The sequence below is a fragment of the Drosophila elegans genome, unplaced genomic scaffold, assembly GCF_018152505.1.
Source record: "Drosophila elegans isolate 14027-0461.03 unplaced genomic scaffold, ASM1815250v1 contig_814, whole genome shotgun sequence".
In the NCBI taxonomy this organism is placed as follows: Eukaryota; Metazoa; Arthropoda; class Insecta; order Diptera; family Drosophilidae; genus Drosophila; species Drosophila elegans.
Genome location: NW_024546167.1, coordinates 13,015,300 through 13,570,536, shown reverse-complemented (window position 1 = coordinate 13,570,536; position 555,237 = coordinate 13,015,300). Strand labels below are relative to the sequence as shown.

General features: G+C 40.5%; 70 protein-coding genes, 2 long non-coding RNA genes and 1 other non-coding gene across 126 annotated transcripts; 38 read left to right on the top strand and 35 right to left on the bottom strand.

Annotated features, from left to right (window-relative positions):
• Positions 1-6,220: 6,220 nt before the first annotated feature.
• Positions 6,221-8,906, bottom strand: LOC108138625 (ankyrin repeat domain-containing protein 11). The gene has a single exon (XM_017260913.2). It carries the CDS (start codon positions 8,826-8,828, stop codon positions 6,297-6,299), a length of 2,532 nt encoding a protein of 843 aa, XP_017116402.1. The 5' UTR covers positions 8,829-8,906; the 3' UTR covers positions 6,221-6,296.
• A 40,828-nt stretch (positions 8,907-49,734) lies between these two features.
• On the bottom strand, positions 49,735-51,601 carry LOC108138675. 3 transcript variants are annotated; one of them, XM_017261020.2, is made up of 5 exons: positions 51,503-51,601; positions 51,303-51,442; positions 50,629-51,083; positions 50,070-50,357; positions 49,735-49,973 (listed from the first exon to the last, which is right to left on the bottom strand). In XM_017261020.2, exons 2-5 carry the CDS (start codon positions 51,413-51,415, stop codon positions 49,822-49,824), a joined length of 1,008 nt encoding a protein of 335 aa, XP_017116509.1. In that variant the 5' UTR covers positions 51,416-51,442; positions 51,503-51,601; the 3' UTR covers positions 49,735-49,821. The 3 variants fall into 3 exon arrangements, with proteins under 3 accessions (XP_017116509.1, XP_017116510.1, XP_017116508.1); XM_017261021.2 differs by having other exon boundaries at positions 51,303-51,424; positions 51,503-51,576; XM_017261019.2 differs by having other exon boundaries at positions 51,303-51,595.
• A 306-nt stretch (positions 51,602-51,907) lies between these two features.
• LOC108138687 lies at positions 51,908-53,256 on the top strand. Its single transcript, XM_017261034.2, has 4 exons — positions 51,908-52,131; positions 52,192-52,646; positions 52,709-52,996; positions 53,059-53,256. The coding sequence occupies exons 1-4, from the start codon at positions 52,019-52,021 to the stop codon at positions 53,196-53,198; spliced, it is 996 nt and encodes a 331-aa protein (XP_017116523.1). The 5' UTR covers positions 51,908-52,018; the 3' UTR covers positions 53,199-53,256.
• A 42,218-nt stretch (positions 53,257-95,474) lies between these two features.
• Positions 95,475-108,492, bottom strand: LOC108138883 (tyrosine-protein kinase Dnt). The gene is made up of 4 exons (XM_017261414.2): positions 107,965-108,492; positions 96,706-97,873; positions 96,173-96,469; positions 95,475-96,091 (listed from the first exon to the last, which is right to left on the bottom strand). Exons 1-4 carry the CDS (start codon positions 108,134-108,136, stop codon positions 95,980-95,982), a joined length of 1,749 nt encoding a protein of 582 aa, XP_017116903.1. The 5' UTR covers positions 108,137-108,492; the 3' UTR covers positions 95,475-95,979.
• A 1,233-nt stretch (positions 108,493-109,725) lies between these two features.
• On the top strand, positions 109,726-113,072 carry LOC108138885. 3 transcript variants are annotated; one of them, XM_017261417.2, is made up of 3 exons: positions 109,726-109,928; positions 110,513-111,662; positions 112,172-113,072. In XM_017261417.2, exons 1-2 carry the CDS (start codon positions 109,755-109,757, stop codon positions 110,885-110,887), a joined length of 549 nt encoding a protein of 182 aa, XP_017116906.1. In that variant the 5' UTR covers positions 109,726-109,754; the 3' UTR covers positions 110,888-111,662; positions 112,172-113,072. The 3 variants fall into 3 exon arrangements, with proteins under 3 accessions (XP_017116906.1, XP_017116905.1, XP_041566192.1); XM_017261416.2 differs by lacking the exon at positions 109,726-109,928 and having other exon boundaries at positions 111,503-111,662; XM_041710258.1 differs by lacking the exons at positions 109,726-109,928; positions 110,513-111,662 and adding an exon at positions 111,747-111,825.
• A 77-nt stretch (positions 113,073-113,149) lies between these two features.
• On the top strand, positions 113,150-114,544 carry LOC108138707. Its single transcript, XM_017261057.2, has 4 exons — positions 113,150-113,465; positions 113,527-113,591; positions 113,645-113,704; positions 113,957-114,544. The coding sequence occupies exons 1-4, from the start codon at positions 113,300-113,302 to the stop codon at positions 114,338-114,340; spliced, it is 675 nt and encodes a 224-aa protein (XP_017116546.2). The 5' UTR covers positions 113,150-113,299; the 3' UTR covers positions 114,341-114,544.
• Positions 114,545-120,802: 6,258 nt separating this feature from the next.
• Positions 120,803-122,429, top strand: LOC108138696 (parkin coregulated gene protein homolog). The gene is made up of 4 exons (XM_017261041.2): positions 120,803-121,062; positions 121,214-121,284; positions 121,347-121,726; positions 122,007-122,429. Exons 1-4 carry the CDS (start codon positions 120,976-120,978, stop codon positions 122,261-122,263), a joined length of 795 nt encoding a protein of 264 aa, XP_017116530.1. The 5' UTR covers positions 120,803-120,975; the 3' UTR covers positions 122,264-122,429.
• Positions 122,430-131,806: 9,377 nt separating this feature from the next.
• On the top strand, positions 131,807-134,489 carry LOC108138931 (probable GH family 25 lysozyme 3). Its single transcript, XM_017261503.1, has 4 exons — positions 131,807-131,993; positions 133,013-133,306; positions 133,420-133,557; positions 133,920-134,489. The coding sequence occupies exons 1-4, from the start codon at positions 131,909-131,911 to the stop codon at positions 134,396-134,398; spliced, it is 996 nt and encodes a 331-aa protein (XP_017116992.1). The 5' UTR covers positions 131,807-131,908; the 3' UTR covers positions 134,399-134,489.
• Positions 134,490-134,854: 365 nt separating this feature from the next.
• On the bottom strand, positions 134,855-138,053 carry LOC108138930 (uncharacterized transmembrane protein DDB_G0289901). 2 transcript variants are annotated; one of them, XM_017261500.2, is made up of 5 exons: positions 137,935-138,053; positions 137,263-137,275; positions 137,152-137,178; positions 135,265-136,750; positions 134,855-135,128 (listed from the first exon to the last, which is right to left on the bottom strand). In XM_017261500.2, the coding sequence occupies exons 1-5, from the start codon at positions 137,981-137,983 to the stop codon at positions 134,976-134,978; spliced, it is 1,728 nt and encodes a 575-aa protein (XP_017116989.1). In that variant the 5' UTR covers positions 137,984-138,053; the 3' UTR covers positions 134,855-134,975. The 2 variants fall into 2 exon arrangements, with proteins under 2 accessions (XP_017116989.1, XP_017116990.1); XM_017261501.2 differs by lacking the exon at positions 137,152-137,178.
• Positions 138,054-139,242: 1,189 nt separating this feature from the next.
• Positions 139,243-142,685, bottom strand: LOC108139027 (keratin, type II cytoskeletal 1). 3 transcript variants are annotated; one of them, XM_017261633.2, is made up of 6 exons: positions 142,573-142,685; positions 141,058-141,166; positions 140,501-140,780; positions 140,330-140,404; positions 140,042-140,240; positions 139,243-139,588 (listed from the first exon to the last, which is right to left on the bottom strand). In XM_017261633.2, exons 2-6 carry the CDS (start codon positions 141,116-141,118, stop codon positions 139,364-139,366), a joined length of 840 nt encoding a protein of 279 aa, XP_017117122.1. In that variant the 5' UTR covers positions 141,119-141,166; positions 142,573-142,685; the 3' UTR covers positions 139,243-139,363. The 3 variants fall into 3 exon arrangements, with proteins under 3 accessions (XP_017117122.1, XP_017117121.1, XP_017117125.1); XM_017261632.2 differs by having other exon boundaries at positions 142,550-142,683; XM_017261636.2 differs by lacking the exon at positions 140,330-140,404 and having other exon boundaries at positions 142,550-142,682.
• Positions 142,686-143,137: 452 nt separating this feature from the next.
• Positions 143,138-152,733, bottom strand: LOC108138985 (peroxisomal acyl-coenzyme A oxidase 3). 4 transcript variants are annotated; one of them, XM_017261570.2, is made up of 6 exons: positions 152,578-152,733; positions 146,146-146,300; positions 145,093-146,016; positions 144,599-144,724; positions 144,199-144,544; positions 143,138-143,978 (listed from the first exon to the last, which is right to left on the bottom strand). In XM_017261570.2, exons 2-6 carry the CDS (start codon positions 146,278-146,280, stop codon positions 143,428-143,430), a joined length of 2,082 nt encoding a protein of 693 aa, XP_017117059.1. In that variant the 5' UTR covers positions 146,281-146,300; positions 152,578-152,733; the 3' UTR covers positions 143,138-143,427. The 4 variants fall into 4 exon arrangements, with proteins under 4 accessions (XP_017117059.1, XP_017117060.1, XP_017117061.1 ...); XM_017261571.2 differs by having other exon boundaries at positions 152,582-152,733; XM_017261572.2 differs by lacking the exon at positions 152,578-152,733 and adding an exon at positions 152,439-152,520.
• LOC108138987 lies at positions 146,504-148,720 on the top strand. The gene is made up of 4 exons (XM_017261573.2): positions 146,504-146,618; positions 146,909-147,760; positions 147,883-148,078; positions 148,137-148,720. The coding sequence occupies exons 2-4, from the start codon at positions 146,974-146,976 to the stop codon at positions 148,627-148,629; spliced, it is 1,476 nt and encodes a 491-aa protein (XP_017117062.1). The 5' UTR covers positions 146,504-146,618; positions 146,909-146,973; the 3' UTR covers positions 148,630-148,720.
• Positions 152,734-153,898: 1,165 nt separating the features above from the next.
• LOC108138776 (leupaxin) lies at positions 153,899-180,292 on the bottom strand. Of its 7 annotated transcripts, XM_017261237.2 has the most exons (9): positions 177,147-177,235; positions 173,809-173,926; positions 164,156-164,328; positions 163,896-164,091; positions 163,273-163,414; positions 163,111-163,202; positions 162,893-163,038; positions 157,484-158,173; positions 153,899-154,471 (listed from the first exon to the last, which is right to left on the bottom strand). In XM_017261237.2, exons 2-9 carry the CDS (start codon positions 173,891-173,893, stop codon positions 154,205-154,207), a joined length of 1,791 nt encoding a protein of 596 aa, XP_017116726.1. In that variant the 5' UTR covers positions 173,894-173,926; positions 177,147-177,235; the 3' UTR covers positions 153,899-154,204. The 7 variants fall into 7 exon arrangements, with proteins under 7 accessions (XP_017116726.1, XP_017116729.1, XP_017116725.1 ...); XM_017261240.2 differs by lacking the exons at positions 173,809-173,926; positions 177,147-177,235 and adding an exon at positions 180,159-180,292; XM_017261236.2 differs by lacking the exon at positions 177,147-177,235 and having other exon boundaries at positions 173,809-173,986.
• On the top strand, positions 170,743-171,468 carry LOC108138778 (C-type lectin 37Da). The gene is made up of 2 exons (XM_017261245.2): positions 170,743-170,855; positions 170,926-171,468. The coding sequence occupies exons 1-2, from the start codon at positions 170,765-170,767 to the stop codon at positions 171,393-171,395; spliced, it is 561 nt and encodes a 186-aa protein (XP_017116734.1). The 5' UTR covers positions 170,743-170,764; the 3' UTR covers positions 171,396-171,468.
• Positions 171,684-172,451, top strand: LOC108138779 (C-type lectin 37Da). Its single transcript, XM_017261246.2, has 2 exons — positions 171,684-171,791; positions 171,871-172,451. Exons 1-2 carry the CDS (start codon positions 171,701-171,703, stop codon positions 172,338-172,340), a joined length of 561 nt encoding a protein of 186 aa, XP_017116735.1. The 5' UTR covers positions 171,684-171,700; the 3' UTR covers positions 172,341-172,451.
• Positions 172,555-173,596, top strand: LOC108138780 (C-type lectin 37Db). Of its 3 annotated transcripts, none has more exons than XM_017261251.2 (3): positions 172,555-172,704; positions 172,998-173,068; positions 173,130-173,596. In XM_017261251.2, the coding sequence occupies exons 2-3, from the start codon at positions 173,002-173,004 to the stop codon at positions 173,501-173,503; spliced, it is 441 nt and encodes a 146-aa protein (XP_017116740.1). In that variant the 5' UTR covers positions 172,555-172,704; positions 172,998-173,001; the 3' UTR covers positions 173,504-173,596. The 3 variants fall into 3 exon arrangements, with proteins under 3 accessions (XP_017116740.1, XP_017116739.1, XP_017116737.1); XM_017261250.2 differs by having other exon boundaries at positions 172,978-173,068; XM_017261248.2 differs by having other exon boundaries at positions 172,978-173,077.
• Positions 178,066-184,309, top strand: LOC108138777. Of its 2 annotated transcripts, none has more exons than XM_017261244.2 (2): positions 178,066-178,154; positions 183,397-184,309. In XM_017261244.2, exon 2 carries the CDS (start codon positions 183,403-183,405, stop codon positions 184,123-184,125), a length of 723 nt encoding a protein of 240 aa, XP_017116733.1. In that variant the 5' UTR covers positions 178,066-178,154; positions 183,397-183,402; the 3' UTR covers positions 184,126-184,309. The 2 variants fall into 2 exon arrangements, with proteins under 2 accessions (XP_017116733.1, XP_017116732.1); XM_017261243.2 differs by lacking the exon at positions 178,066-178,154 and adding an exon at positions 180,569-180,651.
• LOC108138775 (alkaline phosphatase) lies at positions 178,072-183,364 on the top strand. The gene is made up of 2 exons (XM_017261234.2): positions 178,072-178,154; positions 181,116-183,364. Exon 2 carries the CDS (start codon positions 181,155-181,157, stop codon positions 182,958-182,960), a length of 1,806 nt encoding a protein of 601 aa, XP_017116723.1. The 5' UTR covers positions 178,072-178,154; positions 181,116-181,154; the 3' UTR covers positions 182,961-183,364.
• Positions 184,310-184,667: 358 nt separating the features above from the next.
• Positions 184,668-186,500, top strand: LOC108139060 (RNA-splicing ligase RtcB homolog). Its single transcript, XM_017261681.2, has 2 exons — positions 184,668-186,063; positions 186,191-186,500. Exons 1-2 carry the CDS (start codon positions 184,771-184,773, stop codon positions 186,416-186,418), a joined length of 1,521 nt encoding a protein of 506 aa, XP_017117170.1. The 5' UTR covers positions 184,668-184,770; the 3' UTR covers positions 186,419-186,500.
• A 569-nt stretch (positions 186,501-187,069) lies between these two features.
• Positions 187,070-191,248, top strand: LOC108138864 (ras-related protein Rab-9B). The gene is made up of 3 exons (XM_017261388.2): positions 187,070-187,550; positions 189,482-189,676; positions 190,226-191,248. Exons 1-3 carry the CDS (start codon positions 187,359-187,361, stop codon positions 190,598-190,600), a joined length of 762 nt encoding a protein of 253 aa, XP_017116877.1. The 5' UTR covers positions 187,070-187,358; the 3' UTR covers positions 190,601-191,248.
• Positions 191,247-198,381, bottom strand: LOC108138862 (alpha-tocopherol transfer protein-like). 2 transcript variants are annotated; one of them, XM_017261387.2, is made up of 6 exons: positions 195,017-195,144; positions 194,186-194,330; positions 193,822-194,001; positions 192,654-192,748; positions 192,437-192,590; positions 191,247-192,020 (listed from the first exon to the last, which is right to left on the bottom strand). In XM_017261387.2, the coding sequence occupies exons 2-6, from the start codon at positions 194,187-194,189 to the stop codon at positions 191,533-191,535; spliced, it is 921 nt and encodes a 306-aa protein (XP_017116876.1). In that variant the 5' UTR covers positions 194,190-194,330; positions 195,017-195,144; the 3' UTR covers positions 191,247-191,532. The 2 variants fall into 2 exon arrangements, with proteins under 2 accessions (XP_017116876.1, XP_041566426.1); XM_041710492.1 differs by lacking the exons at positions 194,186-194,330; positions 195,017-195,144 and adding an exon at positions 198,290-198,381.
• Positions 198,382-200,011: 1,630 nt separating this feature from the next.
• LOC108138861 (heparin sulfate O-sulfotransferase) lies at positions 200,012-202,012 on the bottom strand. The gene is made up of 5 exons (XM_017261385.2): positions 201,700-202,012; positions 201,317-201,638; positions 201,121-201,259; positions 200,842-201,062; positions 200,012-200,751 (listed from the first exon to the last, which is right to left on the bottom strand). The coding sequence occupies exons 1-5, from the start codon at positions 201,824-201,826 to the stop codon at positions 200,508-200,510; spliced, it is 1,053 nt and encodes a 350-aa protein (XP_017116874.1). The 5' UTR covers positions 201,827-202,012; the 3' UTR covers positions 200,012-200,507.
• A 386-nt stretch (positions 202,013-202,398) lies between these two features.
• On the top strand, positions 202,399-204,667 carry LOC108139032 (ran GTPase-activating protein). Its single transcript, XM_017261641.2, has 5 exons — positions 202,399-202,644; positions 202,706-203,387; positions 203,453-203,954; positions 204,021-204,197; positions 204,258-204,667. The coding sequence occupies exons 1-5, from the start codon at positions 202,539-202,541 to the stop codon at positions 204,585-204,587; spliced, it is 1,797 nt and encodes a 598-aa protein (XP_017117130.1). The 5' UTR covers positions 202,399-202,538; the 3' UTR covers positions 204,588-204,667.
• Positions 204,668-204,922: 255 nt separating this feature from the next.
• LOC108138946 (DNA topoisomerase 2) lies at positions 204,923-211,151 on the bottom strand. The gene is made up of 5 exons (XM_017261525.2): positions 210,906-211,151; positions 209,321-209,908; positions 208,835-209,258; positions 205,755-208,771; positions 204,923-205,644 (listed from the first exon to the last, which is right to left on the bottom strand). The coding sequence occupies exons 2-5, from the start codon at positions 209,882-209,884 to the stop codon at positions 205,288-205,290; spliced, it is 4,362 nt and encodes a 1,453-aa protein (XP_017117014.1). The 5' UTR covers positions 209,885-209,908; positions 210,906-211,151; the 3' UTR covers positions 204,923-205,287.
• A 1,555-nt stretch (positions 211,152-212,706) lies between these two features.
• Positions 212,707-216,148, top strand: LOC108138643 (alpha-tocopherol transfer protein). 2 transcript variants are annotated; one of them, XM_017260983.2, is made up of 6 exons: positions 212,707-212,830; positions 214,578-214,737; positions 214,805-214,899; positions 215,258-215,602; positions 215,676-215,854; positions 215,917-216,148. In XM_017260983.2, the coding sequence occupies exons 2-6, from the start codon at positions 214,602-214,604 to the stop codon at positions 216,032-216,034; spliced, it is 873 nt and encodes a 290-aa protein (XP_017116472.1). In that variant the 5' UTR covers positions 212,707-212,830; positions 214,578-214,601; the 3' UTR covers positions 216,035-216,148. The 2 variants fall into 2 exon arrangements, with proteins under 2 accessions (XP_017116472.1, XP_017116471.1); XM_017260982.2 differs by lacking the exon at positions 212,707-212,830 and adding an exon at positions 214,235-214,345.
• Positions 216,149-223,979: 7,831 nt separating this feature from the next.
• LOC108139046 (transcription factor Maf) lies at positions 223,980-227,695 on the top strand. The gene has a single exon (XM_017261663.2). The coding sequence runs from the start codon at positions 224,479-224,481 to the stop codon at positions 226,054-226,056; it is 1,578 nt and encodes a 525-aa protein (XP_017117152.1). The 5' UTR covers positions 223,980-224,478; the 3' UTR covers positions 226,057-227,695.
• Positions 227,696-235,108: 7,413 nt separating this feature from the next.
• LOC108138650 (collagen alpha-1(I) chain-like) lies at positions 235,109-236,097 on the bottom strand. Its single transcript, XM_017260989.1, has 2 exons — positions 235,992-236,097; positions 235,109-235,826 (listed from the first exon to the last, which is right to left on the bottom strand). The coding sequence occupies exons 1-2, from the start codon at positions 236,046-236,048 to the stop codon at positions 235,293-235,295; spliced, it is 591 nt and encodes a 196-aa protein (XP_017116478.1). The 5' UTR covers positions 236,049-236,097; the 3' UTR covers positions 235,109-235,292.
• A 9,242-nt stretch (positions 236,098-245,339) lies between these two features.
• Positions 245,340-247,258, bottom strand: LOC108138636 (nucleoside diphosphate-linked moiety X motif 19). Of its 2 annotated transcripts, XM_017260974.2 has the most exons (6): positions 247,056-247,256; positions 246,751-246,995; positions 246,423-246,680; positions 246,096-246,177; positions 245,833-246,040; positions 245,340-245,772 (listed from the first exon to the last, which is right to left on the bottom strand). In XM_017260974.2, the coding sequence occupies exons 1-6, from the start codon at positions 247,143-247,145 to the stop codon at positions 245,570-245,572; spliced, it is 1,086 nt and encodes a 361-aa protein (XP_017116463.1). In that variant the 5' UTR covers positions 247,146-247,256; the 3' UTR covers positions 245,340-245,569. The 2 variants fall into 2 exon arrangements, with proteins under 2 accessions (XP_017116463.1, XP_041566496.1); XM_041710562.1 differs by lacking the exon at positions 245,340-245,772 and having other exon boundaries at positions 245,946-246,040; positions 246,100-246,177; positions 247,056-247,258.
• Positions 247,259-247,547: 289 nt separating this feature from the next.
• On the top strand, positions 247,548-249,008 carry LOC108138662. Its single transcript, XM_017261003.2, has one exon. The coding sequence runs from the start codon at positions 247,597-247,599 to the stop codon at positions 248,893-248,895; it is 1,299 nt and encodes a 432-aa protein (XP_017116492.1). The 5' UTR covers positions 247,548-247,596; the 3' UTR covers positions 248,896-249,008.
• Positions 249,009-250,653: 1,645 nt separating this feature from the next.
• Positions 250,654-251,805, top strand: LOC108138945. Its single transcript, XM_017261524.2, has 2 exons — positions 250,654-251,513; positions 251,574-251,805. The coding sequence occupies exons 1-2, from the start codon at positions 250,660-250,662 to the stop codon at positions 251,674-251,676; spliced, it is 957 nt and encodes a 318-aa protein (XP_017117013.1). The 5' UTR covers positions 250,654-250,659; the 3' UTR covers positions 251,677-251,805.
• Positions 251,806-251,889: 84 nt separating this feature from the next.
• LOC108138944 (nucleoside diphosphate-linked moiety X motif 19) lies at positions 251,890-253,880 on the bottom strand. Its single transcript, XM_017261523.2, has 5 exons — positions 253,771-253,880; positions 253,172-253,358; positions 252,900-253,114; positions 252,494-252,836; positions 251,890-252,373 (listed from the first exon to the last, which is right to left on the bottom strand). The coding sequence occupies exons 2-5, from the start codon at positions 253,265-253,267 to the stop codon at positions 251,969-251,971; spliced, it is 1,059 nt and encodes a 352-aa protein (XP_017117012.1). The 5' UTR covers positions 253,268-253,358; positions 253,771-253,880; the 3' UTR covers positions 251,890-251,968.
• On the top strand, positions 253,556-254,834 carry LOC108138943 (nucleoside diphosphate-linked moiety X motif 19). The gene is made up of 2 exons (XM_017261522.2): positions 253,556-253,724; positions 253,783-254,834. The coding sequence occupies exons 1-2, from the start codon at positions 253,632-253,634 to the stop codon at positions 254,776-254,778; spliced, it is 1,089 nt and encodes a 362-aa protein (XP_017117011.1). The 5' UTR covers positions 253,556-253,631; the 3' UTR covers positions 254,779-254,834.
• Positions 254,650-256,100, bottom strand: LOC108138942 (cytoplasmic tRNA 2-thiolation protein 2). Of its 2 annotated transcripts, XM_017261521.2 has the most exons (2): positions 254,840-256,100; positions 254,650-254,763 (listed from the first exon to the last, which is right to left on the bottom strand). In XM_017261521.2, exons 1-2 carry the CDS (start codon positions 256,041-256,043, stop codon positions 254,753-254,755), a joined length of 1,215 nt encoding a protein of 404 aa, XP_017117010.1. In that variant the 5' UTR covers positions 256,044-256,100; the 3' UTR covers positions 254,650-254,752. The 2 variants fall into 2 exon arrangements, with proteins under 2 accessions (XP_017117010.1, XP_017117009.1); XM_017261520.2 differs by lacking the exon at positions 254,650-254,763 and having other exon boundaries at positions 254,794-256,100.
• Positions 256,101-256,604: 504 nt separating this feature from the next.
• On the top strand, positions 256,605-261,363 carry LOC108138910 (zinc finger protein swm). Of its 2 annotated transcripts, none has more exons than XM_017261465.2 (6): positions 256,605-256,725; positions 257,044-257,320; positions 257,387-257,852; positions 257,912-260,221; positions 260,318-260,446; positions 260,513-261,363. In XM_017261465.2, exons 2-6 carry the CDS (start codon positions 257,262-257,264, stop codon positions 260,735-260,737), a joined length of 3,189 nt encoding a protein of 1,062 aa, XP_017116954.1. In that variant the 5' UTR covers positions 256,605-256,725; positions 257,044-257,261; the 3' UTR covers positions 260,738-261,363. The 2 variants fall into 2 exon arrangements, with proteins under 2 accessions (XP_017116954.1, XP_017116953.1); XM_017261464.2 differs by having other exon boundaries at positions 257,909-260,221.
• Positions 261,364-261,588: 225 nt separating this feature from the next.
• On the top strand, positions 261,589-265,873 carry LOC108138825 (DNA topoisomerase 3-alpha). The gene is made up of 5 exons (XM_017261327.1): positions 261,589-261,783; positions 261,845-262,478; positions 262,539-263,000; positions 263,065-265,380; positions 265,439-265,873. Exons 1-5 carry the CDS (start codon positions 261,628-261,630, stop codon positions 265,609-265,611), a joined length of 3,741 nt encoding a protein of 1,246 aa, XP_017116816.1. The 5' UTR covers positions 261,589-261,627; the 3' UTR covers positions 265,612-265,873.
• A 43-nt stretch (positions 265,874-265,916) lies between these two features.
• LOC108138824 (rho guanine nucleotide exchange factor 18) lies at positions 265,917-272,185 on the bottom strand. Of its 2 annotated transcripts, none has more exons than XM_017261325.1 (3): positions 271,805-272,185; positions 270,934-271,707; positions 265,917-270,018 (listed from the first exon to the last, which is right to left on the bottom strand). In XM_017261325.1, exons 2-3 carry the CDS (start codon positions 271,634-271,636, stop codon positions 266,756-266,758), a joined length of 3,966 nt encoding a protein of 1,321 aa, XP_017116814.1. In that variant the 5' UTR covers positions 271,637-271,707; positions 271,805-272,185; the 3' UTR covers positions 265,917-266,755. The 2 variants fall into 2 exon arrangements, with proteins under 2 accessions (XP_017116814.1, XP_017116815.1); XM_017261326.1 differs by having other exon boundaries at positions 270,934-271,703.
• Positions 272,186-272,466: 281 nt separating this feature from the next.
• On the bottom strand, positions 272,467-281,951 carry LOC108138909 (protein lev-9). Of its 2 annotated transcripts, XM_017261461.2 has the most exons (16): positions 281,670-281,951; positions 280,961-281,260; positions 280,118-280,297; positions 279,859-280,050; positions 279,619-279,795; positions 278,769-278,951; positions 277,608-278,404; positions 277,345-277,552; positions 275,943-276,958; positions 275,410-275,517; positions 275,030-275,349; positions 274,830-274,975; positions 274,545-274,659; positions 274,250-274,368; positions 274,033-274,192; positions 272,467-273,641 (listed from the first exon to the last, which is right to left on the bottom strand). In XM_017261461.2, the coding sequence occupies exons 1-16, from the start codon at positions 281,719-281,721 to the stop codon at positions 272,681-272,683; spliced, it is 5,034 nt and encodes a 1,677-aa protein (XP_017116950.1). In that variant the 5' UTR covers positions 281,722-281,951; the 3' UTR covers positions 272,467-272,680. The 2 variants fall into 2 exon arrangements, with proteins under 2 accessions (XP_017116950.1, XP_017116952.1); XM_017261463.2 differs by lacking the exons at positions 272,467-273,641; positions 274,033-274,192; positions 274,250-274,368; ... (6 more) ...; positions 277,608-278,404; positions 278,769-278,951 and adding an exon at positions 279,129-279,547 and having other exon boundaries at positions 281,670-281,941.
• An 890-nt stretch (positions 281,952-282,841) lies between these two features.
• Positions 282,842-291,134, top strand: LOC108138904. The gene is made up of 10 exons (XM_017261455.2): positions 282,842-283,235; positions 284,679-284,799; positions 284,862-285,061; positions 285,743-287,009; positions 287,569-287,674; positions 287,740-288,572; positions 288,961-289,696; positions 290,038-290,228; positions 290,289-290,764; positions 290,827-291,134. Exons 2-10 carry the CDS (start codon positions 284,729-284,731, stop codon positions 291,045-291,047), a joined length of 4,101 nt encoding a protein of 1,366 aa, XP_017116944.1. The 5' UTR covers positions 282,842-283,235; positions 284,679-284,728; the 3' UTR covers positions 291,048-291,134.
• A 103-nt stretch (positions 291,135-291,237) lies between these two features.
• LOC108138905 (dolichol-phosphate mannosyltransferase subunit 1) lies at positions 291,238-292,162 on the bottom strand. Its single transcript, XM_017261456.2, has 3 exons — positions 292,000-292,162; positions 291,731-291,941; positions 291,238-291,672 (listed from the first exon to the last, which is right to left on the bottom strand). The coding sequence occupies exons 1-3, from the start codon at positions 292,101-292,103 to the stop codon at positions 291,262-291,264; spliced, it is 726 nt and encodes a 241-aa protein (XP_017116945.1). The 5' UTR covers positions 292,104-292,162; the 3' UTR covers positions 291,238-291,261.
• Positions 292,163-292,546: 384 nt separating this feature from the next.
• On the top strand, positions 292,547-299,691 carry LOC108138938 (centrosomal protein of 104 kDa). Of its 2 annotated transcripts, none has more exons than XM_017261516.2 (8): positions 292,547-292,704; positions 294,784-294,951; positions 295,250-296,339; positions 297,074-297,188; positions 297,509-298,524; positions 298,875-299,020; positions 299,079-299,180; positions 299,243-299,691. In XM_017261516.2, the coding sequence occupies exons 1-8, from the start codon at positions 292,665-292,667 to the stop codon at positions 299,383-299,385; spliced, it is 2,820 nt and encodes a 939-aa protein (XP_017117005.1). In that variant the 5' UTR covers positions 292,547-292,664; the 3' UTR covers positions 299,386-299,691. The 2 variants fall into 2 exon arrangements, with proteins under 2 accessions (XP_017117005.1, XP_017117003.1); XM_017261514.2 differs by having other exon boundaries at positions 297,050-297,188.
• Positions 292,722-294,313, bottom strand: LOC108138939. The gene is made up of 3 exons (XM_017261517.2): positions 293,973-294,313; positions 293,655-293,847; positions 292,722-293,587 (listed from the first exon to the last, which is right to left on the bottom strand). Exons 1-3 carry the CDS (start codon positions 294,135-294,137, stop codon positions 293,259-293,261), a joined length of 687 nt encoding a protein of 228 aa, XP_017117006.1. The 5' UTR covers positions 294,138-294,313; the 3' UTR covers positions 292,722-293,258.
• A 585-nt stretch (positions 299,692-300,276) lies between the features above and the next one.
• LOC108139007 (ethanolaminephosphotransferase 1) lies at positions 300,277-304,275 on the top strand. Its single transcript, XM_017261606.2, has 5 exons — positions 300,277-300,660; positions 300,995-301,063; positions 301,136-301,758; positions 301,819-301,999; positions 303,029-304,275. Exons 1-5 carry the CDS (start codon positions 300,583-300,585, stop codon positions 303,362-303,364), a joined length of 1,287 nt encoding a protein of 428 aa, XP_017117095.1. The 5' UTR covers positions 300,277-300,582; the 3' UTR covers positions 303,365-304,275.
• LOC108139008 lies at positions 302,185-302,976 on the top strand. The gene has a single exon (XM_017261607.2). The coding sequence runs from the start codon at positions 302,431-302,433 to the stop codon at positions 302,869-302,871; it is 441 nt and encodes a 146-aa protein (XP_017117096.1). The 5' UTR covers positions 302,185-302,430; the 3' UTR covers positions 302,872-302,976.
• Positions 304,276-306,262: 1,987 nt separating the features above from the next.
• Positions 306,263-307,638, top strand: LOC108138644. Its single transcript, XM_017260984.2, has one exon. It carries the CDS (start codon positions 306,343-306,345, stop codon positions 307,513-307,515), a length of 1,173 nt encoding a protein of 390 aa, XP_017116473.1. The 5' UTR covers positions 306,263-306,342; the 3' UTR covers positions 307,516-307,638.
• Positions 307,639-309,007: 1,369 nt separating this feature from the next.
• On the top strand, positions 309,008-309,694 carry LOC108138733. Its single transcript, XM_017261112.1, has 3 exons — positions 309,008-309,335; positions 309,396-309,573; positions 309,640-309,694. Exons 1-3 carry the CDS (start codon positions 309,035-309,037, stop codon positions 309,692-309,694), a joined length of 534 nt encoding a protein of 177 aa, XP_017116601.1. The 5' UTR covers positions 309,008-309,034.
• A 485-nt stretch (positions 309,695-310,179) lies between these two features.
• Positions 310,180-313,306, top strand: LOC108138922 (protein ref(2)P). Its single transcript, XM_017261489.2, has 3 exons — positions 310,180-310,677; positions 311,333-312,862; positions 312,920-313,306. The coding sequence occupies exons 1-3, from the start codon at positions 310,497-310,499 to the stop codon at positions 313,063-313,065; spliced, it is 1,857 nt and encodes a 618-aa protein (XP_017116978.1). The 5' UTR covers positions 310,180-310,496; the 3' UTR covers positions 313,066-313,306.
• LOC108138923 lies at positions 313,304-315,046 on the bottom strand. Its single transcript, XM_017261490.2, has 3 exons — positions 314,743-315,046; positions 313,992-314,214; positions 313,304-313,930 (listed from the first exon to the last, which is right to left on the bottom strand). Exons 1-3 carry the CDS (start codon positions 314,914-314,916, stop codon positions 313,599-313,601), a joined length of 729 nt encoding a protein of 242 aa, XP_017116979.1. The 5' UTR covers positions 314,917-315,046; the 3' UTR covers positions 313,304-313,598.
• A 2,008-nt stretch (positions 315,047-317,054) lies between these two features.
• On the top strand, positions 317,055-325,398 carry LOC108138858 (alpha-2-macroglobulin). 2 transcript variants are annotated; one of them, XM_041710609.1, is made up of 8 exons: positions 317,055-317,193; positions 318,238-318,307; positions 319,935-320,669; positions 320,731-321,157; positions 321,228-321,568; positions 321,843-322,396; positions 322,892-325,032; positions 325,096-325,398. In XM_041710609.1, the coding sequence occupies exons 2-8, from the start codon at positions 318,282-318,284 to the stop codon at positions 325,333-325,335; spliced, it is 4,464 nt and encodes a 1,487-aa protein (XP_041566543.1). In that variant the 5' UTR covers positions 317,055-317,193; positions 318,238-318,281; the 3' UTR covers positions 325,336-325,398. The 2 variants fall into 2 exon arrangements, with proteins under 2 accessions (XP_041566543.1, XP_017116867.1); XM_017261378.2 differs by lacking the exon at positions 317,055-317,193 and having other exon boundaries at positions 318,070-318,307.
• Positions 325,399-326,323: 925 nt separating this feature from the next.
• On the bottom strand, positions 326,324-326,922 carry LOC121467891. The gene is made up of 2 exons (XM_041710610.1): positions 326,705-326,922; positions 326,324-326,636 (listed from the first exon to the last, which is right to left on the bottom strand). Exons 1-2 carry the CDS (start codon positions 326,882-326,884, stop codon positions 326,409-326,411), a joined length of 408 nt encoding a protein of 135 aa, XP_041566544.1. The 5' UTR covers positions 326,885-326,922; the 3' UTR covers positions 326,324-326,408.
• Positions 326,923-328,193: 1,271 nt separating this feature from the next.
• On the top strand, positions 328,194-329,114 carry LOC108138680 (C-type lectin 37Db-like). The gene has a single exon (XM_017261027.2). It carries the CDS (start codon positions 328,242-328,244, stop codon positions 328,929-328,931), a length of 690 nt encoding a protein of 229 aa, XP_017116516.1. The 5' UTR covers positions 328,194-328,241; the 3' UTR covers positions 328,932-329,114.
• Positions 329,115-330,242: 1,128 nt separating this feature from the next.
• Positions 330,243-331,250, top strand: LOC108138708. Its single transcript, XM_017261058.2, has one exon. The coding sequence runs from the start codon at positions 330,470-330,472 to the stop codon at positions 331,136-331,138; it is 669 nt and encodes a 222-aa protein (XP_017116547.1). The 5' UTR covers positions 330,243-330,469; the 3' UTR covers positions 331,139-331,250.
• Positions 331,251-332,159: 909 nt separating this feature from the next.
• On the top strand, positions 332,160-333,972 carry LOC108138665 (cytochrome b561 domain-containing protein 2). The gene is made up of 3 exons (XM_017261006.2): positions 332,160-332,747; positions 332,808-333,000; positions 333,594-333,972. The coding sequence occupies exons 1-3, from the start codon at positions 332,442-332,444 to the stop codon at positions 333,902-333,904; spliced, it is 810 nt and encodes a 269-aa protein (XP_017116495.1). The 5' UTR covers positions 332,160-332,441; the 3' UTR covers positions 333,905-333,972.
• A 567-nt stretch (positions 333,973-334,539) lies between these two features.
• Positions 334,540-344,451, bottom strand: LOC108138963 (protein spitz). 4 transcript variants are annotated; one of them, XM_017261545.2, is made up of 3 exons: positions 344,331-344,451; positions 338,443-338,636; positions 334,540-335,885 (listed from the first exon to the last, which is right to left on the bottom strand). In XM_017261545.2, exon 3 carries the CDS (start codon positions 335,642-335,644, stop codon positions 334,934-334,936), a length of 711 nt encoding a protein of 236 aa, XP_017117034.1. In that variant the 5' UTR covers positions 335,645-335,885; positions 338,443-338,636; positions 344,331-344,451; the 3' UTR covers positions 334,540-334,933. The 4 variants fall into 4 exon arrangements, with proteins under 4 accessions (XP_017117034.1, XP_017117033.1, XP_017117036.1 ...); XM_017261544.2 differs by lacking the exon at positions 344,331-344,451 and adding an exon at positions 339,338-339,437; XM_017261547.2 differs by lacking the exon at positions 338,443-338,636.
• Positions 344,452-344,978: 527 nt separating this feature from the next.
• Positions 344,979-346,399, top strand: LOC108139010. Its single transcript, XM_017261610.2, has 2 exons — positions 344,979-345,249; positions 345,305-346,399. Exons 1-2 carry the CDS (start codon positions 345,073-345,075, stop codon positions 346,280-346,282), a joined length of 1,155 nt encoding a protein of 384 aa, XP_017117099.1. The 5' UTR covers positions 344,979-345,072; the 3' UTR covers positions 346,283-346,399.
• Positions 346,400-346,549: 150 nt separating this feature from the next.
• LOC108139011 (probable phosphomevalonate kinase) lies at positions 346,550-348,242 on the bottom strand. Of its 2 annotated transcripts, XM_017261613.2 has the most exons (3): positions 348,225-348,242; positions 347,943-348,147; positions 346,550-347,260 (listed from the first exon to the last, which is right to left on the bottom strand). In XM_017261613.2, the coding sequence occupies exons 2-3, from the start codon at positions 348,014-348,016 to the stop codon at positions 346,765-346,767; spliced, it is 570 nt and encodes a 189-aa protein (XP_017117102.1). In that variant the 5' UTR covers positions 348,017-348,147; positions 348,225-348,242; the 3' UTR covers positions 346,550-346,764. The 2 variants fall into 2 exon arrangements, with proteins under 2 accessions (XP_017117102.1, XP_017117101.1); XM_017261612.2 differs by lacking the exon at positions 348,225-348,242 and having other exon boundaries at positions 347,943-348,218.
• Positions 348,243-348,531: 289 nt separating this feature from the next.
• Positions 348,532-350,675, bottom strand: LOC108139047 (E3 ubiquitin-protein ligase Hakai). The gene is made up of 3 exons (XM_017261665.2): positions 350,215-350,675; positions 349,330-349,829; positions 348,532-349,263 (listed from the first exon to the last, which is right to left on the bottom strand). The coding sequence occupies exons 1-3, from the start codon at positions 350,570-350,572 to the stop codon at positions 348,751-348,753; spliced, it is 1,371 nt and encodes a 456-aa protein (XP_017117154.1). The 5' UTR covers positions 350,573-350,675; the 3' UTR covers positions 348,532-348,750.
• A 492-nt stretch (positions 350,676-351,167) lies between these two features.
• On the bottom strand, positions 351,168-352,200 carry LOC108138667 (proliferating cell nuclear antigen 2). Of its 2 annotated transcripts, none has more exons than XM_017261009.2 (2): positions 352,024-352,200; positions 351,168-351,951 (listed from the first exon to the last, which is right to left on the bottom strand). In XM_017261009.2, the coding sequence occupies exons 1-2, from the start codon at positions 352,129-352,131 to the stop codon at positions 351,292-351,294; spliced, it is 768 nt and encodes a 255-aa protein (XP_017116498.1). In that variant the 5' UTR covers positions 352,132-352,200; the 3' UTR covers positions 351,168-351,291. The 2 variants fall into 2 exon arrangements, with proteins under 2 accessions (XP_017116498.1, XP_017116499.1); XM_017261010.2 differs by having other exon boundaries at positions 351,168-351,973; positions 352,024-352,104.
• Positions 352,201-352,486: 286 nt separating this feature from the next.
• On the top strand, positions 352,487-354,635 carry LOC108138624 (zinc finger protein weckle; the record flags this gene model as incomplete). Its single annotated transcript, XM_017260912.2, has 3 exons — positions 352,487-352,813; positions 352,881-354,166; positions 354,223-354,635. Coding segments are annotated over 3 exons (1,839 nt in total), but the record flags the coding sequence as incomplete, so codon positions are not given.
• A 400-nt stretch (positions 354,636-355,035) lies between these two features.
• LOC108138722 (tyrosine-protein phosphatase Lar) lies at positions 355,036-479,573 on the top strand. Of its 14 annotated transcripts, none has more exons than XM_017261076.2 (22): positions 355,036-355,490; positions 371,100-371,174; positions 381,847-382,127; positions 414,250-414,291; positions 415,342-415,473; positions 415,541-415,702; positions 444,967-445,146; positions 456,576-456,812; positions 456,870-457,016; positions 457,450-457,725; positions 457,991-458,014; positions 461,473-461,573; positions 462,770-462,962; positions 464,150-464,300; positions 464,380-464,516; positions 466,729-467,025; positions 472,184-472,192; positions 473,136-473,275; positions 473,613-476,954; positions 477,584-477,694; positions 477,760-478,065; positions 478,137-479,573. In XM_017261076.2, the coding sequence occupies exons 3-22, from the start codon at positions 382,031-382,033 to the stop codon at positions 478,203-478,205; spliced, it is 6,153 nt and encodes a 2,050-aa protein (XP_017116565.1). In that variant the 5' UTR covers positions 355,036-355,490; positions 371,100-371,174; positions 381,847-382,030; the 3' UTR covers positions 478,206-479,573. The 14 variants fall into 14 exon arrangements, with proteins under 14 accessions (XP_017116565.1, XP_041566155.1, XP_017116566.1 ...); XM_041710221.1 differs by lacking the exon at positions 355,036-355,490 and adding an exon at positions 355,618-355,850; XM_017261077.2 differs by lacking the exon at positions 355,036-355,490 and adding an exon at positions 355,618-355,869.
• On the bottom strand, positions 370,916-375,967 carry LOC108138725. The gene is made up of 3 exons (XR_001774141.2): positions 375,235-375,967; positions 374,112-374,186; positions 370,916-371,004 (listed from the first exon to the last, which is right to left on the bottom strand). It is a non-coding gene; the product is annotated as an uncharacterized LOC108138725 (long non-coding RNA).
• On the bottom strand, positions 418,434-420,737 carry LOC121467838. Of its 3 annotated transcripts, none has more exons than XR_005977867.1 (4): positions 420,608-420,737; positions 420,245-420,272; positions 419,596-420,142; positions 418,434-419,495 (listed from the first exon to the last, which is right to left on the bottom strand). It is a non-coding gene; the product is annotated as an uncharacterized LOC121467838 (long non-coding RNA). The 3 variants fall into 3 exon arrangements; XR_005977866.1 differs by having other exon boundaries at positions 420,245-420,266; XR_005977865.1 differs by lacking the exon at positions 419,596-420,142 and having other exon boundaries at positions 420,245-420,266.
• Positions 454,885-457,477, bottom strand: LOC108138724 (protein screw). Of its 2 annotated transcripts, XM_041710222.1 has the most exons (2): positions 457,415-457,477; positions 454,885-456,030 (listed from the first exon to the last, which is right to left on the bottom strand). In XM_041710222.1, exons 1-2 carry the CDS (start codon positions 457,423-457,425, stop codon positions 454,896-454,898), a joined length of 1,146 nt encoding a protein of 381 aa, XP_041566156.1. In that variant the 5' UTR covers positions 457,426-457,477; the 3' UTR covers positions 454,885-454,895. The 2 variants fall into 2 exon arrangements, with proteins under 2 accessions (XP_041566156.1, XP_017116579.1); XM_017261090.2 differs by lacking the exon at positions 457,415-457,477 and having other exon boundaries at positions 454,885-456,101.
• A 707-nt stretch (positions 479,574-480,280) lies between the features above and the next one.
• On the bottom strand, positions 480,281-483,921 carry LOC108138723. The gene is made up of 7 exons (XM_017261089.2): positions 483,764-483,921; positions 483,496-483,617; positions 482,816-483,034; positions 482,276-482,759; positions 481,423-482,214; positions 480,926-481,350; positions 480,281-480,866 (listed from the first exon to the last, which is right to left on the bottom strand). Exons 1-7 carry the CDS (start codon positions 483,864-483,866, stop codon positions 480,534-480,536), a joined length of 2,478 nt encoding a protein of 825 aa, XP_017116578.1. The 5' UTR covers positions 483,867-483,921; the 3' UTR covers positions 480,281-480,533.
• Positions 483,922-484,003: 82 nt separating this feature from the next.
• On the top strand, positions 484,004-485,170 carry LOC108138798 (transcriptional activator hap3). The gene is made up of 3 exons (XM_017261277.2): positions 484,004-484,166; positions 484,235-484,542; positions 484,602-485,170. Exons 1-3 carry the CDS (start codon positions 484,094-484,096, stop codon positions 484,689-484,691), a joined length of 471 nt encoding a protein of 156 aa, XP_017116766.1. The 5' UTR covers positions 484,004-484,093; the 3' UTR covers positions 484,692-485,170.
• A 664-nt stretch (positions 485,171-485,834) lies between these two features.
• LOC108138796 lies at positions 485,835-502,174 on the bottom strand. 2 transcript variants are annotated; one of them, XM_017261275.2, is made up of 8 exons: positions 501,148-502,174; positions 499,417-499,562; positions 499,029-499,358; positions 498,700-498,967; positions 496,998-498,098; positions 493,866-496,381; positions 487,294-493,315; positions 485,835-486,671 (listed from the first exon to the last, which is right to left on the bottom strand). In XM_017261275.2, the coding sequence occupies exons 1-8, from the start codon at positions 501,812-501,814 to the stop codon at positions 486,241-486,243; spliced, it is 11,481 nt and encodes a 3,826-aa protein (XP_017116764.1). In that variant the 5' UTR covers positions 501,815-502,174; the 3' UTR covers positions 485,835-486,240. The 2 variants fall into 2 exon arrangements, with proteins under 2 accessions (XP_017116764.1, XP_017116765.1); XM_017261276.2 differs by lacking the exon at positions 501,148-502,174 and adding an exon at positions 500,124-500,227.
• Positions 502,175-502,634: 460 nt separating this feature from the next.
• Positions 502,635-504,040, bottom strand: LOC108138995 (GTP-binding protein 10 homolog). Its single transcript, XM_017261584.2, has 3 exons — positions 503,938-504,040; positions 503,349-503,871; positions 502,635-503,290 (listed from the first exon to the last, which is right to left on the bottom strand). The coding sequence occupies exons 1-3, from the start codon at positions 503,977-503,979 to the stop codon at positions 502,704-502,706; spliced, it is 1,152 nt and encodes a 383-aa protein (XP_017117073.1). The 5' UTR covers positions 503,980-504,040; the 3' UTR covers positions 502,635-502,703.
• Positions 504,041-504,303: 263 nt separating this feature from the next.
• Positions 504,304-506,516, top strand: LOC108138994 (tRNA-dihydrouridine(47) synthase [NAD(P)(+)]-like). The gene is made up of 4 exons (XM_017261583.2): positions 504,304-504,412; positions 504,470-504,617; positions 504,673-504,973; positions 505,040-506,516. Exons 1-4 carry the CDS (start codon positions 504,381-504,383, stop codon positions 506,392-506,394), a joined length of 1,836 nt encoding a protein of 611 aa, XP_017117072.1. The 5' UTR covers positions 504,304-504,380; the 3' UTR covers positions 506,395-506,516.
• A 208-nt stretch (positions 506,517-506,724) lies between these two features.
• Positions 506,725-506,920, bottom strand: LOC121467900. Its single transcript, XR_005977925.1, has one exon. It is a non-coding gene; the product is annotated as a U2 spliceosomal RNA (small nuclear RNA).
• A 137-nt stretch (positions 506,921-507,057) lies between these two features.
• LOC108139073 (fructose-1,6-bisphosphatase 1) lies at positions 507,058-509,456 on the bottom strand. 2 transcript variants are annotated; one of them, XM_017261696.2, is made up of 4 exons: positions 509,388-509,456; positions 508,747-508,810; positions 507,952-508,295; positions 507,058-507,779 (listed from the first exon to the last, which is right to left on the bottom strand). In XM_017261696.2, the coding sequence occupies exons 2-4, from the start codon at positions 508,766-508,768 to the stop codon at positions 507,114-507,116; spliced, it is 1,032 nt and encodes a 343-aa protein (XP_017117185.1). In that variant the 5' UTR covers positions 508,769-508,810; positions 509,388-509,456; the 3' UTR covers positions 507,058-507,113. The 2 variants fall into 2 exon arrangements, with proteins under 2 accessions (XP_017117185.1, XP_017117186.1); XM_017261697.2 differs by lacking the exon at positions 508,747-508,810 and having other exon boundaries at positions 509,388-509,455.
• A 1,790-nt stretch (positions 509,457-511,246) lies between these two features.
• LOC108138659 (brain-specific homeobox protein) lies at positions 511,247-515,127 on the bottom strand. Its single transcript, XM_017260999.1, has 4 exons — positions 514,547-515,127; positions 513,609-513,877; positions 512,764-513,066; positions 511,247-512,050 (listed from the first exon to the last, which is right to left on the bottom strand). Exons 1-4 carry the CDS (start codon positions 514,999-515,001, stop codon positions 511,776-511,778), a joined length of 1,302 nt encoding a protein of 433 aa, XP_017116488.1. The 5' UTR covers positions 515,002-515,127; the 3' UTR covers positions 511,247-511,775.
• A 6,976-nt stretch (positions 515,128-522,103) lies between these two features.
• Positions 522,104-539,765, bottom strand: LOC108138813 (GTPase-activating protein CdGAPr). Of its 2 annotated transcripts, XM_017261309.2 has the most exons (8): positions 539,607-539,765; positions 539,161-539,230; positions 529,629-530,040; positions 528,287-529,560; positions 526,003-527,673; positions 525,631-525,940; positions 522,995-524,964; positions 522,104-522,928 (listed from the first exon to the last, which is right to left on the bottom strand). In XM_017261309.2, exons 3-8 carry the CDS (start codon positions 529,998-530,000, stop codon positions 522,850-522,852), a joined length of 5,676 nt encoding a protein of 1,891 aa, XP_017116798.1. In that variant the 5' UTR covers positions 530,001-530,040; positions 539,161-539,230; positions 539,607-539,765; the 3' UTR covers positions 522,104-522,849. The 2 variants fall into 2 exon arrangements, with proteins under 2 accessions (XP_017116798.1, XP_017116796.1); XM_017261307.2 differs by lacking the exon at positions 539,161-539,230 and having other exon boundaries at positions 539,607-539,764.
• A 235-nt stretch (positions 539,766-540,000) lies between these two features.
• LOC108138732 (RNA-binding motif protein, X-linked 2) lies at positions 540,001-540,676 on the top strand. The gene is made up of 2 exons (XM_017261111.1): positions 540,001-540,291; positions 540,347-540,676. Exons 1-2 carry the CDS (start codon positions 540,067-540,069, stop codon positions 540,587-540,589), a joined length of 468 nt encoding a protein of 155 aa, XP_017116600.1. The 5' UTR covers positions 540,001-540,066; the 3' UTR covers positions 540,590-540,676.
• Positions 540,677-540,790: 114 nt separating this feature from the next.
• LOC108138731 (RNA-directed DNA methylation 4) lies at positions 540,791-544,177 on the bottom strand. 2 transcript variants are annotated; one of them, XM_017261109.2, is made up of 4 exons: positions 543,892-544,092; positions 542,566-543,038; positions 541,214-541,392; positions 540,791-541,157 (listed from the first exon to the last, which is right to left on the bottom strand). In XM_017261109.2, exons 1-4 carry the CDS (start codon positions 544,084-544,086, stop codon positions 540,910-540,912), a joined length of 1,095 nt encoding a protein of 364 aa, XP_017116598.1. In that variant the 5' UTR covers positions 544,087-544,092; the 3' UTR covers positions 540,791-540,909. The 2 variants fall into 2 exon arrangements, with proteins under 2 accessions (XP_017116598.1, XP_017116597.1); XM_017261108.2 differs by lacking the exons at positions 540,791-541,157; positions 541,214-541,392 and adding an exon at positions 541,473-542,292 and having other exon boundaries at positions 543,892-544,177.
• Positions 544,178-555,237: the final 11,060 nt, after the last annotated feature.

Below are 555,237 nucleotides of genomic sequence, written 5' to 3'. Positions count from 1 at the left end.
TGTAAGCTTCTTAAGAATAATTCATTCAACGTTTGTGTCAAAAAAGTCGTACATACTCTTGAAGTGATTTTCTAGCGTGCTTATATTTTTTAGTTCAATATATTATTAATTAATATTTTAGAACTATTAAGAAATTTGTTTGAATAACTTAACTACTTTAAATCAATTTACAAACTTGTTAGATTATGAGTGCATAAACGTTTTATAATCTCTTATGATTTATTGATATATATTGATTTTTTCTTGTTTAAAAAAGATGCTAGAGAAACAGACAGATTTAAGAAATTGTATTTTTTATTTAAGATCACGTTTTAAAGCTTAGTGCATGCCTAGGCATAGGCATTTTTGCATGCGGCGCATGGCTGCATTTTTTGGGCTTACCATGGGAGTTGGAACACGATGAGTTGTGGTGAACTGGGGGAGAAGGACGAGACTGCAATGCATGTAGGCGAGAGTTGCTGACTCCGAGTGCCTAGGAGTCTGAGGAGGAGCATGAGGTTCAGGCCGAGTCGACGGCATGATAAACGTGCTGCCAATAAATTACACTGCGTCAAGGCAAGGGCTCCTGCTTCCTGGATTCTGGATTCTGGATCCTGGATCCCGGCTCCTGTTTTCTGGCTCCTGGCGGAGAGGAGCATCGGAACCGGAGTTGCTGCACATTTTTGCTGCCGTACTATTTAAAATTTACTACAATTTTCTTTTGGCTTTCACGTGCGCACCCCGCTCATACGGTAAACAATTTGAATGCTTTGGCAGGCAGGACACGTAGACGAGGAGCAGCCAGGATGCTTCAGCAGGCGAACCACTGACTGGGGATGTCTCTTTTCCCCCAGAAACTATCTCGGCGATGGCGATTGCAGAGTGACACGAACGAGCTGGGGATCGCTTTGATTAGCTGGCTTTACTCACGACTACCCCAATAAAGTTATCAAAAATATTACTTCAAATGTCTCTACTCTATCAAAAGGGACATATTTCATTATTTATGCATTACATTTTCAAAAATTAACATTTCTATTTGTTTCTGCCACATGAACTTTTCTACATATTAAAAGATATATAAAACGTGATTAATTTATTAACGAATTAACTAGCAATACTCAGATAATAAATCAAAGGCACTAAAATGTAAACAGCTGAGTTCAGAAAGAATGAAAACATAAGAAAATCTAAAGCCATTTAAATTTCTTGATATTATTTAATAATTTTTGACAAAACATTTAATATTCTAAACAAGTGAGGCACTTGTTACACTTTCATCAACAACACTAAAACAACCTTTCGAAGGAGTACATAAAGAAATATTGAGCTTCGACCCTTTCCAAAGCAGTGATTGATTGCAGAACAAGACTAATCAAGGACGAATGAATATTTTAAAAATCCCTTTCACGCTCCCTTTTTAATATTGATAGCTCAACAGTTTCCCACGTTGTCTGGCTCTAATCGGAGCGTGCTGGGTTCCTGGAACCCCGGAGCCCTCATCTCTGCCCACAGAAGCTTAAGCTGGTTCCTTAGTTGGGGAGTCGGCAGCCCCTTCCTCTCCTGCCGATCCCCTCAAGTGCAGCAACAGGACAATCGTAGCGTAAAAAGTTTGCTCTTTGTTCCCGTAACCCTAACTATGCTTACTCAATCCGCTGCCCCACCATCGTTTGCAGCCATTTGCAATGCAAACACTGTTGGGAAAAAGGGGAAGCAGGACCTCTTTTCTCCTACACATAGATGCTGGGCACGCATCTAACGTTGTGTAATATGCTCTGCGATTTATGTTTGCACTAAGCCGAAGGACACGGGGATGGGGGGCAGCCATTCGCATACTGTGCAAGACCCAAAACCAGAACTGAAAGAACATAAATTGAAATGTTCTTAGCAGAAAAAATATTGAAATCATATTTGGGGCAAGTGTAGGGGCACGGAACAGACACACTTGACTTTAGACTGCGAACTCCGTGTTGGGTGGAATCCGGCTTCAAGTGGTCCAACCTCCCCTCACACAAACATCACACAACTCACAAATGACAAACATCGTGAGGACTTCAGTAAAAAGAATGAGGCATGTGAAAATGCGACTACGAAATACCGTTTAGGTAAGTATTTATCTCCCTTTAAAAAATAATAGTTTTAGACACAATGATTAATTATTTATTTAACTAAATTATAATTACAATTAATAATACATTCAACAATTTAACATGTAGTGAAGTTTATAACACTTTTAACCATAAGGTAAGATTATATTATTGAAAGACTATAGATTAAAAAATTTAAAAAAGAACACAAATATAGTAAAAAATAGTTTTAAAATTGATTAAAGGGTATAACCACACAAACATTGAAAATCACATTGAGAATTACCTTTTTTTAACTAGCAGAAGGATTAACAAGATATGCGCATATACCCTAAAGCAACTTCTAATGGATGTAAAAAGAAAATATGAAAGGAAATTCGAAAAAATGCGAACAGAAGATTCCTTTTTTTTCGTTTACACTACCAGAAGGACTTTGCAAGTAAAAACGGCGAAAGCAGGAACTTAAATCCAATAAAGCGTTGACTTCCAGAACAATGGAGTTTAATAGACGAATCAAGACACGCCTTTGAGTACAAAAGTACAAGAAGTCAATTCAATTGTCTGTCAGCCGCATATAAAATCGTTTTATGTATATTTTAGCTACTTTTATTTCTACACTCTACGCTCCACTTTATGGCTAAATACAATTTTTATGTTCTGGCCATTTTTGAAGAGTCAACTGCGGCATCTAAGGAGCAGCACTGGCATGATGCGACACGCGGCCAATAAAAAGCCAAAACATTTGCCGAAAATTGGGCACCTTGCTGGGGGAGGTTTGGTGGTAGGGAGTGTCAACTGTACGAGTTTTCTTTCATTCCTCCCTCTTTCTTGGACCCCTCACCTGTTTGTGCGAGGATATAAAATGGTTTTATGTGTGGGCCTGGGCCCAATTTAATGCTAATCGCCATCGTCATACGTTGCAAGCGCTCGTAAAAGGCACTTCAACTTCATTCTTATTATTAGCGCTATTTAAGAGAGTAAACTGCGGGAAAAGTTTGTGAGGAAATCTCGAGGGAAAACCCATTTAAATAAAATAAAATTAGCTGTAAGCAATTTTCAGTTTTATTGTTGATTTAAAATTATATTGTATATGTCCATTGGTAACAAAGTAAAACAATTACGTTTTTTTTATATAAAAATGTCCATAAAGAACCGCAAAGGTGCAAACAAGTCGTTTTTCAAAATTATTTAAAAAAGGTTTTTTATGATAAAAAGGAAATAAATTAAATTTCAGTGTTTTATAATTACACTATTTCTTGAGAGCAATTATGTGCTGAATTAATGAGATTTTAACAACACTTAATAAATATTGAACCAATGCTCTAGCTTTGCAATTGCGTTTTGATAAGACCAAACTACCTACACCAATTATTTGGTAAGCTTAAATCAAAACCCCGGAATTATGAGCACACAAATAAACAAGGTTTGAATTTCATAATTGCATTAACATTAATGTGCAGATTGCCGCAAACAATACAAGCCATAGATCCAAGTATCTTTACTAACTGAAATTTGCTCCTGGGCCCGAACAATAGGAAATTGGTTAAGTTAGGTGGGTGGAAAAGCCAGGACTTAAGGCGGAGGGCAGGTAAGCATGGGAATTAGTGTTCATTAATTAAGCAAACATAAATAAATACATATATTGTGCATACGAAAATGTGCAGTAGTTTAATCAGACAAGAGGCTTGAACGGAAATATGGGGGGTGGCCACGTGGCGTATGCGTAATCCTGTTTATTGGTTATCTTCTACCATTTCGCAATGCGTTTTATCATTCAAACTGCACCAACAAATTTTCTATTGTCAACATAAATTAGGATTTAAGCATATAACTACTGATTGTGTGAAGTAGTTTCGTGGGGCCAATTAGGCTTTTGTTTGGCCATCTTCATTTTCATGAAAGCGACTCACATTCAAGAAGGTAAATGCATATTTATTTGCTTATTATTGAAGATGGCTTATTGGATTCGAGAATTAATACCACACTTATGTAGATTCTAAGCTTTTTGACTGGGCAGCTACACTTGTGTTAAAATACAGAAGGTGGACTTATATTGTGCATTATAAAATCAAAATCAAATAATTTGTGTGTGCTTAATACTGATTGTAACAGAAAATATATTAGTATATGAGGATCTTGTAAATATTTTTCATTTAATTACGCAGGTTTGATATGTAATTAAAATACTTTCCATACAAAAATTAATTGGCATTACCTCAAACAATTGATATATATGAAGTTAGCAAAATTTTACCCTAAGAGTGCTACTAGCAATCTCTTTACAAGTGTGTGATATGGGGCAATCTTTGCCAATCTTAAAGCTGATATTTATTCACCGACGACAGCCAAGGAGGATGTACTAATTGCACAGCATGTAATACCCTCTTCTTGGAGCCACTCCCTAAACTTATCAATATGCATGACGAACATTTTGACAAGATTTTTAGGGCTCGTCATTTGCATGTTACATACTTAATTGTTTTCCCATTACAGGCAGCCTAGTGACTGCCAGAGCTTCATTAGCACCAGAGCACATGAGGTTCACCCCCTCCCATCCCCTCCCCTCTTGACTTTACCACCGCTGGAAGTCAGAACGATTAATGTCAACTTGCTTAATAGCATTCCTTTTGCCATGCCTCATCACGAAAAGCGGCTCACCGAACTTAAAGCCTTCTCCCCCACTTTTCCCTGTTCCCCACGAGATGGAAAATTACCCTCGCCCCCCCCGCCACATCCCTTTTTGGGCCAAACTGCAGGCTCAACATGTCATGTCACTTTTGCGGATGGGCGGGAAGCTGCGGTTGTTCGCGTGATGAATTACACACTCGCCGAAGGACACGATGATGAAGTGCCTGTCATTCGAAGGCTGAAAGAATGCCCAACTGTCCGTCCGTCCGACCTTCCTTCCTTCCGCCCATCTGTCCGTCCAGCAGTCTGTCAGTCCACCAGTCTGTCAGCTTGTCAGTTCGTCAAGCCACGCTTGGCAGCTGCTCGTATTGTTGTAAGTCATTTGCATAGAGCGTCTTCCGCATAATTTATCGACACTTGAGCAAAACTTTAATTACTCTCCATGCCTGAGGAGCGAAACATTTTTTGCCTAGTAATGTGCCTGGGGGTAATAATTTTTGAGGGGTGGGGAGGGAAGATTTCCACCATGTGAATTTTCGCATATGGGGGGAATTCTACAAAAGCCTGTGTTCTTTGTCTGCGAAATTCAATGCGTGTTTCCAGCATATCCTTTGGCCATACATAGCACACATATTGCAACGGATTTGGTACGAGGTTTCGGGTAGTTTTTGTAAGCTGACTGTGGACTTTTCCCCCCCAACTCTCCCTGCTGCTGACTCCCACCTAATGGCCTTTAATTGAGCGCTGGGAAAACGTTCAAGTGTTTGCGGCTGTTGAAAATTTTTTGGGAAATTCGATATTGAAAATAAAGTGGCTGTAATGCCCGACTTGGCCAGATTCAGCCAAGCCTCGGGTATTGCTTGAGGATTTTGTGTTTTTGTGTTTGAGTTTGCCGCTCAGGATTTGTGTGCAGAGTGGCAGAATGTGTATTGTGTCATAAGTGTTTTGTACTTGCAGAATTATGGCTGAGTGGTAAATTGCCTGGGCTAATATTGCGGCTTGGGAAGTTAGTCATTTGAAATTGTTCAAACATTTCTTTTCGATAAGATCATAAATAGATATTTTGATTGGATTACTGTATATTAAAAAGGAATCTCTTAAAAAAGCAGGCTTCGTATTAATTGTAATATTTTAAATATAAATGGAAAATGTTTTGAAATTAAAATAGAAATATGTGTTTATCATTTTTTTTAATTTGCAATAATAAATGAAATAAGTGAATTTTTTCATCTTTTTCTTATTCTTAAAAGCTTTTCTTGGATTTCAATTTTATAAACTCATAATTCTAAGCTAAGAACCCTGATTAAAAGTTGGGATAAAAATCAAAATAAAAAGAAAAATAGCTTTTTAAATTAATTTATGTAAACATTTTTAAAATAATTACATTTTTTTTAATGTTTTGAATAATCGAAAATAGCTTCTTTTGAAATATACATAAATAACACTTATTAATTATTTTCGTATATTTAGAGATTATCACTGAAACTTGTTCAAAGTGTATGATTTTAATGACTCATAAAAAAAAATACATACAACACATATTGTCGGTCCAAAAAAAAAAATAACCTGAAACAAGAAAAAAGAAATTCTCTCCGATTTAGTTTATGGCAATATGCAATCGCAGATCCGCTGGCAGACGCGCCTGCGCAGATTTTCGACGCACTGTAGCGGCCCGGCGTAATCCTGTTGATCCTTGGCGCCGGAGAGCAGCTTCTGCAGCTCCTGTACGGCTCCAAGGCAGTCGCAGTGCTCGGCGAGACGGGGATTGCGGCACAGGAAGTTGTCGCAGCAGATGGGATCGCATTTGTGGGGGGGTGCTCGGTACTCCTCCTCGCGACATCGATTCCGCATATATTCCCGGTGGCACATTTGGCGGTAGTAGGCACGTTGTTGGCGTCTCTGCTCCTGCCGCCTCATGTCCCGCATGAAGGGAGCCTCCGGTTCATCGCGGCGATCCAGGAAGCGGCAGATCCCACACTCGCAACCCGGCGGCGGACACGGTTTGCAGGACTTCCTGCGCTTGCCCGTATCCTCTTTGTTGCACTTATACCTTTTCTTGCGTTTGGGTGGTACGATTAATTGGTCTTTCGGTTCCCCAGGCACTAACGTTTCCAAGTATCCTGCTGGAACATCGGTTTCACCTGTGGGACTTTCATTACTGGGATTTTGGGGCTCGTTCGGCCACGGCAAATTTGGAACCGTACTGGGCCTTCCTTTCTCGGACTTTCTTGGCGGTTTAAGATTTTTGTTTTTCTTTTTATCCGATTTATCCTTTTTGCCTTTGTCTTTATCTTTATCTTCATATAGCTCCTCGTCTTTATCCTTTTCTTCACCTTTGTCTTTGTCGTTTTCATGATGTTTCTCTTCCTCTTTCCCTCTTTCTTTGTCTTTGTTTTTTTCTTTGCCTTTCTTTTTCTCCTTGTCTTTCTCTATGTATTTGTCTTTATCTTCCTCTTTGACTTTATCTTTGTCTTTATTTTTGTCTTTATCTTTGTCTTTATCTTTGTCTTTGTCTTTGTCTTTGTCTTTGTCTTTGTCTTTGTCCTTCTCTTTCTCTTTTTCTTTTTCTTTATCTGTATCTGTATCTTTATCCTTATCCTTATCCTTATCTTTATCCTTATCCTTATCCTTATCCTTATCCTTATCCTTATCCTTATCCTTATCCTTATCCTTATCCTTATCCTTATCCTTATCCTTATCCTTATCTTTATCTTTATCCTTATCCTTATCCTTATCCTTATCCTTATCCTTATCCTTATCCTTATCCTTATCCTTATCCTTATCCTTATCCTTATCCTTATCCTTATCCTTATCCTTATCCTTATCCTTATCCTTATCCTTATCCTTATCCTTATCCTTATCCTTATCCTTTTCTTTATCATTGTCTTCGCCTTCATCTGTATCCTTATCTTTATTTTTGTCTTCATCTGTAACTTTATCTTTATTTATGTCTTTAGTTTTATCCTTATCTTTTTTTGTGTCTTTTTTGTCCTTGTCTTCGTCACCATCTTTATTATTGCGATCTCCTTTATCCTTTCCGTCGCCTGTTCCATCGTCTCCATCATCAGTGATTTTATCGCCATTTCCATTTCCGGTTTCGGTAATATCTTCGCCATTCGGTTTACCATCTTCACCGGAAGGTGGTCCGTGCTTTAAACCATCATCATTATCTCCATGTCCATCACCACCTCCATGATTGTCCTTTTCCTTTGGTTTCTTGGGCTTGCAACAATCCTCGTAGATCTTGAACAACGGATCAGGCGAAGGTTTTGGTTCAAAGCACTTTAAAAACCTCTTGTGCAACTCATCGTAGTCCTTGGGCTCGGGGCTCTTCTGCTCCTTTTGTTCCTGCAGCCATTCCCTGAATTCTCTGTTTAATGGACGTGGATCCAGTTTGTATTTGTCCCATTCATACTGAGTGCAAACATTTTTAGCTTCGCCACAGTCCATGGGACAATACCAGTGGCGACGACGCAAACCATGTGGTTTCTTTTTGGGCTTAGGTTCCGTTTTGAGGGCTTGATTTCTGGAGATCACTTCCTCCATCCGGCGCTTCATTCCAAAGGGATCATGTGGATCGGAAGGATCATTACAATAAAATGTCTCCAAAGCTTTTCGCGGATCCAGCTGCAGTTGAACATGGGGCATCTGCTGCAGCTCCGATTGCAAGGCCTGGCGATTGAGAACGAAGGGTTCGCCAATCTGAGGTCTTGGGATAATATTTGGATCTGGCGGTTGTATATTTTTGGGGCGGTGCCGCCGGGAGACGCCACCGCTGACCTTGGCCAGGCAGGACGAAATCAGCCGGTTGAACACCACCGATTCGGGCTGGTGGGTGGGCGAGCCGACGCCATAGAAGCCCAACGTGTCCTTGTGCGGAATCTGCTGCCAAGCGAGCAGCACGTTGTCCTTGACCATGTCGAAGGCTCGCCCACGGCCATCAGCCTCGATGGAGCTGGCCAACCAGCCATTGGCCCTGTCCTTGTTGGGGTCGCAATGTGAATCCATCGTTCGGACCAAGGGATATGCGTCCATCGTTTGGAAGCGACCGCGCCTGGTGCCTTCGCAGGGTATGGAAATGGAGTTTTGGATGCATGGCGGTGGATGATGCCGCCGCAACGTTCTCCTGCTCATTTCCGATTAGATCGGAAAGGACCACTCTTAATTTTTTTTCACTTTTCAATTTTGTTCTGTTTTACATCTGTGTGGCAAACGGCCAGAGTTCTGTGGAAATGAGAGCTAAAGCTAAGACTAACCGATGACCCCATCTGCGCGAGGATTATTGGATGCAAATTTAAGCAAGACAATCCAAAAGTTATGTAGGGAACTGGGAGTTGTGGTGATTTCTTAGACAATGCAAAAATATATTATTTATTTAAATAATTAAAAATACAAATGTGTTTAAGAATTTTTTTGCTAATGGAACCGTAAGATTGGCCATTTTAAAATGTCATTGCTTTAACCTTTTTTTCCTTTGTAACAATGTCAGTCGACATAAAAAATGGTATACAAAATTTAATTTAATAGGCATGAACAGTATTTTTCATTTCGTTAGTGTTTTATCAAAGTGTGTACACATATAAAATTGAGTCAAACAGCAGTTAAATTTGTGTTTCTGAATTTCCTTTTGTTGTATGGAACTTGGCATATGTTAAATAAAGCTTCTGAAATATGGCAAAAATCAAGAAATTGAAACCTAATCGGTGTCAGTTTTAAAACACGTTCAACAACGTTCAGAGGATGTAATGCTCTAGCCTTTCGTCCATCCAAATGAACTTCAATTAAAGTTAGCACACTTTAGTCTGCTGTCCCAGATTCAGGCCACAATGCTCCCCCAATCGAGCCATGTTTAGCCATACAATTTCCTGCCCATTGCCACATAAATTCGCACACGAAAGAGCCTGACAAGGCTGTGCTATTTATGGAGCAGTTCCTGTTCGGCCAAAAAAGGGAAAAATACTAGAGGAACAAAAAGCCAAAGTCAGCTGCTTTTAGTGCTGGTGGTTGGATGTGAGCGAAGTACATACACCGAGGGGCATAAATCCAAAATTGTCTTTTGTCGCATAAATATTTTACTTGGGCCTTTAGAGCGTCCTTTCGAACGGAGAAGCATCAGCAGTAGCAGCAGCAGAAGCCAGGACATAGACAATGGGACAAGCTGGCTGGAATAGGACATGAAACGACATTATTTCTTATTATTAGAACAGCGCAAATAAATGAGACTCGGAAGGCAGAAGGATGTCCCCCCGATGGCACTTTGTTTGCCCTGCCAGCACCGCAATTCCCACATGTCTGTCTTCATAAATGCTTTATCTCCGGCCAGCACACACACGGAGGCTCAGTGTGTGGGCTTTTGTAATTATGTGCATATAATAAAGTTGACCTAAATAAAAAAATAAGCGCCGACTTTAGCGCGTTAAATAAAGGCCAATGCCTGAATATACGCACAGCCCACAGAGGATAATAAAATGGGGATATTGCCATAAGTACAATAGTCATATTGTGTTGATGTTGTTCCTGGCCGGGCAGTTCATTAAATGATAAGCCATCGACATTTTGGCCAAACAATTGGGGGATCAGGCGATGCAATTTCAGGCCAGTCGAGAAACAATCACTGGTAATTGGGGGATTTCAAGGGGGCGCGTGCTGAAGAGCAACATGTAAATAATCATAATTGATGAAGGAGTTGAGTGAGTTGAGGAATTTACGTTCAATTTATGCCTGCGTATATCTGCAAAGAGACATGTTCCCTTGGTAAATTTATTGCTCAATATTTTAGACCACCGCATTCTCGTGCGGCAAAAATAAATTCATAAATTCAGCATAAAATGGCAGAGTTCGCATATGCTCACTGTGCGCTCGCGAATTGGATTCTTTTTGTGCTGAATCTGCTTCGGCGTTATCCATTAAATGCGATGAATCAACTGTTGGCCACCATAAACAATCTTTGACTCAGTTGCCGGCTTTCCTTGGCCCGCCGCTGCTCATAAAACGTCAGACGGCGGATGGCAAGCGGAAATTTATGCTCGCCATTTTGCCGAGGACATGTTTGTATTCTATGTGCCAGGCGTATGCGTGTGCGTATATTTGACTTCCTGTTGATGTGCAAGATGGTCGACAAAAGAGTGTCGGCCACAGAAATGCCGGGAAGGTTCACAAGCTGCTTAATTTTAAATTTATTCCCAAAATAATACGCTGAAAACTGAATTTAAATCAATTTTACATAACACATAAAAATAAACAAAATCGTTTCCTCATTTAAGAAATATTTCGAAGAATATTCCAAGCAATAACAGAAAAAAGAAAAAAAAATCAAGGAACTATAAGCAACATTTCCTTACATTTGATCAATTTTTCAATTTCATCATTCCAATAGGATTTTTCCTTAGCTCTAAAACGCGCCAATGCACTTTTTTGGTGACATGCTATTTGCATTTTAGTACAATATCTGGTCTTCTTTTCGAGTGCAGTCAAATCTCTTTGTCGATGCACATTTCACAAAAATGTGGCCAATAAAAATGGCAACTGCTGGTGGGGAACATCAAAGTCAGGGATGACAAAAAACAAAACCTGAATCAGATGAAGAAAATATTACGAAAAAAGCGTAAGACAGAAGAAGACAAGATAATTGATTGTTTGATTCAATCGCAAAGTCAAATGCTTTTTTTTCGAAGCTGGTACGAAATGGTTTTTGGATGATTGCGTAAGCGACAAAGGGAACGCATCGAGCATTGTAAATTGGTTACAAATTCTGATTAGAAGCGCCAGCAAAACAGACAGAGGTAAAACAAGGCCAAAAAGGAATAAATACTGGAAAGAAGACAAATTGGGCGTCACTTGCCCGGTGGGTGTGGCAGTTGTACAAATTGAATTGTATTCGGTTCGAGGGCATTGATAAGACAAAGCAATCAGTCAGCCAGTCAGTCAGTCAGTCAGGAAGTTTGAAAACTGGCCAAAAGTAAAGGCAAAATTGGAAGTGAGTGTGCAAAACAAATGTTGGCAGCCATCGAAGGATGATATAATTGGTAAAGTGATCGATTAGATGTGTGAAATGAATTATTTGATATGGCCAAAAATGAGATTGAAGATCATTTGCAGTCTAAATTGACTTATGCCAATAAAAAATCTTTGCTGTAATCTATTTATCAATTCAAATTATTACCAAAAATCATTTTAAGTACTGAAATGTTTTACGAAAAATGTGTTTAGGTATAAGTGTATTAATACAACACATTTTAAATCAAGCCAACCCAGCTTTTAACATTTGATCTAATAAATAATAGTTGTTTAATGCACTTGCAAGTGCAACTTAACTCACTTTTCCGCACGATTGAGCAGCACAATTCATTCACACAATTTGGTCCATCCCCAAACATTTCTTCTGGACGCCCCGAAAGCAATTCGAACTGAAACCGCATTTGCATTACATTTCATCATTTTGCCAATTTTGAGTTCTCAATCAATTTGCCGCAAAAAGTATCCGTTCATTCGCATTTTGCATTTGCCAATTACAGTATAGCTGATTGGATTGTTGCCAATCTTTTTCCGATTGTTTTTCCTCATTTTTTCCGCATCACATGCATGTGCGATGTGTATGTAAAGTGTCTGTTCAGTCCTTCGACGGCATTCCAGGGCAACTCAATTAAATCGAGCTGCAATCATATTCACCTGCATCCGTTTCCGCTTCATGCCCCACATTGTTCCAGCTCCCCACGGCTGCCGGAGAATGTATCTTTAAAATTCGAATTCATATTACAGATTACAAATTCGCAGCATGTTTGTCATTCCACCGTTGCTGCCAATTTTCGGTTGTTTTATTTATTTTTTCTGAATATCCCCCGTCCGTGGTGATTTCGTTTTTTTTTTTTTTTGTTCCAGCCCGGCCATTTTTAATTGCGTGGCATTGTTGCTGGTTTTGTTGGCTGTTCTTTATATACATATAGATTTCGTTCCGCCGACAGACTGATGTTTGTGTACGGAGCGGAGCGCTGTCCTTTATTTGATTTCAGTTTCATTTCGAAAATTTGTAATGCGCCTCGTGTAGCGACGGGTCCTGTTCCGTGCCTGTTCCGCTGTCTGCCCGCCGAAGGATAATGAAACTATGCGCTTGTCGCCATTCCGTTTGTTCTGCCCGCCCACCCAGCCTCCCACTGCGAAAACGCTCCAAAGTACGTTCTCCACTTGAACAGCCCAGCATGGACATGTGATTGGCACCAGGCGGATGCCTCTTAAATCCGGGGCCCACTGTACGTGGTTTTCGCTTTTCGCTTTCGGCCACGCTGTCATCATCATCAGGAGCTGACAGAGCAGCTGGTTTGGGTTTTAGTCGGGTGCCAGTCCCATTCTCAGTTCCAGTCCCAGTTCCAGTCCCAGTACCCATCACTGCTGCGCTCCGTCTGTGGCATTTCAATTTCAATTTTAATGCCAGCCACAAAAAGGCGCAAATAAAACGTACGAAATCATTATTTCTCACTATTTGCTCAAGGTGCACCACTGCCAGCAGGGAACTTTTCGGGGATTCGAAGGTTGAGCATGTATCAAGGGATTATCAAAAAATCGAGAGAAATTCGCTTCACCGAGTTCCACATTACAGGAACATAAGCTTGTAAGTGGTTTTTGGAGCAGAGCATGTCTGTTTGTTAAAAGTTGGCTTTTAAAATTAAAATGAACGCAGACATAAAATGGGTTTTTAAACATTTAAAACATTTTGGTTAACCTAAGCCTAAATAACATATCAAACAAATACGCCTCTTAACATTTAAAAAAAAAAGAACGATACAAATTTGTGAATAAATACATATTCTTTTCCTACCCCCTTAAGAAACAAAAAAAAAAAAATTTTTTGTGAAAAAGCTGAAAAAAAAAAGAAACACCAAACCTTCCAGCCATTGATTTGTGAGCATTAAGTTATTATTGTTGATGACAACGATATTTTTGCATTTCCAGCAATAAAAAAATAAATTATTACTATCATAATTACCAAAACTTAAAAATTAATAGTTTTATTAGTAAATGTTTTCCATTGCTATTGATTGCCCAAAACCAATTTAATATTTATGAAGCTAAAATGTTTGGATACGCTTCATGAAATGATGCCGGGCCTCATTTATAAAAATGTCACAACAAATTGTCTTTCTAAAGATGGGGGAAAATTGGTGAGAACATCCACAGGGGGGCGGTACATTGGTCGGAAAATGAAATTCAATGGAGCATACGGCAGTGATCGAGCGATTCGAGTGATCTCAAGCTGTGACTCCGTTGAAAACTTGAAAGGGGGAATATTATTTGTTTATTTAATGAGGCAAGGTATAAGGAAATTATATGGATTATTTCAAATGTGATTTACAGAGATGCAATAGTTTTATCAAACTTTTTATTTTGGGAAAACGTTAAGTGCCATTTAAAAACATCGCGCATACGAGGCGTTGAACTCAAAACATTTTTGACATTCGCACAACTGACAATTCGATTAAGTTTGGCATAATTGTTCCTGTGAGTGGTTCAATTATCAGAATATTAAATCGGTTTTTATCGTTGGCCAACTATCAGCGTATTAAAATGTCAATTAAGTTGAACATTTCTTCCTGTTCCTGTTCTACCCACCAAACCCGTCGCTCAGTTTCCTGTTTGCCTTCAGGTGCACTTGAATTAATGCGCAACATTTAGTGGGTGATTTATTTGTTTGGTTTCGATTTTTATTTGATTTTCCGAATCGACCTGTTTGTTATTTGCTAAAGAACTTTCAGTTGTTCTTGTTTAGCGGCAGAAAATGAATACAAATTTAATGACATTTGCACCATGACACTAAATTTTATCTCGACGAAATATCAAATAATATGTTCTACATTGAAACTGATTCAAATTTTGTCATGCGACGTGTGATTAAATCTCCGTGATGTGAATAAAAAATAAATATCATTTTGCGAAAATCAACAGCCATTGTGACTGACCGCAAAATCAATTTCAATTGTCAACAAAGTCAAAACAGGATGAAAACCATACAAAAAGCAGCAGAGAAAAAAGAGGATAACAAGAAACCAAGCCGAGCAGGAAAAATCATAATATAACTTTTAGCAACATGCCAGGACAACAATAAGAAAGGAACTTTGCCGTCGGCAGTCGAACAACGCCAGGAGTAGAAAAAAATAAATTCCAGAAAAACTTTGCCACTCTTTTTGCGACTTAAGAATCAGCTAGCTGAGCACTGGCCAAGGACTCGCAGGCGATTGGGATTGGGGTTGGGATTGAGATTGGGATTGGGGCAGGATGGCCAGGACAGGTTGGCCAGGAATTGCTGGCTGGGATTGGGGCAGTGCGTGCCCTAAAGTTTTTGCGGTTTTTTGTCCAGACAGCAATGCAGACGGAAATGGAGATGGAGATGTAGACGTAGACAAAGTCGTGCCGGGCAACTAATGAAGCCGTTCTCGGGCAAACTTTAAAGCCAGCTTAGGAATCTCCAATTTCCACACTTTAATTCCATGAAATTCGCTTAGTTATTTTTGTAGCAGGAAGGATATCCATTAGCTACGAACGATTTACAAATGATTAAATATCTAAAGCTAATGGTTATAAACTATTGATTAACCTCATATGAAAGTTAAAACTCGCTTTTTGAATAAGCAATCAAATCACACAAGAACATCTGTATTTGCTTTTTGAATTTTCTGCTGTGATTGCTTTAACTAATTTAATTTTATCTCGTGATTTAATTAAAATTGGAATGAATATCAAATATTTGTGAAATTTAATTAATTTGTATGCAAACAAATGTGACACACTTTTTGCTACTTTAACTGAGCGTATATTGAAATGATTAAATATTAAATATTATACATTGAGAGGAGAAATCATTCATTAATTCAATCATAGGAAATATGGTTTTAAAAATATATTTTTCTTAACTATTCAAAAATTATTATTCTGCTGCTTTTGTTCAAATATTCTGCGCTTTTGCTAGACAAACTTTAAAATCTATAAAATCAAGTGCATTTATTTTGCATACTCTGCTGGCAAGGCTTTCAAAAGTTGTACACTTAAAATAAAATACAAAACTGCTTGTGTGTGTGAATCAGACGAAAATTGTGACCCAAACATCCGGTGCAAAATATTTATTTGTGCAACAGGAAGAAAGTTGAAAAACACGGCAGGGCGGAGACTGGAGACTGGAGACTGGAGCAGGCGGAGGTTTTCTACAGCGGAAATTGATTTCGCTTTGAGCGCAGAATAAGGAGCAGTACTGGCACCTACCCAAAAAGGGCCAAAGGACACAACGCACATTTCCTGCGACAAATTTGCCAGGCGAAAAGGTTGCGGACAAAGTGGAAGTGGAGAGGACACAAGGGGGCTGCTTTTAAACGAACTTTGACTTCTTGTTTGGTACGCAATTTATGGGTCTATCGAGTTTGCTACTATTCCGTTGCCTCCCCTCCCTTCGTGTGCCTGCAGAAAGTTAACTAAAAGCGCACATAAACAAGGCTTTGCCTTCAATTTTTAATAGCCTCACATTGTATTTACTTCTCGATCAATAAATCGATATGTCATAAGCATTTGCGGACAAAATGAACCTGCTAAGTGAATACAAAAAAATTGGCTAGAGCAAAATTCACGTACTATTTTGCAATCGTCGGACGGCATTTCATTCGATATTAAAATTTATGCGCAGGTCAAGTCCACACATTCCCATGAAACCCATGTCCTGCTGCCAGGACATGCCGTTGCTGCTGCTGTTGCTGCTGTTTTTGCTGTCCAAATATTTATATTCATTGTGTCAGAGTGTTAAAGCGATAAAATGCAGTGTAAATACAAAGCAGCTAACCCAATTCACCCGCACTCCCGCTCCCGCTCACTCCCCGCATCCTTTGAGGTCCTTCTGGTCCTTTTGTATGATTAGTTTCGGGGGCGCTGCCACGCCTACGGGTTTTGGGTCTCGGGCTGTTGACCACAGCAACCATTCGAATTATTCATGCATTTAATTTTTGTGTAATTTGCAGCAGAATTTCGGGTAACTAGCAAAGCAAAGCCAACGAAACCGAAATGTTTCGTCCTTACAAGGATTTCATCCTGGATGTGGCCCAATCTGTGTTTTTTGGGCGGTGGTCCCGGCTCGGATTTGTGGGCGGTGTGGATGATTTGGGTGGAATTGGCCAGTGAAAGTGTTTGTGGGTCTGACCAAAGGCTGCAAATGCTTTGCCTTCTGTGGCAAATGTTCGAGATGGAAGTGTGCTTTTCCACGCATACAGCATCTGTGGAAATCCAGACCAATATTAATAGAAATTCCATTAGATGTGGTTACAGAGGCATTCAGGTATTCAAATATTGTCCTTGTATATAATGTGAAATATGTTTGGTTTTACAAGGCAATTTGGTGCATTAATTTACTACGGTCACTAACTTTTCTTTTACTACTAAATTAACTTTAAGTTTTTGTTTTTGGCAGATGATCATTTGAGTTATATAAGCTTGACTGTATTTATCTATACCAATAAACAGAAAACACAAAAATACGGCCCCTTATCTGTTGCTTTTGTATACAAAAATTTCATTGTTTATTTAAAAACTTACATATTCATTTATTCATGAAAACTGTGTTTTTTCTTCACAGCATTTGTATGTATGGCCGCAACTGTTATTTTTAATATTTGCCTTTTTGACGTGGTGAATTTTACAAATTTTTTTGTCCACTGCACAGCTATTAAATTAAATGAATAATTTACAAGTTATTGTCAATTGGCTTTTTAAATCCTTTTTTTTCAAACTAGCACGTTTTTTTGCGCCCACCCTTCAAATTAACCATAAGAAAGCTTAATTTGTGTTGTGTTTCGTGACTTTGCTTAAATACCTCCCTCCCTCTGTTCAAATCAACCAACCCACGACTAATCAGTGGGACAACAACAGCAAATAGCTTAATTTGTAAGCCTTTCGATGGAATGACAGCTACGTGCAGGTGAACTAATTAAACCAACCACGACCACGATTAAAGTAGCAAAAGTCCCACAACCGGGAAAAGGGCGACGGGGAAGAGTGAATGTAAACCAAATCCGAATCAGGGTGAGAATCAGAAACCAGATCCAAAACCAACCAGGCTGCCAAAGCTCTTCTCACATTAATTATTTTTGCATCACAAATATTGCGTTCTCAATAGAGACGACCAGAGTTTGCAGCAGTTATGATAATTTACCATGGCCAGAATTACCACCTCAGCAAGACCGCTACACTTAGAAAAATAACAATAGAGTAACTCAACAAATACCATGATCATTATTATAAAATGTCATTAATATATAGAAAATATTGTCCATATTTTGAATTAAAGTTTAACATCTAAATGTAAGATTTTTAGATTTCGAAGTGTGCTTGCTTCTTGGATTCAGTTTCAATTAGAATTTAAACTATAAAAATTTCTGTAAATATCAGAAAATTTCCTCTGTGCATCAGTTTTAGCAGAAAGCTTGTGACTGGGTAACTAAGAGCAGTAAGTACCTGCTGCCGGTACTACAAGTAATTTCCTTAATGATGTTGCACCGCTGTGGCATTATCTTGTTTGTAGCCCTGGTCGCCCATTCTCGGATGATAATTTATGCAAAATATATGTGAGTGGAGACCGAAATATCCCCTCGCCCTCCACAGATCCCCTTGCCACGTTGGCTACCTCATGTGCATGATATGCATAAAGTTTCGCCCGTTCCATCTTCGTCTGAGAGTTGCATGCCAACTTTTGCCAGCCCGCCCAGCTCACCTGAGTTGATGTTTTGGCCCGGCCAGATAGGGGGCTCTAGCCCGGCTTGTTCCTGGTGTCTGTGTGGTCCAATTTACACGATTTCACTTTGGCAACTCCCCAGCAGCAGAAGCAGCAGCAGCAGCAGCACCGGCATCGTTGATTCCAATGCCTCAAACGGCAAACCCCCCGTATTTATGGTTAGCTAGTTGGTATGTTCTCCGCACTGTGAATTAACTAATGACCAAGTTTGCAGCATGGACAGGTAACCGAGAAGCTATCTTTGGCCTGGTATTCTGCACCTGACCATCCGCTTTCCATCACGAGTAATTAATTTGCTAAATACACAGCTGATGTTTGAAAAATTAGCACATACGCCGGGGGTATATTTATCCAATCGTCAATGATCTTCTTCAACTATGTTGTTTCTTCAATGTGAGAGCTATTTTTGAGTTCTGGAAGTTTTGCTTAACAACATTTCAGTAAAAACTTAAAAATTAATACATGTGTATATGCCCCTTTAAAAATTAGATAAAGGTAATAAAATTGATGGATTGGAAAAAGATTCTTTAATATTATTTTATTTTTATTAATAAAAAAAAGATGGTTAATAACCAATCAAGCCTATATTTAGGATATTTTTAATGACTTGATTGTACATGTTGTTGGCTTGTAACAGAAATTATCAACTATTAAATTCAAATTTTGTTTTTACAAATTGTTACATTACATTTTTTGGCTTTCCTTGGTTTCATTGTCCTTAGTGCCAGGCGCATTACCCAAACTCCTGGCTCTCAAGCACTCAGTCCTCTCACGCATCCATTATCGCTGAGCACTTTACAAGTGTTTAACGTCTAATTAAGTGGCTGCCGTGGCAGTGGATGTTGTAGTTGTAGTCGCAGTTGCAGTTGCAGTAGAAGTGCAAGTAGTTGTAACTGGCGCCGAAGTTTGTTTGCCATGGCACTTTGGCCGAGCAGCTTGAGCAGCGCGTTTTTAATTAAGTTTTTGACACTTGCATTTGGCGCCTCTGCATCGGGGATAGTGACGGGGGGGGGGCGTGGCATCGCCCTGCCTTTAATGGGATCGAAACTTGGGATCTGGAGTGCTTTTATTCCTAATGCAGTTTGAAGCGATTGAAGGCGAGTGTTGAAGAACTGTTCAGATTAGCTGAATGATACGCAATTAGAGGATGTTTTAATAAGAGCTTTGGCTAAATTTATTGATAGGATTCTAAGTGACAGGAACTAATCCTGGGGAATGATAAGTTGAGATGGAAAATATCTCTTAACCAAATTAAAATAATAGAAAACAATATAAAAGGCAAAGGTAGTTTTACGTAAAAAGCTTTTAAAAACATAGACATAAGTGCCTGTGGTTCTGAGCAGTCTCTACTAAATTAAATTGTTTTTCCTTTTATACAAAATTCGATTTAAGTTTTTGTTTTTCTCCCACAAAAGCACTTGCCTTTTGCTCTTTGATCAACACCTTTGACTTTGCCACCAAACTCTTCACTGCACTCCACCTCGCAGCTCTTAACCCACATCGACCCTGTAAAGGATGCACAAAGTCACGACGAACTTTTCTGAATTTCATCCTTTGTGCTTGCTGCTCGGCCTTTGACAATTTTCGCTTTTGGTGTTTTTACAAGTTGCATAAAATAAATTAAAAACTGCTTTTGCCTGGATTTGCATGTTTGCCATTCGCTCGCAAATGAGCGAAAGTCAGCCGAAAACTCTCCACCGAGCTCCTTGGGAATTACCTTTGATGTGCAGTTGGCAGGATAACCTCGGGGGAGGAGTTGGCACCTCCTTGGCATATTTCATAAATATAAACACGGACGACAGGTGATGGGATGGCTGTGTGCCTCTGACATCAGAGGCGTCAAACTGACGTGAAAGGGGGTTAGAAAGGGAAGGGTGGGGTACTTCTGCCTGTGTCAACAAAGGGTTAAAATATGCGGCCGTAGCCTTGTCCGGGGCTTGCCTGTCATTGCATTTAATTTCCGGCAGCCGGATGATGGTAATGGCAACGCCATCGACACATCCCCAACAGAAACCGAGACGCAGGCGCCCAAAATTGAAATTCCTTGGGCTTGAAAACTGGGTCACAATTGTCGAAAAACGAGCCGAGAAAGACCAAGACCAAAACCATCCTCGCCTTGGTATTTATGTGACATTTTTATAGCGAACATTTGCTCCTCCGTAGGACCCCGACTTCCCAAAAACTCGCCCTATAGAATATCAATGGGCGAGTGGGGATAGGAATTCTCCAGCCATCGATTCCCCATTCTCCGCTTTCCTCTCGGGGGGCCTTGGCATCTCCCTGACATTTTTATGTTTTATTGTTCGAGTTTGTCTTTCATTCTTTCGCTTCGTTTCGTTTCGTTTCGGGTCTCAGCGACTCTGAAAATATTTGAATATTAAAGTGATTTAGTGGCCAGCTGAAAAATGGTGAAAAATCATTGGAAAGGTGAAAATACAAGCTCTCTTATAGCTCCCCAAAAGAATAACACGCTCCGTCTCGCACCATGTAATCCATAAAACGTTTTAATTAATGACAACAATATGTGGCGTTGCAGCGGCAACATTTAAAGATCCGACCCCTGACATTGGATGGGGCAAGGAATTGACATTCGTCTGCGATTTAGGTGTCTCCGCTTCGCTTTTTCTTTACTCCACTCCAAAATTATTCGAACGGAACATGAAACGGGCGTTCACTGTTTGTCGGTGTGGCTTTTGTCGTTCGCCTCGCAGTCGTTTATAATGTCAATGAGTTATGTTCAACATTGCGTGGGTGTTGAAATGGTAAACCGAATTGAGCATAAACTGGAAGACTTCTTCATGCACACGACACTTCCGCGATTGAGTCAATTAGGTTGTAAAAGAAAATTAAAGCACATGTGTTCTGTGCTTTGTGCGAAGATTTAAAGAAGAAGTAGTCCACCAAGGAAGTTATTTGTGTAAGCCACACTAGAACATTTTCAATAACAAATTTAAAATTCCATTCAAATAAAAGGATTAAAGCTTAAAAATATTTTCAAATTAAAAGAATACAAATTTCATCAAAGTTCGAAACTTCAGCCATGGTTTAATTCAAACAAAACTGAAATCTGATTCTGTGCTGTATTTTGTTTATCGGCTTACTCAAAAGCAAACAATTTTGTTGTTTATTTCAATTTTGAGCCATTTGCCCAGCATCCAAATGAAAGGCGTGACAAATTGACATATCGATTTGCATGTTTCGCATACCTAACCATCCCTGACCCAAGGATTCACCCAGCTAGTTCCTCCTCCACTGTGTTGAGATGACAGGCCGAGTGAGAAGGGTTGCGAATCCAATGCCACAATCCATGGAGTTCCTTTCAGTTGCAAGGCGATCAATTTCAATCAATCAACTTCTACTGGGCTGCCCTCACATCAAAGTCTGAGCGAACGGTGGGTGGAGAGTGGCCACTTAGGCATCGCAATCCCTCAATTCATATTCCGCACTGTGTACGGCTAAGTGTGCCAGATCTGGGCAAAGTTTACACAAATAATTTGTGTTTATTTTAACGGCTACGGGGCGACGCTTCTGGCCCAACGAGCCCATCCACCCATCTGGCCCAAAGTCCTTCCTCGGCTCCTATTTCACAAGCTGTGAAAGCAGCTGTGCCGTTTCTCACGCGGCACTTAAATGAGGACTTCCCGAATCGGGAACTCGGGGACTCGAGGACCAAGGACTCCTGATTATGCAAAGGAACGTGGCGCGCATCAGGCCATAGAGTGCTCGGAGAGCTGCTCTTGTAATGCGGCCACGCGGCGTATGCGTAATGGCAGAGTTAAAGCCTTAAATCAGAGTACCGGGGGAATCGGAGATTTTGCTCACTGTCCACGAACTTTGCGCACCACTCGAGTGGGCAGTCAATTAGCAGGATTCGGGCATGGCCGAGTGGCAAACATAATTTTGCCTCTAACCGCAGGCGAAAACGGCCAAATCGAATGGAATGTAATGGATGTCGGCTGGATGTCCCGGCAACGTATCCAATGGTCGGCTTGCGGCTAGCAACCACCCACTGACCAGCCACAGAAACCATATCGAGCACTCTGCCCCCAAGGATCTGAGCGTCCTTGCTCCGCTCATCGATATCAAGTTATTAACGGCTAATGAAAAGATAGCGAGTACAGCCGCGGGTGGGACAAAAAAAGTTATCAGCGGCTCAAGTGGCAACTTAATTTGCTAAACAATTTCCGCTTGCATGAGTCGCCCTCGATAAATAGGTCGCCCGTTGAAGTACCCTGCCAATATAAATACTTTGTGAACTAGAAAGACTGAATAGGGCTTTGGCTTTGATTGCACAAATACGACTTAGAAGCTGCAAAAACCATATTAAAAAGCAGATAATTAACAAGTAATAAAATGCAGTATCAAATATAAAATGTAACTGACTTAAAAATAACTAATTAATCATACAAAAAAGTTATTTGATATTTAATAAATTTATATTTACAAGACAATAATTACTAAATTAAACATCTCTATCCTAGATAGATATAAGGGTTTCGAAAGTGTATTTTTAATAACATTAATAATATCAAACAGCTAAAAGTGATAATGGCTAGACATTGAATCACTACTGAAAGGAATTGATTGCAAAAGCCCATGCAAATGATGGATTTTAAGATGCCACAGAGCAGATTTATCATCGTAGAGTATCTGCCAGTTAGTGCCAGTGACATAAGTTGCCTAGCAGCCGCTGAAATCAGCTTCCGGCCACCCAACTTCCATCCAGCCATTACCATACCTCCTCCGTCTCCCGGGAAAAATCCCCAGTAGTAGTTCTTTCTCCTCGCTGTCATCAGCGCCGACTTTCGGCGCTTTTCTGCTCGTTTTGTCACGGGATTTAAATGCAAATTTCTGTCGACATCGACGCACTAAATGCGACTTGCAAATTAATGAAATGAACCTTTAACTTGAGTTTAACTTGGCGCCATTTTAGCCGGCGAGATAAGGCGCCACCAGCAGCAGCAGCTTTAGCAAAAACAACAACAACAACTACAACAACAACAATAGTAACATGGCCAGGCTAAGAAGGCTAACAGCAATTGGGGCATAAACAGCAGCAACAGCAACAGCAACAGCAACAGCAACAATTTTGAACTGTGAAAATGGCGCCCAAGTTTAAACAAAGTTGATTATGCATGCATTAGGTTTCCCCAACAAAAGTACAGAAAATTTGGCAACGCTCATTTCGTAGCCACGCCCCCAGCCACGCCCACGCCCACAAGAACACCCACCCCTCCCCAAAGCACCGCAGAATTTTGACTTTTGCATTTTGTTGCGCAATTTCAGGGCGAAAGTTCAAGTTGTCTGTTCTGGGGGGTATGCTGCTGGCTTGTTTCTGCGGCACAGAGCTTTGGATGATGGTGAGGATGGTCCCCGTAGTATATAGGGCAAAGGAATGTGGGGGGCACTCTGGTAAGTTTCCGGTCTAATATTCGTTAGCCCCTGATATATAAGCAGGCGAAAATGTTTTATGGTCATGAAGTGCGAAAGTGGAAAATATGAAAAACATTTTGAATGGCATAAGTTATGGCCAATGGCCATTGGTTATGGCCATTTGCTTAAAATGTTTAGCATTCAGCAAGTTTAGTATTCGGACAAAGATGGACAGACCGAGCTCAAGGAATAACTTATTGCGGGAAAGCGCTTTCGAACGGATTTATGAAAGTGGATTGCATAATACACATCTAATTGGAAAGGAAAGCCAAAAAAGGGAATACTAATGTATTCTTTCGATTGGGTGTGAGGTCCCTTTAGCATAATAAAAGGAAATGGAATGTAATAATAATACCCAAGTAATGGTTTTTAGTAGGAGATAAGGAAATATATTAAAGAAAAAGACAATAAGGTAGATAAGAAATCTTATTTTTTCGACTTTTTTGTTGATAAGGCTAAGCATTTAAACATCTATTTAACATTTTAAACAAAAACATCTTATATTTATATGTATGTATGTATTTTATTCAACATAATTGTAAAGTGTTAGGCTTAAATAATTTGTCTTTAAAATTCAAATGCGTGAGTCATAGCCAAGATCAAATTCATTAGATTGTACAGCTCAATCCGCCTGACCTAATAAAACAGAATTAAAAGCGATTGTTGAAAAGCCCCTCAATCTCCTCACTAAGCCGGCAGAGTTAATTGTGTCCTTCTTGCGGCGGCAACTCAACTTAATCGAGGGCATAGCTTCTGGCAAGTGTTCCGCCAACTAAGCTTTGCTCCTGGCCATCTCTGGCTCTATTAGCAGCCTCAATTTAGAATGCTGCCAGCGGGAAATAATTGCTTTGGCACACGCGCGGCCTCCCACGCCCACAAAATCCCACCCTGCCCCCTTCCCATTCTCCCTTCACCCCACCAAACCACAGCCACCCACTCGACCTCGCCCACATTGTGACCCGAAAAAGTTGCTCCACTGCCAAATATATAAATGGCGAAGCATTTAAAATTTGCGCAACTTTTGCGCTCCGATGCTTTAACTTTTGACACCTACGATGGGCAAATAGCCCGACCTCGAAAAGCGGAATCCCAGACCGGAACTGATGGCAGCCCTCGGGCCGAGAGGTCGTCCTTCCCCCTCGGCCCCCTTAGCACACCCCCCAGGAAGCAATGAATTCATTCATTTGTTTACTCGTTCAAGTGGCAACTTCATTTTGTAAACACTTTCGTTTACATACAACTTTTGGCCCTACAAAAAAAAAAACAAGAAAGAAAGCAAACTTCGGCAAGCCGAAGTTCATATACCCTTGCAGCTATTGCAAGAATTTAACATTTTTGAAAACATTAAAATTATGATTTACTGCGTATATGTTTAAAAACATTGAAGCTATGATGATTAGCAACTCAATTATTTGATAGTTATTTTATATATTTTTATTATTTCTATCCGATTTTGATAAAATTTAAACCATAATTCTGAAATATTTAACCATTGCTATATGTCGAAGAACTGAACAAAAAATTAAAAAACAAAAAAGTTATAATTTTTTTCATTTATTTTTCCGATTGTTCCTATGGGAGCTATATGCTATAGTCGTCCGATTTTGATATAATTTAAACCGTAAATCGGAAATATTTTACCATTACTAAATGTCGAAGGGCTAAACAAAAAATTAGAAAACAGAAAAGTTATAATTTTTTTCATTTATTTTTCCGATTGTTCCTATGGGAGCTATATGCTATAGTCGTCCGATTATGATGAAATTTAAACCGTAAATCAGAAATATTTAACCATTACTAAACGTCGAAGAACTAAACAAAAAATTAAAAAACAGCAAAGTTATAATTTTTTTTCATTTATTTTTCCGATTGTTCCTATGGGAGCTATATGCTATAGTCGTCCGATCCGGCTCGTTCCGACTTATATACTACCTGCAATAGAAAGACAACTTTTGGGAAAGTTTCATGCAGATAGCTTTAAAACTGAGAGACTAGTTTGCATATAAACGGACGGACAGACGGACAGACGGACAGACGGACGGACAGACGGACGGACAGACGGACATGGCTAGATCGACTCTACTAGTGATGCTGATCAAGAATATATATACTTTATAGGGTCGGAGATGTCTCCTTCACTGCGTTGCAAACTTCTGACTGAAATTATAATACCCTCTGCAAGGGTATAAAAAAACTCAGCGAAATAAAACCTGCAACCGACGAAAGGGATGGCTATGGCACCAAAAAAGGGGTGTTGCTGGGTGGAGCTGGTGTAACGGGGTTGGGGTTGTGTAAGGCAGCCCACAAGTTACATATCCCTTAACACACAAAGTCGACCGTCGACCACTGCCACGATGAAGAGGGCTGCAGGGGGCTCTAGGACCCACAACTCACATCCAGAGCGTCGACTTCGACGATGCACAGTGTCCTGCGAGAGAAAACCAAAAACTGTTGATAAGTTATCCTGGGTTTTATTTTATGAAAGCCCCTAGTGAATTATACACCTTACATTTATTTAGTTCAAGTAAGTTCGATTGAGAACTAAGAGTACTGGAAAAATAGTTTAATAATTAATCTTTAAGATATTTTTCATTTTCAACTTACAATCAATAGTAATCCATGTCAATTAAGTACTTCAGAGTTATCACTCTTATCATTAAAACATTTAGGTGTGTCAAGGACCGCTAGTGCATTATAGAAAATTAGTATTCAATTGATTGAATGGGTACTTCGTTAACCAAGTCAAGTGTTCTTAAGACGTGTTGAAAAAAATGTAATGGGTAAATAAAGAGCCATTAGCAAATGCTAAAAATAACAACAAAGCTAAATAAGACTTGTCGCTCAAGTTTTATACTCATTTCAATTTAAATATAAGAGCACTCAAGAAATGATTAAAACACTGAATATGAACTAAATATTTTGAATCAAAAAGTACAAACGAAATTCAGAGCTTAGAAATTTAAGCGAATTGAGGTCAAGTCGCAGCGCAGTTCTCTACTAAAATAATCTCTTAATATGTACTTTATTTCGATAATATTCTGCCACAGTGCGCCACCGAAATTCGTTGCTTTCTGCGGTTCTCCATCTACTTTGCTATTCAGCCCCAAAACTCAAACTCAACCCCTTGGGTTCCTTGTAGGTGCGTGGCGTTTCACAGCTTCGCTCGGCAGCTTTTGGGGAAAGTTTTGTGTTTTACTTTTAGTTTGTGGCTTTCCTGGTTTTATCTTCAACTTAATAAAATGCCGTCAACAGTTTTAAATGCAAATGTGGCAGCTGCAACGCGTGCGCACGCATTTTGGCATGCCAGGCTCTATCTCTATCTCTATTTCTATTTCTATCTCTACTTTCCCACTTAGTGCAAATGATTATGCGCTTTGCTCGCCACGAGTCTTTAAGGAGCACAGAAGTCGCAGTCCTGCAACTTGGCTCGCCGGGAATGTGTCCCCAAGGCGACTTTAAGAAATTTTATCAATTTCCCTCAGCAAGTTTAGCTGTGCAGCTCGCAAAGTTTCAGAAGTGTGTCTCAAAGTTGGGGGACAGAAATAGTTTGGGGCCGGCTACGCGTCTCTTACCCCTAATATATGTTCTTAGTTAAGCATTAGTTGTTGCTCCTGTCATTGTTTGCTCGTTTCGGTTGCCGGAAGGTCAAGCCCAGGCTTTTAGCTGGCTCCTTGGCGGAATGTTCCCGGAATGCCCTTTTATTCTCCGGCTGCATGGGAATTAGAGAAATGTTCACAGTTTGTGCCAGTTAATGAGCTGGAAATGTAAACTTTCAAATGTTTTAACTGTTGCGCTGCGAATGTTTTCAAACTTTCAGGGCATCTCGGATTAGGTTGAATGGTGAGCAGCAGAAACTTTAATGAGATTGCCGGATAAATCCCGGTTGTGTGGAAAATTTCTGTACTCAGTTGCACAGCAAAATAACAGTGCAGATTAAAATGTAAGCTCAGAAAAGTCTATACTATAAACTGTTTGTGTTTGAAATATGAATTCGGCAGATTTGTTCAGAGCAAAGGCAGACTTAGCAGAAATATATGAACAATGGACATGGAACAAAATTGCAATTAAATTTAAGCTATTTAAACTAAAGGAGTTGGATTAAATAGAAGAATAATCCAAGAACTCTACACAACTAACATTAAAGTAACAAACTAATATACTCAAACAAAACTATTCATAGAATAATAAAACATTCAGCATTAACGTTAGAAAAATGTAGAATCAATGTTACTCATCAACCTACATTTCAATAAAATAATAGATTTCATTCCCACTCCATCCCGAATAATGAAATACAAAGAGGGGCAATCATGTTGGCTTCATTTGGCTAAACAATCCAATTATATTTCGAGAGCCAGAAAAACAACAACAGAAATTCCTTAAAAGTGTCAAAGCAATCAACAAAAAAAAAATTCTGAAAAAGTTTATGGAAACTTTTATGACACGTACACACACCAAAACGAAGGACGCAGCCAGGGTCACAATGGGGCGAAGCCCACTCGGAACAAGCACTTCTAATTAGTGGGGGGAGTGGCAACAAGAAGCGCACAAATTTATGGTAATAATTCAACAAACAAGAACACAAGCCTAGCTCACTGCAGGGCCAGCAAAAAAACAGAAGAGAAAGGCAAGAGACAGGACGGAGAAATTATTTAAATATAAACAATAACAAGGAAAAACAGTACGAAATACGTTCGCATATAAAGTAATTAAAAAGTTTCCTCAACATTTATGGCATTCGTATATTTATTTAAATCTCTTTCGGGGGCGTCAAAAAGAGAACAACAAACAGAACTTCAGAACTCAGCTCGAGAGTGAAATTCAATTATGAGAAAAGATTTTTATGTTTTTTTTCCCTCTTGTTTACTTTTTTCTCCCATGTAAGGGTGGGTTAATTTCGGTAGATAAGGTTAATCAAGAACGCCCGGTTTTAAGCTTAATTGGCAGCCACCAAAGAGAAGATAATCCTGGACTATAAAAGTAACGTAAAAGAGAACAAAAGTCATATATGAAGAGCTGCGGAATAGCGAATTAGGTCACCTGCCTTTGTGCATAATTATAGGGACCATGTGGCGTATGCTTAATCTGGCTAAAAGTGCACTTAAAAATCATTCACGTTCGCATTTGCATCTGCATTAGCCCTTCTCCTGCACATTTACCCCTCTTTACCCACTTTGTTGCCAACTAACGAATCTATATAACAAAAGAGGAACACAGCAAAAATAATAGCAGAAAACCCAACAAAGGCATACGGAAAAACTACGACTTAAACTAAAATATTGCACATAAAAAGCGGAACTGTGTTAGTCGTGCAAAAATCTCTTAACTGGGCAGGGAAACATGGAACGAAAAATAGAAATGCTAAAAACAATGAGTCAAATTTGTTCTGAAAACGAGCTAAAAACGAGCTAAAAGCAGCATTTCCGCTTGGCTTGACTTCCACTGCTCCACGGCTTCACTGCTGCTCTGCGATGACGAGGATGCTGATGATGATGATGATGATGCTCGGTCTGGAGCTCGGACTGCTCTGCTCTGGTTTGGTCTGGTCTGGTCTGCTCCATTGTGGGCCGACAATTGCCAACTGCAAGTAACTCAAACAATGGGGGCGCCAAAGAATGGCAAAAGCACGGCAGAAGCCAGCTGCTTGTTGCATTTAAAAGCCCCGCCAAATGGGGTTTACTTTATGGATAATAAGTTAATTCGCTTGTAAATAACTTGGTCAAAGAGTTTGGCCAGCTTGCAAGTTGAAAGCGTACACAAGTAGGCTGCGGATGAGCGAAAGTGCTTTCAGGTGAGGTGCATTGTTTTGGGGGATACTTTGGATTAGCATTTAGAGGGAGAAAATGTTTGATGTTAGAGAGGACAGACCCAAAAATTTTAAGATGAGTTACCCTTCAGTTACGTTTTGGAGTAAATTAAATTTGGTTAAGGACAAGATAGAAATCATTATGGTTTTGAAATCACTTTATATTGTGTCTAATGGTATGCAAAATATCATTGTTTTTTTTAATGAACCAGAATGAATAATGAACATTGTTGCATACAAAAAGGGGCAACCCAAAAATGGCCCCTTCACCAATATAATGTCAATTCTTAACATTAACAATTTACCAAAATGAACCACTCAAATGGCATCACAGCCACATCAAAACCCATTTTTCGCCAAATCAGAACGAAACGAGAGAACCGATTTGCATTTCAAATGAAACTGGCCATAGAACCATTTTGCAGTGGGAATTGCATTCAAGGCGGGTGGTGTGAAATTGCACCGCAACCAAGACTCTTACTCTCATTAAGCCCGTAAAAAGCCTTGCCTTTGATATCCGAACCCTTTTTTCTTTCCCCTCGCTCTGCGTCTGCATAACTAATGAATGCAGCTGGTCCACCGGCACCAGTCGCCTTCTAATTTGTATCCCAAAAGCATAATTCGAAATTTAAATTGCAGCAGCGTTAATGCAATTGCCCGAGTGCTTAGTTGAAAGCAAACCCAGCAGCAGCATCATCAGCCCCAAATTCCATTCTACGAATTTTCAATTCAAAATTTCGCATAATTTTACCAAATGTTTATTTATGAAATTTTGTCGCGACAAACAAAATGATTGCTGAAGCCCCAGCCGGCAATGTTATCGCACCATTTTTGGCTATTAACGCTTAGAATCAGAGTGTCGGAGGTGTTTTAGCTGAAAGCAAATGCAAATGAACCAACTGTTTAAATATCAGATGGTAATTTCTGCCCAATTCTCCCAACCAAGTTTGCTGTTGGCTAATTCAATTCCAACGAAATGTATTTTCGAAAATTTTTTTTTTGTCGAACTAAGAGCGGTTGAATCGTTTTAAAGTCAAAATACTTGTTGCTAATTAATTGAGTTATTTTCACAGCCAATTTTAATGCTGCAAACTCTGCATAAAAATTAATGCGTTTATATATATGCATGCGTTAAACGAAAAACGTTATATATTTGATCAAAAAATGTCAATTAAATGACACTTTAATATTAAATTCATAAATGGCACCATATCGTATGCGTTCGTGTGCGTGTGCCTTTGCATGTGTTTGTGGCATACATTGCCACATAAATTATTTAACATAAAATGGGGACGAGATGAAAGTTTTGCAATTTGCATGCCACGCCTTCCCTCATACACACACCACACACCACCAGCCGCCGCCCACAGTTCTATAGATGCGCATAAATATAATGAAATTAAATTAAATGCATACGTTGCGCATACGCCACGTTAACTGTTGCTCCTCGGAGCAACGGAGAGTTGGTAGTAAACGTGTTAACGACCTCCCTGGCAAAAAGTTCCTGCCTGCTTGCCTTTTTGCCTTTGCCTTTGCTTTTGCCTTCTCGCATTTTTGGTTGCGTTGCAATTTCATAAAAATTAAATAGAAACACATTTCTGCGGCCAAAGGGAGTTGAGGATGTTGAACGGAAACGGGCGAAGCTGGGCGTAAGTCTGTAGCATGGGCGTGGCTGCAGCGTAGCTGCTCGCCGCCTGCCCGAAATTATGTACTTAATAACAGCTTCAACAACTTTGCTTTATGCGATGGCATTTATGAAAATGCAAAACCCCTTTTCAGCTGCTCTTTGTGCCGAGGCACTTGAAAAGTGCCAGTTTTCCATTGCACCCACGTGAGCCGTAGTCGGAGCCTTAGTCGGAGTCGGAGTTGGAGTCGTAGCCGTAGCTTCTCCATTTTTCACGGGGGGCTAGAGCGGAATAAGTTTAATGCATTGTGCCGCGTCGTTGAACGTGGGGGACCTGGTGGCATAGTGCTGCATCACGTGGGGAGCTTAACCTGCTCGTTATTGAAATTTAAGTGGCTCACTTGGCAGAAAGTTCTGGCCATAAATTTAATCAATTCAAATACGGACCTTATTTTAAAATGGAAAATTGTATATTGGCAATTGTATAGCCTTGAAATTCATTCCGGTAAAGTTAAACCATTATATTCCATAGTTTTGATTAAAAAACTGCAATTTAAACTCATATTTTCGAGGTCGCCGATTTTAGTATTTTTTATAAGGGGTTCATCATTTTTTTCGAAATTTTATCCAACCCAAAATTTTTGAGCTGTGAATGCCAATTTGTTGGAAATTTTATGACGAATTCAACGATGTATGGCATTCCAACATTAAACCATTATATTCCATAGTTTTGATCAAAAAACTGAAATTTAAACTCATTTTTTGGAGGTCGCCAATTTTAGCATTTTTTATAAGGGGTACCATCATCATTTTTTTCGAAATTTGATCCAACCCAAAATTTTTGAGCTGTGAATGCCAATTTGTTGGAAATTTTATGACGAATTCAACGATGTATGGCATTCCAACATTAAACCATTATATTCCATAGTTTTGATTAAAAAACTGCAATTTAAACTCATATTTTCGTGGTCGCCGATTTTAGTATTTTTTTATAAGGGGTACCATCATCATTTTTTTCGAAATTTGATCCAACCCAAAATTTTTGAGCTGTGAATGCCAATTTGTTGGAAATTTTATGACGAATTCAACGATGTATGGCATTCCAACATTAAACCATTATATTCCATAGTTTTGATCAAAAAACTGAAATTTAAACTCATTTTTTGGAGGTCGCCAATTTTAGCATTTTTTATAAGGGGTACCATCATCATTTTTTTCGAAATTTGACCCAACCCAAAATTTTTGAGCTGTGAATGCCAGTTTGTTGGAAATTTTATGACGAATTCAACGATGTATGGCATTCCAACATTAAACCATTATATTCCATAGTTTTGATCAAAAAACTGAAATTTAAACTCATTTTTTGGAGGTCGCCAATTTTAGCATTTTTTATAAGGGGTACCATCATCATTTTTTTCGAAATTTGATCCAACCCAAAATTTTTGAGCTGTGAATGCCAATTTGTTGGAAATTTTATGACGAATTCAACGATGTATGGCATGCCAACATTAAACCATTATATTCCATAGTTTTGATCAAAAAACTGAAATTTAAACTCATTTTTTGGAGGTCGCCAATTTTAGCATTTTTTATAAGGGGTACCATCATCATTTTTATCGAAAATTTACCGAAAACAAAATTTTTGAGCTGTGAATGCCAGTTTGTTGGAAATTTTATGACGAGTTCAACGATGTATGGCATTCCAACATTAAACCATTATATTCCATAGTTTTGATCAAAAAACTGAAATTTAAACTCATTTTTTGGAGGTCGACAATTTTAGCATTTTTTATAAGGGGTACCATCATCATTTTTTTCGAAATTTGATCCAACCCAAAATTTTTGAGCTGTGAATGCCAATTTGTTGGAAATTTTATGACGAATTCAACGATGTATGGCATTCCAACATTAAACCATTATATTCCATAGTTTTGATCAAAAAACTGAAATTTAAACTCATTTTTTGGAGGTCGCCAATTTTAGCATTTTTTATAAGGGGTACCATCATCATTTTTTTCGAAATTTGATCCAACCCAAAATTTTTGAGCTGTGAATGCCAGTTTGTTGGAAATTTTATGAAGAGTTCAACGAGATATGACACTCTAACATTGAACTAGTATTTTCCATAGTTTTGATCAAAAAAGGCATTGTATTTCCTGTAAATTTGATATTTAACCAAACCTTAGATCCTTTGTCTAGTCGAACCAAAAGTAAGTCTTAAGTAATTATAAATTAATTATTACAGCTGGAAGGTAACAAGTTTTTGAATAACTCATACCCCTTAAAATAAACTAAAGATAATTGAATTTCAGCAATAAAATGAATTAACAAATCATTAGCTCAGTCCTTTTGGCAGACACTCCTTTATTAATGCGCTGACTTCAACAGGGAATAGTTATTCGGAATTTCTCCGGTTCTTGTATAATTAATATGAAATTACATTCTCAGTCAACATTCCGGCATGCATGTATAGTATGTATGGCCTCTAATGAGTTCAAAAGCCAAATGCTGTGAGTCGAGCCCAAAGGCCTGTTGAGCAGCCTGCCTGCAAAGAATCCCCACATATGAAGACATTCATTTGCATTAATTGATGTCAAATTGTTTCGCCTGAATGCCAAGAACTCGATTGCGCAGACCCAAACTCCCATTCAGTGGAAAATGCGATTCGGCCCAGGCATTTAAGCCAAATGGCAGACCATGGTCAATTGTTCGGGACAAAAGGCGAATCGGGGGCATTTCCTTTCCCCTCCCCCCCTTTCAAATTCGCTCACGTCCCGAAGCTCAATGGGCCGCAAACTCATTGGAAATTATTTGTACGTCAAATGGCCATCCATTCGATTCCTCATCTGCTGGATCTGGATGCTAATGCCAGATGTTTGCCACATTAACTCGATTGGCCGACGTCCAAGGCCCAATTGTCGGACGCATAATTACCAGGCGATGAACGTGAGTCCTGGGCCATGGAAACTAAACTAAAGACGAGACAATTTGCTCGAGGTTAACCCCTGAATGTCTTCATTTCCACAGCCCTTCCACAACCCTTCTTTTTGTGGCTCTCGATAGACGGAGGGCATGGGAGTGGGAGTGGGACAATCCAACGATTTCCTGCGGACTTCCGGCAGACAAATCCAGAGTTTGGTTCGTTGGCTGGGTTTTTCATGCTTGTTTCTGCCCAAAGTTTTTCGCATAGAACCCCATCCATCCATCCATCTATCCATCTATCTATCCATCTAGTGTCTGTGTGGAATTTTCTTGTTTACGAGCAAATAGTTGTTGTTATTTTAAGTTTTATTTTGTTGTTCCATGGGGCTCTCGAGCAGCCATAAACTTTGAGGCCCTCTCCTCGCACCAAAAGCGGAAATTAAGTTTTCAGTTGCTTCGTCTTGAACCCGCTTGTCGACTCGACTTCTTAGCCAGGGCGATAAGTGCGATTTTTGACGATTTCGTATCGTCCTGATGAAGGAACGAAACCAGGGCCAGGGCAAAACAACTCCTTCTCCTGACCATTTCTTGTGGCATTTATTGTGCAAACAACGCGGCAAAGAGGAAAAAGTTGTGGCCTGCTTGAGACATCAACTTGGTCATTCTCCATGCAGCTCCGATTGAGCTGCCACATCAAGTCCAAGTCCGAGTCCGAGTCCTGCTCCTGCGGCTTTTCTTTCTGCCAGAACATCTTTGTGTAACTTTAATGAGTCGAGCGCACTGCGACTGAACTTGAAACTAACTTTGAAGTCAGCAACTACTCAGTGGCAACAGTAAACACAATTTGTAGTAGAGTTGTAGCGGCAAACTGCTCTCTTGCCGACTTTTGAGCTGCCAACTGGCCAAAAGGCCTTTCACTGGCCAGTGGCTTGGCTCTTAATTAATCAGAGGAAATCAGAGCACAAAGGTGTGCGTGTACTCAACTGGAGTTGAATCTGATGAGCAGGAAGATAAAAATGCAGAATGAATGGCTTGCAAACCTGCACTGAGTGTTTTGCGATTCCCAGTTTAAAGGGCTTACAACATTTTCAACAAAAGTGTACAAGAATTTAAGATGCCCGAACCTGCTGGAATTATTATATTAAATTTTATATATTTTTTTTGTCATGGTTTTGTTAGGCGAACTTAAATATAAATCCTCACAAATATAAATCTTGTATAAAATATAAGTAAATAAATTTAGTAGAATTAATTAACAATGATCTGACCTTGTCTGTAAATATTTACTTTAAGAGCCAAATAGAAACTAAAGAATCATCCTGTTTTTATTTTGTCTCTTTAAGCTTTACTCATTCTTATAAAGTTTTGTCTCAACATCCTTAACTCATCGTCCAAGGGCCTTTAATATACGATGAGAGTACTTCCTTCGTTTTGATTGTTGGCCATTTACATTTGCTTAATGTGGCTCGAATGCTGAATGGCGGCGCTAATGGAGTTACCAATGAGAATGCCAAATGAAGACCTTATCGCTTTGTGCGGAGGGTCGATGGTCGAGGGGCCAGCATCTGTCCATTAAAACGATGCCGGCGATGGGCCATTAATTACGCCATGCTCCGGTGGTCAGGGGAATCGGAGCCACCAGATCCGCCAGATCCTGGTTTTCCAGCACCCCCAGTTTGGTGGACCTGTTTCGGACGGAACAGGGGGCACTACAAATTGGCCTCCCGGCTGTGGCGGCATTCCCATGTCTGCAATTGCATTAAATGCGCAAATATTTTTCCGTTTTCCAGCTGCCGATTTTTATTCAATTTAACAATTTTATTTGATTTGGCCGCCGTCGCCTTTTTTGCATTTGTTTCAGCTGATACGGTTCTTTTTTTTTTGGTGCCACCATCGCGTCAGCAGTTTGTGTGATTTTCGGTGGAAATTGGGTATAGGGTTTTGGGTTTTTGGCAGAGACTGTTGGAACCGGCAAACGTTGTCAATGGCTACACGCGTGAACAAGAATTCGGCAGCTGATTTGTTGATAGACAGAATCTCCCCACTGTCACTGACGTCGCCGTCAGCCAGTCCTCCCACAAGCATCCAACCACCCAACCACCCAGCGCCCATTGTCAGCGCCATTTACACGCTTCAGTGGGCTCGGGAAAAGCAAGCCTAGAAAAGGGAAACTTTCACACAAAGCGGAAAATTCTATCTGCCAACGGGTCTGAGCATGCAAAAAGCAATGCGAACAGGAAACTAAATGCAGGACTACCGCCATGGACATGTGAATATTGGGTACAAGAACAGAGGAGAAGCGTACAAATTGGTTACGAAGATATTATACCTACTTCTCAAACGAAAAATAGTTATTTCACCAAAAAATTACATTTTTAACGGCCAATTTTTCGATTTCATTTTTTGTTTTTCTTAATATAATTCTTTACTAAATTTTAACTGCTTTTAGGTGTACTTTCAAATTAAAATCACAAACTTTTATTTAATTTAATAAAAGAAATACATATACATATTGAAAAAATACATTTTTTATTTATTTCTTAGCAATTAATTTAAATTTTACATAATCTTGCTCTGAAACTAACGATAAAACCAATATACTTTTCGAATTGAGGGAATCAAACAAAAAAAATGAACGCGGGCCGTGTAGATGGCAGGCAAATCGTCGTTCGTTACGTATTTTATGATATTTTTCTTTGGTTCGCAGACAGATAGACTGACATACAGACCGCCGAATAGAAGAAGTGATTTTATTTTGCTGACTGTCGTCGTAACTGAAATTGCCTACTGCTAACTGCGGATGCTACTGTCGACGGCAGAAGTAAAATGTGGATGCCGCAAGCCCAGTGGGAAATTTGATGAAGCTGAAGGAAATTGTTGGAAGAAGAAAGTCACAGAGATTTTTTCACAACTTATATGTATTAACCTATGCATTAGCTTGGCCGTTTTTCAAAGATTTTAACTATCCTCTAGAGGAAAATAAATTAAGATCTTAATTAAATTGGCTAGCGATCTCCATTAGGCCTCTTATTTGCAAGGCTCAATGTTTTTCTTGTTCCTTTGTTTCTATTTACTGTTATTGACAAAACCACAAAGAAAACTTAAGGCAAATAATAATATTAGTTTGGCATAAAACCTAGCAACAACTCAGAGATAAAAAAGGGGCAGGAAATATAATTTATGTTTTTTCAATTTCTTAAGCTGGTCTGCATATCTGCCAAGATGCCAGGTCCGGAAACTCGGTGAGCCCAAGGACAAAAAGGGAATCGAGGGGTCCATATATATAACTATGTCGCTTTTTGCGTCAGCGCAAATTCAATTTGTTTTGGGCATATCAAAATGTTTTTCGTAGGGCTTTGCAGGGTTTTTGGTTATGTTTTTTTTTTCGACGCTGGGCTTATTTGGTTGTGGGCTCGGGGTTTTTTCCTGGTTGTGGTGTCCGTGTCCTAAACGGTCGAATTCAAATTGAATTTATTCGCAGCGAATTTTCATCGCACGCAAAGCAAAATGTGCAGCCAGCAGGACATGCCATACACCATCCGTAGCCGAAAATGCTACGAAAATAATTCGGTTTGATTTTATTTGCATTGCTTTGATGGTTTTAAGCGGTGCACCGAAAGTTTTTGCATCTGTCCATTTGAATTAAATCATCAGTTGGTGTAGCGACAGGATTGTTACGTTTGTGCAGAATTTATAATGCGCCTAATGTTGGGAAAATTTCAAATTTTCAGCACGAGCAGTTACATTTGATTGTACCTGTATTTTGCGACTATTGAAATAATTAGATTAAAGCCCCTGATAGTTTTAAAAGCTTGTAAATAACGACCATAAACTGTTCTTAACAAAACAAGAAACATGAATATGTATTTCAAATTGCTTAATTTTTTCCAGGCTTAGTTCTTTAAGAGTTTTATTTATCAAAAAATGCATGTCTTTGGAGAAGTTGTCCCTAATTAAACGAGCACGCACTTAAATATTTTTTTAGCCGACATCTCGTAAACACTTCATCCATCAGTCAGGCACACATATCATATTTCAGAATAGAAAACCCCATGCAGTTTGGAACCCCTTCGCCGGGTGAACAGGCTTTGGCTCATGTCTTTATGGGCCATGAAAACAGACAGGAACATCTGCTGCTTCGCTCTAGGAGGAGAGCTGTAAAAACCTATTAGGAGTCTAAAAATTATTTACGATTTGCCGCCGCGTAATTTACGAGTCTGTCGAACCGGACCAGAAATGAACTCGCAACCGCTTCACGAACGTTTTATGGTGCGGCGTTCAAAGTTAAACTACGCTCTCAAAAAAGACGCGGCTAATTGAAATATATTTTTATACGTTTATGTGCCGCAAGCACGTTCGCCGCTCAAGGATCAACGGCAAGGACACTGAGCATGGGGATGGGGGCTTCGGGTAATGTGTCACCAGAGGGTGACTAACGTTGAAAGTCCTCGCACTTGGGCTTGTTATTTTTTGTTACCTCACCATATGGCAGTTGAGTTTTACGATATTACGGCAACCCATTTGGCCACCCCCTTCGCTTCGCAAAAAAGTTGTCCTCTAATTTATGCGTCTCGTCCTTGCCCAATTTGTGAGGAAAAGAGGAAAGGCAACATCTCAAGTTTCTGCAAGTTTTTACTGCCCTGAAAGGGCTTCATTAACAGGATGCGCGTCGAAAAAGGACCTGTTTGGGGAAAAAAGATGGACGAGCTGGCAAGGAAAAACTAGCGTTTCCTCTAGCTCCCCTGCATGTGAGCAACGACCCAATTTTATGATTAGTTGGACTGTCTTGCGGAGAAGTCTCGACCGTCATTTATTTCGAAAACCTTTTTGCATATTTTGCCATTTTGGTAGCAGTCTGAATTTTACATTTCGAGTGTCCCTAGCCGTGACGAGGGCCATTAATCAAATCTACGTCCATTTTATGATGCATTTTTAATTCAATTTAGCTGGACTCGAAATCTGGGATGGGTGCGGACTGCGAAGGATCCCCAGCTAATGGCTTCACAATGCGGCGCTGGAGGCGTGGCACTTAATCGAATTTACCATGTTGTTGACGCGAGCGAAAGTCCGCCGCGCTTTTACTTACTTTCTGTCAATATTTGATTTGGCCTTTCTCACATTTACAGAGGCGCCAGCGGCAACAGCAATTAAAGTTCGGACCGAGAACGGCAGGGAGACTGCCTTTTGACGGCTCCCGTGATGGATTTTCAATGGAGCAGTAGGACAAACAGTTTCTCCTCCGCAGTTGTTGCCCCAGGTAAACTCAATTTTCACTCCAATTTCTCACAATTTGAGTGCGAAAAGAAAACAGTCATTTAATTTTAATTCCAATCGTTTTATAATACCATGGGGATATATAAGATAAAACCAAACACAAAGTGTCCCCAGCAGCTCATTTGCCTGAGTTACACATGAGCCCGTTCCACGGAGCGCAGACAAATCTGATTTTTCAGCCAAAACTCAATTTATTTTGGTAATAAGACAGCATAATGAGGGTCATTTGACATAAATGATGGTGCCCCAAAAAAGGCACCAGGGGTCTGAAGTTGGTGGGAATGTGTTTGAGAGTCCTTTAAGTTTCCTGTATTTGTTAGCTTAGATTGACAAATTTTTCATGCAGCCACCCAAATCAATTTTCGCAGTATGGAAAGGTCACTGATATTAATGGAAAAGTGGCGTTTATTTATTTATTTTGGTTTCCGATATTGTATAAGGTGCTTAAATTGGATTAGCATCGTTTTTAAAGAATTAAATTAAATAAATTAAATTATACAACGCTAAGGGAAAGATTTTCATCCACCTCCTGGTGATTATTGATTTTTAAATACAACTCAGTCCACTTAAAGTTCGTAAAGTTAATGTTTGCCCTCCAAATATAATCAGCTACTTGAACAGATGTGCACTGAAGCAAACGACCTCCCCAATCAGTCCATTTCGACTGAGAGGCCCTTTCTTCTTCTTTTGCTGCCGTAAAATATTACGCATACGCCACGCCCGCATGCCACGCCCAATCGTAGACAACGTCTATCATACCATTCGCCAATTTTCGTTCAAATAAAATCAGCGAAAAGGACGAAAAGAGGAGCCATTTTGTGGGTGGCCCGAAAGGAGGGTACAAAGAACAGCGGGCGAGAATTTCAACATCAATGGAAAATGCGCAATAAAAAGCGTCTATAAAAATCGGCTATGCCCACACAATATTGCAATACGGATGCCCATAGACTACGTGGACCGTCATCGGGATCTGATACTCACCGTGGCCACGGATGATTTCATCGGGGAGAACAAAAAAACATGAGCCGTAAATGGCGCACTTCGTTTAATTTTTAATTCCGTTCGGCATTATCCTTGATTTATTTTATGGACGCTATCGTCAACGGTGTATATTCAACAATTATGATCCCGGGCAGTGGGTGCATTGGGCAAAAAATCACAGCAGCTGAGGCAAAAACTGAAAAGAAACAGGATAAAAAAATCGCACGTGTGTAATGAAAAGCCAACGCTTCAATCCCTGCTGCAGGCCATGGGGATCGTTAGCCATTTTCATTTTTTTCTCCTTGTTTTTCGCCGGCTGTTGCCTTTTGTATTTGCTTATAGCGCATTTGTGGCCATGTCTGATTAACTGTAAATTCAATTTTTGCCAACCGAATCCCTCCTTAATCGAAACGATTCGATTGGCAATTCACTATTACATTCCCTGGCACTGAGCTTTAATTTATATTTTTATTTAATAAATTAACCAACTGATATTGTGAGGAAAATTAAAAGCAGACCAGCAGTAGTCGAAATTGGTAATATCATAAGTAAATTTGCGCAACAAATTAACGCCAAATATTTATACATTGAATTCTGAATTTACCAAACTGCCACTGGCTATGGCCACTGATTGGCTCGGTTTTCTTTCTGAGCTGTAATTTCATTAAGCGGAAAAAATAATACGGGTAAAGCGTTGGTTAAATTAATTGAAAGTAAGCACTTTTTTTTTTAATTTTAAAAGCAGCAGGCTCTTTAAGCTTTTTCCCTAACTTTGCCATCGTAAAAACCACCAACTTAAGAGTTTCTAGCATCGTTAGTAGAAAACTTGCATAATTTCTTGGCGAAAAACTTTCACTGGCGCCGGCAATTTACCGTCAATTTACAAAATTCGATAAATTGGATGGCGTCACCTCAGTAGGGCAGCATCCTCAACTTCAACTCACTCCTGTTCAAATTGCCCCTTATCGATCCCAATTGCCGCAGGAAAGGGCCGCCAAGGTGAGCCCATGAAATTTCTGACTCGATAAGCGGCATGAAAAGCGAAGTGCCAAAGGATGGGGGAAAATTAAAATTTCCTCGCGTCGCCCCAGGATTCTTTGAAGTTCTGGCGAGGAATAGATAAGGCACACAAAGGATGCTGCTGCTGCTGTTGCTGCTGCCAACAATCCATTCGCCCTGATAACACAGCAACCGCAAATTCACAGCCCGGCAAAAAGGCGGAAAGCCGGAGAATGTCTTTTGTATGCGCAGTTGCATTTTAAAATTGTTCAATCATAATTAATGCAAGTTTGCAATTAAAAGCATTGCATTCAAATTATGTTGATGATGATGGCCGCCTGGCATGGTGCATGTGGTCGGGGGCGGCACATAACCGGACGCAGTCCATGCAAACGAGCCAGCTGTGAACAGAAGAGACATTCAGGGACCAGTGGCGTGGTAAAAAAGGACTCACGAGTGGGAAATCCTTGTATGCAGCAAATAAACCTATTATTTAAAGAAAAAATCAACAAATATTATAAGCAAAAGTTTAAAAAGGAAATATCCAATCTTTTTAAATGTTTCTCCATCGGAAAATAATGTAAAAGTTTGTGATATACAAATATTTGTATACATACATAAATGCACATTTGTTTTTGCAATGTGTAAAATATATTATTATATTTTATTATTATATTTAATAAGAATCAATTGACAAGATATTATTATTTATCACTAAAATAAGACATACCAATCACATTATTTTTAGTTATTTTTAAAAACTTTGTGCCACAAAGTTCTACAAATAAATTCAAAAGACAAAGCAATAAATTTAAAAATGTTGTATCTAAATCACATGCTTTTTTTAATCCCCAACACTTACATCAAACGTATTTTTATTATTTTTTAAGTGGATACTCCTTGAGAAATGTGTGTGTCTATACAAATATAAATTAATTATGACAGGCAATTAAAGCTCTGACAAAGTAATTCCAATTAAAAGGGAATAAATAAAATTGAAAATTTGTTTCCCAACTTGCAGAATTCTCCAGGACTCACCGCCTCTGGACTGTTGCATTATTGGCCGTGCGGTCGGATGCTGCGCCTTTTGTTCGCCTCTCTATATAGCATAGTATAGCCACTACGACGAGCCACTAGAGCAACAACAGGAACCACTACAACAACTGTATTGCATTTGCAGGAGCAATATGAGCCGACAGCATTTCCTTTTTATGATGGCCGCATTTTAATTGAAACTGTTTTTGCAAATTTATGAAGCGCATAACTTTAAATGGCACTAAAGTTAATTTCAATGCGGCTGCCTCAGACAAAAGGTCCGGCTACATATACACTGATATACGTGCAAGGGCGGTGGCTGGGGAAAGTGGGCGTGGCTGTGGCTTTCTCCCTTGAAATGAACAGAACGAGAAGTGTACTTACTGGCCGACAAAAGCTTAATGTTATGCATCAGAGGGCAGGAGACACGAAACCATGAGAAGTGCGTAGAAGGGCTCAATTCTGAGGTTGTGGCTTCGAAACGGTGTCAATATGCAATCAGAGTTCAGTGACCCAATCAGGGGCATTTGAGTAGTGAAAATAAATTGCCTGTAAGTGTCAGTGATCAGTGGTTCCAAAATGAATTAAAGGACTTAACAACTGCTGCATAATGGTACACAGCGGTGCGACAGGCACAATAATGAACAATATATAATGAGTGCCGACTATTATTGCGGCAAAAATTAATGAATTTAAATGCAATTTTTATCGATGTAAAATTCATAATTACGCTGCCATTGTCAATGCACTTATTGCCTTACTTCACAGCATGTCCGACAACACGACAACAACTACAAATTTATCAACAAATTATTTATGAAGTGTTTACAAAGTGCGGGGTGGGGGGTGGCTGTTTGGCTGGATGGCTGGATGGCTGGAAGGCTGCATGGATGGATAAATGGATGGGCTGGTCCGCTTCCTGTTGCCCAAACCACCTTCCACTCAATTAGCAATCCCATTTAAGCTCACTGACCCAGAAGAGCGAAATGCAACTGACAGTTGATAAGCAATATACACATAACATATATATATATATATATATAGCTATAGCTATCCCCATCGACTCCGCTTATCGCGCACAGCCGCAGCAAATTGGCCTAAATGATAGCGCTTGTTGCCGGGAAACAGAAATCAATTCGAAATATTGAAAATTTCAAATGCCGCTCCATCAGCCGCAGAGGCACTTAGTCCGATCCACACAAATTTATAGCATCCGCCTACTGTGCCAAGCCCCCCGTCTAATTACCGTAATGAGTTTTGCGATTTGTGTATTTGCGGAATTTTCTTTTTTGTTCGCCAAACTGGGGGAACTGCAGAACTTATGTTCATGGTTCCAAATTTGAAATTTATGAGCCAACGCCAGTAAACTTTTTGCCCACCATCTACCAGCTGCCAAAGAAGAGTGGAGTCGGCTTCAGCCTCACAACTTTTACTTAATGGGAAAGTGAATATTAAAGTGGCGCCTGATGAGTAGACCTACGGTATCAGGGTTTGCTTCGTTTTAAAGTTTAGTTTTTTCGTGCTTACAAAATGTATACGTTATACTAATTTAAAACGTCAGTATACAATATTCTTTTTGAAAAAAAATATTAAAGTTATATATTTTTCTTTTTGTTCGGTATAAAATATACACCTTAAATACTTATAAATTGAAATGGCAAGCAATAAGAATATAAAGGGTAAACAAAAGCTCGTCAGCGCTCTCAAATCGAATCCTATTTTAATTAATCTCCTCTTAAGTTTGATTTACAGAGTGACTTGGCAACTTCAGACATTTCAACAGAGCCCTGCTCATGGGCAATTACAAGGGAAAGCCACAGCCAGTGGCAGAGCTACTTAATGGCCTCCGGCCCTTCGTCGTCCAAACTATTTTCCAATTATGCACAGCTTCCGCCGCTGGACACACACCTTTGTCAAGGCCCCAATTTCGCCGCCCTCTGGCTTATCGCAGTGCCCACATCAAAGTCGTGGGGTCTGCGGTCTGTCTAAAGTGTCAGCAGGATATCATCTCCAGCAGCGGTGGCTCCTCAAGTGCCATGGTATTGGAATCGGGATTGGGATTGGGCGTGTGGATGGGTGGTTGGTCGTAGCGACATGGAAGGGGCTTATAATGTGTGTCGATAATATTGACAGGGTGTAACTTTGATTGCCACGCCCACTCGCCCAATCAAGAGTGCCTGTGGAAGCTGTCGTGTGACTAATTGCCGCTTAACGACCAATCTGTCCAAGAAGTTTTGATCTGTGGCTGGACATTTGAGCAATTTGCAAGCACATAATAATTGCTATCAGTTCTGAGTACTCATTTTTGATGAGATAAAAGACCTCGAAAGAATCAATATTTTACTAGATTGCTGAAGTTTAACTAAATAGTAATTGCCAGTTTAGTTTGGCGGGACTTTACCATAAAACTGAAATTTGGAAATGCTATGGAAAAATCCTGGCATTTAAGCTTGCATGTTAAGTTAACATTGTTAAAACCAACTTGAGAACAACGCGCCTTAAAGCAACCTTCGTTGCTGGCCCGCCCTGCTCCAAGTGGGATTAGGACTTGTTGTCTGCGGACCCCCAGTGCATTTTGCTGGGAATAAAATGCACAGACACCAAATTAATTTCCTGTGGCTAGCCCCAGTGGGGAAAGGCCACAATGGTCGGACAACACTGCGTATGTGTAATGCGTCTCTTGTTGCTCGCTCACCTAGGCCATGGTGAACAAAATACAGCAGTGGCGTAATTAAATTCACCCATTGTTGGATCTTGGAGATAGAGCACTGGCCGTAGTCCGGGCTGAGCCGAACTAAGCCGATTGGGTGGTGGCCGTCTCAGGCGACTGCAACATGGCGTATACACTACGAGTAACTAAAATAATAGCATTAGTCCGCCGCAGTAGCTGATTTTTATGCAACATTTTAATTAACTGCAAAGTCGTTGCCAAGATAAGGTCACTACGATAATAAGGTCTTGCCTTCAGCAGGTTTTTCCATTAGCCACGAAAGTGGTTCAACCCGCCATTATGCAATCTATGCCAGCAATTGACAAACTTATTAAAAGTTTATCTTTATTCCACTGTTGGCAATACATCAATACATCATCCGAAACATGGTTCATTTGCCTGGTCGAAAAGAAAACTGCGAAAAGTCACAGAACATTAACTTGAACTATGACAAACTTTTGACTTTGACAAAGATGCCAGCAACCGAAAATCCACCCGGCATCGCATCATCTTTCTTGGGGAAGGACCTGAACCGAGCAGAGCAGAGCTGTTCCGCAGGCGAGACTTTGCCAGCCAAAGTTTTTCAAAGCTATTTTTGACTGCGGTCAACTAAACACACACAAAGTAGACGCACCCAAAAGGGCCAGGGGTGGGCAAACCCCAAACAAAACTGTCGCCAAAGACGAACTTCATCTTGATGCGGTCGGATTCAATTAGATGTTGCCAGACCGAAACAAAAGGAAACCTTAACCGAGACCAAGGCTCGATTCACATTTTAAAGTTATTCTTGGGCGGCAGGAAGATTGCGACTGAAGAAAAACCCACGAATACCCTTGTATGTTTATCGTGACAGTTGAGTTAATAAAAAAAAGTTTGAGATTAAGGCCGACCTGTGAAATGTTACTTAAATAATACTTTTGTTATATACTTAAGATTAGTTAATGCAATTAGACTTTAAAGTAATTGTCACTATAATAAACTTAAAGATAATACCTTCGAACTAAACATACCTTTGCATAAACAAATATTATGTATATTTATATTTTTTCATAATTATTTTAAATTTTAAATGTGCTTAAAATTACAATTTACATATAGCAGCATATGTAAAAAAGTAAATTGTAAAAATTTATTATATAAGTTAAAGATCTGTTTCAAAATTGTAAAAATCAATTGCAATTAACAGTATATGTTTAAAAGAAAATTTAAAATATATTTTCAAACTTTCTTCTTAAGATATATCTAACTTTTATGAAAATAGACTTTTTGTTAGTATTTATTTACCCAAGCTAGAGTATATCGCAGCACGTAGTTCATAAAAGTCAAGTCCACGTAGTTTGATTAGAAGGCGTTTCTAGCTCTGTGAACCGGGACGGCTGACTTAGACATCGGTCAGTTTAGTGTAGGAAGAAGGAAAAAACGCCCAAATTACATCCTGGGCTGTGTGACGACGGCTACTGTGCATTTTACATTTTGCATTTTGCATTTTGCCCATTTGCATTTGCGTGGCCGGTGCGGTGCCATGAAAACTGGCCGGAGGCGACGTCATCGTCATCGACATCGACATCGACTTCGCCTTCGTGGCGCAATATTAAAGATGCATGGCTTGAAATATTCAATCAAGTTGGCGGAGGGCGGAGGGGTTTGTGGCGGGGGCGGATATAGAGCCACCAAATTGGCAGCGCCATCGTCGGTGTGTTGATTTATGCAACATTGACGTTGACGCTGCAAAGTCACATTTGGTTGTTGGTCGAAAGCTGTTTTGGGCCGGGCTCTAACTCTCCTAGTCGGGTTGGGCTTGGTCCGGTCTGCTTTGGTCTGGGTTTGGGCCACATAAGCAAATATTTTGTGGCTACCATGCTTGCTGCTATATTGTGTATGGCGCATACACACATGTGTCTATACGTCCTGCAGGCATTCAATTATATTGCCTGTTGTATGTTGTATGTTGTTTGTGGACTCGCTCACAGGAGCCCAAGTCGAATGGCTATTTCCAGTCTCGCGCCACAAGGAGAAGGATTGGACCTGGATTCAAAGACTTCCCCAATGTCACTATGTGCCTATGTGTGTGCCAGTTAATTTGTTATTCAAATTTGTGTGTTATATATTGTTATTACAATGAAAATTGTTGCTGCCCATGTTGGACTGGTCAGGAGTTTAGTTCACTTGTTCTGGCCTACGGGCAGAGCAAAGGTTGCACCGACTTGGCGTCCAGGGTCAATAGTTTCGGTTGGTATTGCGGTGGCCCCTCTTTTATGATCATCGGTTTGATGGTTTACGAACTGAATTATTTATTATCTTAAACTAGCCTTTCTATTATTAAGGTGACTTTTGATCTGGTAGAATACTCGTGTCTTAAATTATCTTCGGAATAGTCTGAATTGTTCATAAACTTAATGTTTGATATAGTTGGTTTTGGCGACCTTTCCAAAGTATATTAATTGTTAGCCGGCTCGAGGTCAGGACGTTGAAAAAAAACACAAAATTATTTCAATTTTGGTAATTCGTCAATATATTTCGGTTGCTCTTTATGTTTGATGTTAGCTTTATCAAATGTTCAGAATATGGTTTTATAAGGTTTTGTTTATTCTTAATATCGTTTAAAACATTTTAACGAACATTGCTTATTTCTGTAATTTTTGTGCAAATATTTTTATTTTTATTTTGTCAGAATTATTATTAGCAAGATTATTATATTTTACTCTTTTTATTTTCATTGTAAATTTAGTATCAGCAAAAAACTATTATGTTTACATATAATTTACCCATAATTTTATTTTTGACATTGTTTGCAGATTACTAAGTTATTTCCATGTGGTTTTCAATGATTTGTTTGAAAATAATTTTTCCATCGCATTAATCTTTGAATAATCTCCAAAAAAAAGCTTATCTTAATTTATTTGTCATGCATTAACGCAACAATTGAATCCATTAATTAGCTCCTCGGTCAAGTGGGGCCCCGGTTCCCCATTGTCCCATTCAATCACTTTGACACCTGGGTAAAAAACCCGACCCGTGGGGAAACCCTAGAAAAGTTTAAGGGCCAACAACTATCAAGGATTAAGGCTTAACCGTCTGGTCAAGCGTCTGGCGGGTTTCTCCTTCTCCGGATCTGATTCATAGGGTTTGGTATTGGGTCTGTTGGTTGTCTAGTCCGGTAGACCCCGGGGGGAATAGGAATATGCGACGGCTAAGCGGATTAATTCGCTGACGTGCTGCTCAATGGGGAAACGGGTAAGGCAAATTGAAAAATAGAAAATAGAAAGAAATAGGAACGAGCAACGTGCAACGAAATCCAATCATAATTATAGAGTCCAACGCCTCGAGTCGATGAAATTTACACAACAAAAGGTGGCCGCGACATTTTCAGCTGTCAGCATTAATTAAAATGTTTCCATACATCAACTGCGGCCGAGTTCTTACACCTTTTCGGTGCCCCAATCGAAAGACCAGCCAGAGCGGAAATGTCTTTGGAGAACGGGTATCCGAAACACGACTAGAAGCATAAAGATGTCAAAGACCCATGGAGTTGGGGCCCAAGAAATATCTTCCAGATCGCATGTTTCTGGAAAACTTACAATTTATTTCTGGCCGCAGGGCATTTATCAATCCGATAATTTGTGGTGTTGAGTTTTTGCCCCTTAAATTGTGCTTGTTAATATTTGCAACTCACAACATTATTTTAAAAGCTATTAAAAGTACTTTTACGTTTTTGTAGTTTGTATTTTATTAAAACGCTGCTAAAAAAAACCTGTGGTATAAATATTTGTATACATTTTCACATAATTGATTTAAACAGAAGCCGACTGCATTCGGGCATTAAAGTTGCATTTCTGCCAAAGTGTTAAACCGAAGCTCTTCTTGTGCATTCGTTCACAGAGTGGAGGTCGTTGTGTCAAGAGTTGGACAGGTTAAACGACGAGTCGAGACTCCTGTCAATAAATAATTGAAAATCAGAGCCGTCGGCAGAATCGTTGACCAGTGTTTTTTTGTCAACGTCCCTTTTCGGTGGTAATTAAAAAAGTTTTTACCAACTGAAAAATAGAAAGAAATTGCCAATTGATCAGGGCGTTCTCTTTTTTTATTTTTTTTAGACCGGCTAATTGTCATGCAGCCAAGAGAGTACGTGGAACATTTTCCCGGGCTGACGTAATTAAAAAGCCGTCAAGCGAAGTTGCCGCAGTTAGCGCTAAATGTCCAATTGATGCACAGACTCTGGTGCTTAAGCACTTCTCTCTCATCCCGCCGGCAGTTCTCTAATTAAATAAGCCAGTGTCACATTTGTCTTGAGTGTCCGACAATTTGGTGACTTATGACGACTGCAGAGCCAGGACGGATCCACTTTTGGACCCTGCACGCGGCATTGAGCAAGATTTATGAGGTAAAAGCAATTAGAAAGTGGCATTAACAACCGAATGCAGAGCGTAGACCAATTAATAACTGCTACAAGCTGCAGAAGCAGCATTACCAAACAAAAACTAACAAAAATATAATTCTTAATTTAATTTTAAATGTTTTTAAATATTTTTATTGGTATTAATAACTGTTTAAGCTTTCGTTTAAATACTTTGAATTTGTTTCACAGGACTAGCAGAAGGTTACATCTCTAACTTCTTCCAATTTTACTGCAGCATCGGAAGATTCGACCTCCTTCAGAACACCAGTCAATATCTCAACTTCGTTTTTAATGGAATCCAACAGTTTTACCAAGTCACCGCGAGCAGAAGACGAAGGTATATCTATGGAAAATAAACCAAATTAGCATAAATCATTGATAAAAAAACTTAGAAATACAAATTAATTTTTTAAGTAAATCAAATAGTTTTGGTACCCACCTCGACGACGACAAAGAATGCGGTGAAGGTTGGTAATTGCATCTATTGTACGCTCCTTGTCCATATAAGAGTTGTTTATTGTATCCTTGGTGCTCGCCAGGATCTTCTCCCACCTGAGACACTGAACCCTGGACTCGTTGTAGGATCGTTCAAGCCTGGCTAGATCATTTTTGAGACCCAAAACAGTCAGAGCCGCTTCGTTGGTTATCTGTACCATACGCTGCCGCATACTCTCAATCTCGAGCAGTTTTTGATGCTCCAGCTTGTTGATCTCCACTTGGGCCAGCACTATATCGAAAATAGTTTAGAGGCATATGATTACATATTGTAAAATTATAATTTATAATTAAAATTTGCTAGTTCATGTTTAAATAATAGAAACCTTTTTGCGTGTAGAATATATATTAATAACCTAAAAGACCTGTCTTTTTCTTTAAAGTGCCAAATAATACCCCTTGTTATTTAAAAATTAATTTTTTGTAATTAAGAAGCGACCTCTTAATTGTTATTAATTACGAATTCTGAGCATTAAGTCTTTAATTCTAGAAATATAGCTTACTGAGTGCATCACAGCGGTCTATGCAGTCCTTGGGGGACACAAATATGCTGGATATCTTCACCACCTCGTCGAGCACCTTCTCGTAGGGCTGGAACTCTTGGACGGTGGCCTTGAGAGCCTCACGAAAGGCCTTCAGCTCGCCTATCTCCTTCTTAAAGCTCTCAATGCCCTCGCCGAGTTCCTCGTGGTAGAGCATCTCCCCTCGGGCGGTCTTCTCGGCCGCTCGCTTCTTATCCGCGCAGTCCTTGATAAAGCTGTTCACCTCGATGAAGCGCCGCCTCAGCCGCTCCTGGATCTTGTACATGTGCCGCACCCTGGTGGAGTTCACCTTCGACTGCCGCTTGGCGCTGGTCAGCATCTCTTCTTGCAACTTGAGCATGGCCTCATGTTCGCGAAGATTGTTTACGAAAATCAACTCGATAGAATCGCCCGCGGAGTCCGAGTTGGGCGGTATGCTAAATAAAAAAGATTTTGGAACTATTTAACATGCTTTAAGCTAAGAAGGAACCTGAGGTAAAACTACCATTTAAGCCATAATTATATAAAACACTTAAGAGAATTATTCCAATTAATTAAATCAGTCAGCAATTAAGAAATCTTTAAATTGTCTATTGGACGATGACCATATTTTCGCTTAAAAACTTTTCTGTCAGTACACGAAAAAAGTTACTCACACAAAGAATTTGTTCTGCTGCTTCGAACAGATGTAGTCACCCACCGCATCCTCCGGCCGCAGGTCCAGATTTCCCAGGACATCGAGCTTTTTGGTGGGCTTCACACGTGGCATCTTGGATCCCTTGACCGGAAACAAAAACTTGGATTGTAAGTCTGGCTTAGTTTTTTTTCTTTTTGGTTTTTTTTTTGCTTTGGTTACCGCGGAACTTCGGAGTGTGCTTTTTGTAGCTGTGTGTGCTTTGTGTTTACTTTTCGTATTGGGTTATTGTTTTGTAATAAAAATTAACAAGACCTACTTGGAACATGATTTTTATTTGGGTGACATAAAAGAAACAATGGTTGCCTGGAGATTTTCTGGTATCCGTGGCAATGGTTTTTATAAGTAGGGGAAAATCAGAAGAAATATTTTTATTTGTTGCTAGGGTAACTGTTTTTAATCAGTTTTTAACTTAAATTTTAGTCTCAATTAGCAAGTTATGTGTGGTAATTAGTTAAGCAATAGTTGAAGCTTTTTTCATTTTTATTTGATATTTTCTTTTTGAAAGCGATCTTTTATTCTTAGAAAAAAATGTAAAAACATTAAATCATTTACTTTGCTGCTGCTCTCAGACATCCAGTTTAACTCTGAATCAATTCGACACAACATTGCCTAACATATACTCATAAATATTTACCCAGAAATATTTTAAAAAGATTTATTTAATAAAAAACAAAGATGCCGCGACGCAAGCCAACCATAAAGACCGATGTGATCGGCGACTTGGACCTCAACCCAGAGGTGGCCATCGATGACTATCGCGTCTCCCGCCAGCAGGATCAGTTTTTCGTGTAAGTGAAGATTTCAAAGGTCATAAAATCAGTCAAAATGATTAAATCGGTATGCAACAGGAAGCCGCCCAATTGGGATTCGGCTGGGGACACCATCGAAATGCTGTACATAGCCAATCTGCGGGAGCACGATGCCATGAAGGAGGTGCAGAGCACGCTGCTGAAGGATGCCAAACGCCAGACGGCCTTGAATGTGCAGCGCATCCGTAAGATGTACAAAATCCAGGAGCGCCTGCGCAAACGCTTCGTCGAAGTGAATGGTTTTATCAAGGACTGTGCGGACAAGAGGCGCAGTGCCGACAAGTCCATTCGCGAGGAGTCCGCGCTCCACGAGGAGGTCATCAGGGAGATAGAAGGCTTCAAGACCGCCATTGCCGAGCTGGGTACTTTTCGCACCGCCCTCAAGGCCACAGTGGCCCAATTTCAGCCCTACGAGAGGGTTCTGGAGGAGGTGGTCAAGGTGTCCGATATCTTTGTCTCGCCCAAGGACTGCATCGACCGCTGCGATGCTTTGAGTGGGTTTCCCATATATTTTCGTTTGATTTTTATAGGCCTACTAATGTCCTTCTATTTGCAGTGCTCGCCCAGGTGGAGATCAATCAACTGGAGAGTCAGAAGCTCAACGAAATCGAGGAGATGCGCCAACGTATGGTCCAGGTCACCAGCGAGGCGGCTCTAACTGTTCTGGGCCTCAAAAACGATCTGGCCCGGCTGGACCGATCCTATGTCAGTTCGCGAGCCACTTGCCTGAAGTGGGAGAAGATATTGAGCACCTGCAAGGACACCACCTCGAACTACAATCTCGACAAGGAGCGTATGTTCGACGGCATCCAGGTCCTGTACCGTCTACTTTGCAAGCGACGCGGTGAGTCCTAAAAAATCCTATCATTCCATTTATACTCGATCTTTGAACCCCTGTTTCCACAGACATTGTGCCCAGCTTTCACAGCTATGAGATCGATCACATCCTGAGCTTCGTCATGCGCGAAATCAGTCTGTTGTCGTCGGTACTCCAGGAACTGGAGGCCACCAAAGGCGATAAAGTCGAGGCAGGACGATTGTGCTAACTGAAATTGAGATAATTTTTGTAGGAATTTATGAATAAAATGTTTTAGATGCCTTTAATCATGAACTAAGGTTTCTGTGGAAAATTTAAAATTATTGGCTTATGTTTATAAAAACTTCTTGTACACCTTTTCTTAAATTATAAACTTATTTTAAACGTGCCCTTTTGTAATCATAACTTTTAATTAACTAGAAAAATCTGAAATATTAAAAGTTCTAAGAGCATTTAAAACACCTTAAGCTTGCCAGCGACTAAAACGGGTTATGAAACTCAAACCTCAAAACGGAATAATAAAAGAATAAAATGTACGACTTGATTTATGGGCTCCAAGTCGTGTGGATTTTTATCAGGAGTCCAGGAGTACCCACAATCGCTTTGGGTGGCTTCATGGCCAACAACTTTAATGGGCTCAAGCACCTTCTGCTTTATGGCTGCCATAACAATTGTCTAACCCTAAAACCTTGCCAACCACCCAACCAAAAAAAAAAAATAAGAAAACCCACAACATTCGGATGAGCTTTGTTGTTGCCTAAGCCCAAAAGAAAATCAAATGAAATTCGATAAAAAGGAAATGCATTTGAAGGCAGAGATACTGGGCTGCGGATGGGGCTGGGAAACTTTCAAGTGGCACTCGAACTTCAAATCAGGGGGGGGAACAAACCGATGGGCAGGAAAATAAAGTTGGCAAATCGAATCTGCGACATCTTTCCATTCAATTGCCAATTGGATTCTATGGCCCAGGGATAATCTAACTTAAGCACAGATAATTCTTTTATGCGAACATTTTGATTTCTGTCCTCGCATTTACAACAACGTTGGTCGAATGGAACTAGCAACTAATTTTGTACCAAAGAACCGTTGCCACGCCCCCACCCCCGCCCCCATGTACGCCCACACCGGATACGAAGCGAAGGCGTGGCACTTGTCTCTTATTCAATTTGCTTTATTTGATTTGCGATTTTTGCTGATATCAGCTGGAAAAGAAACTCCCGAGAGGACAGTCGCAGCTAGACCTAGGCTAAAAATCAAATCAAATGGAAAGCAAAATAAAATGCAGGGACATTTATTTCGAGCCAAAACAAAAAACAAAAAAAGTGGAAAAGATGTAGCAAAAGAAATCAAACTAGTTGGCTGAAATAAACATTTGGTTTATTTAAATGGACCGTATGGTCGTCCCACAAGTTGTCTTGGCCCCCGGCGGTTTTTTATATTTGGGACTCGGCATTTGAGGACCTCCAGCCTCATCGATAGCAATTACATTAAATTGTTCAGCGGAACGTCTGCCTCTTAGGCAAATCGTGTAAGCACTTAAGGTTTCTTGCCTGCCATTTAAATAATTGAAAAATGAATGCCGCTCTCCTTTTGGCTTGAGTTATTGTAGTGATTTGACATTAAAATGAATGTTTTAGGGAAATCAGCAGCTATCTCCGGATTTATTCATCCGAGCTCCCATTTCATTGTGTCCTGTCCGTATGAACAATAAAGCCTAATGGCATTCTCAGCTAATCCCTTAATTGCATTACAATTAACTGTCTGCGAATTAAATAATATTGCCAGCAATGCGGTGTAGGTGAATCGAGGCAACGTAAATTGCGTGGGTGGTTTGAAACGTGTTGGTGTTTAAGTAGAGCTTTGTAATTGATGCAAACAGTTTCTGACCCTAATTCCTTTGAACTTTCAAAATAATTTTCGGGGATCAGAATGTCAGAACATTATGTTAGCTAGAATTTTCGAAATTAAATGTGTGAAAGATTTTTTATGTGTAAAATTGTGCAAACATTATTGATTCAATTACGACAAATTGTATTATTTAAGCACATTATCCCCAAATTTCTATATCTATTTGTTTTATTTTTTAACTATTTAAGCAGCTTTAAATATTATATAATTTATTAAAAATTTTAAATTGGTTAAGAAAACTCGAAATGCAAATAAAATATAATAATCAAAATTAATAAACTTCAATACAAACATAATGATTATTTTTATAACTATTTAAGTATTGGAAAACTATTTTTCAATATTACCAAAATAAATATTATCATTCAAAGAATGCAAGAGCATTTAGGTTATAAATATTCTGTAAACACAGAGGACATCCATCAGTCAACAGTTCTATCTATCTATTCAAACGTAGAACTACCTTTCCACCTCCGCAATTATCCTTTTCGAAAGTTCTGCAGCATCTTGGCGCTTTTGCTGCCATTTGCTTTTTTCCCGCTTACTAGACGAAACACTTAATTTAACTTTACAAGTTCTTAATGTGACGGCCAGACAGAAAAGTTGGGACACAAGGCGGCGAGAAGGGACGGCCACTTGTATGGGACACTGGCGACAAATAGCAATTAGAGAAACAATGCCTGGCAAAACGACTGCAAAGCCAAAGGGAAGCAGACAAAATAGGCGCAATTAAAGGACATCTTAAAGTCGGTTTAAAGTTGGCATATCCGTGCGGTAAGTGCAATAAATGTCAAGCGATTACCCGGACAACAAAGGCAGGCTCGGCAATCAGAAGAGCAGCCAGCAACCAGAAGCCAGCAGCTTGATTAATACTATAACACATGATTTATTATGCCTGTCAATCGGCGGAGGGGAAGTCCCATTATGAAAGCTCGCTTCAGAGATTGAAATCGGAATCGTTCCCGGAGTTGGATTTGCTGGTGGAGTCGTCTCGAGCGACGGGGCCTGTGATAAGATGGCAAATCGGCTTATGCCCTGGCACAACAACAATCGGCATCATCAATTCACTTGGCGACATTAATATCCTCTCGACAAAGGGACGGATCCCAAAGCTGTCGTCTGACATTTGTGACACCTGCATTGATTTGTCTTCCTTTTTTGTACCCCGTTGCTATGCAATCCAAGGGTATGATGATTTAGCAACACCTTATTTATACCATCCATTCATGTATGCATTTTCTACTTTTTAATGAACGAAAATAAAACGTTTATCATACCCCATCGGAAACTTTTTTTTAAACATTTGGACCAAATTTTGTAAAAAATAACTGCTTATGTTTGTTTTGGTAAAAAATATGTCAATTCTGTTAAAGCAAATATATTTTAAATTTATCTTAAGATGTATTTACTTGCAACAAATTTAATTAAATCTTGTTCAATTTAAATGTTTTGTAATGAACTAAGATTTAACTATTTTTTTAAACTAATCTTATTGAAGTTCATCTTTTTTAGAGGGTGTATTTGATTCGAATTTCTCCCCCCGCAGGCCTTTTTCTGTCATTGGACTTTGTGGGCGGAGATGAATACCACCTGCCGCCCCCAACTCGCTTGACTAAGTACCTTTCATGTCATACAAATGCCTTTTTTATGCGCTAATGTTGCTGCGGCTTCTGTTAACTTAAAGTTACCGGAACACCACCCCCTCAATGGGAGCCATTAGGAGCGGGTTCTAATGGCCCGACGACAAGGAGCTGCAATTAGAGCACACTCGAGCTGGGAAGTCAACTACCCGAACGAGATGAGGCCGAAGGACTTTTCCTACCTCGCATAGTTGATAATTTATTCATTTGCCGGCTGGAACGACAACATTTATGGACCTCTGTGTTTGCCGAAAGTTAACCACACACACATGCCGAGACGAGGCTACGGCTACATAGCAACCCTTGATGGCTTCATTAGAGTCCCGCTGGCTGAGATGGCGAAACAACCAACCCCGCGTGGATAACAAATCGAATGGTATTGAAGATTTTTAATTTCATTTGATTGGGCGTCAAAATCAACGGCTTAAATAGTTGTGCAAAATATGTGTTAAACATCTGCGGCATTGTTCCTTAAGTCCCTAGTCGAACCCCATTGTTATCAGACCCTCGCATAAGCCTCAATAATTTTCCAGCCCATTGTTCGATTTTAAAGACTCTCCGGCACAACTGCTGGGAAAATTGAAAACGGATGCCGAATTGGAATTGTAAATTTTACACTTATCCAAGCGGCATTTGTTCGCTTTTTATTGAGCCGAATTGTGTGTGCTCCGCATATGTCCATGTGTGATTCTGATTGTGTGCCCTCTGCTCCTTGATTACAATTTGCATAAAAATATCGTTCAGATTGAGGGCCACGAGAATTATGTTGCACATTTATGGGCCCCGCCGAATCAAGCCTTTAAGGAAGCGAACTCTTGTCTTTTATCGCTTTCCTTTTGTTATCCGGACGGAAGAGTTGGGGTCCACAAGGTAGTCTCCTCGAAAGGGTTTAGGATGGATGACAGCAGAAATTTATTACGCCTAATGATTGTCAGATGTGGGTTAGACTGTTCCGACCAACAGTTTTAGGGTGGAAAAAGTGTCAACTGCGAATCAAGTTTGGGGGTAAGCCAGTGAAATCGTTTTACTTACAACGAATGAAATGTTGCATATCTTATTCATATTCTTTACTTTATACAAAATAAGATGTGCAATTTGATGATTAGCATACAGACGTTGACGCCTGATTGTTTCTGGCTTTAAAGTAATGCTTAAAATTAAATAGTAGTAATAATAATAATCAAAAAAATAATAATTTGAAGTAATATTAATTTGGTCAAATTGTTTTGAAATGCTTTGTTAGTTAAGATAATGTAATTATTATTACTGGTAATACTTGTACCCAAAGAACATTATTTAAAGTTTTCGAAAGAGTACAGCTCGTAAGTTATCACTTTAATTTATAACCAAACACTTAAGTTCCCTCAGCAAAATTATTTAAGGTTTATTTCTTACCCAGCTAAAAATACCTGTTCATCCTGCTTCCATTTACTTTGAGTCTAGGCCACAATCTTCCTAGACAGGCGCCACTGCAAAACCCAGAGCTCCCCGGCTGCCCACCCCCCCAAACAATCCTGCCACCATCTTTCGTGGCGTGTAAATATTTATAAATATTGACAGCTTAAAGTGAAGTTTATAAGTGACACGAGGCAGACAGAGCACCCCTCCGCAAGCAGGAAAAAGGAAGCTTTTTAGGTAACATCAACAACAACACTTGTGGTCAAACTTAAAAGCCTCTTTGATGGTTTTGCTCCTCCGGTTTCGATTCCTGGGGTTTGGGTAATGAAGTTCGCCACTCGAGGCTGTCAGAAGTGCGTGCGATAGGGATGGATGGGCGGATAGATAGAGGGTCGGTGACTTGGTGAAAATATTGACAAAGCAATTTGCCTGTCAGACAATTAAGTGCTTAATTGTATGAATGTGTGGCCCGTGGAGGGGGCTAGATATATGTATGTATATATAGATATATATAGTATGTAACGAGGGGTGGCAGGGTCTCAAGACCGGAAGTTGCTTAGGTTTAAATCTGGCACACCCCCACCATCCTCTGGATGATAAACCAATCCAAAGTGACGTGGGATTTATGAGACAGATTCTGTTCTATCTCCAGACAAGTGAAGCAATAATCACAGAGCCATAAATCTCGAGTGCCCTCAGTGGCAAAACGAGTGCCAGCAGAGGCGGTAATTTTTAATATAATTCAGCCAGATATGGCCGGAATGTCGAGCGAACGACCGACCGACCGACCCTTCCTGACACTTTGTCACAAAGCGAAACAACGTCGAGTGCTATGCAAAAATACTCGGTATATATCAAGTGTATTATGGCAGGCGGGGACAGGATGAGGATCAGGATTCGGATTTGAGCCACTGGAAGTGTCAGGGCTCAAGGACCAAGATTTGCATACAACCCGAGTCGGAGATGGAGAAATTTGTACTGGCAGATAAGCAAAGTGCGGCAGTGAAAGTGGGCAGTTCACAGTACACACTGTACAGAGTGCACTCAGTTTAACTGGCCCTAAGTGGACTGCATCGCGTGGCCAGATAGCTGCATTAGAAGCCATCAGAACGCCATTCAACTGGGGCCCCAGAAAAGTGTAATCAAGTCGAAAGACTTACAAAAAAGTAAGCAAACTGGGTCAGGCAAATAAAAAGTGAGCCGAGCTGAGCTGAGCAGAGGCATCCTCGCATGTGAGCCAAGCATTCACGGAGCTCTTTCATTCAACTTTCCTCTTCGCTTTACAAATTGTCGCCATTTACCGATGTTGAGCACCCAAAGGTCCTTCGCAGAAAGTCAACCTGGATAAATATGCTCTCACATTTACATCTGCTCGATTCAACTACCTGGTGATTTATGTTCTGCAATTGACATGAGATTTTTCGGTTGTCAGTTCGCCAGTTCGTCAGCAAGCTCCCTCTTTAAGTCAGGTATCTTTAAGGTAAGCCAAGCCAACGCTCTAACCCACATAGCTCAGACCACAGAAACCACAAGCAATGCATAGACCAGGGCATTCCAAAAACTTAATTACCGCCTGGTCAGCAGCTACTTATTGGGGGAGTTGAATATAGTAAGTGGCGGAACTGGGGATTCGTAGACATGATTGGCCCCTTCACACCTCATAAAGAGCCACTCACACTGGCACTGGCAAGTGACCACAATAATAAACGCAATTTTAGCAGAAATCCAATTATGTGCCGAGCCATATGAGCCGAGACGTCTCCTAACGAAAGTTTGCCATCGGGCGAAACTAGAAATTGATCAAAACTTTTACATAATGAAGTGGCAATGCCCTCATAAACTAATGAAAATCGTAAGTATCCAAGGTATAAGAATACGAAACAGCAATTTATTTCCAATTCTGCTGGAGCTTATAATCAAAGTAAAAGCTTTTAATATTGTAACTTCAAACTCTTAAGTTATGAAATCATTTTATGTAAATGTGTATATTAAAATAAGTCATGCCAATTTTCAGATTTCAATTGCAGAAAAGGCTTACCTGGTTTTAAAACATACTGCTATGCCAGTTCCCAAAAAATGATTACTAAGAAACCATAAGAAAAATATCATATCAAATATGCATTTATAAATATTTATATCTGAAATATACATTTATTAAAAGAGAATTCTTCTTATATTGCCATCTATTTTTCTAATCTGCTGCAATTTTAATTATAATCATTTAATTTTTTGACTTTCTTTTGCATCACAGTAGTCAATCCCAAAAACTATCACGAGCTGAAAAGGTGAGAAAAAATCACTTGGAAATTAAAGATATTGCTTAAGAAAATCCAGGAACTCCTTCGTAGAGTATCCTATCTACGACCGGTCAACAATTTCCCCCAGTCCCCGAAGCAACAGCGTCATTGATGTAGACTCCGATGGCAATGACGATGAGTATTATAACCACGATAGTGAGTGGATAGTTTGGCCACTCTCCTCGACTGTCTGGCATTTATTGCGTTCTCCGATAAAAATTGCAATTATTTAGCCAAAACGTTCGGAGTGTAAGCAGGAGTGTAAGTAAGTCGAAGACTTTCGAAGGAGGCTGACTTGGCAGAGTGGACAACATGACAAAGTCGTCTGTAATTTATTTCCACTTGGCCTGTGTTTACTTAGCCCCGGCCAAAGAGATGGACTGGAGAGGAGGGGCTCAGCAGAGCAAACAGGCAGGCAGCAGGAGCAGCAATTTCGGGATTGTCATTGATGTGGCCGGAGGACATGGATGGATGATCGGACTCGGTTTGAGATGTGACATCCATGTGGGCGTCCCCTGGAACTGCGCCTAATGAAGTGCATGCAAATCTCTTGATGTGAGCACCGGCGCCTTATAATGAGTCCAAGCTTGTGGCTGAAAGGTGTGGCATCTGGGCCCAAGTTTCAATGCAGCCCAGCTCACTTCGGTTGTTCGAAGAGTGCAGTGCTGAGTGTTCAACTTTGCCACTTCAAAAGTAACCAACAGGCTGATTTACTCTTCCCCTCCTATTTCCAACCAGTATTTTTGCATATACACTAAGGAAAAAGTATTAAGATCATTTAACAAACCAATTTTTTAATTGCAGATATTTAGAGACTAAGCCTGCAAGACTTTAAGGATATACCACTTCAGAATGGGACAGAATTTTTAAATGCAGATTTTTAGAGACTAAATCTACAAAACTTTAAAGATATACATCATCGAAATCGGATGTCTATAAGAAAAGTTATGGAAGTATCACTGCAGCCTTTTGGCCACTATTCTGCAAAGTCATTTTTCAGAAATTTAGAAAGGTAATTTTTCCGAAATAACAAAATAAGTTTTTAATGCAGATTTTAGGAGCACTAAGCCACAAGACTTTTAAGACATATTAGTTAGAAATCGGATGCCTAAAAGAAAAGTTATAGAATTAATACTGTAGGTTTGTGGTCACTTCTCTGGAAATATATTTTTCGGAATATGATTAAGAAGTTATATCGTAAAAATAACATTTCAAAATTTCAAAACAAATTTTAAATGCAGATTGTTAGAGACTAAAGCCAAAAGTCTTTGAAGATATACCTCTTCGATATCGGATGCCTGAAAGAAAAGTTATAGACTTAGAACTGCAGGTTTTTGGTCACTTTTCTGCAAAGACGAGTTTTTCTGAGATTTAGAAAGGGGTTATATCATAAAAATGACAAAAAATCTGCCCGAAATTACAAACCAATTTTTAAACGCAGAGTTTTAGAGAATTAAGCCACAAGACTTTTAAGATATGCCACTTCTGGATCGGATGCTTGAAAGAAAAGTTATAGAATTAACAAGTACGTTTTCGGTCCCTTTCTGGAATGATATTTTTCGGAAATTAATTAAGGAGTTATATCATAAAAATAACAACAAAAATTTTTTAAAACAAAATTCAAATGCAAATTTTTAGAGACTTAAGCCACAAGAGTTTAAAGATATACAACTTTGAAATCGGATGCGTGAAAGAAAAGTTATGAATTTAGAACTGTAGGCTTTTGGTCACTTTTCTGCAAAGAAGAGTTTTTCGGAGATTTAGAAAGGGGTTATATCATAAAAATGACAAAAAATCTGCCCGAAATTACAAACCAATTTTTAAACGCAGAGTTTTAGAGAATTAAGCCACAAGACTTTTAAGATATGCCACTTCTGGATCGGATGCTTGAAAGAAAAGTTATAGAATTAACAAGTACGTTTTTGGTCCCTTTCTGGAATGATATTTTTCGGAAATTAATTAAGGAGTTATATCATAAAAATAACAACAAAAAATTTTTAAAACAAAATTCAAATGCAAATTTTTAGAGGCTTAAGCCACAAGAGTTTAAAGATATACAACTTTGAAATCGGATGCGTGAAAGAAAAGTTATGAATTTAGAGCTGTAGGCTTTTGGTCACTTTTCTGCAAAGAAGAGTTTTTCTGAGATTTAGAAAGGGGTTATATCATAAAAATGACAAAAAATCTGCCCGAAATTACAAACCTATTTTTAAACGCAGATTTTTAGAGAATTAAGCCACAAGACTTTAAAGATATGCCACTTCTGGATCGGATGCTTGAAAGAAAAGTTATAGAATTAACAAGTACGTTTTTGGTCCCTTTCTGGAATGATATTTTTCGGAAATTAATTAAGGAGTTATATCATAAAAATAACAACAAAAATTTTTTAAAACAAAATTCAAATGCAAATTTTTAGAGGCTTAAGCCACAAGAGTTTAAAGATATACAACTTTGAAATCGGATGCGTGAAAGAAAAGTTATGAATTTAGAACTGTAGGTTTTTGTTCACTTTTCTGCAAAGAAGAGTTTTTCGGAGATTTAGAAAGGGGTTACATTATAAAAATTGCTGAAAATCGACCCGAAACTACAAACCAAGCTTTAAACGCAGATTTTTAGATAATTAAGCCACAAGACTTTTAAGATATGCCACTTCTGCGTCGGATGTTTGAAAGAAAAGTTATAGAATTAACAAGTACGTTTTTGGTCCCTTTCTGGAATGATATTTTTCGGATATTAATTAAGGAGTTATATCATAAAAATAACAACAAAAATTTTTTAAAACAAAATTTAAATGCAAATTTTTAGAGGCTTGAGCCACAAGAGTTTAAAGATATACAACTTTAAAATCGGATGCGTGAAAGAAAAGTTATGGATTTAGAACTGCAAGTTTTTGGTCACTTTTCTGCAAAGACGAGTTTTTCGGAATTTAAGAAAGGGGTTACATCATAAAAATTTTTTTAAAAAAATCGACCTAAAATTACAAACCATTTTTTAAATGCAGATTTGTAGAGACTAACGCCACCAGACTTTAAAGATATACATCTTCGGAATCGGATGTCTATAAGAAAAGTTATGGAATTATCACTGCAGCCTTTGGCCACTTTTAAAAATAATAAGTTTACTTTTTAACTCTTAATTCATTAATTTGTTATGTTCAAACAAAACTAAGATTCAATTTAGTTTTATCCATATGAAAAAACAGATATGATATCTACCTGAAATTTACACCACAGTATTCTAAACTTTCTTAAGCTAATTTTGTTGAAGTGCATTTGGCTTTGCCAATGTGCTGGCGTTTGCCGTTTTGATGTTGATAAATGATGTTGCATTTTCATTTACGAAATTTGTTGCCAAAGAAAAGTCACTGATTGACTAACACGATGAGGAGCCGTAGATCTGGGGAGCTGAAGGCAGACAAGTGACTGCTTGTCAGCAAAGCGTTTAGTGGCAAGATACACACTGCCGGGGCAGAGTCAGCTCGAGATCTTCGGTGGCTGGCGAATCAATTATGCCACAGACACCAGTTGCAGTTGCAGTTCTCCCAGCCCACAAAAAGCAACTTCTGCAGCAGAGACAAAGGCAAGCAAATCGGGTGGCAGGGTTCTCCTGGTGGCAGCTGCTAATGCAAAAAGTTTTCCAACTCCTGATGCCTGAATGCAGTTTGGATGGGGATTGGTTGGTGTGGCGCCGTCTTTGGCTAAGTAAACACAGGTGAGCTGGGCGAATCTCCTTGAAAAGTCTGTTTATGGTAGTTGGTCATGATTGAATCCCTCTAAAGTGGGTGGAGCAGGAGTGCCGCACCTGATCTTGCATAGTTTGCCTACTTTAAAAGCAAATAATTGACTTTAGAATCGATAAGATTAAACTTTGGGAATGGTTACGCATAATTGAATTGATTATGCAAGATAAAATACCTTAATAAATTTAAAAGTTGGCACAATTTTGTTTCTACTACTATGTTAAATTGTATTTATCCATTAAAATAAGGTACATAAATGTTAAATTAAAAGCCATCGATTGCTTCTAATCCAAACCAATTTATTTTCAACTCAAGTTTTCAAATCACAGAGTGTATATTGTCTGATTGCAAATATTGGGTCGAAGACTCCTTAATTAAGGAGACAAAACACGGGTTAGCTAACAAGTACCATCCAGAGTATTGAGTATCCTTTATTCGAAGTCTCCTGAACGGCGATGTTTGTTTGTCGTTGTCTTCCAACGACAAGTGCCTGATATCCAAGCCAAAGGTGTTTGCAGAGAGTAGCCTAATGAAGTGACAGAAAAGGGACCGAACCGAACTCATTGAAATTGAAAAACTCATTAAAAGCCGGCAAATAGGTAAGCAGGGGGTGGGGGGAGGGGGAGGGTTAAGGGCAAAGGGCAAATCCTGGCCCAGGACTAAATAAATGTTAAAACGCAGCGAAGAAGTGTTAAAATATTCACCAACTTTGTAACTCTTTTTAACGAGCAATGCGTTGGCGGGGAGTGGGCGTGGCAACTAAAATAAACACATTTAAAGCGAAACTTTATGCACAGCCAAACTCATTTGCATGTTAAATATTTCACCCACCCGAAAATGGGCGGAAGTTGGGCGGATGGAAAGCCCAGTAGTAACCGGAAAATTGTCTCGGAACTTCACACTTTAAAGTGGTGGCGACGAAGCAATTGGAAAAAATGCCCGGAAAACGTGAATGCTTTACGAAAATTTTAATTAAAATTCGCCAAGACGAAAGCGAGTGCGTAACATAGCTGGCGCACGGGGGGCGTGGCGGCCAACGCCCCTTCCTAAAAGTGGGCGTCTGTGGAAATTTCAATTAAATGCGCACATGCCAAAAAAGGGCAACTGAACCAAGACCAAAACAAATTGGAAGGTCGTTTTTAGGGGCCAATGTTTTAGATACTCTTTCGAACCAAACGATTTTTTGGAATTTGAGAAAAGAGCCATACCATTACAAATAAAGCCCCTACAATTATAAATAAGTCTCTGATAATATCATGTAATCAATCACCTGAGCACCTGTCGTCATTCTTATAGAATTATTTTCCGTGTAAGGGTTTATTTATGGTAATAAATATTCAATCAAAAGGATTTACTTAAATTTGCATCACCCCTCTCCTAGGGCATCATCATTTGAACTGGAATGGCGGAACTTCGGTTCCAGTAAGCGATATAGATAAACACTTGAGCATGGCAAAAAGGATTTGGGGATTCGACTTGGGTGTCTAAGCTGCTTTCGCGCGAGGGCGTGGCATGAAATGGAAATCAGGCAGCGCTTTAAGCCATCGCCACACTTGGCTAGGGTGGACTTGGATCCACTTCCTCTAAAAGGGGATCAGATGGCATTGGCATGGGCGGGTTAAAAGGGGGTCTTGAGGGGCCAGATAGGGGCGTCAGCCAAGAACTGGCTGCAATGCAAGTCAACTGTCTACTTTGCGTGTGCCCAAGACAACTGACGGTGTCGCGTTGAGGGCGTTGTCAACAGAGATGTTCATTTGGCCGTTTTTGTTCCACATTCAATTTGATTTTAAGATTCTGATTAATTTAAATTCTGATTACATTATTATTTATTCAAATTAGGTGCTTAAATAACTTTTTATCTTATCTTAATAGGTGTTTTACCAAGCAAACATTTTAGATTTTCCCGACTGTACAAAATTATGGACAAGCAGATAACGTTACACAATTATAGGTAATTTATATCGGAGACATACAATTACGCTCATTTAATCTGAAACCAATAAATAACTAGTGTTTACATACAAATGTTTAAATTATAAAATAAAAATCCTTTTGTAAAGAAATATATTATTTCTGAAATTTTATCTGATGGCTTAGTAGTTTTTGATTATGTGGATTTTCAAAAATAAAACAGGATTTTTATACATAATTTTAATTGTGTTTGAAAAATAACTTGGGGCTCAATAATGCTTAGATTTGGCCTAAGACTTAAGGCGCTTTTTATTTTAATTATTCCAGATTTTGTCAATTTCTTGCTTGGGGCATTTTTTAAGCTTTTCCAGATTTCCTGGCATCTCTGCTCGTCAGGGCCTTGACTTTTGAATGCTGACTCTGACTGGCACTGCGAATGGAACTGCGGCAGCTGGCAGTCAAGCAGTCGAGGCGGCCACTTGACAATGCTCGAGTGTTCCGCTGGCGTGTTTAAGATTAAAGCGTTGCGCCTTGCAACAAAAGTTGCAGTGACAATGGGCGACTACGACTGCGACGACGGTTACAAGTGGGCCCCAGGCCCCAGGCCCCGTGCCCGGTACCCAAGTCCGGATCCGGGTCCGGGTCCGGGTCCGGAAAACGAATCCGCCACCCCCATGCAGTCCCTCGAAGGAAAGTGCTTGAAAAAGAATGGCAGGCGGAATTGCAATGTCAGTGTCTCCAGCGAGCGGGCGAAAAGAGCTGCACAATGTTGCGACGATGCCCCTGATGAGGGGGTGTTTAGTGGGTGGTTCGTTGGGTAAGTGCGTGGCCTTGTCCTTGCTCATCCAGCTGGCGATGAGGGGAAGGCCCCATAGCCGTAACCAACCGGGAAATGTTAGACATAAGTCATTTAAGATAGTGGCTAAGGATTTGATCGCACTACTGGTGCTGATTTTATACTATTCAGAATCTATTCGTGAACAAGTTATTATGCAAATCTAACGACCAATTCATATTTAACAATTTAATTTATATTTTTTTTATTAAAATATCTTACGTTTAACTTACTAAGTCTTAAATAAAACTAACATACACTGTGATTTTGTAAAAGCCCGTTTTTTTAAGTTTTTTCAGGACCATATACTGATTTGTATTTCTATTTTAAAACATCAAAAACATTTAGTTGATTTTATAGGCGCTGATGCAAATTTTTTACTTAATAATTCATAATCATAACTCTTAGTTTTATGAACCCTAATCTAACTAATATAACATTTAATTATTGTTTCGTAAGATGCTTAGCGAAGTTAGTGTACAAATCAAACAAAAACCAGAGATTTTATGCTTTATAAAATTCCCTAATTCGTTATTTAGTGTCATGTTTATGTTTTTGTTTCTAAAAACATCTCGTGTGTATATCGTCACTTCCCAATCACTTCTATAATTTGGGGCCACATCTTTGGCACGTTTCGATTCATTAGATTCGTGACATTTGTCGTTTGATTTCACCCGAGCAATAACTTCTTCCAAATTCCCCTCTCTGGGATCCACTGAATACACACTCATTCAAGCATTCATTCACCATTCACACGTATGCCTTACCCCGGCCATCTCCATCCATCGTTTTTGGATTGCAATGAAAACGCATTGTGGTCGAAATTGTTAACAAAATGTCAAACGGAAACGACGATGCCGCCGATGACAACAGCGGTAACCAACACATAAGCAACAGCAACACCAGCAACAGCAGCAACATCAAGCTGCAATATCGACTGCACTGCCCAATAAAACTTCAATAGTCAGCAAAGCCAACGAGTGATTTTTACGCAGTCCGAAGAGTGAGGGAAAATCTGGGGAAAATCAGGGGGAAACTCCAGGAAAAGGGGTTAATGTGGGCGCGGGGGGTTGGGGCGGCTACAAGCCGACTGATTGTGCGGTTGTTGTTACAATTGCCGGCGTTCTTGTTGCTGTTGCTGTTGTTGCAGCTCGCACGTGATGAGTGCAATAATGTAGGCGGGGGGTGGGGGCGTGGTCGGGACCTGTGGGCATGACCGGAGGTTGGGAAATAGGAAGAGGGAAGGGGGAAAAGTCGTCGGTGATTTGGCAATCAAAGTGATTAGCGAGGAAGTCATGGGGCTGGGGCGCAACGATGATGGCAAATGCAGTGAAGGGTAACCAGTTTGGTTGGCTTACCGGGAATAATACGTTCTGGGGAATTTTGAGTAAAAGTGATTGGATATAAAAATAAATTGAATACATAGGACCCAAACGAAGTTCCTCGAAGTAACAAGGCAAGGTTAAACTTGAAAGCATCAATCTTTTTAAGAGTCGATATTTTGCAGTCCAAAACATAATTATAATTTGTATACAAAAAAAGTTATTACTGAAAATATTTAGATTGCAGGTAGTCATAAATATTTCATGTGTTGAAAATTTTTAAAATAAATAATGCACTGTAAAAACATTAACATATATTAAAGATATTTAAAATAGAATGCTAATTTGTAATGTTTTTTTTAATTTATTTGCTTTTTTCCCTATGTAAAAATTATTATTTTGACGTCAAGACTGAAGATTATAGATTTATGTGGTAAAATATATATTTTTTTCAATTCCCAGTAATTTTCAAAACTCTAACCAATTTAAGGTAGTCACAGTGCCCCTTTCCTGTGATCCACTGCTCATATCTAATCCACTCGAAACCACCAACTGATTTAGCTGTGCGACACCTTTACACCGTCTGCATTCGTGGCTTATTTCAGGGCAATAGTGTACGAATACGAGTTATTTGTTGGCATTGCCGTTGTGTTGCTGTTGCAGTGCTCTTAATTTCGGGTTTCAGTGAACAGGGCACGTATCTGCCGCTGCGATGTAATTATGGAGCGCACATGTGTTTGCCTGATTAGGCGATAGGTGGGCGTGGCCGCGATTTGTATGCAGCCCCTAAAGTTTCAGCTGGAAAGGGGGATTTGTATTTTTTGGTGTTGTTTGGCTGCGTGACCGGGAGTTGAGTCGACATTTGACTTACAATTAAATGCGAATATATACAACTGATTATCGAATTTGTCGCGAATTTGTGGGTTCAGTGTTGGTGTTTCCCCACCCCAAAAGGTGAGAAAACTGCAATTGTTGCGGTCAGGTGCTAAAAGTGCTGTTAACTTCACGTCTGAGGTATGCAGTTGAATGGTACAATTGAAATTAATGAGGGGCTATAATATCAAAGGAAGAGCGAATAATAGATGCTGAAATGAAAGTTGCATTTAACTTAATTAATTGAATTAGTATGTGGAATAAATTAAGCGAGTTTACGGTTTCCAACAATAGTTCAAATTAGAACAATTAAATTACAGCACCATTTGATAAAAACAAGAGAATAAAAATCTACAAAATGTAATCAGGTTAGCTTAAATGGTAAATGGTTATTTTTTTTAAATATTTTTTACAATGCCCCGGAAAAAAATTTTCTAAATTATAAAAATATGTAGATAACCGTGTTTAATTGCGGTGCATCCACATAATATCAGTTAATATTCCTAAAGTCATATTTAAACTGACCAATTGATTCAATGCTTTAAATGCGGTGCTCAAGAAAGTTAATTTTTTCATATATTTTTCTATAAAATGTATCTGTATTTGTATATGTACTTGCCACAAGGAACTTTTTCAATCTGATGTTTAAAGGGATAATCTGGATTATTATTTCAAACTTACTGACTTGGCCGACATCCTGCTCCTTCGATCCGTGATGCGTGTCGTCCCCAGTGTCAAACTCATTTACAACTACAGACTACCTGACTCAACATCCAACTTAAGTCCCCTGTTCTCCACACTCCCCTTAGCCCATCAAGAACACAATTTGTGTATGCTGCTCAACTAACGAGATGGGAGGTATGCTTTTCAGCCCTTCCCCCTGCGAAATGCAAACCAATTTGCGGCAACTGACTCGGTTGCCATCGTGACACATGCCGTGGACATGAGCTCTGCCTCCCCACGAACACTTAAAAAAGTGTTGTTAGGCCATAATTGGCAGAAAATAAAGCAAAAAGGGATATTGCTATTTTATTTTGTCAAGTCAACTTCCACACTATTCAAAATATAGTATATAGTTATAAATAAAATAAAATACGGATTTTCTAGTGTTATGTATATTATTGTCCCCAACTAATAGAAGATAATAATGAGAGTAAGATTAATAAATTAATAAGCATACAAAAATAACATTTTTCGTAAAAAGCTGGTATCTTGAAGGCCATTTTAAGTTTTGTACTGTTCATTTAGTGCTGTTGTTTTTTAAGTTTAAAAACTTGAAAAAGCACTAAACTTTAAAATCAATTTTCAATTAACTTAATACTATATTTCTTTATTTACCTATGCGTTTTTTTTTACAGAATTTTCAAGGCATTATTATACAACATTGTTTTTCCTGCACATCTTATCATTTATGTTGTATGATTTATGTTTTGTAAGCTTTTCTTCAAGGGCTTATCTCTTTTAACCGATTAAAATTTGTTGAGTGTACTTTTCGCGACTCCCGACTCTCGGCCTCCGACTCGAATGATGTATTGCTTCCGAATATGATGACGAGGCGCGTTAAGGAGGAAAGGGGCAAGGGCTCCCGGGCGGGAGGGCAGAAAAATCTGGGCTGAAATCTGGCTGCGTTGGGGAAAACGGCGACCAGCAGTCGCCGCCGCTGACGTCAGTCGTGTCACGGGCCACGCTCGAAATTTATTGCCACAGTTGTTAAGTACGAAATGCGTCGTAATTAGTTGCAACTTGAGTTATTTGTGCAACAATGCAGGCGAAGGGGAGCGACAGGGTAGGCGGCGGCAGAAGCCCTAATGAGGCTCTCCCCATTCGCACATTAGACACGTACGTCTCTGTTTCGCCTTCGCTTACATTTTAAAATGCATAAATTTGAGTTTGCCATAAATTTCATGGTCCGTCGTCTCGTCTTGGCCATTTGCGGCATGCCCAATGAGCGAACTGCAGAACGACAATGCCCAATCGCAGACTTAAGCCCGTCCTTCCGCGATTTATCAGGAAATTGTTTATTATATTGTAGGGGTGAGGGGAGAAAGAGCTTTTTTTTATGTGCACCCCATCAACGAGAAAAACGCATGGTTTATGGCACTGAATCACCACCCCCCCCTTTCGGGCGTGGGAAAGTACCATACCCATGGCCATTGCAATTGCAAACTGCCAGCGATGGCTATGATTCTGATTTATGCTGCAGATTGGCGCGATATAAACGTGCCAGCAATGGGACAAGATGGAAAGTGGAGTCTGGTCATGGGGTGACGATGGCCTCAGAATCGGAATGTTGGACAATGATGAACTCCCTAGCACACTCTTCAGTCATTGGATGTTTCTAGTAAATCCACATGTACGGAACTCCATTAAAATAACCATTTTAAATTGGGTGTTTTATTAGAGAATAACCACACAGTAAATATATAATTTCTGTTCGATAATTCAATACAAAAAAAAAGGTTAAACTCATAATTACCAATTTTTTTACAATTGTTATAAAAACTTGAAATCAAAACACACCATGTGCTTACATACAGAAACTTGTTGTCGGCTTATAATTAATTGAAAAACTTGACAACTGCGACACACTTGTTTAAATTTGCTTATTTAATATTATATTTGCGTTTTTTTATTTGAAAATGCTTTTATTAAATTCCCAGAATATGTATTTTATAAAATGCTTACTTTTAGTATTGTTTAATAAATTAATAATTTATAATAGTGCTCAAGTTACCATTACAAAGTTTTTCCAGGGGAAAACATTTCACAAAAATTGGAAAAAAAACATAAATACAAGAAACTCTTTTCTGGCGTCTGTATCCCAGATATCTGTAATTTGATCTCCCGCTTCGAGTGCCAGCTAATGTTTACTGAACTCCCCACCGGGAGGGACCAAAATAGAGCAGTTGGACCCACCCATCCGGATACTCCCACGCCAAACGCCCCCGGATCTGAGCCTGCTGCTGCTGTGTGTGGGCCACCCATGAACCCGCCAAGTATTTGTCATAAATGATTTCCACCTCGCAGCGAAAACACAACAACGGACGGACGGACGGACGGACTTGCATGCGGATCCCGTTTCCACAGACATCCTTGTGCGACACGGAGGAGTCTGTTCCAATTATCCCCCGCTCGAATATCAAATTAAGTGCCCAATGCTATGACAGTTTTAATGTCTTTAGCACCATAAAAGCCGTGCAGCCATAAAAGGGGTGGAGTAGCATGCCGCAGAGCAGGGAAAAAACTCATAAAGAGGAAAACACAGACATTTGTATAAACAGATTTAACGGAATGACGGGTGGGGGGCCACTAAAAACTGAAACTAACCACAACAATTGGGGAAATCCAACGCCATAACCCCGGAATTTATCTATGTCGGGAGACAAAAGATGACACGGAAATTCCTTTAAAATATTAAATTTTTACTTCTCCACGGGTGGGAAATAATTGTTCATAAATAGGCAAAAAATGCGGTTGGGAACTCTCAGCCAAAACCCAGAGGGATTCTGGAAGGGGCTGCAAAGGCATCTCCAACAGCTGCTGGTAATTAATGTCTGGCCGCGTTCAATGCACTGGATAATCACGCGGCTGGGGCCACAACTCTTTCCCCAAAATCTCGGCAAATAAATCTCCGCCGAGGGTGAAACGGAGTTATTCCTCCTTAGACTCAATATAAATGATAGTCCTGGTTCGCAGGAGCTGCGATTTGTCGGCTTTTGGATGCGAGTCTGCGAAAGGATTCTGCTTCCTCTAAAGGAGAAACTTTAATTGACTCAAGTCAAAATATTAGAAAGAAAGATAAAGCTTTGGGGATTGTGTTTGTCCAGCTGGGTAACCTCCTTGGGGTTGAATTAGATTTGAAAAATGTTCATTGAAGAAAAAAGGGCTTTCTTCAATCTAAAATAAAATAAAATTGCTTATGTTAGACAGGCTAAAGACAATTAAAATTTTCATGTAGACTTCTTGATTACACAGTAGTGAAAACGTACAAATAATTTAAAAGAATTGCATTTAAAAAAAATTAAAAAAATAGAAAATGTTTATAAGTTGCATATCTCACACGAACCGCACTTCTAAACTGAGTTAACTTCATTGCGTATTTGCTATATTTAGCCACTAGTCAAAGCATAATCCTTCGTGGGTGCACACAACAAGGCCTCCGGCCCCCCAGCAAACAAAATCCCCACATTTTTGCCCACAGATGCAATGACGATGTTGTGTCCGCTTTAACTAAGTTCTTTGTCAATTTTACGGCCAGGGTCCATCCATTCCATTGGGCATTATGTGTTTCAGGGGCGGGGATTCGGGGGTCGGGGAAACCGCTCTCTATTCGCACTAAAGCCGCGATACAATAAACCAACCGTCCCACCAGACACGCATATTGAGCAATCAAAGCCAACTGTGGCCCAGCCTCAGATTCAGCGTATGCAGTGAAAAAATATATAACTTCAAGATATATGAAATATCTTAAACATATAAAAAGAAAATTCAATATAACGTTTTCCATTTTTTTTTTCCTTTTGATAACATGGTATAGTTTTAGAAGATATCATTTTATATTAGTTGTATGTATAGGAATGAAGCAATAGTTATTAAAATAAAAAGTAGATAAATGGACTCTTGTTATTTGTTTTAATTAATTTACTTTTGTTTGTTATTTGGAATAAAGGAAAATAAATATTTTGAAGTACTTTAAGTCAAAATAGTTGTTTTAAGTGTACTTCAGGCCGGGTGTCCCCGATACTTCGCTTTGACCAGCTTCTCTTCCGGCTCCACCACGTTCCTCTTCTAATTGCATGTAGTGGGTTCGTTTGCATTGTCGCTTCTCGTACGCTCCATCAGCTCCTACTGCCCCGCCCCTTTCATTCTTCCGCCCCCTTTTATCCCAGCTCTCTCGTGTTTCACGCTTTTGAGTTGTTTTACATTTTTAATTGAATTTTCGCCATAGTTTGCATTCTTTTGCGGCACTTGATGCTCTTATAGTTGCAGCTCCAGCTGCTTTACCCAAACCAATCTCTTTTTGGCTTAACGCTTTTTCCATTAGAATTTACACTTATTCATTAGTTGCACCATGCAACAGCTGCAGCGATGTATAATAAAATTTGATTTCATTATTCGAGACAATTCATTAGGCCAGCCAGATACGCTTTAATTGAGTTTGGAGCGCAGTTGCAAAAAATCGTCATTGCGAATGGCGAATATTGTTTTCTAGGGGATACCTAAAATGACTATAACAGTTGACTGCACACACAGATTCTTATTGAATCCTTAATTACATAAAAAATCAATTTTACATAAACAACTTTTTTGATGTTAATCATAAACTCTTTCTGCAGTTTAAAATATTGTTTTTTACATTGTTTTTCTTTCTACTCCAAAAAAATATTTAATTGTTGTGTTTTAAATGTTTACGATTTTGCTTTTTTCCAAAGCCATTTTTGATTTCAAAATATTTTGTTCTCTATAAAACACAGCTACAATTTAGTTAATAATTGTTTTGTTGTAAGCGTTTTACTATTTTTATTTAACATTTGGTTAAAAAGTGAAAAATATATAAAGCTGGCTTGCAAATATTTGTAGGTATGTTTTACAATGGGGCTAAAAAAGTTCAATGATACTTGTCTCGTATATAAATGGAGTTTTTGATTTCAAACGATGTAAAGTGAAACATTTTTTATTGTAAATATTTTATTGCGTAATTACAGTTACCTCCCCCAGGCATTTCCGTTTACATCCTTCCACGTTCCGGAGGCGCAGATGTTGCCCAGCCATTGGGTCACTACACCCTGGGATCCTTCATCCTGTCACCTACTTAACATACAAACGGAAGATTCCCATTTTTCCCATCATAAAATTCTTGTTTGTTGCCTGTCCCGTGGGGTCAAGAAATGGAAATGAGGAAAACACAAGAGGAAAACGGGTCTTGCTTTTTTTAACGGCCACTTTAAAATGAATTCCTACTCGGGTACTTAGGTATTCGAAAATATGTGGCCCATAAAAACATAAACAGAACATAACCGAAAAGTTGTACAGAAATGGCACAAGTGAAATGCGAGTTGATGAGTCCTGCCCCAAAAAAGGGAACGCAGTGCACATCTGCATATTATTAATGACCGGTAATTACCTAGGCGGAGTCTGAGGTGGAGACTCCTCGATTTAGAGGTTTGTGTTTTGGGGGGTTCCTTCTCATGCGCCCCATGCAATTTCCCGGCTAATGACTGGCCATCCCAACCAGAAAGTACTGAGTACTGAGAAAACCCAAGGATACCCAAGGGGAAGTGAAGAAAGTACAAAATCTGGCCCCAAAAAAGTTTCCGCTTGCCGAGTGATTCATGTGTTTATAAACTGCTCACTTCTCCGTATTCTCTCACCCACAAAAAATAGCTAGCAAAATAAATAAAAACTTCAACATATATAAATTAAAATAAACAAATTAAGAATAGTTCTTCGACTGCAAGTCGCTGACGTTTTTATGGTACAATTAAAGTGCGTGTTCGAAAAACCTCGCTGGTGAAAATAACGTGAAACGAATTCCCTTCTCGTTGCAGCTGATGAAAAATACCACAAAAAAATCCCCCATCCCGTCCATTTTATTCAGTTCAACCCATTTGCTTGTAAATGCGAGGAGACTCCGGCGCTCCGCAAGTTTCACGTTTAAAAATAATATTGATCTTCATTGGAATGAAGTGTTAATAAAATATTTTTCTTTAGCCCTCGGCTGCGGAAGAACGCCCTTCGATTCTTTTTATAATGAAATTTTCATAGTTCCTTTATAAAAAGTGGAAAGAGATACAAAAACAAAAAGGGAAAATAATTTTTTCGTTCAATTATCATGACGGTTTTACGATGCTTTAATGTTGAAATTATGTCCCGCATCGGGCAGTTGGGGATGTCGGTCATAAAAAAATTATAGTTTATATATGTCCGATGATTATATGATGACGTTGTCCCCAAGTAGCGCTGACATGTTTAAATTCAGTCAAGATTTACAATTTACAAGACAATGTATAGACAAGCTAATTTTACGACCATGAGGGATAGTTATTTCATACAAAATGTTTTTATGGAAGGTTCATTACCCTTTTCCTATAACATTAAATTGTTAAATGCCATAATAAGCGAAGTGTTTTGGAATACTAAATATTGTAGAAGTACATTTACACACTAATACTTTGAAATTAAAATTGAAAGAAAGATTATTGTATTGTAATGACTTTTTGAATGTAGCATTAATGATTATTTCTTATTAGAATACAATTTAAAGGCAGGTTAAGTACATATTTTAAATTAATGTTTTTCAATGTTTTGTCTTGATTATATGACATTACCTGATTAAAATCTATAGATGCTAGATAAAAGAAAATGTTATCGTAGCAGTGAAATTAATTATGCAGAAAGGGAAATCAACAGGCGACATGGAAAATAGAAAGCGATTTGAGATAAGATAAGGATTGGATCGCGTCATACTGGCAGGTGCATGTGGTTGCAACACACGCTTCTGATCCCAGCTAATGCTGGGCTCAACTGTAACACTTTAGGGAAACCTGAGACCATAAAGCCCTCATATCGCTTTTCATCTCACCTAAACAAGCCATAAACCAAATGACAAACGATGCCACATAAATTTTCCAACTACCCGCCGCCCGACTTTTCAGGGAAACTTATCAAAACATTTAGATAGAATAAACGCCTGACAATAAAAAAAGCGACAAGATGAAGAGAGGAAAGCTCCAAATAGGAATACACAGAGATAATCAAGCGGCACGATAAACAACGGCGATAAAAAATGAATGCGGAACAACTTTCTTAATGAGCTGCCAAAGGCGGTCAGTCCTCCATCCAATTCCACCCAAATCGAACTACTCGACGGGGCCCAAGCTGGAATGAAAAACTAAATCAAATTTGAATAAGAAATGGGCCCCTGTGAGAAGTCGTTTTGATTGGATGACAACAACCCGGGGCACTGTGATCAAGTGATTTCGGCTTTTGGGGAATGAAACCCCCCTCGCCATCCCCAAATAACTCCTAATCTTCGATGATCTGTAGGCGGCTGCTGTGCGGCCATAAAACGTTTACCCCGAGGTCTCAAGAGGGGTGGTGGAGTGCAGTCCAAACTGGGTCGATTGGATAAAGAAATCGTAATTAATTAAATTTATGCGACATGTTTACAGTTTTCTCATTGCCTGGCCCTGCACAAATTTACATAATTTTCCATGCCCTCTCTGTGGGACCAGAATCAAAGTCAAATGTTGCGCCTATTTGTGGGTCGTAAAACGAACTAGTTCGCTTTGATTTAAAATGTTAACAATGGATTTGATGGGAATACACTTCAGAATGGGATTAGCTGGTTAATACTATTGGTATCTAACTTGAAATTGATGCTTTAATTAAGTATGATGTTCAAAGGGCAGGAGTTCTAAACTAAAGCACATTCTTTTTACAGTCTCGATTAACGAGACCTAAATGTGTTAAATAATGTCCTTCCTTTTTGGCTTTAAATATGGAAAAAGTTGATTGAAGAATTAAATTTTATGTTTGACGTGTGATATTTTAATTAGGAATTTATGCACAAAAACACTTATACATTTTTTAAAGCCAGACAATTTGTAATAGAATTCATTGCAAAAACGTACTTGAAATGCATATTTACTGATAATTATACTCTCCTGTCAGACAGACACATTTTTTATTACATATTTAACATATTTAGTAAAACACAAAAACAGGGCTAAAATACCTGAAGCATTTTGGGAAACCTCCTCTCCCATTTCATTTTACCACAAGTGTTTATTTAACCCTCAAGCCAAAACTTTTTTTGCTACTCGCTTTACACACGATATTTGGGGTTTCTACTCACAGCCATCAATTACTTTAAATTTGACAAGAGTCGCCTTCATAATTCAGTAAGCCAAAAAGGGCCCCAAGTCAGTGGAATGCATCAATTCAGCGACCGCTGGATGTATTGCTCTGCAGGTAGCCAAAATCCCGAGCCCCAACCAATCCAATCCAGTCCAGACCAGTCCAGTCAGTCGGGCAAAAAGCCATTGGGCGGCTCCAGCCTGAATTATTAATTCCTTCGGTCCGCTTGGCCGTCTGCACTGCAGGTGATTTTGCTAACAAGACCGCTGTGGATTCCGATGGGGTCATCGATGATGCGAGTTCGGACTGGGGCAACGCACAAAGGGGAAAAACAAATACGATGGGGGCAATAAATTCCCATTTAAAGGTGGCTTTCTTCGATACCGACGCTGGCTGATTAGAATGCTCATGAGTTATGGAATGGGATGGGGTTTGAAATTCGAAAATATATGTATAAATGTATATATATGGAAGGAAGAGGTTGCTTGTATTATTAAAGCTTAAATTAAAGAGTTTCATTAATACAATACAATATGACTGTGTTATATTTCATATATTACTCAAAATTCGAATTCTGTTGAATGATTGAAGCTTAAACTTAAGGCTTTTGTTAATCCAATATATATATAATCTCCATATCTCAATATACAAATACTTAATTATATGTTCACCTTGAAGTTATTTCCGTCACTTCCTTATATAGAGTTCTCAACTTCTTTTAATCGGCAATTAAGATTTCCTTTGTGATCATAGGTCACGCCTCTTTTCAGGCCCTCAAGTGCCAGCTGAATGGAAAACGGTGACTGGTGATTTTTCACACATCTGCCGAGGGTTTACTGTAGATCCCACCCTATATACCCCGGCTCCCGCTCCCATTCCGTCAAATCAAGAGATGTGACAAATGAACTGTCAAAATAATGCCAGCGACGAAAGGGAATGACGACACATATGTTGGCACTGTTTCGGGAGGAGTCTTGGCTGGATCTGTCTGTGAATATGGGACTGGGACTGAATAAAAGACTGCATCTGGGTGCGGCTTGATCTCGTTTTGGTGGCCCAACTATCAAGTGCTGACAGCTGACTAAGCCGCAGGCAGCAGACAGTTTTATCGTCCTTTCCTGTCGGTAATTTGTAAGAGCAACAAATGAGCAGGCCCCACTTTGTATTCCGACTACGAGATTAAAAACAAATACATTTCTGCAATTGATAAATTATATAATGTATGTAGCTACAAACAAAGATTTATAAATAATTTTTTTTATTATTTAACAAAATAAAGGAAAACTGAATTTGAAAAATAATGTTACAAACTTTTATACAGAAGCCAATTTATTTGTATTTAAATGATTATTCAATTAACTAAAATACAAAATAATTTTGTTGACCCCAAGCGATATTCATAGAACACTTTGTTAATTAAAAAAAAGAACGAGAACTGTATTCACAACATCATGGCAAGAACATTTTTACAGAAGCTCATTTTTTCCTTGTTACTGATGGCAACCGATTATGGAATTAACTCGAGCGGTTTATAAAACACTTAATAAGGTGCTTCCTGGCTAAGTGAAAATCACTGGGTGCAGAGCTCCAGATTGGGATCGCTTAATCGATAGCCCAAGTACAAGCTCGTTAAGAACACGAAGCAAACAAAGATCAACTGGCGGACAGTCAAAACAAGAACCCAGATGGAAATCGGGATGAAGATGGAGTTGGAGTTGCAGATGGAGATGGAGATGGAGCTGGGCTTGGAGGTGAGGCTGGAGTTGGAACCAAAGACGGAGTGAAAGACTAACGATGCCCGATGTTTATCGCGCCTTCGGCCAAGTCGAGAAGTCGGCCAGACAAGGTGCGGAGAGAAAGGGTTCATTATGGCCGGTCTTTATGGCCAGAACCCTCGGCAGGCAGGGCACGTACGATTGCGAACAACGGCCACAGCGACCCGAGACCCTAGAAAGGGTCTTCAGAACTCACTTCACTCCCCGCTGCGAGCTGTTATTTATCGTGTTTTATTTTTTGTTGTTATGCTGCAAAGCCAGATTGCCCTGTTGTGATAATAATGCAAGACATTGGCCGAGCCAGAGAGCAATCAATTAAAAGGGCAGCCCTTCACCTTCACATAGCAAAAAGTTATTTGGAAGCGTTGCTATCCATGCGGTAATAAAGCAATTCTTAGGAGAGCAAACGCAGCGATTTCGGGTCAGAGATTACGATTTGTGTGCGTTCTCCTTATCTCCAGGTTGCATGTAGGCCAGGCTGAGGTCCTCAGCTCGACTGCTGATAAGAGTTTGGACGAAATGCCGTGATTTATGGCCAGGTGCGACAATCATTGTCCCGAATCACGTATCGATAGCTGCCTTCTTTCAATACATCTGGAGCATTGAAAAAAATTGAATTTGAAGTCTTTTTTTTTAGTTAAAAAAAAGGTTTTAAATCGTTAGCATCACATTCAAAAATGAGTATTTCTTTGCTACTTCAAAAGTATTTATATACAAATATGTAACACAATTGGTGAAATGATCGATTTCTCTATTTTTTGCGTGTAATTTATATATCTTAAATTTTATCAAAACAAAAATTTAAAATTAATGGATTTTTAACTTGAAATTTAAACGTTTGTTCAAGGGTGAAGGGTCTTTAACGCAATGTAACTGAATGTAATAGAAAGTTGACAACATTATATTAAAATGTAACCATTTTTCATTCTTTGAATATTGTTTTATTTTTATCAAATCAGGTTTTACTTCCTCAACGACAAAGGCCGCTCGCGTAATTATGCAAATTACCTTTGGACGGTTTATCATAAACGCGTAGAGTTGACATTAATCATTTAAACGGTTTTTGGTTAAATGTGAGAATCTTTTCGAAAATTGTCTTTACGGTGGTGGTGACTGGCGCCAACTGACAGTTTTTTCTTTGATTTGATTTATTGTCGTGTGTGTGTTTATGTGGAAAATATTGTAGAAATGATTTATAATCCCTATCTGGGCATGCTGATCGTGTAAGGGTCATGAGATAGCCTAGGGAGATATCCAGTAAAAAAACAGTAAAGAAGGAAAGGGAACCCAGGTAGTTAGACCACTTCCATATGCCGTTTAACCCGAGAAAACCTTTCGAAAAACTAGTAAAAATAGTAAGGCTGTATATATCTGCATCCCACAAACTTTCACGGCATACGCCCCAAAGGCTCGAACGTGGAGCATATTTCTCTCTTTCTCTGTGGCCTGCGATTATCAATTAAATGGGCTATGGGCTATGGGCGGGGGTGAATGTGTGTCAAAGTTCAGGCATTGGAAACGTGCAGGCCGCAAAAATCCACAGGCCAACAAGGACCATGGTGGGCTTCGTGGGGAAGGGGGAAGGGGCCCGACTAGCTAAGGTCGGCACCCACACTCCCCAGACGCCCCTCCACCGCTACCCGATGACAAGTACTGTGAGTTATGGCCCTGGCAAGCAAATAATTGCGAAATTACATTTCCCTCGCCTTCTTCCGACGGCCATTTGTGACTTGCATTGAACTTTACACTAAGCTACAAAACAAATTATTAAAAAAAAAATGTTTTAGAAAGAGGGTTAACCAATATATCAGCATAACTAGTCAAGATTATTATTTTTTAAAGTAAAGGCATACTGAATGTGAAGTATGAAAAATCAGTTTTTTTCAAAAGCATGTACAAAATTGTAAGACTTTTGATCAAATAAATGCAAAATAAATTTAAATTGGCTAGGCTCATGTTTTTTATGGCACTTTAAAAACATTTCATTTAATTTTGTTTTTTGCCTGAAAGATGTAGAATTTTGTTACTGAAATGTTTCTAAAAACAATCATCGATCCTTGGTTGACCAGTGTCATTCCTTGGGTCGTCTTTTTGGTCAGTTCGATATGAAAATGCCTACAAATTGTTGCTGCCATTGTTGCCGAATGGACAGTCAACTAACCAGCCGGCAATCATCTGTTGGGCGGAGGAAAAGTCGAAGGCAGGATGGCATGCCTTCAACATAAATTTCCATTAGATTGCAGCAAGTTGCATGTGGCATGAAAGTTTCGCCGCAGCCACAGGAAATATCTTTCGCCAGCCGCAAATAATTCTCCACGTTTGCGTTCGCACTTTGACATCTGGCTCGGCTCGGGTCGAGTTGTTTGAGGCCGGGGAAATGTGGGGGAGTGCCTGGAATTGGGGGTCTTCGGGGTCTGCGATGCACTCTCTGGGGGGATATTATAATATTTGTCTCTTTGTTGACATTAAAATGCAATTTATGCAGCGTCATTATTATCAAACTTTGAGTTGTGCCTGGGATGGCAAGTCGGAGTGTGTGTGGGCAGAACCTGGACCCGGCACTCATGTCCTGTGCCTGCACCCACACTTAAAAAAATGTATTTGCCATTTTAAATTAAATTAATTAAATATTTCTGTTTAGAATTTTAGTTTTCGTTTGAAGTTAGTTTAAAATTATTTCCTTTTATTTTCCTATTCCTTACTTATATTTAATCTTTCCAAAATGACTCCCATGAAAATCTTGTTAAAGTATACTTAACAAAAATGACTCAAGTAACTAAAATAATTTTTAACATAATTATACATATGTGCCTAAAATTATTTCTAATTTTTGGCTAAAATTCGAAATTAAATTTGATTTATAAGGAAAAAGGTATACAACTTTTTTCAGTGTAAAACTGAAAATGCAACTTTGTGCATTTTTATGCGGCAGTTATTCGACTTTATCGTGTGTGCTGACACGAAACATTTTTGCATTTTACTTAATGCCCGTTTAAAGCGAGAGGTTTCCCCGAAAGATGTGCAGTATGTGTCCGTGTATCCGAGATGCATTCCTTGAAGACAACCTCCAGCTGCTAACCGCAAAGCCGTGTTCTGCGTCGCAAAGGACCCGAATTTATAGTATTCCTGGGCGTGGCCCCGACACTGATTGCCTCTCAGCGGGACTGACAGCCCGAAAATTGAAAAATATACACAATACACACAATACACACACTGAAGATTCGAAAAATATATGGAAAGGGGCGTGCCTGTCAGCCCGAAGAAAAAATGTCACGCTGCCTTTATGAAAGGTCACGACTGGGAAATGGGAAGTGGGAAATTGGTTTGTTTTCCACTCAGGTAGAATCGAATGCGGGCGAGGACACTGAGCCGCCAAGGTGATTAGGTCAAGACATAGTGTTTGTCTCTGCGAAGCGTGAAAATTGGATTAGGCAGGGCTTAATTGAGGTCAAGCGGTGGGTTAAGTGGAAAATTGAGTACTCAAAATGGATCAAGTTGGTAAACGGCTTTGCCGCAGTGACAATCAAAACTTTTAATGCAACTCTGCAGGAAAAATTGTTGAATGAATATACAAAAAAAAAATTGTGAAACAGCCGGCAATCGCAGTTGATTAAGGCAAGGCAGAACAACAACTGCAATTGCCCAACACCGCAAACAATAAATTCAGCACACAGAATGGGAAGCCCCAACAACTAAGCGCCGCAAAAGTTTAGCCAACAATAATTTCGAGTTAACTTTGACACTTGCAACTGCAACTGCAACTGGAACTGAAACTGAAACTGGAAGTGGAAGTGGAACTGGGCTTCGACCGAGAAGACCTCCTGCCAGGAGGCTGGCTTACTGCAAATGCAGTTGTCATAATTTTGCATTTCCCCCACCAGACGACGCCGACTACTGCCCAACAATTTGTCCGATCTCCAGACGGCCTGCTGTGACTTCTGCCAAAGTTGTGTGTTTGGGTCTTTTGTGTTTTTCGCAGGCGGCGGTGCCGAGGAGGGGAGGGGGTGAAGAACAAGCTTATTGTCGGGTGACAGGACAACAGAACCACTATTCTCCGGTCGACGGCACCGTAGGTGCCAATGCACAGGGGTCTGCCATCGGACATCTTGCCTGTAGGTGCCGCAACTGCACAGAGAAAATTGTAATACTTCCATTATAGCTTTCAAAATTTAGGTCAAGCCTCGAAGGCCAATTTCAACCTTTCGTTTCCATTTGATTTAAAATTTTAAACCTTAAAATCGTTTTGATAAAAATAACATTTGACAGCTCAAAACAAAGTAGGCTTTTTACTTTTCACCAAAAAAAAAAAAACATACTTTCTAAGGTCAAATCTTCAAGAATAGTTATTTAAACTACATTGAAATGTTTATGTTAATTGCTGGAATAACAACTAGAAGAAGTTCAAATTGTAATGACAACTATTGATATTTTATCAGCTTTGAAATGATGTGAATTTTTCTCTGAGTGCGAATGCAGATGCTGTGTCCACTTTTCAGCTAAGCCTTGAGCTCATTACGTGTCGGCTTATGTGGACCCAATAAAAGTGGGTCAAATCATAGCGTGACTGGCAGCCACTAAATGGCCAAGCAGGCCCAAAACCGGGAGTTGGGAGCTGAGAGATGTTGGGTGCATCGCGACCCCCAGTGGGGACATAAATCCTTACGCTGCAGTTGAAAAACAATTTTCCCCGGGTATGCTAAACATCTGTCCGCGGGGGGAAAGTTGGCCAAGGGGATGGGTGAAAACAGGGACACGTTTAAGCTGACAAACGATGCCCGAGCGTCTGTCCAGACTCAGACTCAGACTCAGATTCGGAATCAGATTCATACTCGTATCCAGAGACGCCAGCGTTGCTCGTGATGATGAGGATGATGATGAGTCGGCCCCAACTGCAGTGTCATGTCTGCTGGGGCGGGGCTGCCGGGGGGCGTGGCATGTCACTGGGCGTACACCGTCCAAAACACTGTACGAAAACAGTCTATGGGTTTAAGAAAATAAGAAAAAAACCGAAACTATATACCGAAAGGTTAGGAAATTGTAAGAAATAAAACATATTTGAAATTTTATTTAAGACCAGAAAGTATTTATAATTTTTTTTCCAGTGCCTATTTATAACCGCCTTGTCAGAAATGACTTGGCATATTTTCAGCTTAAGACAACTTATTTTGTTTACCCCATGATTATGAACCACGGATATAGGTAAAAATTATCATTTTATAATTTTAAGTATTTATTATTTAGGCTAGAACTTGAAAACAAAATGATATGCTTTTTGCGTTTAGAATTTTTGTAATTACTTATTTTATTCAAACAACAAGAACTGGAATTTAAAGCAGTAGATTGAGTAGTTGCAACTAAGCATTCTTTGGGGTATCTTAAAGTCCACTTACTGGATTACAACGTTGTCTCTGCCATTTTTTTTGTGTGTCGCCCATAGCTCGAGGTTGCTGGCGGGCAGCAACTGCGACATGTTGCTGGTGCTGATGCAGCAACTACGAGCAACTGCAGCAGGCGGAGAAGCTGCAACAGCAGCCACGGCAGCAAAATGCAAACAAGTATGTCAAAAATCTGCATGTCTGCCACCACTTGCTGTCCGCCGCCCCGCCAGCAAATGCAACGGGTGGTGGGGGAGGGGGGTGCGCGGCAAGGGGGCAAGGGGACAGCGACAACGGGCGACACGAAATCGCCTTTTTAATTTATTGCACAAGTGCTTTAAAAGCCACGGCAGCAACAACCCACGGCTCCTCCCACTCCCGTTTGGGCTCCATTTCGATGCCGCTGGCCTTAAGCAGCAGGAGGTAAAAAAAAATATGACTCGCTTGGTTATTAAATTACAACAACGGGGCTGCGACTCACACTGCGACTCACACTGAGAGACACCAAAAATGATTCGAAAGAAAAATGAAGATGAAGGAGTTACGAGGAGGATGAGGAGCAGGAGGCAGCCAAGATTTCATGTCTCCTCATTTCCACTGAAATTATTTGCATAAGTAACGCGATACGCGGCGCAAACAAGCAGCCTCTAAATACTCAAAGACCGGATGGGATGCCTCCCAAACACGATCGTTTGGGCCCAAAATGCCAACGAGGCAATGCGTCATGCACGCAGCTTGCTGTTTACTCTCCCAAGGAGGAGGATCTCTGCCAGGAGGCGGATCGCTTGTTCAACTTTTTAAGGAGGTGCCGACAAGCCCACGCAATCCATCGTCTTTGAGGTGCTTAAGTAGTCGCCAGTGCTGACCCCTTGTGAGGTCCTAATCAGGGTTCGGTTCGAGCGAAGACCAAACAAAAGACCCAGATTAAAATCGGCCGAGGGATTGCTTGTGAATGGCAGCATTTAAAAAGCCATTCAATGCAAAAGCACCTCAGGCAAGTACTTATCATATTTATGAGAAAATCACATTTAAATAGCAAAATATGCTTAAGGGGATTATGCCCAAAGGCAATTAAAATTCTGTTGAAATTTAGCTTAATGTAGAAAAGAATAGTTTTTGAGTTAACGTTAAAGACTTAAATGGTTTTCTTTGCCAATTTGCTGCATCTACTCACCATTAAGATAGCCTACTCGAAACTAATCAAATGCAGAATGCTTTTATTTAGCTCCATTCAATGGACTGAAACTGACTCAATTGGTCAGTGGCATCAACGTGCATTTTCCGCCCATAGTTCACCCATATTTGCGCACCCTCTATTCAAGGCTTTTCAATGTTGCCGGATAAACACGGAACAAAATTGTTTTCCTGCATTTCAATTTAAGCTGCAATTGCCGTGGCTGTGTTTGCAACAATTTGCTCTAGATTTTAATCGGCTGCGGAAATGTCTCTGGCGAGTTATCATAATTAAAAATCACCAAGTTCACCCACCCAAAAAGCTTCTCGCGTCAGCCGGACAGTGTCACGAACTGCAAAAACTATGCGCATAATTTCAGCCTCCCTATGTAAATGGGCGTCTATATATGTGGCCATACTATATAGCCTTACAGTATACTCTATGTGGCCCGCATGGCGAGGCCGAGCGGATTTCTGGCCCAAACTGACAGCAAACTGACAGAAATTGATTAAAAAGGAGAGAGAAGGCGCAGAATAGAAGAAGTTTCGTGGGGTTTTGCAGTTGGCAGTAGGCAGAAGGCAGTAGGCAGCACAGACGACGAACGGAATACCAAATTGAAGAGTTGCCGCACATAGATTTCCCCATTTTCCAGCTCTCTGTGTGGGACTTTCCTCAATGCAAATGAAGCAGCAGCAACGTGGGTAGCACATCCAGAGTAGACAAATAAAAAAAAAACTTTTGCATGACCAAATATAAGATTTACATTTATGCCCGCCTTGACTTTGATTTGATTTAAGTTCAGTATGTGCGCTGGCACTAAGGGAAAAACAACACTTGGGAATAGGTTAACTAAAGTTCTTAGAGGCGACTAATTTCCTAAGTAGAAAACTACATTAAAAGAAAACTTTAAATGCCATTGAATGGCTACCCATTCGTTCATTTACCAAAAATGCAATCGGGCCGTTCGCAATTTTTGGCAAAAATTTATTTCAACAAATTTATTAGTATATATATAGATATATATTATTTTGAAATAAATTGGCACTTTTGTTCAAGGATACGCTTGTTTATCATTTTAATGGATACATTTTTAGTAGCTATCAGTATCTTTTCAATAAAACCATAAGTTTTAACACATTTTAAATATATTTTAGCGGGAATTTTTCATTCAATACAAAAAAAAAAACAAAAAAATGCACATCGAGATTTTACGCATAGTGTAATAGTGTGTGACATTACAAAATCGCCTTGACCCCCTCCGATTTGTGCCCATCTCGCAATGCGACTGAGAACCCAATCGAAGCCAAGTGTTGAGCGTTGTCAACTAATTTGCATGCAAATGCCAACGCGTTGCACCTGCAACATGAACATGGGCATTAGCATAAGGCCATTCAGGAGACGATAGAATAGAGAGGATTGGGCGTTCGATGCGATTCGATTCAATTCGATTCGAGAATCATGCAATCAGAGGCAAATGCTAATCAATAGGCCACACGAGTGCCAATGATTATTTTGCCATAAAACTCAGTTAGTTCTCGTGATTTCTGGGATTGCAAATTCCGAAATTTCAATAGCATTTTGGGGTGGTCCGCCTGACCCGAACGGGCCTTCTTGGTCCTGGGCTTGGGCCAAGTTTGCATACGGAATTAGTTTGCCATGTTTGGCTGCCTGTGTGCTCCTCGAAATGGGTGGCCTGGCTTGGCCAAAGCTTATGCTAAATAAGCCACAGCCAAAGCCACGCCCCGCCGCCGCCCACTTCTTGGAGCAGCTGCATCGGGGATGAAAACGCATGCGGATGAGAAAAAGAAAAACTTTACAACCATAAAGGAAAACTAGCTGAAGACTTCAACTACAAACTCCTGTCATTTTTTTTTAATGCTAGTTATTTTTTCTATTTATTTTATTTCCGTTGGCAGTGCAGCAAATTTTTACAGTACCTTTCCTATATATACTACCCACTATATCTCCTTTATCCTACTCTTTTTTTTTAATATGTTCAGCAAACTTGGGCAAATTTTATTCCCCCTTAGACAATTTTCCACGCTGCCATAAAGACTCAAAAGTTTGTGCAATGTGCGCGGTTTATTTCCGCTGCAAAATACCTTGGATTTGCTGCTGTCCCGAGGAAAGGGGGCGGCGAGGGCCAAGGGGGCGTGGTAGGTCGGCGGTCGGAAAGTGGCTGGCTGGTCGTGTGGACCGCATCTGTTGACGTCTGATGTTGTCGGCCGCTTTTGTCAACACTTTCGCCGTTGATGGCTGACAGTTGTATATGGCATTATACGCTAGATACAGTGCGTTTCATTACTAAAAAAAAAAATGATTTGCGAAATAGAGAGGAAAACTAAAAATGTATTTTAAAATATTAAATAATACGAAATTCGCTGAATAAAACAAAAATGTGAATTAAATGTTAAGACCATACATAAATTATTATAATAATACTATGTTATAATTGTTAGAGACAATTGCTTGTTCAGGAAAATAACATGAAAAGACTTTGCCATATATTGTGTAAACTAAAATCTTGGTAAAAAGAAACAAATTATAATATCCTTTTAATGAATTTTTAGTATCTGTTTCTCAGGTTCTGCGTTTTAAAAATTTTCTTTATTTTTATTTCTAGGGGCTTGCGATTCCGTCCACCTTATAATTTTGCAACGCACTGTACTCATAAATATAAAAGTAAGAATTTGTGCTCAAAACAGGATGGAAGGATCTGTGGCTTGGAGTATTCTTTTTCAGCTATTTTTTCTGCACCCAGCTAATACTGTTGAGATGCGAAGTCAAAGATGTTTCAAGTTACTGAGTTGACAAATAAGATGCTTTGGCGGCAAGCTGGTTATGATTTAAATAGAATACTTTATTGTCGTAGATTATTTAGTTGTGTGTCTAGCGAAGTGAAAAATAAGATAAGTGGGTAATATAACAATAATAGCAGGTATATATACAAATGTAATACCAATAATAAAATATTTTTTGAAACTTTAAATACAAAATTTTTCGTTTTAGTCATGAGAAAAAAAGTTTTTAAACAACTTGTATAAATTGTAGCTCTGAAATATCTTCAATTTTGTTTAATATTCTTTTTACTCAACCATTACTCACTTGAAAACGATCATTTCGTTTAAATACTCATGTGAAGAACTTCTTTGTTTTATCCTTTAATTAATTAGACTAATTTAACAACACTCTCTAATACATAATTAATTGAGAATTTTCACCTTCCTATTTTGGCAGGCCTTCGAAAACCTTTCCAGTTGTTAAACTCTTCAACACATTTTAGAAATCTCCTCTTGGATGGATAAGTGGGTATGTCAGATGGGTTTTTCCATATTCCCATTAATTTATCAAATCGAACAAATGAAAAGTTGGTCGTTCCAGCCAGGGATCTGATAATAATAATCAACATTAATCAGTTGGCTTGAAGAGGTTCCGTCCGGGAGATTATCGGTAAATGAATTGCGTCTAAGCTGGGGTCTCTGTCAACGGGAGCTGCATCATTATCATCATTTTCATCATCATCATCATCAGACTTGATTATGGCTAACGATTTTTTCGAGGCTCGTCTGGGCTTGTTTACCTTTTGGGCCTAATTGATTACGCCCAGAACCCACGGCTTCCCTAAATCGAATCGAAGGGGTAACCCTTTAACCCTTTTGCTGATGGTAGCGATAAACGATGGTCCTTAATTCTCTAGAGAAAATATCAACTCGTTCCCCAGCTCCCCTGTGATTATTTGAGCTGCGATTTGAATCGCTTTCTATTGGCATTCGATGTTTTCTGCCCCTTACCTATTTCATATTTTGTATTTCCATATTTATTTAAATTCTAATATGGAGAGAAAATATTCAATGCGTATTTCTATTTGCTTAGGGAATTAGTTTTGTCTCCGTCGTATTTTCTTTCAAGATTATCATCGAAGTCTATTTATGCGAACGGAGTTAGAGGAATTGGATTTTGTTTTGAACTAGGGTGGAAATTGTCAACTCAATTGCTTTTCGGACTTATTTCGGTTTTGTTGATTCAGTCAGCATCCGTGGCTCAGTTGAAGCCCAGCCAATGGTCCGATCCGAGCTGAACTGCCACTACCCGTCTAATTCCTATAAACGGTTGCACTCATCCACGGCTTGACCCACTGAGCAGCCCAAAACAAACACATAAATCACCAGAGAGACAAAGCAAAGAAAATAAACCAGAGAAAAAACCAGAACTCAAGCCAAAATTTAAAAGCAATCTGGGATACGAAATCCTCCTCTGTGTGTGTGTCCATTTTGTGTGTGTGTGTGGCCTTTGGCCAATTTTCTTATTAAAAACAACAGAGAGCCGAAAAATGTTTACCAAACACAATTCCAGCAAATCCTCAGTGTCCCCGGCCACAGGACTCTCCTCATCCTGTCCCAAAAAACTGTAAATAGAGAGCGGCGGGCAGTGAAAGTGCGGACAAACGGACAAACGGATAAACGTACAAATGTACAAACGGATAGCAAGGACACCAAATCCCTGGCACCACATGCTGAGAGTCCCTAACTCCAACCCTAAATCCGGATGAGGCTGCAGCCGAGTCGGAGCGGAGTCCATCCGAAACGAGGAAAACGAGAGCTAAGGCCATTAAAACGAGCCCCGGAGTGGAACTAGAAAAATGGCAACCTGGAACAGTTTTTACCCATTTCATTGTTTGTTTTATACCCCGCACAGTTGAGGGGTATAGTATGTTATGTGTGCAGTCAAAAACATGGCTGGCAATATATTTAAAACAGCATGTTTACACAACTTTGATTTGTGTTTGGTCTCTATCGATAATTGATGGCTGGCAAATAACAAAAGGTTTTTAAAATAATAATAACGAAGCAAATGCGAAGTACATATTTGCAATTGTTGTGAAATGAACTTTTAACACAATTGATTGTGGTAAAATCCAAACTTTAAAATTTAAGTGCATCAATTTCGCATCTCATTTTTAAGCCAAAGCCCAATTTCTTTCCACGTGTTTCCAAGTTATTTGGTTACTCAAACCATGACTTTCACTTTGGGCTGCCTTCATTTAATTCTGGACATATAAACATTTGGACAAGGATTGATTAGTGGCCGCTCTCCTGGCTGAGGCAGTCCAAATTGCCGTCCGCCCCAAATCGAAATCTTTAATCGAAACTTTAATACACCGACTTGGGCCGCCACTTGCCGCCCTGCGCAAACAACAACTAACAGCACAAACATCAATCAAGCCTCGAGTTTGGTCTCCTCTTTCTTTTTTTTTTGTTCCTGGGCGCTTGTATTTTTGTCAACTTCTTTTCGGGGAAGTGTGGGAGGACATCGTCTTGAGCATTCGCATTTCTTTGGCATCTGCACACAACCCACTTCCTCCGACTCCGGCTCCGGCTCTCACTTCCACTTACCTCACGGCTCCGGCACCCACATGATTTACTACAACATTTCCTGTGGCCGCTTGCCGTGCCACCAATCCCCTGCTCCTTTTTCTGGTAGCTGCCATGTTTGACTTGATTTCGTCTAAATTGAGTTCAGTATCAACAGAAAATACTTCCGTTTCCTATGCTCTTCCCTTTGCTGTTGTGTACCTTTGCCTGATTTTCCAGCAGCAGTGCACAGAGAAAAATTTGTAGTCATTTAATCTCTTTGAACTCCTTTCTTAGTAAATTCAACATTGCAACGAAATTAAATATTTATCTAAAATATCTATTATTTTCCTTTTTCTTTAGGTAGTTTTTAAAGTTCAATTTTGTTCATATAACCATCTGTATTTAATATATAACATTTTATATCATTTTAAAGACAACATTAAACAATTTTCAAGACAAGAAAAAATTAGTCTTTGAATAACCCTCAGAAGAAAAAAAGTTACAACATCTTTTCTAAAACTTACCATAAAATAAATTAATCCCATTTTTTTCGGTGCAGCAGTAACACAGGGAAAAAATTAACTTTCTACTAGAAACTTTCTCTCGTAGTTTTCGGTGTCGTTGGGTGTTTACCTTGGCAGCAACTCGTCTTCGTCTTCGTCTTCGTCTGTGTCCTGAATTCTGCGTCCTGGCTGCAGGGTCCTGTATCCTGGCACCTTTCTCAACGTCGAGGTGTTTGCCTTATTTTGAATGTTTTTTATGTTCAATTTGTTTCAATTTAATGTTGTTCTTGCCAAGGGATCAGGCTCGGTGCCAGTGCCTGGCTGCATTGCACTTTACATGATTCGGCAATGTGTGTGCACCTCATATGATAAATGGCATTAAAGGATTTGCGTGAATAACTCAGTTAGGACTTACATCTTTCTATCTGTCAAATAGTTGGCAAAGACTTTGCTACCCAAACAAAATGTGCAATCGAATATGTTTCTATTGAATGAAGTTAGAAATTGTGTTTTCTTAGTATGGATTACCAAGAAAATTTGAAATATGTCCTTTAAGAAATGCTTAGACGACTGAAAGTGGCATGAGTAACAGAATATTCTTGATAGTAGACATTAAAAGGGTATTTGTTGTTTCTTATTTCATATAAACAATGAGGCAGTAAATGTAAATGACATACACAATTTTATCACTATTTCTCTCGACACTTTTCAGCTCTGAGTCCCCCCACTGTTACCTGCTGTCTTCCAATTAAAACCAATTCAAAAATGTTTTGGTTTTTTATTTATTTTTCTGTTTGTTCGATTCTATGGAATTGCGGCGCCAATGAACTAAATGGGCCAACTCGTTTACTCATAACAACAATTTTACTTGTTAGCAATTGGTTTGTAAAAATATGGGAAACTCAATGGGAATTTTCTCCTATGGACTTCGTTATTGGTCTTTTGACCAAAACCCAAATTTATGCGTCTACTTCCAATGAAACATTAAAATTCCATTAGCGGAAGCGAGGCACATAAATTTGTACCCCTACTCCCCTAAAAAACAGCGGGGGAATTGGATTTCCCCAAACGAATGCCAGCTTATCAACAAATGCGCAGAAATTATGCATTTTGTTTAGCTTTAATTGCAGCTCAGTGTATTTATTTAGTGCTCCAGCCATCGAGGGGGGAGTCCAGCAGCGATAATCGAAAATAATTTATAGAAAATAAATATTTCCTCACAATGGGCCGCCCTAGACGATGAGAAACTTGAACTTCCATTTTCCTCGCAGATCGTTTTTTATAAGGGGTACTTTAGGAATTCTAGAGTTTATTGGGATTTTGAAGTAACTCGTTAATTTTCATTGAATATGATCAAACTTCAATAAAATAGTAGACAAAATAAGTAACCTAAGCTGATATTGGTTGTTTTGCGATAACTGAGACCTGTAAGCTTAATTATGAAAAGTGGGTATCTTCCCGTCGAAGCCATCGACTTTAGCTGGTTTTTCTCCCAACAATTTTCCTCGCATTGCCCCATTGTTGATGTTTATTTAAGTTGTCATTAGAATGGTGCAAAGCAACGGCAGCACCACTGGCAATCCGTGGCAGTTTGGCCATATAAACTTTTTAAATTATCACCGACGCGCAGTCGGGTAGCGAGTGCGGGTGGTAGGGTTACCTCCTATGGGTTGGGATGGAAAATGGGGGGGAAATAGGGGGAGCGGCTGCCACTTGAGTCAGACATGGATGTACATGGAAATCGCATGGCCATGTGAAATGGAAATGGTGGCACCACCAGTCAGTCACCCCCCTTTCCCGACTGTTTTGTATCCCCTTTTCAGCTTCCCGGGAAATGTTCGAAAAGTACATCGGCATTGATGAGGTGGGGCTGGGTTGGGAACAGTCCCTCTTCGCTGAATGAAATCAATGTTGGTGGGACTTGTCTTGCTATGGCGCCCCAACAGAAGCCGGAAATGCAAGTCAGTATTTTGCTTATCGTCTGGGTAGCTTGTTTAAAGGGCGAAAAAGAATGATGGGAGGAAGAGCAGAATTTAGCACGGACAGGGATCGGAAATGATCGCTTTAAGACCTTAGAGCTACTGCTATGATGAATAAAATAACATTTTATTAACTTTTACTAATGCTATGAATTTGAAATAGAATTTTCGGATCATTATAGAGCTGGTAGGAACAACTTTTAACTAAATTTTTGATTTATAAAATACATAAGTAATTAAATCCATTTTTCTCAGAGTAAGTTAAATATGAGCTTGACAAAACATAAAAACCCTAATAAATGGCGTAATAAAAATAAAATTTTTAATTTTAATAAATAGTAATATTAGCGAGCTAATAAAGGTTAATTTTGTGCCAGAGACAACAGTGTTTAAATGGCTTGTGTATTTACTTAGTGACCGTAAGTGCTGTTTTCTGAGAGCCATCCACATAAAATAGTTAACTAGTTGACCAACGACTCCGATGCGAACGTCTTCACCTGTCGTCAAACAACTTGGCCACCCGCAGTTTGCTTTGGTCCCTCGACTGCAGTTCGACATGCCACATTATCAACTAATAAGTATAAACAAACTATGCGCTTAAGTACACTGTTTGCGTTTCGTGGGGCTCGTATTCGTAATGCCCTGTTGTTCCGTTCGGGGAATATATATTAGCAACAATGACGGCAAGCCAAACAACAATAGCAACGGCAATAGCAACAGCAATAGCAACAGTAATAGCAACAGCAACAGCAACAGGCAGCAGCAGCAAGTTTAAAGCCGCTTAAGGCCATAACCAGGAATGCCAAGGCAAACGGAGCAGGTCAAGTCGCACAAACACGAGGATTACCACCAGGAGGCGGCAGCAGGTGCTAAGGATAAAGGAAGTTGATGCTGGTAACACAATGGCCAAAACGCCAAAGCAAAAGCAAAAGGCGATTCTGTCAAAATATTTACGATATGTCGTCGTAGTCGTTTCTCTTGGCAATGGCTTCCAAAGTGTAGGGAAGACCCACGCCCACGAACACAAACACAAATACAAACACAATAGCCGAAGGACGCAGGACGCAGGACACGTGTAGCACATGCTATTTGTGGGCCAGCACCAGGATATATATTTCCGAGCTCATCTACGCTGCCAAGGACACTCCCAAACACACACACACACACACCCACACACAGAGATAGCAAGGTGGAGAGGCGCAAAAAAAAATTGATTCATCTTCCAGGGTCTCTGAGAAAATTCTTTTTATCCCTACTTCTCACTTGAACCCAAAAACATTGTCATGTAAAATTAAAATTTATGGCTAATTTGTGTGCGTGAACGTAACTTTGTTGCCTGTCCTTTTCCTTCGGTGCTCTCGAGTAGGAAAGCCGTAAATTTCCTTCATTTGCCTGGCCGATTTTCACCGGAAAAGTGTGTGGGAGACAGTCCCTAACCCTAAGCCCCGACCTCAAGTTCCAAGGGCGAGGAGGGCGTGACTTGTGCTGGAAAAGAACCCTTCAGAAAACGGTGATAAAACCTTAACGACGAAACCATAAAATCGGATAAAAACAAATTGGTAATTTCTGGAATTGTTTTGGCATATACATATGAGTGTATATATACGTGTATATATTTGTATATCATGTTTTAATCTCTCATATAAACGGTAAAGTGTCAAAAATGCTTAACATACAACATGTATTATATGCATCATAAATATGTATGTGTAATCTTATGCGTTTAACTAACCCTATTGATAAATATCACTATATTTGATTTCGGCTTTCGTTTTAGCTAGTTTTGATGGATTGAGAGAAGAGAACTGTGCAAACTGAACTATTTCATCTATGTGGTGAGAGTCAAATGTGTATCGTAGAGTAATCTTAGAGATAAGTACTTAAAGAGCTGAATATGTTAACTATATGTACAGATGAAGGGCCTGCCTGGGCAAGGCTAAACATTCGATTTGGCAAATCTCGTTATAAGATAGTAAAGTAGGCTACAGGACTTTGTTTAACTAAGGTTAAATCGCTGGGTCTCTTCAAAAGAGCCGATCGCCTCTCGCCCCTCGGATGATTCGATGTCCTAGACATAGCGCGTGATTTGTGAATAGAATTCCGAAAGACAAGACTGCAACTGGGCAAAGGTCGGTCGCTCGCCAGGTAAAAGGGCCCAACAATAGGCCATGATCGTAAACCTTTAATGAGAAGACAAAAGAACGACCATTGAATTAGTAAGACAGCCGGTTAAGATCTCTATCAATAATTCGAATACTCACAGTTCATCGGGGCAGTTGAAGGGCTGCGCCAGCCGATAGCCGTCCTTCAGATAGTGCTCCATCTCGAAGGGATCCACCTCGGCATAGGGTTGCTTAGCTGAAGTGCACAGCTCCCACATCAGCACCCCAAAAGCCCACGAGTCGCTGGCCTCGGAGAACTGTTTGTGCTGCAGTGCCTCCAGGGACATCCACTTCACAGGCCTATTCTCGCTGTCCCCCAGGCAGTTGTAGTCCGAGGGGAACAGGTCCCTGGACAGGGAGCTATCAGACAGCTTCACCCGCAGCTGATCGTCAATGCTGAAAGGGAAAATCGGTTAGATAATGATTAGATTTTTATGATTTATTTACTTATTTGTTTTTTAATTGATTCTAAGCTTGAAGTAATGATTAGAATACAATGCTAGTTTCAACAATTTAATTATTTGTCTAAACAAAAATATATCTCTAATATTTGTTAATAATTTCTTTATCATTAAAAACCTACTAAATACTTAACCAAATCAATTCATATTTAATAATTTCACTTTACTTACACACAGTTCCTGGTGGCAATATCCTTGTGCACCACACCGTGGCTGTGCAGATGATCCAAGGCCATGGACAGTTGCGAGGCCATCATGACAATTTGAATGGTGGTCACTGTGCGAGCACAGGCCGGATCCAGCAGGAACAGCTTCAGATTGCGGGTATTATTCAGGGCGGGATAGAGGACAAATGGAGTGGTGTGATCCTCGATGGAAACGCCCAGAACCGAGAGAATTCCGGGATGTGAGGCACCGTACAGCAGCATGCCCTCCTGGAGAAGCAGCAGCACCTGCATTTGACTGGCATGCTGAGCCACCGTTTTGACCAGCACATCCTGGTTGTCGTTGTAGGTGCCGCGATAAACCCTCCCAAAGGTTCCCTCCTGCAGAAGACTGGAGAGTCGTACGCGGCAGCGCTCTACGGTCAACTCGGAAATACGGCGATGCAGCTCCTCCGGATGCTGCTGCTCCACGGATACGGGAACTTTGCGAGGCAGCGAGGAACCATGAATTGGGGCTATAATCGATGGCGTCATATAGGCCGCCGAACCCATGGAAGACTGGCAAGGCGGATGGGTGTTCAGTCGCTGGAAACTCGACGTCCTCATGGGCTGTCCGCCGTGCTGATGATGCTGCCTCTTGTTGGCTGCTCCCTTGACACAGTAGGCTATCATCAGAAGCAGGCACACGGAGCCCATGGCCACGGATACACCCACCACCAGGGTGATCAGTCCGGTGGGTGGCAGCATCACCGTCTCCAGCAGCTGGGGATCGTCCACATCCTCCTCCGTCCATCCCTCGGCACTGTCACTCACCAGGCAGATCTTCTTGCGCCGAAACACCAGGTGAGTCACATTGTTAAGTGATCGATTCAGCACCACTTCCAGACTAACAGTCACGTCCACCTCCGCTGCCTTCAGTCCGCTGCACTTGAGGGCAATGGCCCAGGTTTGGATGCTGGTGGGGATCTCTCCACTGTGTGACACATTGATCGCCGGCCGGGGCAGCACTTCCTGATCGGAGCTGACCACATTGATGCTGTAGGGCAGGCCACGCCCCGCCAGCGACTGCCAGGTAAAACTAATGTCCTTAACATTTGCCGGTACGGGAACAATAAAGTTCAGGGCGTAGTTATTTATGTGACCCTCGCGAACGTAGTACACCTCAGCAGAGACACCTGGGAAATATAAAAAATATATTAAATAAATATCATTCAGAAAGTTTAAACAATAACAGTGATTAGGTATTATCATGATATATTTGAAATTGGGTGTATTATTTGTAAACTTCTCAAAGTAGTCGACTTAAATTAAAATATTACAGAAATAAATATAATATTTACTCCTCTATAAACTGAGCACGTGTACTTTCTATATACTTCCCAAGAACATTCCCATCACCCATGCTAGTTGATAAAACAAACTCATCCACTACTTTGCATGTAAATCTCTCTGAATGCACTCAGAGCAATGAGTTTTCCTAGAGGCTTGTTTGCTCAGCCCGATCCATCCGCAGACAGTCGCCGACAACAACATTTTATATAAATAAACACGGGCAAATGCTCGAGTTAAGGGAATTCCCTGGAAACTATTTTCGAGATTATCATCAGTTGTATCTGTATCTACGGGGCCCGCTTGGAAATCGATGTAGAACAACACAGCACGAACTGGATTTAGGGAGAAACGGCAATGGAACAGCGATCTGAGGTTGGCAAAACAAGAACAGGGTAAAGACAAACAAACTGAGCCATGTCCGAGATTTGTTCCCTTTACTTCGATTGCCTGTCTGGCTGATTGCGGTTTGACCCAGGTCGATTCGAGTTAATGAAGCATGTTCGGTAGTGTTTTTTTTTATTTACTTATTTTTTTTGTTTTTCCCTTTTTTTCAGAGATGACTGGCCGCGATTGCCAACTCATTTGGTTTGTTATGACGTCTTATGCTAATGATAATGATGCAAGCAGGTAGTTTATACTTCTCATTGTACGTCCCAACACCAAGATTTTCCTGGACCACACAAATCGAAATTTAAGTAAGTCACACTGATCAACAATGACGTGCAGTCGGTGCCCAATTTTCAGCTGCCACTTTGGGTGCACCACCAAGTGCATTCAACTTTCCCCCAAATAAAAATCGTACGAGAACGAGAAGCGGCGGCAGCCTTTGGCAAACTGTGGCCCAGGAAATAATTTACGAAAATCGCTGGAACACCCGAGGAACGTGGGGCGCACTTCCTTTGACAACTGGCAATAACAATAAAAATCAGCGAGCTTGTAGGTAGACAGAGAGGCCCAGACATCGCCCTAGACGAGTAAGTAGATATGGTCGAAGGCGAAGCCAATGACGAAGGCAGACCCGGCAAATGGCTCAACTGGGTGGCGTATAAATTGTGTCAGACATGCGGGTATATATATGCACTCTTCAAAATAAAATTACTAGCTGAAAAACTACAATTATTTTAAGTCATTCGTTATAGCATTTTATTTGAACGATAGTTAGATTTAATCGCTGTCAAGAATACTTCTTCTAAAATATTATTTTTGTAAACATATCCCTAAGTAAAAATAGTTTAAAATCTATATAGACTATATTCGTTGTAAAAATGTCATATTAAACTATAAAAAGTCAGTGTCTGTTTTATAGCTAGTTATGTTTACTCTAGCAGTTTTACACTTTTCCCTCAGTGCATATACACTTGGGCCTTGCTGACTTTTCTCCCCAATGGGCCCGCCTTGGCGACTTCCTCTGCAATGTGCAACATGTTGCACGTTGCTGTTGCTGAGTTGCTGCGGCAACGACAAATTCCTCGGCAGCATTTTAAAAATAGCGCCCATGACTTAATCAAATGCAACGCGTCCTGTCCCCGTCGCAATTTGCCTCCAGGCAGCTTTTCAGCCTCAGACACGCTTCCATTGACCCTTTTCACCGGGGCCGAAAGATGTTGTCCCGGCCAAGAGTCGTCAGTTGGGCCCAAAGTTCACAGGTTCATGTGAAAGTTGCCGCTCTATTGCATTTTCATAAGGTGCAAGGGACTGGGATCTGGGATCTGGGATGGGTACTGAGATGGGATTGTCGAGGGCCGCGTCTTGAAGTGGATTCGTTGTCGTCTACCTCATGTCACGAGCAAATGTCACTTGCATGCGCCCAACGCGGGTCGGCTCTTGAACTTTTTTAACCTTTTTGTGCTCGTACTATTCGCCATGTTCATAACTGGCTGGTTTATCCAATGCACTGAGAGAAAATCGCATAGGTTTAACGCATATCTACAATGTGGAGTATTTTTAATTTCTTAATAAACATTTTCTGTCATTCCTATAGCAATAATAGAATATTAATTCTTTTACAAAACAATAAAATATAAAATCAACCTTTTTATAAATTTTGTAATTTTTTAAAAATAAAAGTCTTTATTATCAGTTACGTTATTTAATTAATTAAATTGTCTTTAGCTTTGTGCATATCTATCTTGTTTTAGTGCGAACGTGAGATTATGAAAATTATATATAAATTTCTTAGAATACGATTCTTGATATGCTGCGTTATATTTAATTAATTGAGGATATCTTCACTATAGAATTTCATCGACTGGATGGTGATATCGATGCTATTTTTTCACCGTGTGGGCGTGCCTGCGATGTGGAGCTGCAAAAGTAGTGGTGGTAGCGGCGGCGTCGAGAGTCTCCCCATATCGTATGTCGAATTTTTCGGAGCGTGCAGTCATGATGCTGTCGTTGCTAGTATTTTTTGCAACTTTTTAATAGCTTGCTACTGCTCAGAGTCACAGTCGTTACACACAGTTGTTACACCGCTGCCAAGGAGCGGATGGGGCATCCACATAGAACTGCCGAAACGACTGGCCGGAGACACTCGTACACCAAGCTAAAAAATAAAAAAAACAACCGAAAAAACGGAAAAAATGTCTACGGTACGGTTTCCATTTTCATGTAATTAGCGTTGCAATTCGTGAAGTGCTTTCCGCTGTGCCGATTTCCTATGCTGATTTTTCCCAACCCAAAACAAAGACCAGCAAAAAATTAGAGTTTTCACTGAGGTCACTCCTTGGGGTCAGCGGTTTGGCAGTGGCCATCTCATAACTTGGACTCTTTTTTGGGCAGGGAGTGGTGGATGGGTGTGGGAAACCATCTGAGGGGGGTTTTTCAAAAGGCCAAAGACTGGAAGTATTTGTTTTGCAAATTAACTTTTTGTGGTTAACGATGCCATTTTTAGTAATGCAAAATGGGGTTTTTATTCGAGTTCAATGAGGTTTTCCGTTTACTTGTTGCAATATAAAAGTAGCACTCAGAAATCGATTGGTTAATTATTTAAATTACATTGTCTGGTAAGTTTTACCGCTCAATTTAGGGTTTCATATAATTCCCAAACATAAAGAAATAGGAATTTAAATTAAACTTAACACCCCTACCTTTAATTTTCTTTATAAACTTCGAAATTGGGTATTTCGAATGATAAATTGAGGGCATTTCGAATAAAGATCCCTGATGTTTATAAATGAACCGTAAGTGATGGGTAATTTATGAAAACTAGTGCCATAGCAACACCTTCGATTTGCTGTCGTGTTCCTTCATCAACTCCAAGGCTTCGGGCTTCGGCTTCTTTAGCCATTATCTCCATTTGACAAATATCCCAGGCTCAGCTTGTGACTACAAGCAATTTTGCTTAAGCAAACAGACTGGTACGTGGGGCAGATGGACAACCCTCTGCCGAGGTCTTTGGGCATCACTGGCGTCTTTTATCTTGTCCAATCCTCCCAGGCAAACAAAATTGCAATAGATGATAAATGATGGCACAGCGACTCCATCTGCACCGTAACCGCATTGAACCTTTGCAGCCTCCGACTCTGCGCAACCCCATCCAGCCCCATCCATCCAGTCGGCCAAGCCAATATTGCGGGCTTCGGTTTCCCCCTTGTCTAATGGGTAATATGTCACTTTGGCTGCATTGGCTTGAAATCTGCTCCGGGTCTTTTGTGCAGTTTGTGGCCAAATCGAAAAATAAATGAAACAAATGATCGGCGCCTGCCGGGAACCGCCTTCAACGAACCCACCCCCCCTTAAGTACACCCCACCCCCAAGGCCCCAACAACCTCCACCCCCTGGCTTATCACGCACAACAATCTCGCTTACAAGCTCTGGGCACCACCCCCAAAAACGAACGCCCACCACATGTCAACATTTAACATGTTTTTGAGCCATGTCTCCAAACGGCACACCACCTCCTCCTGGAAACCCACCTCCCCCTACCCATCCCCCACCCACTCGCATCCGTATCTTTGTGTGAATCGTTTCTTAGTTGCCTCACGTCGTTATGATAAATGATGCTGCTCCTTTGGTTTGCCTAATATTTTTTTTCCTACTTGGTTGCTTGCCTTTTTTCGGGCCGCGGGCTAAACGTTCGTTCTCGTTTCTCATTTTCGGCTTTTGATTGTAACAAATTTGTGCCAGCAAAATTAGCCATCTCTTTAGGGCAAAATCTCTGCCAAGTCGAAACGATTTGGCACAGTTAACGCGTAGATTTCGTTTTCCCTTTTCGGCTTCTCTCCAAAAATTAGCTCAAATTAATCATTCAAATTACAAGAGTTGACGTTTTTTAAGCCACTTGGCCAGCTGACAAAAAAATTTAAAACGGCTTTGACCGGACGGCTTATTGTAATATCCAGAATCAATAGTAATTAACCTTAATCGTTATTCATTTTTTGTCAGTTTTCTGTTGTCTTGCGAGTGTTGAGTTGTGAGGAAAGAGGACAGCCTCCTAAAAGTATATATATATATAAATGATGCGGGTCAAGAGTGATGATGCTTGAAGATAATAGAGCTTCGAGTGGCTGCAGCTGCCAAGCTATAAAGTTTCGGTAAGACAAAGTTTTTGAAAAATACAATAGTATATAAGAGGAATATAAATGACACAAGACAATATGCACTAAACAGTGTCAAACGGAGAAGTACAATACTCTCAAAGCAGAATACAAATTTACTTTAAATATTTTAACTTTCTGCAGCTTTAGGGCGCATGAATCAGATAAAAATCTCTGGAGATTCGCATCTTGCAGATGCCACACTATCTGCCAGTTAGCAAAGCCATCTATACTAATACTTCAGAGCGTATCACGAGTTTTCCCATTGTGGGAATGTCAGTAAAATCGTGTTAGCAGCACATAATGCATCTCACGGATTGCCGTACTATGCCTAGTTAGCGATGCATCTAGATGGTGCCGGCACACAACTGCCAACTGCTTGTTTTTATAGACATTCCGCTCCACCGCCCACTCCGATGGGTATTATTCGCCATCCCTTCGATACTTTCCATGTAACTTTCTGCAACGGAAAACTCCCACAGCGCATAACCCAAATAAACACCGAACAACTCAATAAACACAGTGCAGCGACAACAAAAGACCAGATGCACGCACTGCATCTGCATCTTTGCAGTTGCCCAAAGCTGCCACGCCCCTTTTCGCAGCGCCCACATGTCACAGTGACATGGAAACAAACTCGATTGCTGCGTTAACTACACACAGAGAAAACGAGTAGAGTTTTAAAAAGAGTTGAAAACTAACGAAATGTGCTGCTTAAAAATACTTTTTATTCAAACCTATGAATTTAATAACTAACCAAAGAGAAATCCTCCAATTAAAAATTAGTTAACTCTTAATGATTCTCCTAAAGAATAAATTGGTTTAATTTGATTCTCTTTATTTTTAGTTTAACTGATAAAAGAAAAGCACAGATAACCTTTTGACCCCCTTTTTAATTGTTTTCTCTCGGTGCAGAGACAAAAGACGCGCTTCATTGATGGCGCTTGTTGTTGTTTAAAGTAAATATGATTATTCGTTTTTTGCCATACTATGCTTGCATATTGAACATGCATGTATGCACACATTGTAAAGGGAGCACAAGCCGGGCAAACAATGGCTGATATTTATTATTGACATTCGCCCCACACCCCTCGACGTAGCCCTGCATTTGGCAGCCCCCGGCGGGGTTATCGGAGTTGTCAGTTGCCAGTGATAACCACAGTTGCAGTCGGAGTCAGCCCCTCAGTAAGCCTTTGACGAGCATCGATCCCCACTGGCACTCCAGTCAGCGTTTATTTGCCGCCAAAGTATTGCAGTCGCTTTTATTGCCTGCAATCGGTTTATGCGATTTTCATTTGTTTAAATGCCGTTTTTTGTCCATAGTTTCGATGGTAATGGAAATGGCTTTAAGTCCGGGCTTAGCCAAGTTTATGGCGGTTTAAAGTCACCAGACATATGAACCCATAAAATAAGTATGCAAATGGCCCTGAGCCTCCCATCTGGCGATGTCTGTGCTGTAGTCCACAAACCGCGCCTAATCAAATCGCAGTTCCCAATGTCAAACACGTCGCCGGGTAATGCGACACTCTGCTATCAAAAAATCGTAATGAAATCGGAGAATTGAGATCTTGTTTGGTTTTGGGGGGACTTTATGACCCGCCAAGTGCCCATCAATTCGAAATCGATAGCCCTACGAGGCCGCACGATCTTTGATCGCATTAAAAATAGATTGAAAATAAAATCGAAATATTGATCCCAATGCCCAGACACGATCTTTTGGGACTGGCCCATAAGTCACGTACGAACAGATATATATCTGTGATGATCGTGGACCAAGGAAAGTTGGTGCGGAAGTGATCACAGAACAACGTGATAAACTGAGGGCGAATTCGATAATAAATTTAATAAAGGCAGAGATTCGTTTTACACTGGTAGATAAAAATCAGGTGAGAACCTGATTGGACGATTGTTAAATATGGCTTTGAAAGTAATATGCAAACGATTAGTTTTGTTATGGTTTAAAAAAGATATTACATGCATGACCGATAAATTAGACACAGATTAGGTCCACTTGAAGTTTATTTTACGATCAGAATCTTTAACTAGCTCAGATGTCTTAAAATTTATTGAAAAGGCCTTTCACTCAAATCAAAAATCGCTGCATTTAAACTATATAAAAATTAATGGTCAGTTACGAAACTAAATACATTTCAAACTTTAAGATGTGTTGCTCTGGATCAAGATCTTTCCGGTTAACACAGTTTATTGTCCCCTTTCGCGATCACTAATTGAACAGATAAGATCTGCAGACGGAGACAGCTGTGTCAACTCCTTCGGATAGCACTTTTTACGATCTGTCAGGTGAGCTGTTAATGCTAGCACATCGTATAGCAAAAACTGGCACGACCTGGTCCATAAACTTTCCCCTCCCTCACCATTTTTTGCTTTCGCGAGGGGGACAGCTTCATTAGCTAATGGCCACTTCATTATGTGTGGCTGGAGAGCCCAGCGAAAGGCGAGACTGGACAATAAATTGCCAAACACCAATTAAAATATAGATCATGCCTGCTGATCATATCCAGCAAGTAGCTAGCTAACGCAAAACCGTTAGCAGAGGGGAGCGTTGGGGTGTTGGGACGGAGGGTATAATGTCTGTGAGGATCGGTGGCGTTTCTCGGAAGGCTTTTAGCACGACCAGATGAAAACGGCCTGCTCGTTCACAATTATCGGCTGGCGAGATCTTGGAAAGGCAGCCAAGAACAAGCCATAAACCGGAGAAGCGCACAAATGTCTCTACTTGGGGGGGGGAACAAAACACCACGACGAGATACTCGTACAAAAATATATGTGTAAGAAAAAACAAGCCGGCAGGAGAAGTAAACGAGATACATGCCTGGCTTGTTACCGCCATCCGACAGATACAACAGCTTTAGCTTCGGTTAGGTGCTAAAAGTTGCCACAGTAGCGCGTCGTGTGTATCTTCGATACTCGTACCTTGGCAGCTTGTTTGCGTTGTAAGCCGCTTAGCCGCGGCTCACTTCAAATAACAAAAGCCATCAATATGTTTCCCGATACCTAGGCAAATATGAAAATATTTAAATTGGCCTAAACAAAAGCCAAACACGCTTCGGCCCGCGAGCTCTCAATTCATTTAGCACAGTTGGTGGTAAATTTAACACATCCATCGTTGCGTTTTCCCCGATATTTCGAGTGTCTTCGACTTCATAGCGGCTAATTTATGGCCCAAAGCGGCTGCCAATCGATCATTTGCGAGGGGGCGTGTCGATTTTAGCACATTCTTCGGTTCAAGAGTGTGAAAATCGTGCCGAAGCCGTTGGCAAAGCCTCTAATCTCTGCTTTTCCCATTTCAGTTTTAATTGCCGCTTCATTAGCAGGCAAAAAGAAACAGTAAAATTAAATCAAAGCACCCAAAAATGGTGGCCATAAAAAGCTGGAAAAATTCCGAATCGTCAATAAAATGCCATAAAACGTACAGAAAGAGGGAAAACTACGAAAACTGTAGCAGGGAGGCAATAAAATTAAATTTAAATAATGTACTTTTGGCTATTTAAAATGTAGCGCGTGTCACAGCAGCGAAAAAAGTCGTTAAACTTTTTTGGGTGCTCCTCATCATTGTGATGGGTTATTTCTGTGGAATATGATTGGAATCGAAATGGGAATAAAGTTGGAAAACGTATGATGGGATGATTTGATCGTGAGCCCAGCCCATTCTGTCTGGATCGTATTTCATATGACTGTCAGATGCCAGGGACTTTATGACTCAAACTTTTTAGCATTGAACTTTGCCGGGACCCCTGCGGGGATGATAAAAAATAAAAAAGGAGCTGAACTGAAATGTGATCATCGACCAGCTATAAATTACGCGTAAATGCAAATGAAATTTATTTAAGCCGCCAACTTTGGCTAAAGACCGCGCCAGCAACTCCTCACCACCTAAACCCCTTTTTTCCGCACACAAATCAAATGCAAATTATGCAGCTTAATTGATTTATGGCCCACGGAGTGAGGAGTACAAAGCATTTGCGCATTTCTTTATGGCCGTATATATCCTACGCAAGTCTGCGAAACTTTTCGACTTTGTCTTAATTACCCCATAGCTAAATGTGTGTGTACAATTTGCAACGTTTTACTGGGGGAAGTGCAGCCCACAAGACTTCAGGCATATTCTGCATACTTGATTTCACGCCCCCGAAATCGCAAATCCGAAATGCATACGCAAAATTATGCGCATCGTCATCGTCGTCAGCGAATCGGCTCCCACACATGGTTAGAAAAAGATAAAGAAAACTTCGATTTAACAAGGCGCGTTGCATGCCAAAGTTTGGAGCTGCAGAAAACTCAACTAAAGTGGGCAGACTTGTCATGCTAAATACTGCCAAAAATACAGTGAGCCCTCCGAGTAGCAAAGGAATTGGCGCACAGTGGGATGTTACACTTTTGCATTTCAACTTTTATCTTATAGATTGGAATTTTTCATGAAATTCCAATAGTTGTTACAGGGTTAAAAAAAAAAGTTTAGTTCAAGATATTGTTTGTCTGTAATTTAATAAACGTTACTGGTATCGATTAACTGCAGTTAATCTCGAAGTCTCTATATGTCGAAGAATTCAGACTCACAGGGAATTTGAAACTTTTGTTTTGACTGTGCACTTGTGTAGCTTGTAGAATATATACAATATATGGAATGCACCCCACTGTGCATTCTTCCGCCCCTCACAGCTGATGCCCCGCCCACTTGCGCCCCCCCATGCTCCTCTTCGTGTTCTCTCTGCTCCTTCTCGCAGTCACGTTTGCGTTGTTGTTTTTTTGCCTCTGCTGTTGTCTCCTTTGCGTTGTCATCTCGTTTGCATGTTCCTCCCGCTCTTTCTCTTTCTACCTCTTCTCATCCCCATTTTTTGTTTTTGGGAGCCAAGGAATTTCAGTTCCAAGAAATATTCAAAAATATTCCCCACCATGCAGATAAATTGAATGCAGCATGTAGATTTTCAGACTTTGCTGTTGTCTTTATTTTTTGGCGTGTCTGCTGCTTCCTCTTCTTCATCTTCTTTTTTTTGTTTTTTGGTTTTTTACGAAGCGTAAAATTTCCTAACGAAGCAAACGAAAGTTGGTTGTTTTTGTTGTGGGCGGTTTGTTTGTTTGTTTTACTGTTTAACAACACCTGCGGCATGCGCAAGAAAGAGAGAGAGAGAGTGCGGGTGGGAGCCAAGAAGAGAGGCGATAGAGCGAGGGCATCTAAATTAAGCCAAAAGCAAACAAATAAACATAATTTCTTAAAGGAAGTGCGCTTTTTTCAATGAAATGAAAACTTAAAGCTGTCTTTTTAATTAGTTTGCACAAATTATTCATATTTTGTTTATTTTAAAGAGAAACCGAGAAAGTCAGTTAATTGGAGAGAAATCAATAACAAAAGGGCGCAACACAAATTATTGGTAACTCACCTAGTAAACGCATCACTTCCACGGGATTTAGGAAAACATTCAAATGTCCCGCCACTTCGCTGCCCGAGCGCAGTTGCAGTGCTGCCAGCGTCAGCAGAGATAGCAACCACATTTTCCGGCTCATTTTCCCGACATTTTTTGCGGTTTGATGGCATTTAATTGCGGACTCCATTGGATTTTTTGTAATTTTCGCCAATCTTTTGCACTTTTACCACTCACAGCAATTCGTAAACAATCTTATGGCGAACGACCAGCACAAAAGCAAGTAGAAAATTGAGGGTGGGAGAGAGAGAAGGCGCGAGTGCGACGGCGTCGTTTTAGCACCAAAAAAAGAGCGAAAACATTGTTTTACAGTTAAAATTACAACCAAATCGGTATTAGTTTCAGCACATTGTTTACTAATTTGCGTACTTTTATTTCTTAGAGTGGTTTTCACGCTTTTCTTTCAGATTTTCACTGGTTTTCACAACGGAGCGACGCACGTATTTCTTCGCGGCATGGAATTTTTTTTCGAACAGAGAGACTTGCGAAGAGGCATAGATATATAGCCTGTCGAACATTTTCTCTGCCCGCGTCGCTCGACGGCGACGTTCGATTCAAACAAGTATTGCAACTAGCTGCAATACAAGACCGTTGTTTACAATACTTAAACCGGTTTTGGCCTCACGTTTTTCTTGTTAATTTTATTTTGAAAGATTTAAAATAAAATGTTACTTAAGCGAACTATATCTCAATCGGCCAATATAATTGTTCTAACCATTTAATTAACTAAAAACATATAGTAAATTTTTCCCTTTTACCTTATTTAAAAGCTTATATAGAGAACCACGTAAAGACCAGTATTTTTTGTATTAAATAATTTTAAAGTAATTTAATTTAAAGAGATAAATTACCAACATTCGAAATCGTAAATTTATCATTTATCTGTGGATGCTCGAGCCGACGATTTGCAACTAATTGTTCGAAGCGAGTTCGATGTATGATGCTCGCTCTCTCTCAATCATCGGCTTAACCGAATGAGCAGATCAAAGCAAAATGCTAGAAGGGCAATACACCACCTGGCGGCGGTTGCGTGCAAACAGGCGCAGCATACACACACGAAATGTTCAAAGAGAAAGAAATTTCGATAATTTGGATCAGGGGAAAATTCTGTATAACAAAATTGGGGGCGGAAAAAAAATGGAAAAAAATACGTTGCATGTGAATATGTTCGATGTGGATCCCAAACTAAGTTGCAAGGAGGATTTGCCCCATTAGCATAGTGATATCTAAGGAATGTATCACACATACCCACAGACAGGACAATTTAGGTCCAGAAGATCCCTATTTGTACAGAAGCTTTTACAACTTGAACTTTAACGATGTGCATAGTATTTTAAAAAGTTATTTTTAGTTTTATTGCAATTATTTATGTAATCAGCATTTAAAATTTTTATACTTATTAAGAATTATTACTTGTTATAATATTCAAAGTAATTAAAAGCCTTGAGGATCCCAAAACAGGATGTGATTAGTAGCCCAATCCAAAGCGGAAATAATTTTTAAAATTTTCTGATACATTATTTTTTAAACCGAATTTCATACTGTTTGTAAAAAACAATAAGTGTGACTGATAATTTGGAACCTGTAGAGCTTTTATTGGTCGTGATCTTGAACTAGTTCAGCGAATGGCCTTATCAGCGAAGCAAAAAAGCCAAAACAAGCGCTTTACTGATAACACCCCGCTCACAACGATAGCGCATGGCGATAACGCCGTGATTTTAAACTGCCGGCAGTTTTATTTCAGCACAATGCCGAATCGCCCGAAGCGGAAGAGAGATCGCTGCAATTTAGTTCAGTATATCCTGGCATTTTCCCTATGCCTCATTTTTCTGCCAATTCCAGTCGACGGAATGCGATGCCGGATTCCGTACGAAAGAGTCCGGGAAAACTACTGCTACTTTGTAACCAACGAAGAACCGCTGGTGAGTCAATAATGCAGCTAATAACCGACACAGAGCTCAAATAAACAACAGTGTAATATTATACAAAATATGTGTACATATGTATATTTTATAAATCAATGTTTTGTTTCTTAAACAATAATTCGAACTCTGTTATGTCTCTAGAGTTGAGTTTAAACTCATTCTGTTAACTAACAGCAGTTGTTTCGTTACAGAGCATTTCACAGGGGTGTTCTGAATTTCATTTTCGACCGTTTTACTTAACTTGATTAGAGTTTTGATCAGCAATATGGATTTATCATCTATAACGAATTTGTATACAAATTTTGCTAGTTAGTTAAATTATTTTTAAATATTTAAAAAAATAGAATTCTCAAATTGAACCGAAAGTGAAAACAGAAAAGGCCAATAAGTGCATAGATATATGCGTATATGTATTCCAAACAAACTGTATTTTAAGTGCATAATTAATTTTAAATGCAGATTAACTACTTCACTAAAATGTAAAATTTTAAAAGCTGACAAGTTATTTAGCGGTTACGAAGTAAATGTAAATACATAACAATTTGTACCATGAGACTATATCCCTCCACTCTGATCCCCAGCACACATCGTTCCACAACTTTTGCTACCAGGACAAGCGCACCTCGCGGGTCTGCCTGGATAGTGACGAGGAGATGCGGTTCCTGGCCCAGCACCTCTACGAGATGGGCTTCCCGAATGGGACCCAGTTCTGGAGTGCCGGCCACCGGTGGCCAGGGGACAACCGCTTCTACTGGAACTACTTCGGAAGAGCCCGCCCACTGGTCTACACGAACTGGGCGCCGGACGAGCCCACTCCCGAAATGGGCCGCAATTGCCTGATCCTCACACTGCAAGGAGGCGAACTGTTGATGAGCAGTGAATCCTGCTATAAGCAAGCTGTCGACATCTGTGAACAGACGCTGAATGGCACCGATTCGCATTCCATTATGCACTGATCGCCAGATATTCCTCAACATGTCTACAAATGTACCTACATACTATATCTCGAATTTTTCTGTTTTTTTATTTTCAAAAAGAGGTTCTAAAATAATATAAAAATATATATTGTAATTCGAAAGGGTAACCTTAATACTTAAGCTGGTGGATATTGTGTTACTGATATCGCAGCTAGCCGCACTGACTGCGGTGGTGGCTTTCGACTTACTTTTCGAAATGCAATAAACTTTTCATTAGAACACAACTTGACAATTGTTATCAATAAGGGGTTGTTAACTCGTAACTGTGCACCAACGTTAGAGATTGCAATAAAAAAAAATTGATAACGTTACACATACCCTTGCAGTCATTCCGAATAATAATAATAATAAATAAATAAATGTATAAACTCTCATAATGATGCCAATCAAAAATATATATAATATATATTACAGGTTCCGAAACGTCTCCTTTACTTAAATTCTGACCAAATTCTAATACCCTCTGCAAGGGAATTAAAAAATAAAGTACTGTACAAATAATATATAAGTTTTTATATGTACATATCAACTGCGGTTGCAATCACTTTTTGTAGCCGATAATTCAGAGTACTGGTCATTGTAAACATCAGTTTTGCGAGGCACTTTAGTAGGTTTTGCGTTGCCATCTGAACAACATTTTAAAATGCGAAGAGAATTATTTTTCGCTCTTTTTGTGTGGGCTTATGGTTGTCGAAGTGAGCCTTTGTTCGATCGGATCGGCAATGGCTATTACTATATCGGCAATGAAAAGACTGTGAGTTACGATCAAAACAGAAATTAGTCTAATTATGTGGTTTACGTAAAAGCGAAAAAAAAAATAATTAAAATTTATTATTTATATAAGAATAGCCCTTGGAATTGCAAAACTACTTTTATTTTCCGAAATAATGTGTTCAGTTGCTTATCAGTTAAATAAGGTAAAGGTTAATATTTCTAAAAACAAACATATCTGTCAATTGTAAAAATATTTCAATAAACTAATTGTAAAAGCTCCTAAACAAAAAACTATTTCACTCTTATCAGAGTTTTGTTCGTTTTATACAATATTAAATTTTAAAAAGTTTCAATAAATTACGTAATCTTCTCAGAATATTATATAAACTTAGCTGACTCTTGAGTTATTGTTATTTAGATTATTCCATATTGACTCGATATTTATTTCTAGTTCATCGCGAATTTATTAATTTTAAATTACAAATAAATATACACTTCAGGGGACTTTTGCTCAAAGTAAATAAAATATTTCTTTGAAATTCACTTCAGGCGGGTCATTACTTTGACTGGTTCATCGCGAGACAGGATTGCTGGCGCAGAACGTCAACACTGGTGTCCTTGGAGACGAGGGAGGAGCTGAGGAGCCTGGAGCAATATATCGTGTCGAGGGGCTTTCCCGATGGCAGCACTTTCGCCACCTCGGGCCATAGTTTCAACAGCGCGATACCCTATTCGTGGGAGGGAGTGGATGAGCCGCTGACCTTCACCAATTGGCTGCCTGGCACTCGACAAGAGGAGGTGAGAAGCTATCTCAGTCTGGAACTGGCCAATTCCTCGCTGTACATGCGACCAGCTTTCGGCCACGACGACTACTATATCTGCGAATACAAACTTTCCATTGGGGTACTTTGGCTTTCCCTGGAACCCAAGACCAGAGGTATCATAGTCGTAGTTATGTTTATTTTAAGCTTCTGGATATTATGGCTTATCTACAAATGGAAAGTGCCTAATTTCTCAGGGCAACAAGCAGCGGATAAGGTTAAACTCATGTCGCTAAGTGTTTAACTCAATGTGAAACAAATCAAATTGGAAATCAAACAATTAAAAATTATCTAATTAATACCAAAGTAGAACTACAACTGTTCAATGAAATTTTAAAATTGAAATTTTAGTTAAATGTTTTTTCTAAAATTAAAAGATATCACATTTTGATATCAAATAAGTACAACAATTTGTGTGATATAAATTAATTTTTATAATATATAAAAACCATTTTAATGGTTAAAATAATAAAAAAAACAGAAAAGTAACTTAATCCAGAAGGACGAAGTTTACACGCCCTTATAAAAAAATTTAATTAAATTAAATTGGTGTTTAAATATATTCCATTGTATTTTCCTAGCTATGAAGTATTTGTTATGGATCAAATAAAAAGAAAGATAAAAAAGAATATTTTTATTTATATTTATAAATTTACAAAAATAAACATCATAATTTATTAAAAACTGTTTTTCTCAGATTTTTATATAAACATTAAGTTGGTTTCTATGGCAGCAATACAATCTGTATACTTTAGACTTTAGGAAAAGTCTGTTAGTACAATACCAAGTAATTTTTCAAACTGAATACCCGGGTAAGTCGCCAAATGTTTAGTCTTAAATTTCTTCTTAGAAATTTATGTTTCCCTTCGAGCCTATAAATCAAGAAAACAGCAGTCGTGAAGCTTTAGTTCCTCGAGAGCCACTGGTGAAAATGACCACGCTGGACAAATCCTTCGTGGGTCTAACGGGCCTACTGCTCCTCACGGCCGGATACATTTATATCTTTAAGGACAGCTGGCAACGTGAGCTTGAAAGGAGTTTTTTCCAAAACTAAAGATAATTTGTATGCACCCAATAAATTAGCTCTCTGCTCTAAACCTTTTGTGAAGATTGGAGAACGCTGTTACTTCTTTTCCTCCAACAAGGCGGTATGTAAGAAATGAGATTTAAGTGCCTTGCTTTTTTCATACTTTCGTTGCAGCCCTCCTATGAATACTACAGAATGGTCTATAAGGATCGTGAACTCAGCGTTCCTGTAATAGTAAGTAAATTCACAGAAATAACAAAAACAAATTAGATTTACTTGTAATTAAAAATTATGTTTTAAATTTAATAAGAAAATGTTATAACACAAATGCTAACAGCTTTTGTTTGGTTTTTAAGTACTTAATCAAGGCCAGTAAATGTTTAACTACATATGATTTCACAAAATTTTAAATTCTCCAAACGTTTTTGTTATTTAATGTTCTCTGTGTGCAGTATTTATCGGTTTTTATTGTGGGACCCATTTCAGATGGACTGGATGCACGCGAACTTCGCATGTGAGATGATTGACCCGCAGTCTCGGCTGGTGACTGTTCGCAGTTTTCAGGAAATGCGACTCATATCCGACTTTATGCGATATGGGGCCCACGCCCAGACCCATTCAATTTTCTGGAGCGGTGGACATCGGGGAAGATTGTCGGATCCGAAGGATGTCGATCATGGAACCTTGGTCGACTTCTACTGGCACCAAGATCCCCATCCGATGAACTTCACCAATTTTGTGGCCACGGAGCCACCGCCTCGCAAGTTTGCGAATGGCTTCTGTGTCTATTTGGAGTTTACGGGGGAGGAGCTGGTGATGGGTGTCGAAAAATGTGACAGAAGAATAGCATTTGTCTGCGAACTGAACTGATAGTTAGAATTATACATTTTTAAAATTTATCCTCTCTTTTAAAATTACTTCTCTTCCATGCTCTTTTAGAGTTAAACTTTTAAAAGCATTAAAACAATAAAAAAAAAATTATCAAATTCATAGGTAAAGTTCTGTTTTGAGTTACGAACAGAATATATAGGTCTAGGTCAAATGCATTTTAAAAATAAACTGAAAGCTGATTAATTATTTGTTGTTTGGTTACTCATAGAAGTTGTTTTTTTGTATATTAATAGCTTTTTTCCGTTTCCTTTTTTTTTTATTTTTTTCATAAAAATTATTCATTTTTTATCTGTATTTTATTGAACTCTGCATTGTTTACTTGTTGTTCAACATAAAACATACATACTTAAGATGATTACACGTTACGTCTAGATTCAAAGATTAACACTCATGAAAGAACAAAGAACTATTATATATTGCTATTAGCACATTCCATTTTTATTTATAGTTATTATATAAGCAAACAAGATTATAAAGCGAAGCGAAGATCAGTGTCCACTTAATGACTGTTTTATAAAATAGTTAAATATTAAACAGATAAGAACGCACTTTTTTATTTTGAATGAGTAAGGTTGTTTTTGTAAGTCAGTACATTTAAATATATATTATTTTTTGAAATAGTATTAATACAAGTACTAGTACTAGCACTTACTGATAAGGCACCTGCTGCAATAAATTCCCGTAGGCACTTTGCTTGCTTAAACTTGTTTCCGCTGTTCGAGGCAATATAAACCGTAATCAAACAAGTACTTAATTTAATAACTCAACATTGCGCCACGGCTCATTCCCCGCAGCCATGAAAGTGTCTGCAGTTTTTGGCATGTACATGTAATACAAATAAATTTCGACTAAACGCTTTCAAACAGTCACAGACAATGCGTCGTCGCGTCGTCTGGAGGTGGAAAAGGAACACGGAAGGGGAAGGGGAAGGGGGTTTCCCAGACCGGAAGTGACGACAGCACAACAGCAATGGCTGCGCTGCTGCCATCCAGCTGCAAAATGGCAACATTCTGGCCAGAATGGCTGCGGCAATTAACTCAAATTGATAATGACAACGGAAAAGTTGTAGTAGGCAACCTGAAGTGTCGGGATTTTGGTCGGAGTGTGGGCGTTGCTTTATGGGCGGGGCAAATCGGTGACGTGATTTCATTTAGAGTGCATCCCAAACGGCGACACATTTCGACACGTCCTTTGACAACGCCCTTTGGCATAATTAAAACGAAATAATTTTCGACAAGTTTGGTTTGCCTCTACTTCGTTTTTTTTTTTGCTTGCCCTTAACTTGGCTTACTCATCGACTCGAGGCACGTAGATTGAGTCTGTCATATGGCAATAGACAGTGCTCCTGAGGCTCCTCATCAGGATGCTAGAATAACACTTACAAAAAAAGTACAACTTATAATATAATCATTGCCAGAAATGTTAAAAATCATTAACTTAAAGCTGGCGACAAAAAGTTTAAGTTGAATGTTTAATTCAAATTCAAAATGAAAGTAAAAACTTTTTGTTGAATAAAAATCTTTAATACAATAATTAAAATAATTTATGATTATGATAATTACCTTAAGGTTAATTTGTAATAAGTTCAAATTAAAAGTAATTTGATTAAATATGCTTACAAGTTAAAAGAAAATTTAAGTCTTTTTGAAAATACTAATTAAATCATCAATTTAAACATGTTTAGCTAAATTCGCTAAACGCAATTTATAAAGAGAATTGCAAAAATTATTCAAGACAAGAAGAACAATGTTAGGATTTTCTATATATTTTATTAAAACTCTTTTTTTTCAGTGAAGTTCAACTCTCTCCCCGGTAACGTTCATGTTGGAATTTTTATTTAATTTGCTTCTGCTGTCGTGGGGTTTTAGCCTCTCCAACTTTGTTGTTTTCGGAGTTTGCTGCATTGTTTGAAATTAATTTCACTTGTCGTACATTGAACCATCAGAAGGGCGGCCCAAAGTCCCCGATACGCATTTCTCCCACCGAAGTCCCTGTCTTTGCCAAACGATGTGTGCGTGCCGTTGTCAATGCCGCTTAGCACTGCATAAGTTTAAGGACATTCCAGGAGGATGGGGGATAAATGCCGGATTGGCATTGGCGGAGCAGCGAAGTTGGCAAGTCAAACTCTGTTGAGGATGGCTGAAATGCTGGCTCGAACGCACTGCAATCGGTTGCCAAATCAACGCGCTAATCATGTTGGCAGCTGGCAGCAATAGCAATGCATTTTCCAGCTAACTGACGGACGGAGTGATGTCAACAGTTCGTCCCCATCCTTCCTAGTCCTGTGGTCTCTACTTTTTCTGGCCAGCCTCAGGCTCTGCGAGTCCTGGCTTCCCATTTTTTTTTTGTTTCCAGCCAGGCGGTTTCGAGTTCGGGTTTGGGTTCGGGTTCGGGCCAGCTGACAGCAACAGCTAACTTATGGGGCCCAGGCAGAGAGTCAAATGCACAGAGCCAGTGGCCATATCCACGTCCCGGAATCCATCCGCGCTTCTTGTCATTAATCACTGACAATAATGAACTTCCGCCGCTTCCAGAATGCAGGGCGACTTCTGTTGATCTGGGCGAATGCACTCGGAAAACATTTTCCTCATTATTTTGGGGGGTGTTCTTAAACCAAAAGCTGTTAGTATATGGGTGCTTCCATTGCAACCCAACAATCCGCCATATTTATTTTATTTTTAACGAACAATGCAAAGCTGATATTTACTTATTTTATAAAACGTGTAGTTTTTCACCTTAAATTAAATGAAATAAATTATTTATTTAATAGAAATGGAATTCTCAAGGTATACATAAAACTGGGAAATTAGAAATTTGTATATTTTTCTTTCACAAGTTGTGGATTAATTTTGACATATAATATATATATTGTTTCCTTTATCATACTAAACTAAATAGTAAAACACTTTACATATAAATTATTTTTCAATTTGTTAACATAAACCAATTACTTGAATATTTATTTAGGATATACATTTGTATTGTTTTAGCTTAAGATATATATATATACTTTTTTGCAAGTGCATTGTTGTCATTAGCGCAATGTTGCAGAATTTATCGTGTGACTTGTGAGAGATAGGATGGGGCCGAAAGTCTAACCCAGTCCGGTCTAGACACTCCGGACTGACCTCTCACTCGGTTCGCAGGCTTGTTTGTTTTTGTATCTCCATTTCTTGTGATTTTTATCGCTTCGATTTACGACTCATAAAAATGTTAGAGTACAGAGCGCGACTTTTATCTGTCTGCATGGGATGTGGATGTGGATTTGGATGTGGATGTGAATGTGCTGGAACTATAGTAGAATCTCTGACCCTTTGCCTTCGGTGGTGGCCATTTTTATGCTTGACTGCTCTTGTGACCCGGCCTGCAGTCAGCAGTCAGCAGTTAGATGCTCATATGGACCCCGTCTCAAAGTTGTTGATTTTTATGGGATTTTGGCGATGCAGAAATAATTCTTAGGCTGCCAGAAGCGCAATTGAGCCAAATAAACACAGTGAAAGGCATTATAAGTTGGAATTGGAATTGAAGTTTGAACTCTGAATGGTTGCAAAAGAAAAGAAATGGCAGACAAATACTTTAAGTACCAAAACACTGTTTTAATGTGTAGCTGCTTTGCTGAAATATACAATTTCCCCAGTTATTGACTGTTTTTCTTTATATTTTGTCGGTATATTTTTCAGTTACTGCAGTGAGCTTAAATAGAAAACTATTTATTGTTCATTTTCTTGTTGTACTACATTTTATAAGCACCTTTAATATACCCATTATTTTTGCTATACCCTAATCCTTTTTAGTTTTCCCATTTTATCGCTGATCTCCTTTCGATGCAATTTATTCGCCACTTGAAGCGAGTTAGCAGCAATTTTGCTACCAATCTGAAGTACCAACATCCTGCATTTGACAGTTATTAGATTAACACCTAACGGCCAGCGGGAAGGAGCTGTAGCTGAAGCTCTTTATTCCTGACACGAGACAGACAACGGATACTCGATTACTCTCCCTGTCGTTCTGACCAGGCCATGTTGCACGAAATTGGACAAACAATAAAGCGCTCAAAATGTATGCGAACATAAAATCTCGGCCGGACCGTAGGAGTATAGCAGTATAGACGGTAGATCGGGCCAAAACAAAAGGCTAAAACCCTGTTGGCCATGTTCGGGATGGAGGGCATGGGATGGGCATGGCTGAAAACAGCATACAGGCGATGTCAATTTCAGACAAACAAGCCAACGAAAGTAGATATATGTGAGCGCGTGCATATTGATATATGGCCAGGATATTGATATATATGTATATGGCTTATATGACATTCAAGATGGGCTTGGGCACCACTCCCCTCTCCCCTCTCCACTCCCCCCTCCACTCCCTTCTGCGCTCCCCCCAATTGTCCATTTTCGAGCAGCACATAAAAAGTGGGAGTGAGTGCCAGTTGAAAGCTGTCAGTGGCTGTTTAGATTTACGTGCCGCACTGCAGCCATGTCAGCTGAATGGCCATCGCCACCCACAAGTCCCCCCCATTTCCCCCACCCAGAATTGCACTTTGTAACAATGCAAAAACAACCAGACAGGTCCACCCCCTCAACCCCTTCAAAGCACACACACACACACACACACACACACACACACACCCTCTCTGATGCCCGTTGTCATCGCTCTGACTTTTTGTTAATGAAAGTGTCAGCTAGGCAAACGTACCCCAAACCCACGGACTCACCTAACCGACGGTTCACCTCACCTAAAACCCCTTTTAAAAACCCCCCGGCCTTTTGTCCACTTTGTGTGCCCCATAGCTCTGCGTGAAATACTTCCCATTTTGGGTCCAATAAATTATGATCCGGCTGATTTGCGTTGTGGCCATTGTAAAGGCCCTCGCTTCCAGTGCGAATTTGCGAGCTGTCGTCTGGCCAACGGTGTCTTTTGTTTCGATTTTCCATTCAGTGGTCGCCTAATGGGTAAAATTTATTAATTATTTAGCAATTGATAAATTGCCTACTTTGCGGCTGATCAGCGGATATCGTATGAAATCGAACTGAGAGGGGAAGTTCAACAAAGCCTGGCTAAGGAACAGATTTTCATTGCATTTTGAGTTATTTTAGGATAAATTAAACTAGTCAAACTCTTGCCATTCAAAGCAATCAAAAAACGATTTAATTTTGCATCCTAACCTAACCTAAGTAACCTGAGGTTACTGATCTTTTTCTGACACTTATTGGGAGCTCTGATTATAAGCGCATTAAAACCTTTCACCACCTATATTTTAATTATATTTTTTATATTTTTCAAAAGATACTTATGACTTCTAGGGGAAATTTAGAAAATGAAAGTTCGACGTACTTTTTACAATATTTTGAAATTAAACTAAATTAAAAAATATATATTTAAAGCTAAAAATAGTGTTGTCTCTATGTTGCTACTTACAAAACTAAATAAAATAGTTATAGTTAGTCAGTTATTTTTGAAAATTTGTCAAGAAGACTTCTTTGAAAGATTTTCAGGGGAGTAATATACTAGTGCCGCGTTTATTAAGATGCATTCTATTTGATAATCCCCAACTATTTCCTCACATTTGCTAATTCCTCCCGTTGGACCCATCATAATTCCATGGAGAAATGCTAAGCAATTAGCGAGGAAGTCGGAGGCCTGTCCTTATGCTCCATAATCCTAAATGCCTTTAACTCAATTTACATGCCAGAAAGCGACAGAAGCTAAGCCAAGGCAAATCTAGGCAAAGTTGGGGTGGAGTGAAAAGGGATCTCGACATTATTAAAACGGATAAATCGCGACGTGCAACGATGTGTTGGGCGAAAGTGAAAAGCTGTGCGTGGGTAATTAAAAACAGGAGCTGCAAAAGCCAAAGACGGAAAGCTGGAGAACAGAGTCGGATAAGGACAGTCAAGTAATTCGCATGTCGGATTTTAATTAATTCAGGGCACCAGCAACAAGGAGCGCGATGGAGATAGGTCGACTTGGGTATCTGGGTCCCGTTTTTCCACCGTTTTAAGTAGGTTACTGCCGTGGGGTTGGGGGGTTTTAAAACTGGAAGTGGGGGCTCCACTGTAGACGCCTTAATTGGCGGGCGTTACAAAATATTTACCGTAACATTTACCGCTCAAAAAGTGGAGGTTGGTTGGGAAATGGGAAATGGGAAAAGATGATAAAGTGCGCAAATGTTTGCACTTTCCCTTTATGACTATTTAGAGATGCCAAACACTTTTAGGTGTGAAAGTGCGAGGGGTGACGGCACCCCAAAATTATTCGGTTTCACGGATGGGGGGCGTCTGTTGACGTCTTGATAAGAATGTCTATAAATATTTACCAACATATACGTGTAATTTATTTACACTTTATTTCTTTCTTTTTTTTTTACAATTTGGCTATGAGCAAACTGGGTCCGTACTGTCAGCCCACTTTCGATTTTCCAAAATTGGTATATGCTTTGATTGGCATTTTTATCCAGTAGCCCATTCAAAAAACATCCGTGAATATTTTCTACAACAATATCAAAAAATCTAGTCTACGAGACATATTTACCATTGAATGCTTCGAAGCTTGGGCACACATATTAGTTTTCTACCTTTATTTTCCAGTTGTAAGTGGTTTTAGTTCTACTGACTATGTGTTCCAAAACCAATGAACGTGCTACGCGACTCCATGAACCGGGAAGGGTTTGCCGGGAACTACTGTATCTCAGATCAAAGGTGGTAAGTTAATAATTACAATAATATATATATAACTTTTGATCGAAATATTAAGGTTTGACATAGTCCCTTCATATATAAAGTTATTACACAATTAATCTTTTTTTAAAAAATATTTAAAATATATATTGAGGTTTATTTATCTAATTTTCAGCCCGTACGAGAAGTCCCTGCCTTTACCTTTCAGGCACTGCAGCCCAACACGGTGGTAAAGCCACCTCCAAAGTAAATTGAAATAACCTACAGAATTAAGTGAAAAATTATTAATTTCAACCTTTGATCCACAGGATTGACATTTTCAAACGGAAGCCCGTGAAGGAGACCGTCTTCAAAATCTATTTCAATCGCGGGGACATTCCGTGCGTGATGTCCGGCCGGAGCAGCAAACAGGATCCCACCAAGGAGCGACCGGTGAAGTGGCACTGTGTGCCGGAGAATCTCGACTACTGCTACTACTTGCCCATCTTCGTGGACGGACTGGCGGACATGGACTACGACACTCGGTTGCTGGCCGTCAATGGGGCCATCGATCTCATCATGAGGGCCCCCAAAAAGGTGCTCCCAGTGCTCCCCAAGTTGATCCTGCCACTGAAAAGGGCCTTTCAGACCCGAGACAAGCGGATTATCATCTCCGCCCTTCAAGTCATTCAGCTGATGGTCCGATTGGGTGAGTGATTAGACTTCTTAGTCTTAGGATCTAAGTTGTTAATCATAAGATTAAGATTATTGCATGAAAACTCTGTGTGGTTAAGAATTTTAATATGAATTTCTGTACTCTGGAACAACTTTAACTATAGTTATTTAAGTACCCATAATTTTTTCTTTTAAATGGCAGAAGAAAGCATTTTCGAGTTTTAGTGTATGGTGTTCACTCAGTTAGAAAAATTATATTTGGCATGACTGATAATTAGGATAAAAACCACTAAATATTTTAATCAAATCCTCAGGTCCCTGTGTGGGTCAGGCTCTGGTGCCCTTTTACCGCCAATTGCTGGCCGTTTGCAACCTTTACAAGAACATCAACGTGAATCTGGGCGAGGGAATCGATCCGGATCGTAACTGTCGCATCGGTGACGTCATCGAGGACACCCTAAAGTTGCTGGAGTACTGCGGAGGTCCCAATGCCTTCATCAACATCAAGTACATGGTTCCCACCTACGAGAGCAGCGTCTTCCCCAGATGCGAAGCTCCTGTGCCCCGATAATCCTGTGATTTCCGCTTTCCAGTTCGCCATTCTTCAGTTAACGTTTCAGTTAACGAACATTCGCGATAGAGTTTAAGCTGCTAAATTGAAGTTTGTGAACCTTCAAATCGGGGATAAGTAAAAGCCAAATTTTTGCACTAATTTGGCATGGTAAACAGTTGAAAAACCATTCATTTTTATGACTACATATTATTTTTTTTTATTTGCTACATTTAAAAAGTTTAAACGCTATTTCTGCTTAACTAATTTCACCAAGTGTAAAAAAACATGAAGTGCAATATTGATTGATGTTCATGTTCTCATTTATTTCTCATACATTTATTTATCAAAACGTTATTACTGGCCATTCACAACTATGACTATGATTTTTCCTACAACTTGTCTTTTTTAGTAAATTGAGAAATTTTTCATTAAAAGGAATGTAGTAGAGAATTTATATGTTGAGAATAACGAAGACACATAGGATATTCAATTTATGGGCATGTTCTCAATTTTACCCCCCAATTCCCAACTTAAACTTTCATGTAAATGTTTCCACCTTAACTATATTTCCGTGTAGGCCTTTTTGCCTAAAGGAATTGTCTTGTTCGATTGCACTTACCCCGTACTTGTGTCAACGACTTGCCACCCCAAACCCCCAGGAATGCCGCCATCTGTTAGACAGTCAAGTGATAAATGCCTAATTAATTTTTAATTTTCGAAAACGCAGAAAAAACGTTCGGGGGAAAGACAAACAAAAGCAGACGCTGCAATATATATTTTTATGTTTTCTGTTTCTGGCCAATAGAAGAGACCGTGCCATAAATAAAAAGCTCATTACAATAAATCATAAAGTGAAAATTGTTCAATTCGCTCTGGCTCTTTTAATGGAATTACCGTGTAGCGAGTGTCGAGTGTCTGGGATGGCAGTATTTGTCTAAGGATGCATGTTTGGGAGAGGGTGGAATCGCTATACTATACTATCCTGTCTGGGTCTGTCCTCCTCCTCCTCCTCCTTCTCCGAATACCCTTATCTCTGGCTTAAATCAACCGAACACTTTTGACTTTTGAGCGCCACTCCACGCGGCTCTGTGGAAAATCGAAGGATGGGCTCACTCTAAATTTAATTTACCTAAATTGCTTGGGGTGGATGTGGTTTCCAGACCTCCGCCATCGCGCTCACTTGCCATTTCGAAATTGCTCATTGCGCTTTTCGGCGTAATTAAGGACGACCCTCCAGAAATTTTCAAAAACAAATCTTGTTATCAACGGGCACCAACACGAAACAGTTGCTCCTGTTCAGTTTCTGGCCAAGCTGTTGGTCACTACGCCTACACTCGGCACATTTAACTGTCTTAATTCATCCGAATTGGCCAACACGGTGAGATTTTTTGTTTCTTTAAAATATTGTTTGAAATACATTTAAAAACAAACTGAAATATTGCTCTATTTTATATTTTTATTAATTTACAAATTTAATATAAATTTACGTCATATATGGTTATGTCTATTTAAAAGCAAAGTTTTATCTTAAGAAATAGCAATTTTTGATGAGACTTAAAAAAATTTTACTAAGAATGAATCTTACTGATCTGAATTCTAAAACGTTAGTAGTAGTAGTAGTCTATTACTTAATATTAATAATTGAAATTGTATTGATTTTAGCCCTGAGAGAATATCGATATTTTAAATTTTGTATTAATTTAATATTTATATATTTTAACCTTAAAAAAATGTAATAAATCTAAAAATTCAAAAAACAAAATGCAAAAATCACCAAACCATACCATTTAAGTCAAAATAAAGGTAAAACATGCAATCACTCATAAACAAACCCTAAAAATGGTAATCAGAAAATATTGTTTGGACTTTAACCAAATAAGTTGACTCGACGTGCCTAAAATCTTAATCGTTTGGTAATAATTGGGTATTCCCAGAAGAACGATATTGTTATTTTTCGAGTGTAGTCTGGAATGGGATGGTGGTTTGGATGGCCTCTGACCTGCTGACAGGGTTTGGGACCCCCACCTCGGCTCGTTGGGCGGTTGGCTGGTTGGCTGGTTGATTGTGGTGCGTAGATAAAAACCTGCCAAGTGTTGCAACTCAATTTGCCCCCCAAGCCAGGCCAAACCAAACCACACCCCATCTGGAAGTCAACCCTCGTTGGGCTAACTTCGCATCGTTCCAGCACACAAGTTCTTAATTCACTTTTTGGTGGCGCGTGTTTTTTTTTTTTTTGGCCCGCTTGAATCTATTTCTGAATTCCTTTTTTTCAATCTCCTGTTGACGGTAAATCAAACAGTCCCCCTGGGTGCAGCGTCACTTGACGACCCACCCGTTTGGCTAAATTGCATTTACTTGCTGCGAGTTTTCCATTTCATTGTGATGCTGCCGGATTCAAAATGCTGTTAAAACGTTTTGACATTTTATACGCACATCTCGAAGAGTATTTTTTATTGCGTCGGAAGATTTGAGACTTGTCTCCTTAATGACAGGGGTTGAAGTGGCCAAAAAGGGTTCACAACAGGGCGTCAAAACTTTGATTTAGATGCTAAATCCTCTCAAAAGATTATATTCGGAATTGGAATTTAATGAGATGCCTAACCTTGTTTAAAAATTGAGAGGAAAATCGCTTTATTGATCTGTAGACTATGAAAACATTTTATATTTTAATTCCAATTTTCGGATTATATCGAGCACTACTAGATTTTGAATAACTAAATAATAATAATAATAAAGTTTATTAAAAGTACTACAATGTATTGATGGATTGACTGTTAGAATTCGCTGTTTTTCTCTAGTATAATCTCCCTTAAACTGCTAGCCTCCCTGCAATTGAGCTACCGCCCCTTGGCACCTTATCCAAATGTGATATCAATTTTTGGTGAGCTTCCGGAATATTCCCTCCTCGATGCCGTCGATTCGCCCACTCTCTCGGCTTCTCCAATGCCCAGAAGGGCTTTTCCATCACACCCAAACTGGCGTAGAGGGAGCAGTAGTCACATGCAGGACTTCCCCATTAAGTCCTGCCCATGTCGACGGGTGTATATGCTGTGGCCGGTGGGTTGGAAATTGCTTTAATACCCCGGAAATTGCAGGAGAGTTGCATAAATTGACACGCAACGCCCCGTGGGCGCAATCCCATCCAATCCAGTGTAATGAGGGTTTCAGACTCTTCCCCACTCTGCCCCCAATATTTATCGATTGGGGTTGAGACGAGAATCCCCACTTTTAGTTCCAAGTATTGAAAACAAAGTAAAGCCCAGTGAGTAACTGCCATGTAAATCACTAATTAAACTGAGATCATCACTCATCATTAGACAATTAAAGATGCCTTATAATGCCGAACCTTCTTGATCTGCAAATGGCACTTGCTGTTGCCCAACTTGTCAACTTTCACAGTTCAGTTTAATTCAGTGCCAGGGCGAAGACCACTAGGCTGTCCAGAAAATCTGAAGTGAATAAGTGAAATCACTTATATAATAGTTCTTATCAAGTATAAGAAGCGGTTTTGTTTGACTTTAGCGTTCCGTCTCTCACATTTTGGGGGGACTGCTTATGTATGTCCACAGAACGCGTTTTTGTGATCGAGGCTTTTTGGCCAGACACAAAGAGCCATTGTGGACCCTGAGCCCCGCCAATCCGTTTGTCCATTTGTGCAATCCGCACTTAGCCGGTCACGACCAGACATAAAGAGTCTGAATCTGGCGTATCGGGCGCAGATGGTCGCATTTTCACGAGCAACGTGCGTTTCGTGGAAGCTGCCCGGAAGCGAATCGAAATTATCACCAATTTGCAGTCATCGAAATCCAATTATGGGGCGTGTGTGAGTCCGGGTCCAGATCCGTTTGTAACCCGAAAAAGTGGAGGTCCAGGAATCCTCGAATCCTCTGCAGCCAAGTGTGCCATATGCTGGCTGCGAGATACCCAAAAGTGCAGCGCAAATCGGAATAGAAATGGGTGCAGCAACACTGTACAACAAAAAATAGGGAAAATAAGTAGATAGAGCATCGGGTAAAACTGTCTGCCATCTATGATGAATTATAATGCTATTATAACTCGCAAAAATTTTAGGATATATGTAACATATAATAGTACAAATAAATATTTTAAAGTCTTAGTTTATAAACAAGATGTATATATTTTGTTTGAGAATGGAATAATTTTATTTGCATGGCCCATAATAAAAAAAAATAATATTTCTAGTTCACATATTATTGCTTGACTACAATATATATTATATACACTCCGGATACATTGTGTTTTCCTTTGAGTTGTTTTTAAATACTTTATAATATAAAAGGTTCCAATTAAAGCTGAGAAACAACTTAATTATTAAGAAAATAAAATTAATTTAATGTAAAAATTATGAAGGTCTTAGAACTACGTCTGTACTTTGTTGCCAAGTGTAATCGGATTAGGCTGGCTGCAGATTCCTGGTCATTTGGAGGGAAGCACAACAAAAAAACATAATTTGCGAGAATTGTCACACGACACGGTCGGGGCACTTTGTACTGACTTATTTGCAATTTGCGAAATGGAAGTGGTAGCAAAAGAGGATGAAGGTCACAGGGCGTGGGGTTGGGGTTGGTGTTGGTGGTACTGTTGTTATGGCCAAGTGGAATTTGGCAGACGGGACACTAAATCATGCATGTCAAGTCGAGTAGTTGTGCCGCTTGCAGCTCTATCGAACTCATCATAATCGCCAATGCGAATATGCATCATTATCGACTGCATTTTCCCTGGGGACGGGAGTTGACATTCCCCCCCCCCCAAAATAACACACCCTCCTAAGTTTTTCGCTTAGTTCCGGCATGCGACAGATGCATCAGACGTGCAGACTTCCGGGGTCTGAGTTCTGGGGTTTGTGGCTCAACCGCAAGAGGGTCTTCAAAGTGCCACCCTATTGCGCCGCCCCCTCTTTCCCTGTCACTGCTCATTGTCAGCTAAGTGTTGGGGAGGGGGTGGCCTTGGGGGTGGAGAGTGGGTGGAGTGGGTGGAGCGGACGGTCAACAAGCCACAACGGTAGCGACAGCCCTCGGAACAGCACCGAACATTTCCATTTTCAAGGGCCTTAAAACAACTTTTTTGCACTCAAGCAACCTGCCAGATTACGTCGATGTGGGAAGATGGCCATAAAAAATCCTTGCATGCACAGTGGGTCACGACTCTGAAAAAATGTCAATTTCTTGGAGTAGTTTTTGAATTAATTTTTTTTTAATTGTAATTGATTATTCTTTATACGTATTTGATTCATAAGCTTTGTACCATCCTTACCCCTTTAAATCGTAAATTACTGGTGCTTAAAAGTTGAAAAATTGTTACACATATACATCACTAATTTTCCTGTTATATTTTTATGTTTTTTTTTTAATTTAAGGTTAACCACTGTGGTTGCCATTCACCGATAGAGCACCACCGCATCAGCAGCACCAGGAGAATCGGGAGCAGCGGCGGCGGTGGCGACACAACAAAGGACACATAGATGATAAGACGATGGCAAAGGCAGAGGCAGCCGGCTTCCGTTGCTTCCGCTGCATCTACACTTAGGATAAAAAAGTACTCAAAAAAATAAAAAATTTAACAAAATATATCAAATAACATAATAAATGAATACTCTTAAATTTTACTATGAGAAAGATTTGTATTAAATAAAAGTGGAATGTTTTAAATATAAATAAGGTAAATGACAGATAAATTTATTTAGAACTTTTAAATTTAAAAAAATTTTCCAAGTGCATGGAAATGTTGTGAGTTAGGGGAAGGAGGCTGATAGTGAAGAGGGGGTGGAAAATGATTTCCACTTCGGCCAAAGGCAGCCGACACCCGCCAACAATAAAAGCAAATTCAATGCGTTTTGTGATAATTTCGCACTACACGAGAAACGATAAACCCAGGCAGCCAGAGAAAGGAAAACCAGACGAAGGGGAAAGAGCAAATGCTAAAGCCGTAAACGAGCAAATAATAAAAATTTTATATACAGCCAAAAGAGAAAAAAATAATAATAATAATACTGCGCGATGTAGAAATACATGAGTGTGAATAGTCAATGAGGGTCGGAAGTGCGGATGCGGAAGTGGATCGCTTGGATCGCAGGGGGGATGAGGAGGGGTGCTGTTTGGTGGGTGATGTTCCAGCAAGGTGTCGAATTGCCCGCCGATGGAATGGGTGGTGGTGATGGCCTTTCCTCGAGTGGTTGCAAATCAAACGGCAACAATGCAATCAAAAAATTTCGCTACCCGGGTGGGTGCAAATTTAGTTATTGTCCTGGGTTCTGTGTCCTGAGTCCTGGAATCCTTTGGGACTGCTTCGGCCATAATTTAATTCGACTGGCCCATTATTTCATTAGTTCAAGGATGGCCCACCGAAATGGTCTGGAAAATAAGATATGGAATGAGAAATGGCTGTAATATTGTATAAACTGCAAATGGCAGCTAGACGCATAAATTAGTAAATTTCGATTTTGATTTTGCCAGTTTAATTGTTTGCAAAACCGGTCCGGTCCTTGTCGGGAGCCCAAACAATAGTAATTGTCTTTGGTTAGGCAAACATGTTGTATCTTTGTATCTGCATCTGCTAGATAGGTGTTCGCTCGGCCTTCTGTCGGCCACTATACATATATTTTGTGTAATTAACATTTATGGACAAAGAATCTACTGTATACGAGTCAGACATACAACAACGCTTGGATACCCCCGAAAATTATCAAAGTGAGTATATCAAAAATCCAATTTCCATTCGCAGCCCAGCCCGAAAGTATGCCTTTGTCCAAATGGGTTTCGAAGCCCCACTCCCTAACAGATATTTGAGTTTAAAAACTTTTTCTGGTCTTGAAGTGCCCATAGAATTATGCAAGCAACTCGCTGGAAACGCACTTGAACTTCTCCGCCGTCCGTCCAGTGCAGCACAAATGCATAGAAACAATGAGAATTAAGTTGATGTAAGCAAATGCAAAACTTTATGCAAATCGCCGGCCAACACACAACAACGCACAACGGCAGCAGCAGCAGCAGTAGCATTGGCAAGAAGCTGTCAGTCAGAAGTGGTCGAGAGCAGAGTCCAAATCGGGAACTGATTCTGGCCCGGATTGGACCCACCGAGATGAAGTCAACAAGCACTGAATTAAACCAGTCAGAGGGCTGAGAAAAAAAGATAAGGGCAACTAGTTACCTTTTAGCTTACTTCCGTAGCGGACCGTTCAAAAAAACATTACCATTGTTTCCCAAATTAAACTTAAAAGTAACTGAAGAATTGATCACTTAAGGCTGTTCAAATATTTAAAACTTTTAATATTGCACTTATTATTTGTTTATAGTTTATTAAAATATACATGTATATATTAAACATTACTTTGTAATTTGTACGTTGCCACAAAATATTTAAATCATAAAATGTATTAAAATACGACATAATTGATATACAAATTATAAATGAATTACTATATTGCCAATGAGAAAATTTTGTTGTAACATGTTATTAACAAAATAAACAGATTCTTTTAATTTTTTCTGTTTTACTAAAGTCAAGATTTTGGCTAAGCATTTAATTTACATTTTTAAAATCCATTATTAAAGTATTATTAAAATTGTCTCTGTATGGAGTAGAATTAGAACATGACGGGATTATTAAATTGTAATAAGGCATTGTCTTTAACGGCAATATACCCCAGAATATCTTGAGATTCTAGACCACTCATACCTTATACCTTGCAATAAAAAGGTTGACAACGAAATCCATCTGTTTAATGGTTTCGGGACAGCCCATTGTCCGAACCCACCCACTTTTACTTGATATGTGCCCTGCCCCACGTGTCCACATGTATGCCCGTCTAATCCCCGAGATTACAAAAGCCTGCTCGAGCGACCCAACAGCAGCAGTGAGGGGCAAAACTATTACGCTTGATAAATTCGAGATTAAAGTGCATTTGCAGACGGGCCAGGATCTGTTGGCCGGGCCCAAAAGGGCATACAATTTATGGCAATACATTTGCAGGATTTCATTCTTTCTTTCGTTTTCTTTGGCCAGCCAAAGGGCGTCCTTTTAATTATCACACGTAATGACAGCGCCAAATGCAATTGCTAATTAATTGCCGGGGACCAACTCCAGTGCGATGATGCGGGGGTGGAATTTATGGCTTATACATTTGTTTGGCCCGACATTATTATTCCAACATGTGCGGTTATGGGGAGATCTAGATCCATCTAATGCAATTTCGCCTTCTCAAGCAAGTGGTTGATTCGGGGGCGTTTCCTGACAAATGAGAAAATGCTTCATTAGTGCACCACTATTAGGCTTAGGGGAGGAAAAACAATGCAGCCCAAGATACCAATAAGAAAGTCCCCAAAATAAACCTTCGAATAGAACGCAATTTATTTTCAGAGCCAACTTGAACTTGAGATGCGTTGAACTTCGTATTCGAGTTTTTCGTCGGGCTAATGACGATAATCGCTTGGTGGCTGGGCTGTCAAAATTGCCGCAGAATATAATTGCCAACTGGCCATAGAGAAGCGCTCGACGTCCCATGATTAACGATGAGAGCATTATGAAAAAGCCCAAAACAAAACACAGAATGGAGAACACAAAACAAAAAATGTGACGAGCTCGATACAATGGAATCTCCAAGATACAACGGAAACCACATCGAAACAATCACAAAAGATGCTAGCCAGTCGATTAGGTCCAATTACTGGAACGGGGGTACGGGGCCCTGATCTACGCATAACGCTCAGGTGCAATAGACCCCGCCCACGAATGCATCTCAAACAACAGCAGCAGCAACAACTCACTTCAAGATCTTATCCGCAAAGCTCTAACAAGCCGTCAACAACAGAAGCACACTAAGAGAAAATATTTAAAAATTTTAATATAGGTATAACCTTTTATTTAAAAAATTCCAAAAGTTTTTAAGAAACTTCCGCAGAATGAAATTTGTTTGTTCACAATAACTGAAAGCCTAACCCTATAAATGTCTTTAAGGTATTGTATCTGAAATAGATATTCAAAACATTTAAAATTCATTTTGAAATGAAAAAAGTTTGAAAGAAACTACTTCCGATTAAAATTCTTTTTCCATACAATGCATAAAACTTTTAACAAAATATGATTCTTTAAGATATCTAAGATATTCTTTAAAAGTTTACATAAATGATAATCAAACCTTATAAAAGACTTCAAGGTATTGTAGCCCTAGTCTGAATTCTAATATTTTAAAATAACCAAATTTAAGATGTTCAGAATGATACATTGATATTGACTCTATCGGTATTCCATAAAATGATTATGATTTCATTAGAACCATCAAAGCTAAATAAATTAACTTTTGTCTAGCCAAAAAAAACTTCATTAATCAATATAAAAAAAAATAGAATATACGTAATTAATTAAAAATTCGTTACACATTTTTTTACTGTGCAAAAACATCCACAGTATTACTAACTTAAGTAGCATTAAAAACAAAAGCAACTTTTTTCTACTCTCCAGCTTTGCCAGTTAATTTTAATGAATCTCCGTAGATATTCGAAATCAGCTTGGTCGTTTTGCCTGGCTTAGTTGTTAGTCGGCGGTTTTCAAGTGCGCACACGAGACGCGCTCCATTCTCGAGATCTGTTTGAGAAACTCCTAAGGAAATACCCATTAGAGTACTTGGTTTTTGTGTTCCACGGCAAAATGCTGTCAACAACAAGATCTTTCACCGCCCACCTTGTGTTTTTATTTTTTGGTGGCCTGCTGCTAACTCATCACTGTGTCCAAGGTTGTTCAGAGTTATTGGTCGACAATCAATCACGCGGCGAAAGAAAGAAGTTCCTCCATGAGTCAGCTGGAATTAGATGAGGTTTCGTGTCACTCATTTGAAGGGAAATTCCAGTAATGGGGGAACTACTATACAGTATTAAGCAATCTAATCAGATCGAAGGAGATAAGCTTATGGGCGAGGGCATTGTTATTTTACTTTGACAATTCCAAAAAATTTATAAATTAATCACAAAACTTCTAACTTCTAAATCCACTCTTAAATCGTAGTGAAAATCATCTTAAACATAATAGAATTAAAAAAAGGATTGCTAATGTTTCATAAAATTACTTGAACACTTTTGAAGACATAAATAAAAAGTTAATCAATTTCTAGTCTTTTAAAATTTTAGAAAACTATAATTGAAAAGCATTAGAGATTGAAAAACTTCAATTTACTTTTCAAGTTGTCAATAAGGAGTTAATTAAAATTAAAACCCAAGTAATTCCCCTTGCAAATCCAAGGGCTTATCTATTTAAATTAAATAAAATCATATTTTACCCCAAAACTATGCCAATCAATGATGGGCTTACCGCAGAATTAACTGAACAATCCGCAGTGATTGCAAGCACTAGAATCTGGGCATAGCGAGGTCGATCCTTTGCCTCCCTAATTGGTAGTCACTCCCCCAGCGAAATCCCATTCTGATTGCGACTAATCCCATAATTGTGGCTGAGGCTGTGCATATTCAAGTGCAACCTCAAATCGGTCAGTAGAAGCTCAAGCTTCAGATTAGTTCAGTTGGTTGAATCGCCGCCGAGCGGTGCATATCCATAAATAAGTCAGCGTGTGCTAATTGCATCCACTTATATGGACCCACCGATTCGCTCACGCTCCAATTCGTCCGATTTAAGTCCGGATTGGGAATGGGGTATGGGGTATGGAGTGGCGGTGTTCGAAGTGTTTGCATAACTTTAATTAAATTTCTGGTAAATCTAATTTCCATGCTAAACCGGAAAACAAACAACGTTGGCAACCAGGTCAGGCGAGTAAAGTGTCCTCCAAGTTGGACTTCGATGAGAGCGATGGCGTCAACAATCAGACCGGATTACCCGGCCAGTCGGGACAGGGACAGGGACAGGGACAGGTGGGCGGAACTGGGATGACTGGCAGCTACGACCCAGGAACTGGGCGAAGTTTAAGCGGACAAGGCGGAGGAGGAGGAGGAGGTTCTAGTAATTCCGGAGGGGGAACGAGCAGCGGGGGAAATCGACCCAAGATCCACGGTGTTCGGGTCACCGTCGATACGGGCGATGGACAGCAGCAAACGAAAGGTAATTAAATTCCCTCACACCCCAGCTGCGAAATGCAAAACACCAAAACAAAAACCAATACTAACAAACTCAATTCCCTTCGGCGCTGAATGAAATACAAAAAATAAATAAAGAGTCCAAGGAGAGCGTGGAAATTACGGATTTGGGCAAGCACAAGAAGCGTGTGGGTATCCACACGGACATCACGTTCGAGATAACCTCCGATCCGGATGGAAACGAGACCAGTTCCGCTCAGCAGCAAGGCGACAAGGGTTAGTATACCATTTATTTGATTTCACTTTTTCTCTGGCAACAAAATAAACAATGGGTCAAACAATTGGGAATTAAATGTGTTACGAGAAATTACTTCTAAAACCTTATACCCACCAAAAAACTGCAAAGGGTGAATAGAAATAATTATTTAAAAAGAAAATCAAGACAATTATTAAATAAATAAAAATATTTCAAAATATAATTTAAATAAAATGGTGCAAAAATAAAATTTAAGCTTCATTTCGTTTGTAAAAATAAGTTTGAAGTTCGGATGAATTATATAAATTATATAAGCCATTCATACTAATTGATTTTCATAAATTTTGATATTGATTTGTTATCCCCAATCTGCCGAAAACAGAGGACGCTAGTGTTCCCATCTACAAGGGTCGTGGTGGCAGCGACCCAAAGCACAAGAGCCGCAAACCATACGATCCCAAATCCCAGTGGAATCCGAACTTCTCCGGCGAGCAGCGTGGCTACCAGGGCACCAATCGAGGTGGCTACCAGGGCTCCAATCGCGGTGACTACTATCCGCAATATTATCCGGAGAGCGTCTACACCGGCGGAAGTTCCAATGCAGGCAGCATCTACAGGAACGGCAATGCAGAGACTTGGACGCACTACGTCCCAGTTTGGACCACGGAGCGGGTGCCGCAGGAGCAGGGTCAGATCTACCGACGACCCCGCTGGAAGCCCTGCTACTGCATGTCCTCCGCGGATTTCAGGCGCCGTCGGGACAGCAAAGCCAGAAGGGAGCCGGGGGATCAGCATAAGGAGGTCATCAACAGCGGTGTCGTCCAGGTGGTGGACGGCAAACTGGAGAAACCATTCTCCTGAGCCCCTTATAGCACTATAGCTTCTCCTGTTCTAGGTTTAAACTATTTACCATTGGTTTTTCTTTCAATAAATGTGTCGTTTTAGTTTTTTATTTGTGCTAATTTATTTCATTTCTTTTCAGGAACAACGTTTTAAAATCTTTAATCTTTTCACTAATAGACAATAAAAAACATACAAGACTAACAAAGCTAATGATATTAAATAGATCTAACCTGTAGATTTCAATTTCAGACTTCTGTTCAGCCACTTTAATGCCCAGCGATAAAATTCCATGAGTGAGCTGAAATTAATTTTACTAAGATAGTCACCTGATATTTTCAAAGATTTTGTCGACCTGGTAATAAAAATATATATTTCTAAAGAGTTTCCAACAGATTTTGATTTATCTATCTATTTAAAATGTGCAAGCTTGCAGTTAGAAGTTTTCCATACCCCAAAATCGTGAAAGAAAAGATGAAACCTGACAACAATTCATTTTACTTTCACATTATTTTACAAATAACATTTGGAGTTGATTAAATTTACTCCCTAAGAACACGAAAGGTTTCTAGTTTTGGATGCGTGTCGGGGTCGCCGTTTACGAGTGAACACTGTGGGTGCCGAACTTGCCGTTGTCATCGACGGAGGCTGTGGCCGCATGGTAGCCGGTCTTCTTGCCGTTGATGTCAACACTTTCGCTCTCGCCGGTGGCCAGATCCTTGTAGTTGTTCACATGGCCAGCGGAATCGAACTGGAATTTAAGAAAATATTTTTTTAATTTTTGCAACAAAAAAACCAATATAGAATCTATAATAAATTCGGTATTTCTTGTTGTATATTTCAAATGATCTGTTCTGTTAGAAAATATAAATCGAGACTCAACTCACCGCAGACTGGGAAGACCACTTGGACTGTTTCTCCCACTGCTTGGTCTGGTAGCCACTGCCGGAATTACCGGCTGCGGCTCCGAATCCGGCGCCAAAGTTGTTCGATCCGGCCAACTGCTGTCCGTTTGTGAGACCCGCGCTGAGTCCGAGTCCGAAGTTCTGCTGGCCTCCCAGCAAAGAGCCACCGAGCAGGGATCCACTTTGGCTGCCACCCAGCAAGGATCCAGACGACAGTCCGGAGTTAAAGGAGCTGGCAGAGTTCAGGGCAGAGTTCTGGGCGGTGGCGGAGTTGAAGCCGAAGCCGGATCGAAAGGCGTTGTTGTACCCGGCATGTGAGCCGGCGTTGTAGCCACTGTTCACTTGCGCCTGGTTGACCGAGGACAGGCCGGAGGAGCCCGCCTGCTGGAGTGCGCCCTGACGAGCCTGGTTGAGCAGCTGATTGAGTTGGCTGTTCTGCTGGAAGTTCACTCCCGAGGCGAGTCCAGTGCTGAGGGCCGAGTTCTGGCCAAAGGAGCTGCCGAATTGCGTGTTGAAAGCGGAGTTGCTGCCAAAAGTGGAGGCGGCATTGCTGCCGAAAGTGGAGGCGGCATTGCCACCGAAAGTGGAGGCGGCATTGGTGTTCGATCCATAGGTCAAGCTGGCGGATGGCTGCATCACCTGCGGTGCGCTGGCGGTGGTGACCACCTTTCGTGAGTAATAGTGAGAGGTTTCAACTGGCGTCTGCACAACTACCGGGCGAGGTTGCTCGACAATCCGCTCCTCATGATGGACAAACCGCTGCGAGGAGCCGGGAACTGTGTAAGAGACCACCTGCTGTGGAGCTCCGACCGTGACCTTCTCTTGCCTGTAGTACTCGGAAGTAGATGGGGCACTTTGAACTCCGGCGACCAATCGGCCAACGGTGTCCACGGAGTTGGAGGCACCAAAGTCGACCTTGTTGCCGGCATTGGCGTTCTCGGCGAACTCCACATTGCTGCCCACATGGTGGGCGGCGGTGCTGCCGAAGTTGGAGGCGGCGCTGGACTGGAAGGCGGCGTTGGTGGAGAAGGAGGACCCGAAAGAGGCGGCATTCTGGGCACCAAAGGAGGCAGCGTTCTGGGAGCCAAAGGAGGCAGCGTTCTGGGTACCGAAAGAGCCAGCGTTCTGGGTACCAAAACCAGAGCCAAAGGAGGAGCCACTGTTTACGCCAAAGGAGCCACCACCAGTTGCGCCACCAACTCCAACTCCAGCACCACCAACACCAGCTCCAGCACCCACAGTCTCAGCGGCACCACCTAAGCCACCAGCTCCTTCGGCGGATTCAGTCGCACCCACAGAGTCGTAGGAGTTCTCCAGTTTTCCCAAGGAGCCATCAACCTGGCCAGAGGCTCCGCCGAATCCACCTCCAAAGCCACCACCTCCATAACCACCACTGCCGTAGCCACCGCTTCCGTAGCCAGAGTTTCTGCGTGCCTGTTCCACCGCCTGCTGGTGGGCACTGTTGTGGCTAAAGATTAAAACAATAAACTTAATACAAAACATTCAACAAAGGATAAATATAAACTGGGGCTTAAAACGATCTCTAAAATCAAAAATCGTGTTACACGCAATAAATTAAATTTTAAGATCAATAAATCAATAAATCAAGTTTCTTAAAGTTTCAAATTTCAAAATACGTTTTTAAATCCATTTACTTCTTCCTTGCAAAACATAATGTAACACATAAATAAAATTAATTTACATTGTTTTTAGAAAGCTTTTTACCCAGTTATTTTAAAAAAAAATATTCTAAGCCACTCAATTTCGATTTAATTTAAATTTTGAAGTGTCATGTCAGCCAATGGGGGAAATTTCATTTTTTTTAATCAAAAAAAGAAAGATCTTCAACATTTGCCACACGGCACTTACCGAGACTGAAAACTATCACGTTTGGGTCTAAAATATTAAAAAAAAAATTGTGGAATAGAAAACTTGAACATAATTTAAGATCAAGAGTGAGGAATTTTTAATCCAATTTACCTTTCCTGGAAATCTGCAAAGATACAAAATTGAAACTGATTAGATTTTCTATGATTATAAATATATATGGTATGTCAAGTAAATTAAGGACTCTTATAAAAACACTATTTGAGCTTATTAACAATAAATAGTTTTTATTTAAATCTAAGTTGAATAGGATCTATACACTTTTTTTCCTAATATTTTGTTACAAATGTATTTGTATACATATATTTAAAAATATATTCATCAAATTAAAATTGAAAACTAATTATTCACAATCTTTAAAATTTTAAATAATTTAACTGGTAATGCATTCGTGGAAAATCTCTCGTTTTTCAAACGAAAAATAAACCTTTCAATATAATTTACAAACTCTTATCGCCACACGCGCCACAGTTTCCGAATATTACACAATTTTCCCGAGGTGTTGTGTAAATATTTCATTCAGGGAAATTCCGTCGATGCTGTTGATTAAACTCAAATTCATCGTAGCTGATAAGCAGCCACGTGAAAAAGGATCCTGTACACACCATATACTTTTCATTTGTTATTTTAAAGAATATTTAACTTTTAAAATGTTTCACTAGATCTGAGCTGATAGGCAGCCTCAAGAAAAAGGATCTAACTACAAACACTTTACTTTCATTTGGAGTTTTTAAAAATATATTTCATTTTGGAATGGTTCTCTACCTCCATAGACCACACCCAAGCAAAGGGCCAAAATCAGCAACTTATTCATTTTTTTTACTTTTCTCCGGAAAAACGTTCGACACTCGCGGTTGAAATTCCACTAATGCAATCGGGCGAGCGGAGCCGCGCTTTAAAGCCTCAGACATCGGTGAAAATTTGATAAGGGGCACATATAACTCAGACTTGAACCGATTGATTCTTGACCTAGAGAGGATGCCACTGTGGGCCGAGGAACTGATAGCGCCACATATGTACACTTCGAATTGGAGCTCGCAATTGGTGCAGAAAGCCGAGTGATGAAAGTTAATTTCGACATCATCGCCCTATATAGAATATTTTTATGTTCATTTTTGAGAATCGGTATATACATAGTTGCCATGTTCGACTGTGAGCATTATCTCTCCAGCGATTGCTTATACATACAAAAACATGTTTATAGGTAGAAGACGATTGTAATGAGCTCACATTGAACTTAGAAAAATTGTGACCAAGATGAAGGAATATATAGAGAACCTTGAGCTCTAATTCGTATTCAGGAAGTACTAATTTCCCTTTCCGATGTTTTGGCTAATTATACAAATAATGTAGCTATGAATTTTGTAAACAAAATTGCGCCGGTCTGGTTAATATGATCGGCAGACTTACAACAGTGATCAAAATACTTGGTCTAGCAACTAAAAATAATATTTGAATGGAAAAAGTAATATTTTATGAAAGAATCTTTGTTATAGATTCAAACAGTCTTAATTACAATATTTGTTTGAGTTTTATTATTACAAATTGATTGGCATTCAAGATTTTAAGAACCAAAACTACTGTAAGTGTAGTTTATATTATTATTAAGATTCGATTTTCTTACTTCTTTAAAATTTAAACAGTTGTAAAGATCTTAGCTCCGGTTTCGCTCAACCTCGAATAAAGAATACGATCTTGAAGTTTAGCCATTTTATATTGAATCAAATGTACTGAGAATTTCAACTTGAGATAGATCACTTCCTGTCACCTTTGATACGCTCATCCATCCAATAAAAAACGAAAACATTAAAGCAAAATAAATAAAAATAATCTTTAAAAGTGTCATTCAAAAATGTATTTAATTACGTATACTCGACTTATTTATATACCTAATAAATTGCAAAAATTGTATGCTACACAAGGTTATGCCAGCAGCAACGACATAATCAAGGTCGAAATATAAATATATAAAATTAACATATTTTGTATGTCTATGCGAGCGATGGAGAGGTAAACTTTCTAATTAAAGAAAGCTTCGCTTTAGAAACGCCACCGATAAGAAAGTCCGCGAGATTACAATAAAATACACGTATATTTATATATATTTTTTTATACACATTAAATGGGATTGGATTGCTTTTGTCAGACCGTAGCAAATGTTGGCCTAGCCACAAGAAAGTCTCCACCGATCTCCCTAAGAGTGCACCGAGTACGAGGTCACCTTTCCGTTGTCGTTGACCGTGGTCTGGGCTCCACGTCGGCTGGTTCCATCTCCGTTGCTGTGGCTGTAGGACGACACCGAGACACCCTTGTAGCCACCACCACCTCCTCCTCCGCCTCCACCGGAGCTGCTGGAACTGGAGTATGAGGATCCGCCGCCGCTTCCGCCACCAAAACGGTTCACAATGTTGGGGGAGGCCTGCAAAGAAGAAAATTTGATTAAGTACAAATCATAAAGCTATGTTCTATTATATGGATATTTCTTTTCTTAAATATAGTTATTTAATTTTCAGGTTTTCAAAGAATGCACATTAGTATATACATATATATATATATACATTACAGCTATTTATATGTTATTCAAAAAGTGCCTGAAAGTGTTGTAAAGTTTTTTTATTCCTAAATATCAAAATTTATTTTATGTAAATGCCAACACTCTCGAAAATTGTTCAATTTTGGTAAACTTACTTAAAATACTTTTACTTTTCCAATTGATTGGGTTTATTACTGAAGCAAAATGATGGATAAAGTCTGTTCACTAACAAATACTTATGATTAACGTAGGGTTTTATATTTGGTAATCAGATAATAATTTTTCTCTAATCCAATTTGCAATTATTTTTACTTAAAATTTACAGTTGAATGTCTTTACCGGATTGGCTGGGTTGATGTAGGCCGTTTGGCGATAGCCATTGGGTCCAATGGATCCCGAGGCGGCGGCATAGCTGGGTGCATAGCGATGTGAGTTATAGGAAGATCCAGACCCGGATCCTGATCCACCCCTATAGCGATTCTGGCGCACCAAATTGTCATGATAGGCCTGCTGGGCGGCAATCTGCTGCTGGATGCGACTGTGAAGAAGAGGAACATAGATTAGCATATCGTAAATTAAGAAAGCCACATTTTCGGAATTAGTTAAGCACTAGCTAATGGTAATTACTCATCGTTGTCGTCGACTAGAGAGGCATCCGCAGATGCATAAGCATTGCCAGCCGTGGCCAGACCCGTTATAGCTCTACAAGAATAGATAGGATTGAAGCGTTAGGTTAACCCTTAGCCCGCCGTATGACTACCCAGCAACCCCAACAAAATATCGATGCTCAATGCTCACTGTTGGTTGGCGTAGTTCTGGGCCAGGATGTGGTTCGTCAGCTGCTGATGGAAAAGATACGGATCGATGATGCCAAAGTTGGGCGAGTTACCATAGTCGTCATCGTAATCGTAGTAGCCACCACCTCCACCACCAGTACCCACATAGCTACTATGACCCACGCCTCCGCCGCCGCTGTTGTAGGATCCCGTGTAGCCACCGGCTCCTCCTCCACTGCTGGCATATCCTCCCGCATATCCTCCGGCGTACGCACGTCTCCTGCGGGGCGGCACACGGTCAGCTGAAATTGAAAATTAATAAAACAATATTTGTAGCACGTTTTAAAAATATTTTAGAATGATATCCTTTACTTAGAAGACCTTAAAAAACTTCAGCTACGGTATTAAAAAAATTATTTACTTGCTAAATGATTTTAAAAGTGCATTAAGAATTTAGCAAAAAATTGTTTTTACATTTTTTGTATATTTTTGTTGTTTGTAAAACTAGAACTTCCACAAAATATATATTTATTATCGTTCTAATAATTCAGGAAATAACATATTTAGGAGTTCACTTACCCCCGGATGATTCTTGATTCAGAGCACTCATCACCACACAAATAAGCAGAAACTTCCACATCTTATTTATCTGGCATCTGCGTATGCAAAATTCGTTTGGAGTTTAAAGCTGTTGGTGTAAAAAATAGAACAAAGGAATCATTAAGAACTGGTTCTAGCATTAGTGTAAATAGAACTTGTTTGTGCCCAGCGATGCATATTTTAGACCCAATTTAATGTGAGTTTTGGAAGACTATAGCGGAAATGGATATACATGGATCGCAATATGACTTTGTCTTATGAAAGATCAGATCTCTGAAGTTTGCCCAGTAGCATCTGCTAATGACTGCTGCCTGCTGGCTCATTGTTTCCCGATACTTTCGCAGCCATTGTCATTAGCCGGCCCCAGGGCTGAGAATCCATAAATCCGCTTGCATAAGCCGGTAATCTGAGCGGGGAGCAAATGCACGGGGGATGCACTCCCCTCAATCGATTCTTGGATGGATGCGGATATGCCTTTCAGAGGGTCATTGGCTTCACACTGCACCCCCGCTGAACTAGCAACGATGTTCTAATACCCCAAAGCCAGCAATTACAGGCATTTCATACACATTTTACTGGCCCAGCCCACAACTAATTGCCCTTACACGATTTTTCAATAATGAATTGGCGAAAAGAAATCACGGGGAGGAAGGCACGGCCAGCCAAATCGAAAATCGAAAACTGAAAACAGAAAACCCCAAAATGTAAATTAATGGATACCCATATGACTCTGTATATTATTATTGACTCAATTCGTTTGTTCGGCTGCCAAAAGGGGGAAAGAGATGACCAAACCGGTTCTCACTAATTTGTTCAGAGTTTAGAAATTGATATTGAATGTTTTTGTTTCAGTATTTTGTTTTATTTTTTCCCTTTCGCCCGCCTTCTGTGTATATTTTTTGGTGCGCCATTTATATTCCAATTTGTTAACGCTTTTGTTTGTCATTTTTTACAGAAGTTTATCAAGTTGCCTTTAAGAGCAGGGGGATTTTTTTGTGTTCAGCAATTGAGCTGTTCTAATTGAATGACTTTTGTGCTAAGCAACCGGTCTGAATTTTCTTCTTATTCTTTTTTATATAAATAAATATAAATATTAATAATTAACAACTTTTTGCGCGGATCGGCTGAAACAAAGGAACTCGACTGATGAGCACTGCCGATGATCGAACGCGTTTTGTTTTTATTTTGTCCCTGACTTTGATGATCACCGAACTGTTTCGAGCTCTCTCATACAGCATCGTTAAAATCTCGGCGATAAGGCAGCCTAACATTGAACACTTAGTACCGCGCCACATACACTCCCAAATACGGAACCAAAACTGCGCAACAAATTGGCAAAACTATCGATGTTATAATGCCGAGAATGCCGGGAGTAGCCTCTCCCGTCTTTCTATATAGTTTGTATAGGGTATTCCCAAAAGAGTTCTCAGTTCACAGATAGAGATACAGAAACACAGTGAGCACGACTCACTTGATTTGTTTATGATTCTTTACGTTTCTTGACCAGTTTTTTGGTTTTTGTTCTCGGGTTCGAATTCGGTTTCTCTCTCGTACGTCGCGATCTTCTTCACAGGGCGACAACTGGGCAACGTCTGACTCGGATCAGGTGGGTCCAGGTCCTCTTATAAACGATCCGACACCTGTGGATTCGAACGACGACTGCGATGACAGCGACTAGAGAGTCGCAACGCTTACCGAATCACTCGCCTCGGGGATTTAATATAAAAGGGAGGTTCGCTGGCAGAATAATTATAAAAAAAAGTAGTTTCGTTTCTTTTTTTTATGGAAAGCGTTACTTTGTAAAAAAGCTTTAAGAATAGGGTTGGTTGTGGTGCTATTACCATCAACAAAAGGTAGATTCTAAATAATCAAAAATAATCATCAGTTTATTATTAAAAATTTAGAATAATTAGGTTTCTTTTTTAAAAGCAATGTCCAACCCAAATAACTAAACTCTATATGATTCAATATTTTTAAGGGTCTTACAAAGATATCAGCAATTGCAGTGCAGTTTGCGAAGAAAATGTAATGTTAAAACCATTTAAAATACATTTGTTGATTAATTGTTTATTTAACACGCTTTTATATACTTTTATTTAACTCGTTTAAACGTAAACTAGTAACAGATTTGATCTTAAAATACTCGAATGTTTGTTATAGTTGGTATATGATAGAAAACGTTAACTAGGATTGCTGAGAATGTGGTTTGCCATAATACCTGATTACCAAATGAGGCAACAATAATTACATTTCAACTTGGTGTGCTTTGTTTCGCCAGCCAAAAGCTCAAATTTCCTAGTCAGGCACTGGTCGTCATCCTCGTCTCCTGAGAAAACTAGGTGGGAATGCTCAAAGTTTCGACTGAGCCTGAGGTAGGATGACGTCACGCCACCAGGAGGGTCGCTGGAAGGCCCCCTCATTGGTCATAAATTCGTTTTGCAAATTCTCATAGAGCAGACCATCTGCCCGGGCGATCACCGAGTTCAGTGCGAAATCGGGTGGCGAAATGGCATCCGCTATGCTCACAGCCAGATCTTTTAGTTTTAGGCAACTTTCCAACAGCAGGTGACGCACTGCAGCCGAGAAATCCCGTCCAGCCGCGAATCCACCCACATAGAAGGTGGTCATGTGCTTCTCCAGCAACCACATGGCATAGACATCGAACAGCAAGCGGAGCACCGAGGCATATGGGGCATCCACTTGCAGCTTACTAACATGATCCACATAGCGCGTCAGTGCATAGTACTCGGCATAAGCCAACGATAGTTCCCGGGCTCCGGCTACTTGGGAGTTGTTCCTGGCCTCAAATCGACTGCATCCCGCTGCCAATTGACCCTCGATTTGAGCCGTGGTCTGGGCCATCAGGTGGCAGAGGAGCCACTCGTAGCACCTAAGAGAAACTGCAAGGAAACAAATTATTTAGTTATATAAATTCTATATAAATTCTATATAAATTCTATAAATTAAAAATTCTACAAATATGACCTAAAAACAAAAAATATTACTATTTTGTGGAATGAAAATTTTCTACATTTTATAACACCCTAAATAAAGTGGTTACTCAAAAAAAAGTAGAAGGACTTCTCATTTTATATCCGATTGCGTAACTAAAGCACTCACATTGCCAGCTGGACATAGGAGTCTTCTGCACCAAAGAGGCGTAGTTGAGGGCCAGCAGCTCCTTTCGGTTCTCCAGGAATTTCACACTACCAATGGGCGTCTCCAACTGAGTGGCACTCCACTGGCGCAGTAGCCAATTGGAGGCCTGTTGGCCCAGGACATTGTTATCGCCCTCGTAGGTGCACAGGGGATCGTGATCGGTGCGCATTTGACCGAGTTTAGCCGCTGCCAGGTAGCCATGTCCTCCACAGGCTTCACGGGCTTCCTGAATGGCATCCCGAGCTGCCCAGGTGATCAAAGGCTTCGACGAGGAGATCAACGCATGGATCTCCGCCGCATTCTGGGTCTAAACAATAATTTATATTAGATTTAAAAATGGAAAAAGTCTAAGACAACTCACCAAAATATCAAAACCATTGGAATCCGCCTGGGAACGGGCTATGATTTCCATATAAGTGATTGTCAGCTCTTCAGTGGCGATTTTCTGAACACAGGCAGCAGCCAAGTAGGGGAAAATGCGATATTGCTGTGGAGAAAATGAACTTAAATTAGTATTGAAGAGTCAGAAGTTTGTTTAAGAATTCAAATATTTACTGATCTCAATTGTTACTCTGTTTTGTAATGTAAAATATATGCTTCATAAATGAGCTTGGACTTTTCACTAATTTATGATATTTGTAAATTAAAAAATTAAATTATATACCTAACAAGACATACAATCATTAAATGTTTCTATAGAATAATTTATACATGTTTTTAAAAATTCTAAATTTTTAGAATTACTAGATCGTTGTAATAATATTATTGCCTGTTCAAGCTTGAACATTTTGCAGAGTTAAATGATTCATTTCTTTTAGTAACTACTTTAAGTGCACTGCTCCAGAATTTACTTACATGCAGTTGGTACTCCAAAATGGCCATCTCCTCGCCTTGTCGTTCGGGGCCAAATTGCTTGCGAACAGCCGCATAGCGAACTGCGATCACAGCGGCACTACAAAGAGTATTGGCCGACTCCTGCATGATGCCAATGCGTCCGGCGGAGAAGCTTTCGAGTGCCGCTCCAAGGACCTTTCCCGGTTCAGTAAACACACTCTCGTACACTCCCTCCGGCGTTACGTCACTGGTGCGATTGAGGAGATTGTCGCGGGGAATTCGGTAGTTGGTAAAGACCACGAATCCATTGTCGATACCATTCAGGCCACACTTCTCACCAATGTCGCCCACAAGGACTCCCGGATACGAGAGCAGTGTCTTGGGATCGCGAACGGGAATCAAAAAGCCATGGAGTCCGTGATTTTCTCCATCCGCTGTGTACAGATTGGCGAAAGTCATGGCCACCGTGGCCGTTTTACCCAGATTTCCCACCCAACATTTGGCCGCCTCGAAGTCCGGTGTATTGATCACAAACTCCTGGGTACTGGGATCATAGGTGGCCGTCGTCCGAATGCTCTTCGTATTGCTGCCATGCGATAGCTCCGTGATGGCCAGACAGGTGATCACTTCCCGATTCCAGGCCGCCTCGATATATTTCGTGTGCTTCTCGGTGCCCATTGCACGGATGGCATTGTTAAACAGGCCCACGCCCAGGGCGATCTTCACCGACAAACTGGGTGAATAGCAGGCCAGCGCCTCGTTGATGTACATCAAGTACTTGGTCTTGGCCGAGAAGCTCAGTTGCTCGACCTCCTTGGGCACCAGATCCAGGTGCTTCATCCGATTCACCTGCATGGCGCACAGGCGCTTCTGCTCGTCCATGGGCAGCGTGCGGGAGGGGTGGGCGAAGAGGGGGTCATTCTCCAAACGGCGCCACACTTTGTACTGCAAATAAAGGGGGGTCATGAGTGTAAAAATAAAATAAAATAATAATCAATTCACTTTATAGACTCTAGAGGCTTAACAATGTAAGACCTCTTCTCTTCACTTTATAAGAGAAACCGATTCACTTACCTTAATGCGCAATCCCTGCTCCTTTTCGAATATCAATCGGAGTCGCTTCCAATCAAAATTAGCCCTCTTTCGATAAACGGCTAATGGTCCGCCGCTGGGAAGATCCGGAATAAAGCTCGTGTCCTCGCTGGTCATTGCGTAATTTTGTTTGATTTCTGTGAAGGAAAGGAAGTGATCAATTCAATGAATCAGTGGAACTGTTGTCAATCTAAAAATAATGCTAAATGTCCCAAACCGACCAGACATTATACCCAATATATACTACAAGTGGAGCACTCGAACACATTATCTGCAAGCGTGCAATCAACTGAAGCCGTAGAAAGGAAAAACCTCAAGAGGTGTTGGTTTTGGAGTCGTTAAACCACTGCTAAACAGTTTTGCAGCCACTGTTTCCAGCCAACTCAGACGGAAAACAGTCTCCTCAAAACTTTCCAGCCGCTTAGCACAGTTTTGAACCAGTGGGAATAGTTGTGGTAAATTTAAAAACCAAAATGAGAACAGATACAAAATTAATGCAAGTGTCAACAAAAAATATGGTACATTTTAGTGCCAGATAGTTTTGATAAAACACAAATTAGTGATACTTTTGTAGTTTTCTTAATTTTGAATAGGAATAGTTTCAAATTTATTTATATTTAAAATGTGTAGCTAAAATAATGCAAATGTCTTATTGAAATCTTGATTTCGCTTTTCTCTTGTTATGATTTACAAAACCAGCTGTCAACCCTTTTGTTCTACTCTTCCTACATTTATTTCTTACCAGAATTGTCACTACAAAAAATTGAAACCCCAACAAAGCAATTCACTTTGGAAAACACTAATCAGATCATGTCAACTCATTGGCAAAATGAGGTGGTGCGAATTACGCGCCAGGTGAAGCGAAATCTTCCGCACCGAAACTTTCGGGAGATCAACTTCGATCGCGAGTCCATTCGGGAGGGAATCACCCCACTGACATACGATGAGGCGCGCCGGATTAAGGGTCCTGTTTTCGAGGCCCTGGAGGACGAGTTGCGTCGCAAGGGATGCACCATGCTGCCCGAGTTCCTGCACTGCCTGGCCACCAAGGAGAATGCTCTCTTCGAGAGCCTTAATATTCGGGAACGACTCTCGGACGACTCGGAGTTGCTCTACGCAATGGTGGATCGACTTAGGGATGCCGAACTGGCCGTTTGCCTGAACAAGCACCGCGGGCTCAAGCAGTGCTTCGCCCTGTTCTTCGAGACCATGCAGCTGCTGGAGCCGTATCGCCAGAAATACGCATACGCAGTGGTTGCCCTGAACGAGCACATTATCTCGCTGTGCCACAAAATCGAGGGTCAGGAACGTGAGGCCGCCGAGTCCATCTCCCGGATCTACTACACCTACGCCCTGTATCTGGTCAACACGGGCCAGCGCGACTCGGCCATTAAATACCTTCAGATCGCCATGGATCTGGTGCGGGGCCACGTGTGGACCGCCGAAATAGGCATGCCCGCCGGCAGCCTCACGCTCCACGAGCTGGTGGCCCAGAATCTGGCCAGGCAACTCCTCATCCAGGGCAAGGCCATTGTGCGCCAGCATCCCGAGGATGCGGTGGCCTTGGCACGACGGGCCACCGTCCTTATAGCGGAAAGTGAGTACTATTGCCGGGCTAAACACAAAAACCTTTTTAAAAAGTTTTACCAAAGCATTGCAATTGTTGTATTCATTGTATTAATCTATTATTAATATAATTACCATTTAAACCCTATTTAGTTGGTAGGGAAAAGAACATGGAAATCTTTTGTGACACCTTTCTGGAGCGCGCGTACTTCCTGATGGAGATCGGAAACTATAACTCGGCACAGCAGTGTCTGGACCAGATTCGCACCCAAATCCTGGCCTGCACCGAGTACCGTTTTGTCAAGCTGAACATTAAGTACTATATGTTTCAGGGTGAATGCTCCGAGATGTAAGTAGCTTACATTTCTTGAGTCCTCAATATTAGTAAGCCATTTTTCCTTGAAAAGCTTCGAGCACGTGGAAAAGGCCATTTCGTGTTACAAGCGGGCTCTCCGTTTGTCGCGTCTTTACACCCATCGAGATCTGGAGGCCGAAATCCTTTTACACTTGGGAAAAATCTTCGCCAAGGACACCCAGATGACGAGCATCGCAAAGAAGTGCTATGAACACGCCAAAAGCATTTACGTGGATTTCAACGATCAGCACAGCCGCAAGATGGCCAATTATTTGCAGGCCAAGTTAATGGCTGACGAGATAACACCGCTTTATATGGCCATGTTGAAATCATCCACTACAAGATACTGTGCCTTTTTCAATCTGCGCCAGTGGAAAAACCGCTGTCGTCCGTTTTGGAAGAAACTGGGCGATGAGATCATCAAACAGGAGACGGAAAGCATCTACTGTCTGCTGGACGAGGAGAAAGAGGATCCTGGTCACGATGTGGCTCTTTACGATGATGTCGATCTCAAGACATTCAAGCTGGCGGGGGGCGATAACTAAATGTACACTGCACTCTTTCCAGTTGAGAAAATTTAATTGTTTATTGCTCAAGATGGTTAATTAAATTGGTTCGGCAAGTAATTGATCTCAATTGGGAAATATCTTTATGAGGGTGGGAACAGAAAATCAATCAGTTTTATTCTCTTTCATGGTCTGATTAGTAAAACCCAAAAATTTTTGTGTTTTTATTAGTTCGAGAGGTACACTAAAGCATTTCTTAACAAATATAATTTGTTTATCATCTGACTAATATTTTTTTGCACGTTTCCGCATTCATCAGCGTTTTGGAATCCCCTCGTTGAAGAGTTACCACAATCGCTCTGAGTACATAAATATATCGAAGATAAAAACAAATCTTGAAAGGGAAGCATGCATTTATTGACACTCGATATCTGAGGTATCACGCATTTAAACCGCATTGCAAGGCTATCTTTGAATTATGAATAGAGTTACGTGAACTGACGACCACCCTGTTATTAAAGTACTCAGAATCACCGAACATGAATCGATCATGCGATAATATAGTAGAACACCGGTGTCTGATTAAAGAGGCAGCGACGACATTAAAGAGACGGAATACCACCGATACGGGTAATATACATATAATTAATTAGATTTCTAGTGGCATACTCAAAAAAACAAAATTCGATTACTGATGACCATCTTATCTTTTTGTGTTTAATTATTCGTCAAATACTCTTTTGTGGACTTTGACTTAGCCAATTTAAAGGGTTCTAAGAAATCGCGAAAAATACGATAAGCGCAAAATTGGTTGTTTAAAGCAGGGTACTTAATAAAAGTTGACTTACTCATTATTACCTCCTAAAACCAAATTTTTGGTGGCCTATTAATAAGTAATTTTGAAAAGTTATTAATTAACAGCTTCAACCATACATTTTTATACCCTTGCAGAGGGTATTATAATTTCAGTCAGAAGTTTGCAACGCAGTGAAGGAGACGTTTCCGACCCTATAAAGTATATATATTCTTGATCAGCATCACTAGTAGAGTCGATCTAGCCATGTCCGTCTGTCCGTCCGTCTGTCCGTCTGTCCGTCTGTCCGTCCGTTTATATGCAAGCTAGTCTCTCAGTTTTAAAGCTATCTGCATGAAACTTTCCCAAAAGTTGTCTTTCTATTGCAGGTAGTATATAAGTCGGAACGAGCCGGATCGGACGACTATAGCATATAGCTCCCATAGGAACAATCGGAAAAATAAATGAAAAAAAATTATAACTTTGCTGTTTTTTAATTTTTTGTTTAGTTCTTCGACATATAGTAATGGTTAAATATTTCCGATTTACGGTTTAAATTTCATCAAAATCGGTCGACTATAGCATATAGCTCCCATAGGAACAATCGGAAAAATAAATGAAAAAAAATTATAACTTCGCTGTTTTTTAATTTTTTGTTTAGTTCTTCGAGATATAGTAATGGTTAAATATTTCAGAATTATGTTTTAAATTTCATCAAAATCGGACGACTATAGCATATAGCTCCCATAGGAACAATCGGAAAAATAAATGAAAAAAAATTATAACTTTTCTGTTTTTTAATTTTTTGTTTAGTTCTTCGACATATAGCAATGTTTAATTATTTCAGAATTATGGTTTCAATTTTATCAAAATCGGACGTCTATAGCATATAGCTCCCATAGAAATAATAAAAATATATAAAATAACTATCTCATAATTGAGCTGCAAATCATCATAGTTTCAATGTTTTTCAGCATATACTCAAGTAAATCATAATTTAAATGTTTTCAAAAGTATTTAATTCATGCAATAGCTGCAAGGGTATATGAACTTCGGCTTGCCGAAGTTTGCTTTCTTTCTTGTTAGTCATTAATGTTGATAGCATTAAATCGAATCTGTTGAAAAATAATTTAAATTTTCATTAAATTTCATTAAAGAAAACATTTTCTGACTACAAAAACTCATGTTTCGTTTTCATGCATTGCTAAAAGCAACAGCAAACGGTCGATTCGGTGTCACCCATCGGCTAATTATAACAATTAGCAATAATTATACCCGTGATTCCCCAGTCACAGTGATAAGTTCTTGTTGTCTAGGTTCGGGAAGTTTTCGTTGGCAAAATCGTCGGGCAATCGACCATAAACTGGTTTTTATGGATTTCTCAGAATGGTTACTGCTACACTTAATTAGTACGACTCAATTCGCAATCTCAGTTATGTACTCGTACCCAAGAGTACGACACAATCTGTATTCCATGAGTTATCACGAGGAAGCCACGCTCCACTCGAAATTGTTTGCTTGCACTCGACTGTTTAGAAGACCAATGTAGATGGTTTGAAAAGTAAATAAATTAGAATTTGAAGCGGAAATACAAGTCAAGAACTTAAAGAAGGGGCGTATGGATGTGTCATCAGAGAGGGAGTAAACAAAGCAGCATAAATCCTAACAAAAATAGTGTATAATGAAAAAAAAAAAAAACCTAAAACTGATAAGTACAATAGTTTAAGCAGCACTGAACAGCTGGCCGGCTAAATGGCAACAAAACTTTTGGCTTACGTGATAAGCCCGCTCGAAATTTGCGGCCAGGTGGGGATGTAATGAGCACAGCCCATTAGAACGCCCAATCGCTGTTGCGTGCCGGTGAAAATTGTCCCAATTTGTTGACCGACCACCGACCACCACCCTACTGTGAGTCAACCTTGAATATGAAAATAGCCGGCGGTTTATTTTTATACTCTCCCCTTTCTATCATTATCAATCAATTTGGAGCCAAACGACGAACAAGCAAATTTTTCAAATGAATTACAATGCAATTTGCAATGGCTAATTTCACTTTTATTTACACACACCCCAGACAAATTAGCGCACAATCAACACTCTGGCACAAAAGGGCCCTCAATTGTGGCCACATCAAGCCCAATTGAGGCTGATATCATGGTCAAGGTACAGTGAAAAGTTCCGTTAGCAGAAAAAACCTTATGACAGCTCAAAACTTTTCACTAAACTCTAACAACTTTATTACATGCATTATGGAAAATTACATTGCTACAAAGTGAAGGTAGCAGGCATAATAGTTTTACTTGATTGACTGTTGAGTGAGCACAAACAAAATTAAATTACTTTTATGCATTCAACTCAAAACAAATTTGTTTTCAGGAAATTCACTAATATCTTTTTAATGTAGATCCCACAGCTTTAGCAAATATTCCCCAGGTATAATATTAGCACTTTAATAATTGAAGTACTATCAACTATATTTTATCAAGCTATACGGAATGTAATTGTGAAAGATTAAATCTTAATAACATGGTCTAGATGAAAGATCGTTTTTGCAGTTCGTGATAACAAAAACCTTTTTTATTGCCGGAAATTTGTTGATGTGATGTTTAGATCAAACTGATTTATTTTAAAGACAATTAGTAGCTGGTAAAATATGATTTTTAAAAGGTTTTTGGGGCATTATTGGATTAATACCATTCGAAAACTGTTGCACTCTAGCAAAGATGCTAAGGAATTTTAAAATATTTGAAGGAACTGTTAACTGTTTATGATAAAATTAATATTATTTTCTTGTTTAAATTAAAATAATTCCTCTTAAAGTTTTCACTGTACGAACAACACACCCTGTTTGCGATTTGTTTGGCTAAGGACTCGGGTTCGGTTTCAGTATCGGGCTCATATTACATCACCGCGAAAACAACAAGTTGGTAGAAACGGCACTGTTTTTTGGGCCCAGATGGCGGGAGAGAGAAAATTCATAAGAATCGGAGTTAAAAACTCTGGTTTTGGACCACGTGAGAGATGCTCTCGTTGCAACTGTATGCGAAACACCAACCTGTGGCTCTTCTCTGCGTCCCGCCCTTTTTTCTTTTCTCTTTCGATGGAATTTTGCTATGATTATATCCGAAAATTGAAAACTCTGAACCAGCTGAGCTCACAAAATGATGGCAATTAAACAAAAATCATATACATACACACCCACGCACGCGGAATTATAAAGAGCTTCGAGAACAACAACAGCAACCGGCACACGACCGCGAGAAATTCGGAGAATCGGGGAGCGGAGAATCAGAGAATTTGGATTGGGGAAACCACGAACCGACACGGCCAACTGTTGGGAAGTGAATGAGCTGAGCAGAGCAAGAATAACGCCGCCTGATTCATAAAAGTATGGGAACCCTACGGTCTTTTATAGGGGCGAGTCCCGCACGCACACAGAAAAAAAAATACAGATGGATATCGAAATTTGCAGATTAAATAAACATTTACATTCATTTAAAAAATGTAGTGCGAGAACAATTCTACATTAAGCCTCTGCATTGGTATTGAACAAATATTTTTAATTTGTATATGTTTTTATGAAAACAACTCTTATTTGTATCTATTAAATTTAAATTGTATACTTACAAAATAGTAGCAAGGTATATTTTTAATTTGATTGCATTTTTAGAATTTTAATATCAAATAAGAATGTACAAAATCATATAAAACTGTAATTCTCTTAGTATTATCATATCATAACGCATTTCTGCCTGTGTGCTCGAATTTCTCTCTCTCTTTTGGGGATGTACAATGAATGGTGGGCGGGGGATGGTGGTGGGGTGTGGGTACTGGGTCGATGAGAGCTGACCGCGCTTCTTCCTCTTCTTTTTATTCTGCCTCAATGTCAAGTGCCTGTTGTCAGAGCGAGAAGGCAACAGAGTATTTGTTAACCGGCCGGCATCGTTTTACATCTGTGTGGGTGAGTATTTTGTATCCGTATCCAAAAGATTCGAAAAGAGAGTCAGATGCGAAGATGTTGGTGAATTGTTGCGCAAACAAGATACAGAAAGCAAAAACTAAGCGTAGGTTCGAGTCTCGGCTAAGAAACTTATCACCGCAGTCCTTGGCCTTGAAAAATTTATTTTATAATTTGCGTTACAGCATTTACACTGGTGGACAAAACTGAGTCAACATTTTTCAATTCTGGAAAAGATCCTAAATTGTTTAATGTTTAACCGCATAAGTGTTTTATTAATTTTATAAATTTCACACTAATATTAAGCAGCTGTGTACATTATTTCGCTTAACTTTTGATCTTCTTAAGGTTTTTAAGAATGGTTTTCTCCCATTATTGTATTAAATTTAAACAATCAACGGTACTAGTAAAGCGATAAAACGTTTACGTTTTGCAAATTTTAAAATTTATATTTGCTGGCTGTAAGTATACCCCATAATTTTTCACATTTTCACTTAGCTTGCTCACCCAGCTTTTGCTTTTGCCACCCCTTGAGGTAGGCAGTTAAAAATCGCATATTTTGGCTTTCTCATATTTATTTATTTATCATTCTGTGGTCTTTTTCTTTTCGAACGATTAGCAATATCAAAGTGACCAACATAATTGATTAGGATTAGTGTCTGCTAATTGATTACGATTGCATTCTATTATCGTATCCTGCTCGAATGGCGTTAATTAAATTACTAAATTGACTCGGTTATACAAAGCACAGATGCACGGTAAATAGGTGTGTGTGTGTGTGTGTAGGGTGCGTGTGGGATAGGGTTCGTAAATCGTATAAAAAACAGTATTATATCCATAACTAGGGTTTGGCAGCTGCGAATTTAACCGAATATCTTGTCGAAGCAGGTGTGGCAGTACGGCTTGTCCTTCTGCTCCTTGAAAGTGCCCTTGTTCAATTGCTTGAGACAGAAGGCGCAGACAAAGTGTTCCGGGTGGAATTTCTTGAACATGGCCGTGATGCAGCGTCCGGTGATGGGTTTCGAGCACCCGGCGCACAGTGATCCTCGCTTGGCATGGTAGTGAGTCTCACAGTACGGTAGTCCCTCGTGGTCAAAGAACGATCCTCCCTGGAAGGGCTGTCGGCAGTCCTGCAATCGAGAAAATATAAAAAGATATTATATTATCTTGAAGATAAATTGTTTTAAAATTATATATACAGTTTTTAAGCCTCTCTAATATTATTAAATTATGAATCAGGTTCAATTTTTAATGTTTAAAATATTTCAAAGTCGCCATATAAAATAGCCTAATTAACAGAAAGAAAGCAATAAAAAATGGTAAATTCTTAATCCAGGAAAACGACTGGTAAACAACAAACAAATATAATCTTTAGGACCTTGAATTGTTTTGATGATTAACAAAATTTGACTAATAATTGAAAAATAAATTTAGTTCTTTGCAAAGTGGACTTCGTAGAAACGCAGTATAAAACTAAAATTTGTTACTGCGTATTAAGATTAAAACTAAACCGTCTGCACAAGATGTACATTTTGAAAACATATGATAGATACAAGGATGATGTATTGTGGGCCAAATGGTCGTGCAGTCCGCGTCGCAGGCTAATTACGACCATAAATTAGTTGCCATATAGCATGACGGACCAGCAAACCAGCAAACCGATCGAGAGACGACAACATAATATTTGATGTGCAAAATTTTACGCCTGGCCTGAAAAACCTAATTAGAATTTTGTCAAACCAAAAGTGTCGAATGGGTCACTATGATACCCTGGTCCCACTGTGCACAGTGTCAGGCTAATTGGAAAACAAAGAATGTACATTTCAAAAAACAAGATTCGAGGAAACTTAAATATGATAAATATATGAAAGAACAGTGGCCAAGACATTTGTTTCATTCTGTTTTTTTTTTTTTGTTTTTGCTTTTGTTTGGAAAAACATTTCGGGAGCAGCAAGAACAGCAACAATTGTCTTAAGACAATAACATTTTGCGCACGCTTTTGGCCAGTTTCCAAATGAAGGGGAATGGAAAAAAGTGAGGGGGGCAGAGGACAATATCATCCAACCGGCAACAGCAATCGAAACATGGAGCAAAAGGATCATTGAGAACGTTATATCTGCGGGGGAAAAACTATTTTCGTTTTTCACCACCACGTACAAATCAATCATTCCATAAACAACAGGTGCAACAATTTCGCCCGAAAACATTTCATAAAATATTCTTTGTTGCTCATATGAAAGGAAACTCATAAGTGGGGCACACAGCAACAAAAATTAAACCAAATAATCAATATCGATATGAACTAAAAATAAACCAAAAGTATATATGGCACGAAATTTTCTTCAGTCAATGGAGAATTTCAATTATGTGTTTTATATATTTAAATAATGATTGCAGTTTTTGGCATTCTATTTTTGGTTAGCCAATTCCGCGAACTGGCTAAGTCCAGTTGACCAAGATTGACGAATATATTTAAATTTAGTTAAAACAATCAATTCAATTAACACCCTGGGATGCCCATTAAAGTCGAGCAATAAACAGTGCGAATCTTACGTCCATTATAGACAGATATATAGACAAGTACTATGCGGAGCACATAAATGCTGACTACAACGTCAGCAACGAAAATAGTTTTGGGTGGTAAAAATGATTGCTTTCGCTAATCGAAAATCTAATCCACAATATTGTAATTTGTTTATCAACCGGAACAACAGCAACAAGAACACAAAACTGATGGGAGTGGGGGTGTTTTGGTGTGGGTGTGGGTCGACATCTATAGCATCGGACACATGTGTCAATGCCAGCATGCTGACACTGACCTTGACACGAGGTCTGATTGGCTATCTTTGGGTGGGTGGATGCCGCCCGAAGGTCGCCGCCACCTTGAAAAGATACAAACAGTTTTCATCTTTTCATATTATCCATTTCCCATTTTCTGTTCTTGTTGATTGTTTGTTTTTCTTTTTAATGTGTAATTATTAAAATTTTATTTACAAAAACAAATTACAATATTGTGGGTCATTTTCATAAATGATTTTAAATTTAAAAAGTACCTATTAACTTAAGCCTACAAAAATTGCATAGAAAAAGTTCAACAAGTCGGGTTTTAAGGGGCAAAGGGGGCAAAAAGACCATCATAGAGGGCTGGTTTGTCGGGGATCTCGATACTCATTTTCCCCAGCGGCACCTGCCCCCCAAAAGGAGCGGGCCAGCTGGGCGAGTGAACAAAAAGGGATTAAAATGGGGGTTTCAATTGCTGTTGCCAGTGCCGATGTTGCTGTTGCTGCTGCTGCTGGTGCTACTGCTGTATATGTTGCCGCTGTGTTTTGTTGTGTTGTGTTGTGTTGTATTGCTCCTAGACCCGCAACGAAAATAGCCCAAGACGGACGGCGGGCAGCTGTTTCGGCCGCCGACTTCTTCATGACGCTGATAATAAAAAAGTGGCACGCAACTAGATACAAAAATGTATCTAAAGCCGCTGTCACCGGGTTCTATTTTCGTTTGGCTGCTGAACTTCAGCAACAAGTTTTGGTGGTGGTGGTGGTGGTGCTGCTGCTGCTGCTGTTTTTGCTGTTACTGTTGGATCTCTTCTACTCCTCCTCATCGACGCCCACGCACTCTGGACAGACGGGCTTGCCCTCCATGGCATAGAAGGACTTGCCGCGCACGGCCTTCTTGCAATCCTAAAGTACAAATGTGATCGGGTTGAGCGATTAAAAAGTGCACACACTTTACCAATTATGCAAGGGGGCAATGCAAAAAGGGATTTCTTAGTCCCTAAGGGTTTTAAAATATTTTTGTCCAGCTTTCTATATAATTGGTTATGTTATATTGAGGTCAAGAAAGGTATTTTCTTTTCAAGAAAAAGTTAGTTAATATATGTTGCATGAAGGAAAATTATTAAGCTTAGACAAGAAGTTGACTCATTTCAATTGAAAAATCAATCTCAGGCCATATTTTCATTAAGTTTTCGATAATGAGAATATAGATTTATGAAATCCAAATAAAACGGTTTAAATATAGATTCAATAAATCCATATAAAATGACCTTTTGAATTTAAATGTGTGAGTGCTAAGTCGGCTAACTTCTGGGATAAAAGTAAATAGCATTAATTCAGGACTGATGTAGCAAGAAAACCTACCCTGCAGACGAAGCAGTCCGGATGCCACTGCGAGTTCAGCGCCGAGATGTAGTTCTCCATGATGGCCCGGTTGCAGCCGTTGCACTTCGGGGCGAACATCTCGAAGTAGTCGTTGCGGCAGTAGGGCTTGCCGTCGCGCTCATGGAATCCCTCCTCGCCGAACTGCTGGCCGCACTGGGCGCAGAAGAAGTGCTCCGTGTGCCAGGTCTTGTCCAGTGCGGTGACGCACTTGTCCAGAATGGCGCCATTGCAGTAGGCGCAGCGCGGGCTGAACAAATTGTGGTAGTCCGGCTCGCAATAGGGGAAGCCGTCGCGCTCGAAGAAGTTGCGTGTGCCCAACTCTTGGCTGCAGTGGTTGCACGTGAAGTGCTCCGGATGCCATGTCTTGCCCAAAGCGGTGATCACCTGGCCAACGATGGGCTTCTCGCAGGCATTGCAGCAGCCCTTCTGCACGGTATTGACTCCTTGGCGACTCATGTTCGCTTGTAAATTGCCTAGCATAGAATCCAACTGATCCTCGCGACTGTCCTCGACGATGGTCGTCTCCTCGATCGTCTGGGTGAGATGGGCCTGCTGGCTGCCCTTGTTCGGTCTGGCGTAGTCGGTTACCGTCTGGTGCTGCACTGTCGACGAGTGCTGTTGCGGATGACTGCCGTTTCCGTTTCCAATGCCGTTTGTTCCGTTGCTAACCTGCGAATGGATAAGTATCCCAATTAATACAATTAATACGGCGATCCTTGGGGATCCTGCGGCGTGGTGGTCTTACGTCGATGTGCCTCACTCGACTGAATCAAAAGTTGTGCGAGCGCTAGCACAAAAACTTTTGCTTTTAGCCGTCGCTGCCACCAAGAAAAAATAAAATCAAAATATCAAAAATAATGTTTCTCTTCCTCTTCGCACAGATTCTCCTGCCCAAACTATATAGCCGAGTATCTGTATGTGTATTTGCATTTGTATCTGTATCTGTATCTGTATCTGTAAGTGTAACTGTGTGTATGTGGACCTCGTTGCGCACGACGCTCTCCTCATATGCAAAGCATTTTCCTTCTACTTCTACGTTGACGTAGTTTTCGTTCATTGCCAAAAATACGAAAGAAAAGTCTTTGGTGGTACGAAGAGAGTGGGCGGCCGCGGGGATTCACCCCTGCGTGTGTGTGTGTGCGTGTGTGTGTGTGTGTGTGTGTGGATCTTGTCTGTCGAGTCTCCATTTCAATATTCAATTTTTCTTTCATAAACTTTGCGTTTTCATTGGGCGTGCTCGGGTTCTGCCTGCTTCAGCCTAACTAAGTAGACGCCTAATTGAGCGTCCGCCGCTTTCAGCAAGTGGAGGATCAGGACTGTAAATGGGGCCTTCTTCACACGGTAGCTATTTTATTTTAAATGTTTTCTAAAAACAATCATTTATATGACAGTGAGGATAGACAAATATTGCACATTTGTTGTGTAATTAAACCAATTGGTTAAGCTATTGCATTTTTAAAGCAAGACTATAAAGGGGGCTAAATATTTTAAATATTTGGTAGAAAAAACGAATTTCTATGACAGTACGGATAGACAATTACTCAAATTTTGTTGTCGAATTAAATATTAGCAGTTAATTAATTAAATTGTTTACCTAATTAAATACATTTTTATCGGACTCCAAAAGTAATTCTTATGAACTGTTATTTATATTCAAATACTCAAGTTTGACAAAATGATAAGTGATTTAGTGTACAAGATATTTATTATATTGGACCTGATATTATAAAAGTAATAAATAAAAATCTTTTGTTATTTATATTAACATGTTAAGCAATACTTTCACAAATCTCGAAAGCAAATATTTCACCTTTATGAAAATTAAAAACATTCCAAGGGTTTTAAGATCTATTGGGCCCACCTAATCCGCTCCTGTTTCCGCTGCCGCACCAATTGCCATTGGCTTTAGCGTTGGCGGGGTTTTCTTATTCTAATATTTTCATTGGCTATTTTAAGACCCAAATCGTACACAACCGCCGAAAACCGTCGCTTGGCGTTGAGTATAAAAATGAACGTCGACCGGCTGGTCAACAGGATTTCCCCATAAAAAGCGCATGAGCATGTTTGGCACACGCTTCCAGTCGTGGCCAATAAATCGGGAAAAGCGGGGAAAAGGGTGGAAATTTGGGGGATTATAAAATTGTGGGACAGGAAGAAGGCATCGAGGAAATCTCGATCAATGAATGTGTGTCGGGCGGAGGGAGAAATAGGCGGTAAATGCGAATGCGAATGCGGTTTTGAACGCCAGATGATGGCAATGAAAGCGCAAACAAAAATAAAGATAATATACCAGACACACTAAAACACCCACAGCCGAATGGATAGATCGCTTGGGTTATAGAAATGAAATATGAAAGAAAATAGAATAAAAAACGCTTTCGAAAATAGCCATGCAAATGATTTGCAATGAAAAACTATAGCAAAAGCGGCGCTGTGGAAAACGCGTTGACAAGTGGGAGGGGGTGTGTGTGTGTTTGGTGGTGGGGGTGGAGGTGGAGGTGGGCGGGCGACTAACTGTCCGTTTGTTCTTGACTGTGTGGGTAGGAAAAGCGCCGGGAAAATCATACGTGCCGTGTGCAATATTGTTTATATCCGAATATATATTTGTATTTCACTTTTTTTTTTCTACGCCTTCCACATATATAGACAAAAAAAGAGGCTAAGGGGCTAAGAGGCTTTTCTATTTAATTTTCATATTTATCATATCAACAAAAGTCACGGACACGCCTTGCCACGCCCCTTGGTCCCCTCGGGCGGCTGGCAGAAAACTGAAAATGATATTAAATAATTAACAAGCCCCGACCTCTCAAATGTGTATACTTTGTGTATGCACGCCTGCCATTCGTCAATGACATTGAATTGCAATTTACTCAAAGTCTGAAGAATCCATTCACCCCTTCCCACTTCAGTGTGTGCTGATGATGGCGCAATGGCCATCGAATCGATTGCCAACAAACCAAAAGAAATGTGCAAAAATATTTTGCACTTAGTAATTAATTAATAATTAATGCAAACCGAATACCTCGGCGACAAACTGACAATTCGCGGCATTCCCTGCTGACATCTTGCAATATTTGTGCAAAAGAAGGTCGAATTGCTATTTAATTTAGTATAGATAAACATTTTCAAGTCAATTGCATTTTTTTAACATTTAATATATTTAATAAAAATTATTAAACCTGTTGAAAATTCATATTTCAACTGAAATGATACCAACTGTCACATCAAGAAGTATAATTAAATAAAAGATATTGCCAATAAATTAGTTGAACTAAGAACACAAAAATGTATTTAAACACTCTTGCTTATTTATCTGTCAAAAAGGATTTAAAAACATTTTAAGGTGAAATTAGCATGTAGATACAAAAAAAAAGTTTATTGCTTTAATTAATAATGTAAATGAAATGACCAGTTGAAAAACTGCAAGAAAGACATTTTACCAAATTATAACTATTAATAAACCGCATTCCTTAGCCTTATCTTTCCGTTCCAATCCAATGATTGATGCGTTCCATTAACTAACTGAGCTAAGGACAGTCGATTTAAGGAAAAATTCCTCCAGCCTTGACCCAAATTGATTTTAGAAAACAGAAAAGGAGCAAACGGACTGCAGTATATTAAATAAGGTCATAAAAAGCAAACTGAAAAGTAGCGTAAAAAGACCGAATAAAATCCAAAAGACATCTGCTAAAATACATCATCCAAATAGGCGCTCTGTGTTCAAGATGGCAGAAAGTTCTAAAAACAAATGTCAGACATGTGAGTGGAAGAGAAATTGAGGCATCGCCATAAAAGAAAAACAGGCTAATCCAAATGAACGGAAACAATATTTTCGTTTTGGATGTATTCTAAGGAGATGTGCAGTGCATGAATAATTAAATACATTTTTTTATTTACTAGATTGCCGCCCAAACTGATGGATGGCCTAATGGGGTACGGATTGAAATTAAAATACATTTGCGTATATGAAAACGGTGATCGGGGAAAGAAATTTAAATATTTTGGCGCCGTGTGCAATAAATCGTGTGACAGCAGCCATCATAATCAGACTTCATTAGCCTAATCAATTTATGTGGCCCATTGAAGTATACCCAATATCATCCACCTTCGGGCTGCGTTGGCAGATGTCAAAGTCAAGATCTATTCGGTTGGCCTGCTACTTTTCTAAGGGATCGTCAATGGGCATGGGCCGGGGATCTATGGATCGGCGGTGTCATTAGGTTCGCTCGGTTGCCTTGCGTCAGACGATTTGCCATGATATATCTGCTCATTTTATGGTTATTATTACAAAACACAATCTAACCGAGAAATGGCATGTCGCTTGCTAAAAATATACAAAAACGTAGAGGAGAAGCAGGAGGATGTGGTGGCATTAAATGGAAGCCGAAGCTTTTGGCCAAATGCAAATTGTTTTGACGCTGTTCAAAGTGAGCGTATCCCTTCGACAGGTGAAAAAGTGAAAACATTTGTGCTGCTTACAACAAAGTTTCTGCAAATATTATGTATTGTAGTGGACTTGAAAAAAGATTTGTGGAGAACACGCTTTGATGGTATATTGCAGACAGATTTTTTTTTGAAAATACAATTTTGATGACAATTGATTATTGGGTTCTAAAAGCGTAAGTAACTGAGAGAGCAAATCGTTATCGATCGCTTATCTCTGTGATAATTTCAAAACTTAAGTCTTAAGTCACTTTAAAAACAAAAAGTACAACTTTTTTTCAGCAAGGACAGATTGCTTATAGAGATCAATTTTTATAGAACTATGTCAAAAACAAATTTGCATAAACTGCAATAGAGATATTCTATTATTGATTTCCGGCAAACAATAACAATATAAGGGCCCGCGTAGAGTTTCGATTAAAGTTTTTTTCCCAAAATGAATATAAGTAAAACCTTTTTCAGAATGTTATCCAATCTACACTCCACTACATTCTTATCTAGTTAGTCATAACAGATAATTTAGCGGTAAGGTCATTAAAAAATTTGTTTGGGTTATCTGCTGTCATTCATTGTCTCTGCGGTTTTTTGCAGTTTATCTTTATTTGATATGCATACTAATTGCCTTCAGCATGATGCTTAAATGTATTATATGTTAAAATTTTGTTTTCCAAAATGTGAGTTATTTCTATAAAATCAGTCTTAAGTCAAAATTTGTTTGTATATTTTTGTGTGGATAACCTTTTTAGTCTTTTTTATTTGCACTATCATATTTACGTTTTAAACGTATCTTTAAACCTTTTTATAAAGCAAATCATTGATCATAACATGAGTACCCAAGTGTATAAAGTTTATATGTCAGAAATTGGACATTTGGAAAACTTCCGACTATATTTCTGACTATAATAACTCAATGGCTGGAGAAACCCAACATTAGTAATAACTTACCTTAAAGTCGGAAAGCGACGCCATGAGGTCATCCAGTTCCTTGGTGGCCTGCGACGTATAAGCCTGATGCACCTGTTGACCCGGAACAGCATGGTTGGGTGTATAAGAATCTTTCTGGTGCACAATCTGTTCTTCCACCGTGCCAACTGCAAATTCAAAAACCAAAACAGATTAGTAAAGATTAAGCCGAGTAGATATTAGGGTAAGCTGGTAAATACCTGGACCATCGGGACCCGATAGCTTCTCCGTCTTCGTTTCACGTACAGTGATGGTGACATGGCGTCCCGGCGTCGGTGATTTGTGTGCAGATCTTTTAAAGACACAAATAAAGATTCAAAATTAATCCCTGAGTCTGAAGGTGTATTTCATTTTGTGCTCACCCATTAGGCACGGCATAGATGTGAGCATTGTCTAGTTCATTCAGCAGGCTGTCCATTGTGGGACGCTCCTCCACGGTGGCATAGCTATTAATCGTATTGTATTTCGAGACTGGAGTGCTGTAGTTCACCGGTACATCGACATCTGAGGAGAGCAGGGAAAATAAAATAAATATACGGAAAGTAAAATAGAAAGAGTTTAGCTACATGTAACCAAAGCATTTCCAATTCAGTAATGCTTAGAAGAACAATAAACAGCTTATACGGTTTTTACGATTTTACATTTTGAAAAGTAATACAAACGATGAATTCTGTTGCTATTGGGTATTAGTTACCAGGTACGAGGCATTCTGTAAACATTTTGTGGAAACTAACAGATAGAAAACGACTCTTTTTGATATTTAACTGTGAAATGTTTTTGTTTATGTGTAGTAAATCGCTCAAGTTCGACATTCAATAAACATTGTAAACTGAGAATTTAATAAAAAAAAATAGAAAACGGAACTATTTTGCAATTTACTGTTAAACTTGTAAAACATAAACCATATTTGAGTTATGAAGACGTCTAGCCATAAAACAAATTGTACACGTATTTTTCTCTCTAATAAAACTATCATTTCCCTCACCCTTTTTATCCGCCCCATTGTAGCGAGCATTCTGCAGATCCTGCAGCAAGGAGTCCAGTTCTGAGAGTCCTGTGTTTCCCGGTGCCGCTTGACGGGGCAGGGATCCCTGGTTGGCGTAGCCTGGAATCGTCGAGGAGCCATTGAAGTCCTGTCCTGCCGTTGGCGAGCGCGTCTCTACGCTATAGTGCTCTTGATACTAAACAAATAAATACAATTTAGTAAGCATTGATTGTTAAACACTAAAAACAATATCCACTCACCACCTGAGGCTGGGCCTTGCCCCTGAGACTTCCATAACCTGGAGTGTTGTCAACAAACTGCTGTGGTTGCTGATGCTGCAAAGGTTGATGCTTGGGCTGGACAGTTCCATATTGCGGCTGAGGATGTTGCGGTTGACCTGGCACACTGTTTTGCAGATCAGCTAGAAGAGCATCTATAAAATAAAATGATAATAACAACATTAAAACTTGAACAAGTCGTCATGTTAAAAAAGACATACATTGCATTTTTATAATTCTAGAACAATGTTTTAAATTAGTCTTATTTAACATCAAAAAATATCTTATATTTAAGAATGTAATTGTAATTGTAAATTAATTGTAAAATCTGGTTAACTCAACCTGTTGTAATTGTTTTGTTCTTTCTATATGTTCACTTAAAATAAGCAATTTCCAAATATAAGCTTTTGTTTCAACGCTATTGTTAAATTATGTGGTATATTTTCGTTGCTACCCAGATTGTCGTAATCCCCGTAGTTAGCCATAGCACTTTTTCTTCCGGTCTGTCTCAGGTATTTTCTCTTTAAATTCCAATCTTGAAGCACCTGTTACTGCACCTCTGACGCATAGTCCGTTGTTAACTAAACGGAGATCCCATTCCGTTTCCATTTACCTTCGCTTGCTGGCACATATCACACAACAACAGTTTCTGATAACACTTTGTTTGTTTTCTTTTGTGCTGGGCGATATGGCACAATACCTAAAATTACTTCTTAGGTCTTGTTTCTGGTTTGTGTCTAGGGTAACTGATATTGGAGAAGGGTACGAAAGTTTCTTTTTTAGTGATAAGAGAAGCTTAGTATTCAATTGGATGTAAAATTTGTTATCCAAGGCGGAAGAAAATATCAAAGTTACACAACAGAAAAATATTGGTTCAAAAAACGAATTCACAAATGAATCAATGCAATTAAATATAGCACGAAAAAAATTTCGTAAGGGTTATACTGTTTACTGAGTATGTGAATTATAATTGTATATATATATATAGCACCAGTTAAATAAAAAAGAAAACAACATAAAAATGAATATAACTATTTAAAAAAATACACCTGCAGCCGCACTTGAACTTGACCCGAAGCCGCCCTCGGCAAATGCCTTCAAAGACACTATTAACCCTATAATGCCCACGCACCACTTGCTCCCATTGAACAAACTTACCCAAACGTCTCTCAAATTCGCCCACTTTAAAGCAATCGCTGAGGGGCGAACTGTGGAACGACGATGATATCAGTTTTGAAGACATTTCGCGCACTAAATTTGGCCAGAACCGATGGTATCGAAATGTTTCGTTTGATTGTCACTCGGTTGCCGTTGCGTTATGCAAAATTTCGATTTGTCTGGACCACTATAAACGGTAGTTTAGTTAAATATTTTTTTTTGTACCGGCAAAGCAACAACAACAGTTAAACCGAAAGTTCAGTTGCCAACTGACCAAATGAAAGCACCGAAAACTCAATCAACTCGGGGCCAAACAAAGTCAGGCCAAAAAGACACCCACACTGCAGCCCAAAACTAGCCAAACACACAGGGTGATTATATAGAAATGTAGGTATATATAGGTATGATAGCGGGTGAGCGGGGGACCTAACATCTACACACAATTTTTGATTCAGTTTAGGTGGGACGAAGTTGTCGAACGGGCTAAAAATCGCACCAAGTCAAGAAATATAGCATCTACACGATGCCATAATATCTGCCAGTGTGTTAGTGCTTTGTACCTCTTATAGTCAACATATTTGATCAAATTAATGTTGTTTGCATTCTTTTTGCTTTTAATTCAGCTAAGAGCTTTATGGAACGGGGGAAGTGGCTAAATAAACATGATATTAGCGCTGAACAAAGCGAGAAATATGTAGAAAAGTTTTAGAAGAGAGTTCTCACAGAGAAAAGTTTTGACTATTGAATTATTTAAAAAATAAACTACATTTTTAATTGGTTAAAAAAGCATAGAAAAGAAATTACAGGGAAACAAAAAATATATTATCTTATTGTTATATTATTCACTTAACAATAGCGTATGAATAAAGCGAAAAAAATGTCGACAAGATGTTGAAAAGAGTTTTCACAGAGAAAAAAAATTTAGTTATTGCCTTTTTATAAAATTAAAGGGAAACGAAAATATATGATTTAAAAATTCACATAAATAATATAAAACGTGATAATTTGGTTTAAAACAGTTAAAGTTACCAAAATAACTTTGTTATAAAAATATTTATATTCAGGATCACAGACTATGTTTATTTTAATTTAAAAGTAATGTTGTTTATAAATTGTTTTTCCCGTGCATTAAACATTAGATTGAGTGTGCTTAAAGTTACTTTGAGCTTGCCGAAAGTATCTATTGGATGTCTTGTATCATCAGCTGTCATATAATCGCACTCAACGCCATTTATTTGACCCACCCACAACAACAATAATCACTAAAACAGCAGGAAGACATGACAGCATGCGATTAAGCTATAAGGCCAGAAAATAAATCAAACAACATTTGAACATTTCAACCGAAAGTTCAAAAGTCTGGGGGAAGTGTAAGAAAAAGGCACACCTGTAACTGGGCCAATGCCAAAAGTCTAGAACATCGAGTGGAAACACAAATATAGCACTCACATTGAGTTATATAAAGGAAAATAAGGTGTGACGCGATTCATACGTTTTGGCAAGCGGATTCATAACAAGAACGTATAAAGATCATCAAAAAGGCATAGGAGGAACGATGCTCGATTTTATATTCGAAAACATTCTGCATTATTGGGCTACAAAATAAGCCAAATTATTTCGCAATATTTTTAAAAATAGTCCCAAACTAAGAGATCGAACATGTGGTTGACTGACGAGAAAATCATTCGAACCACCATATGTGGGGTCTGTACTCCCATTTCCATGAATTCTCCGGTTGGGGAAAGACGGGCGAAGGGGGATCATCTATAAATAGGACAGGGCAGGGTTATCAGAACGTCACGCTTCACTGGGTCAACGTCTAAAGAAGAGCCGACAAAAAAGATGAACGGGATTTTTAAATTTATGATGCCAAAACGGAAATAAAATCTTTAAATCTCATGCACATACAAACAAATGTGAAACAACTGTTTTAAAAAGTATTTAGTTTGTTATGATAGCAGTTGGTTGAAACGAATATAAAAATGTTTATTTTAGATCTTATCATAAGATTTATATCATACGACAAGCAAAATAGCAAAAACAACAAATAGCTAAGTCTCAAACTTATATACAAATATGGTTTGCTACCTTCATTTAAGTACGGATAAAAATATATCAAAACTTTATATTATGATTTCTTTAACGAAAATCTTAATGTTTATCAAGAAATAATATTAAGTATTTTTCCTGTGTACAATAAATGTGTTTTTAGATCAATCGCTATGGAACACCCTTATTTTTTCCATGTTTAAGTGTATCGTGAGGGCTCTGAATTTCTCTCTGTGTGTGAAAATATGTTCAATAACCAACTTTATTGCTGCCAGAGGGGACATTTCATTAAAAAGACATTTCAAACATTAGTTTCGTAGAATGCAATTGGCAGAAGCATGTGGCTTGATTAAAATGCAATTAAAATCAATTAAAATATCCGGCAGCTGACTGTTTTTTTTTTTTTTCAAGGCGGAGTTACACTCAAAACTCGGTTTTCAGTTAACTGGTAAAGTGGGTGTAGGAGTGAGAGGGAGGGAGAGAGAGGCAACTGCACATGACAGCTGTTGAAATTTTGCAATGACAACTGAATGCAACGAAGGAGCGAACGGGAGGTGAGATGGAAAGAGCGTGGGTGAGAGTCACTCGCGAATTGTTTTTATTTTTGCTCTCCACTTTGCACTCTCTGTGTTGTTGTTGACATTGTTACATATTAATCTTGTTTTTGGCTTTGTTTGGATCGCTTCGGGAGCACTTTCGATTTTCATTTTGGCGGCTTGTTTGCGGCTTTTATTGTTGATATTGCTGATCGATTGCGGCTGCCTTAATTAAATTCCCGCACACACGCACACACCCGCGCAAAGATTTCTCACATTCGAGGCGGCAGCAGCAGCAGCAGCAGCACAGCACAAAAATTATTTTCGCTCGGCAAAATCTTAAAAGCAACTGAACAAGACGCTCGACAACAAATGCCGTCGAAGCTGCGCGCACTCAACCGCCCAGCTCACTCAACTCACAGCATAGCCACTCACTCGAATTTGAAATCGAAATTGAGTGCAACTCATGCGCTCGGTTGCAAAACATTTACAGTTGGAGCTACAAACAGCAGAGCAATGCACTCAGATGAAATGAAAATTTTATTCCTTTGCTATAGGACTAACGTACTAAAAAAGAGTTTTTTTTTGTTTTTAGCCCAGATACGCTTTTGTAGTTAAAAAAAATATAATCTAAAGATTTAATTCTGTATAATTTTTAGTTTTATAATGACACCTTTAAAACAGGAAAATATACTGGTCAAACGCGTAGGGTTAATTTTCTTAGAATTTATACAAATATTTTTCTGAGTATAGGTGTTGAGTAATTATGTCCATTTGTTGTTGCGTGGGCGAGTGTCACATAGCTGGTGGCGCCACCTGGCGTCCGCCTTTCGCAATCCCCTTTCCACTCAATTCCCGAGAGTGTTGCCTTTTTGTTTGCTGAATGAATGAATCACTTGACTTTGAAATAAAAACTAAAATTAGTATTACAGCAACAACAGCAACATATAGCCACAAATTGTTATGACTTTTGTTCAGAACTAAGTGTTTTGTTTTATTCTTTTTGTTTTGTGTCGCTTTGGTGGTGATGATTTTGCTCAATTGATTTTTTGGTTTAAAAGGTGAACAATTTGAGTTCTTCCACCATAGGAATTCAACAATATAAGAGATTATCTATCAGAAAAAAATAATAATAATAAACAGATGGCCCCGACCTGTGGCAATTCATAGCTATAAAAACGGGTTCTGCTTTATCGATATGCTTTCATCAATGTTGTATATCTTTTTATAGTTGGTCCAACCCAACTTCCTCACTATCTGTAAAGCCCACTTTATGAGATCAACCGCCAATGTAATCAATCAAACGAATATCTGATGCCCTGAGGTGATCACCTCGGCAATTAGAATATCTTGCGTAATGCCAACCAAAACAGGTGTATATATCCACTATTAAAGCTACCAGACACAACTGTAGGTCAAAAGTAGATGTTTATGATTTAAATCTGATTTAACACTACTCATCCATTCGTTTAACACAAACTCTAAATTTCTTTAGGTTTTTGAAATGTTTCCTAATCTTATCACTATGAAACGCACGTTATTCACTAATCCACTTGGATATAGCCCAGTGTTTGTTGCCAAAGTGTCGTGTCTGGTAATAAATAGAACACACATTCGATTGGAAACCACTGACGCCCACCAACGATACTTGGATCGGCTGGTGTCTCAATGGGAACAATGATCTAATGATCTAATGAATGAAACGCGTAGTAAGGTCAGCGACTACCAGTCTATAGATTGTAAAGCGAATCCCACATCGCAAGACTCGACTGTCTGAAGCTTACCGATTTTCATGTCAATTTTACTGACTGTTTGCTCTCCGATCACTTATTAAACAAAATCCGATGAAGACCGCACAACGTCGAAATGCAAACTGAACGGGTAATATTCAAATCGTTTGCTGACAACTGGAGACTATGATGCGAGTGCAATCAAAGGTGTTATAGTCTGTTTGCAATTAACATTACTCCCAGCAGATGTAAGCAAACATGCTGGGCAAATACACTTCAAAATACGTCGAGGAATTTTCTCTTGATAGTATGCATTATCACTATATAAATAATTGGAATTTTGAAATCTTGTGCTATATAATTTATACAAATTAATCATAATTCATTTATTTTATGATACAAATTTTAACTATGTCAATTTTGTCATGTTAATTTACACTTAATAACAAACATTTTTTCTGAGTGTATTGACAAATAGATAGTAAAAATGCTTAGAGCAAGCATGTTTTAAAAAAGGGAAAAAACTTAACTTGCTATGCATTTGTATACACTATTTTTGTGATTGCATCATCTGCTGTGTTTGTGGTGCAATTTGTTTACATTTACTTTAATGATGATTTCCTATGATGCCTAAAGGTTTGAAATAGTCTTTTGTAATTCAATGTACAATTTTCGGAGTTCAAGCAGATTTTAAAGTCACTGCCGAAAAGACAGCTACTCCTAAGAAACTTGTTCTTTGTAAGCATTTCCTAAAAGTATACTACACTCTTAAAGATGAACTAATTACAAAAGTCTATACGCAGACAAAATTGTTGTTGCATTCAATCAAAATATTTTTTTTATTTAAATAAAATGCATTTTGCTTAGAATTATTGTTAATTTTGTGTTAATTATTGCAAAATATTTATTTACTTATTTTTTTACTTATTTTTAAGGACCGAAAACCTTGGCATTGACATACCCCTTTAATTTAAACATGAAGCACAAGGCCAAACGAAAATAGGTAGAAGCAGAATTAAATATACCCCTCAAAAATTAGCAATGTTAATCAATATTCCAGTGGGCTTCACTCACTATAAAACCTTTGAGTCTGTGATCGTCATTCAGTGAACACCGAAATGTTAAGGTGTACGGTTTTAGTTCTTATATTGCTGACGATTGCAAAAATTGGTTGGACTCGCGAAAAGTTCACCATACAAGTAAACGAAGGTAAATAAATATAAGTTAGAAAATCAGAAAGTTAAAATTATTTGATTTAAGATTTTATTTGTTTTGGCAGGCAATGCCGTTGGTGCTGTTCTCAAGGCGGAACCCTTTGTAAAAATCTACGATAGATATTACTTCTTTGGAAGGGAGTCCCTCAACTGGTACGCAGCCTACGAAAAATGCCGTGAATTGGATTCCGAACTGGTGACGTTTGAAACAGACCAGGAGTTCGATGTCGTTGCCGCTTATTTAATGGCAAACGAATCGCGGGAGAACTATTGGACATCTGGCAATGACCTGGCCCAAACTGGACAACACAAATGGTTTACCAGTGGCCAGCGAATGAGTACTCTCAGGTGGGCCGTCAATCAGCCCGATAATGCCGGTCAGAGAGAGCACTGCATCCACCTGGGATACATATACGGTGACTCCAAGAAGTTCGAACTGAACGATCGTCCCTGCTCCCAGGATGGCAACAGTTTGTTCAAATATATTTGCGAGGCTCCAATGTTGGAAACCATATCCATTGTGGTGTGGAAGTAAATATATGAAGTATTCTTTTCAGAATATTTTTAAATGTACTTAAAAAATACGTAAAAAAGAATGCATTTTTGTATATTATAAAAAAAAATAAAATTTTGTTGAAAAAATAAAAACACAAAAAAAGAGAGGACTTTATCAGTGGTGTCGAACCAAAAACAAAAAATAGCATCAAATTAAAGTCCATGACATGGATCTTCTAATTTTAGCATTTCAATTAAGCTGTACATTCAATTATTACCAGCTTAGATAACAGGGAACGTATAAATAAGCACAAAGTATTCCCAAACAAAACAGTTTGCAACAAAATGCTGAAGAAAATCGTAGAACTTATTTTGTTCCTGGCTTATTTGAGTCTTGGATGGGCCAACGTAAAATATACCACTATTGTGACTCCAGGTAAGTGACCAAATTAGAATCGGTTAGCATTTTGCGCATTATAATATATATTTAATACTGCATTTCACAATACATTAAGGGAACCCAAACAATGTGTCTATCAACTCGAGTCCCTTCACCAAGATCAACGATAGCTACTACTACTTTGGACAGGACAAGGTGAATTGGTATACAGGCTATGAGAACTGCCGCAAGTTGGGATCCGAACTGGTGACATTCGAAACGAACGAGGAGTTTGATGCCGTGGCTGCGTACCTAAAAAGCAAGGGAGAACGCACGGAGCACTGGACATCGGGCAATGACTTGGGAAAAACTGGCACCCACAATTGGTTCTCCAATGCTCAGCCCATAACCATAAAGCGGTGGGCCCCCGACCAACCCGACAATGCCGGCGGAAGGGAACATTGCATTCACCTGGGCTACATATACGGATACTCTAAGGACATCCAACTTAACGATCGTCCCTGCAATAATGATAATAACAGCTTGTTTAAGTATGTTTGTGAGGCTCCAGCTCAAGAAACTATATCTATTCTTGTTTGGAAGTAGAGGTTTACATGTCTATGTCATGTCTATTCCACTCACTGTAAAAAAAGGCTACCAAGGAATAGCTCAAGTTAAAATTGATAATTAAAATTTTCTTCCAATTCGCACAGTTTATTAAGCTGATAATTTGTTATCTTTTTAACTGAAGCCGTTTGCTTTTATTTTTTTACGACACTTAAGGTGTAAATTGTAAAACAAATACATTTTCACAAGCACTGATAAGGAAAAGGTTTAAGTAGATCTTTGACATTTCCAATTTAGTTAGTTGACAGCAAAATGTTGAAGAATTTGGTTCAGTTTCATTTCCTTTTTGTCCGTTTTTAACGGGGTTTTTCCTACAGTAAATACTTTACCAAAACTTCAAATAGTGAGTAATTAAAATATAATTTTGAAAATGACACTTAACATTTTTTGTATGGTAACATTTTTTTTAATTGTAATTAATGTTTTTCATGTGTTTTCATGCCTATTTTATTTTTTATCGAATCAGGGAGTCACCGGAAAATTAAATGTTTGTTCTCTGATTTTGTCAAGTTAAATTTGTAAACTAGTGCTATTAAGAATGGTAGTCATATCTTAAAAAAACATTATCAGTATTTATTATCTGTGAGCCTCAAGCAATTCCCGTTTTATTTGTCAGTTGCTAATTGAAACTTGTAGAAAGATGTTAAGAGTGCTTCTGCCTTGTATGATTTTATGGAATGTCCTTTTTTTAAAGGCCTCTCCCGTAGGTAATCAAAGTAAGTTTTGTAATTATAGCTACAACAAAATTATAAACAAATATTTTATTAGACATTATAGAGGTCAATGGAAAGCATTACTACATTTCGTTGGCCAAATCGAACTGGTTTGAGGCCACAAATCGCTGCCGTCAAAGGGGTGGATTCCTGGTGAACTTGGAAAGCAGAGAGGAGCTAGAGCACCTCACCCCTCACCTACACCCAGCCTACAGCTACTGGCTATCCATCAATGACCTTGGTGTTCGGGGCGTATACGCATCGGAGGCCACTGGTCTAGAGGCTCCTTTTCTTAATTGGTCTGCCGGACAGCCGGACAACAGCAATGGCGACGATCGGTGCGTGGAGCTCTGGCTATCAACAAGTTCCTTTCAAATGAACGACCTCTCCTGCCAAAATTCTCTTAGTTTTATTTGTCAATTAAAGTAGAAAAAATGAAGGTCGGAATTCCCTAAATGAAAATGAGTTCATTTCTTATTTAATATGAAGTTAAACCAAATTAAATAATTTTTTAAATCAGAATTTAACAAATTTATTTAATTTTAGTGGTACCCACACAAAAGGCTTCTTTTTATTTTACTTAAATTAAAACACATAATCTTAGACTTAGAGTCCCTTGATATAAGGATCATTTTGATTTATTTATTTAATTTATTTATATTTTCATTTTCAAGAGTCGATCTTGCAGAAACATTTCATTGTATTTTTCCAATATTTCCATTTGGAGTACTTACAGCCTGGTAGAATGCCCTTGCTACGAGCTGTTCGATAAGGTTGACGAGCTCCCGGATCGATTTTGCCGTACATTGTTCTATCCATGGTTTCGAACGAGATTCACTTTTTGATTGTTCACTGATTTAATTGAAACTTTAATGATTAATCAAGGAACTGTTTAGTGACATTTTTTATTCTCAAAATTTTCAGGTTTTTCTGATGTTGTTGCACTGCGACCGGCAAAAATCGGATTCATTTGAATTATTTATAAGCGCATTTTTATTTTTGGTCTTTCGGGGCTCGACGACGGATTTGTCGTTTTTGTTTGCGTTGAGTTAGCCTGTCAGAGTGGATGTTGTAGTTGTCGTTGTCGATGTTGTCGTTGTCTTTGCCCGTCTATCAGAGCTTTACCCCAGTCCACCAACGAAAAAAAAAACTAGTTCCCTGCCCCCAGTGGAAGTCCAAGTGATTTGATGATGGAAATTGTTGTCTGGGGAGTGCTTTGTGCATTCGAAATTCGCTATTAATTGACTGAGACTGACAAAATACCGCATTAGAAGATTAAAGGGATATGGTGAAGAGTGACAGATCGGTAATCTTCGGATAATGATGCAATTTTCTTGAAGAATATTAATAGATATATGCTAGAAAAATAAACAAAATTCATCAACCTCAAATTTTAAAATGTGTTTGTGATAGGGTGTTTTACTGGACGCTACAAAAACACCAAAGAAAAAGAGTGATCACCAAAACGATGTTTCAATCAATGTGATATAAAGATCAAAAATCATCGACAAGATCGATAAATTAGATCTGAGGCAACCACCAAAGACCGGCAAAAACAAAATATCCAAAATATCATTTACTCAGACTCCCTAATCCAAAGTGAGTGGGTGGATCTCAATAGATGATCTATGCAAGTAACAAAATTTACGATGGTCTGTAGATTTAGTTGAGCCAAACGATCTATAAAGACAGATTTATGGAATCATAAAAATACCAAAATGAACATGCAGGCCATATTTTACATTTGTTTCAAACAAATAACGACACATTGGAAAAAGGTAAAAAATAATAAACATAAATTACCCAAACTAAAAACAATGCGAACCGGCCCAAAATACTAAAACAGGGGAGGGAACGGGGTATCAAGGTTGCCAAATTACGTCAACACCATGATCGCCATGACTAAAAATACCCAAAAAAAAAGAAAAAAAATAAAAAGGGGAAAAAGCATTTCTAGCAAATCAAAGGCGACGGACGTTTCGTCGTCTAATGAAGGGAAATCTGAACTAGGAAAATGGGGGAAATTAATTGAAAATACTGCGAGAGATTTCCGCAGAGCGTTGCCAAAAGAAAAGTCAACAAAACAAGAAGGAAAACTGTGAAGCCAGTGAAAATCTCACTTTCGTTCCAGGTCTTCGTTAAAGAAAATCTATTTCCCTCCACACCTGAGGCATTACTCAGTCTATTTAGGATGACGTCGGGCCAAAAATTGTGGGCAATTGTTTTCGGCTCCGTCTTCCATCTATATTTAAAAGTCAAAGGCACGATTTTGTTTCTTTCGCAGGAAATTCCAAGCGATCTACCGTCGGCCGATCGCCACGATCTCAATATAAATATTTTATTAGTAAGTAGATAAAATGTGTGTGAATGCGAGTGTTGACCTTGCTGAAGGTGCTAAGGTGAAAACGCAATGCGTGGCCAGAAAAAAAGAGCAATCGAAAGGCAACCAAGCCCAGCGAAAATTCATGTGGGTGATATTGATCCCAATGGGCGATCTCTCCTCCGGTTAGTGGCCTTTTGGCCAGGTCTTTCAATAAACTTGGGCAATTTATGCCGCTGTAAAATGTATTTTTCACATTCACCCACTGTAAGAGGGCGGGAAAAAATGACGGTGTATCGCCCACTGACTTCTGGGGTATTTGCGGTCATGATAAGATAAAGGGTTTATTGGGAAGTGGCCTACACACAATGATCAAATTATGTTTGAGTAGATTAAAGCCTTTTCTAGTATTAAAAATGGGAATCGTTTGATTAGTTTAATTAAAGCTTGAATGCCTATATTGATTTGATGAAAGCAATAAGAATTTTTTGAAGGCAAACTATTTTGAACTTGTATATAGTACTTCTCAATGGATTTGTTTTACATTTTATTGGAGTAAAAGCCTTGCTTTAAGGCTTTTAAAGGCTTTATTAAAAATCTCAATGTATTTGAAACTTTATTACCCAACAATTCTCTGACAACAATAAACGATTTCGAAATTCTATCAAAGATCGGAGGAGCAATCGAAAGAACACACTCTAATTGAAATTTTATGACTAGGCGATAAGAATCAGCTTGTTGAGTATGCTAGAAACAGGGAGCAAACTGTAGAGGGACTTGCTGAACAATCGAAATCCAAACTTAAACCGAGCGATGAACTCATTGCACTACGACAAAGGTGAGGGAGAATCTAGAGGTGCTAAGTAGATGGGGTCTAAAAACGGGCTTAAAGTTTGCCAAACAGAACTGAAAAGGGAAGGGGAAAAGGCGGGAAATACTCCAGAGATCAGTGATCGGTAGATATATTTGCGGTTTCAGCACGCATCGCGAGGGACAAAGACAGCAGCTGTCTGGTCGTAAACAAATGGCAGCCACTGACCGTATCTGAGAGATAAAAAGATATTGGGGGGAAAAAACGAAAACGAAAGCGATTCTCATAAGTGCAGAACTCGCAACAAAATGTATATTTGTGAGCACTATGTCAGCCGAGTTTACATCATTTTCCAGCATTTCCATTTGCTGTCGTAACTCGAGATACTTTTACGTGGAAGGGGAAGGAAGTGGGCCCCCCATAAATGCACTTGGCTTCGAACGATGGAAATATGTGGAAAATGTCATAATTTTAATAGATTAAGTGGGCACAATTTAATTGCTTTTGTTGTTTGTTGTTATAATTTTGGATACTTCGAGCATTTTCCTCCAGAAAAAAAGTAAAAAACTTATTTCCAACTCAACGCCCACGATTTTAATCCGTTTGGCAGCCCCAAGGCGAAAATTAATGGGGCTAACCAAAATTCTATACTCTGCCAGATCGGGGCAAATAAGTCATCTATTTGAATGTCTTGTCCGTTGATAATTAGTTCCATAATTAGTGGGAATGCTAATGAAATTGAAATGTTTTTCGAACAACTTGCCGAAAAGATTTGCCAAGAATTAGTGAAATCTTAAGGCGAGTGACACGGATCCATTAATCTTGGCAAATTCTCTATTTCATATTTATCTAGCTGCTACTGGCATTACTGCTTTATCGTTTATCTCAGTTCTTAGCTATCTCTGATGTTTGTCAACTTTTTTGCCGTGGATTTTTCTTACACTCGAAGTAAACAATTTCCCACGCTCCAACCTGCCACAATATCACTAACACAGTTCCACTGATTTTTCATCAACTTTTTCCCGCTTCAGTTCTCCGTTGAGCACTTGATTGATTGCCTTTTGTTTTGGTTTTGCTTTGTTTATTGTATTTTCCCCCGTGTTATCTGTGCACTTTTGCCTGCACTTTGGCACTGTGTGTTGTCACATATTTTGTTTATAATTTCACTAGCGAAGGAGAACGTTGGGAGACCAAAAGACCGAGAGACCTCGGAAAACACACGCGCTGCGCTCGCGTCTCAGTAAAAGCGTCGAAATCGACTGAAATCCAAAGGGGACCCAATGCTCGGGCTCCAATAGATGATGGGCTCTACGGCTCTCCTAGTCGCTCGTAAAGAGCGGAGAACGCGAGAGCGCCAGTGTTTGTGAACTGGTAAACAAACTGCACTCAGAAAAATATCTCCTTGAGATTTTTACAAACATATTGGATTAATTTTTAGATAACCTAATCAAATTGGAAAACTTCTATATGGGAAATATTATAATTATTCAAATAACATAGAAAACAAATATCATTATTGCAAACAACTTTGTTAATTTTGTGTGCAAAGTTCTTTTCACTACAATAAATACATGTAAATATCTTTAAGAGATATTTTTCTAAGTGCATTGTAAACTTATTATGGAAACAATCCCTTTTTTGGTCCAGTTTTTTTTTTTTTTTTTTTTTGAGTGTCAAATGAGCATGTGAGAGAGAGAGAGAGTGAGAGAGGAAGAGCATTAGCAGCGTGTTCGCTATAAAGTCGCATTTCATTTGCTTTTGGAGTGACTTTTCATTTGGCTTTGCGGCCTGCGGCGGAGCATCTCGACCGCAAGTGGGAGGCATAAGGAAAAGGAAACCAGAGCGGACAAAAATATTGTCGCCAGTTTAGAGCTTTCCTTTGGGTGTGTGAACAGTGGGCCAGTTGCCAATAAAAACGACCTTTTCCTTGGTGAAAATAAATAAGAAACGTGAGTAAAAACAAGTAAAATCAATACGTTTTGTGTTTTTATTTCGAAATCATCATAGTAAACAAAGGCTAGCATTAATTCATTTTGATGGCAAACTAAAAAATTGTGTGTCTATGAATGTAGATAAAACATAAACAAAACTTTTTGATTAGCAAACAATGCGAAAAATCGTTATTGCTTTCCTTTTTATTTGCAATGTCAAGAGGGGAAGCATCACTAGCAGCTTTAAATATTTTCAAATAATATTTCCAAAGACCCTCAAGGTCCAGACAAAACTGATCTCGACAGATCATCTCGTCACTGCAGTTACAGTGTGCACACGCAACACGAACGGAAGACATCGCGTGTCGAGTGGGCGATGAAGTGGGCCCGCACTCACTAATGGCTGTAAAGCAAAATTGATGCAATTGAAGCCGGTAAAGAAGATCAAGATGAAGATGAAGCTGAAGTTGAAGTCCCAACTTCCTGGGCGAGCTCATTGACAATCACAGTGGAACTTTTTAAGCTATAAGTTGAAATGGGAATATTTCGATTTGAGCAAAGCAAAGAAATGGTGAAACCATTTAATAGAGAAAATGTATTGACTTTTAGTAATACCTTTGATCCTTTGGTATATTAGCAAAAGATTGGCTACCGGTTAAAGTAATTGTTAAAACACAATTACTGTTTTTTGTCTAAGGTTTAATTTGACATTTTCTGTGGTTGGACATACTTATAATTTTATTTCGAATTATTGGTGGACAGCAGACCACTGTGCGTAGGTGGAGTGTCAGTCAGCTGGAATTTTTAGAGAGTGTTTTTGACCTGGCCTTTACTTTACTCATTTCTCAAGAATGTCTGAGCAGAAATAATAAGATTACACACATATCCACTTGGAGAGTTGACTGCAATTCCATGAGCTGGATCTTCTTTTTTTGTGGCTTTATCAAAACACATTCAGAAGAACAAGCAGAGAGACTGTAAACAGCGAAGAATTGTGTCATAAAGAAAATAAAGTAAGGGGACAGATACACTTTTATTTCGCTGATGGTGACTAAAAGAGCGCTTTGTGGCAGTGGAAGAAAACAAATAAAGCTGCCGGGCAAATCAGCTCGCTCTCTCAGATCATTCACTAAAAGTCCAAGGGTTTCGAACTTGGAGCTAAAATCAACCACACCCTCTTCCCAGTAGGAAATCGTGAATGATCTCACGCTGGAAGTGCGGGCCTTGATGTTTTTATGTTCGATTTCCAGGAATTTGGATAAATCATAAAAGTGCAAGGAATGCAAATCAGGTTAAACTCAGCGTGCTGTAGTGTGTGTAAGGCACTGGCCAAATTGCTAAATTCATTCTTGTATATGTACATATGTTCATATGTACGGGTTAGCGATAAGACGTGCACTCATCCAGAATTAAACCTCACGTAACACAACCATTTTTAATCGTGATTAATGCTTGTATGCTAATGATAAGCATTTCGAAATACAGTAAATATTTGTCATTCTAAGAAACAACCGTTTTAAAATCAAAGTTATTAAAATTAAAATATTTACCAAGAATTGTGGTTTGTTTTTGTTAATTCTTAAGAATATTTCTTAAATAAACCATTAAAAAGTAAATTAGTAGTATTCTTTTTAAGGAACAGGAAGTTGATTCATTTCAATTCCAGAAACAGAGGTGAATAATGAGTCAGTTATCGCTCCCATTTTGTAAATTAAACTCTAAGCAAACATTGTCCATTAGTAATACTTCAAATTTCCAAAGCTTATCTTAACCAATCTTCACTGTACTAAGATAATTATTCATCCGTGAGATTTCCGACTTTCGGTGTCGCCACCTAGCGGCCAATGTCAGAGTCCCCCGCATCAACATAATTAACTCCAATTAACTCAAATTAACGACTGACCTTGAAGTCGGAGTCGGAGCACTATCTTTGTGGCTTTTGCCTACGTCACACTTTTTATGTTGCGGAATTCTCGCAGTTAAGGAAGTATTTTCTTTTCGCTGGGGAAAAGTGGCACTCACCCAAATCATCCATGACGTTGTTTTTGTTTCGCTCTGCTGTTGTGTTGGTGTATGTATTTTCCGCTTCTCTCCAATTGGAATGCTTAGTTTATTGGATATATTTGGCACAGCCACACGCGTTTTTAATTGATGCTGATTGAAAACGAAGAGCACAAATCCACGCAAACACTTTTTTCGCCCGCGACTCGAAAAGCGTGGAGTTTCAATCGAGACTAAATTTGAAGCTTTTGCCAGCGGTCGAATGGCGAGTATCGGTGGATTTCGCCGCGAGTCGGAGACGAGTTTTATAAATGAATCACTTTAATTTTGGAGCGGCGACGGCGGTAATAAACAATACAAAAAAAAACATTGGAGCACGTACACGTACACGGAAACACGCACACACCCACACTTGGGCAACGCCAGAGAGCCAAAACAGCTGTTTGCCTATCGATAGATGGTATCGGTATCGTTGGACCTAACGGTCGGAAATACTGAAAAAAGAATCCAGTTGGTAAATTTAAATAAAATACTCATAATTTAAACGTTGATAAAACTAGATCACTTTAAAAATAGACTAGGTTGGTAAATCATTAAATTTTCTTATAGTTACTTTGTTTAGGTCGGTACTAAGTCAATTAGTAACAAAAATCGATTGTGTTTAGTGAAATGAAATTACATGTGATGTGAATACGATTATTGGTTATTAAATTTGTTTTATCTGAAAAATCTTGCAAATAATACGTTTAAATTTATATTTACCTTGTTTTTATCAACACAATTTCATATTTGTTTTAGCCATTACAAACAATTGTAGTAAGAAGCAAAACTTTTGTAGCTAACGGGTAGCCATTATTTAAACCCAACAGATAAATACCCAACATCAATACAAGTTACGTCTTTCTGTCTATAAATTGCCTATTATCTGTGGTAAACAATGATTAGTTAACAATCTGCCCATATATCTCGCATTTTCAGTCTGTGTAAAGATTAGGCCGATCTAGACGTGATTGCGAAATGGAAAAGCGAAGTGAAGCGCCGATAAAAAGCACAAAGTTTCGCAAGCTGAGCGATGTGGACATGATGGAGGTGCAGCTGAATAGTTTGGAGGAGCCCAGATCCAAGGATGGTGTGGAAACTGGAAGCTTTCAAGGAGCCGACGAGTCGGCTCACAGCGCAAATAGTCCCTCGCAGCAAACCAAGTGGTTCAGATCCCGACTCTTTATCATATCCGTGGTTTTCTCGGCCCTCTTGATGACAGCTATGTGCATTGGCTTTGTGGTGCACTACGGAATGGCCGGCGATGTGGGCGACATGGATGAGGTGACCTATTGGCCCGTTAATCTGCCCAGGGAACAGCAGGAGTGGTACGACCAAGGAATAGGCGAGCTAAAGAAGGCCGTTACCCGGGAATTCAATCGTCGACGAGCCAAGAACGTGATACTCTTCGTGGGCGATGGCATGGGACCGAACACGGTGACAGCAGCTCGGATATACGGATTCAAGGAGGAGGGACTCCTCAGTTGGGAGCGCTTCCCGGACATGGGACTGCTGAAGACCTATTGTGCCGACAAGCAAGTTCCGGACTCCTTCTCCACGGCTACGGCCCTTTTTGGCGGCGTCAAGGTCAACTACGAAACGGGCGGCGTGGACGCGAATGTGCCGCTGGGAAACTGTGCCGCCTCCTTGCAGGAGGACCATCATGTCCAGACGATCCTCAAGTGGGCCCAGGTGGACGGCATGCGAACGGGATTCGTGACCACCACCCGGGTAACTCACGCCACTCCGGCTGCCCTCTATGCCCATGTGCCGGATCGTCGGTGGGAGTGTGAGACCGGAATGAAAGCTGAGGACCGGGATCAGGGCTGTATGGATATAGCGCGTCAGCTGATCGAACAGCCTACGGGTCAGAAAATCAACGTTATCATGGGCGGTGGTCGTCAGATGCTGGTGTCCAATGTCACCGACTCACCCGCCGATCCCTTGGACACTTGGGCTAGCAAATCGGCGGACGGACGAGATCTCATCCAAGATTGGAGGCGCAAGAAGGAGGATGAGGGTGTCTCACATGCCGTCGTACAAAATAATCGTGAGCTATGGAATCTCAATGGTCAGGACACTGACTATCTGCTGGGCATTTTCGCCAATGGACACCTTATGTACGATCATGAACGGGATCGCAGTGAATCCGGCATGCCTTCGCTATCCAATATGACCCTTAAAGCGCTGGAGGTTTTGGGTAACAGTGATAAGGGATTCCTACTCGTGGTGGAAGCTGGCCTAATCGATCAAGCCCATCATCGGGGACATGCACGCAAGGCACTTCACGAGGTTCTCCAGCTTAATGCGGCCGTGGAGTCCACTCTTTCCTTCCTCAAATCCACAGATCGTTTGGACGAAACCCTGGTTATTGTCACCGCCGATCATTCGCACAGTCTGACCATCAATGGCCACCCGGAAAGGGGATCCAGTATCTTGGGTTTTGCGGGAAAATCAAAGACAGAGCAGACGCCCTACACCACGCTGACTTATGGCACCAGCTATCAAGGATTTCAGGTGGATCCTGTCACCCAAAAGCGTAGAGATCCAACGGAAGACAATACATCCGATTGGCAGTACACCCAGCAGGCAGCAATAAATACAGATGAAAATCTACATGGCGGTTCGGATGTCACCATTCACGCACATGGTGCCATGTCCTACCTTTTCCACGGCGTCCATGAGCAGAGCTATGTAGCGCACGCCATATCCTACGCTCTGAGGATCGGGCGGTTCCGGGATAGTTCCATTGCCGAAACACTGGCTGGGCTAACGCCTATATAGCTATTACAACTATTACTCAGAACTTACAACTTATACTCAGAAATATTGAGAAATTTATATAGGAAAACAAATCTTGCCAAGCCTATAATTAGGTCTATGGTTATATCTAGAACTAGAACAGGAATTTTAGACTAAGTAAAGCGATATATAGTTGGATACAGGATTAAATGCCTGATTAAAATAAATAGCAGTGGATGCTAAAGAATTTTATAAATTAATGTTATTTACCTAACCCAATGCTAAAAATCTTTCCATTCTTTAATTTTTGTAGCCAGTTCAACCTGTAAGAGAATTCATTATCTCAATCGCCAAAATGAGAATTACTTTAGAAGCCAACTGAGCGTGATCTTAAAGGCTTGTGTTTTTGAAAAATAAATCCTAATACATTGTGTTTACTTATTAAACGTGGTTGTTCTTTTTTTAATTTATTTTTTAGTTCGAAATGGACTTGCTGCAGCTGAACGATGATTGCTTGGATCTAATATTTAGTTACCTAAAATTCGATGAGTTACTGCCGCTCTACAATGAATTGCAATGTTTTGAGGGAGCCATCGAAAGACAAATGCACCGATTTAGGGATCTCAAGTTTAGCATGAGACAACCACCAGTATTCCACGAGGATCTAATGATCAAACTGGGTCGCCACCTGAACAGTCTGCACATTAACGTGGGCTACTCCACCAAGGATGAAGATGTCCTGCGATACTTGAACCCTCTATGCCAAGGAGCCGCCGAGAGTCGCCGAATGAAAGCCCTAAAATTGGACCACGCCAAGTGGTCATTTGATATATTTAGTGCCGTGGATAAAGTGGTTCCATCGCTGTTATTTTTGGACATGCGTCACTGCGATGTGCGCGATTACCAGATAGCAAAGCTCTTGGAATCGGCAGATAAGTTGAAGGCACTCGCCCTGCTCCATGTGAACAATCAGACGGGAGATTCCTATCTGGAGCCCAAAATACTCAACAGGTTGCCATCGCTAAAACTTATCCATATCACAATTATAGGGCCTGTGCCATTTGCCCCTGAAAATCTGGCCCAGCAATGCCCAAACCTGAGTTTCCTCATCAGTGACCTAATCAACAGCGATTTCAAGATTTATGGACCGCCTGATAATATTCAGAACTATTATAAGAACTACAATGACTATTTCACGATGCCTTGAGGAGTCATGAATTTTAACAAAAACGATCTCGATGGAAATGGTTCTTGAATTTTGTCATTACATTTTAAAATGCATTTAAAACAAAGCTTTAAAGCAATTCTTTTTATTATTTGTTATTTTTTATTATAAAAACATTTGTTTAATATAGAAAATGAATAAAATCCGGGAAAAACTTTTCGTGTAAGAATATTTTAATACTTTATATTTTATATACCTTGTGTACCAACGAGGAATAATTTAAAAATTCTTATATGCTGATAACCTTTTACTGTTATTTTCGAAGTGCAAATTTTAAATAACGGTTTTGTTGTAACCATCTTATAAATATTGCAATAGTTAAAAATTAAAACTTTTTAAAATCACATACATTTTTTTAAACATAAATAGTTTTAATTGCAAATCTTTTTCATTAAATAGATTTAAAATTTAAAGAAGTATAATGAGCTTATAATACATTAACGGTACATTTGAAATGAGAATGGTGTGAAACGTATATTTTTGGGAACCAAACGGTATTTTTTGTTACTCTACCTTGGTCACACTGCATCTCCATTTCATGCCGGCAAGCAATGCAAAAGTTGACGAAATAGCGACCATATAAATAGCAATCGATTAGCTGGCAAAGTAAATCCCCGCAAGATCAGGATGGTGGTGCGGCCGTACAACGATGAGCTCAAGTACCTGGAGAAGGTGAGCGACCACTGCTGGCGGATCAAGAAGGGCTTCCAGCCGAACATGAACGTGGAGGGGTGCTTCTACGTGAACAGTCGCCTGGAGCGCTTGATGCTGGAGGAGCTGAAGAACTCCTGTCGTCCGGGCGCAGTGGGTGGCTTCCTGCCGGGCGTGAAACAGATAGCCAATGTGGCTGCCTTGCCGGGCATCGTGGGTCGGTCCATTGGACTGCCGGACATTCATTCCGGCTATGGATTCGCCATTGGCAACATGGCCGCCTTCGATATGGACGATCCGCTGTCCGTCGTGAGTCCTGGCGGTGTGGGCTTCGACATCAACTGCGGCGTCCGTCTGCTGCGCACCAATCTGTACGAGAAGGACGTGCAGCCGGTGAAGGAGCAACTGGCCCAGTCCCTGTTCGATCACATCCCCGTGGGCGTCGGCTCCAAGGGCATCATCCCGATGAATGCCCGCGATCTGGAGGAGGCCCTCGAGATGGGCATGGACTGGTCGCTGCGGGAGGGCTATGTCTGGGCCGAGGACAAGGAGCACTGCGAGGAGTACGGTCGAATGCTGAATGCCGATCCCGCCAAGGTTAGCATGCGGGCAAAGAAGCGAGGACTGCCGCAGTTGGGAACACTGGGTGCGGGCAATCATTACGCAGAGATCCAGGTGGTGGACGAGATCTACGACAAGTGGAGCGCCTCCAAGATGGGCATCGAGGAGACGGGCCAGGTGGTGGTGATGATTCACTCGGGCAGCCGAGGCTTCGGCCACCAGGTGGCCACCGATGCCCTCGTGCAGATGGAGAAGGCCATGAAGCGGGACAAGATCGAGACCAATGACCGACAGCTGGCCTGCGCCAGGATCAATTCGGTGGAGGGTCAGGATTACCTGAAGGCCATGGCAGCGGCCGCGAACTTCGCCTGGGTCAATCGCAGCTCCATGACATTCCTCACCCGCCAGGCCTTCGCCAAGCTGTTCAACACCACCCCAGATGATCTGGACATGCACGTGATCTACGATGTCTCCCACAACATTGCCAAGGTGGAGAACCACATGGTGGACGGCAAGGAGCGCAAGCTGCTGGTCCACCGCAAGGGCTCCACGCGCGCCTTCCCCCCACATCATCCCCTCATCCCGGTGGACTACCAGCTCACGGGACAGCCCGTCCTGGTGGGTGGCACCATGGGCACCTGCAGCTACGTTCTGACCGGAACGGAGCAGGGCATGCATGAGACCTTCGGCAGCACCTGCCACGGAGCGGTGAGTTTTTATTAGTTTGTTTTAAAAATACCTAAATTAATAGCCCAAACTTTTAAATAATTTTAGTTTTGTGAGTTAAGAATTTAAATGAATATATGTGAACTAATGACTTATTTATGATCTTTAGGGTCGCGCCTTATCGCGTGCCAAATCCCGCCGCAATCTGGACTACAAGGAGGTGCTGGACAAGCTGGATCAGATGGGCATTGCCATTCGCGTGGCCTCGCCCAAGTTGGTCATGGAGGAGGCCCCTGAATCCTACAAGGACGTCACCGATGTCGTGGACACCTGTCACGCTGCGGGCATAAGCAAAAAGTGCATCAAAATGCGACCTATTGCGGTTATCAAGGGCTGATCTTAAAATGCGACCTATGGCGGTTATCAAGGGCTGATCTTATTTATTTTTGTGATTAAATCAATAAAGATTTATAATAATATACCATGTTCCTTTAATGGGTAAGTGTTATAATAATTTGTCCGTATATTGAATGTTATTTTAGATTTTACAGGAGTCCTACATTAAAAGCATTACGGTTTAAATGGTTGGCTATTGAAAATATGCTTTATTCTGTTGAGCAGGGTTTTTTTTAACAAAAATTATACAAATCTGACGATAAAATATTATATTTAAAACATAACTTTAGAGAACATTCTATAATTTCGCAAATATCTATGTGTTTTTATATATAATGCTCAAGTTTTGGTTTAGAAACTAAAATTATTAACATTATTCTTTTTTAGACTACAAATTATGAGATAGAAACATTTTTATTTTTTTAAAAGAGTGGTCTAGGCCTGAAATGTATAGATTTTCCTATGTTTTCCTTACAATATAAATAGTAAAGCTTATATCCTTCGCGTACTTAGGTTTATTTAAACTAATATGCTTACTAAATATATAACAAGGTAATAGATAATGGTCACTCTAAATCGGGTCTCTGTTAGCGGCAGTGCTATCCCCCAAAAGCCCGCATATTGTGCCATTAGCACCGGTCTGTTAGTTGTCAGCTGACAGCCCCTTCAATTGGACCTGCTGCTCAACGGCGCGGATTTCTATTGAGTCCCGCATTCAAAATCGTTGTAGAAAAAACTGTTAGTTTTTTTTTTTGTAAAGTACACGACGGATTGTAATTGAAAAAGTGCAAGTAAATCGATCGAGAGTCGTGGGTGTAATTTAAATTGAAGAGTAATTGCAAAAACCGGCAGTTATTTTGTAGTTGCGCAGTAGTGAAAAACTGAAGAAATCTACTCACTGTTGCCGGGCTTAATTGTAAGAATAAACAAACACAGTCAACATGACAAACATGAGGCCACCGCAGAAATCCAAGTTGCTGAAGGTCGTCATATTGGGCGATGGGGGGGTTGGAAAGTCCGCCCTCCTCACCCGCTTCGTATCGAATCGCTACGAGGAAAACAATTTCCACACCATCGGTGTGGAGTTTATGAACAAGGATATAGTCGTCGATGGAGAGCGCTTCACATTGCAGGTTACATACTAGAAACTATTACCAAAGTAAATACCATAAATCAGCAAAAAAAAATAGTTACGTTCAGTTTTCGGGCCGTAGAACTTTTGCAATGTGTGCAGCAAATGCAACAGTTGGGCAAGATAACGACAAGCCAAGCGTATTTCCTTTGCGTGTAACACCCAATCTTCCCCCTCAACTACTTTTGGCCCCACGATCCGATCCACCGGCATATTGTTGATGTAAACACTTAAAAACTGAACAACGATCAGGCTTTGTTTTTCCCTCCCTATCATTTGTTGAACAGTGGTCAAATAAAATTTAAACAAACTGAAAGACATATTTTTTAAAATTTGTTCTATAAAATTCTGATAATTTCTTAAAAAGTATTATTTTAATTTTTTCATAATAATTTCTGAATTTTTTTCTTATAAAAATGTATTGTCTTTATAATCTATCATAATCAGTAACCTTATTGGTATTGTAAGTAAGAAAAAAGGTACCACAAATGTTAAAAAAAATTTTGTTTTTGATGAATTTGAATTTGAAAAATATTGAGTTTTTATTCTATTTAGTAGTTTTATCAAATTGATGATAAATATAATTATCAATTTAGTAATTTAATCGTCTCTTCCGTAGATTTTATGAAAGTTTTTATCAAGAAATGCACTACAAAAATAAACATTTTTACACCGCATTTTAGGTAATCCAAGTTAAATCCTACAATATTCCACTGTACCTGTACCTTTGTATATTTATATCAGTATCTCCTCCATCTGCCCCCATGCCCACACACACATATAGGCATTAAATTTCTACTCAATTAACGTCGAGCTTGGCATTGCGAAAAAAAAAACAAAAAACAAAAAACCAAAATAATAACAATAATGACAGTTCCCTCTATTTGCTAACAAAGTGGAGACTTTGTTTTATTCGCCGCCGCAGTTTTTGTTCTCAATCTTATCTGTTTAGCAATTGTTTTTCATTGATGCTTGTCGCTTGTCTTTTAAATTATCGAAACCATAACAAAATATTGTTCACAGTTCACCAAGCTCGGCAACTTATAAATATTCAAGCGCGTTTCAGTGAGTAAGCAAAGTGCAGCCAAAGTGGCGCGAATCGGAATAATGATTCTAATTAAATCAGTCGATTTTACCGGGTATAGAAAAAGCAGGAATGCAGAATGTTGGATGATTAATCCCACAGGAATTTCGCATATTTTGAAGCCAGATTTTTCCAAAATGGAAGAACCTGGAAAATAAATGTAGTAGTTCATGGTTCGCTAAACCGCATAAGAACTCGCAGAAAGTACACTTCCCCGGCTTCTCTGCAGCGAAAAAAATGGAAATCACTCTGGTGTTTATTATACTGTCTATATTTTCATGTTACCATGGAAGCACTAACAATTTAGAAAGGTCAGTTTACTAATGGTTTTCGAGGCCAAAATGTACATACCCTTGTTGGGGGTGCTAACAATATTTCTAGTGGTTTAGAAATTCGTTTATTAAATAGTAAAATGGGGTTTTAAACCATTCTAAAAATATGTTTTATAAAATAACTTAGACATAGCTTTAAAGCTATAAATACTTAAATGTGTAAAATGTTTAACAAATAGTTAAGGTAATCAAAATCTTTAATTACTAGTAGAAAACAGATCCAATGATTTATGTTTGAGTAATTTGCTTATCACCGCCACTTTTTTTTTATCAGTTGTCGGCCTCTAACTACCTTTAAAACTAAATATTTGTTTGGCACACAAGGCACATGCTGGTATAGTGTAAGTGAGTCAGACATACAAAAATCAGCCCAATTTTGGACACTTGCAATGATTCCCAGCTAGTTCTGTTTTAAATCGAATGCAAATTTCAATAGACCGCTGATTGAATCGTCAATTCAATCAAAGTTAATTGTCGCCTTTGTCTGATTGTATATATTTTTCCCACACTTCACAGATATGGGATACGGCCGGTCAGGAGCGATTTCGGGCGTTGCGCACACCTTTCTACAGAGGATCGGACATCTGCCTGCTCTGCTATGCCCTCGACGATCGGGACAGCTTGAAGGGATTGACTCTGTGGCGCAACGAGTTCCTCAACTATGCAGACGTGGACCAGGACAAGTTTCCCTTTATTGTGGTGGGAAATAAGGTGAGCACTATTGAGAAAATTTGAAGGTTTGGAATTGATAATTCTAGTTTATTTTAATTATTATTGCATTTTAACCCCTGCTAATTTTTCAAAGCGCTTTCTTTTTTAAAACAAATAAAAAGTTGTTCAATTTTGTTATGCATTATTGCTATAATAAACAATTACTTGTAATGATTAAGTTTATTTTTAGTTTTAAACTTTTAACTGGGCATTATAAAATGTAGTATCTAATAAAAATATTTAGTTTCGACCGTTAAAAATTTTCTTACTCTATTACGTCTGTAAGCAGTATATTAAAAAAATAAATATTAATGGAAGAAGGTTGAAGAAGGCAAATGCAACACTGGTTTTCTTGAGAATCAAAAATTTTTCTTTTGAGCGAAGCTTTTAATACAAACTTTAGTTGTGGAAGCTGCGAGTCATGAATTGATTTTAATTATTATACAATTTTGTTTAAACAATATATAAAAAACAGAAATACTTTCATCTAATTTAGAATCCTGTTTAAATTAAATTAAATTAAAATTAAATTCGTTTTCCCCGTTTCAGAACGACCTTCCGGCGCAGAAGCGGCAGGTGAACTTCGAAGTTGTGCAGCAATGGTGTGCCGAGCAGAAGATCGCCTGCCACATCGAGACGTCCTCAAAGGCGGCCACCAATGTGACGGAAGCCTTCGTCCTTGGCCTTCGCCAGTGGCGGCACATGGAGTGCGTGGCGGAGGCGGAGCTGCGCCAGCAGGGCGACACCATTGACCTAACGCGCCCCATTCGCCTCGTGCAGCGACGCATCTGTTGCACAGGCGGAGGTGGAGGCGGAGGGCAGGACAAGGATGCGGATGCGGATGGCGATGGCCATGATGCCGCCATGCGAAGTGCGGGCAACAAAATGTTCGCCAAGGCGCCAGCCACCAATTATAGGCTATGAGCAGACAGACAGACTGGAGCTGTCAGGGAACTTACGCTTAATTTAACCACTTGCCCCACCGGGTTGACCTTCACAGCTTTGCATTCCGCGGGGGGGGAAAGTGTCCCAGACCAAAAAGTAATCAATCGGTGTTGCTTGCATACAAGGCGATTATCCTGAAGCTGATGATATTCTAAAGAAACGATGTTTTTAAACGAACTACTTAAGAGCGAACGGCTTAGCTTTATGACGCATACTTTTGCCATGAATTAAAAAAAACTATTAAGTTCGAAAACTTGAAAGAATCTATTATGAATTCTAAATTATTACTTTTATATGTATCGTCAAAATAGGTCTTATGTAAGACATGTTTTCATTTCGATCCGAATAAGAAGTTTCACATGTAAAACTATTCATTTAATCGAATATACTAATACTGTATTACAGTCAAAGCAAGTGTCCTTTAAAAAACAAACAAGCTTTTGGTGTCTTATAGAGTATGAAAAAAATTATACCAGATTTATACAAAACAAAAACATTTTTGTACAACAAAAGTCTAAAAAAAATATATATTTAATTGATGGCAAAATTTCAGAGTGCCTTAAATGTAGCTATCTGAAAAGTGAAAACCCATTATTAAAAAAAGAATTTGAAAATGTGCATCATGTATATACGAAAGTGTGTGTTTATATTTCAACAATTTGTTTTAAAATGAACAATAGTAACATGGTATAAATAGGCTTACCCCGGATTAAATATAATTGGTAGGTATAACACTTTCTCTGGATGCGATCGAGGCTCCGATTCTGATTAAGACTAAGGCAACTTCTAGGCGCTATTCACTAAGAGGACAAGCGTATGACAGATCGAGTGCTTAACTATAACGTGTGCTTAAAATTGGGACTTGGGGGAGTTAATTATGTTACATATCACTTGCAGCTCCTGGCCACAGATCACTTCTTCTTGTAGCCATACGAGTTGATGGTGTCGAACTCGGAGTCGCATTTGAGGAGCAACTGGTACCACTGGTCACCGTCGATCCGGCTGGCCTCCCGGAATCCCCCGTATTCGGCTGGCAGGCATTTGGGCGACATGTACTTGTGCAGGGACTCGCGATCGGTGCCATGGAATATGATGCGGCTGCGCAGCTTCTCCTTCAGGAAGGGCTTGAACAGGGCGAATACCACCTGGAAGATCTTCGGCTGGTTCACAATGTGTATGGCCTTGATCCGCAATGGCACCGAATCCTGCAGCCAGTCCACAATACGCTTGGCAAACGGCGGCGTAAACTGCCACGTTTGCTGCAGACTGAGACCATCCATGTCGAAGATCACAACGGCACCGCAGATCTGCGTTTCCGGCTCCAGCATGGCCGCCTCCAGGAAGAGTACGGCCCCCTTGAACACCTCATCCAGGGTCACCTGCTTGTGCTTCCAGCGTTCTATAATAATAATAAGATTAAATTAGATTAAATGATCTGTTTAGTAGTTCTCAAGAAATCTCGAAGAAGGGGCTTACATTTAAATATTAATCATTTGATGCACATTAAGTATAAGCAGAATTTTTTGTAGTTAACGTTAAAACCCATTATTATTAAAATCAACAGTTAAATTGATTATCTCGTAGAAAAAAAAACACAAAAGGCAGTTCCTTTAAATTTGGTTTAAGAAAAAGGCATAGATCATCTGATCCACAAAATAGAGCTTCCTTATAGTCAGATAAGAAATATAAAAATATGAAAATAATATACATAAAAGTAAACTTTGAGACATCAAATTTGGTCATTAATTAAAACAGTTTTCTCGAGAAACCTGTTATTAATCGGATTAAATATAATTATTTTCTTTGAGTACTTACTGCCCAGTTCCAGAACCAGGATGCGACGACCACATTGATCTCGATTGGGGAAGACGGTGAGTATGTTGTGCTTAAAAATGTTTGCCTCGTTCGAAGGCTTCAGGTTGTTGTACACATCAGCGTGTTTCACCTTGAAGGAGTAGTATCGCTTGATCTATTTAAGGTTAAATATAAAATTATTATGTAAATGTAGTTGTTTTTATAAATCAAAGCTTACCAAGTCGCGAGCACTCTCCGGATAATACTTGCAGGGCCTCAGATATCTAATCAGCCACTCCTCGTTTCCCTTGGGATAGTGCAAATCCGTCTCCGCTGAAATATGTAGTATTAATAGATTAATCAACCACACCTTTTGTATCATAAAAGCTTTTTATAAAAACCCACACTTAAATTAAGATGATCGATCGGTTGTACAGAAGCAATTAAAAGCGAATGTTATTCTGCTATATGATTGAGTTATGCAATATAAACCTCTCAAGGGTGTGCTAGTTTTACCCCTTAACTTGCTATTAGTGACACGGAATCGAAAACTATAATATAGCACTTGAAGGCTGTAAAAAATATTGTAAAAAATGTATGGCAACCACATTACTTGGGTTTATCTCCAAAGGCGATAAATTTTTAATTTAGTAAAAATAACCTACAAAAGTAGATACTTAATATTCAATATTACTTGTTACTTCTAACATGAGAAAAAATTAATTGAAATCAGAAACCGGATTGTACAAACATTAAAATAACAATTAAAACCTGTTGAAGTATCAGTACTAGAAGATTAAATCAGAAAAAAATATTCAATATAAATGTCATATATGTACTTATAAATTGTTTTTAATATTTTAAACTTCGATCTTAGCTTATTTTTGAGAGGTTACAATTGTAAATAATCAGGTTATATATATGCAAAATCAAAATCAAAATCGCTGTTGAATATTGCGCTTTAGCCGGCAATCATTTAACAAAGTGGAAACACCTGAATAATTAATATAAAATATTTGTTTTTTAATCAAATTCGCCTGTGCTTGTTAAAATAATAATCAAGTGATTCAAGTAAGCAACAGGTTTCATTTATACAATTAACTCTAAACGAGCTATATCGAAATAAATATTACATTATTGATATTTACATTATCAAGTTGTGATTTAATATAATTATTGTAGTTATCCTACTGACTTTCTTGATTTAATTTAGGCTTTATAAACTTAAAGATCGATGCAATATTTATCATTTACAAGCTAAACAGATTTTAAAAAATATATTTTAGATACCAAAAATATATTTTATATTAAAGTACGAAAATATTAGTTCTTTGAAAATTAATGATTGATTTAATCAATCCTGTTCTAAGCTAAATTAAATGAAACCCTTCCTGGTGATTACTTACCCTCCAGGAGACGGGCCAGCTCCTTGGCGGCCTCCTTCTGGCGCTCGGGAGTTTCCCGCAGCTCCTTGATGGCCACCTCCTTGCCCTGGGCCGTGGGCTCGCCCAGCTCGAACTGGAGCGTATAGTCGCCCAGCTGGAGTGTGGGCAGTTGGTCGATATCCGACAGCATTGTGGGCACTCCTGGAAGGAGAGATGCTATTACTTAGATGCTATTAGCGGAAGCTCCTGCACTTTGAGCTTGAGCGACAGGTTTGTTCATTAAGCGCACTTGGAACTTCGGCTCCAACTAAATAACTTAAGCTAACTGACAACATTTGCCAATTAGTTGTCCATATAATGACGGCAGTACTTCACAATTACTTACTCATTTTGCAATTGTTGTTGCTCTCTCCGCTCAAATGAAATTATTCTGGAATAATTTGCAGTTTTTTTCCTAAGCGCTTCGCTTTTTTTAAAATTGCAATCTCAAGTTTTAGTTTGCCTAATGACAAAATGACAAATTTTGCACGCTATTTATAGGAAAGAGGGTAGAGATTTAAATCAATTAATGAGACAAGTGACTCGGAACCGGCTCAAGCGTGAAACTGCATTGATTTTCTAGACTTCTCCACCGATCGATAGCAATATTGATCACCTGGCCAACCTTCACCTTGACATTCGCAAACTTATAACGGAAGACGAAGCAAGAGAATTTGCATTTTTCGCAAAAGATAACGATTATCATGGCTAATGCAATTTTTGCAGAGATGAAACATAGATTTTTTAGAAACCTTGAACTCAATTCTCGAAACTCTTGACACGTTCTACTTGAACAAAATTCTAGTTAGGCTTGTTTTTCAATTACAAAACTAGTACCCAGGGTCTGTGAGTATATTATAAAGCAGTCAGAAATTAGCGCTATAGATTTCCCAACTTGCTGCTGCCTAATGAAATCAAATCAGAAATTAGCGCCATAAATTTTCCATCTTGTTGCGCAGCTCCAAATGAATTGAAAACAAAAGACTTGGAAATTAGCATGCGAAGAGTTGACATTGAAATTTTCTACCAAATTCGATTAGATGGGCCAGGTGATATGCTAAAGATCTCGTCTATTTTCGCATTCATAAGTGTATTTTTCAAATATTAATATTTTGGCCATGCAGCTGGCTGGGAAAATACAACATCTTAAATAGTACACACGGATCACAACACAAACCGAAACTTGTTTGGGCTAAATGGCTAATGGTTAATAGTTAGTGGCTAACAGTAATCCGCGAAGACGGTCTAAAAACCAGCTGGGAGATACGCGTGCAACGGAGCCGAAAGCCCAGATGAAACTGTTGCGGCCAAAAGCGCGAGTCTCAGATTTTATGCCAGGCCAAGAATCGAAACTGGATTTTTTTTTGGAAGAGAGCGCTCAGAGAGTGGGTGTAGCCAAACGATGCGCTTCGAGTTACGAGTGTTGCCAAAACAGATTATTTTCTGATATTAATTATAGCTTTTTAGAAAACATACAAAAAAAAATGTTGTTTCTTAATTTTTCTAAATTATTTAGTAGGAAACTCTTGTCTTTTTTTTCTAAATTATTTAGTAGTAAACTCTTGTCTTTGGTGATTACAAAAGGACGTATATTTTTTGGCAAGCGGCAGTAACAGGGACACCCTGAAAAGTATGTGCTATTTTTAAATTGTGAAGCAAAGGTTTTTTTTTTTTTAAAACCTTTAGTTTAAATTCATGCATAAATTTCCCCAAATCTTGAAAAATTGTACAGATTTTTACTTTTACTAAGAGCTTTTTTATTTAATGTAACTTGTTCATAAGTTTTTAAATAATATATTCATTTGAAAAAAAATTTTTTTCTCATAAATAAGTATATGTATAACTATAATTTACATATAGTAGTTAAATCAAAGTAAAACAAAAAATCACCATTAAAAAAGTTTATATTTTACATGGACAACACTATATAAATCTGAACTTGAGCATGACGTTCACGTGTGTCCACCTGAGAGGAGAGGTGTGAGATATGTGGAGTTTACCCCGAGAGAGAGAGAGAGCTTAATCTGGGTGCATCGTCATTGGGAAATGATGCCACCTGAAGCCGGTTTCAGTTTCGCTTTCAACCTCAACACTTTCCGAGCTTTGCCTAATTTATTCGGGTTTTCTTTGAGTGTAATTGTTCAGAGTACAGGGCGCTTGAAAATCCCTCGGCATATAGGCATTTCCTACGGCGACCCTGAAACTCCGCGCTGCGCTATCCGGTTTCAATGTTGCCCTGCTCTACGCCAATTAATGCTTACACCTGTTCGACAAAGTTACACTTGGGGTCATGTCAATATCGCATTGTCAATCAAAGTTATTGGGACTTTCCCAATTACGCGATTTATGCCTAATGCAGTCATCTAAAATTTATTGTTAATTTATTTTACTAAAGAAGGAATATTTGCAAAACCTGTTTTTTGATTAGCTTCATGCTTTTTTTTTAATATTCTATAACTTGTTTTTTGCCAAATGTAGTTTTTTTTTCAAATTGAAATATATATAATTAAGAAAAGTAACTATATAACGTACAATAGATGGTTTTCGAACTGAAATTGTAAAATGTCGAGTTAAAGAACAGACATTAAATTAATAACTAGGTCAGAAACTACACGAATTACCCATGTTTTTTTATTTTCTTAAAGTATTAATAGTTTATGTCCTATTTTTGTAGCGCCAAGTGTACATATGTCGGGCATATTTGGTATAATTAACACGTCTCAAAGCCCAGCCACCCTGTGTCTTGTGGACAGAAAATGTTTCGCCCGGTTTTGGACAAATCGGTTCAAATGCGCGATCGCACGTGCGAAGACTTCGGCCATTCATGGTTTTACGCTTCGTTAATTATATTAATACTCTCGATTTCATTTGGGTCCAGTTTTGGACTATTTGTCTATTTTTAATAACGAACTTGAGGCGACTGCTGACGAAAACTGGGTGCTATAAACCGGCGACAACGGCGGCTTGGAAAAAAGCTATACCTGAAAGCATGTAATATGACTAATTCTGGGGTTAAGACCCCTTTGCAATGTCAGCCTACGCCCTTCGGTTTCTTGCAGAAAGTAAAAAAAACCCTACATGAGAAACTTGATTTTGAAAACCTGACAATGGCAAGGGCAATTCCAATGTACAAAGTGCTTTGACCTTACTCTTAAGAAAAAATGTACAAGTAAGCATTACTAAAAACTGGGAAAAGTTAAGTTACATGAAAACCTGTCTTTAATATTTGGATAACTTACAGTTAAAGTAACTTTAGTTCTTTATGAGCAAAATTAAACAGTTATGAACTAAATTTAAAAACTAATTAAGATGGTAGAATATATTAAATGTACCCAAATAAATTTACTACTTTTACTTCTATTTTCTAACTAAAAATAAGGTTGTCATTTTAAAATTTTTGCCAATTTTAATATTAGGCCATATTCAAAATATACAAAAAATTTAGCTTATTTTAAAATACATAGTTTTTCTTTAAATAAACACAATTTTTTCTGGTTATTTATGTAAGAAAGCAAATCTTTTTACTTAATAAAAAAAACAAATATTATTTATATAATTTGTAAATAAGTTTTCAGTGTATGACCTTAACTGTAAGCATGCGCATTATCTACGCCCACGCTTTGCCAATAAACTTTGCTGCTCTAGTGCAGATAATTCTAAGAAAATGTTTCAAGTATTTTTTAATTTTTATGTGTATATGTATATATATATATATTTATTATATATAATGCAGGGAGTTTTTACTGTTCCTCACCAATACGGTTACATTTTGTCGGAAAAGAGGGCGCCGCTTCAGAGGGCAGGCACCTCATCGCAGATGCAGCGGTCAACATTGCCATGACGATGCAATCAAAAACACGGTACAACTACACAAAAAATCAGCTGAACACGATAAGTTAAAGGTATTGCACATGCAAATGCCAGCGCAAATAAAATAATATATTTTTTTTTAATTTGTTTAGGCCGGGAGCATCGGATCGAAGGCACAGTAAATGGGTCAATGTCGGCGAGTTACTGAACTTTACTTGAAATTCTCGACCGACGAACGCAAAAAAGGAATACTTGCAAAAATAATGAGGAAAACGAAATGCAAAAAATACAGCCAGTCAGTGATGGCCACTGTTATACAGTCACAACTCTGTAAATCACACCACTAATCATGTCTATAGATAAAATAAAATCCTTTTAATTTTCAAAAGGTGTCCTAATTTTTTTTTTTTTAATATTTTTTAATTGCTTATCAGCTTATTTGCTTAAAATAACAACATCCTGATTACAAGATTAGCATTCAATTTGTTTTTTTTTATTTGTACTTTTGGTTCAGGCAAAATAGAAGTATAAAAGTAAATTTCCGCATTTAAAAAACATCTAAGAAATCCAGGTTTTATAAGTTCAAATAAGAGAAAATTCTAAAGTTCGACACACAAAATTGTAATTAACATTTACCAACCTTAGTTAAATCAGCTAATCCAAAGGTATAAGTGTGTGTTCAGCTTTGAAATCCTTTTTGGGCCCTCTTTTGACAGTGATATAGTGAGCTTGGATCGCGTTTAGAGACTGAAAATATAGAGCTGCTTGTCAAATCGTTTTATAGCCGCCCCTTTTATGTGCACGCGCTCATTACACATATAACAAAGTTATCAAGAAATGTATGTCGGTCGGAATAGTCGGGCATTTAAAAAAGGCCACCGCGATTTAATAGGTCATTATAAGCGAACAGAGTCGAGTCAAAGAGCGTTAAAAGATCACGTCGCGAATCGCCTATGGTCATCTTTGTTTTTTTTCGGTTTCTTTGCATAAGTAAAGTTTAAAACTTTTCTGTGAGCTCAGCATAAATTTTATGCTTTTTCCATGGTTTTAAGCACTGTTAAAAAATTAAGTTAAGTAGCCCGATTCTCACAGTGTAGTGCACTTAATCGATTCTCTACAGCAGTTAACATTATTAAATATAATGTTTAGGTAAATACACTGAAATCCAACTTATTCTTATAACGCTCTTTTTAAAATCGTAAATTTGGAAACAAACAAAAACATTCCCAACAACTAGGGAATGTTTAAGAAACTTTTTAGCATATTGTCTTTAAAGAAATAAAACAGATTTAATTTAGTTTAATTTCACTCAATTGTTTCCAAGGCAAAACCTTTATCATTGTTTGTTGATCAAAATTGTTCATAAACTCAAGCACTTGCAAATTGTTAACTTTCTTTTTTTAGCAATAGGTGTAATTAAAATGCAGAATTTTTCACGAAGTAGATAATTTTTGAATTGGCATTTACACTGGGTTATTTACACTCGCTTTTCGGAGAAATTCTCTTGGAAACACTTGCGAAAAATGCACTTCCTGTATTTATTCTAGAACGTAAACCGAAGTACACTTTTATAGTTTTTCACACATTTATACTTTTTTTTCGTGATAAAATTCCATTCTGTAAACACAGGTTTTGAAGAGTTTTTAAGGCACGTTTCACCATTTTTATATAAGGATTTATCGGTGGTAATATATTCTTACACATTCGCACAGTGTACCGCTGTTAATCTTCTGATTGTTACGCGACTTGGACGTAATTAGACTTGAACTTTTGAACGCTCCGTACACAACTAGTTTAAAGACTAATCGCCATTGTGACTGAGTAAAAAACTTGTTTTAAATCTCTCTTACGGGTCGTGAATGTGGTCAGCTTTGCGGGTAGTTAATACTTGGGTTATCACTCTTATTCGACAACAATGATTTTCTGGCAGGCACAGGCAGTAGCTACTTTCGACTTGCGTGTCCGCCTTCCACGATCAAGTGATCAACTGACGGGTGCTCATTTGCTTTTAGTTTCAAGCGCGGCCAATTAATTAAGTATTTCGCCGCTGCCTGCCGTCGTTTCCAAATGTATTTCAATTTCATTTTCTTGCACTTGCTTGAGCCCGTTCTGCGTGTCGGATAGTCATTGCGTCCAATCGCCAGACAGTCACCTTCGCCCATGGAGCTAGAGCCACAGCTACGTCAGGCCTTAAAGTCCGGCGGAATTTCGTTGGACAGTCGATTGCAATTAGCTTACACAAAGTACAGCATGCTGAAAGTTAAAAGTAACCCACTGATGGCATTAATCAATTCTCAATTCGAACACGCAATCCCAACGACAGCTGTTGATACGCACTACGCTTGGTATTGACAGACAATTATTAACTATTTACATGCATTTAATTTGAATGTCAAATTCAGATTTTGAGCTTAGCCTATGACAGTTACAATTAATGAGAGTCGTTTACGTATGAATACACTTATTAGTTCTACAAAATCGATCTATGGCCTAGATTCTTCCATTCATTCCATTGTATTGTCGAGTATAAAAAGTACATTTGACTAAACGAAGAGATATTGTGCACACAATTGTTGCTAGATATTGCTCACGATGAACTACAAAGGCGTTCACGGTTGTTTTACAGGGTCAAAGCTTAGACTAAATATAAAATTTTCGATTATTAATATGTCAACGATATTCACTGCTAAAGTCTTTAGTAGCGCTTAAGTGTACGAATCAGTTACTCTTAAGTACAGATCAAATCTAAGTGGGAGAATTACGTATTTACAATACAATAATCGGCGTCTCCTGGCAGACAATTAGACCACTGAAGTCGGCCGAATTCTTGTTCTGCGACTCCGTCGCCGTCTCTGCAATCATTTGGGACGAATCTTCTCGTACATAAACTTTTGCACATGCTTGTTATCAGGCTGCATAAGCTTCTTCTTGTTGAATTCGAACTGGGTCAGCGCAAACTCGTACAGATCGTTTTCCATTTGCCAGATTTTAGTCTTTTGTATAGCTCTTATTGTCGATTCGCTCGGCGGCAGCTTGGATGAAGTCACACGCAGATGAGATTTGTTTGAGTTATGGTAGTGCTCACGAAAACCATGGAAAATTCTGTTAAAGAAAGCATGAAAGTAAGTGTTCGCAGGACAGCCCATTGAAAGTACATCTTAATCTGGGCAGTACCCAATGTTTAGCGCTCACCTGGGCAGTGATCTCTCCAGCAGATCCACAAACTCGTACATCTGCTCGGTGACTCCGACTAGGAAGTACTCGTTGACTAGATTACGCTTGGCCTGGTCCAAGGCCCAACTGCTGCCGGGTTCCCAGCACTCGGCGGCGTGGCCACAGAAGAAGGGTATCTGCAGCCACATGTTTTTGGGATCACAGTCGGGTTGTTTCTGCACCACGCACTCGTCAAAGGTCTGCGGATATGGTAAGGTATGCTGGGTTAATATAATCGAATCCTTTTTATATACTAACTATTTTATTGCCCGCCTTCTTGCGCACTAAATTCGGTCGGTAGTTGTCCCCAAAGCGTAGAAAGTAATAGTAGGAAACCAGTCTGTCCAGCGGCTTGCGCACCAGATTTATATAGATGGGCTTGTGGGCGATTTGGAACCTGCGAATTAGGAATGCTATTGAGATGGGATCTGCGGGATTACGCTAATCTACTTACTTTGAAAAGTCCAGGAACGCCATGTGGCCGTGATACAGAGCTGGCTTCATCTCGTGCCACCTGGAAACGTTGCGCACGAATTGGATTTGGTTGGGAAGCGAGAGGACGTGCATATTGGCAGTCACATTGATGTGCAGCACATGGAATTTGTTCAGCTTGCACAGGTCGTAGGCGATGTTGACGAAACTGGTGGATCCTGTCTTTGGCACGCGATTGTACAGCACCACCAGGTGCTCCTCGTAGTCAAAGTCATCGGCGGAAGATGGAGCATGCTGCTGATCGGGGCTCAGGGATTCACCCAGCTTAGACAGCGGCTTGAAGGCTGTGTATTATGAGGGGTATGTACATATAGATGCGCATATTGTGTCCAGGACTTTACTTACCGCGTTCCAGGCGAATCTCCGACCAGAGCAACCAGTAACCAGCGCAGGTAAGCACGCACAGGGCTATTAAAATCAGCCAGTGGGTGGGTCGCAGCACAATCCACATCTTGAGCAGTTTCCTAATCATGCCTAGCGTTGGTTTGCTCTACTGGTCAGCACTGCAGCTCATTTCATGTAATTGCTCACTCGCATAATTTCATGCCGTTTTACTCACTCAGCATAATTTCATGCCGTTTTGCTTGTTTTTTTTATTTCTGCATTCAACTCGGTGCAGTGTTGGTCGGGGCTGGACAGCAGCTGCTCGGCAGTGTTGCAAGACGGCCAAATGAAACTGTCGGAATGTGCAGCTGCAGCAGAGATGAGCAATTGGCTATAAGAACTAACTGTTTTAAAAACACATATTGCTGCTTTTATTTTATTAAATGTTATCAAAAAAAACATACATTAAAAAACGAAAATAAAAATAATTAAAGCTTCAGAACTTAAGGTGCCGCAGAAGAAACTTGTTCTTAAAAAAAAACTCTCAGCTAGATCGCCCACATATGAACTGAAATCCTTATGAAATTAAGGAGAGCTTACAATTCAGTGTAGAGCTGGATCTGAAAAACCTTTGAATTGATCTCTATTTAAAAATTAAAGCTAGATACTTAGCGGAACTCTGTCAGCTTGTTGCGCTTTGAGCATCTCTGACGTGATAAGTGTGACCATTGATGCCAAACAATGCCAAGATTCTAGCGCCCATTTTTTGCGAGGTTAAAATAAATTTGGCAAGCCGGCTGCAACTGCAAAGTACAGTGCCAGTAGTTAATTAAATCAATTGAGTACAAAGTAAACCTATCATGTCCATGTCCAACTTCAACTTCGCCAGCATGGCGGCCCAACTTGGCCAGGAGCAGGGCGTTTCGTTCCAGGACAAGGCGCTCACCTGGGACACAGCTGCCGATGGTGAGTGAAAATGCCGCTTTTCGCCCTTTTTAAATAGTGGCTACATCACGGCTCTTTATAGTCCAGGACGTGGTGGATGCCCTCAACAAACAGACCACGGTGCACTACCTCAATCTGGACGGGAATACGCTGGGCGTGGAGGCGGCCAAGGCGATTGGCGAGGCTCTAAAGCGTCATCCCGAGTTCCGCAAGGCGCTGTGGAAGAATCTCTTCACTCGTCGCCTCAAATCGGAGATTCCGGAGGCACTGAAGCACCTGGGAGCAGCACTCAATGTGGCGGGGGCCAAGCTAACAGTCCTGGATCTCAGCGACAATGCCTTGGGACCGAATGGCATGCGGGGATTGGAGGAGTTCCTGCGATCGCCGGCCTGCTATTCCCTGCAGGAACTGCTCCTTTATAATTGTGGCCTGGGACCCGAAGGCGGCAGCATGCTGTCCAAGGCCCTCATCGATCTGCATGCCAATGCCAAGAAGGCCGGATCCCCGCTGCAGTTGCGCGTCTTTGTGGGCGGACGTAATCGTCTCGAGAATGCGGGCGCCAAGTCCCTGGCCACAGCTTTTTCAACTCTCAAGACCTTTGAGGAGATTGTTCTGCTGCAAAACTCCATTTACTTCGACGGCGTCGAGGCTTTGGCGGAATCCTTCAAGGCGAATCCACATCTGCGGGTGTTGAACATGAACGATAACACCCTGCGGTCCAATGGAGCGGAAAAGATCGCCGAAGTTCTGCCATTCGTCCCTTTGTAAGTATCTCTTTTTTTAAGGAAAGGCTATGGATTTGCTTATTAAGAACTGGTTTTCTTTGCAGGCTCCGGGAATTCAACTTTGGCGACTGCCTGATCCGTACAAATGGCGCCTACCACTTTGGTGAGGCTCTGGAGAACTCCAACGATCAACTGGAGGTGGTCGATTTGGGTTTCAATGAAATCAACAGCGATGGCGGCATGGTCTTGGTGAACGCCATGCGAAACAAGCCCAAGCTGCGCTTCCTTAGCCTCGATGGCAATTACTTTGGTCACGAGGGCGTCGATCAGATAATCAAAGAAATGGCCAAGTTGCCAAATGCTGCCGCGCTGCAACCGTTCGAGGAAATCCTCTCCGAGGACGAGGATGAGGAGGCATCTGGGGAGGAGGATGAAGCTGAGGGCCAAGAAGATGACTATGATGATGATGATGACGACGAGGAGGAGGAGTACGACCAGCATGAGCATGCCAACGACACCACTGAAGAGGCCGACGAAGACGACGAGGAATATGGCACGCTTGCCGAGGAGACCGCCTATGTCACCACCAATGCCTACACGACCAAGGTGAGTGTGCATTAAATACTTACATTACTTTAAAAAGAACTTAAATTCAATAATTTGATTTAACAGCTTTTTAACGACTCGGTCAACTCGAAGGCCGGCGATACTTTTGCGGTCGCCAACAAGACAATCAGCCAGAAGTGCACGCCCGAGGAGTTTTGCTTGAGCCAAACGCCCTGCTCCCAGCAACAGTTTGAGTCTCTGGATCCGGACAACAAGCTCCAGGCCCTGCAGTTCATTGTCAACGTAGGTTATTGGGTATTACACTTGAGATGAGGTAATTCAACTGACATTGTTTGTCAACAGCAATTCACCGGCGACAACCATTTGCTGCTGCTCGTCTTCACTACCTTGAAGTGCGCGCATTTGTCGCAATCCTCGAAAGCCGCCTTGGATCTGGCCGTCTCACTGTACCAGGCCACCTTCGACTACGCACTCAAAACGAAGCAGGAGACCCGTGTACTCAACTATGTCCTGATGCAGCTGCGCCTGCTGCGCTGCGAGGAGCCATTTACGTCGGACTACGATGTCAAGAGCTGCCGGTTCGCACTACGCGAGGCGCTCAAGCAGCCGAAGTTTGCCAACGACAACATAAAGAATTCCTTTAAGACTTTCCTCGATGGGGTGGATGGGTAAACCATGCAGAAGAAGAGATTATTTATATTTCCTACGTTCCAATATACTGCATATTTGGTGAATAAAATATATTATTCATATTCTCTTCTTTTAAACTTGAGTCGACATAACGGGGATGTACATGACTATAAGGGCGGAATAGAATTGCAGTAGCCACTTATAATTCTGTTAGTTACTACCTGAATGAGAGCGTTGGAAATAATAAAATCCTATTTTAAAACATATCCACAAAGTTTCAATTAACATAAAAAAAACTATACATTCATTTGCACAATACCAAACTTAATTTCAATTTACTTATTTTCATTCTGCCCAAAAAATAAACACTTTAAATATTCATAAGGTAAAATTGATTTATTTACATGAAGAACTGTTGAGACTACAAACTACGTTTATGAAACACGTTAATACACCGATATTTTGTTGGTGACTTGCTGTTGGTGGCTTAACTTGCTGTTCTGAACGCACAGAATCAGCTACAGTGAACGAATGTCGCGAAGTTATCTGCTTAAGTTAAATAAAAACACGGAAAATAAAACATTGAAACTGCGAGGAGGCTTATGAAATTATAAACTATCGTAGCGATGAAAGTACTTCCCCGAGGTTCCGGATTCCGATAATGCTGATTCCCAGACGTTGATTTGCTTGTAAAATACTCATGCCAATATTAGGCCAATATGTTTTGCGCCAACCCAGTTTCTCATCCCTGGAAATCGGAATCATCATCATCATCATCAAGATCAAGATCGACATCATCATCGCTTTCGATGATCACGCGCTTCCTCTTTGGCGGCGCTTTCTTTTTCGCTCCTCCGCTGCTCTCTTCATCACGGCCACGTTTGACTGGACGCTTGATGGGGGAATCATCGCCATCATCTTCGGGACTGGACTCATCACCGGATCCCGCATTGCCACCGCCTTCCTCGTCATCGGAAAGCAGCAAACTGTAGTCGATCTTCTTGCTGGCCGCCCGTCGTCCAGGACGTTCAGCCCGAGGAGCAACGTCAACCTCAACCTCTTCCACGTCATCGTCGCTCTCGTCGTTGGATTTCTTCGACTATAAGACAAGAAACAAAATGAAATTGTTTATTTAAAAGATATACGATTTTATAGGTATACGAAAATATATGTACACAATCAAACAAGTGTATATTTTAAGACTCTTACCTTGGCCTTACTGAAATCAATCTTAGCTTGCTTGAGCCCACCGCCATTCTCCTTCTTTTGTCGCGGTTTCTTCTCGGCCGGCTCCTTCTTGACAGCTACCTTCTTGGCCTTGGGCCCGGGTTTTTTGCCGCCATCGATCATGGCATCAAACTCGTCCACCTCCTCCTCGCCAGCATCGGGATCGGCTTTCACCTGCTTGGCCTTTGGCTCCTTCTTCACCTTTTCACCCTTTGGCAACTTGGCAGCCTGAGCCAATTTGATGGACTGCGCCATCTTCTTAAGTATCTCGTCGGTGACCTTGAACTCGATGTGCTCTCCTTCGGGATCCGGATAGATGTCGCTGGTGCCCTGTGCCGCTACCTTGGCCTTCCTGCCCTTCGATGGGACTGCCTTCTGGCTCTTCAGCGATTTGGATGTCTTCAGATTGATGCCCTGCTCCTCGAGGCGTTCCTTCTCCTCCACTTCGTCCAGCTTCGCCTCCAGTACATCCAAATCGTCCAGCCAGAGCAGCTCCGGAGTCTTCTTGATGAGATCCGCCAGTTCGGCGAGCTTGGCATCGCGCTGCTTCAGCAGCTCGTTCTTCCTCTCTTCGGTCAACATCCACATGGACATGCCGAGCAGGTAGTCGAACTTCTTGACATCCGTGAGCTTCTTGAAAGCCTTCTCAGGATCAACATCCTTCTCCTTTTTAACCTTTGCACTGCTGCTACTGCTGGGAGCCGCCCCCTCCTCCTCGTCGTCGTCGTCTGGTGCCTCAGCATCCTCCATCTTGATGCGGCGCTGCCACTCCTTGACGGGATCGGGACGGTAGCCGCGCTTTAGCAACTCATCGCACATCGCCTTGCGCTGCTTGTTCTCCACGACCAGCGTCTTCTCGCACTTCTCGAGGATAAAGCGTGCCTGGTCGCTCAGCCGATCGGACTGCGCCGTCAGTTGGCCCACCAAAAAGTCCTTTCGACGCGCGTAGTACTCCAGCCGCAGCTTGTAAAACTCTTTAAGGATATCGATAGAGGTGGGGAAGCGTCGTAGGCAATTGTTTTGGTCAAAAGCGTGCATCTGGTTGGTGGACAGCGTGGTGGTGAGTTTAAACACCCGATAGAAGCCACCATCCTCGGCTTGAATGCGTTCAAACTCGCCACTGGCGAAGGAGACCACAAAGCGAACGGTGGTGTCCGTATGATACTCCCTGTAGTCGGACACAATGGCCTTGACCTTATCGGTGCCGTTTGATAGAGCCTCCAGCACGTTTTCCTTATAGTTCTGCGTCCAAACACCCACAGGAAGTTCGGTGATTTCCACCCGGTTGCCTGGCAGGATTTGGATGTTTCCCGTCTGCACGTACCGACCATCCGATACGTACTCCATGCAACCTTTGAAGTTCTTGTACCAAGGATGCATCACCTTCGGCTCTTCTCCGTTGATCATGGCTCTCAGGTTGCGCATTACCTCGCGGGGATTGTGATTCGCTATCTTGGTGGACCAACCAGTTCCGATACCCTCGGCGCCGTTGATCAGGACCATCGGTATGATGGGCAAGTACCACAAGGGCTCGATTTTCTGGCCATCGTCCACCTGGTAATCCAGCAGCGGATCGTCCAAGGGATGGTAGATCAGTCGCGTCAGGGGAGACATTATGGTGAAAATGTAACGAGCGCTGGCGCAATCCTTGCCGCCCGTCAAGCGAGTACCGAACTGACCGCGTGGCTCCAGCAGATTGATGTTGTTTGCGCCCACAAAGTTCTGGGCCAGATTCACGATGGTCATCTGCAACGAGACCTCGCCGTGATGGTAGGCCGACATCTCTGCCACCGAACCGGATAGCTGGGCGACCTTCACCTCACGCTTGTCGTTCCTCTTGAAGCAGGTGAACATCACCTTGCGCTGGCCGGGCTTCAGCCCATCGACCAGACTGGGAATAGAGCGCTCGTTGTCCGCATTCGAGAACAGAATCAACTCCAGGTTGATAAAGTCTGCATAGGAAATGTGCTTGGTTCCCTTGGCGTACAGATAGCGCTCGGGCAGACCCAGCTCCTTGCGCCGCTTTACCTCGTCCATGTGGTTGGTTAGCCACACCTTCCTAGACTCGATGTGCTTCTTTGAGAATGCCATCACGATGCTCTCATCGTCCACCGAACCGTCGTACTTGAAGAGGATGCGATGACGCTCCATGTCCTGGAAGTACTCCTTCGCCTCCTTGGAGGTCGAAGTACCCAAACCCTTGTAGTACTTTATATTGTAGGTGTGGTGGTTGGCCGTATCGTTCTTCCACTCCTCGAACTCGGGCAGTGAGTAGAACGAGAGCTCCTCGTTCTTTTTGGATGCCTTCACAATCGGCGTGATGAACTCCTCCAGGAAGGGCAATCGCAGCAGTTCTGGCCAATTGGTATGGATGAAGTTGATCAGCAGACCCTTGATGTGGGAACCGTCCTGATCCTGATCTGTCATGATCATCAGTCTGCCGTAGCGCAGTGTCTTCAGATCATCTTCGTTGAGATACTTCTTTTTGTACTGCAACCCAATGATCTTGCACAAGTTGTTGATCTCGGCATTCTCCGACAGTTGCTTAAAGTTAGCCTCGCGCACATTGAGAAGTTTACCCCTTAGCGGGAATACTCCATAGAAATTTCGACCGATGACGCCCAAACCAGAGACCGCCAAAGACTTGGCTGAATCTCCCTCAGTGAGGATGAGGGTACAGTTGATCGAGTTTTTGCCACCGGCCTCGTTAGCGTCCTCCAGCTTGGGAATGCCCTTAATTTTGCTCGACTTGCGTCCGCCCGTCTTGGCAATATCGTTCTGGGCCTTGAATTTGGCCCACGCTAGCACAGACTCCACGATGCCCGATTTGGACACGTTCGTGATGAACTTCTCGGAAAGGGTGCACTTGGAGCCGAAACCCTTTTGCTGCAACGTCATGTTTTCCTTGGTCTGCGAGTCGAACGTTGGATTTTCAATCAGACAGTTGACGAAAACCCATAGATGATTTCGCACCTGGAAGGGCTTGATGTTGATGCCGCCTAAAAGCGATTGCAAATTATTAGTATGAGAACGTAGTTGTTTGAAAAACCCTTAAAACCCACCTTTGTTCTTTTTCTTCAGCACATCGATCAGCTGCTTAATAATACTGTCCACCACATGGTCCACATGCCGACCACCTTTATAGGTGCATATCGAGTTGACGAACGAGACCTGCTGGAAACCGCGATCCGAAGGACAGCAGGCCACCTCCCACCGCTCGTTGGCTACCTCGTGCACGATCTTAATGGGTGGACCACTGTCCTCGTCCGTGCTCTTGACGTGCAAATCGATGTAGTCCTTGAAGTTCCTCACCGTCAGCTTGGTGCCGTTGAGGAAGACGGACACGCCCTTGGATGAAGCGGCCACGTCGTAGGCGCGTCGCGACATCAACGCCACAATGTCTTCATCGAGGCGTTCCATCTTAAACTTGGCCAAATCGGGACTGAAGGTGATGCGGGTAAAATCGGTGCCCATAAAGTCCTTGATCTGTGGGTTTATCAATTGATTAGTTGATGTTTTGGAACAGGCATTTGGCATTTAGTAGTTACCTTCGCATCCGAGGCCTTTTGCATGTTGTCGCCCCAGGTCTGCTTGAAGCTCCTCTTGTACTCCTTCGTGGCGGTCTCCACGGTGAAGCTGGTGGAGAAGATGTTGCAAAGTTTCGCTCCGTAGCCGTTCCTGCCGCCGGTGACCTTCTTCTCGTCATCGTTGTAGTTCGAGGAGGTCAGCAGGTGGCCGAAGATCATCGTGGGCACGTACATCTTTTGCTCCTTGTGCATGGTGACGGGAATACCCTGACCGTTGTTCCACACGGACACCACATTTCGCTCAGGATCAATGTCCACCTTGATGGTGTTCATGCTCTTGTCGCGCTGCTTGTTGTCCGCCGCATTCACAAGGATCTCATCGAAGATCTTGTACAGGCCGGGCACGAATGTGATCTCCTTCTGCACCATCCGGTTTTGCGTGGCATCGTACACCCACATCAGCTCCTTGGTGAACTCCACGGACCCAATGTACGAGTCCGGGCGCAGCAGGATGTGCTCCAGCTGCGACTTCTTCTGATACATCTGCTCGATGGACATGGCCGATGCCTTGCTGCCGTTCTCCATTATGCCGCTGTGCTTTTGCTGGATCTTTAAAATGTCCACAAAAAAATATTTGTTTATTTAGTGAAGCGACTGTACACAGAACTATTCCCAGCTACAGCCTTAGGCGCTGCTATTAATCACTTTGCTCTATACGTCTGTCTTTTTTGTCAGAATAAGCAGAAACAGAAAACTGTAGAGCGTGTTAGTTATCACATTCACGGAATGAAAATATATCAAATATTTTTTTTTATGTTTAATGGTTTCTTTAAATGCATTTAAAGGTTTTTTTTTTTAAGGAATGTATAGAAAATTTTACTAAAGTAATATAATATCAGGTTTAATATATATTAGATTTTTTCCAATGGAAATAGTCCTATAACTTTTTTGTACCCTCTCTACATCGACTTCGCATAGAATCACCCTTAATGACGGCACACTGTACTCACGGCGACAGCAAAATAAAAAACAAACGCGCGCGCGCGCACTTAGTGCAATATTTGGCCAGACAAAACCTGGAAGGGGACTACGCCAAAGGGGAATATGTTAGGTAGGGCTGACTGAAACTACTTAAAGTTTTTTTTTAAACCAATTTAAATCAGACTATTTTGTTTGTTTAAATCAGACTATTGTTTAGAAAACCATTGCACCCGCGGGCATTACTGTACTGGGAACAGATTTTCAGCAAATTTGGCGGCAACTCTGCGATTGGCGTGCGTCTGTATGTGTGCGTTAGTGCGTGTGTTATTGGCATTTGCCGGTAATTGATAAAATTACATATTTATTTATAGGTTGTACAACAATTTGTACTTGTATAAAAATTCTTTTAAAGGCGCAACTGAGCGTGGCTTGGCTTGCGGCACGTGGGAAGAATTTTTTGCACATTTGAATTGTGCTCTCTATACCGGTAGCGCCATTTTTAATTTGCAAGCGACGCTGCCGGAGAATTGCGAAATTTACTGTTTTACAAGACCGTTCCAAGCATTTAACCTTTTATTTCGGTCTGCCTGCATTTTAATCACATTATATGCTATTTCCTTCTTACCTGATTAAAAAGTTGCAGAGGTTTTGCAGTTATTTTTTGCTGCCGCCGACAATCAAAGCGCAGCCAAGTTTGTTGTTGCAGGCGAAAAACGAGGCGACGCACTACAATTTTTAATATGTATGTGCGTCCTCGCGTCTACTGCCTTTCGGAAAAACTGGTACAGATCGCGGCAAACTATTAAAATACACACATTTATCCACTTTTCGTAAACCGACAACAAAAAAGTGAATTGACTCTCAGTGTGGCTGCGAAGAAGTCGGAGGAATATACCGCCCGGCTCTCAAAAATACCAAATCATACCATTTTCTTTTAGAAAAAAATACCATAAATATATCTGGGGTATTCCATGAAATTTTAACGGCATTTTGCCAGCTGTTTCAGAAAAATTCAAATTTTCAATATCTCCGCAATTTGAGAAGACACAGAATTGCAAATTGATCTTAATGATCACTTTCTTTAGTTAGTGAAGTATATACTATTGTATGTACCTATTTGCATATAAACCACATGAAAATAGAATTTAAATAAACAAATTTATTGCAATTTAGCTTGAGTAAAACTTTTACGCCGGATAGCCAGGGGTGAATAGGTTTTTTTTTTTTTTAAAAGCATATTTATAATTAAGTTTAGGGAATTTTTATGTGACATCATTAACAATTGTTTTATAAATATTTATTACTTGTACCTGCAAATAAAATTGAATTATTTTTTCTTCACATTACTTAGCCATATTTTATGTAATATCCATATAGCTACAGTTTATTTAATTTATACCTCCAAATAAAGCCAATCAGTTTAAAATCAAAGTTAAGGATTAAATTACAAAAATTTGTACAATTACAATCAATTAACCACCTGGTAGTATGATTTTTTCAAAGCCATTTGCTTAGGTGCCCATAGCCAAGAGCATGGTTAAAAGCGAACTGGTTTTTTTTCTGCTGTTGACTGACCTTGCCCAACAAGACGTCATAAAGGGGCAGGAACAGTCCCCATCCCGTTGCGATTTTCACTGCAAAACAGAAACAAGTTTTAAAAGGTAAACGTTTTGTTTAAAAAGAATATTCTGGATATCCGATCTTTGTTAGGTCCGATTCACTTGAAACGTTTGCTTGGGGCCAGTAAGAACCCTTCTCGCTGTGACGTCACCGAAGCTCATTGAATTTATCCAGCATCAAATCTTGTCCAGAAATGTTCTCTCATCCACAAACAATGTAGTTTCTTGTTTGACAAGCATCAGTTGAGATATCTTTAGACGTGAAGTTTAGTTTGCACCCTATTTAGTTGGGAAATTTTTGGCTGACATAAAATGTCTTACAGGGAAAAAAATTGAATGCATTCCCATTGGTTATTCCCAATTAAATCATTTTTATAAATGTTTAAGCCTCTTGTCTAAGAAATTTGATTAAGATTTTCGAGGTAGAGAATCCAACAATCAGAATCAAATGCAAAAAAATAGAAAAACAATTAATTTATAAATTTGATGCTTATACCAAGAACATATCTTTTCCAACCTACATTGAATGATGATTATATTAATAAATAAACAATTAAAAAAGCAAATGAATAAAAGTATATGAATTATACCTTTAAGACAAACAATATTAACCCCAGTCTGCCATCAAGGGTGTTTCCAGTTTCGGATCGTTGAATTAGCTCTCCCCATTCTGATGCTGGTTTTTTATTCTCGCATACTGGTTTGTGGTCATTACGGCTGCACTTTTTCTCAACTTTTTTCATTGAGAGTTTGAGGCTCGTAAAAAGTTTTGTTCTAAACGATCCGCAGCTCAGTTTCGTCGCAAACTTCTGCGATGCCACTTGTGTCAGCTGTGTGCGATCTTTGTTGAGCCGGGTTCCCCGTATTTCGATGTGAAAAACCGTGACCAGAAACAAAAGCCGCCCAACTCGGATCGTAGCATTATTACCTGGTAATGAAAGTGGAGACCCCGAACTAATGGGGTGATAAACCAGGTGTTGGCAGACAGGCGGGGCTTTGAAAAAGTTGTTTATTATCAAAAACACTAATTGGGCCTAAGCCAACAATTCTTGTGATTAACTCCAATTGTACGGAGACAATTAACCACAACAATAGCGAGTTCATTAACATTTGAACCGAAGTTTTAACATTGTAAATGGTTACCACCCTCGGAAACGCCGAATACCGTGTAATTAGTCGGAATTTGTTTGAATACTATTAAATATTGACCCAGGCACTTTGCACGGCCCACCACGTGTGATATTTCTGTGCACTGCACTTTGAGATTGCGGTGGCATCATCATTATCTGCGAAAAACGTATATAGTACATATATAGGTGTCGAAGTCACAACATTGCAGCGGCGGACCCCAAGCGACCTGATTAGCCATTGAACCGATTGGAATACCGAACCGCTTATCACGGATCCAATATAACGTAATCGATGGGTTCACAAGGGGGCGAGGCTGAGTTTTGGGGATAGGATCGGAATCGGGGATCGGGGATTCCGGCCAAGGGCGAGACACATATTACACTTTGCAACAGAACAGTATAAGTTGTTAAGCAATACATTTATTTAATAATATATGTAAATTATATTAGGTGTCCAGCGTTTGTTTATAATTGAGCATCAAATTGAATTATTTCTCAGTAATATTGCTTATTATGTTCTCTCATATGTTTACATCTTTTTCATAATAATAATTATATAGGGTTAACTTTTCACTTTGTAGGAATGTTATTTAGCAAACAAGATATGCATTTTGGTTACGCAAAGGCTTAAATGTTTTTAAATCAAAAATTGTGCCTTTTTAATAATCAAAAAATAAATTGAATAAAATTAACACAAAAATGAAATCAATTTTGCAAAAATGTTCATAATTTGAATATGATTTGAAAGTCTATTTTGGAAATTTTAAATTATTTAGCAATTAACAATCAAAATTATACGATTTATATACTATAAACAAATTGGATATATTTGCTATTTTTTTCTTAAACAGCTTTGTAGAATTGCAACTTAAAAAGCTTGAAACCTATTTAGCTGATATACAAATATGCAAATCTCTTTATTCACGAAAAAAATCGATCAATAACCATTATGTGGTGATTATCGAATAGCTCCTATTAATTAAAACCCATTTAAATGATTTTAGAAACTACGCAATTGAACTGTATTTAATATATTCCTTTAAATTATTTGCCTCCCTGATTAACAGCGGGCTTAACTAAAAATAACTTGAGTTCTGCGACATACTGTTATCGGCCGATTAGCTGTCTCCCTCCCGCTATCGCGGAGCTCTGTCATGTTCATTGTTGTTCGGTTTCTACTTAATACTTAATGGTGGCATACATGTGTAACGCCAAACAGCATTTTCCATGGGACTGGGAACATTTGGCCGGATTCTGATTCCGTTCGGGGGCTCAGTTGCACACTTGAAGTCGAGCGGATCGCAACTAATCAAATGGTAATAAGAAATCCACCCATCAATAGTTAATAGAAGTTATAAGTGTCAATCAGGGGAAAATGTTGCTAACAATGAGATTCGCGGAGGTCGTTTGAACTCATAATTGTTTTTCACAACCGGTGCTTTGTTTATTCTAAGCTTTTTTATTGCTGGTGCGAAACGCATGTGAAAATAGTTTAGCGGTACACTTGAAAGCCACATTATGTATAACGTTTGGGTTATGCATTTTTAGACGACCACCAGTGGATCCCTCAACATGCCCACCATCGAGCACAAGCTGAATATCACCGAGGAGGAGGTCCCGGAGCACATTCGTCGACTTGCCGAGGAGCAGGGCGAGTGTCCCAGTTCCAAAGACAAGATTATCGAACAATTTCGCACCTACATATTAGGTTGGTATATAATCCCCTCTTTTAATGGTAGATTTTCTGGAATTAAACATTCATAAAAACTTTGCAGAACACAACGATTGCCAACCACACAGAAATGATGCGAAATATTTGGAGAAATTTCTGAGAGCCCGCTACTGGAAAATAGAGAACAGCTATAAATTGGTATGATATATCTTTTTAAACAATTTTAATTTCTTTTTAAAGTGCAAATACTTTGATTTGATTTTGTTTTCGGAAAAAGAAAACTTGCAAATGTTTTTCATTTCTGGTACTTAAACTTTTAAAAATACTTCTGTTATTTTTTAAAAAAATGTTTTTAATCTGTTTTTACACTCTAATCGTCGACTTCTATGCTTAGAATTTTCAATTTAATTTATAGGTTGCTCATATCTATGCTAATAATTTTAATATTAAATTTATAGGTTTCTCATTGTAGAGACTGCTTAAATAAATTTTATTTACTTAAAAAAAAATTAGTTTTCATTTATTAAAAACAATAAATAACCTTTTTCCATTTCAGCTCTGCAGCTATTACAAATTTCGGGAGCACAACAAAAGCTACTACGAGAAGGTTCGTCCTCTGGAGCTGCGTCACATTGGACAGTCGAACATCCTGACAGTGACGCCCTATCGGGACCAACATGGCCACCGCATACTCATCTACCGATTTGGTCTGTGGCGACCCAATCGCGTGACCATCGACGATATATTCCGGGCCACCATTGTCCTGCAGGAGCTGGGCAGCTTGGAGCCGATCTCACAGATCGTGGGCGGAGTGGGAATCTTCGACCTGCAGGATCTGGGCCTGGAACACATACTCCATCTGAGTCCCAGTGTGGCACAAAAGATGATTGCCCTGCTGGTGGTAAGTGTGGCAATATAGAAACTCAAATAAATTCCAGATAATACAAAATTAAATCGATCTTTTGACTTTACAGACCTCCATGCCTATTAGGACATCCGCCCTCCATATCGTTAATCAGAATTGGGTCTTCAATGCGGCATTCAAGATATTTAAGCCTTTCCTCAATTCCGCCATGAAAGAAAAACTTTACATCCATGGCAGTGATATGACATCCCTGCATAAACACATCAATCCAGAACATCTACCCAAGCGGTGAGTAAAAATCTATTATTTACAAGTCTTACAATTTCGTTATTTCTTTTACACCTTTTCAGTTATGGTGGTTTGCATGAGGATTACTCTTATACGCTCTGGCTGGACATGCTGAAGGAGCAATGTTCGGGTAATGGTGTCCAAAAGGATATGGAACAATTGGGTTTCATCTTTGACTAGGTTTCGAGCTAACTTTAATTTGATATATTTGCGTATGCTCCACTAGGCACTGATTATACAAATTATGAAAGGAAAATATAAAATTAACAATTTTGTACTCTTATAAAAATTAAACATTTCTTAAATGTTATGCAATAACACAAAAAAAATTGGCACAAAATTAGGATATATTTTAAGAATAAAAAAAATTCAAATTGAACCCTAAATTTAATTTTATTTTCGGGCAAGTTAAACGGTTTCAACCATTACTTAAAAAGTAGGGAAAACTTGACTTCCAATCGATGATATAATAAAATTTTTATCTAATTCAGAATTTAAAATTTTATTTGATTAAGACAAATGTCTGATTTGATATTTCCTAAAAGAAAAGTATCTTTATTAGATATCCTCCAATTTTATACCCTATTTGAGGTTAGGTCCCAACCATTTGAGGTTAGAAACGATATAAATTATAATGCTTCGCACATTTGCCGGCCACATCAATGACCGATGACGACCGAGCTTGGGGCAATAATAATTTGGTCCTAACCGAATCAAATGGCCCACAACGAGCCCTCAGAAGATTTGTTTCGGTCAAGGAAGCATATCATCTTGGTCCTTCCAATTTTATGCGATTCGTATGCAAAGTGCGCTAGGTGCCAGAGCGAGACAACTAGCCACACTGCTATTTTTCGTTATGGTAATTGAGTGTTGGACAACGCATAAAATGCAGTCGGCGGCCATAAATATGTTTGCACTCGTCCTGCGACCGGATATGAACGAGAGGGAGGTGATAGCCCAAAAGAGAGGGAAAGGGAGAGGAGATTCCTTCATTTGACCGTTGCGAATATGTTTGATATTTTTTATTGAATCCCTTTGTCTCAGCATCATCCCCCGTCCTCCGGAAGTCGTTGCCGTCTGTACGGCTGACAAAAAAAAGACGGTAAAGAACAGAACTTGGAAATGTAAAAATGGGAGTTACAATTTCGACCATGAGGTACTCTACATGAAATATATTTTATAAAAAGTTAAAAATCTAAAAGCCATTAAGTAATTCCAGTTTGCATATAATAGTGTATATACGAATATGTTGAGGTAAAAAACTTTTTTTTGTGATTAATAAAATAATTTTTAATTAATTTGTTTAAGATTTCGTGCATCTTATAACGATTTAATAAAATAGTATTTTTATTTATTTAAGGTTTGCCAACGGATAGTTTTACATTACTTTTGAAAGTGTTAATATTAATTTTGTAGGTTTAGAAAAAAAAGTTTAAAACATGTTTTGGAAATAATCTACAGCTCCACGACTATTTCCAAAACAGGTTACAAATATGTTTATTACTAAATATTTTGTCAATGGAATTTGGAACTCCTTTTGCAGGGTATCCCATGCTTCGCTACAATCTCTTCTGTGGCCTTGCTTTGCCCTTTGGTCAACGATAGTGAAATTGATTTTGCTGCTACCGGGGGTCTAGGTTGACTATAATGTCAGATTGGGAAAGGGGGGATGGGGGGAGGTCCATAATCTGTGTGCGTGATGGGCATCTGTGTGGGTGCGTATAAAAGGCAGCGACATTTGTGCGATTAAAGCGACAAGATTAAAAAATTTATTGCGCAAATATTTATGGGGGACAGTAACACAGTGGCAGTCAGAACGGAAAAAACATTCAGACAAAAAACACATATCGCATAGCCTACATTTGGGAGGCACGACCGCTGCGCGTTATTAGTTGGCTTTTGGCATTTGGTATTTGGCTTCTGGCCTCTGGCAACACGTGTGTGAGTCGAAACCAAACTGGACATAATTTATGGCTTGCAAACTGAATTTATTCGAATTTTATTGAAAAACAAAGAAGGCGGACAAAAGGGGCAAATGATTCGCCTTCTCCAACATGTGTCGCAATTCCATACTCATACATTTGCAGAAACTGACTATACGAACTGGATTTCATTCTGGGTTCGATAGGTATTTAAAGTTGAGATTTATCTGTTTGTCCACCTGCTTTCGAAAACGAACTTTCAATAAACACCAACTCTATTTAATTCAAATAATAACTATATTATATTTTTATGATTTTAGAAAAACTCTTTGTGTTGATTTAAAAATTGCTAATAGAATATGATCTCAAATATAATAAAATTACTTCATAATTCAAACGAATTTTCTTTTTTTTTACAAAAAAAAAGTCTTAAATATGATTTTGTTTCTTATATAAACAAAGTTTGCATTACTTAACATTAACTAGTACCTATATATAGCCAAATCAGATAACTGATAAGTTTATAACTATTCAACAGCCTTCTAAATTGATTTTTTTTTCCAAAGTTATTAGTTCTTCAATAAAGCTATAATCAGTCTTACTATCAGACTATTAATTCAATTTACTCTTACACTTCAACCTGTGATTTATTATTCTATGGACATGTAATAGTAATCGCTTTAAGAATATCCTTATTTCGTTCTCAGTTACAACTAACTTGCCAAATTGGCCATATTATACAGACGACACATTTGGGGGCGTTTCCCCGGATGTCAACTGTCACCGATGGCAGTGTCAAACTGACAGTCGTTGACATCCGTTGACAGTGTACCTGACCTTCAATTTTTCCTGTGGCCCTCAAAGGGGTGGAGTGGTGGTGGTGTTATTGCAACCCTAAACGGATAATTGCTTCCTAATGAACTGGCAAGAGTGACCCCGACCAAAACAACCCCTTACTCACACCCTTTGGGTTTCGTTTTCTTATCATCGAACGCAGTTTATCATTCGGCGATTGGCAGGCAGATCCAAAGCTAAAAGCAAAACAATGGGAACAAATAAATTATGTCCAGCGATTTGTAAACAAACATCAACTGGTCTAAACGGGGGTCAACATCCCCTTGCCACCAGCGAAATTGCGGTTGTTTGGGGGGATTTCCATAAATAAGGACCAGGGCAGAATAATTGAAATATTTGCTGTCAATTTGTTGACTCCGGAAGACGACGATTCCGGGCCTGAGGCGAAGGTGTAAGCCCTATAAATGGTGGATCGTTATGGCCCTGTTGCCACAGACACCGATTATCACAGGTCCTGCCGCAGGACGAAGCCTGTTTGCTCAGCGAAGGACCAGTCAAGTGATAAATGGCTGCGACATTTGTTTTTCTTGCACTACCGATTGGCAACTGTGTGTGCCAATGCATTATTTCGAATTAAGCGATATTTAAACAGCAAGAATGAAGACCTTTATTAATAGGTAATCACTGGATTAAGCTCTTCACTTCAGGAATGTCTCTAAATTAGGTCTGTAATCTGCGAAATTAAGTTTTTTTATTGGGAAATAATATAAATTATATATATTTTTCATATTATTATAGACCAAAAATTGTTTTTTACCTTTTGGTTAAGAATACATGTTTATATAAAAGACAAATTTGACAAAAATAATAGTCTGAGGTCTGAAGATATATAAATATTAAGAAAAAACATTAAGAAAAATTGGTTTGCAGCTTAAGCTATTAATTATATAATTTAATCATTTTTAAACGTATAAGTTTAAGTCAGTCTAACTTAAACTTTAATTTGTGCAAAATGATTACAATAAAGTGGAATAAAAATTTGCTGCTCTTGTTCTCTGACTCCTTTTTACAAGTCATTAAACCTGTCGTTTTGAAATAGGGGCAAAAATCGTATACAAATTCATTGCCTAGCACGAAGGCGACCCCCAATCGAGTTGCACTCCCGCTGATTTTGTGCACTGAGACATGTGGACAAAAAAATGAGGACGGTGGCTTTTCACTGGGGTACAGAAGGTAAATTGACATGAACATGTCAACGTTTTTTGTTTTATTTTTCAAAATCGATTTTCTGTAGATTTACCAGAAATTGTTTGTGATAAAACACGACTTTACTTCGTGCTTTAAGTGCACTTCAAGCGATGATCTGGAGGGGTTTTTGGGGGGATGTACTGCCACTGCCACTGCCGGGTACAATCAATCACATCACCACATGGCAGAATGGCGACCACGATTGAGCGCCTTTTTTCCCCGTAAGTTGTAATGCTGCCTAATCCGGCGTAATAAACATTGTCAAATGCGTTCACTCGATGCGGGAGGAAATGATTATTGACATCTACATACACATCATCATCCTCATCGCCAACAATTGAAATGCAATTGAATGGAATCGCGTACAAATATTTGCACTCGGATTCAGTTGACAATGGGAGCCCTTCGAAATGGATGCAAATGAGCAGATATAAAGACGGTAGATGTAGGTTTCGTAATACGACGGCTTAATACCAGTGATTTCGTTTTGAAGATTTATTTAATAGTAGTTAGTAGTGCTAAGTACTTTTAAAAATCACTGACTTTGTGGATTACTATAGTAACTAAAACGATTTAAAATGACTATTAGTTCTAAAACAGGTGGTGTTTTGCTATTTAATAGTTTTTAAAATCGTTAAATCTTAAAACATTAAAAAATGTTACTTTAAATTACTAAGAATCATTTGAAATGAATTCTTATTTCTATTAACAAGGCAATCTCTTGAAAATGAAATATAAATTTCTTAAAAATGAAAATAAATTGAAAATTTCAAAGTTCGATATTTTAAAGTCTTAGAGTTATTACCAGGGGTTTTGATTTATTGCTTACCGAAATTGTAGGCCTCTCATCCTATTTTTATTATAAACTCGAATCCTGTTACACCCTTTTATGCCATGTGACTATCTTTTTTCCAGCTTTATCGTTGCATACTTTCAGGCATGGGGGCTAAGTGCAAATAAGAAATAAGAGAATCGAAAAAGTTTGCCAACACGTGTCTGAAACAACGAACTCCAGCCGACTGACTCTTCTCGAGTTGGTTATTAAAATATTTTTAATTGGCCGCAGATAAATATTTGCACACCTTTAACCCTTTTTAATATGCTTAAGTGCTGCTCCTCCCTGACCATCTATCTCTTGTTCCTGTTGGTTTTCTGTCCGGATTTCTGGTTAATCCCCCTCAAACCCCCGCATCGTTGGAAATCAGCACAGACAACCAAATGGAGCATACAGAGGATAATTCGATTGTGTTCAATTTAATTTTGACAAGCTTCAATGAAGCCTAGTACTCCCCTTCCTTTGCATTTCCCACCCACAGCGCTTGATTTGATTTTGTTTTATGTTTTTCCTGCTGGCAGAGAGCGGCCAAGGAGAATCCTGTTTTATGCCTCCATCCGCCCCTTTCGCAATTCCCTGCGACACAACAATTGCGTGGAGAATGGGTATGCCAGGGGACGCCGAGGGTTGTGGATGGGGGTTACGGCTACGAAGCCGAAGCCGAAGCCCAGCTGTCTCAGCAAGTGGAACAAAGTTTTTGTGGTCACTTTTGTGGCTCACAAGCTAACCAAATACGAGAATAGTTCTCTGGGGGAAAAAGTTCATTGAAATGTTCTACTAGAGAATAGACGGATTAGGATAGATTGAAAACTAAAAGGTTAAAAAAAGTGTAAAAATTTAAATATGTGTGTTAAAAGTTATGGAGCACATAGTTAAATATTTTAATGTGGAAATGTTCATTTATCAAGAGAAAATTCTCAAGTTCTCCGCTAAAACAACACAAAAATTGGCTGATAATAAGAATATAATTGGTTTTTGGTTTTTAAAATTATAGCATGCAAATTTACTGTAATGTAAAAAATTTAATTTGACAATATTTTGTACTGTCAAAAGCGTAATTTAAATTATGAAATGCTATATATAGATAGGTACATTTAATTTAATTACATTAAGAACTTTGCTTGGTCATACACATATTTTAATGCCTCTAAATATTGAAGAACTGCATAGCTTAAACAGGGACAGTATAATCATTTATTTTTATATATGGAGAATTTAATTATTCCAGATCTTCATTTGTCCATATTAGAGACACTAGAAGTTAAACACAGAACCAAACTTGTTTAAGAGTTTGTATATTTGGAATCCTTATTGGCAATACTAGCCCATATTCCGTTCTCCCACTTTTGCCGACCCAGAACTTGTTGCACAAACAAAGCAGGAGCCCCTCAATTTCTTCTCATATCTCACAACAATATTACATCACAGAAATCTGTTTGGCCAAAGAAGCCAAAACATTTGCTCAAAACACCAAAAAAAGAGACCAAATTAAAGTAAAACAAAAGAATCGCATGTCCAAGATGGGTTTTTGGAGGTTGGTAAGGTCTGTGCGTCCATTTTTTGCTGGCTCAGCAACAAAATGCACCTGTGCACCATGGAATCCTTTGGCCAAAAGCAAACACACATACCATATAGAGAAGAGTGGGGACTGTATTATATACGAGCCAAAACAAATCGAGCGACTTATCTCGGCTAAAACATCTCCCATTGACTTATGCACTGGAAAATGGAACAGTGGATGTGAATGTATCCGGTTGTGTGTGCTTGTGCGACCCACTCCTGCGGATAAATACCTATATATGTGTAGATATATCCATCTCCATCTCCATCTCCGACTTCTTATAGCGATGGCCAGCCAAATGAGACTGGAAATCGGCGAATGGGGCTATGCGGCGAATTTCCGTGGTAGTTGCTCATAAATATTCAGACACTAATACACTTAAAAATGGGGAGAGCGCCACAAAAACACATATACACACACACAACGGACAAGTGGGCGGAGCCGACGACAGCATAAGGTGTGTCTGTGTGTCTATGTGTGCCATTTTTTATGCGCTCCATGGCAATTCAAAACGCCTACTTCAAGAGCTCTGCCAAAATGAAACAAACTGAACGGCAGTGGCAGTGGCAGTGGCAGCAACAACAAATGCGGAGATTCAACCACCAGAGTTGAAACCCTAGAGCATAGATTTGAACTCCTGCACAATGGCGCAATCGCCCTTAAGTGCTTTTAAAAAATAAGAACGTATTTAACATATTAAACATAGTAAAACGGCTGCAAATCCAAAATTTTAAACTTGATTTACTTGATAATTTTTGTCAAATCGAATTCCAGAGGTCCTTTAGATTTTATTTAAGATCTATGCTGATCTATTATGTTAATGTATTAAAATACAAAAACATTTTTTAAGGTCGAATTACATATGTAGCATTAGTTTATTTAGTTTAATTTGATAATTTAAAGTTTTCAATGGGAAGATTACATTTTTACTAAACATGTTAAAGTTATTACAGTTCCTGTGATCTATCCCCCAACTTATTGAACATCATCCTATTTATTTTTTATTACCTTTATTTATCTTTTTGAACGTAACCTGATTTTATTGTCCTTCAATTTGTTAATATGTCAATACGTTGATGCGTTTAAAAAAATATCAAAACAACAACACAATTTATCTTAAAATCTATGTTGTTATTTTTGGCAATAAAGAATCCGTGAGATTCAAATGTATTTTTCAGTAACAAAAGTATCTTTGGGATAAAAAAGTATCTTGCAGTTACAAATTAATTTCTCAAATGTTTCTCTAAAAATTTTAAGGCATTCATGACTTTTCGAATTCATTTACGATGATTTTTCACTTCTCGTCCCATTGTGCAGTGCATCGAACTTACAAAGCTTTCCCGGCTTGACTTTTGTTGTTGTGCGCGAGAGCCGGCAAAAGCAACAAGAACAACGTTGCGAAAGGGTGCCTGGCTCTCCGCTCTCCTTCTCCTTCTCTCTCTCTCCCTCTCTCGCCGACAAGTGCTTTCCCTTCCCTTCCACTGGCCACCGCCACTTCCATCTTTCCACCGCTAGTTCCATTTCCATTTCCAGCAGGAGCCCTCGGAGCAAAAAGCCAGCAGCGAATGGCGTTCGAGCTCGGTTTGCACTGTTGTTGTGTTGGTCGGCTTTTTTGGCTTTATGGGAATAGGTGTGTGAGTGTGGGCATGGGTAAGTGCGCGCGTCGCTGCCATTCTAAGAGCTAACAGTTAACATCCAGTCCAGGGAGCAGAGCATCCAGAGCAGAGCTTCCAGACCAGAGCCACCCCCCAGTCAGTGTCAGTCCGGCAGAAGTAAAACCCGGATCCGGAGCTCAGTCGCCACCGTTAACTCTTTCAAATTGGACGCGAAAAGCGCGTTCGCGGAATAAGTGAGCGAGTTAGAAAGAGAGCGAGCTTATAAAGAAAGCCCCAAAGTGCGGAAAGTGATCGCTAAATTAAAAGAAACTGTTACATTTTAAATTAAAATAACCCATAATATAAAAGCAAAAAAACACACTGGTAAAGATAGAATTTCTAATCGAATTTCTTGGATAACACGACCAAAAAATCAAAGAAATCTTGAAAAATAACCATTTTATCAAGAAATATCCTAACTTGTATAGTAAACTCATTATAAACCCGAATAAAAAATATAAAAGCGGAATCTAAGGCTACAAGCACCTGTGCCCCATTTCCGTAAACGTAGTCCCCGATCGCGTAGTTGACCTTCGAGACCACCCACTACGGCCACTCCCTTGCATGTGAGACCCGTAAACGACCCTCTCCGGTCCCTGGTCGATCCAATGAAAATGGAGGATCCCACCATAAACGACACGTACGTGCAGGAGTTCGATCTGCACCACCTGGAGGTGGGCGTTAATGGAGCCCACGGTGGCTCTGGCGCCCAGGTGACCACCATTGGTCATGTGAAGCGTGAGGATCACAGTCCGCCGCAACCGGTGGCCGTCAAATGGACGACAATCCACGGCGAGCCGACAAATCCGGATGATGAGCCCGAATCGCTGCCCCTTTCCGGACCAGAGCCCGCCGGCGCCGTGGAGGTCTCCCCCTCGCCGCACATCAAGCTGAGGTCCTTCTCCGGCCACCACCAGTGGCACATGGACGAGCGGCGCCTGCAACCGCTGTCGCCGCCACCGGAGCAATATGGTCCGCTGCCCGGACAGGCCATACTGGTGAACACGTCCTCGGGAGCGGCGGCCGCCGGAGTTCCGGGTGGAGTACCCTCAACGCCGCCGGAAACGCCGCCCGTGGTGGGTTCACCCACGGGCAGCAGCAGCTGTCCGGCCCAAACCTATGCCCACCACTATGCCCGTACTCCGGGCAGTTCTGTATCCGCAACCGCCGCTGCCGCCGCCGTCGCTGCCTCCGCCGGAGCAGCCTCTGTGAGTGCCGGCCTAAGCCACGACATGATGTGGCTGACCAACTCCATACGGGCGGAGCAACAGCCGCTGGACCTGCGACCCCTGGCCTATCCCGGATCCCAGGAGGAGGCGGAGGAGTGGGACAGGCAGCGGGACTACGCCCTGCAGGCGGCGGCGGCTCACCACCATCATCACGGTCAGCCGCTGATGCAGGCCCAGCATCATCCGCACGGACACGGAGGTCATCCACATCCCCACCCACACCCACATCCGCATCCGCACCAGGTGGTGCTGCAACAGGGCAAATATCCGCACCACCATCACCACCATTTCCACAACCTGGAACTGACGCCCATCAATATGCACTCGAATTCGTACGGCAGCGGTGCCACCGGATCCCTCACGCCCACCTGTCTGCCCCAAGTGCCCAGCAATGGGAGTGGCAGCAGCGGAGGAGGCGGCGGCGGCGGTGGCGGTGGGAGTGGCAGTGGCGGTCCTGGCAGCGTGAGCGGCGGATCCTGCGTGATCACACGCGCTGCACTACAGCCATGCCGCCCACTCTCCGCCAGCTCGACCAGATCCTCGAACAACATGTCGCCGCGGACCTGTTCGGGTGCCTACAGCAATGCCACGCTGGAGGATTGCCTCAACGACGACATGCTGACCACGCTGACGGTGCGGGAGCTGAACAAACGCCTGCACGGCTGCCCACGCGAGGAGGTGGTGCGTCTGAAGCAGAAGAGGCGCACCCTGAAGAATCGCGGCTATGCCCAGAACTGCCGCTCCAAGCGACTCCATCAGCGCCACGAGCTGGAGAAGGCCAACCGGGTGCTCAACCAGGATCTGCATCGCCTGAAGCTGGAGTACTCGAGGGTCTGCCAGGAGCGGGACGCCCTCATGCAGCGCCTGCAGCGGGTGGGCTCCGGAAATGGCGGCGGAGGAGGAGGTGCTGGAGCCGCCGGCGGCGATAGCCAGAGTTCGCCGGAGTTCTACCTATGACGCCAACTGGCGGTGGCCAGCGGCTCCTCCGCATCCTCAGCATCCGCCACGCAGCAGCACCAGCAGCACCATCATCTCCATCATCGGGGTCCGCAATGGAATCCCCAGCAGCTGGTCAACTAAGTTAAAAGCATTCCGGGTGTAAGGTATTCCCCCAAAAGAGTTTGATTCCAGAGGTTTTCCCTAGACATAATTTAAAGTAAATCAATACAATTCCAAGAATGATTTTCGAATAGTTTGTTAAAGAGCTTAGGATCGATCCTCTCAAATTAATGATTTTCACAGAATTTGTTATAGGGTTTTCACAATGAGATAAATACCATTTCATTAAAAATATGTGTATGTTCAAAGTTTAAGTATATTCCCAAAAAAAATTTGATTTTTATGTTATACGTTCACGATAGTTTATATGAAATTTTTTGTATAAGTTTCTTAAAGTTGTCTTTGTATTGTTAACAAAAAAATAGGTTTAATTTCAAGAACTTTTATTTTTCATTTCATATTTTGATTTTAAGAGCAAGGCATCCCATTAAGACCACTGTTGATATTTATTCATGCGACCTAGCTATGTTAAAATCATCTTTGAATAGTTCATTATATTAAGAACACTTTAAATTTCATGCTACTACTATTCATATGCATTCTCTCGTTAATTAAAAAAATTATTGATAATTTCTGCAGAACTAAACGCTTTTCAGGGAATTTGGTTAACCCTTTTACCAAGAAATTATAAAAATATAAGGCATTTTTTGAGGGGGTTTTCTAGCGTTCAATTCACTTGTACTTTGCGACAATAAATTCCAATTAAATATCAGTTTGAGAACTTCGAAAGTGATCGATTGAGATTGAAATAGATAGGGCGAAATGAGAGGAAGAGAGAGTGCATATTCGGATGGAACTTTTGCTGATTATCAGTCTGACTAAGGCAAAGATCGATTATAAATAAAATTAATTCGAGCTCGTATGTATAAAGGACAAACATTGTATAGATCGAAAGAAACAAAAACAAAAAAAAATAAATTAAAACTAGCAGCTTCTGATTAACAATCGCTACATTATTACAATTTACGAATTAGTAACACACGCTTATTTGTTGATTAGTTCTAGCCTTAGTTTCTCTACTAGTATTAAGCGACAGCAGAAGCGAATAATAATATCATAGATGCGATAGTTGTTCTTAGAGGCCGTGTTTCCGTTTCCGTTTTAGCCACGCCCCCCACTCCACCCCTTCAGTAAGCAATAAAATAAATAAAAACTAAAGGTTGTATTACGTTTAAATACCGCAAACTTAAAGAACCACACTCGACAATGATGTTGTATAAATTGAAACTGAAACGAAACGATGAGCAAAACTCAACTGGAGTAAACTAAACAAACAAGTCCTATACAATGTAATAAGCACTGAGAACGATAATGGAAAATGTAAATACACCCACAAACCCACTTATAAAAAGGCGATTCTGTACATTTTAAGATTTTTTGAACGGATTCAAATTTCTGTCTGTGTGAGCCTAGAAGAAAAACACGAATACTGAATACAACAAATTTAAGATAAACTAATAACTAAAAACAATTGTGAGTAGTTGATAAGTGTGCATAAAACAATTTAGTAATAAATAAAACTAATTTAAAGCATAAACTGAAGTCTAATTCTTTTTATTTTATTCTATTGGTAATTTTCTTTTCAGCAAATATTTTGAAAGGTATAAAATCGGGTAAACCTTATAGATCGAAAAACAGATTATAACAGTTTATAAATGTACTAAATAAATTGTTTGTAATGACAATATCAGCTATTAATCCCCTTGTTAGTTATCATAGAATATAATTACCTAAAAATATGGTATCGACAATTTTAATTGGATTATTCTTGTTATTTAATCCTAAAATATATGGTCATATTTCCTAAATGTTATGCAATTTGAAATAACTAAGGTATTTTTGGTTTTGCGTGCAGTTTTAAATTCCGTTTCTTACAATCGAGTTATTGGTTTTTAAGCTTATATCTTATATTCAGTGAAAATATGATAGGATACCCTATTTGAAACAAATCAGCAGATCGATTTAAGTAGAATTTGTTAGGCTACTAAATTTAATGATAATGGTTTTGTCATTAACAGTAGAGAAACATTGCATTTTGCTTCAGACCATATGAGCATCTATGTTTTCAAAACTACTGGGTAAATCTCAATTTTCGTCATAGATGAGATCTGAATCCGTTGATTTCCGAGAAGTCAATTTGCTGTGTGGTCTGGCGGCATGGATAAATGGGCTTCCAGCGACGACGACGACCACCGCGGGCAACAGTTTAAGAATCAAAATAAACATCTCGATCCCTCCGAGGCCTCGGATAATTCTGTCAACAAACTTTGGTCGCGTAACGGCGCATGCAGGAGCGATCGAAGAATTGAAGTTGGATCTGAGCTGCAGCATTGGATTACAATTGCCAACATGGAGATCAACATCAACATCTGAGGCAATCGCAATCTGACGGACTTTAAACAAGAAAAGGAGGGGTGAATTGGATCAAGGCGGCGTAATTCGGCAATGAGACGGAGTCCATATCTCTAAATTCATATACGCCTTGCCCTGTAAATGTTCATTGACAAAATATTAGGTCTTCAAGCTTGTTTGTTTTCATTCCCATTTTGATTTTTCTCTTTTTCGGTATCAACTGCGGCGGTCTTTTCAGATTTTGGTCTTGAATTTATTATTTTAATTTTGATTATATGGATTTCCTGCTCTCTACCAAGAACTCGGAGCTCCTCCTCAACAAAATCGGTCGTCTTTGGAGTTTATGTAACCAGACGAAAGCACTCGATAGACGGATTGCGCAAGAAATTTTGTGGAAATTTGGGTTTCTTTTTGTGTTGGCCCCCAATCATGACGATCGCCATCAAGTGGCCATTTTAATTTGTTTTCCTTTGCCTTTTTTATTTATTTTTTTCTAGCTTAATTCTCGACCAGCAGGAAGTGTCGAATTTCGATTTCTTGCGCATGCAATAAAAAATGTTGGAAAAAAACTATAGCCGAAATTGGAATAAACCGACACACTGACGCAAAGAGACTTTAATTCCTTAAAAATATTTAATTTTAATAAAATTCAATGTGCAATATATATATATATATAGTTTTAACAAATAGAAAAGAATTTTGCTAGGTACTTGTGAATACATATGTATACCTACAGTATGTAGATTTTTTGCCTACGTTTTATTCGCCCTTCTTGTCTGGGTGGAACAAACCAATAATCTATTACAATATTTCACTTTCGTTGATCGCACACTTAGACTTTTTGGCTCACAACCAATCCAATGGCAATTTCCACTTCGAATCCTCTCGAGGTCTGCGACATTTTGGGATTCAGCTTCAAGTGCAGATTAAACAATAATTATGAAATTCTGATGCAAATCGCTGGCGACCGAAAGTCTCCTTGTCCCCGGCTCCATTCCCCGACTTCTTTTGCAATATTTTGAGCCGCAGGCCAGCCACGAGTGAAATCCGGGATACAGGCAACGCTTGAAGTGGATGTCAAGAGTGGGCAAGTTGGGGGAGTGGAAGCGTTGAGGGCCCGGCATCTTGTCAAATTAAATTTATAGACACGGCAATGACAATCGGTAAATTGTCATGGCCATGGGGCTAAGTTCAGCCTGGGCATAATCAGTGCTTAGGGGCAGGGCCCAAACCAAAACCATCTCGGACAACTGGGATGATTGTCAACATTATTATGGTCCACACACACACCGTTTGATTATGCTGCGCATTCGGGGCACTCTTTTTATGCCTGCACTGCGACGTGTGACAGCTTTGATGAGACATGCACTGCGAAAAATGTGTTGAAATTATAAGAATATGTATATATTAGGTAGGTAGGTAGGTAGGTAGTTATATGTAAGAAAACACAAACAAAACTTATTTAAATAAAGACTTTTGAGCTTAGCAAATACCACTTAGAGTCTACAAAAATGTCAAATATAATAAAAAAAAATATTTTAAACTATTTTTGTAAAGATGATATTATATGCTGATTGGGAAAACTATATTAGTGAAATATTTTCGAAAAGAGAACAATTATAAAAATGTATTACTAAAGGGAAACAATTTATAGAGTTATATTTTATTGAAATTTAAATAAATCAAAAGTAATATCATCTTTTGTCGTATATGCAACTATATTTAAAAAGTTATAGTAATGTGTTTGTTGGTTAAATCATTAACATAATTAGTGTAACAAACTTTGAGTTGTATGCTTTTAATGCTTTTAAGTTCTGTTATAATATTTTTTTATAAGGGATCTTAAAATTATATTGATTTTTATAGAAAATAATGCTGAAGAGAAACTCGATTTCTCTGAGTGTAGCGATGGGATCGGATGGTGTGGGATGGGGAGTTTCTTCTCGGCATGTCTGGCTTGCGGGGTGGTGCGTTATTTCGTTTTTCGTTTTTTATGATGCTCCTCGAGTGGTCGAGGATGAGCCGCCGTCAAGCGACACGCTTAAGTGGCTCGCATACGCCCCACCCCTCCCTTTTTGGCTTGTCTTAATTCAATCGATAGTTCACACATGTAATCGCATGGCCGGATGATTGGGGGGCTTCCTTCTGCATTCTACTTTTACTCTGAGCCTTTCTCTGGGTTTGCATGCCAAACACGTAGCGTTGACATTGAACGGGCTGGAATGGGGTATGTTTTGTTCCTATTTTTCCATCTGACTTTAACCTTAAATCGTTAACACATTAGTTTCCAGCAATTGCCGCGTCACTCTACTCATTAGCTTAATGAAGAGCGGCCGCCAAAGTCCTTCAGAAGCTCATTAGCTCGAAAGTTTTTCACCAAAATATGCTCGTAAATCTCGTGTTGGCAGCATCGAAAAAGGGAAATTTATCGCGTCAAGGGACAAGTGCCAAAAAGTTTTTGACCAAAAGCCTATCAATCATTGATGTGCATGGGTATAAATTGGCCGTAAATGTCTTTAAAAGATAAAAGCGTTAAGCTAAACTATATTCTTAAATAAAGTAGCTTTTAAGGTTTAAATTCTAGAAGCAAAGAAAATTCTCGAAAATCAAGAATTTTACTCCGTTTTATGAACATTTACTTTGTTAATAAAATAAATAAAACATGGGTATATATTTTAATTAGTTTTTTAAAAGAAACATTTGTGTTTAAATTTATAACAACTGGTTTTTGGGTATAGAATTTACTTAGAACTTTTCATAACTATTTTTTAGTAAATATTTTCTGAGAATCTAAAACATATTTTTAGTCTATAGCACACGCAGATTTTACGACCCATGTTAATCGGCAAAATTTAATCTCTAAATCTGTCACCTCCTTTCCTCACAGGATTCTTCCCATTTCTAATCTGTGGGCTGGCATCTTGTTCGAGTCTAAAAGTCCTTCCTTTCCTTCGCCGAATCCGCTCTGCTCATCCCCATGTAGCCATGAGTCCATTGTCTTGCGTTTTTTATTGATGGGCTCTGCCTTGAATGTTTTTTACGACTTCACCCCGGCCGCTTGGTGAATAGTCAGTGTCCGTTCAGTGTCATTCCCTTCCCTTCACTTCCCTTCCCCAGTTTCAATCCTGTCCAGAGTCATCCGTACATCCATGGCCATGCAGCTCCATTGGGCGTCCCCAAGGCGATTGTCATCCTTGGACTTCCGTTTGCAATGTATCTTTATCGTTTTATACCGCTTCCGTGGACTCCCAGGACTTGGACTCCTTCGGCGTCGCATAATTTCCGTAATGACCAATGATATAAATGGAACTCATTTGCCAGTCCCCGCGTTCTTGTGCTCCCCAGTTGTATTGATGCGCTGCCGTAAATCGCTTTGCACCCCCTTCCCTGCAAATTATAAGTTTTCCTGGACCTTCCTTGTCCACAAACGACTCGGACTCCTTTAACGTTTGTAATAATAAATTAAATCACATTTCGGATTTCTTTTTTCTTAGATACCCTTACTAAGTGTTACTAGATTAAAGATAAGTTTATGAGTTAAACTAATTGAAGACTTTTTTCAATAAAATAAATTTTAAAATGCAAATTTGTTGCTAATTAATTGGTGATTTATTAGATTTTTCTTTATTTCTAATTTATTAAATTGATTTAACTCACTAATCTTCATTCTATGTATTACAAAATAACAAACAAGGGGAAAATATAGTTATAATATAAAGATTTTTTGGTTAGAAACGTCTTGTTAAGATATTTAACTAAAAAGGTAAGCAGTTTTTAATGTAATATTTTTGTCAATTTAATCAGTAATGGTTTAATTGTTAATAAAGAATAAATATTTAATCTCAGGATAAAAGATTTTTATGCTATATATATATATATATATATTTATATACAATGCTATAATTTAATATAGAAAGAGAACTTGAAGCTTCGGCATAATTTATGCATACATAATCTCTGGTTTTTTAGGGCGCTTGGTGTGCGTCCATGTGTGTGGGCCCCTGCATGATGTCTCTCCGGTTCATTGGCTGTGGCCCATAAAAGGAGGAAAAGTGGAGGAGGACCAAGCCGTAGCATAAAGCATATGAAGACATTTGCCTTCGCCTTCGACTCCGGGCCATTACAAATTGGTTGAATTTGATTTTGGCCCCAAAAAAAGCGAGCTGCGATGTCCACTGTTCGGATGGTTTTGGTGGCTTTTGGGTTGGGTTTTATGTTGGGAGATGGGCGATGGGCAATGGGCGTTGGGTGATGGCTGATGGGCGAAACTATTCTGGGGCAACCTTCGACGAGCGTTGGCTTTAGCAGAAGGTTGAACCAGTTGGCGAATGCCCCGCCGTCGCCGCCAAAGCCTCAATCTAGATCCGAGAAGCAAGAACCAGGTAGTGCTGGCGACACAGGTGCATCCAAATTGTTTTTGCCTCCATTTATTTTGTTGCTCTTTTCGCTTTTCATTTCGTTGTATTATATTCTTTTTGGATTATTGTTTTTACTACGCTCCGAGCTGGGTGTTTTCTTTCCGCCAACTCGGCAGTTTTATATTGTTGTTCTTTTTTTTTGTTTTGATTTTTTGAGTGGCTTATGCAAAGAGACAAACAAAACATTGCAATCGCTAAAAGCTAGATGAGTAATGAGTACACTTGTACATGGCTTAAGATCGGATATGCATATTTATTCTATGCAAGAGCCATGTATAATATAATGACAATGAGGTTCCAGGAATCTAGAACGGAATGTTGCGGATAACCCAAAGTTTCGTTGATAAGAATGTTTTGAGTCTAGATCGTCTCATAATGAGTTTTCTTGGAAAAGTATCAACGAAAATGTTTCAGGTTAACCAAAAAATATTTAGAATTCTAGACAAAAGTTTTATTTTTTCTAAATGCTTTTTTTTTCCAAACCTAGACATGCATTCAACGTTCTTAAAATAATTTTCTGATTATTTGTAGACTCTCAGTTACCTCGAAAAGTGTACAACCACCGTGGGAACATAAACAACGGCTTTCCTCACGTTCCGATTGCTATATAAATATTTAAAAGAATAAGTGAGACCCCAAGACATTGCACAACTCCGACAAGTGCAATTAGAGCTTTGTGATCATCAATCAGGGTTCAGAATTCGAGTGGGGAATATTTTGATATCGTGTGTAGGTCTTCATTTGCTCACATAATTTTTGATGAATACTCAATATATGGTTTAGTATTTGATTTATTTATCGGGATGTCTTATCACCAAATATTATCTCACAGTTAATAATATTTATGTGTAATGTTAATGCTTAAATAAGGAACCATACTCCAAAAAAGTGTGCCAAAACAAAGGATTAAAGTCTGTTTATAGAATATGAGTGCGTGATTAACTGCAGCCATGAATTGTAACAAAATTCAATTGAAGTATGATCCCGCCGCGATTACTATTAATCATTGATAGATCATCCGTGACAGCTTCTAGATTTCCCTGAGACTAATTTACTCACGAAAAAATATCACCTCAGACTTTCATCGTTTATTGCTGATAGGAAATAAATGCGAAATAAAAAAATACCGGAGATTGCAACACGAGGCGTTTGGGGGGAAGGGGTCTTTCAATGAGCTCGTGTCAGCACTTTGAGGTCGACACTGTCGGTCGATGAACCCCAGGCGAAAAACTAAACAAAAAAAAAAAAAGAAAACTAAACAAAAATAACAACAATCGTGAAAAAAATGATTGCTCTAGCGAAATAGCGATTTCAAGTCGAGCTCTTTCTCTGCCAAAAGACTGCAACAAATTGCACGCGCAACTTGCGCTCATAATGAGGTTACAAAACAATTTATATATATTTTTTTAATAAATCAATTTGCGTTTTTCGCCAACATATTGTTATCAGAGCAAGCAACTTAAAAGAAAAAAAAAAACTGATTGAAACAAAAAACTTTTGCGCAAAAATTAAAGTGCTGAATTTGCGATAATGTCGAGGAAGAATAAAAAAAAAATTGAATCAATTGCAGGGATCAGCATTCCGTCATTTCGCCGCTTAATTTATTTATTGTTGTCGTCGACGGCTGTAAATGCAATTTGATGATTTAATTAATATTGAATTACACTTTAATTTATGCCATGGCAAATATTTAGCCAACAAACATACACAACTTCTGGGGCCAGGACCAGGCTTATTAATTAAGAGACCCGCAGACTCAGACGCACACAGTTTCCCCTGTGTCCTCCGTGTCCTTTGGCCCTTTGAAAATCGGGAAATCATAAAAGCGTTAAATCGAAATGCTGCCAGGATGACTACTTCCTGTTTCTGCTTCTGTCGCTGGTTATGTCCTGTCTGCCTCGCTCCTTGTACCCGGCTCCCCTTTATTAACACGCATATCAATTCATTTTGATTGTAATTTATGCCGTATCCAATCGCCGCATATCGCTCACATCCACCCCCCCCACCACCATTCCGACCGGGGTAATAAAATTATTGTTTATAAATGGATGGAAAGCGGTGGCGGCTGCTGTTAAAAGCTACACACAGTCAGCGGAGGAAAGTAAGTCACTTGCGGATTTCGATTTTTGGCTTGTTTTGTTTAGTGGCGCGTGATCTTGAAATGGAAATCGCTTTTCGCCTTGGACATACTCCAGCTTGGGAGTAATGAAGTAATGATCTTATTTTGGTTTCCCAAAGTGTTGTTTAAAACATTGTCTCTGCAAATAATATGCTGTAATTTGAATAATAATTTTAAAAGACTTCTACGAAGGTAGGCTCTCTTCTGCCGTTGGATCCTGTTTGAGAGCCTGATTCTTCGCCGATTCACTTTGGACCAGCAGGAACCTGAATAATCCCACCAGGCTCTCCTTTTTGGCCTGGGAGTCCTGTTCGTCCAACAAGGCCATTAACCCCTGTATATCCACGCTCTCCTTTTTGGCCTGGAAGTCCTGGGCCTCCTGGGAGTCCATTAGCGCCAGGAAGCCCTGTATGTCCAGGCTTTCCTGTTTCGCCTGGGAGTCCTGGGGGTCCAGCAAGGCCACGAACCCCTGGCTTTCCAGGCTCTCCCTTAGGTCCGGGAGTATAAACTATTTCTCCTAAAGGACCAGAAGTGCAGGGGGGACCGGGAGGGCCGATGGGACCAGGAGAGCCATTTTGTCCATTTAAGCCATTATTGCCCATTGGACCTCTAGGACCGATAGAGCCTGGAATGCCATCCTTTCCATTCATTCCGTTCAAGCCTGGAGAACCAGGAATGGTCCAGTGTATCCTTTCTTTTAATTTGTCCAGCTCGGTTAATATTTTTTCCATTTTGGCATCCACATTATTTTTGAATAGTTCAAAATCTTCTTGTGACACCTACGAAAAAGAAGAGATAAATGAATGGGGTGCTTGCAAAAAGTATTCGATTACATTAGTTTACACAATGATGTTAACAGAAACCAAAAGATAAAATAAGAAAAAAAAAAATTCGTTGCAAATTCATTGCAACTTTAAAAATATTTTTTTTTGAATTGTACTTACCGATTGAGAAGTGTGCAACAAAATAAAGAAACAAGAGATCGCAACTAATTTTTTCATTGTTAAAAAAACGAACTGAGCTGAATCTTAGGCAACCGAGAACTGAAACAAATTGAGCAATCGTTGTGGGGCTTTTAGCGTAAGTCTCGTTCAATTTTTCTTATCACCTGTCAAATATCACAGTATTTAAATCAACGAAATTTGATATAACACTAATATATAATATAAACAAATTCCGAGAAATAATCTCGATTAATGGAAAACGATTATTTTATATACCGATGCTTATTATTTGTACATTATTTAATGCAATCTTCAAAATCAAGGCTTTTTTTACAAAATGTTAAAGCTACAAATTATTTGACCGAAATATTTTTAATTTATTTATTTAGTGCAGCCTTTTATAACAACAATTTATTTGTTTGTGTAGTATTTTATGTACATTATTCACAGTTGGAGAACTTGACCATGACCGCGCTGCACGCTCAGCAATCAACCTAATTGAGCTGCTCCAATGGCCAACTTCTCCCCCTTCAATACCGCCCTAAAGTCAATCCCAAACCCAAATCGAAGCCCAAACCCAAACCCAAAACCAAAACCAAACCGATACCGTTCTAAATCAAAAGACAAACGTCGACAAATGACCCGGCGCAGTGAATAAATGAATAGCAGTAAGTCGGCAACTCGCCATGAATGTATTCGGTAACAATTCATTAAGCAAATAGAAATGTGCGCTAAACGCATTAAGAGATTAGCACACATCGAGCAGGAACAACAATGTCGAAACCATCGATAAGCCGAGAACCCAGAACTGGGCAGCGTAATGACCCTCATTTCCTTTGTAGCTTGGTGGTTCGGGCTCTGGTCCATTTTGGTTTCGGGCCAAATTTGGTTGCCGGCCAAAGGTGACTTCTCACATGAATGTTTCACCACTCAGATTGGTCTTCGTGTGTGAAAAGGTGAAATCACTGTTGCTTCTGTTGGCTTGTTAAGTGCTCATTGTTTCGCCAACAATGTTGACATACACCCTTTTTGAAAGCCACATGTGCACATACATATGTGTAGTATGAGTATGAGTATGATGATGATGTGCTGACTGCCAATGTCTCGATGGCGAATGCAAAGCGGAAGTTGCCAGTTTAAAATCACTTAAGTGCAATTTCGGGTTTTCAAATTGCACATTTTCGGGTGGTTGGCGGTTGGTGGCTGATGAGCCTTTGGGCACACAATTTTGAATCTAACGCAAACAAGGTCTAATAGACACAGTATTATTTAATCTTTGTAAGTAAAAGTAAAACAGGACTAAATAAGAAAGCAGTGAATTATATATATATTTCCTAGCATTAACTAATATTTTGAATTTCACTTAATTTTGTTTGCTGACTTTCAAATTATTATTCATTTGAAACATATTAGTTTAAAATCCTTGCTTCATTGCTGGCAAAAGAAAAAAAGGAAAAGGTATGAGTGATGATGATTCTTTAATAAAAAATCAACATTTTAAGTTTCAAGTTAAAGACATCAAGATAATGCAAAACATGAAGATTTATGCTATCGGAACATGAAAATGTGAGAAATGTGTAAAGTGAATAGGAAATCTATAATCACTCTAAGCATGCCGAATTAAATTATGAGTTTCATACTTCCCAATCAGTTTTAAGGCGAACCTGCCAAGGAAGTGACCCACATTGAATCCTTAACTCATGGCGACCAAACATCACGTATAGCCTTCCATTCCTGTTTCTGCTTTTGGACTCGAATTGTCGCTATCCTTTTCATCAAATCTCTCCTTTTCCACAACCCCCGCCTCCTTTTCTTATCCTTTACGCTTGTCCGTTGGTCATGTGATAAACGTTTATGATTATTTTTATGTTTCATCCGTTCGAGTCTCGACTCGACTTTGGCTTGCCAATTTGATGCTGATATATACAGGGACTTGATTTAGTTTAAATAGCGCTGAGGGAACTGGAAAAGCAGACACAGGTCCACTCAGAAAAATTACAATATGAATTCAAAAAAAATTCTTTCGGTTTTTAGTAATTTGAAATTTGTTTTGTTAAAATCAATGTGCTACTAAAATACTTTAGCATGCCTAGAAAAAATATAGTTAAGAAAAAAACAACAAGAATTCTGCTGTTTGGTGCTAACTAAAAAATTAAATATTAAATTAAGATTGTATTCTTTAGTTTGCTACCTTTGATTTTTAATGTATATATAACTTATGCTTCTCATTTATAATTTTTTTATTTAAATTGCCTATTGTTTAGCTAAACATATATTTCGGTTTAGGAATTATTTTCTAAATAAATTTAATGCATTTTGGTCAGATGTACATTTTCAGTGTACGAACATCTCCCGGAAAATGCAATTTATGTGTTTTGGGGAAGGGCAACACACAAAAAACAAGAAAAAGAATTTGTAGAAGCGAGTCACACGTGACTGCAGTGAAGGTTGCTTTCGCCACCCACCGCCCCCCCTGCCCTTTTACCGCCCACATGTGTGAACAAATATTTTTTAGAGGGTGTCCGCCCTTTATGCGGGTCCTTTGTGGTGTCCTTCCTGGTGTCCTTTCTGGTGTCCAGCCCCGGCTACGTGTCATTCGTGCTATCTGGTCAAGCAAATCTTCCGCCACCGCTCTGCGCTCTTGGAAGCTGTGGTCTCCGGCACAATTTCCATAATCGTTGGTTAAACAAGACCGCTCACACATGCCTGGTCAAGCTGACCGCAGTTTATGCCCAGGGTTTTACGGCCATGGGAGCCGGAGCCCTAAGTCCAAACCGAATCCCTTTGTGGACCTTGTTTGAATTATGCTTTTACATATTTTTATTCACTTAACACAAAAGGGGTGCAAGTGTTATGTGTGTGGAAAGATGGCCCCCTGGCTTAATCAAATTATGGCTTATCTCTCGGATGGTGTCGCCATGGCGGAGGTCAAAACGCAAATAGCCATAAACATGAAGATTAAAACCCCATTGACCAGATCCCGTCACCCACATGGCTTCCTGTGTGACCTTGTTTCTTCCGGGATTTTTATTAGGTCTAAACCCTTTAATGGTGTCCACAATGTAGCCCATATTTGCATATTAATCTCCTGACTCCGGGTAATTAAAAGTCTAGTTTTATGTATTGTTTATGCATGGCAAAGATCTGCAACAATGGATCGAGGTTAAATATTTGACCGACATGTTTAAACTGGGATTTTATTAAGTTTATTTTCTAGCATACTTATGGGAGCTGACACAGATGAAACCGTAATAAAAATCAAAACTTAAATTAATGCCTTTTTAAGGGTTATTTAAGTTTAGCGAAACTTTCTTTTCTTATTGATTAAATACATATTTTGGTTTGCAAAATAAAAGAACCAAAACTACATTGCTTTTCATCGCTTTTACTCCATATAATGTCTTTAAATCAAATAACATTTGCAAGACATTTAAAAGAGCCGCTTTAAAATTAAGGACTTCAGTCCCAATCCAAGGGCAAACAATTTTAAGAGCAATTGAGGACAATACTTTAACATCTTTTCCAAATGTACCCCCAAAATGAGCCACAAGAAATCCATAAATATCGACTCGGATTCATTGGAGCAGTCGATGTAGAAAGAACCAGCAGCACAGCAGTCAAACAACCGGCATCATTTCATGCTCAATTCAAATGTTGTTCAATCTCATTCAAACAATTTGTATCGTAGTTTTATTACCACAATAAAACGGATTAAGCAGCTCGCGCTTTCCTGCAAGCTGGAAAAAGGATACAATGAAGTCAGAATCGAGAAAAGGGGGCGTGCCCTTACTGGTCGTGTGTGTTCGTCTTTTAAATTGGTTGAATTTCCGCACGAATTAAATATTTTTGCTGCCAAGTGAAGGAGCGAAAAATATTTCACGCTTCGACAGATTGACGATTGGAGGGGAGGGAAAATAGGGAAAAGCCGTATTATAGAGTCCTTTCCGGAATATTTCACACTTTGCCCGTACAAATCAGCGACACGTGGCAAGTGCCATATAATTTATAACAGCGAACAAAAAAAGGGCAAAGGAGACCCCAAAAATGTCGGTGGGTGTCGAATTTGATACGCTCAATCTGCTGAAGAATTTTTCAACATTTTTCCACCGGGCGAAACTTTAAACTTTTCGCCGTAGTCGTTTTCTGTGTGAGACTTTCCACTGAAGCGGCTAACTCATTTGGCTTAAAATTGTATTATCCTCATTCACCAGCAAATGGAAAATTAATATTTCTCTTTGTGTCATTTTACAGAATATTTTTGTAATTTTCTTTCGAGTGCCTCAAAGAAGCGATATCTTCAATCAAATTTTCTTTGGCTTTCACGCTGGGACTGTTCCTTTCACTTGGCCAGACCTTTGTTGGAGGTCCCTCGGTTACCATCTATCCGTACATATGTCTGATTCATATCTAAATCTATTACAATTCATATTTATATGCCAAGCACACAGATAACCACCCTCCCCTACTGAAAATTTTGATTTTGCATGGGGGAAAACAGTGCGATACGCTGGGATATGTTCGTACCGCTAGTTCTTTTAGTTTTTGAGATTACATCTAAATTGTGGTTTGATGGAATTCGTAAGCAAAGACTACAAACAAATATTTTTAGGATTAAAAATAAATAAATATGGAGCATGGTTCACAGTTCTGTTGGGTTATTCTTCTGTAATCCAAAGCTTTAATTCTGCTTACAGAATTTCCATAGAAAAATGTAGTTTGGCTTTAATAAAAATAATTGATCAGTTAATAAGATATTTTGAATAAGTTGATCAAAAATTGTTTTAAGGTTGTGGTAATTAATAAATAAGGTAAAACATATTTATAAAATTAACTTTTCCAGTTCCTTTATTACTCACCCAATTTAAATAAGTAATGAAGCAATTAACATATGTCACTGCAGTGCAAATATTTAAAAAAAAACTAAACTTAGAGCTATGACTGGCACTGTCCGCTTCCGGGTTAAGTCAAGTGTTAAAGAGTTTTTTGAGAGACATCTTCATCTCGTTTGGTCTTGTCTGGTGTCGCAATTTCTTTTCGTTCTTACTACCCCTTTTATGATCCCCCTTTCGTTTCGCCGTTTCTGCTTAGCCTAATATCCAAATAAACATACTTTATCCGTTATTGCCGTCAAATTTATGGTTTCTTAAATGGACTGACTTCCGGAATGGAAATATGAGACGGTGGCTGCGATTTCGATAAGGGTCGTTGGGGTTTCTTTGCTGGAGTTTCGTTTAATCTATTGGTCAATTGTTCGACAGCTGGTAAAGTTTATTGGGTGGAGCGATAAGTCAAAGGAGAAACTTTTCTTTGAAGTTGAGGGAATTTGAATGTGTATTCACTCGATGTGCAGTGCATTGCCAATTGCAATTAAAACAATGTTACAAGGTCACTGGTTTTTTTTGCACAGATAACAGAAAAATGCAAAAAGTGGCGCCGCTAACAAAATTGCTAATTTTGCACATGTACCGAAATGCAACGCTATATAGTATACCAATATATACATATACATGTCTGCATATATATGTATGTGAATTGCAATTGAAATCGGTGACAACATAATGCCATACACCTACCCCAATGCAGGCAAAAACAACAAAAACCAGAACTGCAACACCAGGAAAAGCTTAATTTTCCAGCGGGATCTTTGCGCAGGTCCGAGACTGGAAAATAAATTACGTAGTGTCCTCCAAAAAGGAGGAGAATCCCCTCCCCACAATACACGTATCTGTGTATGTGTGCCTTTTGTAATGGTGGCTGTTGTTTAGGTGTGAACTCTGCAAAAGAGAGAGAGAGAGAGAGAGAGAGTAAAGTTTTATAGGTGAGAGACAGAGAGAGAGCAAGGACTAAATAGAAATTAACGGTAACAACAACAAACCTATTGGAGCAAGCGCATAATTCATATTTTACCAGCAACGCCCACGCCCACTCTGCGCATGTATGTGTGTGTGCAGAGTTAGGGCTGTATGTGTGTGTGCAGGTGCTTTTCAATTATCTTTGCTGAAATGTTAAATAAATACAAAAGTACCTACATAAACGTCTTTTCATTTACCTACCTTTGCACATAAAGAGGTTTGTGCATATGTTCCCATGTATTTACAGTGCTAATTGTGATGAATTCCAGCCACCTTATGTCAACAAATTATTAAAAAGTTTGCACATTAAGTTTACTATAGGTTTCAAGACAATTATCTGTCTGGAAAATTAGTTCTGACTTTATAAATAAAGCTATGATAAGTGCATTCTAAGTACAATCATGTATACTAACCACTTTACTTTGTTTTAGCTTGGGAGCTAATATAAAATTTTAAAATATCGTAAGATCATTTTATTTTTATAAATTTTAAAGAACTATAGCTAAATGCAAAAATAAAGTTGAAAAACAAAGACTTGACACATGGCATACATGGCGGATGAGTTATGTCTGTAACAGTTTTCAGCTAGTTAAGTAAAACAAAATATATTTGCTTGATCGACATTTACAAACACTGTTGTCTTACACTAACGTAAGAATAAATTACAATTTCAATTCTACGATTAAGGTTAAGGGTTTTACTGAATTTATCATATCAATCCTCATTAGCTTAATTGTTTAGGTCAACTTTTTAAGTTTTGTAAATAATTTAATCTTGGATAATATTTAAGACGCTGGCTATACTTTTTTGTACATTCAACTCTAAGTTTAAATATTTATTGTAAATGACTGCATTTTTGCTTTGTAAAATCATTAGAGTTATTCTTTTAGAATTTCTTAATGAACTATCCCTTTGAATAAAATACCTACATACGAAAGTGTGAGAGCAAAATAAAGACATCATTAGAAGATCATGTAGTGCATTAGTCGAACTGTCGTCGCCACACCCCAGACTCCATGTGTGATTCTCCAGGACCCCAGCCGCACCCATTCCACTCCGGGAGGCAGCCGCAATTGCCATTATGTTGAACACGCAAGTCAATTGATGCAATTTGTCCGACCAGCCGGAGAGCGTTCCTCCGGGCCAGGGGCAATTTCCCCAGTGACAATCTGACATGCCGTAACAGGTTCACGGTCTGACGAATAGTGGGTGGTGCCCTGCGGGGGTGCAGGGGCTCCATAAAATGGGCGAGAGGGGGTGAAACCGACCGACCGACTCTCATCAACAGTTAGCAGCTTCTGCTGGTGATTTAAGGGTTGCCAGCCAGCCGGTTCGCCCTTAAATGAATTGCGGCGATTTATTGCGGTAATACTCATTTAGCGGACCTGCCCCGAGGGGTGAAGAAAAAAATGAAGATGAATGGAAGGAGGACGAACTACGAAATACCCAGTACTCTTGAGAATTTTTTGGAATTGGTTACCTTTGGCTAAAAGCAACCCTTAGAAGAGGTCGAATATGGATAATTTCTTGATTAAAAAATATAAATGTGTTTAAGTTTTGTATTAAAGTAAAGATGTTACAAAAGTGAACACAATTTTATAACTTAAGGCTATGATAAACATGACAGACGTTAAACCCAATTCAAACTGTATAACAACTACGTTTTTTTAATAAGTACTTATGGCCGAATTTATAAAGAAAGTGTAAAAAAGTGTTAGCAAAAGCTTAGTCTTTCAAACTCTTTGAAAACTCTATATATTATAAATAAAAATAAAATATAAAATTTTGCATCCAACTGAAATTAAAATCTTTATAGATCTGGAATACTTTTCCAAGTAAGGCTGAAAAAACGTATTTTACCTAGGGTACAACATACCCAGCAACCCCATTACAGGGTATTCAAAACCGACTCAAGTCGAGTTGAGTGCAAACAATGCTCACAATAAAAATAAATCTCTCCGGAACAAGTGTGTGTTTTGTTACACCCGTGGGAAGTCCGGGCGAGAAGTTGTCAATTACTTGCGAATCGATCTGGCCAAATTCTGTTTTGGCATTCATGTCACCGCCAGGTGACCGGGACAACCTCGTATAATCGCTCTAATTGGGCGCTTTCGCAGAAGGCATGCCGAGAAAAGTACGTGATATGCATTTCCACCTTTCGAGGCAATTAATAAGCAAGCCAATTCCAAATTCCATCCAATCGGCGGCCACGTAAATCAGCATTATGTCGTGGGGGCAATGAAAATGAGCTCTAAATTCAATTACAGGCCTTGTCTTCTTCGCTTTCGTAAGTCCTCGACCTCATTCCGGCATAAATCAAGAGTCCTGGCTGTTTGGTCCTGAGATGCTAATTTACCCGGGTCCCGAAACGTCTTAGTAAATGCTAAGCGGCTTTGCTGCTCATAACTCACCCGGACACTTTGTCACATTATGCATTTAAATTTAATGTGTAATTTATGGGCGGATTTGTCGACCTTCCCGCCTGCGATGTCTGTTAATTAGAAAGTCAGTTTGGAACAGTGATGCCTATAAATTATTTAAAATAAAGCCTTTGGGAAAAGTTAATTTATAAAAAATATAAATATTAAATAAGACACTGTCTCGTTGGATATGAATATTTTTATTGCTCAAATCAAATATTTCACTTTAGTTAGTGTGCCAAACTTTTGCCATTTTTTATCTCTATTTGAAAACCCTAAAAAGTTCTAAGACATAATAAAATTTTTAAAATTATAAAAGTACAATTTGATGTATTTCCCTTCCTTGAAAAGCATTTTCCGACAACTCTGCTATCACACCTCTACTCCTGATGCGTGGGAGTACTCGTTGCTCTATCATGATACATGGGGAGTACTCTATTAATTACACTCCATAATGGTTACTTCCGCTGGGCCACATAATAGCATAATTAATCGATATTAAATGAACAGCAGCGGAACAATAAACGCCGGAAGCCAGCCACAAAAGGTTAAATTAAACGAAGTAATTGTTACACAGCCTCAGCCGTCGAAAATCGACCCCCTCTCGCCGTTTGGCAATCCCTGAGGAGGGTTGTCCTGACTGGGTCCTTTACAATGCATAATAAACAGTCGAGCGGGCACGGAGCAAACAAAAGTGGGGAAACGAAGCTCGTTGAGATTTTGATTTTTAAACGACCCATCGGGTGGTGGAATTGCAGACTGTGGTTGGGATTGAAAAGACAAGGCTGTAAAGCGCACAAAGTCACACGGCAGGTGGCGTTGAACATTCCTGGGGAGTGGGTGGGGATCTCAGCTCACAAAGTGATTTAAATGCATTTCTAATGGGATGAAATTATATACTGTCTGAGCTTGTGGTCCTCCCCCTCTTTCTGTGCCAAGCCCATTTCCACTCTGATTTGCGGTTTCAAGGGGAGGACATGAATATGCATGGGATTGCGCTTTTGATGTGCTAACCATCAAAAAGGCATAACGCAAAAAAGGGGCACCTCTTCATCTTAAGCTTAGTTACGACCAACTTTAACTTAAACTGTACATTTTTTAATTAAAATTTCTCTCTTAAAATAATAATTAATGTCTTTTGGGGAAAGCGTTTTTCATAATTTGATGGCCGGCTAAAGCCGCTTAGAATAATTTCAAAACAACAATCTGTGACTGTCCCATTTCAGGGGTAACACTTAGCATCTTATCAGAGCTTACCAGCCGAGGTCACCACTCGCGTCGATGGCCGGCCGGCTACGGAATGTGATTACAGCTTTTGGCGCTCCTGATGAAATTTCAGCGGTTTTAAGTGTCCATTGGGTGGAGGAATATTCAACTCCATGTTCCGAATTGATGGTCCATAGGTATAGCGATGCAAATGCTTTGAACGGGCTCGAAACTCTTCTTCTGATCCAGGAAAACTGATGATTTTGTTGACGAGGTGCGAGTCTGGCACATAGAAATCATCACCTAAAGACAGAGTTTATTAAATATCCCGACATATAATAATTAAATAATCCTGTGACATACCTGGCAGAACAAAAACCATAGATCCCTGGCAGTCATAGCCTACTGGCAAGTACATAGTGGTCCCCAATCCGCTGCGTTGTACGGCAAAGTCCAGCAAGCTCTGGTACTCCTTGATTCCCATTAGGCGCGACAGTTCGTAAACTTGTGGGGGCAAAAACCAAACTTCACCGAGATCGGCCAGTTTCAGCAGTTCTTTCGGTGTCAGCCACTAGTAAAATGAATACAATATTATTTTAATGTCCTAATGGGAAAGTAAGACTCACCAGCGTCTCCTTAACCTCGGAAGGTTCCTCCACAAGTTTGGGCTGTTTGTCTACAAAAGCCATGAAGAAAACCGTTTCGTAGCTAAGGACATTTTAAAAATAAACTGTACTTACAAATATGATTTAAAGATAACTATAACCAAACAAATTAATTAAATTAAACAATTGACTATTTATGGTTATGATAGAAACTAATTATTTGAATATTATTTCCAATTAAGCCTACTATTAGATTATGTTTGACAAGGAAATAGCTCTGATATATAATTATACTTTAAGCGAGCTAATATTTTTTAAAGGTATTTTAATTCTCACTCTGATACCTACCCCTTGCGCATGAATCCCGGACTCGCCCAGGCGGACCACTCGTGCAGGGCCCACAAGTCTGGCACCACCTTTAGCTCCCGGCAGAGGTTCAGGAACTCACTGGGTTTTTCGTGAACCCGTCGTTGCCACGCCTCCAGATCTGGCACATCCTGGACACAGATGACTGCACCGAAGTCTAGCTGACTCCGGCTGCGGCAAAGCAGCAGTCCCACCTCCTCAAAGCACTCTCTCACGGCGGTGAGTCGCAGTGTAATCTCCCTGAGAAGACAAAGGTCAAAGATTAAACTCCTAATCTGGGCGAGGTGGCAACCACAAACTTTGGACTCACCGCGACCAAATGCTGGAGCGCTTGAAGAACCGATCATAGCAGCCGGTGCCCTGGGGCGCCAGGATGGCAGGCCGGTCATCGCGGATGAGGACCAGGCGACGCAGTGCCTCCTGCGGGACACCAAACTCCTCGAGGTACTGCAGCCAGGCCACGCTCTCATCGGCCGCGGGATCTAGTAGTCCACCTGGAAACACTGTCTGGTTGACCATCATGGCCGTGTCATCACTGCGTTTGAGCATCAGTAACTGAAACATCAAGGAAAATTAGATTTGATTGCCATTTCTGATGAAGATCCCTTAACTCACCTTGTAATCCTCACTTTTGACGGCATCTCGCGTCACCAGAATCACACTGGCCGAGGTGCGCCACTTGGGCGGAGAAGCAGTTTGGCTCATGTCTTCTTTTATTTCAATTAATACTTAGATTAAGTATTTAAGTCCACTCAAATCAAATTGTTGCTTTTCTCCCTCCAATCAGCTGATTGCCTTGGGCCTATCGATAGCAATAACGACTCCTGGTCTAGGAAGTGTTGTTGTTTTGCACCCTCCAATCAGCTGATTTCCCTGTGCCTATCGATAACGATAGCGGCTCCTCCAGGAAATGATCGATATCCGCTTCTTGGCGCGTCGAATGTTTGTAATTTGAATTCGTGCCAAATTCAAGCTTTTTCCTTTTGGCCAGATTAAGCCACAAATTAAGAACTGGGGCATGCTTGACTAGAAGAACACAAAACCCAAATAGATTAGCTGCTCCCACACGTGTTCGCAAACATATTTAACCGCTGCCCATGGTCAACCCAAGACACTTGCACTTGGTGTTTCCACTCGAAAGCATCTTGCTGTTGAAATGAAAGTTTTCATCACGATCTTGTTTCTGGGCTTGTGCTTCGGCGGTAACCAAGCGCAGAAGGAGGAGAGCATCTCTGATCTCCTGAAGGATAATTCCAAGGGCTTGCAGGCGGCCAATGTGCTTCTGGACAGGATTGCAGTAGTCGGCGAGGAGGCACAGGCTGGCTTGGCACAGCAAAAGGAGGCTCTCAAAGCCTTGGCCCTCGTGGATGGTCTGCTGGCTAAACTGACAATCGCCCTGGAGGCGAGTTCGCAGAATCTGGTGGCCACCTTGTTGAACATCTCCAAGCAGGGCGAAGAGTATGGTCATCACACAGATGCGCAGCTCCTGGAACTGGCCCGCCTGCAAGAGGCCACCAAGCAGTTCCTCAATGTGTTGGAAGCCAAATTGGATGCCTACCAAAAGCATGCGCTGCAAAGTTCCCGCAGCATTGACAGGAGCATCGATGGACTGGCCAAGCTGATCACCAGGACGGTGCTGCCCCAGATCAATGGCCTTAAATGCTCCTTCGACAGCCTGGAAACATCCCAGATCAACGGGGAGGTGGAGCTAAAGAATTTGGCCGGAGTCAAAGAGCTCAGCGAGGACTCTAATCGCAAACTAAACGTGCTGGAGCAGCAGTTGAAGCAGCTTAATCGAACCCAGGAACTGCGCCTGGACACACTGATCGGTGCAGTGCAGCATTCGCAGCCACTTAACCCCTGGAAACTGGAGGCAGCCCTGCGTGAACTGATCATCTCCCAGAAGCGCATCGAACTGGATTTGGATCAGTGCAGCCGGCACTCGCCCCATCAACAATACGGCCACCATGATGAGCCCCATGGGCATGGGCCCAGCTATGGAGTTAAAGCTCAGGAGCCTCACCAGACTCAGGCTCCGGAGCCCATGCATAACCATCAGAGCTCCAGTGCCGTGTCCTGGCGGGAGTCACTGCCCTGGGAGACTGCCTCTCCATACCAATCCGCTACAGTTCCCCATCACCAGCATTGGAAGCCAGCGCCTGCCTATGGACCCACCTCCAAGCCCAAGCCAAAGCCATATCCCAGGGGAGGACACTCTGCTCCTATGCCTCCTGTAGAATTCCATCCCGAACCTAGCCACCAGCAATCCCAGCACAAATCCGAGCAAAAACCGCAACCTAACCAACAGCAATCACACAATCCTCAACCATTCCATGAGCAATCCTTCAAGCCACAATCTTACCAGGAGCAATCCTATAAGCAACCCGAACCCATTCAGCAAGGAGAATCTTACGGGATTTGGTACGGAGACGGTTCACTGCCCCAAGGATACTGATGCTGGTATAGAAACCGAACCCGATTAATCTTTTAGAAACACATTCATAGAAAATTGTAATCACTATTTTATTCAACTTTATAAAAATTAATAAATATTATTTCTAAGGTAAATCGATTTATAATAAAAATTTCAATCGTCCCGAAATTACAAATCAATTTTTAAATGCAGATTTTTAGAGACTTAAGACACAAGACTTTGAAGATATACAAACTTCAGAATGGGATATCTATGAGAAAAGTTATAAAATTATAGCTGCAGCTTTCTGGCCAATTTTCTGCCAGTCATTTTTCAGAAATTAAGAAAAAGGTTACATCATAACAATTCCAAAAAATCGACTAGAAATTACAAGTCAAGTTTTAAATGCAGATTTTAAGAGCACTAAGCCACAAGACTTTAAAGATATACCACTTAGAAATCGGATGCTTAAAAGAAAAGTTATAGAATTAACACTATAGGTTTGTGGTAACTTTTCTGGATATATATTTTTCGGAATATGATTAAGGAGTTATATCGTAATAATACCATTTCAAAACTTCAAAACAAAATTTAAATGCAAAGTTTTAGAGACTTAAGCCACAAGTCTTTAAAGATATACCTCATTGATATCGGATGCCGGAAAGAAAAGTTATGGATTTAGAACTCCAGGTTTTTGGTCACTTTTTGCAAAGACTATTGTTTCGGAAATTAAGAAAGGGGTTTCATCATAAAAATTGCTGAAAATCGACCCGAAATTACAAACCAAGTTTTAAATGCAGATTTTTAGAGCACTAAGCCACAAGACTTTAAAGACATACCACTTAGAAATCGAATGCTTAAAAGAAAAGTTATAGAATTAACACTATAGGTTTGTGGTAACTTTTCTGGATATATATTTTTCGGAATATGATTAAGGAGTTATATCGTAATAATACCATTTCAAAACTTCAAAACAAAATTTAAATGCAAAGTTTTAGAGACTTAAGCCACAAGTCTTTAAAGATATACCACTTAGAAATCGGATGTCTGAAAGCAAAGTTATGGACTTAGAACTGCAGGTTTTTGGTCCCTTTTCTGCACAGACGATTTTTTCGCAAATTAAGAAAGGGGTTACATCATTAAAACTACAAAAAATCGACCCGAAATTACAAACCAAGTCTTAAACGCAGATTTTTAGAGACTAAAGACACAAGACTTTAAAGATATACATCTTCGAAATCGGATGTCTATAAGAAAAGTTATTTATATATCTATATAGCAGTTATCAGCCCAATGTAGACCTATTTTCTCAATGAATTTGGACAAGAAACAGGTGGGCACGTTTTCCGTTGGTATCGTTGCTACCGTTTACATATAAAAAACCAGGTCGATCTCTACCCCATGGGAAGAGTTTACAAACAAAGAAGAATTTTGAGACGTGTCAATCTCCGGATTTTCTTTAAGTTCGCTAAAAAGTCGATGAACTAAAAATTATTTAGTAAAACAACATGAAACATGGTTGGTTTGTGGTTTGTTTTTAGCCATCAGATAGTGATAGTGACCAAACATTTGTTCGCAAATATCTTTTAAGCCACACGAAGAAGTTGATTTGTTTGCGGGGAAATAAACATTTTCAGATTAGAGAAGCGTTTGCAGCTGCACCCACTAAAGTACAAGTGGGTGGTTCCTGGACTGATAGAACTTGACCCAGTCTGAGACACGTTTTGGACCCTAAGTTGGGCTACTTAAGGTGTGGCTTAGATCGACAGAAGACACACAGCGGTGGACGTTCGACAGAGAAGCACCATGAGAACAAAACTGATTTTGTTAACGATCTGCATTTACCTTTGTATTGCTTCAGCAGAGGATCAGAATTCCACTGCCGAAATCCGTGGGGATGTGATAAAGCTACTAAAGGGCACTGAGAAGCTAATCGTTGGTGTGGAGGAAGTGAAGAGGGTGCAAAAGGGCATCGAGGAGAAGTTCAAGCATCAGCGGGATGAGATCGAGCTCATTGCCGGACTGGAGCTTGCCATAGCCCAACTGGAGGGAAAAGTTATCGGTGGCTCCCAGGCATCTGCCTCCGGAGTGGCCAACTTGTCGGCCATTGTCGGGGCAACGCAGAGGCAAAATGAACAGGCCATTAGGAACCTGACCAAGGTGGAGCTGGACATCAGAGGTGCCCTAGATAAGGTGGCTGCCAACCAGACCAAATATGAGAAGGATCTGGATTCGGTGATCTCATCCGTCAACGCAAATCTAACTGGGATCCAGCAGGTGCTGGGGCAGGCTGTCATCGGAAAGCTCATTGTGCTGGACAACAAGGCTAAGATTCTCCAGCAGCAGCAGCACAGCATCGTTAGTCAGGTTGGATACCTGGAGCAACTGAAGGCCCTGACGGATCGTGCCAATCGCAAGGTGAACCAACTGGAGTGGGGTCTAGCCATGCTCAATCGCACCCAGACCGAGAGCCTCAATAGCATCGAAAACACTTTCCATGGAGTGCAGGTGGCCACCTCTCAGATTGATCACAAACTTGGTGTCCTGCTGGACAACCAAAAAAGCATTGAAACGACACTGCAGGACTGGAAGCGCAAAAATCCCCCAAATCCTAAGCCCCACGAAGTCTGGACCCATCCGGAACACAAGCTCGGTTACCAGTGAGTTTTAAAGACGAAATTTGGAATCGGTTATTTTAATTACTTCGTTCTCCTTTTAAGGTCGAGGCCAGAGCAAAAACCTGAAGTCGAAAACAGATACGCTACCGAAGAGGAAGCTGAATACCTATATAAACTCTGGTACGGTGAAGGTCAGCAGGATTAGCCTGTTCGTTCCTATCAAAAAACACTAGAAAATTGTATTAAACTTCTAAGACTTCTTACTTTTATCAAACGATTTTCTGTAGCTCCTTTCTAACTTTCCCAAATATATAAACATTAAATAAAAGAACAACTAATAGTTAACTATTTCTCTTGACAAAGTAGTACATAACAAATCGAACAAAAATCGTTTATCAAGTAAAAAAGACATTTCAAACCAATTAAAAAAAAACCATTTTAGTTATAATTTTAAAACTAGATAAATGCACATAATATTAAGGAAACTGATTTCGCCTCTATAGCTTGGTAGGGTCTAGGGGATGTACTTGACCATCTTCCCGGTCAAAGTTAATGAGCAGCTGCGACTGATGCTGGTTCCAGTGCTCTGATCTATGTAGTTTGTCATTACCTTGCGAACGAAACTCCTCGACTGTCAAGCCAGTCTCTATTTTGTCGCTACTAGCATCCGGATCGGCGGGATAGGCCTCGTCTCCGGGCAAGAGGTGGACAGTTCCATTTTTGCACTTGTACATCACAGGATGAATCAGACCAAGGCCTTTGACCTCACGCTCTGCGGCGAATTGTCGAAGACTTTCCAAGGAGGAGAAGTTGAGGCAGCGGGAAAGCTCGTAGAATTGAGGAGGCGGCAACCAGAGCTCCTTTCTCAGGCACGCTTGAAGGTAGTCCAATGGGGAGCGCCACTGCAGGAATAGATAGGTTTATATAGGAGTTTTTATAAAATATATACATATATTATATACAGCCCCATAAATGCCAAGGTAATAGTTATAGGTATAAGTTTACAAAAAATGTATACTTACCGCACAATCCTTGACCTCGTTGGGTTCGATGTGAACGCTGGGTTCCTGCTCCAGGGCGGTCATATAGAAGGCAGTCTCAAACCGTTTCTTGAACGTGGACGGCGTGCGCCAGGCTGACCACTCGTGGAGTGCCCACACGTCCGGGAACACCTCCAGTTTCTTGCAGAGCTCCAAGAACTGACTAGCATCATTGTGGACTATGTGCTGCCAATGGACGCGGTCGAACTGCTCATGGAACTTGGCATAGCCACTGGTGGAGGTCAATGATTTGCTATCCCTACACAGCAGGATGCCCAGCTCCTCAAAGGTCTCGCGTATGGCAGTTAGACGCAGGGCCAGGGATCTGTAAAAAGTTTAAAACGGAGTCACAAGGATTCTTGGTTAGATAAAAATTTTAGTTGCATACGGATCTAACGCTTCCTTATCCACCTTGATCTCAAACATCTTTGGCCGTGGGCCCTTCACGTGGCCCACATCCCTCAGCTTGGCGGCACTGATTTCGTTTCGCCGAAAGTGATCCAACCAGGCGGGCGAACTGTCCGTGGCATCGCAAACTCCACCCGGAAACACCGAAGAATCCGGCATGAAACTGGACTTTTGCGTTCGCGTGAGGAGCAGGGCCTAAACGTACAATTTACTATGTTATCATGGTTACTTTAAAGATGAAGTGAAACTCACATTGTAGTCGAAGGAATTCGCAGCTTTTGCTTTTGAATCCTTGGCCAGCAGGATCAGGCTGGAGGAGGAACGGATTTTGGGCAAAAGCTTTGACATCGTTGTTTAGGTAACACGACGATATCGATTGCATTCCCGGTATTATCGACAACTCGACAGCTGTTGTTTACACTTTTTAAATACCCTCTACCTGTTGAATACAAGGGTATATCGATTTTGTTGGAAAGTATTCGAAACGGTTAATCAACAAAATTTAAAAAAAAAACAAATTAAACCTTTAATAATCATTCAGCTTCATTCCAAGATTTATAATAGATATAATTAATATTTTTTATAAAAAACTAGGTATTCAATAGTCGCATCCCTCAACTTACTAATCAAAGTTGTTCTTATTGGTTTGAAACTGAAGATCAAAGGTTTGTGGTAGTGGAGCAGTGACTTTTTTGGCAGTGGACTATAAACTATGGGGGCCGCTACTCAAGCTGGGTCTTACAGACCTTCAGCTAGCCTTATATTGGCTGCCAAAGAGGATTCTTTAAAGGATTATGACTACAGAGTGGGTAATTCATTATCTATTTACGAAATAAAAGTAACTATATTACCTTTCACCAAAGTTACTTTTGATCAAGCGAACTGAGGGTACTTCTTATGCATTAAATCATTGCGTTTTTCCTGGCGGCGTTTTCGATCCCAGAGAGGATGAATCTCCCGAATGGATCACTTATATCAAATCCTTTGGAGTGACCGATGAGCAGTTGAGAAAGCTGAGTCACAATCAGGATACTCCCAGACCTGCATTTCTGTCCGGCGGAGAAAACTTTTCTAGGAACATCGCATTGCGACTGACTGCGCTCAGGGAAACCTTTGAAGAGGTGGGCATTCTGATCTGCACCAAACCAGATAGCTTGAAAAATTGGGATTCTAAATCCGGGCATCCTCGAACTTGGCTTTTAGAGCCAAGCGATCGTTCTGAGTGGCAACATAGAGTTCACAACAATGCCTCACAGTTTCTGGAGTTGTGCAGGCACCTCAATGTCATTCCCAACCTTTGGTCTCTTCAGGAGTGGTCCGTTTGGAGGACAGCAGCCACAGCCAATCGTAAATATGACACGGTTTACTATGTCACTACGCTGGATGAGCAGGTCAATGAGGTGAGTCTCCTCTTGGAACCTCACGAAGTGGCTTCAGCCCATTGGATGAGTCCGGAGGAGGCCTGGTCAAGCTCCCAGGACGGCACCATTTGGCTTCCTTTCATGCTGCTCTACGACATCGCGCGTCTGATGAATCTGCAGAGCTGGCAGGAGCTTCTTAACTTTGCCCGCCAACGGAGCAAACGAGGAGGCACAATGGTTCAGCCCGTTTACTATCGCTGCGATGACTGCATGTTTGGAGTGCTTCCTGGGGATGAACTGTATCCCAAGGAGCCCGGCACTTGCACACAATCCATCATCTTGCCGGGATCGGTGAACGAACATCATAGAAAGACCAAACAATACAATCGCTATATAGTCTACGATTTCCACCGGGTCGTGCTGGCCTCCAACGTCCCGCCCTGCGATGGTCATCTGCCACTGCTGCCGATCGTTAACACAACGCTAGCAAAATTGTAGTTAAAAAAGTTGAAATAGTTGTAAAAAAATATATATTTTCTGATTGACTACAACAATTTACCGCTTCTGAGCTCTGTCTGTATGCCTCGGCAGGCGTGGCACAGCCCATCCTGCGCCTCCAGCCGCCGCTTTGCCAAAGCTTCGAGGTCATCTCCGTTCTTGTACAGACCTACGCCGGCCTCTGACACGGATCTGGAATACTCGATGGCCAGCAGAGTGTCGGAGAGGTCGGAATCCAGAGCAGACTGACATTGGACACACGTTGCCTGCTCTGGATGGGCATTAACAGCTATTTTGTCGCCAGTTCTGAACACTGTGGACACGGTGGAAGCATAGTTCTTCTGCAGGTTAGCCACAAAGGCCGACGTGAGGTTCTGTAAGCTGGCAGTCTGCCCCCGCTCCTGGCCATATCGGGAGCCACCTTGCAGCAGAGGTTTTAATCGCTGGGCGTGAACATAGAATTGAATCTCCTGCTCGTTAAGGTCTTTAAGGGGTCGCAGCAATTTGACATCGCCCGCCAGCCGATCGTCCAGGAGAGCCACATCCAAGGCGGCACTGCCACCACGTCCCAGGGCTATTGCAGTCAAGAGTTGGGTGGCCAAATCCACACTTATACTGGGCTCAAAGACATGACTGCATTGCAGCTTCTCTGCCACCGAGGCAATGAGGTTCTTGCGCTGCTGCTGCAGGAAATCCTGACGAGCTGTTAGGCTGCGCAGCCTCTCGAGTTTCTCCACCAGCTCGTTGGTTTCATTGGGGGAAGGACTGTGCTCCTTGATCCGCTGCAAAGAGCTGGACAAGGCGCCCAGCTCAATTACATGAAACTCAAAGGGTGCATATTGGTCGGACAAAGTCTTGATTGCCTCCATGTCCACAGGATATCGGCCCAGCACTTGATGATCGTCTACGTAGACCACACGTGCATTGCAGTGCAGTCGTTTGAACGTGTTTTGCGTTTGGGCAAAGTGTAGCATGTCCAGGAGCACCAAGGACTCAGCGGAGCCGTCAAGCACCAAGAGCACCTCGGCGTTTCGTGGCAGGATCTTGGCTGCGCCCAGAGCAGCCCGGAACTTGTGCCTTGCATATGCTAGGAAGCAGTCACGACACTCCGCCGTCCGGAAGTTCAGTTTGTAGAGTTCGCTTGAAGTCACACCACATTTGTTGCAATCTCCAGGACTGAGGACGATTCCCGAGGGCAGCGATTCCGCCACCATGGCATGGGCGGCCCCCTCGTCACCAAAATCATCTTCGCCAATGCTGCACATGGCAATTATTTACGCCCAATCGGAGAAAAGCGAATTTCACAGATAAACGAAATTACCAGGGACGGAATCGATCCAAATACTATCGTAACAATCTAGCCTTTTTCAAGCCAAATGTTTTTGTTTGATACGGGAGAGCCTCCAAAATTTGTAGGCTTGAAACCCTTTTCTAATATTAAGCTCCAATTTTTGGCTTGTAAATATATTAGCATAATTTAACATTGTTTTATTTTGAAGATTTAAAAAATAAAAAATACAAACCCCTGTAATAGATAAAATGATACTCGATTTATGTTTTCGACAACTGTTTTTAATTTTATAAATACTATATTATTGTCAATAAGATCAAAAATTTCAATATTTTTTAAGAAAACTTTAAAATTATTTAAGATGGAATTAATAAATAATACAAAGTAGATATATGAATTCAACTAATATATATATATTATTTTATTAATAGTTAAGGTTTTCTTTAAGCTACTTTGAGCACTCGATACTTGACAGCACTGGTTCGAGGGCATACGCCAGGGCTATCGATTACTCTGCCGATATATCGAGTACGCAGCCTAGACTCGTCAAGAAGCAACCTTGCAACAGGAAAAGTGCAGTGAAAATTACAAAAATAACTGTTTAAACTTAGATTTGTTGTACAAATATTATTCATAAGTTATATTTAAGGCTTGAGGTATGTGCCAAAAGTGTTTGCGTAGGGAAAAGTGACCAGAAAATCCATTAAATTTGGGCGCAAAAAACTGGGTGCTGCTGGGGTGTATGTATGTGAGTGCCTGCGTGTCTGTGTGCGTGTGTGTGTGTACGTGCGTTTGGCTGTGTGTGTGCGTCGTGCTCGTACGCAAGCAAAAAGTATCGGGTAGCAAAATCGAGAAACTTTCTTATTGACGATAGCCGAGCGGGAAGAAGAAGCAGATCAGCGCTGACATTTAATTGAAAGGGCAGGAAAAAAATCGACGAAAAGTGAAATAAACGCAGAAATCTCTTATTGCAGAGGATCAAGCAGAAGCAAACACGTTAACCGGAACTCAACAGTGCCCCAATTCCCAGTAGAAACGTCGCCTGAGCGGCAGAGGTCATCTTAAAAATACATTTTCGGGCGTGTGTGCCCCCCGAGCACGATTAACCCCCCACCCAGATTAGCCCAGACCAACGCAAGTAGCCCCCAACCAAAAAGAAAAACACCAACCAGTAGCAACAACCCGCCTCAGCATGATACTGGAGAATTCGGACAAGCTCAAGGATTGGCTGAGTGTGGTCCTGGAGCCACTGTAAGTTCTTGCCTGCTCCTTTGGTATACCAAGCCAGTTCTCTAACTAAAAAATCACCCCTTACAGCTGCGATGCAGACTCTTCGGCCTTGGCGCGCTATGTCATCGCGCTGCTCAAGAAGGACAAATCGGATAAGGACCTCAAGCGGATCATGATCGAGCAGCTGGATGTCTTTCTGTCCGAGGAAACGACGCGCTTCGTGGAGCGACTCTTCGATGCCATTGCCAGCGAGGAGTACCTGACGGTGCCTGCCGCCCCCCTGATAGCGGCCTCCAGTGCCTCCGCCGCTGAGCTGGATCTCGACCAGGAACTGGCCCTGGCCATTGATGGGGCCCAGGACGATATCGAGGCCGTGCTGGCCGCCGACTCCCCGCCACCGGCACCTAAAGACAATGTGATAACCCCAGATAGCAATCAGGTCAAGCTGGAGCAGGCCAGCCACGATGCCAGGGAAGCCGAGGCGCTGGCCTTCATTAGCCAGGATGCCGGCATTGCCTCGCACGCCTCTACAGATGCCAAGCCAGCCTTCGATGTGAGTCTTGTTTGTCCCTCACTGCTAGAACCTTCTCTTATTTCTCCATTTTTCAGCAGCACAAAACCAAAGAGTCCCACAATCCACAGTCCGCCTCCAACTACCAACACCACCATGTGCGCAGTGCCAGTCCACCGGGCAGAAGCAGCGGCGTCAGCGGGACTGGAGGAGGAGGAGGAGTCGGCGGAGCGGGTCTGACAGCGGGCTATGCTGACAAGGAAAACCAGCCACGCGAAAGTCGTCGACGACGCGCATCTCTGCGGTCCCGATCTCGCTCCCGGTCGCGTTCCAACGAGCGCGCCTTTCGGCGCTCAAGGTCCCGCGACCGGCGAGTGAACGAACGTGAGAAAACCCAACGCCAGTTCCGGAACAAATCCCCGTCTGGCTCCCAGACCGACAATCGACACCATGGCCGGCGAAACTTTGAACGTCGGCGCATCGGTGGTAATGCTGATGAACGTCCACGATTTGGCAACAACAAGAGTCGGCGGTCCCACAGCCGATCCATGTCGCCTGAGCGAAACGCACGCCGCAACCAGAGTTCCCCGGAGAGACTGCAGGCAGCCCAGGCCAATCAAGCTCCCGCTCCAGTAGCAGCGCCTACGCCCGTGGAGCATCCGGCTGCCCATCCTCGCCAGCGCTGCCGGGACTTTGACGAGAAGGGCTACTGTGTCAGGGGCGAGACGTGCCCCTGGGACCACGGCATCAACCCGGTGGTGTTCGAGGGCATTAACAACTCGGCCCTGATGATGTCCATGCGAGAGTACAATCCGGATGCGCCCGAGATATGGGCGAGAGGCGGAGGACCGCCGCCAGGAGCTGGACAGGGACCAGTGCCCCCGCCAACGCAGCCAGGTCAGACCACTATTAACCCGTTCAGCGGTAATGTGCGACCCAGCACGCTGATGAGCGGATCTGTGCCCAATCCGATGGGCGTTCCCAATCCCGCTGACTACGCGCGCAACCCCGGCGCACCGCCGCAGCCCGCCATGATGCCATTCCCTTTCAATCCCACTGCGGTGACCACACCGCTGCAGCGCCAACTGATTCCCATACCGGTGGTCGATGGCGCTCCCTCTGGCGGCGTGGCTGAGGTGGGTAAGCGGCGCTTCGAGCTGGAAGATACGGTGGCCATTGCAGATGTGCCCACCAAACGAAAGGTGCCAATCAACAGTCGCCTTGGCCCACGGGTTAATCCCAACATGCAGCAACACAACAGCTCGTTGGAGCTGAGGAAGGTGCCGCGAGGATTGAACACCATTGCCCATTTGAACAACCACTTTGCCAAGTTTGGCAAGATCGTCAACATCCAGGTGTCGTACGAGGGCGATCCAGAGGCAGCTATTGTGACATTCTCCACCCATGCGGAAGCGAATGTGGCCTACAGGAGCACGGAGGCGGTGCTAAATAATAGATTCATCAAGGTCTTCTGGCACAACGACAGCAGCGGAGCGGACGTGGGACAGATGAACCAGATGGGCGGCGGTGGAGGAGGCGGTGGCCGGAAAAACGCTAGCCAGTACCATCTACACAACGTTCCCGCCGTACCCACGCCCAATGCAGATAGTGCGAAGATCAGCAACGCCAATCCTCTCACCGAGGCGGGGGCGGGCAATATTGGCACACCGGCGGCAGAGCAGGCCAGCACAGCGGCTCCCGCCTCCATGCGTCTCAAGCTGAACACGACGCCAGCGGGCGGAGCGGCTGGAGCAGGTGCTGGTGGAGCCGCAGCAGGTCGTCCCATGAATCCGGCTGCCAATGCCGCCAGCATACGCAAAAAGCAGGAAGAACAGCAAAAAGCAGTGCATCTGTTGGCCAACGGGCTGCGCAAACGCAAACAGGAATTGCTCCAGAGCTACATGAAGCAAATGAAGACGGCACTGGAATTGGTGGAGCGAATGGACCAGCAGGATGCCCAGAGGGCCCCCACCCTGCAAACAATCAAAGTGCTGCAGATGACAATCGACAAGCTACGCAAGGAAATCCAGGCCGAGCAGGATCAGCTTCAGGCGCAGATCCAGCAGCAACAGCAGCATCAGCAGCCGCCCGTCAAAAAGACCAAGGAGCAGCAGAAGAAGGAGCTGCTGGACATGGAGCTGGAGCTGATTGCCCAGCAGCAGGAGGGCAACGACACCACGGCCATACAGAAGCGACTGGAGGAGCTGCAGCGCAATCTAGGCGTCGGCGGAGGACCAGCCGCGAACAACAGCAAGTCGCCCCACTTTGCGGCAGCTTCCGGGGCAGCCGGTGGAGGACGCAAGCGTCCGAATCTGCCGGAGGGACCCACGCGCGTCGATAGGCGACCAAAGGCTATTGTGGTCACTGGCTTTGCAGCCGAAGAGGCTGACTTTGTCCTGGGGCACTTTAAGGTGAGTTATCCACAGAGATTGGTCGTAGTTTTACGGATTTAAATCTATTATTGAGTATAAGTGATTAATTAACAATTATTCTGCTGTATTTCACAGAACTTTGGCGAGATTTCCAAGCATGATGTAGACCGTGAGATTCCACAGTTAATACTCTCCTATGCGACCCGCCTCAATGCCGAACAAGCCGTGCTCCGGGGCAAAATGTACAAAGACAAGCGCCTGCAGGTGAGTGGAACACAAATAATGCCTTCCGCATAAGGCATTTTAGTAATTGTCGATATGCCACCTCAGATTTCGTGGGCGCCCGTGGTGACACCCGCACCGGTTCCGATGGCGGCACCGGCTGAGAAGACCAACACACCAGCTGCCATGGCCGCCAGCCTAGAGAATCCCAAACAGTTGATCCAGTCCGTCAGCGAGAGCGAGAGTCTGTTGGGCAGCGACACGCTGCCGGAGCTGCGTTTGGAGGATGAGGAGGAGGACGAGGAGTCCGAGGATCGTTCCTGGCGTCGTTGATGCACCGCCCTGCGCTGCTGAGGCGGCCGGGGAAGCTCCGAGTGGCTCACAAGTGTTAGGAAACCCTTAACATGTATTTGTTGTTATTCTATATCTAACTGCGGAGTGTGCGGCAGTGCCGGGAAAAGAGGAGGATCGCAGCGAAGCACTCTGCACACTTTCGGCATAATTAAACGCTCTAAATATTACTAATATTTTACTGAACATAAGTTATGAATCGCATACAAATACGAATGAGTTTAGCTAGGCCTAAGTCCGAATTAACAACACTGAAAACTACAACTTTAAAAGCGAAATGCAACCAACTCCACGGCACGATGCGAAACGGCGCCAGGCTAAAAACATTGGTTAAAGATCGTGAACTACCTTTGTATTTACACATTTTTCACTCTATCCTTTTCTTACATACAAATATATATATATGCAGATATATAATTGTTAAGATTTTATGTTGAGTTAAAACGATAAAACACTAAAAGAAACAAAAAAATTGCAAAAGAAAAAGTCCCCAAAAACAAGCGCAATGAAAAGAAAAAGAAAAAAATCGTAGCAACGTGAATGCAAAACAGCAAGTTATATAGAGAGATATAATAAATAAAATAAATAGTTTCGTATTTCAGGAGAAATAAAATGTGTTTTTTGGGTGGGATAGAGAAATTATTTTAAAAACTAGAATTTATTATCATTTAGAAGATGAATGTTGAAGTCACATTTTGAAAAATCCCGCTTTTTCTACGGTGTTACCAGCAGTAATTTATTCAGAGGGAAATAATCGCGCTGCCAACTAATACAGCACAGTAATATAACCAATCGATAAATTAATCGATATTTTATCTTTACGTATGGCGCGACTAGATGTTTGTTTTTTGTTTTGTTGCGAATTTCTTTGAATGATAGCTGCCTTAAAATGTTTTCGCCCCGTTCTTGCCGCACACAGATGCTTCTGCGCTAATCCCGGCAAGGAGATGAAGTTCCTTAACGTGGCGGAGAAGAACGATGCCGCTAAAACGATTGCCGGCTTGCTTTCCAATGGCGCAGCACGTAGGGTATGGAATTTAACCAGAAATATAGGATAAAACCATAACTTTCATGATTCCCCGCCCACAGCGCGAGGGCTACTCAGTGTACAACAAAGTGTATGATTTCGAGGCACCTGTGCGTGGCCAGAATGCCAAAATGGTGATGACCTCCGTATCCGGTCACCTGATGCAACTGGAGTTCATGGTGTCCTTCAAGAACTGGCGAACGGTGGATCCAAGCGCCCTGTTCGATGCTCCGGTGAAGAAGACCGTGGGCGGGGACTACGAGCCCATCAAGCGGACCTTGGAGCGCGAGGTGCGCGGCTGCCAGGGATTGATTGTGTGGACGGATTGCGATCGCGAGGGTGAAAACATTGGCTACGAAATCATCAACGTGTGCCGGGCCATTAAGCCAAACCTCACGGTCTACCGGGCCAGTTTCTCGGAGATCACCTCGGTGGCGGTGCGACGGGCACTCCAGCAACTGGGCCAGCCGGACAAGAGGCAGAGTGATGCGGTGGATGTGCGCACGGAACTGGATCTACGCACGGGAGCCGCCATCACCCGGTTCCAGACCATGCGCCTGCAGCGACTGTTCCCCGAGAAGATCGCCGACAAGCTCATCTCGTACGGTAGCTGCCAGATTCCCACCCTGGGATTCGTTGCCGAGCGCTACAAGGAGGTGGAGTCCTTTGTTTCGGAGCCCTTTTGGAAGATTAAGGGTAAGAAGCAAGGGATTACCCATTGAAGGGTTAAGCTAAACACTTTGTATTCCCTTGCAGTTCTGCACACCATTGATGACCTTACGGTGGAATTCAATTGGGCCCGAAACCGTCTCTTCGACAAGGAAGCCTGCGAGAACCACCTGCTACTCTGCCTGGCCGAGCCAGCGCCTCGGGCGCTTGTCGAGAGCGTTACGGTGAAGCCCAAACACAAATGGCGACCCACTCCACTGGACACCGTGGAAATGGAAAAGCTCGGCTCTAGGAAACTCAAGCTGTCGGCCAAGGAGACGATGACCATTGCGGAGAAACTGTATAGCAAGGGTTTCATCAGCTATCCGCGCACGGAAACCAATCAGTTCTCCAAGGAATTTGAGCTGGCGCCACTGGTTGAGATGCAAACGGGTCACCGCGACTGGGGAGCCTTTGCTCAGCGCGTGGTGGAGTGGGGCCCAAATCCTCGCAACGGCAACAAATCGGATCAGGCGCATCCCCCCATTCATCCCACTAAGATGGCGGATAGTGAGTGAAATCCTTACCTACTCTTGCACTGCAAGGTCTTACTTTTTGCTAATTTCTCCTGCAGATTTGCAGGGAAACGAGGCTCGAGTCTACGAGCTAGTAGTCCGACATTTCCTCGCCTGCATCAGCAAGGATGCCGTTGGCTCCGAAACCCTTGTCCACATTGACATTGCCGGCGAGAAGTTCACGGCCAGTGGTTTGGTCATTCATGAGCGCAACTACCTGGACGTGTATGTGTATGACAAGTGGAGCGCCAAGCAGATCCATCACTATGAGAACGGGCAGCGCTTTGAGCCCACTGAGGTGTCTCTCCACGAGGGAGCCACCACGGCCCCGCCCTTGCTGACCGAAGCGGATCTGATTGCACTCATGGAGAAGCACGGCATTGGCACGGATGCCACACACGCTGAGCACATAAACACGATAAAGGAGCGTGGATATATCGGAGTGCTGGACAAGGGCTTCTTGGTGCCTGGCGTCATTGGAATGGGTCTTTACGAGGGCTACGATGCCATGGAACTGGCTCTGGCCAAGCCCATGCTGCGGGCTGAGTTTGAATCGGACCTGAAACTAATTTGCCAGGGTCAGAAAGATCCAAAGGTTGTGCTCACCGAACAGATAGCCAAGTACAAACAGTCCTACCGCCAGATCACCGAGAAGATCACCGCCATGGATGCCAAGATAGCGGCTCGCATCAATGAGACGCCTGCTGCTGCATCTGATCCATCGGGATCAGATGCCAATGGCCAGAGCCAAGCCACATTGCAGACGCTCTTCCAGTGCCCAAAGTGCGATCAGGCACCGCTCGCGCTGAAGGCCAAGAAGAACCAGCAGGGCTGGTTCATAGGCTGCACCAACTTTCCCGACTGCAAGAACGTGGTCTGGTTACCAACCGAATGCAGGGATGTGTCCGTGCTGGACGAGTGTTGTCCCACCTGCGGCGCTGGCCACCGAATGCTCAAGTTCCGCCTGAGCACGCCCTACTATCGCGGCGTGTTTAACTCGCCACACGGCTGGTACAAGACCTGCCTGCCCTGCGACAATCTCTTTCGCACCACCTTCAACATCAACTTGGATTCGGTGAAGAGAGTGGGCGGTATTGTGGGCGAGGCGAGAGGTGGCGGCTGGGGTCCTGGCCCAGGACCAGGAGGAGGTGGTGGCGGCTCAGGAGGAGGAGGTGGTGGCGGCTCAGGAGGAGGAGGTGGCGGTTCTGGAGGAGGAGGAGGTGGTTCAGGAGGAGGAGGCGGTTCCGGTGGAGGATGGGGTAGCGGCGGAGGCCTTGGAAATCCCTCAGCACCAAAGGGCAATAAACCTGGCAACGGACCGAAGAAACCAGCAGCCAAGAAACCACCAAGTGAACCCAAGCCGAAAAAGGCTCCGAAGGCCACTGCCAAAAAAGACACGAGCAGCAAATCTTCGGGCAGCATTCGCAGCTTCTTTACCAGTGCAGCCACTACAAATTCACCCAACAGCGCAATGGATGGATTCTTCGATAGCAATGATGGCTTTGAGGAAGCCATGTTGGCGGCGGCCGACTCCGTGGAATCGGGTAGACCCCAATCGGGAACTTCCAACTTGGTGCCACTGGATGATGACATTGCAGCCGCCTTTGCCGCGGACGATGATGCTGAATTTGAGGCTTTAGTGAACGGAGGAAATGCCCAACAGGACGAACACTTGGACAAGAGTCTTTCGGAATGGATGCACGAGCAGGACCAAGCAGAGGAGAGGCCCATGACGTGGGGAAGTCGGGGACAACGGACAACACTGGTCTCAGCTTGTCCCACTCCTCCCCCGAAACTAGCAGCTAAAAGAGCCAGGTGGGACACCGACGAATGGGATACTCCACCCACATCCTCTGGCGAGCCGGAAACGGTGCTGTGCTCCGGATGCCAGCAGCCAGCGCGCCAGCACACCGTGCGTAAGGATGGACCCAACCAGGGCAGGCAGTTCTACAAGTGCCCCAAATCGGATGAGTGCAACTTCTTTCAGTGGGCCGATGAGCCAGCATCATCCTCATCGAGGAGCGGTAGTTCGTTTGGCAGTGCTGCCCAGTCCGCAACCAGTGCCTCCTCTTGGGGCAGCAATCGCGTGGCCACCCTGCCCAGCATTCAGCAGAGCAGCTCCCAGCGTGGCCAATCGTCCATGCGATCCAACTCCAGCAGCACCGTCACCATAACTCAAACGAAAAAGCAGGAGAGGAACGCCAAGACCACGAATCCAGCCGATGGCGAGGACGTGAAGTGCACCTGCGGCCAAGTGGCAAGCAGGCTGACCGTGCGGAAGGACGGACCCAATCAGGGCAGACCCTTTTTCTCGTGTCCCACAAGGGAGAAGTCCTGCGGCTTTTTCAAATGGGGCGACGAGGACCAAAATCAAGGTGAGTTCGGTTCAGAAGTTCAAGAAAATGTCACTTAAATATGTAATATTTTTGCCAGGTGCCAGCAGCAGTTCCAGTTCTTCTTGGGGATCATCTAATCGGAATGCAACCGGACGCAGTCAACCCACTGCTGCCACAGCCGATGGACCAAAATCCCGTCGCTGTGGTCTCTGTCGGCAGGAGGGACACACCAGAAACAAGTGTCCGCGCAAGAATGACTTTGATGTGTAGTTGCAGTACAAACCAAGTGCCACAGAAAAGATATTTAAGGAACAAACCATACAGATATGTATTTTTATGTACATTGTATATAACGTTATTAATACAGTTGTTTTTTATAAAGTATATTCAGTTTGGAAGAAAGCTGTTCGAAATTCATTTTAAAATCTTTTCTTTTTTATTTTAAATCAATATGATTTTAAGTTTCCACATTTTGAGATGATTTTTGTTAACCCCGCAACAGAAAATAAACATTTGTCAATTGAATAGTAAATTGTATTACCGTATTCCCATTTAACTGAATAATAAACCACTAGTTTTTATAATTTTAAACATTTATTGGAGCGAGCTTAAGTTATTGCATAGATGAGAAGGATTAGGATCAGTTTCAAGTGTCCTCCCAATTCAAAAACACTTACAGCGAGGAACGAAAATGTAAAATACAAACAGTTATTTAAACGTATGTACAACGTGTAAAAACTACACAGCAAAAAGCTTGTATAATGTTATTAAGTCGCAACTTGAAAATCAAAGAAACAGGTTCAAAATGAAATGTCATTATTCGCGATTACATATGTATATATAAACATATATATTGGGTATACAAGTGCCTTAATCTAATTTGGATAAACGCTCAAACGCTTTACACATTTCGTTTTGGCTATATCATAAATATTGAATAGGTTTCTTTTATTGGAAGAAGTAAAATTCGTTAGAAAACATTCAATTCTTATTGTATTTTGTTTTTTTATCATTTGTCTGAAGTTAAGTTCCTTTAAAATATATATAAATAATTGTAAATAAATAATTGTTTTAAATAAATTACTGAACAGTTTGAGATGCATTGGATTGGTAGCGAGTCTGTGAGGAATACCATTAAGTACAGTACGTTTTCCTAAGTTAGGGATAAAAATATAAAGATAAATATATGCGATGCGATGTTGAGCCTAAATGGGGCAGTATGAAAATATGCATTGTAGAGTCTGGAATGCTTTAGGTATAGTTCAACAGGTAATTCCTGTTTTTGATGTTTCCAAAAGTTTCAGGTTTGCGGCTTTGTTCTAGCAAAGGGAGCATCGGAATGGAATGGGAAACCGGACCAGCTTGGTTTCAAATGGTTCAACATTTAGATTTCAACTTCCGGCGTGAACTGGCGTCAGAAGTAGATCTCCTCCTCCTCGGGCTTGGCTCGCGGCGCTGTGCCAGTGGCCACTGGCATTGCCGTCCTTGCCAATCCCGTCCTGCTGCTCGTCGGCGTCCGTGAATAGTGAACGGCGGCAGCGGATTCTGTCCGTGACACTAAGGCCGAAGTGGGAGTATGAGTGGCCGTGGGCGTTGCCGTTGTCGTTGTTTGCTGAATGATCGCCGGCGAGCTGCCTGTTCGCGAATGCTGCGGCACAATGCCCGGGGGCGTCGTTGTACAATTGGAGGGCGTGGCCATGCGCCGGTCAGCCAACTTGAGGGGGAACATCTGCTGCACACTGGCCGCCGAGTTGTAGGGCGTTGGGGATGCGCTGTTAAAGCTGGCGGACTTATCCACGCGGGAGCTGGAACTGCCGACGGACGAGAGCGAGGAGAGCTTCATGGGCAGCTTCTGCTTGACCAAGGTGGCGTTGGCTTTGGGTGCATTGTTGGCACTGAGCAGATGTACCGGCGGTGTCTTGCAGCTGGACGGGCCGCTCAGCCACTTCTCCTTGCGTCGATCCACGGTGCCGGCCATGCTGGGTGTGCTGCTGCTGCTGCTGCCCGCCACACCACTCAGTCCATTGTCCGTCTCATGGTTGTCGTCCAGCATGACGGCATGCGGCGGCGGATGATTGCTGGTAACGACGGGGGGCAGCGGAGTGCTGGGCGAGAGCAACAGGCCCTGGCTGGAGAGCAACTCCATCTTGCGGTAGAGCTGTTCGCGCTGCTGACGCACATCCTCCTGCTCGGCCTTGATCTGCTGCTGCAGCTGCAGCTGCTGGGCCCGCAGCTCGGCCAGCTCCTCCTGCTGCTGCTTCTGCTGGCGCTGCCAGGCCGTCTTCTCCTCCTGCTGCTTGTCCTGCAGGTTGCGCAACTCCTCCAGCTGATCCTTGTGCGTGTACGCACTCGACCGGGGACTCTCCCGGTAGAGGGCCAGCTGCAGTTGCAGGCTGTGGATGGTGGTCATCTGCTGCGAGATGATGCAGAGCAGCGTCTGCAAATGGTGCGACACCTGCAGCACGGCATAGTTGTTCTCCAGCGGCTGCTCGGCCACCGAACTTGCTCCGCTCTTCGGCTCCCGCTTCTCCTCCAGCTCCTGGAGTCTGGGCGTCAGTACCAACTTGGAGGCCAGCTTGCCCCGTTTCTCATCGAAGCCCGCAAAGGTCTCCGCCCGCTTGGGCAGCGTGGGTGAGGCGTACTGATCGCTCTGCTTCTCGCCCACGCTGCTGAGGGTTCGGGACACCGGCAGACCCGTGGCCGCCGAGTAAATGGTGGACGCCAGCTGGCTAATGTCCTGCACCGTGTTGAGCACCCGGCGCCACAGCTCAACCGTGTCGCAGTCGGCGCTGACGAGATCCTTGTAGGAGCCGAAGGCGGCCAGAAAGTTGGCCGCACTGCCATTCGAACTGGCGCCGGGCACATCGCCAAAGGGCTGTTGCTCCTTGAGCAGATTGAGCTGCAGCATCAGTTTCTCCTCCAGCAGCAGGGCCTGTTCGATGTCCTTCTGCCGCATCTTCTCGATGGTCTCCCGCTTGTTGACGCCAATGCGCAGCTTCTCCTCGGCCGTCAGATCCTCCGCCTCGATGATGTCCGTGGCCGGGCAGTCGAGCACGGCCTGTCGGATGGTCTGGATCCAGGTGTTCTTGTCCTTGGGCGTCTGCACCTTCAGCTCGTACATCTCGGGGAAGTCCGGATTGGAGCTAATGATGTATATGCCACGCGACTCGGTGCCCGCCTTTTCGCGGATGAGCAGTTTCTGCAGCGGCACAACTCCAGCCTTGTGCTCCGGCGTAAAGAACGAGTACTTGTTGTGCCCGGAGTTCTCGCTGAGAAAGCACAGGCAGTCGGTGAGCACAACGACCAGGACAAGCTGGGTCTTGGCCCTGCCCTGCATTAGCGTGGCCAGTCCATCAAACTTCAGACGCCGTCGCGACTCCACGCCAAGTTCGAACTTGCGAAACGGTTTGTTCTTGTAGATGGCAAACGATTTGGCATCCACGCGACCATAGATCTCCAGTTGGCGTTCGCGCAGCTCCTTCTCCGCCACACACGCGTCCACATCGACCAGCAGCGACTTGACCAGATTGAGGGCATGCTGCAACTTGTCCGTCTCCAGCTTGTTGTCCCTGGCGCTCTTCAGCAGCGGCTCGATCAGCAGGGGATATTTGGTGAGGCGCTGCGTCACGAACAGGATGCACTCGGGTATGCCCTTCTTCTTGAGCAACGGATTCTGCAGACAGTGCTTGTACCACTCGGCAAAGCTCGGCTCGGTCAAACAGAGCTTGAACTGATCCAGGGCGCTGCGGTGGTTGGCACAGAACTCGCCGTAGGCCAGACGCAGACACTGGGCCTGCTCCAGCGAGAAGAAGTTGAGCAGGATGTCGGCAATGCTGTCCACCATGGGCTGTTCGCGCTGCTTGAGCCGCAGTTGCCGCAGGAAGCAGGTGTGCATGTCGGTGAGCTGCTGCAGGCGCGGAAACATGCTGTTCAGGTTGAGCGATGGAAAGTGCCGCTCCAGACTCTCCACGAACACCTTCTGCATGACGATCAGGGTCTGGCAGTGGTGCTTTTCGGTCATGATGAACTCATAGATGTGCTCCTGCCGCTTGATTTGCAGCTCCTTGAGCGTCTTGAGCAACTCCCTGGGCACATTGGGTGTCCAGGAGTCGTGCTCCTTCAGCACAATGCCCAGTGTGGGATCGGCGCCCAAATCTTGCGCCTCAATGAGCGGCTCGTTGAGGAACTGCAGTTCGGAACGTATCAGCGGCTGATCCTCTGGGTTGCTGTACGCACTGCCATCCGGACCGTCGTAAAAGTCCTGGCCCGCCGCCATCTTCTTCACCTTGCACTCCAGGTGGTGCTCCTTGATCTGGGCCAGTGTTATGGCCGCTCCGCACACGTCACAAGCACTGAGTTGTCCGCCCACCAAAGACTTCGTCTTCGCCTTGGGCTTCTTTTTGCGGAAGAAGAGTGAACCGCGCTTGGGACGCTTCTCTACGTTGTCGTAGACCTCGATCTTTGCGTGGGCCCGCAGCAGACTTTGGTTCTCATCCTCGCTGTCCGTGAGGTGGCGGGCGATCGCCTTGATGTCCTCCTTGGCGATGATCGAGCTCGTCGATATGCTCTTCTGCAGCGGTATCCGGCTGATGATTTCCGTGGCCAGGCTGCGTTTCGCTGCAATCCTCTCAAAGTCACGGGCCAGCTCCGCCTCGTTTAGCGAGTGGGTGGAAATACCTGGAGCGACGGAAGTTACAGGCTCTAGTTAGTAATTACTAATCATTGGGGTTTCTATTCGCATGGTCGGAGCTACCAATGCCAAAGTTCTACAGGTGCTCCCAGATAAGGGGCTTTTGAGGAATTTCTTATCAAAATCGAAACTAACTTGGTGCGAGCCCCTACACTTTGGTTCAGTGGCATATCTATTTCAAGAAAACCACTGATGGTGGTTTCATTTTGATTGATTATCTTATATTAATATAGATCTATTGAAATCAAGTCTGTCATGGACTATTTACCTCAGTTCTACTACAAAACCTTTTAATAAAATTATGTAGGTGATTTGAAAAACCTCTGAGGCATGGAACAAATATATTCAGATTTTATAATTACTTTTTCACCTATATAGCTCTCATAAAGCACCAACCCACCAGGGGTATAAAGATAAAAAAAACAGCTACAGTACTATTTCAAATTGCTTATTTCATTCATTGCAGGCCAACATTCCACTTGAAACGGAAACTTTTCATCTAAATACTTTATTAATTATTTTTAAACAAACGATTTCGATCAAAAATATCGGAAGTGTAAATGGTAAGTGATCCGATTCGGAGAATTAGATTATTTACTTTTAAGTTGGTCAAATGAAGATCTCATTGAACTTGTAGAACAAAACATTGTCATTGAAGGACAGCCTATTAAATATAAAAATAAAAAATTCAGCAATGTTCCAAAAATGTAGCTTTATACATTTCTAATTTAATTCTAGATTTATTTTTGCAAATATGCAGACAGGATTTGTATAACATTAGAGATGATACTTGAGATTGTAGATTCAATTTTTAAACTAATGTAGTAGGCATCGAACTATCTAAACCACCGGCTAAACCACTAGTAAAACCCACCAACCAATCCCTAACAGAACATATTTACCTCCAGTGCTGTTCCTGGCCGACCTTCGTCGCTGTTCGGTGACGCGGATGGTCTCCTGCTCCTCGCTGTCCAGGCTGGACAGGCTCACGCTCTTGTTGGTGCAGTCGCCCCCGGCACTGGTGTCGTCCACCGCTGTCCACGACTTCCTGCGATCCGTGTGCAGGAGCAGGCACTGCTGCGGCGCCGTCGACGACCACATGGCGTAGTTGGCGCCACTGGAAACGGGTCCTGTTCCCGCGCCCGTGAGATCGGGCAGCGAGGTGCTCAATATAGCTGCGCTGAGTAGGCCATGATTAACCAAGTTGCCATCCTGCACGTGCTGGCTGGCGGAGGAGGAGTTCTTCATCTGGACGACCGTTTCCCGGATATTTTGCAGCTGGCTGAGTGTGTCCTCGAAGATGTTGAGGTACTTGGAGGCCACGGCCGGACTGTGTGGCGTCACATTGATGGTGGGTATCATGTTGTTGTTTATAACGCTGGTAGGAGTGGATGTGGGAGCGGGAACAGGAGCAGGAGCAGCTGCAGCGGGCGCAGGAGCGGGAGCAGGTGCGTTTATCACGGGTATGCAGTAGTTCTGACTTTCGATGGAGGCACTCCGGGTGGCAGAGCCACCATTAACCAACGCTTCCGAGGATTCGCAGCAGTTGGAGTTCAGGAAATCGGTGACCACATCATTGTCGCTATCATCGCCCGTGTTGTCCATAATAGGGCTACCGATTTTCTTTGACCGAAATCCCTTTGTTGTTTAGCTGGCTATTTTTTACAGCTGGCTGCCTAGAAAAAGAAAGTTTTAGTATACAACGCACACACACACACGCGGCCACAGCGGTATACGTATGTATGTATGTATAGCACTTGTGTATGCACTTGCCTCTTTGCTATTTATTGATTTTCCCGCCACCCCCCGAAAACACCTTGTTGCGCGGGGTAAATTGTTGCGCCTTTTTTGAAGGACGTCACTCGTCCTTGCACCAACAACAACAACAATAATACCCGAGCAGTAAAAACACCAGCGACAACAACAGCACACAGCAGCTACAGTGGCAACAACAACAGCAATAGCAACAGCAGTGCGTGGGCGACAGGTAAATAGCAATTAAGAACGTTAATTAAATAAAAAATAAACTGCGGGCGGGGAGAGAGCACTTTCCGTTGCACTTAATCGATAAAAACTAAAAAGAATCTTAAGCTAGTGAGATTTTTGCCAGCGTTTTAAAATTTAAATGCGATTTGGGTAGTGCTGGAATGTTTATACGATACTATCGCTGGTTCTACAAATTTGGCAACATCGATGTTTTCCTCTGCAAGCATCGATTACATCTCACTGAGACACTAATCGGATTAATCGAATAGCATCGGTCAGTGGTGTAAAGTGCAAGAGAACTTGCGGCACTGATCAACACTGTTTTAAATTTGAATTTGAATTTAAATATGTAACTGTTTCAGGTACTATTAGTATCTAATGTTTTTATTTAAAATTTTAAAAACTATTCGCAAGGTTTAAGACGCTATGAAAACAAACCCGTTAATATGTTTATTCGACGAACATTTATTAATAGTAAAATGATGGCCTTGCGATACAGTACAGGGCTACAGTTTCGTTACAGTTACAATTGAATCGCAATAATGTCGTTATTAGTTAGTAAACGCGTGACTGTGCGCCTGGAATGTGCATTATTTAGTAGGTAATATGTATTAGTATCACTCTGGTGCCGATCTCGTCATCACCTCACGGAGCGGAGTCACTCTAGCCCATGCTGGTGGATAGGTGCTTGCCGGAGACCGCATTTCCCGAACCTCCACCTCCTCCTCCGCCGGCGGGACCCTCGTTGGTCACGCACGTGGGTATGGCACTCGACCACTTGCCGTTCTTGAGGCACTTGAGCACCTTGGAGCCGCGCAGATCCAGGCCAGCATCGCAGGTGAAGGTGATGCTCTCGCCGATGGCGTAGTAGAACTTGACGGAGGACATGCGACCGCTGATGACGGTGCCGGGATAGGAGCAGGCCTGCACGCACTTGGGCAGGCCGCCCGACCAGCGCCCGTTATCCTGGCAGGCAATGATCGGCTGGCCCTGCATCATGTACTCCGGGTTGCAATTGAACTGGACCACATCGCCGGCACGGTAAGGTGCCGAGCCCTGGGCGTAACCGTTTTGCGGCGCCCCCGGATTGTCGCACTGCACCTCGACGCAGGTGGGCAGCGGGGCCGACCACTCGCCCGTCGGATTGCAGATGGCTTCCGCCGGGCCTCGCAGCCCGTAGCCGGATGAGCACGAGAAGGCCGCCCGACCGCCCACCTCGCGCGACAGCACGGAGACTCGCGGCGAGCTAGCATTGCCGCCCATCCCCAGCGGGATGTCGCCGCACTCGACGCTCTCGCAAACCGGCAACGGAGCGCTCCAATTGCCACTCGGCATGCAGAACAGCTCCGAGGCGCCAATCAGTGAGTTCCCGTTCGCGCAGGACATCAGCGCCCGCGTGCTCAGCTTCGTATCGTTGGTGTTCACGATCAGGCCTCGCCGCATCGGTATCTCCGGGCAGTTGATCGCCCGCACAACCACCTCCACGGCGTGCTCGTGCCGGGCCGGGGTCATGCACGAGTAGATGCCGCTGTCGTCGCTGGCCGCGTCCACGATGCTCAGGCGGTACTCCAGCGTCGAGTCGCGGCCCTCGTCTGCCTCCGTCACCCAGCCCTCCGTGTAGTTCCTGCAAAGTCACGGGGATTCGTTAGAGGGTTTTAATTCAAGACAGACAATATACACCTATATATATATATATCCCTTTAGAAAAAAGGCATTACGGAATTTCCTTTCTGAATATTTTCAAAAGTAATTTGAAAAATTATACAATAATATCCCGTTTGAACTTTTAACAATAGGCTTCTTAGCATTAGCCAAATAATCTTTTCCTATTAACAAAAGAGCAATGTGTCCTTAATTATTATAAAAGATATCTAATCGCAATAAATAGTCTATGAAATCGAAATTTAGGTCAGAAGTAATTTTTAAACATACCCCTTGCTGAAATTAATTGGTCAGTAAATTAAAAATGACAAGTTTTAAACCTCATTCAGTGTACCCAATTACCCGATACCCACTTGTGCGTGTGACTGACGTTCCACTTGGGATTTCCGAAGCGCCGCATCCACAGGCACTCCATGTGCAGAGTGGTTCCCGGATAGACGATCAGCTTGCCATCGTTGCTCTGGGCAATGGGTCCGTTTTGGTGGCGGAACAGGATGGTAGGGGCCTTCTCCACTGGAAATCGAATTAGGTGAGATTAACCAACAACAGCTTCAAATGTAAACTACCCACTGGCATAGTCATTTTCCTGATTGAGGCCGGAGCACACGGGCTTGGTGTTGGTCCACTCCGAGTGGATGCAGGTCCTCTCGTGGCTGCCCGTCATCGAAAACTTGCCAATGTCCATACATCTAAAATAAATTATTGGAAAAAATGTAGGTTTTTTTTTAAAAAAAATATGTAACATAGATTTATTGTATTTTATGTTCATTTAATAAGTCATTTTAAAAAAAATTAGGATTTATGTTTGATAAAAAATTAATTTTTTTTTTTTTTTAAATTTAAATCGAAAATTTAGAAAACTCACCTGGATATGATTGTGGCTCCTGGGGGAAAGTCTACAACATCTTCACGGATCTCCAGGTCGTTATAAAAACTAACCACATTTGCTTCGTTGTTTCTGAACACACAAGTTCCATTCTCTAAATAGTCATGGTATTTAAAGAAATAAATATTAAATAACAAAATTTTAAATTTTTAAAATATTTGTTCAGTTACAGAACATGTTTTTCTAATATTATTGTTTTGTAATCAATTTTGAATTGCCTTTGAAAATGAGGCTTTCAGCTTGGGAAAACCTTTTATAACTCACCGCAATTGTAGGATCGTCCTATCCACAGTCCATTGTCGCAGATGATGCGCCACGTCTGTCGATCCCCGGCCGCATTTGGGATGCAATTGAAGAAGATCTCCGTGCCGCTTTCGTAGGCGCCATCAAGCTCTGGATGCTCGGCATTCCTTCAGAGATCAGAGGACTATTAAGCAGCCATGCCAGGAAAGACCATAACTCACTTGTAGACCAGGGCGCCATCCGTTAGCATGGGTGGACCGCACATCTTCATGTCGTCGTGCTCATCCGTGCTGTTGTCGTGGTGGTCGTGATCGTGCTCGTTGTCCAGTTCGTTGTGCTCCACCACCTTGGGATGCGGCGTGGGCGTGGCATGCTCCAGCTCCTCGCGGGATTTTCTCAGTCCGGACTCACAGGGGACACTGGGCGGGGTGAGGACGCCCTTGTGGCAGGACATCTCTATGGGATTGGCGTTGGTGGAGAGTTCACAGCGAACGCTGACACTGCTGCCATGGCCAATGGTCAATCCCGCCCGATAGCCACCCTGAAATATGGTTAAATGGCGCTCTTAGATTGAAAAGACAGTTTGATAAGTGATCCTTACATCGTAGATTAGTCCTGGAATATTGGGCAATGTGCAGGGCACCGATGTGCACTCGGAGAAGGCGTTCACCGACCAGGATCCATGGGCACAGCGCAGCTGAGCCGAGCCCTGGAATTTAAATGATTAATTAATAAAGACATTTTTAAACATTTATTGAAATATTTTAAATGAAATATAAGGCTTGAACAATTTTAAAAAGTTTGGATTCACATTTGGTAAATAAACTCATCAATTAAAATCTTGTTTTTCAAAAATTATTGTAGTCCATTTGACTTTTTACGCTGTTTTTTGGTGCGACCTATAAAATCCATCCAATATCGATTAAAAAAAATGCATTTTGTTTTGATACAAAAACCGATTTTTAAAGGAGTTTTTTAAAATAATTTCATTAAATAAATTTTAATGTTTACAACTAAAGAATTTCTTATATGTATAAAAAATTTGATAATAAATAAAAGAAAGTTGGAAATAAAATACCTTAAAATGATCTCTACAAAATATAATGAACTTTTTAAAATATTTAATTTACCCACCTGAATGTTGAACCCATCCTCGCACTCCAGGGTGATGAACTCGTTGGACTGGATCTCCTCGTAGGTGGAAAGCGGGGTCAGCGATGGCTTGTCGCTCAGCTGCTTGGTGTGCGGCTCCACCTTAAAGTACTGGCCATGCTCCACGGCGGGCACCAAGCACGGAGCGGACAGGCACTTGGGCGTCTCCGGCTTCCAGATGCCCCTGATGCAGCGTGCCGTGACATTGTCGCCCTTGATGTTCAGCTTGAAGCCGGCATTGCACTCCAGATGCAGCATGATGCCCACGGCATTCCTGCCCGGAACCTTGCCCGGCCGCAATGTGGTCACATTTCCGAAGGAGTCCCAGTCGAGATCCTCGCAGGGTCCACGTAGTCGTTTGCCACTGCCCCCCTTTCCTGCCGCCTCTCCTCCGTCGCTTATGTCCACTTCCGCCTCCGGAATGGTGGCCCCCGATGGAGGAGGTGCCTGTCCAATGCTGGAGCTCCGTTTGCGCCTACGACGAACCATCTGCGATCTCAACTGATCCATGTAGGATCGGGTGGAGTTCAGGTGGAAGCTGCGCGAGGAAACCGGCGGAGATCCATTGGATAACAGATCATCTTTGAGAGGGCGACCAAGATGAGCCACCTGACTCCGCGATGCCTGATTGATATTGGGCAGGTGCACCACTCCAACTCCACCTCCACCTCCGGATCCAATGCCTCCACCACTGGCTCCCAGGTAGTTGTTGCCGCTCTCCAATTCCCTGAAGTGGCCCCGCATCATCACCGGTCCTCCATCGTGGCCATTGAGGTTGTTACCCACTCGACCTGGGCGTGCATCCTGGGCGTGCAGCTTCTGGTAGAGCTGATCTCGTCCTAACATCTTCTTAACGTATCGCTCATAACGCTCCTTGAGCTTCTGGAAATACTTGGACACCAGGTCGTCCTCCGATGGCTGTGGATGCGGTTTCGGATTCGGATGGGGACTGGCATGGCGCTTCACCCGGTGCAACGACTTCTCGGCGGGATTGGTAACTAGAAGGTAATAAATAATCTTTTAATATTGCAAAAATATCTACACTTGGAAAACAAATGGTATGGGAAAAAATTAATTATCTGGCTATTATATATGTAGTTTAATTAAAAATAATAAATAATAATGTTAATTATATGCATCTTAAATTTCAGGATTCAATAACAAAATATTTGAAATAATGTGGAAAATATGTTTCAAATTGATGTTACATTTTTAGTTATTAAAATTTATTCCGATTATAGTCAAATAAAATATTAAAAAAATATTTATTGTATTCCTAATTCCTTAATTTTCAGCTACAATAAGGATAAAAGAAATTTCGGGGGCAATAGAATGTCTCCATAATTTTAAGTTTGTTGGCAACTTATAGTTCGAATTTACTTACCCCTATTAATGTAGTTCTGATTTTCGACCAACTGCCTTTGAAGCTGTCGCTGGCGTTGCAGGAGATACATGGATCTCAGCTGGCGGATCTCCAGGGAGCGACGTCGGCGGCGATTCCAGCGCAGACGGGGATGCTGCCCCAGGAGGCACTGCGGCAGATCCAGAGGACGCCACTTGCCGCCCACGCAGGTGGCACCGGGTGGACCCACCTAAACAGAAACCATTCAGTAATTATAATAATAAAATACCCTTAATTTAAGGCACCTCCAAGACATATCCCTTGTCGCAATCGTACATGATCTGTTTGTTGTTGACGATCTTCTTCACATAGGGTCGGTAGTCGTAGAGTCCCATGTTGCCCACGAGGAGCACCTTGCCATTGGGAATGTAGCCGGGAAAGGAGCAGAAGACCTCGTCGCACTTGGGAGTCTCCCCGGTCCAGTTGCCAAAGGAGCAGGTGAGCACATAGTCATGGGGATCGGTGACATCCTTGCCCTCGGGACTGACCAGTTTGAAGCCATCCTTGCACTTGAACCGCGCCTTCATGCCGTGCTCCGTCTTGGGGGCCATCACCATGCCGTGCTTGGGTGGACGCGGCATGCTCTTGCACCTGGCGGGCACACAGCGCGGAATGATGCTCCAGGTGCCATTGTTGCAGGTGGGCGGACTGAGCAGTGACACCGGGAACTCGTAGTTCTCATCGCACTTCACCTCCAGTGCCGTCCCATGCTTCACCTTCTCCACGCCGCCAATGCTCTGCGTTTGGCTTGGCGACTGGGTGGTGGTCGTCGGCGGATGGACGATGGTCGTCCCGTTCTCATCCGTGGTGATCTCGATGGGGTACACATTGCCCTGCGATATGGTCGGCACCACACACGGCGCCAGGCACTCGGGCAGTGCGTTCCGCCACCTTCCATCGATCTGGCACACGCTCGAGCCCAGTCCATTGATCATCATCTCCGGCTGGCAGCGGAAGATGATGCTGGCCCCCAGTCCAGTGCCCGCCTCGATGTTCTCGATCCATCCATTGTACAGCACTCCCGGATGGCCGCAGTTTATCTCTGTCGAAGGGATTAAGGGTTTCATTAGCGTAATTGCAGTGGGCAACAGAATTAGTCTTCAAAAATTGTTTTAAAACTTTGTTTTATTAGTTTAATTTTACAAAAATCTAAATCTTCTTAAAGTATAAAGTATAAGCAGTCTAAACAATAAATAACTCTAATATTTTCTAAAAAATTATACTATTTTTTCTATTTAATTCTTGGGATTTCCTTAAGTTTGAAGTGTTAAATCTCTGAATTTCTCAAATTTGTTTTTTATTTAGATTGGAACTAGCTAGTAAAGTCATAGAAAAGTGATTTATTGCTTATGTATAAATGGAGTCCATCAAGTGGTAAACACAGAATGAAGTGGATGTGGACTTACCCTTGCAGGTGGGCAGTGTGCCGCTCCACTTGCGATCCGCTCCGCAGCGACTGGAGCTCTCGCCCATCAGGGTGTAGCCGTAGCGGCACTCGTAGCTGACCACCGAGTTGTAGGCCAGGGTGGTGTAGGTGGCCTTGCCATTTTTGGGATTCTCCGGCGTGGGACACACCACCGAGGTGACCACTGTTCAGGAAGTGGACACATGGCAGGTTAGCAATAGAGCTAAAGATACGATTACGGGGATACGGGTACGGGTAATGGGTACGTTAAAAGTTACCACAAATCTTTGAAAGCCGCTCGCGATTGATCCACCAAATAAAACAACTTTTACGTATCGGTTTCGATTCAATTAAATTTCTTCTTTTTTTTTTTGTTTGTTTTTTGCTCAAGATTTGCGGTAACTTTTATTTATTCATTCAACATTAATAGGCCAACAACAACGACAACAAGGTATGGCATAAACAATTTGAACAATCTGTTGTAACGCTAGATCAAATCAGAGTTGGAGATTGATTTAGATTTAGATTTAGATTAGGAGGAAGAGAAGTGTGTGTGTGGTCAAGGGGATCGGAGAACTCCGAGTGGAGAACTTGAGAGCCCTGACCAAAAAGTACGCCTTAACACATATGCATATAGGTTATAGTTTTTGGATATTTTTTTGGGGGTCTGTGCCAACATTGCCAGCTCCAAGGAGTCGGAAACGGGACGCAACAGGGGGGGCGGGGGCCGCTTCGCCTAGGACAACGACGCTTGGGTGGTGGTTACATTTGCGCTATCCGCTTTAAAGTCAAAGGTCAGAGGGCGAGAGGTCAGAGAGGCGGTTCCAAAGCGGCGCCAGCGCAATACTCACAGACACAGGTGGGCAGCTCCTTGGGCGTCCACGACCCATCCGACTGGCAGTAGCGCTCATGTTTGCCCACCAGCTCGTATCCGGTGCCGCAGTTGTAGGTGATCTTGCAGCCGTAGGTGTAGCACTCGCCGGCATGCCATCCGTAGGCCGGATCCGGTGGCTGGCCACAGGATCGAGCTGAAATCGTTTCGTTTTTTATTGTATCAAAGAGGATTCTTTGCGTCATAATGGATCACTCACGTTCGCACTGGATGTCCGGTCCATACCAACTGGCCAGGTTGTCGATGGCCAGGCACTTGGCCCGCGGAAATCCATTGGTCACATAGCCGGTGTGACAATGGTACTGCACCGTGGAGTCCAGGTCGAAGGTTTCCTGCTCCGGCAGCGCCGAATTCCGGGCATGCTCTATCTGCGGCGGTTTCAGGCAGTAAACTAGTGGTTATGTGGTGGTTAAAAAGGTTATATTCTTGTTTTATTTGGGTTGGTTCATATCACTCACTGTTCTGCTTGCAGGCTGGCTCGGCACCGGCCCAATTGCCATCCGCCTGGCAAAGACGACTCTGCAGACCCACCACATGGAAGCCATGGGGACAGGCATAGGAGGCACGAGCGCCAAAGTGGCGTCCTCCAACCGTGACCTGGCCCAAACTGGGCTGAGCTAGTTCCGGACATTCGCGATCTAGGGAAAAAAAAGGGTTTTAAATGTTTACTTTAAATGAAATAAAAATTACATTGTAAATAAAACCCTTTTTCATGCTTACAATGTGTAATTTAAACAAACAATTAGTACAGCAAATGAATTTCAAAATGGAGAAATTAAATTAGTCATTTTATTTTTACTCCCTGAAAGCGATTTATATCTTCCATTCCATCTTTCAACCTATACCTTCTGAGTAAACATTGATCATCTTTTAAATATATTATTTTGGTATTTTTTAAAAATACCAAATACCATTTTAATGATTTAGTTTTATACAAATCAATTAAAATAAAAATAAAAACATCAGCGTTAAACTTTTTTTTAACATGTTCATTTGGTTAAAATCAATTTATAACTTTTTGTTTCTTTCAAGTCTACGCAGCAAAATTTGATTTAAGTTAATTTGTAATAAATCAAATAAATTATCATTGCAAATTTGTAAAAACAATCTAGCAACAAAATAGTCAAGCTATGAGTCAAAAAAAAGGTTTAAGTTTGTAAGTAAACTAGTAATTTAAGTGTTCTGATTTTAGGATAATCCTTTTCATTTGTATAGTGAAAAAAGGAATTATTTCAGGTGCCTTAGGGCAATATTTTTAAAAATGTTGTATTTGATGTAGTGCACATATAATATATTATCACCTGGTTTGATGCATGAGTTGCCGCAGACACCGTCGCACAAGCACTTTTTCTTCTTGCTCTTGCAGTCCTCGTCGGAGGAGCACTTCCTCAAGCACTTCTGGCCCAGAAGGGTGGCCTGCTCCTCATCCCGCGGACACTCGGTGGAGGGCGAGTTGCGGGGGTTCTTGTAGACGCGTCCATCGTCATCGGATTCGAGGGAGTCATCGTCCTCCTCCCAGTCGTCGTCGTCGTCGTCCTGTTGCGGAATCTCCGAGGTGGTCTGGATGCTGGTGCTCATCGTGCTGGTGGGCACCGAAGTGACTGTAAGGATAAATAAATCACAGCTGTGTCAGTCATCTGGGCAAATACAAGTCCTGCCCCCAATAAAAAAAATCCACCCCTCAACGAGGCTTCTGTTTTGGTTCCGGATTCGCATTCGCATTCGCATGTGCGTTTGTTTTGCTCCGCCTCGCGTGCTGGCAAAAACATTGACCTATTTCCCCCGATGCCTGGTCCAGATGTCTGATGGCTCGGTCCCAGACTCATTTGGAGTCTGCGCACTGACCACCGTCTTATATAATCCAGCAGCATATACATTTTTCATCTTGGCAATTTCGACAATAGCCAAAATTTTAAAACTACTTATCCTTCTTAATGTTTGCCATATGTGGTTAAAGGACTCAAGTTTTCAGTATCAGTTATCAGTTAGGGTTTTATGTTACTTATTGACCTTTGTAGACCAGAATGGTGGTCACCAAACACTGCAGCAGCAGACGATTCATTTTGATTTGAAGTTTAAGTGGGTTTTCCCTCCTTTGATTTGTCTCTTTTTTGCCGAATCGGCCTTGGCTTTATAGCATTTTAGCTTTTGCAATTTGTTATTCCTCTGTGTTGCCAAATTATTTTTTTTGGTAACTTTTCCGACAATTTCGGTGCCTCGAAACTGCTCACTTTGAGGCAAAGAAACGAAATGCAGCAACACCAGCTGCTCTTCTCCTTTTCCGCTCTGTGTTTTCTGACAGATCAACCCAATTTGACAGCTCTCGATGGTGGTTGGTCTTTTTAACGGAAAATGAGAACGTAAAGGAAATTTCGGAAATAAGTGATTACGCTTTTAAATCTTAGCATACTTATTGGGGCTTAAAATGTCATCAATGCCTTTGTTATTAGCACAACTGAGTTTATTTTAAAGTTTTGATTTTATTTAAGGCATTGGAAAATACTTATTTGTATTGAAAACTTAGAATGTAGTTCAACGAGATTATAAATTTACAACAAATAATTTAAACTACTATAGCTTAGGGTCAAAATACATGTTGACCTAAATAATAGCAAGAACAATTTCCTCCTATACTAGTCTATTCTTAAATGCATGGAAATTTGTATAGTCTCCTAAAAGAATATTTAAAACTTTAAGGCAATACATAAAAAAAGATAAGAAATCCAACATTAAGAAGCAAATGAACTAAGAGTATCAAAAAAAAAATCTTTCAACCAAACTGTAATTAAATTCAAATGATGTTTCAGTTGAAATGGAGTTAATGGTGAAACTCGTTTGAAAGTAATTTCGGTGGCAATGCAAAATTTATTATACGAACCTTTTTCAAATATTGTTTTTTTTATATATTTTTTTTAAAGCTAAATTAAAATAAATAAATTTTTATTGTTGTCGCTTACACCTGAAGCGCCTTTATAAATGATATAAGTTTATTTTGACCTGCAAAAAACCGTTTATTTCACCATACCGCCCAAAGTAATTGGCGGCATGCCCGATGGAGCCAATTCGAACGGATTGCAGCCCTCGTCTAACTGGGGAGCTTCGAGAGCAGATGGCCGGAAAAGCTCCGGAGCTTTCCGCTGTACGCACTCGCTGGCGACCGATTTTCCAACGGATTCAGAACTCAGAACAGAACCAGAAGCAGTGAAAACGCAGAGCGCCGAGCACGACGACGGTGGCACAAGGAAAACCTAGCCAAAACGCGCACTGCCATCCTAAAAAAAAAAAAAAATTTGAAAAAAAAAGACAGAGAATCGAGCGGAAAAACGCGAAAGACCCAATACGAAAAACGCACTCGAAAGATACACTTTTCGGACGAAATGTCTTCGCGGCGTGTGTGTAACAAACATTTTGATTAGGCAATTAATTGAGCAAAGTGCAAGTGCAGTGGGTGGAAAATGTTTTAGACTCGGTGCGCCAGATTACGGGGGTATAGGGTTCGGGTTCGGGTTTGGGTTCGGAAGCGGGAGCGGGAGCGGCGGGTTTTCGGGGGCGCATGTGAAAAGCGCGTAAAGAAAAGTAAGTGACGGACGTCGGACGGGAATTTGTGTATTAAAATAAATCAAATAACCAACTAAACGCTGTATACACACCGCATCGAATGAGTGCGCTGCAAATGGCATCGGCGAAAAGAGAAATATAAATATGCGAGCGAAAGATATACACAGATTCACACGGTTGTCTTTGACAAATTAATTGATATTGAACCATTTCGAAATTCCGCTGCGACAAAATGTCGAACTAACAGATTCAAAAGCATATATTCTGTGTATATAGGGGGGATTTATTTTTAGCCCACTTTCCACCCCTCCCCACCCTCCTCAATCCTGTCCTGCAGAAAGAAATTCAAATCGTTTGCGAAAGACAAATGCTGTGTGTATTGTGGGTCGAGTGATTGAAAATATTTTGATATCCAATAAATACCCAAATTGGGGGAATGGGGCTTAAGCATCCCATATAGGTGATATACTTGTATATATGCTTGCGCGTCAACAATTTTCAAGCGTGTACACAAAAATCCAGCCAAGCGCATTGCCCGCAATAAATCCGAGACGAGACCCAGACCCAGACCCACCATCCACCACCCATTCTGCACCTTCCTCCTACCACCACCCACAACCACCCATCACCCATCACCCACCACCCACAACCCACTTGGGCCAGTTCACTCGACCACTTGATTAACGCCAATGCCAATTCAACGCAGAAAATCTCTATAAAAAGTTCCCGCAGAGAGCATGCGTTCGCTTTCCATCGCTTCTTCAGAGAGCTTTTCTCTCTCACTCTCTTTCCTCTCCACCAGCCGCCTCTCTCTCTCTCTCTCTCTGCCCGCCATCGCCTCGTCTCGCTCACACGCAGGATGTGCTCGATGTGCTGGCCCCGAAGCACTTTGTTTTTGTCATTGACCTGTTGTGAAGAAAAACTATACATATGTATATGGGGCAGTTCATCAACTATTAACGACCATGATTACGGAACAATTACACATAACTAAGTGCTCCATATCGCTAAAGGGGAAACATCTTTGTAAAAGGACCTTAATTCCCAGCTGTATAGATTTCAAGAGGTCCTTAATCGATAAGGGTATGAGATTCCCTGCAACAGCTGTGATGTTCCCACTGTATTCTTTTATTTGCAAAATAACGGAACGGTGAATTAGAAGTTGCTAATATAGAGTTTTTTTAAACACTGGAATTCATAAACAATTTATGAATATTATTCACAATTTAAAAAAAAATATTATTTTTACCGAAAAAGTAATTGTCTTGGTCACAGGATTTAAGATACCTTTTCGACACAATAGTGCGCATAAATAAACAAACTGAATTAACGTAATAAAAAATTGTTAGGGAAGTGTTGCCAAAGAAGTATTCTTTTCAAATCGGTTTAATTGGTTGCTCGTTTGTTTTCCAGTTTGCTTTAGTTTTTTTAATATGATTCCATCACCACCATTCATTGCAGGACATCAATAGTCAATTGTAATTTAAAGAGTAGGGAATCGAAAGACCGCAATGGGCAACGTGTGCAGCTCTGGCCAGAAGAAAAAGAAGGACAAGGACAGTGCCTCCGAAAAGTCAGACGAGTAAGTGGTTATGCCCCTGGCAGGGATTCGCTGAAGGAAACTGATTTTGGTGGCGTTTACAGCTCGCCTCCGTACTTGGAGGCGGAACAGAAGGACACCCTGATCTCCACCGACTCGAATGCTGGCGACGAGAAGCGCGCTCCCTTGGCGGCCGTGGAGGCGCTTCCGGAGGTGACTCCGGTGCCAGAGGCCAATGGCAATCAGCCGCAGAAGCAGCAGCCACCGACAATTCCGGGCAAAGCCACCGGGGGAGTAGACAAGGGTAAGTCAAATATCTATAATATGTAACCCCTTAAAGTAATATATCTAAAATAGCAAGAGACGCTTAAGTCCACTTAAATTCATACCTACTCCAGCTATAATTTGTTTAATATTTGTTTTTGTTTCACTTTGTAAGTCCGCGAATTCTTCAGCTTTTCCTTAGACCTTTTTTCTGATCGATATGAATAGTTGCTCTTCAAGTAAAAATTAATTCATTTCTTATGAATATAATGATTGAAGTTTATATATATATAGTTTATATATATATATATATAATATATATATAATATATATATATATATATATATATACATACATATATATTTGATGTTTCCCTTCTTAAGTCAGTGAATTCTTCAGCTGAAGAATAAGAATATCCTGTGAAAATATCCTTAATTGATTGAGACACCTAAATTTATAGTTAAATGATTTTTGAATCATTTTTTTTTTGCGAATTCTGCAGCTTAAGCTTAGGATTCTTTTTGATCGATTTAAACAGATTGAAAATTAACCAAAATTCATTGATACAAATATTTGATAATGATCCCTCATTATGTGCTACATTTTCCTAACTACGCGAATTCTTCAGATTAAGTCTTGCTAAACCAAACCTACAATACAGGTTCTAATTTATAATTCTTTAATCTATAAGAAACTCATCCTTTTTTTGTCCCTTGAACAGATTCGAATAGCACCACACCGCAGGGGGCGCAGGCGCCCAGTGACGTGGCGAATGCCAATCCCGGAGCCGGAAACCTGAGCGTGCTGCAGGGCAAGCCGCCACCCGGCCGCAAGATCGAGCGGGACAAGAAGATAGTGGTCTACATCCTGGCGGACAACAGCACCGAGTACAAGAAGCACAAGCGCGTGGTCCACAGCCTGTACAAACACTTCAAGAGCAAGTGCCAAAGCCGCGGCTTCGACTTCATCATCGCCGATGTGCACGACAGCGAGCCGGAGACGGAGCCGGGCAACGGGAATGCCCGGAAGGACTTCTCGCGGCTGCAGGAGGTGAAGCGCTGGACCCAGACGCCGCTGGAGGCGCAGGGCGGGCACGAGGAGGCGGCCAACTGCCTGTGCGAGATCACACGTCACTCGGCCGGCGCGTATGTGGTGCCGGTACTCTTCCTGGGCGCCACCCTGGGCACTCCGATGCTGCCGCTGACCATCGAGAGCCAGGACTTCACCTCGGTGCTGGGCATGGCCAGCGAGTCGGAGCGCCTGCTGCTGGAGAAGTGGTACACCATTGACAACTCGTACCAGCCGATGTGCCATCGGCTGCATGCCCAGCAGGTGGACCCGTACTCCGGCCAGGCCAACGGCGAGCTAAACGAGCTGCTGGCCGTCCTGCTGCGCCTATTCTCCGACGACGTCAAGGACTCGTATCTGACCACCGTGGTGGAGCAGGAGATCAACAACACGGTGCTGATCAGCCAGGAGCTGGCCAAGCGCTGCATCTGGATCCAGACGGGCAGCCAGGTGGCCCGGCCGTCGGAGAATGCCAGCCAGCTGGAGCTGGAGGTGCAGCGCAGGATCAGCCATGTCTATGCCGGACTGAAGAGCCAGTTGAGCGAGAAGAACCTCATCCGGCTGCTGCCCACGATGAGCATTTTGGACGAAGAGCTGTCGGCGGTCATTGAGAGCCTGCTGGACAAGGCGCTGGCCGGGATCTTCGAGGAGCACCAGCAGAAGAGCAGCATCCCCTACAACACGCTGGGCGTGGACCGGGTGCTGCTCGAAGAGCTGCGCCTTGTGGGCCACTACTCGAAGCTGCTGGCCCAGAACTCGGCCAACTTTGACATCATGAACGATGTGAAGCGCTACATCCGGGACAGCACCGCCCAACCGCTGGTCGTTTCCGGCGCCCGGGGCAGCGGCAAGAGCGTCCTGGTCTCCAAGATCATGGAGAACGTGCACCGCTGGAAGCCGGATGCCCAGCTCATACTGAGGTAAGCTTTGATTAATCATTATTAAAGCTACCAGTTTAAAAATACTTATCAATAGTCAAAAAATACTTATTGGTGGGGCAAAACCGACCCCAAAAAGGTGCTACAAATGTAGTATTATTGTCTGTCTAAAGATTTCTAAATGTAGTTCAATCATTTATTTCTGTTTCTCATTGACTTGCTATTTATAGATTTTCCTATTTAAGTCTGCAGCTTATCGATAGATTAGATTGCTACTAATAAATGTACATTCAGAACTAATTGAAAATATTTTTATCTTAATTGAAGAGTTTTCATCTTTAATGATGTTCATTGATAAAATTGTATTTAATTGCTGAATAGCTTGCTTTAAACAGTAGGGAATTCCCCACAAAACATAATTTTAGCCTTCGTTTCGTAAAGGTTAAAAATGTATTTAAAAAAAAAAGAATAAAGTTACATGATGTTTTCTTTTATGTTGATAAAAGAATCGAAATCTTTGCAATATTATTACAATATTCCTTGAACCTATTCAATTTGTAACTTTGTAGTTAATGAAACATTTTTGTCTTACCCCCACCAGATATGCCAATCTCAGTGCCCGCTCCTCGGATCTCACCTCATTGCTGGGCTCAATGGCCAACCAGATGTCGGTCCTGGAGACGGGTCATCAATGCCAAGTGCCTCACGTAAGGAAAACACTGTTTAACCAATGCCAGAGAGCTTATGTTAATGTGTCCTATTCCAAATTCAGACTCTTGAGGCCTATGCCCGTGTGATTCGGGAGATACTCGACCGGCAGCAGCGCTTCTTTGTGCTGATCATCGACGGCGTGGATGAACTGCAGCGGGATGAGCTGCTCGACTGGCTACCCCAGCAGCTGGGCAGTGCCAAATTGATCCTCACCATCAGCGAGCTGGCGGACGAGGGCGAAGAAGTGGACGGAACAGAGGCTTGGGCTGGAGCTGGGCCTGGAGACTCCTTTGATATGCTCGCCGCGCTGGCGCAATTGGGCATACCACAGCGATGCTTCCTGCGGCTGCGTCAGTTCACGGAGCGCCAGTGGCACGACATCCTCAGTTCCGGCGGCGGCGACTTCTACGCGGCCAACGGGGCACTCAAGCTGCCGGACGAGTGGAAGACGCTGCACGGCAAGACGCCCTACCACGCCAAGTCGCTGTGGTGGCTGGCCTGGCTGGGGCATGTGGCCCAGCCGATCAGCGAGATCGGGGACATCTCCGGCCGGATACTGCAGGTGCTCGAGTCCAAGTTCGCCGCCGATCAGGTGGAACTGCTGCTGCTGATCGTCCGGCTGTCGCCGTGGGGCATCCGCGAGAGCGACTGCCTCGGGGTGTTCCAGAAAATGACCCAGCTGGAGGCGCAGGTCGCCTTCAAGGTCTGGTCCAAGTTCTGCTGGCTGATGGGACCAATGCTCTTAGGTCTTAAGAATATTAGGATAGCGGACAGGAGCTTTGGACGCGCCGTCCTGGCGAGGTATGCGCAGAAGCAGTGGCTGGTACATGAAGCGCTGCGGGACTACTTCGACCGGCAGGACAGCGAGTTCAAGGGTAGCCAGGGTGCCAACACGTGAGTCTCCTTCCTATGATTTGATTAAAACAAAATCACTAGAAATAATGTAGTTAGTAATTAAATTAGGCCATCTTAGGTATTCTTACAAATGACCATTTAAGCAAAGTTATAAAGTTATGTATTTTTGTACGCCTTTAAACAATTTATTTAGATCACAAATCTGTTTTGATAGCAAATTCTAAAACAATTTTAAAACAATTTATTTTATACTTTAACGTCTGTTTCAATGGCTAAGACTGCGAATTCTTCAGCTTTAACTTGCCGAAATTTTAAATTATAAATTCCATCTCAAAAAAACATTACAAAATAATATTTTAGAGTAATATCATAGCAAATAGTACCCTTATTTGAAAGATGAAATTTCATAATCTTTTCTCTCCCACAGCTACAATTACCAAAAGTACTTAAAACTGCCTTATCATCACTTCTGTGCCGTAATCGAGGACAAGCCGGCGCCGCACAAGATTGACATACTCTTCAACTGCTTTTACTTTACGGACCTGCAGTGGATCGCCAACAAGGTGCACGCCACGGGACCGGAGCACCTGCTCCACGACATCCTGCAGGCGGAGTGGCTGGCCAAGTCCGGCGGCGACAGCTGCTCCACCGGCTACGTGCACATCCATTTGCTGAAGCAATTCCTCGAGCAGTATCTGCACGAGCTGAGCTACGACGGCCAGCAGTTCTACACGCTGATGAAGTACTACCTGAAGACGCGCTTCAGGGAGTCGCCGGAGCTGAAGGACGACGAGAAGATACGCTCGTGGTGGGAGTACACCAACGAACTGGAGTTCGCCTTCCTTGAGATTCTGAACGCGGATCTGGATGCGGAGAATGGCAATCAGGGGCAGGAGAAGCCGTCGGAGGAGGATGCTCCAACCGCGACCCCGGTAAAGGGCTACGACGTCCTGATGAATCTGCCCCAGTCCGGCTGCTATGTGGCCTCCATGTGCACGGAGCGAGCTGAGATCTGCATCTGGGATGTGAAGAACTGCTGCCGCATCCGGGAGCTGCAGGGCATCCAGCAGCCGACGGCGATGTGTCCAGTGGGCAACTATGAGGCAGCAGTTCTGTGCCGTCGCGAGATCCGAGTCATCAATCTGGACGAGGGAAAGTTTAAGGTGAGTGATAGTTAAATTGGCAAATAAATAGAAAGTAATTAGAAAGCGTGAGCATAAGATTTTGACTAATAACTTGATTATTATAAATTTAACTTAAGAAAATTTAACAAAATGTAACATATTGGTACCATAGAAATCACTAGGGTTTTGAAATCACCTGCAAAGGTGTCTAAAAGTATGCTGTAAATATATTCAAAACGAATTCATCGGACTTTCAGACTCAAAATATATTGTAGCATACTTTCAGACATTTTTAATATTTTATATGAGGCCCCTTAGGTTTTGTTAATGTAAAAATAATCATAAAATCATACCAATATAAAATTTCCTTCCAATTCCAGGTCACACTCAAAGGCGTAATGAACCAAAAGATGCCGTACTTCGGTCTGCACGATCAGAACCACTTGGTTTGCCTGTCCCGCAACCGGATGTATGTGAACTTGATGAATCTGGAGTCGGGCGACTGTGTTACCACCTTCAAGGCAGGCGAGGATCGCTTCCTCAACTCGCTTTTGGTCTCTGGAGACGGACGGTAACTAACCGCAAAAATGGCAAATTGTAGGAGTTCCTTAGTTTTTTGTTTGACTTCCAGGATCTTGGTGTGCGGCGATGAGACCCAGAAGCCCTTCCCACTGCTCGTCTGGCATTTGTCGCAGCGCAAGCTGCTCTATGACCTCCGAATCCCCCACCACGACTTCCTCACCTCCCTGTCGGCCATCACACACGAGGGTTCCTACGTCAGCGTGGTGGCCAAGGAGCTGAACGAGCCGACGACGCCCAACTTCATTGTGGTGTACGACCTGCAGAGCGGCACCCTGTTCAAGAAGTGGAAGCCCACCTGCAACACCGTCAGCCTGGCCATTTCCCAGGTAAATGCCTGCGTCATCGCCGGCTTGGAGGATGCCAAGATTCTGATCTGGGATCTGGTCACGGGCAATTGCAAGAGCACCCTGGTCGGCCACAATGCTCCAGTGACATTCTTGAAGCTGGATCCGCTGGGCAAGGTGCTGCTCTCCTACGATAAAGAAGGACGTGACACGGCCGTCCGCATGTGGGAGTTGAACTCGGGTAAGCCCTTTAGTCTCCGTCTTCTTTTGATCCAAAAATAGCTTAACAATCCTCTCCTGCAGCCAAATCCCTGGCCGTGTTCAAGCCGCCGGCGCAGGTGAGCACCTGTGAGATCCTGCCGAACGGAGCCTTCGTGGTGCTGGCCCTCAAGGATCGCAACTCCCTGCTGACCCTGGCCTTGAAGAACTACGGCGGCGGATCGGGCGACGCCCTGGACGATGATTGCGGCACTCTGTACGGCAATCCGGACAACCAGCACAAAGTTTTCGACTTGAGTAATTAAATCAATTAACGCTAGTTATCATTATTCAAATTATAAATGAAGTCTACCGGGGGGAACTCTGGAATTATTATAAATATGGCAAACAAATTTCTCATGCATAATTCATTAGATGTATGTAAAATTCTTTGAGCAAATCTTACCAAATGTACAAAGCAAAGGAAATCCAAAGAAAATTAAAAATTTAAAAATCTACTCAGTTGATGGTGGGTGTTCTTTATGTGGTTGCAAACAGATACAGCAGGTTCTTGGCAAACTGGATGATCTCGGTGCCGCCGAGCTTAGAGGTGCCATAGATGCGATCCACGAAGGTGATGGGCACCTCGGCAATGGTGTAGCCATGCTGTCTGGCCCGCACCAGCATTTCCATTTGAAAGACATAGCCCTTGGACACGCAACTGGCGATGCATTTCTCCAGGACGTCCTTCTTGTAGAGCCGGAAGGAGCCGGTCAGATCGCTGGCATCCGGACGCAGAAGCACCTGGGACAGAAAGTTGGCGCCACGCGAGATGAGCTTGCGCTTGAAGTCCCAACCAAAGACGCCTCCATTACCGGCATACCGAGTGCCGGATACAATATCGTAGTCTCCCTCCTTCTGCAGCTTGATGAACTCGGGTATAAACTTAGGCTGTAGCGGTATTTATACACATTAGTTTCGTTAACTTCAATCTGTTATCTCTGCTCACATGGTGACTCAAATCCGCATCAATGATAATAATGAAGTCCCCGGTGGCATGTTTAATGCCATGTATGTAGGCCGTGCCCAGTCCCAATTTGGAGCCCCGCGGTCTCAGGACAATCCTATCCTCACCGTAAATCTTCTGCAGATCCTTGGCCACATCCAACGTTCCATCCGGACTGCCGTCATCAATAACAATCACCTCATATTCCAAACCGCTGCAACGGGAAGAACTTTAAATGCCTGTTTTAACGCTTTAAAGAAGCCTCTGCTCACCTGGCCTTCATGTATTTCACAATAAGCCATATTATAATGGGCAAATTGTCCTTCTCGTTGTAGGTGGGCAGCAGTATACTATATTTATGGGCACTTGTTGGCATGGCTATAATTTTTCCAAACCGTGTAAATAATTCTAATACCAATTAGAGAAGTGTTGGAAAGTGTAAAATATGAAACAGCTGTCGGTGAATCGATTTCATTAATCGATAACTTTCGCCTAGTTGGCAACGCGGGTTCTGCAATAGAGGTCGAGAATCATCGAAATTTGCAGACGTTTGAAATAAAATTTTTGTTTTAACAGAATTTGTATTCAAATTTATGTAAATGTTCTTGCTTAAAAATATAAGCTTGTTCACAAAAGTAGAACAGTCGTTGGCCAGTCTGACTGAATACACTTCTCGACTTGCACAAAGATGCAGGGACGCAGTATAAAGTTCTTATAAACCCTTAACTTTCTACAAAACTGAATGGTTGAAAATCGGCAGCCCCGCCAAACATCGATGAAACCGATGTTTTCAAAACATCGATGATTCTCCACCACTATTTTGTATAGGAATTTCCTGTAACTTTGTGACAGTTTAGTTCGCTAAATCAAATTGTGGTCTTTATGTGCGTGTTGGCCAGTGAGTTAGGCATAGTTGTGCGCTTTTGACGTCGTCAACATGGCCAAGAAAATACCTTTCAACGTGGTGTTCGCCTCAGGTAAACAATCGTTGGGGTATTTTCAAACGCAAAACAGCAAATAGACTTTATTTGCATGCCATAGTTTGCTTATTTGTTTTCTTTATTTTATGTTTTCCTTACGTTTATAATTGTATTTTTAGTTGCGTCTGGAGTTGACCAAGGGAGCAGTTTTTCTACCTCCCATACTCCTTTTGAGCTCCACTGCACTTGAGAAATCGATAAAACACGCATACGCCTAGTGCGCCAGGACGTTGGGATTTAAAATGGAACGTCGCTGCTCTTTTACCCGCAGCTAATCTGTTGACAATATTCGGATTTTAAATTCTATTAGCAGCTAAATCAATTCTCTATAGTCTCGGCCAATTTACCACGGGCTAAAACCACTGCAACCGCAATGACCATAATATTTCATTATAATATTGACAGATTGCCGGTTGTCGACTCTTTCTGCGTCTGCATATGCAATTAGAGCGGCGGCCAGAAGTTTCAATTTGGCTAGACGCCAAGCTCTTTATTTTTGTACTAGGACCTGACACTTTCCGGTTAGCCTCCGTGGCCTCAGCCAGAATTGCTTATTGGGCCTGCTCTGCCTTTTTCTTGGACCTGTATTTAAGTTTAGTCAGGAGCGATGACACTGGGGAAATCATGGTTAGCACATAGACCAACGCAGTGATCAGCATCATGCCGGGAATAAAGTCATTGTCCACAAACTTCGTGAAGAACTTCGAGGAGTAGCCCAGGTAGATGGCACCCATACCCAGGCTGAAGGTGACCAAACCAAATAAGTTGTGGCGGAAACGCAGCTCCGAAGGGGGAAACATCTTCAGGGCGAACTTGGGCTGGAAATAGTTGACAAAGCCGCCCACTATGCTGGCCGCACAGCCAAAGGCAGCTGCTCCACCTAGAAATTGTCAGTTTCGTTAGTTAACTCGAAGCATAGGCAACTAAAAACCCAATTATATACTCACCCACTCGGCCGTGCCAGGTGTTGAAGTGCACTTCCTTGCTGGAGAACTTGCCCAGGGCGCCCAACAGGACCATGGAGCCACCCACAATTTGGAGGATGGCGTGGAAACGCGACTTGTTGCGATGCGACAGCCAGCGGGTGAGCGGATTAACTTTGGAGTGTGACATCATGGCCTGCGCAATTAGGACGTGGAACTGTTCAAAAAAAAGAGAAAGCCTTTTAAATTTAAATGCTTCGATAAGATAACAAGTGTGTCCCTTATCCAGGTCAATCTAACATTATTGATTATGTGGCCGAATGCTTATCGCAATGTACTCACTCCAATGCCTGTCATGAACATGTGCATGGCCGTGTCCTGAAACTCCAGACTGCGGGCCAGGACGAAAAAGAAGGCGGCCACCAGAAAGATCAGCATGTGATTTACGCTAATCAGCAGGCTTTGGATTTGCAGCCAGGCCGTGGCTCCCGTATAACCTTCCGGCATTTTTCGTTGTTTTCGTTTCTTTTTTTAATAGACTTTAAGTCAGTTATTTATACTATCAGATGCCGAAGTTTAGTTGTACTATCTCAGATACAGGGCACGGTACGAGCGGCTGAGTGACGACTAAACTAGCACATACAGCTCGCCATCGCTTAAATACAAAACATAGAACGTGGAACCTGGAGATAGAGATAGAGAGAAAGAGAGAAAAACATGTGAGATATGGCAATACAGCTGTGGTCAAAATAACAGCTCTAGCTAACTACTTTTAACAATCGACTTGAAGCTCTTACTCTAATTTAAATGAGATATTTATGTGTTTTTAATGAATCTTGCTTGAATACTCTTTTCCGGAAGTTTTTAAATTAAAAATTTAATTTTTAGAAAGAAATGGCTTATTATTTGTACACCATTATTAATTGATCATAATTTTGTAGAACATTGTTTAATTATTTTGTTTTGCCCGCATCTGTAAAAGAGCTTAAAGTACAAAAGAGAAGTGAATAAGAGAATGTTATCATAATCCCGAGGGGAACATTTTAGCTTAGAATGCAAAAAAAAGAGTCCACATAAGAGAAATGTCACCTGTCCGCTTATTTTATTACTCAGAGCCAAGTAATGATGACTTGATCACTTTGTGTGCTTTCAGATGAGGACGTCAACTTTCCGGCCAGCGAGCTTAACAATCACGGACCCACTGTTCACGGATGGCGGAGTGCTCCGGACTGCGGGCTCGACTCGCATGACATTATACTCCGTTTTCAGCAGCCGGCAAAGATCTACCGGATACAGCTTCTGGCCCACCAGTATCTTATACGTAAGTGAATAGAGTTGTCTTTCAATTAAACTGGAATGTGCTGAAAGAACATAAAGAAAAATATTAACTTGGGAATAAAATATGCACATATTTGAATATTTAATCTTGCCAGGATAAAAGTTTCTTTGGTCGAATTAACCAATTGTACAGTAAATTTAATGTAAAGATATATGGGACTGCTCATTTTTGATTGAACTTACTGAAAAATGCTAGTAATGTAATATTTATTAAGTTATTTTTTGGTAACTGACTGCGATCTTAATAATATCCCAATCAATATTTCCATATTCTTCCACAGCTGAGAAAGTGGAGCTCTGGCTGCACTACTCGCCCAAATCCCTGCCCAGCACTCCATCCTCGCAGTACTTTGACTTCCTGGGCTTCGTTGCCTTGGCGGACAATGCGAACACCAACTACAAGTCGCGGGAGCTGCAGAGCGTCACCGTGTGTCCCCGGCGGGGCACCCACCTCAAGTTGCGTCTGATTGGCGTGCAGGGCAACGACTACAATGGCACGGGTCAGATCTCGCTGCTGGCTGTGAATGTCCTTGGCGAGGATCTGGAAGTGGGGCCAACCAATGGCAATGGAGAGGAACACTTGAGCAACGAGGCACCACCGCTGGACACGGCTACCGGGGAACTGGCCCTGGCCTCCATTTGCGACGACCTGCTCTTCTCCATGTACGTGGAGGAGTCAATTGTGCAGTCCATCCGGGAGTTGGAGCAGCGCAAGGTATTGGCCGTCAATGCCGAACGGTTTGAGTATGCCCGCAAACTAAAGCTCTGCATGACCGCTCTGAGGAGCGCCGGCGAGCGTTTGGGACGCTATGCGCTGGCCAAACGGCAGGCTGTCCAGCAGGAGGACTTCACCACGGCGAGGCTGCGCAAGGAGCAGATCGAGATGTACAGGGCAGCCGTGCTGCGCCAATTGCAGGTGCAGCAGCTGCTGGAACCGCAGGGCGTGGCACTCGGCACCAATGACCAGAGCTGTGAGATCTATGCCGGCGGTAAGCCCAGTCTGCCGGCCGCTCCGAGTCTCCAGGATGTGGCCCAGGCCCTGGCAGAAGCCACCTACAGTCCCAAGAGCCTGACGAGTCTCAGTTTGGACGACAAGTCCTCCACGGATGGCTCGCAGGGACAGCCTGGTAATGATAGTGTGGTGGCCACTCCTGCTCCCGCTCCTGCGCCCACCTCCCTGCAGGCCACGCCCACTCCCTCGCTGGGCGGCTGGCGCAAGTCACACGATGAGCTGCCCCAGTCGCCGCGGCTGCCCTCGCGGCACAGTTCACCCATGTCCAGTCGCCAGGGATCGCTGCGCAGGCGTAACAAGAGCGTTCCGCGGAACTCCTACGAGGATTACGAGGAGCGGGCCATTCCCACGCTGCGACAGTGAGTACCAAGTGTAGAGTGCGGCGTAATCGTTGTCTAGTTGTCTGTCAAATAGGTAAACAATTGTGGAATAGTAATTAATTACTTTTTGTTTACACAGCTGTCGATTACAGTGTTGCATGACGACACGTTTTTCGTAGTCTTAGTTTGAATGTTTGTCAACACTAGCGAAAGATCAACTATAACGGTCCGATTTTTTTAAATTTTAAATTATTTCGTAGAACACATATACAAAATTTATTTTTAAGGTCGTTTAGCTTCGTCTGGAGAAGTGTTTTCTATGTTGTCATAGAATTTACTTTAAAATCGGTATTTAAAAGTAAAACAATACAATATTTTGTAAGACTTTTTGCTAAAAATGTATAAATTATAAGGAATAATTTAAAAATGACTTCTTTTTTAGCTAATTAATAAAAAAAAAGTTATTTATTTTTGCTTTTGTGAATAATATATTGGGTGATGTTTTCAGGAATTTTCTCAACAATGCTTAAAGGGTATTTTCATGTTTACTTAAAAGTAGCAACGATTCTGGGTTAAGATGAAGTATAAACTATATTTTAATTTAAAATACACTAAGCTTCGGTAGCCGAAGCAAGCCTTCATTTCCTGTTGATTTATATTTAAATGTACTTACTTTTCTACTCCTATATATTGTAACCGCATCCGTAAACGTTGCCATTTCGATACCACAAAACACAAACCGCTCACAGTTCAAATACTAATGAATTTTTAAGGGAGTGCCAAGGCAACGCGCTTTTGGAAGCGGATCCTAACCGGGGACGTTCGCGTTTGAACGACCGCGAACGCCGCCAGGCAGCCCTACCCATCCTGGTCTTCGGCAGTGAGTTGGTGAGTCCATTAAAATATATTATGCTAAGAACTATAACATGTTTTTGAAAAAAGCTTATAACATGTTTATTAGTTCCAATAGTACTAGAACATTTTTTGGATCCCTTAAAAGATATTTTTTTACAAAGTCCTTGAATAATTATTCCTCACAAACCGCGAGTTCTTGAGATCTTCCTAATATACTTTTCTTATTCGTGTGAAAAATTCGATTTCTCTAGTTAAATTAAATCTTTATTCTTAAAATTTAAGCCTAAAATTTTTAAATCAATTTTTAAAAAGTATTTTTTCTAGTTTTTTACTTACTTCTCTTTATTCTCCAGGTGGAGCAGTTCTATTCACGTCAATTTCAGGATCGAGAGGATGGCTTGCTGCGCCTGCGCACCTTTCTCAAGGATCACGACCTGGAGGACGTTTCGGGCAACGAGCATGCCGCAAGTCCCAACAAAGTGGCCCGCAGTGCAGCCCTGCTCCTCCATCGCGCCGTGAGGGACGCCGTTTACTCCGTATTCGGCCAGGCCACGGAAACGGTGCGCATGCTGTTCCTGGAGTACGTGCCCGGTCGAGTTTCGCCCAACGAGGTGGCTCGCTGTGTGGACCGCCTGCTGCCCGAACTGCTGGCCAAGTCCGGTGATCCATCGGCTCGACTGCACACCCTGGCCCAGCACACGATCCTAAGTATCGCCGCGTGTCCGGAGGTAGCGGAGCAGCACCTGGTTGCCCCGGCACTGTCGCGAAGCGTTGGATCTGGAACCCACCAGCGACTGGCCATGAGCCGGCTGCAGATGTTGGAGCAACTGGTGCACACACAGGGCATCAGCACGGACAAGCACAGTGGGCTCACCTGCAGGGCACTGTCCGAGTGCGGCTGCTCCGGCATCCATCATCCGGCGGAGCCTGTGCGAAAGGTGGCCGAACGCATCCTGCTGCTCGTCTACAAGGTTAATCCCCGCCTGGTGCGCAAACAACTGCCTCCGGATGACGACATCACGCGCCGCAATCTCCTCTACCGCCAACTCTTCACCGAGTTTGACAAATTGGACTTGGATCGCAAGCAGGAGCTGTTGGAGGCCAACAAATACGGCGGCGGTCATAGCTCGGGGGATGCGGCCACTCCGCCAGCGGATAAGGCTTCAACCAGCTCGGATGCTTCTCGGCTGATGACCAGCCGGAGTGGACATGGTCTCGGCCCAGTGGCCAGTTCCAACAACGGATACGCGAGTTGCAATGGAAAACAGCAGTACAACGAGCAGCTGAAGCGCTCCATGCTATCCGTATCCAACTCGTGCAAGGGATCCGCTTCCAACTCGGAGTCCACTGAAGATAATTCACCTAAGATGTGAGTAATTAAAAATCATCAATGACAAGACTTTAAAACTTAAACAAGTATTTTGTTAGGATTATTATTTCATTATTTAGTCAATTAACAAAAATTCGCTCTTTTGAAAGATTTTTTAGATAAATACGATAAATAATAATGTGCCTCTGGGGAATAATTTTTATTTTTTACTGAAATTTAGTAATTACTTTATTAAAATAATATTTTTAGAGCTTGAAACTTTGGGTATTCATAATTTCAAAATTTTGTTTAAAATCAATTTTCGAAATTTACAAATGTAATGTTTCCTTTCGCTTTTGAGAAAATTATACGGTTTTATATGAGCTACATTTGTGTGTACATTTTAATAGACGTTGCCCCTTCTGCGACTGGTCGTGTGTTGGCAGTGACGCTAGCCAGTTGGACCGACACTACTGGAAGGCCTGTCCGTTCCTCACCAAGTGCCCACAATGCAGTCAAGTGCTGGAGGTAGCCGCCCTCAACTACCACCTGACTAGTGAGTATTAAGGACCCTTTCATAGTTCAATATAATAAATAAAATTGTCATTCCACAGCGGAATGTGATGCCAAGGAGAGCTATGTGGTCTGTGCCCGCTGCACTGAATCCGTGCACAAGCAGCTCTACGAGTTGCATCAGATGGAGGACTATTGTCGGGGTAGGACCCCGATATTGCAATATACCGTTTATTACTATATATAATTTATAACTTCTCTCCAGAACTGAAAACGGGAGCTGCCCGATGTCCTTTGTGTCATGACGATGTGCATCTGCCCCAGGATGGCGGCTGGAAATTACACCTTCTCAGTGCCGGCGGTTGTCCCGGGAATATACGCAAAAAGAATCTCAAAAAGTCAAATTAGGAACCGTAAAATTAACCGATCTATTGGCATGCGTAGCGAATTTATTAGGGCAACTATACCAGTCAGGAAGCGTACTGAAAAGAGCTAACTAATTGCATCTGCAGTAGCAATAGCCGTTGAGTTTATTAATTAAATTTTGTTTCACACTCCCCACATTTAATTAAGACACATTTTGTTAAGCAAATTAGTTAGACTTATTTATACATATATATGTGCATTCTTTTGTATTTTTTGTAAACAATGTGATTTGTTAACTGTAACGCGAATTTTTCGAAACGTCCTTACAATAAATAAAGCCCATCCATACAGTTTTAAACATAAATTTGTATTTTTATTATTAAAGCAACATTATTTTCTTCTCTCCTGCAATTTACAGCGCATTTACATGCGGAGCTCACTGTCGTTAATAAATTTTGAATTGCTTTGCATATAAGGCAAGTGCAACACAATTGCATGATTGATTAAAAATTAATAGTGTTATATATGAACAAATGTGGTCAAGGGACTAGTAGAACTGAAGCTCATGGCGTTAGAAGTGTGTCATTTACTTTAAAAAAAAACAACATCAATTAAAAAGTAAAAAATAAAAAAAAAATCTACTTTTTTAGCTATCCCAATAAATTCTTCTTGAAATTTTGTAATGATTTTAGAATAGAAAGAACCAAATAATTTTATTAAGATGTTTTTAAAGCTTAGAAAACAACGATATATATGTTTCTTCTTTCTTTGTTGTGCAAAGATCTTAATCACGACTAGTGGACTAACTAACTAATTTTTCAAAATTATATTTGGCGGCAGAACTATTTTCGTGCTCACAGCTGTGCGACTGCAGTGTTGGAAAACATCCCCACTAAAGCGCGTCAGTGTTGGTCGGTGTGTGTGTGAGAGCGTGAAAAAAACAGCCGGCAGCAGCGGCGGCAACAGCAGCGGCAGAAAAGAAATAGTTTTCGCAATAAAAATAAACGCCAGCCAAAGCTGAAAGTCGTGCCCTGCATTTTCGCTTCGAGTTCGGTTTACGTTCAGTTTCAGTCATCATGTTTTGATTTGGCCATTCAGTTAATTAACGGTCGGAAGCGTTCAGGCGTTGCGTTTATCAAAAAAACCCCCGCCTCCCATCGCGTGTTTTTCCGTTTAGATTAAAAATACTTAAAAATCCCGATTTCGACTTGTAGCCCCCCGAAAAACATCAATAACAAAATGCAAAAGCTATTCAGACGATTGACGGACACCCAATATCTGACGCAGGCCCATATTAATGGATTCGACAACTACAAGGTGGGCAAAAAAGGATCTAAAAGAAGGATATATGTACAGCGGCGGCTGTACCTTCCTTCAAGAGGGGGTGACCTTCTTAATGCCAAAGAAAACCAAAACCCAAACCCAAAACCAAAACCAGTTCTCGGTATTCCCGTACTTGTTTTCAATTAAAATTCTTTTTATAGAAAGCCAGCAGCGGAACCCAGACAAAGCGAAATAAAGCAAGAAAAGAAAAGAAAGCCAAAGCCATTGAAATAGTCGTTAAACGGATGAGATTCCGCCTCTTTAATCATATAAATTTTTACTTACAACCACAGAATTGCCTCCTTTAATCAGAAATTTCTATTTACAGTACAGTGCCATCGACACTTCCCCACTGAGTCAATATGTGATGCATCCCTTTTGGAATTGGCTAGTCAAGGTAGATTATATCATGCAAAAATCAATACTCATAAGGGGGCAATCCACTAATCAACCCAACCACCCATTGCAGTTCTTCCCGCGCTGGTTTGCGCCCAACCTGATGACCTTCCTGGGCTTCCTGTTCGGCGCCATGAACCTGGTGCTGCTGTCATACTATGACTGGAACTTTGAGGCCAGTTCCGGGGAGGAGGGATCCACGCCCATACCCTCGTGGGTGTGGCTCTGCACGGCAGTCAACATCTTTTTGGCCTACACGCTGGACGGTATCGATGGCAAGCAGGCGCGAAGGATTGGATTGTCTGGTCCGCTGGGGGAGCTCTTCGATCATGGACTGGATTCGTACACGGCCATGCTGATTCCGACCTGCCTGTATAGTATTTTCGGCCGGAGCCGGGTGTACTCGGTGCGGCCCATGAGGATGTACTACGTCTGCCTGACGGTCTACTTCAACTTCTTCGTCTCTCACTGGGAGAAGTACAATACGGGCATATTGTACCTGCCCTGGGGCTATGACCTCAGCATGTGGGGCAGCACGGCCATGTATCTGGTCACCTGGTGGATGGGCTTCGAGCGCTGGAAGTTCGAGCTGCCGCTGGGATCCTACGGCACCCTGCCCTTGGGCAATGTTATGGAGGCTGTGCTGCATGTCAGTGCCATGGCCAATCTTCCCCTAGTCATCATTAATGTGTACAAGTAGGTCTTACATTTAAATTTTGGTTAGTTCTCTTTTTTTTAACAGCCATCAATTTTAAGCTCCTATGCGCATCGCACTGGACGCATGCTGTCCTTTTGGGAGGCCATTAGGCCCATGTGGCCGTTTCTCACCTTCTTCGTCATCCTGCTGGTCTGGCCATATGTCTCGCCGAACGACATCATGGAAAAGGATCCGCGCGCCTTATTCATGCTGAGCGGAACCATCTTCTCCAATGTCAGCGTAAGTACTTTAAATGAGTGGCATAAATATTAAGCTTAATCTATACGATATGATTATCAATTTTATACAGTGTCATATATTTTTTAAAACATATGACTATTTTGGAATTCTCTCAATTTCATTTTTGTGAAAAAAAACAATAAGTTTTTAGATTACTTGTCATTCTTATTGTTTTTTAATTCGACAGATTGGTTTAAAATTTTGTATTGTATTGCTAGCAAAATAGTGTAATCAGTCACCATGCTGTTCCACTCCACTTATCAAACTGTGTCGCGTGTTGGTTGAATCACATTCAATCTAGATAAGAGGCGGGTGTGTCTCCATCTTTTTCCGACCCCCTGGCTCGGACTTTACTGCCAAATAGCCGCAAACTACATTTAATGAGTCATATTTTAATGTGATAAAACGCACACAGGGAAAAACAGTTCGAAATGCCACCCTTTTGCTGTGGTGGTCGGCGCTGTGCCAAGGACTTGGAGTTGGAAAAGTCGAACGAAGGCGGCCGCGAATCACTGAAGGATACCATATACACGACCGCCTCGGAATATGAGCGTCCATTGTCCCTGAAGTTTTATGCCCGTCACGACTGGCCGTATTTTAACTGCACGAGTCAGGAGGTGCGTCGCATACGCGAGAAGCTCGACCCGGCGTCGCTGCAAAATGAGCGGAAAATAGCTAGCTATGATGAGGGAGTGGAGGAAAAGTTCGAGATGAAACACGGCACGCCGCAACCGATGACGGTCAACCAGATCTACGGCTGGTACTCGGACAGGGCTTACCGCTATCTGAAACGAGACCGCGGCACTTTCGTTTTCCCCCACGAGAACGATCCAATGATTGAGCAAATTTTGAGAAACAAACTCAAACGCTAGACCATTTTGCAGTTCAATTCTTTAAGATTCCAAGTTATTACAAATTTAAGTCAGTTTAGATCAAATATAATTCCAACAGCAAAAAATAGATGGCTTTAAATGGGTTTAAGAACGAATGACCGATTTTAATTATTTATTTTAAATTTATATATTTCAGTGCCGACTGATTGTCTCCCAAATGTCCGTGACGAGATGCGAAGCGTGGCACTGGCAAACGCCCATGTTCGCCATGTCCTTCCTAGTCAGCCTGTGGCTGCCGCTGCTGGAGAGACCTTTGCTGTACATGCTCCTCATAGTGACCACCTTGAGTCACTGGCAGTACGGAGCCAGTGTGGTGAACCAGATGTGCGAGCACTTCAACCGGGTCTGCTTCACTGTTCACAAACGAGTGCCTCAGGAGGAGATGCTGTCCAAGGGGAAGACTTTGCTGGCAGAAGAGATCGGACAGCCAGAGAAACAACAGCACGAGGAGTTGTTGAAGAAAAAGGATTAGGGCATCGGATTGCGCGATTTTGTATTTAGCTGCGAGTTGATTTGCAAGTTTTCTGTACATCGTGGAGGCTGTTTAGTTAAACAATTCTTGTGAGATTATGTATAATTTGTCTTAGTTAGAATATACTTAAAAATTGACTTTATCCTAGTGCTACAGTTATATTGAAGCTTGTTTCGGCTTTTCCTCAATGACTATTTATGTAATGCTCTCTTCCAATGATAATTCTAAAACTCTAGAGCTTAATCCCAACTTGACGTTATTGAATTCAAACTCTATTGACCCACAGTAGATCAATTATACAAGTAAGGATGACAAGTGATCTGATCTGCTGCTAAGATATCAAATAAGTATTAGTTGATAGGTTTATAGTGGCGGCCAGACAAGTTCCAGTCCATAAACTCAATTATGCAAGAACAGAACAGTTTATAACTTATTCTAGCCTTTAGATTTCTAATTGTATTGCAAAGGTTACGCATAATCCTCAAAACAATCCTAAAAAGACAACGCTCGCTTCCGCTGACCTTAAATTAGCAACCGATAATTCAATGTTTTATATTCGTCTAGACATAATCGAATTCCATGCGCTATGCTTTATTTATTTCCATTGTATTACTTTTAACTGCTCGGCAAAAGCAAATACACACACACACACACATACGCACGGCAGCAACGTTTTTAACTAAAATAACCGCAAAGACCTCTAATTACCTAAACACATAAACAGAATCATTATTTTTAAAGCAAATCCCAATGTCATTCAACTGTAATGTGTGACGTCGTCCATAGCGCCACTGCACGCTTTATTTTGTATGAAATCTATTCATGTACCCGCCAGAATCCCGGGCTTCCTCGCCCCTCACATTTTGTAAAACACAAGACAGTATACAAATAAAACAAAATATTTTGAAATGCTCAAACCGAGTTTTAAAATGAGATCGTCATTTGATTTATGACTATCCGCTGACCCCTTTTATCGAGATTACAGATCATAAGTAACCTTTTTGCCTGCTTAAAAAAACATTTGTATACCATGATGACAGCTGAAAGTCCTCAATCACACTTAAAATTTAAAATCAGATTAAATTAAAAAAAAAACAAATTCCAAGTAGAATGGGAATTTTGTTATCGGACCACATTAATAAAGCTGTGAGAAAGTGTTTTTAGCAGGTCATGTTAAAGGACATCGGGGTATAACAAAACTGATGAAAAACTGAAATGGAAATGGAAATGGAAAATTAATATACAATGCATATTAAATGGAAAAAAATAATAATGAACTATATTAGCTATAAAAGAATTATATTTAAGTTTAATATGATTTTTATTTAAATTAAATTTTCGAATATAAAAATCATTTTCAAAAATAGTAAAAAAAAATTGTTGTTTTTATTTTAATAATTTTATTTTTATAATAACTTTTAATCGCAATGTATGAATGTCTTTATTTGATTGTATTTTATTTATCCTTACTATTCCATTGGTAAATCAGAGACGTCGATCACTGAAACATTTTATTTAACAAAATTAATATTTCTTTAACTTAGTAGAAATAAAGTATATGATATTATATATAGAGACTACTCTGGGCTATTATCTTTGCCCTTTTTAAATGCCTTAATATCCATAAACATATATATTCTTGAATTCGTCTGCTGTTCGCCTAATCTTATGGTCAGAATCTGTAGAACTTTATTTATGACCGCACCTGTGAGTACATAAATGCTGCACCTATGTTTGGCGAAGGCACAAATCATTTTAATAGAACCCTCATGATCGGATTTATATCGTTTGCTCAGGTGACAGCGGGCACTGAGACGCTGAGATTGGGATGCGTACGTGATGTGGCTGTTAGCCTAGTCAATGGGGGAACAAAGCGCTTCCTCATTAGCTAATTGGCGTGAAAATCGACTGCGAGCTCCACTGTGCCGGGCGATGGGAACCGCGGTGACAGCGGCACCTTCTCCACCTCCTCCTCCTCCTCCACCACCGCCACACCCCGCCTAACGGCTGGGCAATATCAATAAACGGAGATGGACACCGGCTACCAAGTCACGCCGTCGAAATGGGCACGGCCGAACAAAAAGAGACGGTCCGAAAGTAAGTGGCATAAATAAAAGCAAAACCAGAACGAGAACCGAGCATCGAGAAGAGCGAAGAAAGCCGCAGCAGCAGAGGAGTTACACTCAGCGAAATGTTTATAAATTAAAGGTAATTGTTTGGCCTTTGATCATAAAACTTTTTAAAACATATGATAATAACAAAACAAAAATGTTTTTATTATTCCGAATATTAACAAAGGCTATATCATAATAGTTATTTTAATTTAATTAATTAATATCAAAAACTAATCTTTTTTTAAAAAAATTTTAAAATTGCCTAAAAAAGGTTTTCTTTTTTTAAACCTTTTAGATTGATATTAAATTTGGACTTTACGGTTCACTGATCTCAACACAAAACGAACTTTACCAAAACGAACATCAAACCAACATATGATTTGATATTGTCAATAAAGCAAGTACGATTTATACAGACTTACATTATAAAATAGACCTAAATAAATATACACTCTTCCTTTTTGATAAAAAAAAAGCGTAATTCAAATTGACAAATAATATATTGTTGATTTTTCTAACAATTTTAAAATATATATTAAATGATTAATGTTTTAAAACTATGCATTTTAATAAGGCGTATTGTTTTCACATTTTAGGGGTTAGTACTTTTTACTATTTCTCAAGCCTTGATAAATATGGATAACAATAATGGTTCGTGGGTAGTCAAGCAATTAAAGATAAAGAACCGATAGTACTTATTAATATTTTTCTCAGTGCACCGACGACGCCAGCGCCAGAATATGAAAGTTGCGCCTGCGCCGACATCGGAACTCTCCCGTCGGACTGGGAATCAGTTGCGAGGCAGAAGCGCGCGAGTCAAGAACGCCGAGCGGAGCAACCTATCTGAAATCAATCAAAGGAGAGATGGCCTGGAAGACTTTCACGCTACTGCCGCTGCTGCTGGCGGCCACTCTGGCCAATCCCTTGAGCTCCACAACGGAGCTATCTACCCCACCGGCTCTTAGTTCCGAGCAGACCCATGCCCAGACCCAGACGCAGATCATCAAGGAGGAGCACTTTCCGGCCATGGCTCCGCCGCAGGCCATCGAATCCAGCGGATCCAGTGGCCAACCCATAGCACTACAACCTCCTCTGCCCTCCTCCAGCGGAGATGAGGAGGCACTGCGTCGGCGTACCGTCACCTACGATCAGCGGCAGGAGGGGCAGTACAATATACGCGCTGATCTCGAGAACTTTATGATCCTGCTGATTCCGCCCGGACCGCAGGAGGGGATCAGCCTGCTGGAACTGCTGGGCCGTGGTAACACCAAGGGGCCTGGAGCCCTCAAGCGCAAGCACCCGTTGAGGAGCAACTCCCTGAAGTCCTTCTACCAGAAGAGCCACCTCCAGAAGCTGCAACAACAGCAGCAGCAGCAGCAGCAGAACCATCACCAATCCTCGCCAGCGCTGCCCCTGCCGGAATTCATTGAGGGACGCTCGCCCTATCACGTGGACATTTCGGCCAGCGATCCCGAGCAGGCACAGCGTCTGCAGCGCCAGCAGGTGGACGTACTGCCTCCCCAATTGATACCCATGCCGCAACTGATTAAACCCTATCACTTGGAGGCCGAACCGGAGCTGATCCAGGCCCTGCCCCCCGTTTCCGCCAGCAGCAGCAGCAGTGGCTCCAATCTGCTCGAGAGCTACAACCATCCGGGATCGCAATACTTTCGCAGTTCCCGCTCGCTGAGGGGCGATAGCTACCTGAATACCAATCGTCTGACTGGCGGCGACTTCGCCAGTCCGCGCTCCATCAGTGCTCCCATTTACCGCAGCGATCTTGGAGGCGGCGCCAATGGCCTGTACCCACCCATAGATGCACCCACCTACTTTGCCGATCAGTCACGTTCCTGGCAGCTGGACGAGGAGCCCACCAGGGCACAGGCCCTGGAGCCGGAGATCGTTAGCTTTGACCTGCTGGCCGATGACGACGATCTGGCCGAGTCGCGGACCCTCCTCCGGGACGGACTGGCACGCTGTGCCCGCGGCGAGCGGCGGGACAGCTACGGAGCCTGCCGCCAGATCGAGGGCTACTGAGGAGGAGTAAGGGAGAACCGCCAGACTGCCAGCCTAAATGTTAGTTTCATACTTTGCACACTCTAGAATTAAGCCGACGAAAAACGTCTTACCAATAAATACAAAATCTTAATCGCCACTGAACATATTGATCGTTAACTAGAAAGCTGAACGTGATCTTGACTCACAATGGGTAATCATTAATAATGTTATTTTTTAAAACTATTATGTATAAGGTTACTAATATCTGAAACTTACATTACCCATAATTCAAATCTTTATTATTTAACACGATTTAAAATTTATTACTACCCATTTTTCAAATCTTTATTATTTATTACAATTTTTTTAGTTAAGCTTACGTTTTATGTTTTTAGTACTATGCCTGTTAATTACCATTTAGATGTTTACCTTAGGCTAATAGCGGAAGTTAGCACTAGATCTAACGGTTCGACTGTGCATGATCATGATGCGCTGAAGGATGAGGCTGAGATCTTGACAGCCAGGGGCCAGAAAACGGCAATCACTAACCAGAGACAAAGGCCAGCTGCTCCATAATTTGCAATATGCAATTTTTTCTAGGCCAAAACCAGTTTGCAGGTGGGCGCAACCAAAGGCGACTGACTGCCAGCACCAGCACCAACCTCTTCCTGTGGTCAAGTCATTGAACCTGCGCCCAGAACTGCACCCAGACTAGATAGCTGAAAGAGTCAACAGATCTCGGACGTACTATATACTATATATTATATACTGCAAGCGGGGCAATTAGTATAGTCATGAAGATTTCCTATTTCTTTTGGGCTTAGCCTGAATCGAGGTTATTGGGTTAACATTTTTTGGAATCACAATCACGCTTCATTTCTAAAGTCACAGAAGGTGGCACATCTTTAAAACGCCAGAAAATATTTATTTGTTTATTTACATGGAAGAAAGAGAACTTACCCTGAAATTCACACGTTTTTTTATGATACTTTTTTATTAGAAAATATTTTGAAAGTTCATTCATAGAAAATTACAATTGGGTGTTCTTGTTTAGTAAATTTAATCATTATCAATAGTATTTTACAAAAATGTTCCCCATCTATTATTAGCTGAATTTTCTGATTTTAATTTTTTTATTTTTGTAGAGATATTGTTTTAACCATTAATAACCATTAACCATTAACCAATAGTGTTTAGCCTTTAGAAAGGAATCCCCTAGTTTGGTTTACATTTTCCACCCAAATGGCGATGTGGAATCGGAGACAACCAGCCACAGATCTGCTCCACAGATGGTTCCTCCCGAATGGAAATGCTTTCTTATATGGCTGCGAGGAAGCATTAAAAATGCTCGGAGCCGAAGATGATTCCCACAGCTCCCTGGCAATGCGGAAGTCTTTGGGCTTGGGTTGGCGGCCATTGAACTGTGTCCAGAAATCGGGTTTTCTTGGTCTTCTTCTGGTGCAGAAGTGGGCTCGTTTTTAGTGCGGCTGAGAACCTAAAATCATTCACCGCACGCCATTGGAGCACATCGGTCCTGTCCATTTTTTGCTTGGGGAAAATGTGCAAGTTCACCAACCGGCTGTTTGTCTTTGCCCTGATATTGCCGGCATTTGGCAAACTTCTGGCCCAACCCGTTGGTGGGAAGATCAGGCCGGCGAATTCGAGGAACGTGGTCAGCGACCTGCTAGAGGTTCTGTATGATGACTATTCCGACAATGGTTTCCAGCGGGAGGACATTCTCTACGATCAGAGGCAGAAGGGCACTGAGAACTATCAGCTAAAAGTGGATGGGGTCGTCATCGGCTTGGCCCCACAAATGGGTTCCAACTGGCTGTACTCAATGGCTGAATATTATTTAAGTAAGTACTAAAAAAAAAAAAAGTATGCAAAATTCCTCTACAAAGTATCATTCTCATCAGGTGAAATGATGTTGCGCCAATCTACTCCAGAACCAGATACAAACCAATTGTACGAAAAGGATCCAGGTGCAGATACGGAATCCGGAGCCCTTGAGGGCGTTACTAAAATTCCAGAGCAGTCTAAAAATGACTTGGAAAGCAGACAACATCAAATTATAGCTCCTCACAACTCCAGTCGGTTAGTTGCGTAGAATATTGTAAGTGTTTGGCACTTAATTCTAATTAATATACTATACTCTTTCAGGACTCCATCTCAACTGTTCCAGTTGCTAAAGATGCTAAAAACTTCAAAGGCCTGAGATTTTATATTTAGAAAATATGTCAAACAATAAGTTGTAAGTTTTTAGATTACATATTCAAAATAAAAAACTGCTTCCAATTTAAATATCCGTTGGTCGTAATAGCAGGTTTCCACTGCTGTGGTATTTTTCTTTTTTTGTAGTTCACTTTTCACTTTTGAAAGATGACGCACATTTAACATCATTTATGATAAGCAAAACAAAAAATATTTCACATTTAAAGGTTTTGTTTAGTCAATAGTTATCATATTTGCCAGTTTGTGTTCAGTAGTAATCACACAATTTAATTATTATTTCCCATTTGTAGAGATTCTCTTTTATCATTTCTCTTTATATATACAAATTCAAAAGGTGTGCAATGTGCATTTGGTTTAGTAATAAAAAATACCAAAAGTGGTGACATGTCTACATTACGTATATACAAAAGGCATAAAAATATTCACACTTATCGATAACCAAAATATTATTATTCTTGTCAAAGACCAGCTTTGGCATTACTACACAATTTTAGGGGTAGATCAACTTGTACGGTTTAGCAGTTAGGACCGTGATTTGCAATATTTGCAGAGCCTCAACGTTTCAAGAACATTCCAGTGACTAGTTTCGAATGGTATATAAACCTGCCGCCGCTCAGCTGCACTTGTATACACAATCGAACGCCCAAACAACTACGACGCAGTAGTCCACAGAGCTCCAAAATTTTTTTAATTGTCTGTCACATAAATTCACTACAACAAGTTAAAAAAGAAATAAAACTACAGAATCAATAAAATTCAACGAAACTAAAGAGAATATTGCGAAAATGCCTGAGAAGTTGCTGAAAATCACCTACCAGGGCGCCGCAGTTGCTGGACCCCAAAAGAAAATAAATGCATATTTACGTATGCCCTCCCAGAATTACACCATATTGCGTCGCGAAATCGAGCTGTATCTTTTCGTGGAACGTCAGCTGCCCAAATGCGATATCAGGACCTTCTGGATCGGTGAGTTTTATAAACAACATTTGGTGACAAACAACTGTTAGTGTGGCTTAATAGTAGACAATTTAATAAGGGTCTCAAAAATTGCAACATTGTCTTTTAAATGTACATACATATGTATGTGTGTACATATAACTGCATCCGTCAAAGTAGTGCTGACGATTTGGCTTCGAAAAAATAGCCAAATTCACTCGTAAGGGGGGGTTACCCTAGATAAAAAAAGTTAACTGTATATTACTGGATTTCAGGCTTATCAATTAAAAAAGTACGTAATATTTAAAATGATGAAATTTTAAATACTAATCTAGCATAGTTAAAATGTTGTGTATGGGTCTTTTCAAGATTAAGTGACTTATTACATTTTTAAAAGTTATTAACTGCACTAACAATAAATGTACACATGATTAAATTTTTTTTTAAATGAATTAAACACTTGAAAACTGATTAAAAAAAATTAAAATTGCATTAAAAGCAACTCTTTTATAACCATTTCATAAAAATTTAAAACAGACTGGTAATGCCTATAAATCCGCAACTATAGCTAATTTGTCTAGCTAGTTCTCTCTGTGAATCACCTTTTAAATACCTATGATAACAATTGTAAACCTACAATGACTCATGATTATTGTTGCCTTCGTTTCTTTTTCGATATTTTCAGATACCGACAACGATGAAATCGAAATTGTCAATCAAAACGACTATGAAATTTTCCTGGCCAAGTGCGAGGCCAATATGCATGTGCAGGTGGCTCCATTGGTGACCGTTGAGGAGGAGCCGAAGGTCTCCAAGCAGCAGGAATCCTCGACCAACGCTGGTGCTCCATCCGTCGACGATCCGAGCAATTTCACCATCCACGACTCCGTGGAGTGCGATGGCTGCGGCTTGGCCCCAATAGTTGGCTTCCGCTACAAGTGCATCCAGTGCAGCAACTATGATCTTTGCCAGAAATGCGAGGCGGCCCACAAGCATCCCGAGCACATGATGATCCGCATGCCGACCAACAATGGACCCACTATGGTGGATGCCTGGCTTACCGGGCCGAATCCATGGGGCGCACGCCGTTGTGGCCGCCGCTCCAGGGGTCATTGCCCCTTCCAGGAGACCACCCAGTCCGCTCCGGCTCCCGATTCCTCCAGGGAAAGTCGCCGCGAGCGTCGTCACGCCCGTCGCCACGGCAGTGTTTTGTCCCAGTTCGTGGAGATGATGACCAATTTGCCGCTGAACGAGACAACGGCCACCGCGCCGACTGAACCGGAGAAGCCCAAGGCTGCAGAGCCATCACCAAGTGCTCCCCAAGCTGAGCCCACTGTTACCGCTCAAAAGGCAGCCGAAACTGAGGCCAAGCCAACTGAACCGAAGAAGATTAACATTCCGCCAACTTCAACTCCTCCCACCGAGGATCCAGTTACTGCTACACGCTCCTCGGAGCCCACTACTCCAGTGATCAACCTGGAGAGTCTCTCCCAGATGGTGCCACCCGAATACATGCGCGCTGGCATCGAGATTCTAAACAATTTCAGCGAAATGTTTGCCAAGATGATCGATCCCACTGAGGCGGGTGATTCGGGAATTTTTGCTCCCCCAATGACTCCCAGTAGCGAGGCCAAGAAACCAGAGGAAAAGGCCCAATCCAGTGGCCAGTCAACGGCTTCTTCGGCCAGCCAGTCAGCTGCTCCTTCAGCTGCTCCCTCAGTTGCTCCCTCAGTTGTTCCCTCGGCTAATCCTTCGAATGCCCCATCTGCTAGCCACTCAAAAACTCCCTCGATTTCTGGATCTATTTCTGATGCTCCCCTTGAGACGGAGCCATTGATTCCGAAGCCAACTGAAGCTGCACAAGTGTCGGTGACCAACAACGAGGAGGACAGACGCCGCTCGGACAGCTTGGACCAGGATTGGCAGGTTATCGACAACGCTTACTCAGCGAACAACACCAACCTGATCAATCTGGAGTCGACCAATCCCACCGCTGCTCCTGAGCAGCCAGTGCGTGATTTTGGTCAGCTGGGCGAACTCCTGCGTCAGCACATCAACGAGGAGGCTCGCGTGGAGCAGGCTACGGCCAACACCCAGACCTCCCAGGTGGATACGGTCAGTACGGCGACCTCGACCACATCGGTGGCCACCAGCAGCATTGGCACCTCACCAGCGGCCCCCGAGGAAAAGCGCAGCGTGCCCGTCTACCACACTGGTAAGTTGGCAGAGGAATCCTTCCGAGCTTCCCATTAATTATTCCTCTGTTTTTTAGATGAACGCATTAATGCCTCGATCCATGCCATGATGGCCATGGGTTTCAGCAACGAGGGCGCCTGGCTCACCCAGCTACTGGAATCAGTGCAGGGCAATATTCCAGCCGCTCTGGACATTATGCATGTCTCGCAGAACCGCAACTAAATATGCTTATGTAATAACCATATATCTATTATGTATCTTCAATGTGTATAGCCCCCAATGAAAAGGGGATTTCATTTTATCGTATCAGTTTAGTTTGTAACTTTTTTGTTTTTCTGTGGTGATTGATTAATCTCGTTGCCAAAAAAAAATATGAAAATGTATGTATTTTATGTTTTAAATAATCAACAGAATGTTATTCATGTATAAGTGAATTTACAATAAAGGCACAAAGTGAAAATGATTTTTGCTTCTTGTATTCCATTGATAAGGTGGTCAAGTAGACATGCAAAACTTAAGCCTTCACTAACTAGATAACAAAGTTTTTATACTATTTAAATCGTCTGCGAACTTTATATAAACAAAATTCACAACAAAAATGTAAATTCTTGTTGGGGGTACTTATCATTTCCGCATTAACTATTTGAGAGTTATTAATAAATCTTCAATACTTTCTCGCAGAATTGGTTGCCTACCCAAAAACGCCCTGATGTGTTGATTGTCCAGAGTAATAAGACTCGCTCATAGCTATATCCTCAAAGATCTTCTCTTGCTTCTGCTGCTTCCGATCCAATAAAATAATTTGTCGCCCAGCCAGCAATATCTCGTACAAATCTGCGAAATTCGTAATTTGCAGTCGTAATTGTAGCGATAAATGTGAAGAACTTGAAGAGCTTCTGTTGATGTGGCTTCCACTGGCGCCGGCCGAATCCGGTGTTGTAGCCGAACATTTGCGAGACCATTAGGGCTAGGAATCCAGCCAGGCCGAAGAATCGATGGAGCGTTTTCAAGGTGAAGCCCCCGCTGATGAAATACAGCGGAAGACCGCTGAGAACGCTGCCCAGCAGAAGAGCACAGCCAACAATACCTGGAGGAGAAGGAGGAATAAATTATCATTAAATTTGGAAATAAGAAACCGGCAAACCCACCATAGAAGCCGTGGTTGGTCTTGAAGTGCCGCACGGTGGCATTGGGATCTTCGCGATTGCGCTCCAGCTTCTGCCACGTCTTGATGCCGATCCCGCCGACTCCGACCAGGAATGCCAACAGACCCAGGCCAGCATGTAGACGGTTCAGGTTCAAAGGACCCAACCAGGACTCCAAATATGTGCTATTTCTCACCAACAGCGCCTCGCCCATAAAGAACACAAACTGTGCAGGAGGTATAAAGAAAATTTACATTATGTTTGTAAACAGGGGGTTTTTTTAAACAAAAAAAGAGTTCGTGATTGGACAGCATCTGTCTAAAACTTAAAAATGATCAGTTTTATAAATTACCCATAAAATTGTAATCAAAGGTAATAGAACTTATTACGATTTTTCCTGAAGGAATTATTATAAATGTATTCAAAACCTTATAACGATTTTTTCTAAAGGAGTAATTGGATAACCGATTTAAACAAATTTTAGCAAAATGTATACATAAAAATATACTCAATTGTTTAATCACAAAGGTTATACAACTGACACACTATATAACATAGAAACATATGGAGAAACGAAGACTGAAAGGCTGAACGAGAATATATCAACCTTGTAGTTAAAATTAAATTATAATATTGTGATAGTAATAGTTTGTGATAAACTGAGACCTTTAACTTTCTTTTTTTTATATGGATCATAGAAATGTTCTATATTCTGCGTATATATCTGATCACGGATATAAATTGGAGTACTCACGGCGATTGTGCAGTAGAAGGCATGTCCGGCGGTGTGTACCAACTTGAGCACCAGACACTTGTAAACAATGGCAGCGGTGATCCCCGCCAGAAGAACGTGCGAGATCAGGGTGCAGAAGCCAAAGTAGAATCCTCCATAGGAGCCTTGGCCTTGCAATTCGGCGGCACTTGTCATTATGGATATTACGGAAAAATCCCTTATCTGCTACGTGAGATGCGCACGTAAAACCGATAAGCTAGATGGACACCTTAAACCGATCGCGACCGCTCGATGTGAGTGTTAGAACGCTTTTGATGCTTTGACGACATGAAACAGCTGGAAAAAAACGATCGAAAGCTCGCAATTCGCTCAGTCTCTTTCTCTCTCTATGGAGAATTTTGCCAGTGTGTTTCGAAAAAAATCACAAAATCAAACTTTGAAAGGCAGTGGTGCGCGGCGTTGGCAAAAGGTGATTCAGCGGATTGCCCCGTTCACGTGTTTTTACCTTGGCGCGGGAAAGGCGGCAGTAGCCACAGGTGGTATTATTTGGCATTGCTCTCCGGCGATTATTGTTATTTTTGGAGCATTCTAAAACCAGTTTGTTTAATTGGCCGTGCCAAGTGTCCGGTATTAATCATGCTCTTTACCATGAGTGATTCCCAAAAATCGAGTCATGGAAGTTAAAATTTCCTCAAGAAAGGAAATATCTTCATTTTAAATGTAATTTAATTTCCACAAAGATCAAAAGGTCTATGACATCCGTCTTAAAGAATGTATACAAGAATATACATAATATCTTTTGAATTATATGTATCTATCTAATTCATACTATATTGTCGCAATCTTTTATACTTCTTTTTAAATTATTTCAAAATTTTAGTGATTTCTATTTTGTTTGTGCATGAAAGTAAATTTTTTGTACTTTTTTAGTATTTTAAGATTTAGGTTTAGGTCCACCCTAAACTGTTAGCTATGATGATCGATGTTGTGAAATTGCCGACAAAAGCAATGTCCGATGAATAAACTGCTTAAAGCGGAGCGAAGAGATATAGATAAGGAGCGAGAAATGTTTATATGGGGAAACCCAATAACAACACTGTGCTACACAGATCTTACCTTCTATGAATGTCGGTTACTTATTGCACAATTCAATTTTATATACCCAATGAATACATATTCATCCAATTAAGAAAATAATAATGAGTTGTTCGATTAAGATGAACAAATTGTCAGAGCTGCGAAATGGCATCCATGTCGTATGAGTAATTTTTTGGGCAATTTAGTGTTCGAGTGTACTCTACTCTATCTGTTTATACATATGTCTACTTTTTATAGATAATAATTCAAATCTTGATTAATTGACTAGAATAGAATTATTAATAAAATACCCGGAATTTTGATATGTGCTGAACCTAATCGCATAATACGAGCACTTGTAAAGGTTCCCTAGCTCTCCAATTCCAAGAATCCTAGACAAACATATTTTTTGGTGCAAAATATTGCAACTGGCATCCAAGTCTTATTAGTAATTTAAAATTATATATTTTATTTTAATGTAAACAAATGTTTATTTTTAACCCTGCTCTTTGTAGATAGCTCCGGAACATGTTTTTGTTTCCTTTCTGGAAAGCTTTGTTACGTGTTTGAATATATTACTGATGAATTTAAGTGGAACAAGAAAACCCTAGAATGCTTTTCGACACTTTGTATGCGCTGTTATCTTTATACATACATATGTGTTTTAAATAAGCCAAGGCAATGTATTACAATAATCAAAATAATTATTAATTTGTAATTCTATGAAATCGTTGATCAAACCAGCTGTGTAAAAATACGGCATATTTAAGACTAACAGAGAATCAACTTTATCTGTTGTTGGTAAGAAATGAATATAGCATGAAGTTTTAAAATCATTTCACTTTAGATTTCTGGGAAATGTCGATATAACAATCTTTCTGCTGTGTAAATTACAGGGTATGGCTGGGAAATACACAGTCAATGGGGAATCACCAAGCTAAACTGGATTTAGTTTGGCAAATCTCGGTTATATATATACCCACGTCAATTTCTCTCTGGTCTTAGTCATTTCTATACTATGTACCCGGTTTCATTTGCAGTACCATGTGAAATACTGGCAAGTGACGTCATTCTTGAGCAAGAGCGAGAGAGCCAAAAAATAGCGTCCCACTGAGGTAAGCGGCCAAAACAACAACAGCTGACTCAGATAGAGAGAGAGAGAGGATTTTGCTATATATAACGACCAGTCAGTCGCGCAAAGTATTCCAATGCAAACGCCAGTTCTGTTGGCACTGCTAATCAACAAGTCCACCGATAATATATAACCCAACCCCTTATTGACACCCAAAAACATTAACATTATTTTCAATAACAAACATTGGGATTTTACGCGAGAACACTCTCTGTGCTTCTACAAAAAAAATAATTTGGGTTTTCCAAATTAGCTCAGCTCATGTACGTAAATCATTTAAATAGCCGAAAAATCTAAATCTTAAATTTCCATGGAAAGCACGAACGACAATTATTAGTGACAACTAAAGTGTTAATTATTGAAAAACCCCAGAGGAAGTATAAACAAAAGCAGCTATAATTTGACAATTGCATGACCATAGTTTTGTGACAAATACCTAGAACATCATTCATATAAAAATCAGATAAGTCAGGTTGCAGTACCTCTTTATCTGTTGTTCCATACAAGTTCAATTTTTCACGCTACATTTCTATTTGTAGATATGGTGAAATTATTAACCAATAAATGCTTTTAAAAATTGTGTTTTTTGAAAAGGATTGCAATTAATTACACGTGGTATTTCTATAGCGCAAACACTTTAAAATATTAATATTAGTAAACTTTTAAACTTGAGGTTGATTTATTAATTTCTTTTATTACTTTTGAACATTTCCCCACATAATTGTGTTTTTTCATAACATCTAGAAACTAAAATTTGACTTGCAATTATTAGTGTACAACATTAGAAACAAAACCATTCCATAGCTTTAGATCATTCTATATCCGAATTATGAATGATATTTTTTGGCAGTGCTAGCCTATGTCAATACATACCAATATTGATATTCGAGTGGCGATTGCCGGCTTTTATTGTGGTCAGTGTTATTGTTTTGCTTTTGTTTGCTCAACTCGTCATCGATTTCAGTGCCCACACATAAGCGAGTATATACTACTAACACTAGCTCCCAGTGTTATTTACTTATAATTTTTATCAGTGTTTATTTTTTTTACGACTCGCACGACTCAGTCGAACTCGGCTTCGTTTGTTTGGCCGGCTTGGGATTGAGGGGTCTTGAAGCTATATCAAATCCGTGGGACATCCAGCCGAACCAGTCCCAGCTCGACTCTGAGCCCCGACGGTTGTAGCCGCGCTAGTCATAATTTCCGCAACACTCGGAGCCAGAATTAATTTTATTTCATTTTATTTGTATTTTCCTCCCCTTCCCGCCCCTTTTTGACCACCAACGCTAACAAAATGCGTCGCGCAGACGCTTTTGCTGTCACGGTTTGTGCGATTTTGGCCCTGCTGCAGATGATGGAACCGGTAAAGGCTGAGGGGTAAGTCCCAATTCCCAATATACTATGTGATCTGATTGGCCGAAATTCACACACGTTAGGCCAGAATATTAGTTATTAAATCGCTGAAACATAAAGCTACAGCAAGATAAATATTCTTAAGAGGTAGAGTCTGCAGAACACTAATAGTAATTAAGTAAATATTAATTGATTTTAATAAGTTCTAGTAAACCCCATAACATCTCCCAAATTTGTATACTTAAAACTACTCTTATTTTACCAGCAACTGTATTGATGTTGGTGTCTGTTTTATTTAATTAATTATGCATATAAGGTAATAGGGCCGTTTTTAAATGAGCTCCAAGGTAATTATAGTGGATTATCAATTTCCCTTTTTATACGTTTACTCATATATTAGTATAATATTATAGTTCATCTTGATTACCCTTGGAGTAGTACAGGAAAATTTACTGATCTTTGTGAACAGTTCAATTCATTTAAAATGAAACTAAATATTTGCTTATCTGTTAAACAAATTCTTAGAAATTTAAAATCATTTCCGAAGGTCAATATTTGTTTTGCCAAATTTTATAACGTAAATTGATTACGTGTTCTTTTTCACATCTTTAAATTAAATTTACCTATTCTGCTGATTGAATCTCAGTAAGCCATTTGCATATAGATTATTATATTGTATAGTTAAACAATTGAACACGCCACATCTTTTGTTTGTCTTAATAGTTTTGTTGATGAGTACATCATTAAATTATGACACGATCTCAAATTAGTTTTTTTTTACAGTGTAGTTAATTATGATTAATTATAAGGAAACACAAAGGTTGATTATTGAACACAATTAAAAATTTTGAAAAGTTAGAATAATCTGAAAACAATTTGACTGTGCGAAATGTAGGAAACAAGGTAAGCCATAAAAAACAATAAGTGATGATCAAGTTAACAACATCGGTGTACGTGATCGAGGACTGTAAGTGCGAGAAAAATGGCTGATCGTAATAAACATGGATTATATAATCTCTAAGCCGGTTTCAAACTTTTCTGAAGCAGATCAGGTTCCCGGAATCTTTACCGTTATCTCCAGGGCTATTATAAATGCATGTATAAACACATATGTATACATATTTATGTATAATTTATTGCCACAGAACAGAAAAAAACCCAAAATACATTAACCTTAACAGCATTTTTGAGTGCCGAGAGAACTGATAAAGATGAGGTTAAAGGCGAGTCCCGCACAAACATTTCAAATTTCTAAGTTCCATTTGGTATCACTTTGCCTTGAGATTAAACGAAATTAACACGATTTCTCAATATTCAATTTTGGGTAATTGAATTACCGTTTCAATGTAGACAAAATCATCATCATTTATGCAGATAGTCTCCTTTGAAACAGAAAATAAAATAATAAAATATAAAAGACATGCCAGTAAATCTATATTATATGGTTAATCTAGAATATTAGGCACGTTTTTAAGTTTTGTCGACCTCTATCATTTATGTTAGGAAACAAATCATTATACTCTCGAGGATTTTGCCGATTTAATTTTGTTGTCCTGTCTAAAGAATGTTTTCATTACGATTGTATCTTAGGATTAACTTCTTAAATATATAAATAAATAACAATTGATTTTCTTTGATGATTCTGTTTTAGTAAATATACCATTGTGGGTCCCGGAACCATCCACTCCCATCGCGATTACAATGTGGCCATTGCCGTTCACCAGACCAATGAGCCGGTCACCCTGAAGGTGGGCATCACCGGGCCCTCCTACAACGAAACCCAGACCGTGGAGCTGGCCAAGTCCGATGAGTACAAGCAGATCACCTTCAAACTGCCTCCATTGGCGTCGGGTGACTATAATCTCACGGCCGAGGGTGTCAAGGGTCTGGAGTTCAAGAACTCCACCAAGCTGAACTGGGAGAACTTCAAGCCGTACATCAAAATCCAGACCGACAAGGGCAAGTACAAGCCCGGCGATACGATCAACTATCGTGTGATCTTCCTCAACGAGAACTTGCTGCCGGATACGGCCGCGGATGAGGTGGTCGTTTGGTTCGAGGACTCCAAACGGAACCGCATCAAGCAGGAGAAGCACATCAAGACCACCGGTGGCGTGTACACGGGAAAATTCGAACTCTCCGAGTTCGCCACCTTGGGCACTTGGTCTCTTCAAGTGCAGAATGGCGATCAACAGACCAGAGAAGGCGGCATCTATCGTGGTCGTCAAAGAATTATTGGAGGATTCGGCCCCACCTGGCGTCGGTCGGATGAACGGGTCAACTTCGAGGTGGAGAAGTATGTGCTGCCCAAGTACTCGGTCAAAATGGAGGCCACCAACCAGGTTTCAGTGAGAGATGGCGAATTGAACGTGGTCCTGAAGGCCAAGTGAGTAAAACCCATAGATCAGTAATGCCATGTGATGCTAATATCAATATTATTCCCTTAGTTACACCTATGGCAAGCCCGTGAATGGCAAGGTTCTGGTCAATGTACGCCTGGATGAGACGAGCGTGTGGGAGAATGTCGATGGCAAGACCGTGCGCAAGGACTACCCCGGCCACTCTGTAATTGGCACCGCCGACATGGTCGCTGGCAAGGCCAAGTTGACCATGGACCTGAAGGAGTTCGCCAGCTATATGCCGCACAAGTACTCCACTTCGTATGCCCAGATTACGGCCACCGTCGAGGAGGACTTCACCGGCGTGAAGCTCAACGAGACGGGCGGTGTCCAACTATATCCCTATCGCTACGAGATGTCCTGCACGGACTATAGCACCTGCTTTTCCTTCAAGCCCGACAAGGAGCACGAAATCGTCTTTAAAATAACCCTTGTCGATGGTACACTGCTCACGGACACCAAGTCTGTGGTGAAGGTGGGCGCTTACAATCTTGATGATTCTTGATTAATTTACTAACCAATATTTATTTAATTTCCTATTAAAGGCCAAGTTCACTGAGGGAATTCGTCGCAATTATGGTTTTTACGGCTATGGAAACAACCAGGAGGAGCCACCACTGCCCAAGATTGAGAACAAAACTTTCGTGTTCGAGAGCCATTTGAATGAGTCCAGCCTGGCGCCTTTCAAGGTGACTCTACCCGATCTGCCGGACTTGGCCAACTTCACCCGCTATTATCAAATTGAGCTGGAGTTTGCCGACGAGAAGCGCGAACTCTACACCACCTATCCCTATAGGGAGCCAAAGAAGGTTGAAAACCCCGAGGAGGAGGAGGTGGAAAAGGAGTGGTTCAAGGCCGAAGTGCAAAGGCCCAAAGACACATGGAGGTTAGTAAAAGTCACAGTATATAATCACAGAAAAAAATAAATAAAAAAATTAACTTGTTTTCATAAAATTTAGAATCAATTCGGTCTTGATACTTGTATCACTTTTTTTATGTTTAAATGCAAAAAATTATTGTTTCCTAATATCAATTTAACATTGCTGTTTTCTATGTAGCACTTGTTTGTTAACTTAATTTTTCTACAGGCAATAAAACTAAAAAGATTAGAGCTTAAGTGATGAATTAATTTTACTTACTTAAATTTGTATTTATTACAGCCTTAAAATCGGCCAGGAGTATCAGGTGACCCTCAACTCCAGTCGTCCGCTGAAATACTTTGTGTACAACATTGTGGGACGCGGAAACATTCTGGAAACGAAGCGAGTGGAGTTAGAGGAGCCCAAGAAAACCGTCAATGTGACATTGAAGCCCACCTTCCAAACCTCTCCCCACGGTCGTGTGTACTTCTATTACGTGGATGAGACTGGCGAATTTCGGTATGCCGAGGAAACCTTCAGCGTGGATGTGGAGTTGCAGAATAAGATCGAAATCAAGGCGCCCGAGGAAGTGAAGCCGGGTGCCGATGTCGAGCTGGAGATCAAGACGTCGCCAAAGTCCTTCGTTGGCCTTTTGGCCGTCGATCAGAGTGTGCTCCTGCTGGGCAACAACAACGACTTGAACAAGGACTCCTTCAACTGGCGTCTGAATGGCTACGACACCTCCACTCCTTGGCAGGGTGGCTACTCCTACTTCCCCGGAGAGCGCTCCGGTGTCGTCACGATGACCAACGCCTACTTCTTCTACAATCGAACCGCTCCATTCTACCAATTACGTAAGTACAATATTCCCCAAGTAAATTCAGTTGTTAAAATTCGAGTTTTAGAAAAAAATCTTAAAGATTTCTTACTTTATTTAAGTATATTTTAATTTAGAGTTTCCTTATAAAATACCTTAGCACCAAAATTTTTTTTTAATTTGGCTTTAATTTGTAGGTTCCTAAGTAGATATTAAAAAAAAAATTTTTTTGTTCCATTCCTCGAGAATTTTAAGTCTTACCTCGAACCTTTTCCTTTTAAGTTAGGATTTCCTTTCTCTGGATACATTCCTATAAACTGAAAATTATAGTTTTCATAAAATTAGACAATTGAATAATATTCAAATTAGAAGATCTTCTTCTAACCTCCTAATTTACCCACTTTCAATAATATTACGAAATCTCAAAACAAATGTATTCCTTTTGTGTAGAGATGGTTAGGCAAGTCAAATTTAAGAAATGTCATTACCTGGAAAAGACATACTTAAATATGTTTTTTAAACCCATTTGCAGAAGCCTTTGGAGCTGCTGGAGCTGCTGGAACTGGAGGTAGTTTCGCCATGAGGAAAACCGCGTTGGTACAAGATAGCCCGATGTTACACTCAACAACCGCAATGATGGGAGCAGCTGCTCCCCAAGCCATTGGATTTGCTGAGTCAGGACCGGCAAACCCTGTGGTGCGAAAGAACTTTGCGGAGACGTGGATTTTCGCCGACATTGAGAGCACGGAGGAGGAGGTATTCAAGTGGATTAAGACCATACCCGATACGATTACCAACTGGGTGGTCACCGGCTTCTCGCTGCATCCGCTGAAGGGCTTGGGTGTCACGGATGAGCAGGTGAACATTAAGACCTTCCAGCCGTTCTTCGTCTCCGTCCGACTGCCATACTCTGTGAAACGCGGCGAGGTGATCAATGTGCCGGCTCTGGTCTTCAACTATCTGCCCAAGCAACTGGACGTGGAACTGACCCTGGACAACGAGGATGCTGAGTACGACTTTGTGGATGCCTCCAATGAGGTCATCGGTGACCAGAAGCGTTCGCAGAAAATCCGAGTGGGTGCCAACGAAGCGGCTGGTGCCTCATTCCTCATCCGGCCCAAGGTCATTGGCAATATACTGCTCAAATTTACGGCCATCTCACCACTGGCCGGCGATGCTGTGCACAGGGCGCTGAAGGTAATCCCCGAGGGTACCACCCAGTACCAGAACAGGGCATTCTTTGTCAATCTGAAGGATACGGGCGAGTTCAAGAACACCTTCGAGCTGGAAGTGCCGGCAGAGGTGGTTCCCGATTCGGAGCGTGTGGAATTCGGACTGGTGGGTGATCTCCTGGGACCAGTGGTCAAGAATCTGGAGAATCTCCTGCGATTGCCCAGCGGTTGCGGTGAGCAGACCATGTCCAAGCTGGTGCCCAACTACCTGGTCAGGGATTACCTGAAGAGCATCAAGAAATTGACGCCCGCCCTGGACACTCGCATCAAGCGGAACCTGCAGGAGGGCTATCAGAATATGCTGCAATATCGCCACGACGATGGCAGCTTCAGTTCCTTTGGACCGCACAAGTGGCGGCAGGAGGATCCGGAACGCATTGGCTCCACCTGGCTTACGGCCTATGTCCTGCGTTCGTTTAGCAAGATCAAGGACATCGTTGATCTGGATGAGCAGATTTTGGCCAAGGGCTATCAGTTCCTGCTCACTCGCCAGGCCGAAAATGGCAGTTTCACGGAATTGGGCGAATTTTTCTACAGCTCGCAGAGAAATCTGCTGACCCTTACGGCCAACTCGCTGCTGGCCTTGCTGGAGGAGGAGAAGCCCAACCAGGCGGCCATTGACAAGGCGGTGGCCTATCTGGGCTCCAACACGGCCGAATCCGTGGAGCTGTTGCCCAAGTCCATAGCCATCTATGCGTTGCAAAGGGCCAAGGCTCCACAAGCAGCCAAACAGGTGGCCGACCTTAAATCGCTGGCCAAGCAGGAGGATGATCGCACTTGGTGGACCGAGGATCTGGAGAAGCTGTACAAATCGAAGAACTGCGCACGCTGGTGGTGTTGGGTGTGGAGTCAGGATGTGGAGATCACCTCGTATGCACTGCTCTCGCTTTTGGAATCCGAGCAGGAGACGGCCGACACGGTGCTGAATACGGTTCGCTGGCTGGTGGCCCAGCGAAATAGCTACGGAGGATTCGCCTCCAGCCAGGACACTGTGGTGGGTCTCACCGCCCTCATCAAGTTCGCCGAGAAGTCGGGCTACGAGGCGGCCAAGTGGGAGGTGACCGTCTCCAACAAGGGCAAGCGCGAGAAGACCGAGAAGCTGACCACATCGGAGGAGAACGATCTGCTGCTCCAGACGGTGGAATTCCCGCAGGGCACCAAATCGCTGGAGTTCGAGGCCAAGGGCACTGGCGCAGCTCTCGTCCAGATAAGCTACCAGTACAATGTGGTGGAGAAGGAGCCGAAGCCCAGTTTCAAGGTTGAGGCCACTGTTATACCCGGAGCATCGCCAGCCAAACTGGAGTTGAACGTTTGCGTGGACTTCGTGGAGGAGGGCAAGTCCAAGGAATCCAACATGGCCATTCTGGAGGTGTCCCTGCCCTCGGGCTACACCGCCGATCAGGATAGCTTCAAGGACATCCGTGACATTGCTCGTGTCAGGGTGAGTTGATTACTAGTTAACTACCAGCTTTTTAAACTAACAATTGATTTTATTATTTCCCAGTTGGTGGAGACCAAGAACGGTGACTCTGTGGTGGTCGTCTACTTCGAGAATCTGGCCAAGAACGAAAACAAATGCATTCCCGTCCAGGCCTACAGGACCCATGCGGTGGCCAACCAGAAGCCGTCCTCTGTGATCCTCTACGACTACTATGACACGAACAAGAAGGCCACCGAGTACTACTCCATCGAGTCGAAGCTTTGCGACATTTGCGAGGGAGACGAGTGCAAGAGCAAGTGCTAAAGTATTCAAACCAAACAATACATTCTCTTCTAAAATCAAATAAAATATTGTGATTATAATGTACACATCTACTGCTTTTTAAATAATTTCAAAGGAATTCACCATAGTATTTAAGAGACAAACTAAAATCTTATGTTAGTCAGCTTTTTGTAATTTTCAATCAAGCTCCTCCTAGGAGCCTTAAATGCGTTCTTTTTTAAAAAATTAATTTACCTCAAACAATATCTATAAAATCCTTATTTTTTTTGGTCACGTCTTAAGCGAATTCAATATATTCCTAAAAGCGAACCTTTCAAACACCTCTCTTTATTATCACATATTTGTTGAAAATACTGGTTATAAATCCATTGCTCTGTTCAAAATGTTTCTTTTTTTTTAATTGTTATTTTTGTTTAATTTTAAGTTTTGCTTTTTGAAAAAAGTTTGTTTTTACTTTCCAAAAATACTGGAGTTTAACAGGAAATCGACTAGAAAAAGACTCAAAAAGTAAAGCAACAAAAAAAAGCCAAAGTTTTGATATAAAACCAAAACATCTCTTAATGAGGTAAAAAGGTCGTGACGATCGCAACATGCATAATTTATTTTTAAAATTTTTGGTGACGAAAAATGATAAGGCATTCGACTAAATAAATACACTTATATAATAACTCCGGCGGAGTACCTAAACAAGTTATAAAAATATACAGTTAAGTTCAAATACAAACTTCTTTATTGAACTCAGAAGATTTTTTTACTAAACTTCGTCATCAGCCTGGCAAATAAAGTTTCTTTCAGAATTACAATTCAACAGCCACATTACTTCTTCGAAAGAAGCAAATTCAACGCAGTTTGAAATTTTAGAAATGTAATTTGGTTCTCCAAAATGCCACTTCAAAAATGCTGGCTTTCCGGAGGCCAAAGACACAAAGGTGCCCTTTTCATTATGGTCGTTGGTGCCCAAGAAGTAGTTCCGGCCATCGTTAATTCTGGTAGTGATGGCGATTAGCTCCTCTTCGTCTTTAATCGAGGCCAGATGCCCACCCATTTGGCGACAGGTACTGGCAGCACTTGTCCAATTTTGAGGAAATTTCCTCTCAATGTAAAAATACCTTGAGCCTATCAACTCGAATTTCGGGGGAATGCTTTTTAACGGAAGTCACTATCTTTGGCTCCTGTGAAGTCTGAGTACTGGTTGTGTTTATGGCTAAGGCATTTTCCATCCTCATCAGTACCGCATTCAGTTGGCCTTGCACACTGTCTAATTTTTCGTCGAAGTTTTTCAGTAGACTTTCCATCTGGGGTATAACTTTAGATAATGACTCCTGAAAAGCTTTTTGTTGGCCATCTATCTTGTTACTGTCAGTTCCAAGTCGCCTTCGATTAGACTTACCTTGAAATTAGCCATTTGATCGTACAGTGGACTTAGTGCTGAAAGGCAAAAAGCCCCGCATTGGTTAGGGGCGTCCTCTAACAGAAAATTGGATCTCCTAATTTCCTTGCAATATGCTGGTGATCCATAAATATTCAGGGCAACAAACGCGCACCATATAATATTTGTGAACTTGAACATACTGCCAGTGAACGATTTATCCAGGCGAATGTTTTTAAGCGACTGATTCGACGTCTTATAAAGGCATCTTTGGCACTGTCATAACGGGCTCATTTACCTTATTGGCATGCCTTCCCCCCCCTCTTTTTTTTTAATGAAAAAGACATTTTCACTTTTAAATAAATTGGATTGTATGCTTTTATTATTGACTTGTGTTAATTTAAATGTACTCTTTGTAAAAAAGCGAGAGCTTTGACTACAGCAAAATAGATAAATTTAGAAAAAATAAAGTGCTAAAATTTATTTTTTTTTAATATGTTCTAGAAGTTTGGTTGCCGTTTACTTAATTTTTTTTCCTTTAATTACTATATTTTCAAAAAATATTACAAATCAAAGCAAGTCAATATAAAATTCTTTAATCGAATAGTTATGAAAGAGATGAAAATTGAAATTATACTTCGATAATTATCAAGGATCACGTGTGGTATACTTCATTCTTCTTAAAAGCATGGAATACCGTAGACCTTGCTTAAAGTTCTCAGAGATAAATCACGGCGAATGTGGATAATACCTGAGCATCTTTTCAACATCAACATGGGTCAAGACTTGTTATTTGTTTCATTTATTCAGTATAAAATAGGGATTATGTTGGGCTTTACCCACCAATTCAATGACAAAAATTGTGCAGTAAGCAGCAGATTTGCACGAGCCAAGATTTACAAATAGAAGATGAAGTGGATAATAAGCGCGTGCATATAGTGTATTTTTATATTGACCAAGCCATTCCTCTAGACACAAAAACGCCTGGAACATTATTGAAAAATATTTTTTATTGAATATGTGATTAATAGACTGCTTAATAGCAAGGGTATATGAAGGTTATTTAAAAAAAAAACACTGGGAAAAAAATCGTTTTTTTCATTTTCAAGTTTAATCAATTTTCTTGCGAAATGGTAGCAAAACAATGTTTTAAACGCATTAATGTGGACATAAAGTAAAAATAAATATATTTAAAAATTATAATATAATTACAATCAATATTAAAAACCAAACAAAAACACTTCTTAATGAGGTATAAAAGTGGGGACGATCGTGGATGGTGAAAATTTAAATACAATCAGTATTATTTTCCAATTTTTCAAGTTCAATACCTCAATATGCTTTTAATTTTACCTAAATTGTGAACAAACCAAATATGAATGAACATTTTTTTTTTACTAAGAATATTTTTTTAAGTGAAAGGTCCATTTGCCAATTAATGCCAATAATTATAATTAAAAGTCGTTGAAAACAGTGAAGATTTTTTTCAGAAGTGTACGAATGAGTCCACAATTAGTTGCTACAAGGCTTTCGTCGGAATTGGTCGTTCAGTAGCAGTATGCTCAAGTTAAGCATTTTTCTACTGTGCGCGATTGTTGCCCTGGAAGTTTATGGATCCCCAGTCAAATACCAGGAAAACCCGGGATCCGTTTGTCTTCTTGAGGACGCACCAAACCAATGCGGGTCATTTTGCCTTTCAGCACTAGGTCCACTCTATGATCACATGGCAGAGTTCAAGCTGCTCTTAAATAAAACCAAGAAAAGCTTCGATTTAAAATTAGAACGGATGCAAAATGAGCTAACTGTGCGTCTAAATAAATTGCAACATGACTTAGACAAAAAGGAAGAGACTAGTGTCAAATGCATCCCACCAAACTTCGAGAAAATCGGTTCAAGATTTTTCTACATTGTAAAAGATGTTAAGCACAATTGGACTGATGCTGGGGTCGTCTGTCGTCAAAAGGGAGGACATCTAGCGTCTATTGAAAATCAAGAGGAGTTCAACGCCATTGTTTCCAAACTGAAGTATTCGGAGCCATATTTTCTGGGCCTCAACGACAGGGCCAAAAGAGGCGATTTTGTGTCAAAGGCTTCCGGAAAACGATCCTCGTTTTTTAATTGGGATCAGGGTGAACCCCATTACCAAAACGAAAGTGAGGCTTGCGTTGCAATTATTGAAGGCGTAATGCGGGTGCACAATTGTACTTACAAAAAATATTTCATTTGCCAGGAAGATAATAACATTTAATAACAGCAAATAAAAATCAAAACAAATAAGTCATTTGTTAACACACATTTTTTGGAAAGCCCTATATACTACCCCATAAATTGCCTGAAAGTTTTTAATAAATTTACTTGCAATTAGTTATATTTAAAAAGTGTATTTACTGAATCATTCAAGCTTACTATATATCTGTGGAATATGATGGTAAAATATTCCAATAAATAAATATATAAACAAAATAATAAAAAAAAAATATAAATATTTTGCTTGCGATTATCTATATAATCTTTATTATATTATAACTGTACTCTCTCCACAGTTAGTGGAGACCAAGAATCCGTGGTGGTTGTCTACTTCTAAAGTCTGGCCAAGAATGAAAGCAAATGCATTCCGATCGAGACATACCAAACATTTGTGGTGAGCAACTTGAAGCAGTGGTTATCTACGATTTTTATTGCACAAAGGCTACCGAATATTTTGAATTCCAAAAAGGAGCTTAGTGGCTTATGAGACACTTAAAGTCCTAGTATCGATTGCTAATCCTTGTAAATCCAGCCATGTCATTTCAATCTGGCCGCAGCGGATCTAATCGCCCGCCTTTTTATAGAACTACTTCAAGTTTAATCCAATATACTTTAATAACCCTCAATGTCAGATCGTAGATAAGAAACTGCCGAGTCGCCAATTGATATTTGTAAACATGGTGTGCTATTTGATTTCATTAAAAATTAATGGCTTATCTTAACGCAATTTTTAAAGCGTGTGGGTGGTTGAAAAATGTTTTGTGCGTTTTTTTTTGATTGCCCAGACCCTTGGCCCGATGACACAGAATGAAATGTGTGTTTTTGGAGTGTAAGTTTGTTTGGTGTGGTAACCTTTATCTGGTACGTGCGATTTTGCATGTCGATAAGGCGGTGCTGACTTGCAATCGAACTGAAATACCTGTGCATATATGTCAATAAGTGGCACAAAGTGGAGGAGTACTCGAGCTAGAAGAGTGTAGTTAATATTAATAACCCCTTTAAATTTAGACCCCTGGCTCATGTCGTTTTCGGGGAATGGGCAACGTGAGCGCAAGCATTCCCGAATGGTAATCCTTCCTACTTGTGCTTTATAAGCCCCGACTACAATGACTGAATGAATGAATGAATGGATGGATGGCGATATGGGTGATTAGATCGTTTGGCCATCGATAATGAGAACGTGAACGTGCAACGGCCCACTCAATAACATTGTATAATCCTTTGAGTCGAATGCATTAACTTGGGTAGCCAAAATGTTGCTGATAACCCGATAGCAAACAAATAGTCTGCCAGTCTAGTGAAAGTCACAAAGCCATGCTGAAGGCAATAAAAACCTCAGTCGCCTATAGTCCATTGTAATAACTAATGCAAAACGGTTCGATATTTGAAAGGCTATTTGCTACAGAACAAAATCCTTTTACAGGATATTAGACATTAATAAACTAAACGTATTCTGTTCAAAAAAGTAATTTTAGTTCAAAGTTTAGTTAAGCTTAAATTACATTTTTGGCGAATTTAGAAGAAGAAAGTTGTGTTACAATGAGTGACGAAAAATCCAAACCGACTTCAGTCCTCCAGCACATTGAAGCGGCACTGTATGTGATCAATCAGCTTTGCATAGGATTCGTGACCATTTGGGTTAGCTGGACCTGTTTGCGAAAGGATCTCTCGGGGATTCGCCTGCACGCCTGGCTGGTGACCTTCGGATTTGTTTTCCTCATGGCCGAGGGCATGATGTGCTTCTACGATGGCAGTTGGCTGACACTTCGCTATTCGCGGAAATACAAGACTGCCTTCCATGTGGTGCTTCAGATTCTAGGCGGCGGCATGGGAGTGGCTGGATGTTTGATCCAGTTGATACGTGACCAGTGGACAATTAGTGTTACAATCCATGCCCGCTTGGGTTTTGCCGCCTTCGTCCTGTGCCTCATCTCGTTGCTCAGTGGTGTGGCCGCCTTCCTGGCCAGAACCTTCAGTCGTGCAGTTCCGCCGCTGATCAACAAGACCTTTCATGTGGTCCTCAGCTTTGCCGCATTCGTGATCGCGATGATGGCTCAGTTTTATGGCTATACGCAAACTGGAATTTTTCGAGGTCAGGGGCAGGACTTCGTCGTCCTCATGCAGGTCGTCACTATGGTCCTAATGGTCATAACCAGCATTGGAGCGATGAAATCTCTCTACCAGAAATTTGGCAGCTTGGCTAGCTAGAAACGTTTGGCCAAATCCTGTACAAACTGCATTAAGAATTTATTTATGGTTCAAAGTTAATTAGTTCCATAACAAACTTGTACCAAAGATGTGTTTTATATTTTAGGCTAAGGGAACAAAAAAACGACTGCAACCTTAATACTATTAAAAAAAATCTGTAACTTTAAGAAATTCGTTTCAATAAATGCTAAAAATATAAAAATGTATTTCGTGTTTCTTCTTTAAATGGAAAAGAAAAATAGGAAAAAATTAATAAAATATTTTGTATGAAAAAGATAACAAATATTATATTATATAACTCTGAAGATTTCTTAAATCTCAATAATCTGGCGCTACAGAGCATAAAAAAAACGTAATTCGCAAAGAATTACTGTAGAACCCCTCATCTTATGCAACGATTTGTAGCATAAAGTAAATACTACAAAACTATAGCATTCTTTTATCGTTTATTGTCTGAATGAAAAGTACAAGTCTAAGAACCGTTCTTCTATATTTGTGATACGTTTAATGTTGGTTTTAAACAGTACATTTTGATACTTCTCTGTTCAAACAAATTTAAAAAATAATTCTGTAGATTGTAGTCATTGGTATATGAAAAATATTTAGGTGTTTCATAAGCATAAAAAAAAAATATTTTTTTTAGTTAAACTAAACTAGCTTTTCCCATATACTCATACATATATATTATTTTTATATATTATAATTATTTATCAACTAATAATTTGATAGCCAGATTTTATATATTTAATTTAGCTATATTGCCAACACTGTTGGATTTAAAAAGCTGGCAAGTTAAGTGTTGATTAGTGCAAAATGATAATTGACAAGCTATCGCATTCAATAATTGCGCGCTATCGGAAGTTTAAAAAGAGCCACGCAATTGAAGGTCTATTTGCGGTTTTGTAAGCACTTGAATAGCTTCCCAAAGCGTAAACCGATATGAATAGGAATAAAAGAATAATCATTCTGTGGTCTAGACCGGTGATCGTGTAAATGACGCTGCAAGAAAGGCTTCGGCAGTCGCCCCATAAACATTCACGAAGATGGTTTAACTAACTGCTAACAAAGTTCAATGGGCGTATCGGTCGCACATTAAACAATTTTAATTGCTATCGTAGATGGAGCACACGCCCGGTTTTGCCCAATAGTTCTAGTACGTCAATAAAAAGTTTGTGCCAATTAGTCTGTGAATATTGGCAAGCAGTATTATCAGTCGACAATTGTATAAATGTTAACACGAAAATAACATTATTTCAAAGTACTGATAAAAGCCGCCGGGCAAAAAAAAAAAAGGGAAACTGCAATGTCCGAGAATCAGCAGCCAGTGGTTAGTCGTACCCAGCCAGTCGTCGACTACGGCAGCACATTCCGGACGGAATCGCAGCGCCGACCCACATTTATTCCGATCGAATCTCCGCGACGTTATTCAAAAATGGCCCACAGTTCGCTGTCTGGCCATGAGGCCCAGAATCGCCTACAGAGATTGGAGTACTTTCTAAATGTTGTGAACCAGATGTGCATTGGATTTATCACCATCTATATATCATATTTGACCCTGCGAACTGGATTATCCGGCACTGGACTGCACGCCTGGCTAGTAACCATTGGGGTAAATAGTTCCCTTCATTATAATCTCACCATCGGACACTAAAGATCCTGTCCATCACAGTTCTCATTCTTTATGGCCGAAGGAGTTATGGTTCACTACGGTGGAAATGTCTTGACCAACGGATATAAACGCCAAACGAAGACCACAATACATTGGGTACTTCTCACACTGGGGGGCGGTTGTGGAGCTGCTGGAGCCCTTATCAAAATGATTCAAAAGGGGTTTCTGCTCCAGTCGACACATGGGAAGCTGGGTAAGTAAAACCAGACAAAAAGTGCTAATACAACTTTGACATAAAAGTTGTACCCTAGCCGAAAATATAATATGAGGTTCATTTTAAGTTTATGAAAACATAACAAACTTTTCACTTTTAAAATCAATCTTCAATCAGACATAGAAAATATATTTTTTTGTGCAATTTGTCTTGAGGTATCTACTACATAGCCTCATCCAAAACCAAATAAAATCGAAAAATCGATATTGTATGATCTATGATATAGTATTATGATGAAAAAGTGTATTAAATTTTAATAATATTTACTGCCTACAAATATCACTTATGTACACACCAGTAATTTCTCTATAACTATTATCTATCTTTTTTGCTCTTTTCTAATTATTCCGTTTTATATTTACAATGTCAATTGTAAACAAAATATAACTAATTTTATACTGACTTATTTATTGCAAACAATTTACAATAAGTATTATCTTCTATAGTTTTCTAATCAATGGGTTCTACTCCACGCTGATTGATATCTCAAAGTGTTATTAAGGCCTGCTATTATTTATATTATTTTTATCACTTATCAGACATTGTGTAATCTATGTGTTAATTATTTGCAGGGATGACCGCTTTTATACTATGCATTCTGGCCATGTCCTCCGGCGTGGCTGCACTTTTCTCCGCTCGTGTGAAGAAGCTGATTACACCATTATTGAACAAGACATTTCACAATTTGCTTGGATTTACTTGTTTTGTGATCGCACTGGTGACCCAGTATTATGGCTATCAGACCGGATACTTTAAGAGCCGCAGTGAGACAGACTTCCAAATCCTGATGAAGTGCCTCACACTCATATCTCTGGTCCTTTCGAGCTACGGACCCATGAAGGCACTCTATCAAAAGTTCAAAAATATATCCCAACAGTTTTAAGTAGGAGAATCAGACTTTGCTTCTCGAATGTAAATAGAAAAATAAATTTTTATTTTAATATCTTAAAATCCATTGGTTTTCATTCGATTTTTTCCCTGACCTGAATTACAAATTTTTGGCTAATTATCGTTCAGACAGTTGTGAGTACATTTAATTTATGAACCCCATAAATACTTTGTCAATGCACCATTAGTGACTGGGAAATCCCGGTGTAGTAACTAGCGGTTTGACATTCACACTGTCGCCGTCTGAAAGTCCCCTTACAAAAAAAAAACCCATTTGATTGACAGTTGATAAAGGCTTCTTATGTCATATACAGCAGTCTTGTGAATACGCTCCATAATTTGATTATAGCTTATCTTCAAGCTGTTTGATTAGTTATAAATCAAGTAGTTTGTTTATAGGTCCTAATAACGTTAAATGTTTACTTTCTGCCCAAAATTTTATTTTTATTTGGTTGTCTTGAAATCAAATCGGATTATTGTTTAATTGTCCTTTTTTTTAATTTTGGCAAACACTTGATACCACCTGAAATTCTGCAACCAAGTTAGGTTTTTATCTGATCATAGCTATTAAAGCCTTTAAAAAAAAAAAATAGTTATAAATCAGACCCTTTAAAAAACAAAACGGTAGAATTTGCATGGTGCAGTTTCGCATGTTTATTTAGAAAATTTATATGATTTTTTCTTAAAACTCTCTAGCAATAAATAATACTTGGCGCGTGTTTCGCGTTGTGTGTGTGATACGCATATCAATATCAGTTAGCAATAAAAATAAATAGCTAGCATAAGGTATTAAAATTCATAGTCAATTTTCGGTAATACAAGGCTGGTTTGGCTAGTTTTAACCATTTTTCGGAGTGAAGACTTTCGGTAAACGAAAGTTAAGATCTCTAGATAGGATTGTGTGGACAGTAATTGAGTATACATTTAGCATTCAGTAAATAGGTATTATCAACTATCGACTTAAGCCCAATGCAATTTGATGGGCAAGGCATATTCGAGGAGTTCCCAGTACTTTTCGCTCTCCTCACAGCTTGTTACTGCGTCGAACGGCAAAGGACATCAGCGCATGCTCCAGCCGCATGTGATAGGGAAGCTTGCGCTCCAGGATGACTGGCTCATCATCGCCGTCCAGACAGCACTGATTCCGGCAGCACTCGCACTGTCCATCATCATCATCATATTCCTGCTGCAGTTCCTGCTCCAACTCGTAGGCCTTCTTGGCAGCCCGCTGCTCGAAGCGCAAATAAAAGGCCAGGCAGACAAAGAGCATAAATACCAGCGCACACATGGCTCCACTCGCAATGCTCGCCTTTTCCAGCATGGGACGTGGTCGCTTGGGGAGATATGTGTTGTCGATCTCCTTGTATTCGCATCGCTGTCCCATAAAACCAATGGCACACTCGCAGCTATAAACCGGCAGATCGGCAATCTTCACCGCGAAGCAGTGGGCATCGTTCAGGCAGTACCAGGCATCGAAGGTCTCCGGACATTTGTACGTGGGGAATGTGATATTTGGTCGCGGAGTGGTCGTCGTGGTGGTGCGCATGGTGGTGCTACTTGTGGCCGGAGCCTGTGTGGGCGGCAAGGCTGTGCCGGACATGGACGAGGAGATCGAGGAGCGCGGCTTGGGCACAGTACGGCTGGAGCAGGCCTCGATGTGCGACGGATATGCCAGGCAGGCGATCAACAACAGGGCAGTCGTCAGCCCTTGTTGTCCACTCATTTTGGAATGCATTAGAAATTACAGCTTTAATCTATAGCTTTTTGGATATCTGCTCTCGTTTTTGGCTCGCAATGTTTGGTTGTTTAAAAGCTTAAAAATACTAAAACTAGTAACTATCACAATAATAAATTAGTATATTCGTGTTGTCCGCTGCAAGGGCGTCGTCAGATCTCTTTGGAATTGGTTTTCTCTATATTTATATATATATGCTGCTGGTGGAACGTAAACGTTGAGTTAGGGGAGATGTGTGTATCTGTGAGAAAGATAAAACGGCATTAGTGGCAAAGTATTATCTTGGTACCATCGAGGGTATTTAACTCTAAAACTGTGTACTTAACAAAAGGGGAAAAATCAAACTGCATAAAAAATCATAAATATATATATATATATATAAATGTATTTTTAAAATGTAATCAAAAATCTGTATGTATTTATGAACCATTATATTACAATCAGCAAATTTTACATAGGTTTCCGAATTTTGTTTTTATTTTTTTAACACAACCAATTCACTTTTTTGTTTTCGAATCCGATTTATGTTGTTTCCCGTTGATTATCCTAGCTCATCAAAGCTGGCTGTGATATGCGTTGGGTATCCATATCACAACCACTTGATGAGGCTTAGATAATCAACATCGTACGGATGAAGCATCGCTATTGCAAATATTTATGAATGGGGTTATAGTTAGTAAGAGTATTCCACCGGATGTGTGTTTGGCCCTAAATCAGACATGGAAATCCAGTTTTAGCCATTTTTCGGGGTTGTGGCATGCATTTTTCCCTTCCGTCCTTCCAAATTTTGACCTCTGTCCGCCGCGCATTTCTTTGCCGATTGCATTTCACTACAAATATAGATCTGAGGTGGGTATGTTTTGTGACGGATATGTTTCAAGCGTGTGAATTATGTGGCGGGGGGGGTATTATCATGATTGATGTACGATACATTACGCTAAGCTCATCAAAGCTGGCTGTGATATGCCGGGCAAAGCGGAAATGCATTTCACAACCACTTTGTGAGCCCAGCAGGAATGCGCCAATATTGTTTGTTGATTGAGGTTTCAGGATATTTGACTGCGGGATTTTAGAATTTTCAATTTCGATTCTTATGCTCATGTAATGATAAAAACAAAACTATACACATGTAACCTTTTAGCGATATAATTTCACATCTTTTTTTTACTTTTAATATTTGGACTTATTTTTTCAGATGGTGATTTTTAATTTTAAATGGTTTATTTTAATTTTTAATTTGGGAGTTTTTTTCTTGTCTTGAGCATCGCGTCGCTCCTCAAAGCTGGCTGTGATATGAATAGGCATAAAAAGGCAAACATTTCACAACCACTTTGAAGAATGACACAATTCTCCTGCTTCGATTCGATGAGAGTGCCGAGATTCAGATTCAGATTGAGACTCATCTGCTTCTCGAGTCTTTTTCAACGTTCTCACGGCCACGGGCTGGCTTTAAGTCTTGTATTTCTTTTTGCAGCCACGGCACAATAAACAAATATAAAAAAAATACGAAAATAAATGCGACGACGACTACAACAACACGATGATCATAATGAAGACCATGACGACAATTATGATGATGATGAGGCTAGCGATAATACACAAATATGAATTGACATGAATGGCGACAACGCGCAAGTGAATGGAGCAATTTTCGTACATTTCTACGTGATAGGCTGGGTATCATTTCAATAATAATAAAATTCAACAGGCACACACACACACACAACATCCAAGAACAACACAGAAAAGGGCGTCCCGGGCAAAAAGCAATGCACCCTAAATTATAATTTTAATGTAAACATCATTTTGGCGCCAGCCTTTGGCAATTTGACGCCAAATTTGTTATTATTTTTTTTAATGTTCAGAATTGAAACTGATAAGCAAAAATGCATATGTATCAAAAGAGACAACGAAAGAGGATCGAATTGCCAATGGGAAATAAAGCTAGCTTTGCCTATCTGAAAGTTTATATACTTCTAGCAGGTAAAATACAAGTTAATAATATAATTAGAATACTAAATTAACATGGATTTTAATAAAAGTATTTGGGAGTACATAAATATAATTTACTGCTGATATAGTATATGATAATATGACTTTGTCCAATCGATATTATATCAATTTGATATTAAAGTAAAAAAAAAACTTAAATTATACAATTTTTAAAAGAATATTTATGACCTGCAAAAAAAAAAACAAATAATGAAGTATTGAGTGAAAAAAATCAATACAGTGCACACTATCGGTTTTAATTAGTTGACCATTCCAAGCGCCCACTGTAATGCAGTGGAAAAACAGTTATTGGATTGGGTGTGGGGACTTATTTATATATGTATGGAAGTATTAGAATGCTTTTACTGTTAGGAATTGCTGCACTCTCTCCCCTACCTTTCTCGCTCACAATCGGCAGCAGCGGGCAGCTTATTAAAATTTCCGTTATAAAAATTAAATCCGCCGCCGCTCTTATGTACATGTATACATGTGATTTGCGTTTGTGTTTGCGAGAGGAAGTGGAAGTAAGGTAATGTGCGCAAAAATCAAGTTGAATAGCCATATAAAATGCGCTGAACTTGCGAGCGTGTAGGTCAAGATCAGTGGCGGCACTTCATACAATTCGGTACCAAAGCAATTGAGAAGCAAGTTCGATGATCTTTTGGTAAATATAAATAATGGGAAATGAGCCAACACAAACTCAATAATAACAACAGCAACATACAAGCACCACAATAATTACAACAAGAACAACAGTAACATACAACTATTTAAGTATGTGGACGACAAATAGTGTGCATACATACATGACAACAACAACACCCGCTAATAAAAATACTGTTGTGGCTGCTGCTTCTTCTTCTGCGTCTTTTACAACTTCTTTGGCGAGCCAGTTGTTGTTGCTGTAATTTTCATGTTGCCTTGCTCTCTTTCATTCTTGGGCGTCGCTGCACGAGTTCGTTGGCTCTTTCCGAGTCTGTATGTGTGTGTGTTTAGAAAACTGTAAGAAAAGCAGAGTGTGTGAAAAATATGGTTTAAGTAAAAATTCCTACACAGGAACAACAACTCGCTCTCTCTTTTCTCAGCTTGCAGTTTCAAAAAAAAAAAATGTACCGGTTTTTATGTTTTGCGGTTGCAAAAAGCTCATAAAACAAGTCCTACAAGTTTTATTTCAAGAGAGTGAAGAGAGGAAGAGGGCAAAAAGGCGTGAGAGCGGAAAGAAGGCACATTTAGCAGAGACAACAACCTTTTGAGGTGTGTTGCGTATACGTGCATATTCTCAGCACCGACGCTCTTTCTCTCTCTGTCACTCTTCCTGTCCCACTCATACCCCGTGCCTTTCAAGGGGGGATAAATTATGTATGTATGTACCACCTTTCCTAAGTGTGTGTGTGCGCGGGAATGTTGTGAGGAATTCTAAGAATTTTGCACAAACGACGGACGAAAATCAAACAAAAATTTTAAGAGTATAGAAAATACTTTATGCGTCGTTATGCGAAAAGCGTTAAGCAGTTAAAAACGAAATACATATCGCACCAACACAAACACAGTCAGGGTAAAAATGACGCAAAAGATGGGGAAATGAAAGACAGAGCGCGTGGGTAGGCGTTGACAATTCTTTTTTGTTTTTCCAATACCCAAGCGAAATTAACCGCAAGTCACACAAACACGGAATGATTATGCTTTGATTTCACAAATTACCAACTGTTTGCATTTAAATTTGGACAACATTAGTGCAAAACGCCATCGAAAGTAGCCGCGCACACGAAGAGACACAACCGCTCCGCAAAAGACTCAAAAACCGAATGCCGAACAACAACAAAATTAGTTCTAAAGATGGACGTGTTTTAGCTGAGCGAGCTGCAGAAGAGCGAGTCTCTCCTGGAGAGAGCGAACAAGAGCGAGTGAGCCTCTCGACTCAAAATGCGGCATAATAACAACAATGTGGCGAGCGGCTTTGGAGCTGTTGTTGTATGTAGTTTTGTACCCGTTACTCCGATAATTAAACGGGTATATTTACTGTTGTGGAATTTCTAATATTTTCAGTATTTAAAAACATCACAAATACTTTGCACTTTTAATTATTTTTTAGTCCCACGTATATTGTACCACGTACATATCTTATCTTATTACAAAACCGAAAAATGAAACAGCGATTTAAAAAAAATACAACGCTTTTTTTTCAAACTTCAAACGTACAGCTAGTTTCGGACCCAAAAAAGATAAGTTTGGTTATATTATTTTATATTTCAATAGGTCTTTTTTAACTGGTATTTAGAAAATAATCCTTACAAGGTAGGCACAAGGTACAAAAGAGGGGTATCTCTTTACTCAGCATGATTTCTCGTTTTGTTTTTGTTTTGGTGTTGCCAGAAGATTTCGCACAATGTATGTACATATGTATGTATGTAGGCTCAACATGTTATTGACACGACGCCGCCGACGCCGTCGGTTTAAGTTTGGCGGAGCTAAAAGCACACAAACAAGAAGCGACGCAGAGCGGTGGTATAAAAACCGCCGAGAGCGGGGGGCGTGGCGCGGGCGCAAGGGCGGGGCAGGTAGCCGGCCAAACGGGACGAACAGGATGAAACCCAGACGAGTTCAAGCCAACTGCAGATTTCATGGAACTGGCCGAAGGTTGAGGATGCGCAGGCGCGCAAGTAAACAACATTCCATTCCTCGGGAAATTTCTTTCTTGTCGCTCGAGAAGCGCGCCAAAAATAAAGCCCCGCTAAAGTTGGCCAGCATCGTTGTTGCCAGACCCGTTCGGTTTTGATTTTGATATTGAGCAATTTAACGCCCTCTCAAAACTGGAGTACCTCACACAGTCTTAGTTTTTACTATAAAAACTTAAAATTGCAGAACTTTTTGTTTGCAGTTCATATATAAGAGACTTCTTTTTTATAATGGTGGATCTGACAAATGCGGACCTCAGAAAATTGGCCATTAAGTGACTATATTTTTAAAATTAAGGATACAATTTCAGGATAAATAGTTTCTTAATAGCTTAAAAGTTAAAGATTCCGAGGCTTAGGTTTAGTAGTCTTATCTTAAAGCCACACCATTCGGACTCTAAAAAAAACTTATTTATTTTCGGAATTCTTTTGTGCAGATGCCGATTCGAGTTATGGAAGTTCAACTGTATGTATGAAAGCAGCACAACTACTCGTTTCCGGTGGGTAGTCAGTCCGTAATGTGGGCCGCCGACACCATTCCAAAGCCAATTGACGTCACAAGCGACACACAACAGCAACAACCTGACACAACGTTTTCTGGGTTACAACAGCTCACGGATGTCGGAATGCATAAAAAAAAACCAAAAAAGAAAAAGAAACCAAGAGTCAGCGATTGGGGCACGTTGAATTAGGAGAGTTTTGGCCAATCAATCGGCTTAGTTCACCAACCGGCGGGGCACTCGAATGTCACAGGTTCAACTGTACAATGAACAATACCCAGATATGACGACGGGAAAAGGGATGGGCGAAATGTTAATGGATTGCCCTAGGACCTGCCCTCATTCCGTTTGCCATCTTTGTCGCTTCGCTTTTGCACTTCTGTGCATTCCCCCATTTCCATTTAGTCGTGCTTCTCCGCCACCTTCTTTTCTTGCCCCTTTTTGCGGTGTTCTGTTGCTTTTGTTGATGTTACAATTGTTGCACTTGTTGTGTGCGGTTTAGGACATTGAACCACAGCCGACAGAAATGCAGAACTGCACGCAACTGAATGGCAAGTGTACAGCTGTGGTCAAAGAATTAGCAATGCATACGCACGTAGGGTTTCCCTACTAAAACAATAACAACTGGGCTTCCTTTTAACCGATTTTTAGCTCCTAAAATATCTTCTGTGAAACTTACTCTAAGTTTTAACATACGAGATTCCTTTTAGTGATTATTGCAATCACAATACCATTTCTATATGCCGGTAAATTAAATCCAAAAACAAATACTCCCGTTTTTACAATTGAAAAACATTAGGATCAAGTTTACTCCTATGCTATGTGATTTAAACATATTCGTTCTTCCTTACTGTTTCTCGTTTACGTTTGCGGCTGGTGTCAATATTTTAATATTTATATGTAAAATTATTTAAAAATTGTGAGTTGCTAATATTTTGACAGACATCGTGGTGTAGTTGTATGAACATTTGGAAAACCATTTTGAGGGCTTACTAATAAAAATCAATAAACATTATATTCAAATATATGTATAAATCGAATCTCCGGCTAAAATGATGACGACAAAAGGTCATGATGGGGAATTTTTCGCCAATTGTTGGTGGGTCGAATAGTCTGGGTCGCGAGACGTCTGACTAGACAACATGCAAATAGTAACGGTAATCATTAGACACACACACATTCGCATTCTTATTTTATTTGCATGTACTCTCTCTTTTGCTCTCTCCCTCTCTCTCTTTTTGTCTCCCTATTTTCTATGCTGAGTTCGACGGCCTTCTTACGTAAAATCAACAACAACGCTCTGCGGTATTTCTCTTCTAATAAGCGGGTGCTTGTAGGTGGGGGGGTGGTGGGATATGCACTCGCCACAGTGTTGCCATATCGAGCGAGACATCAAACCCGTTTTCACTGTTTTGACTCCATTACATATACATGTATGAGTGAGTGTCTTTGCAACTGTACAAGAACAATAAGTATGTATGAACCACAGGCAGCATAAAAGCAACAACACACGGCGCAGACGCCAAGCAAACCGCTCCCCCTCTCTCACTCAATATTTGTCTGTCTGTCTGGAACGTCTCTTTATGTATGCTTTGGGTGTGCATGTGTTTGTGAGCAATTTTTATTTTTCTGAATGTAAAGGAAGTGGCACGTACTGTACTACTCAAACTCACCGCTGCTGCCAACAACAACAACAAGAGCAGTGACAGCCGGATCAGGCCGGGAATTCGAAATTGGAAATGTGGAATGAGAGCGGAGCGCGTCGCATTTGCGTTCCAATTCCGCGTCGTTCCCAAGCACAGTGGTTGCGAAAAGTGAAATGCAATTAAACTGAGTTCGTACATGATCGTGGGCAGAAGATACGGATAAGAGCGAAAGTAGACGGATTTCCGTTTTGCGAGGGTGAACAAACGGGTATTTATACATAAAATGGTTTTACAGGGCCCGCTCCAAATAGTGAACCAATAAAAAGTAGTAATTCTCTAATAATAATAATATACTACCCTATGGTTGACTCTTAATGCCATTACATTTATATTGTTAGTAGTTTCTGAAATGTTTAGCAACAAAATCATAATTTATAAATATGTCTCTCAGTTGTAAATACTTTGTTATCTTTGAAAAACTAATTTGTTAATAAAAATATAGAAGCTACTTATGTTAATAAAATAGATACATTTTTTATTAGGACTTAAATGTAAATAGAACTCAAAGATGTTGTACTTTTGTAATAAGGCATCGCATAACTTTCGAAGTTGAAATTATACTTCCATTCGAAATCGTCAAAGTTTTCTAAGATCAATCGATCCATTGTGCAGATTGAAGAGCGGAATAAGGGGAGAAAGGAAGAGAGCCGGCAGGTTTGAGTCTCTGCTGTACGGCAGACAGACAAGACGCCATGCTTACGGTAGAGCGTGGAGGAGGATGGAGGGGAGTATGCCGCAATATTATAAACAGGAAATGGAATTTACCCACACGGATGCAGCAGCCCCATCTGTCTGTGAATTGGACGCCGTGCTTAATTGACAACTGAGCAGAAAAGAGAGGGAAAAGAGCGAAAGAGAACGGGCGAGCGCTTACAAAGTTGATTGAAATAAATAGTGTGCGAAAGCTATAGACAAGTGCATCTGTGTGTGTTAAGACCGCTCGTGGAATGTGTGAAAAACGCGGCCAATGACGGCAATCAAACGACGAGGAGCAAGAATGTTGAACGCTGGAATGCGGCTGGAAAGAAGTTTCTGTAAATAGAAATTAAAAGGAGGAGGAGAGGAGAGTCTTTTGCACCTGCCACGCCCAGCTGTCCCTGGAAACTATTAACATGTTGCACAATTGCAACGAGTCCTACGTACATACACACGCACACAGAGGCGCAAATGCAGATGGCGACGAATATAGCGTGTGTAGTTTTTTCTCGGAAATGAGCAATGAATGAAATTCGGCTGTTTTCAGCGTGTACTCACACACACACAAACACATTTGCAATTTAGAGCAAGAGAGAAAGTCTGCACGACATGCGCTCTGACGTTTGTGTGTATACAATTTGTTTACTTTTTTGCGCTACAATTGGCAAATAAAACAATAGCGCACTTTTATAGAGCATTTTAGCGTACTAACCTACATTAATGGGTCTGGTGACCCAAGCAAAAGACGTTCAATAGTCAATTATGTATACAAATTAATAAAAAAATGTCGGCAAAAAAAAAACAGGCAAAGCGTAACTGTATTGCGCGCTAGTGTGTAAAAAGGAGACGGACATAGAAAAAAATACACATATACACACAGGAGAATTTATTGCTGCTTGCGTCGCCCACACATACAAACTCAGTACAGCTACTGCGTAAATTCAATAAAAATAGTTTCCTGGAATAAAAAAAAGGGTTTCCTGTCTTCATTTCCCAATTTTTATTCACTCCAAGTACACAGTCACTAATTTTATCTGACACACACACGTATATATATTGGCAATTAAAGCTTCGTTTTAAAGATTGTACGCAGTTTTCCTTTAGGCAGTTCACTTACTTTGGGTTTAGCTTCGTTTGATGCACTTTTTTGGCCGGTTTTCATGCCATTTTCTTTCTTTTTTTAAAAACTGAGAAAGTACAATTCGCTCTGTCGCGTAGAGGCGGACAAACGTCGATTAGATTGGAGAAACATCGATGGCAACATCTATGTCATCGATGGTTTCAAAACATCGGTTACATTGATCTTTAGCGAATATCGAATATTTGAAAAACTATCGAGCATGATTTATTTGGTCATTTGGGCATTTTATTTTCAAATTCGTTATTAGTAATTTTATTTATTATTGTTTTTGTTAAGATTTATTTGGTAATATTCTCTAAAGTTGCTACATTCTGATTATAACTCTGAAGAATATATAAATAATATAAATGTCGTAAAACATAAATAAAACATGAAGGGCATATTAATAAACACAAATACTTATAAATTTATCAACTTATTTCATAAACATAATTCTACAAGTCTAAGCCTCCAATTAAAAACTTGCACTTAATTATTTCTTTTGTTTACTATTTTTATATTACAATTAGTTTTAAACTGGTAACGAATTTTTCAACATAGCCAATTTAGGCTTTAAAGTAGCTAGCACTAGCAACACTGCTGCCATTCCAGCCTTCCATTTTTCAGGTCTGGCAACTCCACACGACGCCATTTCAAAACAAATGCGCGGCAACGAATTTTATTTCACACCGAAACATTGAGTGAAAAGTCGTGAAAAGAGGCAGATAGACAAACAAAAATGGGAGCAAAAGCTACGAAAATGGAGGGCGAATATCTGCCGGATACGCCGACACTTAACAAAATGCGCCTGGCCAGCGAAAAACAGGAAAATGTGGAAATGACGACGCCGACACGAGAGCAAAACAACGCTTTGCTAGATCCTCGATCTCCAAATGGCTGTCGAACGCCTTTAAATGTGAGTTGTTTTGTGATTTCTTTATGTATTGGGGTTTTTAATAAGTGGGGTGTAGTTTTTACAGTCAGGACAGCAAAAACCGCGTCCTGAGGAGGCGGAGGAGCAGGTGGCCACCAGCGAGAATGCCTTTGCAATGCTACGAAAACGATTGCTCAAAGGCTTTTCGCTCAATGATCCCCGTTCTCCACAACTAAATCGCACTCCTTTGGTTCTGGACGAGGTGCGCTCCCTCAACCTGGACGACACCTTTGCCGATCTCTTCGTGGACACCAGGGCTGGCACCGCCCAACGAGCAATGCCTGCTACTCCTCCCCAAGTGGATTTGGAGCAGAGCTGCGATAGCTTTGGCACACCACCGTCTGGTGCCCACAACAATAGTTCCCTGGAGATCGTCTCCCTGCCCTTCGACGAGGAGGAGACCCTGCCGTGCGAGCATCAGCTGCTGCAGAAACAGCAGCAGGATGCGGTCAAGATGGAGACTCCTCCGCCTGCACAGCAGCTCCACAGTGATCCCCGTTCGCCCAGCATGGGCGTCGATCGCACACCCATCATCTTCTGCGACGACGAGGAGGAGGAAGCTCGCGAGGCCCAGATGCTGGAGCACATCCTGGAAACACTGACCCTGAACCTAAGCACTGGCAGCAGTCTGGCCTCCTTTGCCCCTGGCGAGGATCAGCCATCGACAGCTTTGCCGGCCAACAAGCATTTGGAGCGCGTGCGTTTGGGTCACAAGCGAAGGGTTCCGCCGCGCAAACCCGCCAGGGCCAGCAAGCCAAAGATCTATGTCGATCAGGAGGAGGAGGAGGACGAGCAGTCGCCAGTGGCAGTGGGATCCATCACCCCCAAGTCGAACAGTACACCCCTGTCCGCTCAGAAGCGTACCCCACTCAGCTGTGTCAAGAATAAGCCGCATCTGCGTTCGCGTTCCGTGGAAAAGGATCTAAGGAAGACACAGAATGCTCCAGTGCAGAGTTTCAATGATCAGTTGCGGCTGATTTCCGGCGGCGAGGTCCTAAACGGACCCATTTACTAACCTAGTTTAGTAGTTAACAATTGCCCACCTAAAACCCACCCACCAAATCATTTTGCATCCCAGCATATTCACTTTATACATCTTTTAATAAATCATTTTATTAGTTTGCGTATTCAAGTATTTTACCTTTTTAATTAGCATTTCTTTGAGACTTCATACAAAAACTAATGGTTGCCTTGCAAGGGTTATTCAAAAAATTGTAAATGTTTGAAGTGGACTTCTTCCGATCCTGTAATTGCAGTGATTTATATACAATTTCTACATACACAAGGTTTAATTTAATTTTATTAAAACTGCCACACAATCTGCACTTAGTCATAAGAGTATTTTGTATAAAAACTATTAGGTTGAGTGTAATATTGCATTATCTAAGTTTCTTGTGAGGATCAGTTTCAATTTCACAGTGACCCGGAATACATGTTTTATCAAAAATACATGTGTGCAAAAGCAAAAACCTCGATTTGAGTAATAAGTTTGAGGCCTTAGTGATATTGTAGCTGCAGTTTGTCGAGCAGGTGATCGATGGCCTCCTGGTCCAGCACCTCGTCGTTGGCCAGCACGCAGTCGAAGCCATCGGTCAGGTCATCCAGATCGCACTCCGATGGCACATCGTCGATGCCAGCGGTGAAGGTCCAACCTCGTGCGCATCGCGTCTCCGGACGAGAGGTTAATCGCAGGGTAATGACCCTCTCCGTTCCGTATGTTTCCCGGAACCACTTGATGTCGTTCTTGCGCCGCACATCGCTGACCAGGATGTAGGGCGTCTGCTGGCGGCTCAAGGCCTCCTCCATCGCCACGCGACAAAAGTAGCCATAGTCCTGGGCCCGCACCTCGTCACTCCACACTATCATGTCGCGGCGATACTTCTCCTTGTAGGGTCCATCGCTGAGCAGGGCATCCAAATCCAGTTGCAGCTTGCGGGCCCACTCCGACTTGATCGGCTCCGAGATTCGAACGATCCGCGATCGGGAGCCCAATCTGAAAATTAAAGGTTATTTAATGTTGCGTTTATATTCACAAACCTAACTATCTAGAAAAGGTATCTCCAAGTGGAAAGAATGATTAATTTTTTAAAAATTCCTTCATTATTCAATTTTAAACATTTTTCAAAATAAAAGCTATTTTTAAACTTAAAAAACAATTTTATTTATTTTTATTTATGTATATTTAGCTTTTTATGAAACTGAGCAATTCTACCCTACATTTATACAAATGATTAGCTAGCAAATTATTTCAAAGTGTATTTTTCAAATACGACTATGAAGTGATGTAGCCTCTTAGATTAGAAAAAAAAAACTTCTGTTTCCTCTTTGTTGAATTTATATATTTTTAATTTAGGATAGAGACTATGAGCTTTACATCAAATGATCGTTTGATACTTTCTTGCTATACATTACGAAATAAACAATAATAATAATAAAAAGGGCTTTGCCTTTTGCCTTTTTTTATTCCAAAAAGTTTAAGTGTTGTACAACTGATCAATATGGAAATACTTTTACTTAAATAAAGAACAATGCTTGTAAAATACGTTTAGTTACAACTTATATTTTAAAAGCAATTGTATTGACATTTTGACACCAACTAACTCGATAAAAGGGTGTTTTCTTTGGGAGCTTTGAGATAACGTGGGTATTACGATTGGAGTATTCTGCCAATTTACCTTTTCTGCAACCTCTCGGATATGTAATCCTTGCCGCACTTTCGCTTTCCACTAATCAGCACGATTTTCATCATGTTTCGTATGGCCAACTTTCACTTTTTTTGTTCGCTCGTTATTTTGGAAGACTGCTGCCTCTGCTTCTGCCCTCGATATTGTGGGTTCTTCGTAGAGCTCATCAGATATTGCGTTTTCCCTGGCCTTCGACCTGTGCCGTATTTATATTGTATTGTATTTATGCAAATGTTTCGTTCAACAACTACGTTCGGCTTCAGATTTGTTTACCTTTTGTATTTCACTGGAAAGAACAGCCAGCTGTTTATCGCTTATCGGTATCGGAGGCACATCGATTGTAAGTTAATCGAGCGGGCTTTTTAAAAAGTGACACAGATTTCACCAATTAAGTTCTTTTTAAATTAAAAAAACGCTATAGCATTCACATTTCCCTAAAAAAACAACTTAAAGTAAACTGGTTTCGTATTGCATTATATTTTAGATTTAGCTTTCGTCTAAAAAGTAGACCCTCTTTCGCTGGTTTTAAAAAGAAACGTGATAAACACTTTTGATACCCCTAATTATTTAATTATTCAAATCACTTGTCAATTCTTTATTAATATATCCTGTCAAGGAATTAAGATAAAGTAAAAGCTGATGTTTACATTTCTCGGGTTTGTCTAACCCCGTAAAGTATTTTAATAATTTCCTTCTTAACATACATCTAGTTCACTTAATTAAAAGCCGTGCCTGCGTAAAAATCAGCTGCCCTTGTAGACTTGCGTGTGCATTTTCGGATTGCCCCCTGGTCCGCCCCTTATCTGTAGTATTGCGATTGCTGCCAGTTGCCACTCGAGCCACCCACTGAGGTCTCGACGGAGCCGGAACCGACCTGGGAGCCTGGTCCAATGCCGGTGGAATTTGGACCAGCCGGCGGTCCGGTGGTCGCCACAACCGGAGACCCCGATCCTCCAGCCGCACTGCCGAAGGAGGCGAGCACACTGCTGTAGTAGGAGGCATCGGCCACCGACTCGGACTGATGGGGCGGACCCTTCTTGAGGCTGTGGTGCAGCGAGGCCTTGCCCTGGTGGCAGTCCTGCGCGTTGGCATTGTTGATCCTGGCCAAATTGGCCTGCGTGAGCGTGGAGTGGCCATGGATGGCGTTTTGGACGGATCCGGCGGATCCTGGTGGCGGTATGCTACCGATGCCACCTCCGACCGCTGCCAATGGTCGGGACAGGGGACGGGCAATGGAGGCAGAGACGGAGACGGAGGCAGAGGCAGAGGCAGAGGAGGAGATGACGGATACGGGGACAGACGACTCGGAGAGCTGCAAGGGGCAAGCGGGTTTTTATAGACAGGACAGCTTAGTTTAGGAGCCATAGCTACCACTCGCCTTGCGCTGCTTGTGCAACTCCAGGCCCAGAGCGACGCCGCCCAGATCCGACATCTTGGGCTGCTCCGCCATGGACGCCAGCTGTGGCAGTGGCTGCACATGTCTGTGATTGATGTGCGCCTGCAGGTCCCTCTGCGAAAGGTAGGTACGCCGGCAGCCCGAGCTTCCGTACCGACTGCCGCCGTGGGTGCACATGAACACGGTGCCCAAGCCGCTCTGCTCCACGCGGAGCACCTTGTCCGTGCACCGAGGACAGCTTTTGATGGGCTCCGAGCGGGCGCACTTGAGGCAGAAGACATGCTTGCAGGGTATCATTCGGCCGTAGACAAGGATCGGCTTGTCGCACTGATCGCAGCAGTGGATCATTGGATTGAGCACCTTTTCGCCGATCAGGCTCACCTTGTGGCTCCACTTCAGGCGCAGCATTGGCTCCGGAGGACCGCGTGACAATGTGGTGAAGGTGGGCGCCTCCAGCTGTGATATGTCCGCCTCCATGTCAACTGCAAAAGCGAGAGATAAGTTTCAAATTCCTTGGGATGCAACATGAGGAATTGATTATGGCAAAGATATACGTTGTAACACTCTCGTTAGTTATAACAAAATCTCATAAAACAATGTACATATGTACTTATAAAATCTTTGTTAAATCGAAACAATATCTTTATGTGACAATGCTAATTTTCTACCAAATCTTTTTCTGCAAACCTACATACTTATATATACGCCAAAAAAAAATGATTTTAAAATGAAAGTGAAGGAGGCATAGATGGATTTCAATGCTCCTTCTTGTTAACTATCCGAAGGAGTAATTAGAGAGCACTGATCAGAGTTAGTCTTCGGATCTTTGGCCATTCAATTCGATTGGAAAAACCAAATGATGCTCACTTGTTTGGCTGAGGACAGGCGGTGGCACCTGCTGCAGGACCTGTGGCTGTGGCGTTGGTGGCGTCATCTCCTCGGTGTTGGCGATCGTACCCTGTGCTCCTTGTGGCGGCTCTTCCAGTGGGGGTACCGCCTCCACTTCGGCCTCCTTGTCCAGATCCTGCATCACCGAATCCTCGGATTGCTCCAGCCGGACGGGACTGTCCTCCAGGGTGGCACCACTGCTCACAAGCAGGGCTGAATCGGCGATACTGGTGTCGTCGATTTTCTTGCCACGACCGCGTCCCCGTCCTCGACCTCTCCCGCGGGCTCTGGTGCCACGCCCACGTCCACGACCACGCTTCCCTTCCTCCGTGTCCATGGTTTACTCGCAATCCCCTGGGTTTTCTAGCCGATTTATGCGTTTTTCGGTTTTTGTTTAGCTCCGCATTTGCGCCCGGGCAGGGTTGTCAGCTCTACTTGCAGCTGCACGGTTTTAGTTTAGGATGACCATCCATCCAGCTAATAGCACTGAATATTACAAAGTGGCAACGCTGGTTAAAATCAAATTTGCTTTAAAATATTTTACTTTATTAATTTATTTTTTATTTTTAACAATAACAAAAAGTTTATAAATGTAATATCTTAATTTTAAACTGAAACTTGTAGCCTTAAAATATTTTTAAGATTTGTCTTTGTTTTAAATGGTTTTAATTGGTGATCTATAGAAATATAATAGGGAACGATGGCAGCTGAACTTTTTTGTTTACTTGTTTAAAATTGTTTTAGTATGGCTTAGATATAATATTAGTTTAATGCACTTCTCATAAAAATTTGATTTATTTATAAAATAACTATACATGTAAATTCTATGGGTTAGGGGAAAGTGAAACCGATTTTTTTTATTTTCGTATTTTTTAATATTTAGTATGATGTTTATCTTGACCTTATAATAAAAAAAACCAAAATCCAAGCAATTACGTGGTTATTTATATAATTTATACAATAAATGTTACGTATTAGGAGGTATTTGACTCTTTGGTTTGTTTAGAAATTGCGTTAAAAATAGTTTGAGTAAAAAAGGATTTATCTTTAAGTCAGTTACGAGTCAGCATCATCCACCTTGGGAGCTAGATAGTATCGTATATAGCCAAAGTCCTCGATGGGATATTCGACCAGGAGCGGCACCTCGGCGGCCAGGCAAATCTTAACGCGATCCGACAGGGGAGTGGCCTTAGTGAAGGTGTTCAGGTACCGTCCGGCAAAGGTCTGGGTTAGTGGTTCCTTCACCTCGATGCTAACATCCATTTTGCTGCCCTCAGTCAGTTGGATATTGGCCGAGCCCAAATCTCCGTTGGCCGAGAACTTAATGCCCTGTTTGGTGCAGGCAATCGTGAGGGATTCACTGAACATGCTCATGTCCCGGCAGATGCGGGCAAGCTCCGTCGATGGCAGTTGAACGATGCAGGAGTAGTCCGTATCTGGAATTCCCAGGTGATCCTGGTCCAGATTCAGCAGTTTTAGTTCGTAGTCCGCAGAGCGCCCCTTGCCATCCGATTCGAAACTCAGCAAGATCTTGTCCGGTTTGTCGATGGCCTTAATTGTGACAGTATCGTCGCTATTGGCGCACTTGAGCACCTTGGCCAGGGATTTAAGGTCCAGTCCCAAGGAGACGTTGCGATCACAGCGGAACTTCTCAAAGCAATCCGATTGCAGGCTCAGAGCGACCAGTGACACATGCGAATTGTCCATAGACTGGAGCTGGTATCAAAAATTGGCATTTCTAAAAGCTTGGATTATACTTTAGGCGGAGGAGAAAACACATCACTTCACCTGCAATCCAGAATCGCTGCAATCCAGCGTTCCCTGGGCAATTATCTCTTTCAGAGCATCGATGATCTTCTTCAGCAGCAAAGTCTGACTTAAACGCGCCTCCAGCATATTTCAAAAAGTAACAATCGCAATCCCGTTAATTTCACAACTGGAAATAAACATTCTAAGCTTAGTCAGCTGTTTTGCACCCGGATCAAAGTTGCCAGATTGTCCAAATCGAGTTAGAGCTTAATAGGGGCATTCCTGAATCGGATTTTAACAGACCGAACAAATTATTCCATATATTTGTTTTTTAAATTAAATGCATATACCATAATTTAAATTAAAAAATAACTATGTGTAGTTTTGAATGTTTTTTGGTAAAAACTAATTTTTAAAATAGAAATCAGAAAAAAAAAACAAAAATATTAAATAAATATAAAACGGTCTTGAGCTGTTTCCCTTTCTGGGAGATCTGGCAACACAATCACATAAGGTTCCGGGTCGGAGTGGAACCAATCCATTTAGTTACAAGTTCCAGTTCGGATTCAGCCATGTCCAATATGTTTACGCTGCACGACCATTTATTTATAACCAATTGCTAAGCTCTGCGATGGACACCGCCCAGTTGGAGCACGCTCCACCCGCGGATCCCGATCCCAGCCGTAATCGTATGTGGCATATGTGGTGTCGCCTGTGTGCCAAGGACGACCTGGAGGGCAATAAAAATGTGTTCCTCAAAAACGAAGACTCCGGCGAGGCATTCTCCTTGGAACTGGCCACCGCCATTGGCAAGTACTTCTGGGTGAATGTGAGTGGGCCCTGGAACCCTTTTGAAAAATCCGGTTAACCAGTGCTTCCTATTTTTCCCAAACCAGATAACACGGGGTGAGGAACTGCCGGAGATGATTTGCACTGAGTGCCTGTCGCTGGTCACCTCGCTGGTGAATTTCTCGGAGCGAATAACCCGGGTGCAGAAGCTCTACTGCATCCTACAAAGCACGTCCAGTCAGGAGGACCTAGATCTACACGAGCTGCGCTCAAAATTTGGTTTGCTGGACGAGGAGACTTTGACAGAGGTCCACTATGTGGATAGGAAGCCAAAACTGGACGTGGAGGTGGACTTCCTGCCAGAGGAGTTGGAGAACCCATTAACGCCGGAGGGAAAGCTGAAGCAGGATCAGACGGACGAGGAACCAGAGCAGGAAGAGCAGGAAGAGCCGGATGACCAGGATCCAGACTACGAAGCCGACGAAGACGCCGTGCTACTGAAGCTTTGCGATGCTTATGACATCCAGGACGACAACTCCTCCTCCAGTGGCAGCTTGAGTGACTCCTCGCCAAGGCAAGAAAAAGCTGGGAAGGTGACATCAGACCCCGACAAAAGACACCAGTGCAGCGAGTGTTTGCGTAACTATGCCACCGCCAGGACCCTGCAACGTCACCTACGGCAGGATCATGGCAAGATTGAGCAGTCATCGGATCAGTTTCAATGTCCAGATTGCCCCAAAAAGTTCCGACTCCACTATCAGCTGGAGCGGCACAGGAACTGGCACGTGCCCCTGCCCAAGCGTAAGCAATATGCCTGCAATAGTTGCGACAAGAAGTTCGCCACCAGTGCGTCCGCCCAGCAGCACGAACAGTATATGCACCTGGATGAGCGACCGAGGCCGGTGATTTGCGAACAGTGCGGCGTGGGTGTCCATTCGATGAGCGCGCTCAAGGAGCATGTCCTGAAGCACACAGACTACGCGCCCTTCGATTGTGAGGTGTGCAAGAAGTGCTTCAAGTCGGCCAATCGATTGAAACGTCACAAGGACACACACGATCCGCACAAGTACATCTGCCCGGAGTGCGGCATGCAGCTGAATTCGCGGACCACTCTGAATCGCCATCGGCTGGTGCACACGGATCAAATGCAGCACAAATGCGACTACTGTGGCCGGGAGTTCAAGCGGGCCAAGGCCCTCAAGAACCACCTCATCCTGCACACTGGCTTAAAGCCGTACTCCTGCGACTTTTGTGATCGCACCTTTGCCAATGGCTCCAACTGTCGCACGCACAAAAAGAAGTCACATCCCGAGGAGCTGGCCGCCCAGGAGGCGGCGGGCGGTGGCAAGTCCCATAACCGAAATATACCCAAGCTGGAGGCGCTCAAGGCGTTGTAAGTAAACTCTGAAAAGCATAACGTTTTCCTAGTTATATCTGTACTATTTTTAGCACCAAAAACAAGGACAACCTTTCGCCGGTGGCCACCAAACAAAGCGGTTGTTTCGCCTTCGGAAAGAAACCCAAGCAATCCATCAAGGATACTGCCAGTCTCCCGCCTGCTTCGAATCCCACTCCCCCGCAAGATCCCCAGCCAGAACCAGCGCCCAATCCTTCAGCCTCGGCCATACCCACGATAGACAATATATACAACCACATTATGATTGACTATCGCTGAGGACTCTAGCCTTTGGGCTAGAGTGATTCTTAACTATTAGTTTCAATCAAATTCAAAATCTGTTTACTTGCTTTGAGTAGCACAAATTCTTATTTTGAAACTTTAAAATGTTATTTAAAAAAACAATGTATAAAAAATAGTTGAATTTTTTGTTTTGGAACAAATACAAAGTGACTTGAAAACTGTAGCTTGTTGTGATTATTTATATAGCTTCCAACTCAACAAAATGTGAAAAGAAATGTATATTTTTTTAAAATTAAATTAAAATCTCCAAGACATCATTATTATTTTTAGGAATGTTACTACATAATATCTTGTAAATATAAATGATAAAATTTTTTTTATATTATTGCTAGAGAATTTCCTCAAAAACAAAAAAAAAAACGATTTGTAGTAAAGGTATTTTAATTTTTATAAAATTAAAAATATTTAAACTAGCCATGTATTCGAGAAGTAAATTGACTGAGCGCGGAAAACGGTTTTAAATGGACCCGGCGATTGGCGCATGTGCCTTGGGGCTTGGAGTCAGAATCTTTGGCACAGACAAGTCACCCCCATTTATCCTGGTATAAGGGAATTTAGTTCAGTTGACAGCGTGCGCCTACCTCGTGTCTTGCTCTTCATTAATATTTCTTAAAACATTTCGCCCAAATCGAGTGAATTAAATCGTTGAAGATGTGTGAATTACCATAGGATATTCCCCAATCTAAAAATGGAAAAATTGGGCTATAAACAAAGTGAAAAGAAAGTGTGAGGAACACTTTACTTCAGATGTGTGAGCCGAAAAATCAAAAAAATCGATTTATCCCCCAATAAAAACAAAGTGAATAAAGTGGCCAAAAGCGCCCGATGAATTTCAAATAAACCCACTGTGCTTTAAAACGTTAATCTTGTGCGTTAAAAACTGTTGGCTTTAAAACCGAAAAAAGTCGTTAAATTCAATATTAATTGAAATAAGTAAAGAGAATAAATCAAAAGAGCAGGCGTAGCAGCTGACATAAAAAAAAAACTGAACAAATTTAATAATAAAATAATCAAAAGTGTAAGTAATTTTTAAAAGAAAATTGTTTTAATAAAATATTTAGTTTAAATAAATTCAAAGTGTCTGTACAGCCCTGGTTTTCACAGCTGTTTCTTTTTCGCCGCATCCCTGGTTTTACGGTTTTCGGAATCAGTTCGCTCGCGAACAACACGATAGAACAACAAAAAATTCATTTGGCTGCGCGAAATTACTCAAAAAATCATTGTTTTTAATATGCTGGGATATAATTAAATGTGTGACAAGATAGTTTCGGCTACCGACGTATTAAAAAGTGACTGTTTTTAAAATCGCCCTTTGTTTTACCACCGTTTTTGTCGGCGTTTTTCCCCACTTGTTTTTTACGCACACTACTACTAATCGGTCTGTATGTGTGAGTGATGTGAGTGTTTGTGTGAATAAAAAAATCGATTCTGTTGTAAGTTTTTGCCATTAATTAACTCCGCTTCATATTAAATAAATCTTTTTGAATCGATGGATATGTGTAACATGTCTGTTAGGTTGACCAAACCCCAGACATCATAGAAATCTCGTTATGCTGGTCGGTTGTTGCTGTTTATAAAGCCAAACCAGTCCTAAAAAAGTGGCGTGGGCGGACTTGAAGTTTGCCAAAGTTGCCACAAAAATGCGCATAGTATCTGTAATCCGACGACGCAACAGTGCATTCTAAAATCGGTGCAGCAAGCCCGGTTTTATTTACCGTTCAGCCCAGAATTGGACTTTATTTGTCTGTTCAATGAAATCCAATTGGAAGTTATGAGATTTTCAAGATCAAGGGTCTTAAAAAGTACAAAGATGTTTAATCCAAAGAATAAAAACATATTTTAAAATCTGTGCGGTAAATTCATTAGTTCTTAAGCCTCTCGCTCTAATCACTTAAACCAAACTAAATTAATTTGAATCAATGATATCTAATTGGATCAAAACCTAAATCCAGATGAACTTACTCTACCGATTCAAAATAAAAAAAAAAGTTTTTTTATTTTTTAATTTTCATCCCTTTCAATGTTAATCAAAGCTAATGCAGTGTTTTAAAGAAATTAAAGTTTTGAAATATTACAAGTTAAAAGAATCAGTGTAAACAAGAAAATTTCTGTAAAAAACCCTGAGATCGGTGTTCATTTGACCCCTGAAGACGAGAAAAGTCTTGTTATAACTTTTGTTTTATAAAACCTGTATGGAAATCGACACTATTTTAACATTTAACATGTAAAGAGATTCAAAGAATCCTTGCTCCTTGCCGGGAAACCTACTAAGAAATGCTTAAACCATTTAAACATTTCACTACCGAATTCTTCTTGGGAATAAGGATTAGAACTTGGAGCTCTTGCAAACTAGAAGATCCTAACAAAAGTTTATGTGACAGTAAAAAAGAGAAGCCGCAAACCGCATTATCTTTTTGGCTTGACCCAAATTGCAGCTGCAACCTCTGAACTCCCTCCTGTGGCCTTTGCTTTGTCTTTGTTCCCCAAACTTCATTGTCCTTCTGTGTCGCGGTTGCTTTCCCACTCCAGAATCTTACTTCTCACTTTATTTTTTTCTTCGATTTTTTTTTTTATCATTTAATGTGCGGCAAGTTAATTGCCGAAAGAACTTTGCCGAGCTGTTGCTGCTGTCGCCTTTTATCTGTGGCAAGTTTTTAAAGTACCTCACCCCTCCCCGGCTCATTTTAGCCAGGACGAAATTAAAAATTCGCCCGCCGGCCTCATTAGTTGGCAATTATGGCCCATTGGACCCACCAGGCCAAATGTCTTGTCAAAGTAAGAATTTCCTTATTGAAATTGTTTTGCCCTGCGGCCCTAAGGCTGAAGATTCTCCAGTTCTTTGGTTATCAATAGGTTTTCCATTTTTTTCCCCCATGCCAGACTGCAAATGCTCATTTCCTCCCGCTTAAATGACTTTTCATTTCTATTTGACGGAGGCGGCATTTTAATTAGATGTTTATAGCTGAATACACACGACACCCGATACGCCCTAGTGAGGAAAAGTCCTGGTTGCTTGGGACGGGATGCATTCGCCTTGGAAAAGTTTGCAGTTTTCCGTTAGGGTTGGCTCTGAGTCCATTGACCAGGCTAGGCATCCCCTTAATCCTGGTTCCATACGGGGGTGGAAGGCAATTGATTCCAAAGGGGTCTCTAATATTATATTGCATCCTAGTGCACCCTGGGTGAAAAAAGATTGCAATTTTCGAATGTTCCCAAAATCACATATTATCATATAGAAAACGTTTAATTGTTGTCAAATTCATTTACAAATTTTTTTATTTAAACGTATAACTATTGAATTGTTCTTGTTACAAACTTTTAAATTTCCCGTCCAGTTGGGCTTGACTAAAAGCATAATGTATATAAATTCGATTCAAACTAATAACAAATATTATCTTTAAGTTTGTTTTTTTTTGTTTTTGTTGATTGTTGTCATAAAAATGTATTCCTTGTTTGACCTTCTGGTTTGACTTTATCATAACTGTCAAGCGATAAGTGAAAGATAAATGGTGAATTAAACTTAAATTAAACAGTGAGGGCTTATCTAACTAGGTCATCTTGTAAAAAGTTAAAATAATTTTTAAAAATAAAGCGCATCAAAAAAAATTAAAGTCCAATCTGTAGTTAATTTATTACTAATTACGCTTAGGAAATTTAATATGAAATATTTAAATATCATGGTTACATGATAGTTACCTGTTTAACGTCTTGCTCTTAAACTTTATTTTCTTTATGCTTTTGTGACATATTCTTATCTACATGCAAATCTTTAAAGTGCATTTCTTATCTTAATTGAATGTTCTTTATTCATGTCAGCTGCTCAGCTGGCGCTTCAATAAAAGTTGTCTTGTGGTAGTCTTTTGCCCCATATCAACACTCATAAAATGGAAATAACTCCTGCCAGACGCAGCCAACTAGCTTCATATCTTGGCCGTTACTCAATTTTATTTGTTATCTATGCCTTTCCATGGCTGGCTTATTTGGCTCTTGAATATCGCCAACGCAAAATGCTGAAATATAATCCACTTGGCATACGCATGGCTAAAGAGCCTTTCTTCATTCATTCATTCACATATTGATAAGCTTTGGTCAACTTTGTGTCATGGTTTTCGGCATGTGAAAAAAATGTTTACTTTAGTGATCTGAAGTAATGAATATAAGGTTGCTAGAAGTGTTTACTTATAGGAGATACATTACTCTTGAAATTATGTGCAACATCATATAAATAATTATATTGTATTTACTGACGGTACTTCTCAACGAGTCCATCTTTTTAAAGAGTTAAAGACTTGTTTATAACAAATAAATTAATTATATAAAAAATGTTTAAAAGAAAAATAAATCTAATAATTTACACTAAATAAAAAGCAGAAAAAGCATTATCAGCACATTCACTTATTTTGTAAATATTTTAAACTAATTTAAACGAATTAAATTTAAAATGGTAAACGGAGATGATTCTACTTTACTTTACATTTGACTTTACATTGATTTTTAACATTTCGGTAAACTGTTGAGTGCAATGTTGTTATACTTTGTTATATTTCTATGTTTTATTCGTTCTTTAAAATTTTAGAAAATCCTGTAAGCTGTAAATCTTTTTTAAAAGCTTTTAGTTCAATGTGTAGACTTTTAGATATAACAGATTTTCTGTTCCAAAAAAAATAAAAAATCCAAAAATATAACTGATGTACTGTATAAAAGTACTTGTTACCGAAAAATATAACTGATGTACTGTATAAAAGTACTAGTTATATTTTTCATTTAATAATGAACCCTTGTAACTTTTGGAAAATAACAAACTTTCCTCACAAGATTTTCAGGATTGAGTCTAAATTTATATTACTGATTTTCTGTATAAAAGAATCGAGTTTAACGTGTCTACCTTATAGTTTGTGTTTTGTACGTAACATTTAACTTTGAGCCGTGTATTTGCTTTATAGTTTTTTCCATATACACTGTAGAACATATGGATTGTGTCTAAATCTAGACATATATATATATATCTTTAATATTCATATATTACTATGTTAATGCTGCCTGGTAAACTTAAAAGATGTTTTTCTATTTACAACTATAATAGCAAATTTGTATATTGTCTGTATTTCATAAAACTAGCACAGTAATAAATCATATTTAGTTATATATATTTAGTAGCAAATCTTTTATACAACATTTGGAACAATATGACGCATTTTTGTTTAAAAGCATTCTCATGTTTAGTTATACATTTTAGGTAGCAAAGGTTTTATATAACATTTGAAAGTAAACTTGGAAATATAACAGATTGTGGTTTAAAAGTTTTTTCATAGAAATAAACCATTTTTAAGTTATATATTTTTAGTAACGAATCTTTCACTTGACATTCGTAGCAAAAATAAACTAAGATATATAACAGATTTTTGTTAAAAAGTATTCTCACAACTTTATATATTTTCTTTGTTTATTATAGTGCTATAAAATGCTAGTCTACTTGTATAACAGTGAAAAGGCCACCCCTCTTCTTAGACAAATGAAATGAACAACCCTATAAAAGTGAATTTTCCACCCCTGTTTGGGTTTACTTCTACTATAAAGCATAATGAATAAATAGATTTCCCCTTCACTTATACCAATGTAATTTGAGATGGTCTCCTTGCTCACTCAGCTGCGAAGATAATGAACGAGTTAAAAGAGCATATTCCCCTATCTGAAATCCTCAGAGTGCCTTGCTTTGCCAAGGCTTCTGCGGAATAGCAAAAAACTAGTGGCACGCATATAAATTGCACGTTATTACCCGGTGCAACTGCAACTGTAGAGTTGGACAGACATTGCATCCCTTGACGGTCACATTTTTTGCAAGCATTTTTTTTTTGCATTTCACACTAACAGAAAAATAAGCAAGCCATGCAAAATGAGTAAAAAAAAGCAAAGCTTTTACTTTAATTAAATGCGTGCGTGTTGGGAGAGTCCCAATTTAGATTTGCTCTGACTTTGTTCTATATCCCCCAGATGTTGGTGCCTTGATTAACGGCAGCGCTCTTTTCCGATGCTCCTTGCTCCCCAATGATTTTGCATAGCGCACTTTTATGCTGATTGAGTGCGGCTTATCTGCATTGCCATACGCCATATGCCGTATGCTATATGCTATATGCTATTTGCTATATGTAGGAGTTCGGTAAGCCGGCCTGAGTTATGACATAACTCATCCGATGGTCGTTTATGTCAATTGTAAGCAAATCAGCGCTGGGGCATTATCCATAAAAATATGGAGACCGTATATAAGAAAGTAACCGCAGCGAAAACCGAGACAAATGTCATTATTAAAATGGGCATAAAAATAACAAATGACATCTCGGCGAATGTAGTGCGAGGGTGGATTGGTGACTCTTTAAAAATAATAAATGTTATTAATTTTTGAAGTTAAAAACTAGGTACTAGATTGGATTTGGAAAACTTACTATTTCGAGTTTTAAAATGAAAATGTTTTTAAGTTCTGGATATAGTTTAAGGCATAAAATATTTCTTTCTTTTATTATCAACATAAATGTAAATACAATATTTCTATCAAAGAAACTAACAAAATCACTGCATCTTTTAAACGTAAAAATCGGTATCTTTTAAAATAAAGTTGCAGTTAGTAATAAAACAGTTTTATGAAAATGAATAAAAGTCATTTTTGCATTAAAGCTGCACAAATAATGCATTCAAACTAAATGCTTTTCATATTTAAATTCCTTTTGCCTTCAGTTATTTTAAACAAACCAAGGCTAGACATCAAAAACTTTTAAGCTCTGAATTTAAGCAATAACAAATGCTATTTTGGTATCATCCCTCGCATGTTGATGGTCAGACGCATCCTTTAAGCAATAAAATACCAAGCTAAAAGCCCTTCAAAATGACACAGAGAGTGGTTTGTTGTTATTGTTGGCTGGTACGGCTGCTGCTTCTGTTTGGAGCAAGTGCTATAAATTTGAAGTATTAAAACAGATATCGAATGGATTATTTTTAATATATGACCAACCATATATTCGAGAGCAGACATTCCATACAAAACCCGTAGACGCAAAGCCGGCCATCGAAAAACTGCAGCCTCTGGCAGCAGAGGCGAAAGCCCATTGATGCTGGTGCAGCCAAGGCGAGCCGAATCGCAATTAGCCTGCTGGTGCAAGTGCCTCCCACACAGAGAACACCGCCCACGCCGCCCATACCGCCCATACCGCCCACACCGTTCACACCCACATATCCTTATCCTAGTCGAGTGTTGCTACAAATTGCCATCAGCAGCATTCTCGCCCTCAGTTCCACCGACACTACCAACTTCCTCATCCTCATCCGCATCCGCATTAGCATTGCCAACTCTCGAAGCATCACAGCTGGCATTTTCCGCTGCGTAATCCTTTTATTAATCCCCTTGGCTTGGTCTAAAATCCTTTACACTGCTGTTGGCACTTTTGCAAATCATGAAAAAGAACCCGCAAGCTTAAGAAAAATATGTAGAACCAGTACAGCCTGTGGGCTCGACTATTTTATGCGCAGGCTTTGCAACTTAAGCGATTATTCGCAATGAGGATATATTTAATTTCTTTCAATAACTGATGGTAGAAGGTTTTGCCTTATCCCATGAGTTTTAACATGATTAAAACAACTTATAGCCGGTTAAAAATGGTTTATTATACTTTTATTTAGGAAAGAGTTTTGCAAAAATGTGTCAAGCTAAAAGTACTATTTGGCTATAAGTATATACCAAGTTATTACTGCAGTATTTTGTCCTTTAAGTGATCCTTAATATAGATCAAGTACATTAATACTGCGAGTACTAACGTAGCCAAAAGACTTTATAGATACATCCTTGCCCCAACTACTCTTGATACCCTTTGATAATTCTAAGATAATAATTAGCAAACCTACGCAGAACTCCTTGGCCGCTTGTCTTAAGCTTCATGGCTAAATTCTCAAAAATTTGCTGCAATGTTTAGCGTATATTAAAAATTAATTGGCCAAGGGTATATATCCTTAACAGCAGCAGTGCACCATTCCCCAATGCCCTTACCTCTTTTCGCCCAAACAGCGTGGAATATTTATGGGCGCCGTGTAATTTGTGTTGATTATTTTGCCTTGTTTGTTGTTACTGCTGAGTGGAGCAGCTGCTGGTCCCGGCCAAGTGCTAAAAAGTATTACGCATTTCTTGGCGTATGGTTTTTTAATAAAGCGAATTAATCAGGACCCAGGATCTCGACGGCAACAGCAAAAGCTGTTGAGACTTCGGGTTTCATTCTCCGACCAGCAGCCGCCTTTTTCATTTTGCGACTTGTCCTGTCCGCAGCGAGCGGGTAAAGCGCGCTCAACATTAAAAATTCAAAATGCACTTAACGAAGCATAGCGCGTAAACCGATAGCCAAGTTGGGCTAGGGTGACCGGAATATAGGGTGTTGTCCGTTGCGTTAAGAACCCTTCTTAATGCTATTGGCAAAAGGTGCTACGTGAGCGTCTTTTGAAGGCATAACGACAGGTAGAGAAGGCCTAGAACACGAATATTTAACACTCTAAAAGTAATAAGTCAATAATCCTTGACAGTTCGTTGATATTTTAATTCTTTTTTAAGTATGCCAAATTACTCTAAAAGTGTTTGCCTTTAGAACGTTTATACTTCATATTGACAAAATAGTGTAAAATGTTTTAAGAACTTAAATTTCAAAAAAGGTTAAATTATACATTTTATTTAGAAAGCATAAACATAAGCAGAAACACCATGTTAGGGCATTTTTGAGTCCACACAAGCCTGTCCATCATCATCTCCATTTTGTCAAATATATTGTAAAATCTTTTTGAGTTGGTGGCACTTTATCAACATTAGCGTTTCTTGTTGCCTTTTTTTTAAGCGTTTTTGTTGCCCTTCTGTTGCTTTTTTCACGCACCACGCGCAAAGGGGTTTGAGCCAGGCTAATTCAATTAGCTTGACTTTGCCACTTAAGCTTTGCCTTTTAATAATAAGCAGACGGTTAAGTACTTTACTTTGCGCCCAGGCAGTCCGGCAGTCAGGGGGATGCCACCCGAATACATTTAAGTTGAATGTGCAGGAAAGGCAACAACAGCGAAAAGTGAAAATTAAACAATTTAGTGCTTATAACCTATCGGTTAAATCAAGGCTTGGTCATAAATCATGGGCAAAAATGTACCGAACATGCCTGGGATGATGGAAAGTGTGTTAAATGTCAATAAAAGGAAGGCCGACTCCTGCTGAGTATAATTGTCAGAGTCAACATGCCGTATGCGTAATAAATGTCATTAGTTGTCTCTGTGTGTACTTGTATGTGTGTTTGAGAGCATGCTAAGTGGGCGTCATATTCCATTTGCTTGTGCAATTGCACATAAATCAAATAAACAACTCAATTGAAATGTTAGAGCACTAATTTCATAATTATATTGTCATAGCCATTATCCTCCATACATCCATTGTATCCTGGCAAAGTGTGTCTCTCTGTGTGTGTGTGTGTGTGTGTGTGTGTGTATGAGAGTGTGTGTGCGGGAGTGAGGTAAATAAAACAAACAAACAAAGGCGCTGCATACTTTTCTGGGCATCGTCCGCCACGTTTCAACCTTCAGCTTAATGAGTAAATCGTAAACTAATTGCAAGATAATTAATTTTAATTATTTGTGTATTTTACTTGTATTCCTTGGCCGGCCCCTCCCTCACCCGAAATGGCATAATCAGGCTGGGCCAAAAAACGGAACCAACGGAACCAGCGGAACCATTAAAAGCACATTAGCTTGTTAAGCGATGGTTCACCTCTTCTCCTTCGTCTTTGCCGCCGCCAAAAATATCGTCCGGGAATAACAAGGCGCAGGCCAACACACGTGCAACTTTCTCCTCTGTTTGTTGTCCTTGCCTTGTTCATACATCATTATCATTAAAGCGTTAAATTGTTCTGTTGTCTTAGTATGTGTATAATGTATAAATTGCTTTGTGAACCGGCGGGTGTGAGTGTGTTAGTTGGAGTTTTGGAAGTTTCACGTTCAACTGAAACTATCATAATTTAGTTTGATGATTTGGGCGCTTATAATTGTGGGTTTTAGTGGATGGTATCGTGTTCTTAATACAGCGTCACGGGATTTCAAAGCGAATAATGTTTTTGATTGTGAGTTTGGCTTTGGATTACCCAATTATGATTGCTCTGCATTTGTTGATCGTTCTTTTTTTGAGCTTTATTTTATGAATATCTGCCACTTTTTGATTCCCAATTAAATTCCAGTTAAGAATGAAATTGTATAGATTACTCTGTGAAAACATTTTGTGTTTGAACCGAAAAAGCTGCCTAAAGGTGACTGAATAATATTAAACCATATAAATAGTTTATATTTAATTTCGTCTAGCAATGGATATTGTAATTGCCATAACTAAATGTAGATTAATAACTAGGACCTCGTGCTATTATATTATATATTTTCACAGTATTTAATTTGTAAAACTATGGTGGTTTATATTTTTTTAAACTTCACAACATTTTTAAAACAATAAAGCCTTATAGTGTAATCTTTCAAGACTAGTATTGACCTAATTTATTCTTGGTTTTACCAAAAGAGGCATCAAAACGCTTGTTCGCGAGTACTTGGAAAGATCTCGCTGTTATATGCTCGATTTCACCCACAATGTTGGGGGAAAAAGAAAAATTAAGCCGCACGAAGAAAAAAAACGAAACTTTCTTGTTACGTTTGTAATTTTTCTTGTCATTCGGTGGCACATTTCCTCCCCTCAGATGTTGTTGATGTACAGTTACAAGTTTTCGTATATATGCGCCATACTTTGTACATGTCAGCATTAAATATTCATGATGCAGTCGGTGGACGAGCGACAGGCAGTGAGGATTGGGGAAAAGCATAACGTAACATCTTCATACGCAGGAAAGACGGCTACACTTTTATGCCTAAAACATTTCGTCTGCAAAATGTTGGTATTAGTTTATTTACCGTTACACGCTCAGTTACGGCTAACACACAGACACACAGACAAACACACACACACACTCATAGGCAGATAGAGTCATTTGGCACTGCCATTAATGTAGCCGCTAAGTGGCTATGTCATGGTAGGCTGGTCTAACTCCCCAATATATCTAGGCATATATATATATATAAAAAGTAAAAAAAAAAAATGAACCACTGAAGACTGGCAAGAAGGCCCCAAAGATTTCCGGCTAAAAAGGGTGCGTGCCTGCTGCTAACTGAGGAGAGATGATGGCAGAGTAGGCGGTCTATGCATATTTCATAAGCAATTACTAAGCAGTCCCAGCAAAAGCTCGTTGGCGGCTTTTAGTCATTTGTCGTTCCGTTGAGTTAACAACGCAAAAAGTATATATAATATAAAAAAAATAAGAAACAAACAACAGCCAAAAAATTAAATCGCCACTCGTCCAACTGAATTGGCGCAGATGACAAGAAGTGCTCAAAAAAGAGCCACATAATTTATGATTTTATTTTATGACAGCACACACACACACACGCAACCTTCATAGTACCCCTCTTCGCATTGTTTTTCATGCTTTTGTTTTAGCCTTTTTAAGTCATTGCTTCCTATTATTTTGTTATTAAATTACATTAAATTGCTTTGACTTCAGGACACGCGTGTGTGTGTGTGGGTGAGAGACCTTTCAAAGTTCAAAGCGATTGACAGCCTGCTCTCAAATTCCATCCCATTAAAAGCTGATTTTGTCGTATTACATTTGATGTGATGATTCTTTATTATTAATTTTTGGTTGGGTTGGACGTTTCTTCGTAATGGATAATAAATTGTGGTTTTACTCTCATTAAAATGAATTACCTGTGAAAATAAATACAATTTATGTAACAAAGCTACCATAATAGAAAAAACAATAGATTTTCCAACTAACTTGGTAGAAAGCTAAGAAATCATGAAGCTAAAATATAAGATTAAATTAAATTTTAAACCTGAATTTTTTTTTTCCCCCTTTCAAGTTTTAGAACAATTTTTTGTATGTATTTCTATACGTATTTTCCTTAAAATTAAATTGTACTTAACTAATGGTAGTTTAAAGTCCTTGTAGCTTCCTTCGATCTTGATTGATTTGCTATAACGACCACCAATCGTCCTCTTCGACTGTCCGGCCATCCCGAATCAACTCGTGCACACATTGTACTATGCTATCAAGAGGCCCAGCAACACATTGCCAAATTACGACTTGATTATCTCGCCTAGCCATCGCTTAACAAAAGGCAACAATTATCTTAATGCCAGGTGCAAGAAATTAATGTCCTGTAAGCACATTTCAACACAATATAACTAACGAAGACTGGGACTATGACTGCGACTATGACTGCGACTATGAGTATAACGATGTCATCGCACTTAATCTCCGATAAAGGCGTGCGTCCTTTGTCCCCCTTTCATAGGCAGAGAAGAGCAGCAAGTGAACAACAAAATATAGATTAGAGAAAAGGTAGCGACAAATCGTAGCCTGCCAGTGGAACCAGGACATGACTTCGAATGCCTTAAACCCATTACGGAAACTCCTCGTGGTCCTTTTCTCTGTTCTTTTTTGTTTTTTGTTTTTTTGCTACCTTTCTACGCTTCGTTGTCGTTGGGTGTCATCTATTTGTATTTTTATGTGCTTACTGTCAACAAAATAATTGACTTACATTGTGTTTGCAGGGGTTAGCTGTGAGTGGTCCGAGTCGACCGGCCAGGTGGGTAGCTGTTGACATCTTAAGTGAAAGGAAGAGTAAGTGTCAGAAAACCGGAAATGTTTTAACTTATATTCAGCCAGAAGAAAGGATGGTACTCCACATAAGGCGAATAAAGGAGAGCAGTCAATTTTAATAAGTAAAATTGGTACTCCAATTAAATAATTGGATTCATGGCTACAAAAGCACGGTCTGACAAAAACTCTATTAAAAAAAGGACAAGAAAAATACATTATTAAAACATTTATGCACCATCAATAGACCCACAATGATGATAACATAGTACATTGTTGCCAAAAAACGAGAAATGTCTATTAGTACATTGATTAAAAGGTCGAAGCTATATATGAAACTTGAAATATGAAATTTATTAAATAGCATCTAAATCGTCATAAAACCTCATAAATCACAGAAATGATTACTTAAAATCAACTAGCAAGTCATAGAACCTCATGGAGTTCTTCGTTCTAGTTTTATTTAAATTTATATACAATAGTTAAAAGCTGGTTGACCCAACATGATTATCTTGTAAGCTTAGCAAGGACTAAAAAACTTCTAAATAGTCGTTTGCCACAGCCTACCTTTTTTTTTATAGCTTATTATTTGGTACACAATATTTGTTTCTTTTTTTTTATAGCTTAATCGCGGGCATACTCTTAGCTTAATGCGTTTCCAATGCATTGAGCCACAGCAATATACAACAGAAATCGGTGAAACTTTTACGAGTTTACCAGTGAAGTCCACCTGTTCAGCATACAAAACTAGGTGGCATTTTCCCTTTGACTACACCCTATCATATACATATACATGTACATATACCTATCCATACTACCGACAATATTTGGTGCGTGGGGAAACCAATTTCCTTGGCGTAGCACTTACTGCTATTTTGGTAATATGACCATTTTATGACTCACGCATGTGTAGGCGTTTGGCAGCAAAAGGGAGGTGCTAAAGCTAAACACGTACTACAGGATGGGGCAGCCTTCAACGCTGGAGAGTAGGCAGATGAAATATGTGCACAGCAGCAGCACCTGCTTTTTTTTTAATGAAACAATCTCTGCAAATATGATATTTTGTATGCAAACATGCAAAATATTGTTGCGGGCCCCACGAAAAATAAGAAAAAAAAGGTAGAAAAGCGCACTCGTCGTAAAAATAAATAAGCCAAGGCCCATGCTGAGCCATGTTGGAGGGTTGGAAACGGTGGCCTACCTGCGTCTTACGTAAGAAAATAAATAAACAAATATTTGAGTTGACAATAAGCTGCGCCAAGAGAGTAAAATATACTGTACCCCCAAGAAAATTATTTTTTCGGGAAATTCGAGAGATTAACAAACGTTTAAAAGTGTACTCCATTAAGATAATAAATCTTAATCTTAAATAAATGTAATAAATAATGGTATAATATAGTAATAAGTTATCGTTCATATTTTTTGCGATATAACTGCCACTTTGTTAAATTACAAGTCAAGTGGACCAGACTCCAAGCACTTAAAGTCAAAAGATTCACATTTTTAATACATCAAACCTTTGAGTTAAAAAAGCGTAAATTGTCAGCTGAATTCTAAATAAGAACCCATTTATGTGTATATATACATGTACATGTGGGTTTTTGTCAATTATTTACCAGCAACCCCCAAAAAAAAACCTTGTTACTTCGTGTGGCGGCACTCAATACTCGTTTGAGATATTGTATATCAATAATTCAATATTTATTTTCATTTTTGTCGCAATTTTCGGTTTCTTATTTTGCAGCTCAGATGAAAGTCGTAACGAGGAAATTTAATCTTTTTTCACGTTGCTTTTTTGTATCTTCACCTCCTGGCATTTCACTTCCTTGTTCTCATCTCTCTTTTTTACCCAAAAAAAATATACGGCAATATTTTTTGTTTTCGTGGAAGGAGACGAAAACCCAATTAGTTGACGATGACGACGTTGATGCTGGCATTTGACATCACAGTAAACGAAACTGACTGACTGACTAGACCTTTTTGCACCAGACACCAATTGAGATATCCACTCCAAATTGTATTTAAAAAATAAATAAAATGGTGGTCATCTATATGTTTGATTCGCTCAGGTTTCCGTTTCTGGTAACTGATAATCAAATCAGAATATAATGGTGGACAAAACTAGATTGACTTTTTATTTATTTATAACTAGGTTTAAGGTTTTTTATTGTCGATTTTCGAGTGGAAAGTTATTATGTTTCGTGATCAAAGTATTGGTGGTTATGAAAGTCAGAATCTTAAGATAAAAGAAACATTTGCAATCATTCAATTATCTCTTATTTTAAAATTTAAACTACAACTCTGATTAATTTTATTTCAAAAAGCATTTATTGTATCAGTATCAGTTTCAAATTAAGTAAAAAGGCATAAACATTATGTTTGCCATCTTTAAAACTTTGCATTGCGCTTATCGTGTTTACTACTCTGTCCTCTTTCTGCCGCCCACAAATCTATATGGAATGTCGAACATTGCCGTCCGCCTTGTGGCCACCCCACTAATTACAATTTTGTGCCCTGATATTTCTCAGGCTTTTCTCTTTGGTCATTTGCACACTTTACATGGCTCCGTCTTGTAGTCCCAGCGGAGGACGACATTTGTCTGGTTGTCCACCGATGTGTCCTGCAGCCATATTATACCGCCCAACGTTTCCGTTTCCTCCTTGGCTACCAGCCCAGCCCAGTCCAGCCCAGCCCAGCCCGCTTTTCCAACAAAGCTGTCAACAAATTAACTGTGACGCTTATGGGGAAAGCGAAGCGGACATATGGATGGGGTCTATAAAGGGGGGAGGGGAGGAAACGGAGAGGAAACTGTTTTCAGGACGATTGGGCTCGACATGCTTGGCATGTTTTGTTGCCCAGTTTTAGGCGAGAATATGTGTCGTAAATTTACCCCCACATTTCCCAAAGGATCCAAAGTGCCAGCTGCTTTTACCCACAAATATTGAACAATTAGCTTAGCTCATAGCAAACATTTACTGGTGATTTAAATTTTTCTCCGCCATTCTGTCCACCGGGGAGTTCTTTAAATGCCCAACAATATATCTCATTTAGAGACCCTTTCATTGTGTCTTAAAGAGCATTTGCAATTCTACGTTATTTTTGGATGTTGGCAATTGCTGGGTCTTATAAACGATATATTCTTTTTTATATAAATAATTCTTGTACGTGTGGTAATGATGCCGACACGTGACAAGGCGACAACTGGGGAGTGAAAAATGCTGCAGACAGAGCGTAAAGTAGACAAAAGGCGCTGAAACCAGATATATATTTTTCGGCAATATTTATTATGCCAGCCTGCAAAGGTGTATAAATTTGCATGAGAAACTGCTGCTGGGAAGAAAGAAACTCAGAAACGGCGTCTGTGTACGTTTGAGATTCTCGAGCAGGAGAAGAGCACTGCATAAACAAATAAACAAACAATACATAAATTTTTGAGACCAACATGAAGTGAAGGTGGGCATCTTGTGCCAAGCACGTTCTCCACCTTTTTTCCATTCAATACCTTGCCGCCTGACAATGTTCCTGGCTTTTCGATTTTGTCCTGCTGAGCTCCTTGACTATTGTCCCTGCTTGTGCGGTTTTGCCGTGGCTTGACATTGGCTTTGATAACAATAATAATCATAATAATAAGAGCCTATAATAACAATCATTTTGTGACCCCTAAATGGAATTCACCTTGGCTCAGGCCCAACCCCACCTTCCATTAAAGAACACACTTCAGGTTATTTTTATAGACTGTATATTTTATTTTATTTCTTTTACAAAATTGCATTATTTATGGCAATATTTATATTTATCACAGTGTTGAAAGGCCATACATCAATGTCGTCTTAGAGGTATCTGCAATAAAGAGGGAATGAAAATACGCATAAAATTAGAACAAATGTTTATTCACACTTAATAATATATATTTTTTGTATATCTTTTATTTATAGGTGATGTTAATAAAGCCAAATCTTCTGTAGCACCGAGAGAACAGAAAAATATAAAATATGGTTATGTTTCAAAACGTGAGTATTATAATTTAAATAATGCAGGTACTTATATTTAAAGAACTCTAATTATATCATGTATAAAACTGAGAGATATGCAGTAACTTAAAATATACACAAACATCAGTAAGAATATATACTTGATTCTTAGACAACCGAGTCTAATATGTGTAAAAAAAAATGATTTTATATTTCAGAATTCGAAAGAAGCTATTATAAAGGGATTATTTTAAAGTGTTTTAATAACAAATTAAAACAAATAAAAGTTTTTATTGTTTCCTTATAAATCAAGGAATATGTACAACTATAAAATGCTGTTTGCCAAATAACAAAATAGGGATGAGCCGCTGGCCGTCCGTTAAAAATGTTATTGCTGTCTTTTAATATATGTAATCAATACAATTTAACTTGATTTAAAGTGTAAAGAAAATACCAATTTAAATTCTCATTGAGGCAGCATTTTAAAAATTTTTTTAAAAATTTGTAAGTGTGTTTTTTTAGGTTTTGTTTTATTTTTGTAATAATATGTAATACTTTTTGTTATTTATTAGTATCTTTTTTAACGTTTTTTCTTTAATAGCTTTAATATCTTTATGTTTTATTCTTGAAAAGCTTTTGCAAATCACCTTAAAAAGTTAAAAAACTATTAGTAACGAGTTTAATTGACCTGTAAACATTTAAAAATACATTTCACAATGAAACATTTATTTATTATTACAATATGAACTTTCTTTCGTTTTTGAAGAGGGTTTTTTATATTAAAATATTGATGCAAATTTGATCAAGTGACCAGCAAAAAATGTATAGTAAACATTATAATGTTTTCACATTGGTCATGCAGAAGTTTTTCAGTTGGCTATCACATTTTCATCTCTTGCTCATTTGTCGGAGCTTGTCAAATCCGGTCAACAACTTAGCTCACTCTGAGCTCAACCCAAGGGATTTATTTTCTAGTGTCCCTCTTTTTTTCGATTATCAATTCGCATACGTGCCAAGGCATGCTTGAGAAAGCTTTTCAAGTGTCTAGACTTCTGACAACTATGAATTGAATGCAGCCAACAGTATTTCTGCCCAAGAATATTTGCCTTTCGCTCAAAGGACCCTGGGAATGAGTTAGGGTGATTTGGAGCTGCTCCGAAAAGGACGAAATATCCTGGCTTAATTACTGCGTTTGGTAGGAGGGGAAGGGGGCCTCCAATCGAACTGATTTGATTGTGGACCGGCTCGTTTAATGCAATATTCCCATAAAGAAGCCTTTGTGTGTGAGGGCGAATGCGGGCCCTTTGAAAAACTTTGTAAACCGGTCAGGGATATCCTTGTCATACAGCACACACACAAAAGCAACAAATTAAACTGTTCCTATTTGCAAATGAATTGTGCGTGGCGTAATTTCGCAGAAAACTTTTTAAGGGATAAGGCAGGATCGATGTGATGGCTTGCGCCAGGCACACACGTTCCTTCCGCTTGAAATAAAATAAGTAGTATAATACAGAAGGCAACTTCTCTGGCACCGAAATTGAAATGAAAGAAAAGGATTCTTGGGCGAAACAAAAAAAAGTCTTTGTATCTCTGCTGATATCTCTTTGTGCGTGTCCTTCTGTGTGTGTGTTTGTGTGTGTGTAAGTCTTGGTGTCCTGGCCGTAGAAACTTTTTGTGAGGGCCTGGGTCCGGGTCTTTTCTGGCGTTTCATACGCTCAATTGCTGGTGGTTAGCCGAGCCCGGCTGCGTGTTCTGGTCGACAGTCAATTGAAAATGAAATTGGTAAAAGTTGGCAGAAACAGAACCAAAAACTCGAGCCACCGCCTCGATGTGTGTGTGGCATCGGGGCATCTGTTCTTTTGAGATGTCGATGGGGGGCAGACAGAGTGGGAGTTACGTGCGGACAAGCATGCATAATGAGCCCCACGATCCTTTCACCTGGATGCGGGTTACCTTTGCAAATTAATACTAAAGAGACGCGTAAAAGTATGCAACGCCAAGTAGCAAGCTGCTACGTGCCTGTTGCAGGGTGTCCTTCTTACACCGAACTCTTGTTTTATGAATACTTTTCCCTACTTTACTCTTTGATCATAAACCACAAAAAAAAAAACAAATGTACGAAAGTTGCTTTGTTTGGCGCATATTTCATCAATGGACACGTCCTTGTCTTGTTGGGAATTTTTATAGATTCCACTTTTGAGTGCATTTGCTTGTTGCGTTACCCTCTATTCTGCTTGCTTTGTCATTTTTTACGATTTATCGGCGAACAGTTTGGCTCGCCAACACTTTGTGACATATTGTTGAAGACTACGTTTGGTGCAGAAAAGACAACGTTTTTCCTTCCCAAAAGGGATTTGCAAGGAAACGTTTTAGAGTGAACAAGGTGTGTAGTTCGCCACAGATAATTGAAAAACGCTCTAAATCCGTGTTTCTTTTTAAGGTTTGATGTTCATTTTGTCACGGTAGAAAGAATAAAAAATGTTTGTGTTCAAAAGAACGCATTATTTTTTAAGAGAAATTGCAAACAAAGATTTTCACAAAAAAGTAGAAGCTTAGAAAACACTTGTGTGTGCGGCTTAAAGAATATTTTTGAGTTTGCATTTATATTTGCATTTAAAGCGGAACTGATATAAACAACTGTTTAGGGCAGACTTTTCGCATCTTTAATAAAATTAAAAAATAATTGGTCAAACATTTATTAAACGCCGGGAAAAAAAACTTGTAAGCCCAAGTTTTAATAAAAAGTGGACAAGTTTTAATTATATTTGTGGAATTGGTCAATGTTATGTGGCATTAACCTTATGATTAAGAATTTGAATTTAAGATTATTTTTCAAATAACACATGTCAATCAAAAAAAATTTTTGAGTTATGTTGCCTGTCGATTAGAACATATAAATTTTGATGTGAAATTGTTGTAATAAAATAATATACAAAGTGTACATTAAATTCGTAAAATAAGATCAAATATACTTACTTTTCATACAAAGTCCAGAAGCTTACAGAATTATTTATTCAGTCATTGAAGTAAGAAACTCTTCCCCGCTGACATCTGAAAAATAGAAAAAAAAGGTTTGACTTAAAAAGAATAGAAAGTTTCCAATGTGGTATAAATTGCGGAAATATAAATTATTCTTCATTTCTGATTTCTGTGGAGAATTTTGTCAATGCTAATACTGTTTACTTTTACATTTTCCTAATTTTATTTGCTATTGATAACGGAGACATTTTTTCCGTTTGCAATTCAAAGTTTTTAGGTTCGAAATGGGATACAAATGATATTTTATTTTTTTTCTGTTTTATCTTTTACCGAATATTTATGCAAATGAATTTGACATCGAACATTCTCATCTGGAATTGGATTTTAGTTTTTGCTGCATATTTTGCAAGCGAATATGTATGAACATGCCGATTGGGCTGGTAAAGTTGTTAATCCTAATAAATGGTGACATGGTAATTGTTTTTCAATAGTAAAACAAACAATAGGTTGGCCCAAAAAATGTAAAATCCCTTTTGTCATTTTAAAATTTTTGCCTGCCAAAAGTAAATTCAAATGTCAAATGTCTATTTTGTTTGTAAGTTTCTAATTTTATAACTAATTAAATACCCCTTTAATCTCAGATGTTAAAAATCAAGTTTTCTGAACCGAGGTTAATTTATAAGTTTTTTTGATGCCATTGTAACACTAGGTTTTACTGCGGCTTTAATTTTTAAATAACAACATGTGGTAAAGTGATTGACAAACAACCACACTTCGCGGTTTCAAAAAGAATTTACGTGTTATTTATGTGGCACTTAAACAAATTAATCAGTTCGATTTTTATGTTTATCACTCTCTAATTGCATTTATTGTATTGTAGGAATTTTACGGACAGTCCCGCAGCCCCTTTATTTTTGTGGCATTATTAGCAAACGCACTCTCACACAAAAGAAATCGCACATAAAAATTTATTACGCCACGCCCACCACTCCGAACACCTCCCCCATTGTTCCACGTTAAATCCGCATAAAAACAAATAAAAATACGGGGGCCGCGAATGTAACGAAAACAAAAAAAAAAAAGAAGAAAAGTAATAATATCTTTGTGGCGGGATACTCACATGAGCAACAAATGCAGTTCATCGGCAGATCCTCCACTTTCTTGGCTTTTTGTTTGGGCATTTTCCGAGTTTTTCCCACGGCGGCTGTGTCGTTTACATATCGTTTCGTTTTTGGCCCTCTTCTCCATTTTCTGGGCCACGTTGCGCTGTCTAAACGATTTACGACACTTTTGCCAACTGCCTGACGCACACATTTGCAATATTGTTTGTTTGTAAGTTTGTGTGCGGGGGCGAGTGTATGTGATATTAGCATTAAACAAACGCACACACAAACATACACAGGAGTAGGAGTTAACTTGGCCAAAAGGCAACACAAAAATGCCACACACGTTCGTTTTTATTATGTTAAATGTCTCCTGGGGCCTCGAACATCAGCATCTGCAAGTTGTTTCCATCTGTTTAGGTCTCCTTTCTCCTCTCTCCTTTCTCCTTTATCTTTTCTCCTTTTCTTGGCTTTTGCTAACTGTCACTTGGCTTGGCACATTTCACATTCACTTAGACGGCAGGATTAAAGCAGCAGCGCGCCAAAAAGTAAGCTTCCCAGCTAAATTAGCACACGACAATTGGTTCTCGTATTTTTGGGATCTGCTCTGGTTTGGTTTTCCTGCGAATTGTCCTGTTCGATGCGTCCTTTCAGTCGATTTCAGCTTACTGCCCGCCGCTCCAGATGAAACTGACGACTGGCGAACGACGGTCAAAGTCAAAGGCGGGTTTTTCGTGCACGCGATTCGTTTTTCACCTTCGTCGGTGAGTTCGGCTGTCTTGAAAACGAACATTTCCGATATATCATCGTTGAAAGCTCATTTTCAAACTCATCGAACTCTCTTCGAGTGCGTCCTTGCTGGGAAGGACTGAGTTGCTCTTGGCTCATCACAAACTGTTCTCTTTGGTCTCACGTACCTGCTGGAATTGCTCCAAATCCTATTTTGAGTTGAGTAATGAGACAAAAGTCCCTGTTAAGGTTGAGTCTTTCAAATGAGTTAACAGATCTCATGATAGCCATTTCTCTTAAGGTCTGCAAAAAACGAGTCGATTATCCCAGCTTAAATGACTCAAATTTTAATTTCGAGTTGTGCCTAACGAGTTAAAACTGAATTTTAAAATTCAAGAGAATTTTCTTGAGCACTCCAGTGTTAACTCAATGTTAAGGAAGGTATTTTATTTTAGATTGGTCTTCTGCTTAAAAGAGCAAAAGCTCTTAATTAAATTTAAAAGAAATGTGAAAATTATCAATAATTTTAAAAGTTTGTTTCTATTAAGTGTATGTATTTTTAAATACAAAAATATTTCTGCAGACTATGTTAATATTGTTTGAGATAAATATATTGACAGAGCTTCTACAGACAGAGCTGTACATCCCACATAAAACCACTCCAATTGTTATGCTCTTAACCTTTTTTACGAGTGGTTAAGGAAACTCAGCTTTGCTCCGTGCGAAACTTATTTTTTGAGTGGATGGCACTATTCAAATTTTCTCTTTCATCGCTCACACGTTCGGCAGGCGATTTTGCTCGGCTTTTTTGCTCTCTCGGGAAATCCACCACACTGGACTCGGTCGGCGCATCCTCGTGTTCGCCAAAGGACTCTTCGGGTCGAGTGGCGACACACAAACGCACACACTTGACTCGAGGAAAAACACGAGCACGGCGGCTCCGAGCCTTGGCCAATCGTAAAAGTTTTGTACGTATTTAGTACAATTTCGGGATTTGGCAGGATGTAACGAACGTGTAAGAAACAGAGCGCGTCCCATTCACCGTGTGCGATAATCAACAACAAGCGACGCGACAACGAATTATATATTTATATATTTGAAAAAAAAAATCGCTAAAAATTTAACAAATCGTTTGGAAGCCACTTTCAAGTGATATAACGAAATATACGGATATATAATGAAATAGCAAAGAGAAAATCTATAGAAATACGCCGGCACAAGTGATTTTAGTCAAGTTAAGCATAAACCAAATCGTCGAAGTCTTCGGCTTGCCTCGGTTCTACAACGCTCCCCCCGCCCCCTTTGTTGTACTCGTATGTGTACTTGTTTTTGCGAGCGTGTTTTGCCGTAAGCCGGTTAAAATTTTTCTGTAATTACACCACCCACAAGCTGGGCTAAAATTCCCGTGAAACATAATTAACGAAGAACAACTGAAGCCGCCGATACAATTACCTTGGCAAAAAAAATCGGTAAAATCTAAAGAAGAAAATTATCAAAGTCAGAGCCTTTGCGTGTGTGTGTGTGTATTTTTGTGTTTGTGTGTTGACCTGAATGGATGGCTTTATTTTTTGTATAAATAAAGATAAAGTCCTTATCGCTTGGACCAGCTAATAAGAAACGCCAATCTTGTCTCTCTCTCGAGATGGAGATTGAAACGATTGCAGAGGGAAGAAAATCTTTTTTATTTCGGGGTCCTCCCCATCTTTTCTTCAATAATAGTGTCGTTTCCTTTATTTGTCCTTTTATGTTTACCTTTTTTTTTTTTGGTGTTTCCTCGTTTCGTCGTGGTTTGGTTTAGTTTGCTCGCACACAATTGAAAATTCAATTGATTTACAAAATGAAGTTTACTGGTCGGGACCGACAGATACTTTTTATCTATTTTCATTTGCAGTTTTACGAGCAGCAAACATTTTTCTTTTTTTTTTTGCCTTACTGCCTTTGGCCTTACTTGGTTTTGGCTTAAAGCAAAACCGTTGGCAATTTTTCACAGTTCTTCTTTTGCGATTGGAAGGGCCTTGGGGGCCATCTGCAGTTTGGTGCGAAAATAACGCTGCGTCCAAGAAGGATTGTTGTGGCTGATGTTTTCGTTGGTTTCCGATTCGGGTGTGCCGAGTGTGTGTTTGTGATTGGAGCGGCCTAAAATCGTTTTAGGACCAGCTGCGAAGTGATTTTCAGCAACCAAAAAAAAAAAGAAAAGGGACTGCAGTGTGTGCGGAAAGTGGGCTCTGCAGATTGACATAGTTATGTTCTCAGCGAGTAATGGGAAATCCTTGGCAAGAGCTCAAGAAAATTTAAGTTTTCTTTTAGGCTGACCTCACAAGTGCTAAGTCCGTTTTTATATTTTATTTAAAGCGGACTGGCGAATTGATGTTAGACTTTAAGCTCAATAATTTCATTTTAATTAATAAACTAAGTGATTCCTTGAAACAGTAAAACGGTTCAGTATTTTTATTGAAATAAATGTTTGTGCGATTGTGTCAAAGAATTGGATAATAATCAAACGCCTTTTTTAGTTTGCTAGCATAAAGCAACAAAGTTTTTTTTTAACTCTGAGAAGCCAGAAATATACGATAAACTGAATAGCTTTCTTTGAGGTCTTATGATTGTGCTATCCGATGAAAAAATGTACAGTTTAATGAATGCAAACTATACAGCAATCTGGTTATTGCTGAATATTCTAATTGAAGCTCATTTAAGTTTTAATGTAAATGCTTCCTTAATGCTTGCTAAAGTGCTTTTGGATATAAAGTAATGCTTTTTAATACTCCTTTACTTTGTGGATTCGTTTTAAAATGTTCACATTAAGGATAAACTCAAAGGCTGAAAATAGTATTATACAGCTCAACGTAACATGCCTTTCACTTCTTGCCTTAAGAAACTTTCCATGTTTTGGTGTCAAGTGTTTTTATTAGAACTGAAAGCAGAAAAGCAGAAAAATTGCAGGCTAAGGCAGGGATGTACCAATTTTCTTTTCATCAAAGTTTTCAGTCAAACGTGAGAGAAGGTTCGTAACAAAACCCGTTTTCCTGTGCCATAGTAATATAATGCGCACACGCCATGTATAATGAATGCCCGAAATAGCCTGCATATTTAAAGAGGGCTTTTGTGGTGACCAGAAATCATAAGATCTTGTTGTCAACAGCTAAAACATTTGAAGCCACAGACAAATTTATGGCTACCATTAACCTAATTGAAACGATATCGGTTGATATATCATTCGAAGGCTAAAACATATATGTTACGTGGCTAATTGGGTGCTGACCAACCAAAGATTACAAGGCAATTTGTTTATTATATTAAAATGTTGACGGTTATTGTTGTTTCTAAAAATAGATCGAATTACTGAAAAATGGGGGAGCTTAATTTTAATTTTTTTCAGTGAGTAATAATAATAGAGAAATGGTGAAACTAAATCCACTCCCTTGAGCCTTATGAGTCTGAGCTAAAAACACAATTTCGAAGTACCCTCTTCTGTCTGTTCAAATAGCGTTTTACCAAACGTTCGTCATGGCGTGGCTGAGCTATATATAAGTATATATATATCTTTATAGGTGGCTGATCGGCCACGCCCACGCTTTCACTGCTGTTGTTGACGTTTACAATTTGGTGTTGAAAACTTCAGCCGGCAATTGGGTAATACTTGCGATGATGGCGTTGGTTGGATGACTGCAGCAATCCTGCATTAAGTACCCGCCTGTGTGTCGGTGTGTGAGCGACGATGGGGTTTTGCAACAAAGAAATTTTAATTTATATAGAATGAGTTGGGGGCGTTGGGAAGTTGTAGTACCTTTCGGTCCCTCAGCAGTCGTCAACATTCCGATGTTCGTGTGCTGTTCAGTGCTGTGCTCACAGTGCACTCACTCACTCACTCACTCACTCGCACATGCACACCAAAAAAAATCCAATTATTTTAAAACTTTTGACAACTGCAACAACAACCAGGCGATGCGATGCGATGCGAGGCTATGAAAACAATAAGAAAACTGACTGCCAGCCAAAGGCAACAAAAACAATATATAGGAGAAAGTCGAAAGTCCGCAAAAAATCAAGCAGAAAAGAGTGTGAGAATGGTTGAAAAGGGTTGCCAACCATTATAACTTCACTTGAAAAGTTTAATTGATTTTTACAAGTGCATGTATATGTATGTTTGTGGATGGATGAATGTATGGCAAGGGATTTTGTGGGGGTCAGCCTACATACTACCTGCAGTCGTGGTATTTTCAGCTTTTTCCAGCTTTTTTCGTTCAGCTAAGTGGGTCTATAACTTGGTGTAAACAAAGTAGATTCCGGGGGTAGAAAAGAAATCAAAAGCAGTATTGCCTCATGAACTGAGGTGCAAATTTGTTAGGCTCTTCCAATTGGTTTGGTTTTATTTTTTTTTTTTTTTTTTTTTTCTCTTCTGGCTTGTTCAATTCTTGCCTGACTTTTAAGTTTTTCTTTTGGCTGCTAAACCTGACTTTTTAATTGCTGCTGAGTGTGCTCCTGTTACTGTAATTATTGGGTTTGCCTTTGAGGGATTTGCTTTTAGGTGATTGCCTTAATGAGTGCTTCACGTTAGGCAAAGAACTTGGAAACGATGCAATTTACCGTGATTAACTTTATTCACAACAGAGCATTTAACCACATTTCTTTCTTGGCCTTTCAAAAGTACATATTCTGTAATTAAGTTTCTGATTTTACAGACAATTGAGATGATATCTCAAATTAGGTTTTTGCAGTATTTAGGTTTCAGAGTAGTTGGTGTGAAATTTGATTTGATGTTGAGTTAAATACATTGAAAAATGTATTTATTTGCAATACTCAAACAATTAATATCATCTGAAAGAGAGTTTTGATTTTGGGTTTTAAATACAAACTCATTTTTCTTTTAAAACTGTTTAGTTGATCACAAACAAATTGTTAAAATAAGATAGATTTTGATTTAGGAAACAGAAGAAATCGTGGTCTGTTTTTGACAAAACCCAGAAGATTATTGTTTTTAAATGTTAAAGCACCTCAAATTATTCTCGAATTTATTTATTTTTGTTTTATTTAGGCATTTAAAGTCAAAAATACATTTGTTGTTGAAATTTGCTAGCTAAACGATTCCAACGGATTTTCACTTTTTCTCCTTTCGCCACAAAACCACACACAAAGGTCTCTGACAATTTAAGCCAGGTCGACTGACTTTTATCCTTAACAATGGTTTTTTCCTCTTTCTCCCCTTTTTTCTGTGTGTCCTGTTTTTTGCAGGATCCAAGCGGCAAACAGCATTGAATCACAACAGAAAAAGAATAAATAAATCAATAAGACAAAAGAATAAACTGCATATCTCTGATTATATTTTAGATATAAATGATATAAATATAAGAGTTCTTTAAGTATTAAGTTCAAGCTTAGGCAGGTAAATGTATTTGATCAGATAAGTAACAACAGCTTCCCTCCACATGGTAACCATAAAATTGATGGCGATATCATCGCTACGACGACTGTAATAAACTTGGCGTTTGGAACTACTACAAAATGTCGACAACAATCAATATGTGTGATCAACAACGACAACAAATTTTACAACTGAATGCGACGTGACGGCAACAATTGCAAATATTTATAACGCATACGACATGTTGCTATCATGCCAATAATGATGATGACATCGCATTTACTAACACACCTTGTAATATCCGATGATTTTCGGCTTGCGAAAATGTATTTAACGAACGATTGAAACACTTGATGTTTGACTACGACTACAAAACAATATAAAATCAATTACAAAACACACACACGCACCCTTGACACAAACACACCTACCAAACCCTCAACAAAACAAAAAACAAAAAACAAAAAACAAAAAACACCCACTTTAAACAAATTGTTTGTGTTGATTTTTCCTATCGTCTTTGCATTGGCACCTGCAGCGAAAGCTAAAGTGCCATTTGGCGAGTGAGTGAGTAAGTCCGTCAGCCGAAGAGTAAGTCTGACAGAGACATAGCCTGTACTGTGTAAATAAAAGCATTTAAAGTTATTAACCTTTGTTGTTGCTACTTGCTATCATCGACTATCGATCCCTCCCGATTTCCGACGAATAAATATACCGAAATAATGGGTCTGCAGATGACAGCAGCCAGTCCAATTGCAGCTTCCAGCCTTTTAGTGTTGTTCTTGCTCACCTGGACGCCCACAATCGTCGATGCTGCCCGTAAGTATTAGCATAAGAAACTACGCTTAAAAAAAAACGATATGCCTAAGAACTTTTTTAAGTACTTGACATTTTTTTTGCGGTATTTATGCCGCCACTTTACACGCAAGTTAGGCTAAGTTTACGTTAAGTTCGCTCTTAATTTTGTACATTCTAGCCAGTGAGCTCAACTTTCAAGTGGAGTTGAGTTTACTTGGATTTCAGCTAAAGTTCGTTCGGCTCAAGTGCTAAATTTTACTTGAACGAGCATAATATTTATAAACGCAAGCATGCGAAAAATAAAGAAAGGAATTTTAATCAGTTGAAGCTCAAATTAGCAAAATCCGAAACCGGGCAACAAACTTTATTATTTATAATTAAAAGAAAGGAAGTAAGACGCCGATAGTTGCTGCACAGTTTTCCTAAGTAAAGTGACTAAAAAGTAACTTCAAAATGAATGGGCATAATTTAACTAAGAAAAAATATTTTCCAACGAGATTTTCGGTTCAGTAATACTATGACAATTTATACAAATTGAATCTTTTGTAAATTTGTAAATTAATTTATTAAAAGAAAATAAATATTTTCGGTTTCTCTTGAAAGCTCTGCCTAGAATTTCGAATACTCATACTAATTAGTGATCACAGAATTGCAGTTTTTGCCCTTGCATACATTTTGAATTCAATTACCAATGCCACCTAAGTCCAATTCGCCCCACTGAAGCCATGTTCGTCACTTAAGAGAAAGGAGAAACAAATAACAATCAAAGTGTTGACATTTCAGAATTGCAGTCAAATGTTCCTCATATTTTGCGCCAAGGCCTTTTGTCGAAGTGTCGAGGCTGACTTCTGCCTCCTGGCGCTATCCACTCGCCGTGGCACTTACCTTTCATAGACGCTTCATTTCATTTCGGGGGAGGGAGGGTTGGAAAATGGGAAATGGGAAACGGGAACGGGAACGGGGGGTACGTGAAGCGATAAACAAGCTGCAGGGGACAGAGTCAGAAAAACAGGCAACACAAACATTGCACATCCTGATGTATTTTCTGGTTTTGTTGCCTTTTTATTTGTTGTCGTTACTGGAGCTGCTGCTGCTGCTGCTGCTTTTACTGCTGCTGTTGCTTTTGCCTGGTTAGCCTGCAGTTTGCAGTTTGTCGCACCTCTTTTTGTGTATGTGGCATTAAATTGAAATTTATGCGGCACTTTGCCGCGTGAAATGTTTGTACAACTCGTTGCGGGTTGCGGCTTGCTGATGTTTTTTTTTTTTTTCGTTTGGTTTGGTTTCAGTGTGCTCCCCTTTTTTGTTTTTCTGCCGAAGCTCTTCGGGCGTTGACAGACCGACAAACTGTTGGACAGCATTGCAGGGGAAAGTATCTAAAAACATATGCAAAACTGTTTGCTGTTTGCCATGTAAATGGTTTTTGGTCGCCCCATCATTCTTACCCACTACCAGCTTTTTTGCGGCCCTTCCGTCCGCCCACTTTTAGCCAGCTAATTTGTCGTTTGTTGGAAATTATGACACAAAAGCCCCGCTCGGCAATTGCCGATTTAACTCCACTGGCGCGCTCTGTCCAGTTCTCCAGTTCTGAAATATATTTCACGCAAAGGGAACCTATTTCACTTTTGGTTTTTGCAACAAGTTTTAATTAATTTGCCGCAACTCCAGGCTCCAATGCTCCAATCTCTTGCTTTCCTTTCATTCCACTCATCAGCGGCAAAAAAAAATGAAATAAAGGAGGAAAAAGTTGATGCTACGATAATTTGAAAAGTTTTCGTTTAGACAGCGAGCGAGAGCACGAAAAAAAAAGTAGAAAAACAAAATTGGGAATGTGGAACAGCAAATGTCAGGGCGGCGGCCTGGGAAAATCGCTTCCTAATTTAGAGGCGAACGGCACTAAACTATATGTGCGTACACCCATATGCTATATGCTATATTAAGCCGCAAATAAATGCCGAGCCATAATTAACATATAGCAAAAGTTTTCCCTCCAAAAGCCGCAAGTTAAACTACGCGAGGGCGGAAAAGTGTCTGGATGAAATATGGTTAAAGTCGATTTGCGCTCGTGTTTGCTTTTGTGGGGAAAAGTAATCCGAAATTGATAACTTTCGGCTTGATGGAGTTCGCCAAGTGAATGGTAATTAAACAGTGGACGTGAGAATAATCGGTGGAGTAAGGAAATTCCAAGGCAGGCAATCACAAATCAATTCCAAAAGTTTTCCTATGGTTATATGACTTTGGCGACTTTTTATCTTTCTGTTTATTCTAAGTATTAATTAATAAAATTATCCATTTTTTTTAAAACTAAAGAATTTTGTTCAACAAAAATTACTATGTTTTTTAATATAATTCGTAAAAGTCCATAAAAGTATGCAATGAAATAAGAAGGCAGACTTTCTCAATGAATCTATCAAACTTCTGGATTAAAGATAAATTGTATTTAATGTATTGTATACTTAAGATTTTTTTTAATATTTTAAATAATGAAGATTTCCTTTCATGCTAAGCTGAGAATGTGTTAAGCAGTATAGAAGTAAGGACTTAAGGATAGCAGTCCTAGCTCAATACAAGTCAGAACGCCCATCAATTGCTTTTTTTCTGGCAGTTGGGCAAATGGCAAATGGGCAAAGAAAATGCGCGTGCAACTGGCTAATGCCGCATATCATTATATTAGCAAACATCCCATATAGAAATACTCACGATTCGCATATATCTGAGTTGTTCAACAATAATAATGTCCTGACATTTATCACATTTTTTTTTTCGCCGGACAAGTGACCAGCTAAAGTGGCTCTAAAATTTCAGTGCCCAAATGAGTGGAGGCCCCACCTCCCACTTAGTGGGTTACAAAAAATATAAGAAGAGCGACGGAAGAAAAGACGGAATGAAAGAAAGATAAATAAATGTTGGCAACAACAAAGAGCACAGCGCCATAAATCTAAATAACAAATTTTTACGAGAAACGAGACCATAAATAAGATGTTTGTTGCGGCCTAGCGAAAAATAGTGTGGACCTCTGAGGGGGGAAACCCGAAATGGTTTTGGACCATTCCACATTTCCCATTTCCCATTTCCCAGAGGTTGTCTCTGGCCAAGCGGCAACAATTCACGAGAGTTCTGTTAATTTAATATTATTACTTTTCATTACAACAAGGCCTTCTCTGCCTTCGTTTTTCGCCGAAATGGCTGTTAGTTTTTTTTTTATTTATATGTTTTGTGGGCAAGGGCAAAAGAAGACTGCCCCAAGATGTCAACACATTAATGTGAGTAAAAGTCGGCCGTCTTGAGATAAATCAACATTTATCTGCGACCATTGCTGACAATTGAAAATGACCATCTATATCTTTGGGCTAATTATGGCCTATTAAAATGGCGAAATGTATTTTTGGCAAAAAGCCCATATTTATCAATGTTGAAAAGAAAACCAATGTTGAAATGTAAATAAAAATTCCTTACAATGTTGATGGTTTCTTATTATCTTCTAATTTTGCCAAGGCTTCTTGGCAATTTAGAAGTGTTAATTTATAAAGAAATCCCTTCTTGAAATACTTAACTAGTTTGAAGATTTTACTAAAATTTTTAATACAATGTTGATTGCAAATGTTCCAATGCTTAAATTAGATAGCTCAAAAAACCGTAATGTAACATTTTATGCAAATACTTGCATTCCCCGTTTAACTGTCTAAATGACAGTTTTGTATTTTTTTTTACCACTATCGGTGGCCAGTTTAATTAGAAGAAATGTTAATTTAATGCTTGGCTGAATTCGTACTTGACTTGTTGGGGGTGAATTGGTGTGTTTTCGGTGAATTTGGCACTTGTTCATTTGGTTTTACAAGCGTTTGCTGACGCCGGAAAGTGTGCCACCAACACCCACGGCCATGAATACTTATACAGATAGCTACAGTCACAACACGATGACAATTGTTTGCCCATATGTCCCAGTCATATTTTCGACAAGCCGCAAAAAAAGTGAAATAACACAAAAACAAAAACAAAAAAGAGCCACAGAGGGCAGTGAAAAACTGAACATTTTGCCGCGAACACTTTTCATGTAAATGGCGAAAAATAAAAGTTGGCCGGCCGAGGAGTGTGTGCTAAATGATTCATGAGTCATGTGTGGACCGAGCACGGAGATTGAAGACTGTGAGTGTGGACGAGTATATGTTTGCCGTGGCCAGAAAAGTGCTTAACTCGTAATTTTTGTTAGCGCTACGTGCAAATAAGGCCACTGAGGCCGCACGGCTTTCCGCGCTTTTCATTCTCTACCCTTTCTACCCTTTTTACACTTTCTACTCATTCTCCATTTCTCCGCAGTTCAGTGGGCTTTCTCCTCCTGGGTTTTTCTTCTATTCTCTCCCACACCAACAATTTGAGTGCATTTTATTGTAGTTGTGTGTGCTGGCTGCGCATGAATATTGCAGCTGATGAGCCCCTGAGCAACGGCAAAAAGGGTCAAAACTTTTAATTAATGTTTATGGCTGCACTGCGCTACCGAGTGACTCGCAAGCCTTTTAAGTTAAATTTATAAAACAATTTTTTCCCGCTCGTTTCGTTTCGTCTTCGTCTTGGCTTCTTGGCCTTAGACCACAGACTTTGTTAAAATTTTAATTAATATTTTTCGGGAAATTTTCCCATGTGACTTAAACCAATTTAATCGATTAGGGAGTTTGGGTTGAATAAATGAAATATTCAAGGCACACTTTCAAGGGTGCCGATGGCGGCGTAAAAAAAAGTTTTTTTATTGTATTATTTATTCTACTGATAAAGTATTTTGGGGGGTGTGTGCATAAAGTAATAACTTTTAGAGTAATAACTATTTGAATTGTATAGAGCCTTGATTAAAATAATGATAATGAGTTATGTTATGTATGTTTATGTTATAAATTTGAAAAAAATGGATTATATCAAGCGTTTTATATTATAAAGGAAGTTCTATATAATATTTGTTATTCATTTGCTAAATATAATAATTCCAATATTTTTGCAAATAAAAAACAAATCGTAGTTTGGCCTCGTTAATAAATAACGTTTGCGAGTTAAGGATATTTGTAGCACAGTTTTAGGTGAAACAATCGTTCCGGTAGCAATCTAAACTCATCTCTTTCTACTTTGCCATATTTGGGCTAGACATGCGTGTGGTTTCCCTTAATTTTGTGTTGTTCATTCTTGTTTTTTTTTTTTGGACTTTCTTTCCGCACGCAGGGGAATAATTACAAAATTTATGAGCACGACAAGGGGCGTGGCTGGTCTAATAATTGTCAATGCGGGGGTGGAGGTTGTGTTTAGGGTGAGGTTGGAGCTCATAAAACTGAAGTAGTTGTAGTTATGGCTGTTATTGTTGCTGACGCTGTTTGCTGGCTGATTTGCATGTTGTTCGTTTCATTTTGGGGTTTGGTTTGGTTTGGTTTTGGTTTCGCTTTATTTTTTTTTTTTTTTTTTTTTTGTGGGGCACACGCCAAGGGGTTAAACCGGCACGGCACGCGCTGAAAAATCTAGAATTTTGTTTGGGTTGTTGTTTCCTTACCTTACTCTTTTTTTGTTTGGTTTTAATATAATGTGCATTTTAATGTCATTATTTCTGCGGCGCTTTAAGGTGGAAATGAACGGACGGATAAGTAAGAGTTTGGGGGAAAAGCCACCAATGCAAATTGTGAGCATGAAAGACCAAAACAAATTATTCCAACGTAGAGAGAGAAAGCGGACAATGTTGGGGTAAAAGTGAGCTATTTTTGTGTGGCACATAAAAACGGCAGCAACAAGGGCGCCACAACCACCTTGCCACACTTTCGTTCTCCTTTTCAGTCAGACAAAGCAACAGCATTGTCGCTTTTGTGTTGCATAGTTGACATTGTTGGATTTCCACAAAAGGTGTAGCCAAGTCGAGCATGCCAAAGGATGGGATGGTATAGGTATGGGATGGTATGGGATGGTATGGGATGGTATGGGATGGTATAGGATGGGGTGATTCGGATGGTGGGATGGTCGGTTCGGTTGGTTGGAACCACAAGGCACATACTCACATACTCACATACCGGCTGACACACCGGGTTTTACATTTGATTTGGTTTCGTCTTAGTGCGATATTTGTTTTACGCACACACACACACATACCCACCCAGAACTGAAGAGGCAGCGCTACAAAAATACCCAGTCAAGGCAAGAAGATGTCCTTTGTCCTGCTGTCCACCTGTTGTCATGTGCGTAGCTCTGAGAATTTGCATTCCAGAGGGGACTCTTCGTCGGCTTTGAAAATTCCTTTGAGAGTGGGTCACCTAAATTGGATTTGAAATACAAATTTAATAAATATTTCCTTATAAAGTTTTCTTCGATTAAGCGAGGTTATCGACATTAGCAGCGCACTACCAAGCGAAATATTTAGCATTGGTACAAAATAAAAAATAAAACGCATTAAATTAAATTCAACAATAATTTTTAGAAATATAATTAAATCGAGCTGAATACAATATCTTTAAGTTGTTTGAAACGGCGTACTTTGGGACATGAAAACGAACAAGGAAATTACTGTATTAAAAATTGTTTTGAACTAGTTTATTTGATCCAATCTTTCTGCGATTGGCAATACATAATCCCAATACCACTGGCATATCCTCCTGTGACTAAGCCCCTGTTTGTGCATATATGTGCATTCAACTGCAGCTACAACAAAGCCGTTGGACAATTGCGACAGTTCATCTTCACACCTCATTGCTCTGGCAAGGTGGCTCAAAGAGCCGAAATGGAAGGGAATAAAAGCACAGAAAAGGAACCACTAAGGGAAGGACTTACCTCCTTCGTGGCCACTTGCAGAACGTATAAAAACGCTTGCATAGTTTGTTTTTAGTGGCGTTTTCTCTTCATTCCGCTTTTCTTTATGCGTTTTTCTGTGCTGTTTTTGCTAAAGCTAAACCTATAAACTTGATAGGGTATGGCAAAATTTAAAAAATATACTTTGTCTTTTGTGGAAACGAAGCGGAAAAAGACTATCTTAAATTTGTTGTGAAAGAACGCTGTGCTTTTATGTAGATTTCATTTTCTTTTATAAAGGATTATGATTAATCGTATATTCCCCGGAAATGTTAAACTTTATGTGATTTGGAAGTCTGCTCGATTTCAGACAAAATCTTGAACCAATATACTCACACCTCAATCTTTCACCTCGACACCCCGTACACTTTGAGTTAACTACTTTGGGGAGAAGCGTTTTTAAGTTTTCTTAGATATTTTTTTTTTTCACACTGCGCCAGCCAAGCGAAGTTTTCAATTGTTAAAACTTTGCACTTGAGCGATTTTTGTGTAGCATATTTTTTGGCATATTTGCGCGCTTGTATGTACCAAGCACTTTGCAAAGAAAACTTTTCAATGTGGTAAACACACGCGCAGCACACATGCAGAACTATTAAAAGCCAACAGCAGCAGCCGAGAGTAAAATGCATAAATAATGTAGACAAGGGGGAGAAAATGAAAGAGAAAAGCCGCACGGAGGAAGGAAAATATTTATTTCTTCAAGCTAAGAAACCGAAGATGCAATACGCTTGAGACAAGAATTTAACAAAATATTGGCTGTCAATTAGACATTTATTGAATCCAACTGGGGAAATCGAATTACAAAATATTTTTAATATGTGGGTGTGTTTAAATTTTAATGACCCGAATATGTTATACAAAATTGGAGGTCATTTTTTGAGCACAACTAAGAAACAAAATGTTTTCCCATATGAAACAAAATTGCATTACAGAAAATCAATAAACAATATTCCTGAAAATTCATTTGAGAAATTTGAGGACTTCACAATTGCTTACTATTCCTTTATATATTACGTTGAATATGAGACAAGAATTTAATAAAATATTGGTTTTCAATTGGGCATTTAATAAAACCAAACTGAAATATAAAGTTATCAAATATTTTCTAGTTTTGTAAAAACCAATAAATATCAAATAGATTGCGAATGTGTTTTTTTTGCAGTAACACAAATTTGTGAAACATCCTTTAAGAAATTTGAATAGTTGACAGTTTTGTCTTGTCTTTGGTGTGTTATTTTTTTCGAGCAAGTTTTTTTTCACACACATTATGGAAAACTTTCTACTAGAGCGCGCTGATAAAGCTCTCCATCTCAGGGACTATATAGCAAGTATATATATATATATATATATATATATATATAGTGGTGGGTGGTCGTCTAACTCAGCACTAACAAGCGAAGGAGCTTACCCTGGTACTCTTGGCCAAATGGCGTGGCTGGGTGGTGCGTGTTTGCAGCGCGTTTTGAGTTACCTTTTGGCCAAGTTGTTCGCTGTCATGTTACGGCAATTTTACGCCCTTGCCATTTCAGGGGCATTTCAGCGACAAGAGACAGACAAAACGCGGAGGTGGTGGTTGGTTGGGTCGTTGGTTGCTTGGGAAAGAAGCAGAAGTTGAAACCCAGAGAACGAGCGAAATGTCAAAGCATTAGAGACATTTTTCATATTCCAACGGCAGTGCCAACGCCTTAACTTATGCAGCGAAACTTTAAAGCCGTGGCCAAAATGGCGTACATCGTTGCATTTTCCTGCTATATACCATGCTACTCCTTTACCTCTTTTGTTGGAATTTACCAAGCTGCAGTTGCAGAAATTGATGCTCGCTTTTTTTTTTTTTTTTTTTTGAGGTAGCAACCACTAGCACTATCGCCATCACCACCGACATCCCACACCCACACCCCCACACACACACCCCCACACACACACACACACCTACTGAAATTGGTGGCCAGCGTAAGCACTTTTGCATTTTTAGCTGAAGCAGCTGGTGAGCTGGTTGGTAGGCGCAACATTTAGCCATTCGCCCTCAAACCCATCCGTCCTATGTAAATATGCAGGCCGAAAATGTAGGAAAAGTAGAGAAACCCATAGCCATTGAGTGCACTAATTTCAAATTATGCCGAGGTAGGCAAATATGCGCACATTTTGCGACGAGAGATGGGTGATGGGTATGGCGAATGAATTGGTTTCGACTTTCGCCAGGGAAACATTTTTAAAGAGTCTGAGTTTAGTCATTTTTTGGGCTGCTCCCCAGGGCACACAAAAGGTGGTCATGAATGAGTCATAAACAAGTGTGCAAGTTTAAGTTGTTTTGGGGTCTCTTAAATGCCAGTCTTTAGTTAATAAAGGAAAAATCCCTCACAAGCACTGCAAATTTTACGAATTTAAAAATTGTTTAAAGGAAAAATAGTAAAATATATGAAAACGTAGTGCTTAGTGGTTTATTTAATAGCCTAGCTTTTGGTTTTAAGTGGTCATATAAGTCCCAAATTAAAAACCATTCCGTTTTTGAACATGCCAAGTGTAAAGCTTATTATTGCTTTCCTTCAACTCTCCATGTTTGCCATAAAATCCTCGTTAACCCCATATTTCCGCTCATTATATTCAACTAACTGGAATATTACTGAGCCCCCCACGCGGCGTTCATGTCGAGCAGAAGCCCGGCGTATTAACAAACCTAATCAGGACTCCGCAAAAGGACGTCATTCACTCAATTAAAAAGGAAAGCAAAAGCGCTGAAGGAGGAGCTAACTTAAAAGGCATCGTTGCTTTTGGCCAAGTGTCAATAGCAAAAAGTGGCTCAAACCAAGATGACTAATTACAAGACTTGTTAGCGCAAAAGAGCGAGACCGAGAACGATTCAGAGCAGAGAGTAGAAAAGGCAACAATGCAAGTCAATTAAAGGCGTTGTCGATGGCAAAACACACGACTGACAGTTCAAAAACGAAGACAAAGGATGAAAAACTTAGGGCCAATGTGTTAAATAGTTAAAGGGCTTAATCCTTGGCTGGCGCCTTTAAATATTAGCAACTTAAAGATTGAGAGACAAATGCATAAAGCATAGTGAATGTAAGGCCGAGGGAGACGAGATATCAAAGCCAAAACGCAGACAGACAGCAACAGAAGCAGTTACAACTGTCAGCTAAAATGTAGCCACGTTAAGTAAAACGGACTTAAAGTTTTAACAAGCTCTCATCCAAGTGCCCGGGAAGATGAGAGGGTAGCCATGTTTTCGCCTCCTAAGCCCCTATTTCCTCCTTTTTTTTTTGTTTCTTCTTTTTCTAAGAGGAGCAGCCAACAAAAGCTACAAGGCAATGGAGACGAAGTGTTACTTCTTGCTATTTACTTATTTTGTTTGCATTTACTTAAATCGGATGAAGGGATTTGCTGCTTAGAGCGCGACAAACTTCGCATTCTCAGAGGCAGCAGATTGGCTTCGTTTTTAAATGAACCTCTTGCATTTTTCGTTAAGCGAAACGTGCAAAATTCCAAAACCAAAGTATTTCCTTGCGACTGGTGATCATTGACCATTGTGTAACATATAAATCCAATAAACTGCCGCACCATTATTCCCATCATCATCATCATCATCATCTGTCGCCTGGAAACCTTCTCGAGAAAATCGGATCGCTCACCAGCTTAAAATAACAAAGGAAACGAATAACCAAACAACAAATCACCAAAGCGGCTTCCCCGTTCTCTTCCTTATTTGTTAAATCCTTTTTATGTAAATAAATTCTCAAGTCCATTTCCAACATATTTATGCGCCATTTTACACACTACGTCAATGACCCGAGAAAAAAAAAAAAAACCCCCAACAGAAAGAAAAAAAGGAGACGACCCACAAAAAAGAATCTGTGTGTAGACATTTCGTTCTGTAAATCCCATTAAGAAAAATTTCGTTTCAAAATAAGAAAAATGAGCTTTCGCCGCATTAGAAAAGAAAATAATCAAAGGCCAAACAACAACGGAGGGAAAAAAGGGAAAACTCGAAGGTAAATTTACTGTTGACATTTCATTTTGTTCATGGAATTTGTATGTCCTTTGCTACCCCGACTTTGATAGGATAAGGGAACCAAGAATTAACTTCAGTCCGTTACGGCTTTTTGTTGTTTCAAAGTGCCCAAAATGAAGTGTTGCTCGGGTCAAGAAACAAGTGTTGGGCGGATTCAACTCGGAGACCTTACAAGCAGCAATATAAACGGCAGAAATCCAAATGAAGCCGACTTTCGATTTCTGGTTGTGGGGCATATCACAGGGTTTTCCTATTATGTGTTTCAATTCTGAAACTGATTATAAAATGGATAGTTACAAAGGATGCATATTGTAATGTATAATATTATATAAAACAATAGCCTCAAATCGTGAACTTAAAATATAAATACAGCTAATATTTCTTTTGATTGACTAGTATAATATTAGTAGCTTTGTACTAGTTTGGGATCAACTAAATGTACTCGAGCTTAACAAATTCCTTTTAGCACATTTTATACAATAAGTAATGTGTCATTATCCCAAAATTCTAATATGTTATAAGCCTGCATCAAAATTAAGGTTTTCGGCATTATTTTATCAAATATAAAAAATTTGCCTTCATAAATAAACAACTTCCATTAGCAAAGAAACAGCAGAAGAACTTTTGATCCCTTTACTCCAAAATAATATTTCAAACTATTCCAGAGTCTGATTTATGTGCCAGCGAAACCCCTCTTTTCACAAAACTTAACCCTTTTTGCGCTATTTATAATGCTCCTTTGCTGCGGCTAATTGAAAGCTCTATTCGACGCTGACCTTTTGGCTTTCCGAGAATCAACTTTAGCTCTTATCAGTTACGAAATGGAAATTAATATTTAATGTTCTCGCATTTTTGCCTTTTTCGCATCTATTTTTTTTTTTGCCCCTGTTGTGGTTCCGGTTTCCTTTCTATCCGCAGGCGAGGTTTAAGCTTTGAAATGTTAGACGCTGCTTAGGCCTCATTAATAGATAATGCAGCGCATATTTAGAGATGAATACCCGAGTTTGGAAGAAGACAGGTAATGTTTCGGTTGCCCCAACTTCGCTTTGCTTGTTTTCAATAAAATTCAGCTGATCAATGCGAAAGCATTGATAAGCCCGAAGAAAGTTTCGACTTTGCAGCGCACAAAAATTTGTTTCTGAACCGTAAACTTTTCTTTGGTTGCGCTTAAACGCAGACAGGAAAAACTTTTGTGGGCAACCAAAAAAAAAAAAAATAAAAAAGGAAAAGTTTTTAACTGGTTCGCATGGGCCTTCTGGGTTGGTACTTGTTGCCTCCGAAAGTGTTGAAGGAGATGGTGGATGGTGGATGGTGGAGTAGCATCTGCTAAGACAAACATAAATTAGATGCCATTGTCCAATGGAAACGGCCGCAGAACCCGCAAACTTTGGCCCTCTAATGATGCCACATTCAGACGGTCGGCGTCGGCATCGGCATCGCCATTGGCATCGGCATCGGCGGTATAAATTAGCCAAAAGCCATTTCCCGCTAGGTGGCTTCAACTCAAATTAAATGTTAATTTCATGCCATCATAATCACCAGTGCCGTCGTCCTTAGTCGTTGTCGTGGTCGCCACACATGACCTCATTAAGGCCAAAACCGTTGGAACCGCATTGTTGCTCCATCGCCGTCGTCCTTTGGACTCGTATATATATATATATATATACATATAATAAAAGGGCCAGGGTCCGAAAACCACATCCACAAGCCCACAAATATACAACCAATTGGGTGGCATAGCGTCGCGTCGCGTCGCATCGCCCTCTCCAAATAAACTGTAAAAATGTTTACCGACAATTTTCTACACAATTTTATATCCCGCAAGACTCCTCGGATTTGGATTCGGTCTCGGTCTTTCCCCGACTTTTTGTTTTCGCCTGGAATTTCAGCAAATTAGGGTGCGCATGAGGTCATATTAATGTGGTTAATTACAATAATTAGAAATTTAATTAAGGTGTGTGTGAGCGTAGGGCTCGCTGCGTCCACTCAAATCGAATTTACATGTTAAAGCGCTGTTAAAAATGTGCAGAAAAGCAAGGGAAAATTATATGCCATATATATTCGTAAAGCGTATAAATACGAAATAATTATGTAAGTATTGTTGTTGTGACAGGCGGTTAGTGGAGTGGTGTAGGAGTTAAGCGGCGAAAAGGCTAACTGAGCAGTTGGTTTTCGACATAGTTGGAGTTTAGTTAGTCATGTGGTACTAACAGAGTTGTTGTGGTAAACGAATTGTAGCCAAAATTATGCAAACACGGCAACGGAAATTAATGACAGACATTAATTTAAGATACTTTTGTGCTGCTAGCAATGTGAGAGTACGTATTAAATTAATTTCATTAAATTGATGCAATAAATATTGTTTTGTTTTCACAGTTTTTACCTGAAAATACCCACAATTCCCCAACATCAATTTGGTCTAATCTAAATACAGTCAAGATCACTACCCTTCAATTATATCTGGCCTAAAAGGCGCACATGGTTGTTAAGCCACCGCAACCAGAACCGAAACCCCCTCGAAATCCGGAAGGAAGGAAACGGTCTGGTGTTTACGAGGGGTAGACCAGTTTATGACCCTTGGCCAATCCACATTGCCTACGCGTGCCGGGGCTCTAGGAACCCAAAATTTGAACTTAGCTCGCCAGAAATGTGCGTTTAATTAGAGCTTTTACGTGTCATTGATTTGCCAGACACACACACACATTCCACCAGTCATGTACGTATTTGATGTACAATTTGATTTATTGCCTTTGGTGTTGATTTAATAACTTTGAATGCTGGAGAAAGGCGTAAGGAATCACGAAGGAAACATAAATAAACTTATTTTTTTTTTTTTTAATTTGTGAAATTATAATCGTTATTTGAGATATTTTTTTTTTTAAATACTATAATTTAGACAATTTTAAGTCACCTCGTGGACAAGAGTAAAGATAGTCTAGTTTGTAACGTTTGTAAATTAAAATCACAGTAGTCCTTAAAAAACTAAATTGTCTGAATAACCAATACAACATGTTCTATAAACTTCTATAAAATAGTACTTAAATATTTAAGTAACAAATCCCATACAAACACTCTATGCCAGCAAGCTCATATAATTTTGATTGTACAAATCGCTTTCATAGCCTCTAACATCAGGTTAAGGCTGCGATTGTTAACTTCACTTGGCTTGTGCGCCGGTAAGCCAGGCGTTCTTGACTTCAGAAAATCTCAGAACCGAGCAGGATTCTCACATTTTATTTAGTTTATTATGTAATGAATATTTGCAAATCTCGCCGACTGCACCGAGGAAGGGGCGCGGTCGCGGGGGGGGAGCGAGAAAGAGGCAGAGAGGCAGGGAGGCGCACATAGCTGAAGACTTGAAGTAGATTTAATTTGCGTATGAAAAATTCCTTTTGCAGTGGCAGTAGTGGAAGCAGCAGCAATTCCCCAAACGAGTTAGCTCTAGAGTTCCTGGCTGCCACTTGCTCCTCCCTCCTTTCTCCCTCTTCCTTTCTGTATGTGTATCTGTATGTGTGTGTGTGTCTTTCTCCCGTTGCCTGTGTGTGTATGTGTGTTTGTTTGTGTGCAGTTGTTTAGAGGATATGCATAAGAATGCCTTGCATTTCCGTTTCAGTTTAATGCGAATGTGTTGGTGAGCTTTATTTTCAGCGCTTGTTTTTCGCAAACAGTGATTTCCTATTTGCCCCCCTCCCCTCCCCAACTTTTCCTCCCCCCATTTCCCATTTTCTCCACTTTTCCCCAATCCCAATCGCAATCCCATTCCCATTCCCATTGCTTCACCCTTTTGGGCGGCAAAAGTGGAATTGCTCCGAGTTTATTTTATGCTTTGAGCAAAGTTTCGTTGCATATTTTAAGGCAGTTTTGCCGGCTGCAGTTATGTATGTACTAGCTAGGGCAAAACAAAACAAAAAAAAAAAAAAAAAAAAAGCTACGAGAACAAAAACAATCAACTGCGATTTGTTGTGGAGAAATTGCAGAATTATGCAAAAGTCAGGCGGCCACCTACCTAACCCCGCTTCAGAAAGCATATTTTCCGTGCTTGGCTGGCGTTTGTCAGCCAGTCAGACAGATAGACCCACCGCCAGACAAGATAGCTCAGGCATTTGAAATAATTTGATGTTTTCATATTTATTAAATTCCACCCGCCACTGCCTCCATTGACCGACCTTTGGCAAACAACAAAGTGCCAGCAAATCAATTACAAAGCACACTCGACATTCCCACTCACAGTGGAAGTGTTTTATATACATATGTATACCTGCATACTGTATACTTGGCTAGAATCCTTCGGAGTTCGTTGTCCGTAGTTCCGTTTGGCTCGGTTCGGTTGAGTTTGCATGTTTGATGCCTATCTTTAATTAGAACGGCGCTAGAATTGATGACGGGCCAAGTCAGCGGCTCGTTTTGTTGAATGAGGAGAGCCTGCCTCTATCACCGGGTAATTACCTGACAGGAAATGCAAATCTAGCCAAAGGATACGATTATTTTTCTTTCACATCCACACTCGATCGCCCCCTTCCTGCGGAAAGAAGGCGTGTCTGTCTGGCCCGAGCGTGTATTGGTGTTGGTGTTGGTGCCCGCATACCCATTTTAAATAAAAGTTTCGACAGCTTGGCACAAATTTGTAACGAAAAGGGATTTTCCGAACGGCCTGTCTCGGTCTCATCATAATCAGCGATGGCTGTCGAGCAGCTGCTGCTGCCGCTGCTGCTCACTTCTCTTTGGGTCACAAAAACGGCAACATGTCAACCTCAAAAACCGCAAAACTTGGCAAATAAGTTTTTTTTCGCCCTTTTTGGGTGGGTGGGTGGTTGTAAGGGGTAAAAGGATACCGGAAAAGCGGCCCGTTGACTGCTTCTTCGATTGAAAATCAACTCTCACACGCACGCCCAGGCTCACACATGTGTGTGTTGATTTGACGCCGCCAAATGAAGGTGCACAGTGTCCTAAAAAATCGTAGATAAGGTATGTACTTATCATACGACCGATCACTTATTTATTAACACGGCTTAGATAAAGGAAATATCAATAAGTTCTGATAAAATAATTTTTGTAGCTCTAAATTTATCTTGTTTGGCTTTAAAATTTAGTCGATTCCTTACTTTTGTTGATCTAAATATTTGAAAAAGGTCGAAAACTAAGAAAACTTATGAATTTTGCAGATTAAAATCTATTTTAACACCATAAGTTCGGATAAATTATTCTTTTATTTTTGCAAAGAAAATATACATAAATAATTTAAAATTTCCAGTTAAAAAAAATATGTTTTTGTTTGTTAAATATTTTTTTTAAAGGTACCTTTTCAGAGAAATTTAATATAATTTCTCTATATGTTTAGCTTGGGATACACTCTGTGCGATTATATTAATTTCCTTGGAATCGCAAATTACGAAACGAATAATAGTAAAGAACCTTTTAAACTTCTAAAACATTTCAACTTCATTATCCCACTGTATCTGGGATTTAATCCGAACAAATATTGTGTTCCCTTTCGCTTCGAGGGGAATCTGTAGCGAGGCGTTATTTTCAATTTAGCTGTTGATAAGCATAAAAATCACTGGGTTTTCGCTTTAAATTTTTATGTAAACAAGCCGGGGCACACGCGCGCTCACCCCAGACTACACACACCCATAATCCCGCAGCTTCCTGCCGCTTGCCACATGCTCTCACCCACTATTGAAGCAGTCACTTCAATGTCAAGCCCCAGCGAGTTCCTCTTGCCACCAGGATGATGATGATTCTCATCAGCATATCAATGGCTGGGCCCCAAAAAGTGTGCTATGATTTTTTGCCCATTTTAATTACGCAGCGTCTGTCGCGTCCTTGTTGGTCCTGTTTATGTTGCTGCTGCTGCTGCTGCTGCTGTTGAGCAGCATTTCTAATTTTACGCTAGACGAATTTTATATGACTGAATTATGTTGTATGAACCATGGCCAAGTGAACTGCCCGTTAATAATTTGTTGGAGAAAAATAGAAAATAAGGTAAAACGAAAAACTTTAAACGATTGTATGTAGCTTGGTTTTTTTTTTTGGCTTTGGCTTTTTTAATTAAGCCACGGCCGGCTTTAAACGTGGCCCCAAATCAAAGTTGTCTGCCGCAGTTCCTTCAAGTAACATCAGCCCGGCATCACTTGCATACCAAATCCAAATCCAGAGTTTCCCGAATTTATGCTAAGCATATGCTTACGATGGGGCGAAAGTAGCGGGGCAAGGACGTGGGCCGTGTCCTGGTAATGACAAGGGCTCGCTCAACTTGGGGACGCACGGATACGCAGCCATCCAAAAAGGACAACAAGCTTTATTAATGTTTTATGTGCATTGTGTGCCGCATACTAAATAGCAAAGTCCTATGAAAAAAAAAACTCCACTGAAAGCGAGAAAGCGTTCCGCCCGTTACTGACAATGTCAATTGAAAAATCTCATCCATGGACTGGCCCTGAAAAACAGAGACTGGCATGAGGGTCAGTCAATAAGCAGGCGAAGGCAAACTAATTAGTTCCAATGAGCAAACAAAATGGGCACCAATGCGCTAATAGCAGTAATTGAGGGGTATTCGAAGGTATTCGACGCCAGGCCAAATCAAAAAAGAAGGTAATTTCGAATATTTATTTTAAGCTTAAAACAACGGCTTTAAATTTCAAATTCAAACAAAATTATTTATAAGTATTCTTTGAATTTATTTATACTAAATAAAAATCAAATAAATTAAGTGATAATTATTGAAAAATCTTTGAAAATCATTTAAAAATATTTTTGCGTTTAGCTTAAAATTTAAAAAAATTATTCATTATTAAAAATGTATATTTTTTCATTTGCTGTATGTGATCAAAAATTACACAATGTCATACTTCAATTACACTTCAAATTTTTTTCTAAAAGACTTAAGGAGTTTGGTTGGCTTTCAATATTAATATTCAGTTTCTTCTGTATAGACTTTTTAAAAGATTTTTCTTTGATTGTGATCCAAAACCTCGTTATATTTTTACTTGTAAATAAATGAAATTCGAAGGGGTATCAATTTCACCGTTCGCGTGACAATTTCCTTAATTTTTTGCGGGAACACCTGGCAAGAACAATGAAAATGCATCGCCATGGTGAAATGGGGAGATAGTGAGAAGGGAAGACCGCAAAGCATTTTTAATTAAACAGGCGTGCGCGCGACTACGAACACGAGGAAACGAAGAAGAAGCCGCCAAGAATGGAAAAGCTTCGACCATAAAATAAATCCACGCCAAAAGTATGCAACAAAAGTTTGCAATTAAAATTCAAATAACATGCAGGACGAGAAAAAGCGAAGAAGATTTTGAGGAGACTGCGGGGGCTGTTGGGTGGCTGGGTGGATGGAGTACAAACAACTCAATGTGTTGAAAGGCGGCAGACAATTCTTAGAAAACCGCCAAACCCCGTGCCATCAACCACCGAGACATATGTGCCATGAATCACACAGGCACACCCAAACACACACACATACACACACACATGAAATGTAATAAAGCTTTGCGCTATGCTCTCGTCCTTTTTCATACTGTTGCTCCTCCCCCGCAAAACCCGCAGATGGTTACGCAATTCCATATCATGTTACCCGTGCGTTGTGCACTTTGGCGGCACGCGGGGATGTACTTTATATGTGTGCGAATATCGGGGACCTTCCCCCTTGGCAAACATCATCATATTATTCATTATTACGACAGTTGTTGTCACAATTAAAACAATAACAAAAACAATAACAAAAACAAAAGTCGTAAGTTTACATGGTAATTAAATATTTTAATATGCCCGTGTGCGGCTGAGAACGGAGAATGGCGAACTCCACGCCATTTAGCACTCAACTTGCCTCCCATTGGAGGCTTCGCAGTTTGGTTTTTGGTGTCGGTCTTGGTTTTTGGTTTTTGTTGCTGGTTCTGGTTCTGGTTTTGGCGACTGTTTTTCGGTGGAAATGAAGAGATCCCACTGGTGGCGGTGGTTAAAATTGCCAAGTCTGCAGAACGCAACAAATTGTCAGCCATTGTGTGTATGTTACACACATTTCGAAGCTCCGTACACTTAAACAAAGCTTTAAGAGGCTTTTGTACTTTTGTCATGTTATTTCTGCAACGGAATAATTAATTACGAGGGTAGCAACCAGAATCTGTGTGTCTGGAAATACTTTCCCGAACTTTCTTAAAGTGAAGACTTTTTTGAATAAATTATAAATAAAGTCAGGGGCGAAAGAGGAAATATATAAATTACATTTTTTGACAACATAATTGGTACCATAATATCAAATGCAATGGAGGTACTATTAAAATGAATCCTCTAAATATATAATAAAAAAAAGAAAACCTTATAAAATATGTTGTTCAAAAGTAACTTTATTGTTTTGAGATGTTCACAAATCTTATGGTAAATATGAAGAATATTTAAAGTCTTCCGCTTTTCCCCAGTGTAATTTTAATTTTCTAATTGTTGTGCGTATCCCCACACCTTCGCACATTTTCACCACACACACAGCCAACCACTTGAACACTCATCATCCTTTAGCTTTGCTTGTCATCGTATGAGAGTGATTTCCATTCTATCCCAACTGTTGCTCAACTTTATTGCTGAAGGGAGTGCATGGGTTGGTGGTTGGAATGGCGGCAGTTCGCTATGCATTTAATTACAACTTTATTTAAATATTTTCTGCGTCATGTCGCACTGTCAACATTTTCTTCTGCCGTTGTGCCTTCAGCGGGCGCTTAAACTTAATTTCCTCCACTTCTTTTCATCGGTTTGGCATTAATTAATTCAATTGAACGCTGCGTCTGTCATTTCCGTTTATATTCCTCTTGGCGTCTTCGTTTTAATCTGATTTGAGCATGACGCACTTTGGCTGGCATTATTGAATTTAAAAAACTTATGCGATATTGCTTATTTCGGTTAAATAAGACAATTCATTCAATTTGTGGCCACTAAATCAACCATAATAATAACCACAACAAATGGTCGAACAGAACAAAACAGAACAGAACAGAGCAGAGCAGAGCTGAGCAGAACAAAAAAGCTAAACGAAATAAAGGAAAGTAGAGGGAAAGCACCAACCAAGCCGCAAATTCAACGCCCAATTTGTGCCGCGCTGCTGCTTCCGTTGTCAATAACAATTTACGGGATAAGAAACAGGACGATGCGAAGGACAATAATCGAAAACAGCAGTAGTAGCAGCCGGTCAGTAGAAAATATATTTCCTTTCCTTCCATTTTTTTTTTTTTTGGTTTTGTGTTCCTCTAATATTAATAATCCGGCCATACGCAACGGACCGCCACAGAACGCAGGACCTTTGAGGACTCCGGGCCCAAAAGCGATCAGCCATCTCTAGTCGGGGCCAACAAATGAGTTTGGACAGGAGAATGAAGGCGGGGGCGGTGCTCCTAATATGTCACTGTTGGTGCCAATAACAATAATAAGCAGCAAAACAAAGCCTAAAAGCTGCCAACCATAAATTCACTTGGCAGGACGGGGCAGGGGTGCTGATGGAGGCTGGGGGCCGGTAGGCGTGGCAAGACATTGACATTGCCAGGATGGCTTGCAGGATACGAAAATGAAAACACTCCGCCGAGTGGATTGTCGTAGACCCCAAACCCTGGGCCAATTTGTGTTGAAAATTTATGAAAAGTTCAATTTATTGTGCAACATTATTTCAGCACATAGTTGCTTCTTAGAGGTCGGGGTTCTTTGCTGCCTTTTGAATAGCCCCAGAAATATTTGGCAAGGAGGCTATTAATTTAAAATCCATAACCCATAAATGATGGCAGAAATTACGCTTGAAAGAAATATTTCCTTCTGTTTCCCTTAATATATATTATATTTTCTTTACCCTTAAGATCAATCACTTATAGGGTAAACATAAAGTCAACAATATATATATATATACACCGATTTTCTTGTGTTCCTGGGACTCGAGCTATATTTTATATTTTATTTAAAAACTTTCTGCATTTTACTTGTGAATTACTCACACATGAAAGAAATGTTGGCATATCAATTTTTATGCCATACGCATATGTATTATTTTAGCATTTACATACGAGTGTATGAGTATACACGACGAGTGTGTATGTGTGAGTGGTGTATGCGAGTTTTGTGTGTTAGGTAACATATGCCATAAATTGCCTGAAGTGCTCTACCGACTTTCTCAGCTTTCTCATATTTTCAGTTCCCTTCCTGTCGTCTTTTCTTCCCATTTTTCAAGTGGCGAACAAATGCCTTGGCATTATTGAAATTTCTTGTTTTTTTCTTTGTTGCTTTGTTTTTACTTCTTGTTGTTTATGCGGGCCAGACAATAACCCTCTCTGCGTCGCATCAATTTTACATCAATCCATATCGAACTGTTTGGATGGGTTTCTTCTTTATACTTGGCGTTGGAGTAAGTTGATTTGCATATTTTTGGTATTTTTACTCTGTTTGTTCTCGATTCTTTCACAACATTAGCAAACGCATGTCGACTTTGCGGTCCGTCCATTGCCCAAAAGTTCACTTTTTCTGACTTTCACTGCAAAGTGCAGATGAAAAAGTCAAATTTTACGAAATTTATGGGGTAGTTTGTCGTACAAAGCATGTTGTGTTCTTTTGTGTGTGCCATTTTTAGGTAATTTGGGTAATTTTTCATAAGCTACGCAGAATTTGTGTATTTTATATGATATTGCACCGACATGTGGTTTTTGTTGTACATTTTAGTTGCTGCCCTTTACCCAAATTTATCTTTTTTTGATGAAATTTTTGATTTAAAATAATATTTGTGTATATATCGAAACACAATAAACAATTTAAGTTAACTTACCGGATTTTAAATCATTTTTGTAGGTTTATCAAATGAAAACATAAATAAATCCATTAAAATACCGTGTTTATAGTTATTTAGATTTCAAAATGTTGTGCACCTGTTACAGTTCATGCCCTTAGAGGATTGATATTTTCATGCATACCTAATTGTTATATATTCTGAAACGAATTCTCTGGCAACAAATTAATTAGCTAAGCTTTGTTGTCATATTGTAGCTTCATTAATTAAAACCAAACCCAGGCAACGTTAAACCCAAGCGAAAAACGCAAAACCAAAACCTTGATCCCCAGATTTGCTCTAGGCATAGATAATGAATAATGAAATCATGAAAGTCATCACGTGGGATGGATAATTTTTTTGCTCATTCCGTTTAGGTGGATTTGGATCAGGCAGGCGTTTTGTCAAAAAGTTAAGTTGTGCATTTTGCTGGCCAATAAGCAAAATTATTTTACATGATTCAGCATGTATTGTAAAAGTGAAAGTAATTATTAGGGAAAGCAGCATTATCATCCTAAACGCGTATAGAGAGTCATCACATGGCTTAGAAAACGGAAGAGATTCCTTTATCTGTTCGCGCGAGGTAACCGCAGGATTTTCAGTGATGCAAATTGATGACTTTTGATTGCTGTACGTGGATTATGAGTGTGCATGTTACCTGAAATTTGGTTTTTATGTACGCGTGTCATTGTATTGTGATTGCTTATAATTACTTTTACTGGAGTCTTTAGTCCTAGTATTGGATAAGAATTGATTTTGGCTATAAATATATTGATTTATTTTATTAGTACTTATTAAATGTAAATTATCGAAGTTATATTAACCTTTGTAATAAGTAAATTATTTGATTTTTGTGGATTTTTTCGTTTATACACATTACTAGAAGTTTAGGTAACATTTCCTGTCCAAATAAATGTATTTTATTCTTCAAATATATATATATATATATATATATATAATTTTAGTTTATTTGTTACCTTAAATCCTAGTTGTGCAAATTTGGCCTGTAAATTACACAAGTGCTTAAATCTACAAATTACGATTTAAGCTTTAAGTGTTGATGATAGGGGCTATGACAGAATATGATTGGTTAGTAAAAACATAAATTCTTAACAGCAATTTCCAGGAGACTTCCATGCGTTGACTTATTGATTTACTTGTCTGTGGCGTGAGTGTCGCTGTACTTTCTTTTATCCGCAACTTTTGCCGCTGTTACCTGGTTGCGCTTTCACTTGACCATGTTCCTGTCACATCATCATTGTCCAGGTTTACTTTGGAATTGCTCCTCATCGTCGTCGTTGTCGTCGTTGTCGTTGTTCCTCCCCAGTGGTTAGATAACCAGGAGGTGTTGGATGGGAGGCAAGGGCAAAGGCAATGGCAAAGGCAAAGACAAAGGCGGAGGCGTGAGCAAACCCGGTGACAATGCGCGCACATGACCCCTTTTGCTTGACCTCACTTATCTTACTTAGTGGTTTAGTGCGCCCGGTGCTCATGGTCGGTTTCAGTCTGGTTTGGTTTGGTTTGGTTTGGTCAAAGACAAAAGCCGTAGCTCCCATTGATGCCCCCGCATCCCTGGCACTTTTTGATATTTATGTCGCCAGCTGTTAGCATTAGTGGACTGGCTTTTAGGGCCAGCAAATGTTGGCTGTAGTACGAGTATGTGGTGTTTTGTGGGAAAATGTGGACACAGCTCGCCCACATTTTGTTGCTCTTACCGTTACTATTACCGTTTTTGTTATTGTTGTTATAGCTGTTCGCGCATTAGGCTTTGGGGCCACAAAAGCTTAGGCTTTCCCTTCTTATGGAAGAGTTTTTGCGGCTGCCCAATATCCATTCCATCCCCATCTGCTTTTTTTTTTTTTTTTTTTTTCCTCTCCACCGCCGACGACAACTGATGTGTGTGCGGGCAATAAACTTGTCGCTTGTTATTATCGTCTTAATCGTCTCCGACTCGATCTTTTTTGGGACATTAATGTATATATATTCTTTGTTTTTTTGGTTGTCTTCTTTTATGTACTACTCCCCGGCTCTTGTCGTAATTGCCTGTCGTTGCAACAGTTGGGCAGAGCATGAAAATTGATGAAACTTTCAGTAAGCACTCCGTGAACTTAGCGCTACTTTCTAACTTCTGGCTTCTGGACAACCTGCGGTGCTGGTTTCGCTCCATGAATTTACATAAACCCTTAGAGTGAAGAACATTTATCAAATTTTGCCAGTACATACACATTTTCGCGACCACGTTTTGTGGTTATGCTCTTACAGACATTAAAAGAGTCTAATGTTTGTCTTAAGAAAAAATTCTTTGGGAGTCTTAAAAATGTATTTTAAATATTATAATTTAGATTATGTATAATAAAAAGGCTCTAAGTGATATATTTTACAATATTAGTAATTTTACCTTACTCAATTCATGGAGTACATGCATACGAAGAGTATTCAAACTTCTTTGTTTTGTCTTTGTATGTTTATTTTTTTAAATAATGCGTTTAGGGCCACGTGACAAAGTTCTGAAACACAAATGCCTACAGAGTTCCCTCTCCTCCATTTCCTTGCATAATCTCGACGCGTCGCGACATTTGCTGCATAATAATAAACAAAAGCCAAAGACTCTAGACGGGCGGGCAGAAAAAAGTCAGCGACAGGCAGCGATTTGAGAAACAATAAAACAAGGACTAGCCGAGGATAGAGAGTGGTGTGGTGTGAGGGGTACATACCTCCATCCTGGGGAGGTTTTCACCATGGCCAGGATGAAACAAAGGGCCAAAAGAGGCAATGCATACTTTACGGCTATATGACTGTAGGCTTAGCGACAAAACATTTATGCTTTGTTGGATTTTGTAAAGGAAACCCGGGACCTGACGGGATTGTCTCCGCCGTCTGGTAGTTTCGCCAAGTTCAGTTCAGGCGGCGGCGGATGAGGCTACATATTAATTCTCAGCTCAAAGGTTAAGGTGAGATGGCAGATAAAGAAGTTTGCCGCTGGATTGGGAACCAGCATGGTATTAGGTTTATAAATGGCAAAAGGCAATTGGGTGGGGGGACGTTCACAAGATTGAGCTGAATGTTAAATGTGCTAGTTGGCTGCCGAGGCATGTTACCTGGAAAAAACGATTTTTCCTTCTGGATAATGGAAATTTGCATTTTTACTTTGATTATAAAGAAAAGATAAGATATTATTTTTCAACAGCTCTATCGCTTAATCAACGTTGTGAGCAAAATTCCTCTAAAAATTACGCTGACTAGAATGATATAAAAAGTTAGAAAATCAAAATACAATGAAAATGTTTTGATAAAAAGAATATACAAACTGTTATTGAATTGGAAAAATGTTCAACTTAGAAATATTTTTTATTTGTTTATATATTTATTGAATATGGGTTTAAAAGAGTAATTTATTTTATAAATTTCTTCTTAAAGTTTCGCAATAAAATTAAGTTTGAGTGTGATATTTTTAAATAGTTCTACTAAAGCAATAAAAGAAAACAAGATGGGGCAGGCTTAAACATATTGACATACTTCCTCACAACTTATGATTCACGTCTCGTATTCATTCTCGTATCCTCTGTTGAACTTGAGAGCTTCTTATTGAAATACATGGAATTCATTTTAGTTCCTCAACTTGACACCGGCTTAGCCGTGTGTTTTTCAAAGAAGTTTCGCCAAGTGGCGACTGCCAGGAGTGTTTGCCAGAGTAATTTCGTGCTATTTATCAAGGTATGACAATGCGGATTTCGCAGGCATTTAAAATGCCAGCAAATCTCAAACTTCAGATTTGCGCCTCACGTTTGCCCACGTGTAGGGGCTGTTGGGCTGCCTTAAAAGCAGTTCGCCTTGGGCTTACTTTGCATTGTTTTCGTTAAGAGCCCGAGACTTAAGTGTGGCTGGCTGGCTGTTGTGCCGCACATTTGGCTGCCAGCCATTCTTGACTGTTGCCTACTTACGGGCGCTGGCGTTGGCGCTGCCGCCGTCTTAATGCGTGTGTTGAACCAACATCAACCAAGTGGTAGTCAAGTTTTTCGACTAGCCATCGGGACATCTGGCCGGCGGCTCTTTTGGCAGCTTATAAATAACGCAAATTAAACAAAACAGCAAAAATGTGAAAAAGAAACTTTGTGGCTGGCAGGAAACTTTTTCGTCCATCATGATCAACATCAATATGTATATGTATGTATATGTTTGTATGTAGGTGTCTCTACCAGAGAATGTATATACTCAATATAATTTCTGTCAAAAGTTGAAACTAATGAAAGCCAAAAGCCATGCTAATAATAATAAAACTTTGTCCTGCACTCCTCTGGCCAAACTTTTTGCATTGTCCCTGTCGCTCTTACCTCACCGCACCTCAACTTAACTCACAGACACAGACACAGAGCCAGAAACTGGCACTGGCACAGGCTCACCGAAACATTTGGTTGACACTTAGGCTTTAGTTTGGTTTTGTGATTGCTCGCCCAAGCGGTAGATACACCATCCTATATGCATCTAATACATTTCATAAATATTATGGCAAGCTCAATAAAATATCAAAGCATGCTTACTGGGGCATCTACGTGCGTAAACTGAAAGCAAAGCACAGAGCTCTTTTAATGACTGTTGGATACTCTTTGCGGTAAATAATGGATAATATTGGGTATTATGATTTATGAAAATTATGGAAGTAAAATATTTATACATATACTTAATCAAGTAACCACAAAAAACCATGTTTATGATGTGAATGAACTTAAAAAGTTTTAAATTGCCTAAAACTACAAAAGTTTCACTTTTTGAAACCAACTTCAATTTAATTTATTATAGTACTAAATAAATATTTTAAAATCTTATTTTAATAATTTTAGTACTATTATCTTTTAAAATTTTTTTAAAATGTTTTTCAAATCAATTTCAGTTGTCAAACAACAAATTTGAAAATTTGTTGAAACAATTCATACAATAGCTGATATGCCTACAGACTAAACGTTCCCAAAATCTCCTTCAATTTGGGGATTTATTGTGGCTTTGGTGATTTTGGTTTTTCTCCTGGCAATTTGGCAAGTGCCCGGGACAGTTTATGAAATTGCCAGGTTGTCTGCAGGACATTCCTTTTTTCTTGTCATCATCATTGTCCTTCTTGTTCCTGCCGTTGTTGTTTGTTTTTTTTTTTTTTGCTGTCGTTTGTTGCCTAGTCGCTAGCAATCATAAATTGCTAGGGCCTACTCGCCGAGAATATCGCAGGATTTCGTGAAAGTTGAGAGGACTGAAATCAAACTAGACCGAGCATCATACCACCATACACGTGTGTTGCGTCTCATAAAGTTTGCGGCATTTTAAGCTGCCCCAGCTTACTAGGTAATCCCGCATAGAAATAATGAGTGCTGCCATGTGGCCGAACGTCTTAGGCTTGCTTTCCTTTCCATTCCTTTGCTTTCCTTTTAAAAAACACCCAAATAGATTGTAGCGTTTTGGGTCCGGGGCAAAAAACAACAATAACAAATCCCCATTTAATAGAGTAGGCGTGAGGGCATTGAGAAATTCCACCATTAAATATGCTGTGGTCTATGAAATTCTGTCTCTCCACAGAAGCTCGAATAGTTTTCACAAAACCGCATCCCAGTCATGTTAACTTTGCCATGTCCTGTATGCGCCATGCCTTCAGGCGAAGGATTCTCTCTCTATTCGACCCTCTTCGCACGTGTTGACAATTTTTTGGCCACAACTTTACATTAGGCTAGAAGCAAAAACTAATTATATTAAAATGTCATGGGAAATTGTTCGTATATCTTTTTTTTTTGTTCTTGCTGTTGGCGCTGGCTGGCATTGGTCGAAATTTGCTTGCCGGGATTTTCAGTTTGGCCAGCCAGTTGGTTAGATTATACAGTTTAATGCATACACAAACGTGTGTGTTTGCCAAGTCATTTTTGGCACAGCAACTGGAGATGTGGCTACGAGTTATGGGCTAAAAGTTGTTGCCGAAACTTTCCTAAGCCTTTTAATGGATATTTAAATGTAGAGATAAGTGGGTCAGGCCGGGAAATATTGAAAACCCAATCAACACAAAGTCGATAGCAAGCTTGCAAACGAAATGGTCGGTATTTTCACTAATTGACAATCCATAAATATTTGATGCTGCAGTTGATATGGCCCAGTTAACTTTTGCTGATATCGAAACCAAATTGAAGTGATAATTTACTTGAATATCAGGTTTTGGGCTTGATTTGACAGCTGACAACTGGTTGAACTACCTTTTTCAATAAAGTTCTCGAAAGGGTTGTTTACTGAAAATTGTATATAAGAGTAATCATCTTGAAACCTTGCCCTTTAAATTATACACTTTTTATCAACTTTACATCAATGTCAGCTTTTACAAAGTTCTCTTATATTGTATAGAGTACACTTTGGAAAAAATTGATTGATTATGTAATGAGAAACAATACTTCTTTCAATGTTTTAAGTTATTTCATTAAATTAGAAAAGTTTTTTTAGTTGTCAAAATTATTTTAAAAAAATTATCTACTAAAGAAATGTGATAATTACTTTCAATTTTAAATTGGTTCTTTAAATTTTCGGTGCATTAAGAGCAAGTAACACGCTTTTAATTTTGATTAATGGCATCAATGTCGACCTTTTGGCCCGCATCATTTATATGCCTGACTGACCGAATAGGCCTTTCTAAAACTTTATCACGAAAGTTTTCTATTTTGTTGTAATCGATTCCATGATGAATTGCCCTGTGCGATTCGGTTGACACTTTGTCGAATCGGAGGCGGAGCTTTGCCCAAGTCCGGGAATTATACGTTTGCCATAGCAATTTAATTAAAATTTTCAACTGCATACTTTCGCAAGGAGTTGGTCATAATCGCTGGCTGCCTTCCTTTACTTCGGTGTTTCTCAACTGGCGTAAAGTTTATTTTTATTACTCTTTCAAGTAACATTAAAATTTAGTTGCATACGCAACAGCTCAGAGGAAAAGGCGGACGTTTGGCTATAAAAATCCTCCAGTGTAAAACTATGCTGTGCTTTTATAAGTATTTTATTTGTAGCATCCCCAAGGAGGTGGAGGAGGTGCATGGCACACTCTGTTCTTTAGACTCAGCAGATTTAGCAATGCTCGGCCAAAGTTGCCGCATTAAAAATACAACACGAGGGACGTGGGTCGTGGGTCGAGGGTCGAGCTCGGTTGGTTGTGCCAAACATACAGAGTTGCAATTTGCCCATTGGCATCGGGAAGGGGAAAAGTGCCCCCAGGGCAGGCAGGGTGGTAAATGCAATGAATCGTTAAATTTAGCATCGTATTTCAATGCAATTCAGTAGAACGAAATGGAACGATACGAAACGAAACGAAAGCGCTTCTGATGCTGACAGGTGAATTGCAGCTGTCAGTCAGTGGAAACGACCCGTTTGGCTCATCTTCTCTTAGCATTCGTTTCGTTGCGTTTCGTTTCGAAGGCATCTTTTTCCTATTTTTACCCGTGCTGCTTGCTTGCCAAATGATTTGTCCCCAACATGCCCGCACTTATATACGAATATCCGTACGGACTTATAGAGCCGGGCAAGCAGCTTAGCAGCTCATCCTTCCTATGCAGCAGCATCTTATGACTACTATTTGCAAGAGGGGAAGCATTTCCATCACTATACACAAACGTGAACCCCTTTCGGCCATAAAACGTTACCATTTCCCACTCGCACTCGCACTTTGCACTTATTAAAAAGTCGTACACTTGACGTGGGGTTAAATTCTGGCCCCAAGCATAAATTTGCCAGAATGTAGCAGGCCTAACTTTGAAGTTTTTCCCTAACTAGGCCTGTGGCCATAAAACCCAGATGTATACTTTACGATTCTCTCCAGCATATGCTGATTTTCTATATATGCACACATTCACATGCCGGCTAAAGTAGTGATTGAGGCATATTCCCTTTTATTTTTTTTGCCCCGTGAATGCCACACGGGGTCAATTTTTATGAGCATTTTGGCATATTGGAAAATGGGGCCAAAAGTTATGGGTATAATTTAAAGGGGGAAAAATGAAAACGAATCCAGCGGTGGCGGCCAAAGGGAAAGACTTATCATGCATTTGGCGTATGTGGGATTAAGCAAACGTGTAGATTTGAAATGCTACTAAACCTTAAAGCCAAGCTAGGTCTTTTCTTAATTGGAAAAAAAAAATAAAATATCAGCTTTGATAATTAAGTATTTTTAAACATAATCTGATAGCTCCCATAAATATAATTGGTTTCGCATGCAAGCTTAATTTAATTTTACAAAAAGTCAATTTAGCTTGTTAATTTGAGCTTCAACTTCAAATGCTTGAGTGGAAATAAAATATAAATATTCAATATTCAAAATGCAGTATGGCCTACACATTGTAAATACGTATTGTTGATTTTAATAAATTAAAAGGATCCTCTTGAATAAAATTAATTTAAGTAAAACACCTTGTTGGCTATTTGCCTTAAATTCCTAAAATTCCATTTAGCTCTACACATTTTTGCCTATCATCCGCCTATCATCACTTGACCTATTATCATTTTCATCTATCAATTTACACTTTCACCCATTCTCAATTTGTCTGACCCTATGTTTTTTTTAGTTCTATTTAACTACGCCCCTGATTGGGCAAAAAGCTTATAGAATATTTTTCATAAAATCAATTCGAATTTTCTATTTAATGTGGACTGGCTTTTTTCACCTTTTTTTTACAGGCCATAGTAAAAATGTTAGTATTAATTTCCATATAAATTGCTTGAATGCTCGTAGTGGTATTTGTGTCCATGTGTGCGAATGAGTGTGCCTGTGAGGGTCTAGTATGTGTGTGTGTGTGTGTGTGTGAGTGTGAGAGTGTATCTATAACTGCACATTTTAAACGCTCAAATCAATTTGCACATATCAACAACGATATTGTTTGCTCAATGTGGACGGCGTTGCGTTGCGTTGCCAGTGCTTCAGTTTTTAGTTTTCCACCCGGACGTGCGAAATGAAAAATCAGCAAAAAGTTGCACGCGAGCGAGCAATACTTGGCTGCATTTCAGATTCCTTGATTTTCGCTCCCCTCGCAAAGCCTGGGGCTATGTATCTATGTAATCTACAATTCATTTCATTTGCTATGCCTTTAATCTTAGAAACAAGCAATGAAACCACGAAAGTATCAGCCACGAATAGCACAAACATAATTAAATTTATTCAAATTTTATCTCTGTATTTTCGCCTAAAAACCAACAACGAGCGGTGTTGGCAATCCCGCAAATAAACACAAATCCCTGTTTTATGGCCTTAATGATACGCATTTTATGAGTCGGCACGGAAGTGTCTTGAACGTCTGTCTTTCTGTACATATTTTTCTTTCTTTTTTTTTGCATTTGCCATTGCCTTCATTGCCATTGCCATGCCATCAAATTGTTTAAGCAAACATAAAACTTTACAAATGCGAGAAAAAAATATTTACTGAGAATTTGCGTTTGCCTCTGAAGTTGGCAGAGCGTTGGTGCAAAGAAGAGCTCATTACAGCCACAAAAACCAATATGCTTATTGCTGATTCGCTGGAAGCTCAGCCATGGCCATAAAAACTGTTAACGTAAGCGTAAAATGCTTTCAAGTGCTTCGCAAATCCAGCAAACCCACGATGGCAAATCATCTTGTGGGTTGGTAAGGCGTATCATTCTTTTTCCCCTTCGTCTTTTATAATGAGCAGATTCCACAATTGTTGTAGGTGGCAACATTATTTTTTCCTGTTTACCATGTTCTTGCTTCCTGCAAGCTAACTTTTCTTGATTTGCTGCCCAATGAAAGTGATTAGTATACAAAGCAAAAAATGATAAATCATTTAAAATAAATTGATTTCAAAATATTCATAAAATTGCAACTACTTTTTGTATACTGCCTTAACTTATTGCACTGTCGTGTGGCTTGGTCAGAAAACTTGTCCGACCAAAGTTGAGCAGAGAAAGTTTTGTAAATGATACAGACTGACTATCCCGCAGCAACAGCAAATTTGCTTCTATTATGGCCAGGCATCGTAAACCAAAATAGTCTGCCCACAAAAGCGGTAGCCAAAGGATGCTTGCTTTGTGGAGAACTTTAAATTATTTAGAATACTTTTACAATGTACGAAGCACAATGTCCCCGAGTTGTTTGAGCCCCTTTTAGGTAGAAGACAGTTGCCAAATGTTATTTTTCTTCTACTAAGTTGCAAGTGCATTTCCTGATTGACTGACTATTAAACTCGAAACGATAGTTTTTAAGTATACTCTATATGTAGAAATTATTTATTTAGAATTTGTTAGAACAAATCTGTTTAATATGTTTAAGTACAAAATGCAATAAGACAGTTTTATGTATCTACTAAAATAAGTATATTTTCTTACGCAACTAAGATAGTTTTAAGTATGTAAATCTTACACATTTTATGTCTCAGTTTCATCAAATTAAATATATAAATCCAATAAAATATAACCAAAGATTAAATAATAAATAATTCGCGTTTATCGGAAACAAATTTGTCGTCGTTCTCGTGCGCGTTTCGTAACGTCATTACTAACCGGTCTGATGCCCATTACAGATGCAAATTATTCGGATATACCATATATTCAATATCTCACACGTAAGTCTGGCTGCGGCCTTAGGTTCTCTCTTGCTCTTGCTCAACCATTTAAATGTCGCGTTTTATATTTAATTTCAATCAAAAAAATGATGCAAAAAAGAGCGAGATAGAGAATGAAAATCGTAAATCCAATTGATATGTTGGGTAAACTACTTTACGTACCGGGTCGACAGAAGCGAATTTCTGACAGAAGGCAGGACATGGCCTCTGCTGGTGATGCTGCTGCTGATGCTGATGCTATTGCAGCATGCAGCATGCAACATGCACATGACAATATTTTTGCTGGTTGTTTAACGTTTCGTGATTTTTGCCAGATTTTTAATGCCACACATCTGTTTTCCCTGCCGCCGTCTCCCTGGCTTCCCTATTCCCGCAAACCCGGTGTCCTGGTGTCCTGTTGTCCTGGTATCCTTTTTGGCACACTCACACATCGGCGAGGCACGTTCGCTGGGGGTGAGTGGGTGTGTGGACAAACAACATGTGACGTTGTATTGACAGCATATTGTGACAAATATGTAAAAAGAATATACGTAAAACACTCACTCACAGGAACGAGCAAAAAGCGAAATATACGAAATAATGGAAATGCATTCGAGTTATTCAGCAGCAGCTTTAAAACGACTGGTGCCTACTTAATGCTCTTATCAAAAAACAAGAATACCAAATGTATATATAGTTCTTGGACATAAGAGCTCCATAAGAAAAAAAAAAAAACTAAAAGTAAATCGAAAAATGCAAACTCTTTGTTGAGGGACTTATCAAAAATAAAACTTAAATTTATTCCTTGGACATGTCAGCTTCATTATTTTGTTAATTTAATCTTTTTACGAAAAAAAAAGCAAACCGAATAATAGAAACTATGTGTTTAAAGGATTACCGCCCCCAGATTAGCAAGGGAATTTGGCCGGGAAACTCAGCATATGTGGCATCAAAAACGGCGCTTGAAACTTTAAACTTATAAGCCTTTGCCTTTGCCTTTGCCTTTGAAGAGCTCTTTCTAAGCCCAGTTAGTAACCCATGTTTGGCATGTTCTTTTACGACCCTCCACAGATCCGCCGGAGATCATCAGGAAGCCGCAGAATCAGGGCGTTCGAGTGGGCGGCGTTGCCAGTTTCTATTGTGCGGCCCGCGGTGATCCGCCTCCATCGATAGTGTGGCGCAAGAATGGCAAAAAAGTTTCGGGTAAGTTTCTGCCACGACGACGAAGGGAAGCCGCCCTAAATGAGTCTCCTGATTTTGCCGTTTGCAGGAACCCAGTCTCGTTACACGGTGCTGGAACAGCCCGGCGGGATTTCCATACTCCGGATTGAGCCCGTGCGGGCGGGACGCGACGATGCCCCCTACGAATGTGTGGCTGAGAACGGGGTGGGCGATGCCGTTTCCGCAGATGCTACTTTAACCATCTATGAAGGTAAGTGCCATGCCGTCATCGGCATCATCGTGTGCAGTTATTTATGGCTGTCGAGTGCAGCTTCCTAATTGAACCCCACTCGATGGCGGATGCACTGGGCGAAAATTTGAATGGCTACAAAACGAACAGGAAATTTCTTAATGGAATCTCTTACAACAAAGAAACACACTTGTACAACAAAGTAGAGTTTTTAGCTGGGAATTTTTAGAAAAATAATTTAAAATTTTTTGATTTTAAACATTTGTCTAAAATGTTTGTTTATAAAGAGAAGTTTGTATTTTTAATATCATTAAAATGTATTACTATTAATTTTTGTAAAACGATATAGTGATGTATTTTTGTTGTTACATCTTTTTTCTAAGGATAAATATGGTTGGAAACTAAATTAATATTCATAAGAGTTGAACAAAGTTTGGTTTAAGTTTTTTTTTTTATGTTTTTCAAAAACAAAGTTTGTATTACCCATCTAAATGAATACTTTTATTTTCCGGTATACGAAGAAAAGAGTCGTGATAGAGCGACACAAAAAGTTTCGTTTAGTATGCGTCGCAATGTAAACTACGTTCATACATTGATTTTGAATTAAAACTGGGCAAAGAACTTGGCGTAAATGGTAAACTTTTGCGGAGCAGAAACCACCAGTTCCCCAAGGGTGGAAAGGCGGTGGAAAGTTATTTGCCAGCTTGTTTGTGTGGCTTAAATTACTTGCCAAAATTTACTTTTGCTTATTTACAACTGTGCAAAGGATAAAGTTTTTGCTCTCTAAGCCTAATCAAGTCTGTGCTGGGCGGATGGGCTTGGATAGCCAGGCAATTGAACTAATTTGCTTAAACTGAGAGCAGGCCAAGTATTTATCCATTCTGCCCCCTTTTTCTCTCACTCTTTTCGTTCCTAAATTATAAACAGCAAAAAGTTCAATAACAAAAATTGTTCTCCCTAATGGGACTTGAACGTGGGGAAAGGGAGAAGTTTTAACTTTTAATGAGATTAAAGCAGCAAATTATTTGGTAAATCAACTCCAATACAAAATACATATTGATCGATGGTCTCTGGATGGTTGAGTTTATTAGAAGTGAATATAAATTCTTGGTATATTAATAAAGTGCGGTCTTGGCTTAGAAGTTAATCAAAGTCGTTCAATGTTTTTAAATTGATTATGCAATTTTCTCCAGGAAAAATTCGTAAATAGATCGGGTTTTTTTTATGGCCAATTTATTTCCATATATTGTATATCTAGAAGTCCTGTTGTGTCAATGCGTAATGGGGCCAGAAAATTACTTTACCTTGGCCCGCCTTTTGAGTCTTGTGCAAAACTTTTACCTTCATTACACGCATGGTTGTTAGTCCTCGCTAAACTACACTAATTACTTCCCCTCCATTCGCATTCGAGTCCATCAGCGAGCGTTACAACCTGCCACAAATCAAATGCACACCAATTACGTGGCGCCAGAGTGCACAGAGAGCATAATCAACTGGCATAATTAACAACTAAAAATGCAAACGTTGCCACTAGCCGCATAAAAAGACCAAGTGAGGGACCGTGATAGAGACATTGTGGAATAGGGAGAGGTATAGCGGGTCCGAGCGGGTATCAACACAAAAATATGCTCCTGTTTTTTGTTTTTTCCTCGTTCACCTGGCCTCCGTGCAATTTTCACACATTTTGCGGTTCCCTTTGGCGGCCTCATAAACAACCAACAAACAACTGGCCAAAGCCCAAACAACAACAACAATAATAAACAAGCTAAAATAGCTGGCAGACAGTAGTAAATTATAAGTTGGGGCTGTATAACTCCTAGACTCGGGTATAAAGTAGTGCACATTACTCATACGTCGCGTACATAAATTTTCCACCCAGCCTTCGGGTACGTAATTATTTTCCGTTTACAAAATGTCTGCCAAACACCTGGAAGTCATCAGTGTAGCTTGTGGGTGTGATTATGGTTGAAAATATGGTAGTGGATAATAAACAGATTTACCTCCAAAAAATATGCTAAGAAATTTCGTGTTCTACAACTTAAAACCGAAATTTATTACCCCTTTTTCTCAGTATCCCATGTTTTTTGCTTTGGCATTTAATTAAAATTTTTGCATGTAGTGTCAAGAGCAAAACATTCATCCAGAGATTTAGCTGAAAACATGACCGCCATCCGCAGATAACAAAGTCACACAGTAGACTGACCAACCAACAGAAAGATGGGAAAAAACCTCGACTTAATAGCAAAATAATAATGCAGCCAGCAAATGGAAGACAGCATTATAATAAATACACTAATACCAAAAACATAGAGTGGTAGTGCGGGCAGGGGGGAAGAAAAAAGAACTTATCGCTTGCTATAAATTTAGTCAAAGCGTGCGGAGAACAGAAGCAATCAGCCAACAAATTGTAAACAGTAAATTTCAGCAGCCAGCAGCGAAACGGGGCGGTGAGTTGGCCAAAAGACCGGGCCACATTAGCACTAAATCGCAACGACTAACGCAGTCAGTTGGTTAAGCGTTTCGGGCATAAATATACACGCAAAATGTAGAAGGATGCTTCGGAGTCACGCCTCCGGTGTGGAGATTTATCCGCACAAAACTAATCTTTATTTCGATATTTGCATAAAAAACAAACATGTCAAAAAATATATGTATATAAAGAGCGTTCACCACGTTTTTTTTTTGTTTCATTTTCCACCCTTTTTTTTTTGGGGGGAGTGCATAAAGCTGCAAAGGCAAACAGGAGGGGGATTTACAGTCACCGCCCCCTTTTTTAGTCAAGATATTGCTGCGGCAGGTGAGGAGACAGAGTCACGTTACTTCCAGGTGTTGCAGGTGTTGCAGGTGTTGCAGCTGCAATCTATCCAAAAACCCAGCCCGTGTGGGTGTGTCAGCTCGTCGGCTTTTGTGGCAAGGAGTTTCAGGATACACACACACACTCACTCACACTCACACACACGCATACGCGATGTGGCAAGTGTTTTTGATCTCGCGCTGCTTTAGCCTGTTGAGAATTTTGATTAAAAATGCTTTCACGTGAAACTCAAACGTGCCCCAGCGCAACTCCTCTGCATATGTGGGCGCCTTTATTGGCATTCGGGATGGCGTTTATTTTTCCACGCTTTTCTCCCGGTGTGAGTGAACATTTTTACATTGAGATTTCCCAGTCGGAAAAAACACGCTTTCAGGATGCGTTCTTTTACGCTTCCTTTGCATGCGAAAAACGCATTCCAGATCCCTGAAAGCTTCCTTTCCTTTTTGTTCGAGACGGGACAAAAAGCAAGCCTTCTTTTAGAACCGATCTAAGAACGAGTCTTAATGCGTTCCATTGGAAGGTAGTTTCAACTTCGGAAACGCTCGGGTTTCCCTTCCATTTGTACTTTACGAAGGAAGCATTCTACAGCGCACTGTTGGAATGAACATAGAAACGTTCCTCGGGAACTCTCCCGGATAGCTTCCAAAGCAAGCATTGCGTAACACATCTAAAGAATGAATATTGATCCCTTCCCCAAGAACACATTAAGTATGATTCCAAAACTAGCCTTCTAATTGTCTTACCCAAGAATGCAAATATTATCCTTCCCAAAAAAGCTATTGGGAACCGTTTCTTTTTTCAATTCCAATTTTTATTTATTTAATTTTTTTAATATAAACATGCTTTAAAACTTATTGTATTACTCCTGGCCGTTTTCGTCCTCTCTCATCTTTTTGTCCAAACTTTTAGCCTTGTAAGTTTTATTTTTGGCCCTTGAGAAGGCCAGTCGAAGGTCTTTAATATGGTCGGTGAAGCGGTAACCGTCCCTTCTTTGTGACTCTGAAAATATAATAATGAGAAAATATAATATAAAATATAATAATGAGAAGGAAATATGTAATTTTGTTAAAATATGATTGTAAGTTTGTAAAACACTTACCGAATAATGTTCCATTTAAATGAATGTAGGACGCAAAACCTTCCCTCCATTATCAAACTTGGACTTAATATCCTATTGAAGATCTAGATTTTCCGAATTCAAAAGTTTTTAAAAGTGCATCAATATGAACTCTAGTAACATTATTATTATGGTACCATTCTAATAATTTTTCACGGAGATTCATAGGTATCATACTCATAAGAATAGTTTGATGCACTTTTATCCGATTCGGGTTCACATAGGCATTCATTTCCAGAATTATTTTCTGTATCAAAAGTAAGAGCTCTAGCAGCCGATTGCTGAAGCTCTTCCTTTTGTTTTTTCGTTAAGCGATGAATATTTGACCGCGACATTCCCCTCATTTTAAATTATATTAGTTATGTTTGTTTTGTATAATATTTTTTCAATTAAGTTATTAAATTTTTTTATTTATGTAATGTTTATTTATTTAAATTTATGTTTATTTTTCTTAAATTTTTGTTCACTTAATTTGTGTTCTTAGGTCCACCCTAATAAAACACAACTTTTATGTAGATGTAAGTCCACCCTAGGTAGAAGTAAAAGGAAGAGAGAAAAAAGAGAGCACACAAATAAACGAAACGAGTTCAAAAAACACAAAATTTAAATTTATGAAATATATAAAAATTACCTTTTGTTTTGAACTAGTTCTTCTGGAACTAAACGAAAATAATATTTAAAACGCATTAATTAAATTAACAGAATTTATGGATATGTATTTATTATTAAATAAAACTGAAGTCTTATTGCAGTGTACGCTCAAATAAATAATTATTTTTAGTTATTTGATTAACAGCCACACACAGTTTTAGGAACAATTTGTTTTGACCGTACACTGTATATAAGATTCTTAATAAGTGTTTATAAATTTAATGTTTTTTTGGCACAGGTACACATCACATATTGTTTTAATTAATCTAGTGTTTGGTTCATGTTATTTTATGAACAGTATTGGAACTCCTTTATAGTTTGTTTATATCAACACTATACTTACCTGAAAATTAAAACCGCAAAGAATATATAAATTTCACAATTCACAAGTCAAATCAAACACCAGCTATTTCAATTGAAAATCAAAATGCAAGTGGCGAGAAATGCAAAAGAAACGAAAAAGGCCGCGCGCTTTCTTGCCTTTTCCCTTTTGTTCTTGTCGTTTGCTTTTTAGAGTACCGTTTTGTTCGGTTACTCCTTGTGTATACAGTGGCGGAGGAAACTATAGCGCCGGTAAATGTAAAATAATAATTCAAAACGCTTTAAAAAGGAATAATGTAATCTTGTATATATTATAACCTAAAATTAAAATATATAAAAAACTGCGTCAAATTAATAATTTTCTAATACATTATAAAATATATTAAATATTATTATTAATAAAGTTAAATATTAATATTTTTACAGAATTAATTTTAGAAAAAGTTTAACAAGTCATATACCACCAACATAACAAAGCGTTCTGATATTGTTTATAAAGATAAAAAGTGTATATATTTACGTCGCTGCTGTTCATTAAGAAAAATAGATTACATTTGTTTCCCATTTTTTTGTCCATTCCAAAACAAGACTTCTTTTTGCGTTCTTTGGTAAGCGAGATTTTCGGTGAAAAACACGATCTCAAAAATATCGGACGATCGGCATCGTTCGGGTTTCATTTTTTTTTTTACATTGCAAAAGAAGGCCTTTTTATGCATTGTAGTAGAAGGGACGATTTCACAAAAACTCTTTAGAATGCATAAAAAATGCTTCTTTATAGCTTCTTACATTCTTTTTCGCTTGCAAAGCATGTATGAAAGAAGCTTTTTTTATTGGAATGCGTTCTCTAACTTCCGACTGGGTTATCACGCAAAAATACAAAAAAAAAAAAAAAACAAAAAAGAGTTATGCATACATATAAGCGTGTGAATGTTGAAACAAAGATACAAAAAGTTATGCGAACAAAAAGTGAAAAATGTATAAACTTGCCACATGGCACTGTTACTTTTTAAATGCGAATATTAATTGCCAGTGTTTGGCATTTCATTATCTATTTTAATTAACTAAATGCCTTTTTATAAGTTTATTCTTTAAAAATTAAAAAAATTATTCAAAGCTATAAAGAGTAGTAATTTATTGAATAACTTTATAATATAGTGGTACTTAAAAACTGATTTCTCAGTGACAAACCTTAAAAAGTTAATCTGTTAATTTGCGGTGAAATGTTATGTTTTATTCCATTAAGTAAAATACATTTTATAAAGTTTCGAGCAAATTATATATTAAAGTACAACGATTTTAAACACACAACAAATGTACGCATCCGCTTTGTACTTTATTAAACTGTTAAGCATTTAATTATTTTGTGGGAAAACCCTTTCCATTAAGTTTCAGAATATTTGTAGCTTTGGTTGGCGTTGTCTAGACGGGCAAGCCAGCTAATGAAACCCGCTTGCCGCCTGCCTGGCTGAAAATTGCAATAAAATCATCTGAAAGCCAATCTACTTGGCCGCAGAGCGGCAAACCCAAAACAATTTGCTTTTAAATTTGCCTGCCAAAAAAAAAGAACATTTTAGCACCTCAAACAGCTAGCAATCTTGCCTTTTTTGGTGGCTGGTCGCTTCCTGGGCAATCCCTGGGCAAAAACAATATGCCGTCGACGTGGAGGCGCAAATAAATTTCATTAATTGCCAGCCAAAAAGGAGACTGCGATGGCATCGTCGTTCTAGCGTTTCGCAGTTGGGGGCCGGGCGCATTCATTAATCTCACTTTATAGTAATAAGCGGCTTTGCTGGTTACGGTTTGGTTTTCTCTCCCCTTTTTTTATTCTATTTTTTTTTTTTTTCGGGATGGAGGAAAGGAAGTCCGAGCTGGTGGACCATTAGTTTGGTCTTGATTAAAACGCTGGACTGAACTGGGGGAAACTAGCCCGCACTTGTTGCAAAGTCAAATGGCATGTCCTGAGCATTGGGGAAAACTTCGTCCTTGGCTCGCTCCCGCTGTGCTGCTCACATAGACAAACATTGACAATACACTGGGCGCATTTAACTGGCCAACGGCATTGGCCACATCCTCGGCCAGGAGTCCTCATCCTCGTCCTCGTCCTCGTCGTAGTCCTCATCCTTTTGCCAGTCCTGCACCGCCTTCTTGGCCCTCAGCACCGTTTGCGGTTTGCCTAAAAAGTCATATTAATAATGAAAATTCCACAGTAGCGAAAAGTTTAAATGGGCGAAATTTGCTGCGGAGAAGAGCCGGCTACTTTCAGCCCTGCAGCAATGCAGCTGTGGCACCAAGCTGTGCCCGGAATAAGGATCCTGGACAGCCATACAATGAAGTGTGTGTGTTGCAAAGTTATTGGGCTTATAGCTGTTTATATTTAATGTATGACAAAAGTGCTCAACTTAAAGCCAAAACTGCTGCAAGACCGGCGAAAAAAGTGCCCACAATAGCCACTCAGCCAATGTACATTATTGAAAAGTTGGTAATGCTAAACTTGCCTAGCTCGTGCCAATACATAAACTTTAATATCTTATTTGCGATAAATTTATGACTCAATCCATTGATCGATTTAAGGATTAATTTTAAATCTATAGATATTCGTAACCAATAGAAAAGGATAATAAACTAAAATACTTAAGTAATTTTCAGCACAGCAATGATTTTGAAATATTCCTCAATCGAATTACTAACAATGTCGTAAAAAAACTCGTTAAATGTAAATTTTTGTCACTTGATCTCCATGAATTTTCATTTTTATTATGGTCATAATTAAACATGGCAACCACCAACGATTTTGAATAAATTATTCCGTAATAGTGCAACTAAACACAGCTCGCTGCTTTTCAAATCTAAACCAATTAAATGCACATCTCGCTCACTCGCATTTCACTTAATATGATTTGTGCTGCCGAAAAGCCATAAAGTGCCGGTCTAAATTGCGAAATATTTCAAAAAACTTGCAACCATACATATATGCACATATATATAAACGGCAATTGCTGAGTTGCGTGTGAGCGAATTGCTCATGAAAATATCAAAAGTCGTCGTCTTAAATTGGGTAACTTGCTGGCTGCCTTTTCAAATATCATAGAATGCAGCAGAAAATTCACTCCAAGGTATATTGCAAGTTTGATGGAATAGTCACAATAGTTGGTTGAAATGAAAAATGAAGCCAACCAATACCAAAGCTTTTAATCAAGTGAATCGAAAAGGCTTAGAACGCAAAGGTAATTGTATTTGGCGATTAGCCAAGTTAGTCTGAATAATACATGAAGCCGTGGTGACGAGAGGAATATATTTTATATCATCTAAATCGGATTTCCGTTTTCTCAAGGCTGCACTCGATTTTTTCCCTCTAACCCCAATATACACATTTTATTATGCCGGGAAATGCATTTGAAATTCATCAGTGGAAATAGGTAGCAGACCTAGATAGATACCCACACATGGAAGTTCGCTTTTGCATCAATATATATATTTTATATATATCTTAAAACATATATATCTTTTCCTGCTCCGCCTTCAATCAACCCACTTTTGCTTCTCTCGGCTGCCAAGTAAGTGCAAGTCAGTCGCCGACTCTTTTTCCCATTCGCCATCTCAATTTTTTTCGGTATTAAAGTTTCAGACGTAATGACGTTAAATAAAATTGGAAGCGACTTAAAAAAATTGAACTTTTATTGGCTTTCCGAAAAAAAGGAACACGAAAATAAAAATGAAAAGTGAAATTGCTTGCTTTTGTACACTATAGCATATTTTACATGCAATAGTTATATTCTCTACTCATATCAATTTGCTTTAAGATGTCAGTCAATCATAACAATTGCTTTGTGAAGCAGATTGTTATAAGCGCAGCAATAAAAGCTGATGATGAGCTAACATTTTTGACACAATGCAGCTTTATTATATGAAAATTTTAAGTTGAGACTAAAACGAAATATTAGTAAGATAAGGAACCAATTTTTATGAACATTTTAAGGCATCTGTGCATTAAAGGTATACCAGAAAATATTTATTTTAAGTTTATAGTTTATCACACAAACGTACCGTTGCCTTTGATTGAATAGTTCATTTTTATCTAGGTAAAAACGATTGGTTTTATTTTTAGCCTAGAAAATTTATTTACCATTTCTGCATATTTTGACATTTATATGACATTTATTTTTTCAGTTTTAGAATTTGTTTATTGGTTTTTTATTAGCCTTTTAAGCTATATAAACTTGTATTCATGAATGGGCAGCTAACGTTTGACATTGGAATATTGAAAAAACATGGCAGTTTGTCGAATTTTACCTCAATAAAATATATTTGGTTTTAGATGGTTTTGTTTATCAAGTATTAGTTGAAAATATCTAAACCTACACAAAAATGGAAACCACATTTAACTTAATTAATTCCCTCCTGCTGCTAAGCTCTGCTCAACTGGGAGTTTCTTTGTAAAACTTGAATGTGCCACCACAAACACACTCGGGGAGTGAATTTTGCCGTGTTCACCCAGCCATTCATACATAATTTGAGCTTCTATAAGCAGGCACTGTTTGTTTATTATTCTACTCCCCGACAAAAAAAAAAAAAAAACTGAGTAAAATAACAGGGAATAAGTTTTTTAAAGCGTGCAGAGCTGTCTTTTGTAGTTCCATGTTGGCTTTAGTTTTGGCTGCTTTGTTTAGGAAATGCATTGTGCAGCAACTGTGGATTTTACAGCAGCCACAGAAAAGCCAGCCAACAATGATGGAGAAGATGTCAAGCGGTTATATTTTGGGCTGCTAAATAATAAATGCACTTGGCCGCCACTCGAAAATTTCCAGGAAATGGAAAATTCCGTTGCCCTCGTGAAATATATTTTACACTTCAACAGTTGAAATGCCTACAACTTAATCAACCGTTTTTCATGATGTGAAGTTCGTTTGCCTCGCAGGCAAATTAGGAGGCGGAGGAGGTTGTCCTTTTGCCACACACTCACACACAGACACACACAGACACACACAGACACACACACACGCAAACACCTTGACGTGATCCTGACACGACTTGACATACGATGCCACTTACGATATGTCTTTGTTTCCTTTCCGTTTGCTTTGTTTCCCCTCTCGTCCTGGTTTTGTTTATTTGTTTGTTCTTGTTTGCCCTGCCTTTTGATATCTCAACTTTTGGGCGCGTGGCTTTGGCGACACTTAGCGCATTGTAAATCGAGGCAATCGTCCTGTGTTTGTATGTTTCGTTATCGTTGTTATAGCACAGACAGACAAGGACCTTCGACGTGTCACAGCACCAGTTCGCCCGCTGTCACCTCCAAAAAATTGTTGTTTATTTATTTATTTTTTTCATTACATGTGTAACAAAGTTTTGCATTTGCTTTGAGCATGTCACACATTAAACAAAACAAAAAATCTTGAAAAAATTCGTAACATGTGAAATTTTTCCAAACCCCGTTCCACTTTTATTTTTGGTTGCCTGTTTGTTTGTTTTCGTTTTCGTTTTCGTTTTCGTTTTTTTTTTTTTTTTTTTTTTTTTGTAGCATACGCAGAAAAAGTTTTCACTTATCTGTCATGTGGAGTTGGGTTAAGAATGGCGGGATTCGGGATTGGAAGGAGGTCAGCCTTTGTCAGGCATTTGACATGTGGCATAAATCGCGTAAAACAATTGTAAACGAGTGCAGAGTGGTTGCGGGTGGCTTCCAATTTCCCTGTGTTGGGTTTCACCAAAAATTGCGAATCGGGAGTCGAAAAATTATTTCGGCTTGTCAGGATGTTAAAGATCCGGCAATAAGTCAGTGGGGGTAAGGGGAAGGGTGTCTAGGAAATACTTTACGTTGAAATATTATCCCCTGTTAGCTGTAGGCTTTCACATATCCTGAATTTTAATGCCAGCACACATTGGCAGTAGAGTCTTAATTAGCAATTGGATTTCTCCAGGAAATATAAAATTTTTTTCAAGGAAAATGTGGTTAATATTTGCATCCCTTATTTGTGCAAATTTCCTCGCTCTTTTTTGCTTATCAGCTTTTTAGCGCTTTATCTTCATTGGGCTCCCCAAAAAAAAAAAGCTTCTTGCCTCAGTCCATAAACATTGTGTTTAACCTAATACCAGAAAATGTCTTATTTGACACTTTTTTCGGACATTTCATCTCATAGTTTTTCACTTACTCTTGCCGCTCAAATAATTTTTAGCTTAGCTCAACCGTTTCCTCGACCTTTTTGCCGCCACCCTCACAAAATGCTCAATGAGCCATGCAAAAAGGCGTCAAATGCCCTTTGACACTGACCAGCAAGCAGAACAAAAAAAAAAGTAAAAAAAAATAAAGAAAAAAGGTCGAGGAAAAACAGTTGACCGCGTTTCCAGAGGTCGAGACCTATCTAAATGTCACTAGCTTATCACATATGAAATATCACATAAACTAACGCAAAATGTCAAACTTGCAGCCAAGTCAAAAGGGTTTGAGTTTAGCCCGTGGGGAAATGGCTTCTGCTTTGACTCGTATGATTTACGATGGCCTTTCAAAATGGCAAGGCACAAAAATATTCTAACGCTTCTTTTTTTTTTTTTTAATGCAAAAGCGGTTGTTAAAAGTTAATCAGTTACTGCAGATGTTGTTGCTGTTCTTGGGTTGCGATGAAAAATGGTTTCAGTGAGTGACTGACATTTCATTAAAAAACCAGAGAAGGGCCAGCATCCCGAGAGGTATTCTGGCAATGCCAACACTTACACAGTCAATTGCACAAATCTGGCCAAGTTCGGGGCCCATTCGTTGCTCGATTATAATTTAATCTAGTGTGGTATGTGCGACACGACGATTCGCTGACTCTGGAACGTGATGCCGCGCAAACATTACCATTTTTCACATCGTTTTCCTGCCCGCCAACGAAATAAAACAAAACATGAACAAATATATATATAAAGATACTATGTAAAGGACCGAGGCGAAATAGAAGTGTGTGTCATTTTTATAAACAACATTCTTCGAGTATGCAAAAGCGTGCCCGAGCAGCAGAGCAACATCTGTGTGTGTCATTGTCACCGTACACACACAGACACACACACACAGTACAGCAACTTGAAATATGTGGCAACAATTTTGTAGTATCATAACACTGCGTTCTTTCGGGGCACCGGCACCCCAACCGATAAATCTGCCTCAACGTAATTAAAGTAATTGCAAATGGAATTTCTTCTAGTGTCGCTTGAAGGCGCCGATTAAGCCATTTATGCCAAGGCAGCGGAAAAATGTTAAGCACTTTCCTTTTGCAAAAGGACGACGGAACGAGGGAACGGGGAAAGGAGGGGACCCTCTACTGAACTTGAATTTGTGTGCGACGGGCTAATTAAAGCACTTCGGTTAAGGGTAAACATCAGCAAACGGAAATACGTAGTGGAATTTGGCTGCTCAGCTGCAAATGATGATGTTGAACCGGCTTTGCTGGTTGGGCCAAAGTCAAGTCAGCAAAAATGTGTGTGAATTGTGGTCTAAAGAGGCTTTTCTTTGGACCCTGGAAATGAGGCTTGCACATGAAAATGCAATCAAAAAACGTGCAGACTTAAATTTTTATGTTTGCGATATGCAACTATTTGTAATGAAGCTTCGATGCCCTTAATTGTGCCTTTATTGGTTGAAAGCCTGGTATATTTCAGCTGCCAATTCTATAAAACTTTTCCACAACAAGTTCTTTGCTTAGCGGCAGGAATATAACTTGTAAATGTTTTTGACAATGTTGTAAGCAAAATTTAATTTTAATTTACAGCAATTTAGCTTAAACATTGTTGTTCTTTAATTCTGTGTTTTATGCACAGGATGCACAGCACATCAAAATATATTTTATTATCACAATGTGTTGCCAACAATTTAATGATTTACGAGGTTACTTTTACCTAAAATTTAATGTATTTTTTTATATTCCACGGTAGCACGTTTTTCAAGGTTCATTTGGCATTCCTTTGTTTGGGTGAAATGTGTATAATAATGATTAATAGATTTATTACAATTTTTTTATGAAAAACAAAACTTAATTAAATTAAAATGTAATTTTAAAGTAACATTTATTGTTCTAAAAACATTCAAATAGACAAACTTGTTAAGATCTTTAGCTTTAAATGTATATTTAGAAGTAATAAAATGCTAAAGATAATTGTTCAGTAAGCTGGGTACTTTATTTGAAAAACGGCGTTTAAAATTCTTCCGCTCATTATAAAATGCAGTGCAGAACATTAAACGCATTTGGTGGTGGTGGTGGTGGTGCTAGTGCCAGCAAGTGTGGGGCGCCTCCAGGACACGTTGTACCACCAGGTCAGCCACCCAGTGTGCTTTTTCATAATTTTCCGCACACAATGAACGTTACTAGCCTTGAGCCAGTTGAACCCGGCGCTCTGCCACATATGTACGGCTGCATTTGCCTTTGGATAGTGGCTGAAACGCGGGGAACCCGGCCAAAACCCCCCCTTCATCCACACCATCAGCCATCTTTTGCTCACAATTAACCTCAAAAATGAGTTTCCATTAAAAATGGCCCGGAGTCATCGATGTTGTTGGCCATGTGTGTCGCTGCATTGTTGCTGTCTGGGAACGCCATGGCCCTCCACAAATTGTGGCTGCAACACAACGCCAGAAACTTTACGACAGCGCCACGTGACGTATGTTCGAGCTGTCAGTTGTGTTTAATGTTCTGCATAGTTTTTCTTTTCCATTTTCTTTACGTTTCCCTTACGTTATTTTCTTTCTCCTTTCTTGGTGTCCTCTTTGCCACTTTTACAGGGTTATCTTTTGAAGGAAATGCTCAACTTTGCGATTTAAAGATAAAGACTATTGATTATGCTTTAAAAACAAATCAGGTTTTTAAATAAGAGCTTCTCATAGGTTAAGATTGGAATTTTAAAAAACTATAACCAAAATTTTAAGCAATATAAAAAAAAACCGACTAATTATTCCATCACAGACTTTTTTTAAGAAGTGTAATCAGGGAATTAGTTACTTTAATATTAGAAACTTAAAATACAAGCCTCCTAAAAGCTTGGTGATACCGACAAACGATTTTCGAAGCATTCGACATGGTCACTCTTGAGATTTTACTAAAATCTCTGATAGTGTTTGAGAAATACAATCGTATTATATACAACCCAAGCCACTTTTTACGCTTTAAATTTTTATACGACAACTGCACATCTCCACATGCAATAAATGTCCAACACATTAATAATTCCAACTTCATTTGATTGGAAATGGACTTGGGAAAAACAATTAGAAACTTGATCTTACTAATTGCTTGACATTAATACTAATACTATTGATTCAAGTCCACCCACTTAAAGACGTGCTACGATTGGAAGGACTTGGATGGTCTCTGGTGACCACGTTTTATTGCAAAACAAAGTCTTGACCACTTTGAAATTGAATTTTAAATTAATAAACGTTGCGGTTGCATCAAGAATTACAAATTTATATGCATCGTCCTTCTTCGTTGTTCTCGCTCGGGAGAGTTCCTGCCGCGTTCCAGGCATTGTGGCCAAATCTATGCACATTTTTTGTTAGCCGTGGTGCTCCCCAATCTCCGCACCTGGCTCCTTCAGCCTTTTCCATCTTGATTTTGTTGCCTCTTGTGCGCATACCCTGTAGCCACAGGTATGCATATATGCAAAGGGGAATTGCCTGATTAAATATCTTTTCCAAATTGGTATGTAAAAAGAAAAACCATAAAAAAATTGCCTGTCCGTGTCTTTATTCATCTTTACAAAATTGAATTTACCATGAATTGTTTGTTTTAATAAAGTACAAAGCAAAATGTACGCTTCTAAAATAAATTTGATTGGCAAATCTAAAAAAATTTTGTTTTTAATGATTTGTCTTATGGTTTTTATTTGCATAAGATATATACAAAATTTTCAGCAGTTTCCTGAGATCTGCTGTTCATATAATTAAAATTTTGTTAATTTCAAATAACATTTAAATAAGTTAAGTCAGCAACAATTGTAGGAGCCCTGAACTCTTTTAAATTTTGTAATGTTAATTTATTTTATGGCCACGCCTAAAAGGGTATTATATGACTCCAGTGAGGACCCGACAGACGTTTTTTCCGCATATAAATCTTGGTTTAGCCGACTGCTCTTTCTTACCGCCCCATGCCATACCACCCAACTTTTTTTTGTTTTGTAGCAGTAGGTCCTGCCTTTTGGCTAGCTGCTTGTATTTTTTATATCGTTTGGTTCCCTTTTCACTGCTTCCTTTCCTCCTCTGCGATTTAATTCTTTTTTTCTTTTGCTTTCTGTTCTATTCGCCTCTTTGTTGGCATGTTTTGCTTTTGTGGTTTTAATTCTATTTTCGCTATAAATTGTTTCGGTACGCTAACATTTTACAAGGCGCCAAGCGTCGAGAGCGCCGTGTGGCGTTTCACAGTTGGCTGCTGTCCGTATCCTGTGCCCGCGTATCCGTGGCTGCATCCGTGTCCATGTCCTGGCATGCAACTAATTACATTTGCATATCTATGGCAGAAGTGGAAATGCGGCTCACCGATATATTTCTGGCCTAAAATCCGGCAGAACTCCCACACCAACACCCACACCCACACCCACACAAGCAATGCCTAAAAGCTAAATCGCCGTGAATAAGTTTTCGCGCACTGCCCAATGGGCAAGCATTCTCAACGTCATAGCCACTCTGTCGCCGCAATCAGCATAATTATAAACTTCTTTGCTAAGTTATATGCATTTGCTTTATGAGCAAGCAATAATTCCAACTGAACGAGAGACGACAACTAAAAAACTTGTAATACTACTACCACTGCTCCCCGGCGAAAGCAATTATGGATGCACTTGTTGTTTGATCATAATGATAACGATAATGATAATGATAATGACGATGATGAAGGCAACTCTCGAGCAACTCAACTCAACTCAACTCAAGCTCATCTCCATTTGCAGCTGGTTTCTGCCTCTGTCATTCGGACACGCCCACACGCACGAGTGCTTCTGCTTTTGCAGATATTTATAAAAGTCCTTCTGCGTTAATTATGAACTAATTAATAAGAGAGCTCCTCTCTGTTTGACTATTTATCTTTATCCTTATTGGCGAGCGTTTTTAATTAAATATCGGTCGTTTTCTTCGACCTTTTCGCCAGTATTTACTATCAAATATTTTGCAATGAAATGCTCTTGTTTATTGATTTATTTACTTAAATAAACCAACACTTTAAAAGAACTTAACATTTAAAGAAATAATCTTTAACCGTTAAATTGTTTGAAAGGGATTATTTAAATAAATGATCCAAATTGTTTGATTTTATCTATTACACATTTTTTTTATATAATGTGGTTGGACAATTAAAAGGCAGGACTAATTACGCATTTTATTAATCTTACATCCTGAAAAAAGCCATTTAGAAAGCTTTAAAGAAAATCACATAAATTATTTACTCTGGATTTAATATGTGCATGCATGATTAAAGTAATGTTTTTTTAATATATGTTTTTTGTTTGTATTTTTTTTTGCCATCGCGTGCGCTATAACTTTAATCCTGTATATAAATGCATTCAATAAACACATAATTAAATTCCCAATAAAACTATTTGGACATAAATTTAAGCTGCACTAACAAGAATACCAACGTTTCTTTTATTGATAATTCAATGACAGTTTGGACTTATCCTTGGCACATATTCAATCAATCTATTAAATATGTTTTTTATATGCTTCATAAATTATTTAATGTGGTTTTGAAATGCCACATGCATAATTTTCATAAGCAATTAAACATTAAATGAAATTTTTTTTGTTCTCGATTGAAATCTTTGAAAGTAAATGAAAGTTGAATACTGTTCGTATATATCATAGACAAGATACCCAATGAACGTATCAAGATCTATTATTTGTAATTAATTTGCCTTTACAGCTCTTGCAGGCATCAGCGAGTAAAGGTAAATTGATTAAATGAGTTGCACACATGCGTACACACACCCAAACGGATACGCTTGTGAGCAAACATATATAATTAATAAACAAGCCGAACCGCACATAGCTGGCATATGTTGTTTGTTGGCTGGCAACAGGAAGTAAACCCCATTTCCCCAAACTCTTGGGTTCCGAGTATCGCGATGTGTGTCCACAGTCATTTCCCCTGACATATGCATCCGAAAACGGGCACAAAATTAATAAAGCTAAAAGCATGCTACCAATAATGTTTATAAATTTAATTATGTAAATGTCTGGCCATAAAAACAAACCAAAAACAAAAAAATAAAAAAAAAAACAACGAAGAGATTTAGCAGAAACGGGAAAAATGTTAATAGATGTCAAACACAAATTGAAACGCAAACGCAGGAAAAACATTTAAACAAATGCAGGGTGAAAAATTCGGAATAAATATATTAAATGAAGCGCTTGGTTAACTTGCAAAAAGAGGGTATGCAGCGTGAATACTATAAGAACGGGAAGACCTATTGCTGGTAACTGAAAATATTCGACTCGCATATGAAATTAATTAAATTTCATTTTTTACGCTGTCAGTTGAACATAAAATGTCCTTTGGTTTATGGTCGCTACCTTCACTATAGTGCCAGGATTCAGTTCAGACCCCATTTTCTGGTTCACTCTTGTTGATTCTCCTGCACGGCGAACGTTTTTATGGTCCTGTATTCATTTCTTGTTTTGGTTGTTTGTTTTTTAAATACGTATGTGTTCGTTTGCATTTTTGCATTTCCGTTTGGTTATTAGTTTTTGTACGGCATTTCCGGCATTTTTATGTGCCATATGCGACGTTCTCTGGTTTTGTATGTGTATGTGTGTATGTGGTAGTCGTGGCGGGGATTTTTGTGTACATTATTCCTGTTATTGTTATGGCATTACTGTCTTCATTAAAGTGCGAACAGTTAATTAAAGCTAATAGCCAACGAAATTAAAGTTGAAAATAAATATGAGAAATAATTTTCTATGACTGATGTTAATGTACAGACTCTAAAAGACTCCTGCGAAATCCCTGCACGAGCATTATCACGGGATAAAAGTGCAAACATTTCACTGCATTCGCGGACTTTTGTGCGTTGTAATAATTTTTTATGCACCATGTCAGCGGAGCACTATGCACAGCTTGCAGCAGCGCAACTGCTGTCATATGTCAAAGTGCAAAAGGTAGTTGCCATTATTTTTACCTCAGACGCCATTCCAATTCCCCCACTCCGGACAACATTGTGCTTTTTATGGGCATATTTGCAATAAATAATATATGGTATACATATACATATACATATACACGCCGGATTCCCAACCAGAGTGCCAGTGCCAGTGCCAGTGCCATCCAAATAGGAAGGCAGAGGCACTCAATTATATGTGTGCGGTGTCCAACGTTTATTGCGAAATGTAATTATGCAACTTAATGCAAGTTCATTTCAATGTTTAACATTCCATTTACATATGAAAGATTTAATGCCGAGTAGTTCCCCCCCGGAAAAAATTCAAAAATGCCAATGAATTGAAATTGCAAATGCAGCACACAACACCACTCACACACACTTTTGAGGGCAAGAAAGGAGCGGAAAGTGGACAACTACTGTAACAAAGAGCCAATTAAAGGGCTAACAATGTGGGGGCCGACAGAGAAGAAAAGTTTTTTAATTATAAGTTTAAATTCAAAAACATTTAAGCTGCCCCTGGCTGTGTGTGTGCGTGTGTACGTGTGGCTGTGAATGCGCATAAAAGTCTGTTTGTTGCCCCATAAAAGTATGCTATAAAATGCTGAACGCACTCACACGCGGATATCCAATTGTAGTTGTGGCCTGTAGATGTAGCTATAGTTGTAGTTGCGCTTAATGGCCGGCATTGTTAATTGCGTAGCATAAATCTGTGCAGCAGTCGTCGCTCATCTTGTTTCCCCATATACTTTATATATATTTTATAACCCATGGCTCACACTACTACTGCCAATTGACCGACCGGCCACCTTTGACAGCGATAAAACGGAAACCTTTTTCCTCTTTTTCTCGTTTTTTTTTTTTTTTTTTTTTTTTTTTTTTTATTTCATTCTGTGTTGTGTTATTTCAACAACAAACTCGCATAAAGCAGACAGATGAGCAACAGTAGCCTGTTACATGTAATTAATTTCAAATTATTTATACATGAACGCCCAGACAGTGAATATAGCAGCAATAGCACTATCAGAATCCAGCTGACAAAAAGAATGCAAAAGAAATACATCTATTTTTGTAGCAGCAGCCTGCGGTGTTTATGTGTCTCAATTAAATAGCTTGCTTTAAAGGGCAGCAAAACAGTAAATAAACACAATATTAATAGAGAAAAAGTTAAAAAAGGAAAACTATTTGACTGAGGAAATATTTTTGCAATCTGGTGAAGTTTAATTAAACATTTTTTCGGTATGACTAAAGTATTAAAAATGAAAAGCTGTAAAAAAAGTTGCTTTACTTTTATTTTCATTGAGAGCATGACCCAATTAAAAGTACTTAAAAAAAACATTTGTTTAAAAATATTACTTTTATTTACATTATAAATTTGCTAGGGAAGGAATTTTAACCTAATTTTATATTTAAACATGGAACAGAGTATGTACATTTTATATATTTATTCTATGTTATTTGTTTTGTTTACTTTAAGTGGACTTGCACAATTGTAATTTATTATTAATTACTTTTTAAGTATTGTTTTTTGGTCCAATATTATTTATTTGTTTTCCTAATTTTTTAAGTTTATTTTTGTTTGCATAAAAATTTTTTTTTTTTTTAAATTTTGCTCTGTATATAAGTACAAACAACTTTCCTGTTGACCTAATTTGAAGCCAGTAATATGCTGCCCCTTTTGGCCACCGAGGGCATTAGGCCAGCCATAACTGACTTGGTCAGTAAAGCCGCGATTCCTTTCGGCCCTGTGTTGTATTCGGTATTTATTTGTTAACTGGTTTAATGACGCCTCCCGTTGCTCATAAAATGCTTGCCACGCACTTTAAGCCGCAATTGTTATTCTGTGTGTTTGGGCACACGGACATTACGGACACCACGGTCATGTACGACGTATCTGTTTGGGTGTGCGTAAATCATAGCCTTTTGGCTTCAGCCGTTAAACTGGGCAGTATTAACTGTCGGCCGGATGCGTGAATGGCCGAATGGCCATCCTTTGACCCCACTCGCTTCGCCCTTCCCCTTTCACCCACCTTACCCCCCTCCCCCACACATTTGGCAACATTTGGCAGCAGCTGCGTTTCAATAAGCACATAATTGAATTCTGATCATAAATTTGCATTATGGTCAGAGCTTCGCTGGGTTTCTGGCGGCTTTCAGCTTTGGTTTTGGTTTTCCTGCCTGATTTTTATATTTACCGCCTGCAAGCGAAGGCGCTCTGGGCATGAGTAAAACCTGGATCGGTTAGTCGGGGGAGCAGGTGGTTTATGTTATAATTTTACCCAAAACGCACATTTGCCAATTGGCTCGGGGTTTTTGGGGGGAGACTCTTTCAGCAGATAGTCGTAAAAACAGGCCGCATGTAAATATTTGAGGAATCGCCACTAAATGAGATGAAAATATAAAAAGTGGGATGGTTACGCTGTGCTTTTCTGGCTATAATTTCAGAAGAAAGGTGTTTCGCTAAGGTGATTATGTGTGTTACAATTAGCTCTTCAACAATATATACCCTTAAATTTCCCTTGATTTTTTAACTTTTTATTGATTGCTTTTAAAGTTAATTTCAAATCAATTTATTGTCAATAACATTTGCATCCACTTACAATTAACACCGCAATAACATATTGTGTTCATTATTTGCGGACAGCTACAATGTGGAATTCATATAATGTAGTTAATTGATTTCATTGACATTATTATTAATTATTATAAACAAATAAATATTTTGCAACAAATATTTTAAAACTCTTTTCTTCTTTGTTTCTATCAAATTATCAAAGTAATTTCAAGTGGAAAATCTCAAAAGACTTTTACTTCCTTCAATTATTTACTAAAGCCACTTCCCCTTAAATAAATTGTTTCATTCACTTAATAAACAACAAAATCCACTCGGAATTGACCTCGCCGACACATACATATTATATCCAATGGCTGTCATAGTTGGCCTCGATCTGTAGTCAATTACGAATGATATGCAAAATATTTATTTAAATGCTGGCCACATCTGCTGTGTTCTCAATAAACACAATCTCGAGCAATCCACTTGAGGTTTCCAGGCCATTTTTTGCTTAAGTTCTCTAATTGCCGATGGCGGGGAGGGGAGTTTAGGGGCTCGAATCCATTGGGGAGCCTTGTCGTAGATTGAGCATTGATTGTTTTCAATACCGCACAACGAATGCGCCTGTCAAAAATTAATCACTTACACTTAGTACACAAGAACCGAGGCACACACACACACACACACACACACAGGCAAACAGCCACACCATATCGTCTGTGTATATGTACTATGTATATACCATATGGACTTATAGACAATGCCTCGCTACACGCATTTATAATTGAATTTGGCTTTTGTTTTTGCTGCTGCTACTGCTGCTGCTGCTATTGTGTCTGTTGGTGTGGGTGTGTCTGTGTCTGTGTCTGTCCAAGTTGGCATGTTGTCGGCAATCGATGGCTCGTCCTGGCAACTGGCAGGCGCCTGAAAGCACGCAATTTATTTTCATTTCTCTAATAGACTTATTTAGACACAAGGTGGTGGTGGTTGGGAATAAGAGAATTTCCCGCCGCAGCGTGTGTATGTGTGTGCGCGAATCGTGATAAATTATTTGTAATTTATTAATTTATTTATTAATTTCCCCGTCTTCTTTATGGCTATTTGTTTGTTCTGCCTGCTGGCGCCGTTGCTTTTGCTGTTTGCAAGGCTGAACGGCGCGTGATCTATGACAGCAAGTGGGTCAAAGGTACATAAATTTTACCCACCTTTTCATTAGCATCAAATCAACAATAAATCGAGAGGAGTGCACTTGAAATTTAGTGAAATTCAAAACCATTCTGCATTTACGATATCGAATTAACCTTAGTGTATTCTGTTTACTCCCAGTAAACTAATTTTTTCCAGCACATTCCTATTCTTTTTCGATTTCCATAAAACTTTCTCCAATTTAAGCTGGCAAATCATTAGTGAGGACTATTAAAGAATGCTAGGAGGTGAGGTGTTTATGTGTCTCGCTGTCCAAATATAACAGCTTTCCTTGATTCTCGCCTTATTTTTATTGCATACCAGTTGGCGTTTAATGGTCAACACGCATGCCAGCCAAAGCGTCTTGTGTTCGTTTCGGTTGTCAACTTGTGTTGACAATACAAATGGATTTCCAATGATTTATTATCGCATTAAAGCGCATTAGAGATGACGAAAGGGAAACAAGTGCAGGGGTCTGCTGCAGAGTAAATCGGCTGGATCCGCATACCTCCCAGGCATTTTCGCCGTCATCGTCATCGTCATCTTTTCCTTCTCGTCGCATTCGTTCCATTTTAGTTTTTTTTTTCGTTTATTTCGCCTTGCAGTCTCACTGCGCATTCTGTGGAAATGCATAAAAATGAGCCATAAGTTTAAAAATTTATAAAATGCGCCAGCCAGCCCATAACTGCAAAGAAAGACCAGTGGCTGGAAAGTAGAAAACCAGCAGGAGTAATAGTAACTGGTCGGCAGGCGGGGCCGCATTATCAAACGTCTACAACAAGAAAAAATTAAATTAAATTGCGAAATGCAGAACGAAAGAGAGAGTCAGTGCCATTTGAGGCGAACGACGGGAGGAGTCGGCAGACGTATGTTAAAATAAACTTCGACAGTCATGGCCTGGACAGAGAAATTGAAACTCTGGCTCACTTCAATCCACTTCGCTCGCCAGCTCACTATCTCATCGCTGTGCACTGACAAAAATGTGTTTTAAACGAAATCTCGATTTGAGATCAATTAGCTTTGAAATCTATATCATTAGATAAATAACCTGCAAATACAAAAAAGCAAATGATAAAAACTTACTCAAAACTGGCCCTTAAAAGGGCGAATAAAATAATTAACTTAAAAAGGTGTATGCAACAAACAAATAGCTTTGTCTTTGGGAATAAATTCTATATAATTTCGAACTTACATTATACGATTGCATACTTTTAGACACCTTTTTTTTTATAATATTAGTAAAATTACTTGATAGCGCGTTATGACCAAGCTAACGCCGTTTTTAAAAAACATTTCTTGAACCGACATTCATTTGTTTTTTTTAGGAGTCCATTTCCTAGATTATTATTAAGTTTTAACTTTAGTTTTGCCGCAGTGGTAGCCGTCTTAGGAGTTGAGGCGATTCGGCTATCTACAAGGACCGAAGGACAGCAAGGACACAAGCACCTAGCTCCGAGTACAACATCGTAATGCAAACTTAATAAGATGTACGCTGTGCATGTCGTCTGTCAGTGGATACACATGCAGCCATCAGACGGAACTGACAGTTAGACAAACAGACAAGCCATCCAAGTCCGTCAGTTTGTCAGACGGAGAGGACATCGCATCCTTTTTCGATCTCCTCCATCTCTTCTGAGCGGACACTCTGGCCCCTGGCATGAATCGACAAATGGTTGCGAGCGTTTTACAGTTTCCATATATGTACATTATTCCCATATATATCCGTAATCAGTAAACATTTTAAGTTTCGACCTAAAGTGCAGTTGGTTTTATATGCGTGTTGGTTTCAATGCAGGGCACCGAATGTTCAGTTTACTCTTTAGTGCTTAAAAAGGATAAAAAACCTTTGTAATTTCTTATGTTGAACTTAATGCTTTTGCACTCAAAAGAAACTGTCGATATAACATGAAGTATTAATCAAAACACTTACAACTAAATTTCAATGTTAGACATTGAAATCATTAGAACTTTAAAGTAATTTACAGTCTGCTTTCAAATCTACAGAATACTGCAAGATGTTATTATAATTAAACGAGGTTTTCCCATCTACCATCAACCATTTACTTCAGTTAAAGTCATCTCATTGTTGTAGGACTGCTGTGTGGCATCAGTTCGTCAACTGCTATTATCTATTAACTGCCATCATGGCTGCCAGCTTCAACTCGAAGGACCCTCGAAGGCGGCGAGCCTCGAAAACCCAAGAGCTCATCCGCATCATCTTCTCGGGCGTGACTGCATCTGAGCCGGAGTCGTTTTATGAGAGGGCCTAGAAGCGACAGCAATTAGGGAAACGTCGGCCCCTTCATTACGCTGATCAATGGGGCTCCTAGATGTCACTTATAGACAGTCCGAGTCGCACACTCAGCCATATAGCCACACAGTCACACAGCCACAGTCACACAACCAAACAGCCACATGGCACATGCGAGTCCGGAAACAGGAAGTGTTGACTGGCCACAAATTTGGGTTCCATTTCTTTTTTTTACTTCATTTTTTTTTTGTATTCTTTGTTGAAGCCGCTGGCACTTGCGGCTTTATTGTTGGCATTGTCTAACATCTTTAGCCAGTTGTCTTTTTTTTTTTCTGTACCCGGCCTGCCACTAAAAAACGGTTATTTACTCTGCCAGAGGCTCTTCAGCTTTGGCTCATCCTGTCGCACACTTTTCACTTCCTTTGGATGTTTTGGATGTGTAGCGCCCGTAGACCCCATTTTATCCCCCTCGGTGGTTCTGTGAGAGTGTGTCGTCTACTTAACACAATAAACACTCAATTTTCGAGCATGTTTTGTTTGGGATTTTGCCTTAACTATAGCTGGAAACTTTGCTTAGAAGCCCGCAACTGTTTGTTCAGTCGGTGAGGAACTTTCTGGTTGTCTTTAGCTATGGAGCTGCAGCTCTGCGGCCTATAAATATATATACCAAGATTGTCAATTGTGGTTGGCACCGCTTCTCCCTTGGTTTTGATTTGTTTTCAATTGCTTGGCTTGCTCAGAAGGAGAAAAGTTTGCCGAGAATAATCCGAAATAAGTTGACACCAAGTTTGATTTGCTTTGGATTGCTTGATTTAGCTTTTGTCTTTTCTTGTTCATTGAATTTCTCAACCAAGAGAGTCTTAAGACTTAATTCTATTTCCAAAAAGAGAAAACAAGAATTTATGGCTTGTTTTTATTACTAACTAATAAAGTTGGAAAGTTATTTCAATTACTCATTGTTATATTAGATTTTCGAATATATATTAATAAATTGACCAAATAGCTTTATAAGCTTATAATGAAAATAATGATAATTGTTAAAATATATAAACATTTCTAACAAACAATGCATTTGCTGTGCTAAATAATTTATCAGTTTAGATTCTTTGCTTAAAGGGCTATCAAAATATATCAACTTTATTTTGTTACAATTTAATCATATTTTCAACTCTTTTGCCATGTCAGTTCACACTTTTTGTCACTCACGCTGGGGTCTAAATTTTCCGGATCTGCTGCTTCTGCTGACCAATGGAAAATGCTATTTTAACTAGCCTCGGGCAAAGAGGATCCCCAGAAATCCTGGGACAGATGACGACGTCGACCACAACGACCCACCGCTTGGCCACAACATTCCTTATCAATCTTAAAAATGCATGAATAATTAAAATATGCAAATTTATGCTTTGTGACCAGTCGTCGTTTTGTGTCGCTGTGTGTGTGTGTGTGACACCGACTCGTCGTCGGTGACTTTAAAGCCAAAAAGTGAAGTTTGCTTAAAGCACTTGGCTCGGAATTGTTTGCCCATGCCCAACACCTTCTTTGAGTGACATTCATCCAACGTCCACCTTTTCTTGCGTAATCCCCACACCCCTATAAACAACATATTTTCCATCTCTTTGACCATATACAAAAGATGGGAAAAACACAACATTTTGTGTGATGCGCTGTGTGTGAGGTAGAAAACACGGTGTGAAAATGCGCCTTTTGAAATGGAGTCGATAAGGCAAAAGCGTGAATCCGAATACCGGCGGATTTATCCATTCATTCATCCTCGCGGGGGTCAGTGGCACCTTAAAAGCAGACGAGATGCAAATAAAGCCCTTTGTGCCGGCTAATGATGTTTATCGTTTCCAAGACATACGCCACGTTACGTATTCCATATGAAAGGAACCCATGAGCTTCTTTCGTTCGTTTTTTATTAGCTAATTCATTAAAATCTGTCGCCGAGATTAACAAGGTGGTAGTGGTGGTACTGCCGTCTAGTCAGCCTTTATGTTCTTCAGCAAACCCCCAACTTCGAAATTATTCATCCATTTAGCCTTGTACATTTTCACACTCAGACGACAGCTTAATTGAAATGCATGAAAATGTCACACGAATTCGATGATGATGGTTATGCTGGTTCTGCTGTTTCTGCTGGTTCTGCTGCTGCTTTTAGCTTTTTAATAAATCCCCGCCCGTCTGCCTTTCTGCCTGCCTTCATCAGTTTTTGGCCACGCACTGCCGCCTCTCACATACTATACATGCTGCTGCTGCTGCTGCTGCTGTCCAACCATGCGTTCTATATTTTTTGGGCCAGGGGCATTCTGGGGTAACACAGTTTTGCCTCTGCTCGGGATCTCCACTCTAATGCTGTAAATTAAGTGTTGGCCAGCTTTTCACTGGCATTTTACCCCAAAATTTCCGTTCGCACATGGCGGCTAACAACGAACACTGAACGGCAGCTTCAGTGTTAAGTGTGAACTGTTGTTGTGGATATTTTCGGGTGGCACTTGTCGTCAGTTTGCGAGAACAGGCTGTGCAATTTTTGTCACATAATGAAAGGTTTTCAAAGTGTCGCATGAAATTGCATTATAACCTGTCGAAAGCAGGGCTATCTATACTGAATTCGTGTTGGCATAGCGTGCTAATCAAATATAAAGCCTATAAGAGGTGTCATTAACTTTAAATTCGATTGTATATTTTGTTATCTACTAAAATGAATAAATCGTAATAATGTTTGATAGTCTTATAAGTGCTTAAGTCTCCTAAAATTCTTGCTAATGCACATCCTGTGCAAGTTTCTTTTATTTTATCAATTTAATAATGAATCAACATTTTAAGTTCTGATACTTCCATTTATCTCTCGAAACTTGTGGCAACTAAACTATTTCAAAAGTGGTCCTTCTGTTATTTTGAAAACAATTTAAAAAAAGGACGTTAGCTTTTCCTAAATTGATGAAACTCCGATTGGCTTTTTGAAGTTCTATCATATGCAAACATTCGGCATTCTTCTCTCAACCATTGGCAAAACTGAACTATTTCAAAAGAGGATTTATTCCTTTGGTTTTTTTGTTCCTTTGGTGTGCGCTTAGTCGGAGTTTTGTCGCCGTATTCAGTCATGCATATTTGTTTGTCAAATAGAATGCACTTTTCTACATTGTTTAATAGGAATGTTGAAGTTTTATTTGTTAATTTTGGCCCAGTTTATTATTTTCCATTTGCGCCTTTATTTTTTTTTGTTTCTGAGCTCTTGTGTTTGTTTCGTTATGCATTTGCGAGGAAGTGACACTGCAATAATAAATAAAGCAACGAAACAAACGGCGCTACGGGAAAACAGAAAGGGTGATGTGAAAATGACTGAAAATGGCTGCAGACAATATGGGATAAAGGGCTGAAAGGAGGAAGGACATTGGGGCACGATGTGTGGATGATGGTGATGATGACGGCAACGTCAAATGTCAACATCAATGCGCCGCCGTTGTTTATTCTTTTTGCTACTGTAGTTTTGCATTTTATGCCTTTGTGCAAAGCATATACATATACATATTCACAGGCAACCGCATTTTTCGTCTCTGTGTTAAAATTTTAATTTCACGCTGAAAAGCACACAAACACACACACAGACAGAGACCCCAAATCCTGCATCAGGATTCCAGTGAAAGCTCCGAACAACTAAGTGAGAGGCAAGACATTCTGGCAGGATATTCAGGGAATGCAGTGGAGCCAAGGGACGCAGCAGTTAACAGAGACAGGCCAGAGCAAAAAACAACCGACTGCAACTAACTTCTGGGTGCCCGTTTATTGTGGATTTTGTCGCTGTTAAATGTTTCAGTAAATGCCAAAAAAACTGGCTTAGAAAAGTCAAAAGGGGCAGCACAAACCGCCTTATACCCTTGCAAAAAAAATTATACTTTTTATTTTGAGAAGACTGAAATCTTTATCTGAATATTTCATGTATTAATTTTTTAATAAATAAATGTAAACAAAAGATATAAATGATAAACTGCGATTGTGGGAGTGATGTAATTTACATTTCTAATAACTAAGTTTTACTTGGTCAGCTATTAGGTTTCTAAATAATAAACATTTACTCCTTTACCTTTTTTTCAAATCATTTATCATGACAAAGTATTTTATAGAAGTTCAACATGAATAACCCCATTATCCTTTTATTAAACCGTTCTTTAGAGATTTCTATTTTAGATGGCAGAAAAATTCATTTTTTCATTTGCAAGAGACTTTTTTAAAAACATTGAGATTCCATTTTTGATTGTAGTTTGATTGCCATTTGACTAAAATATTTTATGACCTGAGTAATTATGACCTTGAGACAAAGTCAGTCCTGAATCCTTTTTATGAATACAAATTTTAGAAAGAAAGCAAAACCAATTAGGCCAAAACTCTTTCGTGTAGAGTAAGAGATCCGCCAGCACCAGTGGGCAGATGGAATGCAATGGCAGCAGCTGCCCGGCAACGATGGCAGTTGGAATCATCCGCATTCGCATCCGCTTGCTCCTCATCTGCATCTGCGTCTGCATCCACATCCTGATCCCCATCCTCATCCTCAACCTCATCCTGAGTGGCCCCTTCTCTGTGCTCCGTTTTTGCCAATTGCCATGGCCGCCGACGGATTTAATTGGAAAATGTAAATGAGCTTTGTTCATTTGAAAGATGCAGTTGGGAGGGCAGATGACAGTCGCAGCCGGGGCCACTTGACAGCCACCGCGAGAGAGTTTTCTTTAAGCTTGTCGCAAAAAAGCTACAAAAATAAAATGAAATAAAATAAAAATAAAAATGGGTTTTTACAAAAAGAGGGTATGGAAGTGAAAGAAACAGAACAGAACTGAACAGAACTGAAATTCCCTTAAAGCTGGCTAGCTGGCTGCAACAAAGGAAATGTCAACTAGAGTAGGGGTAAATGCTGACCTCACACACTTACTTATATGCATATACTGCGTGTGGGGGTGCGGGTGTGGGGGTGCGGGAAAGCCATTGTTTGACTTACAAAATGGCGTAGAAAGCGCCAACAAAAGCAACTGACGACGCAGCCAAGCTTTCACACAAAAAAAAAAAATATTAAAAAAAATGGAAAACGGCAACTTCCGTATATATAAAAGAGTCGTGTAAAACAATGCTTTGCTCGTGTGTGTGTGTGTGTGTAACGCCATATTGTTTGTCCAAAACTCCTAGACCCCCTGAACCGCCTTAAAACTGGCATATGAACATTTTTCGCTCGCTACTTGTATTTTGCAACATAATAATTTTTAACCCTTTGTTATTCGCGACTTTCTCTCCGTTGCAGGCGATAAAACACCCGCAGGCTTTCCGGTTATAACGCAGGGTCCAGGCACTCGCGTCATTGAAGTGGGTCACACGGTCCTCATGACATGCAAAGCCATCGGCAATCCGACGCCAAACATTTACTGGATTAAGAATCAGACAAAGGTTGATATGACCAATCCGCGCTACTCACTTAAAGACGGTAAGTACAACTCAGCGAGTTTGTTTTTATTGAAATAGGTTCACTTAAGTCCAAGTGAAGGTTAAGCCCGCAAAATTGTAGCAATGTAAAAAAAAGGTATTTTAACTATAGTATGTATTTTTAAAGAAAGAAAATTTACCATATCAAAGACACAAAGATTTAAAACAATCCAAAACTAACAACAATAACTTGCTGACTTCGGATATTTTATTTTTTTTAATCTTTAAAAACAACCAATAATAAAAATAAATATATATTTCAAAAGATAGCGACTGTATTATCATAAATCCATAATTAACCCATTTTTTGCGTCGTTATTTGGAAAAATTTTAACAGTGTTAGTTTTAATAGTAAACCCAAAAAAATCAAAAGATTTTTTATATATCAAAAGCCTTTGATGCATTAAAAATGTTATTAAATTACTTAACAAAAATTGTATTTTTTGCACTTTAAACTTGAGATGACTATCTAAGCCATAGAAAGTCAGTATATACGTAGACTTTTATTATCTTCCATCTGCTATACATTATGTTACATTATGTCCGCTCGGCAGCTTCGATGGCAAAAAGACTTCATTTATTAAAATTCTAGACCCAGACTGTGTCCGTTACCTTTTTGAGCGGGTTTCATCTTTATTATTATTTTTTTTTTTGCAGCTGCTTTTTTTCCTTACGCTCATTTGAATTTCTTAGGAGTTTACTTACGGTTCGACGCACTTTGTGTCGCAAGTTTTTGGGCGCTTAGTTAACGTTTGACTTTTGTCAGGCAGCTCAACCTACTACGTCGCTCACCTGAGCAAAGTTTGTCCTTTGAATCGGAGGTTGGGGCGTGGGAGACCTTTTCCAGCTTTCAGAAAACTTTACGAATGTCAACAAAATGTCGCCGGGTCCTTTAATCAGGCGTCGGCAGCATTGGCAGCATTGGCAGCATTTGATAATTATATGTTCAATGTCAGGAGGCATCGTTAGCGAACGTTGAACGCCGAACGCCGATCTGTGTCTGTGTCACATCAAACGGGTCAAAGTGGGCTCAAAACTAACACAAAAGCTGTCATCTGCAGGGGCCAGGGCCGATGGTCATTAGAGACTTAAATATTGACATTAATATTGACATTAATATGCATTAAAGAGTGCCTTTTAAAACGACATCAATAATGGTCACGTTGACAACCGAATCAGTGGGGGCGACGGTGTGAGCCTGGGGAGGCATTATTTCAATTGCCGGGATGCGGTGATCGGACAAATGTTTTCCAGCAGGCCATCCGCCTAGCCGGGCCTTAACAATTGGAACGTGTTGGGCATGGCAAGAAAACAACAACAACGACGACGTTAACAAAAACATTACGCGATGTCCTCGCTGGTCCTGGGGATCCTTGAATCGGCCTATGGCGCCGCAATGCTAATGAAATGGTCGCTTGCGCGTAATGACAGCCTGCCAAACAATTGAGTGGGCTCCATTGAATGTCCTTCGCATGCAGCCACTGACTTTCAGATGCCCTGAGATTAACTAGGGCTCTTTTTTTTTAATGGTATATGCTGTTCAAAGGACATGTTCAAAAAGATTATCTCCGACGGAGATAAAAAAAGGTCTGCACACCTTAATATGAGTGTTCGTTGATGGCATTAATTTCGTAAAGTGCACGCCCTTTCAAAAGTATGCTTTTTAAATAATATTTATAATTGGTAGCTTTAAAAAAATTAAAGAAAGTAAAAGTTGAGATGCGTTTTTAATTGAAAAATTTCGTTTAACAATAAAAAAAAATGTAACCCTTAATTTAAACTCCAAAAGTGCATCAAAAAATAATAATAAATAAGGTTTATAAGTTAATTTAATTAAAAATGTTTTTTAGTAAAAAACAAAATTCAGAAATTGTAATTTAAGAAAAAAAGGTTGTAAGAATTTTACATTGTTTTATTAAATAGCATAGTTAATCTTTCAAAACAAACCAATATAAAGAACTAAATACAAATTATTTCCACCGACAAAGTATTTCCTAAAAAATGAACTAACTTTTTAAATGGCCTCTATTACACCATTCAAGCAAAATAGATTGGTTTAGCTTTCTCCCGGACTCTTCCTTTTTGCAACACTTTTCAAATGCTAACCAAACTATCCATCGCCTTTTGTTGGCCTACAGCGATGCAAATTAAAAACTGTTACATGTATTTCCCCAAGGTGAAATTATTTTTACCGCTTCAACGATGAGACAGACTCCATGCAAACATAGTCCGGGCTTATTTGTTGGATTCTGTTCTGTTCTTTTTTTTTTTACTCGCTTTTCACGGATATGGAGGTCGACTAATTTAGCGCAACACGAACCAAAGTGGCCCCCGTCCGTGTTCGCTTGTGGAGAACGAAGAAAATGGAGAAGGTTTTTGCGGGTTAAATTAGTTTTACGTGGGCCGAGTAACTTTTTTTTTTTTTTTTTGCTATCCCTCAAAAGGTGAGTGCAGGAGTGGAGGAGTGGAGGTCCGACCAGACTGGCACCATCTTTGCCGCGTTAAACGAAACGTAAAAGTATTTCCGCCAGCTAAATATCCTTTTGGGTGCCCTAAACGCCCAAAACCCCCATCCATCCATCCGTTTTGCCTTAAAGCGCGCTTTAAATTTATGAAAGTAAATAATTCGCCTGAGGTGAGGTTTTTGGACGGGTTTGCTCTATTGTGGGAGATCCTTGGTCCTGCGTTCTGGGTCTGCATTCCCAATGACGCCAAACAGAGTGGCGAGAATATATATATATAGATGTATAATTCGCATAATAAGTTATGCAAGTCATGTGCCGTTTTATTCAATTAGCACTTTATGGTCCTTTATTGTACGCCTTACGCCCGCTCCGTTTTCCCCAGAGCGCGTTGATTTTTCGGTTATACGGCCGCCGCCTGCTAATTAGAGCCTGCAGGGACTCTACTCTCGAGGTGGGCGGTGGATAGAGGGGGCGTGGTCCTCAGTAGGGAGTGGGGGGGTGGGGGGTACGTGAGTTATCAAATGAAAAGTAACTCGGCGGCAGTCGTACTTCATTTTGTTCGCGCCATAATTAAATTAGAACTTTATTATTTTAATAAAACCGTTTCGAGCGCCCAAAGGACCTTATGGCGACGTTTCCCCCATTCCTTTGTCGTAGACCCAATCGCCTTAGCTGGATGTATTAATGTGATTATTATACACTCCTCTTTACTACTAGCCTTTGGGTAAGTCTGAATTTCTCTAAGAAATACAAAAGAATAGCCACAAGAAGAGTCATCAAATGTACCAAATTATATTCAGAAATTGTAGAAACTTTTTACAATTACTTTTTCTCATAAAGCATTAAAATTCCTAAGTAGTTGAACAAGGCTTTACTTATTTTTCTTAATAAGTTGTATTAATCGGTCTTAAAAATACTATACCTTTAATAGTTATTTTTTGACACTGGCAAAAAAATCTCCAAATTGACATTAAAAATTACTGTCAAGCCAAAAAAAAAATCAAAATTAAAAATTACCTGCCAGGTTTATTGCAACGACATTTTGTCAAAGGCAAACATTTCTTGCCCAGAGTTAATATTCTGTATTCCCTGAATTTAATTAATACATTTCTTGGGACTTTAATATTTTCCACTTCAGCGTAAGGCAAAGGCAAATGACAGCGGTCGCACTTCAACGCACAAATACATTTATAAATAATTTATTTAAAATTACCTCGTGGGTCATTTTCATACTCTTTGGCAGTTGGTAGTTAATTTAGTCCTTCGAACCGAGACCGGGCCAAAGGGTAGGCTTCCAATAGAACGAATCGGGCAACGACCAGCGACAATATTATTGAGTATTATACCTTTATTTTTATTTCGTCAAATAGTCCCTCAGGGCTTTTGTTCAATAAAAAGCATAACGGAAGGAATAAAAAAAAAGAACCTTTGCCGTAGTGACCACGGGTTTTCCCTGTTTTCCTTACTGTTTTTCTTCTTTCTTTTTTTTTTTTTTTTTGAAAAGGTTCTGGCGCAGCGTCTGGGGAAATTACTTTCTCGGGGTTGGAATACTCATTGGCAAAAGGGAAAGGAGTAACAGAAAAATGTTGGGCTTTTTCAAATATCATAATTTGGCTTTTAAGCAAAAGAGGCTTATCAGAAATTGGTTTCGCCAGAGCCAATTGTCTTAATGGGTTGTGTGTGAGCAGATGAACTCAACTGAATGGAAGTGTCAACGAAGGGTCTGTCAGGGAGCAATTTCGACGATAATGGTTTCCTTTGCTTGAGCAGGTGCACTAGCAATTGTACTTGACAGAATTGAATGCGTATCTTGGGTATGGATATTTGATTTCAATTGTCCTTCGTTTAAAGAACTTTAAGAATAGGGTTTTGTGTATATATAAAATATATATTCCTTTTTATTTTACAGACTCTAGAATATTAAGTTAAATTAATATAGTAAGCCTTTTATACACAATATTTTAACTCAAGCTAGTCTATAATAATTTCAATCTTTTTAACTGCTTAAAATAATTACTCTACTTAACGTTAAGTGAATATAAAGAAGCACATTTTGTGAGATATAAGCAGAACATGATAATAAAAGCCAAGTTAAAATTAAACACAACTTTCCTCAAGTGGATACTTACGTTTTAACTAGCTGAATATTGAGTTGGATTGCTCGCTGGATTGCCGGGGCGTAAAACAACGGATAGAGGCCATATAACTCAGCGGTTTAACCTTTATGTTTAAAACTAAAAAGCAACTTCGACCCGCTTGGCTCGAATATTGGCCGACGAGAGCTCAGCTTGCAACATCGTCTTACGTTTTTTTATATGACATTTTTATGCCTTCCTTTGTTCGAAACTTACACGTGGCACACTCCTCTCTTCCTCGGCTCCCCTCAAACAAAGGAGCAGCAGCTGCGACGACGATGGCCCCTCGACCTGCGACCTGGGCTCCAACTCTTTAATTGCTGGGCTCCATCATTACAATCGCCTTGCCACTTGACGTGACCAACCTGTGGGCCAAGAGGAAATGGTTAGGGGGATAGGGAACACTGGGTACGGGGTACTGGGTCTGCACGCAATTATTTACTTGAGCCGTAAAACTGTAGTTAAGGCAAGTCAACTTGAAAGCATTTCGGGAAAAGTTTAATGCTTAAATTATGAGCTTCTCCTTGTCACTTGCTGCTGCTCGAAAGAGTTGACAGTCACTTTTGTTGAAAATGAGACAGTAATTGCCAAAATGTGCATGACTAGAACGGCTTTCTCCCAGCGGGGGCATGTCCTTTTTCTCCTCTCTCCCCTCTCCCTTCAATCTTCCCATCTCCTCGAGTATTTTAAGGGGAGGGGAGGTGGTCAGTTGGGTTTCTTCTTTTTTGGGTTGACGATAAGTCGTCGTCACTTGCATTACCAAAATTGAAACTTTGCACACTTTTATGCGAACGAACTTGGGCGGTGGCGGCACACGAGAAGAAAGCCAGTCAGCCAGCCAGCCAGTCAGCCAGCCAGTCGCCCCATAAATGTCACTTTGTAACGACGACAACGAGGACTACTTAAATTAAAGCATAATTAAATTAATAATCCCATTTGGGCGTGCAGCCAAGCGTTTGAAGCTGAAGCCAAAGTCGAGGAAGCCAAAGCCTTGGCAACCAATGTGTCAGAGTGTGCGTTTCGTGGCGCTTTGTACTACAAGTGTGTGTGCGTGTGTGTGTGTATGTGCGAGCAGCGGAAGTTGCAGAATACGAAAATGACTGCGCTAGCGGAAGTGCAGCTATGTGGCGTGCCACATGTGTGCCACGTCCAAAGTATCCCGCAACCCATGTCTTGCCACATTTATAGCGGTCACATAAATAGGTGGAAGAATTGCTTAAGGCGCTAGTTTGTGTTCTCCAGTGTCCTTTGCTTTGATTTCTTAATAGCAAATGAAATCGTTCGAAACTTTTCCAACTCGAGATTTTGAATTAAAAAGTATTTGAACTTTTTATTTTATTACAGTCTACAGACAAAACCCTAAAACGTTAAAAAAACATGAAAAAACTTTAGAGCAGCATTTTCAGTTGAGCTCGTCTAAAAAAGTCTATATTTTAAACATGGGCAATATATTTTTGGCTCATTCTAGCGATAACTTTGTTTTGGAATAAATTAAAATTTATAGCTTATGTTATCAGCTGCCCAAAACAGCTATACATTTTAATTTTAGACATATTAGATCTGGAAAACACAGCAAAGAATTCATATCTTATCTAAAAGACTTAGAAATATTGATTAAAAAATAAACAAAAATTCTCAAGTAAAATTTCCGTCCATTAACCTTATTAAATTAAATGATTAACTTGTATCGATTTAAAATAAAACGTCCGTTTTCCGTTGTTCAGTAAGGAAAACAATGAAGTACTCATTAAATTGTATTGTACAAGCAATAATTTAACCTTAAACAATACACTGAAGACAGTTCGAGAAGCTTTAAGTCAGTAAGTTTTTTGGGTGCCAAATCCCCTCGGTTAAACAACTTTTTCACCTGTTCACCGACAGAAGCCGAACTCTTTCGCTAGCCAGCAGCCTGTCCGTTTGTTTATATTTCTTTTTTATGACCCTTGAAAGAATTTTTAATTTTCATAAGAGTAGCACACGCACGCAGGGAGAGACAAGGCCAAAAACACGGCGACTGGAACGGAATGGAATGACTTACATTCGGGACACAGACGAGCGCCCAGATGTATGCTAGCTTAATTTTTATTGCTACAGCCAACCTGCACGCAAAGTGTGCGGCTTACGTTAATGTTTTCGGCAGAAGGTTGCCTGGAGTTTTAATGAAACTTGCCTTCATAAATTTTAATCAACGTTCTCCGCAGACGTTGTCTTTTTTTTTTCTTTTTTAATATTTTTTTTAAACTTTTTTAGAGCTTTACCTGGCATAATGTCAGCATTGAATGAAGGGGAAAAAATATTTGTTTGGGCCGCCGAACTACACATGTCAGCTAAATCGAAAGTGGTCGATTATTTATAAAAGTTGCAACATTTAATGGTTGTTTGAATGGTTCAACGGTTGCTAAACAATGGGCCAGACGCCGGGGGGAATCCCCGGCTACACAGGAAGTGCAACAAGCGTAATAAATGTTCAGCCATACAGGCCAAATAGTATGCAATAAATTTCGCAACAATCAACTTTGATGCATGTTGTAGGTGAGCGGCAAGAGTAGTAGCGAAAATAAAAGCACAAAGCGCCTTTTCACTAGCGACAACAAAACATAAAACACATCCACATCCAGCTTGCAATGGCGGTGCACTAAAAACCACACAGCAATCTACACAGCATATACATCACTTTAAGTCCGTTTATTTTTTATTTCCCCGACTATTTTGTGTATCAAAGGCAAAATGACAACTAAAATAAAACGGAAAGGTACATAAAATAGACACAATAAACATGACTTTAGTGCGAGCCAAGCGATTTTTGCCACATTTAGCGCTGATGGTTATATTTTGTTCGATATTCGCATGCCAGCAGCGTAGGTTAAGATCATTTTTTGTGGGGGCCAGCATTCAAAACAATTTATACAGATTTACTTTCATTTTGCTGGCTAAAGTGTTGCTGAATCCTCTTAAAAATAATTAAACAGTCCACATAAATTACATTGAAAATAGTTTTTAAATTTGTAATACTTTTGAGCATTACTTAATGCAATTTGGTTGTACCCCACATTGAAAGCCTCTGGTCACAATTATTTTTTATTGTTTTACAATAACAAGGGTCATTAAAATGATTCACTCAACTGTAGCAGAACTCCTATATTTGTTTATTGACACGGTTTATTTATTTTTCTTTTGGAAAAGCATAACCATTCAGCAAGATATATTCACTGCATATGCAATGTCAATATGTAACTTTTATTTTATAGCTCATTGAGCAGATAAACAATGCAAAAATTTTATTTTAAAATACTTGGTGGGTATTTGTTTAATAAAGTATAAGTATTAAATTAAGTATACGTTTTGAATATTCTTCTTACTCTTACTTCACTCAATTAAAAATTATAATTGCAAAAAATACCAGTTCTTTAAAGACACATAAATGAAATAAAATTTAACTTCATTTGATGACTCTCCACAATATTAAGTCCACTATCATAATAAACGAAAATACGATTTTGTAATTTAAGCTTTCCGCTTAAGCCTGATCAATACTGCTTGTATATGCACAAAATGCAGCAATAAATAATTAAACGATAATATTGCGTATGAAAAACTCTTTTTTTCGTAAATTAATTGTAATATTTCATGCAGATTTTAAATTTGCTTACCTACTATGTATAAATATGGTATATGGACACAGACACACATATTCTTTATGGGTATGCGTGCATATTGAATTGAGGTAGTTGATTAATTGTATGCGAAAGAAAATTGAATATCGAAACTCGAATGTGATTAATTTCGCACAAACGCACACAGTAACATGACGATATCATAGTTTAAACGCTTAGAAATTCAAACGCTGTTAACGAATATAACATGCTTCATTAAAAATGGTAATATGATAAAAAAAAACATGAAATAAATTTGCAAAATAAATTAAAAACCAACTAAAACAAATCATTGGCTCTCAACTATGTCGCTCTAAATTATCGTGTGAAATAATAGTTATTGGTCAATTAAAAAGCGCAAAAACAGACATATTCGTGCCATAACTTTATGGTTTCAGCCAGAGCAAAAATGCCAATGGCTATTAAACAAATTTTTGGTGCCTGGAATATATATTCATAACTGTTGATTTAAAAGCCACTGGCTTTTAGGAGGGGCTACCACGTGAAGAGAAGTGAATTTTGATTACGTAAATTTCATATTGTCTACTCATCGCCGTTTCGTGCATCATTGTTTATTGGTCATATAAATATAATGTCAAAGTGAGGGCGGTTTATGGCTTTCTCCTATACCAACCTCCAGTTTTTCCCCCGTATGTGTCATTCACATTAGCGTAATATTCCGGAAAAGCGAGCCTCGATATTTAATAGATGCCTGTATGTGCCTTTTCTCGTTGGAGAAGAGATTGCAACATTTTTTTTTTTTTGGGGCTGGAGACTTGTCGTAAAGTTTATATGGCTTTTAAAATCATATAAAAAGTGTTAATTTTCCATGTGTTGCTTCACGGGCAGCAGTGCAGCAGCATCCACATCCTGAAGTGGAGTGAATGGATTCGGTACATAAAAGCAAGGTGAATTGAGAGTTTTTATGGTGCAATGAGGATAATGTGGGTTGCCTATTAAAGTGATGTGAGGATAAACAAACATCATTTGACTTTCAAATTTATTGATAAATCTAAGATCTTACGACTCTGTTACGGTTAAACCCATGCCCCCATAACCCAAAGGCATCATAAAAGGGCGTAACACGTCAAGGTTTAAAAGAACTCTTAAGCTTAAAAACTATTTGGGTTTTATAAGATGTTTTTATGCCAATGTTTAAGTATATTTTTCGATTTTGTTGGCTTGAAAGGCTTTTTAAAAATGCTACGTACTTTCAGGATTTTTTTTAATTTAAAATGTAAACTTTTTGATTTAGATTTTTACCTATAGATATCTAAACCCTTTTTATATATATTTAGATTTTTTTGGAATAAAAATATCTTTAAAATTCCGTTTACTTCCAGTATTTCTTAATAAAACATAAACATGTTTAATTTATAATAAATTAACATCTCGAATTCTTTCAGAAAATGTTTTTATTTACATCTAAAATATTTGTATTTACATTGAATTCTATTTCCATTTTAAAACTATAGTGAGAATTAATTATAATGCTATTTAATGGCAACCACACTCCTTGGCCACTGCCTTTTGGTACTTGGTCAGGTCGATAATGTCCTCGTTGAGGTACCTCAGTATGGTGATGGCTCCCAAAACAGTGGGCACACAGCAGGGCTTGGGCAGATGCGGCTGCTTCAGGTGCATCAGCGTTTGGACGATGGCATGGTTGGTGGCATTCATTTTGGTGCCCAGCGGGAAGTTGCAACCGCCTCCGCAGAAGTAAGCCTCGAACTTTTTGGGTGCAATCACCCAGTTGTGCATCTGCAGCTCCTTAAAGTTCACGGTGAAATTGAGTCGCTCGCAGGATTGTGGGGGCCTGTACAAATCCACGGGTGGCGGCGGCGGCTGAGGAGGTTGTGTGTGACCACCTGCCCGACGCTTTTCCAAATCCCTCTTGAAACGAAGCTTCTGTATTTTGACCAAGAGCTCGGGCCCATTGAAATAGCCCACGATGAAGGGTTCCAAGTTGGAGCGACTGGCCTGAGGAGCCACCAATCCGGCTCCAAAGGTGCTCAGCTGGGAGTCGCCTATCGAGATCCTCAGCTCATTGCGCCGTGGCAAACCCTTATGGGCTAACCACATTCTCAGAGTTTCGGTCAAATTGAACTCTAGCCAGCCACGCTGACTGGATGTGGTGTTCACGGAGCCCAGGATGCGATAGGAATATTCCTGACGGTTGTCCAATTTTCTGTACACCGAAACCGTGATGTTCTCTCTCCTTTCCACCAAACTGGGCTGTTTGTATATCCGGAGCATGGCCTGCACCAAAGTCAAATCCACTGGCACATCGTTGGTATTGAAGGTTACGTGCATATCCAGTTCGTTACCCGTTTCCTCGGGCTTCACTCGACTCGAAAAGGTCAGGATGCTATTGCAACTGGCAATCTCTTGTCGATCCTCGTTGGAAATCAGGATGTCATCGTCCAGTGAGCGTTTGTGGCGCCGATGCAGGACCTCTTTGGGTTCCTGGTCCTCGCTAATCTCATTGTACACCTCCAGCAGGAATTTCGACGCAGAATTGTGCAGATTGGGCTCCGCCTGTCGTCGCGGTCGGTCACCCAAATCCAGGATATCAATCATCTCCATTTGTTCGCTTAACGGTCGTTTCTGATATGTTGGCATCTCAATGTGACTATTGGTGGTTACATAAGTGGTGCCACAAACAAAATGCATTAGGCTTGTCACTATAAACAGAATAAACATGTTTGCGTTGTTTTCTCGGCAAGAGTTGGGATTGTACTGATTGCCTTTCTCAAGGAACTGTGTGTTATATTGCAGATCAGGTAGTGTTATAACTTAAAATGTATTCAAAGGGTTAAACGGTATTGCTTTTATGAAACCAATTGGCTAGATTTTTAGGTAGGCACAACCATACTCTCAGGTATAAACTTAAAAAGTGGCAGCTGTTTCATGTAATTGTTTTTAGGGTATACCATCAATAAGCATAGGTATAGGCAATAAATAGGTACGGAGAAATTGTCAAACCATCCAGTTAAAGGTTGTGATAATAAACAACAATGTTTTAAATAATCCATATGTTATAATATTAATTAATTAATAAGGAACAGTTAGACCGATAAGACATTATAAAACAATACAAATAAGAAAAACTTAAAATTAGTTGTAGTATAAAGAAAATATGCATATTAATAAACATTTTCCGTTTCTATATTTCAGGCTTCCTGCAAATCGAAAACAGTCGCGAGGAGGATCAAGGTAAATACGAGTGTGTGGCCGAGAATTCAATTGGGACGGAGCACTCGAAAGCTACCAATTTGTATGTGAAAGTGCGTCGTGTTCCGCCAACTTTCTCCCGGCCACCAGAGTCGATCAGCGAGGTGATGCTGGGCTCCAATCTGAATCTTTCCTGCATTGCCGTCGGCTCACCCATGCCACATGTCAAGTGGATGAAGGGTATGAAAAGGTCTATACTCAACCATCTGGCCATCATTAATAAATGTTTTTCTTTAGGCTTTGAAGATCTAACACCCGAGAATGAGATGCCAATCGGCCGCAATGTCCTGCAACTGATTAATATTCAAGAGAGCGCAAACTACACTTGCATAGCAGCCTCAACACTAGGACAAATCGATTCCGTTTCGGTGGTTAAAGTGCAGTGTAAGTAAATTAGGAGTAAATATACAAAATATAACAAACAAACATTTATAATTCATATTGCTTAGTAACGATATAGGTTTTATGAATTATGAATAAATGGTTTTATTGTAATGTTATAATTTTATTGAAAATAGCTTAAAAACAATTTGTTTTTACAATATGACAATGTTTAAGTATGCTATAATAAAAGGTAAATAAGACTAAAAATATTTATAAATATTTTATAGATCAAAACAACTTAAAAATCATTTTGATTTTTACAACATTACAATTTAAAAGTATCTGTCTCATTAAAGAATTCAAATTTTGTAATATAATAACAGTAAAAAATAATGTATGATCTATTAAATGGTGTACATATATTCTAGTAGTTAATTATATATATTTCAATAACTCACTCTTTGAACATATATCTTTCTATATCCTTGAACAGCTCTGCCCACCGCACCCACCGATGTGCAAATCTCGGAGGTGACCGCCACTTCGGTGCGTCTGGAGTGGTCGTACAAGGGTCCTGAGGACTTGCAGTACTACGTGATCCAGTACAAGCCGAAGAACGCGAACCAGGCCTTCAGCGAGATAAGCGGCATCATCACCATGTACTATGTGGTCCGTGCCTTGAGTCCCTACACCGAGTACGAGTTCTACGTGATAGCCGTGAACAACATTGGACGTGGACCGCCATCTGCCCCGGCGACATGTACCACCGGTGAGACAAGTGAGTATCTTTGCGGATTTCTCCCTTTGGAGGACATATTAACTAACTGTCCCCGTTTCTCCCGTTCGTTGTCTATCACATGCTGCACAAAAGGATTTTTAACCAATTTCGTTTTGAAATTTAGACTAGCACTCTTAGATCCGTTTTTATTTGCTTTGCTCCATTATGTCGGCAATCGTACTAACCCTTCTTGAAATGTCTATTTGTCCTTTCTCTCTGCTCACTCGCTATCCTCCACATGCTTTCGCCTTCTCAGGCGATTTCTCATTCGGTGGCACAAGTAAGTATCCTTGGCAAACAAAATTTTATGGTTGGCCAAAAAATTGCCAAAACAATTTCAATAACAATTGTTGAGCAGCACAAAATCCGACCCAAAAAAAAAAAAATAGGGAAAAACATAATATAAAATAAAGGTACAAAGTAAAAAAAATAAGTAGTAAGGAAAGCGGAATAACAAGTAGCTAGATGGAATCAAAGGTAAATGCAATGTTAAAAAATCGTTGCATACGCAGCTGCGATCCACAAACCACGAGTCCTTACGATATCCTGACGTATGTGAGAGGGTGGGGGAGTGGTGGTTTTGGGCATGGGTATGACTATGGAGATATCCTCCCTCACCGAACATCCCATAAAGTTCGCATTGTTATGCGTTCGTTTCGATGCGGATGGTTGTATTTGGGTGCATGCAACGCTGTTTTAGTCCTGGCAATTCCCGCGTAAGCATGCGCTTGTCTGACAAGAATTTCCGGTTACCTCTGCCCTTTCTGTGTCCTTTCATGGCGTATGTGATACGTTAGGGTTCCTAACTCATTAACTTTACCAAATTCAATACTCAACAATTTTAGAGAAAAAAACTAATATTTATTTATTTGAGCAATTTATAATTAAAATAATTAAAAACTAACTCAATGTCTCTATAAACATAAAAACAATTTTTAGAAACGGAAGCTGATAATTAAAATGTATTCTAGTTAAAAACCAAAATAAACTTAAAAGGTATTCTTTATTAAAGTGAAAATGGTCTTGCAGGGTATTTCTTAAATCGCATGAGTCTTTTTCGTATACGAAAAGCAGCAGCTGCAGTTGCAGTTTTTACTAGCAGATCCAGGAGCGTGTCGTACAAAAGTTGAAAACTTTTATTGCCGCAATTATGCTTATCGCTTGCCCAATATCGTTTCGAAATAATATTTCGATAGCAACGTTTATGGGCGGTTCAAGTTGGAAGTTGGGCTTCTGAGCCCGCATTCTGGCATCAGCAGGTCAAAAGAATGCTTAACACGTGTCACTGGCTTAGGTAGCAGATGCGCCAAGTGGATAATCCGCAGCTTTCTTTATGGCCAGTAACATTACACTACAAAGGAGATGAGTACATTAACGGAATGGGTAGGGAAATTCAAGGTGATGCCATCTCACACACCTGTGCTCAAATACAGCAGCACATTTGGGTTACTTAATAGATTGTTAAAGTATACTGAATTTTATATTATTACATATTTCATATTTTCTTTAAGTTTCTTTCAAGTATTTGGAAAATATATTTATATATTGTAGACACTCATCCTTGAATCTACTTACTTGCTGCTCTAATAAAAACTTTATGTGTATGTATGTACAACATGAAAGTAAAATTTAGGTTACTTAATAGATTCTATATTATAAAATCTTTGAGTTTACCTACTTTCTGAGCTACCTGCTTTAATAACAAAATATATATTTTATTCTCTTATTAATTGCATCTCTAAGGTAAAAGCCTTCCAGTTTATTCTGAACATTAGAAATTAAAATAGATTCTGCAAACAGCCTTTGAATTATATTACCTCATTACTAAATGTATAGAAATGTATCATAATTCAGTATTTCTCTCACCAAGCATTGGCTATTTCTTAGTTGTACAACAGAGTAGTTAATTAGTAAAATAAGCTTCTGCTGCATTTGGCAAACGTACACACTCATTAATGTTTGTGAAAGGGTTTGAGGGCAGAAACTGTTTTTGCGGGGCAACAGTGATCAAAGGCAGCATTTAAAGTGTGTGGACCGGGACCGCAATTGGGGCTGGACTGGGTCGCCTTGAACGAGTCTTCAGCACATCCTTTCGTCAAGTAATCAGATATATGGCCTGCACATGCTCCAGCCTCGAATCCCTTTGGCTGTGAGAGGTAGAGTTTTGAGGGGGCCACGATTTAGTGCCATGTGCTGGTGCTCCTCCTATAAGGAGTAGGCGTGTGCGCAGGCATGCAAGGATACATATTAATGGAGCGTATCCGTATGTAATGTATATGCCCTTAAATGCAGCTTACGTGATGCTGATGCTCCTCCACACACAGCACTCATACGAACACATACAGAGAACGGGCGGCTAAGAGGAAATTTTTGCCAGAATCTATCGGTAAATCGGTGTGTGCGAGCTGCATGCAAATCTTGACTATAACAAGCAATGGACCAGGCCAATACACACACTCACACACACACACAGGCACACAATTCCACTTCCACTTCCACTTCCACTTGGGTAACAGATGAGATGACTGCGATATAAATTGTGGATAAAAATTCTGCTGCTGCACCGTTTGTGGATATTGCCGTAGAAATTGTGAGAAATTGGAATTTATTGATTGCCCATTAACCAATCGGTTTACGAATCGGTTACACACGCCGTCACACACATAAGGAAAATTGAGTGATAGAGACCTTCCACTAATTGCAATTCATGATGCGGTATGGGGCAATGGTTGAATTCCGCCGATGATTCTGCGGCTGACACTGTGCAGCAGTTGACCGACACTGAGATTTTTGAATCGTCCAAATTCATGGCAGAAAATTGCATGACGAATAGCGCTACGAAATCATTTTTGGGGAGGCGCACACAAAAATCAGTTTATAAATGCAAAATTCTCACTATAACAGCCGTCGCGCCATAACAATTTCCTCAAATTTTCCCGCAAATGCACAGTGGCTCTATGCCCCCTTCCCTTCTGCTCCAAATCCTGCTGACCTCCACATCCACCATGAAACGACATGAAATACGCATCTCCAGCTGCAGGAGCAGCAGAAGCAGAAGCTAAAACAGCAGCCAACCGTTCATGGGTAAAACAAATTGTGATGGATGGGTATTGTTTGCTTTGCAAAACATTTGCGCAGCCCTAATGCCATGGACTATAGTATATCCACCCCCCCCCGACTTTTTCGCCTCATGGCTTCACTCTAGTTTCTCGATAATGGCATTTGTTTGTCATTCTCTGTATTTCTGCAACCTAAAATCATTTAACAAAATTGCATATTTATGAATGGTTGTGTGCCGGTCTGGGCAGCATATTTTAAAATCATTAAATATTGACAGTGAGCAGCAAATATAATTAATAACAAACAGATAAATACATTTTAGGCATATTTCAAACAGACATCTTATTGGGTAAATTATTGCACGTTTTGTAGAAACAATCGATGTGAAGACTTTGAGTTAAAATAAATTTAAACACGAATGATCGACTGTTTACAAAGTATGATTGTGTTTAATTAGAATAAGTACCCTCTCGAACCAAACTTACTGGGCATAATAACCCCAATTGTGTGGAATCTCTAGACCGGTAACAAATGATTCTTCATTAGAGCAATACATTTTCGAAATTCGTTTAGGCAGTCAAATCTCTACTGTGCAAGTGGCCAACCCAACTAGCCGACCCCTTTTGCCAAGACAATGCTAATATTACCCATTTCCCCTCTCTACCTCTTTGCCTGCAGAAATGGAAAGTGCACCACGTAATGTTCAAGTGCGCACGCTGAGCTCGTCCACCATGGTTATTACTTGGGAACCACCAGAGACGCCCAATGGACAAGTGACCGTAAGTACCTGGCATCAAGTGCGCATATTAAACGATAAGATCCGGACTCCGGACACAGAGAGACCGGGTATCCGAGACCCGGAGTCCACAAAACCCGGAGCCCCCCCAAAAACCGGAGCCAAACCAACGCACTTTGTCACGTCAGTCGAAGGGGAAATTGGCAAAATGCCTTTAGCCATGTTCCGGGCACGATGGCCAAAACGATGGCCAACGATGGCCAACGTTCGTATGCAAATGCTAGACACCTGTCCACAGGTCTCCATTCCGGGTCGGCAATCGTTGTGGTCGCCGGCGGGGCAGGCCGAGTTTGCCGGGGCCTCAATCCTTATGGGCTCACAAATCTCTGGCTCCGGCCAGCAGCAATATATCATTTTCGGTTTTATCAGTTAATGAAAGCTGAAAATCGGATTTGGTTTCCAGATTTCAAATAGCCTTCATATTGCAGCTCTGATTTAAGCCAGTACAAACGTGACTTAAAAGTACATTCTAAATCTATATTCTTACCAAAAAGGGTAGAGTTTTATCAATTAGTGTTATTTATTAATAACAAATAAAGTAAAATACATAAAATAAAGTAAAAATACAGTAAAAAGTAAAACGAAATTCTATTACAAACCTTTTTTTTTTAATAATTTTTGGCTTTTGAAAGTTGTCAATGTTTTGTTTAGTTATATAAAATAGATACCATATTTTATATTAAACCTTAGACTTTCAGTAAATGGTCGCAGCCTAAAGATTTTTGTAAGGGCAACCAAAATATATATGGGACTTCTAAATTCTAATTTTATTTAACACCAAGCCCAATTTCCAGCAAATAATTTTTGTAATTCTTATTTATTTTTCTTACAAAAAACATTTATAAGCCTTGCCTCATTTCTCTTACCAATTTATAAAGCAAGTCACTGTCAATCATAAAAGGAATTGATAACAGTTCATTAAATAAGGCCAGAATTAAAATTTGAACTTTACAAATTCTTTACCTCGTTTTACTTAACGATATATGAGTACATAAATGAAATCATAAAGTGCGTTGGTGACATATCATAAAACAAAGCCAAATGAAGTATAGTTTTCTGTTTTATTGACTTGTCTTGCCAGTGAAACTTTCAATTATTTAATATTTAAATATGGAGATGTGCCAACAATTTTCGTATGACTTACCCAACTCAATTTGCTCTTTGTGTCGGTGAAAACAGGGCTACAAGGTGTACTACACGACCAATTCGAATCAACCGGAGGCCTCTTGGAACTCACAGATGGTCGACAATAGCGAGCTGACCACAGTTTCGGAGCTGACGCCCCATGCCATCTACACGGTCCGGGTTCAGGCCTACACCTCAATGGGAGCCGGTCCCATGTCCACGCCGGTCCAAGTGAAGGCCCAGCAAGGTAAGCTAAGCCAAATTGATTGGGCAATCAGCTGCAATTAGGCCCATGTATGTATGGCCAGAAGCACACACACACGCACACGCACACGCACACGTTGCATTTTGAATCGGGCACATTTTGCAATTTAATTGCTCAACTCAATCGGCCCCACATAGATCACACCAATTATTTAATTATAATACAAAATGTCAGGCAAAACGTGTGTCCGTTCAATGAAATATTTATCTCCCTGCGACACACAACACACAACACACAAATACAAACTTCGACTGCACTTGTGGGCATGTCCGGCAGTTATTCATTAACTTGCTGGCAATCATTGCATTGGATATTCGATATTGGATGCAAATGCATTTAACCGAGTATATTTTAGGATCTTAAGTGGGGGTCAGGAGGCAACTGACTTGCTGCCATTGTGGCCATCTTAAGCAGCTTAAGCTGCAACAATAACTAAGCAAACAGGGACTCAACTTTGAACTGCGCAGACTTATTACTTGGGGTCATGTAAACTGCAAAATGTCCACATACATTTGGGTCGGACGTGACTCTTATTTTGCGGCCAAAATGACTTTAACCAATTGAACTGTTTGGTATCGCTCTTTAAGCCAATAACTAACACAGCCACTTGGCAGGCAACCGCCGAAAAATGTTTTCGGTTGATATGCATTAAACCGTAAAAACTTCAAAGCGATGACAGCTTCTTCTTCGGTTTCCCTGGGGAGCAAAAATAATTTGAAAATTGATAATCATTTTCTCTCTACGGGTTTTCCCCATCTGGTTTTTGTGGTTAGCGCTGAAATATTCAAACATTGATGAAATGGGGGGATGGGCGAATGGAATGGCTGACTAGATGGACACATCTCAATCAATTTTATGCACAAAACCAAATACAAATTCAAAATGCTGATGCAGCGATTGCTGTGCGTGTGTCACCTCATCAATATCATGCAGCATTCTGAATTGGCAACCGAAACGCAATCGCTATCGGCTGGATCCATCGGCAGACAAACAATACAAATGCCCACATTGATTTGTTTGTATTTTATTTAATTTCCGTAATTTCCGTTTCATTATTACCAAACCGAAAACCAAATGCAATTCCCAACCGGCAAAAACACAACCCCAAAACCCCCAAACCTGCGAAACCTGCGAAAAATGGAATATGAAATACGGATATGTCTACAAAGGTGTGCCATCGCAACCGAGCAATTTCCGGGCAACCGATATCGGTGAGACCGCAGTCACACTGCAATGGACCAAACCGACGCATTCCAGCGAGAATATCGTTCATTACGAGCTCTACTGGAATGACACATACGCCAATCTTGTCCATCACAAGTGAGTTTCTGGAGTGCCTGGAGTGCCTCCCCCGAAAAATGACCCAAATTCGAAACTAAACATTCCGTTTTTTTTACAGGCGCATTTCGAACTCGGAGGCATATACTCTTGATGGCCTGTATCCCGATACGATCTACTATATCTGGCTGGCGGCAAGGTCACAACGAGGCGAGGGGGCCACCACTCCGCAAATTCCGGTTCGCACCAAGCAATATGGTAAGTTTGCCAATCCGCCGCTGAATTCCATAACTCTTTAAGTTAGCTCAAAACGCCGTAGTCGTACAAGTTTCCATAGGTTTAAGTACAACGAAAAACTGATTGATTTCAATACAAATTCACATATATTATATACTTTATATATATACATATATGATATATTAACCCTGATACATGAAGATGTGTCTATAAACATGTAGTTGATTATTCAGTAACCCAAACCATAAGAGTGTCTGAGTGCGAGATTACATTTCATTGAGTTGTGCCTTCGTGGAAACAGGTAAAGTGTGAGTGAATGTAATGAATAATTGATATCGGATGTGTGTTCCCGGTGTGCAGTGAATTTTATGCACTTACCCACTTCTTATCTATACATAACTATTCCTAGATATATATTTATACTGTTTGACTTGTGATTGTTCTGGTTCCTTGCAAGTTAGCCTTAAGCTTTAGTTGTTTAGATCAAATACTCTACAATTGAAATAGAATTACTTTTTATTAGTTAGTTAATTACACTGACTACAGACAAATATAAACATAGCTTACACATAGATATACTTTTACATACATAGCAAATAAGACACTAAGCAGTACACAAGTAATACATATTAAATATATAAAATTGAGTTTAACAGATTGCAGAATGCATTAAATGTAATGTAAATGTAAATTTTATAATATATTACCTCAAAATCAAATAAATCTGTTCATATTTATATGTAATTCAAAAATCTAAATTATTTTCAATACTTTTTACTGTATATTGCGCTGCAATCTGTTCGACTAATCCAATTACAGACCAAAACTCACTGAACAATAGCTATCAGTCCACAATCCACATCACACACAGAATTAAACCATAAACATCAAACGCAACCAAACAACATTTCCAAACCAAGAACACCTATTCAGTTTGAGTTCAAAAGCAAATTGCACGACAATGTAATGCAAAATATATAAGGGAGGAAAAAAAAAACTTAAATATTACGGAATGCATATTTGAATTGATGTGTTTTGCAATGCTCGATTATATTCCATTTATCATTTGTGGCTCTGTGAGTGTTAAATCATGTAAATTATGCCCAAACAATTTCCAACTTTAGACCACTATTTAAGTGCTGAAATTCCTAATGCACTTTGCACACTGCACACTGCACTCTGCACCAAAAGCACTGAGACCACAAAACCATAAACCGAAAATTCCTTAACTTTTCTCACTCTGTCTCTCTCTCTGTCTGCATCAGTGTCTAGAAAATTGATTTTGAATGATATTTTAATAGACCGGCGCGAAGACAAATGCCGGAAGTGCAAAGTTCATGGCAGTGGCATAAATATCACTTTTGGTTTCCATATTTGCACGTTTTCCATATTCGCATAATTAAAATGTAGATGGTTGGTTGTCTGTGGCTCAGACGTTTGCAATTTAGACAAGCCACAAAGTTATTTTGGAATTGTTTTTAGTTAAGAGTTTGAATTGCCTGCTTAATTTTGTGCAATTTCCTAGTTTCCTAATTAGTTTTGCATTCCCATTTAGATTGTGTCTAAAAACACTTTTATTGTTAAGTTTAATTTGTACCACAGCGCTAGTCTGCCTTTAATATTTTTCGCACTTTTAGTATCATTCAGTTTTGTAGTTTACTAATTTCTATCCGTCTCTATATGTATTAAAGTATGCCCAATTCCCATGGTTTATGCAAATGAATGTCATTTCGTGTGTATGTAAATGTTGTGTGAATGTGTAGCAGTTAACCTTTTTTGTTATAGTTTTTTCTAAGCTAAGCATGCTTCTCCACCCAGTAGATATAGTTGGGAAAAAATTTTCAGCTCAAAAAATCGTTACCAAAAAATATGCACAAATTATTGACGAACGCAAAAAGGAGTCAACATTATTTGCATAAACCATTGGATCTATGTCTTGATATTTGAATTTATTTTGATATATTTTTATGCCTATATAAACCATGTTATTCGATTTGATTTTAATATTATTTTGCTTTTATGGCTTTTTCGTTTCATGTTATCCATTTAATTTTGGTTTGAAATTTTTTGTATTCTCTGCGCTAATTGCTGAACGCTATGAAAAAAAAACCAATCCAACTCTTTTTCATATCCAAAAACCATGGCTATGCATCTACAACAACAAAAAAAAAACAAACAAAAAAAAAAAATCAATGCACACACAAATACGTTCCGTTCCCATCTATGTAATTAGTACCAGGTGCTCCGCCTCGAAATATCACCGCCATAGCCACCAGCTCGACGACGATATCGCTGAACTGGCTGCCGCCGCCCGTCGAGCGTTCGAACGGTCGCATCATTTACTATAAGGTGTTCTTCGTGGAGGTGGGTCGCGAAGACGACGAGGCCACCACACTGACCCTCAATATGACCAGCATTGTGCTGGACGAACTGAAGCGCTGGACGGAGTACAAAATCTGGGTGCTCGCCGGCACATCCGTCGGCGATGGGCCGCGATCCCATCCCATCATTTTGCGCACCCAAGAGGATGGTATGTATGCCCATAACGATCTTACCTATGCGTAAGTCCTATCAACATTTTTCGTTTACCCTATCATTTACTTACTTACTTACTTACTACTTTACTTTTTAATTTTACACTCATCCTAAGTTATGTTTTAGTCTTTTGTTTTCTTATCTCGTTACCAATCCCCAGAAAAAAAAATTTACCTACCTAAAACTAATCGAACGTATTTTGTACAATTTTTGAATTTTGATATCGGGAGCATTCACCACAGGAGCGGCTAAGCACTATGGAGCATTATCTGATATATATCGAGATATCAATATATATATATTTTTTATCAACCAAAATTTCATTTATTTAAATGCATAACCAATTAGCTGTAAATAAGCCTTTTGAAAACAGCTAATATTTTCATTTGTAGCTTAGTCAAACAATTATAATTTCAAAATTAAAAGTACTTCAGAGGTCAGATCAATCAGGATTTATTTTTTGCAAAATTCAAACAAAATGTATTGTTTATATTACAATTAAAAGTGAATATTTATATGCCTCCCAGGCTGCCAACAGTTTGATCTTAAATCTAATCTGTTTTCATTACTCTTTCAACTGATCTGATATTCTCTTCATATTTCATAAAGAATAATTATTCCTATTTGGGATCGCTAGGGATCCGTTTATTATGGGTTTTTAATGTAAAGAGAAAGGTATTTGCGCTCTCTTACCACCTACCATATATTATTTTTAATTATAGTTTTATTTTATTTTATAACTTATGTTACATTATTAGTTACAAAAATTCGTTTGTAAAATGAAATTTTAAAGCGTATACAAAATTTTCTCATTGGCACTATGAAATTGCATATTTTTTGGCGCAATTTTTGACTACTTTTTTGCACAAAATCTCTTATGAAAAAAGAAATATCTCTTTTTAGAAGAACTCCTATGTATTGTGTACTATATGCAAGCAACAATATTTTTGTTCTTTTTTACTTCTTGACTCGCAATCGTCTCGAGAAATGCACAAAACCAAGATATATCTCTAAATATAAATAAAGAATACAATTTTATAAATAAATATTTTTGAATATAATGCATCAATTGTTTGTGGTAATTTGTATAGCACCAAAAAAAAAACGCCATGAACTCAATGTAATCTTTTTGTATTTTTGGCCTTTTCATATAGTTTTCGTAAGCACAACCTATACAACAACAACAATCTAAATTCCCAAAACTAATACACAAATTTGATTTTAGGTTGTTTGCATTAAATATATTTTATTTAATTATTTGCATAATTAAATGTATGCAATTATAAATGTAAACATACCCAGGCCGACCTAAACAGGGGCAATAACCATAATAACCCCGTTCCTGAACCCAATAAATTTCCCGCACATTTTTATTTGGATTTCAAATGCTTACCCAAGGCAAATAGCGCAAAATGTTTCGCTCTATTTATTTATTATATTTTTTCCCCCCCAGTTGCGCGCCCACCTGCAAACATACTTTTTGTCAATACATCTACATGTGTGATATTTACATAAATGCATACATACTTAATAACGTTTACAAAAGCTCGGTGTACTATAATTTTTGAGCCCCCACCCAGCTGCAGCTCTTACCTTACCCTATCTGTTTGGTTTTTGGCACACGGTTTTTGCACTTTTGACACCAGTGAAGCTCCACACATCCCGCCACGAACACGAATGCCCCATATACAACCCGCACTGTCGCACGTTTTTAAATGGATTTTTGTTTTTTGCTTACTGCTATGCAAATAACGAAGCCGAGCACAGCAAATGACAAATCCTTAAATTGATTTCTGCACAAAATTAACCGAATTTTTTTTATTTACGCACATAATTTTGTATATTTTGTGTTGTTGACCCATTTTATTAAGTTTTATTTGCAATCACCTGCATGTTTGCACAGTTAACACATTTGCATATTTGCACTTCTCATTGCGGTCCTTCCCCTGTAGCGTTTTTGTCCGATTGAAAATGGTTTTGTCGCCGTGAATAACTGATCAGTATTTCACAGATACATAACTTAAATTAAACCTTATATATTCGGATATATCCTCACCTACTTGCATTTTATAATATTAAATTGTGTTTTTGATTTCTATTTGAGTCAGTCAAATGATTTATTTTCGTTCTCACCTCCTGGATATCATTCAATAAAAGAAACCCATATACATATATCCACACGATGTCTTAACCTTCCTTCATTTGCTTGTTAGCTGTTTACTTGCTTGTTCAACAGAAAACAGTTTTCCTTATAAAGTACCTACTCAATTTGTGTGTTTTAAGAGCTCAACACCATCTGAGTGTGGTGGCCCATTCACTTCATTTTATTTCGGCTAAGCACTGTAAATTAAATGTACTTATTGTTAAGCACCTTAGTGTACGTCTCACTTGCTCTGTCTCTTTGTGACACGCTCCTGGCATCTTTTAGCTCACTCTAGATGGTATAATAAGCTTAGCATTAAGTCTGCAGCACCGATAGCACCGATAGCACCGCACCTTATGCACAGCCACTCACACAATGTCAATCAGAAGGACACGTAAATGAGTGAATGTTTTTTGCAGAACGTTTACTACAATCACATACAGGGCTGCACAGAGAAAAAATATCATCAGTTGGGATATTTTATGGATCTCAAAATACTACAGCTCGGAAAATATGTCTTAATTGATATGGGTTGATCACAACATTATATAACACGATATTAAAATAAAAAGGGACGAATATGAGTTTAAAAAGTAAAATATAAAAGTGCCAGGTATTTCCATCGTTAACCCTTAGTCAACTTAAATAACACAAATCGCCAAAAAGAATAAGATATTTATATCCTCAAAATCAAAAGACATACGGTATATATTTTCTCTCTGTGTATGAGCTAGCAGCAGCAAGAACAGCACCAGAGCACCGCACTGCCATTGAGCTATCTGTGACTGACTTGAATTTCGTTTTAATTGTACTCAATTTGGCATAACCAGAGGCAAACGGCCACATATCTCAAACCGAACTCACTACCTTCAGTTTCCTCCTGTCACACTTCTAGCCAGCGGCTCACAAGCTGCAGTAGAAGCATCTGGACCAGTATTAAAGGGTCAGCACAAGGTAGTACTCTCTGCACATGCAAGTCTATTTGCCATTTTTATCATTTTCTTTTTGTACTAATTTTTATTATACTATACTCAGTACCAGAAAGGGTGATTCGGTGTATTGTGTTTGTTTAAAAGTATTTAACAAAGAAAAAGAGAACGTTTCAAATATATATTTTTAATTGCCATCAACAACCATTCTTATCAAAACCAAAGTAAAGTAAAAAAGTAATATCAGTCGTTTTGAGTTCTAAATGATCACATTGAGCTATTCGCAATCTTCAAAATTCTGTACCATCCAAATCTTGTAAGAGATTTTCAACCTAAAGATAAAACCTTTATCCCTTAATTTTGCACCCACATACCAAATTTCAGATCTATTGAACCAAAACAACGGTCTTATTTTCGGCTTCCATAAAATCTAGATAAGTATACAATGACTTTTTTTAGAAAGTACTGAGTATTCAACGGTCGACACACTCGGCTATATTATTATTTCTTTCCGTTCCTTTTCTACTAATTTTTGTGTTTCGTATGTTGGGAGCGTATTTCGTTATGATGTGATGCGCTTGTTAGCTGGCACAGCACAAACGCAAATGCATTCCACCTGTCTAAAGCTGGGCACTTGCTTTCAATCCGCCCCAGCCTGGGAGTCCGGGAGTCCGGGAGATTCGTATGGCAAGCAGAATTCCCTTTGTGCACACAGACAGTCGCACTTTCGCACACACGTCCTGCTCACGTTTTATATACACCGAAAAATAAAACATACAAAAAAAAATAATAAAAAGAATAAAGTTAAAAAATGAGCACCTCGAGCATTGGAAGCTTAGCACGCGCTCCTTGCTTCGTTTGTTCCATTCAGCACAGAAAGAAGCACTGCGAATTAAAAAAAAAGAAATACAAAATAGAGAACACTTCTACGGTAGCATTTTAATTATTTTATATTTTTAGTGCACTGATGTGTGTGTGTGTGTGTGTGTGTGTTTGTGTACACAGGTATCTCACCTGGTGTGAATGGAGGTGCAGCGACAAAAAATATGAGTCAAAACTACAGCATTTGACCCCTTCCGTCTGCTTTCGGCTGCAAAAGTTAACCAGATGAGCAGCTGCCAAGCTGCAGGACACTAATGAAGCATAATTTAACATTTTTGCGCCGTCAGTTGCATTTGAATAATTTGTATTATGCATTTATTTAACATTTTTAATGAACCCAAACGCAATGATTGAATGCAAGGAACGTCCAGGCAGCGAATCGCTGTCTAAAAAATGAGTGCTATATGGCTATATGTAAGAAATTATTAAATAAATTCATCTTCAGCGACTTAAAAGTTTCCCACATCGCCTGACCTACGTTTAAAGAGTTTCTTACTACAAAATTTAACAAAAATGTATTAGTTAATATTGGAGAGCTGTTAAACACTTTATAAATTCATTGACCAACCAGACTAATTAGTTATTAAATAATTAAAATGTCTTATAAGGTATTCCTAAGATTTATAGATAAATTTAGGTAAGTTACTTGTACCATTTAGACTAAATATTAATTAAATAATTTTAATTGGGTGTTCTAGATCTACAAACTACCACATAATTGTAATAAAAAAATTTAAAGTGAATTTAAAAACATCAACAACACTGTACAGTATCAAAGCGGTGTGCCAACAAATATGTAGATTTTGTATCATCTTTTCCATCTTTAGTTGTTCAACTTTCCTTTTCTGGATTTTAACTATTTTTGTGCACTAGTAACCCTTTTTGGAACTGTATACTGTAAACTAAATACCTATATTTTATATCTTTTTTCACATACTATAAAAACAAAACCAAATAACTTTGCTTGGCCACTCGCACCTTGCACCAATTGCTCTGTTTCGTGCACCTTTTTTTGAATGCAAATCAAAATGGAAAAAACCAAAAAAAAACAAAAAACCAAAAAACATAAACCAAAATCTTTTTGAAACTTTTTTGATGTGAATACGAAATTATTGCGAAATTTGATTTTTGAACGCAACCTTTAATGGATGGTGGTTTACATATATATAATACAAATAAAACATTTTAAAACTATTTAGAGAAAAAGAGTGAGTATATTTAATGGTTGACTATGTATTATGTTTAAGAATGCCCTATAGCAAAATACTATCTATACTATAATATACTTTACATCTCTGTTTCTATACCTATACTCTTTTTCCCAAAACATATTTTTGAATTGGTCGTAAAATATCGACCGATAACTAAAAGAATCACATCTCTTTTGTTTTTTTGATATGTTTCTCTATTTCGACATTTTTTGAAAATCTCACCAAAACATTTAAGAGGTCGGCAAGGATTTTTGATGCTCTTGAAAGAGGAGCATACGTGTGTAGAAAATATATATATTAACTAATTTTTGATTTACCAATGTATGTTTTTTGCACACAACCAAGTAACAAATTTTTGAATGCTTACATGTTTGTTTTTTGCTAAGTGAAACGAGATGGACATCGAAATCAAAGTGTTTTTACGATAGCCAAACTTTTTTGTGTACTTTTTTGTCACCATACTCCTTAAGTACTGGTCTATACTATACTATTTTACTATATCAAGGTATAAACTGCACCTCCTATTAATTAATTTGAGCACCAATTGAGCAACCCCTTCCATATACCAACTACATACCTATTATAGCACCTAAGCAGCACTTTGTTGTTTGGTTCCTCCAGTTCCTCCACATTTATTTTGATTTGAATCTGTTTTTGTCTGTGATGTGGTGTTGGCATTGACTTGGAACTAGGTTTGTTCTGGTTCTGTACTACCGACATATATACTCTTCTATATATGTATTACTCTACTCCTAGGATCTAAGCACTTAGAACTAGTTGCCTAGTTTTCTGTCTGTATACTTAAGATTTAAAAACATGTAATACATCGTTAAGTAAGTTAGTGTTAAGTTAAGCTACCTTTATAACACAAAACTCCAGTTGTTTTCGCCCCTGTGAGTACCGCCCCTCTAATCTCGTTTCTTTTCGTCGTCGCCTTTAGTGCCCGGCGATCCGCAAGATGTTAAAGCCACGCCCTTGAACTCCACGTCGATCCATGTCAGTTGGAAGCCGCCACTCGAAAAGGACCGCAATGGCATCATCCGAGGCTATCACATACATGCCCAGGAATTGCGGGACGAGGTGAGTTTGACGGGTTCTTAAACGGAAAAGGAAAACATCTATTTAATTACGCAGATAGTCGACACTCTAATTTTATTTATTATAAAAGATGGGGTTTAAAGAACCGTTTATAAGATTCACTGACAGCTAACAGAAACTAACTACAAACCACAAATTTTTTAAAAATGATAATCAATCACTTATTTATTAGCTAATAAATTCCCACTAATCAACAAAGCTGATTTATTGTATGTTTTGGTTTTCAAATAAATTCTCCAATGAATTAATATGGTCTAACGACCTTTCAAAGCTATTATTGCTTTGGTACTTATACTAATCATTTGATTTTTTCGACCAGGGCAAGGGATTCCTCAACGAACCCTTCAAGTTTGATGTGGTGGACACGCTGGAGTTCAATGTGACGGGTCTGCAGCCGGACACCAAGTACTCCATCCAGGTGGCGGCATTGACGCGCAAAGGCGACGGCGACCGCAGTGCGGCGATAGTGGTGAAAACGCCGGGAGGCGTGCCCGTCCGGCCCACGGTGAGTCTGAAGATCATGGAGCGGGAGCCGATCGTGTCCATCGAACTGGAGTGGGAGCGTCCGGCGCAGACGTATGGCGAACTGCGTGGCTACCGCTTACGCTGGGGCGTCAAGGATCAGTCGCTCAAGGAGGAGATGCTGTCGGGACCGCAGATGACGAAGAAACGTTTCGACAACCTGGAACGTGGCGTGGAGTACGAATTTCGGGTGGCGGGCAGCAATCACATCGGTATTGGCCAGGAGACGGTGAAAATATTCCAAACGCCGGAGGGAACGCCCGGTGGACCGCCCGCCAACATCACCATACGCTTCCAAACTCCCGATGTGCTGTGCGTGACCTGGGATCCACCGACCAGGGAGCACCGCAATGGCCTGATCACCCGCTATGACGTGCAGTTCCACAAGAAAATCGACCATGGTCTCGGCTCCGAGCGGAATATGACGCTTCGCAAGGCGGTGTTCACGAATCTGGAGGAGAATACCGAGTACATATTCCGGGTGAGGGCGTATACCAAGCAGGGCGCCGGACCCTTTAGCGAGAAGTTGATTGTGGAGACGGAGCGGGATATGGGACGGGCACCGATGTCCCTGCAGGCGGAGGCCACCTCCGAGCAGACGGCGGAGATCTGGTGGGAACCGGTCACCAGTCGTGGCAAACTGCTGGGCTACAAGATATTCTACACGATGACTGCGGTGGAAGATCTGGACGATTGGCAGACGAAAACGGTGGGACTCACGGAATCCGCCGATCTGGTGAATCTCGAGAAGTTTGCCCAATATGCCGTGGCCATTGCGGCGCGATTCAAGAACGGACTGGGACGTCTCAGCGAGAAGGTAACGGTGCGCATCAAGCCGGAGGATGTGCCCCTCAATCTGCGCGCCCACGATGTTAGCACCCACTCGATGACCCTCAGCTGGTCGCCACCCATCCGCCTCACGCCCGTCAACTACAAGATCAGTTTCGATGCCATGAAGGTGTTCGTGGACTCGCAGGGCTTCTCGCAGACCCAGATTGTGCCCAAGCGCGAGATCATCCTCAAGCACTATGTGAAGACGCACACGATCAACGAGCTGAGTCCCTTTACCACGTACAATGTCAATGTGAGTGCCATCCCGTCGGACTATTCGTATCGTCCGCCCACCAAAATCACGGTCACCACCCAAATGGCCGCCCCTCAGCCCATGGTCAAGCCGGATTTCTACGGCGTGGTCACTGGCGAGGAGATTCTGGTGATACTGCCGCAGGCATCGGAGGAGTATGGACCCATATCGCACTATTATCTGGTGGTGGTGCCGGAGGACAAGTCCAATCTGCACAAGATTCCCGATCAGTTCCTCACCGACGATCTGCTGCCGGGTCGGAATAAACCAGAGCGCCCCAATGCACCCTATATTGCGGCCAAGTTCCCGCAGCGTTCGATACCGTTCACCTTCCATCTGGGATCAGGCGATGACTATCATAACTTTACGAACCGCAAGCTGGAGCGGGAGAAGCGCTACCGCATCTTTGTGCGAGCCGTGGTGGACACGCCGCAGAAGCATCTCTACACCTCCAGTCCCTTCTCCGAGTTCCTCTCGCTGGACATGAGGGAGGCGCCGCCGGGCGAACGGCCCCATCGACCCGATCCCAACTGGCCGTCGGAGCCGGAGGTGTCGGTCAATCGCAACAAGGACGAGCCCGAGATCATGTGGCTGGTGCTGCTCCTCATGGTGTCCACCTTCATCGTGTCCACCGCCCTGATCGTCCTGTGTGTGGTCAAGCGACGTCGCCAGCCGTGCAAGACGCCCGACCAGGCGGCGGTCACACGTCCGCTGATGGCCGCCGACCTGGGTGCCGGACCCACGCCCAGCGATCCCGTAGATATGCGGCGCCTGAACTTCCAGACGCCAGGAATGATCTCGCATCCGCCCATACCCATTTCAGAGTTTGCCAACCACATCGAACGGCTCAAGTCGAACGACAATCAGAAGTTTTCGCAAGAGTACGAGAGCATTGAGCCGGGACAGCAGTTCACGTGGGACAACTCCAACATGGAGCACAACAAGTCGAAGAATCGCTATGCCAATGTGACCGCCTACGATCACTCGCGGGTGCAGCTGCCGCCGGCGGAGGGCGTGGCCGGGTCGGACTACATCAATGCCAACTACTGTGACGGCTATCGGAAGCACAATGCGTACGTGGCCACCCAGGGACCGCTGCAGGAGACGTTCGTGGACTTTTGGCGCATGTGCTGGGAGCTGAAGACGGCCACCATTGTGATGATGACGCGGCTGGAGGAGCGGACGCGGATCAAGTGCGACCAGTACTGGCCGACGCGCGGCACGGAGACGTACGGCCAGATCTTTGTGACCATCACGGAGACACAGGAGCTGGCCACGTACAGCATTCGGACGTTCCAGCTGTGCCGGCAGGGATTCAACGATCGCCGCGAGATCAAGCAGCTGCAGTTCACCGCCTGGCCGGATCACGGTGTGCCCGATCATCCGGCTCCGTTCCTGCAGTTCCTGCGCCGCTGTCGCGCCCTCACGCCGCCGGAATCGGGACCCGTAATTGTTCACTGCTCGGCGGGAGTGGGTCGCACCGGTTGCTACATTGTGATCGATTCGATGCTGGAGCGCATGAAGCACGAGAAGATCATCGATATCTATGGGCATGTGACATGCCTGCGGGCGCAACGCAACTATATGGTACAGACGGAGGACCAGTACATCTTCATCCATGACGCCATCCTGGAGGCCATCATCTGCGGACAGACGGAGGTACCGGCCCGCAATCTGCATACGCACCTGCAGAAGCTACTGATCACGGAGCCCGGCGAGAGCATCTCCGGCATGGAGGTGGAGTTCAAGAAGCTGTCCAACGTCAAGATGGATTCGTCCAAGTTCGTGACGGCCAATCTGCCGTGCAACAAGCACAAGAACCGCCTGGTCCACATACTGCCGTACGAGTCGAGTCGCGTCTTCCTCACCCCCATCCATGGCATCGAGGGCAGCGACTATGTCAACGCCAGCTTCATCGACGGCTATCGCTACCGCTCCGCCTATATCGCCGCCCAGGGTCCCGTCCAGGATGCCGCCGAGGACTTCTGGCGCATGCTCTGGGAGCACAACTCCACCATTGTGGTCATGCTGACCAAGCTCAAGGAAATGGGCAGGGTAAGCCATCTCCTCCTCCTCCTCCTCCTTTACTTGTGTGGTCCATGTACAAATTGGGATTGGTTTAATATATTTCATTTATAGGTATATAGGTAAAGTTATAGTATCTTCATCTACATGGGAATTACCCCAGCGTGTACCTTTGAAATTAAAAACAATTTTTTTTTAAATTTATACTCTATATATAAAACAAAAAAATGTATAAAGATATGTATGAGCAGAATTTTACTCGAAATTCAAAACCTTTAATGCTGCTTACCAACATAACTTTAAAACTACTAAACCGATCTTTCAGTTAATGCAATTTTTATAGCTAGAAAACACCATTTTGTTAATGTGAAAATCTATCACACAAATTTTGATTATAAATTATGTTTATATGATTATAAATCCTTCATTTAAAGACTAGTTTGAAGTGTATTTTAAAAAAATCTATAAAAAAATCAGAGAAAAGACATTCAATTAGCAGAACTTTTTGACTTTTCTTTAATACAATAAATATTCAAAAATATTGATCGTTTAAAGTAATTTAGCTATTTTTTTCTGTGCATAGTAACTCTTAAAAAGCATACATTTAGGTACTGTAGAAAAAGCTCAGCTTTATAACAACCGCTGCTTTTCTTTTGCAGGAGAAATGCTTCCAGTATTGGCCTCATGAGCGATCTGTGCGCTATCAGTATTATGTGGTGGATCCCATAGCCGAGTACAACATGCCGCAGTACAAGCTACGTGAATTCAAGGTGAGCTCAATATAAAACCCAAAGGAGTTAAGCCTAAAACTAATTGAAATCTGCGGTTTGCTTAGGTCACTGATGCTCGAGATGGCTCCTCGCGCACAGTGCGGCAGTTCCAGTTCATCGATTGGCCGGAGCAGGGGGTGCCCAAGTCGGGCGAGGGCTTCATCGACTTCATCGGACAGGTGCACAAGACCAAGGAGCAGTTTGGCCAGGATGGACCCATCACCGTGCACTGTTCGGCGGGCGTGGGGCGATCGGGTGTCTTCATCACCCTGAGCATCGTGCTCGAGCGGATGCAGTACGAGGGAGTGCTGGATGTCTTCCAGACGGTGCGCATCCTGCGCTCCCAGCGACCGGCTATGGTGCAAACCGAGGTGGGTTTTGGCATCACCCACTTTTAATGTTTGTAAATATTTAATAATTCTTTGTTTTTGCTCAACGATAGGATCAATACCACTTCTGCTATCGCGCTGCATTGGAGTACTTGGGCTCATTCGACAACTATGCGAACTGAGAGCTCTAGATGCATACTTATTTCGAACTCTACGCATAATACGCATTTACGATATACACGGATATCATAACTCTCAAGTATTATAGCCAGCTACTGCCCAGACTTACTTAATACGCCCATACTTATATACGTGGATATGTTTAGTTGATAAGCGCACCTCCCTGCCCGCAGAATATGTTTCCATTACGATACTTTCGGGGCCTCGTCGGTCTTTCACTGCGTTTGATTTTAATGATAATGTAAACTTAAAAAGACTGTTACACGTTTAATTATCAGAAATTGATATATCAGCCCATATATGTACACTTCTATATGTGCAACGCGTGTGTGTTTGCTCGCTAAACGAAGGAGGAAGTCAATCAACTTGTTGTTCGTGGAACTGCCGCCAGAATGGCCATAGATGGGGCGTACCACTGGAAACCGATACATATTTGAACTATGGACTTGGTAGCTATTAGTCTTAATGCCTAAATCGAATCTCGAACGGAAGGTTGGGGTCGCAAGTAGAAGGAGACCGGCCAGTTGAATTAAATCGCAATCTTCTGGCAAATTGACAGCTAAATCCAATCTCCAATATATATATATTATAAACACAATCAATCAAATACAGCTATGTTAATCAGTTTTTATGCCTAGGTTATTGGAAACCAGTATAAACAATCCGTGCAATTAGTCAAAAGTCTTGCATAGTGCATATTAAATAGGGCAGTTAGTTTCTAAATTAAGTTTTCAAACAGACTTAAGTTTTGATCTCCCCCAAACAAGATGACGAACTTGAAGGACTGATCTTGGCAGTTCTAATTTCTAAGTTCTCATTTTTTTAAGGGATAAGAGACGCGGACGTAACTTCCAGCTAAGCGGCTAATTGGAACTTTAACCTCATTCCCACGAATTTTCGTTCAGTTCGCCAGTACATTCCTGTATATACCACAGTCGATACCCAGATACCCCAGCTAGCCACGTATGTACTTGTATGTGTAATTTAGATCGAAAAGCTAAACAATTATTGTACCTAAGGTGTATGAGAAGGCATAGATAATAACCAAGCGATCCGATTAGAATGATAACTGTAGATATGTACTGTAGCATATAACTTTTACCATAAATACCATTAAATAACGATTATAGGAGACATTGGCAATAGGTCTTAAGGTACATAAAAATGTATATAACTGATAAGCTGTTTTGCAGAACGTTTAAATTCGGCCTCGTATTTATGCATAAATATATATATATAAATATAACAAAAAAGTTAGCAAGCAAAAGCGTAAAAGCAAACACTAAATTAATAGCTGAAACACATGTTAAACAACAATAGTCATATGTAAACTAAATATTTATATGGAATAAAAGTATTTGTTATAACAACTTTAGCGCGTTGCCCCTGCCAATTGGATCGAAAGTGTTAGGAAGTAGTAAATTTTGCGGCGATGTTGGCCGGCTGGGCATGTTTGGAATTAAACGAGAGATACAAAATTAAACTATAGCGCTAGCAACAATAGATGTCTAGATAAAGGTAACCCCGCAAAGTGTTGCAATCGTATTAAACCATAACATATAAATCAATTGAAAAGTACGAGTATATTGTATATTACACAGATTTGTCGGCTTGTCAAATTTTGTTAAAATATAAATTGTTTTATATGTTTTACCCAATAGAAAGATATAACATTTTTAAAGATAACATAATAACACAGACGACAAGCAAACATTATAATGATTATAATAATCAAGCAAAAGATGAGCGTATGTATTTCGCATTAATGTATGAGTAAGAGTAACATATTATGTTTAAAATTCCCTACAAATAATATATCATTTTCAAAAAACTGAAAAATCAAATGACAAGAAATAATAAAAGATGAAATACAAACAACTAGCGCTGATTTTATTTACTGCCGACATTTATATGCGTCCAACATTTTTATCACGATGCGCACTGCGAAACTTGGTAATTTTGAAACATGGAAACATGAAAATTAAACGAAGAGGGCAGTTTATCCAGATTATTTAGTTGCCTGATAAGAGATGCTCTGAACATTTTAAAAATCCCTGCCACATTAGTCATTCATTAATTGATTGTTTCTTGTAAACAGTTTTATTTATATGTGCATGGGCTTTGTTCAAACACAAATGCATTCTTAGAAATCAGTGAATATTCATGATAATAAGTGTGTCTTATGGATCTTTATCCCTATCCTTTACCTAATTTAATTCTGATCGTATTTTCAAAAAATACAAAATATATCATTGTTGGGCCATTCTAATAATTAAACAATTAATAAAGTAATGATAATAATGGTCAATAAATCAAGCATAACAATTTGTTTAGACGCCAGCAACTTCTGCTGGGGCTGAGTCCGTCGTCTGATTGCGCTGTGACAAAATGTTGAGCGGATCCTCACTGCGTAGGTAGCCATTGTGTTCTGGGTGATGTTCGAAGACCACCTCCCCCCTGATGACCCTTACCCGGGGGCCGTGGGCTCGCGCTGTAAATTTGACCTGGCCGCAGGTGTCCGGCCGGAGGCGTCGATGGGCACGTAATCCGCTGACAACTACAAAGTATTTATCGCATCCATAGCATTTATAACGCTTCATCCCAATATGACGCGACAGATGAGAAATAAGAGTTTCCCGGTGAGTAAAATCCAATGAGCAGACCTGCAAAACGAAATTAAAAACTATATAAAACTGTTTATGTGTTAGTTTCAAATGCATACCTTGCATTTAAAGGGTTTCTCCCCGGTGTGACGACGGTGGTGCACTCGCACCTGCCCAGGAGTTCGGAAGCGCTTATCACAATAGTTGCACTTATGCGGCAACTCCCCCGTGTGAATTGACTTGTGGATGCGTAGGGCTCCAAAAGTGGTAAATACTTTGGAGCACTCTGTGCACTGGTACTCTGTGCCTTTCGCTTGATTCTTCTTTGACTTCCTTGAGCCTGTTGATTTATCATTGGTTTTCTTTGGAGCTGATGAATCATCACAAATATTTAATAGTGCGGATGCCTGATCTGTTAGGGGAGCAACAACTCCACTGCCATTTGGCAGAAATGGCAATTTATCAACATTGTCAAGGACTGGAGCATGTTGAGATATTTCTAGCTTAGATTCTACAAGCGTTTCCAATGAATTCTGTGAGAGTACTAAGAAAAAGAGAATTTGAAAGATAAGAATATATTTATATATATTTATTTTCAATATTTCCCACAACTTACTTTTGTATGGCATTAAGATCAGTTTCAGACTGTTGAACATTTCCTGGCTTAAATCATGCTTTGTAGTGCAGTGAGTACGAAGTGCACAGAGCTTCTCAAAAGATCGCTTGCATTGCGGACAAGTCCACATAAAACGATAAAGTGGATGCTTGGCCTGCAGCTCCTTCGCCACAATTAAAGACATTGGATTGATAATCAGTTCAATGGGCTTTGGTGCCTCCACGGAAGCAATCGATGGAGGTGGCACTGGGATAGCCTCCTTGATCTTGGAAGTTTGCAACACTGTTCCCGGCAGAGGCAACGTCTTTTCTATGCGACGAATTTGATTACGAATTTCTGAAATGATCTTCATCGATTCGGGCCTGCTTTCCGATTTGTTGAACGCGTCACTGAGGAAGCAGGACCGATTGTGGGTCTGTGCCGGCAGCACAGAAACAGGAGACGGAACGGATGCATCCATCGAACTGACTTTGGTTATACTTATGGCCTGCGGAATCTTAAGGGCACTGGTTGACTTTTCCACCCCACTTGCACCAATTGTAAGGGATTCCTTTAAGGCAACTGGAGCTTGGGTTGGCATCTTGAAGATTTTTGTGTTTACCGGCAACTTAATGACCATGCAATTGCTGGGCAATACTTTCAGTATATTTGCTGCGATGGGCGTCTTTCTTAGTGCCAACGTGTCTTGAATAGGATTCTGCAGAACCCTTCTGTTGTCAGCCATCACTGAGAGAGGGATTGTCTCGCTTAAGGGCGTAACATTTGAAGTAGGCCGATCATTCCAATTCACACCTGCCAAAGAGGAATATTGATAAATACAAATCAAAATCAAATTAAATTTGAAAGTGTTTACTTTTTAAGTCCGTCTGGAATTTGTTGGAGCTTAAAGCAGGCAAGCGCAGTTTGCTCCTGAGCGGAGTGGGTATGTTTGTCCAGTTAGTACCATTATTGTAGGACTGCTCCTCAGGTTCCTCCTTAATGCTAACTTTTGGAATTTCCTCGTCCTCCGGTTCGAGTTTAACGCTGATTGAAGGATTCTTTTCAAATAGCTTTCGTACTCCGTCCTCGGAACTGAGCGGCTCCCCTTTGATTTGTACATCGCACAGCGACTCTGCAGAAACTGGTGTACCGACTGCCACTAGTTCTGCCTTGTAGGCTAATCCCGCCATGTACTGCACCTTCCCGCAGACGTACTGGTCGTCGTTCCAATGCTGATTAAGGCTCTGTTGGGACTCAAAGTGACGACGACAAATGGCACAAACAAAACGATACACGTAAATGTGCCTTTGCATATGGGTGGCCAGACAATCCGCGTCTCTGGCCAAGTAATCACAGACCTGAAAATAGCTTTTTAGTAAATAAAATAAAAATTATTATGATCATAATAGCTTACCCTACAGCAGAAAACATGTCCTGGCTGAGCGTGCTGGCGATATTCGTGCTCGAGGGTCTGCTCTAGGGTGTCCAGCCACATGCCACATCCCAGGCGACAGAAATGACGGTTCATTTCATGGTTGACTTGGTGGCCCGAGATCTCAAATTGATTTTCAAGCACGTAGTGACAAATGTGGCACTTTTTTGGCGTTATGTTCTCCTCCAAAGACACCTGTAACTGCAATGAAATGCAAAATGTAAACTATTTTTGATCTGGACAAGTTTGCTTAATACAGATAATTTTTAGTTTTTAATTTTAAATGATATACATATTAAAATTAACCAACCCAAAAAGAAATTTATAAAATTGTTTTTCTCTTTTTGAGTTTCGGCTACAAGTCGTATAAAACAACATCTTGATTAACACATTTATTTGCAATAATATTTTACCACTTTAAATATTCCCTCCTATCTAATCGGTTTTTTATAGAACTGCCTATGTAAACATATAGAACAACGCGGTTGAGAAGGATTTAATTGAGCAAAAGTGGTGAAATGATTATAAACAATTTGTACATACATATGTACATAGGGGTCACAATTATCAGAATCACCCATTCGTCAGAATCAAAAACTTATCCCGAAATTATACCGATCCTCCTCTCCCTTGTGTGGGCGTGCTTTTGAGGTTATATTTACCTGTTGCGGATCGAGTCCGAGGCTGGCGATGAATTTGCGCTCGTCCTCCGATTCCGGGCGGTCCCTGACCGGCAAGGTTATCATGTTGGAACCCTCTTCAAGGATTTTCAACGTATCACATGCTAAAGTTTTGCGAAAATAAGCACAAATTAAAAGTTAACGGTATAGTGCGTAATAGAACAGCGACACCCATACTTGCGCACCCAGCTGCACACACACACACACACACACATACCCCATGTGAGCGGAGAGCAAATTGCAAGCTTACCGCTTAGAATGTCGATGGCACTGTCCTGCAAATCGTCCTGCGGCTCCAACTTGACCTCATCCACTTCCATTTCCTCCTTGACCAAAGCGAGATCCACGCGCATTTCTCCGTTTTTGAGGATGCATGCAACAAATATACCGCTGCGATCCGTTCGCTGATCTATCTGGCTATCGATAGTTGACAGCGTTGCCGGACCTCGCCAAGCGACTATCGCTTAAAATACACATATCGATAGGCGAGCTAAGCCACCACCACTAACAGTAAAACGCAAAAAAAAAGTGAAGTAAACAAAACCGAATCCTTTGAAGAAATCAGCGCAAATCTTAAGATATGAGCAATAGCGAGGACTCGCAGCAGTATCTGAACGACATGCTGGTCAAGGAGGAGGACGAGGCCTCCGGTGGTGAGTGGGAATTCAACTGCGCACTGGGAATTTGCCTACAAGTTACTCTGATTTCTCCCCCTCCGCAGACGAATCGGACAAACAGGATGGGGGGATTATGCTGCGCGAACAGGACCGCTTCCTGCCCATCTGCAACATCATCAAGATCATGAAGGTGCCGGTGCCGCAGAACGGCAAGATTGCCAAGGACGCGCGGGAGTGCATCCAGGAGTGCGTCTCCGAGTTCATATCCTTCATCAGCAGCGAGGCCATCGAACGCAGCGTGGCTGAGAATCGCAAGACGGTCAACGGGGACGACCTGCTGGTGGCCTTCAGCAATCTGGGATTCGACAACTACGTGGAACCACTGTCCATCTACCTGCAAAAGTACCGAGAGGTATGTGAGCCCACCTTCCACCACCATCAGCTCTAATCCAAGCCCCCGTTCCATTGCAGTCAAATAAATCGGATCGCAATCTCTTCCTGGACGCCGGCTACCCGCATAACGAAGACGGATCTTCCGCGAACGAGGCGGGAAAGCAGTAGCCTCAGGCTCGCCAACATTGGCAGTTCATCTTCCCAACGTAGTTTTGGCATTAAATTAGATTCTTAGGATAATTTAAAGCGTTTCTTTATATACCGAAGTACTAATCTTTTTTAATTCCTCTTACTAGCTTTTAAAGTATAATATCTAAATCCCCTCCTTTTTATTAATATTTGTTTAATCTTTACATCATCTTTGAATATTTTGGAACAAAGTTAGAAAATTAGCTTTTAAGTAAACACTTTCCCGCCAAAACTATCAATTAGTGTTTAAGTAATATATGTCATCTTTTTTTTTACAATTTGTAACTCTGCACTCTCCCCAACATTTAGTCAAACTCAAGTTATAAGGTATACATATTTGTAAGATTAATGGATATAAAATGTGACAGATACGAAATAAGAAAAATTACCCATAATATAACCAAAAATATCCAAATCAGATATCACTTTTCAGTGTTCATAAACAATACTTTTGAAAATTTCAATAGTTTTTTCTTTTAAGCTATTTTTTACTGTCGTCGGAAACCGGGACGGCAGTTTCCTAGGCCTCAAGGCTTCTCTTTAACTAGGATATCTGGCTGAAAATCATCGTCTGATAGAAATTCCTCTTCGCTTTGAGACTCCTCTTTGACTTGGACTTCTTTCATTGGAAAGTTTTCTTCTGTTGAAGTTTCTCCTTCCATTGTGAAATTCGAATTAATTCTATGCTTCTATTTCCCTATAATAAAGTATTACAGTTTTACAAGATTATTTTCTTGATACACAAATAGTTTTAAACAAGTCTTGTTTGTATTGGCAAAAATCAGCTGTTTGACCTGCCAACTTGTGTTTCAGATTGGATGCGATGAGAACTTACAACACGAATATCGTATACAAAACCCGTTACTTTTAAAATGGAATATTTAAATTTTTAAAACGATGTATGTCAAATTGGAATATATTAAAAAGAGAAACTTACCCGTTTGTAAAATTCAACATCAAACTGGTTAACTTCTCACTTTAAAAAACTCAAATTCTTATGAAATTACAAAAAAAAAATTAATTTGAAAAACAATTACTTGCTGTTTTCCGATATTCTGAGCCTATCCCCCCAAAATAAAAGCTTTATGTTTTATTATGATTAACCCTCTTCAATTCAATTAGTTTCGTTTTCATTAATATGTATATTTAGAAAAACACCATCTATTATTGGGTCATCTTCTACAGGTCTACACATATACGCTCAAGGATATTACATAATACGTATGTATCTATAGTTTATATATATATATGTATATGTGTATATGTATCATGGAAACTAAAACACATTTCTTTCACAGTTAAAGTACGATGTATAAAAAGTAAAAACAAAAACTTAAGGAACATTGTGTGTGTTGTTTGTTTCTTTGTATGGCATTCTATCCTAAAGCCACTTACGAGTTAATAACGCATTAAAATCACCGGTAGAGACTACATGGTAAAACTAGAAGACGTGATGTGGCATTGGTACAATGGATGTACAAAAAGGTCTACAGTTAAAACTAGGCTAAAATGATTCCTTGTGGGTGGCCTAAACCAGCAGCATGTCGTCGTTGTCCAGGGGCTCGTCCTTGATCCGATTGCCGATTGTCGAAGGACCAGTGGCATAGTCGCTGAGGAATATGTTCGTATCGTCGTGGCCCAGATGCAGCGTGGGAATCGCTCCCGGACGCAGTTCATCCGGCTGGACAAAGCAATGGGACTCGAAGTGACGACGGCAGATGTGCTTGGAGTGGTCCCACTTGGGTATGGCCTCGATCTTGAGATTGTAGCACCACTTGGCGCGCTGATTGCGCTGCTCCGGAAAGTCCAGCATCGGCAGCTGAACGTTGTCCACGCCGCAGACAACGCAGCTAACCGTCTTGTCGGTGGGCAGGTGAACCGAGCAGATGTGTTTGCCCCGATACCGCTGCGTATCCGTGAGCCTCAGAGCTTGGCACCACTGCCTAAGCAGCGTGGGATCTACAAAAAATAAAAGATTTGTTGAGTTACAAATAATTTAAGTAAAAAAAATTCAAACTGAAAAAAAAGTTAAATTTCTTGATTTTTTATGGCATATAAGAAAGCGCGATTAATTTCTTTACTAATTTCTATTATAAAAATTAAAAAATTAAACCCAGTTGTCAATTTGTACAACAAAAATAAAGTTGCTTTTATTATTTTGATTATACAAATTGTAAATAAAAATGGAAATATTTTTTAAACTAATGAGGATATTATACACATCTTTCCAAAATTAAAGTACAAATATAACAAAAATTTTTTTGATAAAAATTAAAAGTAAGAGTTATTGGTCCAAGTTTTGTTATAAAACTTGACAGACAAAACATATTTTTCAATTTATAACAATTTGTTATAACAATTTTATATTAAAAATTGGAAAATAAGTTTCGTTTTATAATAAAACTTGAAAAATAACTTTCTTTTGATTTTAATTATACTAATTAAAAAACATGTATTTATTTTAAATTTTTACCTTAAAAATAGAACAGATTTAATAATTTTTTTTTAATAATTGCAATGGTTATGGTCCCTAATAAAAACAGAATATCCGAGTTTCCCTTGCAAAAAGTGTTTCACTTACCACTGGGAAACTTGTGCAGCTTGACGTTTCCATTGTGATGGCAGTCGGCCATGCAGCAGGTGGCCACGGGGACGGGAGGATCCGGTTTCCGCTTGACAGCAGCCGGCGCTCCCTGGGCACTCAAATGGCGGGTGGGAATGGCGTTGCGCATGAGGCGCCGCACTCCAATCAGCTCCGGCTCGAAGTGGCGGCTGCAGATGAGGCGAGTGTTGCGCTGGGACTCCTTGAAGACCATGCCCGTGGCCAGCTCCCAGTTGCGGATGGAGATGCGGTTGTTGGGCAGCCGGAAGAGCTTGATGCCGTCACCGCGGAAGGCACGGCAGTAGGGCAGGCAGCACTGCTTGACCTTCCAGGGCGGAACCTGACCCGGAGGCCATGGGTCCAGCTTGGAACGCCGCTCCCGCTTGACGCGAACCTCCGGCTCCAAGTCCTCGTCACACTCATCCTCCTCCTCCTCCACCTCCTGCTCCTCCTCGTCTTCCTCGTCCTCGTCCTCCTGCAGGCCATCCTCGTCGCCATTGTCGTCACCGCCTTCGCTGTCCGCCTCGCTGCGATCGGTGGACAGATCCCGGCATTGCTCGTTGGTGAAGATCTTGGCGGGCACATTGTCGCCCAGCTCCAGCGTGGGCACCGCCCACGGGCGCAGCTTCCTCAGGCTGATGCAGTGCGGCTCGAAGTGCACGCTGCAGATCATGAACTTCCAGGGCCGCCGCTCGTCGTAGCGGATGCGGAGGTTGTGCGACCAGCGCTCCTGCTGGCGTCTCGACTTGGGGAACTTGTAGATGTGCACGCCGTGCTGGGATCTCTGCCGCTGGCAGTGGCTCAGCGAGCACTTGTCGTAGCCGGACTTCACCTGGTTGTAGTACATCTTCTCCTGCTTCTCCTGCTTCATGGGCAGGCGCAGTTGGCTCTTCCACTTGGACTGGCTAAAGGGCATCTCCACCTCCTCCTGGTCCTCGTGCAGCTGCAGTTCGGGCTCTAGGTACAGCATGGAGGAGTCCTCGTCCTCGTCCTCCTCCCTTTCCTCCTTGATCTGCAGGCCACTGGACTCCCGATCCATTCCCGTCCGCTTGTCCAGCCGCATGTTGATGGCCTCGAAGTCGTTGTCGAAGAGCTCGGCAGGAGCCTTGGTGCCCAGCTTGAGGGTGGGCACACTGCCGTGCACCAGTCGCATGTTGACCAGACACACCGGATGGAAGTGGGCACTGCAGATGCGATAGCGCCAGCGGTAGTAGGGATCGAAGGGCACCTGCGTGTTGTGCTGCCACTTGAGACACATGTCCTCGGAGTGGGGGAACTTGTGCAGCGTCATGTTCTCGGTGGTCAGGTGATTGCTGCAGCCCTCAATCTGGCAAAACTTGCTGGACTTGCGGGGAGGAGCCGGTGGCGGCAGGCACAACTTGGTCGGCGGCTCGTGCTCGTCCTCCTCCGGCTGGAGATCTGCCGCCAAGGGTGGCGGCTCCTCGGCCTCCTGCACGGCGAATTCATTGTCGTACAGCTTGTCCGGTCTGTTGGGCCCCAAAAGGAGCGTGGGCATCGCACCCTTCTTGATCCTGGCACTCTGGAAGCACTCCTGGTCGAAGTGGTAGCTGCAGATGCGATAGCGCCACCAGAACTTCTCGTCCATGTCGACCTGGGTGTTGTGCATCCACTTCTGGGCGGCCTCCGCGGAGGCGGGGAACTTGTGCAGCTTGATGGTCCCGTCCACATCCTCCACGGTCACCTGGCATCCCTCGACGGCACAGTGGTTGGCATTGTACTGATTTCGAGTGTTGGCGGTTTGGTAGTTGGCATGCTCGGTGGTGTCCACCTTCTCGTAGCTGTCCATGCGCTCCACGTGACCCACCTCCAGCAGCACCTCGAGGGCCTGCATCTCCTCCAACTCCTCCTCGGACTCCACGTGCTCCATCCTCACAATGGGCTCCAACAGGGAGTCACCCTCATCCTGCAGCTCCTGCAGCTCCTCCTCCACGATGGCCTCTGGTTCGTGGCTCAGTTTGGCCGTCATCTCCAGCCACTCCTCCTTGCTGGGTATCTGATGCACTGGCTCTGCCGGCAAGTGGAGAGTGGGAACGCTCCAGGGATGCAGCCGTCGGTCGTCGAACGAGCACCGTGGCTCAAAGTGATTGCGGCACACCTTGAGCATGTACTGTTGCTGCTGCTCCGAGATCTCCAGCTGGCCATTGTCCACCCACATCTTCAGAATGTCCCTCCGTTGCGGCAATCCGTGCAGGAGAACCTTGTCCCGGGGCCGGATCATGTTGCAACCCCTGACGGCACAGCTCACGATCTTGACGCGCCTGTTGCTCCTGGCCAAGTGGTAGTTATCCTCGAGCAGGCGATCTGGAACATGCTCCGGGAAGCTTTTCACACTGTGCTCATACAGGATGACGAAGTGCAGTGGACAGAGCATGGCCACACCACACGCATTCCCATCTTCCTCTTTGTCCAAGTGACGCAGCCAGGCTGCGCGAAGGTGTTCCTCCTGCGGCAGATGGAACGACAAGTTCTTGGACAGCTCCTTGCACGCGGGATAACAGCAGTGGGCCTCCGTCACGTGGGCACGCTTGGAAAGCTTCAAACTCTTGCCCAGACTTTGCTTGTCCGTGTGGAAAATGTCCGATGAGTCGTGACCCAGCTGCAGAGTGGGCATTGCTCCGAAGATCAAACCATTTCTATCGAAGAGGGAGTCCTCGAAGTGGCTACTGCACACCTTCAGCCTGCCAAGCTGCTCCTTGGCCACTTTCAGTCGCAGATTGTACATCCATTTGTCGGCCAGGGCCCATACTTTGGGGAATCCACTGAGCGGAGTGTCTCCCGGCTGCCAAATACGCCCGCATCCGGGGGCACAGCACACCTCCGTCTTGGACTGCCAAAGACTTTCGGGATTGGGCAACATCTCCACCTCGTGGTCGTGACCCAGGTGGAGGGTGGGCAGTGCTCCCGGGCGCAGTCCCTTGTAGGCACCAAAGCAAAAGGACTCAAAGTGACGCTCGCAGATGAACTGATCCCCCTGGACGAGATCCACGGCGCTGATCTTCAGGTTGTTGCTCCACGCATCCAGCTGAGCCGCAGTCTTGGGCACCTTGTAGTAGCGCAACCGTTCGCCAACCGCCTCCTTCGCACATCCCGCCACCAGGCAGTGCCGCTCAATGTCATCCCTGCTCAACTCCAGCGTGGGCACGGACCCGTCAATCAGATCCAAAGTGTTGGGATCGAAGCAAGCCGGAGCAAAGTGCGACTGGCACACCCGGAAGCCATGACTGCTGGCCTGCATGGACCGATGTCGGCATGCTGCCGCCCACTTCCGTATCGTTGCCATGTCCTTGGGATACTCATACAGCCGCACCCCACTGCCCTCGGCCTGGAAACAGGTCAGCACGGAGCAGTAGCGCTGCCGGATGAACGCCATCGCCTGCTCCGTCTCCTGGCTGTCGGCAATGTTGCCATTGTGCCTGGCATTGGGGATCACATGCCCGTCGTGGCCCAGTTTCAGGGTGGGCTCTGCCCAGCTGCGTAGCTGCTTCTTGCAGATGGCATCGGGTTCGAAGTGCGCCTGGCACACGTACAGCTCGAGGGGATCCACCAGGCGCGGCTGCTGCTGTGTGTTCACCAGCCAACGCAGCAGGGCCTGTTCGTCGGTGGGGAAGCGGTAGAGTCTCACCTGACTGTTCCCAAACTGTCCGCAAGTGGGAATGCAGCAAATCCTCGTCCTGCCGCGTGGACTTGGACTCGCACTGGCACACGGGCTGCCCAGCGAAGCGAGGTCTGTCTTAATCCTCAGCGGCGTCAGCCTGGAGTTGCTATTGGGGGTGTCACTGCGCGACTCCTGCCTGGGATTCGGGTGAATCTTATCCCCATGATTGAGATGCAAAGTGGGTATGGCCCAAGTTTTCGGAAAGTCCACCTCCAAACACGATGGCTCAAAGTGCAGCAGACAGATGCGATAGCTCTTGTGCCGCGAGCGATCGTAAGCCATCTTGGTGTTGTGCAGCCACTTGAATAGCTTCACCTCCTCTTCTGGCAGCGGAACGAGCTGAAGATCCTTCGATCTGGAGCTGGAGGAGCAGCCGGGCACAGCGCATTGGAGTTCGTCTGAAGTGAACTGCAGCTCATCGAAATCTTTAGCAGACACAACTTTCGGCAAGTCCACATTCTCATAAAGTTCCATAAAGTGGGCACCACATAGTAAACCCTCGTTGCTGGGAGGTAGCTTCAGATAGGACAACCAGTCCGCTCTTATGACCATATTGCCAGGCAAGTCCACCAAGCAATCCGCTAAGGAACTCGTGCAGTCGGTCACCAAACATGAGCCAGTATTTCTGTAAAAGTGGCAATTGCTTTGGGGCAGCTTTAATGTGGGCACTGCCTGCTCCGTTGGCTTTCCATTGTGCACAAACTGCGCCTCAAAGTGCTCCAGGCAAACGCGAATCTTGTCGGGAACCGTGTCCATCGGTAGGTGCAGGTTGTGCTGCCACTTTCTCCAAAGAGTTTGCTCCTCGGGCATTGGAAGTAACTGGCTAACGTCCTCGTTGGCACAGCTGCTGATGCAACACCTTTCCGGCTTACTCTCCCTCTGATTCTTCGTTGGAGTCTTCGCCTCCGTCTCCGTCTTTATCTCCCTCACCAACTGCATCTCCAGCTTGATCTCCCGCTCTATCTGCATCTCCATCTTGATCTTGCGCATCATGTGCACCTCCATCGAGCTCCACTTGGTGGGGCGAATGTCCGGCGGCTCTGTTAGCTTCCTCTTGCGGCAGTGTTTCAGGCTCCAAAGCCGAAAAACCGACTGCTGTGCCGGTGACTGCTCCCGATCCAGATGCAGGCCATTGCAGGAGTACCTGAGTGGCTCATCGTGTCCAACATTGAGAGTGGGCACTGCGTTCTGCTTGAGCTTGCGGGTGCCGAGCACCTCCGACTGGAAGTGCTCGATGCACACCCGGCCGATGCAGTCGTCCGGATCCAGGTGGAGATTGGCACACCACTTGAGCAGCAGCTGGCGGTCCTTGGGAAACCCAAACGTGCTGAGCAGGTGGAAGGCAGTGCGCTCCTTTCTGCAGTGCTTCAGGCAGCAAATGGGCGTCACATTGTTGGCGGGCTTCTCGCGGCGCAGCGGTGCGATCAGTGGAGGCGGAGTGGGTGGCATGTCCGGCAGGAAGTGGTCCAACTCCTCCTCTTCCTCTTCCTCCAACCCGTCTCGATCCTCCTCCTCCTCGTCCTCCTCCTCTTCATCAGATGGATGCTCCGCGAAGGTTTCGACCAGTTCAAGGGGATCGAAATAGTGGTCGTCTTTCTCATCCTCATCCTCATCCCCGTTGTCCTGGCCGTGGTGGTGCTCCTCCTCAGCCTCCATGTCTTCCTCCTCCTCCGCCTCCGCCTCGTCGATTGGCTCCCTTTTGGGCTTCAGTCGCGGCAGCTCCGAGCTGCCCTCCTCGTCCTCAAGGCTCAGGCCCACCTTGATAGCCTCATTGTCGTAGATCAAGCCCTCATCGTGGCCCAGCTTCAACGTGGGCACCGCTCCCGTCTTCAGCTTCAGCTTGCCCCGCACCTGGGCCTCAAAGTGATCCGCACAGATGCGGCCGCGGCACTGATCCGGCGCCAGACGCAGATTCGCCCGCCACTTCTCGAGCAGATCCTCGCTTCTGGGATACCGATAGGTGCGCAGATCGTTGTCGATGCTCCGCCGCTGGCGACAGTGGCCGAGGGCACAGGTGGGCGTGAAGAAGCCGGGTATGTTCTTGGGATTCTCATAGATCGGCTGCTCCCGGTGGCCCAGTTGCTGGGTGGGCATGGCCCAGCTCCTCAGCTGCTTGCCGTCGATGCAGCGCCTGTTGAAGTGGGCACTGCACACCCGCGTCGACCTATCCACCTCGTCGGGCTCCAGGCGCAGATTGTGGCGCCACTTGAGGTGCTGCTGCTTGCCCGTGGGAAAGGGAAATAGTCGCGCCCCGTGCTCCAGACGACTGCGTCCACAGCTGTGCACACAACACTTCAGCTCGGACACTGTTCGCTTGAACTTCACCTGTAAAGCAAGGCATTTTTAGTATTTATTTAGACGTACAATTGCGGTCAAAATAATGGTAGCTTTTTGAGCTTATAAAGCAACTTTTGAAAATGTTTTTCTTAATATTTTTGTTAGGCTAATACTACAAACTAAAGCTAATCCTTAATGGTGAAAATATAAAATTCCACATTTATCATAGGCAAAATATAAAAAAATATAATTTTTAAATTTAAATAATACAAATTTTAAAGAATAAGTAAGATATTAAATATTTTTAGTCCCCTACAATGTGCAGACGAACAAAGATTGTTTAAGTTAATATCTTAAATTGTTATTAAATCATTAACTATATTGTAGTACATATAGTATATTAAATAATGAATTTCAAGGAAATGAATATCAATATCCAAGGATTTTTAAGCCTCATTTTGTTTGTTGGTAAGTAAGCATTATGATAGATTAAAATAAAAGTTGTTCTATGCTTTTAAAATATGTTTTTTTTTAAATATTAAAATCTTTCCAGTACTATTTTATTTACCGCAGCTGTATGCGTAAGAGAGGAACTCACCTGTCTGGTAATGGAATCCCTGACAGCAGGCATGTTGGTCACATCTGGCTTAACATCTTCCGGCTCGGAGAGTTCCTGCTTGATGCCTATCCTACCGGATTCCTCGTGAACCCTCCGCTGGCGACCGAAGAGATTGCTCTGCAGCTCCGCGGGATTCACTTGGAAGAGGTCCTCCGTTTCGTCGTGGCCCAGCTCGAGGGTGGGAATCGATCCGATATTGAGTCGGGTCTTGCCAATGCAGATGTCCTCGAAGTGGGCGTTGCAGATCTTGTAGCGCTCGCGCTCCAGGAAGCTGAGGTGCTCCAGCCGCAGGTTGTGCTGCCAGCGCTGAAAGAGCAGCGGATCCTTGGGGAAGCTGTTCATCTGCACCTCGTCGAAGCGGCGCGTCTTGCCGCAGGTGGGCACGATGCACTTGAACACCGGATCCACGTAGCGGTCCTCCGGCTTGGGATTCGGTATCAGCTCGATCTGGGCATCGTCGTGGCCCAGCTCCTGGGTGGGAATGGCCCACTTGTACAGATGCTTCGGACCGATGCAGTCCGCCTCGAAGTGCTTGTTGCAGATGCGCACTCCGGTGCAGTCGACGGGATTCATCTTGAGGTTGTTGCACCACTTCCACAGCATGTCGTCGTCGTCGGTGGGGAAGCGGAAGAGTCGCACCTCGGCCTGATCCTTGGACGCCTCGCAGCCCTCCACCACGCAGTGCTCGTCGGCAAAGGCCTGCGCCTCGTTGGGATAGATGTCCTCGTCGTCGTGGCCCAGCTCCAGCGTGGGAATGGCTCCGGCGCTCAGCCGGCGGCCATTGAACGAGTGTGTCTCAAAGTGGCGCGAGCAGACCCGATACTGAGCACGCATCGCTGCCCGCGGACGCGTCTTAATGTTGTGCATCCACTTGCGCAACTGCGTGGGATTGTGGGGCAGCCGGAAGAGCTGGACGCCCTGCGCCCGCGTCTTGCGGCAACTCTCCACGATGCAGACGCGCTGCAGGCACAGCTTGCTGGCCTTCAGTTTGGCCGGATTCTGGTAGATCTTCAGGCCAGGCGGTGAGTTGAGGTCCAGCGTGGGCACCGCCAGCGGCACCGGGCACTTCTTGCTCAGCACATGCGGCTCAAAGTGGGCCGAGCAGAGACGCCGCTGGGCACTGCCCACCATGGGCACCTGCAGGTTGTGCGCCCACTTGGCCAGCGTGGAGCGATTGAGCTTGGGGAAGCGGTACAGCTGGACGTTGTGCAGTGCCCGCACCTTGCGGCAGTGCGGCAGACAGCACCTGGGCACCCAAGTGGGCTTCACGGAGGCCGGCAGCTTGGTCTTCGCATGTGCTCTCCGCTTGTACAGCATCGAGTGCTCCGGATTCTCGTAGAGATTCTCAATGTTGCCGGCCAGATTGAGAGTGGGTATGGCCCATGGCCGCATCCGCTTGCCAATGCAGTGGGCCTCGAAGTGGAGATTACAGATCCGCAGGCCGCTGGTCAGTTGGGCGGCCTCCGTCTGCAGGTTGTGCGCCCATTTGGCCAGCACCGAGGCCTCCTCCGGCGGCCGGTACAGCTTGATGTCGTCCACGCTGGGGTTCCTCTTGCAGCTCTCCACACAGCACTCGCCCTGCTCCTCGCCATTGTTGGGTGCCGTGGGTCGGGCATAGAACTCGGCCACCTGTTGCGGCGTGGGCAGCGGATAGGGGATGTTCTCGTGGCCCAGGATCAACGTGGGCACCGCCCACTTCTCCAGCCGTTTGTTGCGCAGACACCGATCCTCGAAGTGCACCTCGCAGATGGCGTCGTTGAAGAGCTTACTGCCATCGGGCACGGGACGCTGAAGATTGCCACACCATTTGGTCAGCAGCGAGACGTTGCTCGGGAAGCGATGCAGATTGGCATGATCCCTGTCCCGATTCCGCTTGCACACGGCCACGCAGCATGTTTCCCGGATGTTCAGCTTCTTGATCACGTCCGGATTGCGGTGAATGTCGTCGTCGTCGTGGCCCAACTGCAGCGTGGGCACCGCAAACGGACGCATGCAGCCGCCGATGCAATAGGGCTCGAAGTGCAGGCTGCAGATCCGCATGCCCTTGTGCATCTTCTCCTCGGGTATCTTTAGGTTGTGGCACCACTTGCGCATTTGCTCCGGCCGCCGCGGGATCGTGTGGAATGTGATGTTCTCGTTGTTGTGCCGCTTGCTCTCGCAACTGGGCACACAGCAGATGTCCATGCTGTCGCTGGCATTCAACGCCGAGGATCCACCGGCACCCATGGCCAGATAGGAGGCATTCATCTCCGCATCCACATAGTGGGAGGTGGCCGAACTGGCCGACGACGACGTGGAGGCCGCCGAGTGGCGCTGGTAGGATTTGCTGTGCAACTGCTGCTGCTGCTGCAGCGCGTGCTGCGAGGTGAGATGTTGCGCCTGCTGTTGGTGCTGCTGCTGGATGCCACTGGATGAGGCCGTCGGTGGCGGCCACAGTTCGTTCTCGTAGATGTTGAAGGTGTCCGTGTGGCCCAGGTGGAGCGTTGGAACCGCTCCTGCAACAAAGAAATCCATTATAGATATACATAAAAATATGTGCACTTATAGCACAGCTACACAGCCAAAAAAAAATCCACAAACCATTTGTACTTTATCATGCTTCAAATTTAAAAAGTCATGGTTTATATATAAAATGTTTTGAATAATGTTTAAAACTCATTAAACTATAGATTTTTAATGACCATTTAAAAAAAAAAATCCTGCTTATTTTTGTGTTTACTAAAAAAAGGACATTAATTTGTTAACTTGAATTTATAACACAAGGTTGAATTTTTTAAAAATTGGAGAAAATATGATGGTATTAAATAAGTTAAATAATTTAAAGATTTCAACTTTGACAGCGTTTTTCAAAGACTTATTTTTAAAATGCGTATTTTATTTTAAGCGTATTTAAAAAGGTAATTCTAGTCATATATATTATTTTATATTTTTAGATATACCGCGGAACCCTTAGCTGATATAATTTTATATATATTTATACTTTATTTAAATATATATTTATTTATTTATTTATATCTATACTTTACCCATATAAGCTAAAGTATAAATACGATTGGTTCGTGGAATATCAAAAAGTTATATTCTGTGTTGCTGTGTCATTTACAAGCTCACCTGGTGATAGTTTCCTCAGACCCAACGCCTCCTTGATAAAGTGGGCACTGCATATCTTGTGATTCTTTCCACGATACACACCCGGATCCAGGCGGAGATTGTAGCACCAGCGTCGCAGGAGCACCTCATCCCTGGGGAATCGATAGAGCGACATATTGAAGTCAGAGGATCGGCTCCGGCGGCAGAAGTTCAGGCAGCAGCGTTTCTCCTCCACATAGAGATTCTTGGGGTTGTCGTGGATCTTGCCGTATTGGGCGCCCAGATGGAGGGTGGGCACCGCCCACGGCTTCAGCCGGAACTTGCCGATGCAACGCTCCTCGAAGTGGCGGCTGCAGAAGTGACGCGGCTCCTTGGCCTGCACCGGCAGACGAGCGTTCTGGCACCACTTGATCAGGCTCTTGATGTCCTTGGGAAAGTTGTAGAACTTGAGGTTGCTCTCGCCCCGCTGGCTGGTGCAGTGCGGCATGCTGCAGCGGGCCACCTCGCCGGTGGTAAAGGTGTTGGTCAGCTCCCGGTTCTGGTAGAGATTGGCCACGTCATCGTGACCCAGGTTGAACGTGGGCACGGCCCAGTAGCACAGCGAGTAGCGGTTGATGCAGCGCTTTGGGAAGTGCATGCTGCAGATGCGGAAACTGGCGTAGCTGGCGGCGGGTATGTGGAACATCTTGAGGTTGTGCAGCCACTGGTTGAGGTACTTCTCGTCCTTGGGGAACGTGAAGAACTGCAGCGTGGGGCTGGTGCTCTTCCGCACTCCGCACAGCGGCACACAGCACAGTGCGTCCTCGGAATCGTCCAGCGTGGACGAGTGGGCCTGCGGTCCGGCGATGGCTCCGCCGTGAATCGAGCCATCACTGCCGTACGCATTGTTGTAGCTGCTGTCCTGAACGCTGTACGATGACTCGCTGGTCGAGTTGCTATAGCTGCGCTCCAGCTTCACATTCACATTCACATTCACATTCGCCTCGTTCTTCAGCGCGGATGCGGCAAACATGGCCGCTCCATCGGCATTCGCCTGCCGCTGCTGCAGCAGAGAACTCAGCGCAGCCGTGGCCGGCAAAGAGGAGCTGGATGGGTTCGCCTTGTGATGCGGGGCGGTGGGCACTAAAATTAGAGAGAAATAACTCGTTAGATAAAGAGTATTGTATTTCCGATTCTAATTTATATGTATATCCCTTAAAATGCATGTTTATTATTCATTCAATTTAAATACTTTTTGGCTATAATACATACATCACTGTAGTTTATAAAGCTAACGGGATTGCCATAGAAACTATCGTTAACTAACTATCTAACATTAGTGGTGTAATAACTGTAATATGCTAAATAAATGCATGATAATGCAAAATTCAATGAACATGGGTACCGGAACTTTAGCGGTCAACAATACAAAACTTTATTCTATGAGTGCGGAGCATAAATAATGTCATGTCAAAGATGGAACATTAAAATCTTGTAGAGGTCATGGGGTTATCTTTTGGAAAAAAAATCTATTTGAGTTTTTATTTTGGGAATTAAAGAAAATTTCTTGTGACAATTTGATTAGGTTTAGGAATAAGCTTTGTTTGTGAACTCTAAATGAAGTTGAATCCCAAATGCTTATGGCATTAAAAAACTATTGATATCAATCTGAACATATTACGTTCAAATTACAGATGTAAGACTTATAATTGATGGACCTTTGTAGATTCCCCTCTAAACTTACTTTCCATAGTCGCCATGTGGCAATCTTGCAGCTTGTAGTTTGTCTGATTTTGGTGCTGCGACTGCGTCTGCGGTTGGGAAGCTGCGGATGACTGTCCGGCCGTGTAGTACTTGCCACAGAAGTACGGTGCCGCCAAGCGATGCTCGTGGAGCTCGAGGGCTGTCTGGTACCATAAGCGGCAGATGGGACAGTCGAAACGCTGCTGGAACTTGTGTTGGGGAAGGTGGGCATATAGCTGCTCTCGGTTGGCGAAGGTCACTGAGCACATCTGCAAAACGGAAGATTCTATGAAACAGGGTTCGGGGGTTCCATTTACTCAAGCTTCTTACGTTGCACACAAAGCTATCGTATTCGTGCTGCATGTACTCGTGCGCCTCGCACTCGGCGATCGTATCGAAGTGCTTGCCACAGTACTTGTGGCAGAAGAACCTGTCGGCCCGGTGATGGTGCTTGTGCCGCTGCAGCTCCTCGGTGGTCATAAAGGACATGGGGCAGGTGCTGCACTTGAAGTCGTACTCCTGGATGCCGCAGTTGCTCTCGGCCACATGCCGCATATACGCTTGCTTCTTAAAGAAGACCTCTTTGCACCGCTGGCAGATGGGCAGACTTTCGGCGCTGCGATCCAACTGCTGTTTCCGGCGCAGAAAGCTGTTGGAATTCTGAAATGGAGATATGGTCATGAGTTGGTTTGTTTGCCAAGTAAATCTAAACACTTACCCTTCCGTAGGACTCATCCTTGACGGTCAACTCCACCTTGGGACTCAGCATGTCCTCGCTGAATTCGCTGAACTTGCTAAAGTCGGCAAAGGGCGTATTGTCGTCTATATAGTTGGACTTGTAGGAATGTTCATCAATGGGTTCCGCTGTAAAAATAAATATTTAGTTGTTTATTGCACGAGTAATTTCTATAAGGTTAAAAATCGACAGAAAAGAATTCTACAAACAGTAATTTCAAACTCTTTCGAAATAAAAGAGCTAAGAATTGATTTATAAACATAATATTTGTATTAATTGTAACTGTAGTTCTCTTATTTATAATAATTACTTGATTATATAATTTTGGTCTACCTTGTCTTACACAAATATAAAATTAACTGTTCCGGAAAACTCTGCGCAGATGAAAAATTCTGTACCCATTGTTTGTTTCTATGGTTTCGAATTGTATTTTGAACTCCCCTTTGGCGGTTGATAAGAATGCATTGTGCCTACACAAAATTGATAGATAATAAACAGAGTGCTCTGCAGACAGACAGATATTTATTCCGTTTACATTATTTATGGCCTACCAACTTGGCCTTTCAACATTTGAACTAAATAAAAATACTTTTAAAAACAATAGATAAGAGACTTGTATATATATATTTTCAAATTAAAAGCAAATATATCAATTATAGTAATATCATTACTATGTATTTTATGCGTACCTAATAATATTTGATATACTCTCTTGATTCCGCCCCACCTACACGCCCATTAAATTGACAGTGCCGGGAGTTCGGGGCGGAACCAATAATTTTTAGGTTAGTCTATGGGAGCACGTTACATAAGATGCGACTTGGAAGACAGTCCCCATTTCGTGCCCCACAACCCCAATAACAACAACAACCCATTCCGAAAACCGAAAGAGGGAGATGATATGCACACTTATTGGGTTTGGGTTATATGTACATATGTATGTGTGTGCGTACGAATCGAATCGAACTGAACTGAACTGAACTGAATAGGTTACGCCGGTAGTATAAAGCATCTATCCGAGTATACATTTGCTAAATGGATACATACGTATGTACATATAGACAGGCAAACGTACCGAGAGAACAGAACACAATTGTCCGGTACGGAACCGAACCGAACGGGGGGCAGAGATAGAGATACAGAGCCGTAGGTTGACGAGCAAGACGAGCAACAGAACCGAATCCGAATCCGAAACCGAATCCGAATCCCCCAATCCGAAAACCAACCGAACGAAACAAACGCCAAACCTCAGCGAAACTCAACAAACGTTTTATTGATTCGACGCCAAAACGGAGATGAAATTACGCTACTTATAGGAAAAATGGCCCCAAGTAAGTTTGTATCTGTTTCAATGGCGAAAATGGATTTTGCGCTTAAGTTTTCGGAACTGCCCTACCTTATTTTAAAGAGATTTGTAATTTCTTAACGTAATTTAACGGATTATCATAGGTATAGTTAAGTAATTGCGTTCGTATCATGGAAAATTAATTTGCCTATATACTTAATGGTAAATATTCCAATTAATTACATTTATTATTATACAATTTATTGTCATCTCTATACATTTCCTGTAGGTATCATTAAAAAGTATACACAAGAAAAACTCATTATTTTCCTGACTTTTTAAAGGGAGTGCTACTGTTTCTAATTAAATTATTCAGTTATGGTGTGTATTAGGTATTCAATTTATATTTATAATAATTTATAACTCACATTTTATTAATATTTCTGGCGCTGGGGGCGGGGCCATGGGATTGGGCGGCTGCTGGAAGGCCTCCAGAGGTTCGCTTTTGATATAAGGGTAGCTGCCGGTCATGATATCGTGGCCCATATAGGACCGCTGCGGGTTTAGATGCTGCGGAAGTTGTTGATGTTGTTGTTGCTGCTGCTGCTGTTGTTGTTGCTGCTGCTGCTGTTGTTGTTGTTGTTGTTGCTGTTGGTACTGCAGCAGTTGGTTGTGGGCATATGCCACTGTGTTGGCCCCAAGGCCGTAGCTTGGGCCACCACCCACACCCACGCCCACCGCCGCCCCACTGACATTGAGGCCACCGCCAGCGGCGCCATAATACCCCTGCGTGCCACCACTAACAACACCCCCCGGCACCCCTGATCCACCATAGCCAGCACCCATGAGGATGTTGTTGTTGGTGGCGGCCTTGCAGGGGGTGGGATGGGCGGTGGCGAAGGCCGAATGGTGTGTGGGGTAGGAAGCAACATGTGAGTACCAATTGGCGTGCTGCTGCTGTTGCGGCTGCTGTTGCGACTGCTGCTGCTGCTGTTGCGGCAGCTGCTGCTGCTGCTGCAGGGACATGGGCGTCGCAGGGGGCGGGTAGTGGTGGTAGTGGGGATGGGCGTGATGGGGGTGGTGTTGTTGTGACATCGCGGACGGTTTGTTGCTTGTTTATCCTGTCCCTCCGAACGGCTGTCGCCTGTTTTTGTGACGCTTTTTCTTGGATATCCTGCAGCCAAGTTAGGGGCGCGTTTGCTCTCTTTTTCGCAAGCTTTTGGCGTCTTTTATATACCAGTTTTTCATCGGCCCTCGTCTGTGTGTATGTATCGAACTGGCATTGTTGCTATTGTCCTTTGGCATTGGCATTTTACAACTGCGGATGCACTTCACACATGGCACTCTGCAACTGCTCTGCAATTGCTAATCTTGATGGCTCTGGGCGGGCGTTGGATTTTGACCATTTTTCGCGATTTTTTGGCAACCGAGCGCGCGACGAACGAAACGTCCAGCGACACACAACAACAAATTGTTTGTGGAGCGCACATAGCGATGGGGCTAGCCCGGTTATCGATACCACAACTGGCGGTGATATCGATAAGGGAGCTTTACTATCGAAAGAGGAGCTTTCGTTACATTTTTAAAATTTTAAAGGATACCTATTTAAAAAGGAGTTCTATAGGACTTAAATTTAAAATACATATCGTTCAACTTTTGCTCAAAAGTTAATTTTGTAAATAAAAAGGTGAGGACATTGTTTTTGTTTTCTTTAAACATTTATTTCCATATTTATTTATTGATAGAACAAATGACTTTCGTTTGTAACTAGCCTTTATCAACCATTTTATAAAAAAAAAAAACTTGAAAACGACTTTGTTAAAAAAAGTGTAAGAACACTGGCTAATACCAAGTCATTTAATAAAATATACTTCAATAAACCATTACCTGAAATAATTACAAAAACATTTTGAAGTTCACTTTAAATCTTAATTTCTTCATATCGAACACAATTAAACATAAACAAATTTATTTACACTTAGAACTAGGTAATTTTGGGACCCACCAGGCCCACACGCTGTCTCAGCTGATCCTTGATCTGCACCTCATCCGCCAGAAACTGTTTCTCAGCCAATCGCACCAGCGTTCGCCTCAGCTGCGACTTCACTTGGATGATCTTTGTGGAGTTTATGGCCGATATCGGCACAATACTCTCGAACTTCAAGACCTGTTTTGGACGCAGTTCCTCGGGACATTGTGCCAATCCACTTCCGAGGTCACTAATCACCGGCTTGACTTTGGTTAGGATCTCGTGGGCACCCTCCCGATCCATTTTGTTCAGCAGCAGGACACTGGGCTTCTCCAGCAGCGCTGGATCGTAGAGCTCCAATTCCTTGTTTAGCGCATATATGTTGGCTACACAATCGCGATGCGGATGCCGGGGACTCAACTGGAAGCCGAATATATCCACCATGAAGACTAGCAGGCGGGTGCGTTCGATGTGCTTGAGGAATTTGTGGCCCATGCCGAAGTTGGCATGAGCTCCCTCGATGAGACCGGGAAGATCGGCCACGGTGATGGAGCGCAGATCGCTATACTCGATGGTTCCAATCTGGGGCCGGATGGTGGTAACTAAAGTAAATCGTAAGATGACATTAATATGCACAAATATCTATGAATCAGCACTCACAGGGATAAGCCGCAATCTTGGGCTTGGCATTGGACACGGCCTTGAGTAGTGTGCTCTTGCCCGCATTGGGGAATCCCACTAGGCCCACGTCCGCTATGAGCTTCAGGTCCAGATTCACAGTGCGATTCTCACCGGGACGCCCCAGGAAGTTGGTGGCCGTGCATCCGCCAGTGCCTCCGCCCGCCACAATGCAGGTGGCCTCGTTCTCGTCCAGATCGGCGATGAGTTTCTGCCGGTCGTCGTACACCTGGACACCCACCGGCACCTCGATCCTCTGATCGACACCACGGCGTCCGAAGATGCTAGCCTTGCTGCTGTCCTCGCCGCTGGAGGCAGCCACCCGCTTGTCCTTCAATCCCTGTGCGACCTTCCTGAGGGTCAGACCTTCCTTGGCCACCAAGTAGACGCAGCCGCCTTGTCCACCGACTCCTCCGTACTTCGGCAACCCATTGCCACCATGTCCGCCGCGAACCGCCAGACGCAGAGTGTCCAGGAAGCTGGGCCGGAAGTGGGCACGACCGGGCTGAACATTGGACAAAAATTAGTATCCTATTTTTGAACTAGATTTCTAGATGTATTCTATTCTTACAGATTTGCTGGATTTTAACAAGAATTTAAACAGCTGCACCATCGCACGGCGGCATTATACAACAGTGATGAGCGCTCGAACTAACAGTGACTGGTTCACGGTGACCATAAAGGTAAATATATCGATTCATTTTATGTTACCACTGCGAAAGCCGACAACATTCGTTAGTACATACAAACTGAGTATAACAATGTATAAATGTAAATAATGAAAAAAAATATGTACTTTTTTAGTTGTTCATAGCTTCTTACTTATTTATTTTACAATTTCACATGTTTAATTTTGGAACGAAAACGGAATTCATGCTGAACGCGTCCAGTGACTTTAAAACTATCGATGACTCCTCCGTTTTATCGTTCATACCACTTGCGCCAGCTGATTGATGAAAACAAAGACGAAGAAGAAGCAGACGCAGACCAACACGTGCGATTGTTTATTGTGAAATGGAACCGGGTATTTGCTATATAAAACCAGAGTATGTACCCTTATTTCGTTATTATTGGTATGTAAACTTATTTTATATATCCTGCAGATATCTGGTGACTGAGCCCAATAGTAGCAGTGATGCATTTAACACCGAAAACGGCGAGACCAACAAAAGAAAACGCGAGGATGGCGAATCTGAAGCCGGCGGAAAAAAGAAATGGGACAAAAAGGAGCGCAAGCGTGGACAGAACAAGGTAAGTTAATAATATTTGCTATTTTGACATATTAATAATAAGTTTTAACCCACAGAATCGACCAGTTTTCAAGGACGAACGCTATTCGCATCTGTGTCACTCGCTGATCGATGGAACCGGTGGAGAACCGTGTTCCCTGGCCAACTGTCGCTATGTTCACGATCTGGATGCTTTTCTGGCCGCCAAGGGCGAGGATCTGGGTGCCGAGTGCTATGTGTACACCACCAAGGGATATTGTGCCCGCGGAGTGAGTTGTCGGTTCGCCAAGGCGCACACGGATGACCAGGGCAGGAACCTCAAAAGGGAGGACTACGACGAGAAGGCTCCTCCAACCACATTCAATGGCGTTAGTTCAGGTAAGATACCCAAAGAACTATGCCTATGATAAGCATCTCTAACTTAATGCATTATTTGTTTCTTAGAACTTCAGGTGCGCCTGCGAAAGCATGAATATGATTTTAGTCGCAGCAAGGAGCTCATTAAAATGGCAGAGAAGCTACGAGATGCTCGAAAGCAAAAAGAGCAAAAGGAGAAGGACGCAAAACAGGAGGAGAAGCAACCTAATGAGACCAGCGATAAAATGGAGACGGAACAACAGACGGATACGGATTCCAAGGAACCTGTCGCACAGGATGGCCCAATAGTAGCAAGTGAAACACCCACTGGATGTGCAATTGATGATTCACCAGTCGGCAGAGATGCTAATCAAAAGCCAGCCGTTGATTTTCGCGAGAAACTCGTGCTGTCACCGCTGACCACGTTGGGCAACTTGCCCTTCCGGCGGATCTGCAAGGAGTTCGGTGCGGATATCACCTGTGGCGAGATGGCCTGTGCCCAGCCCCTGCTGAAGGGCATGGGTCAGGAGTGGGCTCTGACCAAGCGCCACCAGAGCGAGGATGTCTTCGGTGTGCAGCTGTGCGGAAATAATCCCAATATGATTAACCAGGCGGCGCAGGTTATTCACGAGACGGCCCAGGTCGATTTCATCGATCTCAATATCGGTTGCCCCATAGATCTGATCTACCAGCAGGGCGGAGGCAGCGCCCTGATGCGACGAACCAACATCTTGGAGCTGACCGTGCGCAGCTGTGCTGCGTTATCCGATCGCCTGCCGTTCACCGTGAAGATGCGCACCGGCATCTATGCGGACAAGAGTGTGGCGCACGAGCTCCTGCCACTTGTCGAGGAATGGGGCGCCTCGGCGGTGACCCTGCACGGGCGGTCCAGGGAGCAGCGCTACACCAAGCACGCCAATTGGTCCTACATCGAGGAGTGTGCCGCCAAGGCCAAGCGGATGCCGGTGATCGGAAACGGGGATATTCTCAGCTACGAGGACTATGTGGAGCGAAGAACGCTGGCACCTCACGTCAGCTCCGTGATGATTGGACGCGGAGCGCTAATAAAACCCTGGATATTCCAGGAGATCAAGGAGAAGCAGGCCTGGTCTCCTTCTTCGGCACAGCGCTATGAGATGTTGCAAAAGTTCTGCAACTATGGCCTGGAACACTGGGGCTCGGACACCAAGGGTGTGGAGACCACGCGACGCTTCCTCCTCGAGTGGCAGTCCTTCCTGTACCGCTACATACCCGAAGCCCTGCAGACGGCTCCCCCTCAAAAGATCAACGCTCGGCCGCAGAAATACCGGGGACGCGACGAAATGGAAACCCTCCTGAGTTCCGGCAACTCCGCGGACTGGGTGAAGCTCAGCGAATCGTTGCTGGGTCCGGTGCCAGATGGCTTCAGCTTTGTGCCCAAACACAAGGCGAACGCCTTTTAAAATCCTATTGTACATAATCATTATGTATGTTTTAAAACTATGATGAAATTAAAAACATCAATATTGTTAAGAATCCTTAAAATATTAAAATTTATGAAAAATACTATGCGACATTTAAGTCACACTTTTTAAACTTATAAATTGTTTGCTTGCCTTATCTGCAAATAGTGAACTTTAAAAAACTGTCAAGGTGTTTAATATTAAAAAGGGATTACAAGAAACATTGTACGATTTAAAGCGTCAGGTCCAATTCGACGACGTAAACGGGAAAGAGGCTTATAATGGTAGATTTTGAGACGTAGCTAATAAGAAAAACTTTAAAATATATTTTCAAGTTGGGCCGAAATCCCGGTGGTACTGCAATACCGGGCCAACCCGTGACAGAGGTGGAGCAAGCCCCTAGCACTCCGTTTGATTCCAAAAATCAGTTTAACATTTGTTGTCCTCCAATGGAGGAACTATCAGATGTTAAGCTGATAAGAACAGATACTACACTTTGATCTTAGCCATAAGGCCGAGAAGCGATAACTTAATTAGCCCTAATCAAAGCACTTCATTCAAATGCAGCTAGAACTGTTTGGGAATTATTTGGTAAAATTGGCTACAGCTTCTACCAACTTTTATGTGCATACTTTAAGGGGCAGGACGAAAAGGGAATTCTTATTTCTTATTAAAAAATAGAAAGTTTCTTTATTGATAAACTACACAAATTACAAAAATCACTTCAAGTAGCTGAGCGCCTCCTCCACATCGGCCTTGGAACCCAGGAAGATGGGACTACGTTCGTGAATCTTCTGGGGCACAATGTCCAAAATGCTGATTTTTCCATCGCTGGCCAATCCGCCAGCCTGGATCATCAGATAGGCCATCGGATTGCACTCGTAGAGCAGGCGAAGTTTGCCATTTGGAGCGGACTTGGTGGCCGGGTAGATGAAGATACCGCCGTACTTGATGGTGCGATGGACATCGGCGACCATGGAACCCACGTACCGGGCTCCGTACGGTTTGCCCTTGCTGGGATCCTTCTTGGCCGCAATGTAGTTGAACACGCCCGCCTCCCAGTCGCTGGCATAGCCCTCGTTGATCGAGTAGATTTTGCCCTTCTCCGGCACCCGCATATTGGGATCGGTCAGGATGAACTCTCCGATGGCCGGATCGTAGGTGAAGCCATTTACTCCGGATCCCAGGCCCAAGACAATCGCCGTCGCCGAGCCGTAGAGCGCATATCCGGCGGCCACCAGTTGATTACCCGGCTGCAGTGCATCCTCGACGGTGGGCGGACCATCGCTCTTCTTGCGATATATGGCGAAGATCGAACCGATCGACACCAGACAGTCTATGTTGGAGGATCCGTCCAGCGGATCGAAAGACACAATGTATTTGCCCTGAAAATGAAAACCATATTAAGAACTGTTTAAAATATACGTTATACAAATCGTTTTCTGAATTAATATAATCTTTTAAAATATGTGTATAAGTTAGAATAATACTATCGATACTTTAAACAAAAGCATCATTATTATTTTGTCGATTATAATTTATGTATGTAAATTTTACCTGTTTCTCCACTTCCACCTCGATCACTTTCTCGTTCTCCTCGGAAACCATCAGGCAGGTTGTGTAGGAGGACTTCAGCATGTTGATGAACAGTTCGTTGGAGAGCACATCCAGTTTCTTCACTTCCTCACCCTGGACATTCACGTCACCGGCGATTCCATGGAGCTTGGCGATTCCTGCCTTCCGGACTGCCGAGGCAGTCGCCTTGATCGCCGTCTGGATGCAGTTGAGCAGCTGGGACAGATCTCCGGTGGCGTTCCTAAACTTACGCTGCTCCTGCAACACGAAACGCGTCAGCGTCATCGCATTCGAGTCAAAAGCTGGCCCCTGCTGGCTCATTTTGGCTATTAGAAAATTTATAATGAAAAAAATTAAATGGGGGTTATCTTCGGCAATATACGGACTAGTATTAACATATGAATTAGGAATAAATTAAAAAGAAACGAATATATTTAACATAGTTTATGTGAACTATAACTTCCTTATCAATTTTTTTGTAAAATTTACAAAGTTCAAAAGTTTACATAAACGTTCATAAATATTATTATGTACAGAAAAGGATTTTAGAAGGAATTAAAACAAAAGGAATTGTGCGATGCAGCTATGGGTATAATTTTGGGCTTAGCAACAGGTTATAAATATTTCTGGGCAGAGAAACAAGTTCGGGCGCATTGCAAATTGGGGAAGGTGCAGGCGGGTTTTATATAGTGTGGAAAAATTGGAAAAATTAATATTATAAACGAAAGGAGCCAGGCAACATTTAAGGAGCAGGAAGCAGAAGGCAACTTCACTTACAATCACCGTTACTGGCCGCCATTATTGGTTATATTGTATGTACGCTTTCTAAATGATGCGGTTCCTGTGGGGATCCATCAAAATAAAAACAATTACCAATTATATAGTGGCAAGGGTCTGTGTGTCTTCCTATGGGAAGGTCAAATGGGTGACCCTCTGCCGACCACTATCTCTACTGGTTTTTTTTTTTTTTTTTTGGGGGGCTTGTTGCATAAAAAATCACTATCAAAAACTTGTCACTCTGGGTATGCGTGTTTGTTTTTTTGTGTGGTTGTGTGGTTTTTCGTTGTTGTTTTGTTTTTGACTAGCTGATAACCTGTTTGTTCTACAAATGTATCATGGAAAAATATATAGAACCGGAACCGCAAAATAATATTTCTGCCGGTCGATTTTATACATGGACACGTGCCCCCTTATTTATTTTTGGAACGTCTCCGAGTAGCGACCGATTAGCTGAATATATATACCAACGCATAGAGTATAAGCAAACACAGAGTATCTATAGAGAAATATCTTGTAGTTCATCTAGTATATCAAACAGAATTAAATGACTTTCAGACTTGTCCTTAACACTACTATGACCCTCAACATTTGTGGAGCTTCAAAGAACTCAAGAGCTACCGCAATGCACTTTCACTTACAACAAAACGGGGAAAGACTGGCAAACAAAACAACGATCCGCGGTCGACGGATGAACTAAAGAGACTGTTGGCTTTAGTCCACATCCACGGCCACGACGACAGCGGAAAAAAGGCAGCGAAACGTCACTGTTTGCCACGCCCTTTCACAGAGTATATACACTTTGTCGATCAGGCTAGCAGTTCACCCTACCACCCAAACATTACTAAGCTTTTTAATCCTGTTCACATTAACATTAAAGGAACAAAATGTGAAATCTTATTCCTTCACTACATACAAACATAAATGATAATATAAATATAACTTACGAGTAAATAAGTCTAAATATTTCAGTTCTAATAACGCTCCATAAAAGTTGTTTTTTCGCTTTACCAAAAAATGGTAGGGTATTCGAAACTCGGTCACTTTGTTTCTCATACTTTTTGTTTTGTTTTCAACGACTGATAGCATGTAAATAACATACATACATACAGAAAAAGTATATAGAAGAGAGTGTCGAAGTAAAAGAGAGTGCAAATGGGGAGCATAAACTGCAGACATATGGTTTGAAAAAATGAAGAGGGAGTCAAAAAAAAACTAAATTAAGAGAGTAAGCAGTTGGGAGCATACCATTTTGTTTTGTGTAAAATGAGATAAGCATAGTCAATTACAAAAAAAAAATATGTTCACTAAAATCCGTTTTCTAAAATTTAAGTATATGTTCTTAATGTTTTTAAAATGCCTTTAAAGAGATAAAGATAAATATGTGTTGTTGTTTTCCTTTAGTACAATATGTGTTACAGTTTAATAGAGCCCTCGAGTCTAAAAATTAAATGGATCTACGGTACTAAGTGGAAAGTGTGATTTTTATTACCAACACATTCTAATCGAGGGAGGCTCGCCTCCAGCAGTTTGTTTTCTATTGACCCTATCAATTATAAGATAAGCCGTAAAGTAATACCTATTAAAGTATGTATTCATTCGTTTAGAAAACACCAAAGGCCGAATGGACTATGCCTTGTCATTGCGTCGACCTCAGATTGTATTTTATTTGATGGCAATCTCCCGACTTTTAGTTAATTTTCGTCCGATTAGAGTGTGTCTACCAATTTGAGCATAAAACAAATCACACAAACAAATTCATACATATTTTATAGAAGTATATATTTATAAGATTGTAATTACATTGTTATTAATTTCAAAACAGATTTGGGAAAAGTTTTTGCACTTTGTTTCCATTACGTCAATAAACGATTTTACAGTGGGGAATGTAGTGATAGGTAAACCTGAAATAAGATTAATAAAATTATTATAAATTAACGGCATAACAAACAGAACTAAAGTTAACAATATGGTGTAAGTTAAAGATTATTGAATGAAAGATGTATTTAAGGAGGTTTTTGTATCTAAGGATGAATGATTTCTAACAATTTTAGTAAGAATTTAAATTTGATTGTTTTATGAAATTGAATTTCATATATTTCATACCTTCAAGTAGTAAGTTTTTTAAGTTGGCATTCCTGTTAACACATAATTACCAATCAATTTGTAACATTTAACTCCCACACTTGACAATGAGTTTCTCACTAAAATGGCTGGCTGAAAACCCGCAATTATTTTTCCATTGTTAAGTGCATTTCCATCCGCATCCACATCCACATCTACATCCACATCCACCCCAATTCAATCCAATCTTTTCCCAATTCCGCCCACTCACGGGCACTTGGACATGCGCAGAGGGCGTGGCAGTCAGTCAAACGTCAACCCCATGCTGAAATGCCCCTGATGTTTAACCATATTAGTTGCTACTTTATGCTCTCAATTGGATTTGATTGCCCAGCAAGGATGGAAGAATTCCCCCAACCAGCTAACACTTTTCGGGTATTGACATAATTCTGCTCGGTTCTGTTTATTGTAAGCACTATGTTCTGGATAAGAAATCGAGCGGGTAGGGTACTAAAATATCTTAAAATGGAAGTTCTCGAATACAATCACTAAATTTGATTAGATTTTAGATTTGATACATGACTAGAATGCAGCTCGTTAGTATTTACACAGTTTTTCGTTTCAATTTTAAAATTTGGGGAAATACAACTACAATTTTATCAAACTTTTGTTTTAAGACTATGTAAAATTTGTCTTTTCAGATTAAAGTACATTTTAAAGAATCAAGATGGATGGTCTCAGTTAAAAACAAATATCATACAAAGGTTGTGCTTAATTACACATTAAAGAGAGCATATTTTAAAGAGTTATTAAACTATGTAACTATGTAAAAGTATAATAAACAAGTTTTATACGAATAACTAAATGTAATCACTTTAAATTGCCACTATCGCTTGTATTTCCCCAATTAAAATACCGAAATCTTTACTAATTTAAGATCAAGGCTCTAGTCCCGATAGAACCATCTATGTTAACTGGTAGAGTTTGGCATCGCCCACGATGTCCACATCGCTGGAGTTGTCCTCATCGGCGCTATCCGCCTCCAGATCGGAGTAGTCGTCCGTGGAGTATCCTTGCTGCATGAGGCACATCTGCAGCTGCTGCTGCTCACTTGTGGGCTGAGTGGGCGTGCCCCCGGATCCGGATACGGAGCTGAGCTTGGCGTGCTTGGAGTCGACGGAGGAGGAGGTGGCCTCGCCCGGCTGCTTGCCCAGTTCGCTGCGTGAGAAGTCAACGGGCTCTGCGGCATGGAAGAGTCAAAGAAATTTCCACAACATTTAGAACTAATTTGATTTGTGGAGAAACTTGAGCAAAACTTTTTGCAACTCAAAGAAGGCAGCTAAAAGTCAAAAGGTCTAATTGAAAGTCGAAAAGTTCCACAAAGAAACTACTCACACTTGTCTGTTTAACTATTTTGAAGTGACTTAGGTTTTAGAGCTTTCTCAACTAATTTGAAAGTCGCAGACAAATTCTGTTCAAGATTCTTTAAATGAATTTGATTTCTTACTTAAATGGAAGCTTATTAAAAGAAACAGGTCTTACAAATTAAATAATCAACTAAAAACTAAGTACTACAGCATGTTGTGCATAAATATTTTAATGATTAAATGTGGTCAAATAATATTTTTCTCACTGCTAGAAAAAACTTAAGCTTCTTAAGTTTCTTCTTATTTTATATAAGTAAACGAAAAATTATTAAAAGGTAAGGAAAACTTATAAATATTTTCCCATCTATCTCTCGTAAGCTAGTTTTTATGTATCAGGCCAATGAAATAGATTTTTATTTATGTTGTCTTTTCATGAAAGGACTACAACTTTGGTATATATTTTTTAAGTTAGCAGGAACAGATTACGGCTTTTAGTTTCTATCCTGTAACTAAAGTTTAAATTCTTTTGATCCCATTCCGCAAATAAACACTTACTGAATTAACTTTGGTCACTAAATAGACTCACCATTGGTATTGTCACGCCGGCGCAGCTGCTTTTTGTGCTTCATGCGTCGGTTCTGGAACCAGGTCTTCACCTGGGTTTCGCTGAGTCCCAGTGCCGTGGCCAGTTCCACTCGCTCTGGTGTGGAGAGGTATCGCTGCCCCTCGAATCGCTTTTCCAGGCCGGACAATTGCGGATCGCTGAACACCGTACGGGCCTTCCTTCGGCGACAGTGACGCAGGGCATTCACGCCCATTCCCAATCCGAGGGCCAGTTCCGGAACACAACCAGGTGCCCCAAAGAAGGGCGCTCCCCCGAAAAGGCTGGCTAAAAGGTCAGATGCCGAAATTCGTTAACTTTGTTATAGTTTACAGAAATGGAAACTTTCGGTGTTGATTGCCATTTACACCGACCCTAAATTTTATTTAGTTTCCTTTTAAAATATGGCATGCAGTCAAAAACCTTATGCCTTGCTCCTTTGGGCATAAAACACAAACAAATTTTAAGGAAACAAATTAAAATATAAATTTCTGCCTTTAGGAATCCCTATTTTAAACTAAACATTACTTTTAAGTCAATTTTTAAGTCAATTTTGATAGATCAAATTGTTATTATCGTTTGATTTCAAATAAAATTTGAACAGATAATAATTATCACGCATACGCCACGTAGTCCATGTGCATTTATTTTATAAATTCAATGAGTAAGCTTAGGATGTTAAGGCTTTCTATTTGCATGTTGATCGATCCTTTACTTTACTAGCAAAATTATAAACTCTTAATTATGCAATCTATGAACTTGGTAGGCAGAAAATTTTAACATGGTAGGAACATAATTTTATCTTATCATAATACCAAAACAGCACGCACCTTGTGATAGAAAATAGGGATCCACGGACTTGTAAGTGCCCGACGACGGAGACAGATAGCCGAGGGTCATTTGGAGAAAGCCGTGGTCGGTGTACGGCGCATTTGGGTATAAGACTCCATTGGATCCACCAGTTCCTGCATTCAGTGGCGGCGGAGGAGGTGGCTGAGGCGCTGGCACTGGCGGATGCTGCCCTGCCGCAGATCCCAATTGCTGAGAATTCTGATCACCGCTGTAGTGGGAAGCTCCCGGACGTGAATGGTGACTAGAACTAGAAATCGATGGGCATCGAATTTGATTTTTATTTAAGGAAATGTTTGTTTATGATTTTGTACTACTAGAAAATGCTACATCTTTGAAAACCTAACATTTTTATCAGTAATTGACTGTTCAGTCTTGGCTTTGTTGAAGTTTCTATGAACTTTAAAATTATAGCAACAAATTCTGGCACTTGTTGGACTAAAAATCTTAAATATAAAAGGTTTTTATATAATATATTATACAACTATTGACACACACAAAAAAAATATTGTCTTAAAAACTAAACTATTGTTATATGAATTTTAAACTAGCGGATATGAAAAATTTCTCAATAAGGTGAGCATTAAATTAATACCACGAAAGTATTAAAATAAAACTGATGCTGTTAAAAAATAAAGCATTAGACTTGAGTTTAAGATTATTCTGTATAGAAATGAAACTAAAAAAAAAAAATAATACTTGTACTTTACCGCTGTTGCACGTTCATTAACAATTCAACACAATTTGTGTATAATTTTAATTTCCATTTATTTCTCGGTTACGTCACTTAATTGCTTAGGTGAGAATTGTGGATTTAATTTTAGATAAATATTTATATACTGTGGTCTAAATTGGGGCAATAATATATCACTATTTATGTGTTAATGCATTTTGCAAACAAAGTATTATAGCAACCAACCGTTGGGTGTTGTGCAAGGACTTGGCATAATCCTCGCTGCCATATCCCGACGCTGCCTGATTGCCGCGCGTTGTTGCCGCCGCGGATGCGGATGCGGATGCCGGCGGATGTGATTGCGGCGGATGATGCGAATGATGCGACGGATGTTTCTGTGAATTATTGTCGTGGTGGGCAAAGCTGCTCCTGGCACTTTTCATCGCGTTTTTGCTGCTCTTTTGCACTGGATAGTTACTGGTATTAGCGGTTATACCAGTGTTGGCATTATTGTTATTATTAATATTGCTGGCACTATTTAAATTTTGAAACAATATATGCTCGATGGAGAACGGCGTTTTTGTGGTCAGCATTGTGGTGGCACCACTGGCCATCGCCATCGCCGCCTTGCTGTGCGTGGGCGTGGTGGCATGAGCATGTGCGTCCGCAGGACTCAAGCTGGCCTCATTAAGCATTGCCATTTGGCTGGTTGCGACGGATGGGGCGTAGGTGGCGTTTGGAGGATATATGCCAGGATATATATGTAGTATATGCGTTTGCGTATGTCCTTGAGCGCCGCGCGCGCGTTTATGTTGTTTGCTCGTTGACGGTCGCGTTGAGTTTGCGGCAATCACCGCACATCAACCAGCAAATTGCTCTAAACGAGCTGCCAGCAGACATGTGCGAGCGAGCCAGCGCTATGGTCCTGCATCCTGGCAGCACGAACAAAAAAAAAAAAGAAGACTGAAACCCCTTCCCAATATGCGCCACCCCCTCTTCAATCCAGTTGCAGTTGGCTGCCGTTTTGCGGTGCCCGCTTAGAGCAGCAATTCGGGGGAATCCCCGGCCGTGTTTTATATATGTAGAACACACCCCCTGGATTTGCATGCGCATACGGTTGTCCTGCTTTCTCGCTTAATTTTAGCAGTCCCCCCTCACCACCCCTCTACACCACACAGTATATTTCTCTGCTGGCATCCGCTGGACCTCCGATTATCCGAATCCCGAAGTCCCCCCCCCAAACAAAAAAAAACCTTAGTTTAATTGACCCCTGTTAACCGCAAATAAGTTGCACAACTATGCGTCCTTGCTCTGCCGCCATTTTGTTGGGCCATCGCATTGCCACCCATTTTGGGCGCCCTCTTATCATAATTAACGTGTCATGGCCGCCATTGTTGTCTGTCTGGCTGATGATGTGCATGCATTAAATGCCACAATTATTATAATTGAATTAAACAATCGATTCTGCCGCTGCTGCGACAGGATAATTGCTAGGTGGAGCCAAACGCAACTGTACCTCCCGTTGGGTTTGGGTTGACATATTCTCCCGCTTCTCGCATTGATATATCATTTCCCCGCGCTGCGGGTAATTCAATCAGTGTCCAACATAGCAGTACACCACCCACAGAAGAGGACCCACCACCCCCCACCATTACCACCCCCCCCGAAAAGAGGGCGTGAGTCCTTCGCTTTTAACCACCAATCAGCGTGGAGCTTGCCAAGGGGTTGCTTTCGCCAGTATATTTGTCCTTTTTCGTCCCGTTTCAACGAGAAGAGGGGAATGCCTAACTAGAGAGCAGGAAGGCAGACAATAACGGGACATCAGTGAGCGAGAAAGAGCATGACGAGGATGCGACCATAAAGCAAGACAAATTTGCTCGTTTTATTAATAAAATAAGTCACGCAAACTAAGTCGAACATCATTATTAGGTTAAAGCCCTAAAACGGGCGCATTAGGATGGCGTTCAAGCGATCGAAGGAGAAGGTGGTGGGGGGTGGGGCATGCTGCTCCTGGAGTCAAAATGTCTCTGCCTTCTAATGAATTTAAATCACTTATATTTTTTGAGACTTAATTACTGGTAACTGGGTGCTTGGCTTTGTTAATACTAATTTTAGTCATTCTAAAATACAACATTCCTATGTTTTAGAATAAAGTATTATTTGTTTTATTTTTAAATGTGAAATTTCCTTAAAAAAGAGGTTTAAAAATAGGTACTTAAAATATTTCTAAAATTAAAGGATATGCCTAAGCACGAAAAAAAAAAGGTTTTTTTTAATTTTTTATATTTTTGAATTTTAAAAGTTTTACATACTCACAGGTTTCGAAAAGAAACAGGCTCATAGTGGGAATGTTTTCTTAATATTGAGCACTTTGCTTGCTAAGGAAAAATTAGAAGAAATCATATGTATATATACATAATATATATATACATAATTCAGATATTAAGTAGTAACAAAAAATTATTTATCTTATTTTGAGTTTTAGGTTTAAGGGGCTCGAAAAATCGTCCTTAGAAATTTTGTGCTTTGGTGCTGGCTCATAAATGATCCGGACAAAGGATGGACAAGTGGAGTCTGTCAACTGGCGCACTTAGCAACAGAGATGAACACTCCTTAGCTCATCTCACCTGGCTGAAAGCACTTAAATTGCTGCTCCACCTCCACAGGCCCATCCTATTCACCTGGGCTTCAGTGCGTTGTCATCCATTGTTAGTCCGCTGACATGAACGTGCCAAAGGGCGTTTGTAAAAAACATAGGAATATAATTTTTTTTTTAACTTTTTTTTAATGTCTGTGTGTTTGTCTTTTCTGGAATGTTTATTGATTTTTCTCTTAACACGAAAAGATATTCCCATGGCCAAGTCTGCCAGCCGATCATATTTTTGAGCCATCATTTAGTCTACTTAATTTCCATTGTTGCACGTGTCCCGTCATTTGGACTAAGCCTAATTTTTATAATAATAAAAATGCGACTATGTCCTGGGCATCGAATTGCCAGCCACTTTGCGGTTGAGTCCTCAGGAGGGTGCGCTTCCTTGGGGCAATTACAGCATTTTGTGTCAGTTTGCCTGGCAAATCCTTTTGTATTGTCGACATCGAAGTCTTCTCCTTGCTGTTGTTTTTTTCTTTTTTGTGTTAGCATAATTCCCTGAAATCAAAGCTGAAGTGTGTCACCGATCGGGTTACATAAGCCATAGGTCGTGCCTGTTTGTTGGAATAGGGGGTGAAATGTCGGCGGCGCATCTCGTCAGATCCTTTCTCCGCATTTAAGTTTGATTCTCGGTAAATTAACTTTTGATACAAGCAACACAAACTTGTACATCCTTGCGGGTCCTTTGTCCTTGGGAGCAGGGTTCAGAGCAGGAGCTCAAGTGGCTACATCCTCAGCGAGTGGCACTTCCTTTACATAGGTCCTTTTTCTTATGGTAAACCATCAATTCAATGCAAATAGTTTCTTTAAAGAATATGAAATATTACATCTTTTAGGATCTACCGATTTATAGGAGGTCATTCCAGTCCATTCTTAGGACGTTTTATGGGTTTTAGGGGCAGAAAACAAGCTTCTTTTTTATTTTAAAATTTTTATAACAAATAATAAACCAATTTCGAATGTCGTAATTTTGAATTAATAAATTTTGAAATGACCGCAACATAAGAAGATCTTTCAAGACCTTCAAATAAGATGAGATCATAGCCGCAGATTTATCTCAAATTTAAGAAGTACATTTGTCGAAGATGTTGTGTAATGAACCAAGAAAACTATAAACAAAATTAAGAAAAAACAAGATTTAGCTTAGGCTTTAAATGGGTAAACAGAAAATATTTACTTAATTTGTGTCCGGTTCTTTCTTAAACCATTTTTTATTTAACTGTTCTTTCCCAAAACACCCCTTTTTTGAACTCCCAATAAAATGGCTATTCGGCTGCATTTAAATAACAAATATGTTCGAAAATTGTGGCGTTCCGCCCATCCATAAGTGCCATATCCGGAAAGGTTGGGCACCAACAACTCCCCATTTTGTAGCGCTTGGTTGTTCAGTAAATTTTACGATAATTACGCGGGATAAATTCAATTAAGTAGCACACTACATGGCCGTAAAGGCCAACAACTGTATCAAAATAACAGCGATGCTGCCCCCGTCGCCTGATAAAATCAAAAAATGCCAGCAAATTACAAACTGCCCTTCGACAAATCATCGTGTGCACATATTTCGATGTAATTTAATATGTGGCACGCGTTTGGAAAACTTTTGCCTTGCCAGTTTGCACTCTCGTAGCTTGGCACGTATTTTCCTTTTTCATTTTTTTTTTTGCTTTGAATTTTTCGCTGTTTGTTGGCCTGTTGGCTGGGAAAGGACTTGAAGGACTTGTGACTCCGGGTTCATCTACAATTGTTGCCAATGAGAGCAATTGTGTGCCGCAAGGGGTGAAGGAATGGCGCACAAGTGGAGGGAGGTGCCGGGATAATTGCATTTGTTAGTGCTCTAATTGTCTGGGCGGCGGACTAATTCGAGGACGAGGGGCAGGACGAAAAGGTTACTGGGCCTAGGATCACAACAAGAGACTTTTAATAAGCAACCGACCGCCCCAAAGACCGAGCGTTAACAAAAACCAGCCACTGGGAATTCGAATACCCTCGAGGGAGGAATTAGTGGGTGTTCTAACGATCCTAACTCACTGATTTCGATATTTTACCCGTTTCAGAACCTACAATTATTGCCCAAATAGTAATAATGCATTTGACAAATGGAAAGTAATGAGGTGCTTAAATATTTCAAAGTAAATGACGGGTGAACAAAGGCGAAAATTTATGAGATACGAAAATAACATAACTCTGGTCAATAATTATATTCAATTATATTCAAGTGCTGTGAAAGTATGCTTCTAAAAAGCACCTCACAACAAAATCCCAGATCAGCCACAGTTCGATTTTATATTTTTTACTCAGTTACGGTTTTTAAACATTCTTTAGTTAAACTTTCAAAATTTGTTGAACAAAAAATTTGGGATATTTTTTGTTACAAATATAGATTTAAATGATTATTTAAATGATTTGGTACCATAAATACAGAGTTACAAAATTGTAATAATATTTTTTAGGCTTGCCTTATCAATGGGAGTGATTTATTATCGCCTGCTCTAATCTGCCAGCATCTTTTGTAGGGAAAATATATTTCGACCGTGCCCAAGAGCGAGAAGCTGAAGAGGAGAAGTCATCTGATGATTTGGCCCCGTGGAGAGGCTTGTTATGTTTATTCTAAAATAATTGCCAGCACGTGCCCTATCAGCGTCAATCAACCCAAACAGACAGCCAGAGCAGAGCAAAAAATAAAAAATAAGAAGTAAAACATCAGAGGCGAGGAAGGCATTCCATGTGCAAAACGTTTTCGCACTTATGCACATCATTTAGTGCGTTCACCGCTGTGAGCCCGCATCGAAGGATGTGTTGTGTGTGTCCTTTGGTGGTGGCTGTGCATCCGCGTTAAGTAGCCGGCTAACAACAACTGATGCGGCGATAAGACATCCCATATCGCTACCCTCTCAACCCGTCACACTTCTGACCTGCTGCGCGTCTCTATGGAAATTTAATCAAATTGGTTTTCTCACGTGCTCTTTTCTGCTGCCGCCCAGCAGGTTCAAAAAACGAAAGCAAAGGACAAAGCTTATGGCTAATAAAATTAAGGACTTGTCATTTAACTATGGGTGGTACAACTCCTCCTCTGTGAACATATTTTTAGTCGACGATGGGCGAAAGAAAAGATCAGCGGGAATTTGCTGGCTTTTGTTCATATTATAATCAGTTGATTGTATAAAAGCTAATAAATGCTCCATGCTTTGTTAAATAAATATTTATTAAACTTATAGACCCTAGAAAATAAAAGGGTTTTAGGTGGCGCCATCTACCGAAAACTTACATTTATGCTTCTAAAAAAAGGTTTATTTGGAAGATTTGTGTAAGAGTCAATTATTTTAATCGAATAAACATATATAAAAGAAATATATATTATACATAATTATAGGGTCGGAAACGCTGCCTATAATTTAAATTACACAAAACCACAAAAAAAAATCTACAATAAACTGAAACGAGCTGTGGTCAAATTAAAACGATAATATACAAACCGCAAACAATAAAAATGTCTGTAAATAATATTTATATTATTGTTTTATTTAAATCCGTTTAAATAGTATGTATTATAGTATGTAAAGATAATCCTAACTATCACCTCCTATCGCTTTTTCTGATAATTTTAATTACGCATAACCACAAATCAGAAAAAAGCACATTAACCAAAACAAACTGCGGTCAAGTTAAAACGATAATATACCGATTGCAAACAACAAAATTATTTGTATTTAATATTCTTGTTTTATTTAAATGCGTTATAGTAGTATGTTGTTGTTTTATTCATGTCGTTATGTTATGGCTTATAAAAATGTTAATGTAAATTGTGAACTCATCGCACGACTTTTCATCTTATGCTCTTTTTTTTATGTTCCATTTCATTTTAATGGTTGATTGATCTTTGCTCTATTAAATATACGTTTTTTATGCAGTTTGTAAGTATTTATTTGTATATAAATGGATTTGCTTGTAATTGCTGTCGCAAGCGTTGCCTAATTGTTTTTCTTCTCCTTTGCCATTTTGTTGGTTCAGTCATTATGAAATACAATTGTTTATAACTATGTTGGGGTTTTCTTTTGTTTTTATCAAAATATATCAAATGCTAACTTATGTTTTAAAGCTTTCTATTTAGTTATTGTATTACAATTCTGTTAATCTCCCGTTAATGCTTCCATTTCGTAGCATCTGTTGTCCTTCGTCATTAAAAATTTTGATAAGTTTGAATATAAACGTTTTGGCAGCTGCTCTGGAGTAATTTAAAAGATTGATTATTTTCTGATTAATTTTTCCAACTAATGTTTTCTTTTTTATAGTATCAAATTTATCTATTAGTCAAATCTAAGCACTAGCCACACGTAAAAATTCTTTATTTAGTTATGCACCAAACGTGCCATTTATTGGTCATAATGGTAGTGTATTGTAAGAATATTCTTGCTGTGTACGCGCTTAATGACTTCCAAGTTCATTTATTTATCAAATAAAATTTCAAATCTACTACATTTTTTAAGAGGAAAAGGAAAATCATAACTATTTCGACCAAATTAAAGTTGTATTTGCCCTTAAATATGGTTACAAATTCATTCAGCACTTTTCCAGCCATATATGTCTAGATTTCAGGAATATATATCCGCCTGGATTTCATTATGCTTTCTGAAATATACAAAATGATCCAAATTTCATCGATTCAAACCTATTGAATTACTTTCAATAATAAAGGTAAGCTTTAGTACATGCGTTTCAGCCCTAAATAGTAGATAACCGTTCTGTTCACTGCATTTTAATATATAAAATATTCAGTTTTTCTTTTATAGCGAACTGTTACCAGTTAGTGTAAAGGTATTAGTGTATATATATTTATAGACAACCATTTGTATTTGTTCTTTAGTTTTACTACTCTCAATGTTATAATTTGTAAAGAAAATATATTTGTGATTTCAGTTTCTAGGATTGTAGAAAACTAACCATATTAACTCTTTTGATTCTGACAAACAAGCGGCACTTCAAACATTTAATATGCATTTTTTTATAAGCTTCCTGGAAGTCTAGGTTTTCAATCGACAATTCGCTTAAGTCGCGTACACAGACTTTTCAAATCTTCAGTTATGCATATAGTTTCCATCGGCAGCAGGTTATAAGCAAAGCCAACCAGTATATACAAAAATTGGTTGAAGATCGAGTACTTTTGAGTGACAATGCAATTGAGTTTATTGTTTTAAAAAATATATATAAATTAATCGTATAATAATTAAATTAGGACAACTTGCTCAAAGTTGTTGTTGCAAATGCAAATTAATTTTAAATTAAGAAAACGATTCTTTCCGATACACGCGCGTCACAATTTAGTAGGTAAACAAGAAAATAAAAACATTCCAAACACAAATCACGCAAAAACAAACCAAAATTAAATTCAAAAATATAGAATTCAGTTTTCTCTTAAAAGGTTAAACGAATGAAACTTAACACCTATGTAGAGAAATGCCTGAAATGCAATAACAATATGCATTGTTCAGGATCGAGGGACTTGCGGGGTGTGATGAGGATGGTCTTTTAGTTAAACTCTCTTCTTCATGCTTCTTCAAAACAAAATTGAATTTTGCATATGATTCAAGGCGCAAAGCGTCGTCATTATGATTATCATCCGTAATCAGTTATCAGTAATCAGTTATTAGTAATCAGTATCATTATAAATGTTGCAAACGAGCGCGGCTTTATAAATCTGAATGTCTTTGGAGCCGCTTGCGCCGTATATGTATATCAAGAACACTTTTTCGAGAATTTGGATGCGCTTAAGTGAATGTCTAAAAACTAAATAAAATATATATGCTCCTATATGCACATATATGCTGCTGCTCCAGTACAGTGATTATAGTGTAGGTAGCGGTCTCATTATTTCGATGTAATTAGTTGCTAATGTTGCCTTAGCCTATTGGTTTTGTGAACGAGATTCGAACATAGCTGTCACGTCGCGTATTGAGAATTGTGGTGAGATCTTTTCTCTGTTGCTGTAAGAGAGAAAAGTTTGGATTAAGGTTGGGTTAATGCAAAAAGGTTTCAAGATTTTCACTTACTTAGTGCCCGCATTGCTCTCGGCCAACGAGTTGCGCTGCAAACGCTCGCGCGACATCGGCTGGCCACGTTCGAACTTATTCGCCGGCGCCTTGTTTGCGCTGGTGATGGTACTGGTGCCATATTTCTGGGCCGCCGTCTTAACGCTGAGCAGCGAGGTGGCGGTTACGCCACCATGGATCTGGCCCTGGACTCCTCCACCATTGCTGGTATCACAATTTTGATTCTTCTCATCCGAAATGCGGCGCACCCGCTGCTGACTGAGTTGCTCCTGTCCGTTGCCCTGGCCGTGGGCCATGTGGAGGGTGCTCTCCGAGCCACCGCCAGCCACGCGGGTCAACTGCTTCAGATTCATGTCCATGTCCTTCTGCAAGGCGTGCATGTCGCCGCGCGACTTCGACTTGATGCGCAGCGATTCGGCGGCCTGGAAGTTGTCCTCCGCATTTAGTTCAGTGCGCGAGCGGGACTTTAGCGTGTCGCCATAGTACTTCTGCGTCAGCTGCTGACGCCGCTCCTCCTTGATCTTGTCGATGCGTTCGCGGTCCAGGATCACACCAGTCAGCACGCTCTTGCGTCCCGCCGGAGGCAGGAACTGATTGGGCATGTTGTTCTGCTGGATCAGCGAGATGCGATTCTCGGTGGTGGGCGTTGTGGGCGTGATGGGGTCCGGTTCGCCGCCTCCGCCGCCGCCGCGCTTTTGGCAGATCTCCTCGGTGATGCTCATGCCCGGCAAACGCTTGGGCGGATTCAGGGTCTTGGGTCGCGTAAAGTCGAAGCTCTTGCGTCGGCTGTTCACCTCTGAGGACGACGCCGACGACGACGACGTAGACGACGCCATAACCTCGGGCAACTTGCCCGCCACAGACAGATCCTGCAGCTGCTTACCCCCGAATTCGCGCACGAAGGCATTCTCGTCTAGCGAACGCGTTATCTTCTGGGCACTGCTGCTCAGTTTCTTGAGCGGCACGGGTGCGGGCATCGCCTTGGGCACGCTCAGTTCGTTGGGCTTCTTCATGGAGCCGCCGCGCAGCGAGAAATCGAAATTGGGCAGCTGCTCCACCGGCGAGCTCTCAAACTTGTTGGCCAACTCCTTGACACTAAACGAGGGCGACTTGCTGGGTGACGACTGCTGCTCGTGCTCCATGTTGTCCGGCAAACTGTCTAGACTATCGAGTTCGATTCTATCACTGCCGCTTGGCTTCTGTTCATCGGCGTTGAGTTTCATCTCCTCGCCACGTAGATTTTCGTAAACTGTTTTCGGTTTGCGCAGTTCGATGTTTTCGTACAGCAACTGCGACTCTTGATCATCATCCTCCGGCTCCTGATCCTCCTTCTCCTGCTGCTCTTGGTGCTCCTGATGCTGCTCCTGTTCCAGTTGCAGCAGTTGCTGGGTCATCTCTGCGGCCTTAAAGGCACCTCCATCCTGCTGCTGTTCCTCCTCGGCGATCTGTTTCAGGCTGGAACGCTCGTGCATCATTTGATTCACTTCGGTGACCGAGTTGCGGAACAGTTTCACCTGCTCGTAGACAATGTTCTCATCGAAATTGGTCTCCAGCAGTACCGCCGCCGGCGTCGGTTTCTTCTCCTTCTCGGGCGACTTGTAGGTGATGCTAATGGTGGACTTGATCGGGCTGGTGGCCACCATCTTGACGGGGGTCTGCTCGAAGTCCTCGTACACCGGCGAACTGTCGTCGGTGGCCAGCAGGGAGTGCATGCTCAGTTGACGCTGCAGGTGCTGGTAGCCAAACTCGCTGGGCGTCACCGACTGACTAGTGTTGTCCGTGAAGTTGGAGTTGTTGGGCGAGGAGCACATGGCCGCCGCCGCCGCTGCCTGCAGTTGATCCTTCACCGGCAGCGTGGCGGCGCGATTCGCCGGTTGTGGCAAGCGCGGCTGCAGCGGCTGCAGATCCAGGGATAGCTCCCGTTTGATGGCATTCATATCACGGTGCTCAGCCTCCTGGCGGTTGTTGAACTGGAATGGCAATGGGAAGGGTCAACTCTAGTTGAATTTTGGGTTTGCTTTTTTATACCCTTGCAGCGGGTCAGACAGAAGTTTGCAAAGCAGTGAAGGAGACATCTCCGACCCCATAAAGTATATATGTATATTCTTGATCAGCATCACTAGCAGAGTCAATCTAGCCATGTCCGTCTGTCTGTTCGTTTCTATGCAAACTAGTCCCTCAGTTTTAAAGCTATCTGCATGAAACTTTCCCAAAAGTTGTCTTTCTATTGCAGGTAGTATATAAGTCGGAACGAGCCGGATCGGACGACTATAGCATATAGCTCCCATTGGACGAATCGGAAAAATAAATAAAAAAAAAATTATAACTTTGCTGTTTTTTAATTTTTTGTTTAGTTCTTCAACATTTAGTAATGGTTGAATATTTCCGATTTACGGTTTAAATTTCATCAAAATCGGGCGACTATAGCTTAAAGCTCGCATAGGAACAATCGTATAGCTGCCATAGGAACTATCGAATAATTAAGCAACAAATCATTATAGCTTCAATGTTTTTAAACATACACGCAAGTAAATAATAATTTTAACGTTTTTGAAATAGCTGCAAGGGTATATGAACTTCGGCTTGCCGAAGTTTGCTTCCTTTCTTTCTTGTTTTTTTTTGATGTATTTACTTACATGTTGTCCCAGACTCTCGTGCGAACTGCCCAGGTAGCTGCTGGCCGCATCCAGACCCAAGAGCAGCTGCTGCTGCATGTTGGACGAGACGCCGGACACGCCGGACATAGCCGAGGTCAGCATAAGGGGCTCCATGTCGTACTGGGGAGTGTTGACCGCCGAACTGTTCTCCGAACTTTCGGTGTCGCACAGCAGCAGGGAGTAACGAGGACTGCGGGCGGGCGTTGTGGGCGTGGGCACGGCCAGCTTGGTCTGGCCATCATCCAGCAGTTCCACTCGTGGTTTCCTCAGAACAGCGGTACTATTGGCACTAGAAGTGAATAAACATTGTGTTATTATACCAAATTTCTATATGTTTGTATCTTTACTCACTGCACTGATCTGGGAGCGGCTCCTGGCTCCTGCTTCTGTCCCGGCTGCGTGAAGGTGCCCTGGTAGCTGAAACGCTCCTTGGCCGCCTGCTGCTCCTTCCGCTTGGCCCCCAGCTGCACCGACGGATAACTGTAGCGGGTCAAAGAGGAGGAGCCACCACCACCAGGTGCCGTTGTCGTTGGCGAAATCTGAGATTGCGGTGCCCGCGCCGGTTTTGGCGGCGGATGCACTTCAACGCTGGCAAACTGCTGCTGTGTGGTGGGCACATTCTCCGGTGTGCCGCAGTCAATGAACTGAATGTCGCACAGCTGATCCTCCAGCTTGTAGCGCTTGCAGCAGTTCTCTGTTCCCGCGGATTCATGGCCACAGGCGGCGGCGGAAGAGGCAACAGCAGCTGGAGCCGCTGAAGAAGAAGGTGGCGCCGGCATGGTCCTGGCCGCACTGGGAGACAGGAGATTGAGGCGTGGCTGCTTCTTGGGACTCGGATTAACGCTGTTCGTCTGGCTGGAGAACTCCTCCGGTCGGGCGCGCATTATGCGACGCGTGGCACATCCGGAGGCAGGCGGCACATTCTCCTTGCCGACGCGCGGCGAGCTGACCAGCGACTCGCTCTCCGAGAAGATGCGCATCTCGGGCTCCTCGCGGTCGAAATTGAGACCCAGCTCGGAGAGCTCCCGCGACGGACAGGTGGTCATGTGACCCCGTTGCGGCGACTGCAGCAGATCGAAGTAGGAGTCATGCGAAACGCTCCTCGAGTGGCCCACTGTGCGCAGGCTATCGATCGAATTGGAGCGGATGCACAGGTCCATCGGTTTCGGATCGCGTTCGTTGCTCGTCGTCTCCAGCAGCTCAATGGACTTGGGCTTGTCACCCTTGGTCAGTTCCTTGCTGGCATGCGCATGCGAGGCCTGCACAAAGCTAACACGCGATGCCACCGAGTCTTTGGCATCCGTGGTGATCTTCTGGCCAGGATCGGGGTTACCCTGCCGCTGACTGCGCGTGAATATCGACTTCCAGGACGGCGTCTTGTCCGGTTTACGCTTCTGCCAGCTGCGCGGTGCCGACAGCACCGTGTGGTATTTATCCGGCAAGCTGGACGGACCACCGCCCACTTCGATGTAGGAGCCAATGTTCGAGGCGGCATTGCTGCTCGCACTGGTCAGCATGCTGATGGGCAGCGATTGCTTAAGATCGCCGCCCTCGACCCGCGAATGTCGCTCCTGTGCCTCCTCCAAACTGATCAACTTGGCGCCACCGGTGCTCAGGCTCTTCGGACGCTCCACCATGCCCAGCGATTGATCCTGCTCCCGCTGTTCCACCAGCAGACTTTCGCAATCGGTGAGTGACTCCAAACGCAGTTCTCCACCAGCAGCATTGCCAGCAGCAGCAGCAGCAGCAGCAGCAGCAGCAGCGGCAACACTTGTCACCATGCTGTGACGCGACGGATGATCCTCCAGAGCATCGAAGATGTTATGGCAATTCCGTATCAGGTACTCGGTGACCACCGCCTGCACGCCCACTCCCCTCAGGGCGGCCACGCCCCCCGACTCGAGGGCGGGCGAACGTAGCAGATTCGGTGCCCACACAATGGCCAGATTCTTGTCCGTCATGCCAGTGCGTTCGTGGTGCTGCGACACCTTGTACAGATGCTCGGAAAGGTATTTGAGGGTTCTGCAATTAAATATTTAATGTAGTTCAATTTAAATTCCATGGAATTCAATGCAAAAATAACCATTAAGTTTAACTACCACAAGTAAATTATATTTTTTCATCCATTTACTTTAATATTGCCATTATCACGTATTAAATTCCATTTTTGGTGGGCATTCAGCAAAAAGGGTTTCCTCAATTTATTGTTATTGTATTTAAATTTATTTAACTTCAATTCAATTAAGTTTTTTTGTAGTCGAAAAACTATTTAAACAATTTTGTTTTATTACAAATGAATATTCTGATACATCACATATAAATTAATGTATATCAGATAGCTACTTCCTTTTAATTTATTAAATTTCAATTGATTTGAGTTTGCTGTTATGTACGAAAAACCATTTAAACATTTTCGTTCATTTATAAATAAATATTCTGGTACATTACATAGAAATTAATGTATATCAGCAATTTCCTCTTGTAATACAGTCATTTAGCAACATGCCAATTTTTATATATGATTTCTGAAACACACTGGATAGTGTGCAATAAACAAATTTGTAAGACGCTGCCTTGTCTAATCGACTCAATAAAATGAAATAAATGTCAATTTAAAGATGTGGACACTACTAACCGATAGTGCGGCGGTGGCAGCTTGAGCACCGTCTCCTTCATGAGTCGCAGTCGCTCGTCCGCCTCGTCGGCCTTCACCTGGATGGCCTCCACGAAGTTGTCGTACAGCTGGTAGGTGCACAGGGGATTCGGGAGCTCACGGAAGTACATCTTGAGCAGCGAACTGACCGCATGGATGTCCTGCTTCATCTCGGGATTGCCCAAATCGGGTACCCGCTCCTCGTCGAAGGCGCGCCTCAGTCGCTGGATGTTCGAGGTGATGCCAGAGAGCCGATAGATGCCGTCAATGACGCCATAGTTCTCGATAAACTCGGCGCAGGAGCGCAGCACCATGGGTATGTCCTGGCCACTGTTGAGCAAGTGCTCGGAGAGGTCACAGTTAAAGACGCGCTCGCGGTAGATGCCGCTCTGTTTGAGGCGACGACGTGATGGTCGCGACAGGATGAAGGAACGGAAGAAGGCGATCAGTTTGCCGTGCTTGCGCAGCACCGGCTTGGTGGGCGACGCATCCAGGTGGCCGACGAGCGGAGCCGGCATGGGAAAATTCCGGGGCACCTTGTCGCCGATGGTGGCCACACAGGATTGGGGGAAGAAGCCCACCTCGTAGAGGGACTTTTGCAGGTGCGACTTCTTGCCGCGCCACCAAACCGACTCCGCCGGACTGGGCATATCGATCACGGAGATCATGTCGCCCACCTCGATGTTGATCTCGTCGGGAGCCTGCGCCTGGTAGCGTCTCACTCCGTAGGCAGCGCCCACCGCCGGCGTGTTGATGGTCCGCTGGGTCTCGCCATCCGCCAGAGGCAGTCGCCTGCCCTTGTTGTCCAGCTGCAGCCAGGTGAGAATGGTGCCGCAGGTCAGCGAATCGGAGGCGATCTTCGAGAAGCGCTCCAGGTACTTGGCCACCGCATATTCCACATCCGATTCGCTGGGCAGCTCGGCCGCCAGTTCCTCCATGTTGCGCAGCCCACTGATCTTGCGGTCGTACACGCACCGATGGAGCATCTCGTCCAGCAGCTGCATGTTCTCGAAACTGCGCTTGATCAGGAACGGTTCGCAGCGCTGCGGGCACACGCGAATGATGAACCAGCAGCTCTCCGGCGAGAAGCTGCGCAGCGAATTGTGCGGCAGATCGCCGCCGATCGACTGGGAGGCAATACTGCTGCCCATGTGCTCCGACTTGTCATCCAAAAGCTGCACGGACAGCGGACCCAGCTGCACCCGTTCATAGTGGAAGTGGGCGCACTCCTCCAGCTTGGGAAATCGACAGGATTTCTAATGTTACAAAATAAGGTTTGGGTTATAATTTAAACAATTTTAAAGTGGAAATGTAGACTACTCACGCTGTTCAGCGGCTGCACGGCCATGTGTCGACTGGGCTTTGGAGGCGGCACCATGCCCTGAACGGGCGGACTGCAGCTGGACTCTGTGGAGGCATTGGAGATTTGTGATGTGTTCATGGAGGCGAACATGTCCTGGTAGCTCAGCCCGGGCAAACTGTCGGCGGGCACAATTTTGAAGTTCAACTGGGCACTGATCGCCGCCGCCGGTGCATCCATTTCGAACTGCAGTGGCGCCTGGATGTCCTTCTCAGTGCTGGCACTGAGGCAGCCAGTGGTGCCTCCATTCACTCCGGCACCACCATCCGCCGAGGCCAAAGCATGGGAGTGGGAGTGCAGCTGGGCTGCCAGGGATGTGCTGACCTTGTCCGACATGATGGCCACTCGATGGTCACTCTACGCCAGTTGCAAACATCTGAAAGAAGCGAAAGAATGTACTTTATGGTTAAGGCCTTCATGAGTAATCACAAATAACAATGGCTATGCAAAGGCCAAAAGTCTTCCCACAGTTCTTCCATTCACAAGGTTCCATCATTATTATTCTGTTCTCAAGCCTTTCGTTTTCATTTGCATAAACCACTTACGGACTTTATTTAGTCAACGTTAAAGTTGATAAATTGCATAGATCATTATAAGAACATATACCTGCAATTTGGCAAACCCATCTATTAATATAAATTAAACTATAAACTCTACTCTTGAACTCCTTTCTAACTTGTTATTTGTGTCGAATCAACTTGTTCTTAGAAACTTGGCGTTCTCATTCGAGAATCTAGAGCTTAAATCCGGAACGCAGACAGTAGCCAGTAATTCACTTTCGTCTGATCCAATTCCGGAGTGGAAATGTCCACCCCAAATTGAGTGCAGTTTAAGTCAAAGTAGCACCTAAAGGCCAAATTAAACATTCAGGCCTCGTTTATTGGCGTTTACTTTCTAATGGCACGCGCGATCTTTTCAACCTGGAGTCTCGCCAGGCCAAAATGTTCTACTTTCGGGCAAAATAAAAAAAAGGAGGTAAACGCTTTCCTTGTCTTGGCGCTGGAATAAATAAGGTCACTGGCTCAGAGACATGCGGCAGGATGTGGCACATGTTGGGGTTTGGCTCAGCTCAGCTCAACTCAACTCGCCACAAAATATATACAATAAATATTTATAAAGTTCAAACCAGTTGGGGGACTCGAATTGGGAATGGAGTTGAGAATGAGAATGGGATTCGCGGATTGCGATTCGAAATGGATGCAACTGGGGGAGATGTGGATGTGGATGTCGATGTCGATGTGGATGAAGCTGGATGCCTAGCGGTGGTTCTGATTTACAGGCGACACGAAATGCAATCGCCGCCAGGCTGGAGCATTTAAACTTTCATAAATTAAGCGAACACAGCGGACAACTTTTGGCCGAAGCGAAACCATTTGAGCGGTACGCAAACGGGTTTTTCCACTCGCCTAGGAAAAAGTCCAGTCCGGTGAGGCCGTCCATCACTTGCAGCCGTAGCGCAACAAAACTATTAAAAATTGTTAACGCTAACGGTCTCAAAATGCAGCCACATAAAGAAAGATCACAACGACAAACTGACAGAAATGCAAAGTGTGCATATAAAATCGGTTAAAACAAAATATAAAATCAAGCGGCAACGACCTGGGAATGAAAAAAAAAAAAATAAATACGAATAACGAATAAGAAAAGATCAAAACGATGTCATCAAATTGATCTTGTAATCGACTGCTACCCAATAATGGTTGAATAAATGAATGAATGTGATAATACGCAATCTACCGCTTTCTCAACGTGTTCTCATAATTTAATTAAGATTCGTATTGTTAAATCTGTTGTTCTCCCATCATCAATATCTAAAGAATTCTGTGTAGTCAGCACGTTCTTGTGATATAAACCATATGATTTTGGTTTCGATGATGTATACATTTGGAAATGCTAATTATTAACGAAGATTTATTGCTTTACTTTTTAATTGAATTGTGCTTTATATCTTTCCAAATAACAAAATGGACAATCTGATATTCATCACTAGCAGATTCCTTTTTAAGTATTTCCTGTAGTAAAATGTTTTGTGTTCTTTTTAATGACTTGATTAGCACTTTGAAATTAAAGCTTTATCCGAACTAAAATTTAATTTTAGCTGTGACCTACAAACATAAACGCTCATATATTTTGCAATTGAAAATTTAAATGATTTGAATTAACATACATAATTAAGCAGATGATGATTGCTTCCAGTCTCATAACATTTATGCAGAAATGCAACAAAAAAACAGAGTGTGCATATTCAATTTTCTTGATTGCCCATTGCACTTTGGCCAAAATGGAATCGAATGAAGACATTTTCCCATCGGTTTGTTTGGCCGGCTCACTTTCTCCAATCAATTGAACACAACATTGTCTATGTCCGGAGTGTGTGAGAGCACCGGCAGAGCAAACATTTCAATCGGCTTTGGCTTTGCAAGAGGCTAATTTAATGCTATGAAATAACTTAATGTTGGACAATAGTTAATGGCTTTTTAATGGCAGGTTTCAGGCTCTATTTTCCACTTCAGCTTGATCTGCTTGGTCTGCCTGGTCTGCTTTTTTTTCCCCCACAGCCGACTTGACTTCTCGGTTTGACCCAATTGACTCTCGCAGCGAGAAACCGAAAGCTAAACATGACAATGATCTATAAAAAAACAAGACTGGCAACGTAAGTGCGTGAGTCCGAGAGCCTAACTAGACGGACATGTACGTATTTAATAAGCTGAATAAAAGTTGCCTGTCTAGGCCGCTGTGTTGTTTGTGCTAATTTATGGCCCAAAGTGGGTCACTCACTCACTGGTTTCTAGAGCGAGCAATTGCAGCGAATGATGTCGGTTGTCGGCCATAAAAGACTTACGAGGCTGCAAATGCATGCATAATGTGCTTAAACCTAGTTGCTGACTGAGACTGCCAGTCGGTAGGTAGTCCGTCCGTCCGGCCGTCCGTCCGTCTGTTCGACATTCATTCATTCATTCACTCAGCCAGTCAGTCAGTCAGTTGGTCTGTTAGTCACTCACTCACTCACTTCAGCCGGCAAGTGCTAAACAATGCTGGTGTGCATCTAAATGAGACGGATACGCCGCCGGACAATTAAATAGATCCGCGCCAGTTTATCTTGGGAAATGCCAGGGATCTGGACTTAAATATCACACTTTATGACAGGATATAGAATGCTATAGGAATAATAATAATAATTAAAGGAATTCTCAAATAAAAGGCAATTTTGTTCTAAAATAAAGGCAATTTATTTAAAGAAATACACTAATCTGTATGACAATATGTTTAATTAAGATCAATGACTACCCTTTTTGTGATTCTTCGATGAGTCTTTCTAGCCCTGACTCACATGAAACTGTAGCTATAAGCATTATAATTGGCCTTGGCAGATCCGTATTACATAACCTAATTATATATCCAGGCGGGACCAAGTCAAATGAAAGCAATTTCGCCACAGACACAGACAGTTAGACAGACAGAGTGACTAATGGGCTAACATGAAGTCATTAAACTGGCCAATTGAAGCCAGCGCTCCTATAAACTATGCAGCATGAACAAATTGCAGCCCAAGGCTGATCCGGTTGCTGTATGGTTTTTGGTATATGGTATATGTTATATGCTGCTGACTGCTGTCTACTGGCTACCGTTAATCTGTTGAACAGAGCAGTATCAATCTGCGCCCCAGTTGACAGCTCGCCGTGGCACTTGTGCTTTTGGAAATCTGATCAGTTTGGCTCGCTTGGCTGACTCATATCATATGGTGGATTTGCTTTCAAGCCAGCCAGCGACATCTATACTTGTGTTTTAGAGAGCCCTTTGTGGGGAGTGCTCCCTGAATCGATACCACAACCCCACATTCGACTGACTCATAAAACAGAAAAAAAATAAAAAACAAAAAAAACAAAAACTGTGGACCCAGCATGTGAGAAATGCAATTAGTCTAACCGGCATATTAGTCAACGCTCGTGGTTCGGACCGCCCAAGTCCGTTATATTATTTTTACCAGGGCGACGGACCAAACTTTATACTCCCATGGCCGGCTTAATTGTCGAGCGAGCGAGCGAGCTTTCAACTTCCGTTCACACAATTATGGACTGTAGCACACACAAATGCAAAGTACTCACAATGTAGCAGGTGCCACAGAAAGGAGCAAAGCTTTAGCTAATGCATGACATTTGAATACACTCATTTTATGCAATTATATTTAGATTAAGGTACATTCAATTCCTAATCCCAATAAAGTATTTAATATATATTTTGGTACATAAAACTGCCAAAAATAAACTTAAAGTTTCCTCATTAAAATGTTATATCCAAATATATAATCTGATATGGTTAAAAAATATGTAAAATAAGCAACTGCTAATTGGTCATGCACGGTTTCAGGCTCATTCGCACATGAGTACTTTATTATAAGTAGGATTGCATAACAATCGAAATGTAACAACAGCAAATTTCTAAAAGTTACTTTACAAACAGTCCCATTAAAATGCCATTGTTAGGGCATTAAAAAAAAGACCATCAGATATAATAAAAAAAAGATGGGAAAGCAAAAGGGTAGAAAAGAAAAGCGAAATCGTTCAATTCCGCTGCCCATGTAAATTTTCTACTTTGACATTTGTGCAGAATTTCGCCGGCGCTTCACCTGCCCACCCCAACTCATCCCAATCTCCCCCAGCGGACCATAAAACCTAGCCTAATGTCATTTAACGTTGTCGACAAACAGGTACACATAAACACACACAAACACACACACACACACAGCGACACTCCGAACGACCAGACTTTATATTTTTTTAATGGAAGTGAAAGTTTTGCGCGCATCAACAAAAATATATGTATATAAACGTATACAATACAAAACTAAAAAGCCAAACACACGCGGCCGGCAATATCCAAATATTTTTTCTTTACGTTGTCTTAGGCTCGTGGCGCCGGCATGGCAAATTTTCAAAAAAAAAAAATAAACAAAAAAATATATATGTGTCGTACAATAAAAATCACATTAACAAATATGCGAAGCAGCTGCTGGAAGAAAGCGCACTGGCCAAATATTTAGAAACAAATGTCGGACGAGTGGCAGAGTCAGAGGCAGAGACACAGACACAGACAAAAGCAATATAATTTAATTATTATTCATTTCTGTCCCAGCGCTACCGACTGAGTGGCCGTGCATATGAATTGTTCAATAAAGTGTTGAATTTCAATTAGACAAACGGCAATAACAAACGGGGGCAATTGGCACAAGCGCTGAAATTCATAAACAAAAACGAAAATATACACAAAATAACACCCTCCATATGAAACTTGTTCGTATTAATAGAAGATTGCTGCTCTATGAATTGCTGGGCATATAAGGCTGTTCAGGGTTGATCTTCGCTTGCCTGCAAAATCCTTTGTAGGAATTTGGTATTTCAAAGAGCTATTCTTGAATGTCTATTCCTGTAGTGAAGCGAAAAATAGTTTACAATGGACAGCAATGCCAACGAATTGCTTAAGGTTCCGATATGCTAAAAATAAGGTGGATAAAACCAGCTCCCGTTTTCAAGAAATTACTTTTAAAAACAAATTTTAAATTATAATGAATTTATATTTATTTATTCAAAATATATTCCATTAATGCGCACATCTAAAATAAACGAGCTCAATTTATATTCTTTTATTGATGTATGTTTTATTCATTTTAACGATCGTTATTGAAAGTCTGCTCACAATGGGATCAATATATCTTCATATGGGCGTTTGATATTTGCGGGGGCGTTCGATAGAAAAATCTTGAAACCTAAAAGAATCTGCTTTCCAAATTTGGTGTCTCCTCTTTTGGGTTACAATAAGTACAGGTAAGTGTAGAAATCAGAAAAGTTGTCTATCAATAAATTACACATGTTCAATTAAAATTATTCGAGCTCCAATTATTCAAATACAGCAACATTCCATTGATTCTAATTGCGCAGGTGATTCATGGCTGAATTATATATTCTTTTAAACATGATTCTGTGTCACATTGGTGAGTCACAAACAAAAACGAAGGGACTTTCTCTCTTATCTGAGTCTCGGGGTTAATAGGTAGATATGGAAAAAACAAAAAAAAAATAACCAAAATCGACCAAAAATTATTATGAAAAACATACGTTTTCAAATTCTCAGAGATTCTAGCAGTCACTTACAGCTTTAATGATTGTCGAAGTCTTATCAGCAGGTAGTCATATTCATATGTAAATGAAACTCAGAATCAATTGATCAAATATACACAATATTTGATATACTATATCACCGATGGAAAAACACACTCATTATTTGACCAATGAAGTCAATATAAGATTAAGAATTTATATTTGCTTAGTTTTGAGATGTTATACAGGTGACGTTCTTTGACAAAAGAAATTAACAATCTTAGCGCATTTTGTATTCGACTCAGCTCATCAAACACATAAGAGACCACATTTCAGACCTTTTGATGGTTTTTGTTTCATCTGACTTAGCACTAACAACCATAACACATCAGCAACAACAAAAGCCTCAGCGACTTGTCAGTTTTAATTGAAATCAATTGAGCTCAATTATTTGATACGCATATGAAACACAACATCAGCAGTAGCAGCTACAAAAGCCCGCCAACCCAAAAATTCTTATACTCTGTGTGTGGGTTTGGCATTTCCCCCGCATATAAAGCCGCAAAAGCTTGGGGGTGTGTCCATCGCCCAATATGGAGCGTTTAAAAAGAATTTTTTACATAAATGTAAACAAAAACAAAATGCGAATATAAAACGACAACGACGACGACGGCGGCGGCGGCATGAACAGGTGTAAACAGCAATAAGATACAAGGTAAAAAGTGTAGAGTAGCGAATTTTCTGTTGAATTGTTTTGTGTTTCTGCTATTGTAAGTTGTTTACATTATTTTACATAGTAATTTAAGAGTTGTTAAATGCCTAGGAACAATTATTAAAAGTGAGGAATCTATTTATGTTACTGCTATTTAATTTTATAAAAGAAGTAGTTATCTGTTTCATAAAGAACTACTAATATAGAAAACTGGTAGCAAAGTTCAAGTTACAGAGGTTCCAAATCAAACAAATCTGATACCAATAAGGTTCGCTTTACGTATCTCAGTGATTCAATACCCTGCATTCTAGTGTAGTTGAGCAAAGGCCCCCATCCAGATGTTGTCAACCGAGTGAACGCAACCCCCATAGATAAAAAGGGTTTCTTCGAAGGTATAGTATGAAGTATGGGAAGGGGAATCCGGGGGACTGACAGATGTGGGCAGTGTGCAGTGTGCAGTGTGCAATGGGTTGGTCGGCGGCGAGTTAAACGTTCCCCAACGGAATTAGTGTGAGCTCGCTGTCCGTTTGAGCGGATGTTTGAGTTGAGTGCACAGCTACCGAGGCGCAACGAAATTAATCGAACTCGGAATCGGGCTCTCGCCCAGGGGCAGCTACATAGCTCGGTTATGCTCCTGCACATGTAGCCATATAGCCGCACAGAATAAAAAAAAAAAAGGCAACGAATAAACATATAGTAGATGTATGTGGCCAACTTGAGACGTTTTCTGCAACAGGCGGTCGCGGCGCAGTCAACTTTGCTCTCGTCACTCCGAAATGTGCCATAATCGTGCGCAGTCGCGGCGCGAATCTTTCCCAGAGACGTGAGCCACATAATAACCGCAGTAGGAGCCGTACATACATATGTACGGCGCACCAGTACATATCTGTACATATCTCGTAATAACAATAACGAGAAAGCTTGCCCGCACAAGCCCCCGCACACAACGGCCACAATGAGTCAACAACATGAACCCAAAATGCTCTCATAGAATAGATATAATTCAAATTATGGGAGGAACTCAAGGATGGGCAAGGGATGGTTATGACTTATAATATAACAGTTTCCACCTATCTTTAAAGATACGATAGATAAGAGCTGTTGTTTTTCAAGTATTATATTCGATTGCCGTTTATTTTACTCCTGATTGCTATTAAAAATAATGAAAACCTTTACAAATAAACCATTTGGGATTTTATTTTTATTTAAAGAATCTAAAGATGGTATTCTTATATATTTCTTATATATCATACATAAGAAAAAATTTGCTTTAAAATTTAAGCAACCTATATTTTTTAGCTACAGCTGTAATAAAAGCCAAAACCCTCTTTCAAAATTTACTAATATAAAGCTGAGTAAACTAAACTTTTAGTATAAGCTATAAAACTGTAATAGAAAAGCTAACATAAAATCCGCCTTAACAATTAGTCTGCGGCTAAAAATATATGTTAACTGATTTTCTTCTGTCCCTCCTTAACACTTAATTCTTTTAGCGCACGCTTCTCTCCTTTCACAAAAACTTTTAGCTTCGCAAAAGGGAATGAAGAAAAGTAAATGTGGCCGGCAAGCGAAAAAAATTAAAGGCCAGGAGTTGGGTTTTTTGGAAAGTAACAGAGCAGGCCGAAATATCAGTCAGCAAGCAGAGTGGGTGGAAAGGGGGGGAGGGGCTTGTCGGCCAGGAGCAGGAGAGAGCGAGAAGGCGAGATTCGCAGAGACACTGGCGAGAGTTCAATGTCAACTGTGTGGGCACCGCCACGAAAACTTTTTTACGACCGCTTCCGCTTTAAAAAAACACATACAACTGGATATGTGTAAGCCCGCAACTAAAGCACGACCACACCTAAACATTAAAAACAAGCAAAGAAAAGTACATATTTCCTCCTTTTGCGTGGACAAAAACAAAAAGACAAACAGACCATACAGTGGCGGTCAATAAAATGTTCTGATTTCGAAAGTACACTTAGTTATTAAAAGATTGATTGCAATAATGCAAAATTTGGTTTCAAATTGGAAAGTGCATAGAACAAATCCTATTGTATGAAAATAAAACCAATAAAATGATCTAATGTTTTGAAACGTCATACCAAAACGGCAAAAAAAAGTGGTTGGGAAATCCCTATAGGGTTGAAATATGTTTTTAGGAATTTTACATATTCCCTCTAGGGTTGAAAGTTGCTTTAAAGGAATTTGTTTTTCTGGTATTCTCTGGATGCTCATTTCTATAATTTTATGTGTAATAATGCAGTCAAGCAAATAAACAAACGATATGAAAATAAAATTATTCTTGACATTCTAAAGGAACAACTTAGTTAAGAGTAAAGTTTCAAAGTTATTACTATGGGTTCAAAATCCACGTTCTCTGGGGTTGAAGTTGTAAGACAAAAGAAAACAACTTTAAAGGAATGCTTTTGTTCGCTCTTCTCGCATTATCAAGGACCCTAAAAACAAGATACCTTAACGGAAGGCCCATTACTATTATTTTGACTGCAGCTGTACGAAAGAGAGGCATTGCCAATGGGGTGGAATGTGAATGTGTTAAGGAAAAACAGACAGATAGACAGACAGACATATGGTGGAGTTGTCTCAGGTGAGAGTGTGTGTGTGTGTGTGTGTGTTGTGTGAGCGGCTGGCACAGGGTGACAAAAATCTAGTGTGAAACGGACGTATCGCACTTATGTCTTTTACATACCAACTATTCCAATAGCAAGGCGCAGGCATAGTTGCGTGTGCCAGACAGAGAGCGAGAAACACTCAGCTTCCTTCGCAAAAATAAAGACAAAAAGAAAAAAGTCGGGGCGTTATTCGCTGTTATTCGGCACAGAACGCGTCTTGAATGATGATGGGAAAAATGATAAAACAATGGCTTTGGCACGATTAAAAGACCCAAAGACGCCAAACGGTTTTTTTCTGGTCTTTTTCAGCAAGCAGTAGCAGCAGCGGCAGCTATTATTTATTATTTTTGTTGCTGCCGCACAATACACTGACACACATTTTTAAATAGAGAAGAGATACTTTTTTTCAGCATATCTTTTTTCTTTTGCACGCACACGAACATGCACCCGGACATAGGCACACGCATAAACGCACATACACAGACGGGGGCTATGTAATCCAAATATTCGCATTTGTACACACCTTATTTATTTCGAATAGATCACTGGCCGAGCTATCGTGGTAATATTACAACATTTTTCACTGTCCCACTGCACAAATAACTGGGTTCCGCAGCCTTTTACAACGACAACAAATGTGCGGCGCAGCGAGGTGGAGACATCGACATCCAGTGTTGCCAGACGTAGGAATTGGTTAGCACCTAAATAATCTTGACCAACCTTGATTTCGCCCTAAAAAATCCAAAAGCTTAAAATCAATCCTAAAAACTGAAAGGGACAAAGCGAGCTAATAAAGGTTTCTAAAAATGCATCTTCGTAAGTATCCTTGTCATTATATGCATAAAAAAAGCTATGAATTATAAAAAAAAATCTTAAACTATGTCTTCCCTTCCAAAAACTGTTTTGGTATTTTTGATGGAACCACGAGCGGTCACTCTTCTACCAAACATAAACAAAAATCTTAAGTTGAAATTATTTGCGAAATGAATCCGCTGACAAACATGAAAAATGTGCTCAAGCTGAGCGAACATGAGCTGCAACATGGAGGGAAAAAGAGCTGGCATGATATGTACCGGGACTCAGCCTGGATATTCGTTGCCGGTTTTCCGTACACTCTTTCCGAGGGAGACTTGATCTGCGTGTTTTCTCAGTACGGCGAGGTGGTCAACATTAATCTGATTCGGGACTCCAAAACGGGGAAATCTAAGGTAATTTCTTACTATATATAATGGATACTATAATAGTTATGTCGTGTCATTTCAGGGCTTCTGTTTCCTGTGCTACGAGGACCAGAGATCCACAGTTCTGGCAGTCGACAACCTGAATGGCATCAAGATCATCAACCGAACCCTTCGAGTGGATCATGTGGCGGACTACAAGCCGCCCAAGGAAAACGAGAAGATGGACGAAGAGACCCTTCGTCTTTATATGGAAGGTTGTGCCCCGAAACCTCAAATTCAACACATAAAGACTGAGAAAACAAAAGACGCCAAGAAGTACAGGTAACAAGGAAGCCTTTGAAGGCTTTCATAGATTTAAATTAAGTTTATCAATACCGTAAAAAAGCATAATAAACATAATTGTAAAACTTTGCATTTTAAAAGTAATTCAATTTTAAAATGAAAAATTGAGGTCACATACAAGAAATACGATTTAAGAACACAAACAGAATATTTATTCACAGACGACCGTTTTATTTCCATTTCAAAGATACTTTATTTATTCTAAAGCTTAAACATAATGTATTTGTATCTTAAATCTATTGAAAATCGACTGTAAAGGCTTGAAATTGAATTTCTCAATTGGCAGAATGGTTTTGCCAGCATTCATTCATCATCAGCGCTTGCGAATGAGTCACAATCATCATCCTCATCGTCATTCTGCTCCTCCAACTCTTTTAGAATCCTTCTCTTATAGCGCTCGTAGGCGCTGCCCCTTTCCCGCTCCGCGTTATAAAAGTCCACATCGTCCACAAAAGAGTCTTCTTGGGTGTCAATCGTATGGACATAGGGATCCTGGTAGGTGGCATAATCTTCATCATCGCTGGTGCTGGCAAACTCATCCTCGTCGTCATCTTAAAGTACATTTATAAATGCAATCAAGTAAGAAAACATATTGCAAAGTACTTACCCAGCATAAACTTGTTCATTTGCCGGCACAATTCCTCATCGGAACCCATGCCGCCCGCTTCTTCGTCGTCCGGGTAATCATTCGTGAAGTAGTTCTCCTGATTCGAGTCCTCCGAATCGTAGTCCTCATCCTGATCATTGTAGCAATCCTCAAGCACAATCTCACCCACAGGAATCACTCTGCGGAATAGGCGATATAATTAATAGGTTTATTTGGGAGCTTTGATCGAGTAGCACTTTGAAATTGAAACACAGCCAAGTTTGTCATGTATTTTAGTCCATTTCTTTATTCAGTTTACTTTCGATTTCGGGCAACGCTAGACCCCAACAAAAATAAAGCAAATTAAATTAAAACTATGCACTTAATTAGACTTCAGCACTATGGTTCTTTTCAGAAATAAAAAACAAAAAGGCAACTGACAACTAGCCAAAAATAAATGAAAAATACTCAGTTTTAGAATATGCGGGGTGTGTTTGTGTGTGCGTGTGAAGCTAAAAGCTAATTAAATCTAGGAACTTATGATAATGAGACATTTGCCTAAAACGCGAAGCCGATTTATCAAACAAGGTATAATAAAAACTATTACTTTAAATTCGAATTTAATAGAATACTTAGAAATACTAATTTTTATTTAAAGACTTTGGCAAGCAGGAATTATGAAAACTTTACATATTTATAGTACAATTTGATGATTATTATTTTAACATTTGAATATGGAATAACATATTTTTAATTATATTGTACAGAATCTCACAAACACAGTTTTGTTAGCAGGTGTAAATGTTCGTTTCAGATTTTTAATAAAAAATAGTTTTCAGCAACATCAATGGTTGATTCAGCACTGTATCGTTATAATCATGCCGTGTTTATAGTTTTTAGGCATTTGTCATATGCTGATGTTAATGAACTATTCGTGATGTGTGATGCCAGTTGCAGTCCTTTTGTTATTGTCGTGGGTGGGGTGTTGGGTGTCATCACACTTCTTAAATGCCTGGGCTTTGTCTCTCTGTCTCTCAGATTCAGATTTTTGTCATGTTTACCAGTAGCAGTTGTTGTAGTAATTAAACGGATAATACAACCTTATGGAGAACGAATCGTATTATTGAACTATATTCAGTGATTGCAATTATGTCTAGATGATTTAGATTAGGGGGTAATATGCAAGTGAGACCTGGCCCGAGGACTATGAATACAGACATACGCACACCCACACAGATACTCTAGCACCGACACACAGACACACCGCTTACATATATGTATGCCATAAAAATATATGTGTATATATAGTAATCGGTTACATATAGTAATTGGTAAGGCTCAACGTTTTCTGTGGCTCAATATGTATGACAAACCTTAGATAGTTGTCATCCATCATATCGACATAGGCCGCTTGCATCTCGTTCTCGGGAACATATAGATCGTAAACATAACCCACATCGGAATCGGCGGGCTGTTGCTGATCATGGCTGGTTTCTGTATCCTGCTGTCGATCTTGAATTGTGGCATTTTCCAATCCCGATTGCTGTTGCTGCTGCTGCTGTGATTCAATGTCCACAATGGTTATGTGACGTTTGCTGGGCTGTGGCTCCTGGTTCTGGTCCTCCGAGCATGTCGCTTCGTTGGCATTCTCCTCGAGGGTACTGCGCAGGCAGTTAACCACCCGGAAGCGCTGCTCTCGGGCATTTTGCTGGGCCTCCTGGCGCTGGCGATCCCGCCGCAGGGCACTGGCAATGGCCGCATCATTGGAGCGCTGCTGTTGCACCAACTCACGGGCCGTGGTTTTGTTCAGTCTGGCAGCCGCAAATTGTCGAGTGGCACAATCGTCCTGGTAAACGAAATCCAAAATTAGATAATTGAAATAAGGTCTATATTTTACCTTTTCGTCTTGCCCTGCATTACATTTAAAATGAATTATAGTTAAACTGTTGCTTTTTCGATTTATACAAGAGCTCTTAACTTTGGGACACCCCGAACATTAACCAGTTAGTTAAGTCTAACTTTTTATTAAAATTTATTAAATTGTATATCTACCCTCGCCAAAGCTATAAACATATTTTTATTAAAATCGATCTAACGTGGTATACAGCTGACAAAGTCCAGAACTTTATACATCGATTTTAAAGATAAGAATTTGATAAATGCTGATTGTTTTTATCAAAGTTTTGCTTAAGCTAAAGAAAATAAAATGTAACTAAGAGTTCGTACTGCTTTAAGAGGTTAAAATTTAGAACAATGATGCTTTTAGTTCTTTTATAATTACTCACATACAACTCTGTAGGATGCTTAAAAGTTAAAGTTATGTTAGTTAATTTGGAAGACATCGCCATTATCTTTTTAAGAGATATACAAAAATACCGACTTAGTAATCTAACACGAACTGTTTACTTTTTTCGAAAAAGTTCATTGAACTATGCAAATGAGCTACTCGATTTTTTTAAATTTTAATTAATTAAGTTTTAGACGCTAATTTCAATAATTAAAATAATTTCTAAAATTATGTATATAGCTGTTACGTCAATAAACTTACAAAAACATGTAAGATAACGACGGCAAGCTCTTTTATCCCGAAAATACACACATTTGGAAAATGTGAGAGTCGGGACATTAAATCAAATGGAATCCATAAATAGAATTGCACTGTGTGGATATTCAAAGGATCCTGGTTCCCGATTTCTCACCTGCCTTTCCAGCGTGCCGGCAAACTTAAGCACGGTGGTCAGCTCGTCTTTGTCTGATGCCGCCGCTCCCGCCACTGCTCCCGCATCCTCCAGAGAATTCTCATCGTTTTGGAGGCGCCTCCGCTTGCCGTTAAGCACAAAGGCCGTGTGGGGTTCCTCGTCGATGCGCCGCTTTATACGCACAACCGCAGGCATTTTGATTTAATCGGCAAATACGTAAAACAATTCAGGGCGAAGCAATTCGATTAAACCAAAAATGTGATGGACGCGCAGAGTGACCGTTTCGGGCGTGCCAAAAAATAACCTGGCAGATTACCGTCATTAATACATAGAGATGGCATTAGGTACGATATATATTATATCGGATACGTTATTTATATATAAAAACTTTTGCTTTTGCTTATTCAGATAGAAATATAGATTTCGCTGGGCATAGTTTTTAAAGAAAATGTTAAAATGGGCAATTAACTAATTTTTTTTTTAAATCGGTGCTAGATCGGCGCCTATTATTTATCTTAAAGCTAAAATAATGAAAAACGGAATAATATGGAAAATGTATCCTTATAAATTGGTACAAATTAACACAAGAAATAGAAAACAATATATATATTTTGCACATTTAATAAAACTTCGAAAAATAGTATAATACATCCATATTGGACAATCAATAAAAGTTCCGAATATCTTAAAGCACTTCCATGTTGCAAAACACTTCTTTTTTTTAAAAGCATAAAATTATATTGTTTCAATGTGAGCAAAAATGTACTACAGTTTGCTACTATAAAGCAAAACATAAAGCTTCTTTAATTTTGTTATTTCATATGTTATAGTTCCAGTTCTTAAGAATGCGGAATACCTCTAGTGCTTTTGTTTATGTAAATTCCTGTATACACAAGTGGCCGACCCGGCAAATTCGAAAGTTTTTCATCCCCATTTCCGTTATTTCCGTTCTACCCCAAAATCAGCTGATCCCGAATTCACCACCACGGGGTGAACTCCACAAAAGGAGCGCGTAGGAATAACAGTTATTGCTCTTAACCGGCGGCGTGTGGTGGTTTTAGCGGGTGGTTTCTGCGCTCAAGATTTCTAAGCCGAAATCTCTCGTCGGAATTACGTCCTTTAAATAAAATGTGGGCCCGTGCTCTGTGTTTTTAATCAACGCTTCAAGTGCAATGAGATTAAAGTGCGCCTCAGATTGGATTGAAGCCATTAAACGGTGAATGAGACGCCCAAGTGTTTTCGTGCTTTCACCCGCGCTTTCGGTTTTCGCCATTTGTTGTGGTTCCTCAACGTTTATCTGCCGCAATTCTCGCTGTGCCAAAATGGAATAGGACGAAGAGGCCCGAGAATGATTTAGTGCCCGATTCCTATCCGCGAGTGCCGCAATTATGTTTTAATTGGCGCTAAATGGTTTACACACGCGCGCACGCACAAAAGGATTAGCAGCAGGAGTCAAAAGTTCGTTGTGAAAAAGCTGGGCCGTGATGTTGGTTTACGGTAGGTATTTAACATTGTTGATTTTGGCAAATTGGAAATATATTGAACAAATTGGCAGATGTGTATGAAGTGTGCTTAAAACAAAAAGCCAGTCAAACGGTAAACGAACTTTTATAAATATGGCGAAATGGTTTGGAAGCAACGAACAATTATATTTTTTGCTTATAGTACATGAAGTACATAGTACATACATACATACGTATTTATGAACGACAGCAACGTTTTTATACCATACAAACAAATTATTATTATTATTAAACAAAATGTGGGCAAAATAATTATTTTTTGAAGTTGAGAATTAAAAATACTTTCCACTGTCGCTATTTAATTAATGAATACCGGGTATTATATATTTAATAATTATAGAAAACAAATCAAAGGCACAGTTTTGTTTAATTAAAATTTGTATAAAGAAAAAATTACAGAAACTAATTTCGTTGAATTTACCACAATTTTCTAAGCAAAGAGATGAAAGTTTATTTTTTGTAACAAATATTTAATTTAATATTATAGAGCACCTGCTTTTGTGGACTCTTCGCGCTTTGTTCGTCGGTAGCGGAAACCCTAGTGCCTATAAAAATATTTACGAGTAAATATTACAGCCTCTGACCGGGGCCCTTTGACCCGGGGACTATCCAAACATATGTCTGAGCTCCCCGGGCCTCCTGTTTTATTTATGTGGCGGGCGTCAAAAAATTTGCCAGCGCATGAATCATCTGCCACCTCCAAAGGCCTCCATTCCGACCTGCCATCCCCGTCCCCGTCCTCGTCCTCCGTTGAATCCACCTCATGTAATATGAACCAGCCCACGTGCATTGGGATGGGGGGCGAGATCCTGATGCGTTTGGCATAATAATGAAATAATAATGTCGCCTTTTGTTCGGCTGGAGGTGTCTCAATGTCTCTGGCAATAAATTAATGGGATCCGCACATAAAAACATAAAAAGCACCCTGCAGGTTGTGTTTTCTCCTCAATTTTGATTATGTGACACGCAGCTTCCTCATGTGGCAAGTACTCTACTTGCCTACCAGTCAACTTTAAGGGGGGTGAGCTCGGGTTTTCCGTGATCTTATTTCCGGAGGGGTGCGGAATTCCTTAAAACATTGTCAGCTGTTGCCGCATCTTAGCAAAAACTAAATTACCATAAAGATGGCCAAGTGTTTGTCTTTAGACATGGCAAGATGAGCCAAAGGATCCGCTGATAAAATGCTAATCATGGCAACAATGTTGGCTTACTTGCCACTACAACATAAAAGTATCCATCCAAGTTGGGAATTTTTTTTATTATTTTTTCGGTGGTTGTTGGTTGCGCAGAAAAAACTCCTTTAACAACTTTTGCACTTTCGCTTAACACAAGTTTTGCGTTTTTTTTTTTACTTTTGTATCGGGTAGCATAACTTAGTTGGGCAGCGAGGAAAATTTCCATTTTATTTAAGAACTTTATGCTTATAATGCCGATAAAGGCTTCAAAACCAATTATTGTATGTCTAAAGAGTTTATTAACTTCAAATGTTAATAATGTAAATTTAATGAAATCGATTTATAAAACCCATTTAATTCTTAAACTAGTGCTTTAAATTATTTTATTCTAAGTTCTAAAATAAAATGATTCAAATTTAAAAACAACAATTTTTTTTCAACTTTATGCCCAATGCAGAGCCTTCCTCAAAGAAATAGCTAACAAGGATTTTAGATTTTGAAGTAAAACAATTTCATAAAAATTTTAAAATAAAAAAGAAAGTGTAAAATAAGTTCGTGGTAAAAGAAGCAGAAACTCCATTTCCTTTTCCTCTCCTTTCCCTCCTTTGTGAAACATTTTTGATTAGCTTCAAGTTCAGAACAAGAAAAAGGGGCTGAGAGGTCGTGGACATCGAATGGGGGAGGGTAGGTGTTTTAATTTTTGTTTAAACTTGGTGGGGAAAACACGTTGGGGCATCTGCTTGGGTCGAGTGTCTCTTTGTGGCTTTGACAGCCTTTGTTTTTGGGCGGGTGAGTGTGTTTTGGACGGCAGCATCATCATCATCATCATATATCCTTGTTAATTTGTCTAGAGGGTTGATTTTTTGGCCAGCGACTGACGTTCATAAATCATTATAATGCATTTTGTTTGGGACAAGTTGTTACGGTCAAGTGCTGTGGTCATCTCAATAACGTATTCATCATCTTCATTATGTGTATTTAATGGAAGATGATGGCGGGCAACAGACATTTATAACGAAGAAGTAGGGATTTTTTTTTAAATTTACTTTTAAAATTTTATACTATAAAAGCAATCTGAATGAAAAATAATAAATAATGCCAATACATTGAGAGTTATAAACCAGACTTTATAGTCTTATGACCGGATACAAAATACAATCAAAAATCTAATTTATGCTCAATACTTTAAAATAAGTGGTCGTGATAAAATATTTATTTGCAAATTGTTTTAATCTGATAAAATGGGGCGCCATGTCTACCCATAACCGAATATAGCAATAAAATGTGAAAATTTTCACGTATCAAACATTATTCACTTTTATTTTTGGGGAGTTGTGTGCTCAATTATTCATTAAAGTCGATGACTGTGCAGTGAAATCGGGGGGAGTGCCCAGGCTTACGGATAGGGCTTACAAATGGGGAATCCCCGGACCAGCACCAACGCGCCAATTACAAGTGCAAATAGAAATCTGCTGCCAGCCACAATACCAGCATCATCGGGCTTCCTGTATTCCTGTATTCCCGTAATCCTGCTCGATAATACAGTCGTTGCACCCTTCGACACAAATCACATTAATTTTGTTCGTGCTCATTACGGACGAGCTGCTCGGCTTGACTGGTGTCGGGCGCACTTTCCACATTCCACTTTCCACTTGCCACTTGCCACTTTCACCCTGCCCATCCTGCGAACTCCCTTGGTGCAGTGCCGAATCCACCCCTCTAATATCATTTTGCAATTTGCACTTGGCAAATAAAGGAGTGAATGCTGTGGCAGATAAAAACGATTCTCTCCTTTGTTCTAGCCCCAGGGCAACAAATGTTTCCCAGCCAGCTCACAGCCCATAGCCCACAGCTCACAGCTGGCCAGGCTAACACATCTCCCAATAGCGTTTACATTTCAATGGACAATAGCTTCGACTCGGGCTCCCCAGAAAAACGCATGCCACACATTGTTAAATAAATTATCGCCTACGCTTTGGAAAGCCATCGATAAAATCGCTGCCATTGAGTCTGCCTTTTCTGATACCCTTTAAGAAAATTGTACTTTATCTTGTAGGGAAGTTTGACTGACGAAATCTTTCCAGGAAAATTAAAAACATTGTTTCTTAAATACTTAAATGTTTTTTTTAAGACAAATTATTGTATTCTTCTACATTTAAGAATCGTATGTATTTTAAGTCTATTTAAAATAACGCATTCCTATTCAAATACAACTTTTAATCATTTTGTGATTAGAAAAATGTGTAGAACTTATAATAAAACTTTATTACCTTTTTAAACATTTGATTTTATCAAACTGTTTTAAAAGCAAATTAAGAAGGCAAAATGTTGAATCAGTAAATCCAAAAACTACGGAAACCCTTAATTCATTTCTTGAAAGTTTTATATGTTTTAAGCCCTTTCGTAAGGTATAACTGAAGTTGTTACAACTAATGTTGAACTTGACAACCACAGCATGATTTTAAGACTGGTCCGATTTGGGTCCTTTCTCTTCAGTTCACTCCCTTTGCTCTGCCAGTTGGAGGGTGGTGGTGCAACCAAGGCTGTGGGTGCGCATGGTTCCTTGTGGCTTGATTGACATGCCCCCATCTTGGCCAACCCACACACACACACACACACACACACACACTCGAACACATCCTCATTCACCCGATATGCTTTGTGACAAACAGCTGATTGCGTGTTCATCCTGTCTGACGTCCTGCATGTTCGTCTCGCTCATGATTTATGTTCTCAATTGAATTTCTTGACTTTTTCTTGGCCCAAGTCTGGGGGGAAAGTTGGGGGTCACACGTGGCCAGTGGAGTTGGCCAAAAGAAACGCAGCACAAATTAGCTCATTTTCCGCTACACTTGCCTCACGTGCTCGTTAGCATTTAGGTCCAGGCAAAGGAGCAGCAGGTCATTGACACTCGACCAGCATCTCCCTTATTCTTGGTCCTGGACTCCCCCGATTTGGTCTCGGGTGGGGCCACTGGGCAGCAGATGTTTGCATTGTGCATTACTCAAGTTCACAGTTCTCCTAACAACACACTAGTAAAAAATCGTCTAAAGAAGTTTATTTGCTAAACAACACACAATTAAATATAGACAATTTTAGAAAATGTTGTATACACTTAAGTTTATTCAATGCTGTAATAAGAAAATTTAAAATATCTTTGAGTGAACAACCAAAAATTATGTTTAAGAGATCAATACCATTATTATTAATATTATTATTATTGTCTGTATTTAATTGAGTTTATATACAGATGAAATTTATTTATTACAAATGTTGTAAAACCAAAATATGGTATTTCAAATGATCTTAAATGCTCTTAAATGAAATTTAATGAAATTTTACTAAGCTTTCCATGTTTAATATTTAATTTTGCTTTTCTTCTTTTAATCTTAAATTCTTAAATTCAGTTCTAAGAGTGTACATGGCTAGCCACATTCCAAAAAAGGAGTGAGGAAACAGCTCTTGTCACGTACTCCTGCCAGCTGATTGCCTCAAATTGTTTTCGCCCATTTTTTCGAACACATTTGACAGGCGTTTAACTGTGACAGGATGAAAGGGGGTGTTCGTGTGTCAATGGAGGCAATGCCGAAAATTCTTTCTTTTCATTTAATACCCAACTAATATGAGCCAAAGTTCCCTGGCGCAATATCGCTAAAAGTTCTTTAAGGACTCCTCCTCTCGGCTTAACATGAGTTTGGTTACTTTTTGTGTATATTTTTTGGGTTGCCTAGCAGTTTATCTGTTTGTTGACAGCTGCCCAAAGGGAATTAGTTATCAAAAGACGCATAAATCCATTTTCATTTCACAGAATACCCTGCTTAGTCTGGCTTCTATTTCTTTCTACTTGCTGTACTTGAATAAAATATGAGTGGAATTGAAATTCGAGATGCTAGACGCAAGCACACAAGCTATTTACTTTTGTCCCTCTTTAAAGTAAGGACATACTTTAAATTATATAAAATACATACTCTAACTTAAAAGATAAGTTCTCATATAAATGAAAAATCTGATAAAAATGTTTTATAAAAATATATTTATAAATACAAGAGCTAGTTTATTTTAAGACAATATAAAGCATCTTATGAACTTTAAAAATTATTTCCAGATTTGCTATTCATTTACCATAATTTTCTGCTTGACTGGAAAAAGGAAAAACATTCCTGACCTTTTTTCTCATTTGCACTTTGAGTGACATTAATATTAAGGCCACAAGAGAGTGGAACAAAAAGTGCGTTCATTCGTTGCTCAGGCGACTTTTATGGTCTGCTTGTTAATGCAAATAGCATGCCAAGTGTAATAAAATTATTTCCGCTATTGTTTAGCTTTGGTTATTAGCCCCACCCGCAAGATTTTCCCCATCCGCCAGCCTGTTTTCATTGGCACGCGATGGGAAAACGTTCTTGATTTAACTGCCTCGAGATAAGTTCTTAGTCTTTGTTTGGGTTTCTTGGCTGTTTTCCTGTTTTGATTTTTGGCTTGGGCACAAACGGGGATAAACATAAATTGAGGCAAGCCGTGGCATTGGCAGCTGCCCAGGACACAGGCCGAAAAGGCAGGACACGTGTTCGGATTCCAGTGGCATGTAAAGCTATGCCACGGGTCGCCGACTCACCAGGACCCCAGTAGCAGGACCAGGACCTGTGGCTACCCCTGCCCCATGTTGCCACATCGAGTATGTTTGCATTTTAAAATCCACCCTCGAAAAATCGTTTGCCAACTTCAATTTCAACCGCTGTCATTTGAAGCGAATTCTCCTCCTCTTAGTATTCCCAGAGGGCTGTAGAATGACAGTGGTATGCATTTTATGCTATTTTGTTTATTGATTTTAATGGAAATAATCAAATTACTATGGTCCCTTTTTTTTATGGATTTGTAGAGCAAGCGAAACTTTTTCCTATGCGACATATTTAAATATAAATTTGTATCATGAATATTAAGTTATTAATATCATTTAAATAATATAATTTTTTTGAAATTAAACAACGAATACTCAAACGTCTGTGGCTGAATTTTTCGGTTTGATTTAATTTTAATTTTTATATTTTAGGGGCTTATAAAAATAACTTGCAAGTTATTATAGAGCTTAAAACTTAAATTTATTTGTTTCTAATGTGCTTTTTTTATCTATCTTTTATTTTAGAGAATTGGACTAATTGTCACACTGTTTAAAAGCCTGATACCAATGCTCTGATGGGAATTGACAGCGTTTGTGTTTTTGTAACCCCATTTGGCCTCCATTTTGCGCGCATTTTGATTTCGTATTTTCCCACTGCACATTCCTATGGAAAAAGTGGCTTGAAGGAGCGGGAGCAGATGAGCCCACTTGTCCACCTGCGAATGGACAACAGCCAAACTTGAATTCGGATCGCTACATTCCGGATTTTGTATTTTTTTTTCCATACGATTTTTTCCGTCTGCAGAGTTTCTATAATTTTGTTGCCTCGGTAGATTGTTGCTTTTCTTTCCCATTTGCTGTTTCCCTCCTTTCGAAAAAAATTCAATCAAAACACTACAAGCGTAAACAAGTGGGGTAACATTGGACTCGCATCCTGGCATATCCTTGCTCGCCAGCACTTCAATTTCAAGTGTTTTCTTTTCAATTTGAATTTTAGGTCGTTTTTGCCTTTTATTTGGAAATTGTAGCCCAAAATTTAAGTTTGAGGCCTTTGTGCTTTTACGGTTATGCTTGCTTTATTATGGGTGCTGTTTGCACACCTGTTTTGATACTCTTGAAACACTTTGGTTCACTTTGTTGGTTGAACAAGTTGTTTTTGGTTTGTTTTCTTAAAGTGAGTTGAAAGAATCTTGTATTTTTTATACTAAATATTAACTGTTTATTTCAGTAAGAAATTATTTTTCACCAATCTTTTGTTTTTGCTGTATATACTTTAAAGATTTTTAGGGTTAGAGGGCATTACACCTTCGTTAGTCAAGACATACGAGCTGCCTTTCACTTGAATTAAAAATCGCAGATGGCTCGTTACGGTCTTGCCAAGTTTAAACTGCCGAGCTGGCATCTTTGCTCTTTTGGCCCCACCCCAACTGGCCCAGAATCCCAAGCTTCATCTGCCTTGTATTTCCGAGTAGCAGCTTGATACACCTAACAGCCGTGCTAAGTCCTTGCCGGATTAGGCTAAACGCCCCCTTATTCCGGACCAAGTATTTTCACGCGCTTCTGCGGCCTAAAAGTACGCAAAGCTACAATTACTTGCCGAAAAAATGTTGAGGATGGGGTAGATGAGGCATAGAGGGGAGAATGTGTGATATCTTTTGATTTTCCTAAATGTTGTTTAACTTTCTTATGCCATTTTCCTTTTTAATCTATTGCGGAGGGTTTTTTTGGGTCTCAGATTCTGTTGGTATTTTAAAATATTATAGACTTGTTAAGAAAAAACATCTAGAAAATATGGTTACTAAGTGCATTGAAAACATCTATACATAATAAGACAATTAACTTTTTAATTGCCTAAGAAACTAAATTATGTATATTAATGCAAAACAATTGAACATGATTTTCTTTTAAATGTAATTCTTTTCCATTTAAAATGGTTTTCAGTTTAATTTTTTTTTATATTGCCATTTTATAATTTTAAAGTAATACCTGAAATATTTTATTAAAACTGTGGCTTTTCAGTTACTGATACATTGAGTGTTTAAAACAATTTTGTATTATTTTTCTGCGCACTTCAACAATTTTATGGTATCCAAACCCTGCCAGTTATTTGACTTTTTATTTTAGGTTTTTATTGCTGATTGTTTCACTTTTCTTTGGGATAACCATCAATTTTTATTGTTGTTACGGCCGCATTTCGTGTGTACTTGTTTGTTGGGTTTGTATTTTTGGATTTGTCTGGCTGTTCTCTCATTTATTGATTTTTGTTTGAATTTTCCAATGCGAAGGAATTCTTTTGCGTTCTGTTTTTTTTTGGCAGTACTTGCGGCAATAACTGTGGCTGACAAATGATCTGAACTTTGTCAGAAAGTTTTTTCTTTGCGGTTGTTCAGCTTGAAAGTTTATTTAATCTAATTAAATTGCTGCAGTGCAAACCGTAAACTTCATTAGGTTTTTAATTTTTGCTGTTTTCCTTTGCCCGTTTGTCAAATTTTCCGTCTGCAGCACAAGGACCAAGTTAATGTCCCTGAACAACAGTAAAGGATAATGGTTGGGGCTGCCAGCTGACTTGTGCAAATTGTCATAACTGTGGGGACTTTTTGTAATTAACATCGGCGTCTGCTTTTTCTTAACCTGTTGGGCTTTCTCCCATTACAACTGTTGCCAGTTTCTACACTTTCGTGTAGTTTCTCTGAATAAAGTTATTGTGACTGGGGTGCAAAGTTTTGTAACTTGTTGAAGAACCAAATGTGGCCAAAAAGATAATGGAAATGTTGTGCTGCCTCTAAACTGATGCAAGGGGGATTAAGTGGGGTTGAAAGTTTCTGAAGTGTAGGATAGTAATTTAGGTAGTTGACTGTTCCTATTCATCCCTTTTTTATCAAATATACAAACAATCGTGGGTTCATTTATTTTTAATCAGAGTCCCTTTTGACACCTTTACAACATTTAAGCGTGCTAATCCGATTATCTCAAATTTTGCAAGCTAATTAAAATTAAATTTCATGTTATGTAATGGAGTTTTTAATAAGCTTTAATAGGATTATGGTATAATGTTCGTTTTTTTCAACAGCTTACTCTAAAAGCTTACAAAATTGCTATCAGTGGATTGTATTGTACAATCACTAATAAAATTATTTATTGTTCAGTCTAACTATGATTAGCTGACTATTTGTTTGTCTTTTAATTTATAAACTTTATTGCATCAATTATTATTTAAGTGGTCATTAAAAAAGGATATAAGCAATTATATTTTATTTTCCCTATAAAATCGTTTTATTTGTTAAATAAAAATTAAATATATTATTGGCTCCTATTATTGGAGGACTAAATTAAATTAAATTTAATTAATAGTTAGATAAAAATAACTAAGAGATAAAAATAACTAAGAGATAGTGTGAATGAAGTTCGTTTTCTTTGATGTCAATCATGTAACTTTCAACTGAAATTTCCATATGGCTATGCCATGCAAGCCGCAGTGTTTTAATTGAAAATAGTATCCTGTATGGTATATATTCCTCTGTAAGTTAGCGCCTCTCTGGGGCCTCCTTTGCGCCGCCATGGGGCACATTCAACCCGTTCAACCCGTTCAACTCGCCTCCTGCCACAGCTCTTTTTCACTACTTTGTCATAATTTGCAACTGCTGCACTACATCGTAGTCCTTCTGCTCCTCCTGCACAAGTTGTTCTTATTAACTGCTCAGCCATTTTGAGTTCTCTAGAGGAGTTAATAGACTGTGATGGGGCGCACAAGGAGGTGAGGTCCTAGGAAAAGGGACAGCTTGACTATGCAACTGCATATCCTTGCTGTTCGGCCGTGTCCTGGCCTGTTGTCCTTTGACTATGTCGCTGCATAATTTATGACTGCTTGCTGGCTGGCTGGCATTCAAGCTGTTTTTTGTTAGCCAACAACACAGGGACAGGACCTCCGGGCGGTGCCTTAAATCAGTTGTAAATCGATTGATATATGGCCAGGTTATTTACACCAGTCCGAAACGAAACGGAACGAAATGAAACGAAACGAAACGATGGCTTT

Coding starts and splice junctions, on each gene's coding strand:
- LOC108138625 (XM_017260913.2), bottom strand. CDS start 8,828: ATGAGCAGGAGAACGTTGCGGCGGCATCATCCACCGCCATGCATCCAA.
- LOC108138675 (XM_017261020.2), bottom strand. CDS start 51,415: ATGCCACGTGTGAAGCCCACCAAAAAGCTCGATGTCCTGGGAAATCTG. Junction 50,358..50,628: donor AGACCGCTGTGATGCACTCA/GTAAGCTATATT, acceptor TTTTCGATATAG/TGCTGGCCCAAGTGGAGATC. Junction 49,974..50,069: donor CATTCTTTGTCGTCGTCGAG/GTGGGTACCAAA, acceptor TATTTTCCATAG/ATATACCTTCGTCTTCTGCT.
- LOC108138687 (XM_017261034.2), top strand. CDS start 52,019: ATGCCGCGACGCAAGCCAACCATAAAGACCGATGTGATCGGCGACTTG. Junction 52,647..52,708: donor CGACCGCTGCGATGCTTTGA/GTGGGTTTCCCA, acceptor TTCTATTTGCAG/TGCTCGCCCAGGTGGAGATC. Junction 52,997..53,058: donor TCTACTTTGCAAGCGACGCG/GTGAGTCCTAAA, acceptor CTGTTTCCACAG/ACATTGTGCCCAGCTTTCAC.
- LOC108138883 (XM_017261414.2), bottom strand. CDS start 108,136: ATGGAGTCCGCAATTAAATGCCATCAAACCGCAAAAAATGTCGGGAAA. Junction 96,470..96,705: donor ATTGCCACCAGGAACTGTGT/GTAAGTAAAGTG, acceptor TTTCCCTTTCAG/CATTGACGATCAGCTGCGGG. Junction 96,092..96,172: donor TTCAACTGCCCCGATGAACT/GTGAGTATTCGA, acceptor TTCTCATTAAAG/GTTTACGATCATGGCCTATT.
- LOC108138885 (XM_017261416.2), top strand. CDS start 111,552: ATGCGAAGAGAATTATTTTTCGCTCTTTTTGTGTGGGCTTATGGTTGT. Junction 111,663..112,171: donor ATATCGGCAATGAAAAGACT/GTGAGTTACGAT, acceptor AATTCACTTCAG/GCGGGTCATTACTTTGACTG.
- LOC108138707 (XM_017261057.2), top strand. CDS start 113,300: ATGTTTCCCTTCGAGCCTATAAATCAAGAAAACAGCAGTCGTGAAGCT. Junction 113,466..113,526: donor CTTTAAGGACAGCTGGCAAC/GTGAGCTTGAAA, acceptor CCAATAAATTAG/CTCTCTGCTCTAAACCTTTT. Junction 113,592..113,644: donor TCTTTTCCTCCAACAAGGCG/GTATGTAAGAAA, acceptor CTTTCGTTGCAG/CCCTCCTATGAATACTACAG.
- LOC108138696 (XM_017261041.2), top strand. CDS start 120,976: ATGTGTTCCAAAACCAATGAACGTGCTACGCGACTCCATGAACCGGGA. Junction 121,285..121,346: donor GTGGTAAAGCCACCTCCAAA/GTAAATTGAAAT, acceptor TTTGATCCACAG/GATTGACATTTTCAAACGGA. Junction 121,727..122,006: donor TCAGCTGATGGTCCGATTGG/GTGAGTGATTAG, acceptor TCAAATCCTCAG/GTCCCTGTGTGGGTCAGGCT.
- LOC108138931 (XM_017261503.1), top strand. CDS start 131,909: ATGCTGTCAACAACAAGATCTTTCACCGCCCACCTTGTGTTTTTATTT. Junction 131,994..133,012: donor AACTCATCACTGTGTCCAAG/GTTGTTCAGAGT, acceptor GTTGGCAACCAG/GTCAGGCGAGTAAAGTGTCC. Junction 133,307..133,419: donor TGGACAGCAGCAAACGAAAG/GTAATTAAATTC, acceptor AAATAAATAAAG/AGTCCAAGGAGAGCGTGGAA.
- LOC108138930 (XM_017261500.2), bottom strand. CDS start 137,983: ATGAATAAGTTGCTGATTTTGGCCCTTTGCTTGGGTGTGGTCTATGGA. Junction 136,751..137,151: donor CGTGATAGTTTTCAGTCTCG/GTAAGTGCCGTG, acceptor TTTAATCTTTAG/CCACAACAGTGCCCACCAGC. Junction 135,129..135,264: donor AGTGGTCTTCCCAGTCTGCG/GTGAGTTGAGTC, acceptor CTTAAATTCCAG/TTCGATTCCGCTGGCCATGT.
- LOC108139027 (XM_017261633.2), bottom strand. CDS start 141,118: ATGTGGAAGTTTCTGCTTATTTGTGTGGTGATGAGTGCTCTGAATCAA. Junction 140,781..141,057: donor GAATCAAGAATCATCCGGGG/GTAAGTGAACTC, acceptor TTTCAATTTCAG/CTGACCGTGTGCCGCCCCGC. Junction 139,589..140,041: donor ACATCAACCCAGCCAATCCG/GTAAAGACATTC, acceptor TCTTCTTTGCAG/GCCTCCCCCAACATTGTGAA.
- LOC108138985 (XM_017261570.2), bottom strand. CDS start 146,280: ATGACCAGCGAGGACACGAGCTTTATTCCGGATCTTCCCAGCGGCGGA. Junction 144,545..144,598: donor CCAATGGTTTTGATATTTTG/GTGAGTTGTCTT, acceptor ATTATTGTTTAG/ACCCAGAATGCGGCGGAGAT. Junction 143,979..144,198: donor TCCTATGTCCAGCTGGCAAT/GTGAGTGCTTTA, acceptor GTTTCCTTGCAG/TTTCTCTTAGGTGCTACGAG.
- LOC108138987 (XM_017261573.2), top strand. CDS start 146,974: ATGTCAACTCATTGGCAAAATGAGGTGGTGCGAATTACGCGCCAGGTG. Junction 147,761..147,882: donor CACCGTCCTTATAGCGGAAA/GTGAGTACTATT, acceptor AACCCTATTTAG/TTGGTAGGGAAAAGAACATG. Junction 148,079..148,136: donor CAGGGTGAATGCTCCGAGAT/GTAAGTAGCTTA, acceptor TTCCTTGAAAAG/CTTCGAGCACGTGGAAAAGG.
- LOC108138778 (XM_017261245.2), top strand. CDS start 170,765: ATGTTAAGGTGTACGGTTTTAGTTCTTATATTGCTGACGATTGCAAAA. Junction 170,856..170,925: donor CACCATACAAGTAAACGAAG/GTAAATAAATAT, acceptor TTGTTTTGGCAG/GCAATGCCGTTGGTGCTGTT.
- LOC108138779 (XM_017261246.2), top strand. CDS start 171,701: ATGCTGAAGAAAATCGTAGAACTTATTTTGTTCCTGGCTTATTTGAGT. Junction 171,792..171,870: donor TACCACTATTGTGACTCCAG/GTAAGTGACCAA, acceptor CAATACATTAAG/GGAACCCAAACAATGTGTCT.
- LOC108138780 (XM_017261248.2), top strand. CDS start 173,002: ATGTTAAGAGTGCTTCTGCCTTGTATGATTTTATGGAATGTCCTTTTT. Junction 173,078..173,129: donor CTCTCCCGTAGGTAATCAAA/GTAAGTTTTGTA, acceptor ATATTTTATTAG/ACATTATAGAGGTCAATGGA.
- LOC108138776 (XM_017261237.2), bottom strand. CDS start 173,893: ATGGATAGAACAATGTACGGCAAAATCGATCCGGGAGCTCGTCAACCT. Junction 164,092..164,155: donor GCAAGGCCCAGCCTCAGGTG/GTGAGTGGATAT, acceptor TTATTTGTTTAG/TATCAAGAGCACTATAGCGT. Junction 163,039..163,110: donor ATCGGGTCCCGATGGTCCAG/GTATTTACCAGC, acceptor TTGAATTTGCAG/TTGGCACGGTGGAAGAACAG.
- LOC108138777 (XM_017261243.2), top strand. CDS start 180,595: ATGGTATCGGTATCGTTGGACCTAACGGTCGGAAATACTGAAAAAAGA. Junction 180,652..183,396: donor CTGAAAAAAGAATCCAGTTG/GTAAATTTAAAT, acceptor TTTATTTTTTAG/TTCGAAATGGACTTGCTGCA.
- LOC108138775 (XM_017261234.2), top strand. CDS start 181,155: ATGGAAAAGCGAAGTGAAGCGCCGATAAAAAGCACAAAGTTTCGCAAG.
- LOC108139060 (XM_017261681.2), top strand. CDS start 184,771: ATGGTGGTGCGGCCGTACAACGATGAGCTCAAGTACCTGGAGAAGGTG. Junction 186,064..186,190: donor GCAGCACCTGCCACGGAGCG/GTGAGTTTTTAT, acceptor TATGATCTTTAG/GGTCGCGCCTTATCGCGTGC.
- LOC108138864 (XM_017261388.2), top strand. CDS start 187,359: ATGACAAACATGAGGCCACCGCAGAAATCCAAGTTGCTGAAGGTCGTC. Junction 187,551..189,481: donor GAGAGCGCTTCACATTGCAG/GTTACATACTAG, acceptor CACACTTCACAG/ATATGGGATACGGCCGGTCA. Junction 189,677..190,225: donor TTATTGTGGTGGGAAATAAG/GTGAGCACTATT, acceptor TCCCCGTTTCAG/AACGACCTTCCGGCGCAGAA.
- LOC108138862 (XM_017261387.2), bottom strand. Junction 192,591..192,653: donor CGGAGAGTGCTCGCGACTTG/GTAAGCTTTGAT, acceptor AACCTTAAATAG/ATCAAGCGATACTACTCCTT. Junction 192,021..192,436: donor CCTGGTTCTGGAACTGGGCA/GTAAGTACTCAA, acceptor TTATTATTATAG/AACGCTGGAAGCACAAGCAG.
- LOC108138861 (XM_017261385.2), bottom strand. CDS start 201,826: ATGATTAGGAAACTGCTCAAGATGTGGATTGTGCTGCGACCCACCCAC. Junction 201,639..201,699: donor GGAGATTCGCCTGGAACGCG/GTAAGTAAAGTC, acceptor CATAATACACAG/CCTTCAAGCCGCTGTCTAAG. Junction 200,752..200,841: donor CTGGAGAGATCACTGCCCAG/GTGAGCGCTAAA, acceptor TTTCTTTAACAG/AATTTTCCATGGTTTTCGTG.
- LOC108139032 (XM_017261641.2), top strand. CDS start 202,539: ATGTCCATGTCCAACTTCAACTTCGCCAGCATGGCGGCCCAACTTGGC. Junction 202,645..202,705: donor CTGGGACACAGCTGCCGATG/GTGAGTGAAAAT, acceptor GGCTCTTTATAG/TCCAGGACGTGGTGGATGCC. Junction 203,955..204,020: donor CCAATGCCTACACGACCAAG/GTGAGTGTGCAT, acceptor TTGATTTAACAG/CTTTTTAACGACTCGGTCAA.
- LOC108138946 (XM_017261525.2), bottom strand. CDS start 209,884: ATGGAGAACGGCAGCAAGGCATCGGCCATGTCCATCGAGCAGATGTAT. Junction 209,259..209,320: donor AAAAGGCCTCGGATGCGAAG/GTAACTACTAAA, acceptor ATAAACCCACAG/ATCAAGGACTTTATGGGCAC. Junction 208,772..208,834: donor GCTGAAGAAAAAGAACAAAG/GTGGGTTTTAAG, acceptor AATCGCTTTTAG/GCGGCATCAACATCAAGCCC.
- LOC108138643 (XM_017260982.2), top strand. Junction 214,738..214,804: donor ATTTCGCACCTACATATTAG/GTTGGTATATAA, acceptor AAAACTTTGCAG/AACACAACGATTGCCAACCA. Junction 214,900..215,257: donor TAGAGAACAGCTATAAATTG/GTATGATATATC, acceptor TTTCCATTTCAG/CTCTGCAGCTATTACAAATT.
- LOC108139046 (XM_017261663.2), top strand. CDS start 224,479: ATGAAAATGGAGGATCCCACCATAAACGACACGTACGTGCAGGAGTTC.
- LOC108138650 (XM_017260989.1), bottom strand. CDS start 236,048: ATGAAAAAATTAGTTGCGATCTCTTGTTTCTTTATTTTGTTGCACACT. Junction 235,827..235,991: donor TGTTGCACACTTCTCAATCG/GTAAGTACAATT, acceptor TCTTTTTCGTAG/GTGTCACAAGAAGATTTTGA.
- LOC108138636 (XM_017260974.2), bottom strand. CDS start 247,145: ATGAGCCAAACTGCTTCTCCGCCCAAGTGGCGCACCTCGGCCAGTGTG. Junction 246,681..246,750: donor CGCTCCAGCATTTGGTCGCG/GTGAGTCCAAAG, acceptor TTGTCTTCTCAG/GGAGATTACACTGCGACTCA. Junction 246,041..246,095: donor CCGAGGTTAAGGAGACGCTG/GTGAGTCTTACT, acceptor TCATTTTACTAG/TGGCTGACACCGAAAGAACT.
- LOC108138662 (XM_017261003.2), top strand. CDS start 247,597: ATGAAAGTTTTCATCACGATCTTGTTTCTGGGCTTGTGCTTCGGCGGT.
- LOC108138945 (XM_017261524.2), top strand. CDS start 250,660: ATGAGAACAAAACTGATTTTGTTAACGATCTGCATTTACCTTTGTATT. Junction 251,514..251,573: donor GAACACAAGCTCGGTTACCA/GTGAGTTTTAAA, acceptor TCTCCTTTTAAG/GTCGAGGCCAGAGCAAAAAC.
- LOC108138944 (XM_017261523.2), bottom strand. CDS start 253,267: ATGTCAAAGCTTTTGCCCAAAATCCGTTCCTCCTCCAGCCTGATCCTG. Junction 252,837..252,899: donor GATAAGGAAGCGTTAGATCC/GTATGCAACTAA, acceptor AACTTTTTACAG/ATCCCTGGCCCTGCGTCTAA. Junction 252,374..252,493: donor ACGAGGTCAAGGATTGTGCG/GTAAGTATACAT, acceptor CTATTCCTGCAG/TGGCGCTCCCCATTGGACTA.
- LOC108138943 (XM_017261522.2), top strand. CDS start 253,632: ATGGGGGCCGCTACTCAAGCTGGGTCTTACAGACCTTCAGCTAGCCTT. Junction 253,725..253,782: donor TAAAGGATTATGACTACAGA/GTGGGTAATTCA, acceptor CTTTCACCAAAG/TTACTTTTGATCAAGCGAAC.
- LOC108138942 (XM_017261520.2), bottom strand. CDS start 256,043: ATGTGCAGCATTGGCGAAGATGATTTTGGTGACGAGGGGGCCGCCCAT.
- LOC108138910 (XM_017261464.2), top strand. CDS start 257,262: ATGATACTGGAGAATTCGGACAAGCTCAAGGATTGGCTGAGTGTGGTC. Junction 257,321..257,386: donor AGTGTGGTCCTGGAGCCACT/GTAAGTTCTTGC, acceptor CACCCCTTACAG/CTGCGATGCAGACTCTTCGG. Junction 260,447..260,512: donor ACAAAGACAAGCGCCTGCAG/GTGAGTGGAACA, acceptor ATGCCACCTCAG/ATTTCGTGGGCGCCCGTGGT.
- LOC108138825 (XM_017261327.1), top strand. CDS start 261,628: ATGATAGCTGCCTTAAAATGTTTTCGCCCCGTTCTTGCCGCACACAGA. Junction 263,001..263,064: donor TCCCACTAAGATGGCGGATA/GTGAGTGAAATC, acceptor TTTCTCCTGCAG/ATTTGCAGGGAAACGAGGCT. Junction 265,381..265,438: donor CGACGAGGACCAAAATCAAG/GTGAGTTCGGTT, acceptor TATTTTTGCCAG/GTGCCAGCAGCAGTTCCAGT.
- LOC108138824 (XM_017261325.1), bottom strand. CDS start 271,636: ATGGACAACACGGGCGATGATAGCGACAATGATGTGGTCACCGATTTC. Junction 270,019..270,933: donor GGCCAGGAACAGCACTGGAG/GTAAATATGTTC, acceptor CCGTCGCTCCAG/GTATTTCCACCCACTCGCTA.
- LOC108138909 (XM_017261461.2), bottom strand. CDS start 281,721: ATGAATCGTCTGCTGCTGCAGTGTTTGGTGACCACCATTCTGGTCTAC. Junction 280,298..280,960: donor CAACTCATGCATCAAACCAG/GTGATAATATAT, acceptor TTTTTTCCCTAG/ATCGCGAATGTCCGGAACTA. Junction 274,369..274,544: donor GGAGCCACAATCATATCCAG/GTGAGTTTTCTA, acceptor AATTTATTTTAG/ATGTATGGACATTGGCAAGT.
- LOC108138904 (XM_017261455.2), top strand. CDS start 284,729: ATGGGCAACGTGTGCAGCTCTGGCCAGAAGAAAAAGAAGGACAAGGAC. Junction 284,800..284,861: donor GCCTCCGAAAAGTCAGACGA/GTAAGTGGTTAT, acceptor TGGCGTTTACAG/CTCGCCTCCGTACTTGGAGG. Junction 290,765..290,826: donor CATGTGGGAGTTGAACTCGG/GTAAGCCCTTTA, acceptor CCTCTCCTGCAG/CCAAATCCCTGGCCGTGTTC.
- LOC108138905 (XM_017261456.2), bottom strand. CDS start 292,103: ATGCCAACAAGTGCCCATAAATATAGTATACTGCTGCCCACCTACAAC. Junction 291,942..291,999: donor GTGAAATACATGAAGGCCAG/GTGAGCAGAGGC, acceptor TTCCCGTTGCAG/CGGTTTGGAATATGAGGTGA. Junction 291,673..291,730: donor ATGCGGATTTGAGTCACCAT/GTGAGCAGAGAT, acceptor ATACCGCTACAG/CCTAAGTTTATACCCGAGTT.
- LOC108138938 (XM_017261514.2), top strand. CDS start 292,665: ATGGCCAAGAAAATACCTTTCAACGTGGTGTTCGCCTCAG. Junction 297,189..297,508: donor TGGTCTTCGGCAGTGAGTTG/GTGAGTCCATTA, acceptor TTTATTCTCCAG/GTGGAGCAGTTCTATTCACG. Junction 299,181..299,242: donor GATGGAGGACTATTGTCGGG/GTAGGACCCCGA, acceptor ACTTCTCTCCAG/AACTGAAAACGGGAGCTGCC.
- LOC108138939 (XM_017261517.2), bottom strand. CDS start 294,137: ATGCCGGAAGGTTATACGGGAGCCACGGCCTGGCTGCAAATCCAAAGC. Junction 293,848..293,972: donor TGTTCATGACAGGCATTGGA/GTGAGTACATTG, acceptor TTTTTTGAACAG/TTCCACGTCCTAATTGCGCA. Junction 293,588..293,654: donor CACCTGGCACGGCCGAGTGG/GTGAGTATATAA, acceptor GACAATTTCTAG/GTGGAGCAGCTGCCTTTGGC.
- LOC108139007 (XM_017261606.2), top strand. CDS start 300,583: ATGCAAAAGCTATTCAGACGATTGACGGACACCCAATATCTGACGCAG. Junction 300,661..300,994: donor ATGGATTCGACAACTACAAG/GTGGGCAAAAAA, acceptor TTCTATTTACAG/TACAGTGCCATCGACACTTC. Junction 301,064..301,135: donor TTTGGAATTGGCTAGTCAAG/GTAGATTATATC, acceptor CACCCATTGCAG/TTCTTCCCGCGCTGGTTTGC.
- LOC108139008 (XM_017261607.2), top strand. CDS start 302,431: ATGCCACCCTTTTGCTGTGGTGGTCGGCGCTGTGCCAAGGACTTGGAG.
- LOC108138644 (XM_017260984.2), top strand. CDS start 306,343: ATGGCCTGGAAGACTTTCACGCTACTGCCGCTGCTGCTGGCGGCCACT.
- LOC108138733 (XM_017261112.1), top strand. CDS start 309,035: ATGTGCAAGTTCACCAACCGGCTGTTTGTCTTTGCCCTGATATTGCCG. Junction 309,336..309,395: donor AATGGCTGAATATTATTTAA/GTAAGTACTAAA, acceptor CATTCTCATCAG/GTGAAATGATGTTGCGCCAA. Junction 309,574..309,639: donor GCTCCTCACAACTCCAGTCG/GTTAGTTGCGTA, acceptor ATACTCTTTCAG/GACTCCATCTCAACTGTTCC.
- LOC108138922 (XM_017261489.2), top strand. CDS start 310,497: ATGCCTGAGAAGTTGCTGAAAATCACCTACCAGGGCGCCGCAGTTGCT. Junction 310,678..311,332: donor TATCAGGACCTTCTGGATCG/GTGAGTTTTATA, acceptor CGATATTTTCAG/ATACCGACAACGATGAAATC. Junction 312,863..312,919: donor CGTGCCCGTCTACCACACTG/GTAAGTTGGCAG, acceptor TCTGTTTTTTAG/ATGAACGCATTAATGCCTCG.
- LOC108138923 (XM_017261490.2), bottom strand. CDS start 314,916: ATGACAAGTGCCGCCGAATTGCAAGGCCAAGGCTCCTATGGAGGATTC. Junction 314,215..314,742: donor CCTTCTACTGCACAATCGCC/GTGAGTACTCCA, acceptor CCTCCTGCACAG/TTTGTGTTCTTTATGGGCGA. Junction 313,931..313,991: donor GACCAACCACGGCTTCTATG/GTGGGTTTGCCG, acceptor CTTCTCCTCCAG/GTATTGTTGGCTGTGCTCTT.
- LOC108138858 (XM_017261378.2), top strand. CDS start 318,225: ATGCGTCGCGCAGACGCTTTTGCTGTCACGGTTTGTGCGATTTTGGCC. Junction 318,308..319,934: donor GAACCGGTAAAGGCTGAGGG/GTAAGTCCCAAT, acceptor ATTCTGTTTTAG/TAAATATACCATTGTGGGTC. Junction 321,569..321,842: donor AGGCCCAAAGACACATGGAG/GTTAGTAAAAGT, acceptor TATTTATTACAG/CCTTAAAATCGGCCAGGAGT.
- LOC121467891 (XM_041710610.1), bottom strand. CDS start 326,884: ATGTTCAAGTTCACAAATATTATATGGTGCGCGTTTGTTGCCCTGAAT. Junction 326,637..326,704: donor ATCAAATGGCTAATTTCAAG/GTAAGTCTAATC, acceptor AAAGCTTTTCAG/GAGTCATTATCTAAAGTTAT.
- LOC108138680 (XM_017261027.2), top strand. CDS start 328,242: ATGCTCAAGTTAAGCATTTTTCTACTGTGCGCGATTGTTGCCCTGGAA.
- LOC108138708 (XM_017261058.2), top strand. CDS start 330,470: ATGAGTGACGAAAAATCCAAACCGACTTCAGTCCTCCAGCACATTGAA.
- LOC108138665 (XM_017261006.2), top strand. CDS start 332,442: ATGTCCGAGAATCAGCAGCCAGTGGTTAGTCGTACCCAGCCAGTCGTC. Junction 332,748..332,807: donor CCTGGCTAGTAACCATTGGG/GTAAATAGTTCC, acceptor TGTCCATCACAG/TTCTCATTCTTTATGGCCGA. Junction 333,001..333,593: donor GTCGACACATGGGAAGCTGG/GTAAGTAAAACC, acceptor AATTATTTGCAG/GGATGACCGCTTTTATACTA.
- LOC108138963 (XM_017261545.2), bottom strand. CDS start 335,644: ATGCATTCCAAAATGAGTGGACAACAAGGGCTGACGACTGCCCTGTTG.
- LOC108139010 (XM_017261610.2), top strand. CDS start 345,073: ATGGGAGCAAAAGCTACGAAAATGGAGGGCGAATATCTGCCGGATACG. Junction 345,250..345,304: donor GCTGTCGAACGCCTTTAAAT/GTGAGTTGTTTT, acceptor AGTGGGGTGTAG/TTTTTACAGTCAGGACAGCA.
- LOC108139011 (XM_017261613.2), bottom strand. CDS start 348,016: ATGATGAAAATCGTGCTGATTAGTGGAAAGCGAAAGTGCGGCAAGGAT. Junction 347,261..347,942: donor TCCGAGAGGTTGCAGAAAAG/GTAAATTGGCAG, acceptor TTTAATTTTCAG/ATTGGGCTCCCGATCGCGGA.
- LOC108139047 (XM_017261665.2), bottom strand. CDS start 350,572: ATGGACACGGAGGAAGGGAAGCGTGGTCGTGGACGTGGGCGTGGCACC. Junction 349,830..350,214: donor GCCTGTCCTCAGCCAAACAA/GTGAGCATCATT, acceptor TCGCTTTTGCAG/TTGACATGGAGGCGGACATA. Junction 349,264..349,329: donor AGTTGCACAAGCAGCGCAAG/GCGAGTGGTAGC, acceptor TGCCCCTTGCAG/CTCTCCGAGTCGTCTGTCCC.
- LOC108138667 (XM_017261009.2), bottom strand. CDS start 352,131: ATGCTGGAGGCGCGTTTAAGTCAGACTTTGCTGCTGAAGAAGATCATC. Junction 351,952..352,023: donor GCAGCGATTCTGGATTGCAG/GTGAAGTGATGT, acceptor TTTTGATACCAG/CTCCAGTCTATGGACAATTC.
- LOC108138722 (XM_017261076.2), top strand. CDS start 382,031: ATGGGTCTGCAGATGACAGCAGCCAGTCCAATTGCAGCTTCCAGCCTT. Junction 458,015..461,472: donor TTTCTCATTCGGTGGCACAA/GTAAGTATCCTT, acceptor CTTTGCCTGCAG/AAATGGAAAGTGCACCACGT. Junction 464,301..464,379: donor GCCAATCTTGTCCATCACAA/GTGAGTTTCTGG, acceptor TTTTTTTTACAG/GCGCATTTCGAACTCGGAGG.
- LOC108138724 (XM_017261090.2), bottom strand. CDS start 456,101: ATGTTTATTCTGTTTATAGTGACAAGCCTAATGCATTTTGTTTGTGGC.
- LOC108138723 (XM_017261089.2), bottom strand. CDS start 483,866: ATGCGCGTGGATCTCGCTTTGGTCAAGGAGGAAATGGAAGTGGATGAG. Junction 483,618..483,763: donor TGCCATCGACATTCTAAGCG/GTAAGCTTGCAA, acceptor GCAAAACTTTAG/CATGTGATACGTTGAAAATC. Junction 482,760..482,815: donor GACATGTTTTCTGCTGTAGG/GTAAGCTATTAT, acceptor AGCTATTTTCAG/GTCTGTGATTACTTGGCCAG.
- LOC108138798 (XM_017261277.2), top strand. CDS start 484,094: ATGAGCAATAGCGAGGACTCGCAGCAGTATCTGAACGACATGCTGGTC. Junction 484,167..484,234: donor GGAGGACGAGGCCTCCGGTG/GTGAGTGGGAAT, acceptor CCCCCTCCGCAG/ACGAATCGGACAAACAGGAT. Junction 484,543..484,601: donor ACCTGCAAAAGTACCGAGAG/GTATGTGAGCCC, acceptor GTTCCATTGCAG/TCAAATAAATCGGATCGCAA.
- LOC108138796 (XM_017261275.2), bottom strand. CDS start 501,814: ATGTCACAACAACACCACCCCCATCACGCCCATCCCCACTACCACCAC. Junction 499,563..501,147: donor GCCAGAAATATTAATAAAAT/GTGAGTTATAAA, acceptor TTATTTTTACAG/CGGAACCCATTGATGAACAT. Junction 493,316..493,865: donor GGGATTCCATTACCAGACAG/GTGAGTTCCTCT, acceptor CTTGCTTTACAG/GTGAAGTTCAAGCGAACAGT.
- LOC108138995 (XM_017261584.2), bottom strand. CDS start 503,979: ATGGTGCAGCTGTTTAAATTCTTGTTAAAATCCAGCAAATCT. Junction 503,872..503,937: donor TGTTAAAATCCAGCAAATCT/GTAAGAATAGAA, acceptor TCCAATGTTCAG/CCCGGTCGTGCCCACTTCCG. Junction 503,291..503,348: donor CAAGATTGCGGCTTATCCCT/GTGAGTGCTGAT, acceptor GATTTACTTTAG/TTACCACCATCCGGCCCCAG.
- LOC108138994 (XM_017261583.2), top strand. CDS start 504,381: ATGGAACCGGGTATTTGCTATATAAAACCAGA. Junction 504,618..504,672: donor GCAAGCGTGGACAGAACAAG/GTAAGTTAATAA, acceptor TTTAACCCACAG/AATCGACCAGTTTTCAAGGA. Junction 504,974..505,039: donor ATTCAATGGCGTTAGTTCAG/GTAAGATACCCA, acceptor TTTGTTTCTTAG/AACTTCAGGTGCGCCTGCGA.
- LOC108139073 (XM_017261696.2), bottom strand. CDS start 508,768: ATGGCGGCCAGTAACGGTGATT. Junction 508,296..508,746: donor GGCGGCCAGTAACGGTGATT/GTAAGTGAAGTT, acceptor ATTTTCTAATAG/CCAAAATGAGCCAGCAGGGG. Junction 507,780..507,951: donor AGGTGGAAGTGGAGAAACAG/GTAAAATTTACA, acceptor TTTCATTTTCAG/GGCAAATACATTGTGTCTTT.
- LOC108138659 (XM_017260999.1), bottom strand. CDS start 515,001: ATGGCAATGCTTAATGAGGCCAGCTTGAGTCCTGCGGACGCACATGCT. Junction 513,067..513,608: donor TCCCTATTTTCTATCACAAG/GTGCGTGCTGTT, acceptor CTGACCTTTTAG/CCAGCCTTTTCGGGGGAGCG. Junction 512,051..512,763: donor CCGGCGTGACAATACCAATG/GTGAGTCTATTT, acceptor TCCATGCCGCAG/AGCCCGTTGACTTCTCACGC.
- LOC108138813 (XM_017261309.2), bottom strand. CDS start 530,000: ATGTCGGACAAGGTCAGCACATCCCTGGCAGCCCAGCTGCACTCCCAC. Junction 527,674..528,286: donor CTGCCACCGCCGCACTATCG/GTTAGTAGTGTC, acceptor ATTTAATTGCAG/AACCCTCAAATACCTTTCCG. Junction 525,941..526,002: donor GCCGCTCCCAGATCAGTGCA/GTGAGTAAAGAT, acceptor ATTCACTTCTAG/TGCCAATAGTACCGCTGTTC.
- LOC108138732 (XM_017261111.1), top strand. CDS start 540,067: ATGAATCCGCTGACAAACATGAAAAATGTGCTCAAGCTGAGCGAACAT. Junction 540,292..540,346: donor CCAAAACGGGGAAATCTAAG/GTAATTTCTTAC, acceptor GTGTCATTTCAG/GGCTTCTGTTTCCTGTGCTA.
- LOC108138731 (XM_017261109.2), bottom strand. CDS start 544,086: ATGCCTGCGGTTGTGCGTATAAAGCGGCGCATCGACGAGGAACCCCAC. Junction 541,393..542,565: donor ATGGATGACAACTATCTAAG/GTTTGTCATACA, acceptor CCTATTCCGCAG/AGTGATTCCTGTGGGTGAGA. Junction 541,158..541,213: donor AATGAACAAGTTTATGCTGG/GTAAGTACTTTG, acceptor ATGTACTTTAAG/ATGACGACGAGGATGAGTTT.